This window comes from Cimex lectularius, unplaced genomic scaffold, assembly GCF_000648675.2.
Source record: "Cimex lectularius strain Harlan isolate CLEC.00 unplaced genomic scaffold, Clec_2.1 scaffold96, whole genome shotgun sequence".
In the NCBI taxonomy this organism is placed as follows: domain Eukaryota; kingdom Metazoa; phylum Arthropoda; class Insecta; order Hemiptera; family Cimicidae; genus Cimex; species Cimex lectularius.
Window position 1 is genome coordinate 38818 of NW_019392676.1, and position 406709 is coordinate 445526.

General features: G+C 34.8%; 6 protein-coding genes, 2 long non-coding RNA genes and 1 other non-coding gene across 30 annotated transcripts; 5 read left to right on the forward strand and 4 right to left on the reverse strand.

Annotated features, from left to right (window-relative positions):
- Positions 1-7625: 7625 nt before the first annotated feature.
- Positions 7626-10270, reverse strand: LOC106674349. The gene is made up of 5 exons (XM_014406993.1): positions 9971-10270; positions 9835-9901; positions 8379-8476; positions 8168-8303; positions 7626-8092 (listed from the first exon to the last, which is right to left on the reverse strand). Exons 1-5 carry the CDS (start codon positions 10049-10051, stop codon positions 7695-7697), a joined length of 780 nt encoding a protein of 259 aa, XP_014262479.1. The 5' UTR covers positions 10052-10270; the 3' UTR covers positions 7626-7694.
- Positions 10271-32521: 22251 nt separating this feature from the next.
- LOC106660985 lies at positions 32522-34891 on the forward strand. Its single transcript, XM_014384078.2, has 4 exons — positions 32522-32634; positions 33580-33679; positions 34135-34258; positions 34318-34891. Exons 2-4 carry the CDS (start codon positions 33605-33607, stop codon positions 34431-34433), a joined length of 315 nt encoding a protein of 104 aa, XP_014239564.1. The 5' UTR covers positions 32522-32634; positions 33580-33604; the 3' UTR covers positions 34434-34891.
- Positions 34892-35108: 217 nt separating this feature from the next.
- LOC106660984 lies at positions 35109-40575 on the forward strand. 10 transcript variants are annotated; one of them, XM_014384070.2, is made up of 6 exons: positions 35109-35560; positions 37693-37792; positions 39610-39685; positions 39745-39843; positions 39885-40023; positions 40083-40575. In XM_014384070.2, the coding sequence occupies exons 2-6, from the start codon at positions 37718-37720 to the stop codon at positions 40213-40215; spliced, it is 522 nt and encodes a 173-aa protein (XP_014239556.1). In that variant the 5' UTR covers positions 35109-35560; positions 37693-37717; the 3' UTR covers positions 40216-40575. The 10 variants fall into 10 exon arrangements, with proteins under 10 accessions (XP_014239556.1, XP_014239557.1, XP_014239553.1 ...); XM_014384069.2 differs by lacking the exon at positions 35109-35560 and adding an exon at positions 35589-36032; XM_014384077.2 differs by lacking the exon at positions 35109-35560 and adding an exon at positions 35590-36032 and having other exon boundaries at positions 39745-39818.
- A 1817-nt stretch (positions 40576-42392) lies between these two features.
- On the reverse strand, positions 42393-50438 carry LOC106660990. Of its 2 annotated transcripts, none has more exons than XM_014384082.2 (6): positions 49271-50438; positions 43945-44040; positions 43675-43756; positions 43515-43609; positions 42908-43034; positions 42393-42836 (listed from the first exon to the last, which is right to left on the reverse strand). In XM_014384082.2, the coding sequence occupies exons 2-6, from the start codon at positions 44017-44019 to the stop codon at positions 42667-42669; spliced, it is 549 nt and encodes a 182-aa protein (XP_014239568.1). In that variant the 5' UTR covers positions 44020-44040; positions 49271-50438; the 3' UTR covers positions 42393-42666. The 2 variants fall into 2 exon arrangements, with proteins under 2 accessions (XP_014239568.1, XP_014239569.1); XM_014384083.2 differs by having other exon boundaries at positions 42393-42843; positions 49271-50437.
- A 4447-nt stretch (positions 50439-54885) lies between these two features.
- On the forward strand, positions 54886-58142 carry LOC106674359. The gene is made up of 5 exons (XM_014407005.2): positions 54886-55061; positions 55130-55211; positions 56911-57005; positions 57133-57259; positions 57322-58142. Exons 1-5 carry the CDS (start codon positions 54987-54989, stop codon positions 57480-57482), a joined length of 540 nt encoding a protein of 179 aa, XP_014262491.1. The 5' UTR covers positions 54886-54986; the 3' UTR covers positions 57483-58142.
- Positions 58143-67660: 9518 nt separating this feature from the next.
- On the forward strand, positions 67661-68957 carry LOC106674388. The gene is made up of 3 exons (XR_001341513.1): positions 67661-67786; positions 68656-68801; positions 68864-68957. It is a non-coding gene; the product is annotated as an uncharacterized LOC106674388 (long non-coding RNA).
- Positions 68958-72227: 3270 nt separating this feature from the next.
- LOC106660839 lies at positions 72228-323645 on the reverse strand. 3 transcript variants are annotated; one of them, XM_014383816.2, is made up of 11 exons: positions 323327-323645; positions 199192-199227; positions 162543-162690; positions 100814-100971; positions 92550-92622; positions 88064-88225; positions 81180-81378; positions 75967-76163; positions 74348-74450; positions 73969-74178; positions 72228-72628 (listed from the first exon to the last, which is right to left on the reverse strand). In XM_014383816.2, the coding sequence occupies exons 1-11, from the start codon at positions 323383-323385 to the stop codon at positions 72516-72518; spliced, it is 1458 nt and encodes a 485-aa protein (XP_014239302.1). In that variant the 5' UTR covers positions 323386-323645; the 3' UTR covers positions 72228-72515. The 3 variants fall into 3 exon arrangements, with proteins under 3 accessions (XP_014239302.1, XP_014239303.1, XP_014239304.1); XM_014383817.2 differs by lacking the exon at positions 199192-199227; XM_014383818.2 differs by lacking the exons at positions 199192-199227; positions 323327-323645 and adding an exon at positions 193800-193975.
- LOC106660840 lies at positions 79735-83617 on the forward strand. Of its 10 annotated transcripts, none has more exons than XR_001339596.1 (4): positions 79899-80085; positions 80143-81055; positions 81152-81403; positions 83603-83617. It is a non-coding gene; the product is annotated as an uncharacterized LOC106660840 (long non-coding RNA). The 10 variants fall into 10 exon arrangements; XR_001339591.1 differs by lacking the exon at positions 83603-83617 and adding an exon at positions 83532-83546 and having other exon boundaries at positions 80143-81086; XR_001339592.1 differs by lacking the exon at positions 83603-83617 and adding an exon at positions 83532-83546 and having other exon boundaries at positions 81142-81403.
- Positions 298650-298723, reverse strand: Trnas-acu. Its single transcript has one exon. It is a non-coding gene; the product is annotated as a tRNA-Ser (tRNA).
- Positions 323646-406709: the final 83064 nt, after the last annotated feature.

Here is a 406709-nt window from a genome sequence, read left to right on the forward strand (position 1 = left end):
AGAATCTACAGGCAAAGTTTGTAACTTGAGTAGCCTAACACCGTGTATTCTTGTTAGTTGGATAAAACAAAATAATAAAAAATACGCAAAACAAACAAATGTTAAACCTCATTTAATAACGGATTTACTCAAAAATAGTAACCATGAAGATTATTCATTTTGTAAACAACACCTTCTCTCAAATTTTCTCCATTTTAGTACAGTTGTATTCCCTTTAACCATGGAAAGGCATCATCTTGAACCAGAAGTTCGCAATATCATTGTGAGAATGAGTGAAATTTGACGTAGGTTTAAAAAAAACAAAAACATTTTCAGACCTCAACTCATGATCTCCGAATAATTCAAAAAATGGTGCACTTTGACATTTTGACTTCTATTTTAATTTGATAATGTTTTGAACGTAGTTTTTGTTTTATAATTTAAAAATTATTTAATAATTATAATTAGATAGGAAGTATTTATTTTGATCGCCAAACATGAGGCAAAACTGCTTAATTCTTACAATTATTTAAAATCTCCACAATGGAAATCATCAACAATGGAATTTAATCTTTTAAAATGCCTTTATTCACTATTGTGCTTGTGCCACAAAACGAAACGATTACGGAAATTCATCGAAAATGTTTATCAGTTAAAATTTGTTTTCACCCTCTCACAGATTAAAATGCACCGGCCAACTCTGTCATTCACGAGTTATTGTTTCAAGGACCCATTGACGTTATACAGGTTTATATTATGTGGTTATACATTAATTTCTGCACATTTAAAAAAAAATATTGCTATTAACATAAAATGCCTACCTATTGAAATTTACTTTGAAATTTCCTACCTTTTGAATTCAGTTAAAAATCTAAGCTTGTTAAAATTTTAAAACCTTTTTTATAGTTTGGTATTTTAAAAAAATAAAGTTTTTATATATTAAAGTTTTTTGTATATGGTATGTTTTTTCTCATTGTATTGTATTTTATGTGTTGGAATTGTTATTGTAGCTAGAAAATATGTATCGAAACGCGTCTGATGGGCGAAACCAGCGAGAATAGGAAAAACATGATGTCTTAGAATGACAAATACCTCATTTTACCCACAATGTACTAAACATACTGGCAAAGCAATTAATTTAAAATAGAAGATTGAAAGTAAAGCGAACACGTAATCAAAATTGGATTGATCTAGTAGATAATGGATCTCGACGAGCAAAGAAAATAAGTGCTGACATCAGTCGTTAATAGTACAAAAGCCGAATATTGAAATATTTTGTTTTGACACGGACTCGGGATGGTCGAGTTAACAAGATGTGACTATCGGCATGTTAAAAAAAGCTTCGGAAAAACTCCCACGGACAAGAAATCCTATAAGACGAGTTTTTTTTTCAGGGTTAACAAAAGAGAGCGCCCTCGAAGCTCACCCCTACATAATGGGATGCTACCTGCCATTTCTACCGCCACCAGCCACTAATCATCGCCGTCATCATACGGGCGGATCCATTGTGTTTGCAAGTGTCAATCTAACGGACCGACCGGACAAAATAATATATTCGGAGGGATCATAATTAAAAACGATTAGACTTTCCTCCAGTCGGTCGGGAGGCCGGCCGATTCCATTGTTGACGGCGACCTGTTGCTGAACCTTATTTGATTAATTCACCTCTTGTCCGCCTCCCATGACGATCATTATTATATGGATTCAGTTAATCTTCGTATGCCACACGTTTACCATGCCGATGTTAGTTTGAGCGGTCTGCGAGTTGTTTATTATTCACCTCTTTGTGATCACAGGTCATCATAAGATTTTTGATGAAATTCAAAATTTCCGGTAGCCGAAAGGTGTCACGAGCCTACCCACGCAGGTGGCGCGGATGCGCTAAAAATTCACTTTTAATTTTTAAAAAATCTTTGAAAGTGTAATCTTTTCTTTTTACTTCGTTTCTCCTCGTTTTATTACTCGTGACACATTGTACTTCGCAAAGATCCAAACGTAAGACAGGAACGAGAATTTACTCGCCATCACGTCAAGCAGGATGGGCATGGAAAAAAACCAACGTGTCTAATAATCCTCATCATCCCCTACGCAGAAACCCTCCTATGGTTATTTTTCATTAGTGTTATTTTAATTTCATTTGTTTTAAATAACCCTAACACGCTTTACTTTTCCTTTTTTCTCATTTTCTTTCCAATCTAATACCTCCGACGCTAAGGCCTATTAGCAGGTGTGCAATAGTGCTTTTCGTTCATTATCTTAAAGTTAAGCTTTGGGCTACTTACAACATCTTATTTGCTTATAATGGAAGTGGTTACAAAATAATAGGAAAAGAAAAATTACATTGAGAAAGGAATTATCAAAAAATTGTTTTCATTAATCACGAGCACTACTTAAACCTTCTTACGGGTTGTTTTTCAACCAGATCACATGAATAGATGTACGAGATAAAAATCACATTACTATGGTCAATGTATTATTAAACGAATTAATATTTATGCAAGGTATTGTTTGAGATAAAAAAGTCAGCATCACAGCTGGATTCGAACCCACGACCTTCGGCTAAATATGCCGCTACTCTACCACTTGAGGTATCGCGACTTCGATCCGCTCGGACACTAACTTCCCATCTCAACCTCACCTCTCAAATTTACCCTCCTTTTTGCCATTTTTCAAAGCTGACTTTTTTATCTCAACCAATACCTTGCATAAATATTAATTCATTGAAAAATGTTAATTGGTCAATCGGACTATGAACTGTAAATTTTGCAGTAGTCATTATGATGCCAAACCAGAATATCGGACAAACCGCTAATGGGGTTTTTTAATTTTCCCCCCATCCACCACCCCGCAGTACTTTAGGGTGGGGCACTAACTAAAATCTTGGTGTGAAACATAAAAAGGGGAAATATTTTTCTCCCTTCTCGGGCCTTGCCTCTTGTATTTCCTTGACTAATTTTTCCTGGGTCTTTCCTTGCTGGTTTCCTCTTTATATATTTAACACAAAAATTTTTTTTAAACTAAAGCTAAACGAGGTATGTCTATTATATACAAGTAAGTATTCATATACATATAAGAGAGCAACTTATGGGCATGTGTCCATTTGCAATTAAAATTCCAAGGAGTATGCCAGGATTCGAACACAGACACAAAGATAGTTATGCCAGTAGAATAAAAACACTTATTACACGTTGGCAAAGATAGTCGTGAAGAAAATATATCGAATAAATTTTATTATACCAAAATTTAAAAAAACAATTGACTGCCTTTTCAACACCTGTATTATTTTTCACTAGCCCAATATTTGATAAAAACAGGAAAAATCCAGAAGGTCAATTATTCGTTCACATAAAGAAACTGTTTTGATTAGTTCAGGTAAAGTTTCCCAATACAAATAATGAGAAATTATCATAAATAAATGTTTTGTTTCTCAGTGTTTTCTGCGTGGTATTGAACCAGAAATGAGGTCAGACACTGAGGTGGCGAATGATGAAAATAATTATATTAATTTATGTTTTTAGAAGGTCTTATTTAACCAACATATTATTTCAATTAATATATTAACATAATATAATTTTTTAAATTAATATATCAATTAATATAATTTTTTTAATGTAAAGTGTGGTTGAGATGAAAATTTAAATCGTTACTTCGGTTAAGTAGGACCAACTAAAAAACATAGATAAATATAATAATTACTAAGGTACCGACACTTTGCTAACAGCTCCCCGTGGCCACATTATGTGTCGCCGAAAATCGAAATGATTACACGAAATTTGAATATATAGCAAAAAGAGGGGAATTTGAAAAAGTTGTATGTTGAAATGACCGAAGTCACGATAGCTCATGTGATTTGAGCAACGGCGTATTGAGCTGAAGGTCGTGGGTTCGAGTCCCGCTCGTGACAAAAATTTTTTATCACAACTACACTACATTTTTTTAAAATTGCAAATCAAGTTAAAAATAGTCGTTTATGTAAAACAAAAATTGGCTGAGCTTTGGGAATAGCTTTAGACAAAGATGACCGAATAGTTCATAACACACATGTAAAAATAAAATTATGTCAATGATGTTTCCTACGAAAATGGACATGCCGGTCTGTCCCTCGGGGTAAAGGGACCGGACCTGACCTGACGGATTTGACACCCAGTCGAAAAAATGTGTGAACCCCTTGTAATTGAGTGATGCCCACTATCGCAGAGTCATCTGCCTCTATTGAGATGATAAAGGGCCATCGACTCGGTGACATTTCATCAGACCTCGGCTACCTAAAGATGAACTCAACACTGTCGGTCGAAAACGTTTTTTTCTGTTTTTCTCCCGCTGAGAATGACGGTTGACGATATTAAAAATCTATTGTAGAAAGATGTACAAGTGCTGATCGAATTCGTCGTATAATTTAGATACATAGTTTTATTTATACGTTTTATATTCTCCCAGATATAATTACTTCATCGTAATATTATAATTTTAAATGAGTAAACTGAATAAGACCAATTTACACGAAAACTAAGTTCCATCCTATATAAAAAATAGTGCATCATTTTCAAACATCAGAAGAACGATCTACGATCAAGAAGAAACTTCCTCCCCTGCCGTATTTTTTCGATTTGTTCAGAAGGACACCAAAATACACTGAGAGTCTAAAAAGTATAGTGTGGTATGGTAATTAGGATACTAGGACGCAGCGTTGGTTCTCCCCAGGCACTGCATCCTTCTGTCTTATTGTACCTTCCTAGTTCCCTAGTTCAGTGCAATAGACCTAATCCTTCTTTTTAGAAGTATCAGATTATTGATTATCGCTCCTACAATTTCATTCCCTAGATTTCTTTCGTATGCTAGGTTAAATCTCCACTGAGCTGTTGCTTCGCTTTCGAAGATGATATAAGTGGCTGTTTCCTCCTCCTCATTGCATAATCTGCAGATGGAAACATCGTTGTGTGTGGTCATGCGGTGTAGATGTTTTCCCATCTCCAGTTTTAGCAGTGAATTTGCCAATCTTGGTGAGGGTAGTTTTATCATAAGTTTACTGTTTCTAGTACCTCTAGAGATTATCCATTTCTCCTTTTATTTTGTTTGGATCCATTCTGCGATGGACGATTCAATATGTGTTTTTGTTATCCCAAGTATAGGTTCGGGGCATATATATAGACTTGTAGGTCTTCCTCAGTGTCTTTCTCGTTCCTTCGAAATTTCTCTGCGCACTGGATATCATCAGGTTGTAGTGTTTCCTCAGGTTTGGAGATTTTGGATGCATTCAGTTACTAATTTTGATGTGATTTTTTTACTCGCTAATGCTTTAATAGCTGCTTGGCTATCCGATCTTATGAGGATTTTTTTGCGAGTGTAACCTCTGTTTAGATTTTCTTGGGCACAAGCGTTGATGGCATGCATTTCTGCTTGAAAGACCGAAGTGTACTTCCATAATGAGTTGAATTTCTTAAGTTTTTGAATTGTACAGAAAATGATCGATCCGATACCTTCGCTTGTCTTCGAGCCATCTGTATGCCATATCATTCTATCTTATGCTCTTCTGACTTCTTCTTCTCCTTTATAGTCCGTTGAGGCTTTATAAGATGTAAAGAACGTCTCCGAGATCATATAGTCAGTCCCCATTTCTAAAAATGGGTGTCTGATTTTGTTAATTATGGTTGTGTGCCCGAATTGATTAGTTCCTACCCAATTTGATTGTTTTTGAAGCAATAACAAGCAAAATTAAAAAAAAATAATAATGTTGTAATATCTGGAAGCGTGTGGGTCAGCGGCATAAGTCCGACCACGGAACGAGTATGAACGTCGAAGGGTGTCCGAAGAATCACCACACGATGAAGATTGGGACCTAGGGTGGAAAGGGTTCCGAAATGACATTAAAAGGGTTGGGATCCCGGATATTCACTACGTCTCCCACCCTCCGCGGAGTAGTTGAATTGGCCAAGTTTTTGCGCTCTATCAACGTATTTAGGTATTCCTTGAACCATCGACGCCCAAAAGGTCTGATCCACCCGTCTCTGGTTGACCCATCGATCTGAGTAATGCCCTGCGCTGAGATAATTGCTGTCTCAATTATCTTTTCCTAGGCTCTCCTAGTATAAATGTTTCCAGTGGAGGTCAGTTAAGCAGAGTTTATAGTGCACTTAGGGGTTGTTCTCATTGCCCCTGTAATACACAGACATTCTAATCTTTGTATGCTGCCAAGTATTGAATAATTCCTTTTTGTGAGCTTTGGTCCACACGATTAATGATCCATAGGTCATTTTGGTCTTATTATTGCCGTGTATAGCCAATAGGCCATTTTCGGTACCCATGATTTTCGTAGCGGTCCTTCTTGTGTCATATTGATTATCTTACAACAATACTTAGTCTGTTTTAAAGAATTAGAGGTAAGTAAAACACAGATAAAAATTCCCCTTGTGTTTACAATTGCTTTTTGTAAATAAACCTTTGAATAATCAATCTCTCCTATGTCGGTTTTTCTCTAACGCTTCTTTCTACGTTCCGGTGGTTTGACTTTTTCTTAAGTTAGTATTTTTAAGTTTCAAATTTGTTTGAGGGATAGTTTTAAGTTATAGATTCGGCTAGAATCATATCATTGTTGGAAGATGGAAGAAGTCTATGTATGAGGTACAATGTACAATATACGTAAGTGGCCAAGGTGCTAACATTCCCAGAACAACTGTCCGAAGAGTCTTTCATCGCTACCAAGATACTGGAGGTTACCAAGAAGGCATGGCTCAGGTCGCCAAAGTGTCACCTCTCAAAGAGATGTTTCATTGTTTTGTATGCACTCAGTAATCGACATTCTACCGCTGTTAAGATCAAGCAAGGACTTGATTAGATTTGTTGGATGTTGGAGGATTTAGCCTAGCGATAAAGTTCGACTCCGTAAGTTTAAACTAGTCTAATGAATGTTATGTAAGCGGTTAGTTTGTTATGTGTATTGATTTTGTTCCCTGTAAGTAGTTTTTGATAATTCTTGTCTTTTTAATCTTGTTTGTGGATACAATATGTCTGCTATCTAAGTAAGCCCATGGTAGCGGACAAGGTAGGGTGGTGAATTTATACGGTATTTTATGTACTGTTTATGAGCACTAGTGGACCGTTTGACGTTTGAGCGTGAGGTAACTGGCTTTTTTGCTCGTTCAACTTGATCCGTCATTTAATGCATCAGTCCGTAATTAGGTTCAGAGGTTCTGTGGCTAGGATAGAATTGGAGTGTTATAAGCGTGACGTCCGCGTAGGTTGTGAGTTGTGTGTTTGAATGTGTAGGTATGCCATTAGTGTAGATGGTGTAGAGGACTGGTCCTGGGATAGTTCCTTGTGGAACACCACCTTTGATTGGTCTGACGAATAAAAACAAAATATTCCGAGAGGAAGGACTTCAGAATGAGATAGTAGGTCAAATTACTTCATTAAATACTTCGAAAACACTATTGTTGTTGGTGAACATATACAGCCGTCTAATGATATTTTCGGCACTACTGGCAACCTTGCTTCAATATACGTTTTAATCACATATTTATGGAAATATACGTTATGTGGATCAGTGGTATCATTGATCAAATCACGGTTTTATTATTAATAATTTATTTCATTTTATTAATTATTAGATAAAATAGTATAAGAAAGTACGTATAAATGAGAAGTCAGTCTAGTCCACCATTTATTTTATTGTATAGATTTATTTCAATTTTATTTGACATGAAAATTGAATAAGATGACTATGCCTTGTTTTGGTCATCGTCTGACCATCCAGAAAACGAATAACTTCTCCTGCTGGGACTTCTTCTTAATTTCCTTGTTGATTTCTTTCTTCTGCTTTTAGGCGGCTTTTCGACGTAGTTACTCGGCAGTATAATGGTCACCGATTTTTTGTGTCCTATTTTTCGTGGGTCTCGGGAAGGAGTAAGTATGCCTTTGTTATGTGATGGCCAGCTCTCTTTTGTAAAAGTGCCATCTGAGGTAATTCCGACCACCGGTCTGCCCTTGTTAACGGTGGGATCTGGCGATTCCACCTCGTCCTCGATGATCTCCGGTGCGACCTGACTTGCAGCCTCTATTTCGTCCAGTAGTTGGGCAAGGAAGCTAAACACAACTATAAAAAAGTAGGCACGCACAACTGAAACAATCGTGGATTTTTAATGCTGTTTCTCAGTCGTCTATATTCTAATAGCTTCTCTGTCTAACATCTTACCAGAAAATGTTGCAAATATAACAATTAAGACAATGTTATAATCCTGGTACACGAAGATGATGATTACGTATACAATATCGATTATGAACCTAACAGCCATGTACAAACAGCACACCTGCATGGTTCTTTCGTCATTCTGTGAAATAAATTGTGTAAGAGAAATTCTCTACCAATCAAATATCAACTTATTTTACATCAAAACGCTACTAACCCTTTTCGCAGCGAAGTATATAAGCATGTGGAAAGTGAAGTCTACTACAAGATAGGCCGAAAAGAATATAAAAAATACAAGGCCCATGTTCATGTATTCTAGAAATAAAAATAATTGAGTTTTCCAAGCACTTTATAGTATATACAACAGTTAGAAATGTGTGTGTAATACTTTATAATCATTTAAATTTTTTAAAAGGTCGGTTACCCATGTCGAACCTACACGACAGAATCAGCCAAGGCATCAATGTCTTAGACATTGAGAAATCATGATTCTAAATTAACTTTTTTTGTAACTTCGTCGCAGGTAGGATTTGGTGGAATCGTGAGGGTTTATATATAAGTTTAAATTATTTATTATTTATCCAACTTCAGAAACTGGCAGGAAGCGTTTAACGTTATCTTGTAATATCCCTGTTTTAGAGTCAAATTACATTTGATGAACAATACATGGGAATTTTTATTATTATTACTGTGGTAGACGTATATAATGATGATCGAGTTCTCTAGGTCAACTGCTCGCTTAGTTGAATAAAAATAGAGATATTAAGCAATCTCAAATTTGGGTTTTAAACAAATATTGGGTACGCTGTTAACCATAACCATGCAATGAAGAGATGTACGATTGAATGTTGAGTTAAGCTTGAATAAAATAAATAGAGGTAATACGATTTTGATAATTTTTATTATAATTAAAATAGTATATGGATTCAAATTGCTAACAGGTTTTAACACTTGACCTACTATGTCTGCAATATCTCTGATCATTCTGGTCGACCTGTTCTGTAGAACGTATCCATACAGATAGTTCAGTTTTATGTTCAAACAAACATAAAAAACATGCGTATTACACTATCTTAGACTAAATTGACAAATGTACATCCAAAAGTTTACGCTTCAACAAAGCATTTGCTCGAAATGACGAATTGATGAAATTATTAAGACAATTTATTGTCCTTTCATGGATGATTAAAAAAGTATAATTTAAATTTCTTTTGTCGAAAGCAAGATATTGTGTCTTACTAGATTCAATGTTTCAAACTTTCTCTTTTTTCTATAAAGCATTAGTTCTTTGAACTTGTTTATAGAAATCACAATTTTAATCTGATATTAACTTCACTAATTTCGTGGTCCGCTTGACCAATTAATCTATTATAATTAATTAAGGTTTTTAGTTGAGATAAAAAAGTCAGTGTCACGAGCGGGATTCGAACCCACGATCTTCGGCTAGATACGCCGGTGCTGTACCACTTGAGCTATCGTGACTCGATCCACTCGGACACTAACTTCTCATCTCAACCCCAACTTTTTGAATTTTCCCTCCTTTTTGCCATTTTTCAAATGATATTAACGGACAACCTAAAAAAAGGGATCTTTTTCATTAAACGTTTCACAATGCCGTCAGCTGATATAAAAACTAAATTGCAATAAACATGCCAACGATTGATTAATCATACCATCATCTTGTATCCCGTCTAAAGTTAAACGAACCAAGCTTGCGAGTAGTGTAAGTGCAGCTACTACCTAAAATGCCATTATTTAATTTACTTGCAAAGACGATGTATTAATTTAAGTTTTTTTTCAGAATCTTACCATGCCGACTATCGCGATTATCATGCACCCGGTTCTGAGGGACCACCTCCACAGGAAACTGTTCACGATCGGTCCGATCATGGATCGGGCGCGTCAGTGTCGCGGATGCCGAACATTTCGCTTTCAAAACGCGGTCTTCCTCTGAGGAAAACCCGTATCACATTAAGAGGAAAACCACGTTTTTCCGGCTTTCAAGGCATCCGTTTCCACCCACTATCTCGCTCGCACCGCTTCCACACGGACTCGGCTATATGAACACGTTCTCATTTCAAAACTGTAAAACATAATAAATATTTTGATATCAGCTGAATTTACAATTATCAGACAATCATTATATTGGCTGTTATATTTTTTATTTAATAAGACTTCAAGCTTTCGTGCAGACATTTCATTTGCAATTGGCCATTTAATCCGTGACAATTGATCTCTGTTTTATATACTTTGTGAAGCACATAATCTTGATATACTGTCGCATTTCTAAATATGTATATTTGTTTGTTTAAAGTTTGCATATAACCAGAGAAATAAATACAAAATTTATGAAGGTCCTACAACCATAAATGCAATCTAAATGACTACGTTAGACCACAGGCGATGCGAATAAAAAGCAGTACTTAGAAATTTGGAAAATAAGTAAAAATCAAGTATCTACTTTATATTGCCTGATAAAATTTAATATCAATTACATGATTGAACTGTATCCATCTTGTTCGACTGATCCAGAGATAGATTTTCACTAATGTAGGTATTCTGCTAAATTTGAATAACGAAAACATGATTCCAAGGATGGTGGGCAAAAACCATATTAGAAAATTGAGAGAACTAAAAAGCAGAAGATGACGGTTCATTGGATGAAGTGGTTAAGTTGTTATCAAGTATCTTTTTTGGTATGTAAATAATGTTGCCAAAACTGTCACATTGCTTCAGTTAGACAGGTTAAACTTCAGGTAGTGATATACCAGTCACTAACATCTGAGAAAGCAACATTGGCTTGTTCAATTATGACTCCATTAGTACGATATTCAATGCACGACATTAAAACAGACCCTGAATCCATCCGAATTCCAACATTGCATTGGGGGTCAGGAAGCACACAGGAATTTTTGGTAATGAACATGGCCAATTTCTGCAAGACAAACTATAGGTCCAGAATTTATAATTGAGACGACTATAGACTTCCGTCTCGGATTGGCTCTACTACAAACCAAAATAGGAATAGCCTAACTACAGGCATAGTAAACCCATGACCAATAACCAACCATACAGAAACTGAAAGCACATCGCTACAGGGAGGGGGAAAATCTTGGGGAGTGATAGGACTATAAACCGGTCACTGGTATCTGAGAAAACATGTGCACTATATATTGATTTGTACCTCATTTGTAGGTTATACAATGAGAAGAGAGAAACTGCCAACCATATTATCTACGAATACGGAACAACTGCTCCCTGGAGACATAACCTAGGGTATCAAGAAGTCGCGACATAAATAATTAAATCACTGACTATCAGTGACCTTCTACTTCTAATAGGAAGGATCGAGTCAATTGAAGTGAGCTTAGGAACGAAGGAAAGTACAAAACAGAAGGCATATCAAACCCGCATCCTAGTGTCTATCATTCTTTTCCTTCTCAACGTCATTATTATCATTTTCTTGACAAGGTCAGGCCTTTTGTATGACGATTTAGAAATGGGCATTAACACATTGCTATCCCAAGAGTACAATCGTGCAACTACGTGAAACGTGCCGTACGAGTTTTATTTTCTATTAAAATCGATATTATATTTGGTGCTTTAAAATGATCAATCCTACATGAGTTCATTTACTTGCTCACCAAACAAACAACTTACAACAACTTCATCATAATGGCTGACTAACCGTATTACTGCGACAATGTTATGGACTTCCATTCCCAAAAATTGGATGATATGAAAATCCTTTCATACCCATGTTGCATTGGTTGTTCCATATAAGATAGAATGAAATATATTATTTTAGTCGGACTTTGAATTTTTATCTTAATTCTGTACGATAGATTTTCACAACAAGTGTTAATACAAATGTTTTGGTGACAAGGAAACTACATAAACTGCACGACCTATGAAAACCAATCGAAACATCCCGTTAATCCACTGCGACAGGAAAGAGGAGAAAAAATACCGGAGCCGTCAGTTTTTCAATAGATTGACTTTAAATTATACAATACATAACCAGCCGAATTGGTCGGATTTGGTTAACGCGGTTGAACGGAGCCGACCGGCAGGTCGCTACCTGCAGCGGCACGCAACACGCAGTCCGCGATGATGGCAGAGAACAATATATCCACAAAGGATATTTAGATCAAGCAAGTATTTCAGATATGCCTATTAATATTTGACGATGTCAAATGTTAAGTAGAATAAATAATAATTACAAACCGTTGCCTATTTCCTGTAGTCCTTCTTAAACTATTCATATTATCATTCGGAGATCGTGATATGCGGTCTGGTGTGTCGTAGGTTTTAGAAAAACATTTTCTTTACCGTGCCAACGTTTCGATCTTTATTGAGATCATCTTCAGGGCCTGGGATATATAAGCATTGTTTAAATTTTACAAATACATGTAGGATGTAAAAAATGAATTTATACAGTGCTAGAAATTTTATATATATAAAAAAAAATGAATTTATACAACGCTAAAAAAATTTAGATAAAAAAATAATTGTGATGTTTAGTATCCGTCAGTCAATGATTATTCGGAGAGCGTGAGATGCGATCTGGTGGACGTAGGTTTAAAAAAAATTTCTTTATCGTCCCAACGTTTCGATCTTTATTGAGATCATCGTCAGGGTCTGGGATTTATAAACATTGTTTAAATTTTACGAATACTGTAGGATGTGAAAAATAAATTTATACAATGCTAGAAAATTTTAGATTTAAAAAAATTATACAGTGCTAGAAAATTTTAGATTAAAAATGAATTTATACAATGCTAGAGTTTTAGATTTAGTTCAGTTTTTAAATATAAAACTTCTAGCATTGTGTAAATTCATTTTTTTTAATCTAAAATTTTCTAGCATTGTATAAATTATTATTATTTTTTTAATGTAACTTTTGATGTCCGTTGAATTATAATTGTGATGTTTGTATCGGTGGTGATGGGATTATCGGTCGAATCTTTGCCGACGTTTCGATTTATTTCAAATCTTTATCAAGGTAGCCGCTTGATCTCTAAGTGTCCTGTTTTTTATTATGTTTTATTAATTATTATCAATTGGCAAGTTATTTTTCTACTCCATTTAAAAAGTTTTTCCAGTCTTAAAACACTAAATCTAAAACTTTCTAGCATTGTATAAATTCATTTTTTTAAACTGAAATTTTCTAGCAATGAATAAATTTAATTTTTCACATCCTACATATTTATAAAATTTAAACAATGTTTATAAATCCCAGGCGCTGAAGATGATCTCAATAAAGGTCGAAACGTTGGTACTTTAAAGCAAACGTTTTTCTAAAACCTGTCACACCAGACCGCATCTCACGATCTCCGAATAATCATTGACTAACTGTCACTGAACACCACACATTAATATTATCATATGATTTCTTAAAATAACTAGTCTGACTGACCAATAAACCACACTGCACATTCATCAATTGACATTTTAATACTCAAACGTTTCGATAAAACAAATAAATATTTATAGAAATAATTTTCTGTACAAGGATTTTATAACATACACCTAAGCGTAGATTTAGGTATATATTATTCAATGATATTGTAAACTGAAAACAAATTAAACTACTAATCATCCTAAGCATAATGCAGGTAATGCATGTAGGATTTCTTGTAAAATAAACCAATAATCAACCTGGTAAATTTGAGGCACTGTGAATGATATCAAGGCGAGTATATACTAGTTACAAACACTTTATTGACCAAATGCATGTAAATAAATGTTTTTGTGTTTAGGTGCTCAGAAAAATATACCTTTTCTAATATCATTGTTGCATTCTCAATTAATTTACAAACAATTCGATAAATTTCTACTGTTGGTATCAAGTTAAAGCTACAAAGAAATTACAGTTCCAGACTTGGAGTCCCAAAACCCTAGAATCAACTATTTGAAATGTGAATGTATATTAATTAATACATTGGAAAATAAGATATTGTGGAAACAATATTACTGTCAAAATTATAGTAGTTGAAAACAAATAATCATCGCAATTTGAAACATTTTTGTTAAAAGTTGCTAAATATGTTTTTTAATTAATAGGTGTGTTGTCGATATCCGTCAACCTTTCTAATCTTACCATGTATATACTTAAGTGGTTGTACTTTGATTTAGGTCCTTTTTGCAAAAGCGTAGTGCTATGTTTGATCGGTGTGATGATCTTACCTATTCCAAGGTTATCTAGAATCTGAAGCCTATAAAGGTCATTGTTTACGTTTTCCCTGCTACATTTGTATTAGTTAGGCTAAATTCTTTCTACATTCAATTGTCGGTAAAGTCAGTAAAAGTAAAAAAGTAACCCGTGTCGTACTAGATGGCTTAACGTCCAACGGCCGATAGATGTTGCAGAAGAGGATACTTAATGATTTTCAAATAATTCTCAATTAAAATTCTAAGGCATATTCAAACAAATTTCAGATCAATTTTATCTACCAATCGTCGGTTTCTTCCCAACGGTCAATCAAGGCTTTATGGTTGTTTCGGTATGTTTATGGAAAACAAACAAGGAAGGAGCCAGGAGTTTGTCCTTTGCCCTTCCATTGAAGATGGCGAGAATCTGAAACGCGTTTGACAGAGTAAATCAGCTTGGATGTTTAGAGCAAAATAGTCGGAAACGACCAAATTAGAACAATTATATCGCAGACCCCATGTGGAAAGTTCTCCGTTAAGTTCTTATTTCTACTCTATCTCCTAGTTCTTCTGTATCGTTCGTCACTCTGTCTTTAAGTAAAAGTCTTCTTTTTTCATACATTAACCTATTTATATCACGGTTCTCGATCTCCTGTGCCCTTTTGAAGTGTGAGGCGTGTGCCCTATGCTCTAAATCTCACCTGCGGTATGGATATTAAGTAATTTTCCTAGTAAAGAAGATCGTTTGGAACCGCCCAGCAAATAAGGTGTTATAGAAACTCTGCAGAATTTATTGGCGTGTTGAAATCGCCCTCGGGGCTATTTCACGGTCATTAACGCTAAAAGGTTGCGATTACCGACGACGCCAAAACAAACAAGGGATCCCTGGTTTAAAATGGGCCGCAATAAATCAGCAGGGGTCGCTGCAGCCGTTTAACAGGGCCGCAGCGCTGACCCAGGGCCTTTTCCGAATAGCTCGGACCGGGATAAAAAAATTTACCGATAGGCCGTTTCGTTTCGGTTATTGGGATTCGACGCTTGTCACCGGGTAAGAATCCATTTGTCTTGATTTTACCGGAATCATAATCGGAGGAATCATTGGAGAAATGCAATCGACGAAACAGCTACGCCGCTGTTTTGAGTTATGGAGGAGAAGCGTAAAAAATATGAATGAATGGAATAAAATAGTATCGCTCTTAATGACTCACAGTTGACGTGAATAAAAAATATATGGCCACTGAAAAATGAGCTCTTCATATATCATGACAGAGTGAAGTTAATATATATTAAAATGCAAACAGTAAACAATATGGTCATTCTAAACTAGTCAAATTTTTTTTTCGTAACTAATAGCATAGTCTGGTGTCTCCTAACCATGGACGAGTACTATCGCCTGATAGTTGCATATATTTAAATTGTGTGTTAAAGTCAATAGAATGAGCAAGGAAAAAGCAAGTTAGAATGAAAAATAAATTTGATCAACGCAGAATAAACTTCATTTTCATAATAAACTTTTGGTTCTGAATGTTTACTTAATTTTCGATTTCAAAAAATGAATCAGAAATATTTTTTTAAATTGTTAATCATGAAGAAGTCCTTACAAAACGTATATTTTTTACCAAGGATTTCAACTACGATATTATATGAACCTTAGGGGTGCTGGTGTTTTTGAAAAATGCCCATTTGTATGTATGTGTTGTTGGTCGACTTCAGGACCTTTACTTACAGGGCGGTGTTAACGCCTCAACAGTTGCGGCCACCGACGTCCCCCTCGAACATTTTAAAACGGGGAACACTTACCCGATGCAACACTATGCGCCGCTACCCGATGCTAACCGACGCAAATCCAAAGTCCAATTTTCCATTAGATTGTATTATCCCCGTGCACTTCTGCCCGATGCTATGCAACGCTATGCGTCGCTACCCGATGCTACCCGACGCAAACCCAAAGTCCAATTTTTATTAAACTCGTATTACCCCCGTGCAATTCTGCCCGTGCCACGCTACGCGATCCCCAGATTTTCGTCGGGTAGCATCGAGTACAGTCGAAAACAAAAGAACAGGATTTCTATTCAAAGTACATGTATTATCGTCGTTATATTAGTTAAAACTTATTTTAATACAAACCAAATTAACCGAAATCAAAAATTCATTAGTTTTTATTTAAAAACATTAAATTTAATGGTTTAATAGAAAATTGATCAAAACTCCGGAATGCCATTTTTTGATATAATGAATTTAACTAACAATTTATTACACGGTTTTGCTCATAAAATTTAACTAACAATTTATTTCATGGTTTTGGTCATACAAGTACACCGTTTTCGCGAGTAGCGTAAGAACAGGACACTCATACTTTTTGTACTTTATTACAAACTAAGTATATGCAATTTATCGTTATATTAATTACAACATTCTTACTTTAATGTAAACCAAATTAAACGAGATCAAAAATTCATGAGTTTTTATCAAAATTATTTAATTATGATGGTTAGGAAAAAAAATTATCAAAACACCGGAGCTTTATTTAAAACAAGTTTAACAAACAATTTATCACACGGTTGTGTTCATAAAATTTAACTAATAATTTATTTCAAGATTTTGCTCAAAATAGTGCATTAAGAGATCAAAAATGTATAAGTTTTTATAAACATTGTGTAATTATGATGGTTAGGAGTAACTTTATTTAAAACAATTATGTTTAACACATAATTTATTAGATGATTGTGCTCATGAAATTTAACTAACAATTTATTACATGGCTGTACAAGGTTTTGCTCAAAATAGTGCATTAAGAACAAAAGATCCATTGCGATTGTGATAGTGATTATTGTGATAAACGCTGTGGACTGTACGCGACGTGTGCTTGCGTCGGATAGATGTGCACACCCCACCAAAACGTGGCAAGGCGTCGGGTAGCGTCGCATGGCGTATTATCGGGTAAGTGTGTTCCCGGCTTAAACCTTGTATTTTGTGCGTCCTGGCTTTTTTGCATTATAATACGTTAAAAATAAGACAACTTTGCGCAAAAAGAGAAATTTTTCATAACGTTTATGCTATTTCGAAGTCAACGTTATATTTAACATCTTTCAAAAATCGGATGATATTTGAAGATTTTTGCACAATATTGCCGTTGACGCTAAGCTACCTGATAGTACACTGAGGCAAAAAATGTGGCCATCCTTAATATTTTTAATTAACTCTTTATTTAACACAATCTCTCATTGATTATCTAGCAAAAATTATGGTTCGTTTTAAAGGATTGGAGGTAAATAAAACAGATAAAACTCCCACCTTTCAAAATAAAAAGTTTAGAATTGGATTTTGTAAATAAATGTTTGATTAGTCAATCTGATGGTGTTCTGTAAAGCTTGTTTCTAACATTCCGGTGGTTTAATTTTTGAAGTTGTAGCATTGTTAAGTTTCAAATTTCTTGGAGTAATGTATTGAAGCGATACAGAATCTGCTAGAATCATAACTTTGTTGGAATAGGGAAGGAGTCAAGCATATATGGATACGGTGTTTAACATTCCTTGACCATCCGCCCTTGAGGTCTTGTTCGCTACCAAGGTACTGGATGTAACTCAAGAAAACATGGATCAGGTAGCCATCGTGTCATATCTCAAAGAAATGATCGTTTTATTGTTTCGAATGTATTCCATAATCGACATTCTACCGATGCTGAGATCAAGCTTTAACAAGTTAGGAATGTTAATGTCTGTTTACACACTGTAAGGCCAAGACTTTCAGAAGCTGGAACAGGTGAGAGAAGGCATGCCACTGGTCGAGAACTTCTGACAAGGCAAAGGTTCGCAGAAATCACATCAATAGTTATGAGAAAGATTGCACTAAATTGCGCTAAATCCGTGTTTCCGGATGAGTCAAGGTTAGTTTGACGTTTGGAATATGTTCAATGAGAATGAAAGAATACTTATCACGGATATCCAAGGAAACGAAAAACGGAGTGGTGCTGCAGGGGAGCATTAAGGGAAGAAAATGTGGACATAACGCCCACAAAAATAGGCATAATTTTACTGCCAAACAAAAATAAATGAAAAAAACGTACAATTCGAAAACCGGACAAACAACCAAAATTTAAAATGAAATTAAATTTTAACGTTTCAATCTCTGGAAGCGTACGCCAGCGGCATAAGTCCGACCGCGGTCCGCGGAACGAGTGTAAATGCCGAAGGCTGTCCGAATAGTTACCCCACGAAGAAGATTATCAGGCGCTGAGTGCAAGGAGTTGCCAAGAGGCCATGAAAAGGATTGGAACTGCATAGCCCGGATAATCACTACGTCTCCCACCTTTGGCGGAGTAGTGGAATTGGCCCAGTTTGTGAGCTGCATCAGCATATTTAGGTATTCCATGAACCATTGCAAAAAACGTCTGGAACACCCGTCTTTGGTTGACCCAACGATCCCTAACAATCCGATTGTCGAGAAGAGATGGCTGAGGAAGGATAGTTATGTTCAGAAAATGCCCTAAGCTGAGATAATAGCTGGCTTCTATGCGATCATCACAATGGGAACAAAGAAAAAAAAATGAAAAGTTGAAGAAAAAGAAATAATTGTCACTTACCAGCCAACTTACCAATAAAGGAGAAAACATCGAAGACGCAAACCAAGATGATTGGATACGAAGAAAAATCTCCCTACTTCAGAACCAAGTATGTTTGTACATAAAACTGCGAGTTTCATGCAACGTGTGATGTATCATATCTGTCGCCCATCGTTCATCAAACACCGGCCTGATAGACCAAATCCTTGAAGGCAGGGAAACCAAAATCAGGAACGACCAACCAACCAAGCAATGTTCACCACTCCAAAGACCTGAAGAAAATAAGTTTTCAAAAACATATTAAAGTTCCGAAAACGATTGAAATTTCAACATAAAACAACAGTCATTTGTCAATCATTTTTATGTTACATTTTGTGACTTCCAACTGTCTGTTTTTGGAGTTTATTATCACTAACTGATCCTTATAGTGTAATTGTTGGACATAACTCGGCTTATATATTTATCCCCTGGCAATTCTATGCATTAAAAGGTAAACCTGTTACTCGAAGAATGGAGGCATTTTGTAATGGCAGTCGGTAGCCGAGAAAATATATTTCTTAACTATGGCAGCAGAATTTGGAAAAAAAAATCAGACAGTCCTAAACAATTCGGATTTAAACTAATTGTTCACCAGTAATTTGCGGAGGAAGCCGAACTCGGATTTCTCGTTAAAACCAACAGGAAGGTGAGACAGGCTCCTCCGGCCGGCTAAAAACAGTCATCACACTGTTTGTTCAACACCGACCCCCAATCATGTATAATTTCAAGGCATCCCCCGGTTCGCCCTTGTACCTCCACACCCCCGTCTAACGAATTAAATTGTGCTCCAATTTTTTTCAACCCGCCCTCTTTTGTGCCCTACCGTGACGGCAAACAGCGTAATCGGTTTTCGCACAAAAGGGGTTCCGACGATTGCTTAATTTTTTCGCCCATCGGCCTGCGACTAATGGACTTCTCTAGTGGGACGGAATGCGAGATCTATCGTGGAAAGTGTTTCAAATCGATTTATCAAAACGCGTAGGTGTTCTCGTTCATATCGCCTTTTTCTTTACTTTCGGTGAGGTCTTCATTTTAAATTGAATGTTCCGGTTAATAATAATTTCGCTACGTCGATTTATACATCGATTTTCTTTTTGAAGATAACCCAATACTGACATTTAAAAGGAATTAACCAAGTAGCTGGACAAACATTGAGTTAAGCATCTCCTACCCTCACTTTTAATTTTAGTGTAACGAATAATTGCAAAGTGCATATCAATTAATAATTTTATTAATATATAGAGATATTTTGATAGATGGATTGTAGAAGATAAATCCATGGAAAGAGATAGTGAAGGACAGAAAGTGGTTCTGAGAGAGAGCATTAGATTGAGAGAGAGTGAGAGAGGGGGGGGGAGAGACTGGCAGACAGACAGAAAGAGAGATAAATAAATAGATCGAAAGAAAGGGAAAGAATGAGAAACTGAAAGGAGAGGGAGAGAAATTTACAGTGAAAGAGATATATTTAGAGATGATATATATAAAGAGAGATATTATAAGTAGAAATAGGTAGATAGTTAGGTAGAACAGGTAGCAAAAGAGAAATTATGAGAGAATGAAGGACGGAAAAACAAACAAGTAAATATATCGAGAGAAAGAGAAATTGAAAGAGAGAAGTAGATAGATAGATAGATAGATATATAGATAGATAGATAGATAGATAAAGAGAGAGAGAGAGAGAGAGAGAGAGAGAGAGAGAGAGAGAGAGAGAGAGAGAGAGAGAGAGAGAGACAGACAGACAGACAGACAGAAAGAAATAGATATGAGTAAATAGACCGAAAGAAAGAGAAAGAGGAACTGAAAGGGAGAGGGAGAGAAATTTAAATTGAAAGAGATATATTTAGAGATATAAATAGAGATCTTACAAGTAGAAATTGGTAGATAGACAGGTAGAACAGATAGCAACAGAGAAATGATGAGAGACTGAAGAGAGAGAGAGAGAGAGAGAGAGAGAGAGAGAGAGAGAGAGGGAGAGAATGAAAAATAGAGACAGGCAGACGGATACACAAACAAGTAAATACATCGAGAGAAAGAAAAATTGAAAGAGAGAAGGAGAGAGAGATAGGGAGAAAAAGAGAGAGTGTGATTGCGAGGAATGAGAAAAAGTGAAATAGTGAATAACTGAGATCTTTAATACTTTCTGTCGACCTTCTATCTTTAATGAATAAGATCAATGAAGGGTTGTACTAAATGTAATTGAATAATTCAATTGCAAGAGCTAATAATCCGGATCCTCTCGAAGGGGCTGACAAGCGTAACACCACTTAATGTGGGCTTAGCCGGCTAAGTACCCCGAAGCCCGTAGTAACCGGATCCGTTTGGACCTCCGCGTTGGGATTCGGTCAAGTAAGAAGGGGTATGGATCGGAGCAAAAACCGGATCGTTTTTTAACCCTTATCTTGCGTGTTTGACCCCGCCGTACTTCCTTGCTCTTCACGCACCGTTGACGCCGTTTACGACAGCCCTGACACACACTTCCATGCCAATGTGACAAAACATCACCAAGGCCAGACGAAATTCAGTACAGCGAGAAACTTAGAGGGCATATTACACGAATCAAGGCATTCGAAGGAGTTTCTTAGTTTTAATTGGTATGATAGTACATGTCTGTACTTAATATAAAAACTATCTTGCCAAATTTCTGTTTTTGAATGAACCGAATTGAACAACAACAACATTTAACAAAATTTAAAAAATAAATGGATTTCCGGTAACCCTTTCATCCAATGGACCAGAAACAATTGGTTGTACCGGATTGTGTGCTTAAGTTGGAACTGGAAAAATGTCTTATGAAAGAAAACCTCAAACCCTGGACAAAAGCACCAGGTATGAGCCAAGCATTATATTTAATTTTTCAATGGCAAAACTTGGTAGGGTTAGAAAAATGGCAAAAAGAGGGAAAATTTGAAAGGTTTAGGTTGAGATGAGGAGTAGGTTTCCGAGTGGATCGAAGTAACGATAGCATGTGGTAGAGCAGCGGCGTATTTAGCCGAAGGTCGTGGGTTCGAAACCCGCTCGTGCCATTAACTTTTTTTCATCTCAACTAAAAACCTTAATTAATTGTCATGTATTAATTGGTCAAGCGGACCACGAAAGTAGTGAATTAATGATTTAAAAATAAGTACACTTCACTAAAGCTCTCCGTCGCCATTTCAATTGTCGTCGAGAATCCAAACCGATTACACGACATTCGAAAAATGGCAAAAGGAGGGAAGACTCATAAGGTGGGGTTGAGATGGGGAGTTGATGTCCGAGTGGATCAAGGTCACGATAGCTCAGGTGGTAGAGCAGCGGCGTATCTAGCCGAAGGTCGTGGGTTCGAATCCCTCTCGTGCCATTAACGTTTTTTCATCTCAACTAAAAACCTTAATTAATTGTCATGTATTAATTGGTCAAGCGGACCACGAAAGTAGTGAATTAATATTTTTTTATATTCAACCAAAATATATTTTGCATTGTATATATTCACTTTTCCTCATCCTAAATGTATTTGTTAAATGTAAACAATGTTTGTAAATCCCAGGCCCTGAAGATGATCTCAATAAAGATCGAAACATTGGCACGATAAAGAAAATGTTGTTCTGAAGCCTACATCACACCAGACCGCATCTCACGATTTCTGAATAATTAAACGAATATTTTACACTTTAAAAGTGAACCTTACACTAAAACAGATCTGACTATCCGAATAATATATTGCTAGGGGTGTCGTGCTGGGAGCAGCAATACAGTCGAAATCACCAAAAGCACATTAAGCGAGTGATAATTTTCTAAATATGGGTACCTTTGTGAATAAACCTTCGATTGTTAAAGATGAACTGTGTCACAATTCAAAGTTTTAAAATTATATTCATAAATAACAATAATTTCTTTGTTATTGAATACTATTGAAAAATTAGGTATATACTAAAAAAAAAAATCTAGTGTTTACCTGAAAATGTAATCTGTACGAGATCCTATTGTTAAATTTTCAACATGTGAAAGAGTGATTAAAAAAATTTTTGAAGGGAAGATTAGAAAATTAGGCTAGAGCAAGGAGTAATTGTAAATTTTTATTCTTTTCTAATAGGAAACCTTAATATTTTGAACAATTACGGAGCTCCGATTTTTATTTTTATTTTAATTATGGTACCTATTGAAATTATATTTATTCTATTTTGTTGTTCGCTTTTAACTTCCTGTGTTCTTAACATAAAGTTAACCTGGGTGAAAAAAATTAATGCATGAGACAGGGAAATATCCACTTGCGGAAAATTATAAAGGATTTCTATAATTTAGGCACCTAACAATATAAATTTAGTTGCCGTTGTGTTGCAATAACTGAGTTAAATTGATCAAATTGACAGAACTAATATAAATTTTTATACCAATTATTGGCAAACACAACCGTCCTTTTTGCAAATCACATCTTCATCGCATTTATCGATTTGAACATTTTTTGTTTGCCGGGACAATGATGGGAAGGTGAGAGAAACAATTCCCTCCAAACAGGATTCACCTGTGCAGGTATAGTCTTTAATGACTTACTCTATACATGATAGTTCACCAGGACCAGGAAGCTATCTGTCGACTTCCTTCAATTACAGCTATCCGACCTCGTTGCCATTTTGAATTATTGACACCGTAATTCCAGCCTGACCTGTCCGTATTACTAAATTCTAGAAGTCGGATTTCATTTTTTAATAGTATGTTCGAAACTATCGTATAGCAGATATATTTCTTATTGGTCTACAGTGAAAATGAATGTCGAAGTAAAAATCCTTTTTCGAGCGGTAAAAACTAATCACTCTTTTTAAATTTATGTTAAATTGGATTTTAATTAATATTCTGCTGTTTAAAAATATCGTCCTTTAATTTCAGATTGATTGCATTTATTCCAACTTAGTTTTGTTTGTAAATATTTTATGCTTGTTGTGCGATCAACCAGCCTTCAAACGATGTTGATTGGATTCGGGTTGTGGTCTTCAAACATACAATGTTATTGTATCAACGCCCAAGCTTTCGACAAGTTTTATTGCCTTCTTCAGGGGATCTACAGAGACATAGGGACATAATAATTTAAATAGTTATAAAATATCAGTTTTTTGTTACTTACAGATACAAAGTCAAAACTTAAACACATTGCACATTACACGATATGTATATATACAAACTATATACATAATAAATAAATAAATAAAAACCTCTTCTTAATAGCCTCTTACATATATAGGCATTTTTTTAAATCAGTAACAATTACTTAACAATTAATATTCTTATGGTACATAAATATCACAGGCGTTTGACTAGAAAATTGTGTTTATCACGTTATCAGGTGGGAGGTTCTCCACACTATAACCTACTGATAACTATCATTTCCCACAATTTTTAAAAACAAGATCTTAATTTCTAATACATTGGTAATTCTATGTTATCACTGCCTGTTATAATAAATAAATAAATATGTACGCAAGTATTGTTACGATCTTTTGAGAAAGACCCTATCTTTTTCTAGAATCCCACTGTATATCACACTTAAATTATTCAAATCTGTTTTTAAATTACAAGCCATGTTATCCTGATGAATAGATATCATTTCTCTCAAAAGTCTACGACCTGTATTTTGTTCTGAAGCCACAATTTTGACTCCATCGAAGTCAAAATTATGTTTCGTAGCGTGTGTATGTTTGGATAGTGCTGTTCCCGGCCTTTCTTCATCACTGCAATCATACTTATGTTGCCGCACACGTTCGGATAAATATTGTTTATTGTTTCGTTTGGCCGTAATACACAGTGGGACATTGTGCACATTTGATGCAAACACTACATTAGATTTTTGTAGTAGAGGTTCTTTACTTTTAAGTTTTGTGTAAAAATTCTTACCCACTTTATTGCTAAATTTGTAAACAATTTTTACATTATCTATTTTTTCTTTCAACAGTTTTTTTTAACTTACTTGATGTTCCAGCTACATATGTAACTGGTTGATAAAGTTTCCGCTCGACAGTTATATTTTCATCCCTTGTTGCTCTTGTCCTGTTTTCCATTAATCTATTTATTAATGATCTTGGATAACCATTGTCTATTAACATAGAGCGCACTTTTTTTTTCTCACTATGGAACCGATGATTGTGTCCCTATGTCTCTGTAGATCCCCTGAAGAAGGCAATAAAACTTGTCGAAAGCTTGGGCATTGATATAATAACATTGTATGTTCAAATATTTTAGTTTTGGAATATGTTTTAAAGCAAGTATTTGGTTTTTCTAGAAAAGACGGCATAATTTATGCAATTTGGCGTTGACGCTCTGCAAAGTTAGTCAGTAAGGTTCAACAGAAGTCTAGGTTCAACCCTTAATATGTCAAAAAGAAATTGAATAAAAAAGTTATATAAACAAAATATCGTCTCTCTCGTCTTAATACGTAGGTCGACCCTGTCCTGGCTTTCTTGCTTGGCTTTCTTATTTTAGGTTCATTTTCACTCAGTCTCCTGGAGACTTAGCACTGACTGATCCTCGGCGATACTCAAATCTAGGATACTCGGAAACTGTGGTACAGAGACTTGGAGACTCGGGACTCTGGTTGCCCGTCATGCTCACACGACCACTACTGAAGTTGCGAGTTTCCATCTCTAGGTATTCAGTTCCCTGCCTTTATCCAGTGCGCTAAGATGTCTAGTGATTCTAGTAGTGATGATGATATTATTATCCAGTACTATTATCACTGCCGCAGAAAGAGGACGGTGAGAAGATTTTGGTTTCACCCATATATAGAACGAAACATAAATTGTAGACTATTTGTTGCTGCAAAACAATTGCAGAAATCATATTCTAAATTCCTCGCATTCTACAGAATGAAAAAGGACTTCGAATACGCTTTCAGTTTACAATTATATAACATTGGAAATTTCTCCACTTCACCACAAACTTCAAATTAAATGCTTCACTCATCGTACTGCGGTGTAGGAAACTACACAACTGAGCTACTAGGACTCCAGCATGTCAGTCTCGTAGTCTCTGAGTAGTGCTGTTGCAAGTCTCCACTACTGGAATATCTCCGTCTGAGTGGCGCTACCTACTTACACATGACGCGTTTCTTAGTTTACGAGTATCTCAGTCGTTCCGAGGTTTGAATATCCCCATGTGAGTAGTGCTTTCTGTAGTAATGTTATGACCCTGACGCTGTCACACTCACTCAAATGACTGGGGCCATTGAAAAAGGCTTAAGAATAAGAATATTATCAAATGAACTCAAAGAAGGAAAAAGATTAACTGAACGCGTAGCAGAATGGAAGGGCACCATGCTACTTTTTGTGCAAATGGTACAGTACAAAAGTAAACAAAGGAAGTAAACACGGCATCATTTACTGTTTAGTTTGACTATGATAGCTCCTAATTACCAGTAACTATGCAGAAAGATAATGGATTAAATTTTAAACTAAATAAATTGAGTGGAGCGTTAAATTTGTCCATCAGTGTAATACTTGATATGTAATAATTTGTATCAGTTTTCTTGATCCGGTCCTTTATTGCTCAAGGAAGGTAATCAAATTGATGTTTTATCATCCGAAAAAACAAAATACTGAATCGATCATCATTTTTATTCTATTCTAATATACAACAGAAAACAACGTATGCTATTCGCCTGATACACCTTCTGTGAAGTTCACTTCATGAACCCAAGTTTTTCTGTTCGCCGTTGAATCCAGATCCATTATTTACACTGCAATGAAACTTTTGTCACAATTCACTTCCTGTGCAAGTAGGTAGGCAACGACTCACGGGTCGACACCATTTCGAATCGCTTTCGACTTGGTTGCGACGCAACATGGATACGACTCTTGCGACCTGCAGTGCAATGCAAAAATCATGTTAAATGCGTGTTTCGGGTTAGCATCCCATGGAGGCAAAAAAAGCAAAAAATGGCAAAAAGAGGGAAAATTCGAAAGGTTTAGGTTGAGATGAGGAGTTGGTGTTCGAGTGGATCGAAGTCACGATAGCTCAAGTGGCGTATTTAGCCGAAGCTCGTGGGTTCGGATCCCGCTCGTGACACTGACTTTTTAACTCAACCATTGCCTTATATAAAAAGATTAATTAATTGAAAGAATATATATACACACACACAGAGATCCAAGGTAGATTAATGTATGGACTTTTATAAACCAAATCTCAAAGTAGACACCAAATGAATGGGATTTTAAATGTAAATAAATATTTGTAAATATAATATTCAGACTAAAAGGGACAACCCTTCAATTTTAACTAGGAGTCGATTTATTTCCTCCAGTCACCTTCTGTGAGTATTCTCCTTTAAATAATTTCCTTGATCGACCTCCGTAGACATTGTTAGGCAGTGTTTCCAAAAGGGTTACAAAGGGCTTTTTCGATTCGTATCGCGAACCTCATTAAATGGGGGCATAATTAAATCGGCGTATAAAAACATGCGGCTAAACAAACAAAAAATCCCTTCTCCAGTCGTTCACACCCCCGCCCAACTCTTATCGCTCGTTGAATTAGCTTCCCAGGGATTTAATTTGACAAGGGCTGTAATTTAGGGTGTGCTATGGGAACAACCATTAAACGACTTCCTTCCAAGGGGTTCTTCTCATGTACTGCAATCTGGGACGTTTCCACGCATTAATATATTTTTTTTTTCAATTTGATTGAATTGGTCCAGTAGCGAAAAATATTAAGTAGTTTTTAATGATATTATTGATTAATAAAACCATATCATTTTGACGAATCTAACAGGGATCTGGCTTTGCCATAAAGATGCCTGTTGTCCATTGCAAGATGTTATTTAATAATTTTTATTTCTTTAAACGCGTTAATTTGGACCTCGCAGTCTGTTTATTTTTGACTATTGACTGTTCAACCGAGTGGTAAAAGCTTAAAGCCAGAAACACACTTACCCGATGCTACGCCATGCGACGCTACCCGATGCTACCCGACGCCTTGCCACGTTTTGGTGGGGTGTGCACATCTATCCGACGCAAGCACACGTCGCATACAGTCCACAGCGTTTATCACAATAATCACTATCACAATCGCAACGCATCTTTTGTACTTAATGCACTATTTTGAGCAAAACCTTGAAATAAATTGTTAGTTAAATTTCATGAGCACAACCATCTAATAAATGGTTTGTTAAACTTCATTGTTTTAAATAAAGTTACTCCTAACCATCATAATTAAACAATGTTTATAAAAATCTTTGCATTTTTGATCCCGTTTAATTTGGTTTACATTAATATAACATGTAATTAATATAACGACAAAATTACATGTACTTAGTTTGAAATAAACTACAAAAAATATGAGTGTCCTGTTCTGATGCTACCCGACATTAAAAAATTGTGTAATTTTACGAGCAAAACTATGAAATAAATTGTTAATTAAATTTTATGAGCAAAACCGTGTAATAAATTGTTCCAATTTTAGTATATGTACCGTCGAAGCGAGTACAATAAATTGTTAGTAAAATTCATTATATCAAAAAATCGTATTCCGCTGTTTTGATCAATTTTCTACCAAACCATTAAATTAATTTTTTAAATAAAAACGAATTAATTTTTAATCACAGTTAATTTGGTTTATATGAAAATAAGTATGTTGTAATTAATATAACGACAATAAAAATATGAGTGTCCGGTTCTTTTGTCTTCGACTGTACTCCATGCGACCCGACGAAAATCTGGACAGTGGGGATCGCAGAGCGTCGGGTAGGTTAGCGTGGCATAGCATCGGGTAGATGTGCAAGGGGGGTAATGCAACCTTATGGAAAATCGGAGTTTGGATTTGCGTCGGGTAGCATCGGGTAGCGTCGCATGGCGTAGCATCGGGTAAGTGTGTTTCTGGCTTAAAAGTACGGCTTGTAATTGTAGTTGTTGTCCTAAACATTTTTTAGGCAAATCCAAAAAAGGGTCCTTCACAAACCCGATATGCACGTACATTGTGCTTATGAACCTACTGAAAACACAGGCGTATAAAATACATTATACATGAAAACTAAGTTATAATCTAGTCATAAACTAGTTATTTAGTTGCGTAATTTTAGCATAGTTACACAATTATAAGTTTTATATATAATATATATAATTTATATAATATATAATATATATAACATATATTATATATAAAACTTATAATTGTGTAATTATGCTAAAATTATGCAACTAAATAACTAGTTTATGATTAGATTATGACTTAATTTTCACGTATAATGTATTTTATTTATCATAAACTTTTATTTAGTTTATCATAAACTAGTTATTTAGTTGCGTAATTTAGCATAGTTACACAATTACAAGTTTTATATATATATACACATCCACGTATATCAACCTTCATCTTCAATCAATAACGAACTGAAAGCTTTGTACGAAAGTTCCATCAAACTATACTTAGAGTATTTGCAGTTCATCTTGACGGAAGTTTCCAATAATTTATAATCAATGGGAAAAGTCGACTAAGAACGTGAATCCCGCTTATTTTGAATGAATATCAAGAAGAAAAATGCCAAGCGATTTTGTGATTCTCTACTAGCAATGTTAAAAAATCAAAAGCAAGGCAGTTTTTATTAAAACACGACCTATTCCTTTTTCATCGATAACAATTTGTGGAAACTGCGGCAGAAAATCCTCATCAAGACATTACAGCATTTGCCATTTGCTCGACTTGACACTGGTTGGTGTTTAGTGACCTTTAGTTAATGATTATTTGGAGATCGTGAGATGCGGTCTGGTGTCAGGTAGGTTTTAGAAAAATATTTTCTTTATCGTACCAACGTTTCGATCTTTATTGAGATCGTCTTAATTAAGGTCCTGGGATTAATAAACATTGTTTAAGGTTTACTTACTGAAATAAAAATGTTCCCACAGACATAAAATCAATCAGTAAAGTTAAAAAACACGATAAGTGCTCCCACATGAGCTGAATGCGTCAGAAAAGAATTTTGATTTTACTTCAATTCAGGGAGATATACGAAAGTTAATATTCTTAAAGAGCTGATAGTCCTGGCAAAACGTGTCAAAAAAGATCATAAACACATCTGTTAAAATGGATTTTAATTGTTTATAATCAGCCTCATAGACTCATATGAAAATATAATCTCAATCTACAAACTATAATGGTGATTGTCAAGGGGTATAGTTGTCTGTGATTTCATTCATTATTCTTAACAACCATGCGGATCTTCATCTTTGAAGTATCTGATGATGTAATCATAAGTTTATGAAAACCAGCCAGCACAGGCGTACAAGAGTTATCCTGTATCATGACAGGAAAAATTAAACAAGTTTGGCGATAAAAACTGCACTTCTCATCCTAATAATTTTTACAGAATATGATCATCTTTATTCGAAAAAGTATTTCGATTTTACTTCAATTCAGGGAAATTTACAAAAGTTTATATTCTTAAAGAGGTGATAGTCCTTGCAAAATATGCGTAAAAAAAGATTATAAACACATCGGTTAAAATGGATTTTAATTGTTAGTCGATTTTTTAATTTACTCCCGGATAAAAAAACCGGCATTTCTTGTGTGACAATCTAATAAAAATTATATTAATATAAAGGTATAATATAGGCTGATAAAAAATCGCTTATATACCGGAAGGGGTAAATTTAAATAAATACAATGCACTATTTAATAATAGTACTTATGGTTGATGAAAAGCGACGTTCATCTCTTTAAGAAATCATAATGAAAAATTATGTCAATTATGTGTGTCGTTAACGGCAAAATAGCATTGCATTCATTAGAGAAAATAAAAGGTTTCCCCTAATGTTTTCGGCGGGAGGGCTTAATGTCCAGAGAATGCGGCCGTTTAAGGGCGGAATCCCTTAAACAGAGGGGTTGTCGAAGGACTTAATAGAGCCGTTTAGTAACATTAGCCGTCCTTAGGGGTGGTCCAACCCTTTATGCTAATCACTTTTTTAAAGGGTTGTTACCCTGGTGACAAACAGTATGATATCCTCTTCCGACGCGAAGGAAAAGGGCCGTAATATTGGAATAAAAAAATCCTACCCACGGGGGAGCCGTACCTGGCTTTGTTTTTGTTTAGATAAAAATTGACAGACGGCTGAAATAAGGATGATGCACTCGAGTCTAGGGCTTTTGATTTAGGAAGACATTTTTGGCGAAGAATTGTTTTCTTTGGTTTAGAAAAAAAATAGGGCACACCTCACACTTCGAGGATGTAATGGACTTCACAAGTTGGCAGTTCCGACCACCGGAATGGAGCAGGGAAAAAGCGGTTTTATATGGACACACGGCAGTGCGCTTGCCAAGTTTTAGCAAGCTGCCATGCTTTACACAACTCACCCGGTTTTTCTCACCCTCATATTCTTCTTCTTCTTAAGATGGACTTTTCAAATTTGAAAAATAGATTAAGCTTAGGTCGCTTAGGATATTTTCAAAATTTGAGCGGTTAAAGAACCGCACACTCATATTTTTATACCAACTACATGTATTATTGTCGTTATATTAATTACAACATACTTATTTTAATATAAACCAAATTAACTATGATTAAAAATTAATTAGTTTTTATTTAAAAAATTAATTTTAATGGTTTGGTAGAAAATTAATCAAAAACTGGAATACGATTTTTTGATATAATAAATTGAACTAACAATTTATTGTATTCGCTTCGGCGGTACATATACTAAAATTGGAACAATTTATTACACGGTTTTGCTCATAAAATTTAATTAACAATCTATTGCATAGTTTCGAACGTAAAATTACACCATTTTGTAATGTCGGGTAGCATCAGAACAGGACAGTCATATTTTTTGTAGTTTATTTCAAACTAACATGTAATTTTGTCGTTATATTAATCACTACATGTTATTTTAATGTAAACCAAATTAAACGAGATCAAAAATGCATAAGCTTTTATAAACATTGTTTAATTATGATAGTTAGGAGTAACTTTATTTAAAAGAATTAAGTTTAACAAATAATTTATTAGATGGTTGTGCTCATAAAATTTAACTAACAATTTATTTCAAGGTTTTGCTCAAAATAGTGCATTAAGAACAAAAGATGCGTAGCGATTGTGATAGTGATTATTGTGATAAACGCTGTGGACTGTACGCGACGTGTGCTTGCGTCGGATAGATGTGCAAACCCCACCTAAACGTGGCAAGGCGTCGGGTAGCATCGGGTTGCGTCGCATGGCGTAGCATCGGGTAAATGTGTTTCTGGCTTTAGATGGGTAGGGTAGTTTGGGCCTCAAAATCGCAAAGAACTTCAGCAGCTTCTGATGCAGTTTCTGAATGAGGGTTAAAACATCAGGACCATGTAAGCTCATATAGGAGAGGTGTGGTGAAGAAAGGTAGAGAACTCATAATAAACGAAAAAAGTTCCAGGCTCCTCATTGTTTATTCAGAAATTGGCCGTTATGCAATAAAAATAATAGATCGGCGTTGCTCATAAAAGTAGAAGGAAATTGAGGTTGGCCACACTGTAGGTACTTTGATAGGCCGACTTTTTTTGGTAAGGAATCTGGAACTTGGCCCTTTTTTGACGGTTAGGTTTTTCGTTGGGATATTCCTTACTCGAAATATTTTACAAAAATATTCGTATACCATATGATTAAGTAAGAAATTTTTACATCTGACTGGATACGGTACGCAGCCGATCAGAAGTACCTTGCGCAAGGATGTGAAGAATTTTGGCGAAAGCATAACGACCCGAACGGAACGCGGATCATAAGACGACAGAATTTTCTTTTTAAGTACGTGTTAATTCAGTACTAGACATAAAAAGTAAACTTACTTGAGAGCGATGGTTAACCCCAATCTTCAAAATTTGTATAAATGTTTATTAAAAAAAACAATATAATTTTTCTGTTTTTGTTTGGCAATAATTTTTTTGTGTTTTGTTTGTTTGAACGTTTGATTAGGAATTCATGATTATGTTATACTCGCTCGTATTCCATGTCTTGTCCTGTGTTTACATATTGCAGTTGTAGTATTCATCTTGTGCCACTGCTCAAGAACATTGAATGTTCGTTCCATTCACCCTCCTGGGGTATTAAAATTCTACTGAGTACAAACAGATAATTCCTCCATTGACTAGTGGTTTTCATCCATAGTGATTGTTATATTTCTTATACTTTTATGTTTTTTTTGTCTCGATCGATAAGTGGGTCTTTCGCCGTCTCATCTACATCATATGTACTTCATCCAGGCCGATATGTCCGGGTAACCAGACGTCTACAACCGTTTTTCCGAAGCGCTCCAGTGTCTTTCTTATTAATTAAATGATTAGTGTGAATGAAGCTCAATAATTTCATCATTTCCGGCCATTTCAGGGTCTCGGTTTGTATGAAATGTTTCATTGTTTTACAAACTCAATTTTTGTATCATTAAAACTAATTGATTTGCGCACAAATATAGTTTCAAATTTTTTAAATTACGATCTGATCTGTGAGAATACCTATTGGCCAAAATAAGCATTTTAAAATTGTGAAAAGCAGTATTTTTAAGCTTAAGGGTTAAATATTACATTTTTTGAAGATTAAAAATTAAGTTGTATTATCGTAGATGTAAGCTTCATAAGCTAAGACCATCACTCTAGTGATCATAGAAAACTTCCGTTAGCTGATGAATCTTATTTCATTCGATATACTCGTAAATCAAGTTCTACCACAATACATGATATTAATGTTGATTTTTAGCAACGGTATCAAACAATCTGGGATCATGTGTAATATGACAAGTTGCTGTTTTGTGTTCCCTTTAAAGGTCGGCGTACAAATATGCTGCTTCCTTTCAATTGTGAGTATTTAAAAGATACTTGAAAATAGTAACTTTATTTAGTTAAAAAATACAATTTGTTTTTATTTTGTATAATAATTGTTTAATTTATGTATGACATAATCTTATTGTTTCATTACAATATTGAGAAGAATTGCTAAAACATTTGGTCAATGTTGGGTCTTAGTAGTTTTCCCGTAGTCTTCAGTTCAATTCCTTACTAGTTAAATAGATTCGTTAGCTTGTCCGGTTCTTTCACGATCTATGTGAAGTATTTTGTTGGTTGTGTTTGTGCTATAAGCATTTTTTTATGTTTCTCATTTCTCAGTGGTACTGTTTCTAATATAATGCTGTAATGTTATCCTCTCTAATCGACATTATTGCGACAATTATAGTCAGTATGTCATCATTCAAAGTAGGTAGGTCCACTTTAAATTGTTTTTAATTTATAATTTTTCAGTTTCGCGTATTTTCAGCTCAATCTGGCGTGGCTAACTCTCGGCTTGGTGTACGCATTCGGCAAATTAGCCAGTTTCGTCATCGAATACGTTATTGCAAAGTTATTCAACATGTTTTCATGGCATGACGTCCCACATTTTGGTAATTACTCACATAGCTTAATAATCCGGACCTGATGACCTACTGATTGTTGTTTTCAGTTTTCAAGTTCCTAATTCTAATGGTCTACTACAGTTTCTGGAAGGAAATAAAAAACGTAGAAGGAGACTACGGGCTCGAGTTAAATTTCGAACCGTCCTATGAGGAATCGCAATGATTTTAAAAACATTCCAGTTGGACGTGGAGGGATATAACCAAAAAACAAAATCGCCAAAAAATCGAAAACATTCTCACGATCGTTATTGGAAATCGTCCACCTAATGCACACCTTTCGGTGCAAATGAATGACTGCCATTTGTACCAGTCGCCCGATGCCTTCAGCCCTTTTAATCGAGCGTTAAATCGTTTCCGCCACTCGGTTTTTAATTTGGAAATAGATACTGATGAATTTTTAATAACTCTGCTACCTGCTGCAGTGATTTATCGTATTTGCTCTCCTCTAAGTAGCACCCCCTCAATTCGGGGGATAACAATAACAACAAGAAACTTGGCAGATGAAATAATTCAAGTAACAACATCAGCCCTTTTGATTTACAGTATTATTATATATCTCAACAATAAATAAATGTTTTACAAAATACAAAAACGAATAATTAATCGTATAAGTTTTATTTTCAGGTTCAAGAGCAACACGTACTATGCACATCTAAACATTTAAGTAGAATAATAAATAATAAAGTAGTAGAAATAATAATTTAAAAACACAAAACTAATAAGTGTTTAACACATATTATAGTAAATAATATTCAATGATGATGACAATCAACAAACTTCGAACAGATATTGATGTTCTGGAGTGTTTTTAACAACCGTCGCCTCTGGAAATTGAATGACGCCCAAGGTGGACTCAATGATTGACACGGCACTCATTAGATGGTCTGGGAGGGGTTCGGATCTGAGCAATCGTCAGTTTGGTCCAGATACCCATCGAAAATGGGTTTCTTCGATGGAAGAACATCGGTACAGCGGGGGTTTATTCACACAGGTATTGCGAGCCCCCAAAAAGTACCAAGGAAGAATAGTAACCGTCAAGTTCTAAAATTCAACCTGCAGCCATTTGAGCGTGGTTAATGACTCATTGATCATGAAAATTATGAGGCTTCCCGTGTTGATAGAAACGTGCAATTTCGTACAAAGGTATGTCCTAAATTGTAAAAGAAAGTAAAAATCTGAAAATTCCTATTTTCTCAAAATTAATCCCGTTTTAGGGTAGAGGTGGTAGCCTCATCTTCAAAATCATTAGACACTTCCCGTATAGGTAGAAACGTGAAATTTTCAAGAAAGGTAAGTCTTGCATTGTCAAAAAAGGTTGTTGTATTGAGGGTCTCAAAAAAGGCTGAGAATTGTAAGAAGAATATGAAAATTGCAATTTTTTAAAAATTATTACCGCATTAGATAGGTAGGATAGTCTGGGCCTCAAAATCTCAAAGAACTTCAGCAGCTTCTGATGCTGTTTCTGAATGAGTGTTAAAACACCAGGACCGTGATGTGTGGCTGACTGGGCTGACGTTTTTTGATAAGGAATCTGGAGCATGGCCCTTTTTTGACGGTTAGGTTTTTTGTTGGGATATTCCTTACTCGAAATATTTTACAAAAATATTCGAATACCATATGACTAAGTAAGAAATTTTTACATCTGATTGGATATGGTATGCAGCCGATCAGAAGTACCTTGCAAGGAAGTGAAGAATTTTGGCGAAAGCATAACGACCCGAACGGCAACGCGGATCATAAGACGATAGAAATTCCTTTTCAAGTACGTGTTAATTCAGTTCTAGACATAAAAAGTAAACTTAATTGAGAGCGTGATTAACCCCAATCTTCAAAATTTTTATAATTGTTTATAAAAAAAATATCAATTTTTCTATTTTTTTGTTTTCGTTTCGCAATAATTTTTGTGTGTTTTGTTTGTTTGAACGTTTGATTAGGAATTCGTGGTTATGTTATACTCGCTCGTATTCCATGTCTTTTACTGTGTTCATATATTGAGTAGTAGTAATATTCTTCTTGTGCCACTTTGCAAAAACCGTGCCAATCTTTCTCAGATGTCAGTTTGGTCTACATTGTCCGGTATAAAAAAGCTGGAAAGATTCTGAGTCTCATCCACTGGTTTACAAAGTAATAAGTTCCCATCATCGCTTCAGTCTCACTCCTCTCTCATTCTTAAATGTTTTCTGAAAACCCACAGTGCAGAATAGATGGAGGCTCGTCAGCGGAATCAACACTCATGCTTCTTTCTTATTCCTGCGATCCAGTCGATGACTGTTTGCCGATGCTATTGCATACCATGCAAGTTCATGCTGATAATGTTCAAACGCCGTGGCGATATGAAATAATATATTGGTGTTGGAGCTCAAGAACATTGAATATTCCTTCCATTCACCCTCCTGGCGTATTAAAATTCTACTGAGTACAAACAGATAATTCCTCCATTGACTAGTGTTTTTCATCCAAAGTGATTGTTATACATGTTTTTCTTTTATGCTTCTCTCTTTCTCTCTCTCTCTCTCTCTCGCTCTCTCTCTCTCTCTCTCTCTCTCTTCTCTCTTCTCTCAAGGGAAGCTTCCCCATTAATACACACTCAGAATAATTTCATTATATAAGAAGTGACCAAACATTTGACCAGCCAACCCAATCTTTATGTCAAGTATTTGACTCCCACTGTAAGGGGCCAAAACATGGCACCATGAGATATGGCACACATAGCAACGTTTCTCTACAAACGGTCCTTTCTTTTCGTTTCAGACTCTCGGGGAGCTATCGTTCAGTTATGCCCTGAACTCTCAGGAGCTTCTCTGACGACCCAGCCCACCAATTCTGCCAACATTCCCTTTCAGCATTCTTCACTGCTCACAAAGCAACACCGGGCCAGATCTCGATAATTGGGTCTTTCGCCGTCTCATCTACATCATATGTACTTCATCCAGGCCGATATGTCCGGGTAACCAGACGTCTACAACCGTTTTTCCGAAGCGCTCCATTGTCTTTCTTACTAACGTATGATTAGTGTGAATGAAGCTCAATAATTTCATCATTTCCGGCCATTTCAGGGTCTCGGTTTGTATGAAATGTTTCATTGTTTTACAAACTCAATTTTTGTATCATTAAAACTAATTGATTTGCGCACAAATATAGTTTCAAATTTTTTAAATTACGATCTGATCTGTGAGAATACCTATTGGCAAAAATAAGCATTTTAAAATTGTGAAAAGCAGTATTTTTAAGCTTAAGGGTTAAATATTACATTTTTTGAAGATTAAAAATTAAGTTGTATTATCGTAGATGTAAGCTTCATAAGCTAAGACCATCACTCTAGTGATCATAGAAAACTTCCGTTAGCTGATGAATCTTATTTCATTCGATATACTCGTAAATCAAATTCTACCACAATACATGATATTAATGTTGATTTTTAGCAAAGGTATCAAACAATCTGGGATCATGTGTAATATGACAAGTTGCTGTTTTGTGTTCCCTTTAAAGGTCGGCGTACAAATATGCTGCTTCCTTTCAGTTGTGAGTATTTAAAAGACACTTGAAAATAGTGAAAAAAATTTTAAATTAAAAATTACAATTGATTTGATTTTAAATAATAGTTTAATTTATGTATGGCATAATCTCATTATTTCATTACAATATTGAGAAGAAATTCTAAAAGCTGGTACAACATAGGTCAAATATAAAATTATTTCTCATGTTAAACTAGAAATTATAATCGGTGATATTATTTCTAAAATGATTTAATATATTTATGATGATCATAAATTCCTTATTTTCTGGAAATGTTTGCAAAAATGTCTAAGCATTGCTTGGTCATCTGGATTTTTGTACTCCCTACCATAATGTTGTCATTATTTTTTAACACATTTAAAAATTGGTTTGTAAACCTTTAAAAAGTTGTTAATTATATTTATACGAAATTGGTACCTGCATCTAGAGATATAACGAACAAAAGATATACACTGTCCATTAAAAAAAAAAAAAAAAAAAAAGTCTTAGTAATAATTGTCGTTTTCCTGTTCACTTTATTGAAAAGTCGGCTGAACAAAAGTTGGTTTGCGTAAAATTTTCGAAAACTTCAAGGGTCAAAATTGATGCATTCGTGAAAATCGAGAGAGTGAGTCATTGCTTTATTCCATGGGCACAACCAAAAAACATTTTTTTGCCTCAAAATCGCGAATTATCTTGATGTTGAAATCAGAATTCAGTTTAAAATCAGGTCGATTTACTGGCTCCACAGCTTAATTTGAAGTGTTCGTAAAAATTGTAAAAATTAATTTGTTCCCGAATTTTTGAATTTACTGATGAATAACTGAGGCCAGAAAAGCATTTTAAAAGTCATCTTGTTCTGCCTAAAATTTTCTAAAAAATCAGACCTAGGGCATATCTCTGACTTAAAAGGCTAAGAAAGTATGCATTTTCAAAATGGGCCATTTTTCTTGCAAAAACGAGGTGGTCTTGTATATGTAAAAGATGTATATATCGTTTTTCAAGCTCCTGTCTTTTCATTTGGTGTGGGGGTTCCATGTCAGTCTTTAATGGAGAAACTTGCCTAGACATTTTACCATGTCAGCAACCGCTATAAGTATGTTGTTAAAGTAAATTTTATGCATTTAAAATCGATTTTTCTCTGGGTCTTTTATAGAAATACATAACAGTAGTTCGCCTACATAATTCTAGATTAAAGATTTAAAATTAAAAATATTTTATTTCATCACATCCCTGATAACCAAGTGAACATTATCTGCATAAGCTGGTCGATAAATTTACAAAACAGTAGTCATAATAAATGTAAACTAAGCGTATTCTTAGTTTCCTGAAGGGAAAAATAAATAAAGGTTCGAATATATTCCAAAATTGTACAGCCTTAATAATGATGGACCTTGTAATTTGGTCGTAACTCATTTACGACAAGAGATCATTTTGGTCTACCTAACCTTCGTCCTATCGTTGGCTTGGTCAGTCAGTCAGACGTCGTCACTTTGTAACTACACGGATAAATGTCACAACAAATAAAATGGTGATAAACGAACATTAGTACTTTTCATTCAGCGTTGATAACGACCAAATTACTTTTATGTGCGTTAATCTCTATCATGTGTGTTGTAATGTTTGTAGCACTGTTGCAAATATCTAAATTTTTAGACGAGGTTTTTTTCCTCGAGGTTATAACAACACTGATAAAAAATCCTCGATATAAAATGCCTGATAAAAAATGTTTCCTCGAGAAAAAATAAAAGTTTTGTTCAAATGAATTTACATATTTTATTAAATATTATTGTAATTCAAGTGAATTTCTTTAACTTAGATGAAATCGATATTTTTCATTTCAGACTTTTGAAGTTCTCACGATAGTCTATTACTTCCCCGAATACATAACAGACCTTGTCAATTCGACTACTACCCAAGGTCAGTCTAAAAATGTTTCCTTAAGCATCAAAACCTGGCGATTTAAACGTTATTTTCAGATTATGCTCTTTCATCTTTTTCCTTAACTCTACTCTCTATATCCTCTCTAATCGACATTACTGCGACAATTATAGTCAGTATCTCAGCATTAAAAGTAGGTAGGTCCAATTTAAATTGTTTTTAATTTATAATTTTTCAGTTTCGCGTATTTCAGCTCAACCTGGCATGGCTAACTCTCGGCTTGGTGTACGCATTCGGCAAAGTGGTCAGTTTCGTCATCGAATACGTTATTGCAAAGTTATTCAACATGTTTTCATGGCATGTCGTCCCACATTTTGGTAATTACTCACATAGCTTGATAATCCGGACCTGATGACCTACTGATTGTTGTTTTCAGTTTTCAAGTTCCTAATTCTAATGGTCTACTACAGTTTCTGGAAGGAAATAAAAAACGTAGAAGGAGACTACGGGCTCGAGTTAAATTTCGAACCGTCCTAAGAGGAATCGAAATGATTTTAAAAGCATTCTAGTTCGACGTGGAGCGATATAACCAACAAACAAAATCGCCAAAATATGGAAAACATCACCATCGTTATTGGAAATCGTCCACATAATGCACACCTTTTGCAAATGAATGACTGCCATTTTTACCATTTGTACCCCACGCCTTCAGCCCTTTTAATCGAGCGTTTAATCGTTTCCGCCACTCAGTTTTTAATTTGGAAATAGATACTGATGAATTTTTAATAACTCTGCTACCTGCTGCAGTGATTTATCGTATTTGCTCTCTTGTAAGTAGCACCCCCTCAATTCGGGGGATAACAATAACAACAAGAAACTTGGCAGATGAAATAATTCAGCCTTTTTGGTTTGCTGTATTATTATATATATCTCAACAATAAATAAATGTTTTACAAAATTTGAAAAATGGCAAAAAGGAGGAAAAATTCAAAAGGTGCGGTTGAGATGGGAAGTTGGTGTCCGAGTGGATCGAGGTCACGATAGCTCAAGTGGTAGAGCAGCGGCGTATCACGCCGAAGATCGTGGGTTCGAATCCCGCTCGTGCTATCGACTTTTTTATCTCAACTAAAAACCTTAATTAATTGTAAGATATTAATTGGTCAAGCGGACCACGAAATTAGTGAATTGAATAAGTTTTACAAAATACAAAACGAATAATTAATCGTATAAGTTTTATTTTCAGGTTCAATATCAACACGTACTATGCACATCTAAACATCTAAGTAGAATAATAATAAAGTAGTAGAACTAATAATTTAAAGGTACACAACTAATATGTATTTAACACATAATATTGTAGTAAATAATATTCAATGATGATGACAATCAACCAACTCCGAACAGATATTGATGTTCTGGAGGGTTTTTAACAACCGTCGCCTCTGGATTTGAATGACGCCAAAGGGGACCGGTGGATTCAATGATTGACACGGCACTCATCAATAGATGGTCTGGGACGGGTTCGGATCTCAGCAATCCTGAATTTGGTCCGATACCCATCGAAAATGAGTTTCTTCGATGGAAGAACATCGGTACACAGGTGTTGTGAGCCCTCAAAAATGTCTTAAGGAAGAATTGGCATTCGTCAAGTTCCTATAATTCAACCTGCAGCCAATTGAACTTAATGACTCACTAATTTTATATGTATATTTTCTTCGATATCCTAAAACGCTAGCCTCTCGGTTATACCTCAGTTTATAAACTAATCAACTATCAAATAGAAACAAAAATTATAAATATATTGTATAACAGTCAGGTGTTCGCCGGAATCCTTGTAGTACGCCTCGGCAAGTTGATTCATCACGACACCAGGAACTTTGTTTGAGAGTCCAGGCGTTCCAGTACTCAGGAACCATCAAACAACGGCACGTCTAAGTCGCATGCACGGCCTCTCTGGTACTCGTGTATTACTCTTGGCTGGGTTGAACCCACTTTCTAATAACTTAGTATTACTCTCCAGATGTCACACAATTAAAGTAGTCTGATTACTCGGGGTGAAATTAAACAATCCCTTCCTTTCACGCTAATAAATTACATTCATTCCGTTATTTAATATAAACACAACACCCGATACGAACATTGAAGTGACATTCACCCCCACCCTGAGTACTCGATATTCTTCGACGCGGGATTGAACCCACTCCTTACTCACTATTAACTATTTTAACTCCCCGAGATGTCACACACTCACACCAGAGGAATCCATACTTCTCAGGTCGGGGTTAAACGATCCCTTCCTTTCACTCTAATAAATTACATTAACATGACGCAAACACACGCAAAAAGTCCTATGATCCTGAGGTACCGAAAGAACGATCTATGCCATGCCCAAAGACTACGCACAGGTCCGTCGATATGCAAAAAATATTGTCCACATTGTTAAAGCCTTCTACAATTAAAAAAGGTTTTCGACCGTTACTTTATCATGCAAAACGGGCACCTATGCGATCCCTTTACGGCAAAAATAAATTTTATTAGGTTTTTTAATAAATGATGTTTTCTTATATTTCGACGTCAGTAGTTTAACTTATGATTTTTCCTTCTCGAAGGTGGGATAATAGGTCATCTTATTTAACTGGGCGTGATATCTTTTCTAGACAAAATGTAAATATTTGTATTACCCAATAGCATTTCCATTTTGTCTTATAAGTTATAAGTTTGTAATAAATAAAAATTATTTGGGTTCTAAAGTTTATATTTTCTACTAACACTGTTCTGTCGTTTGGAAAACCCATACTATAAATTGCAACAAGGTGTTGTATTTATCAATCACCGTTTCATCTTCATTTGGTAGAAAGAGAGTGGCCCATTTTTTTTTCGATCTCTACCAAAGAAAGATGATTACTTCAGGTCTTATAATATTGGTCTCTGCATTTGATATGCGGCTGGAGGCGAGCACTTTTTCTGCGCCCTTCCAGTTTAAGGGCGATTCATTTTGATTCCTCCATATCATTCGGTGATCATTGTGAAATGTTGCTCGAACGACCGACGAAGAACGAGACTTCTTCGGCGCGGATAAAGTACGACGATTCACCGCATTGGTGTCCCTTACTCGGTATCGCTGTCTTCATCGTCGTCCTCGGTTTCCAACTCTTTCCAAAAACTGTATTCCACGACGAGAAAGAAACACCTGAAAACTGTACAAAGATACAAAAAAGATTTTCCTCATTCGACCACAGACGGTAAATTGAACGTCATTACTGGTCATAGTGAACAAAAACAAGGTGTTGACGTAGAAAAACAAATTCGTGATACATAAGCGCAAGACCTCAGTTGCCGTTTTACCTGCTGCGTACAATAGCGTTATGAACATCAAGGCATGATTTTTCTGGAAAAACAGTACGCATTATACATGTAACTATTATATATGAAGTGAAACTTTTTTTAAAATTCGCACCATGCCATAAATGACCGCTGCATATTTCTTTCTGATAAACTACTCAAATTGCCTCGTTAACTTTGAAGAAAATGTAAGCCCCGCAACAAATTTCAGCCTAACATATGTGTATGTATTCCGATTATGATTCACAACCGATTTTAATCTCTTAGTTAACTTAAAACTGTGCAGAAAATTTTCTTTGGCTTGGCTTAGGATTGAATTAGGATACGAGATAGATTCTTTGACTTAGGATAAGTTGGATACGAGTGTATTAGGTATGAATGCATAATATAGTGCTGTAAATATATTAATATTTATATGTCCTCTTACCATTTACACATATTGAACTAATATAATTGAGGGTAGTTGTTTCAGTTATTTTACAATAATCAGATCGGATATTATTGACGGTAAAAACTTTCTTATTACCTTATGTGCCGAATAAGACATAATGAAATGCATTATAATATCGGCGATCAGCATAATATAATATATGATGAAAAGGACGAAGAGTATAATCGCCTCTGGAAAACGAAAATGGGCGTAAGTATAAAAATATGTTGCCATGTAGGAAGCGAATAATACTTACGCTGCAATGTGTCTGTCACTCTCAGCGGATAGTTGTCTGCCAACAATATAGTGTTGGTTATCACTTCAAACATTCCGCTGATCTAGACAGAAACATCTTTGTAGAAAGAAGTCGGCCATTTTATTAGTTACATTTTATGGGGCTGCCGGCCTGTTTGACACAGTTGTAAGTGCCAGACAAACGATCGCTAACTCTAACATAAAGGTAATTTTTTCAAAACGCCTGAACGATTTAACGTTGTTAACTAAGACGGTACACGCCTCGACTTACCACGATAAAAGCGACACACAAGTGGACTCCCACATTCAGCGGCAGCACGAAGAAGCACGTCGTCATTGTACACATGATGTCGGTTTATTGCCGCCTCTACAAAGATTAAAAGTACCATTAGCACCAACAGATTAATTATTTCATTTCAGGATTACATAAAATTACGCATAATTAATGAATCATTGCAATTAGGGTTATTAACGATTTTCGATAAGTATCAGTATCATCAACAGTATGTGCTATTCATTGAAGTGCACTATTGCTTTTCAGTCTTTCGCTAAATTTATTCAGACTTGTAAACACTCCGCTGTGAAACTTGTTTTCTGATTATCGATATTGAATTGTAACAGCGACTTTTTACGTCAAATGAAAAGGTTAAATGCAGTTCGTCCAGTTAACTTCGAAGTTATAATTTCAATCCTCTCCTATTTTTTCCAACTCGATGAATGAGTTTTTATGATATTTGGCTTCACAACATGTATGTTTGTAGAAAAACAGTTATTTTTGGAAATTTATCTAAAGTTCCTTTTTTTTAATTCTTCATCTTGGGTTGAATTAATACATCGGCATACAATTAAAACATACATCAGTTGTCTGATAAGATTAAGCATAGCTTTTCAACAATTTAGCTTTCCTTTTCCTATTTATCCCCTTCTATATAATTTTGAAAGGATAATCTGGCCGAACCATTACCAACGTTTTTCCCTCCGTCGGCTCTTTTCACCTCAAAGAAGCCGACACCTTATACAAAAATGTGTTTTCTATACCGACTTCCTTCCCCACTCCTTCAAAATCCAACGTATATAAACATAAAACAGCAAAATCTCACTGGCACTCTCAACACGACATGCAAGAATGGCACNATTCACTTTTCCACATCCTAAATGTTTTGTTAAATGTAAACAATGTTTGTAAATCCCAGGCCCTGAAGATGATCTCAATAAAGATCGAAACGTTGGCACGATAAAGAAAGTATTTTTTCTGAAACCTACATCACACCAGACCGCATCTCATGATTTCTGAATAATTAAGCATAGCTACTTCTTCTTGGAAATTTAATGCACAATTCGAAAATGTGGTTAAAAACTGGAACGTGGATGCTCTAGATCTTGAAAAACTGCCAACTTATCGCTCAAGATCGGGATTTTTCGAAAAGACGCAAAAATTCATAACCTCTGACGGGATTGAGACGGAACAGTTGGTTGGTTACATTTTACTCTCTACTTGATGTACTATAACCCAATTTTTTGGGGGGTTTATGCCAAACCATCCTGTATACGCAGTAGACACACATACGTATGCTTAATTTCACCAAGACTGGCAAACTCACTGCTACAATTAGAGGGGGCAAGACTCAGAGGAGTGATAGGGCTATTTACGGGCCACTGGCATCAGAAAAAATCTAGGCAACATGGGCATATTCAATAACGAGCCCATGTGTGTATTATGCAATGATGAGGAAGAAACAGCCGCTCATATCATTTTCAAAAGACAAGGAATCGCTCAACAGAGACATGGAATGTAAAGAAAACCCTGGGAAAAGAATTGTAGCATAGACATTCAATGACCTGGTACATTTTAGGAGAAAGATCGAATCGATTGTACTGAACTAAGGAACTAGGAAAGTACAATAAGCAAGAAAGTTGCAGTGCTCAGGGACAAAAAGCAAGGCAGGGAAAAGTATGGTTAAATTGTAAAAATTTATCATTAACAATATAAAATATATTTTTTCTATTTAAATATGTACAATGTGTGGGAATTATTGACCGTTAATCGATATTTATTTAGAAATCGTGAGATGCGGTCTGGTTTGATGTAGGTTTCAAAAAAACATTTTCTTTATCGTGCCAATGTTTCGATCTTTATTGAGATCATCTTCAGGGGCTGGGATTTACAAACATTGTTTACATTTAACAAATACATTTAGGATGAGGAAAAGTGAATATATACAATGCAAAATATATTTTGGTTGAATATAAAAAAATATTAATTCACTACTTTCGTGGTCCGCTTGACCAATTAATACATGACAATTAATTAAGGTTTTTAGTTGAGATGAAAAAACGTTAATGGCAAACATTGTTTACATATAACAATTACATTTTGGATGTGGAAAAGTGAATTCATACAATGCAAAATATATTTTTTTATATATTCAATCAAAGTATTTCTACCATCTTGAACACCAAAACAATTTCGAGTTCAAAAATCCAAAAGTATTACATACAGAACAAAACAAATATAAACGTAATTTCTTAGAAATGGTTTATATCAACAGAGATAAACACAGCATCAATTACAGAACAGATACATGTAAACTCAGTCGCAGCTACGCCAATATCATTAATCAAATTCAATACAGATAACATACCTATATCATCACGTTACATTCCACACATCAAATATTTTTCACATAGTCTAATTTCCCAACAAATTAGCTTTCCTTATTCCTATTTATCCCTTTATATATAATCCTTAAAGGATAATCTGGCCGAACCATTACCAACACTTTTTTCCCTTCGTTGGCTCCTTTCACCTCAAAGAAGTCGACGCCTTATACAAAAATGTCTTTTCTATACCGACTTCCTTCCCCACCCCTTCAAAATCCAACATATATAAACACAAAATAGCAAAATCTCACTGGCACTCTCGACACGACACGCAAGAATGGCACAATTACACAGAAGACAAACACTTTGAGTGAGTAGAAATACTTTGATTGAATATACAAAAAATGTATAGTGAATTGCATTGTATAAATTCACTTTTCCACATCCGAAATGTAATTGTTATATGTAAACAATGTTTGTAAATCCCAGGCCCTGAAGATGATCTCAATAAAAGTTGAAAAGTTGGCACGATAAAGAAAATATTTTTTCTGAAACCTACATCACACCAGACCGCATCTCACGATTTCTAAATAAAAATTAAATATGTACATTTTTAAAAATAATGGTGTTATGCTAATTCAGTCGCTAATATGAATAATTTTCTCAATAAGCAGAAACATATAAATTGATTTGGTCACACCTTTAACTTAAAAATAGAGAGAAAAGAACTGAGACATATCCTTTGCTATGTGAAATTTTCAAAATTTCTTGTTCTAAGTAAATTGTTTTGCCGCTGTTATAACAAAAATAAACCTTGCCTACATGAACATGGTATAATTTTGTCTTTGACATTCTTCCTTCTTTGCAGCCACATGTCCTCTTACAGACCTATCAGCCTTCCTTGAAACCATCCTAGATGTGACATTGATTGATACATGTCATACCTTAAAACCAATTTGGTTTCCGTCCTCGCCATTCCACGATTCAGCAATACTTTTCTGTTGATGAAACTATTTTCTCTCCTTTAGAGAACTACTGCTTGTGTACATTTTTAGACATGTCCCAAGCTTTGGATAGGGTCTAGCACCGAGAATTCTCTTCAACCTAAAGCAGTTTCTACCCACTCCTTATTGGCAAATCCTAAAAATCCTATTCAAAGTGAGATGTGGCTACTTACAGATCCGAAGCAGCGTCCCAGAAGGGAGCGTTTCTTGTCCCATCCTATATACAATTTACACTGCTGACTTTATATTGAACTTTCTGTCACTGAGCAAACATCTCCGTCGTACATTCTCAAAAAGTCAAAAACGTTTATTCTTTATTGGTAAAGACATCCAATCGAGATTTTATTGTTGAGCTGATTGAATTGTATGAAAGTTAACTATGTTTATGGAAAGTGGTCGACAATGATTACCACGGTAGAAATAAAAGAAATTCGATCCTCAACCAGTTGGTCGACGTTTTCAAAACAAAGGATACAAATGCAACGAGAGATGGGGTATTGATAACCCCTAACGCTGATCAGAAATCGTAGTAGAGAACTTAAGTTCTTTGTCGTTCATCCCTGTAGCGAGAAATCGTATTGTGGTTGCCAACCTATCATGTGGTGATGATTTCTCTCATGACTGTCTTTTGTTTTCTAATCAAGGGGGTAACAAGCTGGAGTAAATATAAATAAGACGTTAATTTTTTTTGTGTGTAAGGTTTTGATTGAAATGAAAAAATAGTGTCACGAGGGGATTCGAATCCACGACATTCGGCTAAATATGCCGCCGCGCTAACCACTTGAGCTATCGTGACTTCGATAGTTCGATCCACTCGGACACCAACTCCCCATCTCTACCCAAAACCTTTCGAATTTTCTCTCTTTTTGCCATTTTTTTGTGTCGGAGAGGATCGAAGTCACGATAGTAGAGCAGCGGCGTATTTATCCGAAGGCCATGGATTCAGATCCCGCTCGTGGCACTAGCTTTTTCATTTCAACCAAAACCTTACAAAAAATATTAATTAATTGAAAGAAGTAATTTGGTCAATAGAACATTAAATATAATGAATAAATAAGACGTTTCATCCATCCTTAAATAGTTTCTCCAATCAGCGGGTTCAAGGGAATTCATCAAATTGATGTGGGTACTACGGCTTCTGTTCAGGAGTCACTTCTTTCACCATTTCTTCTTTGATTTTTTGCTTTTAATATATAAATAAACAGAAGCGTAGCACAAGAGCTCGTCTTCCATTTTGAGAAGGTAATTCACTGGTTGACGTTCGGAGCGACTGGCTGTGGAGCGGTCGTGAATGCCCCCTAAAATTTCAGGCACACCAAACGGAGCTGTACGGCTTGGCGCGGTTATATTTTGAGAGATCGTGAATGGCCACCTTAACATCCAAGGATTCCATTCAAAAGTTTTCTGAATAATTCTCCAAACTCCTTACTATGTCTCCAACCTCATTGTCCACAATGAACGCAACATTAAAAGACCTCATCGATGATTTCGGATGTGCCTCCACAAGAAGGGATTACTTGAGGTAATGACCTCAAGAAGATCCAATACATCAATTTGAATTCTATTAAATTATGTATCTATGTAGTAAAACGGATTTTTAGTCAAATTTCACATGGGAGGGTATACGTCCAACTGCCCGTGAGTATCATGTGTTTTCCCCTTTTACTGTTTTACTATATATCAAGTGTTTCTCTTATATTTTATTTTATTTATATCCTTAAAAGACTTTCAAATTATCAATCTTTCAAGAGTAATAGGGTGACGATATTCCTTTGCGTGTAACACGATTGATCAAATGTATTAAAAATTTTTGTTTATGGTTTTGTGGACGCAAAATCTTTCACCCTTATTAATATAAGAAATGACTTGACTAATATAAGGAGGAAGATTGAGATTTTATGCTTGCTAACTTTGTATTTTTTTTTTTTAGAAAATATCGTTTCTTATTCTTAATATCGTTTGTTTGTAATCATTTTTGAAAATAGGACTTACCAAATCGAGTAACCCCGTGTAAATGATGTTATTGCTGTTGTTAAAAGGAACGTGATACTTTCTCAAAGGCGAAATATTTCTCGAAATTATATTTCTAGATTCAACACCGCAAATTGAAACACATGTGTTTATTTGTCTTTCAAGGCAATTTAAACCTTTTTTTTGCACTTAGTCGTCGATGGGAAAATGAAGAAGAATAGTGTTTACGTACTAGCCCTCGCTAAATTTGTAATCAATGGATAAATGAAGCACCAGGACCCGTTGTGGTCGTCGCGTTTCCGAAACTGCTCCGTTCCCGTAAGCGCCCTGGTCGAGGGTTGTTTTATTTCGTTAGTTGTAAAGGCGTGCCAGCGTCGGGTCTCGTGTTTTGTTAGTATGTACAGACTAATCAAGACACATTGACACGCCTCATAAAGTCCTCTTGTCTATTCGAAAAGACGAACAAAAGCAGGGCGAGACGCCAGGTCGTTGCAGCAGCACCATTCTTAATTCTGATTCCTCCGGGCGACCCCGGACCTCTACTTTCTAGATAGACGAAGACATGTTTTCAAAACAGAACCTGGATTTCAAGAAGTCTCCAGTATTATCAATACTTGTAACAACCAAAACATTCATTATACTGTTAAAACTTTGATTTTTTGATGAAGTGAAAGTTTTTATTCGAAGCGAAATCTTTCTTGACACAACACCATATGCTTTTGTATACATACAGTTGCTTTTTATATAAAATTTGCTTAAGAAGTAGCACCTAGCAATGGTTACGATTTGCCCCGCTACTATTACTGATGGATTTCACGAATTGATCATTTCATTAATAATTATATTATTCCTGTTATCCTGTTGGTGGTCAAGTTTGGTTGTATAATTGCCGTCATGAATGTCTTATGCGTATTGTACTACACGGATGACTTGAAGAAAAATAGTAGTGGGATTATTTATACTTGATATAATTTGACATTTTATGAGTAAGTAATTCGATACAATTTCATTTTGCACATTGCTCGATCCTTAATCTGGCTAAAACAACCACCATTCTTTTCTCCATAATCAATGATGCTGTCGTCGGAAGAAACAGTTGTGTGTCCTTTCAGTGGGAAGAGAAAACTTACTGCAGGTGAAAGGAAATTACTTACTGATGAATACATTAAAATAGTTAATAAATAAATAATATTTAGATAAAACATTGAGTTGGAATAGACATATTGACAATGTGTGCAAGATAGCTGAAAGATTTTTGATTGTGTTACAATCTTTTAACCAGTGGGGAGCGGACACCTCCGTGTTTTTCTGTTTTAAAGAGCAACCATAAGAAATATTTTCGATTACGGGTGTTTTTTTGTATTGTAGTGCTGCACCTTCAAAGCTTAAATAGTTAGATGTGATTCTAAATAAAAGTTCTTGTCCAACTGGTGAGAGAACTCAGAAATTTTCTCTTCCTTATTCGGCATATATTTCGAGTCCAAGATTTAAAATTACCTGAAAAACAAGTTAAATTTTGAATAATTTATTTAAAAATAATCTTACCAGTCTAGAAGGAGAGTTTGACTTCATCAGTCGGTATAATATTATCTTTCTATATGTAATTTAAATCAGTCACATTTAAATATTATTAACCCCGTTATATTTAGATCTATTGACCAAATTATTTCTTTCAATTAATTAATTTTTTTTATGTAAGGTTTTGTTTGAAATGAAAAGTGCCACGAGCGGGTTTCGAACCCACAACCTTCGGCTAAATATGCTGTTCTCTAGCACTTGAGCTATCGTGACTTCGATCCACTGAGACACAAATGGCAAAAGGAGGGAAAATTCGAAAGTTTGTAGGGTGAAATGTGAGTTGATGTCGGAGTGGATCGAAGTCACCATAGCTCAAGTGGTAGAGCAGCGGCGTATTTAGCCGAAGGTCGTGAGTTCGAATCCTGCTCGTGGCACTACCTTTTTCATTTCAACCAAAACCTTACATACAAAGATTATTATTTAAATTAATGTTGGCATTAACCAACAAAGCACAGCTCTGGTTAGCTAACAAAAAGAAGGAGAAGAACTCCTCTGAAGTACATCCAGGAACTTAGTCGAACAAGGGCTTCAATCTCTATTGAGTTAGGTCAGAAAGTTCCTGGATATCTATCACATAAGAAGCACGACTAAAAGGTGGTTTAATACATACGAAATAAACGGATAATCGATAAAAGGAGAAAGATTTTCAAACTGGAATTTCACTATAATTTGCTGAGAAAGGACATAAAGACAATATGTACTTGTGATTTTCACTGATGACAGCAGGCCAAATTTTAACCAGGATTTTGGAATCACCGCGGGTGACATGTGTAGATGTGATTGCTTGCTTAGCTTTAAACAGGGGTTTCCAATTGCAGAAGTCATTTCTATATGCTTTTTGCTTTTCTAGAAAGATTCAAACAGAATTAAATATTTTAGGTTTTAATTCAGGGCCGTTGAGACCTTTTAAGTCATGATTTCGACGCGGTAGTTTCAACGCCTTGCCGTTGCATTTACCTGTTATTAGCGGTGTTTCGCAGTAGCAACATTATTGGCCAGACATTGCATAGTAAGGTTGGTCGTGTTGTTCGACTTTGATCACTTTACTGGGTCCATCTGTAACAAACAAATTGATATGAACGTGAAGGAGTTGATGGACTTTGGAACTCGTGGGAGACAAAAGAGCAGAAAGGCTAAAAGGCGGTGGACAGGGGGCATTCCATGGGGAGACGGCGAACAAACCACCTCGAACGTAGCTGCTTCAACTTGGCTTGTGAAGAATCATCTTATGAGAAAACATCAGGAAAACGGCATTCATCGTGTGAGTTTTTTCCTATTCCATATTTCCTTAATTTTATTCCTTGGGGATTGCGCATAAGTAAATATGAATTCATTTATTTTTAACAATAGGTTAAATACTTCTTAATTATATTTTAAGTTGTTTTTATATTGTTTCAAGAAGAATTGATTTTATTTTTTTGTAAAAATTTAAGTTTGAAGATTCAATTTAAAAGAAAGAAGAGTGTAAATATAATTTTAGAAAAGAAATAATTGGATTGAATAAATTCTGTTTCCCTTACAGTGCCTTTTATTTTTAAATTTTTCCTTTTATTAAAATAATGCTAATAGTAAAAAATTACAATTATAATTGTAATTGTTAAAATTGTATTTTATTTTTTTCATAAAAAAATACCCTAAAAGTCTAACACATCTATTCTCGCTGGTTTCTTACGTTGTACTCACTTCGCCTTTATGTTATCTTCAGTGAAAAATCCACTAGTAGACCACCAAATTAAAACTCCTAAGTAAACTCTGATTTGAGTATATGGTATTAAGGAAAGGAAGTTTAATGTCTTTGTAAAGAGTCACATAAAATTGGATGTGCAGTTCTTCTGTTGTTCGAGTATTAAGATGTCCTTTTATTGTGTAGTCATTTTGACCTAGTATTTGATGTCTAACATATTGGATATAAATCTAAGAGTAATCATTTCAGTAACAACATGAAGTTGGTAGGAGTCAACCGGAAGTTTCTAGTGGTACATGCAGTTTCAAAGCTACAAATGAAAGATTCGACAAAAACAAATTGATGTAAAATTATTTAATATAGCAATGTGAATCTCAATCAAGAAAATAAAGCATATTTTCTTATGAATTCTTCATTTTAAAGGAAGAACAATAATACTCCAGTACATAATGTATGTAGTGGCCACTTGTAGTTACCAAGTTACCGCTCGATACCACTACCACTTATGAAATGTTCTCGCCCTCCTCTCTGCAGCCAATCAGAGTAGAGCCCTTGGAAATATAAGCAGGCGCAATGCTCCACTGAAACCTGACTCGTCGACACGACGAGGTCTCACAAATCACTAATTGAACACCGTCGACGACAGCAAGGGTACTCGCAGCATTAGCCTGATTCTCACATCCTAAACACAGCCGACGTGGGTATAAACGCCAACTGCTGCCCTTCGGCTAATACCTGCCCTCCAGTACCTTCGGCCACTGTGGAGTCAACCGACTCACGGACCCGGACCTCAGCCAACGGTTCACTCGGTAACATACCACCACCAACGGCACCACGCACACGGTCACGGCCTCAATCCATCGTCTCGACGCTACAAAACAACACCGGCCCTCTTCAGGGCCACAAGTGACTCCCAGTCACTAAAATGTACAAATAGGAAAAAACACAGCACAAACTGGTATATTTAAGATAGGCCAGGTATGTTTGACATAATCGATTCACAAGCAGGTCCAACAAGCAATTATACGAACATTCGTTACATATATCAATCACGTCTGTGTTTTTCACTATTGTTATAATGAATAACTATTTATGCAAAATAATTTTTTTTTTACTTCATTTATTTGTATCTACAACTGTACATGTATTATATACAACCAGCAGATTAGATTTCAGATTATGTGTTTGGCATTATGGGCGTTCTATAGAAAGCTACCCATTGGCAGCCGCTCTGGATTAATGAAATGATATTAATCATTTAAGAGGTCTCTTATCCATATTCTTTTTCAGTCACTTTCGGGGTAATTGTGGGGAATGGAGTAATCGTATTTGTGTGTTGGTGTGATTTTGCAATTTACTATGAAAACGTCTGTAATATGTTTTGATGGATGAAAAAACTGTTGGGATTTGAAGATCTCTGTGAAGTGTATTATTGTTTACATAAAAAGGGGCAGAAACAATTAGTCTTAAAATTTTGGATTGAAAACTGTGTAATCTTTGAATATTGGAATACTTCGCCGATCCATATACTTGGCACTCGTACATCCAAATAGGTTTGAGTAGGTATGTGTATGTCGAAAGTTTTGATTTTAATGGTAATTTTGATTGTCGGTTGAGATGGTAATAAAGAATTTTAAATCGTTTGTTCAGTGTCTGTTTTTTTAATCGTGTGTGTGGATTCCAAGTTAGTCTTCTATCAAATGTAAGTCCTAAATAGTTAACTTTGTCAGATTGAGGAACAGGTTCATTGCATAAGTATATGCTAGGACAAGTCTCACGACGGAGTGTAAAGGTGATATGTTGTGACTTTGAGGGATTAAACTTTATTTTCCAAAGATTGGTCCATTTTTCAATTGTTGATCTGTGGTTTTGTAACATGAGTGAAGCTTGTGTAGAAGAGAGATGGCTTGTTAATATGGCGGTGTCATCTGCGTATGTGGCGGTGAGTGTATTCTCATTTGTGGGCATATCAGAAGTAAAAATTGTGTACAACAGCGGAGCGAGTATTGACCCTTGTGGCACACCTGCAAGCACTTCTTCAATCCGAGAAGTCTCCGTATCCTGGTTTACTGCGAAAAATCTCTCTTTAAGGTATGATTGTATAATCAGATAATAGGCCTGGGGTAAAAATAATTTTAATTTGTACAATAATCCCTCATGCCATACTTTGTCGAAGGCCTGAGAAACATCTAGAAACACTCCAGTCGCGTACAGTTTCTGCTCGAGACACGAAGTAATGAAATCAGTCACTCTGTGAAGTTGATGAGTGGTGGAATGATGGGTTCGCAAGCCAAATTGATGGTCTGGTAAGATGCAAAATAATAAAAAAAACTCGAAATACACTACATATGGACATGCATAATTGTTGACAAAAAAATTCCGATCTAATATGACAATCTCAGCTGAGATCAAGAGCGTAAACAAACAAAAACAATACTGAGGGTGAAAAGTCCATTTCAGTAAAATGCGTGAGAAATGTGCAAGGTTAAGTCATTCTGCGGGCTTTATTCCTTAAAGAACGGATGTTTTATTATCGCTGTGGTGCATTTGGTAAAAATACGAACAAAACAAAATAAAAACCGGAGTGCGGATGTCGGTAATCCGAATGGATGTTTCAGGTCGTGTCGTTCGCAACTTTTCTGTTAACTACGGCAGTACTTATGGAAAACGTGCCCGAATTACTGACGGATGATCATACAGGTACTGCTGGTGATTAGTGACGTGCGATACCAATCGATATGAGTAAAATGTCGAGTATTTTCTTTCGATACCAAGTAATTTTGGTATCGAATATTGTCAGATACAAGTACTGTATCGAATACTTTTTGTAGTCGGAAAATATACTCAAATAGATTTTTCGTCGAGTGTTGAAGTAATATTGAATTGCTATTTACCGTTGGAAACTTACCTTTCGTCAAAGTGGGAGTTGACTAGTTACTGTTACGAGCGCCTACTAGCGGCATATCTCAACACAGTTAATCTAGATTTTTAATTGGTGGTTGGGAACTTTGCTGACAATTCTGGTAACTAATAATTCTTTCCCGCATCCGTTGCACCTCGCACTTTCAATTTCAGAATTTCTTATAAAATGTTTTTGTCTTCAAGTCCCTAAAGTATGTTCGCCTTCCGTCTCGTAAGTAGATTCCTAATCATGTCTCCTCCCAAAACTAAGGCATGGGTTATTTTACTAAGAAAATTGAAACGTCGTCATCTTGTAAACTGTGCGGGAATACGTCTATAATTTAGTCAAACATTTGAAAACCAAACACCCGTTGATCAATTTTCTCAAAACTCCATAACGATGAAATTGAAATATCAATTATGTTGAAATGTGTTGGCAGCTTTTCCATGTTCTTACCTACGTACCCACTGTATGAAAAAATACTTGAAAAACCTCCAATTTCTTGATTATTTTAACGCACGAGCGTATTTTAACCAAAGTTCACAATAGTAAGTTGATCATTTATGAGTAAACGAAAAAGTACTCATATTAGTAAGTACTCGTTAGTATCGAATAATTCCTGTCGATACTTGAGTAGTATCGAATAAATATTTCGATATTAGTTTCGAGTACTGGTATCGAATATTTTAGGGTATCGCGCGTCACTACTGGTGATGGAGTTATGATGAGTTGTCACTTTATAAAATCTCTTCTCAAAATTTCGACTGAAGAACATTTACCACGTGGTCCGACGGTTTTTACGTGCCTTTAGACAAACATTTTTTTCTTTTATCATTTCTCTTTAAATTCGTTGAGATTATAAAGGAAGAAAAATATTTCAATATGGATCAATAAGACTCAGTGATTAAAAAGAAAACTTGTTAGAACGCCATTATTTTTCTTCAGTTTTGTCATTACTAAGAAAATGACTTTTTAAGACCCATTTATCTTAAAATTTCTAAATTTGGAGAGAAAATTACAAGTGCAACTACGATGTTTTCGTTTCAAGCCAAAACGTTCCGTTTCAAATTTCATAATTGCTGCATTTTATGAGACTAACGAACAATTAATCTGGTTCCGGCATGCTACTAAAATCTTGACTTATTATTGTCTTTCAACTCGCTAAAAATAATGAAAACCTATAAAATATAAAATTTAACTAACTACTATGTACGCACATCCGTGTGCAGAATCGAGCTTAGATAAATCATTTATCAGTTTAACTAACTACTCGAGAAGGGTTTGAAAACACGTAAAAATGAATTAATGAAACATAATTAAAGATAATCTTTTAATGACTGAACGTTATGATTTAAAAATGTTTTTGGTACAAAAGTGCACAATTTTTTTTAAGTCTAAATTGTTACGCATGAGGTTTTACATCTTACATGTTTTTATCATAAATATAACCAAAGAAATATTCAGTACATATTCTTTAATGTTCCCTATTTGTTTCAGCGGAAGACGTACTCATTACAATGCTGATATTCTCATCAATATTTCACACATGCGACTTGGCTATGCACATCATTTTCCTGTTTAGCATAATGGCGGTAACTATCCTTCACGAACAAAATTCGGGGTTTTCGAAAGCCCCAGATTTATTTTAGAACAATTTCTTTTAATTGTCCAAACACTTGACTGTTTTCCATTGTTTTTCATAGGTCTGTGTTTTTTCAGCATGCAAAACTATTTTTTCAATTTTATCTAATATACGCTATAGTGGTTTTGATAGCAACTATTGTGCGTTGTTGTGCCTCGGCGGCTTTTTTTTATTCATCGATTTTAGCAACTATACCACACACCGGTGAGTGATTCGCAATCGCAATAAAGCCAACCTTCGTTTTTAAAAGCCATTCTGTGTTTCAGCCATAAGGTTCTATTGTTTTCTCGTCACATATAGCTACTATGTTTACCAGTTTTCACACGATTCCGATGACGAAGAAGATGATGAAGAAGAAGGCGCCGCCGCATCAACCCCCGCTCCGGCATCAACCCCCGCCCCCGCATCAACCCCCGCCCCCGCTTAAGTTATTAAACATTAAAAATCTAATCATCACCTTGTAATTTGTAAACATACCCTAAAATGTATGAAACAGCGTGACAATCTTTTCATCCAACTAGATGTTGATTGTCGGTGCCCCTTCCTTCTACGAAAGATGGTATTTCGAATATGGTATTGGCATTTTAGATCCATAGTATCAATAATTCAGGGTATTTCAATACTGTTCAAGTATCTATGCCATTCTTTCGACTTTACAATATCGATATTTTTCTTTCGATACATCGTCAGATCGTTTCAAACATTAACAAAATGAAATTCGAATTTTTAGTTTCTTCTCGTTCCTTCGGATTACTAATTATTCAGCCAAACGCTTCACGCTTTGATGAACGAAACATTCAAGAATGAAGAAGCAAAAGCTGGTTCTGTCAAGTTTTTTCCTCTAAAAACTCATCGTGGCATCAAGGGAGATTGGATTTCCACGATAAATATGCAAGAAGGTAAACAAGCGTCTATATTTCAATTCAAGAATTAACTCCAGATATTATTTTAACACTTGATTAAATAAATACTTAAAAAACACATAATTCATGTGGGAATAACCAATGATGACGTGACCAGAGGTGGGGACGAGACAACGACAGAGAAGAATCAAGTTATAAAAAGTTAAGACGAGTTGAGTCGGTGTGTTAATGTGAAAATAAAAATAAGTTTAAAAAGAATAGTCACTGTGTTTTCTTCCAAAGCCCACATTCATTATTAGTTATTTTAAATTTATTTTTTAAAGCTTCAGATCCGCATGAAAATTTTAGTTCAAACAGCGATCATATACCGCGAAGATTCTTGGTTCAACTCACGCAAAATCTATAACGCCATTTAGCGTACCAAATTTTCCAACGAAATGGAAGCACGCCAAACTATGATACCTAAACCGTAAAAACCACCACACGGCCCTGAAAGCTCTCAGCCGTTTAGCCTTCTACCATATTTTCCAAAATATTTGAAAGTCTTGTGCTCTCTAAATTGATGCCATATTTAAGTGGTGCGATAGCCGATACGCGATAGCCCAGAAGGAATGTCAAAGGCGTTCTATTCTACTATTTTTAGACTGAAGACAAATCATCGCCTATGGGGTGGCTACAAGAAGAGAATCGGTTTGGCATCGTCTCCGAACTGTCCCACTTGCGATTGCCCTTCAAATCCTTCCCACATAATTTTTGAATGTCCAGAATACAAAAATGAAAGAGACAAACTGCTAAAAAATCTGAGCAAAGTCCCAAACATTTACAAACCAATAAGCTTAGAATCTGTCCTAATAAGCAACAATCCATCAGCTTTCAACATAATCTATGGATTTCTAAAGTCGATAAACGTTTCTTTTTGATTATCTTCAACCATGAATATTTAGAAGATGAGAAGATGATGGAGCTGAATGAGTGGGTGCGGTCGCACGGCGGGGACCTGGTCCTGGTGGGCCGATCCCGCTCGACAGTAAAATGAAAATAGAAAGCGTCATGGGTAATATGCCAGCGAAAAAAAAAAAAAAAAAAAAAAAAAAAAAAAGTGTGATTCCAAATTTCCAATTGGATTTCCTATCAATAACTTCATACAGAAATGAAAGACACCCTCGACTCCTAAAGTAAAAGGTATGCCAAGGATTTTTTCCTGGACAACGAAAAAGAGTCCGTACCTGTGTGGCACCCGACTCCTATAAATACGAAAACCACACTTCTGCCTGTCACGTATTATCGAATAGTCCAATCCATTATTACAAATCGGATATTCCATGTAAGATGCAACGATGCACGATCAATAAACTCAAAGATGAAGGCGTTCTGGCACAGGGTAGTGTATGGGGTCCAATCTAGAGAAAAATGAAAAGAATGAAAGGGGTGGAGTGAGGGGGTTGTTCAATTTTTAAAAAAAGATAGTTCCTTCTCACAGTTAGTTGAGTCCATACTTCATGTTTTTAATTTTTTTATCCAGTATACATTGTTTTTTTTATAAATGATAAATTTAACTTCACTAATTTCGTGGTCTGCTTGACCAATTAATATATTACAATTAATTAAGATTAAAAATGGCAAAAAGGAGGGAAAATTCAAAAGGTGGTGTTCAGATGGGAAGTTGGTGTCCGAGTGGATCGAGATCACGATAGCTCAAGTGGTAGAGCAGCGACGTATCAAGCCGAAGATCGTGGGTTCGAATCCCGCTCGTGCCATTGACTTTTTTATGTCAACTAAAAACCTTAATTAATTGTAAGATAAATTTAACTTTTGATTACGTATCATAATTCAATTTGTCCCATTCTACTGGAGACAATAATGAAGCAAGACTTATGTGTACAAGATATTGATAAAAACGTTTTGTATCTTTATGACTCTACAATTAATGTAATTCATTATTTAATATGGTGTTTTGGCATTTACGTTGTAAGAGAGCTTAACAGTTCTTAATAGTTAATTTAGCAAAAACGAATTTTGGGGTTAGGTTTAATTTCAAACATTGAGAATTGAACCAGATTGATTTGTTGATTTTTGAGCAAGAAAGACTTAATTTTTAATAAATTTTTAAAAATTCTTGCTTTCTGGCTTATTTTAAGTAAGACGAGGTAGTATTACTAATTACGTTATAATCCCTTACTCCTTTGACTAACAAATAAATAGAAATTATAAAAGGTGAAGTGAGTGTGTTGTTCAATCTTTTTAAAAATATAGTTCCTACGCACAGTTAGTATTGATAAAAACGTTTTGTATCTTTATGACTGTACAATTTATGTAATTCATTATTTAATATAGTTTTTTGGCATTTACGTTGTAAGAGAGTTGAACAGTTCTTAATAGTTAATTTAGCAAGGACGAATTTTGGGGTTAGGTTTAATTTCAAACATTGAGAATTGAACCAGATTGATTTGTTGATTTTTGAGCAAGAAAGACTTAATTTTTAATAAATTTTTAAAAATTCTTGCTTTCTGGCTTATTTTAAGTAAGACGAGGTAGTATTATTAATTGCATTATAATCCATTAATGCTTTGACTAACAAATTATTAGAAATGATAAAATGTCGTGTGGGTGTGTTGTTCAATCTTTTTAAAAATATAGTTCCTACTCACAGTTAGTCTGTGTTTGAATTGTTTTTTTAGTCTTACTAACTGTGAGTGGGAACTATCTTTTTATAAAGATTACTTCCTGATCTTTGTCCACGAGCCTTCCTTCCGCGGTATATTGGGTCGGCCCAACACTCCGGGCTTTCAAGCTTGAAGCTTTCAACTTGTTTGCAAAAATTCATGATTTGATCCAACTAACATGATCATGTCGCTATTCTCTCTTTCTTCTCTCTTTTATGATTTTCCTTTATACCTAATTCTCTTCTTCATTCATATTCAACTAAGTAAATATCAAACAAATTTTGTTTATTAATTATTGTTTATCGCATTATGTTTTGTAACCTTTTTGTTATTTAATTATTTTATATTTTTCTACACACTGTAAAGGGGTCAAACACTACTGTGAAATTTTTTGTATAATATTTCTATTTCTATTTAAGTTGATGGATAGGAGAAAAATTGTCTGTTCCACAATAGCGAGGAATCCTCTGTGTGGAAAAGACAATTTACTTCCTACCCATCAATTTATTATGGAGTTCCACAAAATCAGAATGGACAATATCAAAAAATTATTCTATTTAATTAGATATTCTTTTCTATATTGTACATTGTATTTAAAGAAAAAACGAATCTTACAAAAAAAAACTATACGTGTGGTAAACATTTAACATTTCACTGCAGGGTCCTTTCCAGAATATGGCCAGTGCCGTTTTTGCGGAAATTCGATATGACGACGATTGGCGACATGGGTGGCCCGGGGCTGGCTTTTCAATTTCGTCCATGACCAGTGGCGGAAGCGTTTAACCTTAATGTCCGAGTTCCACGTAGTTTAAGGTGCTTTTTTTATTGTATCCGGCAAATTGTAAAGGATTGATTCTTCGTCAGGAAACCGAAGAAAAAATAAAAATAATTGGCCGCTCATGCCGTGCGAATTTAGTAACTATCCTGGCTGCCGTTTTCCATATATAAATGAAATATAAGGTATACGGCTTTATGTATTGATAAATTCAATGAGTAATCACCTAGGAGGTCATTAGTTGAATCTGGATCATAGGAATCATCACCCTACTTAAAGTAGCCATACGCGGTTGATACGCCGTCACTTTCACCTAAGCCCACGTATGTGTCCGCTAAACACCACAGTATTGCATGTTTTTGGCTCCATATAAAAAGTGGGTCGTAATGCCACCCGATGTGAGAATTGTGCTAATCTATAGGTCCCTTGATCCGAATTTTGGAGAAAACAAGAATGGTCTTCAGGTTACTTTTTTAAATGTAGTAGATGTATTCTGTCTTACAGTATCGCGAGATTGAGTGTATTTATAAGCGCGAATGTGTATTGTAGTATGACCAATGGTAAAACAATGATTACCCCGTAAACACTGAAAAATTGTTCGTAGGATGATAGAGGAAAGTCCAACAAGGAATCTATACTGGGTGACCTTTTTATATGGCCCGGTTGGATTTCTCTTGAACCAATGCAGCTTTCAAAAAACAAACAATACGTGTTTAATATTTAGTCTAGTATCAAATATTTACCCTTTTTTGGGGAGGGGGAATTGTACAGGGTACATCAGGCCCAATTCAACTTAAAAATTTCAAAAACGACCCTATACATCCTGAGAGAACGTTTTAAGGATTTTTTACTCTGAAAACAATGGTGCAATCGGATTTTAAATTGATCAAAAAATGCCAAATTTATGGAAAAAAGTTTGAAAAAACACATTTCGTTTGTTTCGTTGTTAATTCCAATAATTTGTTATTTCACTAAAATAAACATTACTGTTTGTTAAATTCACTAATTTCGTGGTCCGCTTGACCAATTAAACATTACAATTAATTAAGGTTTTTAATTGAGATGAAAAAAAGTTAATGGCACGAGAGGGATTCGAACCCACGACCTTCGGCTTGATACGGCTTGATGAAAAGGAGGGAAAACTCATAAGGTGGGGTTGAGATGGGGAGTTGATGTCCGAATGGATCGAGGTCACGATAGCTCAGGTGGTAGAGCAGCGGCGTATCAAGCCGAAGGTCGTGGGTTCGAAACCCTCTCGTGCCATTAACTTTTTTTCATCTCAACTAAAAACCTTAATTAATTACTGTTTGTCATTACTTTACTGGTTACATTGTGTTATTATTTGTCAAATTCACATTTTGAGTGCAAATCTTAAATCATAGAAGTAAATAAATTGTACAATAGTATCTACTCGTTACATTCAGTATTCCATTCCAAATGAACCGAAGAGCACATTTTTCCGATCAGCAGCGAATTGATATGTACGACTACATTTTGGTAGTCCTGGTAATGCGCGCAATCGAATTGTACTGCCAGAAATTTCCTTATCGCACCAGAGTAAACCACTATATTTATTCATATGATTGCAATATGAAGAGGCACGGATCAGTTGCTGTTCCATCACCAAGAAACCCGCAGCGTAATTTCGACGAGGAGCTGAATATTTTACTGTATCCATTACAGTTAGTGATCCGATTGAACAATTAACATTTTTCAATTAATTAATCTATTTATGCAAGGTTTTGGTTGAAATGAAAAAACTAGCGTCACGAGCGGGATTCGAACCCATGACCTTCGGCTCAAAACGCCGCTGCTATAACATTTGAGCTATCATGACACTAACTTCCCATCTCAACTTCACCTCTCGAATTTTCCCTCCTTTTTGCCATTTTTCAAATGCCGTGTAATCTATTTGATTCTCGGCGAATCCCGCTCGTAACACTGACTTTTTTATGTCGACCAATACCTTTCATAAATATTAATTAACTGAAAAATTTCACTGTATGTTCGCTAAAATCCAAATTCCTCTGTCCAGAAGGGTTTTAGGTTTTTCAAAAAATAAAATTAGAGATGTACTCCGCACATTCAATTTTAAGCCGTATCGTCCTCATCTTGTCCAAGACTTCGGGATTATGACAGGGGTCTAACGTTCACTGCACAAATGTCGATTTGGGAGGCTGAAGAAAACTTTCTCCCATACATCCTATGAACTGATGAAATCAAGTTCACCTCTAATGGCATACTAAACCGTTGGAATTTTCGAACGTGGGCAGAGGAAATTCCGAAAATTTTGTACTCTTGTCGTCATCAGTTGGTACATAGTATCAACGTTTGGTGTGGACTTCTCGTAAATAAATTAATTGGGCCTAATTTCTACGGAAATAATTTAAATGGTGTTCAGTTCTTCAATTTTTTGAGGAAAGTTTTACCAACACTACTAGATGGCGTTCCTCTGCAACAACGACAATGAATGATACTCCAGCCAGCATGATGTATACCCCGCACACAATTTCAGGTGAGACGTTATTTGAACCTTCACTTCCGGGATAGGTGGACATGACCTCATGGCCCGATGGCCTTGAAAATTCAAAATCACTCGATAAATTGTGACCGACTATATATATCGGACATTGAGAATACTCTTCTTGGAACACTTTTACTACGTCTCCAGGGTAATTACCACCGTAAAACGACTTCACCCGCAGCACCTCGTCAATCAAGTACATTGTATTGAACCGAAACAACGAAAGATGAATACGAAAGTAACACGTGGTAGACAGAGATACGTTCGGGATGATTCTGTTTAAACAAACACCCTTACCGTGTCAATCTTTTTGGAATTTACTAACCAATTTCAAACTGTAGCGCTGAAAAATAAAACACCTTTACACATTGCATGGCCGTTTCAACGCAACGTATTTTTTGATGTTGCGACGAAAAATGATATACAGAAGCATATTAGCAAAGTGACCTAAAATCTGACCTGATAGGATAATCCCTGCCTGCTTAGTTTTCACCGTTAGGCAGACGATCCGATGATTGTTTTGGTAATCTTCCATCGCTCCCTCCGAATGCGTAAAATATGGAATATGACTAAGGGCGATTAGCCAGAATCCCCTGGGAATCGGTCCGCGATTCTGCCGAGGAGCTTTTGTGGGTAGCTAGCTCCCCCCGATTCCCATAGGCTTTGTTCCATCCCCTAATGATCGAAAACGCATATTTACCGTGTAGAACAATGACGACCCCCTCTCGTCTGGGGTAAACACTGTAATCAATATCAACAATGACCCATTATGGCTATACACTTTCTTTCCGGGGCCCCCCTTCGCGAACAATTGGCGACGAGGGTTTCGTCACAAAGCGTTCTCCAGCACGCGACTCTCCATAACATAAACAACTACAAAAGCTTCATTAATATGTATCTAATAAATTGGGCTACAAGATTTTTTTTACATGGCAACATGTCGAGCGTATTACAACAACAACGTATTGCAGGGGTTGGGAAATCGTTTTTAATTTCGCTGGGGTGATCATTTCATTAAAAGACTTAGCATGTCAAAACGTAATTAAGCTGGTATTCACAAATCAGGAAAAAATTATTAGGAAAATGCCCAAAATTTATATTTGTAGTATTTTTTTATTTACAAATTATTCCTTTTTGTCTGAGATAATTTAACTAAGGTGTAGCCTTCTATTTTTGCAAGCACAATACTATTGTAATTTATTTTTATATTAATTCTATTAATTTCAAATAAATATTTCATTTTTTTAAACTATTTTGTCCTTATATATTAGAATCACACACCAATAATTTATTAAATAAACAAAAATGAGGTGTTTACTTTTATGGCATGAAAAAAAATAAAAACGACAACTCTTTTTTGTTATGTACCGATTCGCTCAGTGCGGTCCAGAAGCTTAGGAGAAGAGCCTCCGTGGACCCCTTAATAAACAAGATAAAAGAACAGTTAAAAGGGATGGATGCAGTTGGGAAGAAGGTCGTGTGGGCATGGGTTCCCAGCCACATATGGATAGCCGGGAATGAAGAAGCAGACAGGGCGGCCAAGGGAGCCGCTGGAAAGCCCCTCGACGCTTCCCAACCTATACGCCCAGAGGACTTAAAACTACTAATGTCAAACTCAGTAAAAAAAGAATGGGAAAACCGCTGGGTTCGAAGAAATAGAATTAACCCTGCCAAACTGTGGCAGGTTAAGAAAGAAGTCGGTCCCTGGTACACGGAAAACGGTTTGAAAAGGGAAAAGGCCATACTGACAAGACTACGCATAGGTCATACAAAAATAACGCACGGGCACCTTCTGACCGGAAAGCGACCGTTATGTAAGGATAGAATAACGGTAGAGCACCTCTTCAAGTGCAGAAGGCTTGATGTATATAGACAATATTTTGGCATATCGTCGGACCTGTGAGTACTCTTGAGGCACGGCAGCGGGCACAGATCGCTGTTCCGGTACTTCAGGGCTATAGGGATTTTTAAACGTATGTAGTTTTATGTGTTTGTGTTGTGTCTGTGTTTGACTTTATGTTAATTTATTGGAATAAACGTAATTTATTAGCATGAAAGGAAAGGGTGATTTAACCCCGCCCCGAGGAATATCGAGTACTCTGGGGTGAGTGTGTGACGTCTGGAGAGTAAAAGTAAGTTATTAGCGAGAGTGGAAAGAGTTCAACCCCGCCCCGAGGAATATCGAGTACTCTGGGGGAGTGAAAGTGACCAGACCTCTATGTTCCTATCGAGTGTTGTGTTTGTGTTAATTTATTGTAATGAATGTAATTTATTAGCGTGAAAGGAAGGGGTTGCTTATAACCCCGCCCCGAGGAATATCGAGTACTCTGGGGGAATGAATGTGACCAGACTTTTTTTTGTGTGTGTGTTTTGGACTTTGCCCTACAGACATTCAGTCAATGTCAATTAATTGGTGACAACGCCAATCGACCCGGGCCACCTCCAAAGGGCACTACCCCATACACCCGCTTCTCATTCAGGTTTACATCTAATTTCGGTAGCATTAGGGGGATGTGGATAAAAACCGTACTTGGCAACAGAGGCCCCTGGAAAAGTCCACATCCTCCCCACTTCCCAGGGACCAATTGCCCTTTGCATGTGGAGTACCCCCCCCCCGGAGACAACCCGAGACAGCCGACCCAGCACCTCCAGAATGACCCAGGTTCCTCACCTGCCAATCAACCAACTGATAAATAAATAGTTATTAATAATCCATACAAATGTACCAATATCCAGACATTGTATGTTTTGTTTTAATGCTGTATTTGACAACCTGAGGTACAAACGAGAGACTAGCATTCTAGAATATCAACGTAGTATATATCTGAAATCAGAGAGTCAGTAACTAGATCGAGACAGCTCAAATGGCTGCAGTTTAAAACAAAATATGCGCGAAAGAAAAGAAAAAGATGGAAAACACGCAGAGGGCCGGCGATGACCTCAGCTGTTTGTCGGCCCATAAACTTCCCACTTATATATACTTGTATGGCTGTTATTATAAGTGAATGGAAATGTTGGTTATTTTCTGATATTTCATATTCCAGAAATACATATATTGGTTCCATGTTCAATGGTCATTATCAAAAGATACAACATTGATTAGATTATATTAATTTCGATTAAAATTGCAAGAGGTTCCAAACTGCACCCTTTAATTCCCCCTATCTTAGTATTGAGTCAACTATGCACCCAGATCACATTGAATTGTAGGTAAAATAACAAATACATACACAAAACATAATAAATAAAACATAATAGTTTAGCTAGCAGTTTCTCTCTACCCCATAGAACTCTATAGTCCTCGGGGTAATTGGGGGTTAATCAAGAATACTCAATATTCCTCAGAGGATTTAGAGACATATTGATTCACACAAATGTACAAACCTGCATACAATTTAAATATTTATGGACCTGAAATATTGCATAATCCTGCTGCCTTATGTTTATGTTATAACATATATAATATATATATTGGAGAGTTTTGAAAAATGGCGCTAGCCTGAAAGAGGGCGAGAGAGAATAGATAGTTTTCGCGGGGGAAAAAACCTCTTGGATGTAAAAAAGGATTTTTTCTCTCTTCTCTCCTGGGTCGACCACGGGAATACGGGCATTTGATTTTTAGTCTTTCCTAAATTTAAAAATTAATATTTCACATCTCAGCTGAGTGTGGATTATGATTAGAGTTTTGTATCATAATTTTTATTGTTTGTTAATTAATGTATATATGTTTTTTTTTTTTTTTTTTTTTCTTAATTTGATGTAACACTTTGTACATTTCAAACAACTCCTGATATTGCCAATATTTAGTTCAATTGTGAGATTTTTCCATGTGGTCTGTAGGGAGATGAACCTATGATTTGAATGATACGAATCATTTTTGTCTGCCTATTCGCTTTGGAGTGCCAGGTACATTTTTTTGTTTTATTTTATTTATTACAAACACAAGCTTAGAAACCTAATAACATAGAAAAACAGGTAAACACAAAATATTATTAAAATAAAGTTAATAAATAAAAATATAAGAACACTCATATATAAGTGTATATAAAAATGCATAACTATGACTAGATACAAGTTTGAAGTGGCATTTCAATTTTTTTTTTTAATTTTTGTACTTTTATAAAAGAAATAATCTATGCAAATGGAGTTAGATTGTCTATGAACTCTGTTGATGGGAGAATGAAAAGTATAATTTTTCCTACTGTAGGCTACGATTTGAATGTTTCTGGCGTTATGAAATGGAATGTTAAAGTTAATTATTTTGAGGAGTTCTGGACAGTTTATCTGATTATTTAATAATTTATGGAGAAATATAATATAATTTTTTTACATCTGGTTTCAAGTGTGTCTATATTCAAGCATTTAGAATTTTTGAATAATTTGCAGCAAAATTTTGAAATAAAACCCAATGTATATATCTGAGAAAGCTATACTCAACACATACAAGAATGGTTTTATATACTGATAATGCGGTAACCAAACTATATAAGAGAATTCAGTGATTTATTGCACTTTTAACAGCTGAATATTCTGAAAAAAGAATTATAAATTTGAGAAGTTTTATAGCATTAACAGTTAAACTAAAATTTGGTTTTGAGAACATTAGCTGTTGGTCAAACAAGACGCTGAGGTTTTTAATAGTTCTTTATTAATTGAGGGTGTGTCGTTGCTATAATTAATGCACCTTGAGAAGCAGACATGGACACGTTTTATAGTATTAAGATTTAAATATTATTTTAACATCAGGAATCAAGATAATTTAAATTGTTTTGTAGGATCAGTAAGAGAAGAAACAGGTTTAAAGATTTTTAGTTCATCAGCAAAGAGAAGTAAATTTATGTCATTAAGCACAGAATAAATGTCATTTATAAAAACAAGAAACAAAAGATGCCCTAAGCAAGAGGCCTGTGGAACTCCCGAAGTAACTGTAAATTTGAAAGAGTCAGAAAAATTAACTTTAACTATTTGGAATATATTTTCCAGATAAGAGTGAAACCAACAGAGAAGACTACCATAAAAACTATATGCCTCCAACTTTGTAATCAAAATATCATGATGGACAGAGTCAAATGCTTTTGCTAAGTCTGTGTGAATTGAATCAACATAACAATGTTTATCAACTGCATCTATAATGTTTATGATAGATTAAAAGATAAGTGGATGCTGACTTATTTTTATCAAAACCAGGTTGTCGCAGAATAACAATTTGTGACGCAAGTGGATATATCTTATTATAAATAATAGATTCAAATACTGTCACTATTGGGCCAATGATATTGATGTAAGTTTTGTCATTTGACTTATTACCGCTCTTATAAATAAGTATTACACAGCTAACCTTTCAAATATCTGGCATAAATTGTATTCTAAATGACAAGTTATATAACCAAGTTATCGGCTGAGTAGCTCTGATTGCACTATAATTTGGAAAATGAGCAGGTACTCTATCATACCCCAAAGGAGTTTTTGGTTTAGTATTAATAAGTTTATTATAAACACCAGACTCCTGTTCTAACCAAGTTTCACTAGAAAAATGAGTTTCTTCCATTGAGAGAGAATTGTTTATTTAAGTATTATTACTTCAATGAGCATATTGAAAATTTGTTTGTTACTCTAAAAACAAACCCCAAAAAGATTTTATTCTAACAAACAGAATGTACTTTTGGGCCAAAACTGTGTATGTGTCCAACATGCCGAGAAAGGTTGGTCGATGTGTCCCACTCTAATTGTAGTATGCAATTCCTTGGCTCTATACAGAGTGTGTGCAGGAATGTCACCCAATCTAAGAATTGTGCTTGAGCATGGCATTGAGCATCTGAGTCTCCTGCTCCAATTCTTGGAGGAAACAGGACTGTTCTATTGTGTATAGTAGTAATAGTTGTGTATACCTAGTTTGTGTTGAGAGTGAATGTATTTATTAGCGTGAATGTGTGATGTGAAAGGGTTGATGGAATATCAAACCCCATTGACCCTCAATTAGGTTAGTTGTTTAATATGTGTAAATGGTAATGGAGGAATAGCAAGTATTCCATCATCCCTACTTGAATGAATAGTATGTAAACACTGAACATGGGATAGTTTGGAACTGCATGCATTGCGTGCTGAATTGGCTTAGCTGTTTACAGCACCCAACACTAGGTGGCTGGACGGGTAAGACTGAATCCTTTGTCTTACTCACAGTTTGTTGTTTTCAACATTCCGCATTTCAAGCTTAAAGCACATCATCAGGTTGAAAGAGTTACAAACATGTCTCTTGCCATTAATCGTAAGAGTGAACCCTCTGTTCCAATACCAATGCAATGTCCCAATGGTTTTAATTAAGATTTGAGCCTATATAAATCCAAATCCAGAATGTACTGTTTTTCTCTCTTATAGTACCCCTAATAAGAGGGAATTTATTTACCAGAAGCTTCATGGGACATATTACATGTGTTTTCGAATCAATACGACATATAATTACACATGATTGATACATTTCACTTTTTTCTTCTTTTTTTTTAAATTTTGTAGTACATTCCAACTACCTTCAGGTAGGTAACATGTAACAATGAGCAAGGATATATATACAAAATTAAAAGCAAGAGTGGAGGAAAATACTCATTGGTATCACTCCAATGATACTAAAATGTTTTCTGTTTAATACCTTTGTCATTATCACTTTTACTAAAAAAATGATTCATGTGATGAAGCCATCATATTGAAGTGGACAAATATGGGTACTTGGAAATTCAGGAGTTGTATTGTATTAAAAAATGATAGGGGTGGCTATTCTTCCACCTTATTGCATAACCTACAAATCCTATATATCCATGTTATGTAGATATTTTCTCAGATGCCAGTGAACAGTATACATATTGTCCTATTACTCCTCTCTAACTTGTATCAGTTAATTTCCCCACCTTGGTAAGGGTTGTTTTAGTTTGATAACCGTACTGTGACTAGCACCTCTAGAATTTATTCAATTCTCCTTTTGTCATTTTTTAGATGATTCTGTGATGGAGGATTCTGTTTGTTTTTGTTATCCCAAAGAATAGATTCTAGGCCTATATATGGTCTTGCAGTGCCTCCTCTGTATCTGATTTTTCATTACCCAAAATTCCCTTGGTTCCTAGCACCCAAGATATCATCAGGTTATTTTGTTCCCAAGATTTTGAGATTTTGGATGCATTTACTGACCAATTTTGATGTGATGTCCTTTATTATATGAGTCAGGTCATCTGAGGACCATCTATCAACAGTGCTCTTGATATCTGAGAGCTTTTCTTCTGATTCACCATATAACCAATACTGAGTTGGGTTAGGACGATTCTTCTTCAGAGGTATCGATTCTTCAAGGGCCAACTACCAATGTTCCATGCACACACTTGAATAACCCAGTCCTCTAACACTACCACCATTTCTTTACTACATTCTTTATTGCTCATTTAGTGTCAGCTGGTCAGATTGCGATAGTAAGATCTTTCACTGTATCATCTGCATGTTCTTTGTCTTCCAGCTTGACATTTCAGGTACCCATACAACTACTAGTTTTTTTAAGAAGCTCCAACTCAGCCTATCTTTCAAACAAAAGCTTGAAGAAAGGATTTACCAAGAATCTGTCCCTTAGAACTTATAACGCACTTACATTTTTTATTATTATGCATATCTATCGTAGAAAAAAATAGCAATAAAAATATAATCAATTTATGATAATATTGTTTTATGGTAAACATTTTATTTCTCTTGTGAGTTGGGAAAAGGTTAGGTCTGAACAAACAAACAAAAAACATTAATACAGTTAAACCGACACCATTTTATTTCCATAACTTTTACACACAAAGAAATTGAATCAAATGCATACAAAGTCAATGTGTCGCTGCTATTGTATAAAAAAACAAAAAACACATTCTACATTCAGAATAACAATATTTTACCATATACATCTCCTATATAAACTTTAATTAAACACAATCAATAAAAATAAGTTAACATATATAAAATTGTTATTTTAATGATATAAAATTAAAGGTAATAAATTGGAAAAAGTTTACATTAATATAATAATAAAACATTCCATTGTTTAACTTTTATGGCTAAAGTACCTTAATGGTGTATTCTATCATAGGATAGTCACTATACAAATAGAAATCTGGTAAATTCTTTCTAACAATATAACAAGTACAATATATGGTTAACCATAGCATCACTTTTATACAATAATAATTAAACTTGGCAGTGCCAGAATCTATAGTTATATTAATTTTTAAAAAAGCAATGCATTAGTTTTGTATAGTAAAATTAAAATAATCTAATAAATGAAACATAAATTTAAATAATATTTTATAAAAATTGCATTAATATATTTATACGGAAATACTATATTTATAAAATTAATGTATAATCATGATATATATACAATGTACAAATTGCAATGTTGTATTTTCATTTATAGTTTTGTCTTTTTAAATAAATATTTCTATGTATGTTCCAACAAAGTAAATCTTAATTAATTAAAATTCGTCCAATTTTCTTATTTTGCCAAGGTAAAAATTATTTAGAGATGTTTCTAAAAAAATACCATCAAAATTAATTGGACAGCTTAAATCTTAAATTCAAGACTATTTACAGGAAAACACCCAAAGGTTTGACTCTCAAATCAGTCCCATTCGCTGACGAACATTGTCCTAGGTGTGGGTGGAATATAGCCGCGTGTAGGAATTGGTAACCTGCCATAGATATGGTTGTAAGGTGAATCAATAAACTCAGAATCTGAAAGAAAAAAATAAAGAAAATAAATGAAAAAACTTGGAACTAATTTGAAACATTTGAGACATGGAAAACATCTTTGATAGTCTGTTGTATTTTCATCATCAAATTAGTTATCACATTTAACCCTATCGGAAAATATCTGTGCTTATTTGCAGGGCCTCAAACACAATTTTTTAGTTTATTTTAATGATATACAATATTATCTGCATCCATTAGTAAGTAAGCAATGTATGAAAGCTGAATAACAGTGTGTCTTTTTTCAAACACTTTCTTCAAATAATTGAGGATTCTAAGAATGAAGAAGAAAAAATTCTAAGGTGTTTATTTTGTTCTGTGATCTTTCACTATGATGTTATAACCAATGAGTATAGTAGAATAATATTATTGGACTTAACGACCTAAAGCATTGTCACTCCTACATCATTGACCCTTGTGTCTTACCTCAGGGGTTCACCTACCCTATTTTACGGCTAGGTCACTAATATCTAACTTAAGCCAGATGTCCAGGAGATCATCTCTTCCCAACCAACAGGGTGTTTGACAGCTATCTCATTTTAGCTCTCAACTATAATCTAGCCTAAAACTAACTAACTCGTACAGTCGCACAAATAAATACATTCACATTGTATTGTTCATGTTCATTGTACTCTGATTAGTCGGTAGAATACTCGATATTCCTCCATCAACACACAGTATTAATAATTTAATCTAAATTAGGGTCAATGATGTATTTTTGTAAATATTCAGCCATCAATCCTAAAAACACAAGCTGCTGGAGGGGCGATGGTGACGCTATATTTCATCATCAGCTCCTCACCCTCACACTGATAAAATATATGCACCCAAACAAAACACATAAATCACATATAAAATAAAAAACCACGTCCTTAAAAGTGGAACAGGTGACCCAGAAACTTGATGTTGTGCCAGAGAACGATTTTCAAATTCGATGACAAATATTAATGTAATATTATTTTATAATAACATTATTATTCTACAATCATTGGTTATAAAATTTTAACGCACATTAATTAATTTGTTTATTTATTTATTAAAAAACTAATGGGTGCTAATTTTGCCTCAGCTCATGATTTTGTATACAAGAAAAGGTTTGGTAATAAAATATGTAATTTTTTATAGTATTTTGATTTACTTTTGCTATTCTGCACAAATAACGTATAATTTTGCGTTAACTGAAGTCGATGAAACGGATTGCACCAGATCAATAATAAATTTTCGCCCGGCAAAATTGTTCAAAGTTACCTTACAAAATATGTACTCGTAAAAACAAAAACCCAGACAATTTCATCGTGAAAAATATTGTGTGGTATTGCTTTTACCCATTCCGCTGTCGTAGCTGCGAGCGTGCCACATGACGGGATGAGGTTGGTGATGGTGGATGTGGTGAAGGCCGAGGTGGGCGCCCGGAGGACCTGGCGGAAGGACGTAACGTCCTCCTGGGGGCGGCACCATCTTTCCGTTGTCTTTGCCGTTCTTGCTCTTGACGAAATTGGGCACTCTGGCTCTAAGACCGCAATAATAAGGATCGTCTGAAAACCGAGAACAATTAGTCTGTTGAATGCTGAATAATTGTCGCGTGGGCTTGCGCGTTTTTTATTCTGGGTCTGCAACTCTGACTTGAAATTTTATTACAGTCAGAAGATAATTCGAACCATCTTTACAGACCGTAGAACATTTTATTAGTTATTCTTCTCGTACCGTGTTTGTTGGAATCTTTCGTCTTGTCCTTTCCTCTGGATGATGGGAAGTTCGCCTTTGTAACTAAGCTATTTTCGTCTTCTTCGATATCGTCATAGTCAGGCTGCAACAGTAAATTAACATAAAACATAAAAACCAATAAAAAGGTATAACTTTATTCAAAAGGATTATTAACACTTTATTCTCGCATTCTTATTCACTGTTAAATTGGTATGTTTTTTTTTTCAATGACATAGCCAAATTAATGTTTTTTTAACATTTTTTTCCAATTGCTACAAATTGTTGGATTTGCACAGGCTAACCGTGTCTGAAGGGATGACCCAATTGACAAATTTGCCACACTATCGAGATTTAAAAAAAATAGAAACGGTTAACCGCTAAAATGTTTGAGGTTTTTTGCCAATATTTAAGTTATGATCGGTAAGAACCATGTTGAGACAGAAAAATGTATAAACATCGCGTTTAATTTTAACGATTACTCAAGATAACCTGATTAGCACAAAACTCTAAGACAAAACAGACAGAATAGACTATAAATTGATTGTTGACACTTTATCGGGTCCGTCTATTCTCGCTGGTTTATGTGCCAAGTAAAGTGGTCTTGTGACGATCAGTTCAACATGTATACTCGATATATTTTACACAAAATAAATAAATAAAAAGTAATTAAATAAACTGAAGTTAATTTTATAAAGTATGTGTGTGTTTTTTAGGGACTCGTTGCTCAACAAGTTATAAAATATGTAAATGTAAGTTCGGTTGAAGTTTTTAAATTATTAGCTTATTTTATTTACAAAAAATAGTTTTTTTTATATTAACTATTAAATTTATTAAGCTATTATATGTTTTTAGCTGGTACAATTAACCAAAGTAATTACTTTTATTATTATGTACAGTCGATATCTCAAATGGTAGAAGCGCCTGGGTGGTAGTCGTGGGTTCGAGTCCCGCTCGTGACACTGATTTTTTTTTTTTGTGCACTCAATTATATTTTGTGTAATCTTTAAATTTATGTTGTTACGAATACAATTGAAAATTTGAAACGATCTGAATGTGCATATTGGTCATTTCCGGTTACCCTGGTTCGCATATGCTCCATTTTTATTTGTTGGCAAATATCAGCAAGATAGTGCCAGGATGATCTGGGTGATCATGCATCAGAATGCCCATGTGCAGTGCTCACACGAAATTCAATATTTCAAATGCTTAAGCAGGACGTTTTTGCGGAGTACGAAATTTTAACACATTGTTGGATTATTTTCCAGCTCAGCAGTTTAACCGTAACCACACAATTAAAACCGCTTTGTCGTAGGTTTATAACTTTTATGTAAACACTGATTTTACATAACAACAATAGGCAGACCAGGACAGAAACGACCAAACTACAACGTCTTTAAAGTTAGAATGTTAGATTAATAGTTAGTAAAAGTATAAATGAAGAAATCAAAAGAAAAGCCAACAGAATTCTTCCAAAATGACCAAAAAAACGACTGTCTTATGGGATTTTTTTATAGCCGAAGAAAGGCAACTTACGCCTCATCGTAGAAAGTCGATCTCTATGCAAATTCCAACGTGAAAGCACGCGAGTAGGCTCCATCGGAAAGTATGCAACCACTCACCTTGGGGATATGATGCGGGTAAGGGTTGTTGTCCCTTGGTGGCAGCTTGGGTGGCTTGTCGCTCCTCCTCTGTCCTTGATGAACGCTACCCCCGGAGCTGCCGGAGCTGGCACCGCCGTTGCTAGCGACCGAATAAGGATCCTCGTCGGGGACTGGGATACGTGGGCGATTCCTGATATCGACCGTGCTCCTCTTCACTGAAAATAACAAAAATTTATTTTAAAAACCAATCTGAAACTATCCTGGAAAGCTGTGTGCGGTAGCCCCATAATAGAGGTATAGCCCGGTAAGTTAATTAATTCTGGTATCCTTTGTGCTAGGCCCTTGTTCTCGCCGCCTTTGTTTTTCTTCTGGTCATTATTTGATAGCCGAAAGCCCTTCCGTACCCGGCGGACCACCAAACGCCCACGAATACCGCGGCACGCGATACAACCAACCTCGATTCTGCGCTATTACAGAACCATTTCGGATGATTAAAACGCAAACTGTGTACATTTATACAACCAATCAATTTGGATTAAACAGTTCGGTTGAGAAGAAAACATTGTCGAGCAGGTCCTATCAAAGCGTATTTACTTAAAATGAGAATTCATCAAAAATTGGATGGACTTACTCGCATGATTAAATTTTTACGAATTTGTAAAAATATTATTGAAATTTGTAGTGAAAAATTATTCCCCGAGACCCAAATTTGTGACCAATTTGTTAAAACCTATAAACAGGGGAGGTTTGCTATTCGTTCGAAAAGTTCGTCAGGTATTTCTAAACCTGCAAAAGCATCAATTTTTTTTTCAGGGACTGGAGGAGTTCCCTCCTGAGCACTGCAGCTGAGCCGTACAGCTTATTGTACTTTATCCCTGGCTCCATATTTTGGAGGAGGGCTCGCAACACAAATGTGAACTTGAGCCCCCGTTGTACCGGTGTTCTTCCATCGAAGAAACTCATTTTTGAAGGGGGTCGGGACCAAATTCAGGGTCGCTGAGATCCGATTCCGCCCCTTCCATTGATGAGTGCCGTGTCAATTTCTTTCAATTGCGGCCACCGGTCCCCTTAGGCGTCAGAAAAAGTCCAGAGGCGACGGTGGGGATCGAACCCACGACGGCGGGATCTACTAGCCGAGAGTCTGACGTCTTAACCACTCGGCTACCGCGGCCCCCCACATGAACCATAGTCAGATTCCCAACCCTTTCATAGATATGCAACATTTAATGTTTTCTACAACTATGTACTGTCATCATAAATCCACTGGAAGGTCTTTAACTATTCATTCTTGGGGAAAGCTAACAAAAAGCATTGCAAATGATCGTAAAATTTCCTTTAAGAAATTAGAAAACCCTTTTTGAACGTTCTACAATCGTTGAACTTTAACAACTTTATATGATCACCTTGTTCTGCTTGATAACTGGCAAACCAGCAAACAAATTTTCGTTGTATCCGGCATGCAGAGAAAATTTGACTGATTTGACCCATATGGAAGGTGATATTCCGCTCATTATAGAGGAACGTTAACAGTTATGAGAATTGACCTTCATCAATGCATCAAAATTTGGGTTTTCTCTTGTATATAATTGTTATAATTCAAGCCTTTTGCGTTAAATGGATGCAGTGTTAAAGGACCGATTATGATCGTCCTACTTAGGAAATGTGTTTAGGGTTGAGATAGGTCGAAAAACGTTTGTGATGATTAACGGCATGCAGAAAACAATTCATATAAACCAGAAACCTATCTTGGAAAAATTATCTCTTTCACAGACAAGATGTCTTGTGAAATAAATAAGCGCATTACCAAGCATGGAGAAAATACTGGACGTTGAAATTTATTTTTAAAAGTAACTGGCCTAGAGAGATAAAAACCCCGGCTTTCAACACATGTGTTTTGCCATGTATTACATATATAGCTTAATCACGGCCCATCTCTCAGAAACTCATCAGTATATTAAGAACAATCTAAAGGGCCATGCAAGGAGTATGTTGTCTACAAGTAGAAGACAGAAAATTAGAGATAAAGAAATACGGAAGCAAACAAACGTAATATAAGACGTAATAGAAACCGTCACGAAATTAAAATGGCAGTAGGCAGGTCATGTTGCGAGGCTTAGTGATGACAGATGTCCATCTGTCACGAAGAACTGATTGGATCCCATAGGACGGAACGCGAAAACAGGGTAGACAAGAGAAGATGAGTTGATCCAACACGCCGAGAAGCTCTGGGAAAACATCGCCAGAGACAAGAAGAAAAACTTGGAAGAGTACTTTGCCCTTAAATGGGCATAGTTTCCTCTTCCACCGAGAAAGGGAAGAAGTTAAAGAAAAAGAAGAGAAGATAATTTCAATAGTAGTTACAACCATACATCATTATAATATTATAAAAGAAAATTATTACGTACTAGAGGAAATAAAAAGGTTTATTTATTTATTATTAGGTTGAAAAATGATATGCTAACAAAGATGGAGGAGATTCTCGTGATTTACCTACATAATAGATGTTTAAATTATATACTTTTTTCTCATTTGAGATCGTATTTAAACTATTATGTCCGACCTTCTATAATGATTTATTTAATAAGTACAGAATTATTCTCATCTAGGATTCTTGGTCTATATTGTACAAGAATGGTTTTCCTAATCTTAGACTTTTCCTAGCAATTGGAGGGGAGTTGCAGAGGGTTCTATGTCTGTCTGATTTAGACATAGTCGACATTGGTCATGTTTTAATAGTCCCATTTTTAAGTGGTATTTTACTGGAGCGTGTTCTGTAAATATACATGTTTGTGATTTTAATTATATTCTGTTGAGTAGGATTTCCTCTTTCTATCATTGGGTTGTTTTAAGATTAGTCCTTTTAAGCAAAAGCGAGACCTTAGGAGCCACGTTCCCAGAATTTTTTTTGTTTGTTATACCCAAGATTCCAAATTTATTTTATAATGTGGCTATAATATAAGTCATAATATGAATTTGCATCTATGTGTTGTTCTGACCCTCACCTTTAAGCTAGTATATCTGCTGCCCAGTTCAATAACATTCCCTCACGACCTACCCATCTTAGGGACTAATTTGTAGATCTCTGTTTTGTAAGTAAGTTTGAGTTGATCTTATTAGAAACTTGGTACTGTTATTACTGTAGCACCATTGAAATATTTGTTATGCAGTCCATGTGTTTCTTTGGCTAGCAATTCGACTGAATGTATTTATTAGCGTGAATAGCCGATTACAGGCCATCTAATTATACTAATTACTATAGACTAATTATACTCTCAATTAGTTGAAAGTCATATTCCAACATAAAAGAAGAAATATTGAACTATTAGGTGTTGATCTGCGACAAATTATTGTGAAGATACCATTTTGGTTGAAATATATTATTTCCCTTCAGATTTGCTTTTTAGTAATTTTTATTAATTCTAATACTTTAACTTTTGTATCATTTCATTCTTGAAATTTATTAATGAGCTAAAACACGTTTAGTAAACAATCAGAAATATATAAACAAACACAATTTAAAAATCAAGGAAAAGTCATGATATATCCCAGTAAACAAAAATAGCAATCTTTACTTTGTAAAGTTTTGAATCTTCTGATTCATTTGTAAAGGGAATTTAAAAAAAAAAAAGAAGAAAAATGTAAAAAGATAGAGAAAAATAAGATTTACTTTGCCTTAGAGAAAAATAAGATTTACTTTGTCTTTAACAATTTAAGGCGCGTAAATAATTATTATTAAATTTAAATTTAAATGGATGATCAAAGTCATATGTTTTTTGTGTGTTTTACTTGGAATGTTCAGGAAAATACATGGAAAATCATTTAAAACCGAATTATAAAATAGAACTAGGAGAAAAATCACTGTCACTTGAGTGAAAGGGAATTTATTTTTCTCCACCTATTTCAAATGATATACACATTTCTGTCGGTTGAGCGAAAACAAATGAGCGTGTAATTAAACATATGATTTGTAACCATGATTTGAGATCGGTCAGTGTGTCACGACCCAGCGAAGAGGTCACTTCCAAGGCTTGCTCTGGAGAGCATGTCCACCTCACACTGGTTGGGGTGCGCCCCCTTCATGTCAGTCCTGATTTAGTTGGTCGTCCCTTCAGAGCACGTCAGTCATGAAATTTATTTGTAAGTATTAATCGATAACAATAATTAGTCGGTAAGTAAACCATTAACGTTTTTCAGGTTGTGAGTAAAAATATCAAAAATGATCGAGATGATGTAAGGTGAGGTGCGCCCACCGGGTGCACAGTAGTCCTTGGAAGCATATTGGAATTCAGTGCTTGCGGCTTTTTCGAAAACCCTTCGATTGTTCTGAGGACGGAAATCGGACGACCGGCTGCCAGTGAAGTTTTGAAATTGACCTCAACCGCCTCTAAATCAGATGTCACCGGCCAACTCTGGACAATAAAGACTACAAAAACCCCCTACAAAAAAATCTAAAGATCGCCAAAATTCTTCGTTTTGAAATTATCCCCTTTAGGCTCTAAATTTTTCAGATTATTTTTTCTCCCTTTCGGCAATTTGGTTCTAAATTTTTTTTCCTAAAAATAATGCAAATTCTCGTCTTATTTTAAAATTCTTGTTTCGGCTTATCAAAATTATTAGTTTTACTTTTCGGCTTTTTATGTTTTGGAAAATATATTGTTACTTTTCTTAACAGTAGTGAATTTTTTATTTGACTTTAGCTAGTTTAGTTTGTTTTTTAATATTAGCCATGTGTTTTGTCATCTGTGGTTGGCAAGAACAAATTTTATTTCATTCAATTCAACTAGGACAGAAATACATTTTTTCACTTCAAAAGGTAAGAAAAATAAAAAGTGTGATAAACATAAAGGTACTGCCAGTTTTCATACTTCTATAATGTCAGGATACTATTTTAAGACTTCAACTTCAAAATTTAGTTTAACTAGTACTTTGTCACATGTAGCTACATAAATTAGAAAATTTAGAGTAGTAGTTCGATTACAACGTGCATTGTTACTGGTCGGAACGAGAGCAAAAAAAAGCTTATGCATTGAAAGGAAAAATTGTAACATTGTGTCAATGGGTGGACCAAGATTGATTAACCACGAGGATAGACGGTATTGTAGTTGAGGTAGCCCCTCAGGGATACAAAGGACCCACGGGTTAATAGCCTTTGTCGCCTCTTGTACCAAGGTCTGTTTAACATGCATTTAATAGGTTATTTCAGGTAAGGGAAAACTACGACGGACAATTACCTGGAGGCAGCTTAGATTTGAGCATGTCCATGGCGACGACGTTGATGATAAGCACCCAGATCGGGCATTCCAGGAGGTCCGGGTCGGATTTGACGAACGCCAAAGCGCTCAGGCACTGGCATTCCAGACGCCTTCGGTCCGGATACGCGCGCCTCAACTCTCTTGATACGTTGGCTTGGAATTTCTTCATATCGAAGAGCTGAAAAAAAAAAGAAAGAAGACAGGTTAATGCACTTTTCTAACTTAATTGCCTTAAGTACCCGACAATCCGCACGTTTTTTAGCTGATTATATGGGATTTCTTGGGATCGGAGGTGAAGGTCGAGGGACGAGTCGATTCAAATGACGAGCCTACCGTTAGTGGGTTAAGAACCTCACACCCTAACCGTTGCACGTTGGCCTTTCATCCTTTTCCCTTTCTCACCTCCGTTACTTTCCTTTTCTTTTTATCGGTTTCTGACTCCGAGATGTTAAATCTAGTACCTTAAACCCAGCGACATTATGTCGACTACTTTATTTTTCTATCTTTTTAATGTCCGTCAGTCGTGCTCACTCGAGCCCACTCATGTTTGTTTTTCCGGAAAAGCCAAATAGTCGACTCGAGATGTTCTGTCTTGCGCAAAGACACCCACCGGCTCTCGAAGAGTCCTTCAACCATTGTCTCCCACATGGCTCACCATTAAAATGTTCGGTCATTAACGGTTGACATTGAACTGGCACCAGATTGCAGATCTCCGGCTTAAGAAATCACATTTTACAATCATTTCGTTGGTAAATAATCACCGGAATTGTTTTTCCGATTGGGAAAATTGATAAGACTGTTTAAAAGCCTAAGGAGCGATTTCTGTACTTTAGGATAATGAATGGAATCCTTGATTATAAAAAGAAGTAGGAGAAAACAATGCCCGTGATGGTTTTAAAACCTGGGGAGGAAACAAGTCATTTCTTCCTGGCCACATTCGGTTTTTATTGATAAGAGTCACGTGATACAATCAATTTTTTTATTACGGGACCTCCTAACTGAGAAGAATGGAAAATGACTAATGGTAACCTGGGTAATCACAGCTCCCAGGACTCACGTTTGACGTAACAATAACTGTTTCCCCTTTCACTTAATTTCACTATCACACCTATTGTTGCAGGCTCGCCGTGAAACTGTTTACGAACGAGTCTGCCCGATCTGACCGAATCCCCAAACTTTTCCGATTAAAAAATCTGAATTGGTTCAACGCGTTGGCGTCGAAACTTCAAAACACTATCAAAAAATTTAGATCTCGATTCGGTCTGACGGCGATCATTTAAATATTCTCAGCATCATAACCGATTCTATTGGAATCTGAATGTTTTCCCAAGATAAAAATGTACGACACACTTGCCAAGGAATTTCTGGCCCGGAAGAAAAGGTGTCATTTATCGACTGGGAAGTTTTCATTAGGTGTGCCCCGATTTGGATTCAAAGAACGGTCTAATTTTAATAAGGAATCGGAATACAATGGATTTTTTAAATGATAAATAATGCAAATGCTATTGGGCAAACACGGCTTCATTAACTCTTCCGATCCGAGATGCGTCGCTTTGTTACAACTTTCATTTTCAACGCAGAACATTATGCCCAGCCGAGCAGCACTTGCTGCAATTTTTCATGTCATTTATTGTTAGGAAGTATTTCGCCCTGAGGAGCTAATATTGTTTTGAAGAAATTTGGCTATCGCAGCCTTTGCATAAATGAGTTTTTTTGTTACAACGAAAGATATGTGAGAGGCTTGGTTATAGTCCAATAAATCAATCAGGTTTATCGCGCCTTCAGGCAATAAGTTCATCGATAAAGTTCGGGACTTGAAACAATGTTCGAACAGTACAGGTTGTGTATTTTTTAACGAAGATTTTTCTGATATTTCATATTTATTTTATTCACACACAGATTATTACTAAATAACCAGAAATGTTTAATCACACTCAATATCATAATTGGTTGTTTGTGGATTTTGCTATTAAAAATGTTTTTTTTTCTTATAAAGGATAAATTGATTTCTTCCACGACATCCTGGGTAATTTATTACGAAATGTTGAACTACTGTAATTACTTCCAGTTTGGGTTATACAACCATTTTCGTTATAAATTTTTTTTAGTATAATCGATAAAATATGAAATTTACGGCATATATCAAATATAGTGTGCCAATTAAAAGACAATGCCTTTCGAACTAAAAAGATTTGGATTTTCTCTGCAATCCAAAATCTATGTTATCATAATTAGAATCACGTGTCTATTGTTGTTAGATACATCGTCCAAATCTAAAATAACATTCTCACAACCTTCTGATAAATCGACTTACAAAAACTGTTCTTAAAGGTAATGAGAAATTCAGCCAAGAGCAAATTGAAGGTAGAGGATTTGAAAAAAGCTCCCTTATCAATTTACAGCCCTACGACCACAAGAACCAACCGCACGAGCCTATTACCCGTTCACTGAAGGTTGTAGGAAATTCACAGCAGTCTACAAGTGAAAGGGACGCCCAAGAGACGAGAAGAATTATGTATTATTATTGGCGAAACCAAGAGAAAATTATTGTTGTAAAAAATAAATAAATTTTGTCATGTTAAAACGATGTGTAATATTAAAAAGAACGTTAAGTGTGGGTTGAAAATTAATCCGTCTTGTAGACAGAGAATTACAAAACTGAGCGAAACTGGCTCAACTGATCTTCATTGAAACGCCGCAACGCACCGAACCGAAAAATACAGCGAGAATAATCGGACCAGGATGATCAGGGACAATGAAACCGCCAACAAAAGAATAACAACGTTATTTTTTTAGAGAGTTTAAATCGTTTTTAAGTCTAGTAAACTATGAGTGTTTTCTAAAACGATCAAGTTAATTATAATTCAAAAGTTTTAATTATTCTTTCTTTGTTGCTCTTGTCCTTCTTTCTTTGTATGGATGAAAATATTATTCTTTCATTTTTAGGCTATTTGCAGGTAGAATTTAAATAAAAAAATACATTTTTCTTAACAATTAAGGTTTTTAGTTGAGAGGAAAAAAAGTTAATGGCACGAGAGGGATTCGTTAGAGCAGCGGCGTATCTAGCCGAAGGTCGTGGGTTCGAATCCCTCTCGTGCCATTAACTTTTTTTCATCTCAACTAAAAACCTTAATTAATTGTCATGTATTAATTGGTCAAGCGGACAACGAAAGTAGTGAATTAATTTCCTTTTGAAAAAAATTTTTCTTAACGTTTCTTCAACTTTTGTCATTTTCAAGAATTTTCTTTCTTAAGACAATTTAAATTCTTAATAATAGTTTTAACAAAATAAACTTTGTTAAAAAACATGATTTATCAAAAATGGCTGGAGGTTTTTAAAGGAAACTTTTTTTCTTTGAAACAACAGCAACTTTTTTTTGGCAAATCGTGTTTTCAACAAAATATATTTTGATGTTGTATTGGATCTTCTTGAGGTCATTACATATCCAGTACAACATCAGTTTAAACTACGTAGGTCGATCTACGTCAACTAGAAAATATATTTTGTTAAAACAATTATAGAATTTAAGATTCTTTTAGAAATATTTCTGAAAATGGCACAAGTTGCTGTACACTGAAAAAAATTAATTCTTTCAATTAAAATTCTACCGTCAAAAAGGCCTAAAAAATTAAAGAATAATTTTCAGTCTAATATTTTTCATAGATTTTAGTGTAATTTATAGAGTGATATTTTTTCTCATGCTTATGTGTGAATTTTTGAGTATTGTTATGTAAGTATGACAATAAATTTAGGGACAATTTAACTTCTGACTAAAGAATAACGGAACATTCTTTTAAGGTGAATTTTGTTTTTCAAGACAAATCGATTCTAGACACTCATTGTTCATAAAACTCCATAAATTTTCTTCTGTGTGTATGACGTATATTATCTTTAGTAATTTTGAATATTTAAGAGCCAATTATAGCAACATGCATTATATTTATAATAGATACTTCAATCCTAGCTACTACGAAGAGAAAGTGAATGAATTTAGAAAAAAAAGCTCTTCAAGGTTCAAGATGGTTCGTTTCTGGATTTATCGGCTGGAACTCTAGAGTACGTCAAAGCGACCTAACTTAAACCATGTCCAATCGTTTCGATCTAACGTCGTTTGCACCTATTAAATATCATAATATATCCTTTGTAAAATAACTTGTCTGATGGTGATCCAAGTCCCGCTTTTATCAATTAGACTTATCTATATGAAGGATGAAATTATCATGGCCATGATATTATCTGGTGTAATTTGTATAGAATAGAAAAAAATAATGATCCGAAAAAATCAAAAACAAAATGTGAATTAATGTAGATAGAATAACTGAAAGGGAACGTTAAAACTGTTTTGACGATTTTGTGAAAACTCAAGAATTTAAGAAAACTAGTAGGGGCAATGTAATATGGTAGATGTAATTATATTTAAAAGATTATTATATTAAGGTAGATGTCCGTTCTACATTGGTGATTATTATTATTATTATTATTATATTAGGTTATTTGTTGAAAATCTGTGGCGTAATGAACCTGGAGTTCGGTCGTTTCCTTGCTTCGTTAATATGTCAAAAGCAGACGAAACGTCTTTATCGGCAGGTCTGAGTTTTAGTTTTATTATGTTAAAAACATAATAGTATTTTAAGCAATTCTGTAATGTTAAATATTATTTTTTTATGTTATAAAATCTGTTGATGATTGTCATCTTCAGACGAATCTTCACTGAGTAGTACTATTTAACTAACCTAATGGAAGGTCGATGGGGGTACTCAAATATTCCGCCATTGGCCCTCTCAGGCTTCAACTTCACGACAAGAAATAAATACACTTTCAAAACTCGCTAACATAACTATCAGTACTGCATACAACAAAACAATTCTGTTTCTTTCAAGAATCGGAACAGTGGACCCAAAGATTCGCTGCCTTGCTCATAAACTAGTCTCATATCGGGTGGTATTCCTAGCCATTCTCTCTATGGAACCAAATAATGGCACCCTTCAATTAAGTGGAGCATAAACGAGCAACGTTTCTCCGCATGCCGGACACATACGCGGGCTTTGACCTAGTAGAACGCGTCCTTGTGTCATCCTCACACGGCCTAGTGTTAATCGGGTGAGGATATCCCTTCTTATACGAAACAGGTCCTCTGAGGGTCATCTATCGACAGTGCTCTTGATTTACAAGAGATTTTCCGTCGATTCAGCCCACCGACCATTCCATTTCGTTTAATGTTTTTTAGCGTATTTTTAGCGTCAAGAGCCGAATCGCGGTGGTTAGGTCCAGAGGGGATGTCCCGGCTTTAGCTCGTTGGTCTTTTTTACTCTGAAGAGTTAACTAAAATATTCCTTGTTCAATTATTTTTATTAAATTCACTAGTTTTCGTGGTCGACTTGATAATATCTTTCAATTAATTAAGGTTTTTACTTGAAGTAAAAAAGTCAGTGACACGAGCGGGATTCGAACCCACGACCTTCGGCTAGATACGCCGCTACTCTACCACTTGAGATGGGAAGTTAGTGTCCGAGTGGATCGGAGTCAGGATAGCTCAGCAGTACTGAAAACCTTAATTAATTGTAAGAATTTAATTGGTCAAGCGGAACGCGAAAACTAGTGAATTTAACTTCGTACAATTATTTACATATTGTATCACACTATTTTATTGTAAAATGCAAAACTTTGGTTGTTTGTCAGTTTGGTCGTGAATTCGATCCACTCGGACATTAACTTGCCATCTCAACCTCACCTTTTGAATTTTCCCTCCTTTTTGCCATTTTTCATCTCAACTAAAAACCTTAATTAATTGAAAGATATTAATTGGTCAAGCAGACCTCGAAAACTAGTGAATTTAATAAGTTAAAATGAAGTATATCTTCACGAAAGCTCTCCGTGGCCATTTCATTTGTCGCCGAGAATAAAATCGATTACACGTCATTTGAAAAATGGCAGAAAGGAGGGAAAATTCGAGAGGTGTGGTTGATATGGGAAGTTAGTGTCCGAATGGATCGATGTCACGATAGCTCAAATGGTAGAGTAGCGGCGTATCTAGTCGCGAAGGACGTGGGTTCGAACCCCGCTCGTGACACTGACTTTTCTATCTCAACTAAAAACCTTAACTAATTGAATTATTTTTATTACCAATTAGTTAAATCTATTTTGAGTATTGTTTCCATATTTGGTCTCCCTACAATATTACCTTCATCTCTAGACTTCTAACGGTCCAAAATAATGGCCTACGTTTGATTGCTTTCAAATCTGGTATTCCCAAAAGTGAAATTATGCCAAATTGAAAACTAACTGAAACACAAAGATTACGTCATAGTTTTTGAGTGTAATTTCATTTGATTTTGTAATTTATTTCTATATATCTTAAAGATTTTATAATATAACTAGTTTTTCATGCCAGACGGTTTGTAACTGGTCTAACTCGCTAAAATAATGAATAGGCGACTTGCCTGATCGGAAACGACCAGCCTACAAATTGTTATTTAAGTTAAGCAATCAGCAGGTACAGCTACCGGCGTTACGCACTCTTGGTTTTGCTCGTTTTGCAAAGTAGACGATGATGTATGAGACAGATTTAATGAGCTAGTTGAAAAGGTGAAATAGCCCAGTGGTTACTGTGGACTAAAAAAAGGTGTAAATTGTCAACCCGAGGTTTATTTATAACGCCTCGCTCGAGGGGCGATAAAACACCCGGGCGTGTCATTCGATTGTTAAATGCAAATGACCTCTTTTTCTTTCGAGACCTACGACGAGATCATAAACGGAACGGAGAGAAAGTCCCATTGTACGCATAATCGCAGACCCAGACCCCGTTGCGATCCCCAAAGGAACATAAGGAAAGTAAGGCTGCTGGAGAAAACTGCATACTGACCTTGACTGGCTTGTCTGTCTCGAGTGCGCAGTTGGGCAGCTTGAGCACGTCGGCTCCGATGCTCGTCTCTTCGCCGCTGCTCGTGCTCTTCACGTAGACGTTGCACTTGGACACACGTTTGACTAAGATGTTGCCTTGGTCGTCCATTTTGACTTTCACGCCCTAAAACACAAACAAATAATAAAATACGAGATATGCCATCACCCTCGTACTCCAGATACCATCGCGCTACATCTTAGGTCAGTTTAACCTCACGGCGGTTCACACGAACTCTCTTATCGGATCGGTACTCACTTTATGCAAGAAACGTCTCATGGTTTATTAGTCTGTGATATGTGAAATGCATGAGCACGTATAGCCATAAAATATAAATAATCATGCTCAACAGTTGTAAGTTGTAAATTTTTTAAATTTCTTAAATTAAATGAAATTCTGATAAATAAACCTTAAGTCGAAAAAATAGTGCTTATATACATTTGGAAGACAGTACAATCCCAATAACTTGTAGTGACAAGGAAGTTAGGTTAATAAGAAATCAGATATTTCAAAATATAGCGATTACGCATTATCGAGAATAAAATAGATATAAATTTCAATTTAATACAAATACCACAAAGTCAATTTGACATTGAACAAATAATAATGTAGGTTCATGTAATGAAATAAGTATAAATGTAAATAACATAACCAAATGAACCTTCTAACGAAGTGAAAACTCCAACTAAAAAACACTATTTTTTTTTGAATAAATAGGTACAAAATATGCGTAATTCTTACCAATAACTGGGATTGTATACGGTAAATACGAATTGTAAGGTATAATCTGCTGCACACGCGGAGTGGTACTTCATAAAACTTTTACATAATTTTTTTTATACCGAACAATATCCCTCTATCCAATCCTACTAACTAGGTGTCCTTTAGGTACCTCACGAGTAACTATCTCTCTACCTTTACTTTAATCCGCCAATTTTTATTTCTTGACAGTCTGTTCCTCTCAGCGGTTTTCCGCGCCATACGCTGTTGTATGTATTGACTTTCGAATAATCTGATCACGGTATGGTCTTGATAAAAAATCAAATTCAATCGTTACTGCCAAGCTTTCAACCTATTAAGGTCATCACCAGAGCAAAACAATCTTAACTGTGTCTAAAAATTGACATAATTAAGTTGTTAATAGAAGATTTCAAATTTCTTTGAAACAGACCCAACATTGCGAAGGGCTGTACTTTTTCATCAAGAGATACATGATGCAAATTATTCGTGAAAAAAGAAAACGATACATCTAATACTTTAAGCAGAAACTTTGACTTTTAATCAAAGGTATAAGATTCAATGAACGTCGGGTCCTTACTGAAGAGATCGCAGAGTTATTACATGTTTTGGAAGAACACGGAGGTTTATCTTGGGCCAAAAGTTACCAAAAGAGCCAAATGAGACAAAAGCGAGTTACATTTTTCTCAAGTTATTTCTTCTCAAAATTATTGCTCAATAAGTTCATTGAAAACAAAGCTGCCAACGGTGAAAAACAAAATAAATTGAGCTAGGCATAAAATTCAGGAGAGGAGACTTCAAAACAACAACAAAAGCAAAAATTGTTGCCCTTGTAGTAATTATATTCTTTGCTTATTATTTAAATATCTTTTGTGATTTTTTTAAAACCATATATTAAAAAGCGAAAAATTATGCTGTGATTTTAAAATTATTTTCGGAATATTTACATTGATCAAAATCAAGTATTGATACCCTCAAAGTCAATGACAAATAAAATTGATAAATATGACACTTCGGCAGGTTTTCAATGAATATCCGCACTTTATTAAAAAGTCAACAATTATATACTTATGTACAGTTTTACTTTTAGTGCAAATAAACAATTTGAAATGGTTTTGAGGTGCACAAAGCAGCACTCATTAATTTTAAACATTTTATTTGATCTGAGTGGAGCGTTCTTTTCAATCGTTGCTGGCGCCCATGCCCATAATAATCGGATTTACGGATTAACAGGATTTAATTGTCCTGGTTACAATGTGTAATTATATTTACATGAATTATTTTTTCTATTAGCAAACAGATTTCCTCTTGTATGATAATTTATCACTAGGGTTCAAGATGTATTAATTCTTCCAAAACACAATTAATATAAATGACCATGAAATTAGTTTACAGAGGTAATTTTTTGGCCTGTTGGTTGAATGTTTTTTCTTGTTTGTTTCTGTTCTTTTGAGTTGTATTTCAAGTGTCTGAATTCTTATTTGTTTGCAGTATTTGTATATTTGTTAATTTAGCATTTGTGCGCGTGCGCGAATTCATTCTGTTTTTTATTCCTGGGTGTATTTTATTTTCTTGGATAAAGTGCACCCAGAAACGAGACTGTTTATGTATTTTTATGCATGTCACTAATAAAGGTAAATTATTTTGAAATAGTCTAATTTTTTATATTGAAAATACAATAACATAAAAATTATGTTAAAATTATTTATAATTCATACTTTTCACCCTAGGAGATTAAGATGCGAAAAAAATGTCTTGTTATAAACCAGTTAGGATGACCAAGTATCGAGAAAGAATTCGCCGTTAAGCTAAATTTTTTAGACAAATTTTATTGTTCAAGATTCTTAAGTTGTTGACCTTAAAAAAAGATGCGGACAAGCGTTTACTTTTTTTTTAATTTCTGAACTCTGCAATGCATCTGCTCTACAGAAATTTATAAACCGGATTGTAAAATGTATTTTATGTTAAAATATAATTTTTAAATAATTTTTAATAAATTCATTATATTTAGTGGTCTGATGGACCCAATTACTTTTTTCAATTAATTAATCTTTTTATGTAAGGTTTTGGTTGAAATGAAAAAGGTAGTGTCACGCGCGGGATTCGAACCCACGACCTTCGGCTCAATAAGGCTCTGCTCTAACCACTAGATCTATGTGACTTCGATCCGCTCGGATACCATCTACCCATCCCAACCCACAGCTTTTTCATTTAAACCAAAACCTTACATAAATAGAATAATTAATTGAAAGAAGTAATATGGTCAATCAGACTATTAAATATAATGGATTTAATAAGTAAAACGAAGTATAACTTCATTAACAGCACCCCGCGGCCACTTCAAATGTCGCCGAGAGTCGAATCCTGATTACACGACATTTGAAAATTAGGGAGGGAAAATTCGAAAGGTTGTAGGTTGAGATGGGGAGTTGGTGATATGGTCACGATAGCTCCAATGCTAGAGCAGCGGCGTATTGAGCCGAAGGTCATGGGTTCCAATCCCGCTCGTGACGCTAGCTTTTTCATTTCAACCAAAACCTTACATAAAAAGATTAATTAATTGAAATATATAATTTGTATGCTAGTTATCGTTAAAACGACTGATTGAAGAAATATTCTATATTATTTATGTAAATATTTTGCTAAAAGAAGGTTGATGTCATGTAATTACAAAAAGAAAAATGTTTATTAATTGAATATTATTTCAACCATAAAAGTTATAAAATCATTACAACACACACTATTATTTTGTTAAGTTCATGCATTATTCCAAATCTCAGCTTTTAAAAACGATTTGATCAGTTAAAAGTTAAAGATAAAAAAGATTAATATGTTATAAAAGGTGTTTCCGAGGTGATTTGTTCCACGACGGATGGCAATGGGCTGCCGTGTACCGGCCGTGCAAAAGGCCAACTACTGCCCTCCGGAGATGCAATTAACCATCTCCCCGGGGTCGATCTTCACGTTCTTGCAGCGACCAGAACGAATCGGATTATCCGACGTCTTTTCTACAGTTGAATGTTGACCCATCGGCTCAGCTTTGTCCTTCCCCAATGGAGCACGTATCGCATGAAATCAAAGCCGTTCGCCTGTGACCGACGTCGCGCGACAGGTCGAAGGTCTCGACAAATAGCACTTGTTTCGAGTAGTTAAAAAAACCCGACACCAGGGAGTTTTGAAAAATTTTAAACTTTAGGATAGATTTAGAACATGGCATAATCGAATGGTCGTTAAATCTAACCTTAAACAATTTACTTTTTATCTTGTACCGGATGCCTTTGGATGATGTTTGTAATTTGATTCCCTAGTTTCGTGGTCCGCTTGACCAATTCATATCACACAATTAATTAAGGTTTTTAGTTGAGATAAAAAAGTCAATGGCACTAGCGGGATTCGAACCCACGATCTTCGGCTTGAAACGCCGCAGCTCTACCACTTGAGCTATCGTGAACTCGATCCACTCGGACTCCCGAATCCCGCTCGTGCCATTGACTTTTTTTTATCTCAACTAAAAACATTAATTATTTGTAATTTGAGTTTAAGAAAGCGTTGACAGTTTTTATCGCTGAATGGAAAAACCCTACTTGATACTTTTTAAAATTTCTCTGGGCGTGGCGAAAACCTTGTTCTTCCTTATTCGTTGCGGTGCCAGAAGTCAGTGGCACTGTAAAAATGCAAATAGGGAAAAGCAAAGAATATTGTAGAAACTTACGTGTCCTATGTGCTTCTTCAGCTCTTCTGTCTTCGGGTCTCGCATCGGATTATCAAAGCCGCATAATCCAATTCTGAAAAAAAGAGTGAAAAAATATTTAATTTTTATATCTGAAAAGGCGAGGAGGCCGTTCTCCTTGGCGACAAAGTTTCAGAAACGGAAAACGTTAAAAAGACATTTTATATTCTTGACCGTCTTGGATTTTTTCTTTTGTAACTTTTACGTCTGCTCCCTAAAACCACCGACCTTCTGAAACAACCTGGTCGGACGAGGTTCGAATTACACAACTGACTGAGCCAGTCGGTCTGAAAGTGAAATTTGACCGACTGCAAAATTCCAAACATTACGTTTTTACAATAATAAAAATTTCTTTATTCATCGTTTTTTAAATTTGTAATAAATAAAGCTGAATCCTTGAATTGAATAGAAAATAATAAAACTTGGCGTCGTAATGAAAAACCGCCCACGGTCACAACAGCAGATCCGGGTTCGATTGACTGTCATTTGTGGTATCTTTGTTATATAAATCGAATCATAATGTTGTTTAAAAAATTATTTTATCATCTTAAAATATATAAGCAAAGTAATACATTTCATAGAAAAATCGTACAGGTCGGTTCTTGGTTTTTCGAAGTTTTGTTGGTTTTTTCAGATGCGTTCAAATTTCCCTATTATATACTAATCCATTTATGTTTAGTGGTCTAATTGACTAAATTACTTACTTCAATTATTATTATTTTCATGTAAGGTTTTGGTTGAGGTGAAAATGTTAGTTTCACGAGCGGGATTCGAACCCCCCCCCCAGCCAATGATCGTGTGTTCCAATCCCCCTCGTGACCCTAACTTTTTCATCTAAACTAAGACCTTACATTAAAAAAAAATAATAATTTCTCCATTATGATGACAAATGATAACAAACCCAACACTGATGACGACAAAACCCTAAGCATGCCTGATTAAATATCAGGAACGGACGAACTATATACCAGGCCCATCACCTAGATCACAGGAACAAATCTCACAAGAAACCTCTATTTTATAAATATTTCCCATGCGGTTTTACTTTGCTTTTATCTGCCATATCCGATCATTTGTAAGAATCACAGTTCAAATTAGACTGATAAAGAAACATATTTACCCATCAGATAAAAAAAATAACTTTTATTTCAAAACTCTTATGTGACCTATTCTCACTCAAGCACAAACTTCAAGGTTTGATGGTTCCCTGATCATTTTACGTTTGTTAAAATGTATTCTTTTGCCAGAACTGACTCGATTTCTTTATTTCGTTACATTATCGCGCATAAATAATAACATATCGTCTGGCCAGAAACTCTTCAGCACACCATGGTTTCACATAATTCACAGGCAATAAATCAGCTGTTCCATTTCCTACTGTTCTTATTACTATTATTATTTTATTTGAGAGACATTTTGGCACTAAGGTCATTTCACGTCCTGGTAGATCTTTATCTATAAACTTCCTTAAAAGGCTATCTATCCAATCTTGAAACAAACGAAAACAGACATGTCTGATTCAAAATAAGTAATTAATTGGTTACGCATTTGTTCATAAAACTGGAAAATTGACTACTGAATTGTATTTTGCGGAAAAAATAAAACATTGATCAATTTTGTAGCAATGAGCAAGAGTTGAAGGTAGAAAGACTGCCTTACAAAATGTTTTTAGAGAAAAAGTACTCATTATTAGTTCCGCAAGATAAATTATAACTATTGTAATTTATACTTCACTTCTATAGCTAGGATTTTTTGCAAACATTAGTAGTGGTTATTTCTAGTCAATCGTCGGAATCTTTCGATAGGTATCTCGGTGTTGAAAGTACGAGTTTCACCAGGTTTTCCCGTGGCCAAAATCGACAATGCTACCGTATCAGTTATCTAGTAGCATTGTAGGTAAAATTAACGTTGCGTGAAGCTATATCGGAATGTCTCGAACAATACCGGAATCGATGCAGTTTTCTAGTTTATTCTATCTCTTCAGCCTTTCTCCTCCTTCCGTCGGCGCCCCACAGAAGAGCTCCAGGGCGGCCTAGGAATTATTTACAGGCGGTTATGCAGACTGGCCTTGCCTTTCTCTGCTTCGCACGACGCGGCTGCAACAGTTTTTTTCTCGTGTTTCCGGAGCCGGAGAAAGCGAGCCATGGAACTGATATGATAAAGCCCGAAGAAGGAAGAGCTGGGCAACGTTTTATGCTCGGACGCTTATCCTGTTAGTCCCGCTACATTTGTTTGCAGTCTTTTATATAATCACTTGATTGGTAAGAAAAAAAGGTGATGTTGAAGACGTATTCACAAAGATTTAGCTTTATACAGCACCCACAGAAAAAAAATCATGATGCAAACGGGGCTAAATTCAAACATGGTTCTTCAAAGTTTATTGTACGGAAATTTATATAGAAGGCAGTGTAATTGTGCTAACCCTTTTCTTCTTTGACAACATGGAATGGATGAAAAAATACCATTTTATATTCTATGGAACGTAAAAGCCTTAGCGAGCTGGTTATTGCTATTAGGTTTGTCATGAATAGAGAACGTTTACTGTCATAATAGCACCTGACAGATTGTGGTGACAGGACGAATTTTGAAAACGAGTCTTGTGTGAAAGCGAGCCATGAAACGTCCTTTCCATTTGAAATGTTTCCTATCTTGAAGCTGTACTAAAAACAGTTTGCAAACATCAAGTTACCGAAAGGTTCAATAATGATTAAATGCATCACTGATTATGATACTTGTCTGCACAAGCATTAGAGATGGAGATAAAATAAAGTTAGAATGAGAGAAAAGGGGGGCGAGATTAAGATAGCATATGGCATAGAACTCGCAATTCTTATGAATGTACATGATTCTTAAATTTTACTGGGTGACGAACGTCGTTTCAAATCATCCTGGTCATCATAGAAAATATTCTAAAGGGTCGAGCACCTTTTCAGTTGTAGAAAGCTTGACATATATAGACAATATTTTGGCATATCATCGGGCCTGCGCGTAGTCATGGACACAGCGGCGGCGTGTTTAAGTTAATTTACTGGAATGATTGTAATTTATTAGCGTGAAAGGAAGGAGTTGTTAAACCCCGCCCCGAGGAATATCGAGTACTCTGGGTGGGAGTGAATGTCGGCCGACTTCTATTTGTGGAGATGTATTTATATGTATTATATATTTCTACGCTCTGAGACAACACTGGTCAAAAGTATGTGGTAATCCCGTCCGCCCCGAAGAATATCGAGTACTCTGGGGAAATAATTGTGACCAGACATGTATCGGGTGTTGTGCTTATGTTAATTTATTGGAATGAATGTAATTTATTAGCTTGAGAGAAAGGGATCGTTTATCCCTGCCCCGAGGAATATCGAGTACTCTAGGGAAATGGATGCGACTTGACATGTATCGGGTGTTGTGCTTATTTTAATTTATTGAAATGAATGTAATTTATTAGCGTGAAAGGAAAGGGTTTAACTCTTAATCGTTTAACCCGCCCTGAGGAATATCGAGTACTCTTGAGAATGAATGTACCAGACTTCTATGTTTGTACAGAGTGGGTATGTATTTATGTTTTGTGTCTATTCTGTAGATGACTTCCTGAGTTACAAATGAAAGGCTAGTATTCAAGAATACCGACATAGCATACATATTGGTATGGTATGGTATGGTGGAAAGGATACTGGGAAGCGGGGCTTGTATTCCCCAGGCACTGCAGCCTTCTGGCTTATTGTACCTTCCCAGTTCCCTAGTTTAGTCAATAGGCTCAATCCTTCTCAGAAGTATCAGGTCATTGACTGTTATTGCTGCAATTCGGTTCCCTGAGTCTTTTTCGTACGTTGGGTTAAACCTCCATTGAGCTGTTGCTTCGCATTCGAAGATGATATGAGTGGCTGTTTCCTCCTCCTCATTACATACTCTGCAAATGGGATCATCATTGTATATACCCATGTTGTGTAGATGTTTTCTAAGATACCAGTGACCGGTTATTAGTCCCACCACTCCTCTGAGTTTTGCCCTCTCCAATTGCAGCAGTGTTTTTGCCAATTTTGGTGAGGGTTGTTTCATCATAAGTTTACTATGTCTAGCACCGCTAGAGTTTATCCACTTCTCTCTTTGTTTTATTTGGATCCATTCTGCGATGGAAGATTCTATGTTTGTTTTTGTTATCCCAAGGATAGGTTCGGGGCCTATGTATGGTCTTGCAGATCCTCCTCTGGCCAGTCTGTCTGCTTTCTCGTTACCCAAAATTCCCCTGTGCCCTGGCACCCAAGATATCATTAGGTTGTTGTGCTTTCCCAGGTTTTGGAGATTTTGGATACATTCACTGACTAGTTTTGATGTAATTATTTTACATGCCAATGCGTTAATAGCTGCTTGGCTGTCTGATCTTATGAGCATTTTTTGTCAGTGTAACCTCTTTTAATATTTTCCAGGGAGCATACATATTAAAGCAGAGAGTTAGTAACCAGATCAAGACCAGAAAAAGAAGGAAAACACGTAGAGGGCCGACGATGACCTCAGGTGTTTGTCGGCCTATAAACCTCCCAATTTATATTAAGTAAAAAACCTACTATTGAAGTAATTAGATGAAGGAACACGGCTGACATACCATGGCGATCTTCCTGGTTGGAAGAACGTTTCTTGATTTGCGAGACCATTCTTCGGGTCCGCAGGTCTATGAACCAAAAGGGTGATTACAGAATATTCTAGTTATAACTGTCATAACAACCCCATTGCTGAAGTTAGTAGAATAACGAAACGCGTACGGTAGATCAAAGCAGCCAAGATAATCGAAAACACGAGTCTTAACACATGAGACTTATTCTTAAGGTATGAAGTGCTATAACCCAGAGTTTGGTGGTTTCCAATCATCCTGATCATTATGGAGAAAATTAATTAATCAGAAACCCGATTCCTGACGTTCGAGGACAATGATATACAATAATATTCTGTCATACTTACAGTTACAATCGTGCTCTTTTGTGACTTGTCTGAGCAAAGAATTTTGGTATAAAATATTTGGTTGTTCTACGAAGGTGAAAATGAAATTTTCAAACAGTAGAATGATGTACAAGGATTAACCTTGAGACAGATCTTTAGCTGTTCCACTAATTGCACGGTATCAGTATAAGCAGTAAGAAGAATGTTGCGCGTTGTCAGATTGGCCTTGTCTTTATGCAAGGAGATGCTGACACGTTTTTGCTTTATTGGAGCAGTCACCGTAAAGGCCTACACATCAGCGAGGATCTCCACCCATTGATGAAGTTGCAAAAATGTTGACCTTAATACAATTAAGCTCTGCAAGCAAGACCATACAAGTGAATTCCCTTTTCTTTCCGACCCATTACATTGTTAGCTAATTTTTTTTTCTCCTCCTGTGTAACAGATAAAAAGTGTCCACATTCTAAAACCACTCTTTGAGGTTTTGCCCGTTTTGATTATGTAAAAAAAAAGAGGGAAATTAAAGTTATGCCATTTGATCTGAATATGGTCAATACAGGTGACTTTCACTAATCAAATTGTGTAACGTTACCTGGCGGTGGCACCCACACTTTTCGCCTTGTTTACCGCTCGTATGTCTCGCTCATTGTATGCAAATGAACTCAAAAAATAACAATCATGTGATATTGCTTATATCACGGACGGGATTAAACAGTTCTATTATAAATATTTTGATAGTCAAATTATCAAAATTTGACATTTACTCTAGCTACACTTTGGTGTACTTGGAACGTTGATGGACATTAGAAGTATCCCTAAGTAGCTTAAAAGGAAGAGAAGAAATTGCTATGAAGAAATCTTAAATTTCGCCTTGTCATTTTTAAATTCAGATCTCATCTGAAGATGAGTGATACGAGAGCGATGATCTCACCTCGGCATATTTTACCAATGACCCTTTAAGCGTTGGAGGCCGCCGTGGTAAATTTATAACAGTTAAATAACAGGCAACCGCTAGTATTATTCCAGATCTTTCGGTAATTGCCTAATTACGTAATTTTTAATAAAGGGATGATTGATTTAACATTTATTCAGATCCCTAATTTTCTAATAGGGCTACCATTTTTACATATAATCACAAAATACTACTAGCATATTATGAAAACAGATTTAATCGATAATTAATATTTGAGGAACGATTATGAATAATTTAAAAAATGGCGGCAATACAATTTACTAATTATTTCAACGATAAACTTCTTCCTTCTACCACAAGTTTTCTAGTAATTTGTTTTATAATAACAATTAATATCTGATCATTACGTTAAATTTTATTTGATCAATAATTTTTTAGAATGTATTAAAGAAAATTGCTCAAATCAATTGAATATAACACTCGTTTATTAAATTAGGACTGATAGTTTGATAGTCTAATAGTTTTAGTTCGAATGGATCGCATATATATATATATANTTACTATTAATTTTTAGATGAAGATTCTTTATTTTATTAATCATATGGTAAATGATCAATTTTTTATTGAAAACAGAAAACTCTCAAAAATAATTACTCTTTAATTTTATTATATTTAAAAAAAAACAGAGTCCAGAATTCAAAAAAATTGGTCAATATTGGTTAAATTCTTAAAATAAAAAAAATTGCCCTCTTTATTATTAAATTTTACAATTAATTAAGGTTTTTAGTTGAGATGAAAAAAAGCTGATGGCACGAGAGGGATTCGAACCCACGACCTTCGGCTAGATACGCTGCTGCTCTACCACTTGAGCTATCGTGACCTCGATCCACTCGGACATCAACTCCCCATCACAACCCCTCCCCCCTTATGAGTTTTTCCTCCCCCTTTTTTTCATCTCAACTAAAAACCTTAATTAATTGGTCAAGCGGACCACGAAATTAGTGAATTTATTATTAAATAAACACAGAAATACAAAAAAAAAAGAACCAACAATTTCTACCAAATACACAGAAATATACACATAAAATTGATGAATAATGTATATGTATAAAAAAAAAGGAAGAAAGTTTTGTATAATTTTTATAATTGTTTATGCTGTATATTTACGATTAAAGGTTTTTCTATGTACAGTTTAAAAAAACTCAGAGCAGTATGCTTATTTGTTACGCCAGAGGTTTGGCTAGTCTGACAGAATGTTTATAATCTAGCATCAGGTCATACAAATTAATTAACAAATAAAACTAATGATAATAGATAAAAATCCATTTCGAAAATCGGAGAAAACTTCATTTTTTAAAAATAATTTGCTTTTTTTTCAAGGATATCAGAAAGTATGAGCTGATTACCAATTTTGGGAGATATCTGATAAATGAAAGTCGATAAACCTGAGGTCATTTTATCCATCATGGGTTCATGAAATAAATGGATTTCATGACGTGCGTAACACTTTATTGAACTCTGTCGAATCCAAAAATGGAAAAAAGTATTAATTTCATCCTTGAAAGATTGAAATATGAGGTCCTCAACAAGCTAATTGTATAGATCTCATTCGGCCCGCTAAGGTCGATAATTCTATGATAAACTATCGGTAGGAAGAAATGGCTGATATCATACCAAAATTAGATATTTCTGTGTAGGTTTACAATTTAAAATAAAACTGTGACATCACTAGGAAGTTGGAATTTTTAAAGGCGAACATGCAAATTGGATGTTTTTAATTAAATAGGATGCGGCGATATTTAAATTCAATCGCAGATGGATGTTAATGGACAAAGGGGTGTCGGCTATTTGTTTCCAATTTGCCAATTGTTACTTCTCGGCCTCCCCAAGACTCCGCAGTGGTAACAATGCGATTTGACTTTTTTCCTTTTCTCTCCTACATAATTAGCGGCCTGTTTCAATAGCAGCTTTCTGAATGTCACCTCCGTTAATTGGTTTTCGAATCTGTCGGTTCAAAACCCGGCCGTGCTCGGGGCGACCTTCCTACCCGGATGAAATGTCACCCGATATCCCGAAGACCTTCCTTTTACGACGTGGATATTATACCTCTCTGTTTACACTCCCCCGGCCGGATTGAGGTTAAAAGAACAATGGGAATTTGCCCGTTATTATAAAGATCATTTATCAATTTTGTTGAATCTGAACCGGAGAGATCAATCATCCCGGAAGGCCATGACCCGGATTTTTCAGATCATCAAAATCTTATAATATTGAGAAAGTAATCTAAGATATCGTTATTATGGAAGCGTGATCCTTTTTTTCTTGTCAATCTGCCTCTAAATGTGAAGGACTCGAATCAAGGGGGAAAACTCGGCTAAACCGGAAACTGAATTTGTAAATTGCTTACCGGAAACCGTCGAATCCGTCGTCGGAACCGTTTACAGTGAGTACAGGCGCACGTGCGTACGCCTTTGCCACTCTCCTGTTCCTCTCCAAGACAATCACCTTCGCCCAAATCTCGTCGTCGATCTGGGTCCATTTGTCCAAAACCTCTTGAATGTGATCCTGGAAAAAAAAGTGTCATTAAGTGAAAACCCTTCTAATGTAAACTGAGGCTGCCATCAAAGATCGTTACGATTGACGCGGTCAGTCGCAACTTTCCCTGTCGACGACCGCAATCGTTATAACAATAACAGGACGCTCTTTAACTCGGACTTATCCGGGTCAAGAGATAATGAATCCTAAGGATTTTCGCAAAAAGAAAGAAAGACAAAGAATAGGCAAATTGAAAAAATTAATTAATTATACCCTCCTTTTTTGGTAGGACATGTTCATCAACCGGCGACATAGAACGGGAGTCACATAAAGAAACGTTTTAAATATTGTACAACATGCAACACTCCAAGGACTCTCTGGTCACGTACGATGTTTCAAGAGGGCCGAGCACAGTGTCGATTTCTACCCCTTGGCACATACATGAACACGTGACTGTTTAAAATAAAAACTATTTAAAAAAATATGCAGTTTACAAGTCCGATTCGTTTAAGTTTATGTTAACAAGAAATTCAGAGTATTACGAAATTCATTTGACCGTATTTTGATTATATCTTATGGTTTCCATATAATAAACAAAACTTAATGAGAATGTGTAGCCAGTAAAGTGTTGACAAATGCATAGATGTTTGTACTGATGACCTCATTAAAAGTTTAGCAAAATATGGCAAGAATAGGTAAAACTTCTAAGCAGTAAGTAAATAGCACTGATTGCATCTCATTATTTGGCTTTAATAAACCAAACTTAGCAAGAATAAATCGAACTTAAAGGGAGGTGAATAATATTAAAAAAATTGCTTTATACTGACTGATTCATGTTTAACAAAAATAAACCAAACTTTGTTGGGGACCGTCGTGGCCGAGTGGTGAGTTTGTCCGGTTCGTATTTTCCATGCTAGCGGTCTTGGGTTCGAATCCCGGCGGGACCCATGGCTATTTAATTGATGGCTAACGCCTGGTGACGTGAGGGTTGGGCCTTCAGGGGTATATGATTGCACAACCATCCTGTGTAAGTCCGGAAACGGACATAGGTACAGGCAGCCTTAGTCCTTTGAAGGCTATTTAATTGATTATAGTATAAAAAATGTATTGTAAAGCGGTTTGACCCCTCGTCCGCGATACTCTAGTTAAGCCAAGTGTAAGCGGGAATTACTTTACTTTTACTAAACGAAATTTTGCCAGAAGTGAAGAGTGTTACATATATTAATATAATAAAACATAAGGGTCTGTTGTGTTCTATTATTTTGCTACAATAAATAAAATTTGAAATTTTATCTCAAAACTTGGCTGTAATAAGTAGAAATTAATAAGAGATTAAGTAAAACTTAGTACAATTCTTTCAATTAATTAAGGTTTTTAGGTGAGGTAAAGAAGTCAGTGTCACGAGCGGGATTCGAACCCACGACCTTCGGCTAGATACGCCGGTACTCTACCACTTGAGCTATCGTGACTCCGATCTACTCGGACGCTATTTCCCAACTCAATCCCACCTTTTGAATTTTCCCTCCTTTTTGCCATTTTTCAAATGTCGTCTAATCTATTAGATTTTTTTTTCTTTTGTCCTTGTGTTTTCACATCTGCCATGTCAACTCTATTTGATTCTCGGCGACAAATGAAATGGCCTCGGAGAGCTTTTGTGAAGATATACTTCATTTTAACTTAGTAAATTCACTAGTTTTCGTGGTCCGCTTGACCAATTAAATTCTTTCAATTAATTAAGGTTTTTAGTTGAGATAAAAAAGTCAATGGCACGAGCGGGATTCGAACCCACGACATTCGGCTAGATACGCCGCTACTCTACCACTTGAGATGGGAAGTTAGTGTCCGAGTGGATCGGAGTCAGGATAGCTCAGCAGTACCTCAACTGAAAACCTTAATTTATTGTAAGAATTTAATTGGTCAAGCGGAACGCGAAAACTAGTGAATTTAACTTCGTACAATTATTTACATATTGTATCACACTATTTTATTGTAAAATACAAAATTTTGGTTGTTTTGTCAGTTTGGTTGAAATTGGTTGCTTATTCGGATTTAAGCAAAAAATAATATTTAAAAAACCTACAATTGATGGTACCTATGATCATTGATTCCCGTGCTCCGTCAGCGCGTTTCGGCATATCGCCATCTTCAGTATTGAGTTGGGTTGATTTCGGTGGAAGTGTAGTTTTAGTTTCGAGGACGAGGATGGTGGAAAGGTTTCGGTATTAGTATCGTTTGTCATTGTGTATAATGAATGAAGTCGGTATTTTTCATTGTACTAATCGGTGTTTTTGATCTTTGGTCCTTTTTATTTTTAATTTGTGAATGATGTTGGCGAGTTATCGTTAATTCGTGTATTTATGAGTTTTTTAAATTTGAAGGTATTATGTTTATAAATGATCTAATATGTTCATTTTTCATCATTTTTGTACATTCTAGCAGTTTCATATTTTTTTGTAGTATCGATGGTTCCTGGCCCTTTTCTATAAGACGAGTCGCGTAATTTGATTTTCCGTCGTTGACCCTAAGCGATTTGATATGTCCCTTGTATCTGTTTTTAGTTTTCTGTTTTAGCTATTTGTCTGAGCATTTGCATATGAGTGTGTATATTGCATACTGTATACTTTCTGATCCGAGTCCCTAAACTCTGGAACTCCCTTCCCCTTTCTATTCGTCACGCTGCCTCCTTTTCCTCCTTTAAATTCCACCTGTATAATCACCTCCTCTCCCTCCAAGCAGACCTCACGTTAACATTTCTTATTTTTGTTTAATATTCTCGTAATTTTTTTCTTCTGTCCTGGTATACATTGTGCCAAGATTTCTATTTTTTTAACTTTTAACTTCAGAGGAGGAACTTCTTTTATTTATTTCATGTAAATTATTCTTAGGGGACACCAGTCCCAGAATAAAGTTATTCTTCTTCTTCTATATTTCGTTTTTTTTTCTACTGTGTCGGTTTTGTATCGCTATTTTCCTATTTTGCTTGTGGCTTTCATAGCTGTTTTTGCGCCTAATTTCTTGAATAATTTAGTCCGTTTGTATGTTTCTTTCTACTTAATTACTTACTTTTACTTCGTTCTACTTAATCCTTCAAAGATACCGACAAACAATACCTAAACAGCTCCCTCCTCCATACACGACCTCCTACCAAAAACCTCACCCCATGGAAATCACCCAATCTCAACATTGAAGATGGCGAAATGCCAATACGCCTCACTGACAAAAATCAGTGAAGTTAGGCTCACCAATGATAGGAACTATCTAACTACATATAAGTTTATCACCCTGCAGACCACAGGAGGAAAAAAGGCTAAAGGTTTTATATCGGTTTTAAAATAACGTTATTTAGCATTTCTTCGCACATTATTTTTACCGGAACCACTCTTATATGTAATGTTACGCCTTTAAACGACTAATTTTTATTGCATATTATTTTAGTAATAAGATAATTTTCTTGCTATGACCTTAAACTTGATGAAAGTGATAGTCGGGTGATCTATATTGGACTTAACACGGAAACGATTTTGGAATGTGATATTGTAGGAATAAATTGGCTAGCTTAGATTTGAAGGATGAATTTAAATACTGAATTGGAGTATTCCTATTACCCGATTATCGATTATTTCAACTTACCGCCAATATTCATGGTAATAATGGTAAATAATCACGATTGAGAAAATTACGACATGACCCTTGCCCCCGGGGGCTTTAATCAAGCACGCCCAGGAGAAATGAGTAACATTTCAAGCGGCGCAATGCGGAAACCGGCCACAACAAAGATCCGAGCTACAATCTGTCGGTCCGGATAGGTTGACATGTCGAGGGTCAGACCGTAAGGGTCGAGGTTTTATCCTGGGTTGGGCCGCCTCGCCTTTCCGTGCCACGACCTTCGCAATTTGCATCCGAGCCCTGTCACCGGACGCCTACGACCATTGTTTACACTTTTACACGGTTAATTAGGGACTTTTTCGGCGGTAATGCGTGGGAAAAGAGAGACGGATTAGTCGCTATTTAGAAGAGTGCAGTCGAGGGTTATCTAGTTGATATGACACGTCTTTTTGAATTTTGAAAGAACGTTCTGGTTTTTAGGATTGATAGCTGATTAAAGTGTTAACATATTTACGAACAGACTTGTTCTAGAATCTAGGGCCTAGCTCACAAAATAGTATTCAATGAACAGACTGAAGTCCGACAGTACAATTAGGTAGTGATACATTGCTGGTATTCAAATTCGCCAGTTTGTGCAGTAGTTTTTTACTATCTACATGCACATTCATTTGATCCTTTTGGTTAGATCGGAATAATGAACGGAAAAAATCACAGGAATTGGGTTCCTACGCCAGTACTGCAGTAATTTGTCGACACAGTATTAGTTTTGATCATGTCGTCTTTAGTAATCTGCTTTGTCAAATATGACAGTGATGAAGCCGTGAAGAAAACCTGTCTAACTGAAATAGACAAAGGTTTGGCTTATTTTTAGATATGGATAACCACAACACTGGAAAGCTAGTTGCTTGCAACCGTTGTTATAAGACCTAAGGAATTCGCAGTTAGCATAGTACATAATCGCTGACAGTGATCCTGTCAATAGTTGAGCAGCAGGAGTGCATAAACACTAAACACTAGAATTTATTAAATGACTTAAATAAGCAGGAATCAATTGTCATTGTACCTTGGAGATTCTATTTTTCTTCCACAAACCATCACGTAAAATACTGGGAAGAGAAGAACTTCCAAGCATGAAATAGCAAGGCAGTTTTTGTTTTCAAAGCCCACCTACCCACTGGTTGTCCAGGGTTCCCCTTTTTAGTTATAAGGAATATAACGTCCTTTCACAATTTTTTTATATCTTTACGTTGGGTTATTTTGTTTTTATACTTTTAAAAATAGAGGCCATTCGATAATTTATTACTAGTAAAACCGAATCCCTAAGTACAATCCCTTGTAGAATTGAAAAGGAAAAAGTCGCGGTTTTAAACCACCATTTAGGTACTTCGTCCGCGACTAACTGATTTTTTTAAATTATTTTCACTTTTATCATCGCTTAAATGTGTTTGTCCTTTTAGTAAGCCTTTCTTTCGGACAGAACGAATTGTTGGTGGGTTGGGAAGGAAACGGCAGGTGGAAATGATTCTCGTTTATTAATTCGGAGGTCGTCCCTGGGAGATAACAACGAAAATACAAGACAGCCCACGTTCGCCTTATAAACGCTACCGACCAATTTTTGAATTTTAACCGTAAAAAAAGGTAAAATTGTATATTTTATATGACGGATGGTTTGCCCCACGCCTTTTGCGTGCTATTCTCAACGTATAGTGTTATTACTTCCTACACGGCCGTGTATCGGTCGATAAATTTGACGCCCCTATTAATTTAATTGTGCTTATTTCTGCCTATTTTAAAACGTATACACTTTCTTTATTTGCAAAGAACAGAATTCCAAGGGCAACGTCGAAAGTTTAACGTACTGCGTAGGTAACATTTGCGATTCATGTAATTTGGAGATATTTTGTATTTTACCTTCGAAATGCCAAAACCTATCTGACAAACGAAATGAAACAGGGTATGTAAACCTTCTGGTTGGCGGGAAACTACAGAACTATACTGTCTATTATTAACTTAACTTAACAGTTGTAAGTCGCGTTTAACCACGGTCAACATGGCTTGACGGTATCTGCCCAAGCGATTGTAAGAAGGTTTCACGTTTACAGTTTTGAAATCACCAAAGTTCATCACTGTACAGACGTCAAGATGAAATCCTGCAATTGCTTGTTTATTGCTAATGGATATTAACATACTTTCGATAAGAAGAGTTAAGGTTAGCCACTGTGTAAAATGCTACTCGCTAGATCGGTCTGGCATACTAAGAACCAAGAAGAAAAATCGGCAACGACCAGACTACAGGTTTATCACCCCACAAACATGATGAATTCTAACAATAGCTCATTCCTATTTCCTATCTCACGGTTCACAGTGGATGGACACCGATGAGAAGAACGTCATCTACTTCAAAACTCAAGTTGAAGGAAATAGCTGTCGGAAATGGTGTTTCTGACGATCTTAGTCGGTCTAGACTCACTTGTTTTGTTTGACATACCATGAAGAACGTGGCCGATTAATCTTTAAACTGCCGCAGACCTCAACAACAAATCCATCCAATAAAATTTGTACCTTAACCAAATTTACGACTGACTCAAAAACCTGGACAACCTTGCCATGCAATTACTTAATTTTCCAACAAAATACAGATAAGATATAAAACTGACTGTTCTTTGCCATAAAATAAGCGTATATTTTGAAATGGTTTATTTTCATTTCGGCTATAAAGAAATTATGTTGAGTAACAATCTAATTAGTTGTAATTAATGTACTTTATTATATACTTCAATGTATCAATTGATAAGAGGATCTATGGTTGTTTTCGTTATGAACTAAGTTATCAAAATCTTTTAATACACCCAGGATTCAAGCATAGTCACACTTGGCAAAACATTTTTCCGTCGACTAAGTGACCCGTTTCAAAATGGACTTATGAAACGCCCCCTCGCGCATTGCAGAATGTTTCTTTAGGAGGAAACATTGCAGCCGAGCTGATTTCATAAGCCATACCGGCGATTCAAGGAAAAGGCTGGGCTTTCTCCGCGCCTTTCTTCACCTTTTCTGATCTTCTTCGATTACAATCAAGTGGAAAATCTTGGGCCGATTTCGACCGGTGCCCGTCCTGACCTTTCCTGAACGCAGGCGGACTCTTCCACGCGGATCCCTCGACCCCGCTCTGGAAATCAGGTGGATTAGACCGGTTTTTCGAGTCCAGTTTATAAGCGTTATATACAAAAACAAGGAGACATGTTGGATGGTTGTTAAATACTAAACAGGTAATCGCTTACTTAATCAATTAGTGTGTAATTGAAAACACATAACTTCTTTCTTGTAAAATAACATCCAGTTAAGAAATTCTAGCTGATCTTGACTCCTCTCTGGATCGAATTTTTCTAAATAATAGGATTTAGCTCGGTGGTGATATCGGTCACGTAAAACATATTATTATTTGATAAGGGGCAAAAAACCGATCGGGCCGATGAGGATGGCCGAATCGGATCGCTTTTCTACGGCTCCTATCCGTTTAATCCTTTATTCGTGATCGGCGACAAAAGTCGAAGTTTTTTTTAAATCCCTGGAAAGGCACGCGTTCCTATTCTTCGCCTGTTGTTTTTCTGATTTCTTCGGATACACGTGATCGAAGGAATCGTCCACTGGAAACAATACTTAGGGGAACAACATGAACAACATTGGTGAAAAAATAAACCTATCGCTTTACAGAGTGTCCAACTACCAATCGGAAATATTCAGTGATAAGGAAACACAAATCTTCATTCCTCATAGAATATAAATTTAAAAAAATAGGAAATTCAATTAATTAATCTGTATTTAAGGTATTGGTTGAGATAAAAACTGAGGGTTACAAGCGGGATTCGAACCCATCACCTTCGACTAAATATGCCGCTACTCTACCACTTGAGCTATCGTGACTTAGATCCACTCGGACACTAACTTCCCACTTCTACCTCACCTTTTGAATTTTATTTGGTCAAGCTGACCCCGAAAACTAGTGAATTTAATAAGTTAAATGAAGTATATCTTCGCTAAAGCACTCCGAGTCCATTTCATTTGTCGCCGAGAATCAAATAGATTACACGACATTTGAAAAATGGCCAAAAGGAGGGAAAATTCAAAAGGTGAGGTTGAGATGGGAAGTTAGTGCACGAGCGGATCGAAGACACGATAGCCCAAATGGTAGAGCAGCGGCCTATTTAGCCGAAGGTCGTGGGTTCGAATCACGCTTGTGACACTCACTTTTTTTAAATACAGATTAATTAATTGAAAGATATTATTTGGTCAAGCGGACCACGAATACTAGCGAATTTAATAATAGGAAATACTGACTAATTATATTTTTGTGGTTTACCAGATTGTAGAATACTACTCAATATTTGCGAATCTATTTTTTTTAAATCAAAGCGTAAAGACATGTAATATCTCCCATACATGAGGGGCGACCATTTCGAGTAAGGTCAAACCACTTTATGAACGCGATATACATATATTACTCTTTTATTATCACGTGTTGTTATCTAAAATTTTGTACTGATTACTTTACTAATATGTTGTCAAAAAAAGAAAACAAAACTGAAGAGAGACCCTTAACAAATTAAAAAGATATTATGACTCTTCCTAAAATAACCACTTAGCAATTATTTCTTACATTATTAATATTCGCTTTTTAATCAAACTAGTTAAATTATCTAGCCAGTAATTTAAATATACAAATATTACGGCTGGAAGTCCATCCATCTCGCCACCGGGGTTCTCTGTTATACGATTGTGGTAGTAATAAAATCATAAATACGTCACATTCTGGGTCCATATAAAAAACAGTGTATTTTAATTCGTTCGTAGTATTGCAGCAGTTCAACTTGAACACTTTATTGTCAATAACGCCATATATTTATTCAACGTATAAAGTGTTTGGCTGATATTTGACGTATAAGAAAGGATGTTTTTTCACGAATCCCACTGAGGAGATAATGTATAAAATTAAATTAGTTAGTCAAAAGGTGGGTACGATCAAGATCTGACGAACCTTCCTTCAAAGAGTTATCCATCGTCATTGCACGTGGTGATTAAACAAGCTTCTCAGCTTCCAGATAGTCTATCTCGGAGGAAAAAAAAAGAATACAAAGTTGAGCTATTGTTTCAGGTATACAGCTCAGACGTTAAAGGCTATCGAAATCACGGCTGGCGAAGAGAAGAAAAAGAAAAAATGGCACCAGAGCCTTGAAGCGGCCTTGGAAGTCACGCCCAGGTTCATTGTCGTACGAGTGCGAACAATCCGGATCCGTCCGTCGACCATATCGTCCAAATACCGAGTAGTTTCGTGAAAAATATTTTACTCGATCTGTGTAATAGTGGATTTCGCTCCGATTGCGAAAAGAGGCGAGGACGTCCAAAAGCGATGCCATTCAAGTCCCCCAGTAATTTACCAGAGTAATTCCATTGTCTGAGACTGGTGACAAGAGATTGGCTCATCGCAGATCCTTAACGGTTGCCCGTTACCGCGATTGCCCAACATGGATCTTTGAGGCAAAGTGCAATCTCCTGGGGGTTAGTAGCCGGTCATTTTTGTCAACCGGCGAAATAAAAACCGAAAGGGAAATAAAAGCGAATCCGTCACAGGTCCGTCACGTATGTGAAACTGTTTTGCCATTCCTGGCATTTTTTTTTTTGCCACACCCCCTTCTTTTATTCAGCTCAGAGGATGATCCGTCGACCTTTCCCGGCTAGTGCGAATAGACGTTTTGGGGAAAGTGAAGAGCCGACGAGAAGGATTTAAACGGGCGAAATTATATGCTGAACGACCTCGGTTTCTGTTTAGACCCGCTCCACATGATTTCCTTGTGCTCGAAATCTTTCGAAGAGCGTATATCCCAAGCTTTACAAAAAGAAGGTGTCCTTAAGATTTATTAATTTCAATAATTTGCAGGAAAAGCGTGATCACCTCGTGGACATGTGTGCACTTATCCCTATAACAAGGACGTGTAAAAATGATACTGTGCGTGAAGAAAGTATCAGTCCTTGGCAATATTTCTAGTTTCAGTCGCTATTTAATTTCCCAAACAAGATAAACTTAGTGGAAAATAACATTCCACTAACTTAGACTGCCTTATATAGTTATGTAATATTAATTTAGTTCTTGTTAAATAAATTTAAAAAAACTTTATGATATAATTCTCAACTTATTTAACGTAATCGAATAAAAAAATTAAAAAGTGTGTTACAAGAATGTTGGAGAAGAATAGGTTTCAACTTATTAGGAAAAATACAAACTATTGACTTCTACGTACAAAAAAAACAAAACATTATTGGTATTTTCTTGTTTTATGGTATTCAAAATTAATAATTTGATAACGTTATTGTTTTATAATTTTACTTTCAAGTATACTAGGACACTTGATAGAACCATGTAATACTAAGTTCAAGTATTGCAACGATATACAAGAAGTCGATCGTCGTCGATATTAATAAACTTTATCGATATCCCTATATTATTATCGGGGAACAAAATGATAGCGAAACCTATTGAACCCCGTTGAAGCGAATGTTCCATTACAAATCTACCAAATGTTAATTGAGTAAGTACCGTTTAGTTTGTGCTTTCAGTTATATGGAAATATACTTATTCATATAGGCCCATTATTTTCATTTATAATTTAATTGTTTTCTTAAAGGTGTAATAAAATTTATTTTTTGGATAAGCAAGTAAACTAGTTATGTGGTGATTAGTGACTGTTAGTCTATGATTATTCGGAAACCGTGAGATGCGGTCTGGTGAGAAGTAGGTTTCAGAAAAATATTTTCTCCATCATGCCAACGTTTCGATCTTTATTGAGATCATCTTCAGGGCCTGGGATTTACAGACATTGTTTAAATTTAACAAATACATATAGAATGTGGAAAAAAGTGAATTTATACAATACAAAAAAAAATATTTTTTTATATTCAATCAAAGTATTTCTACTCACTCAAATTTTCTACGTATAGTAAACTAGTTATTTTTTACGTTTTATCTACGTTTCATATTATTTTTATTTCCAACGTTTCCATCTTATTATGTACTTCAGGAATAATAAAAACTGGAATAAAAAAGCTCAGCTAATTTCCTCTCATTGCGAGGAAGATATTTTTGGTTGAGCTTTTTGAAGGTTAAGTTTAATCGTAGTAAAGACTTTCAGGTGACTGGAAAAGCTTCAGTATTTCGAACAAAAATGCGTTGTTCTGAGGATTCGCAGCTTATCGGCAGGACATTAAGTACTTCAAAGGCATGGAAAGGATGAAGCCCAAAAAAGAAAAAAATTACCCATACAAGCAAGAAGCGGAAGAAAGCAAGTTAATTCGAAAAATATTGATGATTATAGACAAATTAAATATAACGCCAACGAAAAATGACCTAAATAGAATAGAAGATAAATTGGAGCATGTTACCTAAAAAAATACAAAATTTAAAAATAGAAATCGATTCATTGAAGAAACTAAAGAACTACGGAAAGATATTGAAAGCTTAGTAAGGAAATCAAAATCCAAAAACCTGATTACCAATGGGTTTAAAGACGTGGATGGCAGAAGTAAAACAGCCTTAGTAGAAGAGTTTTGGAGAAAATCATTCCACATAAGGAAAATGGGAATCAATCGTGAGTTTATGATTATGAAAAACGAACTCTTATTAGCAGATTTTTTAAAGCATAAAGCAAGTGTAGCTAATTTTATAAATGCCAAGAAATGGAAAAGCACAGATATGAGGATTGATCGAAATAATCAAAACATAAAAAAATACTGAAAGTAAAAAACAAATTTTGCTATACCGTAAAGAAGTCAATGTGTTAACCAGAACTTGATTATGCATGAGTACAAAAAGTACTAGTGGGATAGTGGGGAAATTAGCTACTCGGCTGAAACATCTACTACCGGAAAACCAGGCAAAAACCTAATAAAAAAATGCTGGAAGAATTGTTCAGCAAATTGATAAGTAATAATTTCATAAAAGCAAAGTGCTTGGAAAGCCAAACTTTCTATCTATTTCTTGTACTATAACTACTATCAAAACTGCACAATCTTATTTATATATATATATATATATATATCATTCGATGTTAAATATTTCAGATACGTTCCAAGAACTAAACAATAAAATTTTTTTCTAAAAAAAAGATTTTTCCTTGTGGTCTGCGTGGTGTAAACAGTGACCATCCAGTTTTTCGTTATGTGGTTGTGCATACACCCCGACTTAATCCATAAAACATACCGATAAACAACACTAATGCTTACACAACACTCACACGATCCACAACCTCATAACGAAAAAACCTCCCTCCACAGAAATCACCCAAACACAGAAGATGGCGAAAAGCCGAAACGCGTCTGAACATGAAAATTAGCGAGGATAGGCAGACCAAGATGATACGTAACTAACAAGCAAATAAAAATTTTGCATCGCAAGACCTAAAATTACTGCACATTTGCCTGCAGGATGAAATCTTTCGGGATGTACGACGTAACAGTAGAAGAAATTCAACCACTGAAACCGAACCTGCTAATCAACTTCCTTAGTGAACTAGGACTCACCGTTGTGCTATAACGAGAGGGACAATAGATCATAAAAGGCGTAGTTTATTACACCCCCCGAACATCTACATCTAACATTATTGCCGATTATACGTAACATTAGGCACGTGTGGTGCGAACGTTAGTATCTTTAAATTCATCCGAAAATATACTGCTTAATTACAGTTATTGCCAATAATAAAAAGGTGTAAAAATGGATAGTTGAGCAAAAATCATGATAAGACTTGATTCGCTGCACACAAAAATCAATCCTTTTATTATTTTTTTAAATTGATATTTATATTATTTATACATTTTGTTTTACGATAGGTTCACGTGGAAGTCTCGATGGAAATTTTTCTCCCAACAGGTTAATAGCGCCGTGAATATTATATTATTTTTTCAATCACTCATGATCGGCCGCATTCCAGCATAGGTAGATGGGCGTAGCCAAGGTAAACTCCTTCAAGTATGTTAAATAACACTGTTCCAATCAGAATAAATCCGTAAAAACCGAACAAATCGAACATCCGTTAATGAAACGGATTCCCATATATGTTTTTCTTCTTTTTTTAGTATTAAAGCTTAAACCCGACGATCATTTCACCTAGGCAGGAGGATCACTTATTCAATTTTCAATTCAAGAATGACGTCTTGTCCAATTTTTGAGGGGATCATTTATTTTAACAACCTATCCCTCGATGTTCAGAAAGCCTCCCAATTTCCCTTACAGGAGCTTCTTCTCACGCCTCTGTAATTAACGTGTTGTAACGTTTTATGTAAGTGCTCAGGACAAAAGCTCGCTTTCTCCGTCTCTTCACTGTTATAATAAACACCTATCTGCGAAATTGTGCTGTTATAATGTCAATTTTTTATAGTTGCGAAGGAAATTAGTTTTTCCGAGAGAACACCCCGTTACAGTCAATATACTCAGGGCTTAAATGAATTTCACTAATCAAGTAGATATTTATAAAATTGAAAATATAGTATATAACAATTATTCATATTTTATTGCAAATTATTTCCGATCATTCGCTTGAGACTATAAAGAATGAATAAAAAAAAAATGTTTTTTTTATTAGATAGTTGACATATATTGCTTATGTTCTGAAAGAGGGAAAAGTAATACTCAAAGATGATTCGGTGATCATGCGGTCTGGTGTGACGTAGGTTTTAGAAAAACATTTTCTTTATCGTGCCAACGTTTCGATCTTTATTGAGATCATCTTCAGTGCCAATCTTAACACGACGGACAAGAATGGCACATCTACACGGAAAACAAACACTTTGAGCCCAGAAGATGATCTCAATAAAGATCGAAACGTTGGCACGACAAAGAAAATGTTTTTCTAAAACGTCACACCAGACCGCATCTCATGATCTCCGAATAATCATTGACTAACGGTCACAAAACACCACACAAGTAATACTCAAAGATGTCTTTGGCAGTGTCTACCAATTTGCTCATAATTAAATAAAAAATATGTTACGACAAGCTATAATATAAAATGTTTTACAAATTTGAAGTTGGTAAAAGTTTTAACTTTAATTTAGTACTCCTGAACGTGTTTACTTTTTCACATACGTTCTACTGAGAAGTAGTAGTTCGAAATATATCATAACTTTCTCTGTTCTTTTTTATAAAGAAAGCAGCAAGAAAGTTTTCTCCAAAATACGTTTTAGCTCCATTAAATGTTAACTCCAGCTATAACAAACTAATAAAAGACTGTAAGGCAACAAGTGTGTATAAAGTGTAGTAAAAATATTTATATGGTAGTAAAAGAAACATAATTACTAGGCTTGTTAAATTTTCAAATGGAGAATGATCTTATTTCGATAACAATCGTGCCTTAGTCTGCATTATTTGAGGTTATTTTTTGTAAACGCAAAGTCGTGTTTGGCCGTGTGTGTCAGATAGCAGTAAATAAGTACAATCAGGAAAGGAAAAATTATAAACAAAAGGCACTGTTAGGGATACAGAATTTATTCATACTATTTATTTCTTTTTAAATTTAGATTTACAGCCTTTTTTTTATAAATTTTATGTTCGAAGATTACAAAAAAGGGTGTAAATCTAAATTTCAAAAGAAATAATTGATATGAATAAATTCTGTATCCCTAACAGTGCCTTTTATTTATAATTTTTCCTTTTATTAAAATAATAATAATAGTAATAATTTGTAAGATGTTAACTCGAGAAATGTCCAGTAAGATCGTGAACGCCCCTAATTTTCTTAGCATGTTAAATGCTAATTTTTCCGCAATGCTGCGTGTGGCGATTGGTAGGAGCAAAAAGAAAGCTATAACAGTCCTTGAAGGCTTGTTGTGGTTTGTTTTGGTTTTCTTTTGTGTTAAATTGTAAGATGCTAGAAGTTAATAAAAAAGGTAAATTAATCAACTCTTTCATTTAAAACGCTATCTATGCACTCGAAAAGTACTAACAAATGACACGCTTCAATTCTTGCCGGCATACCTAACCTGTATCCTAACCTCTAACAGTCTACAATTTTGTAGGATATGGGATATATCTATTATGACTGAGAGTATAAGAACAGGTCAGAAATTAACAAGAGAAATGTATTGTTCTGAGTTAATTAATGTATATTTAAGAATAAAAATACGTGTAAACAAAAAACAAATGTTAAATTCATGGCTGACATATTGGTTACCTACGCCCTAACGGATAGCAATGTGACTACATTTTCGACCTAACATCTAACATTGGCCTGTTAAATCGAGCAATATTAACTAGCCGATTTTTACAATTTTTCATCGTTTTTCTCGATCTGACAAGACCTAACAGAGTTAACACAAAGATCGTGAATACCCGTATTATGAAACGGATCCGTCGTAAAGAGCGCCTAAGACCATTTTGGGGTAGTGAAAGTTTTCATATATTTGGTATGTTTACTTTTCACATCGTACAGTGAACTCTTAGGTTCGAAAGATATCAAAATTGCACCAGTCTGTACGTGTGTTTGTCAGTGCTTTAGCTTTCACTGTTTCATTTTCCAAAAATGGACAACTTTTGCTTGATAGGACTACGAAAGAGGCTTAAGGTTTTTTCTCAAATATATATTAAAAGATTTAATTACGAATTATTCGTCCGGTCGTTATATTCCATCTATGGCGTCTATCTAGTGAAAGTGGACGACTGGGCTAAGATTTTAAACATTTCGAAATAAATTGACTAGAAAGTTTTCACCAAACGTCGATTTTTTCAAAATATATTTTTAATCTTTTAGAAGAGACTGCTGAAATAAGTTATGCTCGAGATAGTACAGGTTTGTTAGGAACCCAACACCCGGCCTGTAACGTTTCTAAAATGCGTGCTGCATCTCAATGCGAAACTTTTCAGGGGAAAGCGTTTCATCGGAAAAGGCCGCGCACACTTCATTGACGTGCTTTATATCCGGCAAATTGAAGCAAAAGCTTTCATTACGGGGGCATCGAGCGGTTAAATTATACAGGGTATCCGACCCCGGGGCTGAATTGGCTTTCCCTTTTTCCTTATGGCCAGAATTATGGGATCAAACATTACGATTAAAATATTAAGTTTATTAGAAAAATGTAACCTGAAACGTTATGCACCATGTTTAGAAACATTAATCAAGCATAATCAGTTTTATGCTAACACAAAGAGAGCAGCTTTTGATGGCACGTACGTTTGTACAACTATTTAACCTTCTCAATGAATTGCATTAATTTTAATTATCACTATTGCAAAGCCATGCTTTCTTCTGGATATGGTCCTGCTATAAGTCTTACTAACGGTGCTGTATGGTAAAATTGTCACCGTCCTCAGTTAATCCGTTACATTTCTTGTGAGAAGAAATTCCCTGATGGATTGTGGTGGGTGATGGTGATGAGGAAGCGGGATTTGTGCTCCCCAGGCACTGCAGTCTTCTGGGATTGTGGTGGGACAACTGTTGAGGGACTTTTTCATGGGCTTCGAAATAGGTGAATCAAATGAATCTGGGATTAATGCATGCGTCGTAATTTCCCATACATTGTAGATTTATTGTTGAGTCTTTCTCGTTGAGTTCTGCACATAAATATTACCGTTCAATATGTAGACTGTATATTAGCCAACTAGCCTCGAAACTGGGTCTGCAGTTTTTTGACTTGGTGGAGCTTTCTTTATACCCCTGAGTCGAAACCTGCAGTTTCTTCTACTTCTAAGCAAATTCAATCAAGCATAAGCTTTCATATCTCTAACGAATCGGCGAAGTCTTATGTCTAGATGAATTGATTAACTGACTGTAGTGACTTACTCTTTTCCTCTTGCAGCACGTCTGCTGTAATTATTCCTATCCTTTGGTTGCTTCTGTCCTGAGGTGTAGTTTCACCAGTATGATTTTTTATCCTTTGAACTATTACTTTACTTTTATCGCAGTGTGAAATGTTACAGGAGGGGATCCGTGTCCCGAGGAACCCTCCGTAAACTGTCAGCTTCATTACTCTTGTGTTTTCTTCATAATATTACTTCTGGGGGTAGTGCTTTGAACTAGTCTGCTAAATGGCTATCCTAAACAAAGCACTTTAACCTCATACGTACGAAGCGCAATTACCAACCTAAAGAACCTATCATTTTAACTCTGATTATCAGTTTCAGTGCCCTCATTGGTTTTTGAACTATCCTCGTAATACAGCGTCAGAATACACCTTTTCCTTTCCTCTTTTTAGTACAATAATATCGTTCTTCTCTGTAAAGTCCTCTGTAAACCGTCGAAATGTTCATGACCTTATAATATTTCATCCTTTTGAAGTTCCTTTCTAAGTTCTAGTTGTTCGGAGTCAGCTTATAGCTTATCACTGAACGAGCCTATATACAACTGACCTTGCTTTATCCAGGTTGTAGGTATGCAGAAATTATAAGTAAAGTAACATCTGCAGTTAGTTTTTATTGTTAGAGTTTTTTTATTGTTATCACCACTGCAGAAACTGACTTATCATTAGCCTAACGACTATATTATAGGCAAAAGATTTCTCATAAGAGCTAAAACATTGTGGCCAACACTGCATCCAAAATAAAAGAAGAACGTAATTAAAATCACTTTTGAAACTGAGTGAAAAAAACGCTGATTCTCTTTTTTTCCAGTTTAACAACTGTAATTAATGTTGAGTATATTAATTTGAAAATAAACAACAAATCAAAATAATCCAAGGATAACATCTCATTAATTGAAATAACCATGTAACATCAGTCTATTCTCGTTTGTTTTGAACATCTTGGCATTTCATTTTTTTCTATGGCTCTGCTGCAAGACCTAATCGAAAATCGATTCTTTCCTGTTTAATATAAGGATTTTCCCGAGACGTATGCTAATCGCATAAACAGCCTGCGTGCTCTCCATTTAGATTCCGCCTTGGGAGGAAAAAAGTAGAACTCGGCAAATGTCAAGGGCGATGCTCTTTTTGTATCAGATGATGCTGAATCCGTGCCCGCTTTGTAATTATCGCCTTAGCGGTTTCTGTATTCTCTAAACTCGTAGATCACGATCGTCACAGCTGTTGATTTAATAATCAGAATTAATCTAGATATGTCATAGACAGTGATTGATATGAGTACGAATTTAGATACATATATAAAGATATTTTATATATATTTATGTTATATATAACATAAATATAACATGAATAGATCTAATTTTGCGTTTATTATTAATTATTCAAACAAATGTACGCTATTTGTTATACTATGACAAACGACTTATCATTAATAAGTAAAAACTCGCATGACTGAATCAGGCTCCATGAATGACGGCTGTGCATCAAATGTTACTGGCCATCTTGAGCGAGAAAATATTAAATGTGAAGAAATAAAAATATTAGAATTACTAAATTCATTACAGTTCGTTTGAGAATTGAGGAATTTGAGAAATGGCCAAAAGGAGGGAAAATTCGGGAGGTTGAGGAGGGAAGTTATTGTCCGAGATCGAAGTCACGATAGCACAAGTGGTAGAGCAGCGGCGTATTTAGTCGAAGGTCGTGGGTTCGAATCCCGCTCGTGACACTGACTTTTTATCTCAACCAATACCTTTCATAAATATTAATTAATTTAAAAAATATTAGAATTACTTTTAATTTTCTAAAATGTTTAAGGGAGCCGTGAAGGAGTAAACGGCCATCCTGTTAAGAAGAATGATTCTCCTACAAAACATTTTTTTTTTTCTATAACTAAACCATTATGAATTTATGAGCAAATGAGATTTTAACTGTTTCCAGATAGTTTAATATCGATAACCGGATCATGATGCGATAAACATTGACAGGGAATCACTCACTGGTTCTGCATCCTTGTTGTGTCATCCTTGACTCGTTCATCACATGAAATCTTAGATTCCCTTGACTCGAAATCTGTTTTTTGCCTTCCTGTTTTCGAAAATGGTTTTTCAAAAACGGATCTGGTTGAATTTCACTTAGATTCGGTCGAAAGAGTGTTGCAACCCGTGGCAGTCGTTTAATCAAATGGACGTCCCGACGGACGCCTAACAAGAGTCGTTTTTATCCTTGTTGCGACACTAGTAAACACAAAGAGCTCACGACCGCAGGTATAAAAAAACCTGTGAACCATCGCGACCGCAACTTTCCTTTCTTTCCCCGCGTTTTTGACTCCGCGAGTTCAAGAGCACGTACTCATCGAAAGTCGACGAAAAGGCGTGGAGTTGTCATAAAGGAAAAGGTTTGACGGCCTCGTTTCCGCGCACTTTGTCGCAAACAATCAATAAAATTTGTCTTTTTTTCTTTATTTTTAGGATTATAAAAATTTGTTTGAAGTTGATGGTGGGTGTTGGTCTGCTGTGAATTCACGTTGAACCTTCACTGGGTTACATATTGGCTACGTCTAATCTCGTGAGTTTATCGATACATCGATTGCTATTCAACTAATTATGCCAAATTCTCTTTTGTGCCAAACTCGTTCGAAAATGTAGATACATTTAATGTCAAATTAAACAAATTTAATCAAATTTTATTATTAGAAAATTAACTATTGTATCATTAATACAATTAATATGTAATTTGATTATAATTAACAATTGATAATTCCATAGTGTTAATGCATTTTCATATTGTTTCTCTTCATTCTAAATTGTTTTTTTATTATTATAAATATTTCTGAATTTATGTACAGTTATAACCTTAATACTTTTATTGTTTTTAAATATATTTGTTTTAATTTTTATTTTTTTAACGAGGGTTCGCAAAACAGAGGTTAAAAAGCCCATTTGTGAGTATGTCGGGTTCGAATGCAGGGCCGCTGGATTCGAACCCGGGACCTTTATCTTAGTGAAGAGCGCCGTGTCAACGCTTAAACCTTTGCGGCCACCGACGCCCTCTTAATACGTTTATTGTATATATTTGTAATTGGGTAACCGTAAATAAATAAATATATATACAGTTCCTCACTGAAGATGACGCAATGCCGAAACGGTTTGAGTAATTCGCTAAACGAGCGAGAGTAAGTCGGACACAATAAGTAACCGAGTTCCGGTTCAACATGAGTTCACCGCAGGCACACCCACCTCAACTTCATGTCAAATTGTTATATTCTTAAAAATAAAGAAAAAGGATAAATTTTATTCATTGTTTGCTACAACATAAATAAGACATTTCCTGTAACTCGGATGAACGATTTACCCATATCATCACGATTTCTGTGTGCGTTCGTGTTATCTCTGTTTCTTGATCTTCATTTGATGACTCCATCAGTTTTTTATGGTTATAATGATAACCTTAATACTTACTATAACTTAACGATAAACTTAATACTATCATCACGTGCGCAACAAAAATATTGCTGGAGAAAAATTGCACAAATTCTTCAGCGTTGAAGTGAATTGGGATTACAAAAATCCATAGGAAGATTATGTAATTCTAAACGCAATTTTGTAGAAATCGCCGATTAAAATTGGAGCGCTTTTTAACGACTTTGGAATCTTCATTTAATGGAAGTTGGTAAGTGTAAAAGTTGTTGCTGTTGGAAAAGTTGTAACTGGCCTAGACTCATCTCTACTTTTAATTCCAGAACGAATTTTCAAAAATTCAACAACAATTCTTGCTCGATGATCTCCGTTCTTGGTTTTCTTTTTTGGGGCTCATCGTTTTTGTTTCATGCAATGATGACAGCACAGTTTAGTCATGAAAACGCATCTCATGCCGTCCGAAAAGACCGGCCGTTGTCCTCCATTACACTTGGTGTATTACCCTACTGATCGCAGACTGAGTGATCACCTTAACGGAACGCTTTAACGCCCCCGTCGAAATTAAGAGCAGAAGAAAACCGACTTTTTTCCCCTGTAGAGAAAACAAACAATTAAGACCAGTTTTTATAGGTTGGCTTGCTCATAAGCCATGCAGAAACGGACTTTCCCCCAATTTTTCCCACCTGTTTTTGCCCATTCGGTGAAGTTGAACTTATTAAAAATCACGGTCTGTTCCATAAGGCACAATTTTTTAAAATGAGCAATAATTCATTTCACTTAAAAAAACCTTGCCAGCTTCGCCTGGCGAATAAATAAATATAAAAACTCGTTTGAGTGACTTTAAATAATATTTTATTTAGAGTCGGCATTACGATAACCTCCAAGGTGAAAGTAAATGTTTATAAGGTCCTCTTATCTACTCACACATAATTCAAATGGTAGATTGTAAAGACGGTGAAGGGCGTAGGAGAGTTTGCAGGAGTAAAACTAGGGCGGAAGCCCATCAACTCTCTTCACATTGAAAATAGTACATAAAAAAGAGTCATTTTCGAATTACGCGGATTCGGTTTTCGCTCTTGCGCAATGTGAACCACCTCAGACATTATTACGGATTAAAGAGAAAGCCCAGTTTTAGGAAGAAGAAAATGGAAGCCCGCTGGTCAGCGAGGACCAGTCTTGAGAGAGAAAGCAGGAGACGAAGTTTAAGAAGGACACGTACTGGCTATCAACGTAATAAGGGGATAATAGAAAAGATAAAGCTCCGCGCCGCTACAAGGGACACGACCTTTTTTCACATCTACCTCCTGTTTATATTCTTGCTGACGGCCGTAAACAATCCAAAAACCAACGGACACCGCCAACTCTCTGATGTCGTAGATGACCTCATCGGAAATATAGACGACCATTACTTTTATTCGATCCATTACATTTAGATGTGTATTGACCAAATGACTTCTTTCAATTGTATTATTCTTTTTATGTAAGGTTTTGGTTGAAATGAAAAAGCTAGTGTCACGAGCGGGATTCGAACCCACGACCTTCGGCTCAATACGCCTCTGCTCTAACCACTTGAGTTATCGTGACTTCGATATACTCGGACACCAACTCCCCATCCCAACTTACAACCATTCGAATTTTCTCTCCTTTTTTCCCTTTTTCAAATGTGTAATCAGGATTCGATTCTGGGCTGATATGAAGTGGACACGGGGAGCTGTTAGTGAAGTTACTTCGTTTTACTTATTAAATCCATTATATTTAGGGGTCTATTGACCAAATTACTTCTTTCAATTAATTAATCTTTTTATGTAAGGTTTTGTTGAAATGAAAAATGGCAAAAAGAAGGGAAAATTCGAAAAGTTGTAGGTTGAGATGGAGAGTTGGTGTCAAAGTGGATCGAAGTCACGATGGCTCAAGTGGTAGAGCAGCGGCGTATTTAGCCGAAAGTCGTGGGTTCGAATCCTGCTCGTGACACTAGCTTTTTTTCATTTCAACAAGAATCTTATATAAAAAGATTAATTACTTTTATTATTATAAAAAGCTGTTATTTAGATGAATAACAAGTACGAATGTGTCACTTACTGAAAATAACCAAATAATTAAAAACATCACGCGCAGAGAAACGTTAAATTTATACAGAGCCACTGTTCACAAGATATGAACGATTTACTAACTCACACAGACAAAAAAAATAATAAACCTGTCGTTTTGAATCATTCAAGACTATTTTCACTGTTTTAGTCTGTCAGACGCGATTTCAGCATTTCGCCATCTTTAGTGTTGTGTTTGTCATAGTGGAAAACATGTGGTCTTATCCTGCCCAACACAGATGAAGGCCAGGTGCAGAACGTGCAGACCAGGACGATCTGAAACGACCAAACTATGATGCGTCCTTTTTTTTGCAGAATTTGTACAGAAACTTTAATATAATTTTGAATTTTCTTTAAAAGGGTTTGATAACAATGATTAAGTAACACCTTCCCTTTATCCCAGTATGCGAAGGAAAATCAATAAAACTGAATCCAGTAATAAATATTTACTCTCACAGATATCTAATTTGTTTGACTGGTAATCCGTAATTTCATTGCATAGGTTTATATTATTTTTAAAAAGTCTTTTTTGTTGAAAATATGTGTTTTTTACATGGTTGCGAGACTTGCCAGAGCAAAGCGTAAAATATTTCGGTTATATAAAAATTTTACTTTTGACATTTAAAAAAAGAGCAAATTTTTTGGGACGATTTCAGAAAACATATTTACGAGGGGATCTAATCTAACTAATTTTTAAATTATGTCTTTCTTCAATTGCTGTGCATGTATTTCATGGGTATTTTAATCAATAAATTATTATTTTTATGTATCATAAACAACTTTTTATATATGAGAGAAAAAGGTGAGATCCACAAATAACCTCCACAAACTTTTTTAATTTTTATCTCCGGTTCTAATTTTCATTAATGAGTTTGTGCTATTAAGATATACATATAGTTTATAAGCTTTTCAACTCAAAAATGTTTCCTGTAGATCGGTGGTTAAGTTATTATTATCTTTACTAATCATTACATTATCTTAATGTATGTGATTTTGGAGAGAAGGAGGAAAACCAATTTTGTAAGAAAAAATAAGAAAACCGGTTTTTTCAATGTACGAACTCAACTTTGTTTGTCGATAAGAAAAGTTCTATCTTCATTGCTACGTCGTTCATTCGAAAGTTATGTATCATTTCAATAGACACCTTGGCTCGACGCGATTGATTCTCTTCGTGTTTTTTTCATTCATTTATTAGTTTCACACCTAAAAAAGTTTCCTTGAAGTAATTTAGGGAAGAAAGACAAAACCATTGAGACCAAAACGATCTGAAACGACCAAACTACAGGTTTACCACCCTCACAACTACAAGAAAAAATACATACACAAAAGCATAAATATTTCACGATAAGTCAATTATTGTCATCGAAGCAGATTATGGATTTAAAATGAAACCATTCTTATCAAAAATTGTTAAATTGCAAGTAACAGAATAATCGATTTATCAGCATGGCATAATTTGTCATAATAATGTGTATATTTATTAGAAAGTATTAATAAAATTGGTATAAAACTCTTCATTATTTCTCTATCGTGATAAAATACACTAGTAAAATCATTACAGTTATGTAAAGATCTTTTTTATTATAAATTATATGATATTAAATGTGATTTATGTGAGTAAATAGTTGAGTTGGCAATATTAGCAAATGGATTCCGGACAAATGGAAGATTGAAGATATGGGTGTTTAACGTCGTTAAAATATCAGTTTGTAACGGATGTAAATCGAGCAGATCACGATCTCGGTGATGCAAATGACGTTTGCTTGCATAACGCGAGTCTTCGGTACATACAAAAGGTCGAAATCCGCCACCAGTCCACACGATAAGTACGAGCAATAGCTTTAACGATAAAAAGTAGCGGTAGCTAGCAACTGGCAAATCACGGCGGAACAATTTAAGTGAAGTTGCGATAAAACTTCAATCAACCGCTTCATCTTCGCGTTGGAGTGAATTATCATAAAGAGATCGGGGCGGCTAGTATTGCACCGGGGAGTGCAGGGAAATGTAGAAATTTCGATTTTTCTATATGTGATTTGAATGCCGCAGCAGTAAAAGGCCCCTTTCGAAAAATTAACATAAGAATTTGTAGCCAAAAGCTTAGAAAGAACAATATGTCCATTAGGCAACTGGGTCAGTATTGGATCCGCCTATGTTTGGCAACGGGAGGCGAGGCCTTGCTCCCGCACATACCAATCGGTCGGAGAGGTGAAAAACCAAGGGCGAAGGAGGAAAGTGGCCGATTTCGATAAACCTCGTGACTTCCTCAGAATTTTAATTTTCAGAGGTGCCCGGCGAGATCCTTGCCGAGGAAACTCCTTTCTGCAAATTGCTCGGAGAGGTTACTTGTCGTAACGTCTTTTAACGGCTGGTAAATGGGTCTGGTCGATTAACCAGATCCTCCGACTACTGATTCGGCCTCGTAAAAAAGATTCCCGATAGTCATTGTCGACGGTGCTATTGTGCTTGTTACGAAACAGCGGTAAGTGAGACGTAAGACTCCTACTGACGCCGACGGTCGGCTAATGGCTCCTAAGAAGAAATGGGCCTAAGTCCCTTCACCTCGCCATAATTAGGATGATGAGAACTCCACTTAACTAACGATGGCCATTTCACTGATTCGATATACCGCCTACACAATTCAAAAAACATCAACAAATCCCAACACATAACATAATTGTGCATCCCCCAATTTACTTTACAAAACAAGCCTTGCGTATGTATCAACTTAATAACAAAAAGTACTAAAGTTTATTTTTTCTATACTTCTATTATTGGAACACCTTGTTGGTTCCTCCATTAGGTGAATTTAACTTAATAGACCTAAGGATAGAAGACAAGGGAAGGTTTTCTTTTCGGATTTTTTCAATTCAAGTATAAATTAGCCGGTTATTATCCAGCAGGCTATAGGAACAGTTGGACAGCCGGACCAAGGCTGCATTTTGGGCATTGCTCGGTCCGTCACTTCGCCAGAGGCGCCAAGGACGGCTGTGGAAAGTGTTAATTAATCTAGCGCCATTGTGCGCGGCCAGTGAACAGAACGGTTTTATCACACAGCCCGGCATCAGATCAGATTTGTCCCTTTTGGTTTATAAAGGCGAGAGTGTTGCGAAACCGAAGATGTCTGAGTCGAGATCTCGCAAAGGTCGACGGTCCGCACGATCCCGACAGTCTTTCAGAAGCGGCCAAAAGGTTTTAACGTAGGTTCAGCTCGATTTAAAACCAGTTGAGATATCCGAGATCAGAACGACCTCACATTTAAAACTCCAATTTGCAAAGAATGAAGACCACATGAAGAAATCTCCCCAAACGCTTGCCGAGGCGATTAGAAAGCCCCACCACAAAAACTAACTGCACATTTTCCTCTACCTCTTACAAAACAAATTGCACATTATTCAATAATAGTAATCTGCTTACTAAACCTCAGGTAATAATAAAAACATAAGTCCATTTTATTACGAAGGATCCGTAGTGATCATAGTTTGATCCGTTTCTTACCATCCTGCCTACCCTAGCTGTTCTATACGTTAGTTATTTTAATAGTTTGTTTTGTGAAGTGGCATGATTAATCAGATGGTGTCTGCATGCACTGATCATGGCGAAATTGCGGAAACGCTTCCGGGCAGACCAAAATGATACGAACTCGATAAAAAGGCTGAATTTGTTTATCGCCTGTAAGCAGTTCATAAGAGGAAATCTCACAATTTGCCGTTAAAGCTCTTTGGTCAAAGTGAACTAAAAGATGCCCAAAGTTATCTGAATATTAACACTAATCAAGCTATACTTTCTCTTTTTCGAGAAACCTAACCATCCCTAATCAAGCTATACTTGAACTGATACTCTGAAGACTAGATAATCAGATAATAAATAACACGATGTTACTGTAATATTAATGGTAAAGAAAGTAATATTTCCCGAGTGAGCCTGCGCGATAAGAAAAATAAAATTGGATAGCAATTGAGCCATTTGAATGAACCAATAACATTGGGTTTATCCAATACGATTGTGCATACAACATTTCTCTCCATACACTCTCGATCAGACTATTGAGTGAAAAACGGCAAAAAGGAGGGAAAATTCAAAAGGTGGGGTTGAGATGGGAAGTTGGTGTCCGAGTGGATCGAGATCACGATAGATCAAGTGGTAGAGCAGCGGCGTTTCTAGCCGAAGATCGTGGGTTCGAATCCCGCTCGTGCCATTGACTTTTTTATCTCAACTAAAAACCTTAATTAATTGTAATGTATTAATTGGTCAAGCGGACTACGAAATTTGTGAATCTATTGAGTAATGTTTAAAAAAACTTTTCTTTAGCATTTTCAAACGAAGTAGATCAAAATTTGTTGGAAATATAATGAACAATACTTTGGCATCGTCAACAATCGAACTTTCATGATGTGTAGGAAGATTCAAGCAAAATCGGTTTTGTGTCCGCTTATTTTCGCCCTTGGCCAATCGTTTAGACGTTACGCCATCGAACCCACACCTGTAAGTTACAACGTAATGCGCCAAAAATTAGGGATGATAGATTTCATGGAAAAATTTGTCTGACCAAAAACGGTCAAAAGTGAGCGAGATACGTTATCCGTGCCCATGAATGACAATTTCAAAATTAACATAATTCTCGGGGTCCAAGTTAAAATTTGAAGCAGGCCTTGAAAATTTATAAGAGACTGAAGAGTAGATTAGAATCAAGGAAATTACAGCGACAGGTATGGGCGATAAGTATCATGGCTAATGAGACGATCGTTAGGCTATTTGATGTATTTTCACACTCGTTAATCGTTCTTCACTTAAGCTGAAAGGCTTTTAATTACAAAAAAATCTTAAATAACCGCAGGACATTTGTATGAAATATCATTCTGAATGTCAGTAAGACATTTGGACTGTTGTTTTCTATATGCAACACATATCTACTTTTCCAATTAAGCGTGTCCGATCGTTGCCGATGACCTCTCGCTCCTGTGGCTGAGGTCGAAACCGCGCCCGGGTGTCAGAAGAACAATGGATTTGCGCAAGGGCCGGTTTCCCAGTTGCCTCACCCTTGCACCCTGTGTTGCCATAGTCTATTCCACAGAGAGAAAAAAATCTCCCGATTGGCGCAGTTCCGCTTCGCATAGGTGACGCTACTTTCGTGACATTTTTCGATGGCCTTTAAAAGAGTGCTCGATGACAAAGCAAGGTCACCTTTTTACTTCCTTTTTCAACGGGATATCTGAAAATATCAAGCCTAGGATATTTTTAAAGCACCGTCGGTTTCCCAATGACTTCAAACACAAAGCAATCAAATCCCCCGTGTCTAAACGAATAGACGTCGTGAATTATTCATTCGTTAGCACCACTCCTACGACCACCGATCCTGCAAAAAGCGTGTCATGCTCTTGTCAATTTGGAACAGCTGTGGGATATCAATTCAGATCACGTTTTACTTGTTGGGTGTGTGGCTTTCTATGATGCACGGTACCGTTGCAAGAAAGTTTGTATACATTTATACACTGACCACGTTTTAATGTTATCCAGTATGACAATTTTTTTGTACAAAATTAATTTTTCTTTTATCCCCTAGGAACATTACTTACATCTACTACCACACTCGTTACATCTGGCAAGATGACATGGATCATCATGTTGACTACACGACCTCCAAAGAGAATTTTTCATAAACAATTTATATCACATTTTATAATTATGTTGACGCATTCTATTGAAAGGAATAACATTTGAAATCTTATGAAATGGGATATTGACCTGTTTATAACTAAAATGAGAAATACTATAATTTAGTTAGTTCTGTGGAAAACCTTACCATATTTGGAACTCATTTCATTAAGTGTAACTTATAAAAATTATTCTATATTCCTATCCTTTATTCAGTGCGTACTGCTGACCTCCCAACAAATCCCGACACATCCATTCACACGTTTGATGATGATACTGCTGTTCTATCCTCCAATAAAGAAACCATCCTCTCATATCGCTCCTTACTGGCTCTCCAAGATATCATCTTGGCTGAAAAAATATCACATAAATATAAACGTGGCCAAAAGCCTTACCCCCCGACGTGGAATAACGCCACCATCAAATTTACATCATACACCTCTCCCTTTAGTTAATTATGTCTGCTTCCTTGATCTATATGTCGACAAAAAACTAACTTTGAATCCACATATAAGAAAAGCAGGAACTGACTAGATAAACAAACCACTCTCACTTGTTGACAAACTATCAAAATTTACGCTTCACAACAAATGACTGATACACGACATTTTGATCTGTGGGGTTCAACCAAACATTTCAACCAACATCGTATCCAAATTTCCCAATCCAAAATTCTCCGAAAAATAGTGAACTCTTCCATCTACGTATCTAATTACACATACTCAATGACCCAAAAAGTCATTTTGTAAAATATGTCATAAAATCCAGATACATAAAATTCCATAACTCCCTTTCATTCCTCTCCAATCCTTAGGTTTTAAAACTAACGTATCTTAATCCCCAATAATCCCCCTAGGTGATTAAAGCGGCAGCGGACTCGCGACCTGTTGGGCAGTATTTATTCGCATACTAGTGCTAAATTTTGTTTTATATTATTACAAAATTTGTACATATCAACATGTTTACTTGTAGTATAAAAAAATAAATCTATTGTAAAAAAATTCTATATTTTACAATATAAAATATATCGTCTTTTATATAGTAAAATAGTATATATATATTTATATATCGTATTTTTAAAAAAAATTAGAATGCTTCCTCACACAAGACAATGTTACGAATTTGAATAATTATTGTTTTTAAAAGTAAGGTTGCAAAAATTATATTTCATTCGTTAAAAAAACCTATTCGAAAGTATTGGACACAACAATCAAATGTCCAACACACCTAGTTTTGAGTGTTGCGAAACCATTTTGAGACGATTGGTACACGAGTAAACCAAATCAATCAAGTTAGTATTGAGTTCGAAACCAGTTGTGAACTTTGATCTTTCGAAAAAATCGCTTTAGACTTTGTGTGATTGATTTATCAGTTTTATATTTTGCAAAATTAACTCAGAACAATCGTAGATTATTAAAATTGGTTTGAAAATACGCTTTCCTTTCACAGTTTGCTTTTATTTGATATTGTTGCGTATGGTTTAATAACAAAATTTCTCACTATATCTAACTGACAACGTTGCTGAGTTTATTAGATCAATTAGGTAATTTAGCCTATATTCTTTCGGGATACTACTGATGATGATGTGTAAATGGACCTTGCAAACAAATATTGCCGGTTTGCCTAGTTTAAGATAAAATACCACAGAATTTTTTCTAATTAATCGTTGTTAATCAAAAATTTTGTGAGTGATGTAATAACGTTCAAGATTTAATATAATGTGTTAGGGAATAATTGTTTAAAAAGCTTTTATTTATTATAGTTGTAGTCGTCTAATTGCCGATACAAACATTTGAGCTAAATTGAGTTACTTTGATTTATGCAGGCAATGGGTCAAAGTTTTGGGCCTCAGTTGCAAAAAACAATTGTTCATCAGTTTCAATTAATAAAGGTTTCTAGTTGAGATTTAAAAAAAGTCAGTGTCACCAGCGGGATTCGAAACCAAGATCGTTGGCAAGATACCCCGACTTCGATCCACTCGGACACCAATTTCCCATCTCAACCCCACCTTTTGAATTTTACTTCCTTTTTGCCATTTTTCAAATATCGTGTAATCTATTTGATTCTCGGCGACAAATGAAATGGCCATGGAGAGCTTTCGTGAAGATATACTTCATTTTAACTTATTAAATTCACTAGTTTTCGTGGTCTGCTAGCCAATTAATATCTTTCAATTAATTAAGGTTTCTAGTTGAGATAAATCGAAGTCACGATAGTTCAAGTGGTTAGCGGCGTATCTAGCCGAAGATCATGGGTTCGAATCCCGCTCGTGACACTGAATTTTTTTAACTCAACTAGAAACCTTAATTGAAAGGTATTAATTGGCCAAGCAGACCATGAAAACTAGTGAATTGTTCATTACCTCAAATATCACCAAAAGTCTAGTTTGTCGTGTTACTTTATATTTTGAATTAATAAATTAATGATTTTTCTGGTTTATCATTGCTATATACAGTCTAAAGACTGCCAATTCAGTTAATGTGTAATGTTATGATAGGATGCTTTACCTTGTTAACTGAAAAATGAGACAAAACTAAAAACAAATGCTTTTATTTATACAGGCTGTGGGCAGATTGTTTTTCAACTTAACTCATCTTCATCAAGTGTCTGGTTTGTTGTGTTACTATGTTTTTAATATGGTTTGTTAAGGAATTAGCTTTTATAGTTATAATAGTGTAGGTGCTAGTCGTAGGTACTGGTACAGTTAAGTTGACATAATAATTGAAAAGGAAGTGCGAAAAGGCTCAGAATTGTCCTATAATTATTTGCAACTGCGTTGAACAGGAAGTCAAGAGCTAATTAATGCATAGCAGGGCAGAAACAAAAGCATTCCTGGCAAGGTCTCCGTAACGGAGTAAAACTGACGCAGAGAAGGGGGCGGCGGCGGCGTAAATGGCAAACGGCTTCTGCGGCTATAAAATAATTGTGGGTTCGTGCTCTCAAGTCGGACGGAGGTCCAGGTCCTTGATCTATCCTTGATCCTTGGCTTGCCCAACATTTTTCCTGATTGCATTGGGCGGGGCGCTCCACTTCGGGGCCCTCTTGCAAAAACTCTCCGAGTCGTTAAAAGTCAGGCCCCAGCGGGCGACACAGACCCAGAGACAATTTATCTCTCACGACATAAAGTCAATTGCGAAAATTTCCGACTGCGCTATTGGAAGACTAGGTAGAAAATAGGGGAAATAGTCTTTTAACACATGAAATTGGAGGAATAGGGCAGAAAAATAGTTCTTACAACAGTCAATTTTAATTATTATTCCACTTGATTACTAATTAAAGAAAAACTATTAAACGAGAACGTTCATAATAAAGACAGAAACTTGCTTTGAGTTATTGAATATGGATTGTTATAAACAATAGCGAACTGAGGGCATCTTTGTATCGTGTTAAAGGTGTTATCGTGTTATTAGCATAACATTAATATAGAGCAAATATGTCCCTTCTATATGTTTTAAATGTGCTAACATGTTCTAGAAGATTATTATTAGGTTTTGTGAGTACTTTCGTCATGATTTATAACTAATAGTTTGTTTTATCTATAACTAAATCAAGGCAGAGAGCCTTGTTGGAAAATGTTCGATGAAATTGAAGTGTGCTAAGACTAAACATACAGAACATTTGATTCTTTTTTTGTGATCAATTCCATTATATCCCAGCCAGAGCAAACAAGAATTGATGATATAACACAACGTGAAATCACTACAAAAAGAGTTATCAACATCTAGGCTGGTAGAGGAAACCGTTGAACTCATTAATAGGATNACGTAAAATTGTTAACTGACTCCAGACTTAGCTGGTCGAGTGTCACAGACAATCTCAACTTTAACTCTGTTTCAATTAATAGTTCTTTTTATGTAAGGTCTTGGTTGAGGTGAAAAAGTTAGTGTCATGAGCAGGATTCGAACCCACGATGTTCGGCTGGTGTCGAAATTTAACCGAAAAGTAGTCGAAGGTCATGGGTTCGAATCCTGCTCGTGACTCTATCTTTTTCATCTCAACCAATAACTTACATAAAAAGAATAATTAATAATAAATAATATGGTCAATTAAACCACTAAACATAAATGGATTAATATTTAACTTGAATATAATATATATTTAATTTGAATGAATATTCCTCAAATAAATTAACGATTGTGAGTTCTGTATTATATTAATGCTATATTTATATCGTGTAAATCAATAATCGTGGTGGTAAAGAGTTAAGATGATTTGTAACTATCGACGTAATTTAGTTACGATTGGAGTCATTTATGTTATGCGAAATTTAATAATTGTCTAACTTATAATTTTTATTCAGAAATCGTGAGATGCGGTCTGGTGTGATGTAGGTTTCAGAAAAACATTTTCTTTATCGTACCAACGTTTCGATCTTTATTGAGATCATCTTCAGAGCCTGGGATTTACAAACATTGTTTACATTTAACAAATACATTTAGGATGTGGAAAAGTTAATTTATACAATGCAAAATATATTTTTTATATTCAATCAAAGTATTTGTACTCACTCAAAGTGTTTGTCTTCTGTGTAATTGTGCCATTCTTGTGTGACGTGTTGAGAGTGCCAGTGAGATTATAATGACTTATAATTTTTCTGTAGTGGGGAATTGTTTTCATTTTATCCCCTATTCTTTAAAAAATAAACGTATTCCTTTAAAATAGGATTTCATATTATTTTTTAATGTGTTAGCGTGCAATTTCACTCACTGTATGAATAATCTTATATCTACCTTTAGTTTTCCATAATTTCGTAATCGTACTTTTACAACTTATTTTGTGTTTGTAACTGTATGGGATGGGTTTTTTATGAAGATAAATTCAAAAGCAATAAATGTTCAGTGTTATGTCCATGTCATTAACTAAAACTTTTGTAATTTTTTTATACATAAAAATTTAAAACTTAAAGGTACATATGTTTTTAACTTTACATAAAAATATAATTGTGTCTGTATTATCGGGTTGTCCGGAAAATAATGCAGGATTTTAAGTTTTCATTAAAAAAAATCTATATAAAATATTCTGTTTACGTTTACAGGATTACTNTGATTAAAGAACATTGCTTTAAAGTAACTAGTTTCTTTTTTTTTGTTTAATACCAAAATCCTGCATTATTTTCCGGACAACCCAATAATTAATTAAAGTTGATACAATTACCGAATTGGTACTGGGAAATTAGCTGTCATTACCTGCAACAAAAAAAAAATCGTTAATAACATATTTTATTTCTTGAATTTTACTTTTTTTTCAAGTACAGTTTTTTTCGGGCGGGCAAATAAAACAAGAGTTGATCACCTTCACACATTATAGTAGTAATTTAAAGTTTGGGAGAGGTAGTTTAATAACAGACCTCCTGAAAAATGTTTATGTTTACTTTGGTCGAAATCGAAGAAACCGCGGGTATGACGTTAAAAGAAAATTGATCATTAGGAAAGCCCCGAACGGAAAAGCGGTCGCCCCCCCACCGCGTGAAATATAATAATTGGTTTTCACTTTTCCAGATTCACTGTCAGACAAACGGACACCGCAACGATCGGAGTCTCTCGGAATATATTGATAGGTGAAAGTGCCCTATTTCTCTTCGTCTCGAGATTTCCCCTGGCAAATAAAATTGTTTCGGATTGCCCCGGAATTGCGAACTACCGTCTGCCAGGAATGCCCTTATTCCTTCTGGAATATCATAATTGCCCGTTGGAACTAACCGCCACCCTGTAAACCTGTAATTGCCCCTGTCGGGCTTAATAACACAGGGCCAACTCTGTAAACGTCGCGACAAGGTGAACCGCTCAAGATTCCGTTTGCACTCACCAAGAAACTTGTCTTGTATTAAATGTGTTAAAACCTCAAAGCCCACTTTACTACAGCGTCCGTTCATGCTCTACTGCCATACACGGAAGAAGTAAGTAGAAGTAAAATAAGAACCATAAGGAAGCAAAATGGAACATTCCAAGTCAATCATCGACTTCAAAAAAAAAACTTTCCCAGCGTTAAATCATTACTGATGCGTGAAATCGAAACGTATTTCAGGAATAAAGAGCGAGACTAAACTGACCGGTACAGCTATAATCAAACCGTCGGAGGATCGCTCGTAAAACTGTCTCTTCTTCGTACAAAGTGTACTCGGAATGTACAGAACAGATGAAAACAAAAAGTTCATACTGTTTTTAACATTTTAATAAGATAAATCAGTCGTATGAACAATGTGCCGAAGAACCTTCATACATTGAAAATATAATTCAGTATAGATTACGTTTTATTTTTAAATAAGCACTTCGCCGCGAGACTTGTCCAAGGATATACTTATACAACGAACCTGTTCCTAAATCCGACAAAGTTACCTAATTAGGACTTACTTTTGATAGAGGACCGACTTGGAATCCGAACACACGATTTAAAAAAAAAACATAACAAACGATTTAAAATGCTTTACTACCTACTGACTAGAGATCAAAATTACCAATAAAATCAAAATTTTCGTCATACACATACCTACTCACACCTATTTGATGTAGCGGTACCCAGTTTTTGGTCGGCCAAATATTCAAAGAATACGTTTTCAATCAATGATTTTACGACTAATGTTGCTGCCCCTTTAGGGTTTAAAGGTAATTTTTTTGGAAATGTCCTTTTTTTCCTAAATAAATTTTCACGGTGGAAAGAGTTAAGAAAACCCATTTTCCGGCTGTTCGTTCTAAATTATAAGTCGCCTTTTTATATTGCATCCCAGAGCGAAAAAACACCCTGTACGTTGTAACTACAAGCAGATTGCTATAAAGATTTGTAAATAATTCCATGGTAGAAAAGTGCCAAACTTTCCATCCCCTCAAAAAAATAAAAACATTTTAAAAAAATTCTCAATATTACCATTTGATATAATATTTGTTCTTTTTAACTCCCATGTATTACAGTTTAATTGAAAGCCTGCCAAGGTACAATTTATTATCTCCAAATTCTTGTTCCAATCTCCAAAGACTGGATGTAGGAGACTTTTTAAATCACTCAAAGATCTTCCAATGTTTACATTTTGTAAGTTTGTGCCAGCGAAACTGCTATCAATTGAACTGAAAGGGATCAGTAGCTGTCCCATAATTTAGACATAACGGAGTCGGGCCACAATTTCATGAAAAATGGACAGGGAACCAAGAATTTTTTTCAGAGACAGGTCCATTTTACCAGAAAAAATGATCTCTCGATGGATTAAGTTAGAAAACCTATTTTTCCAACATTATAATCTATTCACAGTCTACTATCACCCTATAATTTTGCCTGTCATGGCGAAACACCCTGTATGTATATTGGTATGTAATGAAGAGTAAATTTGTTAAAATGACTAGGGATGGTAATACCATCTACCTAACCATCCCTAACCATCCCTTAAAATGATTGTCATATTTGTATGGTTGAAATTGAAACTTTTCGTTGAAATCTTTTTCTTACGTTATGAACATGTATTTTATTTATCTATTTATAGTTATCGAATCAGGACGCATTTATTTTCTCTTATGCGAGGAAATCAGATACCTCCCTATACTCTCATTAATGATAAGTTAAGTGAATATGCTGCAATATTTGCTTAGGAGCTTCAACTGCATGACATTTAGTAGAGAGATCAATAACAATTAGGAGTAATTTAATATTTTTAATGATTTGATTTTTCTACGGTTTTTATTAAATAAAATCGATTTGGCCGGTCATTATGAAAGTGCAGGAACTCAGCACAAAGTGCATAACACCAAAGTTTGTATTAGTTACATTGCACCTACAACTGAGAAAAAGCATTTATAATTTAGTTTACCCACTTCCTTTGGTGAATAGTGAGGAAAACAGTTTTGTTGTTCTTTCTAGAACGTTACGGGAAAACAAAGAGGCGTCGTTGAATGGGGCGCGTTGGAAAAAAAAATACGCATTAGTTCCTTGCCCGGTTCAGAAAGCGTGCCGCGAATCTGGGCTAATTGACACGCTGGAGTAAATCTTATTAATTCCGGCGTAATCGAGCGTCCCGGGCGGCGATTCCACTTTCGTCCAGAGCAGGAATCGGCAGCCGGTGGGAAATTTTCCAACGGGGATTTATATCATGGAAGAGGGGGATTATGTTCCATTCCAAAATTGCAAAAGAAACAAGACAAATATTCCATTTTTATGTTTCTTGGGTCTGTGAAGTGATGAACCACAAGTCTGGTCCTTTCCGATCATACTCGTCTGCCCTTTATCGCTGTTTTGTTGAACGCCTGAACGTCAAATACCACTAACTTGTTTTTAGAAGACAATTTGAAAATATAACCTCGTATTTTACACACAAAAAAAAGGTTCTTTAAGTTTAAATCATTTCCAAAATAAATAAATAAAAATAAGACATCGTAACATCCTATTTGACTGAGAAACTTTATTCTGTAGCTACTGCCACTTTAGCAAACAAATCATTAAAAAAAAGAACTCANTATAATATAAAAGTGAATGTTCGTACGTGTGTTAATGACAAAAACGAAAACTACTGAACCAATTTCGATGAAACTTTCACTCTTAGCTTTTATTAGTGCTGGGCGGGTTTAGAGAATATAAAATGGGCATATAAACAATGGGCGTCAATATTTACAAAAAAATAAAGAGAGAAAAGGGATTTCAGAATTTGTGGCGTCCATTTTCTATGATATACGTTTCCCGCCTTTTTCAAATTCCGACTTTTCCGGAGGCGCTGACATTCAATAAACAGAAAAACTGCGCTACCACTATATAGTTGCAAAAATTACTGAATCGGTTGTAGATGTAAAACTACTGAGACAATAGCGTCGCAAAAACTACATAATTAGTTTCGCTGATGTAGAGGAAAGAAGATACAAACTTCACCGTTGTATCTTTACTGTAGGCAGCAGTGGTATAGGCAGGAGATCGAACTACCGGCATGTGTCCTGATTCAGGATCAGCAGAATGGAATCACCAAAACATAATATCCAAGAGCATTGCAATGAATTTAACGCTGAATTCATCAGTAATTACAATTTACAATTACAATTATATTGCATACGTAAATATCTAATATGTTGACTAATACAATCAATCTAAATTGATATCAAACATTCCATTGAGACCATTTTACATATATATATATAAAGTCAGTTGTGCTAATGTATTAGCACTTGGCGGAGGACCTGCGGCAACCACCATTGAACTAGCTATCTATCACTCATTAAATTATGATTTGAATCTAAATAAGGCGACTTTGCCTGCACTGATATATATGTATATATATGTGTGTATGTTTACATACACACGCCCCTATTTGTTAAATAAAACTTTTATTATCCTCCTTGGGCAACACCGGGTTATAAAGCTATAATATTTTATAAATATATTTGTTGAATGTGAACGGTACATTCTAAAGTACATGAAAACTGGGCTGTTTTTAAGAATTAATTAATTTGTAAAAACTGGTGATTTTATTTGTTTAAATGTGTGAAAATGCTTCTAGTTCTATTCCAATATTAAACTTATTCTCCTGAAGCAACATTATCATGTGAATTTGCCAACAGAAATTAATCAAAAGGGCGCAAATTTCATTCATCATCAAATCATTAAGCACAGCGAACACTTTCATTTCGGAGCCATAACTTTCTTAAAATTGGTACTGATGAATGACCCGGATTCTGCAAAAACCGTTGCACTTTTCTTGGACGATCATTCTGAAGGAATAGGGCCGCATTTCTCTATTCTAGAAATACAATTTCTCAATGATTTAATCTTCTACATAACGTTAGTCCGAATTGGTCAGAAGATCTGACATGATATGACTCGTGATGAAATAAAAGTAGCAGATTGCAACAGTTGCAACACGGATACCTTGTTTTCAACTAGGTGGACTAGGTAATATGTTGAGTAATGTGTTTATATTTGTCTGGATTTGATTACGTTCGGTTTCAGTTAGTTCGTACGGTTTGAAACGCTATTGATTTGTTTTTGATTTCATGGAAGAATCTACCGATACTATTTGCATTTCTTGCTCATACAGAAAAACCATACAGTCTCATATCAAAGGAGGCCTGTTTTTATTGACTCCCAGTGGTCTCTATAGACGTTACGAACGGAAAGAAGCGAAAACAAACCGTTGCGAAAGGGAAAAAAGCCACCGACCCGTTTAACGATTTGACGAGGAGGGCAAGCATGTGTGCCATCGGATCAGGAGGAAAGTAAAGGTAGAACGGGATAACGGGGGATCAGCTGTCCCTGACGTCAGCCCAAGGACGTCCCTCTCTCCCGTGCTTCCCTCGGGATATGACCCAGAAAGTTGGCTACGACGGCGAATCTCGATGAAAGGACAATCGAAAGTGTATTGGATCGACGAAGTATATTTGTAGGACGCTTTATAGGCTGTAGTTCGTTGTCGGATTTGCTGAAGAACTTCACTATTAAGGTTATGTTAGAAAGAACAGCATATTCCCAAAAACGTAATTTTAGATACAATATTCGAATATAATCTAATTGGAAAAAAATATGTGTTGTGAAATTTATCAAAGATCTCCGGGGGTTGATGAACCTTCTCTGTGGGCGTTCAAGAAAGAACAAAACAGTACAGACAGACAGATCATGAATGATCAGAAACGTCAAAACTATAAATCAGAAATCTCTTTAATTTTATATTACATGAAATATCGTATAGAAAATCGAATGAAATAGTAAAAATGAAATCACTATTAAGAAGTGATAATAAACGAAAACTCCGTAAGATTTGTAAGATTTTAACAGGTCTGGGTCAAACTATGAATGTATTTTCTTCTTTAAAATTATCATAATAGACAACCAAACGCTCTTAAATAAATATCTGGGATCTCATTTCAAACGAGAAAGAAAAACAAATTGTACATACAATGAATTAATTGTTACTCAAAAACACGGAATGTACTATTGGAAGATATCTGATATTTTCTAATATTCTTTCTAAAAAGGTAATTTTTTAATTAATTTATTTCACCAAGTGTTGTACCCTACACTTAATTATTACAATTTGCAAACTTTTTCACACGGTTTCAGTACTAATGCCAGCGCTGTACCGTGAGGACAATTTGCCATGAGAAACCAGAAAAGCTGGCTCTTGGCTTGAGTGGCAAGGAGGTCTCTCGAGGCCATTGGCGATCAAGCCGATGTGGCACTTACTCGTGTAGAGAGGGACCCTCAAGCAGTAGGGTTAGGATGGTTCGAGAGGTTGGTGTGAAAATGTTGGACTCGGGAACGGATTAGTTCGTTCACAAAACGAACGTCAGGAGTTCAGGTTGAGGATAGTAAGATTAGTGACGTAGTAAGGAGATTTGATGGTTTGTCTGAAAATTAGATGGACTGGATGTTGGATGACTTGGCAGAAGCCCACACTCTATATGTCCAAAGTGTTCGCAGTAAAGTTTTGTGTAAGATCAGTTTACTTTTGACGGTCAAGACGATTTCAGTCCTAAAAATCTATGTAGTTAGCCTGGTCTTCTGTTAAGTTGTTGTCTCTTAAATCTTGTGGGGGAATTCCACATCAGTCTGCTAACTAAGTATAGTCCTAAGTATTTGACTTTGAAGTCTGTATCTCCTATTGTGATGTACAGGGGAGAGCATGATCGTGTTTTCAACGTGAACGTACACTGAGTACATTTTTCTTCCTTCCGTCTTGTACTCCACTTTACGGTGCTTCTTCGATAAGCTCAAAGTGTTCTTAGATTCTGGACTTAGCTTGGATAGAATTTGAGTTAGAGGACAGAATTACGGTATCATCGGCGTAGGTAGCGATGATGGTATCAGGGTGTATAGGTAGGTTAGCAGTACAAATGATCTAAAGGATGACTAAGAATGCTCCCTTGAGGACGCCGGTTTGAATCTGTCTGACTTCCGAGAACTCGCGATTGTAATGAATTTTCATTTTCAGATTATATGACCAAAAAGAAATTAACAGGAATTAGCTTAGGCCACATACACCATTAGATAATTAATTTGTTAATATTAATGACCTAGTAGTTCTTAGGGGAAGGATCGAGTCGATTGCACTGAACTAGGAACTAGATAAGTACAAGTAAACCAGAAAGATGCGTTTTTTGGCAATAACTCCCCCACTTCTTAGAATCCATCTCATCATCAGCAGGAGCAGCAGATTCAATGACTTTTCTTCTTTTTAATTGCTTTATGTTGTTTGCACTTAACATAATCGTATAATATCAATCTGTAAAACTATAAAACTTAATTTTTCAAATGAAGGAATTTTATTATTACTTATTTCATTTAGTTTTGTCATTACCGATCACCTGTCAAAACAATACGATCAGAAACGACCCAACTACAGGTTCATCACCAGGATATCTCAAAGTTTATTTTAACTTAGCCTCAATTTAAATTACACAAACCATAAATGCCTGCGACGTAAATTAAATAATGTCATTATTTATTAGTTAAAAGTAAAGTAAGCAAGTTATTAGTTAAAAGTTAATTTATTAGTTAAATAACCCCCTTACTTGATATTAATTACCCTCTTATTCTCCAAGGTAATGAGAGGATGTTACCTTAAGTCACATTATGGCTAAATTGGAAGAAATATGTAATAACTTCTCCATACTTAAAAACGAACAATCCGCTATTGGGGGCGTCGGTGGCCGCAACGGTTCAGGCGCTCACACGGCGCTCATCACTGTAAGGTCAAGGTCCCGGGTTCGAATCCAGCGGCCCTGCATTCGAACCCGACATACAAACAATGGGCTTTTTTTCAAAACACCGGCCCCCTGAGGGTTTATATGACCTGCTGTTGCGAACACTCATAAAAAAATAGATAAAAAAAACAATCCGCCATTAAAAGAAGAACTAACACATGATGACAAAAATACATGAAAAAATATGCCCTAAATTTGAAATTTAAATGACCTTCTTACGTTTTACTTCAATGTTAGGTTGAAAGTCATCACTCTATTATTTTTACAATTTATCAGAGAAAATGAAAGTTTAAACAGTATGTAGAATCTGCTTTAGTAAATAGTCATTATAAGTCTTATTTGTGGGAAGTAAGCGTATTCAAATCATTGATTTATTATGTATTTACAACATTATACGGTAAAAGTGAGAGGGTCTGTGGGTTTTACTGCCTAAGGCAAATAATCCGAGATTCGCTATGTCTGCCCAAGCCTGACCACAATAGAAAATCGAAACTTCTTCCTGTTCACTTACACCCAGATTTGGCCTGACGTCGGATAATTGCGATTAACAGCCCAAAACGTCTCTCATCGTGCAAATAACTGTAAGAAAAGTGGGAAAAACAGTGCAAATAAATGATCTATTGTTAAACTCTTTCTGATGGATTTTTTTTTTAAGTTTTTACTCTCTCACGCGAATTTCCACTTGGGTTTTTTTTTATAGCGGCTAGAGAAAGAGGAATGAACCTAATGAAAGACATAGGGTGAAAAGGGAGAAACCCAAAGACCAAGGAAGGCACTGCTTCACACGGATTCCTGCGGCGAACGCACTTTCTCCCGGGCTTTGAGGACTTATATGACACTTTCTAGGTGGTACTTGTGACTTTTTTATTAGAAAGCCTATTGAGGTTTTGAAAGTTATTTTAATAAGTATATTGCAGGCTTATCAACCGAGCCGGCAAAGTGAACGATTACGACCTTTTACTTAATTCCATTATATTTAGTGGTCTATTGACAAAATTACTTCTTTCAATTAATTCATCGTTTAATGTCAGGTTTTGGTTGAAATGAAAAAGTCTACCGCGAGCGGGATTCGAACCCACGACCTTCGGCTAAATACGCCGCTGCTCTAACATTTGAGCTATCGTGACACCAACTTCCCATCTCAACCCACCTTTCGAATTTTCTCCTCTTTTTGCCATTTTTCAAATGTCGTGTAATCAGGATTCGATTCTCGGCGACATATGAAGTGGCCACCGGGAGCTGTTAGTGAAGTTTACTTCGTTTTACTTATTAAATCCATAATATTTAATGGTCTATTGACCAAATTACTTCTTTCAATTAATTAATCGTTTTATGTAAGGTTTTGGTTGAAATTTACTACTCCCTACTATTTTTACTTAATACCCAAATATGTATACCAGTTATAATATTAGTTATCCTATTCCATCAACTTGCTGAAACTACAGGTCAACAAAAACATCGGTTTCAAATGCAACATAAAATATCATAAGATTCCACTTGTAAAGAAAGTAAGTTTTTTTAAAGACTTAATATTTTCTCTCCTAATTGGGAGGTTCATAGGTCAGCGAAGAAAGCACGACTAATTTTTTACGTATATCAAAGCATCAACATAAATAAATGAAATGCAAATCGGCGTTTCAAAGGGTAGGCTTAGTGAAGGGAGAAATCGTCTGGGGCAGGTTCACCGATCGTGATCATCCCATTCACGGCTTCTTCAGAGGATGCTTCACGATCGCAATCCCTGCCAAATGCGATTAATGGATTTAATCGGAGAGCTAGATTTTGCGCAACAGTAATTCAATTCGCCTCAACTTTGAGCCGAACAGTATACTTATGGCAGACATCTTCAGAGGAGAAGGTAAGTTGTTTAGCACCAGACTGCAGACATCTCATTACTTACATCTTAGAAAATAAGTTTCTGCAGATTTAACTAACCTTGATACGTTTGTATCCCCTAGAAAAAAATAAAGAAAATTCTAAACCATATGCCTAGTTTTCTATTGAAACAGTAAAAGAATGTTCAACATTTAAAAGAGTTTACGATGAACTAGATTTGCGCAACATTAAACAAATTTGTCTTGAACCTTCTGCAGAATTGAATATACTACCCAAAAGACCAGCAGTAAGGAGCTGCCTACTGCACATCAGACATCAATGAACAACCTAGGAAAACTCCAATAAACAAATCGTTTTTGAGACGAATCATAAGTAGAAAAAGGATTCATCATTCAACTCGAAGCAAAATTTCAACTTGACAATTTTGTAACCTCCCTAAAAACAAACTTATACAGACTTAAATATACTGCACTACAGACATCTCAGTAGTTTGAAGATGTTAATGAACATCTTCAAAAACTTCAATACAAAATCATTTTCTGAGATTTTGCAGGAGTATAAGTAATCTTGAAACAGCTGAAAGTTCAGAAAATTTCTATCTCCAAAAACTGCTGAAGTCCGAAAAACCACCAATTTTGTACGAATTTTTAAAAATGGAATGAAATAGCTTTTAGATTTTTCTCTAGCAACAAATCCTAGAGTCTAAAAAAACTGTACAACAAACACATAACGATTGATTTGATCAAAAAACGGGATTTCTTCCTTGGGAAGAAGTAGTCAAACAGAATTAGATTTAATATTGTTAATTAGAGAACAATTTTGGCATATTTCAGTTCAAGCGCCTAAAGGTCATGGACCGCCTTTCTGATCGTAACAGTCACTGGTTCATTTACTTGCATTCGATAAATCATCACAGTCATTTATTATGCTGACGATCTTGCCAAAACCAGAACGTGTCTCATTTTTTTTTATCCTGTAGGTTTATAGCTGATCGATTGATTACAACACGCTGAATCCGGCTAATGTATGTTGGCATTAAGACGAGATTTTCTTGCTTATTTTCTAAGTATATCTCGATTGGACTTAATCGTGTTTGTTTAACTTTTAATCCCAGGCTTGTATTCACAAAAATCGATCAATCACAGTTGACTGTTGGATTATATCGTTTCCGAACATTTGAATAATAATGTTTAAAATACATCAATAAATTAGATGAAAACTGACTAGATTAGGGTGGCAAAATTAAAAATGTTGGCATGATCAAACGATATAAATTCTAGATCCAATTTTTTTCTTTTTTTTGGGGGGAGGGGTGGTGGTAATGTTTTGGCTGACCACAATTATCTGTTGTATTTTGCTTTGAGGTTTAAAAATTTTCTGACAGTATCACCGGTCATATACCATTCTTAGATAACACATTAAAAATGTATAGAGATTTTTGTCATTAATTAACATTTTTTATAAGTTACATAATTGGATTTCATTAAACAAAAATCAACATTAATTATGGCGTTAATTCCGTCCGTTATACAACAAGACCAACTTTTCGAAAACTTGTGCAATTACTTATAACTTGTTAAGCCCCCCATTACGAGACAAACAATTTGTCGATTGTGAGAGGATCGAGTTTTGAAGAGTATAATTAAGTAACTGGGTTATGGCACGTCGCGTTTTACTAATGCCCCTTACCAAATTGCTATAAATCAGCGGTCATTAAGCAACGAGGTGTTTCGCTTTGAAGTGATGTGTGATTAGATGGGTCTCATTTTGGAAGAACAATAAAAGAAGGCGAATAGTTCACCATTAGTTCATTACAGGGGAAAAATTATTTAATAAATAATAAGCCATATGAGCAACTCGGAAATGTGGCTATTATAGCTTAAACGGCAAGATCGTGAATGCAATTATTATTATTTCTTATTTGCTCATTTATAATCTCATCCCAGAAGAATATTGAATGTTTAGTTTACAACTAAATTTTTAAAACATTACGACATAACCAAACCGCATCTCACGATCTCTAAATAATCATTAATTAACCGCCACTAAATACCACATATTACGACATACGTTACGCTGTATATAACAAAGCTGCCCTGCACAGGAGAAAATAGAAAAAGTATCTACTTTTTGCCTTAAAATTTTTTGTTTAAGGGCTTTAAAAACAGTTTCAAAATGATCAGAATAGCTTGATTTCATCATGTCAAAATTGTCATAACAAAAGTAGCGTAAAATAAATAATTTGTGTCGTAGCAAACTAGGCTCAAATTTTTATTTCTTTAATATGGCCTTATATTTGCAACTCCAAAATCTCCTAAATGCAAATTTTTGAGAAAATAAAAAAATCTCAACATTTTTGCCTTTCGAATTGTTAAACTTTTTTCGAAAATCACAACTCTGAAACGGGTCCGCCAATTTACTAACAACTTTACAGAGTTTTACAGTCTTATAAACCACACTAAAAGGCATACAATTTTATTTCAAAAATGAATTAAAACGGGGGGTATACAATTAAACGTTCGACGATTTTTTTATTTTATTTCATCTATATTTTTCTCACTTATAATAACAGAAAATCTTATAGTTGTTGACTTCAAACGGAAATACCTTTCGCTTTCCAGCTGTTGTAATAACATTGGATTTGGTGAAAATATAAACCAGATACGTTTAAGTTTTAAATGGAACACCGACATCGGCGAAAAAAATTGCCCGTGATGAATCGAACTCGAAATTTCTATTTTTTATTATCAAAATTCATATTTAAGGGTGCTTTATAACGAATTCGATTTTTTTAATTTAAAAAATGTTTTTTAGTTTACTTTACTGGCAGCGTGTTTTGGTTTTTATATTTTTATTCTCGTACAATACGATCTTATATATATTATTTTATTATTCTACGTAATCAAAAGAAAAAATGTATGATATGTAATAACCTTGAAAAACATGCACACAGAAGGCAGAATACCATTTTTCATAAAGTTATTTTTAATCTTTATGTAAGGTATTGATTGAGATAAAAAATTCAATATCACGAGCGGGATTCGAACCCACGACCTTCGGCTAAATACACCGCTGCTCTACCACTTGAGCTATCGTGACTTCGATCCACTCGGACACCAACATCCCAACTTACTCATCTTTTGAATTTTTCGTCCTTTCATTATATTTTATTGTTTTTAATACAAGGGCTCTTAGGGTCCTTTAATATTAATTAATATTTTTTGACCTAGTTTCCCCCAAAAATTTTCAATTATTTCGTAGTTTCATTATTCTATTGGTGACCCCTCGCCCTCCCCTTGTAAATTGAAAACCGTAAAGCTTTTTTCTGGCAAAATGTCATGAACTTTATGCCCTTCATCTGCTGACAAGCAAGGAGAAGTTCATACACGATCACCATTTAAAACTGTAAACGTTAATGATTTTAAGTTATATAATATTTTAAATGAGTCTAGCACGTTCAACTGTTTAAACCAGCATTTAATTTTTTATTTTCGGGGTCAGGCGATTCTCGCTGTTTGTTAAAGGTCTGACGCCAGCGGGATATTTACAATGATGTATCGTCATTCATGACAACCGTACCGTTCTAACCTCCAGCAGATCAAACCAAGCGGTTTTAAACTATAGATACGTTTTGAATAATTAAATGCAAAACTACTTCCTGAAAGCATTTTGAAAAATTCCTCCGGCTTTTTTTCTGTAGACACAAGGATGGTGGTTAACTTATATCATTTGGCTCAATGACGCTGATAATTACAACTAGAGGGAACAGTCAATATTTTATGCGCTCAACAAATAATATATTTAATTATCCATGAGCAATTGTTAAATACTAATTTATTTTACCTTTAGAAACATAAGCTAATCTTTAGTTTGGACTGTCCTTTCTAAACAATTATGATACTATTATAACTACGACCTTGGCTGAAGATAGGGTTATTATAAAAATCTATAGAAAGTCAGTCCCCATTTTAAGAATAACGCGCTAAAAATAAAAAATATTATATTCAAAACCACTCTGTAAATTTTTTTAAAAATTCATTTCACTGTTCCTTATTGTCTAGACGTGATTATGTATAAATTTTTCTTTTGCATTATTCATATAATAAACTATAAATGCGTTAAGGATAAAAGACACGATTGACATTCCAAAGTCTATTGACTCGTCAAATATGTATGCGTAAATCCGTACTAGATTAGGATAAACGATTATGCGATAGTGTAACGAAAGTTCATGGTATATCATTTTTGAATTCCACTCAAATATCAAGTATGGGGTGAAATTTCACAAAGAAATATATCTAAGATCATATTATAAACAATAACTTACAATCTGTCTGTTTGTAATTTTTATTTAGGCCCAAGTATTTCAGTACATTTAAAAAAATGACCTTTTGAATCGATTTCATTACCTATCTTGGTTCTGAGCTTGAGCTTTTGACTCTTTCCCAATTAGGATACACTAAAGAAAGAGTGAAGGAGTAAAATTTAGACAAAGCATTACTAAAAGAAAGTTAATTAAGGAATTAATGTCGTGTTTTATAGGAGGATTTGACGCCCAAATAGTCTTATGCTTCAGGTTTAAGGAAAAAAAGGCTTCATAAAATAAATCGGTAAGGGAAAGCACAAAACTTATGCAAATCACCAAAGGAAATAATACAAACTAGTACATGACTACAAGACAATTCAAATTAGCCTGAAATAGTAATTTGTTTAAGAAGGGTTTAAGACCCTCGTCAAAAAGGCTATTTTTTCTTCCTCCTTTTCAAGATAAGCCGTGTCGACGGGATAGTTTGCCTATGTGATTCCCACAAGTGGCGTTGTGTAAGTCGGTTTGTCACAGTTGTAATTGCGTGAATAGGAAAGAGAACGGATGAATTCGGCGGTACGCTCTTCATGGGATTTTGTCCTTCTGGTCCGATAATAAATCTGTCCCGTGGAGAACTAAAAGGTGAAAGTATTTTCCTCTAAAGCTTCTTCTTCCTATTGTTGGTGGATTGTCGTTGGTGCAGGGTTTCATGGTGAATTGATTGTTTCTCCGTGAATAGAATGACTTGAGCGTTGTAGGACCAACGAAAGAATAACTAATTCGAATGTTGTGGTTGAAGAAAGCAGGTTTTTTTGAGGATCGGTTGTTATCATCCAAAGGGAAAGTTTATCATGTGACTTTTGTATTTGCAATAGTTTGCAAGAGAACCTGATCAACAATGCGAGTGCCTGCTTTGATTAGGCTTTGGATTTATATAAGCTCAAATCATGTGTATACATATGTGTATACATCTACCTGTGTAGAACCTGTCACTTCTCGCAGCCCTCAGGATTATCCGACCAGCCACCGAGGCTGGGCTACGTGTGCTGTCAACATCTAGATCAATTGAGCACTCAACGCATGCAGTTCCTAGGTCCACACTCTCATTCATTCTTAAAAACATTCGTTCATATTTACACATAATTCACTCAGGTGAAGCACTCGATATTCCTCCATCGGATCTCTTACACTACACATTCACGCCAATAAATACATTCACTCTCAACGCATGCGAAGGACACAAAACTATCAGTACATCTAACCTAGTATCTAACAAAGTATCAAGGTGCCCTTATTAGATGGCCCGGCTGAATTTCTCTTGAAACAATGACGCTATCGAAAAAGCAAAAATAAGTGTTTAATAATTTTTGGCCTAGTTTCAAATTTTTACCTTTTTTTGGAGAAAAATTATACAGGGTACGTCAAGCCCAGTTCAACTTCAAAATTTCAAATACGACCCTGACACATCATTTGAACGGATTTATTCCGCTGAAAACAATAGTACAATTGGATTTGAAATTGGTTAAAACAGGACAAAGTAATGACAAAAAGTTTCCAAAATCGCATTTCGTTAATTCCAATACTTTGCTTCTTAATGATTAATGTGTGGTGTTTAGTGACCGTTAGTTAATGATTATTCGGAGATCGCGAGATGATGTCTGGTGTGACGTAAGTTTTAGAAAAACATTTTCTTTATCGTGCCAGCATTTCTATCATTACTGAGATCATCTTCAGAGACTTTCAACACGACACCCAATAATGACACATGTACGCAGAAAACAAACACTTTGTGCCCTGAAGATGATCTCAATAAAGGTCGAAACGTAGCACGATAAAGAAAATGTTTTTCTAAAACCTACGTCACACCAGACCACATCTCACGTCCTCCAAATAATCGTAAATATTAATTGCCTTTATTGTTTACATTATGTCATTGTTTGTCAAATTCGCATTTTGAGAGCAAATCTTAATTCCTGGAAGCAAATAAATTTTACGATAGTATCAATTAGTTACATTCAGTTTCGAACAGCGAGTTGATAAGTACGACTGCTATGTTGGTAGTGGTGGTACATCGTGCAGTCGAGTAGTACTCCCAGAAATTTCCTTTTTTTCCAGAAGAGTTTAGTACGTTTTCTTCAACCTCCCAAATCGACATTTGTGCAAGTCACGTTAGATGCCTGTCACAATCAGAGTGCCGAAGTCCCTGGACAAGATGAGAGCGATATGGCTTAAAATTGTAAGTCCGGAGTACACTTCTAATTTTATTTTTTGAAAACCTAAACCTTTCCAGCATTTCGGAGAGAGGAATTCGGATTTTTCTCTATGTGCAGTAAATTACTCACTTCCTCGTCGAAATTGCGGTGCGGTTTGTGATGTTTTGACCAATCTAAATGCCGATTGCATTATTGTTTGCAGCGTAAAAACTCCTTTAAAATGTTGAGTCAGGAAGTACAGGGTCTTATTTGAAATTTTGCAATTGAACTATGCGTGAGTTATCCTGTAGAATTTTTCTCCAACAAAAGGTAAAAATTTGAAACTAGACTAAAAAAGATTAAAAACTTTTTTTTTATAGCATCATTGGTTCAAGAAAAATTCAGCCGAGTTATCGAAAAAGGACACCCTGCAGAGTACTGATAGTTTTGTGTCCGTCGCATGTGGCAATAGTGAATGTATCTATTGGCGTGAATGTATTTTAAGAGGGCTGATGGAATATCGAGTGCTCCACCACCCTAACTGAGTGGATTCTATACATAGGAACGAATGTATTTTAAGAATGAATGAGAGTGTGTGATTACAAATTATAATTTTTAAAACGGGTTTTCAGATAAATATTTCAGTAGGGAATTTTCTTAATTGTAAAATTTATATAGACGAAGAATAGAATTATGACAGATCAGGCAATTTTTCTCACGCGCGTTGTAGTCCCATCATGTGAAAGCGGTGGTTTACCCTGAAAATTAAATTTAATTGATCTCCCTTCAATGGGATTTTACAAAAGTGCAAAGCATAAGAGAACTTGTGACAAAAGATTGAATAGTCAGCTTGGATAAAGGCAAAGTTCAAAAATCAGCAATACATTATTCGCCCGTTGCATAATCTAAAGAAAACAAGAAGAAAGAGATAAAAGAATAATAAATATATGATCGAGCATTAATATTGAATGAGTTGCGCAAAGATATGTTTACATAAGTCAAAAGTGGGCAAAAACTTAGAGAAGGGATAGAGTCATGCATTTTTATTGTAATTCACGTTTGCGTGCCGATCTCAAGAAACAAAAAAAGTAAATTAAACTGCAGGGCAAATAAGACCGAATGGAAGTTCACCGTTTTCTGTTTGATCGTGTTAATTGACACGCGAGGTTTCATGCAAATTAAATATTTTACGTCGTGTTACATGAACTGCCGAATCGTGTTTTTAACGTTTTTACGAGTCTGACTGCTGAAGTAAGTAACAGACAAAAATTCATATTAAATAACCGAAATAAGGAAAAACATTTTAGGACATTTTGGTACAAACGAAATAAAAATCTCAGAGCCGGAAATACCCGAAATAATTTTTTAAATGCATGTTTAGCTTTTTGAGGACTGCTAATATCTTAACCATAACTAAATTTCCAAAATCTGTTTTCAATGTATAATATTCTTACGAGATAGTTAATTTGGCCGAATATCAAAGATAATGCCAGAAAAAATGTATAATATAAAATATTTTTAATAAAAATAGTTAATTACAAATTAATTAGATATTAATTGGCCAGATTTTCTGCGTTTTGTTCCCGAGAAACGAATTTTTTCAATCCTTCCTTCCTTAACTTTTCCTTGCTGATTTGGCAAAATAATAAGTAATAAAAATGCCCCAAAAATAGGCAAAAAAAGAAAGTCCAACAATTGAAAAAGATGGGTTCACTCACTGGTTTTGCAGTGATCCGCATCAGGACTAATATTTTAGTAGTACAGAGTACATAATATCTTGGGATATAATCGTTCATCATCAGACTATGTAAGTTTAAGTATTTAAAAACAAGAGAGTATGCAAATTGTAATAAGGGTGTTAATATGTATATATATATGTGTGTGTGTGTGTGTATATATATATATATATAATATACGTAATTGTTGATTGTGTGTACTCATTCCATCATTATTATTATTATTTTTTTATTATTATTATTTTATATCTCTTTTAGTTTCATTATGAAATATCTTAATTTTTAAATATAAATTTGGCATAACGTCAGTGTGAAATATCGTCTCTTTAAGACCGTTGTCCAATCCCATCCGCCACATTGACTTTTTTTTATCTCAATCGCCTGTTTAAAAATTAACATAATACTTTTATAATATGGTGTCAAAAAATCACTAAGTTGAAAAATTTAAAATCAAAATAAAACAAGTTTAGTATAAAGAAACAATATTAATTTTTCTTAATCGTTTTTACTTTTATAACTATCTACCATGTTTAAAACAATTGAAATTTGTTTTTCACATTATTTCTAACACAAATACCCTTTTTGACCAAATAAGTAAATAAAAAGCAAACGAAAACATAATTTTTTTTAAATGGAAACAAAAAAATTGACAATTTTAAACAAGATAACTCTAACACAATACTATTAGTTAAAGTTCAAACAGTCTAAATCATTAAAAACATCAAACAAAAAATGCAATTTTTAAAATTAATCTTGCTCAAGGAGTTTGTGGTGTGGGTTCAGTGGTTGTTTTGGCTGGATACAAAACTAAAATTTAAAAAGAGGAAATTCAGAAAAAACTACGATTTGGTGTGGACTGTATGAAAAAAAAATGGAATCGCTCAATGAAGGGTCGTAGCGAGATTGGGGCCCCATTGCAATGCTGTAGAACGACCTTTAGTTCGGGAAGTGAAGGATAGGATGGGAAATTTGAGAAATATTAACTGAGAGGGAATATGAGAGGTGCTCACGGGAGAAGGTTTTTTAATAAAGAGGAGAGAGGTGAGCCGAGAAGAGGTTTTCTCGCTCACAATAGATTCGAACTAGGAGACAGAGAAATCAGAACTGCTGCGAAAAAGAACGAAGGAAGAGGTTTAGAAGAGGACTCAAAGGGTCAAGACACACGGCCTCTATTTTGCTCTGGCCAAAACACTGGTACATAAAAAAGATAAATTTTACCGTTAGATAAGATGGAGGTGGAGTGACGCATGTAAGTGTAAAATACATGTTAAAAACGGTTTCAATTAACCATTACAAAAATTAATTTCACCATGTTATTTGCTTATAAACATGACATTTTTATTTCAAAGCCCATTTATATTGTAAATATCAAAAGAAATTTTTTTTAATTTAATCAGTTCAACGTGAGGGGTTGGGAATTACGATATAAGGTAAAATTTATGAAAAACAATTCCGTTCTTGTCATACGATTTCTAATTTTCTATACACTTAATACATTATATACTTTTTACGTTCTTGTCATACCATTTCTTTTTTTCTATACACTTAATACATTATATACTTTTTACGATTAAAGGTAATGTATTTAGAAAGTAAAGAGAAGTTTAAAAAATTAATATAATATGTAATCCGACTCTTTTGAAATTTATGTTCCTAAAGATACTTTAATTTAATTTATCAATATACAAATAAACATTTGTATTATTTATTGCATTTTAGTTAAAATTGTTGTGATTGTGATTAAAACTTATTATTTGTTTTATTTTGTTAAATTAGTTTCACAAACACAGTTAAAAATGGTTGGACACGTCCTTTATTTCAGAGGATTTGTGTACTAAAGCCCAGTAAGTGAAACGTTTCCATGGTGGCTTATGATTTGATTCGGTGTTTTGTAAAAAGGCTTAATTTTGGAATGTGGAAAGTGATAAGAGTCCTTGGCCGGCGGGTGAAAGTGGACCGGCCGGTGGTGAGCCCGGCCGTCCGAAAAGCGTGACCCGGCCCAAAAGGTTTAGAGGCTTTAGGGCCGGGAACGGGACGGAAAGAAGCTGTTGGTTAAATGAACACGACTAATCATGTGACACGAGGCGAGCGTGAGCGTTTTAATTGTGCAATTGAAGAGGAAGGACAGGAGAGAAGCAGCCACCGAATCGTGACAAACGGGCGGAATAGAATACCTCGGAAATAGACAAAAGTAACGCATAGGAGTCAGATCACGAGTTTCGCCTTCGAAACGCCTTATTAGAAAAAGATTATTTTAAAAAATTCCCATTCCTACTCTATGAAAATCTCTCTTAAACACGCTACAATATAGAAACTGAAATATGTACAGTGTTTTATAACCATTTTACTGTTGATACAGGTAGTTACTAATGGTATTCATACTAACTATATAGATCTATTATTGATGGCAATGTGGTTGGGATTTGGTTTCTGGTCAGTTAGAGAAAGAAGTAGACTCTGTGATCACTTGCCAAGCTTTCGGCCTTTATAAGACCACCATCAGACCATCATAAAGGGCGAAAGCTTGGCAAGTGATCACAGAGTCTACTTCATTCTACCTGACCAGAAACCAGATCCAAACACATTAATCGTCGTGGTCAATTTCTTCTTATCAACATTAATGGCAATAGATAATAAATATATCGGATGCTTGGAATGACGACCTGTGGAAAAATATACTAAAGCTTATGTCCATTTGAACATGAATCCCGAGTTCAAGTTAGCGTTGATACTTTGTTTGATGTAGATGTAATACTCGGGGTGTAATATACTGCGCCCTTTAAGAGCTAGTGTATCTGCCTAGAGCAAATCGGTGAATCCTATTTCATAAGGAAACTTGATTAATAGGCCCGGTTTCAGTAGTAGAAGCTTTTCTATAGTGACATTGTACATCCCAGAACACTTCCTCCTGTGGGCAAGTGTAGCACCGTAGTTTGGTAGTAGATGTGGTGGTATCTCCTCTGCCTGTTTGCAGAATCTGCATGTGCCGTCTTGAATTATTCCAATCTTCTTTAAGTGTCTATTTAGCTTGCAGTGTCCTGTTAAGAATCTTGTTAGGATTCGCAATTTGTTCCTGCTTCCTTTGACACATTCTGTAATTTCTTTTCTTCCGAAATTTGTTAAGAGATTCTTGGATTGCCTGTGTCCAATGAGTGAATTCCGTTGTTGTCCTTCTGCATGAGATACTGATTAATAGTGTGGGTTCCTATGCCACCGAAGGGTTCAGGTCCTGTCAGCGGTGTAGCAGCTCCTTGCCTTGCAAGGGTGTCCGCTTTCTCGTTGTCTTCTACTCCCATGGCTTCCTGGGACTCAGCAGAGGCTGACCTTGTTCTGCGTACCTAATATGTTTAATTTGGTTTTGCAGTTCAGCACCATCCTTGAACTAATGATATTTGAGCTTAGTGCTTTGATTGCTGCTTGACTATCTGACATCTCAGGTTGAGTTGAGTACATTTCTCGATTGCGTGAATCTCAGCTTGAAAGATACTGATGTATTTTCCCATGGGTTTCCCACCTTTCGCGTTGATACTTTAGGTACACTGGTTTATGTTTGATGACGACCAGTGATAAAGAGTAATACCAATTAATTAAATTTAAATTTGAAGTAACACACAAGATTATTCATTGTATGCTTAGTTCTATATGCAACGATATTAACCCAGTAAGATAATTGATATGGACGCTCTAGTACACCAAGATGCATTGAAAAAACTGATGTCATCCTTAAACATTTTATGAAGAGTGATGACATTTCATGTATTTAACGGATTAATTTAGTATTATAATGCAAGTACGATTTTGTCCTGTGTCAACATTGGCATCTTTAGAATTCTGCAAATCCAGTACTTCACAGATAGTGTATATGCTAAAGATATTTGAAAAACTTCTGATGTCATGCTTCAACAGTTTGGGACGACATTTCAAGCACTTAACGGATTCGTTAAATATCAAATGCAGGTAGGTTTTCTCCTTGTGACATCATTAGTATCTTTAGCAGTCTTCAAATCCAATACTCTTCAAATAGGGTATATGCTAAAGATACATCGAAAAACTCTTGAGTCATTCTTAAATGTCTTGGTTAGGGATGGTTAGTCTTAAATGTCTTTAAAATGTAGCTCTTACTCACAGTACTCTCAGTTTGATGTCAATCTGTGAGTAAGAACTAGCTTTTCAAAAGATGAAGGAAAATACTTATTCTTTATCATTTTTGTAGTGATTAAATTGTTTATGATGACATTTCAAATATTTAACTGATTACTTTATAACATTTTTGTCACGTGACATCATTGGCATCTTTAGAAGTCTGTAAAAGTGATAGTGTATACGCTAAAGATACATTGAAAAACTCTTGATGTCATGCTTAAACGGTTTCTGATGTTATTTTAACCCATTGGCGATTGTTCCAAAATTGACATCAAGACATAAACTGCTGGTAAAGTTTGTCTACAGTCCTAACATCATTGATATTTTTTCTTTTTTTTAAGAGGGTATTTCAACTACGAGGTTATATGAACTCTCGGGGGCAGGTGCTTTTGAAAAAAAAAGCCTATTTCTAAGTGTATCGGGTTCGAATGCAGGGTCCCTGGAGACCTTAACCTTACAGAGATGGGGCCGAGTCAACGCCTAAATCGTTGCGGCCACCGTCACCCACATCACTGGAATCATTAAATGTCCAGTTGTATATTCTATTCCTAATTTCTAGATACCAAGTTTAAAATGGTATCTATGATATTTCAAGTCCCTAAGAGATTGTTGAAAATACATAAACTAAGTATATTTTTATATAAAGGATAGAACATATTCGTAGTAAAAATCGCGTAACTCTCTATGTACCAATGGCCGATTTTCTCTATTGAGAGCCCCAATAAATCCAACATGATCCAGGGTCTTTTTGGAAAAGATAGCTCTATTCACAGAAGTTTTAACTAGATCTGTCTTTTCCAAAAAATGAATTGCCATACTCACCTCCTTAAACCATTTCTATGACCTAGATTCTAAAGGCAATGTCACGAGTCCAAACCTGTACAGACCAGCTAAAATGGTTTCCAAAATACCAAGACAAGGTGACTGTTAATCTAGCACAGCACTACTATGTCATTGTTGCTGGTGCATTTATAAGTTTTCATTAGAAAATAAAAATAACATAAACGTTTTAAACGTCTATGAATAATGGCACAGTCTTAAAGATGCAATATACCATATACTATCTTACAAACGCCTCATCGGTATCTTTAGCAGTCTAGCAATATAATGATAACATTGAGCACTAAAGATACTTTGAGCCGAGATGATGATGCAAAGTCGTACATGCCGTTAAAGAACAATATACTCGGCCACCTGCTGAACTTGTCCGCACTTCGCGAAGTTTCCCTTGACTTTGAAATAATTCAGTAAATTTCTAAGCCACAGGCCCACGGCTCCTTATAAAACTGTAAATTCATTTAAGCTTTGGAAAAAATGATGCCATTTTTAAAATTGTTATTGGCATTACAAGGTGTTCAACTAATTATAGCCTAGGATAACACCCATGTACATACTAAGCCTAGATTCAAATGGGTACACGCACCCTACCATTCACCATCATATAAAACAGACGACTTCACAGTATCTCACAGACCCAACTCTGAAGATGTCAAAATGCCGTTTGACAGACCAACACCAAGCAAATGCGGACCAAAATGATCGGGAACGATCAAACTACATGTTCATCGCCCTACCGAATACAGAGATATCTCACAATGTTAATTGTGTTCTAAGAATTGGCGAAATATGAATTTCTAGAACTTTTTTCTCCTGGATTATGAAATATGATTGTTAATTGTTCATTAACTTTTCACTGTTGAATTGTTCAATGGGTTTTACTGCACGCCACAACCTTGTCTTAAAGTGCATTGAAAAAATAATAATAAGCAAATTAAAGTGGTTTGCAATAATACTAAAGATGCATTGAAATATGTTTGAACGTCATGCATAAAATAGCTATAGATTATTCATAAATATTCTACAACTACTATTAGAGTTGAAAGTAAGAGTTTAACCAAATGGTAAAGAGATTCATAGAAATATTTCTAACATGACCTTTCTACGCGTGTTTTAATATATTGCCTCTCATAATATCAAAGACACATTAAAAAATATGATCTCTTCCACACTATGTCATTATTAATTACTAGTTGTGTGCAGACCAAGCCTAGGTTGATGTCGATACTAAATATATTTCGAAAAATGTTAGACGCAAATTGAATAATCATGCAATATAATCTAAATATAGTGCTGGCAGTGAATTTTTTTTCGAATATTATTTCTCTCGGCAAACCATTTTTTTTTTTTTTGATGTGTCATATTTGTCAGTGCGATAATGTCATTTCCTGAAATTTTAATTTGTGTTTATTTACTATCAATCTATCCTTGCTTTTTTGTTTCCGCTTCTCAAATTCTTCAATGGTGCACCTGGCAAACAAAAACGATGGAAAACGACCAAAGTGCAAATTCACCCCTTTGCATATTTCAAAAGAAAATATCATAACGAATTATTTGAGTGTATTGATAAAATGAAATGACTTAAACTCAAACTATTGCTATTAATATTGATATTACTATTGAGATAATTAAGATAGGCTAATTTTTTAACGGTTGACAGTTTCGTTTGACTTTCTCCGTTAAAAAGAAAATGTTATTTTTAAATCCAACTGCATTTCTTGTATTACATTCTTTTTCAAAGTAATTGGCGCTTTCGAAAGTGTTTTTCAATAAGCAACAATTAGGTTCGATTTCCCATGGCATTAGCAGGCTCGCTTTCAATTGAATTTCTTCCTGAACCTGATAATATGTTGAGACTTCACCGCAATTACCTGCATCTTCCTAGACATGAGCAATGTTTTAAATTAATGTTGGGGGTTGATATCGGCCTCCAGTTATTAATGAACATAACTCATAAAATTAGAAATTAATGTTTAAACTTTTTCTACTCTTTATTGCTTAGACTTTACCAAGAGTAACGAAATAGGATAAAACATGTGAGAGTAGGTCATGTAAAAATAAAACGAAATCTCCTCTCATAAACAATATTTTTTTCGGGTTTTAAATTTTGGAACCGATAGTTTTGTAATATTCATGAATATTAATAATTATATTAAATAAAATTAGAATGGTCGCCCAGTTTGTACCAGCTTCCGCTTCCTGATACAATGGCTCCCCTTTTTGGGACATTTTGACATTGAATATCTACAGTTTAACTAATAACTTATAATTATTGATTAACTTAACTTTTTGACCACTTGTAACAAGGAAATGCACACGACAAATATTCTACTTTGATTCAGATGCTTTTGTTTGTTTAGGCTTTTCGCCGTCTTCAATGGTGAATCTGCACAATTTTATTAAATATTTTGCAAATATGTGTGGTGATTAGTGACCGTTAATCGATATTTATTTAGAAATCGTGAGATGCGGTCTGGTGTGATGTAGGTTTCAGAAAAACATTTTCTTCATCGTGCCAACGTGGGATTTTGCTATTTTGTGTTTATATATGTTGGATTTTGAAGGGGTGGGGAATAAAAATATACCGATATAAAATCCAACGTATATAAACACATAATAGCCAAATCTCATTGGCACTCTCGACACGACACGCAAGAATGGCACAATTACACAGAAGACAAACACTTTGAGTGAGTGGAAATACTTTGATTGAATATATAAAAAAATATATTTTGCATTGTATAAATTCACTTTTCCACATCCAAAATGTAATTGTTATATGTAAACAATGTTTGTAAATCCCAGGCCCTGAAGATGATCTCAATAAAGATCGAAACGTTGGCACGATAAAGAAAATGTTTTTTCTGAAACCTACATCACACCAGGCCGCATCTCACGATTTCTAAATACATTTTGCAAATAATTCTCACGCTTTTAAAATTCAATCAATAAAAGCAAAACTAAAACGTTTGGTAAGAAGGATTCTTTTGGGGCTTTTGCAAACATAAACCACTTGACCCACATCGATGCTCATTACGTTTTCTGAGCCGTAATTTCGCCCGTTTCGGCCGAAGGTATCAATCATCTGCACCGACCGGATCGTCCGTTTTGCAAGGAGCCATTAATATTGGCCCAGAAGTTTCTAAGCCGCTGTTGACCTTTCGTCAACGGCCTATAAATCAAATGATCATTGTAGTTAAAAAATCCTCTTGGTACTTTTATTGCCGTCCGGGTAATTTATTTCATCGTTCGGTATACACACACAGATACAAAATGAAAGAAAACGCTTACTGCCGGGTGCTTTGCAATCATGATTAACAAAAACCAAAAATGATTGGTAAGGATACTTTACCTACGTTCTGGCAACCCTAACATCACGAATCATATATTTCTGCGGAGATAGTTTATTTGGCATTTAAATTTTAAGCGCTTGCCCAGCAAGGGAAATTTGATTAGTTTGCTTGAAAATAAACACCGCAGAAGATAAATTGCCCTTGCTAATGTGAACTTAATAATTGCTAGTTTGACAACAGATTGATTTAAAATCTGTGTGTCATGAAATATGAGTTAGTTATCTAAAGTGCTGGATCGATTTTATAAAGCCACTTTTGTATGTCGTAAAGAAAGTTAAATTAGAGAAATGAAGCATTGGCAATGATTATAATTAATTGCGTTTAGACAATATAACCATCTAAAGCATAAAAATAGAATATATTAAAAATGAGTAACTTCTGGAGGTTTAGGATTATAGCTTTCAAAATTGAAGCATGCCCGGCTTGATAAATCGTTATGATAATCTACTGATATCTTTATTTTTTATTGCCTACCATGAATCGATGATCTATATGTCTATCTGCTTTGATGTTAGATACAGAATGAAAAGAAATTTTATTTTTTTGAAACCTTGATACCCTTCCATTACGTGAAAACGCTTAGGGAAAGTATAAATCATGCCAAATGTTTATGGAAAAAACGGCGGCTTAGAAATTTAACTATTTGCATACTGGGCAGTTCATCTTACATGTCTTCGGGATGTGCGTGAGAGGATGTAAATTAGGGTGAACGTGATGTGACGTCGGGCCTGGGTCTGGTCGCATCTTCATCCCGTTAGTTGTGCAAAGTCTGTCCCTTGACGTCACAGGAATTTCGTCACAGGTCGTCATTGTATGCAAAAAGTCTGGCCTCATCATGCTCACGATGTCCGTCCGGCACGATACGGAGACTTTTTTTTCAATTTTGTTATGCCGATTGCTCGTGCTTCCAATCCGCCGGCCTGGGAGACGTTTTCTGCTGGATAAGCCACGGCTCGATTTCTATCTGATAGTCTTGGACAAGTGGATTTCAAAAGCCCCGGTTCATCATAATCTGCGTGTATTTCGCACTGCCGCATGTTCTTTAAGTTCAGATAGGGATTCGTTTAAAATACATGGTGCAATTCATATTTAAATTTAATATTGTAAAGGGATTCAACCGGATACGAATAATAATAAATAATGAAAATACCACAAAATTTTCTTATTTAGCAATAACAATATTTAATTCTAAATATGTAGATTAATGCAAATAGCTTTTTTTATCCAAAGGTCAAATAACACTTTCTTTTTCCAATCCACCTTTATAAAAAATAATCATTACCTCAAGTTGTTCGTGGTGATTTTACTTGGTATTATCGAGATAAATTTATTTTGTATTATCGTCTGGAATCGAATCTAATAAAGGTACTTGGGGTCAAGGGCATAAAAGAGGAGAAAGTACTTCTATCGAACGGTTATCAGCAAAGGTGGGTTTGAATTTTTATTGAATGGATTTCTCGGTGTGACGATTATGTTCTAGTTGAAAAACTTTCTCGTGGAAATTTTTACGTAAACTACTGGTGCGGCATTGTGCGATGGAAAACACTGTTATATGTTAACAATCGAGGTTTATCGAATTATTTTAAACTTCATCGATGAAATGTGGTGTAGCAGTATACTCCCATAGGTATTGTTACACAATAATTTAGTTGATTTCGTACTTACGATTCAATGCTTTAGATTTATTCGGGGATGTTGTATTTTGTTATGTAATTCTTTCCATACAGCCTTAGATACATTATGTAATGAGCTGGTTTTAATTGACATAGATCATGTGTCGTGAGGGGATTTAACAACTATTGTTTTTTCCCCCAGTGACTTATACGCGAGGACCTGTGGTAGACTTGGTAAGGAGGACTAGGTCATTGTATTCCTGTTGGAAGGTTTAGCGGTGCCCCACAGTCCTAGTAGGTCCAGACTAGTTTTACTATTGTCTTAGAGATTTTCGGTTTGTTTTTTGTTGAAACCTTAGATTTGCGTGACAGCAGTCTACAGAGTAGACCTAAACGTTTAATTCCTGTCGATTTAGTCGTGCGTGTTGGTTCCAGGTTAGCCATGAGTCGAGATGGAGTCCGAGGTAGCTGACGCAATCTATTTTTGGAATGGGAATATTATTGAAGAATATTGCATGAGTTTTGCTTCAAAGGGTAAATGATGTATGGGTGCTTTTGCTTTCATTAAGTTATGCCAGTGTTTGTTCCATTCGGCTATTTGCAGGACATGTACTAAAGCTCCTCCGAAGCAATTGTGAGATCGGAAACAGAGCATAGAACAACTGTCTTTAGCTAAGGATACAAGGATGATCGAGGATGAAATTGATATAACCTACACCTATTGTATAACTGATATAAAGGATCGGTGTAAGTACGCTGCCCTGAGGTACTTCCACTCCCAATCATTTTGCGGATATTGATTTCGGGGTTCATATCATTTTTACGAATTAAATTAAATTAATTGTTTTCTTGGTTTGTTAAAAATCAAAATCAAAATGTCACCTCCTTTTTCGTTTTAGGAAATAGAAGTACAATTATTTTTATATTACATATTTTTGCAAGATAAATGTTTGGGTTGTCAAATAAGTATGAGTTCAATTATCTCCATACTAGATTTATTTAAAAAAAAACTCTACCCATTTTAAAGGACATTCCCTTTCATGTTTATTTGAAGGTTGTTGAATGCATTTAAATTTTGGTCTTTATAAGATTAAATTTTTTTATTCAAATATTTTGTAATTTTATTCCATGACTTAAAGGTAATAATTTTTTCACTGTGAGCATTAAATTTGAAGACGGACTTTCTAACAAATATATCATTTCGAATAATTTGCATATCCGATTTATATTCTCAAAATCTTATTTACCGGATGCCTGTTCACTTTCGCGACCGGATGGGTTTTATATACTGTCGTTTGATGAAATTTCTTAAATAAAAGTCTTACCTTGTACAGTTTATCCTTGTTGTACCATACATCCTCCTCTTCTTCGGGTTGAGGGTAGCCGGGTGACAGCTCGAGGTTCAGGTCGTCCCTCGAGCGTGATAGGATCCTCCGCCTGGATACCATGTCGCCCTGAAGTGTCGGACCGCAGCTGAAAACAAAAAGAAAATGGAAATGAGGTGAACGACTCCTTTTAGGCTTTGGCCGGCTCCCCGCAAACAAACCATTTGACGTTTTTTCAAACAGTTTATCGCCTTGGGAACACGTACTCGCTTAAAGACGCGGTCTCTTCAATTGTCCATTCTAGGGGTAAAAACTAGTCTCGCGTGTGGTCACGCTGGCAATCGTGGTTTTCAATATTCAAGCTTTTCTCTGTTAAGATTTTTAAAAAAAGACCGATATCTGTATGATCAAGAAAAACAGGAAAACTCACCAAAATTTCTATTGAAATCGGAAGGTATACGTCGCATTACTCATAAATATGACTAGCACAGAAAACTTGTATCCCTCAATTTACAAAAATAAATGTTAATTATGTATATTAGAAAGAAATACTAGAAACATAAAGTTAGAATATTCTCGTTATATTATATCTCTCAAAAGCATTTTTTCAATGAGTCTCAACATACAGCGAAAAAGGATGGATCTTGATCATAAAACAATCGAGAAAGAAATCTAACAGATTAGTTCTACTCAGAAAACAGCTTTTATGTATAAAAAAAGATATATTCATAACGATAAAAATTAGAAAAATAATCAAAATTGGTTTGTACATTTTCAAGAGCCTACGTTACTCTCAGATTTAACTGGTATGATTCATTATACAATCATTAAAACATATATAAAAATTTTATGATTGTGTGTATTGTAAGAGGCATAGAAGTGGTACACAACAGAAAATTGCATAGAAACTTAAAATAATGCAATATTTCCATCACTGCACTTTCTCAGTACAGACACTCCTGACTGTCGTATGATGACGGATGACAAAAAAGGTGAAAATTTTGAAAACCATTCTTAACCAACACAGAAAAAAATGAAAACTAATAAACCATTTGCACCAAACAAACAACTGAAAAATAGGTTTTGTTTGACGATAGTTTAGCCAATTCCGATAACTGTAATGACGAACACCCTGTTAATTAATATAATGTACTTAATTGTAAAGAAAACCGGTAAAAATAAATATAAATGTTGTACACAATACAAAATGACACAGGAACTAAATATAGTGCCATTATTGATCATCTTGGCTGACATATTATCAGACCAGACCACCCTGTCTTTCATATAACTAAAAAAACGTGCGAAAAAATGATAGACAATAGATAACACGATCATAATGTAAAAAAATAATAAATCGTTGGCAAAAACAAAACAGCTTTTTACGATAGTTTCATGTATTTCACCTCAACTCCATATCGGGAGCAAATAAGAAAGCCGCCCAATATAAGAATTATGCTCGAGTACGGCAGATAATCTTTGGGTTCCCTGTACTGATTTTTTGAAAAAATGGTTGTTTCATTACATTGTCGTCATTACATAGTTATAGTCATATATATTTATATATCATTAGTTATAGTCATTATATAGTTCATTTTATAGCCGAAGGTTTGAAGGTTATGGTTCGAATCCCGCTCCTGACACTGACTTTTTTTATCTCAACCAATACCTTACATAAAGATTAATTAAGTGAAAGAAGATATTTGGTCAATCGGACCACGAAATCAAATGGATTATAGATAGTACCGATACGTGCGTTGCGAGCGAATGTATTTATTGGCGTGAATGTGTAGTGTAAGATGGCTGATAGCGGAATATCGAGTACACCATTGACCCACAATTAGGTTAGTTATATATGTAATAGGTGTTAAGGATGATGGAGTAATATCGAATACTCCAACACTCTAATTCAGAGAAAGTTATTTAAATAAGAAAGAAAGAATTCAAGAATGAGTGAGAGTGTGAATAGGTTTGGATTTAGAAACTGTATGCGTTCGTGATGAATTGACCTAGCAGTTGACAGCACCGGAGCTCAACTGGAGGACAAGAACGAGATCTGACCCTGGACTGCCAACACCTGAGTGGGCGATATTCGAGGCCTCGATAGTTTAATAATAATCTATAACTGTTTAATGATGAAAGCCAGCATTCTACTTAAATTTCTAAGTAACTGTGACGGGACGGCTGAATTCAAAAATAAATCTTTTTAAAAACTACACTTTTTTAATTTAATAAATGCAACAAACATAGAACATAACCGTTTCTCTTTTGACTTTAAAATAAAATAAAAAATAAAAACGAAACTTACAAAATTTAAAAGCTATGGAAAGGGGAAAAATATGATAGGAAGGATCACCTCACTAATCCTCGCCAGAGTCCATACAACACAGACCAAAAACTGTGGTCACCTCTGCCATGAGCATCGTCACCCCTAGTGTACACATTTAATCTTAACAGCTTATGACGTTTAGATTTCTTCTAGGTAAAAATGATAACTTAATATAATTCATTTTAAAGAAAATAAATATAGAAACGTAAATTTAGGCCATCCCTCAGGTTGACTGAATAGCTGTCTATTATATGCATTTATTCAATTTATCCTTAAGTTGAGCAAAACTTAATATACTTAATTTTTCAGGGCCTAAAGTATCAGCACTACAATAAACATAGAAATAGTACATAATCGAAAATACATAAAAACCTAAAATTCATCTTCGTAGTGTACTGTCAGATCAGACTATTTTGACTGCCATAAGCATTTCTTCAGGAATAATACACAAGCTTATTGGGGGGGGGGTCTTTCCTAGACTTTCAGCAAATGTAGGCTTTTCTTAGATTGAGTACATAGTACATCAGACTTGTACTACAACTCTTGAATGAAAATTACCACTGAATATAATTTGTTTTACCATTACAACTTTTAAGTTATGTGTATTACAATAAATATACAAATAGTAATAATATAAAAAATATATAGAAACTTAAAATAAGGTCATCTTTGATCTATCTCATACCAAGCGAATCTGCTAGTCATAAACATTTCTGTATTTCAATATCTTCAGTGGTTGTTCCATAAAAAATCGACAATGTTCACATCAGGATGGTCAACAGCGATCACGGAGGTAATAAATGCTAAACACTTACAACAACAAAGTAAACAAAAGGAAAAAAATCAGTTACAACAACAACAGTTCTGAAAGACTGACCACGTAACCATATCGCGTTTGTTGTGTCTTGTTATCAAATCCCGACTGCTATTCACCGTTTTAAATCTTCGTTACGAAGAAAACATAGATGTGGCATGTTGTGCAACCGTTTTAGAAAATATACGGCTTTGGATTTTTTTGTATGTAAAGGTCTTAGAAGGTGAAACCGGGACCTTTCAGACGTCGGGTAATTACTCACTTCCCCGGCCAGTTTCCCTTTTGGCGGCTGGGAAGAACGGGTTTCGCTTACATTAGGTCTCATCTTCAAATTTTGAACCTAGAGTAATCCAGATCCGACTCGTGGACGTTTCAACCAAGGCTAGAAGGTGAATACAATTAACTTTTGGACGAATATTTTGCCTTCGCGGTGATTTATTCATCTTCATATGGGGATTTCAAAAAACAAAAATAAAACTATTTTTAGGGAAGAAACCGACTGTCATATCCAAATGAAATCAACAAACCCGGATATTATTACTATAATTAAAAGGATTTCTTTTAAATATTTCTTCCTCCACATAGCATTTACTGAAGATTAAATGTAATTTACGTAAGAATCAGACTAATTCTTTTTCAAACAGGCATGATTCACGTTTATCCTTTGATTTCTAGCTCACAAAAGCATATCTGTTTGGAAAGTTCATATAGCTGACGATGAAGAATAGCAATTAACAAGAAACGAACAGCAAACTTTACAATTGAGTGAAATGATAGCTGAAGAAGAATATGTTACATGTTGAGAAGAGGGAGAAATAATCCTTTGTTCATATAATAATTAAGTAAGTGTTAACATAACACTTCATTAAGTACTATTCATATAATAAAGTCGCAGCTTTCTTTTATGTGAAATTTTTTCTACTAGACCGTGCAAAAACAGATATCTTGAAATAGAATTCAAACTTTTAGGTATTTAATTGTTTTAGAATTTGTCTAAATAAAAATAAGTATTTATTTATATTATTTATTAAATATTATTATGTATTATTTATTTTATTAAGATATTCATGGATAGCTTCTTCACTACGATCATTAGGATGTGTAAGCTTGTTACATTATCATAATATTTCTGACAAAACCAAACGTATAATTTCATACTTATGGTATTTGTCTAAACATTATATAAAAAAGAGTTGGAAAAAAAAAGGTTTTAGTAGTGCGTACTTCATATTGAACAATAACTGACCTAGCAGCTAAGTTAATAAACATCGGTAATGTGAACAATTTCTAGTTCAACTATTAATTGTTGTTTTATAACGTAAAGCACTAAACAAGGTGTACTATATATATACAGAAACTCGATTGAGTGCAAAACATGTTTTCTTTTGGGCAAAATCTGTGATCCGAAATATTACATTTTCACCGATCAATCAAGATTATCGAAACATTCAGTATCTTTTGCCAGATAAAGTGTGGGGCAACATTATATTTTGAATTTAATTAAAATAGCTAAAACATTCTTTGCACAGGGCATACGCATGTAAACCGTCTGAACACATATTTGCGCAATGAATTTAAAAACATAAGAAAAAATACAGATGATGTCTTTGTTTCAAAAACGGTTAACAAACACGATAAAAGGCCTCTTTCCCATGTTACAAACAGTTTAAACATTTAAACGAAAATTGCTAGCGTTTACACCATTGTGACAATCGTTATTTTGTCCGCAACATTTTTTTTCTTCTCTTCTTTATAATAATGCTCAGAGCGAATAACGCAACAGTTCTGTTATTATGAGCGATTGTTTCTCAGCGTCTCGCGGTAATTAAGGGACGCAAGTGATGGCGAAACGCGACGGGAACCTTCCTTGTCCCGAATTCCCGACAATGACTCCCTGAGTATCATTTTGAGGAAACATTTCATACGAGAAAACGGAGAATGTACGAAATTATTAAATATCTCGTGCTGTAACTTCCCAATATGCCCATATGAACATGACTTACTAAACATGTTTAAAAAAAGTTATTTAGAGTACGTGAGATACGGTCTGGTGTGATGTAGGCCAACGTTTCGCTCTTTATTGATATCATCTTCAGAGCCTGAGATTTATTGTTTGAGTTTGAGTTGTTGTTGAGATTGTTTAAATTAAACAAATAGATATAAGGAAAGACGATGAATTTATAAAATGATGTTCACAATATAGAAATTTTAGGTTTAATCGATTTAAAAAAATAATTATGATATAATGATGAATAATTTAGTGACATCACACAAGTTGATGTCAGTTTAAAGATTAAAAATTCAAAAGAAAATTCACATTGACCCCTTAAAATTCTAAGCACAAAAGCTTTACTGTTTTATGAAGGAAGGTCGGCAAATGAATTCTTCTTTTTTTCTTAAATCTTCTTCTTAAGGTTCTTTTTTTAATAAAATCTTGTTAGACATTTATTTGAATTTTTTTTAGGTTTGGAGGTTGATTGAGGATTTTAAAAATGCTTTCCTCCACTGCAACCTATATACATCTATTTTGGAACGACTATAAATTATATTCATACCTTTGAAAGTGCACTTTTTCGTAAAAGATACTTTCCTCGGTGTCAGCGCACTTCTCTCGATGTGAGATTCGCCTTACCGAAGTAGCATAACCGGGCTAATGCTTCACATTCAGGATATGTGCCGATTTATCTGGTTTTTTCTAACAGAGTCGGCAAGTTTCTGTCTCTTTTGCCCATTTTTTTTTTTTTGTAGTAGTTAAGATGGCAGTAGCCTCTGATTTTCCTTAAATCCTGCCTGCCGAGAGAGCGAGGAGTTTCTTCGCCTTCCGTTTTATGAAATTTATAAATTTCTTAGCTCGCCTCATGTTTGAGTTTTTCTTTCTCAAGCTATTTTTCCAATAGGGTGAGGAATAGGGTGAGAGGGCTGCCCCTTTCTGGGCTAGTTGGAAAGCATGTTTATTTCCTTCTATACCTTCATGACCGGCAACCCACTTTATGGTACCAACTTTAGAGTAATTAGGCTCTTTTCCCAGACTAGTTCAGAAATGAAGGCACACTCATTTATTGCTGCCTGGCTGTCTGAGAGTATGTAAATCTACGCACTTTTCATATTTTTCTTTATTACCTGTACACAGAGTTGTATTGCATGAACCTCAGATTGGAAAATTGTTGGGAGTCCACGGGACTTTGCAAGGCCGTTTTACATCTACACGTCTTCCCTGTTCCATTTTTGATCCATCAGTGTACCATATTAGGGCCCGTTCCTATACTTTAAATTAGAAAAGTCCTCGACATGCAACAGGATGTCGACAAGCATGATGTAACTATATTAAACAGATAGCCTAATAATAAAGTATAATTTTGGTTAATCATCTTCTACCCTAGTATGAAGAAACCCTGTGTCAACAGGCGGATCAGTTTCGTGAGGAATGGATCTAACTGGTTATTAACTCCAGTGCTAAGACAGGTGTACACATTCACTTATCAAAAGTACTAACTAGTGACTGGTATAGACTACCATAAAAATCCTTAAAAATTGCCATAAAAGTGGGTCAAATTTATATTGAAATAGAATGCCAAAATAGCTTCGATAATTAATGATAAATGCTGAGTAAAACTACAAATCACAAGAGTGCTAATTGCAATTAATGATATCTAAGTGGTTAAAGGTGTAAATGCAAATATCTGACAGCCATTGTAGTTAGTTAGTGAAACATTGATTTTAGACAACACAGTCGTAGTTGATACGGAAGAGAATTGTTAAGACTTTTAATTAGAACCATAAGAGAAAATTTAAGTGTTTTTTGTAAAAGAAGACGATGATGCTAATATCCTCTTGTGCCAATGACCTTTTGCTTTTCATTATAAACATATAGACACGTCATTAATCATAAATTTTCCTCGTCACATTAAATTGAAGTGGATTTTCGGTTCTGTCTTTCAAAAATGGGCTTGAGAGTCGACCGAATAATATGGAAGCGGGTGCAATAAAATAAGTTCGCGTGGCTTGCGTTGGTTACGGACTTCCTTCAACTTCGTCGACTTTCTTTCAACTTCCTGACAAGTTTGATATATTAGAACGTTGTAACGCTTGAACCGGTCAAGATTAAAGCCCTGAGGTTAAAATTTATCTGATCCAAACTTTCACGCACTTATATGTAGTTTTCAAACATTTTAATTAGTGAGACTTACCGTATTTCTTGACGTTTTTATAGCCTTTGCTTTAAACAAGATTATAATCAGTTAAGGGGGGTAAATTGATAAAAAACTTTCCCTGAGGCTGCAATATGTGTTGTAATTTAGATGGGAGACAAGCTGAAATTTTCTATTTGAGATTACACAATGGAGTTTTGTTAATAAACGTTAATCATTCTCGTAATTTCGCTTATAATTTTTAATTTTTTTAATTGATTTGTACGTATATAGAACAATTACAACAATAACAATCGGGCGATACTTCTGTAGGAAAAAAAACTATTGCGATGAAAAACATCCAGTGGTGAACCTCTTATAGATGAAATAAATAATTTCAATTTTTCTATTTTTTCGTCACTACGTAGTGCACAGGGGGCCATCGGATTATCTGTGATGGTAGCGGAACTTAGCCGATTGACCCAAACGTTGGGCTGTGTGGAAAGTGATTGATGTTATTTTTTTAATAGGTTTTGGCTACTACTGAAACATGTGAAGATCTCGGTGTACAGTGAGGTTGTTATCCTTGGATTAGTTTCGAGTTGGAATGCTTGGTTGACCCAAGTATTCAATGCCATTAGTCGATGTATGACTGAAAACCATGGTGTACATGCAAACTGTGTTTGTAGTTTGGACAGGAAAGGAAGTTTGGCTCGTCTGTTAGAATAGTGTTAATAACAGTGTGTGAGTACTGTTTAATTTTTATACATATTTTTAATGGTAAATGAAAATAGTGCAAATTATTTAACATTTAATGATAATGTGTTTGTTCATGTATAAATAACGCGTGTTGTTCATTTTTTTATGAGAGTTCGCAACAGCAGAGGTTATATCAACCCTCGGGGTGCCGGCGTTTTTGAAAAAAAGCCCGTTTGTAAGTATGTCGGGTTCGAATGTAGGGCCGCTGGATTCGAACCAGGGACCTTTACCTTAATGTGATGAGCGCCGAGTCAACGCCTAAACCGTTGCGGCCACCGACGCCCCCCTTGTTATTCATCATTGTTAAAAAATATAATACAATTAGAAATAATATATAATAAATGATTTCGAGAAAGAAATTTAATAATCATGGAAGCACAACAGAAAAACAAATGGTAAACATGAATGTACATGATACGTAATAGAGGGTGATAACTAACGGCCATTGGTAAAGAGGTACGGAAACCACAAAACCATAACAAATCTATCCAGCTGGCGAAAGTGAAATTGATCAAGTATCACTATCTAAATAAAAGAGTAAGTTAAACCGGAATCGGTCGTGATTTCCCGTCGTACTTGTTTTGCTCCTTGCGGTATTTCATTTCTTTTAACTACAAAATTTCTCTTTTCACCGAAAGGTACCTTGGTTGAGTTTTATTGGACATATGGCGGTTTTTATTGAACCAGACAAAACTGGGTATGTCGTTAGAGTCAAACCCTAATCCGTGCATTATACAAAGCGTAATTGACGCTTAGAAGGCGGTTTACAAGTCCTTGGTGCTACTTCGTACTTTCACTGCCTGTTTTCCCGTTCTCCATCTACATTTCTTGCTCAATCTCTGACGTACCGGCGACCGCTGGGAAGAAGATTCTTCTCCGGATGGCATTTAACAGGACCAAGGACGTCATGTTGGCGACTAACTCGTTTTCGGACCGATTAGGTACGAAGATAAAAATCGAAGAACCGACAAATATAAAGTTCAATGATGCTCGGCGTTATGCACATTTTATTCTCCTGCTGTGTTGAAAAGGACGTAGTATATTCGCATAATCAAGATTTGAAATCAAGAAGCATTATAAATTTATTAAAAAACTCTTCGAAACCGCACAAACTTAATCGTTGCGATACTTTAGAAAATAATACAAATCTCAACGGATATTTTGTCCCCCTTTCATCAAGAAATTTCTTGGGAAACATGAATCGTTAAAGTTCTTACGGTCCGAAGCTTTTAGCATGGTAAAAGGGAAAATAATTGATCTTTAGACAGAAAAGGAAATCGTGCTATGTGGAAACAAACTTAATTAAATATTTATAAAACGGAACACGGTTCTCCTCTTGGTCACTGGATTCAAAGATATATTGACTTGACGCTTTTGTTTTTCTAAGCTGATCCGTAAATCCGCGACACGTGAAAACGTGAGAGTTAAAACAGCGGTAAAATCGTGCTTTTTCTCTGAAAGGGATACCGTCGTTATAATAATTTTAAAGCGAAAACCAAGTAGATTACGAAATAAAACCGTTAATATACACAAACGGCCATCGTTGTGCAGAAATTATGAGAGAAAAAACCAATAAAACAGGAACTTTATTTTGGTTACATCAATTTGAAATAATGACTCAAATATCATTGTACATTATCCCATTGAGTTATGAAGTTTTATGTTTATGATTTTTAAGGGTATCTAGTTTTTAACGGCCGACAAACAGCTGAGGTCATCGCCGGCCCTCTGCATCTTTTTCTTATTTTTCTGGTCTTTCACGCTTATTTTCTTTTAAACAGCAGCCATTTAAGCGTCTTGATCTGGCTACCGACTCTGCTTTTACAGCAATACTACATCGATATACTAAAATGCTAGTCTTTCGTTTGTACCTCAGGTTCTGCAGAATAGACACAACACATAAATACATACTCATTCTGTACAAACATAGTAATCTGATCACATTCACTCCAAAAAGTACTCGATAATCCTCGGGGCGGGGATCATCGACCCCTTCCTTTCACGCTAATAAATTGCAATCATTCCAATAAACTAACATAGGCGAAACATCCTATACATGTCTGGTCCCTTTCAATCCCCTAGAGTGTCATTATTCCTCAGGGCGGTTTTAAACCACCCCTTCCTTTCACACTAATAAATTACATTCATTTTAATAAATTAACACAAACACAACACCCTAAACATGTTGGTCACAATTACACCCCCAGAGAACTCGATATTCCTCGGGGCCGGGCTACCCCATTCTTGCCCAGCGTTGCCTCTGGAAAGCACAAAAATTTACCAAGCTAAAGGAATGCTAATCCCATGAATTTAGGGCGGGCACAGTGTATTTCCTTCAACCCTGTATTTTTTTATTTATTTTTTGCGGCCAACTAAAATCTCCATCTTGGAATCTTCTATTCCCAATAAGGCACTTCACCCCATACACCCCATCCCACTGCATCTTGTATCGATTGGTATTTGCCAAACATAAGATTTTTCATATCCAGTTTATTCACACCTTCTTTTCACGATAATAAATTACATTCATTCCAATAAATTAACATAAATAGACCATACATTGTCACAAACACTATATACATTTAAAACTCCCCTAGAGCCCTGAGGTATTGGAACAGCGATTTCTGCCCGTATCTTCGAAAAAAAGTACTCTAAACAAACATTTCAACAGAATATATTTATAACGATGTGTTTTAAAGAAGAATTTTACAGCGATTTCTGCCCGTATCTTCGAAAAAAAGTATTCTAAACAAACATTTCAACAGAATATATTTATAACGATGTGTTTTAAAGAAGAATTTTTGTTAGAATTGTTGTTGTGTTTTAGAATTTTGTTACTGTAAATTTTATAAGCCCAGGTTTGTATTTATTGTTTACAACGGTTCAATTAAATCTAAAAGAGTTCATCTACTGTTTTGTCATATAGCAAAAAAAAGGAATTGAGTAGAAGAGAAAGAAAGAAGCCTTCAAACAAGAAAGAAAGGGACGTGAAAAGAAATAAGTAAGTATAGATTAAAAGAGAAAGAATTGAGTGAATTCTAGAGAGTATATTTAAATATAGAAGTGTTTCAACAGAGGAATTTTTTATAATAAAACTTAAAAGTCAAGGCCTTATTTAAAATAGTATTTTAATTCTTTCAGATAAAACAGAAATTTAAATTGTAAACATAAAACATAACACGACGAACACAATGTGGGAGTCGTGAAAATGTTTTATGAATTATAAAGTGTACCTGGGAAGGTGCTTCATTGATTTTTTGTCTTTGGTGAAGCAATGATATAACGGAAGTGTGGACCATAGAAACGTTTTGAAAATACAAACGGAAAATAAAATAAGTTAGGATCAATCCGAAAGATTTAAAGATATCTACGAATTGAAGATGTAAAGTAAAGTTAGGTTTGCTTGGGATATTTTGGAGGCTTTCCTAAAACACTTTTTCTTGCAATCGCGGTGTGAAGAGAAAGTGCAAGTATCAATTGCACAATCGAAATTATTCAAAAAAGTAAGATGTGGAAACGATTTTGCTCAAAGACCGCCCGATGCAAATTGATATTCACGCCTAAGATGCCAATCTGTTAAAGCGTTCATCAGCCGACATCGAATCTGGCATAAATAACTTCGATTCGTAACTTTCACGTCGGTCTTGACGTCCTGACGTCGCCTGTCGGCCTGAAAAACGGTTTCCCTGTTGGAACCGGTCACGAATTAGACGGTTTAGCAAACAAACGTCTCTTTTACTTCATCTGATCGTTAGAATGCCATGTGTACTTTTGAACTGTTAAAATTCATATTTACGACTTTATTTTGTTAAATTGTAGTTCACAATTGGCCTAGAAATGTTTTAAAAGTTAAAACTCTGAGGTACTTAAGATGGTGATGCTAAAATTAGCTGGTTTCTTATTTTGTTTTCCTTGTATTTTCTTGTTGTTCTTGTTGTTGCATTTTCTTCACATTGTAAAAAGCACCTTTGGAACGGCATTGTACAAGTATTAATATCCTTTCTCCCTGATAAAATGGCACAAGGGACCACCGACGTAAAAGCCAAAAGGTTAACCTCCTCTTGTCAAGGTCGGAAAGCGAGATCAGGCGGATCCAGAACTCAGTCATGACCAGGCTCGACATCTCATCTATGGTCTGATAAAATCATTAGAATTTTAAGTAGAAAGTTAGAAGAAATGCTAAATGCTGTTAGATAATAACGGCATGAAATCGAAAGAAATCAATCAGGAAAAGAAGCAAACAATTATCATTACGTGTTTATAAATTGACATGAGATCTTTGTAATCTGTTTTATTTATAATATATAACACTACGAGCCGAATAATTTTTAGTGAAAGATCCTAGTTTAATTACAAGATTTTTGATACATCGATATTACGAATAATATAAATTGATTTCTAATTTTTATGTAAAGGTAATTGAGATGAACAATAACGAATAATCGTGGGTAAAAAAGAGAAAATTTCAAATTAATGAGATTTAATAAAAATCTTGCACGATTAACTGTAAATTTAAGAGTGTTATTTAGGTATTAATGAAATAAGTATTATTGAAAATAAAATACATAAAATTAAATTAAAAAATGACATAATTTAAGAAAATTAAAATTCAAACTGAAAAATCAGTATTTTTTAAATAAAAAAGTTCATACATAAATTTTATATGTTAACAAAACAGATGTAACTAACAAAGTTTGTAATGATTTAGGTGTATATTAATTAAATAAATGCAAAAATATCAACTTAAACCTTACGAATAAAGAAATTAACTGGAATACGTTTGAGAGCCTTGAAATTTTTTTATAGGAATAGGCGAGAGGATCAAAATTTAAATTGTATAATTCGTTTTAGTAGATGTTATCATGTATTCATGATAATATGATATTTAGAATTCAATGTCTATGGTGGTGTCCTATCGCCATCTTTCATGACTTTCGGCCTTGCGCTTTAATTTCCAAGATGTAAAACTTTTCTATAAATTTTTGAGAATAAGATTCGATCGGGCCTTTTTTCCTGAAACACCTAGTGAGAACAAAGGACGTTTCAGTGTTGATGAACCCGCACATGTTTCGAAATTGAGTCGCCGGCCGCCCACCCTATGTCGCACGACGTCCTAAAAGGGTCCGAGGTGGGTAGCGGGTACTGTTACTGGACGGTGAATAATTGTGCTTTGAATCCAAAAACGGTCCGGATTCGTCGTCGCTGATGAACCCTGCAAAGTTTAAGAACCCCTTAAGAACTTGGTTTTAGTTCAGAAGGGGTAATTTTACAGGTCCTATAATTCCCCCCTTCTTTTGCGGAAACAATAGTGAGAAGCATTTCACTTAAAGGTAATTATAGAAAGACTTTCCTTTTCTCTTTTTTTTTTACTCTTTATACATTATTTCTACAAAGTAAATGATTAATGAAAACGACAATTCCAAGCACAATAAGGTAACACAGAAAAAATAAAATACTGATATTTCCTGAAATTGGGATAAGGAGAGTTAGTGAACGAAAAACGTAAAACAGACCATTAAAAGAGAACTATCATTCCTAGTAACTGGTTATTCCACAGCTTTCACAAGTTCTAGTTTTTAAGACATATACCGAGCAAAGGGTTCTGGATTGAAAAATCAATCTAAGTTCAAGCCAGTTTACACGGTTACCAACATTTCAAATATTTAATTTGAAAAGACTTGAAAAATTACCAGCTACTCAGCATTTACTGAGTGATGAATTTGTGATGATTGGAAAGGTAGTATTGAAGAATTAAATTGACTTAATTTTTTTTTTCAAGACTCAAATTTCTTTAAGATGAGCACGAATAGCAAGCGTTGTTAGTGATCCAAAAGTTAATGATAATGGCACCATCTAATTTTTGTGTGATACCGCTAATACTTTCTTCTTAACAAACCTTAGATTTGGAAACTGGATATACCGATTAACTCCACATATTTTAATTAACTTTTTTTAGTCAATAACTTGTACTTTTGAAATAATATTCTTACATACCAATCAATTAATTAAGTTGAGATAAAACAGTCAGCGTCAAGAGCGGGATTCGAACCCACGACCTTCAGCTTGATACGCCGCTAATCTACCACTTGAGCTATCGTGACTTCGATCCACTCAGGCACTAACTTCCCATCTCAACCCCACCTTTTTGAATTTCCCTCCTTTTTGCCATTTTTCAAATGTCGTGTAATCGATTTGATTCTCGGCGACAAATGAAATGGACACGGAGAGCTTTAGTGAAGTATACTTCATTTTAACTTATTAAAATTAATTACAATTAATTAAGGTTTTTAGTTGAGATAAAAGCGGTCAAGCGGACAACGAAATTAGGGAATTAAAATTAATATTTTATAATAATAATATTAATATTTAATTAATATTTTTTATCTCAACTAAAAACATTAATTAATTGAATGATATTAATTGGTCAAGCGGACCACGAGAACTAGTGAATTCTTACATACATTCGCATATGTATGTCACAACAAATGCTGCATACAATTGCTGTATTGTAAAATTTGCGTAAATAGGGCTCAAATTCTTCTATAAATTCACAGATAAAATTATGAAAATAATTACCGTAAATATGTGTAAGTATAATAAGAATAGTAATTGCAGTATTTACGGCCTTTAGAATTTCATAAGCAGCTAATTTAAAAAAAATTACAGGCCTGTAAGTAAATTCTAAACGATGCAATTTTCACTCATTTAATTTCACTGTATAATTTTCTTGGATATTTGAAACATTTTGTAATTGATATTATTCAGAGAAATGAAAAGGTTTTTTTAAAAATAATTTAATAGAATAATGAAGCCTAAGCTTTGATCTAGGCCATCTCGGCTCAAGGGCACAGTCCGCAACTTGCACATCCGATGTTATAGGTCGTTGGATTTTAAAAGGGAAGTTTCCATTTTTAATTGATGAAACGAACTTTCCATATAAAAAAACAGTTTCGCTCACTGTGTTCTATTTTAAACAAATGAGGTGGAGAAATTATGGTCAAATGGCGTGAGAGTTTCAACGGCTGCTCTCATAAATCGGTAGATGTTTTGAACAAAAAATTACTATGTATTTCAAATTTAATTTAAAATGTGGTGTGTCCCGGAAGAAAGCTAAACATTCAGACGATAAGTAACTTTGAACACAGGAAAATATCAAATGTGTCGCCAGTTCCAAGGTTTGCCCAAATTCCTGGAGTAATGAAAATTTGAAAACCGATCGCCATGGCGTAATTCCGATTTATTTCTATAGTCTAGGAAGGAAATTTCTTTAAATAGAGAGGATATTACGACAGCCGTGTCATGGAGGAACTGATTCATCTCGGTTTTCCAGATGACATTTCAATCCTTTCAACTGAGTTTCGTCGTTTGCGCAACGGCTGTGCAATTTCGACAATTGTTTTAGTTTTGTTTCTAAACATTTCCTGGCTTTCTCGGTTGTAAAACGGAAGAAATCATTCTCTTATATTAGCAATTTATATGGTAATTAAATTTTGTGGATCAAATTTGTCTCTTCATCATCTGACTTTTAATAGTTTTCAGAAAAAATTTTCGTATGTCATGCCATTGTATTTTATTACAATTTACATGTCATAAAATCATACTTTCACGATAGCCATTTGAAATGTATAAGCTGCAGCAATATTAAACATGTAAGAAGTGAGAAACTGGTGCTAAATTTAAAAAATGGAGAATTGAAAACGTAAAAGTAAAGAAAGTTAACGATATGAATGATGGATATAAAAGAGAAACTACACAGGTAATGAACCCAACCTAATAAGTTAAATATTAAAATAGATATCTTTAAAAAAAAAACTGGCTCTATTCGACAAGGGCCACTCTTTTATTTTTAGAGAGTACGGAAATGTTGTGAAGTGATTTACATAATTCAGCGTGAGCCTGCGTGAAAATCGCGTAATAGCCTTGATTGATTTTTTTCCGACTTTCCGGAAAAGTGGCCGTTATTTTCCTCCGGTTCTTGTGGATCTGTTTTTTCGCCTATTTTTTTGTTTTCCCTTCTTTTTCCTTCTCGATCGGAATTTGTGAGAACTCAGCCCTCGGCCGACTCCCATTCATACGTGCTGTAGAGGGCTGCGGCTAACGGGCTTCGGCCACTTTCGAAAACCGATTCCAGATGCAGACCGGACGGCTGGAATTACGCTTTGAATCAACAACGAGCGTTTTTTCTGATTTGTTATGCTGCAGCAGGCATGTGTTACGTGACCAGTCCGAAGGCATGACTGATATCCGCTCTTATAAAACATACTGTAAAAAATAGTGAAAATAAAAATTATATTCGATCCAGGTCCACCAGACTAAGCTGTGATCATTAAGGAAAAACTGAAAATAATTAACATATAAATGTGACATAGTAAACAAATTCGTTCAGTATCATATAGAATTAATGATGTCATAAACAAATTAATGTGGGTCTGAAAAACTATTACATACATAAATTTTTTCTCTACGTAAGTCTGAGAAACCAATCACAAAATATGAAATAATCCTAAACTGCTATACTATAAAAAAAACTCTTCGATAAAATCGACTAAAGGTAAATCTGATTTAAGATTATTCGGATCCGGTATTTTCGTGACCAACTTTGTTATTCAATCGATAGCAATATTTTGATTTTCAAGTTAGAATTTAATTTATTACAATTTACTTATTATTTTGTTTTGTATCAATTGGTTATTTTAATTTGACTGTTTCATTCAGCAGAAGATATTGCATGTTATTTTTATTTAATTTAATTTGTACTCTCACGTCTAACGATAATATTACGTTGCGTCAGATAATTTTCAAAGTATTAATAAATTGTTTTTTTATTTTCAATATTAATTTCATTAACACTTATTTATTAATTTTTATTTTAATTTGTCATATCTTTTCTCCACTACCCCTTAGATCGTCCTCATCCTCCCACCGATTACAGAAGTGGAAACCCTATCCGATCGGCGATAAACCGGCATCTATCGTCCCGGATAAGGAGATTTGTCTCTTCAATTAGAAAGACCCCTCCTCCCAACAGATATAAAATTCCTCCCACCATGTGAAAAATTATATCTATCACCTAAAAAACAGGTTCTAGCACATTCGAAATTTGGTAATTTTTCATTTTCATTTACAAAGAGCCTTGTCGTCGGGTAGGAACTTGCCATATTGGCCAATAAAGCCTGTAACAAGTTCGTGATCTATATGGAAGTTTGACTTTCCCTCGGGGCCGACTGCATAATCGGCTAACAGGGGCTTTCTGTTACCAAGTCCGTCTGTAATTGCCTTCATTGGAGAATAAATGAAAAAGAAAAAAGCCGGCGGAATTCGCCACGGCCCCGAATCGTGACGAGCGGTTGTTAATGTTGTCAAAAGTGCGAATTAGGCTCAAAAGCAAACAGAGCGTCGTGCACAGCCGGTGGTTTTTCAAATCTTTCCCGTCGGAAAAACGGCTAATTACCAGAGGATGAAATGCGTTTGTTCATTTTTTGTCAGGGTTGAGAAACGGAAGCTTATATGAGAAGTAACAAGAGCGAAAAGTCTCACATGCCCACGCCGCGGATGACCTACTATGAAGTTTTAATGCCAAAAATTCTTTTTTTTTATGTAGTGCCATAATAAGGAAATAAAATAATGCAAATGTAACGTCCTTGTAAACTAACAGAACAGACACAGTCATAAAAATTTGAGCGTTTCATAAAACTTGAGTTAGTTTTATCTAGGTAAAAATTTTTCGTGGTCGTTCAAATTTTGTTTGTTCGCTTTCAAATTAAGACAGTTGAAAAATGAAGAGAAAAGAACTTGGAAAGAACTCTAGGCCATAATAAAATCTCGAGTTCGCTAAAAACATAAAAATATTTGTATCGACTTCTTGTATATAATAATAATTTACTAATTAAATAAAGGCTTTATTATTTATTACAAAATCATATTTAACATTTTATATTTAAATGAATAGTATTAATGACGGCTATATTATTTATTTTAATATCATATTTAACATTCTTTATTTAAGTGAATAATATTAATGTATTATTATTTAATTTCCTCTACAGAAAAAATTAATCTGTATGGTTGGGATTTAAGTAAGATCTGTGTTATAAATGATAAAACTTATTCAATTTCACAATGGCTGAATGTACCATAAAGGTAAGGTGACCTGACCATGAGAATGTTTAGTCTTTACATAAAATATGAATTACTTATGCAATTCTGTAGAGAATACTTTATACAAAGGCTTCTAAAAATGTAACCTTGTATGTTCAACGACAGTGACCAAGCGAGAATGTGATTTAATAGTCAAAAACCAAAAACGTTTAGCTCTGTCATCGTCCCAAATCTAGGTTATGGACGATTTCAAAAAGTCTAAAGAATTGTTATTTATCGTAAATTCTTTCGATTAAGAAACTGCCTCGGTGATTAATAGAGGTCAGCCCTAAGTCCACGATCGGTTTCTTTTTCTATTTATCAATAGATCCCAGGTGGCACCACTCCACATAGAAATTCGTCGAACCTGTACCGCGATGGTCTAAGCCAGCGAACAAGAGATAACGTCCGACGATTTAAAAACAACTTTGAAGCAAAAATAAACCAGTGAATAAACCGTAAGCGGTGTTCAAGAAATAATTCCAATAAGAAAATGATTTTTAGAAGGTGCGGCCTTGCATTGCGGCCTTGCCCTCAACACGTTGCTTGAGGAAAAACCTGCCGAGTCCAACAATTGTCTGTACCGCTTATTAATTTCTCTTGACAGTCCTAACGAAAAATAAACCCAGAACGTTGCACTGAATATTGATCGATAGCGGGTAGCCTAGAATTCTATCCTAGACGTGCATCCGGAAGAATTGATATGCTCGGCCCTCTTTTAGAGCCAGAACAGGAAATGCACCGTTACGATTATTCGACAAAAGAGGGATTATGAAAAAGAAGCGTCGGCCGATTTTTCACATCGCGGGGGTGTTGGTTAACGATTGGCCAATGGGAACTTCGCCCATTGTCTACCGATTTTGCAACAGCTCCGCCTTTCGGTCTTTATAGGTCAACAATGCTGCTCCGGATCAAGAGCTGTTGTGTGACTTTTGGTTTTCACCGGCTGTCATGCGATCTGAAGTGTAAATATTGGGACGGTTTCACTTTATCGGACCGTGTGCCGTTTCCACCTATGCACACAATGTCCGAAGGCACTTTCAACGGACCTATACTAAAAAAAAGAATGTGTCTCCAGGTAGCTTTCTTCGGTATTGTGGTACATTATGTACTCAGCGAGAGCGCGAAATGCGTTTATATATTCATAAGTAGACATCCAGTAGACTGTTAGACTAAAAAAAATGAAATTTTATACAATCTGCTCGTTGTGTATAATACATACACAGTTGCAGTTATAAATAAATGAAGTAAAAAAATATTTTTAATTAACTATTAAAATTCAATTCTTCCATCCGTCAATTTTTAAGATATTAGTCAATAATTTCTCAATCGATTTATCAGTACAAATTGACATAACTCTTTTATTGATTGTTTAACAATTACAACGCTGTTTCTAAAATTACTACAAATTTGTTATAATTTCAACTTTGAAGGATATTCTTTTTTGTAAGAAAATAAAAACAATGCACTTTTCTCGAAAGTTATCAATCCAGGGTAAAATTTATAGTTGGGCATTCATGACATGTGATTGAAGAAGAAACTTTTTATTTCTGCCCGAACTACACCATTTACGTAAAAATGTATGGACAAAGGAACATCCACAAGAATTGCAATAATTTCCTATACTTTGTATACGACTTTCCTTCCTAAATCCATCATATTAGGTTATTATGCAATCATTTTATACCTTATTTGGGTCAATGGAAAAAAAAAGGTGTTTTCCTAAACTCCCTCATTTTTGACAGCCCCCTCATGAATCCTACAAATTAGGACAGTTCGTTTTAAATATAGCAAATTCGTTATCATCAATCAATATGTTTTTTTTTAATTTATGTGGTTGATAATTTGAAAATATTTACTTCACATTAATGTATCATCGTTTATGAATCTTTATAACATCCCGACAGTAAATTAGCCTGAAATTCTTATTCGGGAACGTGAAAGCGAAATTTACGAAACGACTTGTTGACCAGACCGTTCGTAAAAACAAAAATAACCATTTTGCGGTAGTTAGAATAGAGCGATATCTCGAGGCATAATGACCACTTTTGTTTATTTTGTCGTAGTTTTTGTATTCGCCCTTTGGCTATCACGCAGTCTCGAAAATTCGAAAGCGGAAACCGAGCTGTACAGAAATTTGCAAGCCTGCCGGTCATAAAACGTCGCTATGTCGCCATTCCGAGGTTTTCCAGGACCCCTTTTGCCTGGGAGTGCCCCCAGAAACACTTTCACCTCATTAGAACCAGACGTATCACGCTATTTTTCTCATTATTCTTAACGCCAAGGACACGATTCGGAAAAGAAGTATTCATCTGTACCCGGTTCACTTATCGAATTTTCCCGAGAGAAGTAGACCTGAGTCTTTAAAAACGGCAAGTTTCGACAGACCTCTATGAAAAACCCTGTTTCAACGATACATTCTCACATTGCTTGCATCATTAACAAGGAAGTAGTCTAAAAAAAAAATACAATACTTTCCAGTTTATAAAAACACGGATAAGTTTTTAAATCATAAGCTATTGGAATATTAGGACGACTTATGTACATCAAATGTTGTGGGATAAGAGATGGCTGTAGTCTAATGTTACCAATTCTTTGAGAAAATTTATATTTACGTTATTTATTTAACTTCTACTTAGACGATCTGCGTTTTAAATTAAATATCGTTCAGTCGGTTAAAAATTGTCATAGTCGACTTGAAAGGGGAGTCGAGCGTTCAAGGGGAACGCGTATTCTGGAAACGCAGACAAACCGCATCCTGACGGCTTACAACCACGTGCAAGTATACAATTCTTCAATGTTGTCAACTAGTTTACTTCAGGGCGAAATGGAGACTCTTTATTGCATATCAAAGCTCAAGTCAATTCTAAGTTTAATCAAACCAACTTAATTCTGAAGTTGCAAATCTAATATTTTTCAACCTTTGTTTAACTTACTAATTACAGATTAAGATAAAATTACGGACTTAGGGGAAGATGCTTTTAGTCGATTATTAGCTTATTTGCATGCATTAGTAAAAATTAAGAAGCCCCAAGCGGTTTCTCACCTTTCACAAGCGCAGGCAAATTAGTGTCCAGGGTTTGTCTTTGTCAAACAAAAGGCCGGTAGCTCAAACAGATAAAGAGTCTTTGTTTTCCCCCAACGTTGTTTGTTCAGGAGACAGAAGCCCCCGCCGGCGATTGGCGTGGTCTTGAAAGAAACCTGCCGGCTCTGGATTACGACTAATTTTTTTTTTTAAAGCGGGACACATTAATTTTGCCTTACATAACGTCTCGTTCTGGGTCGCACTAATTGCAACTCACGGAGGAGAGGAGATCGAATCAGAAAACAACGTGTTCTTTGAAATCGAAAGGGTCTTTAGACAATTGGGCATCGGGGAAACATGAGACCGTCATACTCGTGATGATTATGACGGTGTATTTTTTGACTAAGGTCGATAAACTGCTATTGAACCTTTTATAGTTTATAGTTCATAACTGACTTTATTAATTATTTCTACTAATTATTCTATTTATTTAAGGTCTTGAGGTGAAAAAGCTAGTATCACGAGAGGGATTTGAACACAAGACCTTCATCAATAAGCCGCTGCTCTAACATCTTGATCTATAGTGATTTTGATCCACTCGGACACCAACTCCTCATCTCAACTACAACCTTTCGAATTTTCTCTCTTTTTTGTCAATTTTTAAAATACCGTGTAATCAGGATTCGATTCTCAGCGACTTATGAAGTGGCCAGGGGAGCTGTTACCAGCTGTTAGCTTTTATCGATCTATGATTTCAATTTATAAGACGTTTTAATAATACTCGGATCGTAACATTGTTATCTTCAACTAATGTTTTAGCGATCTTAAAACAACCACGAAATACTGATAGCGACTACAGACCAAATAGGGACCAAAAACAAAATTATATCAATTGTCTGTAACATATTTTTTTATAACGTTTTTATGGGTTTATTCTTAAACAAAAATGTGGGCAATTTCATTTTGGGGTTACATATTTTCTATGAGTTTGATTATTAATGAACATTCTTATGATAATTATTCAACAATTGGCAAACCTCCAAAAAGAAGCGGTAAATTATATAGCATAAGTCACCAACTACGATCTTTTTAATTAGATACAAAAAAGTTACCAATGGTAAGCCACTTAAATCTTCGCGCAATTTTTTCAATTTTTCAAGTTCAAGTCAATTTTTTTCAAACTCCCAAATTTTATTTTTATTTTCTTCTGAAACTAGATTTTTTCTGAGAAGAATGAATACCACAACTTTGATCGATTAGAGCAGCATCTTCAATTTTGATGGCTCAAGGATTTTTTTAAAAATATTTAGTTATTCAGATATCGTGAGATGCGGTCGGGTGTGATGTAGGTTTCAGAAAAACATTTTCTTTATCGTGCCAACGTTTCGATCTTTTATTGAGATCATCTTCTGGGCTCAAAGTGTTTATCTTCTGTGTAATTGTGCCATCCTTGCGTGTCGTGTTGAGAGTGCCCACGATACGCAAGGATGGCACAATTACACAGAAGACAAACACTTTGGGCCCTGAAGATGATCTCAATAAAAGATCGAAACGTTGGCACGATAAAGAAAATGTTTTTCTGAAACCTACATCACACCTGACCGCATCTCACGATATCTGAATAACTATCGATTAACGGTCACTAATCTCTACACATTTAAAAATATTAATAATAATCCATTGTATTTAGTGGTCTATTGACAAGATTACTTCTTGAAATTAATTAATCTTTTTATGTAAGGTTTTAGTTGAAATGAAAAAGTTAGTGTCACGGGCGGGATTCGAACCCACGACCTTCGGGTCAATACGCCGCTGCTCTAACCACTTGAGCTATCGTGACAATGTAGGACTACAGCGACGTATTGAGCAGAAGGTTGTGGGTTCGAATCCCGCTCGTGGCACTAAATTTTTCATTTCAACCAAAACCTGACATAAAAAGATTAATTAATTGAAAGAATGAATAATAATGAAATTTCCTGAAAAAGTTTATTAAATGCATGTTTCCAGTTTCTTTCTTTTTGCCATGAGCTGGGTAGGTAAACATGACAATAATTAAAAAACTTTAACACAGCCATGTCTCATAATAAAAATGAGCGTAATTGCTTCTTTGATGTTAGCATGTATTCGGCAGTAGGGACTTGAATTTAGTTGATGAGAGGTTTAAAAGACAAAATAAAATTATCATGTTAACTGTTTGAATTATTTGTTATTATTATTAATTTTGTTACATAAATTAAATTTGTTATGTAAATATAATTATTTGTTACTTTTATTATTGTTATTTTGAATGATTATTAGGTACATTTTTGAACCCGTGCAATTACTTACATTCAAGTAAGTAATTTCACTCATGTTTGTTATGAGAAATGGTTATTTAAAGTTTTTGTTAATATTTGTATATTATGTTTGTCTACCCACCTAATGGGGAAAACAAAAAATGGAAACTTGTTGGGAAATGGAAAAAGCGTTTAATAAAAAGTATGAAATTTCCTTAATTTTGTAACATTTTAAAAATTTCTAGAGCCATCAATTTTTTAAAAAAATTAAAAATTTTGAATTCACTTTTGAAATGAAAAAATTGTCGAAAAAAATTTGTCGACGGTTTTGGAACCTGCGCAAATTGTATGGGGGATTACCATTGTTCACTTTTCTTATCTGTTAAAAAATTGGGAAAACTGGCGCATGTCAAAAAAGACACCCTGATATTTTTTGAATTGTGAGATTTCATACTGAAGTCTGTTAGACGCAGCATTTCGTCATCTTCGCTGTTGGCTTTTTACACAAAGAAACAAATCAGGTAAGTTGAAAGTAAACAGAGAACAAAAATGTTTGAAACTTTGAAATCATACCCATACTGAGGATAATTCATGTAGCCTTTCACTTGACTTGTCCAACCTCTAACCCGACCAATCATCCTTTATAAGGATCACATCGCTGTTTATGGACCGTTCAATGAGGATATTTCTTCGAGGCATTGGATTTCAAGCCAGTGTCGTTACACGTGATATTCCGCAACACTTCGTTTATGAAATGGTCCGGTTTATTATTCGAATTATGCAACTTCAGGCCGACAAAGCGGTTCAATTAGGTTGAAACGAGCAGATTGTGACCCTACGACAGATGACCCGTTGCATGCCAAGGACCCGGCCGAATCTCCTGGACTCAGTGCCGCCCACGCTGGACACACGGTGGATTTCGTAAGCCCGGTGGGTGCGGACCGCATATAAATGACGCCGGGCGTTTTCAGAAGCTATCTTATTACATCCATACATCTCAGGAAGACGGAGGAATGCATCTAAGGGGTCGACTTGCAAAAGAGCTGGAGTCGAATTCCATGCCCGTATTGGGCAATATCCAAATTTTATCAACCCATGTGAAAGTCAGCCAGCTGTTCAATTCAACCTATTTTCACTTATTCTCTTGTGACGCGTTTACTTATAATCGTACTCACTACTGGTGACAACCAGACTTAACATGAAGGTGGTACAAGATCTATCGACCTGACTAACGTTCCCCTATGAATGACATTCGATATTACTTTTAAAAAAAGGAATTTTTTATTTTTACTTCATTCCAAGATCGCCAAAAAAATATAAATATTTAAAATAAGCCGATGGAGTACATTTGTCATTAAGAAATTATTGACTTCATTTCTATCATATGTTGATATGTTTTAATGATCTGACTTATTTATTTACATCTCAAAATTTAATAGTATTTGACACAAATTGGACGATTCTGTCATTAGCTCGACGCTCATAGAAGTGTAATATAAAGAATAACTGCGTAAAGTATTTTGGGACCAATTATTATTGAAAAACTTTCTTTTCTCCTATCAGGAATAAATATAATATAATTAATTTCAATTAATTAAGGCTTTGGTTGAGATAAAAAAGTCAGTGTCACAAGCGGGATTTGAACCTAAGACCTTCGGCTAAATATGCCGCTGCTCTACCACTTGAACTATCGTGACTTCGATCCACTCGGACACTAACTTCTCATCTCAACCACACCTTTCGAATTTTTCCTCCTTTTTATCTTAATCAAAACCTTAATTAATTGAAAAGAATTTATTTGGTCAAGTGGACCACGAAACCTAATAAATGCAGTAGAATTAATTCACAGTGTGTTTCCAGTAAAATTCAGACCTGTCCAACCGACTCATATATGATAAAACACCCACTGGAAAATTTTTCCATTAACTTAAAATCCATAGTTAATGAATTAATCGTATATTCTGTAAATCTTCTTTATGGCCGTTTATCAGGTTTAGAATAATTATTTAGAAATCGTGAGATGCGGTCTGGTGTGATGTAGGTTTCAGAAAAATATTTTCTTTATCGTGCCAACGTTTATTGAGATCTTGATCTTGATCTTGATATTGAGAGATTGAGATCATCCTCAGGGCCTGGGATTTACAAACATTGTTTACATATTACAATTACATTTTGGAAAAGTGAATTTATACAATGCAAAATATATTTTTTAAATATTCAATCAAAGTATTCCTACATCACACCAGACCGCATCTCACGATTTCTAAATAAATATCGATTAACGGTCACTAATCACCACACGTTTAGATTAATTTTCAGCATTTCGATCAGATACATCCAACATGGTCCGCTTGTTCCCGCTACTTCGGAAAATTAATTGTCTTGCAAATTTAATGATTAGAAATTCTGCCCAGTTTGACCTACTCATGCACGGTTAAACATCCATTGGAGGGGTCCATTAATTCAAAGTTCATAGTTGCCGTACTTAATCCTATACTTTTCTAATACGTTTTGCACGGTAGTTCGTTGAAACTTTATCTAGGATCGAACTTAGTCAACCTGTTTATTTATTTATTTTATTTTTCCATAACACTGGTTGTAGGTGTTGTTCAATTGTCATACATTAAAGATGGAAAAATAGTTCCAATTGCGGCGGCAAATTGTTAAAGGCTGTATAATGCAAATGTCATTTAAGCAAAGTTGTACATTGTGTCTTGAGTAGTGGAATCTTTGGTTTTCAAGTTGGTCAACGTTACATTGAAATACTTCGTGATCAGGATGTACTGATCCTACCGTGTCGGAAAAGCCTGTTTTAGGTGATGAAGAAAGGCTAGAAAGCGATCCCTCCAAGGACGTCTTTGTCCAAACAGCTCACGAATTGTAGCTTTTGAAAGGGCTCGTTAGAAACCGAGACATTTTATTCCGAAGGGAATAAGCCGAGTTCGAACATGCCCTCAGCCTGGGTTTGAGTTGTAACTTATAACAAGTTAGAGGTGGACAATAAACCCACGGTCAAATAAAATGCGAATATTCTCCTATTTCTTCCGTAAAGAATTACACCCACAATTCTAAGTCCGGGGTATTCATAAACCTCCTCGATCCCGTGGGAGTGCCGATTCCTCGACCGTCGTTTTTCTGACGCAATACCGGCTTTATGAATAAAACTAATGCGATCTTCCCCCGCGATATTTATAAATACGACTTGTAACACTTGTGGAGTCATCTTCTTTGACGGGTGCCGTTGGTTGTGAAACGGCCCTTTTTAATATGTGACTTAAAACGACGTTGACGCAATAGTACGATTCGTTACTTCCTATGGCCTTTAAAGAAAAGTCTGTGTGCCGAATATGTTAAAAACTAAACTGTACCTTCCACTTCATCATTTATAGCATGATGACAATCCTTATATGTATACTTTAGTTTACCTCAACTATCAAAAGCAAAACATTGACCTCTGACATCCTAAAAGTTGGAGATGTTCGTTGGTAGACGACTGGGTGAGCACACGTTGAACTGATCTAACTTACCACTTTACTGGATACGCGTATTCCCGCAGGTTTACGTTTTACTTCACGCCGTCTTCAATGAGGACTTCAGAAAGCCGAAGTGCGTAAGTGTTAAACATACACAGCGATAATAGGCGGACGATCAGTTGTAATAAATAAAATTGTAATTAAGTTCAGCATCTAACATCTTACAATTTTAAAAGTACATTGTTGAAATGCCTCGCATATATGATTAAAATATAACATATTATACAATAATTTTTATTCCACGATAAAAAAATCGCCATAACGACGCGCGTTAAAAATAGATCAATTATTACGCTTAATCCATTATATTTAGTGGTCTATTGACCAAATTTCTTCTTTCAATTAATTAATCTTTTTAAGTAAGGTTTTGGTTGAAATGAAAAATCCAGTGCTAAGAGCGGGATTCGAACCCACGACCTTCGACTAAAAACGCCGCTGATCTACCACTTGAGCTATAGTGACCTTATTAAGTTTAATATTAATGAGCATAAATGGAACAAAACATTCAATGGATCTGTAATTATCTGGCTTTGTTAACCTACATAAAATCATTAGGACCCAGAAGGCTAAAGAAAGAAATATTATCTAAATATCAACGACGGACTTTGGCAATATAATATGCCCTAAACGTAAGAAACACATGACCTTTTTGGATTTGAACAATGTGAACGGGCTTGTTTTTGACCAACCCCAAACAATATAAATCCGGGCCGAAATTTCCCCTCCCAGGGGCACAGGAGCCGGTGGCTGCGGATCTAGGACATCCTCTCACCTTCTACGGGCCACTTTCGGTTTCACATTCTCCAGGAGGGAAGCAGGTGGAGCTCCATTCAGTTCCACGGCCGTAACCAGTAATTGGGACCTAATGAAAACGACATTCTTATAGCCTCTTAATTTTTTTCACCCCATGAGGTTTTTACGGCTTGTACTGAGCATATTGTGACGATCCGCATGACAGTACGCGACTTTTGAATTATTTACGATAAACCCCGCGGTAGATTGACCTTACGACCAATGATAATATTAAAAAATACTTTTGATAAATTTTTATTTCATAATCTTGTCATGTTTATTGACAAAAGTTGTTAAAACCAAGAGGAAGAATCAGTCAGACAAGAGTGTTAATATTTTTATGTTTATATATTTAATAAGATGAAGCCGATAAAATAAGCTGTATAAACATAATATGATCTTAAGTTAAAAATCGTTTTTATTATTATTGCCTTATAAGTACAAATAATTACTTTATTAGCTGATTAATTATTCTCAGTTACTCTCTAATGATTAACATTTTCTTAAAAATGATGCAGCTACAAAGCTAAAATTTATTGTATACCAAGGTAACATTGATGTGAAGAAGGTCTTTAGCACAGTAGCATCGATCTAAAGATCTGTTATGGATAGAGAAAGATAGATGGGAGGGAGGGAGGGAGAGAGAGAGAGAGAGAGAGAGAAGAGAGAGAGAGCAAGACTGTATGTGAAATGCAGAGATAGTTAGACAGATGTAGAGAGATGCTGAGTTGAGACTGAGTGAATATGAAACAGAGGAGAGAGCGTAACATGTAAAATACAGAGACAGCGAGAGGCAGACTGTATATGAGAAATACTGAGATGGTGGAGAGATGAAGAGATTGAATTTAAATTTAACAATAAAAAAGAGAGGAGAGAGAGAAGGAGAGAGAGAGAGAGAGAGAGAGAGAGAGAGAGAGAAAGAGAGAGTGAGAGAGAGAAAGGGAGAAAGAGCGAAATGTATGAAATGCAGAAATAATAAAACAGATGTAGAGAGTTGAACTCGTGACTGAATGAGTGATCGAGTGAATGAGTGAGAGATAGAGATAAATAGATAGATAAATAGAGAGAGAGAGAGAGAGAGAGAGAGAGAGATAGAAAGAGCAAAATAGGGAAAGAGTATGAGAGAGAAAGTGAGGAATCTCCGCATATGGGTTGTCAAACTCAGATGATTTGATAATTTTTCAGAGAATCGGTACTACCAGCGACAAAGGGAGGAAAATAAGAGAAGGTGAATAATTTTCCAGGACCTTTTATATTTTGCACACGTTCATTGTTTCGACTGTCAAAAAAATGACCACGGGGGATGTAAAAAAGCCAAAATTGTATCAACGTCCTAAAATAATCGCCGGCTGCGCAAGAGTGAAGGGGCCCGAATAACCCGTCGTTCTCCTGGTCAATTGGGCTATTTTTCAAATTGCCGCTCTGGTTAAATGGACGATGCAAAACTATCGATTTCGAAAAAAAACACAACAAGGCTACTTTCACTTTGTTGGACGAGGGATCCGTCAGGCTGGACATGATAATTGCATTCGGTCCATTATTTCATAGCCAAACCCGTGTAATTTAATATCTCGCGTTTCAATTGCTCCCCGGGTAAAAACAAGTGGAAATGTTCCGACCGTAACAACCTTGAAACAAATTTCAAATGGTATCGTGTTCTTGCAAAAAAAATTGAAAAATAGAAACCAAAAACGAATGTAATTCAAAATGGAACTTCTTCCATTGAAAGTACTAGCATGTTGAAAATTGTATACTTTTATTGTAAACATTTGTAGTGGGGAAATCGTAAAACAAATAATGTAATAAATAATAATGTGGTGCTTCATTTTTAAATCAATAAAAAAAAATCTGAACAAATAACGCCATCTTAATTATTAACTGTTTGTTTATTCAATATTTTGCTAAATTTTCAGCATTATTTGAACTACAAATTCGGTTGAAAACATACAAAATAAATTACTATATTATTAATTAACTACAATAACTATAATGTATTATTAAATAAATAATCAAATATTAACTATATGCCACGGATAAAAGCCGTCTCTGAATTAATTAAGCAGATTGCAATATCTCCTTATATCAAAAAAGTCAATCAAAAATTGTTGTAAATCAATGAAAATTATTGTATAAAAAATCAATTGTGGAATGATAATGGGTGGTCGGTGTGTGAATTATATTTATATATATTTAATATATTTTAATATGTGTGTTCTTTATATATATTTCTAATCGATTTTTTGAGAGTATCCGCATATATTTGCTGAGACTTTACAGTTTAAAAACGTGTTTTAAAACTACCAGGAATTAAACAATATGAGTTTGCGAACAAAAACCCAAAAATGCGGTAGTCGACTCAAGGTTGAACTATGAAAATCGAAGTAGTACAAAAGCTGGACCTTTCACAAGCTATTGTTTTCGCATTTTCACAGGTTCATATTTTTGGAAATTAACAAATGGTACAATTAAAAATTTCTACAGTATAAAAGAAATGGTTCAAATGTTTCACCAAAACAAAATTTGCACATTTTTCATTTGATATCTCAATTTTTAACCTAAGTATTAACAAAAAATAAACTTCGCTTAAAGATGAATTATGGCTAAATTTAATCGCACAAACACATTTGCTGATGTGTCAAATTTTGAATTGTTTAATTAAAAAATTATATTGACAATTTCTATTAGTTTATAATAATTTTTATGAATATTATACATATATAAATTGTGATTTAATCCATTAAAAGATAAAAGAGATGTTTTCGTTTTTATGAGGTATCTCTTTTTCATACAATTTTGGCTGAATTTATAAAACATAAATTCGTAAAATTTTAATTTAAAAGATCTATGTCGCGTGTTTATTATTTTCAAGGATTTTAAGAAAATTCAAATTAAAAATGTGAAAGAAAATTTTGTTTTTTTGTGTATTTCTTTTTTCTATAATTAACGGATTTTACGAATTTTAAGGGAAAAATATATTATGGTTTATTACTTACAAATAAATGAAAATGCTAAAATTAAGATTTATTTTCTTTTGATTAGTAGTTTTTTGTTTCTGCCCTTATATTCTTTAATTAAAATTAATTAAAAATATATATTATTACTTTTCTAATGGGTGTCTAAACTTGTATGAACGTCTATTAAAATTTTATATGTACTAAGTACATAATAATATTTCTGAAAATAATATTTTTACTGATTTTGTTTTCGTGGGTCAGAGTCATAAAATATGTATGTTTTTTTAAAATAATATGAAGTCTATCAAATTTAAAAATTCAAACAATATTTCAATATTCAGTTTGTATCAACAAATAAATTTTTACATATTTTATATAGTAGTACATATTTAGTATATAGTAGTACATATAGTAGAAGTACATATTTTATATACAATTTGGTTTAATATTTAAAAAAATTATATTTTGTATGCATAAAAAAAGGATTTCATATAGTTAAACAGTAGCTCACCTTTGGAAAAAGTACCGTGGAATAATCCGTAAGATTGCCGAGGAGGTGGAAATATTATTAAAATAACAATAATAATAATAAATCCAACAGGAGAAAAAAAAAACACTGACACAACTGTTTTCTGGGCTAAACACTTGGTATACCCGACGACTCGAGAGGTCGGACGAAGGAGTGCCGAAGACTGAAGAGAAAGTCCATCGGCTTGGAGGACGTGCCCGTCGCGCATGCGCTACCAACTTCCCACCCCTTCGCTTTCACGACTTACAATCCAGAAGAGGGTGGCTTGTTTAAAAAAATGACTGTTTATTTGTACCAGAGGTTGTTTTTTATCAATTCAAAATAAATTAGAAAAATCTCGGCCGTTAAGAGTAAAATTCTGGATTGCCTTCTAGAGAAAGGTTTTGTCCTACATACCACGAAAAATCTTCACTATTCTTTTATTCGATTTAAATTATATAAATTAAATACCATAAATTTAAAAAGAATCAAACTGTACTGCTAGTAATCACCGTGGAGGGAATTGCATTTGCGCAAGCGCAAAGAACATTCTACCCATAGATTTTCACAACCCCAAGCCAAAAAGAGGGTGGCTTTTTGAAAACAAAATGTTTCTTTGTTCCAAAAGTTTTATTAGGAAAAATTAAAAAATAGTAAATTAAGGTCGTTAATGGTAAAAATCAGGATGGATACCAATCAACCCCGAGGCAACAATATACCAGAAATACTGGAAATAGCTGTGCTTCTTTTAATTGGTTAATTAATAGTAATAAACTTGTTTTTGTACAACTAGGCTGCTCTTTAATTGTGTTTATTTATAACGAACTTTCTCTTAAATGTTAGATTTAGTTCGTTATTAGCGTAACCAATGTGAAACAACAAAATACTATTTGTGTTGCCAAATATGGTTTTATTTCTGTAATTGAATACGGATAGTCAAGCATGAGGGCCGTTATATATTATTATACATATGTTCCTTATAAATTTAAAATGCAGTGGTACAAACGCTGTTCTAAGTTTTAAAGAGCAAATTGTATTTAAAACATCGATAAAATGATATCTCTTGGCTTATGAGGGGGTTTATGAATCTTTAGTCTTTTCCCAACATTTTGTTCTGTTTCGGCTTCTCGTCTTACCACCACCAGTCGAGTAGACAGGTCAAAAGGATGAGAAAATTTATAATAAAATTATTAACGATGTTATTGATTAGAGTTGCTCGTTATGAATGGTAGTTTTCAATTTCAGTTGCAACAGCCTGGAATTTAAAGTATGTCAAAAATGTGTGGCCAAACAGGTTCAGCACCCTCCCCCCAAGTCTAATTTGGTCACCTCAGACCTGTTATCGCTGCTTTTTGCCAGTCAAACGCGTTTCGGCATTTAGCCGTCTTAGGTTCGGTTTTTTATTAAGCTTTATAGTTATAAATAAGATATAAATACCAACGACTGAAATGGCGTAATGACGAAACACTTCTTACCCACCAGCACTAATGGTCTCACCAGGTCGATCAGGACTGACAAGCAAATGACTAATTTTCTTGAAATTTTGTCGCTTCTGATCACTTTGGTTTGATTGTTCTGTCTGGTTTTTTCTGTCAGACGCGTTTCGGCTTGGTTAGTATACTTTATATGTTACGTAGTGTTAATACATGTTGTGTGCTAACAGAGGTTTCTTTTTTATAACTAAGCTGTCAGGGCACAACACACGACAAGCCACACCAGAGTTCGCTTGTTCCTGGGTTTGTTGCGTTTTGCGGCTCTTATCTGCCAGATGTATTTCAGATTTAAGCTATGCCAGTTATTGTTTATTTGACTTAGATAATTTATGACAGGGTGTGATTGACAGAATACACTGAGGATGGCGAAATGCCAGACAGCTTTGATCTCGATAATGCTAGCACGCTACTGATTTTCATTTAAATTTTCTTTTATAGTTTTTTAACATTTTGGTCTGCCTGCTTCTTTGTTTTGTTGTCTGGGTTTTTTATTATTTTCATAGTTTTTTAAAAGTATTTTTTTAATGTTATGTAACGTATAATTGATGTGTGCTATCAGTCAGGACCTTTTTATAACATGCCTAAATCAAGCAAACCAAAATTAGACCACATTAGACTGTAACATGCAAATATATATCTGACAGAAAAACCAGCAATAACGGGCAGAAGTTTTGTCCTTTCAGATTATTCAGATTTGCCTGCCTATCCTCTCCAGATTCTTCTCTCAGAGGTGTTTCAGTGTTTCCTGTCTGTTTCTGATTGTCAGTGTGACTTATATAATTATAGCAAGAATTAAGTATAGTTATATTATAGTAAATAATTAAGTAAGAATACGATTACCGAAAAAAAATCACGGATCAACCGCTGAAAATACAGAAAAGAGGAACCATGTATGTCCGACCAAATAAAATTTCTTGATTTTTAATCAAAATATAATGCACATAATATAAGACATAAAATGCACTCAATTGGAAACATGGGATTTGACTCTAGTAAATCTATCTTTATCTCAATTTGGTTGTTTTATTTATAAAATAAGATGTTTGCCCAATTAACCTACATCCTAATCTTTAAATCCCGAGATTTATGTTATCCGGATGTAAGGAATCGAGTTTTTATGAGATTGAGTTTAACGGCGTGTGAATTTCATCGGAGAGAACGCCTCAAAAAGGCCGCTGATACGATTTGTCCCATGTAATTACACACCGCTTCGAAACGTTTTGACACGTCCACGTTGCATAACCCGTTATGATTTTTACCGTTTTCGACTGTTTCTAAGCCGAGCAGGAAAAGAACATGCCGGCCCATTAAAAATTGATTCCGACGTAACATTGAAAATTTATTATTCTTGAGAAAACCCATAAACGGCAGACATAAATTACCCACGGCTACCACAATTTTTCAAAAACCAATAACGTTATTAAAAGCCCTAGTAAGTATTACTTTATTATTAAGGTTGTTATTTTATCTTGAAAATGGTTTACCCCTGATATTCAAATACTGAAAAAAAAGGCCTGCAACGAAAGCATTTGCATGGTCCGACCTTCATCTCTTCTGGCCTTAATATTTCCTCTGTCCGAGATGCATGATGCCACTAAATTAGGCCAGATGTTTAAGAAGTTGCAAAACAAGATCGATCCTCTATCTCCGTTCCAAAGAACTGGTTTTCAAGTCTGAAAAGAAAAATATGCTAGATTCTGTACTACCTTAATAATTTAAATTAGCGGTAAATACATCCAGAAATTATTATGGTTTGAAAATTTACAATAGAAGTCTGGAGGAGGCGACGGTGGCAGCAACGGTTTAGGCGTTCACCACCGTAAGGTAAAGGTCCCGGGTTCGAATCCAGCGCCCCGGCGTTCAAACCCGACATACTTACAAATGGGCTTTTTTTCAAAAACACCAGCACCCCGAGGGTTGATATGGCTTCTGAGGTTGTGAAAAGAAAAATGGAAGCCTGCTTAAAAATTAAACTTAAAAGGAAATTTTATCAGTCAATAAATATAAATAATAAGAAGTAATTAAGATAAAAATGATTAGCATTCAAAAAGCACTTGCATAGAAAGAACAAATATGCGGCGGTTTTGAACAGAACAATTTGTCATTAGAAATACCTTTATTAAAAAAGACCTCACCCAGATGTACTCGTCTCTAAACGTATTATCATTAGATTTTGTTGGTATAAAATTGGATAATGAAATCATGTTGAATAATCCCAATAGGTCCACCTACTCTCTCTCAATTTCTGTGTCACGCGAGCTGAAGTGAGTGATATATAGTAAAATCAGTGTCTCTACAATCAATTTAATACACCCACTCAGAAATGTTTATATCACATTGGAATCAAAGCCAACAATAATGTCTAAAACTTAACTTTTGCGAATAATCTTAAGAGATAATTGTTTGTCATATTGATAGATAGTGTGTCATAAAGATATGCAGTCAAACATTTTCGATAACGATTATTTGGAAATCGTGAGATGCGGCCAGGTGTGACGTAGGTGTTAGAAAAACATTTTCTTTATCGTGCCAACGTTTCGATCTTTATTGAGATCATCTTCAGGGCCTGGGATTTATAAACAATGTTTACATCTACACAGAAAACAAACACTTTAAGTGAGTACAAATACTTTGAGTCTAAAATTTCTAGCATCGTATAAATTCACTTTTTTCACATTCTACATGTATTTGTATAATTTGAACAATGTTTATATAACTTTCAGGCCCTGATCATCACACCAGACCGTACCTCACGATCTCTAAATAATCATTAACTAACGGTCACTAAACAGTACACATTTTCGGTAATCACATTACATGGTCATTACCCTGAAAATTACAATAAAAATCCTACATTATTGAAAATCTTTTAATATGTTAATTTTTGCTATGGCAAGGGTGCTGAAATTCCATCTTCATCTCCTCTAAATTTCCTATTAGTGACTTGTATTCTTTATAATATTCCATATTGTGCAACAATTTTTAGCAAAATTTGGTACTTCAAATTTGAAACTTTTTTTAAATTGTCTCTGGTCATCCTGGTCCGCCTATTCTCCCTGTTTGCATTAGATTTATCCATGTTTAAGTATCATCCTTCGTGAAAATAAAATATCGCCTCTGGAAGAGAGGAAGACAGAGTTTTACTTCTGACAGCAGGTGAACAGGTGAACCATGCTGAACAAGGATGATCAACTCAGTCAACTCAATTTCAACAACTCTCATAAAAATTAAAAGTGATTAAACAGTAGATAGGGTAATGATGATAGGAAAGGTTTCATTTTTAGGTTATTATTGACTACTCTATTATTATTTGTACGAGTAAAGATTTTGCTTCATTATAAATTATGGTTGGTGTGTTTTAACAGTATGATTGAAAGAAAGCTGAACTTACAAGTTGAAGCAATATCGAACATCTTTAAGCTAACAAATTTAAACAAGCAATTTTGTCTTGCATTTTATGAATTAGGAAAACGTCCAATATTAAATTTTTAATAACTATTGCAAAAAGCCGTAATAGATTATCTACCAGTGACACGGATATAAAAATATATATCAAAATCCAATTATACGTCAGTATTAATGGACAGTAAGACAAGGGTAAATTGGCTATATTTACATATTAAGCGCATCAGACAGCAAGCTCAAATGTTTTTTTTATATTGATTCCAAAACCATGAATATTTATGGACCAATTGCCCGCAACTTATTTTAAGTGCGATTTTTACTTTAAATTGTATTGGTTGTCGCTTCTTCGACTTGCGCTATAAAATGGGCTCGGTAAGCAATAAGAGAAAGCAGTTTTGAGACACGGGCGGAGTGAAAGGTGCATTGCCGACGATTTCAACAAATCAATTCGGTCGAATGATAAAGCCAGTGACTAAAAAAAGAAAAACATTACTTACTTGATAGTATTGAGGGAAGGATAGCTCCCCTGGAATCTGTAACAATTCGAATATTTATAAATAAAAAAACATTCTTACAAAATTCTTTCAGGCGTGCTTTCTTAACGATTTCATTATCCTGCGTGAAGTTCTAACCTTAACACATTTCTTGCAGTCAATGACATCTTTGATAATCCAACACGTACAAAAAATCGAACTCATTATTTGAAAAATATATATTTGTACTTGCAAGAAATCACGACGGTTTCAATTGTGGTTAAGTGGTGAAAACGGTTTCATCACCGTTGCTTCACGACCAATTATCTGTACCATTCAAAAGTTGCACATTGTTCTGAAAGGTGCATATTTAGCATATGAATAAATTACATTTTAACTAGAACATATAGGCTAAGATGTCGTAAATTGCATGTCACACGTTAACACATCGTCGACACTATCATGATCCTACGACATTTTTGAAAATTGTTACTATCCTAAATTTTAGCTAATACATGTTCGAGCAAAATTTAGAAGGAAAGGATTTAATAATAAATTAAATGGAGTAGAACTTTATAAAGTCAATCAAGATAAGTCGAATGTTCGGAAAACCGTCATCTGAAAATGGGTTATAAAACAGCCTGATATTCGTCATAATGATATAAGAAACTGAAGTCCTGGTGTTCTTGAAATTACACGAATGTCCGTGGATGAACTCAATGAACCCGTCAAGAAAAGAACTTATGAACTATTATTATTCAGAAATCGTGAGATGCGGTCTGGTGTGATGTAGGTTTCAGAAAAACATTTTCTTTATCGTGCCAATGTTTCGATCTTTATTGACTTTGAGCCCTGAAGATGATCTCAATAAAGATCGAAACGTTGGCACGATAAAGTAAATGTTTTTCTGAAACCTACATCACACCAGACCGCAACTCACGATTTCTGAATAATTATGGACTAACGGTCACTAATCACCACACATTTATGAACTAGTGCCGATCTGATGTTTGATCCTTTCCGATTATTTTCTGTGCCTATCCTTACTATGGATCTGTTCTGTCTTTGGTCTGTCTGATCGTTTCGGCTTCTCGCTATTTTCAATGTTGAATATGGTTAGTATCTCACCAGACCGTTAAACCTGACCCACCACTGGAGATGGCGAAAAACAGTGTGGCTGGCAAAAACAAGGAGAATAGATGAAAATGATCGGAAACATCCAATCTATAGGTACACCTAGATCTAATGAGCAAACCTTACCTTATCTATTAAAGAGCTTTTAAATGAATAAATGTATATAACTTATAATAAATAGCCTTCTAATAAGTCGTAAAACTACAAAATAGAATAATTTTCAGAAAGCAAATTTTTTTCATTCATTGCAATAAAATAAATAGTGTAATTTTTTAACGTATTTCTAGTATAGGATTCAGCGATATATTTGGGTAGGGCTGTTGATCGAACTTATGGATTTTAAAAGTAATTACAATTAATTAAGGTTTTTTAGTTGAGATAAATAAGTCAATGGCACGAGCGGGATTCGAACTCACCTCGATTCACTCGGACACCAATTTCCCATCTCAACCCCACCTTTTGAATTTTCCCTCCTTTTTGCCATTTGTCAATAATTGGTCAAGCGGACCACGAAATTAGTGAATATATAACAATGTTGAAATACATCCACAACAAAGGCAGGTTTATAAAACTCATAAGAAAAAAATGTAAAACTTTAAATATATTTTCATATATTTTGCTCGGTTCCTAGGACTCATTAGCAAAAACGCTCGGAAACTTGTGTAATAATTTATTATTATTAATATCACAAAAAAAGTCACATTAAAACCTGCAATCCGACGTCCGAATACTCCCCACATACATATAATAATATAATTGAAAAAAGTTAGAACAAGTAAAAGGTCAAATTTATGCGGAGTAAAATTAAAAACAAAAAACAAAGGGGAAACATTAAAAAAATTTAATTAAAAAATATATATACTTACAGTTTATAAACGTATATTGTTTCATTAAAACGCCCTTTAATTTCACCCCGTTTGCAAATCCCTCAATAGAAAATTTTTCAATTTATCTCTCATTAATTTAAACTAATATTTATTAATTTAAATAATAATAAATTAATTTGTCGGCAGGCTTGAAAGAGAAAGTGCTAGGCCCTTTTAAATTAGATTTAGTACAAGTCCTCGGTAGTATAGTGGTCAGTATCCCCGCCTGTCGGGAGACCGGGGTTCGATTCCCCGCCGGGGAGTATTTATTTTTAAATTTTCAAGACACTAACTTCCCTTCACTAACTTATCTAGTCTAAGATCGTGGGTTCGAATCCCGCTCGTGCCATTGACATTTTTATCTCAACTAAAAAACCTTAATTAATTGTAATATATTAATTGCTCAAGCGGACCACGAAATTAGTGAATTTAGTAATTAGAATTTTAATTAAAAAAATAAAAGCATGCTTGCTTAACGGATCTTATTTTCTTTGTATAAAGAAATAACTTTAAATAAGAACGGCCCAACAAAAAAACAACAAATCAACCTATGCGATTAATTAAAAAAATCGAATTTCTGAGGGTGGAGGTTAACTAGACTGATCTGATAAAAGGCAGGGACAGGGGCCAAGGCTTCCAAACAGCATTTCACTTCGGCCGGCAAGGCCAAAATACTTTTTCATCAAGAGTTGATAAGTTAAACATTTGCTTAACTATTTGGTAATATGGAATAGCAGAAATTGAACGTGTGGGCTTAACTTTTCAAAGATACGATTTTTTTATGAAGCATTGAATGATGCAGTATGTCAGCTTAGGATGGGCATTCGTTTTCATATTACAAAGACTTAAAATTTGCACTTCTATCATGCTGGCCTGCCTATACTAGCTTTATTTGCCAATCAAAAGTTATATAAATTCGTTACTTTTGCAGTGAATATAGAAAATACAATCATAAATAAGAATTTAAAATAAATAGGTTGATTAGGTCTTACTTCTTAATCGGGAGGAAGCATAAACCATTAATATCCGCATGTACCATTTTATTTTATTTGATGGTTTATTATAACATTCCACCATCATAAGTGCCATATAGCATCCCTATTCTGTCTGCCCACCTCGCATTTTTGGCATTCAGATGCGTTTAGGCATTTCTCCAATTTTAGTGGTGTGTTTCAATATTAACGATGCCAAAGTAGATATTTAAAAACAGTTGGCCTAAAAATCAAATCTTTTTTTTTTTTTTTACAAATAAAATCAGGGAAAGCACATAACTTATCTCCTGATCAGCTGTATTTATAATACCAAGAAGCCTGTCAATGGTAACTCCTATCTCTACAACGTAAACATAACAAACTAAAGGTTTGTTTTTTGAATCGTATACTAAGATCTATGGCTTTATTTCAATACCGTACCTTCGATACAAAAACCCACCACTAATCAGCGATGATTGGCAGACTAAATTTTTATTCGGAACGAGCAAGAACAGGTCATTGCTCAGGGTCAGGCCTCAAAGAGAAATCTCACAACACTTTATTTGTAGTTGCACTATTTGTCCGAAATATGAGACCACGCAGTACCAGATGTTGTTATCTTTTATTGTGTGGAGTATATCAGGACATTTTGAACGATAGTGGTCCAGGAATGTAGTTTATCTTGACGGCCGTAAAAGCGCGATGAGACGTTCTGGAAGCAGTAAATTTCATTGAAACAGCGTTTATTGTCCTTGGAAGCTGTAAATACTTTCTCCCCGTTTATAGCAGCACCTGGCGTAAAAGTCGGATGAACTTCTACCGAGTCGTTTATCAATTATAGTTAATTAATTTCTCTTTTATGTCGCTGTTTGCTCTCACGAAAAGCTAAAGACCCTTAGAATTGGGAACTTTAGGAAGTGAGAATCGCTAGATGACGAAGGACGAGTCGTCTGATGCAATTTCTTCCAGAGGGCAACTAGGGCGGAACCTTCTTGCGACAGTGCAGCCGCTAACCACACGTATCGGGTTTCTTCCTGACTCTCGGAGCCTGGGACGGTACTTCTCAAAAAAAGTGTGCGCTGTCGATGAAAATTTGCTACCTGTATGCTACAAGACAACAATCAACTTTAACTTGTGAAATTTTCGTCTAAGACTTTTTGATTGGACATGCTGGACAAAATATTTGGTTCGGTCTGGGATATGGTCCAATGAATGTTGTGTGTTAAAACTATGCCAAGCATTCTGTCCTTTATTTCACCTTACTAGGCTAGATTCTCAGTCAATATTTAAACATTATTTTCTTTTTCCAACATGTATAAAACATGTGAAACATAGTTGCAACACACAACATTCATTGGACCACATGGATCTCACCCATTATATTGTGAATAGTCGCTGGACAATCATCTTTAACTCATGCTGCACAATGTCATTGTACGATAGAACTACTAAACTGAATGAATATTGATGATAAATTAAGTTTTTAATTTTTGTGGTTGGATTCTAAATATTTGTAAATTTTGGACTAAATTACATTTCATTACATGAGCGTAGTCAGTCTTGCTGCCAGAAAACGTAAACAGATTTTTGAGGTGTAATAAAGTAGATTAATTACTTCTATGAAGCCAGTTTCATAGCTATAGTGTATGACTTATGTTGGGAATGGCCCATTGGGCTGCTTAGGATGGCCGGATGCGATCGAAATGTACAAATTAAAGAAATATTTATGCATGGAACACTTGGAGTTATGGACCCAGGAGAGCAGGATAAAATAGATACCTCAATTGTGGATAAAATAATGCAAATAACAAACACTTACACAAGGAAACCAGATGAACTAACTAGTTAGTCACTAACAGTTAGTCTGGTTAGCATTGGCAGCAAGACTAACTACGTCTAACTACGTTCAGGTAATGAAATGTAATTTAATCCAAAGTTTGCAAATAGTTAGAATATGTAAAAATTAAAAACTATATATCCAAAATACCCGACATTCTTCGGGGAAATGGGGGATAAGCCCTTCCATTCACATTAATAAATTAGATTCACACATTATTTCTAAATAAAATATAAATTAAATTGATGGTAAAAAAATTTATTTTATTCTTCATTGGGGCAAATTATTTGAAATTCTGAATTATCCAATTAATTAATATTTATGAAAGGTATTGGTTGAGATAAAAAAGTCAGCGTCACGAGCGGGATTCGAACCCACGACATTCGGCTAAATACGCCGCTACTCTACCGAGTTATCGTGACTTCGATCCGACGGTCGTGGGTTCGAATCCCGCTCGTGACGCTGATTTTTTTATCTCAATCAATACCTTTCATAAATATTAGTTAATTGAAAAATGTTAATTGGTCAATCGGACCACGAACAGTAATGGATTTTTAATTATATTAGTGATCGAATTAACAAATTGAATATCATAAAAATTACCTGCTTTTAGGTAGATAATAATTCATAAAATGTCAGTAAACTTCAGACATTTGCATAAACAAAATTATAATTTGGCGACAGAGAAGAAAACTATTTTGTATACGTAAAAAAACAACATATACAGAGAATTAAAAACGGAAACCGTCGAAAGCGTGTGACTGTGTGACGTTGAGATGTGCTAGACAGGTGTAGAAGTGTTCCACATGACTTGGCACCACGGCAGGTTGAACATTGACATTCGTGTCATTAGGTGAATTGTCAATTTGATGAAACGGCAAAAATTTCTATTGAAGATGCCGTTCGACTTAGCGCAAGTTTATACCCGATCTATAATTAGATTCCAAAGCGTTTATTTACTTAAATAAATAGAATTTCAAAGTCATTATTAACAGTGTTGAAATAGGCCACAAAGATTTTTTACCACAAATAATTTCAAATTTGTATGAAATACTGCAATAAATTATCGGTTCGGTTTCTGGAAAACGCTCTATTTCGTAAAATTTTATATAAAATTTCTTGGAACTCTTAAATTCCATCATAGAGTTTAGATATAGAAAAATATTCATGGATTTAGGCATTAAATTTACTGATTCACTAATTCTTACTCACTATTTCAACCACATGGCCAACTATTGGTCGCCAAATATTACACATTAAAATTATTCTTTTACAGAAATTCAAACACTAAGGGAAAAAATAATCACTAGTTCTGAAGCAAAATTTTGCCTTTTTGTGTACGATATTAATAAGAACAAGAACACGAAAATAAATATTCAAAAAGAAGATTTAGCCCCATTGAATGAAAAATTGTGAGAATACGAGAGTTAGAACATACCTTTAAATATTTAATATTTGAAACGTTTGAAATCTAATTTTGCATATTTCTGAGCAGATTTATTTAGGTTAACTTTAAAGTAACTTTTTTCTTTTTTTACAAAAAAAGCTGTCCATTGGAGTGAGAAGATACGAATAAAAATCAGTCTCTGAAATTGCAGCTCAAATCCTCATTTAAAATTGAATTTAATAAATTCTCGCCGGAATCAAAATATATTTTATTATTAGTAAATCCACTAGATTCGTGGTCCGATTGACCAAATTATTTTGTTATTATTGTCATAAAGGATGGCTTTACATGGATTGTATACAGAAATATGCAATATACGTACATATTAATATACGTAAGGTACCGCTGGTGTGGTAAATACGAGTCGCTTTATCCACTTGGCCACCGGGATTTTTATGAAATTCAATATTGTAATCATGCAGAATCAGGTCGCACATAAGAGTCGTTCATAACAAAAATATCAAATATCATCGGAGACAATCAAACATGAAGTTTATACTGTTTATCAAGAGTTTACACGGCGTTCGATGCAACTGGTAGGCAACTTTTGTTAAATTTTAAACTTGTAAAAAATAGAAGCATTGCCAAATGGATGAAGTTAAAGACTCCTACTAAGTGGAAGCAACACCCTAAGACAGAAGAAGGCAAGCTAACCAATAAAATCTCGCCTAAATTTACAAGAAACTATCAAACTAGAAAATTAGGTAAGTTCATAACAAAAATATACAGCGCAATATGTAATAGCTTATGTATTTATGGATTATCTCCAATATTATTCGTGTTTATATATTGCAACTAACTTGCAGTAGACGATTCGGTCCCAGAATTATTTTTTACCCCTGTTGTAGTGAATTATTGCAAATTGGTACTAAATAATTTTGTAGCCGAAGAAGAGGATAGTTGTAATTTTTATAACTTTATAATAACATGCTACGTTCATGGTTGTCTGAAAGCGAGTTGTAAACTTCGGTTTTATAAAAGGCCATCCCTTCTCTGCTGTCTTCTATACTTTGATATGCGTCTCGGTGCCTTTTTCTCGGAAATCTCTATGAAGGTGGTTTATATTCATCTTGTATATCTCAAAGGGCGACGTCCGACAGCTGCAGCAATCGGCCGTTGCACTTTGCGCTTATCAGCACCGGGTGAATGATTTCGCCCACATTTCGCCCACAGAGCTGTGCCGCTTTGTGAAAAGTATGTCCGACGGCTGGAAAAATGATAAAAACCGAGGTTTCCTATGTTCGTACGCAATGGCCTCTAGAGTTATGGCGTTTAATAATTTTTCAGGCCTTGTCCTTTTTCCTAAACAGTACTCCTTCATGATTCATCGGTTCTGATTTAATAACGGTTTCCATCTGTGTCCCATAATTCACAATCATCGATTTATTATCTTGTAAAAATATATAAACTTTAAAATGTAAAGATAAGATCAAAAATTGTATTGAAACATATGCTAATCAGATCGTAAATATTTATTTCACTTTAGTATAAAACTATAGGTGACTGAATGTTTCGAAATGCGACAGCGCAACAATACCCTTTAATCATTTCAGTTCTGTTTGGACAAGGAAAATAAATATTCGATCAGAAATTTTATAGTTCCATTGAATAAAAAACACGACAATATAATAATATTCAGAACTCCGTAAGTATATTTTTTCTTGGATAATGAGGATATAAATTGAAATCTCTACAAAAAAATTATACCCACTAAAGGTATAACTTTTTTCTTTCCGTAACATAAAGATCGAGTTTTTCTATTGCAAATCTACGATGTAAAAGTAGAATCCATATGAATAACTTACCTTTACGCCTCAAATATACACTAACATGTGTAAAAACACCGGCAATGTGTATAAAGAGTTTTTATCTTGGCAAACAATTACATAGAATTACAAACAAATTTTACTACTTGGTACGGAACTGAAATTTACCAATAAGAAATACATTTTTAATCACTTGGATATATTCAATTTCAATTTTTCAAGTTTCATCATTACAAGAAATCACAGTAAATACAGGGTGTTCCACGGAAGATGTCCACGCCCCTTCCGCATAACGTCCTTAACTTTTGTTCGATTTTGATAATTCATTTTTCGATACGAAGTCTAGCTTTTAGAGTTAACAGAAATAACTTTTCTATTCGTATGTACGTTTTTTTAAAGAGTTAAAGTGTCCATTTTTATTTCCGATTTCAAAACTAGATCATTTTTAATATTTTTTTGCGTTTTTTGGGATTCGATATCTTAATTTTTATGGAAGTCCCCGAAATGAAAGTTTAACTAAGTATTTAACTAATTAATCTTTTTACGTAAGGTTTTGGTTGAAATGAAAAAGCTAGTGGCACGGGATTCGAACCCACGACCTTCGGCTAAATACTCTGCCACTTGAGCTATCGTGACTTCCATCCACTCGGATACCAACTCCCTATGCCAACCTACAACCTTTCGAATTTTCCCTCCTTTTTACCAGTTTTGTAGGTTTTTAGCCTAAGTCGTGAGTTCGAATCCCGCTCGTTGCGCCAGCTTTTTCATTTCAACCAAAACTTTACGTAAAAGATTAATTAAAAGCAGTAATTTTGTCAATAGACCAATAAATATAATGGATTTAATTTAACGTATTTACGTTTAATTTAAGTATTTAACGCCGGCCCGTTACAATAAACACCATTCTAGGAAACTTGAATAACCTATTTAGCGAAGAACCACAAATTTTTGCAAAACAAAACATTTATAGACATAATAATTAAGACAGTAACATCTAGTGAAAATATAAAAAATTATAAAAACGGAAAATGAAGAAAAACAATAGAACTTATATATATACTTTAACACTGGCAATATGTTTTTTCTACGGTTTTTTAACCACATCCATGAACGTTTTCGTTGAAATTGTCTTTCTTCATTAAATAGGTAACTTAAATTTCCTAGAAAGATATTTATTTTAACTGGCCGACATAAAGTGGTAATACCTAGTTAAAATCAGATTTCGGCCCCTTCTATAAAAATTATGCGAACGATAGCGAAAATTTCTTAAATATGATATAGTTTTGAAATAGGAAATCATATATAGCGGGTCTCATTTAAAAAATGTCTGCAGGGCACATTTTACATCAAAAACTTATGAACGGAAAAGTTATTTCACGAATCAATGAAACATCTAAAAAATAGGCTTGAGGGGACATCTTCCGTGGGACACCCTATGATCATGCCATTTCAATGCAAATCATACAACAAAAATGTACTTGCATTGCTTTATTATTTAAGTTAATATTTAAATAAAAACAAACGAACTATACAACTAAGTAAATAAAATAAATTGAAACAATTTGAAGAGTTAAAAATGCATTTAGGAAGTAAAATGAAATGTGGGTATATTGGCTGAATATCCGTTGCCTTCGGATAAAGTATAACGGCAGTTATACAGTTTACGTATTTAGAGGCTAAGAAAGGGGTTCATCATCACGAGTTTGCCCCTGATGTTCTATCAGCTATGAACTGCTGGACATAGGCTGTAACGTGCAAAATTGTCACAGCGTGACGCTGCTTTTTTAAACGTAGACGTGTTCTATATATTTCTGCAACAAACCTCATGTCTGACCAACATGGGATGTAATTTCTACCACACCCACCATCCAAAATTTTCTCCTTAGATCTTGTTTCGCGGCACACTTTGTTTAAGAGAAAGAAATAGGTAATATTTTAAAAATAAGAAATTGCGGTGGTTTTTTGACTGAACCCTAAAAGTGTGGTATCAGAGTAAGATCAAGCAACTAGGTGAAAGATGTCTATATTAGTTGAACACAAAGAGCCATATCTCAAATATTAATTTTATTTGACATAAACCAAATTAAATTAGGGATTTTTGCTGAAATTATATAGACATGTTTTTAGTTTTCAAAATATATCGTAGGCGTGATTTGCTACTGGCCTTGTGAATCTTTGTAACATACGATGGCATAAATCCTTTTCGTCGCTTAAAACATTCCAATCGCATATTTGACCCTGAAGGTTCAAGTACGAACGGCCTATTCCTTTCATTCCAGGGCTTCGTACAAAATAGATCTGTCGTTTCCGAGAAATATAATTGCTTTAGATTTTAAAATGTTCCCGCCGAAACACCCCCGGTTGGCATTTTGGCGACAGGACGGAACTTGTAAGTGAGCCGACCTTTTGGCTATAATGGTGATTAATACTTAAAGCGGCAATTTTTCTTAAACCGGCCTTTGTTTCCTGATGTCGTTTCCCAGTTCTCGAAATGACCCGAGTTTCATTGATTCGGTTCAATTATCAGCCGGAAACTGCGGTTAGGATCTGGCCATTTGTGAGGTTAGACCGCCCTGTGTAAGTCGAAGAAGTCTTTCTGAGTTGTTCAACGTTTACCATCCCGACAAAAGCTTAGTACTTTACTTAAAAAAAACACTTGTTCATTTTCATAATGAAATCATCTTCTTTTCTACTTTATCAAATTCTACTTTTACCATTTTTAAAATGCCACATCTACCCTTTAAAACTAACAGAAGGTGATCCAAATTATTCGCCTTTATTTTATCATTTGATAATAAATGATATATAAAGCAAGTTTATGAAATCGATAATCTTGACAACAATCACTTAAGAAGTTTTGTAACATTTTTATTAGTTTATCTGCAGACAAAATTTTCAGTAGTTCTAAGTTTTTATGTTTTTTTTCGATGTATAATTTACATATTTGTGAGATTTTGGCCAAGTAGTAGTTGCTACCTTTTTTAGATTTTTGTAACATAATTTTTTTAAATAATACGCGAATTTTAAAATAAAGAAATTTTTGCATTATTATGGCACCAAGATTGCCGAACGTAGCAAAATACAAATTAAATTTAAACAATAACAAACATCTTTCCATATTTTGATCTAAAACGCAGAGCAACAAAGATAAAAAACAAGGAAAAAATTTTTTAAAAAAATCTTGTTTAACATTAAATAGTTTATTTGTGATTTCTCCGTTCCTGGTCCGCCCACTCTTGCAGTGGTGTCCTTAGCATTATTAAAAGTCTTTTCAGACATATATGACGGTTGGGTTAGGTTTTTCTTTTCATATTATTACAAGTTAGAATTGAATTCTGTTCAGCTTTTTATGTTTGTGCGTTAACAATTTCTCGAGACTGTCTTCCGTCTTTTCTGTCCGTCATGGTTTAATTCAAAAATTGTCTGTATTGTTGCAGGTTATGATTCCGTGTGAGGTCGGGCTGTGTAGATGGATCATCCGTCGTCTTGGGATTACTGAATGTGTTCTTTTTCAGTTTTTACCTGTTTTTTCGGTGTTTTTTGATGCATGTAACAGGCAGTTTGTCTTTTTTTCGATTTCAAATCTCAATTTGTTATGTTAGCTGTATAGCTTTACTATAAAAAATGAAAAGGTCTGCCATTATTTTTTATAATAACCTATAGAACAATTTTGTTTATCAAAGAAATAAGCAATTGAATAGATAGATAAATTAAGTTTGGTGCATTTGCTTTCTGTTTTGGTTACGGCGGTATAGATAAATCAGTTCAAAACAATAGTGTTCAAAAATTACCCAACATCCTCACTATATTCGTATAAAACGTAAAGCACAATTAAGTACATATTCAGAATGAAAATTGTTTATGCATTTTTTCAGGAAAACGTTGTGACTTAAATGATGTTATCAAAGAAACAGAGATATTTGGTTAAAAAAAATTGAAAACCTTGATTAGCATTACTCAAATAAGTTAGTTAAGTAATTCCTGTCATGCTGGAGGGTATAACGGCCAAATACCCGTTGGGTGGCGCGCAAACCACTTTGCTACTATACTTGCTCCATATTATTGACAATTAAAAGTGCCAGGATTCGAACCCAGGACCGCTAGCTTGGCCTAACCCCCCCCCTGGCCACTGCGGTCCCTCCAACGTCCAAACTACATTTTAGGTTCGTATAAATTATCCATTTTAAAAGGAATAACAATAATTTAGTAAATAAAACTAGTATCACATTTTATATGGTAATTTTATTGCTAATTACTAATCTTGAGGGGAGTTCCTGAACATTTTTAACAATCCTTTTCAGAAGGGATGTGTACACTACACATTTAACTTTTTTAACTTTTTTCCTATATAATCATCGTGTTTCTATATGCTTATATTATTTAAAATAGAACTCTTCGCTGTTTTCTTTTCAAGCTTCGTGACGGGTTTAGGAGATTCCTGGTTGAGGGAAGGAAGAGCACCAAAGGATTGGAGTGGAACTTTTGGAATCCGGATTGAACGAACTCATTCACAAAAGAATATGAAAGTCTATCTACAGTGTTTGATTAGAACGTAAAAAGGAGCATTGGTGGTGATTTGAAGGTCTTTGGACTGAAATGTTTGCATTCGGTTTAGGTAAGTTTGCTTGCTAAGAACCTCTTAGTCCAGATGAGCCTGATGATGGTCTTATTAATGCTAATCATTTTTCTGACGTCAATTCACTTTGTTTTTCCATTAGTATTTTCTGTTCTTTATAATCAGTACAATCTTTTCTTACGTATAAACTTTTCAGTCTAGTTCGGTGGATTGAGGAGCAATATTTGCTGTCCAAATAGACGAACCTTAGTGATTAAGGTAATATTGATGTTACTGTTTAATTTGCTATTGTATCTTTTGACGTAGATATGTATCTTTTATTTGAAGTATATCCACATACCTTTAATCTTTTTTCTATCTTCATATGGAACATGTTTTGCATGAATTCATGATTTCCTCCAGGTCACTCCTTTCCTTTATCATACAGTAGTTTACATCATACTAACTTTATGTCATACATTTCTTTGAGCTATGAGTAAAACAAATATTTGTATTTTCCAATACAAATTTAATTGTGTTCTGCGGAATTGTGAATACGTAGTTTGGTCGGTCCCAAAAATTTTGGTATGCCAACTCTCTAGCATCACAGTTTCATTCAGACAGACTTCAACTTCTCGACAAGTACCATGCTTTGCTGTAAGGTTGTAGGATCAAACTAATTTACATAAATTTTTCACAATGTTACCATTTAAATTTCCAGGGGTTAAGCCGGGATTCGAACCCACAACTGCTAGTGAGGCAAATAGAGTCGGACACCGTAACAACTCGGCCACTACAGTGTCTATAAATTCATTGTATTTATCATTTACGTGTTTATGTGGTGTTTATGTTAATATATTAGGATGAATGTAATTTATTAGCGTGAAAGGAAGGGGTTATTTACCCCGCCCCGAGGAATATCGAGTACTTTGGGGTGAGTGTGTGAAGTCTGTGGAGCAAAAGTAAGTTATTAGCGCGAATGGAGTGGGTTCAACCCCGCCCCGAGGAATATCGAGTACTCTGGGGGAATGAATGTGACCAGACATCTATGTTTGTGGCGATATATATGTTATGTATTGTATGTTGTGTATCTGTTCTTAAGTTGAAATCCTGAGGTACTAACAAGAGGCTAGCTTTTTAAAATAACGAAATAATATACAAGTAAAAACAGAGAGTCAGTAACCAGATCGAGATGCTCAAATGGCTGCAGTTCAATACAAAATACGCGAGAAAGACAGGAAAGAGAAAGAATACACGCGGAGGGTCGGCGATGACCTCAGCTGTTTGTCGGCCCATAAATCTTCCACTTTGTATATATATATTTATCATTTAGAAAACGTAATGTTATTACTGAAACCAAATTCTGCTGACCTGACAAACAAAATAAATGACAATTTTATGTTCTGAATCGTAAGTTTCCATCTCCTCACAAGCTAAATGTTATTTGATTTGTGTTCTTTTGCTAGTTTGTTGTATACATTAATATATTATATAAATATTATTTCAACGTAATGTCACTGTTGGTGGTATGTCTTATATTATGCATGCAGTATGCACATATACTGCACTACAACCAACCTCCTCTGTATGCGTTAATGAACAAAGTAATTAATAACAAATAATTTACAAATAAAAATACTTTTAATTTGGTCCAAGTTTACCAATAATTTTTAATAATTTGGTTTGTTGCTCTGCTATGAATTCTAACCTTGAATAACTTGTAAAAGTATAAAAACATTTTTTACCTGCATATATACAATTATTGACTACATAATATCTCTTAATTCAACATCGTACAATACGCAAATTCTATTCTATGAATTCTATGTCTTAAGCTTTATCAGATTTATGATTATGTCGTAAATTCCTGTGAATGAAAGTGATGAAGTGAATGTAAATATGCTATATAATATCGGTGGAACTCGGAAATTAACTTCCTAATGATGGTGCTCTGAAAGGGAAATTAATTAGAAGATAATAAAATGCAACGTATTTCAGTCCAGCTGAAACACCGACAAAATGGTAGACAATAGATGATTCAAGATTTAATGAAAAACTTAAAAAAATTATAAATACTTCATATATGCAGAATGCAAATTAGAAATAATTAAGAAAGATGATATTTTATTACTTTATACTTTTATTATTACTTATTATTTTATTATTAATTTTTTAATTTTATGTTTTTTCATGTCACTTGACTCGAAATGAAAACTCGATGCCAATATTACCAAATTTTGAGAAATCATAATTATTAAACTTTCAGCATTATTGACTATCCTAGGTAACTTAAAATTTCGAATTTACATTTTGGTATAACTTACAATTACTGATGCAGTGTCGATGTCTGAAATTTTGTCCCAATTGTATGGAAATTATATTAAGCAAAAATTATTTAGATGATATTGTTCATCAAATATAGGTTTCCCTCGTAAAATGCAATAGTTTATGTTAAATATTGAATTACATATTTTTTATTAATTAACTGAATGGTTTTTTCTTAGATAAAAATGTCACCTATACATTTCGTAATTAGTTGCGACAAACTTCCAAAAAAAAATACAATAACAATAATAGAAAAATCATTTAAAAATATAATCACGTACATAAATTGTGAAATAATCATTTCCTTTGATCTTTTTTTTTGTTGAAATTGAAACGGATAATGATATTTACGAACTGTTTTTAAGATTTTTTTTAAAATTGTAAACTTTATTTTTTGACCAAGGTCAAAAATGCCTTATGTTACAACAGGAGTAACGTCCAGATACGTAATGATCACTATTCATTTGGACATTGAAGCCTAGGGGATATAAATTTTCGCGATCATCGTTAGAAGAGATATGTTATTGTCACGGTGATTACACACTGTTACCACTAGTCATCCAAAATGTGGTCTGGGATTACTGTTGGATTCGCTAGTGAAGATTTACGACTAGGCCGCGAGCCGATTACCAATGTCATGTAAATGTATTTGTTCGCGTGTCGGCATTGCTTCTTTTTCCCTGGCTTAATTGACAGCCGTCGACCGTGAAAAACTCGGAACTTGTCAACGCGATTTAAACTATTAAAATTATGTCCTGTTGCAAGCCGCGTGCGTACGGTCGGGCGACGGGGATAACGGATGAGGCAAGGCCGCGGACCGGACTTACAGCACGTCCCGTAAATGAATCGTCCTTTAACAGTTGTAAGTGCACTGAACCTGGTTGCAAACGGAAAATTTATCGAGTGGGCGAAATTGGAGCGCCGATCTGTTGAGTGGGCGTCCGATGATTATCTCCTTCGGGCGTTATAAACTGTTCAAGTCTCTAAATAAGAAAACATACCAGAACAAATCGGGAATAATGAGATCGTTTTAAAAGAGATTTTCCTTTGACCGTTAAAACGTCATTCTCCACAACATCGTCTTTATGTAAATGACCTGATCAGTATCTTGAACAACAATGGTTACTGACAATCGTTCGCCTTTCAGAGGCTGTATTAATATCTTACCCGGCTGGTTGTTCTTTAAAAATCTAGGTCCGCCCACTTTCGCTGTTTATTTGTGGTCAGTTCTTTCCACCTTCAGTGGACCGTCTGTGTGCCATCAGCGACATTCAAACCACTGAACCAAAAGCTCGATTACAGTAATAGAACCACCTCACTTCCCCACCACCAGAGAAGAGATAGAGGAAGAGAGATTGAATAGAGGGGTGCGGATGTGTAAGAAATCGTGATAGAGGGATGAGGATGTGTGACAAAAATAGGGTGAGGGGTGTAAAAGAGGGTATTGCGACATGTGTGTTTGTGATGTTGAAGGAGAGAGCGATTAGATAAAATATAATATTATAATAATTTTTAATTAATTTAACCATTAAGACGACGAAATAAATTAATATAAAAATATTCTTAATTCATTTGTTTTCAATGTTACAGGCAAATAATAAAAATAAATTAAACACTTTTCCAATTCTTCGTCAAAAAATGTTTTCAATTTTTCAAAAATAACAATCAGTTAATTTTCAAATTGAAATTACTGTTAAGGATTCGGTCAGAAATAATGATATACAGGGTGTATCAACTTCTATAATCCACCCATTTAAGTCGGAAACGATTAACTTTAGCAAAATTGTATTGTACAAACCCCAATTTAATTTTAGCTAGGAATCGCGTAACAGATTAAACATAAATTTCTCATTCAGCTAGGGAATGGCATTGTTATTTTGAATGAGCATCCCATATTTGTATTGTGTAATTCGATTCTAGAGGTTTGCAAGCAAAAAATATGTTCCCCACTTGTTTTGACCGATTTATGGTATTATCTGCCATTTTGTTTCACTTCCTTATCTAATTGTAAATAACTATTTAGAAATATCAATATTTCGATGTTCTGTAATGTCTAGTTAAATTTCGAATGCCAATGACCACTCTTATTGTAATTTTTGTTTTTGTTATTTTCTCGAAGTCAATCTTCTAGAAATCATTTGGATTCTATCGCACAATAATTTATACTTGAGTATTCATTTCATGTTCTGCTTTCCAACAAAAATTATACAAGCGCCTAAAAGAGCGATATAATTGTTGGTTTTTTTGATGCAGGGCTCATTTTTTTCCTAAAAATTAATGTAAACTAAGCGTTAAAGCAACCCCGTGATCCCTATCTTATTCTGAGACGATGCCTATACTAAATTAACTTGCTAATTCTAATCGCTTTCGAAAAAAAACGGGTAGAGCCATATTGTTACAAAAAGCATGCTCCCTTACGTTTCACGCTTCTTCCGTCAGGCATATATATANTATATATATATAGAGAGAGAGAGAGAGAGAGAGAGAAGGAAAGAGAAAGAGTGATAAAAAAAGGAAAGGAAAGACGTAGAGAGAGTAGTGCTCACGCGACTGTTAATGTGCGATAGAGCGCGCCAAGAGAGATAATTATGCATTTATACATAACAATAATTACCGTAAGTTTTTAAAAATAGGTCAGTTGTTTTATTCAACAATAATTCAACCCCATTTTAACCGAAACCTTTATGCTTTTCAATTTACTTTTGACAGACGACTAGAGTTTTGTCTATGGAGTTGAGCAATGGTTTTTTTTTTCATATTCCAGTAGGCCATTTTATTGTAGTCAATGATCCATGAACCTTTTATTTTTGTTGGTTGTAGTTTGTAATTTTTATGCTTGCAAATATTTTTTTGTTTCTGCTGTAAAATGTTTGAAGAAAACAGCAAGCTTTGGCAGACTGTCAAAGTTGTGTTTTCGTTATACATAGAACTTCAAAATTATAAAAAATTTATTATTATATTACACTAGCATTTTTGATGTACAGTTTTTATCAAATGTAATTTCATCATCGTCACAACGACGAGGAAATTGAGAAAAATGGCTAAATTGTGTGTTACGTAGTGGTTTTGAACAAAAGAACTCAACAAAGAACTCACGGATGTATTAGTTCCTTTTCTGCCATTTTTATGAATAGTCCTGTATTTATTTGTTGCCCGTAAGGTATACATACACACAGGATTGTTAATACGGCTGGTAAACTGGTTTTCTAAGTCTTTTGTTTTCGGCTCTGAAGGAAGCGGTTTCAAAGTTTCGAAATCCCAAACTAATCAGAACAAAACCGACCGCAACGCACCGCAGCTGCAGTGGAACGACATGGAATCCGGCTTTTTTTTACAACGATCCCTGTTACCAAAGTGATATTAGTAAAGGTCGAGCTCACTCCCTTTTGATAGCCTTGAGTACCGTTGCGGTAGAGTCATGTGCTTAAGGTCCTGATTGAAATAATCAGAATCCTACGAAAAGGAAAATCTATCCTGGGATGATTTTTGATCGACGTTTTCATGCAACAAGGAGGGAAAAAAAGAAATTTACTGTAAGATGCACTCTACCGCATTCATCAGGAACTAAGTAGGTAATTTTCTTACTTTACTTCCTTGTTGTATTTACTTCAAATACACTATAAAACCATCAAGATCTCACTTTTTCCGTTGTATACAAGAACCGAGATGGATATAATTTTTCTAATATATTATGTTATATATAATGACCACATAAAGAACTTGACGCGTCTTACTGTGAAAACCGCGAAAATAGACCCATCAAATTGTGAGGGGGTCGGCACGCAAAAATACTAATAATACTACTAATACTAATACTACTACTAATAATAATAATACTAAATACACCCTATAAAAATAATAGGTACAATCTAAAACTCAATGGTTAAGAATAATCAATTTTTTGTTTGTTTGTTTGCGCACAAGTGTGTGTGTGTGTGTGTGTGTGTGTGTGCCTCATTTGTTACTAAAACAAATATTATCAAAATCGTTTCACCGATTTTTTAAATTACAATTTTAAAATAAAATTTCTGGGAACTATTTCGAAGTACTCTTGAAGACAAATTCAAACTAAATGTACCCTTAAAGACATCAAAGCAACTGGACTAATTAATTCCATGTAACAAAGCATCTGGCAATCGACTACATTATGGCACCCAACGGACCAACTTCATTTTACAATCTACCACTAACTTTAAGACAACTTATAACACTAAAGCCAGGAACACACTTACCCGATGCTACGCCATGCGACGCTGCTCGATGCCTCCCGACGCAAATCCAAACTCCGATTTTCCATAAGGTTGCATTACCCCCGTGCACATCTACCCGATGCTACCCGACGCAAATCCAAACTCCGATTTTCCATAAGGTTGCATTACCCCCGTGCACATCTACCGATGCTATGCCACGCTAACCTACGTGACGACGCTCTGCGATCCCCACTGTCCAAATTTTCGTCGGGTCGTAACGAGTACAGTCGAAGAAAAAGAACCGGACACTCATATTTTTATTCAAACTACAAGTATTATTGTCGTTATATTAATTACAACATACTTATTTTAATATAAACCAAATTAACTGTGATTAAAAATTAATTACTTTTTATTTAAAAAATTAATTTTAATGGTTTGGTAGAAAATTAATCGAAACACCGGAATACGATTTTTTGATATAATGAATTTAACTAACAATTTATCGTACTCGATTCGGCGGTACATATACTAAAATTGGAACAATTGATTACACGGTTTTGTTCATAAAATTTAATTAACTATTTATATCATAGTTTTGCTCGTAAAATTACACTATTTTGTAATGTCGGGTAGCATCAGAACAGGACACTCATATTTTTTGTAGTTTATTTCAAACTAAGCACATGTAATTATTTTGTCGTTATATTAATTAACACATGTTATTTTAATATAAACCAAATTAAACGAGATCAAAAATGCATAAGTTTTTATGCATTGTTTAATTATGGTGGTTAGAAGTAACTTTATTTAAAACAATTAAATTTAACAAACAATTTATTAGATGGTTGTGCTCATAAAATTTAACTAACAATTTATTACAAGGTTTTGCTCAAAATAGTGCATTAAGATCAAAAGATGCGTTGCGATTGTGATAGTGATTATTGTGATAAACGCTGTGGACTGTACGCGACGTGTGCTTGCGTCGGATAGATGTGCACACCCCACCAAAACGTGGCAAGGCGTCGGTTGCATCGGGTAGCGTCGCAGGGCGTAGCATCGGGTAAGTGTGTTCCCGGCTTAAAGCGTCAAGCAAGAGCCAGTTGGAAACTCTCCCGTTACCTTTCAGACAAAAAAGCATTCAATCCCCTAACTAGATAACAGTCTAAAGAAATACACGATTATACACATATACAGAGTCATCGACAACTGACGACACCTCTTTATGATTGCGTCTAAGAAAATAAAATACAAAAACACGTCAACCAATCAGTCTTTTACCTATAATAGGGAAGATTATCCAAAAACTACTGTTGCTCCGCCTTTATAACGAAATTCCATGCCATACTATTCCTAATCTCCAATTCGGCTTTCGGAGTGGCTACTCGACTATACGTCAAGCTCATCGGTTTGTATGCACCATTGCCACTGCCCTCGAGCTCAAACAGTACTGCCCTGGTGTCTTCCTAAACATATCTCAGGCATTTGTTAGGGTATGGCACCCGGAGCTTTTGTGCAAGCTCAAGGCATCCTACCATCTACTCTATTCCTGATACTGAAGTCATACCTTACAGACCGTCACGTCCATACTTTCCGAAAGTTCACTTCCATTTAACCGATTCTCGCTGGTGTTCCCTACACACTCTACAGGGCTGATCTACCGACTTACCCTAACACTTTCACTTTTACCTTTGCCAATAACACTTCAATACTCACCTCCGATAAAGACCACTTACAGTTTCATGTAATTTACAAAATCAATACACACACTCGAATCCTCGAATGCTCTGCCAATGGTGAATCAAGGTTGATGAAACTAAATCTAAATACATTGTTTTCACTCTTAGCAAAAATGTCTCCCTCCTTTATATTTCAATAATCTTCCCATCCCCGTTGGGAACCACGTACAATACCTGGACTTTACCTAGACAAACGACTTAAATAGAATAAGAGACTCAAACGTAAATATTTAGACTGCTAAAAAGACTATGACGAGCAATCCAAACTTACAGTAACAAAAAAAAGACTATGTACTGCCCTGCTAGCCCCACAATGGACACGGACAAGAACTGTATGGAACTGCTAAGCGTTCCAATCTTAACAGACTACAAATCCTACAATCTAAAATTCTTCGACCAATAGTTAATGGTACTTTTGATGTCTCTAAACATACAATTCATACCGACTTAAAAATCCCATTCATATCCGAACTTGCCCAATACCGTTACAAAAATTTCCATTCTAAATTGCCCTATCACTCAAACCCTTTAATCCGCGAATTGTCATCCTCAACATTACCCGCCAATTCTCTTCGGAGACTTAGCTGCCTAACATCATGTATAGTTGCCAAGTGATCTCCATCCTGTTGTCCTATCACTGGATGGACGCCGTGCATGCCTTACATGCCCCGTTTGTGTGTTCGTGCATAAAACCTGTGTGAACTTTCATACAATATAATAATAATTTCAAATTTTTGCTTGTTGCTTATTAAAAGTGCAGCTGTATATAAGTAAATGAATTTTAAAAAAATAACTATTTTCGTTCCGTGGATGTAAATTATTTGGTTTACAACTCACAAACATTATTTTTTTCTTAAGTTCTAACATTTTGAAAATAATTCGAAATTTACGTTTGGTTCATATTTCTGAGGCACTTCTTAGCACTTACATTTATCTCTTTTTTGTGGTATATGTGTTCATTTAAATTCTTTTTTTTTTGTAATACACCGTAGAAAAGAGAACTCTTATGTAAATTGTAAGTTTGTAATTTGATACCTTGGCATCTTTGAAACCCGCTGGTCCGCCCCCCTTTAAAATGGGCCCCGCGCGGAAAATTGCGAAATAGATAACGAAACCCAGGTGTGAGATACTATCTCGTGATTGTGCGGCGTGGGTGCGATTAGCGTGTGCGTTATTTAAGAAAGGAGCTTTGCCGAGCTGCTGCTCCTCACGGTTCTATATAATTGCATTACTTATTACATTACCTCAATTGTGCGAATGGGTTTCTGAAGAAGATTTTCATTTGCCCTTTCGGCCCCAATAGTTCGATAATGTTAATTTATGCAAACCGTGAAACTCTTCCTTTTTTCATTTGCGGCAGTCGAGGTTGGTGAAAGGAAATGAGAGTTTCTATCGCACCTTGGAGTATATACAGATCCTTTACTCCTAATGAGAACGCTTACCACACCTAAGCCCAGTCTTCGTTATAATGAATTGTAAAATTTTAATTTCAACGCTAAAGCAATTTCTCTTAACTTTCAACCTCTTTCATTTATTTCCCTACGAGCTATGTAAGAGTGAAATCGTTTTGAGTGAATTTATTTCAAAGACCTGCTTTTATTTAAATTGAATATTATATATTCAAAAACTTATACTTGCTCTGTGTTTGTTTTCGATCATTTTGGTCTGGCTAACCTTGTAGTTTTGATCTATCTTTCTATCATTGATTAATCTTGTGTTTTTTTTAAATAGATTGTCCAAGTCACGGCTAAGTAACTTAAGTCTAGAAATACCGAAACACCTTTGATAGACAAAAACAATCGAAGATAGGCGGAACAAAATGATCAGGAACGACCACATTACCGCTAACCCTTGTTAGTTTTATATCTTCAGCGGCTTGTCTATGTTATACTATGTCATTAACGTGATTCATACTGGTTCTACAACAAAGTACCGAAGATGTCGAGATGTGAAAATCTGTCAGACCATAACTGCGACACTCCAGAATGCCAAACCACATGTTCATCACCCCGCAGACCACATGAAGAAATATCACAATTAAACTTGTATTGGAAAAGACATACATTTTACTAATAGAAAAAAGAAATTTGTGACATAAAGTTACGCACTCTTTGATCAAGGAAAGGAGCGCCTGGAGATAATCCTGAATCCAAAAATGGATCAGCATGGAGATAGAAAAAAGAAAAAAAATATATGGATATAAATTTCAATAAAAGATAAATACTTAGATCAAAAATATAGTATACGATTAAATAAAATTACTAGGGTTCGGCTTTTTTTTAAATTTTTTTAATATTATTATATGTATTCTACATTCTTCATACAAAATATTACATGTAATACAATAACCATAAATATAAAATATATAAAATGTATATGTATATATCGGGATATCAGATTCATATTATGGCGAAAAGACAATTACTGAAACTGTTAAATAATAATAAATAACGTTAATAAGTAGAAACTAATTAAAAACTAAATAAACAAATAACTTAACTAAATTACATTAAAATCTATTGCTTTAATGAATGTGTCAAAATGTACATAATATTCTCTCTTCATGAGCTCCTTCTCATTAGGTGGCCTCGTCTTGTCTTGCAGTAGACACTTAGGATTTTAGTTTTACACCCACACACTAGGGTTCGGCTATCTCGATAGAAAATGTTACACGAATCCACCCACTAGTACTTAAGAGATTATAACTAATAAAGGGAAAACAATGTGAATTGACATTAAAAAAATAATTAGCGTTCACAAGACTATCATCAGGCTCATCCTGCCAAGCAAACTAACCTAAACCGAATACTAACATTTCAATCCAAAGACCTTTGCATTATCACCAATGCTCCTTTGTATGTTGTAATCAAACACTGCATACAGACATCAGTATTCTTTGTAAAAGAGCCACTGGCTTCCAAAAGTTCCACTCCATTCCTTTGGCAATCTCCCTTTCCTCAACTAGGAATCTCGTAAAACCATCACGAAGTTTGAAAAGTGAACGACAAAGAGATCTCTTCTAAGTACGAGGAATACAGAAACACGATGATTCGATAGGAAAGAGAGAATAAATGTGTAGTGTACATAACTTATCTGAAAAAGACTGCCCAAACTGTTCAGAAACTTAAGATTGTAATGAAGTTAACAATAATATTACTAGGTGAAATGTAATACTAGTTTTATTTACTAAATAGATTATTATTCTTATTCCTTCTAAATTGGATAATTTATATGAACCTAAAGTAGTTTTCAATTAATTAATCTTTAATTAAGGTTTTGGTTAGATAAAAAAGTCAGTGTCACGAGCGGGATTCGAACCCACGACCTGCTCTACCACTTGAGCTATCGTGACTTCGATCCACTTAGACACTAACTTCCCACCTCAGCCACACCTTTTAATTTTCCCTCCTTTTTGCCATTTTGTAAATCTAAAGTGTAGTTTTGATGTTAGTTGTAACCGCGGTGGCCGAATGGTTAGGGTGTCCGACTCGATGACAGGCTAGCGGTCCTGGGCTCGAATCCTGGCATAGCCCATCCACTTTTAATTGTAAATAATATGGAAAAAGTATTGTAGGAATTATTTTACTAACTTAGTTGAGTAATGCTAATCAAGGTTTTCAATTTTTACCAAATATCTCTGTTTCTTCGATAAAATCATTTAAGTCACAACGTTTTCCTGAAAAAATGCATAAGCAATTTTCATTCTGAATATGTACTTAATTGTGCTTTACGGTTTATATGAATATAATGAGGATGTTGGGTGATGTTTGAACACTATTGTTTTGAACTGATTTTCCATAGCGCCATAACCATTTCCTATTAAGCATGAAGTGTACATATCTCTTCTGAAAAGGGCTGTTAAAAATGTTCAGGAGCTTCAAGAATAAATGGAAATTAGCAATAAAATTACTAGTTGAAATATAATACTACATTTTTATTTACTAAATAGATTACTATTCTTATTTCTTTTAAATTGGATAATTTATATAAACCTAAAGTATAGTTTGGTCGTTGTAGGGACCGCGGTGGCCGAGTGGTTAGAATCGGACTCGTATTTGCCATGATGGGTTCGAATCCCGGCATAGCCAACCGATTATTAATTTTTAATTGTGAATAAATAAAGTATTGTAAAGTGGTTTGCTTCATCGTGCGCATCTGGTTCAGTCATTGGACGTTAAGCCCTCCTGTATGACAGTAATTACTTTATTTTACTTTTTCATTTTGGACATTTCTTCGCTATTGCTTTGTAGTTAGTTAATAAATGTCATGTGCTAAAACAAAACTTGAGAACGTTCATAATGCAGTAGGTGGTCCAACGATTTTATAAAATGTCTATTAATTGATTTAATTTAGCTTTGGATTCTCAGTTGTGGCTTGTTAAGCCCCCAAGGAACTGATTAAAGTTAATGACCACTTCTGCCCTGGCCACTGTTCCGCAGGCGCTTAATTGTGACGGGCAGGTGTTCTCCCTTGTGGGAATCATCATAGTGATTTTCTATCCTAGTTAAACCCAAGTTCGCGGACCCTTATCGAAATTTACATAACACACGCATTTCTCTTTCCGAGTGCGTCGGCGCCGTATTTTATATTCTCCGTTGCATCGCTTTATGAGTTTTCTGTGTGGTTCTTCCTCCAAGCTGGCGTTATTGCAATGCGTGAACGATCTGACCGATCCCTTGTAGTGTTGATACGGAAACGATTGACTATAAAACTATTCTGAACATTCTAGGGATGAAGATTAGAATAGGGAATTTCTGTATGGAATACCAAGGGAATAATACTGTCTCCATTTGCATTTTTTAAACATTGTGCTACTAAAACTGCTTTCTGATTTATGCCTGTCGTCACGTATAAATCCTGACCGTTCCTGGAATGAACTAGTTCCATTTAATAGCGAACGATAAAACGTCTACAGCAAAAGAACTATAAATATCTTTTAGTTAACTTCATTATCTCAGAAAATAGTAACATAAAATATTATTACAATAGAAATGTATGGTAACAACTATTTCCGTTATGTTTGTAAAGGCATAGGCTAATCGGAATATGAATGGTCAACTTGAGAAGACATAAAATGAAGAAATGTGAATATAGAATATAGAAAATATAGAATTAAATATAAATTACTAAATGTGTATACAAAATATATTTAAATCTCCTCCTGGCTAAACATAATTGCAATAAAAATACTTAGTCAAAACTGAATTTTCTTAAAATGATATTATGAGTGAGGCAGTAGCGACAGCATACACAGGAAAAGTTTTAATTTTCACAGAAATAACCAAACTTACATATACTGATGAACAATTATTAAAACAATGTGTTGCCTGGTGGTCATTGACCCTACATACATATATTTTTTTGTAACAGCAGAGGTCATATCAACCCTCGTGGTGCCGATGCTTCGAATAAAAGCCCATTTGTTAAGACAAATCTACTATTCCCATTTGTCGGGTTCCAATACAGAGTCGCTGGATTCGAACCCGGGACCTTTACCTTACAGTGATGAGCGCCTTGTCAACGCCTAAACCGTTGGGGCCACCGACGCCCCCTATATATTCTATAAAGTACAAAAATATTGAAAAGATATAACGAACTTATTGTTCAGATAATCGTAAGACAAGAGAAAGAGACAATTCGTTGTCGTCAAGGCTCAATAGTTGTACCATGCCATATCTCGGTCCGCCCATTCTCGCTGTCCTTGCCCAGAAAAGGCTTCCGTACATGCTCTATCCATTTTTCGGCCACTATTTATCCTGGTTTAGGATCTTTATCACGTAAATTCTTAAATTTATAATAAATTTTAAATTAGGCAATTTATAATAATTATTTCCAATATAAATGTAACCGGAATTGTTGAACCGATAGACACCGATCGCTTATGGGGTCCGTATACTCTCGCTGGTATACGTTTTTACTGAGACGCATTTCAGCCGTAAAACATCTTCAGTGACGTATTCGACATATAATTGAAATAACCCATGAAAGTAAGAGACAGCTGCTTTTATTGTGACAAGAAACAATTTCTCAGGAATAGCATTCAGTGGAATTTTTATCATCTGAGCAAAGAAGATTCCCGTTAGGTCTTCAGCATGCTTGACCTAGGTCACTCTCAAATCCAATAAACAAAGGCGTACTCTTCCCGCTTGTCTATAAACGCTTGTCTAGTTTTACAAAACTAAAAGCTTCTTGTTTCCTGACAGGCAGAGTTTTACGATAATCCCGTCTGATTACATGAAAAGCGACTGATGAAAATTTAAGGCCAGTAAAAGCTGAGAGGTTTCGCTTTCGCTAATAAAACCTAGAATGATGGCCGTAAAATTATTTTCATCGCCGGACTTTGGTTTTTAACGCCTGGACCCGCGTCGGGGCTTATGTAATAATTAATTATGTGGGCGGTTCTCGTTACATTGTTTGTGGTTGTGATGGGTTTTCACATAGGCAGTATAGTGCAGGTGAAAGGTGAAGACAAGCGGACTGCAATATAGACGTTAACGATGCTCATGCACCGAAGGTGCATTTTCCTTTTTGGCACATTTTACCACAAAGGATGTAAGAATCTTTAACATCAACTGCCTGCCTTAAAAACGCGGAGAAGCATATAAATTAATTGAAAACGCAGACGAACAATCAAATCGTTCATATACATCACCCAGAGAGTTTTGTAACATAACATTTAGATCAGACCAAAATTATTTTCCTTGGCATATACAAAAATCTAACTATCTTGGGTCTAACTATGGAAGGGAAAACATTTGGCATGTTCATGTTAACAGTAGAGACTGTGCAAAATCGCACACTGAGACTTAAGAAAACCCACCACGACCAAAGGACCATAGGAGACTGAATCGAAAAAGCTCACAGATCTTCACCATGGATAATTCCAAAAAAAGTAGGAAATTATAAAATTGTAGAATTTAGTAAATTAAAAACTTAATTACTTGAACAGAAGGATCTTCGGTGAGGTCACAATAGAAACGACAATTGTTTAAGTTTTTGCCGAGCTTTCGACGATTATATCGTCATCATCAGGGCCTATTTATTTTGGAAAAATATCGCAGTTAGAAGATGTTATATCATTTAAAAAACAAAATTACAAACAAATATTTTCTTACTTCAACTCGAAAGAACTTTTTAAATGATATAACATGTTCTAATTGCGATATTTTTCCAAAGTAAATAGGCCGTGATGATGACGATATAATCGTCGAAAGCTCGACAAAAACTTAAAGAATTGTCGTTTCTTTTGTGACCTGAACGAAGATCATTCTGTTCAAGTTGTTCAACAAGCAGCTCGATACATCAACTCATCTTTAATTTCTCATAAACATTTAATTAATCGTAAGGAAGATTTACTTATATCATATCGTGTCCTTATTTCATATTTTCAAAATACAATAAAGTTATCTAAAATAAAGAAAAAATGCAATTACACTCCAAATCTTATTGGTGCATCAAAACATAAGCTAAGGACCTAGATTTATTCAACTATAGCAATTAATGGTCTCTCATATCCATATTTATCCACAAATAGTCGTCAAATATTTTGCATAATCAGTAAATGAAAACCCTTAAAAGAAAAAGTACCTGTCTTGTTTGTTTTGAATCTTCGTGTATACGTTAAACAAGACGTCTTGCTTAAAAGGCTGTACATCAAGAATAATTATACCTGTCCAGTATGTGAGTCTCGAAAGATCTAATGCTATTGCTCATAAGAAGTTATGTTGTAACTAAATTTTCTCTTATCCAACAATCTAATAATTTTGACCTATGACTCATGCGTGCGAAGACATCCGATTGTAAATTAAGAAACATTTTCTCCAAAACAAGCGAGACCAGGTTGATTTCGATGTTCATAAGCAAAAACAGCTTCAGGGCAAGGTAATTTTCTCCATTCCGGAGGAATATGAACGTTTTCATATAACGTTTGTAACGGGTACCGCCGATTATCGACTTCTGTTGAACTGCGTGATTGAAAAACAAACAGCTACATTCAATCACGCATTTTGTCCAGGGTGATTAATTATCGCCTAATCGTTTTTCTCTTCCTGATGACAGCATTATTACTTCGATCGAGGAAATTATAACACCTTTTAAAAACTGCCGTTAACACGGTTAACCTATAATGAACGTTAAGATTTCTTGACATGTTTTTAACAACTGCTGTAATAATTTGTCAAAACTATTTGCATATTTTAACCCTATTGTGTGCCAATTAATAACACGAAAGACTTAATATTGCAAATTCAGGAAATCTGTATTTCCTACTTTAATTCTTAAAAAAATATGTGTAAAAAATACAATATCTAGATTGTAACAACACAAAAATATGTTTTAGTTCTAACATTTATTTTATGTGAGATTTGTTGGTAGCTATACTAACTATATTTGTACATATATGAGCATTATTTTCCCATTGTAGAACTTTGTTTGATGTGTTAGCTAATTTACGATTATTCGAAATTTCATATTGGTAGCATTGGTAGACAGTTCTTTTTTAACCAGGAGGGATCAACACCTACAATTAATGGCGCACTCGTCTAAATTTATAGTATGTAAACTAGCAGGGAATTCATAAGATAGATTCGTATATGTTGACGCTTTTTTTTTTTTTTTTTTTTTTTTTTTTTTTTTTTTTTTTTTTTTTTTTTTTTTTTTTTTTTTTTTTTTTTTTTTTTTTTTTTTTTTTTTTTTTTTNGATGAATTTGTTGTGGACATGAATGGCGGATCCGGAAGCCGAACTGAGTGTCGGGTAGAAGGTGTGACAGTTTATCGAGAAGCCTAGGGAGTAGTAATTTTTCGAAGATTTTCGACAGGAGTGGTAGGAGGCTTATTGGCCTGTAGCTTAGCGGATCTTCAGATTTTTTATTTGGTTTTTTTATCATAACAATATTTGCATGCTTCCATTGCATGGGGTAGTGCGTTGTTCTAAGGATAGCGTTGTATATTTGAGTCACCATGACTAGCCCCTTCCTTGGTACGCTTTTGTTCGAACTGATTTTTCTTTATTTTTCCTACTCCATGTAAAATTATTACCCTGAATAAAAGTACATGGCCAAGATGTTCGACAACGCCTTCCATGCGATTCGTTTTGTGTGGGTTGGGATTTTGGCCGTACCGGTTCTGCAGATTTATGCTGCTGTCGTTCAAATAGGGGCTTTCCATTCGCTTTTATCATTCTGTAAGTGTTTATTAATTAGTCACTGTATACAACCTGGTCCCTTGGAGAGAGTGTTTTATTAAATAGCATAATAAAATGCGCCCGTCTGCAGACGGCGTATGCTGCTGCGACGATGTATAAATACTGGGAGACAGTCTGGTTACCGGAGAAAATTCCAACCTAGATAACCATCGACATCGAGGATTGAAAAGTAATTATAGCGGGTGAGGTTTTGACGTGAGTTAACACTGAAAGAAAGCCGTTTTTAAACGTTAAAGAATAAGTAGTAGCCGTCAAATTGGTTTATATTATGAAACATACTTTTCTACTGTTGTTCATGTCTACTATTCATTCTTATTTTTTTCTTTTTGCTAAAATGCACATACTAGTTTTATCCATTAAAATCATTCGTGAAATAATTAAAATCCTTTCTCTTTTCATATTTAAATCAAAATTTGGCAAGAATAATTTGTAATTGTTGTTTATTAATGTAGAATATGTACGTACCATACATTTAATACCGTCAAGAACTAATATTAATCTCAATGCCACCACAAAAACAAGAAAATTACCCATTTTCAAATTATGTAGATGATTTTCAGCAAAGTACCCAAATTTGCATGAAAACAGGCTTTAGTGTGTTGTTTAAATAAGACAAAATATTGAGGATTCTATCTGTTTGTCTCTGTTCAGAACAAAAGTGAAGAATTTGCATCTTCGAGTGGGAGTCAAGCCGCTTTTTAGCGATAAATCGCTTTTTACCGAAACCTACGTTTCTATGGCAATTCAAGTCTCCGGCCTATCTTTATTTCAACGTCGCCTAGCAGCTTATTCGTAAAATCCGTCATTCTTTTGATTATCTCTGCGACAGAACGCATATTAATTTTAAATAAACATAATTGAACAATTAGTATGCAAAAAAATTATATATCATGTATGTATTTTATAGTTATTATTTTTGTGACAATCAACTTTTTCTAAGTGACATTTATTTAGTTTTCGTTTAATAGTTATACATTTTAGTCCCGCTTATAATAAATTACTACAATGGAAGTTTTATTAGTGAAATCGGTTTTTCCCGAAACTACGTTTCTATGGCAATTCAAGTCTCCAGCCTATCTTTATTTCAACGTCGCCTAGAAACTTATTCTAAAAATCCGACAATTTTTTTATTATCTCTGCGACAAATTGAAAGCATATTAATTTTAAATAAATTATTGTTTATTATTGTTATAAATTGAACAATTAGTATATAAGCAAATTATATATTATGTATGTATTTTATATTTATTATTTGTATGGCAATCAATTTTTTCTAAGTAACATTTATTTAGTTTTCGTTTAATAGTCCTACATTTTTGTCACGCATATAATAAATTACTACAATGGAAGTTTTATTAGTGAAATAGGTTTTTTCCCGGAACCTACGTTTCTACGGCAATTCAAGTCTCCGGCCTATCTTTATTTCAGAGGTTCCTAGCAGCTTATTCGTAAAATCATTCATTCTTTTGATATCTCTGCGACATATTGAACGCATATTATTTTTAAATAAACTTAATTGAACAATTAGTATACAAAAAATTATATATCATGTATGTATTTTATAGCTATTATTTTTATGACAATCAATTTTTTTCTAAATGACATTTAGCTATCGGTTATTAGTCATACATCTTTGTCACGCATATAATAAATTACTACTATGCAAGTGTTATTAGTGAATTTTTTTCCCGAAACCTACGTTTCTATGGCAATTCAAGTCTCCGGCCTAATCTTTATTTCAACGTCGCCTAGTTGCTTATTCGTAAAATCCGTCATTAAATAATAATAAGTGGGAAGTTTATGGGCCAACAAACAGCTGAGGTCATCGCCGGCCCTCTACGTGTTTTCCATCTTTTTCTTTCCATTCGCGCATATTTTGTTTTAAACTGCAGCCATTTGAGCATCTCGATCTGGTTACTGACTCTCTGATTTCAGATATATACTACGTTGATATTCTAGAATGCTAGTCTCTCGTTTGTACCTCAGGTTGTCAAATACAGAATAAAAACAAAACATACAATACATATATATATACATCACCACAAACATAGATGTCTGGTCACATTCATTCCCCCAGAGTACTCGATATTCCTCGGGGCGGGGTTATAAGCAACCCCTTCCTTTCACGCTAATAAATTACTTTTACTCTCCAGACGTCATATACTCACCCCAGAGTACTTGATATTCCTCAGGCGGGGTTATAAGCAACCCCTTCCTTTCACGCTAATAAATTACATTCATTCCGATAAATTAAAATCCGTCATTATTTTGATTATCTCTCCGACATATTGAACGACTATTATCTGTAAATAAACGTACTTGAACAAATAACGTACAGACAAATGAAAAATCATGTATGTATTTTATAGTTATTATTTTTATGACAAACAAATTTTTTCTAAATGACATTTATTTAGTGATCGGTTATTAGTCATACATCTTTGTCATGCATATAATAACAGTGGAAGTTTTATTAGTGAAATCGGATTTCCCGAAACCTACGTTTCTATGGCTATTGAAGTCTCTGGTCAGTATTTCATTTATGACTCCTAATAGTCACTTTTTTCATTGTCTTTCCAAATTTTACTTTTGTTCACTTTTAATAATCGGGTTTTAACAAGTGAGCAAAACATATTTGCCAAAACCCATAATACGCAACAAGGAAATACTCATTATTTAAACAAGTTAAAGGTTCGTGGAAATTTCCCTGGAAAGTTTATTATTTTCGTTGGTATTTAAAAATTGTACAAATTTTATAACATATTTATATTTTATGGCCAAAACTCTTCGTGACTATTAATGAAGTATATTTTTCCAACAAGGTTAAAGTACGACATCACTTAATGAAACTACCTTTAGTGATACTAGGTCGAAAAATACCAGACTAGTTTCCGAGCGTTATAGCTGAAGTAAAGCCTTTTTGCAGCAAGAAAAATGTTTTTATAGTTATTTAAATATTTTATAATATGAGTTTCTGTCTTTTGACGTTTCAAGTAAATATTAAATAAATAAAAAAATAAAAAATATTCTTATAGAAAAACATCTTGGATTCGTTTTAGTACCCTAAAAAGCATCAAATATAAATTTTCATTGCAATAAAAAGTTTTTTCGTCTGGATTCACCGTAAGCAACTTTTTTCTCGTCGAAGTCCAGTGTTCCATCTAACAATTAACAACACATCTGAAATTTATTCAAATTCAAGGTTATTGTAATCATTGGAAAATCAAATTTCTGTTCAGTTTATGCGTATAACCTTTGGTTTTTTGGCATTATAATGACACTTATAAGTGGAAAAATGAACATGAAATTAGTAAAAGCTTCCTGAAAGTATATTATTTATTAACGTTATTGCAGATCTCCAGATCTGATTTATTTATTGATGCTTGTTTTTTGCCGTTACGTGTTTTTTCTAAGGTTCTAAACCCCTGTAAAATTTTCCATAAATCAGTGTAGCCGTTTCAAAATTATTACCACATTTTAAGATTTTCGAAATTAATTCGGAGGCATTTGGAATGCCTACGGAGTTATTTTTTTTTTTTTTTAATATTCTGTCTTTTAGAGGTTTACACCTAAAAGATTTTTAAGGCACAGAAAGGAATATCAATATGAATCAACGAAAAAGTGACGTGACAAGGTAGGTTATTTTACTTTTTTTTTGAGAGAGAGAGAGTTATGAATTTTAAGGGAAACAGCAGGCATCAGAGAAAAAAATAACCCCGGTACTATAAAAATATTCATTTAAGATCATTAAAGGGAGCTTAAAACGAATCCAATTTTCATTTTTTCAAATGCTTTTTTTGTTGATTTTCTAACTTTTTATTTATCTAATCTCATTTAATCCTCTCCTGCATTTATTAGTCCTAGATATAAAAAAGCGAACATATATGTCATAAGTCTTCAAATATATCCACAATAAAGGCAGTAAACCATATTTCAAAACAAAAAAAATCCTGGCTCCTAGAGACCATTGGCCAGAACGTGGATTTGTGTCTAATATTTTTGTAGTCGCTTCCTTTTGTAAACGACATCTGTGTAAGTAGTTTTCACACAATAATTTTATGTTTATCTAAATCACTATAATGTCATTTAACTATGATTGCGAAAAAAAGAAATAAAAAGTTTGTTTAACTTAAAAGACTGAAGCTGTTTTGCTCTAAATGTTCGAAATTTATTTAATGCCATAATGTTCGAGTATGTAACTGAAAAATCCACGATATGAAAAATAGATTGAAGCATTTAATGATGTTTAAACTGATGTCTATAACTCTGATTTTTCTTCAGGTTCTAGGTGAAACAGTAAAATTCGGCCATTGTTTTAAGAGTTGAAATAAATCATCGACCTCAATCCCTTAATAAAAAGTTATTTCTCGTTTGATTGCATCTGAAAAAAATATCTGTGCTCCCGACCAGGTATCGGGTTAACACCCATGGCAAATTAACATAGGCTATTTCCAAAGTGGCTCACCTTCGCAGCCCAAAAGGAAGACTCCGGATTACACCCGCGGATCCAATTTGCCCGTGTCAAAAACAGGGAGCTCTCGGCCAAGATAAATCAGACTATATTCGAATCGTTTTCTCATCCAGAACCATTTTGGAAATTGGTTTGTTTTAACTATCTCTTGGTCGTATTCTAGATGATGGACAAGCGTTCGCTATACAATGCAAATTGGATTTTGCGCATGTTAAGACATCATCAGAAATATAATTTGTATTCTTAGAAAAAAAACGAAGACCGACATCATAACTCGACTGAACGTAAACTGTTTGATAATTAAATTAAAACAATAAATTATTCAAAGGATTCAAAGTAATAAATTTTAACATAAAGGCTAAGTTGACGTAATTTGAAAAATAGATATCAAATCTTTAAAACTATTCTTTTTTTTAATGTAAAACAAAATATTCAAAAATAGGTATAGGAGAAACAACAGACATTCCATTAGAAAACAGTGTGTGTACGACTGACGAGAGAGCAATGACACTGCGTTTTTTCACCCGACGGGCCTTGTACGGCCTGCATAGTTTAAGCGAAATGTTGGAATATGCTATTCGGCTCCATACGCGAGCGGAAATGCAAAGCATGTTTGCCATAAAGTCCGTTTCAAGCCAGCTTTGGGCTCAAAGTACTTTGTCTTGGCCCTTTTGATCAGTTCATCGTCCTTTCTTAGGTATCCTTTTATTGTAGATTTTCAACAATGTGTTGAGATTAACGCAGATTAAATGAAAATATAGAAATCTTTCCATGCCCATTATTTTAAACTTAGTTTTGCAATATTTCAAAAATGATATGATAAAAACAATTGAACAAAATGTTTTTAGATCATTAATTCCAAACAATCCAAGCGCAATAAAGGTACAAATATATATATATATATANATATATATATATTGTACACAAACATAAATTATTTATAATAATGCGATTTCTTGTTGAGATCGCGGTAATAACCTCTGTCGTTTAATCGTCTCAAATCTTACAGGTCCGCCTACCCTAGCTGCGATAGTCTGTCATTTATAATTTTTTACTATACTTGCGAACATTCGTTTTTGTTTTGAAAATAAAGACGGGTTTGGTGGGTGGGGCTTGGTTGTTTATGCATTCCTCCGAACAAGTAGGCAGAAGATTATACTTTGAAACATTACAGGGTAGACAGTGGTGGCGAGGGTGAGAATATTTAATCTTGCCTCCTCTAATCTCTTTCGGCCTATTGGTCAATTTTTTTTTTCAGATTGAATCTGGGAAAGCATTAAGAAAATGGAGATGCTGCCGCATCGTCTGTCTTTTTTCCAATTGGATATGACCGTCCTTGAACTCTCTGCGGTTATCACTTGGTACAAAAGAACGGAGATAAGGTGGAGTTTTTTTGAGGACGTCTGTTTCACGTGATTGACACAGGCGATAGTCCATGACAGCTGAAGAAGAAATCAATACTACATTTCAACCCGAATTTTGTCCGCTTTCATCATTTAAACATAAATTAAAAATCAGAATTATTGTATTAGTTTCGTACTACGTTAACATACAAATAATTTCGTTTCACATATCTCCGAAGACCACCGAAGTCTTCTTATCTATTTTAATATAATCTCTTATTTCTCTGAGCCTATCTATAGAGACAAGGAGAAAAGAAGGAAACTATGAATGTACAGATAATATGTTATATAGAATAGAAAGAAAACTAGTCAGTAAGATTCAAAGACATTATGCGAGGAGGAAGAAATGTTTCTTAGTTAGATAAATGTATATATATGAAAATNGAGAGAGAGAGAGAGAGAGAGAGAGAGAGAGAGAGAGAGAGAGAGAGAGAGAGAGAGAGAGAGAGAGAGAGAGAGAGAGAGAGAGAATTAAAAACTGAGTGATTTAGCAGCATAAATTTATAGATATATGAAAAATTACATAGTGTATTATATTATACATATGATAAAAAATATATTTAACAATAAATAAATGTATACAAATATATAGCAACATTGAGATTGTTAGAGTATTGTAAAAATGAATATTGTTAGGGTAAGAAAGAATGAATGAGATAACAGAGTACCTGAGTGAACCAGAAAAAATATTAATTATAATAAAACACATATAAATAAATAGGAGTAGACAGATAGACATAAGCAGTAAGGGAAATAGGAGTGGAGATTGAAACTGAGAGTGAAAATAAAAGTGATTGAGTTTTACCGGATAAATTTAGAAATGCATAGTTAAAGAAAGCGTATGTGTGCGTGAAATAAATGAAAGAAACGAGAAAAAAAAGTGTCCAATATGTTAGAATGATAATTTGAATAAAAGGGAAAAGAACGATTCAGTGAGGGAAATATAGAGATTAGATAAATAGATAGAAGAGGGAGATTGACGAAAACCGAGAATAAAGTAGAGCTAATGAGAAGGTGAAAGGGAAAATGTGGTAATGATAGATTGTGGGTGAAAGAATGAGCCTGAATGATCGAGAAGATGAGAGAGCCAATGATCGAGGATGATAAAGTGTTAGATTTTGAGATAGAGTGTATGTGAAAGTGGTTGGGTGAAACGAAGAAAAGCAAACAGGGAGAGTGATAAATTTTGAGAGCTAAAAGAGCTGCAAAAATAGATTATGATAACGGGCAAAGATATATAATTAGAAGCATGATCCAATACCAAACCTATCCACAATAATAGATTTATAGATAGAAATAGATAGGAGCGATAAGGAGAGAGAAAAGGCAGAATCAGAATATTTCTGTAAATTGAGTCAATTGTCTGTAGACAATTTATATTAAAACATGAATTACTTTTTCACCTGTACTCTTTAGCCGTTTTGTGGTAAAGAATTGGATGAAAATTACTTTATATGTTTTTTGCTGCAACCAATGATTCTTTTTGCAGAATTAGCAGTTCCCAATTTACAATTCTTAATATTATTGTTGAATATTATCAATTGGAATGTGTCTATTCCTTTCGATATGTAGTTTGGCTTTTTGAAATTGAAAGTATATTTATTATTCCAACTTCTTTCACTTATCCGTATCTGCATTGGCTTGATCTCCCTGAATATCATACAAAATGTGCTTCAACCTTAATAAACAAAAATCTAAAATAAGTTGTGAATTCTCCAGTTAGATCACTGCTGCCACGGGCAATGATTAATATTCAGTGCTTACAAACTAGGAAAACCACCGTTTAAAGCAATCGATATATATTCTGAGTCAGACACGCGCGTCGTAACGCCCACGTAGTCAGGACCAAAATAGGAAAAAAAAGCTTCTTCGGTGCCACTCTTTATGTTTTTCCCGTTGGAAAGATCCCCATGATTAAGGTCGATGTTTTACTTGTGATTCAACCGACATTCTTTGCGAGGACCTTTGCGGTTCAACGAACCCTTGTTGATCAAAATGCACCCATCGGATCCACCCCAGAGGGTCTTCAATAAAAATATAACACAATTTGACACACCCACTCTGATAATTCAGAGGAATTTTGTTGTAATCAATATTTACATAACGAAAACATTGTTTTTTCTTTTAATAATTACAACCAAATGCCGAGAAGATCGTACTATTCTTTGTTCTTTGTAAGCAAAACAGTAAACAACAGAACATATAAGGTCACTGAATCTCATGCCGGTAATTCACGCTTCTACAATCATTACAGTATATTTTTACTTTTTTTTCTTTTTTGTCACCAAACCCAAGTAAAATGTAGACATCAAATGTACACAGACTCAGTCCTAAATCTAAGATAGTGTGTACGTTTAATATGTCTTGTGCTACAAACTTCCTTGTGATTCCTTTTTCAGACTTAGCAGTTTTCGATTTACAATCCTTAATATTGTTGGCTGTAGAGACTTTTCCGTACCATTTATTTGGGGCAAATCCTATCCGGATATTTTTACTGTGATTTAATTTTAACCTATTCTACATATTTTCAAATGATTTTTCCCAAAAATGTAAAAAGTTGTTTTTAATTACATGATATTAATGCGTAAGTACAATTTTTATTGGATTATAAACTAAAAAAGCGTTATGAAAATATTTTTTGCTTACTTTCTGTCAAATTGAATTAGCCGATGTTGCATAAAGACCAAACTAAGTTGTTAAGTTTGTTAATTTATCAACATATATGAAGGTAGCACACTGCATATTACAGCCGTTATTCAGCGATACTAGGGGTATTCACGATCCCCTAGTTTTTAACCCTGTTAACTCTGGTAGGTCGTGCTAGATCGAGAAAAATGATGACGTAGACTTGTAAGAATCGGCTAGTTAACATTACTAGATCTAACAGTCCAGGGCCGATGTTAGATGTTAGGTCGAAAATTTAGTTACTTACTACTCTAGTTACTAGGCAGCCATGAATATTTTTGTTTACACGTATTTTTATTCTTAAATAAGCATTAATTAAATCAGACCAATACATTTCTTTTGTTATTTTCTGACCTGTCCTTATACTCTCATTCATAATAGATACATTCCCTATCTGATAAAGTTGTAGGCTGTTGGACGTTAGGATACAAGTTAGGTATGTCGGCAGGAATTGAAGCCTGTCATTTGTTAGTATTTTTTGGATTCATAGATAGCGTTTTAAATGAAAGAGTTAATTAATTTTCCTTTTTTATTAACTTCTGGCATCTTACAATTTAACACAAAATAAAATAAAAACAAACAACAACAAGCCTTCAAAGACTGTTAGAGCTTTATTTTTGGTTCTACCAGTCGCCAGGCGCAGCATTGCGGAAAAATTAACATTTAACATGATAAGAAAAGAAGGGGGCGTTCACGTTCTTACTGGACATTTCTCTATTCGAGTTCACATCTTACAAACATCTTAAATACCCCAATTTTTACGTTTTATATGTGCTACAATCAATTTTTTTTCAGACTTAGCAGTTACCAATTTACAATTCTTAATAGTGTTGGCTTTACCGTACCGTTTTTTGAGACAAATCCTATCCGGATATTAGGAAGATTTTTAGTGTAATTTAATTTTAACCAATTCTACATATTTTTCAATTAATTCTGGCTAAAACCTTAAAAATTTGTTTTTAATTAATTGATAATAATGATTTTACTGCTGTATATGAAAAAAGGTATAACGATAATTTATGCTTTTAATGCACAAGTACATTTTTATTATTGGGTTACAAACTAAAACGTGTTATGAAAATATTTTTTGCTTACTTTCTGTCAAATTTAATTAGCTGATCCTGCATAAAGACCAAACTAAATTATTAAGTTTGTTAATTTATAAACATATATAAAGGTAACACATGGCATATTATAGTCGTTATTCAGCGATACTATGTTATTTACGTATTGATAATTACAATCAATAGTGATAAATTAGTTTACATTTATTTAAACTTTTGTTAATTGTGTTACTTGGGTTAGAGAATGAAAATCCCTCACAGGATCTGAAATTTTACCTCATTGTTAAGAAAGAACGCCTGTTATTAGTTGAAGCTTTTCATCCGCACCGTACGCAAGATGTGATAAATGGCTCACCTGTAACAAAATGGCAAAACATGGATTAATACAGCCTAATGAACATTATTACACTGCCTACAATTAAGTTGAGCCATTGCAAGGCCGTTGGATAATTCGCGCCTGTTCTCAGTACGTCAGGCCGACCTTTGTCTGGTATTTCCGGGATTAGTAAATTCGGCTCAAGTCTCACGGGTGGCTAAGTTTTGAAATTCAAAACAGAAAGAATACTCCCGATTTTTCCGTCGGCCGTGAAAATTCCAATCCACCGCGCCCATCCTACATACCGATTAACATACATATTCAGGTGTGTAATTAAACCAATTACGTCATCCCCAACATTATTTATTACCATCCCGAAGGTATACAAAAACAAAAGGAAGAAATTTCGGTTTCAGCAGACCGTGAAGAAGAGGTAGGCGATATTAATTGCATGCACAACCTATCCTGGTGTTTTGTTCCGTCTCAATAACTGAAACAAGTTTTTAAGTCAATTTAAAACCAATATCATTCAACATTTAGAATTTAAGAGTGTGAAGATCTTCAATAGCTATTGGATCCTGCATTCCGAACATACAGCACCGTAGTTAGTCATAATTAGTCTAGTAATGACATTACTCTCTCTTGCTGCACTTTTGAGCACTTTCGCAGTTGCAATTTTCATCCAACATCCGAGGGTCCCGACCTCATAGCATAAACAATCTAATTTTTCCAACCCGAAAACCTATGCATAATAATCGCAATTCCTCAAACATACCATCCACATAAATCAAATCATACACTACGTCCCATTCCTGGCCCAGATCACCTGTGCAATAAATTCCATTCAAGACTATCTTTCTATTCCGACCAATTAATCCGTAACCTTTCCAGCATAACTCGTCTTAATTCGACGACTTGCATTGAGGCCCAAGGGCCGTAGGTCCATCTGATGGTGTATGCAACTCTCGTACTGCTAGGATTTCCTACTTCAAGAAGAATGAAATCAATGAGAAAAGTGTATAAACAAATCCAGACCAATTAACATTTGTCTATTAATTAATATTTATGGAAGGTATTGGTTGAGATAAAAAGTCAGTGTCACGAGCGGGATTCGAACCCACGTCCTTCGGCTAAATATGCCGCTGCTCTACCACTTGAGCTATCGTGACATCGATCCACTCGGACACTAGCTTCCCATCTCAACCTCACCTCTCGAATTTTCCCTCCTTTTTGCCATTTTTCAAATGTCGTGTAATCTATTTGATTCTCAACCATTATCTTCCATAAATATTAATAATTTAAAAATGTATAAAAAAAACTTACTACGATACGAATTAATACATATTTTTTAAATAAGGCAATTATTTTCAAAAGACGGTACAGCAAAAATTCACGACATTCATCCTTTCAATGTCACAGACAAACGTGAGAATCAGGTTAAAATATTTGATGAACTCAAATCATTAAAGCCAATTCCAAGGACATGTCCGGTTATGTACATCAGTATGCTTGCTTGCGTGGCACAAGAAAGACGATCTCGGCCATGACAGTTTACATAACGTTTTATGCTAACCAACAAGGCTTTTTATATGATTAATATCAATCATATGTTGATAAAGCGTTTATTAATTTAAATTTATACAGTGAAATAGTAAAATATGTACGGCAAGATTTTTATAAGACTTACAACATTTATAAACAAAATTAATTTAAAAAAATAAAATAAAATAACAAAGTATTTTTCTTTACTTACTGTTGTTTAAATAACATCTCGTTGTTGTAAATAGAAACCTTAATAGATATTGAAAATAGATTATACAATACAAGAAAATAATAAAGATTGGATAGCAACATCACCCGATCTGTGATTTGTTCATTTCAAATCCCCAACTGTTTCCCTTTTAAGTAATCATGCTTGATCAATTAATCAGAAGAACATAGCGTTTTTCTTGTTGCTGTTCGAATTGTGAGGTCTAATTGGATTTTTACCGTTGTTCACAACAATAACCAATTAGGGAGTTAACCGCCACGATGACCGTCGAGAAGCATGTGCTGACTCACTTCCAATTTTTACCGGCGCGGCTTCTTCCCCTCAATTTTATTATCAAAGAGGGAGGTTTTTCATTAATTTATTCAAGTGACTCGGAATTAATTCCGGAGATTTAATTTTATGCAAAACTGGTTTAATTGTGGGTTGTTTACCTCCTGGAGCCGGGTCCATTTGGTGACGTAAGGAACCGGTTCGGATCGGTAGTGTCCGAAGTGTATTTATTACATTTTTCCAACAGCTCTATTCAATAAAGGACGAAGGAATTTGTGAAATTCTTTTCAATGCCAGTCGGGAAGGCCGACTGATAATTTTTACCGGCCCGCACCCCCGAAGGCTACCTGGTACAAGCTGCATTAACTAATCAAATATCACTCGATAACTGAATCGCCGCCGAAATGATTTTTTGCCAGAGTCATTACGTCCACGGCGGCTTTCATAGCGACGTTAATTATCATATTTTGATTTAAGGATCACGAGGCAGTAATTCAATAAACACCCTTTGGAAACTGCAGCATGCAACACTTCAAAGGTCGAATATGCACTTCAAAAATTGACAGATTATTCAATCTGTACTAATAACCATTACATTTTACAATAACTGGTTTGTCCTTCTGTAGGTTTGCCTTCACATGAAATCATTCCACGATATGCAGTACCACAAATTCTTTGTTTGAGTTGGTCGACATATTTTCCTTTTTCATTGGGGGACACAGTTATCTGCCTGACGGACAGGTTACAATATGTTCAAACTTTGGTTTTTATTTTTACAAGTTTCCGCTGTATAAGTAAATATCTTCAATAATTACGGAGAATATGTTCTGTTCGTTTTTCCTTGAGAGTCAGTTTTATTACTGCAAAAGCGGAGAATAAAGCATCTTCGATACTTCTTAAGCCTACTAATCAGTCCTTGCAGGGCAGAGACAAGCAAAAGACTTTGTTAAGAAAAAGTTACAACAGACCTGCAGCATTAAGGCCGAAACACACTAAAAATATATGCAGGTCCACTAACCCTACATTGGCCACTTAAAAGGCACTAAAAATTATTGAGAGATGTAACAAACAGCCTCTGTTGGTTCTGCTTTACTACATATTGTATGCTATTGTTAATCGTGACATAGAAAATCTGATTCCAGCAAGTATAACTAAGAAGCTATTATCGAGGCTATGGTGGTTAATAAAAACCTATTATATTCAGGGCGGATGGATTAGAACTAGGTACCATTACCTTCAAAGATTCAAAAAGGTTGTAGCGGTGTTGCGAATAAGGATAAAACTATTCCGATGATAAAAGTTCTCACTCAGGCCGCTGTGAAAAATTTGTATTTTCATTAGTTCCGACCATTGAGTTGCAATTTCATGACACCATTTTTGTTGCAACTTCGCCGGCCCGCTGGGAAATATCTCAGCCTTATCAGAAGGAGACTGGGCTAAAATAGCCGCTCCCACGATACTAGAATTGGCCAACGGGTGTTTATTAATTTTCAACTATTTTTCTTCTTTTGAAACCGATCGAAATGCGCCGAGGCTCGTTGCCTGGATTATGGTGCAATTTGAGAGGTCTTGGCGAACCGGTGAGGAAAACCATAGTAAATAGGAAGACGAAATTGTTCGTGTCGTTTGACGAAACCACCAAGTCAAAACCACAAACGACAGATATTTCCAAAGAAAAACAAAAACAAAAGTAAAACTAACTTTTTACAGGTTTGGAAAACAAGTCTGGATCATCCAAGTATTTTTATTTCCGTAGAATTTAGTTAGGCCTGGGTTTCAACAGGAGTGCCTTACTTCCCAAGGAGACCAATTTCTACTGGGAAGTGGAGTGTTTTTCTTCCGCCTTCTGTCGATTTTTGATGGCTGAGAGCCCACGTTTTACTTTTCCCTCCCCGTTCGCAAATAAATTATAAAATTCAAAAAATGCCAATTTTCGTTTTTATGGAATCTTACAAGCAGTCATATTTGAGGCTTTATTTACTTTGAGTACGTATCCTTCTAGTTTCTTTTTTCTCAGTGAACTTTGTACTTATTTCGTGATAAAGTCCTACAATTCCTTTCTCAGAAATATTTTATCCTCCTACAAATACAGCTAATAATTGGTTAGAGTAGGTGGCGATCGCACTGGAGGTAAAAGTCCTAGTTCGAATCCTGCGGCCGTGAATTCGTACCCAACATAATTCCAAATATGTTTTGTAAACACTGCCACCCCGAATGTTGATATGATCTATGCTATTGCAAACCCTCGTAAAATAATTGTTAGATGAATAAATTTGTGCCATCGCGATTATAACAGAATAAAAATACTGTATTTCTACTACGAATGTTATACCTGAGTTCGTTAGGTGTCTTCTCTCTCTCTGTTTATTGGAAATCGATTATCAGATCAGATAATGTGGCTGCCTAAGAACGTATATATCTGAGTACTTTTTAAACCTATTTTAACTGCGCAGAATTCTACGGATCTCTTGAAAAGTTGATGGTACGGACTTAGAGCTCTCGTTAAGTCAAAATTCAGGTGTCCAAACTTGGGTTCCTAATCCAGGTTTCATTTGGAATCCATAATTGTACCATGATAAGGCTCTCGTCTTAGTTTAGGAGTGTTTTTGACAGGCCATTCCAAGTATAAATAACAACAATAGGTTTGGATACGTAAATGAATGTTCGTATGTGTGTTAATGATAAAAACAAAAACTACCGAACCGATGAAATTTTGTTTGTATTAGTACCGTGCAGATTTAAAGAATATAAAATGGGAATTTAAATAATGAGCGTCAGGATTTACAAAAAAGAGATTTCAGGGATTTGTAGCGTCCATTTTCAGGTGTGTTTTCTCAGCTGCCATCTGTCCAGCCGGGTCTTCGGCTTTTTGGAGAGGCAAAAGTCAAGAGACGCAAAAACTACGCTAACACTCTAGTCGCAAAAATTACAGAATTGGTTTCGCTGATGTAAAGATTGGAAGATACAAATTTCACCGTACTGAAAGACTTTTGACTGTTGTAGAATTGAATTTTGCTGTTGTTTAAAATGCCTTCAAAACGACAACATATTGTTCACATGGTAATATTTATATTCTTACTAAAATTCGAAGGAGAGGACGTGTTAAACAGCATATACCAATGACACCAATAATCTAAATCAAATGATTGCAATTTCCCATAAAACTGGCTTTTGTAGTAATGAGAAAGAAATTACAAGGTCAAACATTGCTATCATGAGGATTGAATTTGGAGAATCCATGGTTTTTTCATGGACAATTGTATGTTGCATTCCCCAGGATGGGGGATTTGTTATTTGTATATATGCCAAATGGAATCACCAAAATCAGTGTATAGCCAAGAACTTTGCATTGAATTTAACGCTGAATACAACAATATTTAATACAAAACAAAAATAATATTGCGTAACTATCTAATATGACTAAATTCAATCATTGATGTCAAAATTCAATTGTGTTCATTTAATTTATAAATATTAAATTATATGCATAATAAATTCATTAGATTTAGTAGTTTGATTGACCAGGTTACTTCTTTCAATTAATTATATTTTTTATGTGAGGTCTTTGTTGAAATGAAAAAGTTAGCGTTACGAGTAGGATTCGAACCCACGACCTTCGGCTCAATACGCCGCTGCTATAACCACTTGAGCCATCATGACTTCGATCGACTCAGACACCAACGCCCCATCTCATTCTACAACCTTTTGAACATATATACATATCACTGATATATGTTCCTATCTAGCAAGAACAATATTTGTACTCAAAGTAATGTGCTAAATAACACTTTTTGTTATTCCCATGAGCAACGCAGAGTTATAAAGCTAGTAAAAGATAAATTAAAACGCATACATACAAAATCTATTATTTAGCACAGAGAACAAGCATCAGGTCAACTTTGGTGTTCTTCAAAAAAGTCAGCAGAATGCATGTTGATATACACAGATAGATTCGATGCAACATATTTTAGATGAAAAATTGGTAAACTTTGCTGCCTGAATTCCAATACATCAACAACACTTTTTATTAGTTTCTATTTTCCGTGAAAAGCCGCGGCTAATTTGTTGTTTCCAAAATAACTAGCAAGTTGCACAATGCGGTGGGAGAATCCGGGCCTGAATTAAACGGCCAACGGCCATTGTTTTATTAATCAGGCGAGGTCCCAGGTTCTGTAACCCATCTCCGACTGTTACGTGCAGCACACGTACAAACGAACCTCCACGTCTTTGGCCCAAAAGAGGTTCCCACTGAAGAACCATCACCAATTAAATGGAGCACCTCCTAATCTTCAGTACCTTTTAAATCCCGGAGCTAGTGGAATAACTGCTTGATTAAGCCGACGTCTTTTAAGTAACGAAAACCGATCCGGTGGGGTTTCCAATTAAGTGAAAGACAACGCTCAACGGAACCTGCTCTTGGTGAAACACGGCTTTCTCCCGGGTCAAATCTTCCTCTTCTGACTAAGCTAAAGCCATTTTTCAAAACTCGGACATCGGGCTTCAGATGTTTTCTACAAACCCCTTTTACGAAATGACTTTGATGGCCACAATTTTTAAGGCATTAGAAAAAGAAAGTTCAATTTATGACTTCGCTTGGCAACGAGTCAGATTTTGCCATCATGACACGGTGAAATTAGTTTTATGACGATAAGAATCCGCCATCTAGCTCTGGACTAGAAGAACGGTATATTAAAGTGTAGCATTATATTTTCTCTCTAAAAAAAAACCGTAAACATGAAAAATATAATTAAATGTTACCTTCGATTTCAATTGGCAACAAAATTAGCAATAATTACTCATTAGAACAAGTACATTCAAAATTTAGCTCATTATCTATCAAACCGACTGGAACATTTTGTAAACCAAATAAAAGTTTGCCTTTTTGAAATCAAATGGAATGGATGTTTCCAAAACAAAATTGATCTTTTTCTGTATTAAATTGCATTTGTCCAAAGCAAATCGACAATGTTCCAAAAAAAATTTAAATTGTTCCTAATCAAATTGAAATTTTCTTCAAACCAAATTGATCTTTCAATAACACATTTTGAAGCAATATAAATTATATACATGCTAGGTCAAAATGTGTAGAAAAGTATATTTAGATACGGTTGGTTATTTATAATTGACGGTTTATAATTTCAGTACCTTATCTTTTACTCCATTTCGCATAAATTAGCACGCATTGGTTTAACTAATGACCTTTAAAGCTATTTTGCGAAAGGAAAAGACAGCAGCATTCCATCAAAATAGGTCATTAGAGAATATTTTAAATTGTAAAGACACTCAATTTTGAAAAAACATATTAATCTTTTACAAGTACACAGACAAATTCGTTTCAATATGTAAATTAATGGCGTTCATTATGGGCTGTTTCTGATGATGATCTCGTGATGTTTCATAACGTAGAGTTTGAAAATTTAAATTATAATTTTTTCTAACTTCAATTATTAGCACTTATATGTAAATGGATGCATTTTCAGTTGATGTTCGTTTTGTCAATTGTATAAATAAACCGTTCCCTTCTGAATAAATATAATTCTTGTAGTTTTTTTCATAAAAATAATAGTGAACAAATCACTATGCTTTGTTTATGTAAAAAGCACTCCCTTAAAAATATTTATGTATTCTTGTATTTCTTGCTTTATCCATTTCATACTTGCATAATATAGGCATACGTTCTAAGTTGGTTTATATATCTATGACACGAAAAAACCTCTTTATTGGTTTCGTTTATAAATACCTCTTTTCCGTTAAACGTTTCAAAAATAAATCTTATGTTTATATTTTTATGCTCTGGCATATTAAAAAAGACGGTTTAATGTACTCGTTATTTTATTTTCCTTATTCAAAGTATCTCACCAGTTTGTACGGTTATAAACTTCCTTCTATAAAACAGTAATATATTTTGATCGTCAAATATTTTATACCAAACCTGGCTTCTTTTTAAAGATCGTCTAGGTATTTTCTTGGTTGCCTCTTGTCTGTGCTAAACAATAAATGCCGTACGTAAATAATATATGTCTTGACCGACCCTTCCAAAAATAAATGAATAAATAAACGTTAAATAATAATAATAAAAGTTGTTTGGAAGACTAAAAACGTCTCCTCTATATTGGAACAAAGGAATGAGAACAAGTGGCCCAAATTCTGACGTAGCGTGACCTCTAAGCCCAAACCATCATGAATGTTTCGTGCTGATCCAACGGTCAGAAGAAATACTTGTAATTTAACTACATTCATTCATACAGACAGCAAAGCAGCACTGAAGGCTTTAGCCTCATTTAATATCATCCCAAAAATGAATGCACTGGGAATGCCTAATATGTTCAACTGCTTGGCTGAAATCAGGTACATGTGATGTGAATAGGCTGAAAAAATTACAAAACCACAAACACCCCTCATCCTTTGGACCTGAACCGCAAATTGTTTCTACCGACTTTGCCATGGAACAGCGGAGATATGGAACATGTATTTTGTGGCAGGAAAGTACTGGTGCTTCGAAAAAGCGACACTAAACCTTATGTAAATAAGTGAAGTGCTTATCTACCTGTTAAAAAAAATTAATAATAATTTTATTAGGTTTTGTGGTTCACTTGACCCAATAAATTATTTTCAATTAGTTAAGGATTTTAGTTGAGATAAAAAAAGTCCGTGTCATGAGCGGGATTCGAACCCACGACCTTCGGCTAAATACGATATTGTAAATACCAAACAAATTAGCGACTTGCCAGTTTTAAAAGTCATCCTTAAACCCAGTCTATTATCTTAATTATCAAGTCTATCTCAAAATTTTCACTACCTTCTCAAAGCTAAACAATATTGACAATGATTCACTATTTTTCGTGGTCCGCTTGACCAATTCATATCTTTCAATTAATTAAGGGTTTTAGTTGAGATAAAAAAGTATGTAATTGAATAATAATAGTAGAAATATAACTAGCAAAATGTACATCACTTATTTATGATTACCTTTCAATTAATTAAGGATTTTAGTTGAGATAAAAAAAGTCAGTGTCACGAGCGGGATTCGAACCCACGACCTTCGGCTAAATACGCCGCTGCTCTACTACTTGAGCTATCGTGACTTCGATCTACTCGGACATCAACTTCCCATCTCAATCCCACCTTTAGAATTTTCCCTCCTTTTTTGCCATTTTTCAAATGTCGTTTAATCTATTTGATTCTCGGCGACAAATGAAATGGCTACGGAGAGTTTTAGTGAAGTATACTTCATTTTGCTTATTTCATTTTATTAGGTTTCGTGGTCCCCTTGACCAAATAAATTTTTTTTAATTAATTAAAGTTTTGGTTGAGATAAAAATATTAGTGTCCGAGTGGATGAAGTAGCTGAAGCGGCGTATTTAGCCGACGGTTGTGGGTTCAAATCCCGCTTGTGACACTGACTCCCATAGGAAAAATGTTTTCATTATTGTACATCAATTTTAGAGAGAAAACCGACCGTTGAGCTAAACTTGATATATAATAGAATAAATTAAATAATAATCATTGATATAAAGTTTCTCTTTTTAATTAATGCGTTGTGTATTGATAGTTTCTTCTTGTAATCATACACCAAATAATAAAATCACTACTTTCTTAAGGATGGGTTTTCTTTTATTTCTAGCGCACTGATTTTATCAGCATGATCATTGAATCGTTAGATTGAACGATCATTCAAATTATTCCCTACTGATTGCAAGGATTGAATTGTGAACCTGTTCGAAAACGAGTGAAGGGGACTTTCTTCTAAAATTTCAACAGGAATATTACATCTTCAACAACCATAGAAACCTCTAAAAGTGAGAGTGCGTACAGGACCATCTATCATCAAACTTTTTCAAGATATAATTAATTAGATGAAAAAATTAAATATAGAACACTAAATCCAAAACATAGCGGCTAAGAGTTTAAAATGAAAAGTGAATCTGAGACGAAGAAAAAATCGTGCGCTCCGTTTCAAACTGGATGTTAAATGTAGAAACGGGTTTGCATCAATTATCGTCATGAGGTTTACCGGCAACCTTGATTTACCGCTGGAAAGAAACATTACAAGTTATCTCCCTCCCAGTTTCTATTAACCCACATTTGCAATTTTACCCCTCGCCGCGTCGTCGCTTATGAGGAATTTAAATGAAAGCTTACCGAAGGCCGTTCATTAATTCCGAAAGCTAGAAAAAGTGTTTTTTAATCCATCGTGTTTTAATTAACAGTCAGTTCGAAGAAGATTAGGAATACTTTCAGTTTTGGACGTAAAGAGTCAAATTATTTCAGCCCACATTTGTAAACAAAAAAAATTCCTATTATATTACTGTTTTTATACCTGGAAATAATGATGCATTTATGTATTACAAGGTATTATTTTGAAAAAAAGTGAGGAAAAGGCGTGTGTGTGTTTGTGCTCAATTAGTTTAAAAAATTGACAAATTGGTTTGTTTAATAAATTGGAATTTGTTTCACTGTGTTTCTGGAATATCGTTTTAAAAGATAGATTCACGCGTTGACTAAATTTAATTATATTTCTTTGTTGCATGATCATGACATGAAACTATAAAACCATAGATTAAGAGTAAATTTTTAAACAAATAGAATGCCCTAATTGTTTGCTTAAATCGGACAAACGGTTCGTTAAATTTTACTCAATTGTAGAAACCATTGTGATGCATTTGGAAACTATTCTGCAATGCTATAAAGTATTGTTTTCAATTCAAAGTGAAAGGGAGTTCGTAGCGCCGTCACTGTATCGATCTACTAAACCCGGCTTGCCGAAATGTCTTGCGGGTCTACATAGCTTTCTTCAGAAGGAATTTTCATTTCCTTTACAAGAATATTTTCCAATTTACAAAATATACAATTTAAAACGCTTAATTAATTTGAAATAATTACATTTCAAAATGAAGACGCGACATGACTACCTATCGGTTGATAAATACATTAAATTAATATACAGTATGTTCTTCTCTTGATGGTCCGGCTGAATTTCTCTTAAACAGATAATATTATAACAAAAAAACCTATTTAATAATTTTTTGTCTAGTTTTAAATTTTTATCGCTTTCATTAAATATTTGTTGTCAGGATACATCACAGCAAATACAACTTCGAAATTTTAAATCAAAACATATACGTTTTCACTACTGTTTTGCGGGTCTGCAGAGCTTTCTTCAGAAGGAATTTTCATTACATTTACAGAAATATTTTCCGATTTATATATCAAATATACAATTTAAAACGTTTAATTAATTTTAAATAATTACATTTCAAAATGAAGACGCATCATGACTACCTATCGGTTGATAAATGCATTAAATTAATATACAGTGTCCTTTTGGTGGCCTGACTGAATTTCTCTTAAACAGATAACGTTATAACAAACAAAAACCTATTTAATAATTTTAGTCTAGTTTTAAATTTCTATCGCTTTTATTAAATATTTGTTGTCAGGATACATCACAGCAATACAACTTCGAAATTTTAAATGAGAACATATTTGTTTTTACCGCTGTTTAAACTTAAATGAAGTTTTACACTGAAAACTGATTTTAAATTGGTCAAAGAAATAGAAAACACATTGAATATGAAAAGAAATATGTCAATTTTGTCTTTATTACGAAGTATTTTGTATATTTTGTTTTACTTGCTATTTTCGCGGTAGTGGGGTTTTATGAATCTCTTTGGATAATGTTGATAGGACTTTCAAAAATATCTGTATTATGTTCAAAACATGTAGAGTACCTTTAAAAAATTCTGCCGTTTATTAACTTCAAACTTGCATATCCACTTCATGCAATCCTGAGAAATTCATTTCACGTTCAATTAGAATATTATGTTATGATTGATATGTATTGATTTATTTATTTTATGTTTTTCCCGTGGCATTGTTGTTAATAATAACCTATTTAAAAACAAAACACAGAATTAATGTTAAAATTTAGAAATAAATTACTTGTTGAAAATAATAAAAACGAACTCACAATATTTTCCAATTTTTTATTCTTTGCCATCACTTTGTTATTCTTTTCCCATTTTAAAATCTGATTGCCTCATCCTTTTCATTGTAACAAATTCATGAAAACAGCGATTAAAAAAATTAAAATTCAAAGTTGTACTGGCAGCAAATATTTATGAAAAGCGGTAAAAATTTAAAACTATAATAAAAAATATTAAATATTATTGTTTTGGTTTTTCGAAATGTTATCTGTTCGTGAGAAATTCAGACGAGCTATTTAAAAAGCACACCAAGTTTTTAATAAATATAAGCATTTTTCTGTTAATATAATATTTACTTATACCTCTATATTGTCTACTATATAATGAAAGCAAACTAAAGCGAAAATCATTGACACATATTAAACAGTGTTAATTATAGCTTAAATGTTGCTACTAGGATGCTGTTACTTTTCCAAACTTGAGAAAATTTAAATGAGTAGAAAGTAACAATTAAGAGTGTTCTATCAAGCAGAATTTTATGAAAATGTTTTTATGACCATGTTTGCAGTAAATATTTAATGATGTTGTTAAAGATGTTCAAGTGTCTTTTTTCATTTCTCACATCCACGACACAACGATCCCGGCCTAGTTTCATTAAATATTAATTACCAGAGCAGATTACTTTTTGAAATAAATTATTCACGAAGGGGCTCGCCGTGTGTGCGTTACTGTTTTAAATACAATGTATTCGCTAATTAGACCGACACATCATACAGTTACGCGTTACGCCACTGCTGACTTATCGCGCCGATATTTTGTAATCTGTGCACGTTCTACAAATCCCTCATTATAGCACCTTTTCGTAAATTATTTTCTTTGTAAAGGCAGTACGTGCCAATGAACATTGATTAATTAATAGATTCAAAATAGAAACTCACCGTGTCCCAGGAGCGAAATACTGGCTTGTCAAATTAAATATATTGTCCATTATTACTCGACTGTCGTGCACGCTCGTTTGCTGCATATTAAATTAGAATACCAATTAATTTCAACTACGCAGGAGTTTGTCATACATTTTATGTTTTTTTGTGGTTGATCCTTAGCCATCGCATGACTGGATAAAAGGGGATAATTAAAATGGCAAACGTTTTAGGGGGAATTACATCATAATTAACAAACGATAAATAGTAATTTGGCAGCAATTAAGTACCCTTATATGAATGATCTTTTTGCTCAAAATCCTATAGCTTTAGATGGAATGTCTATATATATTCTCAATTTTATTTGAAAAATTAGTATTTCCTGAATTTTTTTTTTAAGCGAATGAAAAAATTAAAGGTTTATTCTCTTTAATAGTTACGTAAATTTGTAACAAAAAATGGCTATTTTTAGCACGCACGTTTAAACAAAATAATAACTAATAATGCTTGCCCAGATTGATGTTTTATAAAGCATATTGCCATTTATTTTTTATATAACTCTACTTTTCTATACTTATTTATATAAATCCCTCTATTGCACTCTCCCTTTATATGTTTCTCTCTCTTACTCTCTCCCTCCCTCCCACCTTCTCTCTTTCTTTCTCTCCCTCTCTCTCTCCCTCTCTTTCTCTCTTTCTCTCTCTCTCTCTTTTCTCCTTTGGCTATATCACATTTACTTATTATCCCAATTCCAGTCTATTTACTCTTTTCTTTATCTAACTCTATCTCTTTCTCTTAATTATTTTCTCTCCCTCCCCCCTCACTCTCTCTCTCTCTCTTTCTCTCCCTCTATCTATCTATCTATCTATCTATTTATCTATCTATCTATCTATCTATTTATCTATCTATCGATATATCTCACTCTCTTTATTCCTCTTTCTATCATTTTTACTTTTACACTCTCTCTTACTTATTATCTTATTACAATAACTTACTATTTCTTTCTCTTTTACTTACTATCTTTTTATCACTCTTACATATTCTCTCACTTTCTCTTACTTATTATCTTTCAATCACTCTTACTTACTTCTCACTGTGTCTTACTTATTCTCTTGTTATCGCTTTTACTTACCCTCGTACTCTCTCTTCCTTACTCTTTTTATATCATTCTTACTCACTCTCCTACTCTCTCTTACTAACTTTTTTTCTATCAATCATACTTACTCTCTCACTCTCTCTTCATATGACCATTCTCTCTATAGCTCTCTCTCCCACTCTCTCTTTCTTTCTTTATTCCTCTCTCTATCACTCTTACTTACTCTCTTTCTCACTCTCTCTTTGTTTTTTCTCTCTCTTCCATATATGGTAGCCGCTATTGTACAAAATCGTAGAATCTTGAGTGATGTTTAGAATGCAGCCGATAGTCCTTTCGCAAGGCTTTAAATATAACCTAATGGTTTTTGAACCTCGCGGGCAAACCTTTTCTATCACCGCGAACATTTTTCGACCTTTCGAGCATGTTATATTTTTTCTAACGCGTTATGCAAAGCTATTTGACAAGGGCGCTTTCACAGCACATGTAAAACAGAGCTGTTGTTTTTTTTTTTTTCACCGCGTGAACGCCGTGCGCGCCCTGGGAAAAGCGCTTCTACGGCGAAACGGCACACACGCGGCTATGTCAATGGATTCGTTCCGCCCGTATTGACTTTCGCCCGGAGAAAAGTCTCAGGGTGAAAAGAACTTCCTTCGGACAGCTTTTGGGACGAGTCTATTTTGACTTGCGGAAAACTGGCAACACGTCCTACCTACATGGGAAGGCGAAGAAACGCGGATTTTCAATATTCAGACTTTTCTTTTCCAAGATACCTCTTCCGTTCGTTGTGTAATACGCATGCAGACTTCAGGTTATAAATTTTCATACAACTTCTTCTGGTGAATCTCACTACTGCAAGTAAAAGTGTAACAAACTATCGTTTTTACTTACTTTTATTTAATAGCTAGTAGAGTATTTGTTGTTTCAGTTATTAAAATTTTACTCTTCCCAATATTTGTAAATACCGCCTTTTTTTAATAAAAAAAAATCCGTATTTATTATCAGCTTTTATAGACATGTCGCATCACCAAAAGGTGGTGTGTCCTATATTGCATATAAATTGTGCATTTCACATCTAAGATCAAGTTGATGTTGCCTACTCTATAATTTATGTTAAACCGCTCACATCTGGTTATCTGGTTTTCGTTATTAGTTTTAGTAAATTCTCAGTCTTGTATAAGCTAAGAAATTTATTACGAATAATCCTTTTTTGGATCATCAATTTTTCTTTTATATTATTCACAGACAAGTTAGGCGACTTAGCGCCTTCTGATTTTCTTACTAATTGAGCTCTCAAGTCACTGCTTCCAGACGACCAACATTCAGCAAATCATCCCACACAACTTCCGCTGCCTTCCAGTAAGAACCCTGATATAATCTTGAAATCTCAATTTCTAGAGGAGGTGCATAATCTGTACCTTGAATGGGGAGAAAATTTGTTTCTGTGTACAGCTGTCCTACCAGTTTCACAATCCAACGCGGAATTTTGATATATTGATTAAAGTTCTGCAATAGCATGCCGCAAACATTTTTTTGTCAATTTTTCACTCACACCCACTCTTATGCATCATAGGCACATTATGGACTTTAAGACTGCTCACTGCCTGTCTGCTTTTATATGTATACTTTGTAGATATCCTAAAATTCAAGCTTCTCGTTGAGACCTCTGGCTGTCACCTATAGAATAGCACAAAATACAAATATATGCATTACCACCCTACACAAACAAAGAAGTCTGGTCACTCCCCCCCCCCATATAGCTTAATATTCCTCGGACCTAAGTCGAACCCAGACCATTCACGCTAATAACTTATTTTTACTCCCCAGTCTTCACACACTTACCCTGGATACCCGATATTCTCCGTCCAATTTAAATTGCACCAAAGGTTAAAACTGACCTCTTTAAAGAGTTTTCAATTTCATGACGAAGTAGATAATTTCTAATAACTACATAAGTTAACTTCACAAGTTATAATATCAATAATGATATTTATCTTACCATTTTCCAAGACAAACTAAATCTGATAATATATTGTTCCCCCTCCCAGTATATTATAATTTGTAAAAACCATTATTGTAATAATAAAGCTTTATTCGGGGATCATCAGTGGCCGCAACGTTTAGGCGCTCATCACTGTAAGGTAAAGGTCCCGGGTTCGAATGCAGGGCCGCTGGATTCGAAACCGGGACCTTATATATACCGTATATCTATGACACAAAAAAACCTCTTTATTGGTTTCGTTTATAAATACCTCTTTTCCTTTAAACATTTTAAAAATAAATCTTATATTTATATTTTTATGCTCTGGCATGTTAAAAAGACGGTTTAATGTATTCGTTACTTTCTTTTCCTCCATTCAAAGTACCTAAGTAGTTTGTACGGTTATAAAATTCCTTTTATAAAACAATAATATATTTTGATCATCAAATTTTTTTTACCAAACCTGGGTTATTTTTAAAGATCATCTACGCTTCCTAGTACCCTTTCCACCATACCATCTAAAATCATCTAGGTATTTTCTTGGTTGCTCTTGTCTGTGCTAAATCATAAATGTCGTACTTAAATAATATATGTCTTGACCGACCCTTCCAAAAATAAATGAATAAATAAACGTTAAAAAATAATAATAAAAGTTGTTTGGACGATTAAAAAAGTCTCTTCCATATTGGAACAAAGGAATGAGAGCAAGTGACCCAAATTCTGACGTAGCGTGACCTCTAGGCCCAAACCATCATGAATGTTTCGTGCTGATCCAACTCTGGTCAGAAGAAATACTTGTAATTTAACGACAGGAACTAAAAGTGTACCAGATTCATATTCACAGACAGCCAAGCAGCACTGAAGGCTTTAGTCTCATTCAATGTCATCCCCAAAGGGGGCGTCGGTGGCCGCAAGGTTGTCTTTGACACGGCGCTCATCACTGTAAGGTAAAGGTCCCGGGTTCGAATCCAGCGGCCCTGCATTCGAACCCGACATACTTGAAAATGGGCTTTTTTTCAAAAACACTGGCACCCCGAGGGTTGATATAACCTTTCCTGTTGCGAACCCTCGTTAAAATAGTAATAATAATAATGCTTTATCGAAATTTAACTTGCAGAACTAACATTTTCTGAAATGTTTCTTTAACCAAGCATGTATAAAAGTAATATTTCCCCAATTTGCACAATTTCAAATATACTTAAAACCGCCTGTGAGTCCGTGAATAGATGTTTATATTTGTAACATGGTGCAGATGAAGATAATATATACTTTGAAAGATCGAACAAGGAACTTGGTGTTTTCTTTTCAACTGGCCGTACCCCTGATCGTTTTATTATTATTTTTTAAGAAACAAATTGATATTTAAAGCTTCTTAATATTTATATCCCATATTATTGGTAAGCTTAGGTAGAACTTAAAATATTATTCCAATGTGCGATAAAGGGTTTCATTTATCCCGAAATATTTGTAGTTGTCTGCGGTTGATGAACTCTTTTTTTTTTATAAAAATATTTTTCATCCTTCATTCGTTTTCTCCACCTTAAAAAATATTTATACTGTAAAAAGAAGATCTAACTCTAAGATTAGTTTTCCAAAATAATGGAAAAGGCAAGATTAGTAAAAATGATGACTCAGCCCTAAAAGTATAAAGGTTTGGATGATTACTCATTTTGAACCTTTTATCTTATTCATGTCCTTCATAGTATTAAAATTCATTTTTGAACAAACATTGGTGGCCGTGATATTTGTTCCAGGCCGAGGATAAGGCCGAACAATAAATATTAAAGCGTTAATCCGATGGAATGATTGGTGAACTCCGCGCCGCGGTGTTCTGCAAGGCGTGAAGAAAGTTTACCGGAGTCAAAGGTGAGCATCGTTTGCGATAAAATCAGCGCTAAGCAGCCAAAGAAATCAACTGTTTTTTTTCCTTCCCCCGCAGTTAGTCTCATTAGATAACAAATGGCGAAAAATTGACGGTTCCGATAAGCCGAATGTACGATGGCGTAAACCGTTAACGTACGACAGGTGAGATCTGGGAAAATGCCTAGTCGTGATAGGCATTTTACCTTCGGGCGTGAAGAAGAGAGCAGGAAGAGTACTGCAGGTGCTAGGGTAGAAAAAATCCATCTATCACTTTCCCATCCAGAAATCACGTTTTTTACCCAATCAGAGATTGGCTCGGTGGATGCAGGTTACCCTCGAGGGTATGGCTTTTTTTTTTAAATAACACTTTATGCCGATAATGCAGAATGTGATAACAGCAGACCGATTTCCTAGCACCGTTACAATCGTAGAATTACATAACAAATAGAATTTCTTTGATTTTTAAATAAACGGAAAGGTGGAACGCAAGAATGACTTATGGCTTGTTTATGTAACATTTCATCATTATTCAACGCAATTATTCTTTCCTATGTTCCATTTGTTTAAATATTCGTGTGTAAACAATAACAATTTCCTTTCTCAATAAATTTACTCTAATTGTAAAATAATTTTTCTATGTGTTGTTTAAAAATAATTTTACTTTCTATACCACTGTTTATGAAATATACAAAAATAAAAAGCAATTAACATATTGCATCATATTTATTTTTACTTTTTCTTTCTTAGAATGTCATCAGATTTTTCATTAATATACGATAATAAATAAAAAATTTAATTGTTTTGACATAGAACATTAATAATTTATTTAATCATTAATACTTTCAACTTTGAAAAACGTCATGATTTGACAAATTGTAACGTTACGTAGCTACACAACACATTCAATAATATAACGTTATGCGTAAAAATTTAAAAAGTAATAAATATATAATTTTTTCAACGAATAAGAACATTCTCTTGAAGGTGTAGGCAATTTAATTTGCCCTTTAGGCGATCTATAGAGAGAAAATTGTCGGGAATGGCCATTTCTGTAAATAAAAGAAATGTCAGGCACTTTATACAACACATGTAGAAATTCTTGAAAATTATAACCAATGTTTAATTCAATATAGATTCCCAAAACCAAAAGGAACAAATTATTTATAAGTAGTAGTCAGATACATTGTTATATTGAGAAATTTCAATATTCAGAAAATTGATTATAACAGACTTTTTTAAAAGACGAACTGTGCTTATTTTCAGAATTCCCTTCGGCATTCAAAATATTTTCATTATCGTTCCATTTTATTTTAAATTGCTCCAGTGAGTAAATTCCAGTTTCTCTAATCATGTCTTGGGTCAAATTACACGCTGATACTTTTGACGTCCTTCGCTAATGGAAAAGTATAGTAACAACTAAACATAAATGACCAAACTGCGAATAAAATTGTGTTTAAATGATGAAATCATTGAATATACACTAATACTTAATTAAAACATACATTGCAAAACTTGTATAATATTACTGAACCCTACATTCCAGAATTATGAATCTTCTTGAGTGAAAGTGACTCTATGTTTATATCGAGTGTTGTGTTTATGTTAATTTATCGGAATGAATGTAATTTATTAGCGTGTAAGAAAGGGGTTGCTTATAACCCCGCCCCGAGGAATATCAAGTACTCTGGGGGAATGAATGTGACCAGACATCTATGTTTGTGGTGATGTATATATATGCATTGTATGTTTTGTTTTTATTCTGTATTTGACAACCTGAGGTACAAACGAGAGACTAGCATTCTAGAAAATCAACGTAGTATATATCTGAAATCAAAGAGTCAGTAACCAGATCGAGATGCTCAAATGGCTGCAGTTTAAAACAAAATATGCGCGAATGGAAAGAAAAAGATGGAAAACAAGTAGAGGGCCGGCGATGACCTCAGCTGTTTGTTGGCCCATAAACTTCCCACTTCATCATATATATATATGAATCTTCTTTTATTAAAATAATTTAATTAATCTACGATCAATTTTATTTACTATTATGTTTCATTGTATGTTTCCATAGCTGGGGTCCTCCAAACAACGCGACTCAGCCCTCTGTTGCTAAAAACACAATTAAAAGGAAATTGTTCAGGGTGATCGAGAAAGAAGTTCTTACGCATAATGGGCTCGGTTTATAGGTGGTTAACCCTACAAGCCTAGGTTGAAAAACTGGCACTTATTTTTTTCAAAGCTGCGTGTGTATTAGGGTGAAGACAAAACCACTTACTTGAAGGGTGTCATTCCTTGGCTCTTTATAAAGAGCGAGTATGAATGCCATCATATATGAGAACTGAGTTTGTGCATGACAGTGAGTCTTTTGGTCTACTGGTCCAATTTTTGTAAAAAAAAACAAGGCTGTTTTATTGTTTTAGTACTTGAAATATAGCTCGTTTTCTATTTGCTTTTGTGTATATTGAAAGTGAATGTATTTATTAGAGCGAATGTGCAGTGTGAAAGGACCTATGGAGGAATATTGAGAACTCATCGACCAATTAATGATTGTAGGTCGATATACATGTGTATGCACATAGGATTAAATGTCACTTTATGTTCAATTCGTCCCACCTTTTCAAGCTGTATTTATAAGTTCGATGGGACGTCCAAATTGTTATATTTCCTTTAAACCTTTTTAGTATCTAATTATTTAAACAATGGATCTGGTAAACAGAGAGGGCTATGTTGATGATTCGAGAGGCAGTGAAAACTGGACTGTGTGTCTAATTGTGTCTAAGATCTTTCTATTTAAGTTTGTTCCCAACGTTAAAGCTCTATAATTGAATGACTAAGCAAATGTATATCGAAAACCTAGTGAAATCCAGATTTTACTATATATTTTATACTAATACAGCATTGTTTTCTCGAGTAGGGATTGATCGTTTCACATTGAAAAAGAGATTTTTACTTTTTTATGTAATACCTTTTCTCTTGTATTGTCCTTATAGACTATCTTTTTTTACGAGGGTTCGCAACAGCAGAAGTCAAATCAACTCTCGGAATGCCGGTGTTTTTGAAAAAAAGCCCATTTGTAAGTATGTCGGGTTCGAATGCAGGGCCGCTGGATTCGAACCCGGGACCTTTACCTTACAGCAAAGAGCGCCGACCCAACGCCTAAACCGTTGCGGCCACCGACGCCCCGATTATCTTCATTGTAATTTTTGCAAATAGTAGGTGTATTAATTGCGGATTATAGCGTCGTACTAAATTTTCGTAAATTCATCGTAAGCGATCAAAAATCTTACACAACCAATAGACAAATCGGTCAGGCAACAAATATTCGACATGTCCGTTATCTCGAGAATCACCTTATCCCACTAAAGCGCGTAAGGGGACAGGTCTTTTACGATTTCACATCGTTAAGTATGTAACAAATTGATCCTCGGTTGAAAAACGAGACATTGTGTGAAAAATAAATCGAAAAAAATCGCTCGGATCGACGACCATAAGCGGACATCGTTGATGCCTCCTCACTGCCAAATCACCACCACTCAATAAAAAACCATTTGCAAACAATGAACAATGCCAACTTCTTTAACAGCCCGACTGCCCACGGGAGTCGCTTTCCAGGATGATACCATCCGTTATGGGCAGGATGAACCTTCCGGAGAAGACCGCCGTAGGCAGAATGCAAATATAACGGATGACATGAGGGTCTCAGAAACTACCCACTCTTGTCATAATATTATATTACCTCATTTCAAATCATTCTTGAGTTTAAAGAGTATATTTGCAACTTTTTAAAAGAAATATAAATAATTAAAATAAATATTTCAGGAGTGTTGATCTGCCTATATATAATGGGCTTGTTTTTGTGATTAGGGATGTGATCCAAAAGTCAACAGGCTTTGCACTACATCCAAGCTTTCGGTATTTTGCCTTCTTCAGACCCAAAAAAATACTTAAATAAAGTAGAAAGTTTGTAAAACAGTATGAATTCTATATCCGTGTTTCATACAGACTTAATATTATATAAACAAGATGGGTAAATAACTATTTTAAGTGAATGTACATCGCTGAATAAGATACTCCAGGAAGCTTGGCAATAGTACAAAATATATTTACTTTTGGGTTACATCCCACATTTCAAAATCCGTGGCCACAATTAAAGCTACAAAAATGGAAATTTTAAGAATTTCTAACCAGTTCACAGCACAACTGTTTCAAATAGTAATTTGGAATTTTTAGCTTATTTAAAAAATCCAGGAACAATGTCCGCAGTGTGGTACTCGAGTGTTCTGGTCCGTCTGTTCACGCTGTGTGGGTGGTATTTCCCACGAGAAGACCCAGACAGAACAAACACGATCAATCAACGTTTCGAAAAAATATTAGCAATAACTTCAAAATTTCAACTCACAAGTGGAGGACCTGAGATGACCGATTTTTATCAAACTTTTTTCGGTGATAGAAGGTTGAAAATTATTACAGACATGACCAAGAGTTAGTGCTATTGGTCCTAGGAGGTATGGTATATTTTTTTAAGTACATAATTTAATTTCTTGCATTCTTTTTTCTCGTTTTTTTGCTTTTTTCTCGTTTTTCAAGGATAGGAAATATCAGTACAAAAGCCCAAAGTAACTTATAGTAAATTAGGCAAGAAACGTTTTCATTAAAATAAAGTTATTCAGATTTATTTTAACACCTTTCAAAGCCCATTTTTTTATTTTCACAGCAATTTAAAAAATAGGCATTTTTGGGATCGATTCACCGGGACATTTTTTTAATTTTTCATATCATATCCATCAAAGAAATGCGTAATTCCTCTCTTTTGAGTCTATATCATCAATTTATATGTCTTTATAAGCGTTAAAAGGCATATTAGCAAAGGAAAACTCATTAAGATATTAATTATGAATTGAATGAAATGTAGATGGATGGGTAAAAAACATTTTCCGGCTCTAAATTATTTATGAAGACCATGTTTGTACTTTGCATGTAGTTAACAAGGTTCTAAATTCTCTCTAAAAGTTTCCTGTTTCGATTTTATCACCATTTTTGTTATTTTTGAGGTCAAATTTTGAAATGATTTCGATTTACTAGCAATAAGCAAGCAGAACATATGCGCCGGACACGCCCATATGTCAAACTAAGGGCCATTATTTCCAGAAAATAAGCCGAAATTATTTATTTGTTCATCGAGAGTCGAGTGAGTTTCGGACGATGGTTTGTATCGGATGAACTTAAAACCCAGCTGGCCTTAAGTAAATTAGACTCGGTCCGGCACGACTTCATGCGGGACGGTAAAGTTCATCGGCACGTCTCGTGGCGTTTATCTCGAAGTACTTAGCCACGTTACCAGAACATTGAGAAATATCTGTGTGTATGTGTGTGTAACAGCGAAGAGTCTGGGTCGCCTCCCGGCTACATCTAATTTTTATTTTTTGATTAACCAAATTGCTCTTCATTTGAAAAAAATCCCTCGAGTTTTGAAAACCGGTAGATGAGATAATGAAAACCACAGACATAGACAGAATAATTGGATAAAATATTCATTCTCCTTTTCTTTACAAGGTCACCTTGGATGGAGAATTCTTGTGCTCATTTCTTCAATTCGTTGCATAACTCTCCTCAAAACATATTTTTGCGAAGTTAAGATAGAAATATGAGTGCGAATTTTATTTTTCCAAAAACGAAAGCTAGTTAGAATATCTTCAGCGTTTCCACTTACTGATTATATTTATTATATTTTGAGCTAGATCTTGTGGTCTATGTGGTCTATGAACGAGGATATAAGAAATAGATTATGGATGGTAGACATGTTACCGCTGTGCTAATTGAAGGTTATAATCAATAAAAACGACAATATTTTTTGTACAAACAAAGTTGACGACGATGTATTTTACAATTCTCAGGCCTCATAAAATTGTTGTATTTTTCTTTTGAAAGGCACGATGGAACAAACCTCATGTTATCAAAAGAGTGATTTACTAATACGATATTTTACACTGTCAACAATTGAAAACGAAATATTTTTTATACAAACAACATTTGACAATATATTTTATTACCCTCGGGGCCCAAAGGATATTTTAACATTCGATACTAGTACATTTTATCTTGGTTTCTGTGGTATAGAAACAAGTAAAGAAACTGGATTAATACGAATATTGTATTCGGTAATAATTTGCCGAGTTTAAAGAGCAGAGGACAATAGACGATTGAGACTACCTCAAAAGTGGAGAATCGCACGTATAGTTTTCGGAGTCAATGCAAAACTTTGGTCTGTGCCCAAAAGAAACGGAAATATTTACATCAAAACATCAATTCTTTACTGAAAACTGATGCACACAGTGAAAAAGTAGGTAAGAAATATTCATACTCCAAAATATATGAAATAGCAAGACGATATTTGTTAATTCCAGGAACATGGGTACCTGTGAAAAATTTGTTCACCAAAACTGCGCTATATTAAGTAAAACTAGCTACTACACATGTAACAAAGCTGCTTAGCCAATTGATTCGGGCTACAGTGAAAGCGAAAGGGTTGGTTACAGTATTTAAACTATATTAAAGTTTGTGGTGTTTGTTGATCTGCGGGTGGACAAACACAAGTTGAAGACTACATTGATCACTTTATAGCGACCGCTATTCTCGCTGCTTTATGACATCCATCGGATTCCTTACAACGGGCACAAAAGAAATGAGAGACATTTAACAGTCGACAAACAAGACGAAACTAACGAAAAACTACCTCCAGTACAAACAAGCACGAAAGAAAAACTGATACATCAGGATATGCAATTGTGAAAACCAGATATTTGTACAACGGCCTAACAAAAAAAACCGACTACGTTACAAAAGACAAGAATTCTTAAAATTAACTAAATTGCGACCAGATCAAAGAATACCAAGAAATACCAGAAACACATCTGAAAAAGGTGAAATTTACAATGCCTCCCAATAAGTAAACGTTTATTGATAAACGGCCATAGACATTTATACTTTATATCACCAAGCTCTAACAATGTGTTCAGAAACGCATAAAATATGACTTACCTAGGCTTAAATTTAACAACGATCCCGACTGAGCACATACTTTACCTTCATTTTATTTCATATCATACCGGGTGCGCTTGTGAAGCCATGACAGTCCAAGAGATATCACACATTGTGTATGATTGCATTTTTTTGGTGTCCTACCGAATGCAACTCATAAGGATGTGGGTGATCACTGGTGAAAATTATTGAAAAGGACGTCTTCATATAAAACGTAAAAGGTTTTCCAATTTGCAAAAGTTAATGACCTCAATCACATAAGAAAACATTTATTTCATATTATTTCTTTTAGGTATCATTTATTTCTATTATTTTCTATATAAGTTCTATTTTTGTATCAAAAGAAAAAATGTCATTGAATTCAGTCACCTTATTCTATATTTAATTTATCAAAAGAATATTTACAAATTAAATTTTGAAAAAAATCACTTAATAGGAAATTTACTTGTATTTTAAGAAGAATGTAGAAGATAAATAAAAAATAAATTAAATTTAAAAAAATCAATATGCTTAGGACTAATGATCCGATGGAAAGACCAAAAAGGAACATATTTATATTGGTAAAATCCGACGGTGGGACAAAAGGAGACAATTTTTTGACATCATCAGCTGCAGAGGTATCTGGTGGAAATTTTTGTTACCATGGAATATTTAAAAATATTTACCGGCCCGCAAATGACCCTGTACGTTTTCTAAGACCTGTTCCATCAGTCACGGTTAAAGCTGGGTCCAGTGGTACGTCGTTTATAATTTGAACGAAGCTGAGGGAAGATTGAACAGTTTGTACTGAGACCATAGTTCACCCGGTCTTAGTTCAACCTCAAGACTCTACTCAAAAATTTATTAAAGAATACAAATTTACCTCTTCTTTGCTAATATTTACAGTGATTAAGGAAATCTTCGTCATCTGTTAGTTTATCTTATATAACGATCAAAATTCATCCATTTCGATTATTTATTTATCTGTCTATCTATTAACCGAATGAAATTACATTTACTAACAAACAGATTTATTACTGCATATAGCTACAACATTCAGGTTATATTCAGATCCAGCTCTAACACAGTTTACCCTTTCTTAATTTATCGACATTCATCGCTTGAAGTTTCATAAATAGAAATTGAAAAACACCAATTTTTGTGTTAAACTCGGTTCAGTACTGAACTAAGGGGTTAAACGAAGTTGGTTAGCGTGCCTTTAGAAGATATTGACCAAGAGAGTGAGAGAGTGAGTGAGAAAGAAGATTTTTGCGAGAGAGATTTTTCTTCAGCCCAGGTCTCGTTCTAAATCACCGAGAAGAAATCATGAGAACAAAGAAACTACCATTATCAACTCTTCACTTCTGTACCTATCCTCTCTCTCACTCTCTCTCTCTCTCTCTCTCTCTCTCTCTCTCTCACACTCTCACTCTCACACACACACACTTCACGTTATTTTATTAAGGTCTTTAATTTACTTATGTTTAATGTAGTTATCTAGCGATCCATATAGTTTAATTCGCATTTTCTTTCGTTTTAATTCAATTTAGCACCATTTTACTTTTTTATGAAATATTATAATACATTATAACTTTAGTTCTTTTAAGGTCAATAAAAAGTAAGTAGTAAATTGGATTTTCATTATACTTCTGGGATCATGTAACCGCACTGGCAACTTGTACTTTAAGGTAGCGCCCTTACCAAATACAATCAGTGTATAAACTACTAGTTTCAGGCCAAAAATGCAGAAGTAATCGGAGAGCCCCTTACATCTTCAATTATTCCCTTGTCCAGAAGTTCTTTAACTGCAGTTCTCAATTTTTTCCACTTCTATTAGATTAGAAGAATATGACTGAGCTCTAATAACTTCATCGTCCTTTATATTCAGTTTCACCACATTCATGTTTGTTAGATCAAAGCGCATCTGTCAGACATTTGCATAGTCAGACATTTGGGAATTTAATTTTCAAATATCTAAACCATGTGTAATTAAGGGAGAAAAATCAATAAAATATCGTGCATTTAAATATGTAAAGGAAGTAATCACAATTTATAGAAATGATAAATGATGGAGTGAGTGTGGCGTTCAATACTTTTTAAAAGGATAGTTCCTACTCACAGTAAGTTGTTTTGCAACGATCCGGATTTCGAGCCTTTTAGCTCATCATCAGGTTGAAGGATTTCCACAACCTGATGATGAGCTAAAAGGCTCGAAATCCGGATCGTTGCAAAACAACTTACTGTGAGTAGGAACTATCCTTTTAAAAAGTATTAATCACAATTTAAGTGGATTTTTTATATATACTTTATATTTTATTTTCAGTGTACTTTCTAGTTGTTTAAATCTTTATACAATAATATTCATAGGATTCCAAAAGTTTTTTCGAATTTTAAGTTTAAAAGTTCCACTTGTGTGTAAAAAGTCGAACAATATAAAAACAAGATGAAATTCAACTCGATTTAGACTTTTCCTCGAAAAGTTGTAATTAATCGCCCGTATCATTTTGTTTTTAATATTATACATACGGTATTAACCCGTTACGTATGTTTGCGTAATTCTTCACATATTTAAGTGTAAAGGTCAAAGATTCTGTGCAATCTTGGTGCTGTGGTTCTTTAGCCGTGAGAACTGGGAATTTGAAAATACAGTAGTTAAATTTATTTCTTCGATTTTATTTTCGTTTAAAGAGACTTATAAGCTGGCAAAATGATAAAACACTCGGCTGGATTATATGTTATTTTATTGCAACCCCGCTGTAAAATCACCAACATTATCGACTTTCCTTTCGATATCATAAAATATCGCCAATAAACATTTTTATTTAAACTCTCAATAAGATTTCGGGGTAAAAACTGCCTTTATTTTCTGTAGAAAGGATGTTATCAAGGATCAGAAACTCTCGGTTGGTTTTGTGCTTTTGAACTTTCCATAGTCGAGAGTAAAAGTCTGCGAAGGAAACAAACGGAGGCCGGAGGACGTCCGCCGGGGGCTGATCCAATATGCACGTTTCACGCCGCATAATAACTGAGATAATTGTTTCACAGCCGGCAATAAGTGATGCACTACTAAACATGTATAACGTTACTTTCATCTGGCTGTCGGCCTCCCCGGATCGCTTTTCCAAAATAGCCCACGCTCGCCTGGCGCGGAACATTACGACAACGCCAGAATCGTCCGGAGTCCGAAGACTTCCAAAATCGGTTTTTCGCATCGCCGGAAACTCGTAATCGAACATTACTTATTTCGTACCACTGGAAGCTATTTGAAAGTGAATTCCATGGTTTAGCCTGGATATGAAGCTTTTTAATACCTAAAAGACCACCTGAACCACCAAATATAACGTTATTCTGTCCTAGAACAACAGCTAAAAATATATTAGCTCGTTATATATTTTTTAAGTTTAATTGAAAACCTTTACGATCCAGACTGAGCACGTACCTTACAAGGGGCTACCTTCATTTATTCCATATGATACGGTCACCTAGCTGCACTTGTGACACCATGACAGCGCAAGAGATATCACACATTTGTACGATGGAGTTTTGTAGGAGGCCTATAGAATGCAACTCATAAGGATCGTGGTGATCACTGATAAATGACTGAAATTGATTGAAATATTGAAAAGGACTTCTTGATAGAAAAGGCGAAAGCTTTTTGAAATTCTCTTGCTCTCTCTCTTCCCTCTCTCTCACTCACTCTCTCTCTCTCTCTCCTCTCTCTCTCTCTCTCTCTCTCTCACACACACACACTTCATGTTATCTTATTAAGGTCTTTAATTTACTTATGGTTAATGTTGTTATCTAGCGATCCATGTTAGTTTAATTCACATTTTCTTTAGTTTTAATTAAATTTAGCACCATTTTACTTTACCATGAAACATTATAATAAATCATAATTTAAGTTATTTTTCAATTTAGCAAAACGTAAGTAGTAAATTGGATTTTCATTAAACTTCTGGGTTCAGGTAACCCCTCTGGCAACTTCTACTTACCCCCCTTCTAATTAGATTAGATGAATATGACTGAGTTCTAATAATTTCATAGTCCTTTATATTCAGTTTCACCATATTCATGTTTGTTAGATCAAAGCGCATAGTCAGACATTTGGAAATTTACTTTTCAAATATCTAAACCATGTGTAATTTGTGGAGAAAAATTGATAAAATACCACACATTTAAATGTGTAAGGCAAGTAATAATTTAATTACTTTATATATACTTGATTTTCTTTATATATACTTTATATTTTATTTCCAGTATATTGTCTGTTGTTTAAATCTTTATACCATAATATGCAAAGGACTCCAACAGTTTCCTTGAAACTTGAAAAAAATCCTGCTAAAATTTTAAAAAATCTTAGGCACTTTGTTCAATACACCCCTGGTTAAGTTGAAAATCGAAAGACCTCTGGTTCCAACTTTAGTTCCTTCACAGTAACGCGCAAAAAAGAGATGAACTTTGGAATAAAATAAAATTTCGTACATCTATTTCTATTATTGTGAACTGTGGTTATCAGGCTCGGTGGACTAGTGGCATTTGCTAAAGAATGACAAAATTTTAATAAATTGGTTGTAAATTTTAAAAGCTTAAATATTTGGTGTTTTCATTATTTAAGAGATAAATGATAATTAACGGTCACTAAATATTACACATTTAGGTAATTTGCCAAAATTTCCGAGCGATTTCCAACATTGTATCATACTTCACAAAACTTCGACAGTGTGAAACTACAATAAATCTGAAACACTAAACAAGCGCGCCAGGATGATTAAAACCCACTGAATTGCAGGTTCATAACTCTGTGGACCTCACCCAAAAATCTGGCACAAAATGGTGGAAGGCTTCAGAAATATTTATGTAGATCGACGAATCGCTACATTATCTTATTTTCGAAAAATCATGATGTACAAATTATATTTTAAAAAATGTTTTATACCAGGCCGTGGACCTATTTTCATGTAATCAGAACCAGTATTTAATACCTATATAAATTAATTGACTTATGATTACCTTGAAAAAAAGTCACAATTTTTGCATAAAACAATCAGGTTTTTTCACATAATTTGACCGTTTTTTGGCAAGCCTTACATGCTTTCATATTACATTAAAATTTCTTAATTTCAAAAAAGGTCAGTTTCAAACATTAATGTTTTATTATTAAGTAAGTATTATCTTCTTTATACTATAAAAAACTTTGTCCAATACGTCCTATTTTTTAAGAAAAGTTAGAAATTTGAATTTTTTCTATTCAGAAGCAGATCAAATATGCAATTATAATCGTTTAATATATAATAAATTATTTTTATTCTGGCGTATTCTGTATCTTTCGATTTTAATAGGGTCTTGAACTTATCCAACAAAAAATTCCTCTTTCTGTAACATTATTTTTGTAGCCGACTAAATTAACGAAATTTTGTTAAGTATGTTATAAGTACATTTGCATTTAATAAATGCAATTTAAAACATCAAGAATTTCGAACAAAGAAAAATAATATTTAATTATTATTGGTTCATTAATAATTGTTTTTATGAATCATTGTTAATAATTCTTTATACGATACAAAACTTTGTCCAATACTTCCTATTTTTTTAAAAGAAATGTTAGAAAGTTAAAATTTTTAGAATTTTTTCTATTCAGAAGAAGATCAAATATGTAATTATAATCGTATAATATATAATAAATTATTTTTATTCTGGCATTGTATTCTTCACCTTTCGATTTTAAGAGGGTCTTGAACTTATCCAACAAAAATTTTGATCTCTTTCGGTAACATTATTTTTGCAGCCGACTAAATTTAACGAAATTTTGTTAAGTATGTTATATGTACATTTGTATATAATAAATGCAATTTAAAAAATCAATAATTTCGAACAAAGAAAATATAATATTTCATTATTACTGGTTCATTAATAACTGCTATGATGAATAATTGTTAATAATTCTTTATACTATAAAAAACTTTGTAGAATACGACCTATATTGTTTTAAGGAACGTGAGAAATTAGAATTTTTTCTGTTCAGAAGCAAATCAAATTTGCAATTATAATCGTATAATATATAATAAATTATTTTTATTGTGGCGTTCTATTCTGTACCTTTCGATTTTAGAGGGTATTGAACTTGAAGTAGATTTGTATTCAATTTAAAAAATCAATAATTTCGAACAAAGAAGATATAGTATTTAATTATTATTGGTTCATTAATAATTGTTTTTATGAATGATTGTTAATAACTCCTTAATTACTCGCCAATCTCTTTAATTCACTAACTAATTATTAATTTTCTATTCAAAATATATATAATATTACATATTGAATTGAAAACAAATTTTGGCTAATTATTTACGAGTGGGCGCAATCCTACGTACACTATACTTGCAACTTTACAGAAATTATTTAAGGTATTTCCAAGAAACTGATTTTAGTTGTATTTATGCAAAAATGTTATAAAAAAGGAATATTTATTAAAACTAATTTTTAATCAATTGCTCTATTTTTTTAAAGTGAAATCATTACGAAAGGGTAAAACCATTGCGAAATATCTTAACTAGAATACAGAAATTGATGAATTATTGTCTTAAGAATTGGCTAATCCTCGACGAAATCGGTTCATCTAATAAGGGCGGGTCATTTTGACGCAAGTGATGCCGATATGACCTTTGAAAAGTCACCACGGTCATCTTTGCCGGTGAGAGGCGCGGCTTTTATCGGGACATCCACGAACATGAACACGATTTGTTGAGAAACCCGGTCGTGAGGTTTTAATTTGCGATCGGCATTCTTTCAACAGGGAAAAAAACAGCTTTTCTTCGGCCTTCCGATACCTGATATCAATAGAATTCTCTGTGATTTGTTGCCAACGCTTTCTAATATCACTTATCTGTTTATGTTTAATTAAAACACATAGGAGATGTGGGGGATTTCACGATTGTATTATTAAATACATGAAACCTACAGATATCACGACCTTTGTGCCCTTTGATCAAACTTTCCCTGCTGATTTTGTATAATAGATTGGTAAGAGGTGTATAAAAAAAAAAATCTACGCTTTCTCCAAAAGACCAAATGCTAATTAAAACGTGAAAATTTTTGAGACAGATTCATAATCTTAATAAAATTTGCTTGGGGTTTAATTAAAATGCAAATCGATAAATATGTTTTTTTTATGTATTGCGTTTGATTTGAAACATGTTCGAAACTAGTGGTAATCGAGGTCACTGGGAGAATGGCAGCATAAATACCGCATAGTCGGCAAGGTCATCACTGGAACGGCGCGGTATGTTAGTGGGACCGTTAACACTTTCACTGGAGAAGATTCATAACGACCACAACCGGATTCCTGGGGAACATCGCTAGACTTAAATGCCAAATCTCAATGACGGGTTATATTAAAAATGCGAGATTTACTATGAATTAAAATTACACAAACTAACCATACTCGTGATGTAATAACCGTAAATCTTTTACACACTTTTAGTAACGTTTTTATAAATTCTTACTGTACAATTTTTCAACCATGTCTTCCTTGCTTTATTGAATCCTCCTAGAATATTCTTTCCATCATCTTGCTGGATGTTCAGTTTAAATCGGACCAATAATTTCGGTATTTAATCTTCTTTTGCCTTATGTGTGGTGATTAGTGACCGTTAATCGATATTTATTTAGAAATCGTGAGATGCGGTCTGAAACATACATCACACCAGACCGCATCTCACGATTTCTAAATAAATTTCGTATTATACTTGCGTTAACTAATGAGACCAAAATATTCATGGATTATTGAAATATCAATAAAATTAAGTATTAATGGTTACTATTATTATTGTGATTATGTTTTTTTTACATTATATTTTTATAAAAATCGTGTATATTTCATTTTCTTCTTAATTGGATAATTTATTGTTACCTCCTACACGCTGTAAACCTTATTATTTATTGGCTATTACCCTTGATTTACATTTTTTTCTGGGGCTCACTAGTGACTATAGACTGTCTTTATTCCACTGCGGCCTAAAATTTTATTGTGGAATTGACAATTCTTTGTTCCTATGTCCCAAAGTAGTTGAGTTCCTGCGTTTTACTTCCCTTATTTCCATAGACGTTAGTGTCGCTATTCTGAAGTGGTTGTACTGTTTCTGGGGTAATGCTTTGCATTCCCATAGGGCATGTCCCAAAGTCTCTCCTGTTTCAATTTATGTTTCTGTTTTTCAGGTGTTAATTAAACGGGCTAAGTCAAGTAAAAAGGCCTATTATTTCTTAAATTCCTGCCAGCTGAGAGAGAGGTAGATTTTTGTATTCCTGGTTGAGATGTATGTTGTGCGCTGAGTAGCATGAATAACAGCTTGCAAAATTAACTGCGTGAAGCATAGAGACTATGCCAGGTCAAAATTTCTCCTGCTCCCATATTTCCATATTTCACTTTGGATCCATCTATACATACAATATACATCCATTCCATATACCATAACTAGCTGGTCATCGGCGACGCTTCGCTGTGGTGCAGTCTGGTATGAAATGAATGCGAGTATTCTACACACGACTAACCAAGATTCGCCGAGAAAACTCATCATTCAATTTAATACCCTCCATTACGTTTGGTGGATTTGTAGAATGAAAGGAAGAAAAGAGATGTTTTTCAGACAAAATAATTTTTTTCTTGTAAGCTAGTGGATTGTCTACATTTTTCGTTTGTCCGGGTTAGCATAAGCATAAAGATCAGACGGTTTACCGACTCTGAAGCATGTGACGTATAATTAATTGCCCATGAGAGAAATAATCGTTTTCTAAATTCAAACCGCACACTTGCAAAGACTGCCCTGGCGCTTTATCGACAGTCATAGCGAACGCAAGTCGTAATGGAAATTGAAGTCGAATTGAAGTTTGAACTCGAACGTCATGTCGGTCGAAATGAGAGGTATTCGTCTAAGTCCCCACCTTCACGAAATCCAGTCGGAACTTTTGCTTCAATTAGATTGTTCATCAATTTTGAACTACTAATGGTGTGCCATTACATAACTTCATGTTTCAATCAATTTTTTAGTAATATAATTTTTTTATCTTGGCCCACTATATACAACGGTAACACACGGTAACAACCAAAAACACACTTTCACAAAAAGTAATAATTATTTTTCAAAGCAGTATCGATTTCGGAGTGGTGCCCTCTCCCCCTCTTGAGATCTTATGAATGCCCAAGAAGTTTTATTGCAAAATACACTTCTTCACATTGGTTATTCACGTAGGTGTTAATTATTATATACGTGTGGTGATTAGTGACCGTTAATCGATATTTATTTAGAAATCGTGAGATGCGGTCTGGTGTGATGTAGGTTTCAGAAAAACATTTTCTTTAACGTGCCAACGTTTCGATCTTTATTGAGCTCATCTTCAGGGCCTGGGATTTACAAACATTGTTTACATATTACAATTACATTTTGGATGTGGAAACGTGAATTTATACAATGCAAAATACATAAAATATATTTTGCATTGTATAAATTATATATTTTATGCATTGTATATTTTATATATTTTGCATTGTATAAATAACCGTTAATTTTTAGAGAGAATCAAAATCATAATTCCATTGAAATTTTTTAATTTAATTTAATGCCCATTTAGTATGTAATGCTTAAGACGTTTACAAACAGCTAGAAGGTCAAGGAAGAAAGACCCAAACGTTTTGCCACCTTCATCTTCTTATTGAAAAATTAATGGGGATTTCAACGGTGCTTATAGATTTTAAGAGAAATGTTTAGATTAAAAGATATCACGATTTTCCGACGCCAGGACGTGATATCTTTCAAAATCGATAAAAAGCGAAATTACTCTGAAATGGTTGAGAATCGGACCATGGTCAATATGAACTTTTTTGTTCATTTTAGGGTCAAGAATCTACTGGTGAAGTTTGTAGCACGAGTAGCAAGTCACTCTCAAACATTAGCAATCCTTGAACCACCATTTTTTCTCTTTTTGTCATCAACATCTTGGTCTCACAACCACTAAATAAGAAAATGACGAGTGCGTTGGAAGCGTTATTAAATCAGGTAGTTTTCCTCAAATTTGCTGCCTTCTGAGACTAAAATTAGAAACTCTGGATTACTTTATACTACACTTTCCGATTTACACAATTTTCCACTCTTTTTGTAGTTCTGGCTGAAATAAAACACAAAAAATTAGCCCAAACATTTTGCCACCGTCATCTTCTTATTGAAAAATTAACGGGAATTTCAACGGTGCTATTAGATTTTCAGAGAAATGTTTAGATTAAAAGATATCACGATTTTCCGACGCCAGGACGTGATATCTTTCAAAATCGATAAAAAGCGAAATTACTCTGAAATGGTTGAGAATCGGACCATGGACAATATGAACTTTTTTGTTCATTTTAGGGTGAAGAATCTACTGGAGAAGTTTGTAGCACGAGTAGCAATTCACCCTGTATATAAATTCAGCCTGCGTATGTTTGTGCTCGCAAAACGCGAAAAGTAGCCTTGATTGACTTGAAATTTTGACACAACCTTGCATTCGAATCGCTCTTGTTTTGATAGTAAAATGATTTTGACAGAACGTTGAATACGCGAGGACCAGCTAGCTATTTTTGGTATACAGATGGATCCAAAATGGAACACGGAAGTGGAAGCGTATCCCAAATTCTGGAAAAGCACTTTTTTTTTATTTGGAAGGGGATACCAAACTTTTGTTTAATTTTGGCAGATTTTGTATTATTTTCATTTTGTTTAAATTATATTTTGATTGTTGGATAAACAAAGTAATGAAACGGACTGTGTAAAAAAATCGGTCGCTACTTCTATTAAGTGATTTTGAATTTTAGAATCATTGTGGAATTTGTTTGAACATTAAGACAGTAGCAATGTAAATTTTTTATCATTGTAGACAGAAACTGGATGGATTATATTAAAGTAAGAAACTATTATGAAAAATCTATAATTTAGTTGTTTTTGTGACAGATCTTTTCATTTTTGTTTTATTACTTAATTATAAAAACAGAGATACGGTTATCATATACCAATATTCCATGCGCGGACGATTCCAATTAAGCCGCCGGGCTACGCAACCAATTGGCAAAGATACTCCTCCAGGGTTATCGCGTTTCGACTACCGCCTGCTTTCGCAACGGAGGCAAATGAATTCCCAGCACGTCCCCGTCTAGATAATCGGTTCTAGTTTCTGCAAATCGCACCAAGTTTTCCTCCGGGTGAAGAAACCCGTCCCGTTGCCCAACAAGGCGTGGTTGAAAGAAAAAAATTTCCGCCTGGACTTTAAAGAGGTTCTCAACAAAATTGGGGCCCGTCCGCCCACGAGTTAAAAGAGTTTTAGCCATTACCAACTTGTACTTTGGGTGTATCCGATCGTTTTGGGCTACCTATTCGAACTTTTTTAGTCTGTCGGTCTTAGATGAAAAGCCTGAATCAAGAATGTGAACCCTTAAGAGGTGGAGCACGATAGTTAAATGAAAGCTTGTTAGCAACCATATGTTAAGAAATCTGATGTTTTGTGTATTAAGCTGAATACCTACAATCTACATATAAACAGACAATAAACTAGGATTTGGAACGACAAAATTCACCCTTCTCAATTTGGTCGTGATTTTAGCCCAAAATCTAGCAATAAATGCCATGACTGTTTTCAGCAATCTAATAGAGCTGTGGAAAAAAAAGTAGAAAATATCAACAGTCACAGTAAGACGTGACACCCAAGTTCCTCAGCCCCCTATACTCTTCACTCTTGTAACACAACAGAAATGAACTATTTTTTGCATTTTTTTTCATTGGTTGATACGATATGTGACCTAAAAACTATGATTGAAATATCTCACTTTGCCGAACTCTCCAAAAAGGATGTGTGACTTCTGCTAGCGTAATTTTTTTTCAATAAATGATTTTACATGATTTACTTGATTTCCGGTTACGGCCAAAATTGGTGTATTTTTCACGCAATTGGGTCTTCGTGAAAACGTTTAATGATGACCATTAAAAGAGTTTCAGAGGTCTAAAAAAAGAAGTCCTTCCCATCCACTATATTGCCTGAACCTTTCTCCAATTGGCTTTCCAACATGCATAAATTCGTGAATAAAAATGCTTTTTACAGGGTACAAGAATATTAAAATAAATGATATTTGTAAATGTTACCACCAATATTTTCTTTTTCAGGTAGAACTGTAAGAAAAATAATTAAATTTGAAACCATACTGCCTGTACTACGAGTTGAAATTAAATTCGCATTGCATTAGCCGGACGCTCACCTGAAACAAAAGAATAAGTATTTTAATACAACTTTAATGCAGTTATAAATTTATTATTAAATAATTACTTATAAATAAACTACCGTTTTTACACCAAAATTCGAATATTTATATACAATTATCAATAATACATTCACATTAGCATGGGTTTGGCATGTAGAGAAACGTTGCTTGATGTGTCTAATTTAATTGAAGGGTGTCATTCCTTGGTTCCGTATAGAGAGCGTGTAAGAATGGCACTCGATATGATTATTGTGCGTGGCAGCGAGTATTTGGTTCCTCTGATCCGATTTTTTAAGGAAAAAGCGCTGTTTTGTTGCTTAGGGTTTTGGTTAAACGTTAAAAATTATTATTTGCTTGGTAGACATATCTCGTTGTAGATTTCTTTCTGTGTACGTTGAGAGGGAACGTATTTATCAGAGTGAATGTGTATTAGGAGAGATTATGGTCGAATAATGAGTACCCCATCGACTCTTAATTAAATTAGTTATATGTACAAAGGGTGAGATAGGAATATCAAGTACATCAAGTACTCCACCGCCTTACTTATGTTAATGATATGCAAACAGGAAAGAATTAGAAAGAATGTGAGTGTGTCTAGGCTTGTTGCGAGGAGTCAAGCTCAACTTTGTACATACTTATAAACAAAATTTAGTTTTTTGTAAACCCAACAATCAAATTCTAATTTATTTTTAAATAAATAGTATTATTATAATAAAATCAATACGTAATTTTTGGATTGTATTGAACTCCTGATAGGTTTGACTTTTTCCTAGATAATATTATGTTAAATGGTTTGTAATTAGAATGTGGACAAATAATTATTACTGTATAAATAAACTGAGAATTATAAATATTGCCATAACAATTTCACAATAAATTAGCAAAACAAAACCCATGAATATTTGCGAATACTTTCATTTTTTAGCCGATTCCATCCGAACGGAATCGTTCTAGCCCTTTTGAATATTTCAAAAACGTTTTTATTTCGATGGGTATGGTATGAATGTATAAGGTAGTAACGATTTGAGATTAAGATAGGCTTAATATCATTGATTACAAAAATTTTCTTATAAAATATGTCTTTTTTGGAATTGCTATTGAACAGTCCAGGTCTCTATGAAATAAAATGTATACGGAATATTCGCATTGTAAATATAAAGAATATATGTTCTGGCGTGTTTCAAAAATCTTTACTTCTCTAAAAGAGAAAGTCAAAAATATGAATAATCGTTCTTTTATGATATTCATGTTGGGGGTTCTTGAGCTTGAAAATCTTCCAAGTCCTTAACCCGATGCTTTCTTTAGGTACGCAGAGATCCCTAAGATTCGTGTTTAAACAAGTCGTCCGAATTTTCCGATTCACGACCGCGTAACTGGGTTAATGCTATTTGGCCGGCCCGATTGAATAGTATAACGAAAACAAAATGAAAATCATCTATCACGATTTCACTCGCGTTTACTGCCGAAACTTTCGCACAGGATCCGTTCTGTTTGCGCTTACCGTACGTGCTTTCGTCGGGGGGAAATCTCACGCGTCTCTTCCCGAATCTCACGACACGTCGACAAATCCGGACAAAATCTCGAAGAAAGTTTGATGAATCTTTCTGTCTTGATAAATCTACCGCTTGAAAGTCACTCTCTGAATTTGGCAGATTGATGAGTCCTATGAACAGTCGGATTTTCTTCGCTTATTGTATTCGGTTATTACTCAGGTGCTTTAAAAAAAAAAACCTATCAAAAACGCTGGACTGAAAAATTAGGAAGGCAAAAAGTAAGAATTTCGAATTTGTCAATAAAGTAAACCACAAAATTTTGAAAATCTATTAACTTTTAGTCTCGATGTTTGTTTAATTTCAACTTTTATTAATACACGCCCACCTTTCACTGGGAAATCTTTGTGAAGTTATCTAACTAGACAAGAAGCAAGGCAGTGAGGGGGGGTTGTGCAACGGGATAACTCCAAATCCAAGTTCCACGGTATCCGTTGCAGATTATAAACTTTCATTACATCACGAATCCAAGAGACGATCGAGGAAACGAAATAATCTTTTATAATCTCAGCATTGGAGTAAACGTCCGCGTCATGGAATGATAAAGGAACGTGAAACGGATGCTGCTTCGTGCTTTTGTCTGACTTACGCCGTGCCTCAGGAGACAACTCACTGTGACATCCCGTGGCAGATCTAAAATTACATATGGATTTTATTTTTATATAAAAATGAAAGTTTTTTTAAAATTTCGGATCTAGACCTACTAAAGATCAATTTTAATGGTTAAACATATATTGGGTTGTCCGGAAAATAATGCAGGATTTTAAGTTTTCATTAAAAAAAATCTATATAAAATATTCTGTTTACGTTTACAGGATTACTCATTTGTATGAATGTCNTTTTGATTAAAGAACATTGCTTTAAAGTAACTAGTTTCTTTTTTTTTGTTTAATACCAAAATCCTGCATTATTTTCCGGACAACCCAATATTTCAGAGGGGCGTTGGTGGCCGCAACGGTTTAGGCGTTGACACGGCGCTTATCACTGTAAGGTAAAGGTCCCGGGTTCGAATCCAGCGGCCCTGCATTCGAACCCGACATACATATATTTCGTGTTATGCACGATCGACTGCGATATCATAAACGTCTGAAATCCTTCGTTAACGTGATATGTTGATCTCAGAGACTTAAGTGTTGTTTAATGCTTACAATGACTTGAACACAAAGAATTTTTAAAGATTTTAAAACCAACTGATAACAATCCATAGAATTACCGTTATTTCTTTTATGCTGTACTCAGATCGTATAAAAAACGTACAACTACTTTTATTAGTTTGTTTGTTTATAGTTTTTTCTGATATTCCTCAGTTCATTTCCTGTAAGGGCTATCGGTAAATTTTCATCGGAACTCCTAAAAAAGAAACGGCAAAAGTGCCATCATCTCGAACAGTGAACCGATTAGAATTTTCCAACAAAGCGTCGTTGTTCTTCTAATTGCCATCCCTTTAAGAAATTATTTTTCCAGTCCGTTTCAAATTGCTCTTTAAGATGTCTAATCTATCGTGAAGAAATCGACAGTAAAAACTGATACGGATGTAATGGACAGTTTTAATTGAGCTTTGAAATTTCGTCCAGCGGTCGTAGAACAGTTCAACTTGGACTTCTTCCTCGCGTATCTCTCAATCCAATTTCCAAACGTTTTGGACCAAAATATACAAAGAATATACATACCGTGCGAATAAATAGAAATGCAAGTAAATAGGAGTCAAAGCGAATTATATAAAGGAACAATAAAACTGTAATTGGGTTATTCTTGCAACCGTTGCTTCTTGGTAAACAGATCCATGTATTATTATGCTTTTATTAAAGAATATATATTTATTTGTCAGAAGTAGAAATATTTACAATTGACCAGCCATAAAAAATTTAATAATTTTTGTGGAGGGCTAAAATTGAGTGTACGAAATTCAATTTTTATAACCTGAATAAATTGCAAATAACTAAACCGATAATCAAATAATTTAAGATACATAATATGAGAGTTAGAATATGGTAACCCAAATTAATTTACAACGATTAGATAATAATTTTGATATTAAGATTTTGAATAAATTTAAAGAGAATAGTTAAATTTGAAAGTATGCGTTTGATAAAACTTGAGAGCTGTTATATATGAATTGTTATATAATACCAAGAAATCATCAAATAATGCAAATGTACTTATAGTTTTTTTTATTATTAAATTATTTGTATAACAATTTCTTTAGCAACAAGTTATATGTACATTTATACGATTAATATGTGCATCTTGCCAATTCTAACTACTAGTATGCCATAGGATAATGATGATTAACACAAGGAAAATTAAATGAAAAATAAATTACTTTTAACTTTTATCCCTTGAAATTATAAATTTATGGAAAAAATTTTAATTTACTGATTTATGCAAGCTCAAATTTGCACGCACATGTACATACACGCGTGCACAGAGTTGAGCCTATATTCTCGCAGTCCAGCGACAATTCAGCTGTTTTAATTCACAATAAATCAACAACTAGGCCACACAATCAGTTTCTAAATCCTCACACCACACATTCACCCCAATAAATACTTTCACTCTAAACAAAACGTAGGGCCAAAACTATCAATACTGTAAACAATAAAAGAATCCTGTTTCCTCCAAGCATTGGAACAGGGAACCCAGATACTCGCTGCCTTGCTCACATTCAATTCTCATATAGCGTATTCCTACGCGCTCTCTGCATGGAGGCAAGGAAGGCACCCTTCAATTAAGTGGGATATAACGAGCAACGTTTTTGCAAAGTAATTGTTGTGAAAACTTCGCATGGCCTATTCCTAATCGGGTGAAGGTGACCCGTGTCCTCCGAGGGATCCAGCCACCTATCGATAGTGATCTAGATGTGCGAGAGCTTCTCTGCCGAACCGGCCGACCGATGCTACAACTCTCTTTTAATCATGGTTTTATTGTATTTTTAACGTCAAAGGGCCGGATAGCAATGGTTAAGTCGGGAGGTTGGGACATCCTGCCTAGCCGTCTCGTCCGCCTTTTCGTTACCTTCCACTTTCCAGTTCCATGTGGTCGTGTACCTAGGCAATAACCACCGTCTTGCCGAGACTCTCCAGTTCGTTGTATCTGTCCAACAAAAGCGCGTCGAGAGGGTCGACGGAGGACCTGACACGGGCAGCAGTAACCACACTGAGCGAGTCAGTGCAGCCCATCATCTCGAATCAACTCAAGCGCGTGCTTTCTAATTTTTTATTAATTAAATTAATAATTCTTATTAGTTACCAGTTTTATTATTAGGTGAACAAAATTACTTTGAATTTCAAATAAATTACAAATAATTCAGAAATTATCCCAAAATTACATTTTATCTACAAATTTTATCGCATCACAATTCAATTTTTTATCTCTTTAACAGTCATTCGAGTTATTATTATTTTATGTTATCACAAGGTATGAGATAAGTTCGAACATATTTTTATTTGCTTGTTGGGCCAATGTATTAAAATGTTAAGAAGAGCTGCATTGATTTTCCGATAAGTTTTGTGAGTTATTGTTATATTTATCTATCCCACGTTAACCAACATTTTGAATCTTTTTCTCAAAATCTTACATGTTTCTTTCTTTCAGTTTTTTGCGCTGTATTGAACGTTTCCACAAGCCAGTTGGAGAAGCCTAGCTAATTCCATTTGTTAGTTTTAGCTAAACCTATAAAACGGATGAGGTTGCACAATCAGTAAAGTGGATAAATGCTGATGGAGTCAGACAATGATAATAAGAATTTATAGAACTTGCGGATCAGGGACAATCAAACTGTCGACAAATGTTCAACGTACACCATGCATCAGCAGGGTTTTATTATCCAAGTAGATGTAGTTTTTCGTCGGCAGACGAAGAATAAATAAAAAAAACGAACCGTCGTTTCACTCCGCATTGCAGTTTCACATCCAAATTTATGGCAGGGATGTAGCACATCGCTTCGGGTAAGCAAGTGTTTCACAAGACGTTCGTAATCTGCCACACCACGGACGAATTCGTTGTTCGCTACATCGTCCTTGGAGCAGCTTTGGGAATTCTGCCGATTAACTTGTTTCGTAAAAATGTAAAAATTCCATTCTGCGGCCACAACCAGTTTTTTCTTCTTCTATAGAGAATTTCTGGAGATAACGATTAACCTTTGAAATCCATCGGTTTTGAATCTTTCGGAAGAAATTTTTTCCTATTATTTCCTGTCATCGCCCGATTTCCCTGCAGTGAAACCCTTGTAATAACAGATTTCCTCCTAAGCCTCAAAACGACATAAAGAAATGACAAGAAAGGCCGTCGTGTCAAAGGGCACTTCTATCATTGCAACTTTCCACTGGTTAAAAAACAGTAAAACTATGGTCAACAGTAATAACTCGGGTGTAGAAAAAACAAGATAGGTAGATTTCGTATGACATTTCCATATCGAAATGTTAACTTAAGCAATTTTTAAAAAATACGTGTACATCCCGTTTATTTGAATTGTAAAGGTCTTGACTCCAGTTTACACCAAGAGCAAAGATATAAAAGAATATATTTATCAAAAATCACTGCGTCTTGTTCAGAGAATATGTGAAAAAGTAATATTTTCTAAGATTACTATCGTTTGAAAATACAGAAGGTTGCGACAAAATTGATTTATCAATCATCGTCATAGAAAAAAAAAGATACATTTCTTGTATATTTGCAAAAATTTATTTAAGGATTGTAGTTGCCGTGCCTTTTAAGCTGTTAAGGTGGCTTAACATGTTCATATCACTTATGATTATTTTCTTTTTTTCTTTTCCTGCTTTTCTACAATTATGGTGTTATTATATATATATATAAAGTGGAAGGTTTATGGGCCGACAAACAGCTGAGGTCATCGCCGGCCCTCCGCATGTATTCCTTCTCTTTCCTGTCTTTCTCGCGTATTTTGTATTGAACTGCAGCCATTTGAGCATCTCGATCTGGTTACTGACTCTCTGATTTCAGATATATACTACGTTGATATTCTAGAATGCTAGTCTCTCGTTTGTACCTCAGGTTGTCAAATACAGAATAAAAACAAAACATACAATACATATATATACATCACCACAAACATAGATGTCTGGTCACATTCATTCCCCCAGAGTACTCGATATTCCTCGGGGCGGGGTAAATAACCCCTTCCTTTCATGCTTAAATTACATTCATTCCAACAGAGTAAAATATAAACAACATACAATACTAACATAAAAGTCTGGTCACATTCACTCCCCCAGAGTACTCGATATTCCTCGGGGCGGGGTTGAACCCACTCCATTCGCGCTAATAACTTACTTTTACTCTCCAGACGTCACACACTCACCCCAGAGTACTCGATATTCCTCGGGGCGGGGTAAATAACCCCTTCCTTTCACGCAAATAAATTACGTTCATCCTAATGTAATAACATAAACACCACACAAACACGACACAAACACTTCAGACACAACACAAGCACAGAACAAACACACATAAACTATATACATTTGAAGATCCCTATAGCCCTGAGGTACCGGTACAGCGATTTGTGCCCGCTGCCGTGCCCCAAGACTACGCACAGGTCCGACGATATTCCAAAATATTGCCTATAAACGTCGAGCCTTCTACAATTGAAAAGGTGCTCGACTGTTACTCTATCTTTGCATAATGGGCACCTTTGAGGTCGCTTTCCTGCTAGAAGGTGCCCGTGTGTAATCCTTGTATGACCTATGCGTAGTCTTGTCAGTATGACCTTTTCCCTTTTTGACCCATTTTCCGTGAACCAGGGACCGACGTCTTTCTTAACCTGCCACAGTTTGGCAGGGTTATTCCTATTTTGCCGAGCCCAGCGGTTTTTCCATTCTTCTTTTAATGTATTTGAAATTAATAACGTGAGATCCGCTAAGCGTATTTGTTCGGAAGCGTCGTGGGGTCCTCTGGCTGCTTCTTTGGCTGTTGTTTGGTGTTATTATTTGCAAATTATGCCAATTCAGAAGTTCTGTTTTACATTATTATATTTTCAAACTGAAACATAGATGGCAAAACGTTTTAATTAATGTGTGTTGGTTAGTGACCGTTAATCGATAATTATTCAGAAATCGTGAGATGCGGTCTGGTGTGATGTAGGTATCAGAAAAACATTTTCTTTATCGTGCCAACGTTTCGATTATTATTGAAATCATCTTCAGGGCTCAAAGTGTTTGTCTTCTGTGTAATTGTGCCATTATTGCGTGTCGTGTTGAGAGTGCTTGAGAGTGTTTTAATTAATATTATTTAGACTATTCTTTAATAAAAATGAAAATCACCTATACGCAGTAATGTGTGTATGCATAATTCCCACTCAATAAAATCAGATACATGCTGAATTTTATTTTCTTTTTTTTAGAAGCGGCTTTCCTGGGTCCGTCTATTCTCGCTGGTTTACATATTTCTCTTGTACTCACCGACTCGCAGACCAACAACCACCACAAAGCAGTTAATTACTAAAACTTGGATCTACTTTTTCATGAAAATAAAAAAGAAAGAAACTATTACCAAATGGACATTATTTATAGCATTAGTGAAAGTTTTCCATTATAAACGCAAACATGAAACTACTTGATTGAAATATACACAAGTTATAGTCAAATATGAAACAATCATGCACAATGACGGATATTTTAACTTTCTTGGTTTTATTAAAATTGTCAGTATTTTAACAAAACTAAAACAGTTCTATTTAAAAATCAAATTAACAAATATCATTTGAACATTCGTCGTATCATTGGTTTTCCTTTAGATACATGAATTTCGCAACTGAATTTACGTTTTTTTATTATTTTAATTTGAAATTCTTTTAAAAATAAATAAGTTCGAGGTATAAAATGCTCACATACAAGAACAAACGTAAGACTTTCTACGGTTCAATAAAATTCACAATGGTTTTCATGTTAACACTTTCAGCTTTTAATGTCGTTGCCTGATAAAATCGCACATACCCCATAAAGAATTGGCAATATAAAAAGGCGCACCTATTTAAAAGAGCATGAAGAAGTGGAAAATGTACGTGATACTCTTGTCCAGCCATAATGATTCGAGCTATTGAATCGGTCGTTAAACCTCCTCGACTCCTGGGCTGCATTTTTATCTTTCTTCGTAATTCCTAGATATAAATCATTCCCTTAGTCTTGCTACTGCAAGAAAAATTTTGATATTTTTTGATATATAGTTAACATATTAATTATTGATTATTCGGAGATTGTGAGATGCGTTCTAGTGTGAGGTGGGATTCAGAAAAACATTTTCTTTATCGTGCCAACGTTTCGATCTTTATTGAGATCATCTTCAGGGCTCAAAGTGTTTGTTTTCCGTGTAGACGTGTCATTCTTGTCTGTCGTGTTGAGAGTGCCAGATGATCTCAATAAAGACCGAAAAGTTGGCACAAGAAAGAAAATGTTTTTCTAAAACCTACGTCACACCAGACCGCATCTCACGATCTCCGCGCGAATAATCATTAACTAATAATCATAAACAGCACACATTAATTATTTAGAAAACGGACATACAAACAAAAGGAATCTGGAGTAGGGTGATCAGAACTATAATTTTCTCTGCGAGGATGTTGAAAACCAACATGCAAAAATTATTATAACTTTTACCCAATTTTTTTCTGTGGTTTAATCCTTGGGATGCAACCATCACCTGGATGTTCCCGATCGAACAGCAGAAAAAACAAATTTATTATGTCGAACGTATTAATTTCATATGTCATAGATGAATTAATTTCATATGTGTATATATGTCATGCATACTCAATGGATAAGCCCATCAAGCCTTGTAACTGTACTTTTTATTTCCGCTATTGAGCAGGGAGTGCTAGTGCACCTCTTTTTAAAAAGAAAAAAAGCGAAGCAGTTGAAGTCGTTTATTGTTTTCTTCTAAAACGGCCGATCGTTAAGAAATCAACGACAAACCTTCAAACGCGAAAGTACCTTCGAACTTTTTCCCCCACTGGTTGAAAATTTATTAACGTAGTGTTTCAATGAAGTGTACAGAATGATTTTTTATTTCTTGCGTATAATGACGTAACGATGTCTTGATAAATAACTTTATAAGTTAGAACTACTTAAAATAACTCACAACTTGTGTAGTGAGTGGTTTTACCTATTCTGGAACTAGTTCTTAATCGTTTATCAAATATATGTACGACTCATGTGCTTTTGATTTTTTAATTGCCACTGATACAATAAAATTTTTTAGCACACTGTGATATATAAATACCATCCTCTGGAATGATTCCACACAATAAAAAATTTAAACTGTGAATTTCTCTATTATTCCTGCAGTTGTAATTTTGTTTTCATTTTAACGCTAATATTATTTGTTATGCTTCCTCAGATTCTTTCACTTTCTTCACACCGTCCTTGTTTTCACGGCCACCTGATTTGTATATCTTGGGCATATTTTCAATTTTATTGAGTTGGTTATGCGTCTTTTTGTCATTGATTCAGTTTTCTTCATGACGTTGAATTGTTTCTACAGCTTTTGACACTTTCTATTAAATTGATTTTCTCCGGCTTCCTACAAGGTTATCGTACCTATAGATCTGCTTCTACCGTCTCCATTACAATGTTTCAAAAGTAATTAATTACATATATCGTTGTCTGTTTTAACAACTAATTTTTAGTGCATTATAATGGTTTAACTGTCCATTAAACCAATGGTTGATCTGGAGTCTTACTGACTCAATAATTCATAACTGTACTAGTTGTTACTTTTATTTAATTTAAACAATACATATATTTTTTACTCAACCTTACGACCGTAATGTGATATTTAAGTTTCATTTATTTACGACTACAAACCTACTGCATCTTGAAAATATTGCCATTTCTAAGCTTTTTTGTCACTTGTTTCATTAAAATGTTTGCCAAAAATTTGCTTCCTTCGTTTTTTTCATGGCAATGAATCTCAGTCACTTACAAGATAAATGCTTCTGTGTTGTATTTCCTTGTTCAAGCTTACGCTTTCATATTTAACTTCGGTTACCAAACCTAAATACCATATTTTCTTCTAATCCCTGCTTTTCCAATTGCTTTCAACGATGCAACTGCTTCTTAGTCTTTATTTCCGCCAATAAACTTCATTTTTCTCAACAAACCAAATTATGTGCTATGTTTTCGTTCAAATTTTCCTCTAATCTCTGCTTTCATAAACCTTTGATCCTTCCTCGCGTTTCTACATTACGGTTTCATTTTAATTTCGAGTTGTTCTCCTTTTTTTACACAAATAATTGTCACCGTATTTTAAGGTAGTTCTTATAGTTTGAAGTTTTCAACGATCCGGATTTCGAGCATTAATGCTCATCATCAGGTTGAGGATGATACATGCAAGAATTGTAAGAGTGACCCCTCTCCTATCCACGCCACACGACGTTCCAGTGAGAAGGAAGAAATACTATATAAAAATAATAGTGAATTAGTTATTAATAGGGGTAACTCAAAATCTGTTATATTTATGTATCTATCTCCACGTTTAATTTTACATTTTTTTATTTCAAATTTCTCAAAGCAATTTAGATCCCTCCTTTTGTTGAAACTGTATAATACTGTTGTATTTAAATTTAAGTTTAAATTGTATTTTGCTTCATTTCGTTAAATTCAGAAAAAAAAATTATTTAGGCAAGTGTTCTTTCTTTAACTCTCGTTTTATTTTTCCTGCTATTTTGTGTTATACAGGGTGTCCTTTTTAGATAGCCCGGCTGAATTTCTCTTGAAAAAAAAAAAAAATAGGACCATTTGACTTATGTTCCCGAAAATCCCAATTTATCTCTCCAAAATGTTGGAACGGTTTCGGGTTTTTCAAAAGATGAAATTACAGATATACTCCGGACTTATAATTTCAAGCCATTTGAAACTACACTAAAAAGTGTTAAATTTTTTTTAAAAGTATCATTGGCTCCATAGAAATTCAGCCGGGCCATCTAAAAAGGACACCCTGCATAGTTAATATTGCAATCATTACAATTAAGTTTGTAAACTCCGCTTTTTCACAATTTAACAATTCTTATTTGTACGAACACGACACCATAAGAATAGCACCATACTTTTAGTGAGTATGAACTACTCGGTTCAAAATTTATGTTTACATCCTAAACTGTATACTTTCCAATCAACATGTTTTGTAATTTACCCAGGCAGTGAAGATGACCCCAATAAATGTCGAAACGTCGGAAAAAAATGAAAACAGTGTTTTTCTAAAATAATAATCATTCCTGACCGCTCTTCACTAATTCAACAAATTATTGATAAAATGTTTCTTTATTAAAAATCTTCAACTACTATATGTTAGTAGTAGTCTATATTATTCTCTAGTAATAATTGTTTTTAAAATTGTATGTAAGGGGGGGGCAATGGTTTGAGTAAAATTTATGATGCACTAGATAAAATTACTATTGGATAAAATTATAGTCGAACAGATTTCACAACCGCATACGTTTCCTATATTTAAATTTTATTATTACAGTACACTTTCATTTATTAAATAATGTAATAGATTATGTTAATACATATTGCTTCAGGCATTCCGAAAAATTTGTAAAGCAAAACTTATGTACTTGTGCCATTCGCAACGCCCACATTCAAACTGATTTAACACTTCTTTGTTCTGTTTAGGAAAAATATGTTGTGAAAGGACTGAGGAAAGTTCGATTATTCTTTTTCGCCAGCACTTGTACCGAAATGCGTGCTCGTATCCTCTCAAGTCACGTTATTCTCAATTGGTACCATTGTAACATTACAGCAGTGACCTTTCACCTTTCTCTACCGTCGCGTCCGGCAAAGCGTCCTTGTTGGGCAATTCTTCATCACGGCTCGCTCTCATCTATGAATTAATTATTGTGAAATATGTCTCAGCCGCATATGATTGTCATTTCGGTCGGGTATTATGCGATCCGGCCGATAACGGCGGACGCAATCGGCACTTTTGACAATCTCCAATGGGCGGACGCCCGCGCTCTTGCACGCCCGAGATCGGCGACATTTTTTTAATAATCCGCATAATGGCCTTTTGTTACCAAAACTCAGTCGCAATCTTTTCGAACCGTCGCGCTTTCTATTTTCGAAAATTGGGATAAAATGAATTCATCATTGGAAAAAATGATGAATTGATAAAACGCTCGTACTGCCATTTAAAACCGAAAGTGAGCTGTTTTCCTTCATGACCTTAAGCATCGATCGATAAATCATTGATATGTTGAAAATGAAAACTCTAAAAAAACTGCTATAACACAACAAGATATTCTTATTTAGTAAACTGTGAGAACAGAAAAATCAACCAATCTTTAATTCGCACCGAAACGTTATTTAAAAAAACAATACAAACGCAGTTTGAAGGATGAAAAAAGATCAGTATCAAAAAAATGATTATATGATTAGAATATATGAGAAAAATACGAAATTATAATAAAAAATGTTATTATATATGTTTTCTTATATTTCGACCTCAACAATTAATCTTATGATTTTTCCTTCTTGATGGTGGGATAATAGGTCATCTCAAGAAAACCACAACCAGTTTTTATCCACAACGTTTCGGATTTATTTTAATCCTTCCTCAGGTGAGTTAACGCAATGGTTAAAAAAGTGGTCGTCAGTCATTAATATTTTACAACAGTTTATTTTAAAAAAGAGCCAGTGCGGTACTTATTCAGACTACTATTGTATATAAAATCCATTATGTTTAGCGGTCGGATTGACCAAATTACTTTTTTCAATTAATTACTCTTTTTATGTAAGGTCGTGGTTGAAATGAAAAAGTTAGTGTCACGAGCGGAATTCGAACCCAAAAAATGGCAAAAGAGCGAAAATTCGAAAGGTTGTAGGTTGAGATGAGGATGGTTCTGAGCGGATCGAAGTCACGCTAGCTCAAGTGGTTAAAGCAGCGGCGTATTTAGCCGAAGGTCGTGGGTTCGAATCCCGCTCGTGACACTAACTTTTCCATTTCAACCAAGACCTTACATAAAAAGTTATTATATATTCACTATTTTTCGTGGTCCACTTGACCAATTAATATCATTCAATTAATTAAGGATTTTATCTCAACTATTGGGTTGTCCGGAAAATAATGCAGGATTTTGGTATTAAACAAAAAAAAAGAAACTAGTTACTTTAAAGCAATGTTCTTTAATCAAANGTAATCCTGTAAACGTAAACAGAATATTTTATATAGATTTTTTTTAATGAAAACTTAAAATCCTGCATTATTTTCCGGACAACCCAATAAAAGCCTTAATTAATTGAATGTTATTATATATGTTGCTGAAGTTGGTTCTTTAACCAACCTTGAGAACTTAAAATGATGTCAGATCCAAAAGAATTTTTAGGGAATATATATTACCCTAAAATTTGGTTCTACCAAATAAAAAATAGTAGTACTAAATGTTAAGTTGAATATATTAAGAGTTTATAAAATAAAACATTGGCGGCGAAGAAAAAAGGTCGTCTTCTAAATCAAGTTTCTACTTTATGCCACTTTATAAGCTATGAAAATAAAGACCAATCTAGAATTTTATTTATAAGGGACGGGACTCGCTCATCAGTCGATCTCAGGGACGACTACTTTCATAATTCCTATGATATTCGGGTTTCGCCGACGACTACAAGGCTGGCATGGGCGCCCACTGAATATCCGTTCTTTGTAGAAAAATCCATCAGGAAGCATGTATAATGTGTGCTTTGTAAGTAGACGAGCTGCTAATACGTTATATGGGTGTTGAAGCCGTGGCAGGACATCGTTTCCATCATGCACTTTAATTCCCACGTGATCAAAACAAACCCGAACTGCCTTGTGGTCAACGGGTTGACTGACCCTATCGAGTACGGGCCCTGAGGGACGTCCTGCTAATTACCCAAAGAGTCAAAGGATCATTCATTCGGCCGACAATGAAATAATTGCCATCTATGGAGATGGGCATTCCTCGTCCTTTGTCAAGAGGCCCATTGTCAAAAGATTGGACTATTTCTATTACTCCTGAATCCTTCTGTCAACATTAGGTTTTCCTCGGTTATTCAGGCGTGGTACCTATTTGTTTTTACGTAAGATAGCATAAAATCCGTTTCAATTTTAAACTAACATCCAACTTCATTAGGTGTGAGATTTATTCTTGAAGTCTGCATGGTGATTTACCTGTAGTTCATTTTAAACCAATTTCTTTTCTTTTAGAGCATACAATTTCTATCTAATCTGGAAGATACAAAGTTGACTATTTGTTTATGTATTCAGTAATTTATGAGATGTCAAGTGATAAACACAATCCAAAGAATGATTATCTTACAACAATATGTGGTCCGTTTTAAAGGATTCGTGATCTATAAAACACAGACAAAATCTCATTGTGTTTACGAGCTTATTTCTAACATTTAGGTTTAATTTTTTTGAAGTTGTACCATTTTTAATTTTCAAATTTGTTTGAGTGATGGCTTTATTTTATACAGATTCAATTTGAATAATATCATTGTTGGAAGATGAAAGAAGTCGAGCGCAGAACAACCCCCTATAGAGTCCCTATTCAAATGCTGGAGGTTACTCAAGAAAGATCAGGTCGCCATAGTGTCACATTTCAGAGAGATGATAATTTTATAGTTTCGACTGTACTGCGTAATCGACATTCTACCGGTGTTGAGATCTAGCAACGACTTCAACATGTTAGAAACGTTAATGTCTGTGTACACACTGTAAGGTGAAGACTTTCAGAAGCTGGATTACGTGCGAGAAGGCATGCCACTGGTTCAGAACTTCTGACAAGGCACAGAACAACTCGGTTAAGTTTCACATGGTATCACATCAATTGGTCCGAGCAAGATTGGACTAAAATCGTGTTTTCGGATGAGTCAAGGTTTTGTTTGAGGTCTTCTGACGGCCGAGAGAGGATTTGGAGGACATTTTCACTCCGGAGAAGCTGTGGAGGTGGTAGTGTTATGGTTTGGGCAGGCATTTCTATCGAGGTCGAATAAACTTGATCTTCATCGAGGGTTCGCTAACATCTGCGCGATACATTGAAGATGTGTTATCAGAAGATGCTATTCTTTATAGACCACTAATTGGCCAAGGTTTTATTTCTACGCATTACACAGCTAGGATCGCTGGTAACTAGATTGCCTTCTCATAAACCTAGTGACATTTAATTAAATAAAATTTGACAATTTAACGTTAAAAATGTATTAGCATACGTACGTTTACAAGTACATGAAAAAATACAAGAAGAAAACAAACCACAAGACTCAGTATATTTAGTAGCGTTGAAATAATTAAAAATAGCCCATTTTTTCATAAAATATAAATAAATACACACAATGAAAAAAAACACCGTCGTTCAGATTTAAGACGTTGCCATTCAAAAAATCCTGCAACCTGAATTAATTACAAATTGCTAATTTGAGACGAAAATGCATCCACACATGAATAAGTAGACGTTAAAAAAAATAATTTACTAGGGAGCGGTCTATGATTTTTGAAAAATCACCATGAATTAATAAAAAATTGTCAATTTTTCATGGAAAATGTATACGACCATATAAAGAAAAAGTACAAAATCCAATGTGTTCAGTGTCAAGATGGCCTTTTGCAAAATGTGGTAACCTTGTACCCAAGAGACATTCATAATCCGTTACACGATTACCATACTTTCGTTTAAATTTTGATTTATTATTAAATCAAATTTAAAAGTCAAATCTTCCAGTAATCTTATCATTAAATTATCTTTTGTCAATTAATTATCAGCTTGTAGTGTGTGAATCTCTCTCTCTCTCTCTCTCTCTCTCTCTCTCTCTCTCCAAAGTTATTTAAAACATCAGTTCGTCTCAAATAGCAGTGTAACTTTTAAAAATCCTTGAATATTAAGAAGGGAAATGTGCAATTATTCGAAAGAGGATTCATAAAGCTGAAGATTGTAGCCTTCGTTTATCATCAAAGTATTGGATCGATTCTATTGTGATGAGTGTCGTTTTAATGGGTGTCGCAAACGGCGGGCCTGGGCATCGAATTCGGGCCCATGCGTGGGCTTTTTGAACTATGAGTCAGTCATGTTGGACCGGGTTATGAAAACCGCACTTCGACCAGAGAGACAATGCCGCGGACACTTTCCTCCGGTGAAATGCCAAGGACTGGCTATGCGAACCTTACCTATCACGAACCGTCGTGAGGATTCCACTTTAATTGATACGGACGAAATAGTCCCGTTGGAAAGGGAGCTCCTACAGCAAGTGGAGGACCGCGCTGGTGGGACAAAACAGACAATTGGACCTGTGCTGACACGCTCGGACGCCTCCGACTTCGGCAAACAACGTTGTCACGTCTCGTTTGTCTGAGACGAACGGACAATACCGCCTTCAACAAGCAATCACACTTGACAATTTTTTTTCTAGACAATACTGCATGAAAATGAAGAATACTCCAAATTTTTATTAGAAGTTGCTGTCAATAATATTTGCGTTATACACTGATTACCTGGAAGTCTCGTGCTTCTTCTGAAAAATAAATAATCGTAATGCTGATCTCGAATTAAACGTTTATGCACCAAAAGTTAAACAAATTTGAACGTTTTTTCTTACTAAACTCGGATCTCTTTGGTCTAAAACTAACTTACCTTGGGATAAAATATAAATTTAATAACCCTGACTTGAATCATGAGTAAAGGAAAAACCAAAAATATATTATTCAATTTGCACACTATGAAAAAAAGATTTTGCAAAAGCAGTTTGATCGTATATTCAAGTACTCTCTATCATTGGTCTATTAGTACGAAAATAGCGAGGATGTGCCGATTTTAATGGTCGGAAAAGACCAAGAAAGTTACAAATACATCAATACGAAAACCCGCAGTCTTTAGGAAGAAATCTGACACTATTTCTACAAAACATACAGTCTGCACGTTATCATAGTTTTCATCGTGTTTTGGCTTCTGATTGAAATTATTGATCAAACAATTCATAGACTCCATTTGAAGTGCGTTGAAATGGTTTGATCTAAATGTTTTTTCTGTAGCAATTCCCGTTCATTCTGGGTTTTATCCGTCCGACGCGTTCCAATTATGTTCTAAAACTATTTGCACTTTTCAGAAAGGAATGTGATACGATTAGAAAGAGTAAACTCATAATTTATATTTTCAGTCAAGCTCTGTTTGCACGATTGTTCCCTCCTCGACTTGTAAATAGCTATGCCAGACTGAGCCACTTAAAACTTCGAGCTCAGTTTGGATTAGGAAGGAAATTCATAAAGAGGTAACACTTTTTTTTTAACAAATAACAACCTATATAACTTCTATATGCAGATTAACACTTCCGCCTAAACCTCCAAGATACACAGGCATTACCTTACATGTAAAATCCAACGGATTTTAGTCATACATCACAAGTCAGCACAAGCAGCACAAGTCTATTTGTAACAAGTGTTTGTGTGAGTACAAATACTTTGATTGAGTCCAAAATTTCTATCTTTGCAAAAATTCACTTTTTCACATCCTACATGTATTTGTATAATTTAAACCATGTTTATAAATCCCAGGCCCTGAAGATGATCTCAATAAAGATCGAAACATTGGCACGATAAAGAAAATGTTTTTCTGAAACCCACATCACACCAGACCGCATCTCACCATCTCCAAATAATCATTAACTAACGGTCACTAAACAACACACATTACACACACAGAACGAAAAACAGGTAATGAACACGAACTGCTATTGGGTTTCAAAATAAAAAACATGGGCCGATGAACATGGTTTGCTTAAATCAATAAGCAGTAAATGTGTTAAATTTGCTAATTGTTGCTCCAAAATAAACTTTCCCATCACTCAAAAGTCTTCTTCAAACTTTGTCCGATAACCCTACAATCCTAGGGGCATCTCAAGCGGAAATGGGCACATGACCTCCTTTCTGAGGAATACTTCTAAATTAGTGAAGTGAAATGCAATGGAAACAATATTGATATTTTGCTCCCCTCAATATAAATATTATATATCTTTCAAAATTTATTTTTTTTTTTAAATCTATTGTTAAAGGGTCAGCAATAGTTCACTAAAAAGAAGATCTCGATAAAGATCGAAACGTTGGTACAATAAAGAAAATGTTTTTCTAAACCTACGTCACACCAGAACGCATCTCACGACCTCAAAATTATCTATTTGTAACTATTCTGGTCTATTTGTAGATGTATATGTAGTACGTATAATATACTGCTTTCTCCGAGGGCTATTGTATCATTACACGACATTTGAAAAATGGCAAAAAGGAGGGAAAATTCAAAAGGTGGAGTTGAGATTGGAAGTTAGTGTCCGAGTGGATCGAGGTCACGATAGCTCAAGTGGTAGAGCAGCGGCGTATCTAGCCGAAGATCGTGGGTTCGAATCCCGTCGTGCCATTGACTTTTTTATCTGAACTAAAAACCTTAATTAATTGTAACATATTAATTGATCAAGCGGACCACAAAACTAGTGAATTTAATGATTTAAAATGAAATATACTTCACTAAAGCTCTCCGTGGCTATTTCATTTGTCGTCGAGAATCCAATCCGATTACACGACATTTGAAAAATCGCCAAAATTCAAAAAATTAAAGAATTACGTTGTTCATCTCAAAGCACAGGTAGTACCACAGTTTGTTAATAGGTGTGTTGGTCTCTCTAGTGACGTGCGATACCAATCGATATGAGTAAAGTATCGAGAATTTTTTTTCGATACCGAGTAATTTTGGTATCGAATATTGTCAGATACAAGTACTGTATCGAATACTTTTTGTATTATCGGAAAATATACTCAAATAGATTTTTCATCGAGTGTTCAAATAATATAAACTTATCTCTCATCAAACTGGGAATTGACTAGTTACTGTTACCTGCGCCTTCTAGCGGTATATGTCAACAAAGCTAATCTAGATTTTTAATTGGTGGTTGGTAACTCTGCTGATAATTCTGGTAACTCATAATTTTTCCCTCGTCGTACCTCGCACTTTCAATTTCAGTAATTTCTTATAAAATGTTTTTGTCTTCAAGTCCCTAAAATGTGTTCGCCTTCTTTCTCGTAGGTAGATACTTAATCATGTCTCCCCCCAAAAATAGGTTATTTTGCTAAGAAAGCTGAATCGTTAGCATCTTTTAAACTCTGGGGAATACAGTGGGAGTACGTCTTATCATTTCAAACGTTTGAAAACCAAACCGTTGATCAATATTCTCAATACTTGATAACGATAAAATTCTATGAAAAAATACTTAAAAATGAAAAAAATGCAATTTCTTGAAAAATGCAATTGCATTACTTTAACGCATGAGCGTATTTTAAACAAAGTCAACAATAGTAAGTTGATGATTGATGAATATACGAAAAAGTACTCATTAGTATCGAATAATTTCTGTCGATACTTGAGTAGTATCGAATATTCCTTTCGATTCCAATATCGAGTACTTCTATTGAATATTTTCGGGTATCGCAGGTCACTAGGTGTCTCCTCTGCTTCCTAGCAGAAATTTGCACTTGCCGTATTGGATTATACCAACCGTCCTCAAACGCCCGTTCAATCATCGGTATAATAATCTTATTAGCATTCGAAGTTTTATACTGCTTCCTTTGATGCATTCCGTTTCTTTCAGTCCGAAATTTGTTAGGAGGTTGTTGGACTTTATGTGAACAAAGACACTACTGTTTCCCCATTTTAATCATGCTTTTTTGTCTAAGGTACATTGATAGTGTGATTCCCTATGCCACAAAAGGGGATTCAGGATCTATCAAAGGCGTAGGAGCCTTTCCTTACAAAATCATTTCCTTCGTCGTATTTGTAGATGTATGACCTGGGATCCAGCAAAGGACTTTACTATTGCTTTATTTGGCAGATCTAATTTACGTAATTTAGTTTTGCAATTCAACACCATCTTTGAACTAATAATATTTGAGCTTAGTGGGTTGATGGCTCCCTGGTTATTTGACATAATGGTTTTGTTCCTGTTTTGAACCCTTTGTACAAATTGAACTGAGTACATGGAAGAAATGCCAGAAGATACTGAATACATTTCCATGGATTCTGAGTATTTGGTTCCAGGACCATACACTCCTGCCCTCCTACCTTTTACAGTTCTAGATCCATCATTTACTAGTCCCATTTTATATTTTATTTACTTTGTTTTGATTACATTTATGCATAATCAAACAGAACTATGCTCTGTGCCTTTTTTTTACATACTTAATATTTTCCCACACGTTTTCTAAACATATTTATTTATATAAATGCAACCTAAAATGGAATTAAAATGTTATTGTGTTGCGTGTATATCCTTACATGTTTTTCATAATCGTACATTGTTATAGTTCATATTATTCATTGTTCCATCCATTCCTCTAAATAATGGCAAATTTAGGCTACGTTCGGCATTTCATAATATTCCCACGCGGGGTACGCTTCGTTCGGATCATCAGACTAGGTGACCTAAAAAGACATCCACGACTTAGCCAGGAACGTTGGCGGGAACGAGATCTACACAAACAACATTCCATGCATTTATTGCCCTATTTTCAAGGCTAGTAATAGGGAAAGTAGAAAATATTATATATTCTTACTACAGCGATCTCGTACAGCGCTAAACTTTATAATAGGGGCATTCATGAATACTGTGTTGTAAGAAAGTAGCTTTATGAACCAAGTATGCTATTTCGCGAACACTTTTTAAGGTTAGGAGTTGTTGACCACGGATTTACTTGCTTATGATGGAAAGTGTTCAAAACAATCGGACAAGAAGAAAGAAAGGGTTAAAACGGGGTAAAATTCAATTTCCATCAAGACCCTTTTATACTTTTAATGTAATAACTCTGCTTTGTTAATTATATTTTGTATTGAAAGACTCATGGTGTTGTTTAACGCGAAAAAGTTCTCACAAAACTTTTTCAATAAAATGTATGGACTTAAACACTTTTGTATAAGACAAAGTTGTTTTGGCAAGTAATATTACAATAAAAAAACTGGAATTGTTTACATAGAAACAAAAAGAATGAAAGTGGAATATCTTGTTTATTTGCCCAGTGATAAATTATCCGTTGATTATAAAAGAACGTGAAAGCATAGGTAGGTCCGTAAGCGTAAAAACCAACGGAGCGAGAATAAAAGAAAGAAGTTGAGCTCGGGAAGGATTGCTTAAAATTCTTGATCTATACGATGTAATTGATACTTTTCCATAACCGAAAAAAATAAGTAACAATTTTTAAAAAATCTTTTTCATAAGAGAGAAAATTGAAAATAGCGCACATATTTAGAATATTTTTAACGATTTACACAACTTTCTGTGACTTCTAAAAAAACACAGAGGTTGTAGAGATAGGTTGATTAACAATTTGGAATTTGGATAAGAAGACTAATGCTTATTTATTGAAGGATTAACAGATTTATACAAAACAGCGGGTTGGCTCAGGAATTGTTCAGCAAGAGGTGTTCGGCTGATCTACTGGAGTTTGTTAAATGTTTTTTGCCTATTTATGCCTACTACTTTTCATAATCTTCCTGGGTCCTTTGCTTTCTCAGGGCTGGGCCAAAACATCACCCTGTAGTTCGGATGGCCCCGGCGATAGGCCAATTTGTGTTACAGAACGTTTTCAACCTATTTCCTAGTTCATTACACGGTTTTAGTTACATAAGTCATAAAGGTTTCGAACTAATAATGGGTCGTTGGGTGGTATGGAATGTAATTATAGAGCATAAATATCTGTTCTGATTATACACTCGGAAATGAATATTAATATTCCTGTTAGGTTTCAAATCTCTCAAGAATAATATTTGTTATGTTAATCCATATTTGTTTAGTGGCCATAATTGACCATATTAATTATTCTTTTATCTAAGGTTTTTGGTTGAAATGAAAAACTACTGTCACGAGCGGGATTCGAACCCACGACCTTCCGCTCAGTACGCAGCTGCTCTAACCACTTGAGCTATCGGGACTTCGATTCCCCAGGACACCAACTTCGCATCTCCACCTACAACCGTTCGAATTTTTCCCTCTTTTTGCCATTTTTCAAATGTCGTGTAATCAGGATTTGATTCTCAACGACATATGAAGTCACGATAGATCAAGCGGTTAGAGCAGCGGCGTATTGAACAGAACAGGTTGTGGGTTCGAATCCCGCTCGTGAAACTAGTTTTTCATTTCAATCAAAAACCTTAGATAAAAGAAAAATTAATTGGAATACTTAATATGGTCAATCATGACCACGAAACAAATATGGATTAATTTAATAATTTAAAAAAGTAATTACTTCACTAATAGCTCCCCGTGGCTAGTTTGTAAGCCGCTGAGAAACGAATTACACTACATTTGAAAATATGGCAAAAAGAGGGAAAAATTCGAACGGTTGTAGGTTGAGATGGGAAGTTAGAGTCCGGGGGATCGAAGTCACGATAGCTCAAGCGGTTAGAGCATAGGCATATTGAGCAGAAGGTCGTGAGTTCGAATCCCACTCGTGACACTAATTTTTTATTTCAACCAAAAACCTTAGATAAAGAATAATTAATTGAAATATTTGTTATATTTTATATAAAAATTGTAGGGTATTGGTTTAGTTCAATTTTTCAGACCGGCCTGATTTTGGCTTTAGGAGCTTTTTAAAAAAATTAGCTCCATTTTGTATGTATTTGATACCCCTTTAAGTCAAGACGTTAACGGATCTGGGGACGCTGATTTTAATAGATGTTTGGGTTTGAATGTTTCCATTATTCTTATCATTATCCAGAAATCATATAACTGGAATTTGGTCGTTTTCGATCAATTAGGCCAGCTTATTTTTGCAGTTTTGTTTTTTCCGATGGGTTATGGCTTTGATGCCGGCAGTGACCTAGTCCCACCATTGGAGAAGTGTAAAACGCTTCTTACAGACTAATAAAGTAAGGTTAGACCGGCCAGAATGGTACGAAAAATCCAAACTACAAGCCCGTAGACGTCAAGAGAAAATCTCACAATTAAATGTCTTCAGATATTATTTGTACTTATGAAACCAAAAAAATACACTTGGAATGATGAATGTTCAGATGAAAAAGCCAAATTAAACGAATTACTGTGGTGTTCCAATTTAGCTTTTTAAAACCTCTCTTTTCGTTAATATCTTCTACTTTAATATTGTTTTTCTTCTTACGTATTTGTCTTTTTTAATTACGTCACCCATTCCTTTCCCTCGGCGGAAATAATATACATTTTTTAATTTGCGATTGCGCCTCGAGGTCCGAGAAAGTCTTAAAGACATTTGGTGAGGCAGAACTCTCAATAGGAAAATTTAATTTCGAATAAAATCCCTCGTCCCATAAATGCGGGACATCTTGCACAACCCGCCCGTAGACAAAAGGGACATCAAAGTACTAATTTCACCGTGAACGATTGGCGAAAGGCCCCCAAAATATTGTTGCACAACCCGTTGGCGGTTCAAAAGTTCACGGCGAGACGTTTCCTGCCGCCTCCCATCCGAAGAATAACCGGAATCGAAAAATCATCGAGGAATTATTTTTTCGCGACGCTTACGAAACGAAACCCTAATTAGGTATAGCACGGACAAATCATAACTATTTTACCTGCGTCGTTCATATCTGATAAGAAACAATTTGGTTGTACAATATTTAAGCAGGATTATTTTAATTAAGCAAGGTTGCAAGGTTTTTTCTAACCCGATCTACTTGATTTGAACTAAAAATTTGACATCTCCAAATGTCATCATCTGCCGTATAAATATAAAAATAATATAAAAAATTAAGACTTTTAAAATAGTAAACAGTTTTACGCTAGGAAACAGGGTGCAAGCAGCGAGCAGCGTAAAAGTACTGGCCAACTTAGATTTGGTTGCATCACATAAAAAGCATGTATGACCGTACATGGCCAATGCGTTTATTCCAATTGGTTTTACTCAGCGGCGAACTAAAATAGGCCAACAATGAAAAATTTCAGATTTATACTTCTTAGATAACTGGCAAAGATGCCGACGGCGCGAGTCACTTTAGTCAATTCGAGTTAGCTCCTGGGATGCATTGTTTATAAACAGGTAGAAAGCAGTCGGGCGAGTGTTCTTTAGTATCTTCTTGAGGTGAGATTCGGACAAAGCAGCGTCGAAGCCAAAGTGCCGGGGCCTCAGGGTGCCGACGTTTTTGAAAAAAGCCCATTTGTGAGTATGTCGGGTTCGAATGCAGGGCCGCTGGATTCGAACCAGGGATCTTTACTTTACCGTGATGAGCGCCGTTTCAACGCCTAAACCGTTGCGGCCACCGACGCCCCTAGTGTCGGGGTCGAAAAGTCAAATCTGACCAAAAAATGTAAAGACTCCGGGACTCTTTCTTTTAAAAACACTGGTTTAAACAACAACTATTCATATTTGAATATATCTGGTCTTGTTAAAACGTTTCTGTTTAGCAAAACGTTGTGGGATTCCCATTTGACTTGACCGATGGTACCGGAAAGCGTCTAATGATCCCATTAAGGCTGAATTTCCCTTGGTATTTGTCTTAAATAAGAAGTGAAACTAGAAAGCGAGATCGAAAAATCTACAACATTTGGATAAGAACGCCTTCCTTGTTTCAATTGCCCGATCCAATTGGAACGTGATCTCCCTGTCCCCAGGTAGCTTTCTACCGGTAGTGCCGCTACTCAAAAACACAAATATCAAATCATATTAATTTAGGAAAATAGTAATTCATTCTTCCCGTTACTGTAATTATCCGGAAATAAAACTAATATTTCGTGATAATTGCTCAAATCAGAAAGGGATAAATTAATTTTAAATAAAGTATCTTAAGGAAAGACAGTATTATCCTTTAATGTTGTTGTTGAAACAGATTTATTACAATTCTTGCATCCTCCCCTAATTATTATGGTAATGATAAATACGGTAACGTGGTACGCAGAATCCACGGTCGAGGGTTCGATTCCCACCCTCGCCCCTGGCCTTTTTATCACATCCCCCCCCCAAAAAAAAAAACAAAAAAAAAAACGCAGCATCTTACGACTTTCCCTCTGGCTAATATGCAAGATCATAAGGCCATTAAAAACTGTATTCTGTTATTTCAATTCATAATAGTATTTTTTATTTATTTATATTTTTGATGTCTGCTTAGAAAAATATGTGTGAAAATAATCCGATACCTTGTATGTATTATAAAAATTAATATTTGATTCCTGAGATGCGGTCTTGTGTAATGTAGGTTTAGAAAAACATTTTCTTTACTGTGCTGTTTCGATCTTTATTGAGATCATCTTCAGGGCCTGGGATTTACAAACATTGTTTGAATTATACAAAACATGTAAGATGTCCGAAGGTGATCTAAATAAAGATCGAAATGTTGGCACAATAAAGAAAATGTTTTTCTAAACCTACATCACACAAGATGGCATCTCTAAATAATAATTATTTAACCGTCACTAAATACTACACATTGTTTGAAAACTTTGATAATACAAGTTTCTCGATTTTCACATCTTTCTTCTTGGTAAATAAAAAATACAAAACGTAATATAACATACAACAGTGGTGTTTTTGTAAAGCACGTTACTCTTCTTTTCGATACAAAATTTTGTTATGGAGGTTGTAAAGTTAATTGATTATTATTAATTTACATTCACCAATTATATAACTTTTTTATTTTGTAGTTACTTATTGAGTTTTTGATTTAAAAAAGAACAAATATAGAAATGAAATTATAACTAAACAATCGGTTTATTATTGAGAAAAAAGTATACATGAACAATATAATTTCTTATGATAATTATCAGTAATATCCTAAAGTATTAAATTTAAATAAATTTTTTAAAAAAATAATTTTCTCTTTTTTTATATATAACCTCCTAATAATTTTTTTTGTAAATTCAAAACTAAAGATTTCCTTTTTTACAATAAACGTTTTAATTAAAAATAAAAATTTAACTTACAATCAAAATATAATTACGAATCAAAAAATTAATTTTCTTCCTTAATGAACAAACAAAATAGATCCTCTTCTTCCGAATGAGTATTTTTTTTATGGCTCACCGTTGATAAAAATGTTCCCTTATTTTTTCCGATGTTCACGGTACTGCGTTCAGCGTAAGACTCCCTTCCTCTTCTGTTTTTCTCTTGATCCTGTAGGTCCAGTAGGGCAGCGTTGATTGACCTTGTTGTTACGTAACACACCCATGAGACATCATCAAGCAACTTGAGGCCCGGTTTCAATGGTTGAATCTTTTCTTCGGATACATTGTACATCCCAAAGTAGGGTTGTTAGTAGGTGTGTTGGTGTTTGTTCTGCTTCTTTACAGAATCTGCATTTGACATGTCGGGTTATGCCAGTCTTCTTCAGATGTCCAGTTAGTTTGCAGTGTCCTGTTTAGAATCATGTTAGGATTCGCAGTTTATTCCTCCTTCCTTTGTGCATTCTTTTACCTCTTTTCTTCCAAAGTTTGTTAGGAGGTTCTTGGATTGTTTTGTCCTATGAGTGAGTTTCATTGTTCCTCCATTTTTTTTTTGGGGGGGGGCATTGTTGGCCTGAACGGTTTAGGCGTAACCCGGCGCTCATCACTGTAATTTAAAGGTCCCGGGTTCGAAACCCAGCGAAACCTACAAATGGGATTTCTTTGAAAAGGTTCATGCAACCTAGTAGTTGAAATATTCTCGTAAAAAAATCATTTTCTTATTATCCTTCTGTCTTAGGTCCTCATTGATAGTGTAGATATCTATGCCACAGAACGGCTTTAATACTAAATCATAATTTTTGAAAGTTGAATCTCTTAGTATACTAATAAATGTTTTTTTTGTAGTTCCTAAATAGAAGTGTAGAAAATTAGTGAATTTAAAATTCTAGATTTTTTACGATCAGATTAAACATAACATACATTTTTATAAGCAACATGTAAAAGACACTGAAGATTTTGCATCGGAAAAACCACCAATCGAATAAAACGCTCCTGCGACCTTTAAAATCTCTAAAATGATTTCACATCCTGAGTGAAGCAAAATCAGCGTTACTTCTGCGTCTTCTGACAGTTTCAATCAAGTCGACTGAACAAAAAAAATCCAAGGATCCATAATGTTCCCCGGGTAAATAATAGGTTAAAAATTAAAAGGGTAGTTAGGAGATCATTAGCGACATTATGCCGTTCAAAATGCACGATTAGGTCCTTGACAACGGTTCGAACCGGCGACGGAACCGGGATTGAATAATTTAATAAAACAGCTTGTTGTGGAGAGGGGTTACATAACTATGTGTTTAGCTCCTTATAGATCCGCTATAGGGAAATTTACTTGCGAAAAACATTTCTCAATTATTTAACGTGATTTTTTATTTACAAGTTGTGTAAATGATTTTTATTTGGCTACCTTTCTACAGCCCGGTTGCAGAAATCATGCCAATTATCACGTGAAAGGCCTGGTGCCCCTTGGTGTCAACCCTCACATATCGTCCGGTACTTTATGCAGATTCAGTGATGACGGGCTGATCCCTTAACTCTTACACATTTCTGCTTCATGTCCTATTTACTTAAAAAAATAAGAATAAATAAGGCTGAAGAAGAAGGACTGTTGAGATGGATAAGAACGAACCTTAAAACTAACCATGGTAATAAAAATATTGGATCTTCCCCCAAAACTAGTTTTAATGAAACTAAGGATAGATATCTTCATTTTTAAACTTCTTCAACGATTAAGCCCTTAAAAAGAATTTAGTTTCAAATTTGTAAATCCGCTTCTAACTTGAATGGGATTAGACGTTAAATCTTAATTCCTCGCGTTAATGAAGTTTTAATCGGTCAAAAGAACAGACAACCGAATTGCATAACAGCCCGTAGACCGTAGCTCGTGGCAATCCGCGTGCCAAACATGGAAAAATTAGCGTCCAGCGCGTTATCGCTGTCCGACCATTGCTGTTCTTTTGTAATCAGGCTGCCGAGAAGGGAAAATGCGCAATTCTTGCTGCAAGCACGGCACTCACTATTGAGACGTCATGAGGATCTTGATCAGGATCTTTATCTTTTTTCACATTGTAATTGCAACTGGCCTTTAACAATTAGCCCACGGATGTGTGATGACACTGGAGGCTGTTTCGCGGGCATATTTGTGTAAGAATTTCAACCAAAAAGTCTTATCAATATCTCATAAATAATATCATCTCATATCATCAATCATAAATAAAACTTTTATAGACGTAGATAATCATTCAAAAATTGATCATTCCTACGGCCACAATGACTACAAAATTACTTTCCTCCGTCGTTTTACAATAAAATTTGCGATTCTCCTTGAATTTGGAATGCAAAATCGAAAAGACCTGTTCAGGCGTGGGCTCTGGGCCACTGTGTAAAACGGTACAAGTATTTATGCTAATGGACATCGGCAGAAATCCAAGGAAATCTTCTTTTCCAACACAATTATTGAGACAGGCGCAGATCTTTTGCTCAAATTGAAAGATAAAATTTTACACTGATAGAAGTAGTTAAATAAATTAACGTTAATTATTAAATCCCGATAAAAATTATTGTAAGCTTTGCTTTTCAGAGGATGATACGCCAACTCAGGAGGATAAGGAAACTACCAATGTTTTTCACGATTTTCCGAAGCCATTCGGAACAGTTTGATGTCTATCGATTCAGTCCATTTATCCTAGCTTCGCTTTCCAATTTTTATATTGTCGTTCTTCTTCAAACTGTTTTTCGACATACCTTTACAAACATACCATATATGGAAAAAACAAACCCTGCCTTTCATCCTTCTTTAACTGTCTGCTGTTTCTGCGTTAAAAAATCATAACGCAATTTGTTGTTTGTAACTATGTTACTTATAGCACTAGTACTACAAAATCTTTTATAGTTTCAAATAGATAAAAATCATTTTATATAGATTCGCCAAAATTAAGAAAACATATTTGATTTAATACTGTGTTTTTCAATGAAAGTTATTTTTTAATATTTTCTGATGGAACATAAAAATAGTTTATTTATTTCATTGGATATAAAATGTTAATCGGTGATTGCGTGTAAAGTGCTTTGACGAATTTTTGCCGGTTTAAATATATCGCAAATTTAAATAATTAAAATATTTCCATTTTACTTATCCGGCCCGGAGGACCAATTGTATTGTTTTGCTGTGATTAATGGGCCTATGATATCTTAATCGAACAATTTGGCCGTGATCTTGGAATATTGATTACTTTCTAATAGCTTACACGTTAAGGTAACATTGAAATATGCTATTTGTTAAGAAAGTATTTTTCTATACTCTCCTAATTCTTGTATTCTTTGTTTGATTAACATTAAATATTATTAAATTCACAAATTTCGTGGTCCACTTGACCAATTAATATATTACAATTAATTAAGGTTTTTAGTTGAGATAAAAAAGTCAATGGCACGAGCGGGATTCGAACCCACGATCTTCGGCTAGATACGCCGCTGTTGGGATGGGAAGTTGGTGTCCGGATCGAGCTCACGATAGCTCAAGTGGTAGAACAGCGGCGTATCTAGCCGAAGATCGTGGGTTCGAATCCCGCCATTGACTTTTTTATCTCAACTAAAAACCTTAATTAATTAAATATTATAATGTATAACAAAATGTTGTTAATTATCTGCGTTCTCTTTTTAAATTTTGTGATGTTAGAAAAATTGAATCGCCTTGTTATGGTAATTAGGCTAATTTTGAAAAATATGTCAACAATTTATTATGATTTAAAATTTTCGGAACAATACTGGGAATTGTGAATTTTCTCTTTGCCGAAGAATGCAGTAATGTTCGATTATAGACAAGCCCGGAGTTATTTTCGAAAATTTTGCCTATTGGCGCTATGCACATAAAAATAAAATAAATCAAAATAAAACTACAACTAAGGTATAATGATAATGAGTTTTTCCCAATTCTCTTGGAATTTTCGATAATGCCGATTCTCCCAAGGTTTCAATAAATTTCACTACTACTTGTTGAGAAATAATGGTCGGACACGAAACCGAATGTTACCACATTAAGAAGCCCAAGGAATTCGGTGGATCCTCTCTCTCTTCTGAAATGTCGGTGACGCTCCCACAAGAGACCCTGGTGAAACGTCGGCGTTGGTAGCAAATACCGAAATATTTTTCGAAGAAAACAGAAAATATACCTTGGATTTACTCGGAAATCAAGACCAAAGTAGATCTTTGTTTTTGTGTATGGTCATTTTTATGGTAAACAAACTTTCTTTTGAATCCTGAGGTCAGTTCTGTTATTTGTGTCGATGAATAATATTGAATTATTTAAAAAATCCCTGCTTATTGAAAAACATGTTTTCGATAATGATTCAGTAATTAACGACCATCGGTTTTAAACTTTTCGCTTTAAATTGAAAAATTTGGAAATATCTCCATGATCGTACGCGAGAAGGCGAAACAAGTCTGTTATACAAAATGAGAGAGGATGAACAAGTTCATCTTCCGCAAAAGCCAAGAGGAAATCTCTTTTTTTTTTAAATATTGTTGGTAGTGTATATTTTGATATAGTTAAGTTATTCGCCTTAATTTTTTTCACGTATATATAAACTACCGGATTCTAGTAAATTGTACCTGACCAATGTTTTGATAGTGACCTTGATATAAACAAAATAGTGATCTTCGAAAGTGAAATTCTTAAATCCTTAAGTGAGTTAGATATCACCAAGTGTACTGCGCCTAATGGTCTGCTTCCTATGTTTTGCAAATCCCTGTATGAAGTTCTTACAAGAAACCTATTTACAAAGCTAGTGATAAAAAAAATGATGCAAACAGGCTAAAAGCAAATTTAAATCTCGTTATATCTCCTTATCAAGACGGTTTGATGGCACATCGCTCTGTCTGTGTTAATTTAGACATTTTTGAGCAATATGTAGTGAACATTTTTTTCACTTTTTGGAAAAGATAGTTTCACTTAGAGAGGTTTTAGGCAACTTATGCAATTTCGAGTATTAAATACATATCATCAGTTGAATTCACTAGAATCAGGTTAATTACAGGTTGACCAAGTTTACACAAATATAGTTAAAGCATTTAATTCTGTTAACCACACAATATTACTGACAAAACTTCACTTTACGGAGTGGATGGTAGCTTATCGTCCTATTGGACTAGGAATTATCTGTCTGTAAGGAAGTTAATTATAAAAGCAGGATCATATCGTTCAGATTTCTTCACTGTACATTCTGGGGTCATATATGGTGCGACGGTACACCAAGAAAATTTACAAAAGTTTCATTCATCACGTTGCAATATTTCGTTCAGTCTGAACATTAATAATGTAATGAAATTACAATCATTAGGACCTGAAAAAAGATATCAAACCTATTTTCTTTAGAAAATACCCACCTAGCTACATTCCATTCGATTACGGACTCGGGAGTTAAGTTCAACTTTATGGTCTCATTTAAAAATCATATTGATTATATCCTTGCAAAATGTTACAAATTGTTTAGCTTTATAACTAGAAATACTTAAAAATTTGATATCACGTTAACTTTAAAATAATTGTAAGTCTTTCTAGTCAGGCCTCATCCTGAATTTTATACTACCATTTGGACTCCGCATTATTCCACGCATATAAATGCAATTGAAAAAATACAGCGTCAATGTTTGCATACATTGTCATTAAGCAAAATATTCCATTTTCTTTGCAGACGTTCTACTTCAGTTTGAAAAATGTCAACTTAGTAGTATATTATCATTACATTATTATATATTATGTTATTATTACAGACCACTGAATATGGTGACATTTCTTGTAGACAGAAAAAAATCGGGTTATAAGCATTCTATCAAACCATCAAGCTGGTTCGCTTATATATTTTCGCTCAGAATGGACCCCCTGAATTTCTGTGGATTATAAAAAAAGTTTCCATTCGGTAGCAAAAACTCCTATAAAAACCTCTATACTCTCCAAATTTAAATCCAAATTGTGTCAAATTAATTATAAATACCTACCTAATAAGGTGCCGAGAATAATAGAGAAATTTTTCAAACATTGAATTGGGATAGGAACAAGTATGTTATTACGAGTAAAGAGAAGGCAAAATTTTTTTACGATCCGTTTTTTGCCAAATCTGCTGAGAATTTGGAAGAGATATTTAAAGAGGTGACGAATGTGTGTGAGAAAGCTCACCTGAGTATAAACGGAATAATTTAAACTAAAAAGAACATAAGTGAGCGATGAAACTGTTTATGTTGGAAACGTGGTGTGCTTTGAAAATTGGGAAAGTAAGGCTATAGACAAAAATTAAATTTGTTATTAAAAAAAATGGAACGACCTCCTTCGATATATATATGGTGCACAAAAATAGACGCAATAAAAAAACAAGAACGCCGGACGTAACTAAGAAACCAAAAATGTTAAAATGGTAATTGGCGGGTTACATCACAAGATGCACTTATATAGATGGAGCAAAAAAGTTACTTTTTGGGTCATACTTTTTGGGTCATACTTAAAAACGAAACGGAGCAGAAAGTCAAAAGACAAATATCTTGGTCAAGTTCGCGGGAACATCACGGAATAAGTATAACGGAAAAAGATCAATGATAGTTAGAGGTAAAGTCCGTTCCTCGTATCTTATAAACGTTAACTTTATATTAAATTTATTTATTGTGAATCGCCTGATGTCTTTCCTCACGTCAGTTATAAAACGGACATCGCCGAAATGGAAAAGTGACCGTTAGTTTTTCAGATGTTGGTCAAGCCCGACTTTTACCCAGTTGCGCGATACGTAATCGGTATTAGCGGAGCATCAAGGGGGCGGAACAACCTCTGCTTCAATTCAACCAAATCGATAAGGCTTTTCCCAATGGTGGATTGTGCAAAACGGTGTGGAAAATCTAAGAACGCGTCATCATAACCGAAAAGCCCATATCGAAAAGGCCGGCTTTTACATAACCAGAGCTAAAATGGTATTAGAACAAATAAAAGACTTATGGCCCATTAGGTTCGCTTAAGAATTTGTCCTGGAAACGAGTTTATTAACTCTACAATTAATGAAACGCTAATTGGTCAATAGTAAACAACATTTGTCAGTACATATTTTCCAACAGTTCTTTCTCTTTTAGTTGATGACTGGAACGATAAAAGAATAACACATAAAAATAAAAAAACACGCGAACACAACTATTTATGCCAAAATAGACTGAAAATTCCGAACCAAAAGCTATTCCTGAATCTGGTTCTATAAAATAACATTATTAAAAAGTAATTATTATGAAGTTTATCTCTCACGTAAAGAATAAACATTGGAAATTGTGCGTCACGATAAACAAACGGAAATGAAAGACCGGATCAAATGGCGTAACGAGCTAGAATGGTGGTGAGATTCAACAGATTCGTTTCGTTTAATCACCATTTGACTCTAAGATAGTACAAACTATTGCAAACTAATCAATAAAATCAATTTAATAAAAAAGTCACGCGTTTCAGTAATCATGAGGGCACAATGCATTAATATACTTGATAAAATTTGAAAAATAAGAAGCTACCATATAGTTGGTAAAGATCTGGAAGTTCCTAAATAAAAGACAATTAATACTATGAGTTAATATAAATTTATACACACGTCCTACACTATCATATTCATAAAATATGCAATTATGTTCATAAAAACTTGTTTCGACTGTAGGAATTCGACTATTCACAGTTGGCATAAAACATGTTGAATGTACACCCTTCCTGAGTGGTACTAAAGTTTGAGAAAAATTGTATATGGCATAGAATGGATAAATAATTAAATATTTTATTATGATCTTTTATTATAATAGTTATTCAACAAATTATCCCACACCACTATAAAAGGAGGTGAAGATCAAGCATGTCCTAGATTAAAATAAAATGGACAGGTTTATATAAACTTTTTTTGCACAGTTCCAAAACTAACATGTTTATAAGACAATAAATAATAATAATATATTATATTTATAATTCTACAATAACATAGCTCTCGTTACAGATATTAGTTTTATAAGAATCTTTAACATGGTCTTAATATAGGTCATAATTGGCATGAAAATGTAGAATCAACCAGATTCCCAAAATTACTAGACTCCAGAGTGGCACTTGGACAAAAAAGGTATTAAAATAATTAACTTTTTTATACATCTATAAATAAATAATATAATATAACAGTTATTCAATAAATTATGGCATACCACCAAAAAAGGAGGTAAAGATCAAGCATTTCCTAGGTGAAAAAATAAAATGGACTGGTTTATATAAATTTATTCTGAGCAATTCCAAAACTAACTTGTTTATAAGATAATAAACAATAATGTGTGGTATATAGTGACAGTTAATTAATGATTATTTGGAGAATCGTGAGATGCGATAAGATATTATTTTTATAAGAACGTGTAACAATGATTATCTTAATATAGGTCATCATTGGCATCAAAATGTGGAATATTTTCCTGAAGATATGGAAGATTCCTGAAATTATTAAATTCTAGAGAAGTACTTTGACAGAAAAAGTATTAAAATAGTTCATTTTTTAAAAAGTTATAGTTCATCTATAAATAAATAACTATTTTAATTTGTTTTTATATTTCAAGAATTAATGCTTAACTATAGTTAAAATAGCAGCTTTTTAGGAAAGGGACAAAAACCTTACTGACTTCGTACCATTGTTAATCGATTTGGCAGAAAAATAAATCAAAACAACCAAATTTACAAAACTTAGAATCGATATACGTCTGGTAAGCAGGAAATTTCAGCAACAAATTAATTCATATTTACCTGTTATTTATAAATTATAATATTTATTCTAGTCACAGTCCACAAGTAAGACTAAACAATCACAAGGGAATCAAAAAATTTTACAACTTAAAACCTACTTAGTGAAATTCAGGTTGTAATTTGTGACCATTTTACATTTCCTGTGTAATAAGATCAACTGACAACTTGCTGAAAGTAGCCAAGGCTAATTGATACCAATTTAACATATTTGCAATAACAATTCGATTTGGATTTTTCCCAGAAGGCCGGGTTAACAGCTCAAACATAGTAATCAAACAATTAATAACCCAATGATTAGCCAATATATGATTTGGAAGCATAAGTCGCAAATGACCAGAGTGAAAGGTCACATGGAAAGGTTAGACATCAACCACACGACTTGTCCGGCATGTATAGACTCTAGGTCATTAGGTCTCCAAAATTTACCAGGATAAATAAAACTTTTCATAACATACAGGATTACTATGCTGTGTTTTTTGTCATTTTAATCGTTTCACGAAAATTGATTCTAGTCGGTTTATTCTCTCCGTGGATGACAGCACATGAAAAGATAATTAACTGTTCCTATCACCCATTTCAAAAATGACGGTTCAAAAACATATCCAATGATCCATTGTTAAAATGAAAAGTTTTATGCTGAAATTCTCATGACAAAATTGTCTGAACAAACAATTCGAATTTTTGGAAGGAAGTATCGTTTTTAGATTAAGTAATTGTAACAATTATAAATCAATAATTTTGACAAGTAATAATTTTTTTAATAGTTATAAAAGAAGAAATCTATCTTTTTAAGACTTTTTTTACAATTGCTTTTACATTTATTTTTACATAAAAATCGTGTGTAAATGAATCATTGCATGGTTCCTTGCACCAAGCTTACGTTAATTTTTTGTTGTTTTTATTGGTTTTTACATCTGTAAAACAATTGCAATAGTAAAAATGCTGCAAGAAAAAAAAACAACTGAGATGAAAAACAAGTGAAGAGAACTTTCCCAGTGGTGAGCCTTCAATACAAAAAATAAATAATTTCACTTTTTCAATTTTCTTCGTCACTACATAGGCCACCATGTCGCCAATGGTGTTTCATTTGACGGGGAGGATTATCCGGGATGATAGTGGAACTGAGCTGGAGGGCATTGGGATGTGTGGAAAGGGAATGATGGAATTTTTGATAAAAGGTTTTCACTACTTATGGAAAAAAGGGTGAAGTTCTTGGTGTAGGGTGAGGTTTAATGCGATGGAATGCTTGGTTGACCCCCAGAGGTCCTACCATAAGTGAAGGTTTTAAGACCATGGTAAAAACCAATATTTTCTTAAGTGGAATTCTGGATTGTATGTGTAGGTGATTAGTTCGTTTCGTTTTATTGTTGTGTGCGGATTCCAAATAAGTCGTTTATCCAGGTGACGTTTCTTGAAACGTACCTGTTCGAATGAGGGTAGTGAATTCAGGTGAAGTAAACAGTTGGTAGTGAAATATTGTCTTAAAGTCTTAGTGGGAAGATAAAATTTATTTTCATTTTTCACTTTTTGGACCAAACGACGAGGCACTACAAATGGTTTTGAAGGTTTCTGTATGTGGTCACTGGATCTTTATGTAGGAAAAAGGACTGCTGTATCGTCAGAAAAGATGAACAAAAAACATTTCTGGATAAGAATGTCAGCAGTACATTTCGTCCAAGAATGCACACTTATGGGAGGACTCGTGCCCTGTCTTACTCAGAAGTAACAGATAGGTACGACTTAGGAGACAATACACTCATGTTTAAGCAGTATATTTTTCTTTAAATCTGTGCATAAAATGTAAAACTTGGAGCATTAGGGCCATGTTAGAAGAAGTTTTGTTAAATCTCCAAGCTTTCTCCCATTTGTAATTAGAGTTTATATGCATTTTAATGAACGCCTTTGTACCAGAGATGCTCTGCATGTTTAATTCATCAACTGCAACACCTCAGTTGTTCTCATGTTCACTAAGTTTTATTAACATGTATGTATATTAATCGTCTTCAATTTGCCGAGGAAAAAAACGTATAGTACAAAAAAAATCTAAACATTTTGAAAGTTTTATTCGTAATCTTTGCATATAATCAACCATCTTAATCTTCGTGGACTTAACTACATAAAAACATTCAATATGTAGACGATATTTTATGCATATGGTCGGGAACATTAGAAGCTAACAAAGAATTCCTACAACTAATTAATTCTCTACACCGTAATATAAATTTTACATTGGAAATTGGCAAAGATGGCTGTTTGAACTTTTTAGACCTAAAACTGTCCATAATAAATAACCTAATAGAAATAGACGTATATAGAAAACCCACAACTACAGACACTATGATACCAGCGGATTCTTCCCACCCATGGTCCCAAAAGGCTGCTGGTTTCATTTGGCTCAGAGACCGGATGTTAAAACTTCCGCTAACACCTGATAACTATAAAAAAGAATTAAAAACTATTAAAACCTTAGCAAAAAACAACGGGTATCAAGAAATATTTATTGATAGGTTGCTAGTTAAAAGAATAAAAAAATTAACTTTAAACGAATCAACAATAGGACTCAGTCACCCCACCACAAATGAATCAGTAGGTTTCCGTTGTTTGCCATACATTGGTGAATTATCGCAAAAAGTTAGTAAAATTTTTAAACAAGAAGGTTTTAGAATAGCTTTTAGAAGTACGGGTTCACTTAAAAACATCCTCTCAAAACCTAAAGACAAAGTAGACAACTTGGCAAAAAGTGGGGTTTACCAACTCAATTGTAATGATTGTGATATTAAATATATAGGACAAAGCGGTAGAGAAATAAAAACAAGAGTAAAAGAACACTTGCCTAAATCGAGCAAATTTTCGGAATTTAAGGACCATCTAAAAGAAACAAAACATAATTTCAATTCAAATTTAAATACAAGAGTGTTACATAGTTTCAACAAAGGGAAAGAACTAGATTGGTTTGAGAAATTTGAAATTAAAAAATGTAAAATTGAACATGGTGATAAATGCATTAATAATATAACAGATTTTGATCTACCTCCCATTTTAAATATGTACATAAATAATATCAAACATCCAAATAATTAATCTAATTATTTTAATTGTTATTATTTTTATAGTAATTTATAGTAATATTAAGTATTTATTATTCTAATATTTATTTGTGTTATAATTTCCGCGTTTCGCACGTTCAAATTGAGCGTAAAAAATCAGCTGATAATTGGAACGTTGCGTTGGCGGAGGTATCAGCGGTTCACTTTGGCATTTCATGTCGAGAGACGTGGTTGTAGAAGTCCTTCAACCTGATGATGAGCTAAAAGGCTCGAAATCCGGATCGTTGCAAAACAACTTACTGTGAGTAGGAACTATCCTTTTAAAAAGTATTAAAAACTTTCGATCATTTTTTTTCTTTACATACAAGCATTATATGGATTAATTCTTAAATTAATATATTTAGAAATAAATTTACTCAAAATTCGTTTCTGTTTTGAAGGTATAGTGTATCTCCTCAGAATCGATGATGAAACTGAGGGACAATGGTTTTATTAGCATAACGCCTTCATATGTAGAAAGTTTCTTTCATAATCGTCAAATATGAACCATCTATGATAATGGGAAAATCACTAACAGGGCGTGATATTTTTTTTGTTATGTATAAATATTTTATGCATCGTATATCATTAGCAAGATAAGCATAAGAGGACACAAAAGCTTAATTTAACAAGTTTTGTATAGAGAACTAGGGTCTAATCGTTCCAAGAAGTCTTTTAGTGAAAGTCTATGAGATTGAATCTGAGTTCATGCAAATTCGCCGTCCAGAAATTCCAGCAGGTAATGTTAATAAAACGAAATTGTCCCAGATTCAGCCTGTCAATTCATGTTGTTTTTACGTACGTTTTCGACTTCATCGGGCGTATACAGGACTTCATCCCATTTACAAAAATGGGCCTGGTTTACTGTCACGACGGCGAAGAAAGGAGCTACTTAGCGTTGTGTAACCCCCTGCCTGCCTCGAGGCGGCCGGCTTTGTGCTTAAAACAACACGACCCTACGCCTGGGGATGAAAGTGGAAGAGAGTTATGTAGATGATCGTGATTCAGTGTATAAGCTAAATAATCTATAAGAACAAAAACGCGCCCAGTGTTACATAAACTAGATGGACGTGAGAAAATCATGATTCCATTGATGGCTTTTTTTGTGAAGTATGAGAACATGAGCATCCTCGATGAAAGATCTTGATTTTTCCGATTTTGTTTTCAGAAAACATTAGCCTGGAATGAAGAGTTTCGTAAGCTGCTTTCAAGATTTCATTCTAGATACAGTTATAAAATCATACCATAATCCTCAATTGTTGTTTTATGTAACTCACTGAAAAACAATAAAGAGCTAACATAGTTTTTTATGTTGAAATTTAAGAAATGTGAATTAAGAAAATAAGAAATGAGTTATAATAAAATTTAAATTAAGTAGAATAGTTGTGCTTAGTCTACAGTTAAAAAAATCAACCATAATCATCCCGACCCGCCTAATTTCGCTGTTCATTGTTGTTACTGTTTCACTTTAGTATAAGTACGGTGCTCAAACATGTCACATCTGTGTCATGTCAAATCTAAAGTAGCTAGAACAAAATGTTAAATGCTTAACATAGTTTTTTTTATTAAATCTCTTATAATTGAGTGGTATATTGACCAAATTACTTCTTTCAATTAATTAAACTTTTTATGTAAGGTTGTGGTTGAAAAATTGCAAATGGAAGGAAAATTTCAAAGGTTCTAGGTTGAGATGGGGAGTTGGTGTCCGAGTGGATCAAAGTCACGATAGCTCAAGTGGTTAGAGCAGCGGCGTATCTAGCCGAAGGTCGTGGGTTCGAATCCTCTCGTGACAATAACTTTTGTATTTCAACCAAAACCTTACGTTGATATTTAAAAATGTGAATTAAGAAAATAAGAAAAGGGTTATAATGAAATTTAAATTAAGTAGAACAGTTGTACTTAGACTGTAGTTACAAAATCAACCAAATCAATATAAAAAATTATTCATAATTACCCCGATCCGCCTAATTTCTGTTCTTTACGAACAAGACCTCAGTATAAGTACGGTGTCTCAAACACATCACTTTATTCAAGTCTAAAATAGGTAGAACAAAATGTTAAATTGTAATCCCCATAATTTTTGGCGTAAAAATTGAATACGTAATCAACTCTCTAAGTTTCATATATGGTATCACACCCAACACTTTAATGTCAACCCCATATTTTTTTCTCTTGAGTGCGTGGAACCTTGTTGATTGTGTGTTTGTTGAACTTGTTGATTTGTTTCTAATATACAATGAAAAATTGGTGAATAGTTGGGCTTGTTTAGTTTTACCGCGGAACATTACGATATTCTTCTCTTTCCAAAATCACCAACAAATTATAATTGTCCATTATTTGTTTTTCACGTATGCCTCACCTCATCATCAAAAGCCACTGTTCAAACTCAGCACAAAACTTTGCAAACATGCAACATTATGTGTCAAACACCCTGAATAGCATATTTATTTTTGTAAATTTTCATTGCAAACAAAACTTGGTTCTGGTTATAATTACAAAGTTTTAATTTATCTCTCAGGTAATTAACTTTTAATAAACATCAGGCAAGACATTCCCACGATCGATTTAGCATTGTTATAATATTATACTCATAATGCAGACAAATTGATTGATTTAGATAACCTCGGCCCTGCAGTATATGCCCATACATACACCAACAGATATGAATAGATATGACTTTAATTACAGTAATTACATCTAGCAAGGTATATATAAGGCATTGCAACTAGAAACTACATAGCCTACTATCCTATCCTAGGAAGAACAATGAGATCGGCTTCACCAATCTAGTGTCTGGATTTGATGATGGGTATTGGTCTGCGAGTCAGTGAACTCGTGCTGAACTGGCACAGGGTCACTTTTAATGGGTCCGTCTTCACTGACAGTTCCTCATTGAACTGTTCCAACTCATTATTGCAATGCCGAGGCGCTTCAAGATTCAAACTTATTCACGCTCTCATCCATTCTTAAATTCATTCCTTTTTACATACCATTCACGGAATTACTGTGTTCGATATTCCTCCATCACACATTAAACTATAAAAAATCATCTAATTAAGAGTCGATGTGGTACTCAATACGCAGACCTCGGTCCTTTCACACTACACATTCACTCTAATAAATACTCTCAATGTGGAAAAACCGAAACACAAACCAAAATTCAAAATAGAGGACCCAAAGACTCACTAGCGTGCTCAAGCGCAATTCTCATATCGTACAGAGATAAAAATATGTAAAAAAATTTCCTATTTTTAATCTATTTTAACAATAAAAGTAATAATTTATAATCTATAAGGTTAGTAAGATCTGAAATTTTATTATGTTTAATGGTCTAAATTTCATTTCAATTTGGACAAAATGTAATTGTTAATTTGAATTTTAAAATAATAAAATATTCAATTATCCTCATTATTAATACAACAAAAACAAAACAGGTATAAAAGAAAATAAATTTGGAAAAAAATTGTAATACTTTGAATATATTCCATTAACAAAACACATTGAAATTTGACACATTGAAAAAAAGGCAAATTTGTTTTTAATAAAAATAATTTTTTTTAAAGAAATTTAATAATGGTAATATTGCAAGAAGGAGGACAGGATTAATATTAAGATCAACAATAATTAATTGTCAATAACTTGTAATTTTCAATGTGTTATCTTCGAAACGTAAACATCTAACAAAGAATGGCGAATTGACCTTTCGTTTTCATTCTTTCCTTTTTTTTCCTTTTTTAATTTAGCATGGTGTCATAATGTAGTTGTACTTTTCACGTTTCACAGTTTTTCAATTATATTACAACTCTTATTTGTAATTGGATTCAAGGTTCTTAAATTCCATGGTGTCGTGTGCGTAATAATGGGCGAAAAGCGATTATCATGCTCGTACACGATTACTTACGGGTAACTGTGATATTCAATTGTTATCAGACAATTTTTAATTTATTTTCGAGTTGTGATTAGATGCCGATTTTTAAAAAATACATATAAATTGAATGTACTGACGAGGGTGAAACATTAAACAAACTGAAAATATTAAAAGCAATTTTGGTACGAGGATGTGAAATTATTATTTATATATAAAGGACCTGCAAGCTATAAACCATTTCAAAAACAAGGTTGTAGAAAAAAATTTTGAAGAATTAAAAAAAAAAATTCATGTTAATTTTAATGTCAACCCACGGTAACAAGGTAAAATATATTATTTAAAACTACAATTTACTTGTAAGAACAAATTGCCAATACTTTAAAAATATGAAATGCTATTTTTTTTAAATCGATTTAGTTATTATTTATTAATTAAAACATGTATATAGAATTGTTTAACGGTCTGTATAAGAGTAGGTAAAAGTATTAGCAAATTTCTCTTTCAGTAATAAATGAGTAAATTAGACTCTCCAAATTTTCTATTTCCTAGTATTATATTCAGAAAAAATAGATGATGATTGACCATCTCTACCATACTCAGAGGTTTGCTATTCTAGTAGCTTCCTCGTCCCTTTTATGCTTGAGGGTTTCAAAAATAAAATTAGGTTCTAGGTTCTTCTCTTTCAATTCTGAGCAGTATAATCGACTCGGGTGTAACAAAAACTATACAAAAAAGCATAGAAATCTTGTAAGAATGGAGGATTGTATACTTTTTTGTGTGTTTCCATGCGACCTCTTTTCACACTTTTCAATTATTTTAGTGTCATATGAAATTGGTATCAAGGTTAAATTGCATTGGTTTGTGAATGAAATAATGTCCCAAATGCGATTATCATGCTCGGCGTTAATGGTTTATTTACGGTCAACCCTACAACGGCGATATTCAATTATTTCTAACTTTCAGCTGTTCAAAATTGAAAATCGGTCGTGATCACGGTCGCGTAAACTGTGCTGAAGTGACGTTTCGAATTGAAAATAATTAACGCGTATGAAAGCCGTAAATAATTTGTGAGACTTTTCGTCAAAGAGCGGTTTTGTTTTTCAATAAAGTCCGTGTATCTGAGACAAAAAGATAGATTCCTTATCGAAAATGCTGTGGGAATGCGACGATGGGTCTAATCCGCGAGCAAATTAGCCGCTTTCAGCACTCACGCTTTGCCATTTAACAGTGAGACTGACGTTTGGTAAAAGTCAGCCTTGTTCTTTTCTAATGGGAGGACGATTTACATCAAACCTCTTTCCATATTGGCGCGGGAATCTAGACACAAAACCGCTTTCTTCTCCGAATCGGAACTAATTGCCCGGCAGTAATTGAAGTCATTCCACGCATTCTTTTAACAAATTGACTTTTCAAAAGTATTTGTGCATAAAGATCTTGGGGAAATCATTTTACCATTTGACACTAGTACTTCTCCACTGCTGTTAATCATAATTTTGGTGAGGTATTGAAATAAGAAACTGGGTTCATAATGCATGGGAATAGATGCTAATTTTAAGAAATCAGAGAAAAGAAGGCAGTCATTCTGGTTAGAAAATTTAGGAGCAAACTCACGTTTTTTTGGAGTCACAAAATTCGATGAACCAAATTAGCTAAGTTGCCAACGAAACGGTTAGGGAACAGGAAAAATTAGTTCCTTAATTTCTTTTAAAAGTTAATTAAGTCGAAATCTAACCATCCCCTGTACTAGGGGATGAAATGCATAAATGGAACTAGCAAGGTAATATTTGTTTATCCCGAGAACATAGGTTCGAGAGGAAGTGGTGTCCAAACCGGAATGTATATTCTCCAAAACTTTCACTACAAATTTCTTGAAGATTATAGTGGTATGCTTAAGGGGGTAGCAACTGTTTTTCAGACGAATTGCTCGTTTCTCTATTTTTATGTTTAACTTGACTTCTACTCGGTGGATAATAGTTTTGATACGCATTTCTTTTACAGAAGAGTACTTACTTTCTGTGTCAAACCATTTTAACGCATTTCAGCCCTATTTCGGGTCATTTATTTTTGAAGCAAGAAAATTGTAATTTTTCTATACCATTTTCTGAAAATATATCTATTTCTGACATTTTTTCTTAAACTACTTCGAATTTGCAGCAAGGGGATTTTAATAATAATAAATCGTAAATTTTTCGTACAATGTAAAGGTGTGACAAACAATTAACGTTTTTTTATTCAAAAAATTTATTTGTCTGCTCATTGTGTTCTTTAAAAAAATTGCGATTGTTTGCCTATTATATTCTACAAAATTTAAACAAAATCGTTGGTGGAACTTTTTTGAAGGATAATAGTCTCGGCACAGAATATATATGAAAGTCCTTAAACAACACAGATGTGGCAAGGTACACCAGAGAATTTAATTCACAACATTATATTAAACCCTTCCAGAATATCGTGGGAGTTTTATTCTTAATTTAATATTAAAAAGTTTTAATTTAATATTAAAAAATGATGGTGATGATGATGGCGTTTTTCAGCCCGAAAATTTGTTACAACCCCCTTAACTCAGTATATTTTATGTAAACATTTTATTGATGTTCATGTTTCGTATCTCCCCTTTGAGCAGTTTCATATATGTTGGAATAAAGTAAAAAGCAAAATGATATTTTAGTCAAATTTCAAATTTTATTTCATGGTATTGTATTTTATTTCAAGTTTTTTTCAAGTATTTTACGTATTTTACATCTACCCTAAAGGCTTACGATTGTCATTATGATTCCTAGTAATGAATATCAATCGATACTTTTTAAAAAAAATCAGAGGTGATGAAAATTAGAAAAAGACCTATTTTCGATCTGGTGCTAAGCTCACTGAAAACCATAGGAATCAAAATTTTGCATATGTTCATATTAATTTTTTCTCTGTAATGTGAATACATGGAGCTCCATTTCATCTTAAAAAACTTTTATACATATTTCTCCTTATTGTTTTTTAGCCAATTTTTCAATTTGATCAATATTTTATTTAGTAACACTGTAGAAAACACATTGATTTTTACATTCCAAAGACGTGACTTTCTCTATCTAAACCTAATTTCAGATAATTCATTTATTGTTACTGTAATTCTTAGTGCCATTGGAAATCATAAAATTTACCATTACTGGTCTTTAGTGTGCCTAGTTTCGAGATTATAACAAGCATGCATCATTCTTCCCATTACTTTGATCGGTTTACTGGGGGTTGGTTATGTTAACATACACATACCGGTGGTAAATAATGAAAATGGAAATGAACGAAACTACTGAATAAGAAAAAATTTTGAGAAAAATCCTTCTTCTGAAATTAGCCTATAATTCGTAATTTTAACACAAAATTGAATTGAATTTTACTACAAAACGTTTAAATTGAAGTAAAAATTTAAATTAGGTTGAAGTCGAATAGTCTTTTCTCTTTTTTTCTCACCTCTGTTTTAATTTATTTTATATTGCTGCCAGATGATTCTAACAAAAGTAGAGAGTGAATGTAATAATTGGAGTGAGTGAGCAGAATGGTTATGCACGATCATTCATCACGAATAACAGGAGCTCATGGTGATATACGATAAATGCTCTGTCACCGCTGACAGTTTGGCACTGAGGGAAACCGGGGGGAAAATAATTAAGTGATAAGTTTAATTAATTGTAAAGTAAGTACTTCGGTTTTTAGTCTTGTTCGTAATGCAGGTGTACAGTAAGGAAGAAAACTACAGACGCAAGTTGAAAATTAATAATGACTAATTTTTTATATCACTCACGTTCACGGATTTCATTAAAACTGGCAGATTAAACTCAAAAAGTTTCATTTTTGACAACAATTATTCAAAATCGGACGAAAATATTTATAAAAAAAGTGTTAAATTGAAGATATATATTTCCATTTTTTCTAGCAATTAAAAATTATTACATACTGTTATTAATTGAATACTAATCTACTAAATACGATTTCCAAATATGAAAATAACTAATATAATAAATAATTGAATAATATTAATTGGTCAACCGGACCACGAAAACTAATGAATTGAATATGAAAATAACGTCCAATTGAAAAAATATATTTTTTTGTACATTTATTTTTCAATCCAAAGGGGATCCCGCTACTCTATGGAAAGAATCCCTTAGACAAAAAAATGGTTAAATTTGCAATATTTGACTTTTTTCTATTGGTTTATCAACCTTATTCTACTTTCTCCACATTTTAAACCATTGATTAATTTTTAATTTTTTAACTAGAATTGGAATTTTAAATCTTTTCAGAAAATTTTTAAGAAGAAAAGATCTTCAAATAATTCAGCTTAAGATTTTAAGTTAATGTAGCCTTTAATAGACTAATTTGAAAACTTTTTATCTTTTAATCCTATCTTGTATAGATTTTTGATCTGTTTATAATCATGAATTTAGCGTAAATTTTTACAAAAAGGTGAATTTTATTAATTGTATTTTTACTAGCTAGTATTAGTTAATTTTCTATCTGGAAGAGCAAATATTTTCTCTGTCAACATTTTATTTGTATAATTATAGTGTAGTAATACGAAACTTTTTGATGATTAATGATGTTGAAAGAAAATTTTAAGAATTTATATATTTTTATTAAGCGAGAACTTTGAGATTAGCTTAAAATTAACTGACTTATTTGTAAAATTAAATATGTTCAGATGTGCAATTAATTTTGTATTTGTTGATTAATTTTTTTTTTGAAAAATTGTAGAAAATTTTTTTACTTTTGATGAAGTTTTGATCAATCTTTATAAATTCGTAAAAAATTGCTTTTTAGTTAATGTATTGATACTACTATTTTATTAGATTTTTTTTTAAATTTGCAATTTTAGAAATATTATTTTAAATAATATTTGACGTACCTTCTATCCCGGGTCCGCTTGTTCGTTCCTCCCTTGATAGTTCTGTATAATGACATCATCTTGATATCGGTAAATTATTTTTCCAAAAAAATATAAAATCAGACGATAAAAAAACCACCACTACAAAAAAAAAATCAAAAACACTACAGAAAATACTTTAAACGGCCGGTTTTTTCTGTAATCCGCGATTAGTCACAAATCTTGTCAGACACACTCAACACTGGCAAAAACGGTCCGACACTCCATATGGCGTGGTTGCGGTGTCAGAAGGTGAATCCGTCCGTAAGTATCTCTGAAGTCGGCCACTGTTGGACTGACAGGGCACTTATCGCCGGCTCGGGTCCGCGCAGCCCCTTCCATGCCACTTTCAACCACTCTTCCTTTCAACGTTCCTCCCGGCCCATTCATTCATACCGTCTCCTGTCCGTTTGGAATTGCAATTTCCAGCGACATGAACCTACGAGAGATTCCGTCCTAAAGACCGAATAATATTTGAATGACAAAAGTATTGTATTCGAGCACTGAACAATTATCCCAAAATACGCCGACTGGTGTTTTGCCACTTTATGAATCAAGAAGTACATGATATAACTACTACTACTAAATGTCTTTATTCTTTAATATGTAATTAAGTTTATAATTCGGAAATGTGTATTACAAAACAAGAAAGGGAGGATAAACATCTGAGGGAGTCTTAAATAACTAAAAATTTTCTTCTGAGCATTTCAAAGTATTTATAATTAATATTTGCAAATGAATATTAACTTTCTTCAAAAATTGTATCATAAATTTCAGTAATATACAGAACATAATTGAATGATAACAGTAGAAATATAACTAGCAAAATGTACATCACTTATTTATGATTACCTTTCAATTAATTAAGGTTTTTAGTTGAGATAAAAAAGTCAGTGTTACGAGCGGGATTCGAACCTACGACCTTCGGCTGTTCTACCACTTGAGCTATCGTGACTTCGATCCACTCGGACACTAACTTCCCATCTTAACCCCACCTTTTGAATTTTCCCTCCTTTTTGCCATTTTTCAATCCCGCTCGTGACACTGACTTTTTTATCTCAACTAAAAACCTTAATTAATTGAAAAATATTAATTGGTCAAGCGGACCACGAAAACTAGTGAATTTATGATAACCTGTAATTCACATAACTCAATAAATAATAATAATAACAAAGTGGGAAGCTTATGGGCCAACAAACATCATCAGGTCATCGCCCTCTGCGTGTTTTCCTTCTTTTTTCTCTTCTTTCGCACGTATTTTGATTTACACTGCAGCCATTTGAGCATCTCAATCTGGTTTCCGTCTCTCTGCTTTTAAATGTGTTCCATGTTGATATCCTAAAATGCCTCTCGTTTTTACCTATGGTTGTCAAGTACAGAATAGGAAAAAAACATACAATACATACAAATATATATTGTATATATATGTATACTACAAACATAGATGTCTGGTCACATTCGCTACCCCAGAGTACTCGATATTCTTCGAGGCGGGGTTGAACCCTCTCCATTCTCCATAATAACTTACTTCTACTGTCCTGTTATACTACTCAATCAAGGCGTTGACACAGCGCTCACCACTGTAAGGTAAAGGTCCGGGGTTCGAATCCAGCGGCCCTGCGTTTGAACCCGACATACTTACAAATGGGCTTTTATTCAAAAACACCGGCACCCTGAACGTTTATATGACCTCTGCTGTTGCACCCTCGTAAAAATATACAAATATAAAAAAATTAATTAATTAACACAAACACAACACTCGATAGAAATATAGTCTGGTCACATTCACCCCCAGAGTACTAGATATTCCTCGGGGCGAGTCAATCAATAAAATAAAGCGAAATTAAGTAAATGGAAATAATAAAAGTAAAAGTAAATAATAATATAGTACATTACATATTAAAGAGATAATATTATATTAAATGTTTACAATAACTATGAGGAGATGGGCCAAAAAAGAAAGGTGGCCAAGAAATGATAATAGTGGAACAAAGGTGGCCAATAACAATGGATACATTGCTACGTTCATATACGAAATATTTAAGTCGAAGATGAGCTTTTCATCTACTCAGAGGAATCCGCAAAGAGAAGGTCCAACCTCATCAAGTGCCTCTGATTTTGGCTTTAAGAAAATATGCCTGTTTAGAGAAATTGTCCAACACTGTCCAATCCTTGCCATTAATAAAACCTTATCTACAAAATATTGTTTCGTTACAGCAGCCATTTTCGAGCGGGCGCCTAGAACTGGACCAAATCCTGTCACCCTATACCACTACAAGGTTCACAGTTAATGCCCAACTCTTTGAAGTATTTGTAATTTAAGTTAAAGAGATCCTCTCGGCATTTAATTATCCACTGCATGCTATCAAAGGGTAACGAAATGCCCGAACGAAATAATAATTTGAGAATTTGAATAGGAGCTTTCTATTTAGTGGGAAGTGTCAGAATTTGCTATATCTGGGCAATGTTGTCTCTTTATAGTGTCACAAATGAACCGTCTAACTTAGCCTCAAACCCCACCACAGTTCAACTCTGCCGATTTTGTTCCGGTTTAAAGACATGTCCAGTTAAGCTGCATGATATGCCGCTTTATTTCCTTAAACCAATGCATTTTTTTATCTATAATCTGCCCGGCAAGAATCTTCGGGAGTCTATTATCGGGTAAGAGCATTATATAATTAAATCAGCTACATTTTTTGCTCAAAACTTTATTTAAAAGAGTTCACTTTATTTGGGAAATAATAACTAAACAAGTAAGGCAATTAGACATGACTTTCCGACGGCGTGTTTAATTTAAGACAAATTAAGTCAAATAAGTTGACTGATTCGACGTTATTAAAAGTACTAGGTACTTAGCATGATCATCTCTAATACTTCTCTTATTATCAAAAAAGGAAGTGACAATTTAATTAAAGATTAATAAGATGTAGATGTATTAGTCGGGGTGAAATATACTGCGCCTTTTAAGACCTATTGTATTCCCAGTTCTGTGCCTGTAGCACATCGGTGAGTCCTATTTCATCAAGGAACTTGATTAGTAGGCCCGGTTTCAGTGGTTTCAAATTCAGCGGGCAAGTGTAGCACTACTGTTTGTTAATAGGTGTGTTGGTGTCCCCTCTGCCTCTTTCGGCATGTGCCTTTTGGATTATTCGAATCTTCTTTAAATGTTCATTTAGTTTGCAGTGTCCTGTTAGCAATCCTCTTAGGATTCGCAGTTTTTTCCTGCTTCCTTTGATACATTCTATCACTTCTTTCCTTCCGAAATTTGCTAAGAGGTTCTTGGATTGTTTGGGTCCAATTAGTGAATTCCGTTGTTCCCTCAATTTATTTTATCCTTCTGTCTGATAATATGTTTAATTTGGTTTTTCAGTTCAACACCATCTTTGAACTAAAGATGTTTGAGCTTAGAGCTCGGATGGCTGCTTGGCTCTTTGACGTGATAGCTATGTTCTTGTTTTTGTGCCCTTTAGTGAAGTTGAAATGAGTACAACTCTCGACTGCGTGGACCTCACCTTGGAAGATACCGGTTTATTTTCCCATGGGTTCTGTGTATTTGGTTGCAGGACCGAATACTCCTACCCCTGTACCTTCTTGTGATCTAAATCCATCTGAGTTATTAAACTTTTGAAAAATATTTTCATGTTGAGAAACCATTTGTATATTTGTAATTTATAATTTTATTGAGGAGCAGACAAAAGAAAACCTGAAATGCAAGCAGATGATATATTCAACGTACAAATACACAATAGCTATGTTCACTAATTTTGTGGTCCGCTTGACCAATTAATAGATTACAATTAATTAAGGTTTTTTAGTTGAGATAAAAAAAAGTCAATGGCACGAGCGGGATTCGAACCCACGATCTTCGGCTAGATACGGCGCTGCTCTACCACTTGAGCTATCGTGACCTCGATCCACTCGAACATCAACTTCTCATCTCAACCCCACCTTTTGAATTTTCCCTCCTTTTTGCCATTTTTCAAATGTCGTGTAATCGGATTGGATTCTCGGAGACAAATGAAATGGCCCCGGAGAGCTTTAGTGAAGTATACTTCATTTTAATTCATTAGTTTCACTAATTTCGTGGTCCGCTTGACCAATTAATACATTACAATTAATTAAGGTTTTTTAGTTGAGATAGAAAAGTCAATGGCACGAGCGGGATTCGAAGTGGTAGAGCAGCGGCGTATCTAGCCGAAGACCGTGGGTTCGAATCCCGCTCGTGCCATTGACTTTTTTATCTCAACTAAAAAATCTTAATTGTAATTTATTTGTTATGTTATTACTATGATTTGTACATTTAAAAAATTTAAGATTCTTGTTTGGTTGTTGATTTTTATTTACTACAGTTGTGTCTAACACATTTGTATTAGTGTGGCATCGAGAACAACAAATCAAGTTCCAACATAAATATTCCGCGTTTTACGTTACATTAATAAACTAGTTCAGTGTATTTTTCTCTGTACTTTTATTTAGTTTTTGTTTCCTGGTTTAACCTGGCTTTAGCCTGGAAGTGAGGTAATACTAGGAAAGATCCATTCTATAATACATGCTGAGGGCATGTGAGGTCTTCCGAAAATCGTGTTTCACGTACAAATTCGATTGCGATTCGTTGCCCTTGTCATTTTCAATTCGAATTCGAAAAGTTTTCCTTTGTGGTTTGACCTCCCGTCTGCGAAACCCGAAATACAGTTGAATGAAAATCCTTGCTGGGGAAAAATGCGTATCAAGCTTTTCTTTGAGATTTAATAATCCGGTGGTGTGCCTAAACCAGAATGAAAAGGTAAATATGCAGCTTTCTCTCTGAACACAACTACGATTTGCTAATAAACAATAAATATTAGTGATCATACAGCCAACTTGTATGTTTGATATTAAACCAAACACTGCATTCACGATTTGAAAAGTATATAATAATTAACTAAAATTAATGTCAAATAAATCCTTTATTATCCAAGCTGACAATGAATAAAAATTTGGAAATATTTTAAAGTTCGCAAATATAGACAAACAAAACCACGAATTAGTGACATATACCCCATTAAAGCATAAAATGACTGCGTTGAGAGATAAAGGAGAGATTCTCGGTGGATCCCTCGTCATGGTTGTGTTGGAGTTTCTCACTAAAACGGTTGTCTTGTACCTGGACCTTACTATTGCGATCCGACCCGCTGTCCCTAAACGAATAATAAATAATATGGCAGCGTCAATGGACTGGATCGTCCAAGAAGTTCATCCGCAATAAGAGCACGATAGACAGATGGCCCCAAGGGAGTCAAAACCGCAGAACAAGGATCATCCTAATCCCAGAATTGGCACTACTTGGTTGACACGTGGACACTTTTGGGCAAAGGATTGTTGCTCAATCTCTTTGAATGTGTCATTCCTTGGCTCCATGTAGGGAGCGAGTAAGGAATACCGCCTGATATAAGAATCGTGCTCGAGCACGGAAGGAAGTATCTAGGTCTTCAGTTTCCCTTTTTGGAGGAAACAAGGTTGTTTTATTGTATACAGTGCTGATAGTGTTATATACTTGGCGTGTGTTGAGTGAATGTATTTATTGGCATGAATATATAGTGTAACGGGGCTGATGGTGGTATATTAAGTACCTTCAATCAGATTAATTGTATAATAAGTGTAAAGAGTGATGGGTAAATATCGAGTACGCCACCATCCTTATTGAGTGAATGGTATGTAAATAGAAAAGAATATATTTCAGAATGAGTGAGAGTGTGAATGGGTTTTGATCTAGGAATGCATGCGTATTTTTGGGTTTTTAGAACAGTATCAAATCTTTGGGTTCCTTATTTCGATTTCTTTTTTCTTTTTTTTCTGGTAATCTTATTACCGTCTACGTTAAGCTTAATGATAATAGTTTTAACTGATGCTTGATAAAGTATTTATATGCGAGAATGTGTGTGTCAAGTCCAAGAGCGCCATGGCGGAATATCAAGTACCCATCGGCCCTCATTTAGACTAGGCCAGGTAAAAGATAATGGAGTACTCAATATTCGTCCCTAAAAGTATGAAGATGAGAAAATGTGTATTTAGGAATGAGCGAGAGAGTGAATGTGCGTAAGTTAAAATTGTTTGCGTTGGAGGATGGATTGAACTTGTTGTTGATAGCCCCTTGAGCCTAACTTCGGCAGTGGTATGGATAATACCAAAGTTTGACCCCGGTTCGCCATGAGAGGCTCTGCACAAGTCAGAAGTCAAAACAAAAATAAACACATTATCCTAGAGACTATTGTTTATGTATAAAACGCTACCTATTCAAGTTCATATTTCGATATTTTACAGAAAATAACGTTAAAATTTGCAGTTTAACTCTAACTGTTGAATTGCACAAATTGCGATGCTTATCATCAACGAAAATCCATGTAAGAATATGCCATGGATCCTCTTTGTAATGGAAATGCGCAAAACATTGCCCCTTTTAACAAAGGTGCGTTAATGTTAACGATATTACGTCATAACTAGCCTCTCTAAAATGATAATGATAATGATGATTATGTCGATAGTGCCGTTACTGACAACCGGGTTAAAAGCTATGCTCCGTCTACTGTTCATTATGTTTGAAAGCGTCATTTCGCCAGAGTCCTTTAATAATATTTCCACCTCGTGTAGGCTAATTTCAATGTTTTGTCCAGTTCTTAAGAATTCTGGCATAATTCGTGACTATTATAGTCCAAATGTTAATATTTTAGTGCAATTAACTGTGTGAATTTTTATATGTATAAAAATGAACAGGTCTAATTAACTTTCTCGAATAACATACAGTCCATATCTACATGTTTTTGTGCAAAAGTTGTCAAGATTTGAATATTATTAACTTGTTAATAGATATTGCTTATGTTCCGTTATATTTAGTTCAGTTTTGTTCTCGCAAAAAAGCTGAATAAAAATTAGAAATATGAACTATGCGATCAATTGCGAGTTGGCATTCCTGGTCGTAAATGTTGCGTGATCGAGCCACATGAGAAAAAAAATATAATACTTGTTATGTTACTGTGCTATTCCATTAAATATTCAATGACTAATATTATATTTTTGTCGCAATATACGACTTTTGAAGGAGAAACCGCTGTTGCATCGGTCAGCCCCCGATTGTGCAAAGGTCGCAGTCTCATCTGAAACCCCCTTTACCTTCAAATGATGCATTACAGGGTAGAAGGAAAAAAACCATTGACGGCCTGGATTCTCGAGTTTAGTGTCCGGATATTGTGGTATTCGGCGGTTTCACGCCTGAGAAAGAGGATGGTGACACAACATCCATATCATTAAATAATTGACCCAAGGACTCAACTTGATCGAATCATCAACTTTTTGGAAATGGTTCACTGTGACACGACCATAGCCGGTGAGGAATGCCGTCCCATTCTTCTTCAAACTCTTGCCCAACTACCGCCCCCTCTCGTAATTTCTTAGGCCGAGTGAGTTTTTAGAAGATTGTGAAACCAAAGGCTCTTAGTTAGACGTTTCAAAACTAGCTAAGGTTACTTATTCAATTGGATCCACCTACGATGGAAATTATATTTAAAAAAGTTATCCTGTAGGGTGAGAAGATATACGAGCATCATTATGCTAAGTTGGCGACTGTGGCCTGCGCATAGGTAATAAATTATAATCAAATTTATGTTATCATATATCATGCAATATGTTACAGAAGTCTTGGCACATGCTGATCAAAAGCGATGAAATAAAAAAAAAAATCAACAATGAGAAGTGGTGGCTACTTAAGTATACCAATACTAATGAGACTTATGATAAAAAACTGATTACATTTTATTATAGAATTTGTTTGAATACTTAAACTACTTATATTTTAGAGAAAATACAAATTAAAAAATATTACTTCAATATTTTTATATAAAATTGATCATTTTGATCTTATTAAAAAAACTTTCATTATCATAAAAATTGAAATAATAATTAATGAAATAATAATTAACAATTAGCATTGTGCTATTTTCCAAAACATAAATTTGTATTTTTGTATTTTAACTCTAGAGGTATTCACAATGTTTTTAAGATGTTAACTCGTGTTAACTGGAATAGAGATATGGCCAGTATGATCGTGAACGCTCCCGTCTTTTCTTAGCATGTTAAACGTTAATTTTTCCGCAATGGTGCGCGTCGCGATTGGTAGAACCAAAAATTAAGCTATAACATTGCTTGAAGGATTGTTGTTTGATTTGTTATGGTTTCGTTTTGGGTTAAATGTAAGATGCCAAAAGTTACTAAGAAAGTAAAATTAATCAACTCTTTCATTCAAAATGCTATCTCTGCACTCGAAAAGTTCTAACAAATGACTCGCTTCAATTCGCGCCGACATACCTCACTTGTAACCTAACATCCAACAGCATACAACTTTATACGATAGGGGATGCATCTATTATGAATGAGAGTACAAGAGCAGGTCAGAAATCAACAAAATAAATGTATTGGTCTGATTTAATTAATGCGTATTTAAGAATAAAAATACGTGTAAACAAAAAACAGCTGTTAAATTCATGGCTGCCATGTTAGCTACGCCCTAACGGATAGCAAAGTGACTATGTCTTCGACTTAACATCTAGCATTGGCCCTTGCCTGTTAGATCGAGCAATGTTAACTAGCCGATTCTTATTAGTCTACGTCATCATTTTTCTCGATCTAACAGGACCTAACAGAGTTCACAGTATCAACACAAAGATCGTGGATACCCCTATTAATAAAAACACATAACCAAAGGGTTTATGTTTTTAGATTAATAAAAGTGGATGGAGCATAAATTTAAGTAATCTTGTTTTATATAATTAATGTAAAATCAATGGGGCCAAGTTTGTCCAATTTTAATAACTACAAATACTTTGATTAAATTCACTAGTTTCGTGATCCGCTCGACCAATCTTTCAATTAATTAAGGTTTTTAGTTGAGATAAAAAAATGGAAAAAAAGAGGGAAAATTCGAAAGGTGGGGTTGAGATGGGAAGTAGCTACGAGGTCACGATAGCTCAAGTGGTAGAACAGCGGCGTATCTAGCCGAAAATCGTGAGTTCGAATCCCGCTCGTGCCATTGACGTTTTTATCTCAACTATAAAAACCTTAATTAATTATAATATATTTATTGGTCAAGCGGACCACGAAATTAGTGAATTTAATGATTAAAAATGAAGTATACTTCACTACAGCTTTCCGTGGCCATTTGAATTGTCGTCTAGAATCCAAAACGATTACACGACATTTGAAAAATGGCAAAAAAAGAGGGAAAAATTCAAAAGGTGCTGTTGAAATGGGAAGTTGGTGTCCGAGTGGATCGAGGTCATGATAGCTCAAGTGGTAGAGCAGCGGCGTATCTAGCCGAAGATCGTGGGTTCGAATCCCGCTCGTGCCATTGACTTTTTTATCTCAACTAAAAAAACCTTAATTAATTGTTTGGATCTTTATTGAGATCATCTTCAGGGCCTGGGGCTTACAAATATTGTTTAAATTTAACAAAAAAACATGTATGATGTGGAAAAAATTGAATTTATACAATGCAAAAATATATATTTTTTTAATATTCAATCAAAGTATTTCTACTCAATCAAAATGCTTGCGCAGAAAACAAACACTTTGAGTGTCGAAATACTTTCATTGAATATTTAAAAAATATTTTTTTCATTGTACAGAATCATTTTTTCCACATCCTACATGTTTTTGTTAAATTTAAACAATGTTTGTAAGCCCCAGGCCCTGAAGATGATCTCAATAAAGATCGAAACGTTCGCACGATAAAGAAAATGTTTTTCTGAAACCGACATCACACCAGACCGCATCTTACTATTTCTGAATAATAAAAGAAAATGTTTTTCTAACATACAACACACCAGGCCGCATCTCACGATCTTTAAATAAATAACAACTACTATTAATAAAATTAATGAGGTTTTAAATGAACCATTTGTTTCGGTTTGTTTGTTCAGTGTCAGTATTGCGGAACATAAATATAACTTAGGAAAAATGTAATAAGGGTTTTTATTAACTGAATGTTAAAGTGGTTTTTCAGAAGAGTAGGACTTTTTCCTACGGTATTTTGAATACAAGGTTACATGAACCTTCGGAGTGCTGTTCTTTTTGGGAAAAATTTTTTTAACCATGTTGATGCAGTAAGCTTATTCGAACCCAGGACCTTTACTTTAAACTCATGAGTCGCCATGACAACGGATTAACCGCTGCGGCCACAGACCCCCTCAAAACAAATTTAATAATTAACATTTTTAAAATTTATCACTTATTCCAACCGACTATAGTTCATGCTAAACATGCTATCATTTAAAAAGTTGACGTTAAAGCCAACAGGTTTTTATCGTTTAAAGCGATGCTTCCACAAATCTATTTCCGGTCGATTGCTCGATCCATGTACCAACGGAACGTATGTAAATGGATAAAAGCCTCAGTACGAAATGAATCGTGGAAACGCGCAACGAGATGGATGAATAAAGTTCTATAGCAAACCGATTCATAGAACATGGTCGAACCATGAAACCGCAAGGAAAAAATAAAAAGACAATATTGAATACAGATTGTGTCCATTTTGAAGTTGTCCGGCATTCCATCCTGTCAGCACTTTTTTACGAGTAATAAATATTTCAGTTCAGTAAAATATTTTATCCTTGGCAACATACGGTTCAGATAAATGCAGCTACAAAGGTTTAAAGTTGGAAATATTAAATTGTACAGGAAAAAAACCGCAATCACAATTTTACGATACCGTACGTAATTGGACTTTTGCCCCTTTCATGGCGGATTTAAAAAGTCGAATGTGCTCTCCGTGTCCAAATGGTCTAAACGGTTTTTAATCACAAAATCATTCTGCACATATGCCGTTTTCACTACTCTAACGCAATCATGATTTTTCACATTTTGATATCCGACAACTCATTCTTTTTATGCTCATGTACTTGGTATGTAAGATTTTTCAAAGAGAGAGATCATCAACATTAGGTGAAACCTTAACTGGACGGTCGTTTGCCTAGTTAACTTCTTTAAGCCAGCCCAAATGAACGTGATTTCGGCATACCACTTGTTAACTGACTGAAAATTGGCTGGTTAAAATCACATCTTTTCACAAGCAATGATATAATTTTGAAAATAGCGAGGCCTTAGATATCAAGGATTAATTTCATTTATGCTTTCCCAGATTTCAAATTTTAAAAATGTATCTACTAATTATGTTCCAGCTGGAGTTTTTGCATTGAACTTTGAAAATTGCAGCTATGATTGATTGTTTTGTTTTTTTAATAAGAAAAGCTTCTCTATCCACAAATTAAACTACAATTGGTAAACCAAAATATATAAAAGTCTGAATTTTTTTTTTAAAGTTGCTAGGCTAAAATCAATTACAGGTTTTTCACTTCTTCAGTGGTTGGTCTGCCCAAACAGTAGGATCATCACCTTGCTTACCTTACCCAATTTATTAAAATGTCCGAGACAATCTACTAACACAAGCAACAAGTTAGTATATACGTCAGGAATATCACAGACACACCACTGGTAATGGCGAGAAGCGAGAAGACAATCCGAAAAACTTTCTAACGTTGTTATTTATATCTTTCAATTGAGGCTTGATTATCGGTTGGAATTTGATTTCGAATGTATTTGTGTATCTTTCTATTGAAACATAAAACAACAACAAACAATAGGGCACCTGCTTTTGGGCCAAAGCCCGCGCAGGTGCCCCTTATGCAGAGAAAGGTTGCTCGATGTGTCCCACATAATAGAGGCGTGTCATGCCTTGGCTCCATACAGAGAGCGTGTAGGCATGCCGCCGGACTTAAAAAGAGCTCTCGAACACGGTAGCGAGTTTCAGAGTCCCCTGTTCCGCTTTTCAGTGGAAATTGGTTTTTTTATTGAATATAATATGTCTTATGTGTTGTGTCTATATGATTTGTCTGAGTGCATGTATTTATTAGCGTGAATGGCGAGGGGTGAGGGTGAAATATAACGTCATCATCGCCCCTCGAACGTAGAGAGCGTACGAGTGTGTGTTCGGGGTCGATGGTGGAATATTTATAAAAGTACTCCATCGACCCCAATCTAGATTAGTTTAAGTATAGGTCGGTGGAGGAATATCAAGTACTCCACCGACCAAACGGAATGAGTGTACCGTATGGATGTATTTATGTGAATGAATGTATTTATTTGTATGAATGTAGTGTTTGAAAGTGTAATTAGAATACAGACTTAGTTGGGGGCTGAAATGACCTAGATGTCGGAAGTCCCAGTCAAAAAAAAAAATACAATATCGTTTCTATCTGTTGTAGAGGTCAATAGGTGAATGAACTTGTAGTTAATAAATACAAAGAACACTGAAGACAGAGTACAAAAAAGGTAAACAGACAAGAACGTCAAAATTACAAGAAATGTTTCCCCTCGCGCGTACATGGTAAAAACTTATATTAAGATTAGGATACGTTTTCAAATATTTACTCATTTCTAATTTACTCCTGAGATTTTTGATTCAATGCCCATAAAGAATGGTTCACCTTAATTAAGATGCAGGACTTCATTAGATCGATTGTGCGTCGCTCGTGATTTAGAAGGACCCGAGGGTCTTCTAGCTAATGAAATTCTGACGTGTTTTCCATTCTAAAGAAAAACTATGCGCTAAAGCTATAAAGATTAATTAACTTTGCGATTAAGCTAGATAAAAGGTGTTTTTAAGCAACAAGAAGTTAAATTCAGGTCATTGTTCGAGTTATAACTATATATAACTACTGGGAAGTTTCTTGAGGGGTTTAAAACATGTATCCTACTGCCAATTTATAAAGATGAAGATAAAATATTCCTTCTAATTAAAACCTATAAACTTAACATCATCTTTATCCAAAGTTTTAGAAAAAATTAATTAAATACAGAATAGTACTTTCTAAACAGCAATGCAGCTTTCGAGAAGGATTATGTACTGGCCATACTCCATGCTGACAAGACGAGGTGAAGCACTGCCATTAGTCATAAGTTACTGCTAACCAAACTGGAGAATTATCGAATCTGTCGTCTTGCATTGAAACTTCTTTCGTCTTACCTATCTGATAAGGTACAGCTTGTTAGAAAAAAGAAAACAATTAGGTTCCCAAAATATGTTTCCTGTGGTGTCCTGCAGGGAATAGTACTGGGCCCTTTGCTATTACAGATAATAATACTTTGTAGACAATATATTACTCACAATGTCAATCAATCCTTGAATGTGGTATTATTGCAAAAGATACTTCATGAAAATGCAATTTGAATAATTTATATTTTGCACACAACACCCTACTCTTACACAAACACCTCCACTATTCGTCCCGGCTATTATTTGAAGAATTCACAATTGAACAATTATTCCTTTTCCCTTGCTTAATAACTTAATAAAATGATTATTTTATTAAAATTTCATTATAATGATATTAGACATAGATATAAAAATTTATCTTATAAACAATTTCATATCCAATACCACGCAAAGTAGCAAACTTAAACTTAAATTATACCTTAAGTGAATTTAACTTTTTAATTTTTCTTTTTAATAACTTACCTTCCATGTAATAAAAACATTACTTAAAACTGGGATCGTATAATGACTAATAAATATACTGTCATGTTTGTTAAGTGTACACATGGTGAAATTGCTCACATTCACTACTTCAACCACTTCTTGAAACACCACAAACAACACACAAAAATATATATATATACAGGGTGAATTGCTACTCGTGCTACAAACTTCTCCAGTAGATTCTTCACCCTAAAATGAACAAAAAAGTTCATATTGTCCATGGTCCGATTCTCAACCNGAATGTACCGCCATGCCCCTCCACACACATCTGACAGTGAAAGGAGTAGGGGCTAGGAAAGGGCTATTTTTTCAGTCAAAAAAACAATTCCCTTTCTGTCCTACATGGTTTAAGAGCTGTTTATTTGTAATTAAGAAAATTTGGTGTGCACACAGTTGAAGGGAGTAAATTTTATATTTTGACGTCAAAAAACTAAAAATAATAATTGTATTTTAATTTAAAAAAGGGTTGTAACAAAAAATATATTTTTGTAAAGAAAACTAAAAGAGAACATTTGATTTTAAAAGTTATGTTAAAATATTAATTGTATTTTCTAATTGGTGGTCAAAAATTAATAATAGTAACAATTTCCTTTACTTTTACTTTTCTTTATAAAACGAGAATTAACGTCGATTTTAAAATTAATGTTTGTAAATTCTAAAATAGGTTTTATTCTAAAATAAAAGATTCTTTAAATAATAAATAATAATTAATAAAAGAAATTGTAATCTTTTTTGAAAACAAATTGTAATAAAAGATTTAAATTTAATTAATATTTTGGTATCGTATTTATTTTGGTTTGAATTGAATATTGGAATTTTGTATATCAAAAAAAGGTGCCTGCTCATTAAATTAAATTAATGTAGTCAGGTCCGATCATAAGAAAACCTCTGGGACCTTGATTTCGGTTCTCCGAATTCAGGGTTGGGCCCAAAACTGAAGAGACACGCTCACATATGTACATGTTTGTATAATTTTATATGGATATATCGTGTACATTTATGTTTGAAATAAATTGTAAATTGTAAAAATTGTAAATTTATGTTTGTATGATTTGTTTATATGTACAGTTTTTTTTTAATTTTCCAATATAACAAATAAATTCATTCATACGTTCTGTACTTTTCTCTTATAAGCTACTACTCAAGTTCTCCTTTCTTGCAATAAGATTCCGTGTTTATATTTTATTTTTGGCAGAAAATTTGTCTAACAGACCGTTAGCTAGATACGGTCCTTGTCGGCACCTTATGTCCACGGTCAACGCTTCATTAAAAAAAAAACCCTGGCTCAAGCTGCTGTTTGCCAATGTCTGCCCACAGCGAATTGAGCTGTAACTGTGAAGAAAATAAACCGCGTGCATAATACTCATAGAACTATTTGGCAAGAGTTTAAATCGTTTAAATCTTGTAGGCCTTGTTTGAAAAGGGCTCGTGCTCATTCCGCCGAAAATAACATGGAAGCGATTTGCGCACTGATGAACAATAATTTTGCAACACAAACAATACACTTCTTGCTTTCTATGACGTGATTTTGAACGCTAATTTTGAACGGAAAAATGTTCCCCTGACATTCTAAGACTTCAAATCATTCAACATATTTCACATATATTCTTGGTGTATTGATTGGAATGCAGTGATTTATTCGAAAAAATGGGACCTTTAGTCATCAGGATGAAAGTCGTTTCCAATCATCCTAGCCTGCTTATCCTGGATGATTTGTTCTGTCAAATGATTTTCGGCATTTCATCAGCTTGTTGAGTTTGTAGATGGAAAGAGCTAGGTACTCATTTTGAATCCATAACACCGAAACCCGTTGATTAGAACATTGAAATAATAATTCCAACAGAGACAATTTTCAGCCAATTCAATGGCAACCTAACATCAACAAAAATGGGCAGACCAGGGACGAAAAATACATTTTATCAGGTTCATCCTTTCGCTCTAAACGTGAATTCCAGACTATAATGGTGAAGAGGTTGGACGCAGAAATTCAGGCTAAGCATGATCGGGCAAAAATCGCTTGATCGCAAACACCTTGACACTCGATTCATTGTATGGCCAAACCAACAAAAGGTTTACCACAGAAAAGGATGACAGGAGTATAATCCGGATGATAGCACGGATGAACGATAGAGCATGTATGAAGTACGGATTATGTCACGAAAATTAGTTTGTTGGCAGTTTTTCAGTTTTAAAATCACGAAGGGGAGAAAGAGACAAAGTCAGACAGGCAAATAAGATAAAATACGTCAGTAGTGATTATTATTGGAATCAGGCACAAAATTAAAGAAATTACAAAAGCATAATAAAGTAAATTCGTTGCTTTTTACAAATAGTACGATTGTTCCCTTCTATTATGAATCTTTATATCCGTTTGTGCGTCAGTAAATATATTTTATTTTTTAAATACTTTAGTTGTAATTTGTACAATATCAGGGAAACCACTAGTGATTTATTTATCAATTATATTTTTATGAAATTTATTTTTTCATTGCTTTTACCGACTACTTCTGATGAAATCATCGTAAAAGGCCTTTTTCGAATAACCTCTTGTAGTTGCCTCAAGTTGTAAATGACTATTAAAAGAACGAGAAAGTACTTAACGCAGAAAGATTTTCATGCTGCCCACCTCTTCGGAAAACCCCGCTGGCGAATCTTTTATCTATTCCGAGATTTTGTAGTTCAGAATGTTGTTTTTTGCCATGATATCACCTATTTCGCATTCAGCTGCAATCATATTTCTATAAATTTTAAACGCAAACAGTTAGGCACTAGAAACAGTAGCTAGAAGTTAGAAAGCTAGTAAACCAACGATAGTTCGTATTTTTTGCCCTTGAAATGCGGATGACTGGGCGTCCATTGTCGAATATCTCCTCAATCCAGATCCGGCTTTCACACAAAAATGGCATGCTCATTCGAGAAACATCTGAGGTCATTTTAAGATAAAACCAAATAAGGAATAGTAAAAACACATACATATGAAGAATTTAGTAGTAATATAATCATTTGTTTTGAGAAATCCCTAAACCCTAAACACAAGAAGATCAATTAAAATATTAAATATTATAGCTATTCATATTTTTTTTTATTTGTAGCCTATACAACTTACTACCTATTACAAATGTAATCACAATATATTTTCACACGTTTCAGCAAAACACTAAGGCTTCAATGTGAGAGATTCAAGGAAGAGGTTTCTTCGCCTGAATCGGATGGCGGGTTCTATGGATGAAATGTTTAGATTAGGGTTAGGATAGAGGTTGATGTGAAACATTCGGAATCGAGAACGGATCAGTTCGTTAACGAAAGGCTTTTTGAGATCCTTGTGGATAGTGAGGTTAGTGACGTAGTAAGAAGCATTGCCAATTTGTCTGAGGACTTTGATTGGACGTGTTGTATGGGTGGATGCTGGAAGGCATGGTAGAAACCCACAGACTCCATATGTCCAAAGTGGTCGCAGTAAAGTTTTGTCAGATTAGTTCGAAGGTCAGACGTACTTGACTCATGGATGTTGAGACCGATGAAGCTCTTTAACGTTCGGACTTATCCCCGAAGGACTTCTAAGACGCCCAGTGTTCTCAAGGAGAACACCAGGAAGATTTTACATGCATGGACTTGTCACATTCCTTGACTAGCGAGGTGGTACAATGCTAACCAAGTTCAGAAGTGCCCTGAAAAGGGCTCATGCATACATGTGCTTGAAAAGGGCAGTTTTGTGGTTTCTTGCACAGCCGTTCAGCCGTGCCTTTCACCAACCCCGGAGAGATAGAGATGGCACTATATCTCCGGCTCCGGGTGGCAGGTACTCTCCAGCTAAGGCACAATTGGTTTGCAAACCAAGATCTCCACGAGTCCAACCTCAATTAGTAGAGTCACTTCGAGTACTCTACTCCCGTGGTTCAGTGTTATTTTTAAGGTGGGACTGATCACCCACCCGAGAGTTCGTACGAACCCCCTACTGATGCACCCGTTGCCTGAGGTAAGGAAGGGATAAGAGAATGAGGAGAGGATAGGGTATAGGAAGGTAAGGGGGAAATTGCCTCCATCATTGGTTATCCCCAGGCACCAGAGTTGATGGTCAGACTTCCTGGGCCCACAAGGTGTGGGTAGTTTATAGTTAATTCGACGGTCAAGACAGATTTCTGTCTTAGAGGTTTACTTAGTTGTCTAAGATTATGTTAAGTTACTGTCACTTAATCTTGTGTAGAGATTCCCCCCAGTCAGCTATCTGGTCGAATTACTTGACTTGAGTAGAAGTCGACAGTTTCTTGCTGTTGATGCACAGTAGTAGGGAAAAGGTTTTTTCAATGTAAATCTACACTGCGTTCATTTTTTCTGTCATCTTATCCTTTACTTTTAACCGCTCAACATGTTCTTGGATGTTTGAGTTGTTCTTGAAAAAGATTCGATTAACAGACAAAATTGCCATGTCATCTGCAAGGTGGGATGCCAGCAGTATAAATAGTATACAGAATGGGATCAAGAATGCACCCTTGAGGGACGCCGGCTTGTATCGTTAAGTGTTCGTACCCTTACCCCACTTTAACTTTATAAATAGTGCCAGACTATTGCCATTCAAGCCTCAAACGCTTGGGGCAATCTTTGTGGATGGAAACCTGGTGAAATGGTGTCAACTCTGAAACCGTGTAAAATGTTGGAGATAGAAATTGAATTAGAGAAGAAATGGTTTTATGTGAACCTAATATGGGTATTAAACTTTCGATAAGGTGTTTTTCCAAAATTTTGGACATACAGGAAGAAGGCTGATGGATCTATAGAAAGTTATGTGCTTGGAAGATTTGTGAGCTTTAGGAACGTTGAATGACTACGAATAAATACTGCAACATAATAAAGTAGATAAGCAGGTCTCTAGATCGTAAAAAAGCAGCATCGGTGGGCCCGATCGAAAGAAAAATAACTGTTTATAAGAACACTGTTGATAGGCGCCCTCGGAAGGTCTGACTCGTATGTTGAGAGTGAATGTATTTATTGGCGTGAATAAGTAATGTGAGAGGACCACCTATCGACCTTAAATTAGATTAATTATAAGAAAGAAAGACTGCTTGAATTACTCCGTTATGCTCGCTTTTGTATAGAGAACATAAATTTGGTCGATCATACAAGTTTGAAATCATTGCCTTCTTTATGGATATAAGCTCATTTATCTTACGCGGAATCGGAAGAAAAGGAAAAAATTAGGAGTAAAATTCTTCAAGTAATCGGGATAGTCATGAAATAGAAATGGAATGGTCATGGTGATATGATAGGAAGGTCATAGAAAGAAAAATGACAAAAGAGTGCAACAAACCTGACCTTGGCGGTATAATTCAGATGTGAGAAAACTTTCAAGATAATGCCAAGGATGAAAATTTGGCCAATTTTTAACTTTTTTTTCAAAATCTGTTGATGTTTAAATCTACTGATTATTAATGTAAAAAGAAAACCGTTATATAAACAAGGTTTTATTTGTTTATTCATTTTTTCACACCAGTGGGGTTTTTTTATCCATTGCCTATTCAAGCTCAGAATGTTAATACATCATCATGATATGTTAATTAAGGGCCACGACTTCATTAAGTCGATTGTAAGTTGACCGTATTTTAGATGGTAATCTTGAGCCGAAACGCATCTGAACCTTTGGTTTAAATGCAGTCATTGTTTCACCTGTTTCAATGGCGTCTGCCCGTTCGATTCATCGCTGTTTGTTTCGGATTTTTCATTTAATGGATCATGACTGAGTCGGACGTAATGAAACTAGACTCAACGGGGTTTCAAGTCCAAGAAAGGCGTTGGATGAATTGAGAAATCCGAATGGACGGCGCATCTCAGGCAAACCAAAATTACAATGACAATCGCTTATTTCAGCTTTCATTTCATCTCGTTAGTTCTCATCATGACAAAGCGGTCAAATTTACATGCAAAACTCCAGTGGCTACGAGCTCCATTGCTGTTTTCTCAACACTTGGAAAATACATAAAAGATTCTTGTTGGATTTTTTATTATTTTTCTGTTTGATGTATACTCATTGAATTTAAAAATAAATTCTGGAAGCGTGATAGTGTTCTGCTTATATTGCCACCGGTTGTCAATTTATTTTACATTGCACCATATCCAGTGGTTCATACAATAAATCAGTGTTTTTTGCTGTGATGGCTGGTTGTTTGAATTTTCAATTCACCGAGTTCGTTGACTTGAAAATCGAACATTTATCTGCAAGGAATTTGAGATCAATCTGTTCAAGCCATTTAATGAATGATTTACAGCAAAAGCAAGGCTGTTGACAACGACGTCTTAGACACCCTCCAGATCAAAATATGTATACACAACTACCGACTAACTGTGAAATGCGGTCCCCGACTCGAAAATAAAAGGATTTTTAGACGTGTTTACACGTTGTGAAATAACTGTGACCGTGGGTCTTGAATCGAAGCCAAAGGACGTGCGTAGTTTACCGTCGTAGTGTTTGATTCCCTTCGCTTGGGAAATCAATTGAACTTTTACTGATTTTAAGGCCGTTCGTTCAGATCAAATTTTCGTACGTGACTTTTTTTGTTAATTTCTCAATTACAGTTCTCTAGAATGAATCATTTGATCATGATTCAATTACAAACGGCGCGAGTTTTGTAAAATTTTGAAAAACTATTCACAGGATGAAAGATTCATTCAGAAATAACAGCAGATTTATCGTTACTGGACTTCTTATTTTCGCTTAGAAGCTGAAGAATTGAACACAGCATTTCATCACATCTATTTTCACCAAGTTTCATACAATATACACCAAGCATGAGAAACTTACGTTTGGTCACGTTTTCGCAAAAACGTACTATTAATTGTGTACAAAAATGAATTATGTAAATTGCGACAATTGTGTACAAAAAAAAAGCTACAATTTAGTGGGCGATATGTATATTATTATTTTAAGAAAAAGACCAACTTACTTTGACTTTATTTTTATCTGTACAGCCACTTCACCTGTCTAGCTGAACCGATGATGGCAATCTAATCCGATTTAAAACCCCTTGTCACTGTGTTCAAAACGATTTTCAGCTGGAGCAGTCGGATGCAGACGGTTGTAAAAAATAAGATACCAATTTAAAAACGGGCGCAAAGGAAGCCACAGAAGCAAGACCGAGAACAACAGACGCTGGGGTTCGGGGATGGCCTCAAGCTAATTACGACTGTCCAAATACTGGGCCGACGCTTGGACGATACTTACTTCATAATATGCATTTTATATATTTCATATTCTTCATCTCAAAAAAACTCTAACTTATTGTCGACCTCAAGTATATACTTCCAGACGTCTGTGAAGAACTAAACGGGACTCTGATTCCATTTTCCAAGGAGGCCAAATATCTAGGGATTACACTAGACCAGCGGCTCACGTGGAATTCACTTCTAACTCAAACAACCCAAAGAGCTAAAATTGCATGGGGGAGGGGCAGAAGGCTCTACGACTGCAAAATAACCCTATGGCTGTACATCTGTGTCTTAAGACCAATGTTGACATATGAGTCGGTTGTGGTGAACCAAAACTCTTCAGGCCAAAGCAATAAGGCTATTAAGTGGCACCCAAAGACAAGCGTCATGAACAACGCCAACTGTGGACTTTTTTTTTTGTGGTCTGGAAGTTTTGTTAAACCTCCCACCACTTCACATTTTAATCCAAGGAGAAGCCAGAGCAGCAGCCCACAGGCTCATAAATGGACAACCATCTGGTAGGATAGGCCATGTAAATAAACAATGGAAACTAAGGGAGCAGATACAGGCAGATGCCATTCTAGGTATACCAATTGATGCCCTACTCCAAAGTACAACTTTACCAAGAATTACAAAGTACTGATACCAGAACGGGAAGAATCCCAAGGAACACCACTAAAGGCAAATTCCTAACTGGTGTACTGACCGACAAGGGGAACTGGGGTCTTCGGGATGAACCCCAAGACCGAACTGACGGTAAACCTAGGTAAGTACGCTACAGTTTTCCAGTCTGAAATCATAGCGATTGAACAATGGCCAGAGAAAAAAAAATGGTAAGAATACATTCCCGAAAGATAGCTATTTTCTCTAACAGCCAGGCAACACTCAGAGCCCTGCCCCATGCGAGGCGAAGGCAAAGAGTGTTTGGAACTGCACGGTGGCTCTAACGGAAATCAGTGACCCTATCGACCTGACCCTGGCATGGGTCCCTGGACATTCGGGAGTAGAGGCAACGAAAAGGTTGATATGTTGGCCAACATGGACTCTTGGCCCAGAACCCTACTGCGGCCTAGCAGCCTGTCACAAAGAGGATACACCTTAAAATGGATCCTTAATGAGTCCAAAAACTTGTGGAACAATACCGCAGGTATGAGGCACGCCAATATTCATAGAAGGACCATCGGCAAAACTTACAAAAGAAATTACTGGAAGGCAATCGCAACGGAACCAGGATTCTGGTTGGACTCCTGACGGGGTACTGCCATTTAAGAAAGCACACACACCGGCAGAAGAAACACTGTGCAGATACTGCCAGGAAGAGGAGGACCGCAGAACACATTTTATGTTTCTGTGAGTCTATGTAGGCGCAGGTACTTGCAACTAAGACAAGAAAAACCAAAGCAAGATCCTACACCAAGGAGCCACTGACAAAGCTGAGTAGTTGGTTAATAACCTGAAGCTGGCCATTGAGCTATAAAAAACAGGGTATCTGGGATCAATTCAGGTAGAGGTGCAGTAGGCCTTGTGGCCGCCTCTTTTATCCTTATCCCTACTCCACAATATTCATTTTATATATTTTATATTCTTTATCTAAAAATAACTAACGTATTGTCGACCTCCAGATGCCTGTGAAAACCCGAGTTTTTCAAACCACAAGCAACCACGAGCCAAACGTGATATTGTATAGTCTACACTCTCTTTATCTTGCAATTTGGTAAGTCGAATATTCAGTACTGCCATTCAGTATTGCCATAACGGCTGAGGTCTTTTCAGGTGTAGCGGCAATGTGATTTTGGATTTTGCAATGTTTGACGCGCCTTATTACGTCATTAATTTGTTGACGTCATGTAACATGAATTTATTTTTTAAACACATGTTCAAAATTCCATACTCACAATTACTAACTACACTCAACACCTAAAATATTTCAACACAATGAAATCCTAGAACAAACAAGAAAATCAAACCCACATAAATTCTTGGGCTGAGGAGAGTGAAGAACAAGAGAAGAAATGAGTTGCTGTGGTGGTAAGCCTTCACCGAAATGCAGTTGCAACAGCAGCGGAAATGGAAACGGAAATGGAAACGGGAATGGGAACGGGAATGGAGTCGTATACGGCATGTGCGGTCCGGATAACAAGTGCAGAAAGTCGTATAGGCCGGGTTGCAAGTGTACCTGTGAAGAACAGGACGTCTACGGGGTGCACTTCGTCGACGGTAAGCCAGTACACATCTGCTCTAGTAAAAAACGCAATGGACTCAACGACGACTGTGAGTGGTGCAGAGAGCCTCCTGCACCACATCCGATCCCGGAAGATTGCAGCTGCTGCTGTAACAACACTAACTACGGAGCCCCTCCTCAGCCCCAGCTACCCGAATACGTCTTCTTCTCCTCTCGCCGAAGATGCTAAAAATGAGAAGACATTTACCAAACAACATCTACTACTGAGACCATCATTTCGATTTGACACATACTTATTCTTTATTCTTTTACTATATTATTTTTACTACGAAACAACATTTGTAAATACGAAGTTCACAAATATTTACAATAAATTCAATTTTACACATTTCGGTTCGTTTTTTTGTATTCAATAGTTGTGTTAAGAATGTTGAAGACATAACTTGGTTAAATAGTATTAAAAAGGATTAGATATTTTCTAAGGCTTAGAATATATTAAGCATTAGTAAATTTCATGTGGTTACCGTCATTCCCCCGACTGTTCTGTGGCAAGGTAATGTATGTAGGTAAGGTGAGTTATATATGGTACGTAATTATACGTAAAGTTTTAAATTAATATATTTGTCGTTTCGTATCATTTAGGTTTCGGTCACTTTGTAGTTTTCGCCATCTTCCATCTTCATTGCTGTGTCTCTTATAGGCCAAACCAGGGAAGATAGGCAGACCAAAACGTTCAAAAATGACCAAACTACAGGTTCATCACCCTGCAGGCCACATGATGAAATTCCTCTCGCCATTAATCTATTTTACCAAATAGAAAGATTGATAAACATATGTACTCTTCATTGAATTTCATAGTACTTCGAAGATCTAACCGAATGATCAAAATAGGGAATGACGGGAAAAAATTATTTCTTAGAAAGGTCAATAGTCGCAAATATCCCAAGTTTCCGCTATATCATCGATAGCTGAAGCAAGGCAAAGAGCATGCAACGAACACTTCAACTAGTCATTCTTTAGCCAGTGTATGATCAACAAAAGGTAAAAGTACCACCATTTCCGAGGAGAGGAACATAACTGTAAACAAGTAAGAGTATTATTAGTACCATTAGCGAACCACGAAATCGTCTGCGATAATTTGCATTTCAATGGAGTATATTTAAGCAAAAATGACCAACCTCACCTCAAAGCAGCAAGAAGTCATTAGAAAGAATGGATTGATCCATTCCGTTCAGTCTTCAACCCATCATTGGCAAAAGGCTTCATAAAACAAGCCGCAGGGCTTCAATTATCAATAGGCAGTCGAAGATTTTGAACTGTAACCACAAGAAGTCAACTGTTGGTTTGAAAGATTAATGTAATTTATTTTACATAATTTCGTATTTAAGTATGCAATTTAAAATCTCTGTTTTCAGCAGGAAATATACATTTAGAAATTAAAGTATTCCATATTCACTTTCGCGTAGTTTAATTAACTTAAAATGACCGTCTTGGTGGTTGAACACCTAAAATAAATTATAATATATCCAAAACTTTCTCGTACCGAAAGCATTTAAATTGGAGAAAACCTGACATACATTTGGGGGGCGTTAGATCTTTTGCTTTTTATAACATTTACAGTACAACACGGATATTAATTAATAAAGAAGATTTCTTCTATGTTGGATTCCTTTTGTTGCCAGCGACGTGAATACCGATAAGGCATTAAAATGTCACCTGGGCCCGGACGGATGTCTTCCCGTACACGAAGACGACGCCAGTGTACTAACGAGCTTTTAATTAATATTAATTGGATTTTTTGTATTGAACTGGCTGACAAAGGATGGCTTTCTCCTGGATGGAAATGGCACTTAAAACAGCATGCATGCATTAGAGATGTCACTCGTCACGAATAGTTGACATATCGTTACATTTAATATAGTACAATACATAGAGCATACTATCAAATGTACATTAGTAAATAGTACATTTAATCGATTAAAATCAATTTGGGTTAATCGGATTAAAGACATCCACATTTGAGACTTTTTATCACAAGAAAGCATTCTCGTCTCTACCTTACTACTTCCTTTTACTCTTGTCTCCTTTGCGTTCATTACAATTAGTATATTAGTTTCCATCTTACTTCTTCGAACAATCTGCCGCCTATTCCAGCATAGAATTAGACGTTAGCTTAATCTTATGTTTGATGTAATGGCCATGTTTTTTAATCGGGTTGCCACCAGCTGAACCGACGTGTCTTTACCAGAAGTAAAGAAAGAAAAGTTGGTCTCCTACTTTAAAATCATAATAATAAAAATACAGTACACTAAATTGACCTGACGACTATCTGACTCGTAGAAGAAGGATCATTCTCACCCGATCAAGAATAGGCCATGCCAGGTTGACACCGGGGCATTTACTTTTGGGTCAAAGCCCGCTAGAGAAAGGTTGTTCGATGTGTCCCACCTAATTGTTAGGCGGAATTCCTTGGCTCGAGACCGATAGCGTGGAATGCAACCCGATGTGAGAATAATGCTGGGGTACGACAGCGAGTATCTAGGTCCCCTGTTTCCATTTTCGGAAGAAACAGGGTTGTTTTATTGTACTATTAATTTTGAGTACCTAGCGTATGTTGAGAGTGAATGTATATATTAGCGTGAACGTGCAGTGTAACCGGACCGTTGGCGGAATATTAACCCATCGACCATCAACTGATTAGATTTACCATCAATTAATTACATACTAGTTAGAAGAGAATCAACGTGGCTCTCCTTAAAATCATAATAGCATAACAATAATAGACAACTAAGGTCCCCAAAATTGGCTTGATGAGGATCTGCCTCTTAGAAGAAGAGTCTTTTTCAATCGATTAGGGGTCATGTTTAGTAAATACATGAGCACTTATTTTTGGGCCAAGGCCAGTATAGAGAAGCGTTGCTCCGTTGATCAGCTTAATTGAAGGTTGTCATTCTTTGCCTCTATATAGAGAGCGTGCAGGAATGCCACCCAGTATGAGAATCGTGCTTGCGCAGGATAGCGAGTATTTTAGTCCACTGTTTTGAGTTTTGGAGAAAAAAGGACTCTTTCTTTGCATCTTCTTTTGTGTTTATTGAGATTAGGTGTATTAATTAACGTGAATGGAATATTGAGTACCCATTTTTCAGATACAATTATTACGTCTGAGTCCATCTGAGTCAATACGCCTGATTATGTTTTGTGTAACGTTATTCGTCTACCGTTCAAAATTGTGGACGCTGTAGTCCATCGATCAAAAACAGTTTCATTTAAATCAGCGTATAGAAAAACATACCCGTGGTGATAATTGCTGTCTATTTTTGGATTTTGGATCACAATTTTGAATGATTTGCTGTTGTCCAATCTGTTCGGAAAAAGGATTTCATTGGATTCAGCGCACCAAAAAAGCTACACATACAAAATTTAGAGAAACTTAGAATTTACTCCAAATAACTTGTGTGTTATTGAATTTTTTCCGATGTTTTGCGTTTTGGCCCCACTGCGCGTCGCCGGGCCGTATCGTTATTGGTTTGTTAGCATGCATCTTAGTGAACCACCTTTGCATAAATTTATATTACCGACTAACGTGAAAATAATATACTGACCCCAAGAAACATCCGTTTATTGTGATACTGACTACAGCATCCAGTTAGACGATGTGTTAGTTAGATGATTATTTTATGTTATTATATACGATTATTTTATTTTATGTCACCAACGTGTAGTGGTGAAAGGGGTATCGCCGGTCAGATGATAACGCCAGTCAAACCATTTGTTGTTCATTTTTCAAATTTTATCAATATGCTGACAATAAAAAAATATCACTGATTATACCGCCTGAAGCTAGAATTATTTTCGCACTGAATCACGTGGAGGAATAAACAGAATAATGTAAAATAATATAATAATAATAGGATAGGAAATAAATGGAAAGAAAAGAGAAATAACAAATGGCAAAATGAGAAAGAAACCAAAAGAAAAAAAGGCTATATAATACAAACCAAAAATTAAACTCTTTAATTAACTCATATCTGTAAGTCCTTACATGCCAGTTTTTATACGTCATCGCTTTTAACGTTTCTAGTACGGATAGAAAAAGAAAAGAAAAACGAGAAAGGATTTTCCAATTCTAAAAGTGGTTGGATTATAAAACTATTTATATTTTATTTATATTCTTCATTTGGTTTTTAAATATCCATTTTACACCCTCCTTATTTACGGAAATGCAACTATTCCTCTCCGGGCCGTGAACAAATTAAAATATTCTCATTTTACTAATTTTATCGTATAAAAATATGTGGTTTTTATTGTACTTGTTCTATTTCAATACATTCGCTCAAAAATATGTAGAATACTGTTTTTTAACTAGTTGTCAAAAAACCGGTGAAAATTGATTTTACAATAGAAAATATCAGCTGGGTGGGCATTAAAATGTGGAGTACACGTGTCTGCTGTTGGGCAAAAACTCTGCGTTTTTAGCCAGTAGAACGGAATTATTTTAGCGTAAAGCGAAAAGAAAGTTCATAAGTATGCTTTACATTTTTGTCACCGGTTCCCGAGCTCACGTTTTTGTCATAACAAGTAGTTTTTCGATGTTAACACTTCTAGATAATCTAGGAACGCGACTGTGTTCCGCCCTACCAACTGAAAAAAAAGAAAGACGTGGCCCGTGTACATTTAGCGGAACGGCAATTGCCTTTTTCACAATTGTTTAAAAAAGGAAAAGCGATTTTCTTCGCTTCTAAATTAATAACAGTGAAAAAGGCGTTTGATAGAATACTTACAATTTCATGGCTTGCTTATGCTCAAGTCAAGCATACATCTACAACATTTTGAAACCATATTAACTCAGACTCGTTAATTTGAGCAGGAGTGAAAACAATTGGGACTTGTGGGTGTTTTTGCTCAAGCTTCCGAGGTGAGATTAAAGACATTTTCACCTCGCGATGATTTCCCGATATAATGAACCATAGCCAGTGATGCGTAATCCCACGAAACAGCTTTCTACACCGCGATTTTGGTTAACACCTCAGGTGCTCTTGGGAGAGTGTTTACAGAAAAAATAGTTAAGATCGTTTCTAGTTTGGTTGTCGTTAAGCTATATATAAAATGTAGCATAAATGCTCTTGTAGTTCGTTCGTTTCCGACAAATCGAGCTAACTTTTAGATGTCCTGGTATTAAAAGGTCACATAATAAAAGTGACACGTTACCAAACTTTGAAGTAATTTAAATAAATGTACCCCGAGAACATCATAGCAACCGCTATCTTGTAATGCTAGCAATCATTGTTGATGGTTAATTGATAATTGATCCAAATGCTAATGTGTCTACTTCTGAAATTTCTTCTTGAAATTCGCAGACTGTTGAGCTGTAACTTCGTCGATTCCGATCACTTTGCCTGTCCTAGCTGTTTTGGTCTGTAGACGCATTTCGGTTTTTCCCCACCACCTCTTGGAGATTATCTTATTGTTAGTCCTTGCAAAAACTACGTAACTTTACATACAAACATATAACACGAATAAAAACATTTCATTTTTCGTATAGAAGGGTAAATATGGAGTAAACAAACCCACCATTGAAGATTCTGAAGATGACGAAAAGCAGAAACGCGTCTGACAGACCAAAACAGCAACGATTGACCAGAAAAAAACCAGCTACAAGCACAACACACTCCAGACTTTTTTAAAAAAATCAATAGATAGATAAAAATACAAATATTTCGAAGTAAAAAAAATACGAGTGTGCTTTTTTAAGTAATAAAAAATATAACTTACATAATTAATTGTTCTTTTTTTGGTTTTTGTAAAAATTAGTGTCACGAGCGGGATTCGAACACAAGACCTTCGGCTCAATACGCCGCTGCTCTAACCACTTGAGCTATCGTGGCTTCAACAGCCGAAGGTCGTGGGTTCGAATCCCGCCTCGTGACACTAATTTTTCATCTCAACCAAAAACCTTAAATAAAAAGAATAATTAATTGAAATAATAATAGGTCAATTATGAATGGTCATTCATAGTCAACTATGAATCAAAAATGGAATAACTTCTGTAGTTCATTTTATATAGACTTGACTTAAATGTATTAACTGAAAGACATTGCCATACTTTTAGATCGTTAAAGGAGTCATGATTTACTTAATGTAAGACAAATTTGAACACTTAGAAACTTAATTTTTTTAACTTACGTTATAAACTCCACTATTATAATTTTAAAAAATTTAAATTTCTTCTACCGTCTTTAGTCAGACAGTGATATCAATATAAATACACTGACAGGCAAAAAGTTCCATCCACTTGTAATATAACCTGATTTGTATATATGTTTATATATTAATCGATGTTTCACGTTTTTTTACTTTTAATATTTGAATTATTGTCTAAAAAAGAAGACAAATGTAAATTGCTAAACAAAATGAAAAATTTAAAAAAAAATACTAAAAAAAGACGGACAGACAAAATTTGTTTTACTTTTGTTTAATTAACATTTCATATTTCCTCCTCTTGCCTTAATTACATCTCGAAGCCGCCTCGGCATACTTTCTACTAGTCTGGAAATGTCTCTTTATTGGAAGTTAGCCTATTCTTCACGAAGATTTCTTTCAAGACCGCGGAGTAGTTTAGGAAGTGATGGACGTCTCTTATTCTCATCTTTTGAAGTCGTCTCATAAACGTTCGATGGGGTGCAAGTCTGGAGAACGGGCTGGCCAGGCTAAGACCCTGATGTTATGCTGTTGAAGGTACGTTTGTACTGTGCGAGCGGCATGTGGACGGGCAATATCGTGTATTAGAATAAGATTGTCGCTGATTTCATCAAGGATAGGCAACACATAATGGGCAATGGAACGATGGAATATTGTGAACAAATCTACACTCATTTGCAAAACGTACAGCAGACCAATCGTCCAAATATCAATGGCTGTGTTCTCGAGCAACTGCGAGCCGTGCAACTCAGTGTGTTCTGGTCCTCTTACGGGGCGAAAAGCCTAAACTGATTTAATCTTCTTTGAGCAGTGCATTCAGATAATTGAACACCTTCAACTTTCAAGCTGATAATTCTCTTAAACAACAGTAAGGTGCCGGTTTCGCGAAATCCTCAAAGTCAAAAAACCGTCATCCTGGTTCTGTTACCCTAGGGCGTCCGGAACCGGGCTTTCTCTGGTAGGACACAGTTTCTAGAAAACGTCTAACGGCGTCTCGCAGTGTTTCGTATGGAACTCCGATGGGAATAGATTGATTGATGGAACCATCAACTATAAGTGCCACACCACGCGCAACATCCTCACCACTAAGTGGCATTTTTAAGTTTAAAAATTGAAATTAAGAAAACCAAGATGAAAACTAAACAGTTTATTACTTCAAAATTTAAATAAGACTAAATAAACTATTTTAAATTCCATTGGTGATTGAAGTTTAAGTTTAAAATTAATTAAGGTTTTTAGTTGAGATGAAAAAAAAAATGGCAAAAGGAGGGAAAACTCAAAAGGTGGGGTTGAGATGGGGAGTTGATGTCCGAGTGGATCGAGGTCACGATAGCTCAGGTGGTAGAGCAGCGGCGTATCTAGCCGAAGGTCGTGGGTTCGAATCCCTCTCATGCCATTAACTTTTATTCATCTCAACTAAAAACCTTAATTAATTGTAAAGTATTAATTGATCAAGCGGACCACGAAAATAGTGAAAGGCTTCATCCCCAATTTACCTTTTGGAATGAAAAATATTTTAATTTCCGTAAAACTAAACATTGACAAATTGTTTATTCTTGTTTTGGATTAAGGATTAAGAGTGTTTACCTCTATTTGATATTCCCAACTAAAACATAGCATGAACAAATATTATGAGACAAATTAGGGACAGAATTTTCTTTCATCGAGAAAACGAAAAAAAATCAATTTTTTGTCTGTAGTGTATATTCTTGTTTACAAACATCACAATATTTGTCACCACGTTATAAACAAAATATTTTGTTTTCACTGTTAATTGGGTTAGGATTTAAGTCTTATTGCGCTGTGCCTTACTTTGGCTGTTCACAGACCAACCACTGAAAGAGGTGAAAAGACAACACGTCTAATAGTCCAGCAGAAAGACAAATACTATCTGACATCGGAAACTAAAAGTAATTACTTATATTATTTTGTATTCCCGAAGGAGAGCATATGACGATTAAACAATTAAGAACATTTTAGAGATGAATATACATACGGAAGTAACTGTGTACGGGAGATGAAAGATTAAGAAATTGAATAATGCTTAAGTGAAATTTCACTAAAAAAACCAATAAATCGTGTGAAAGGATTTCTGTACAATCATGCTGAGATTTCGAAGTTAAAATAATCTGTTAGTCGTCTTGACCTATGAACCTTACACATCGGCAATCACCGTTTTAAAAGTCAACCGCTTATAAAGCTATTCCCGAAGAAAAAAAAGTGTAAAAATTAGGAAAGATGTTTTAGAAAGAAAGAAAAACAGAAGAGACCATCGTGTTATTTTTGTCCATTGTAATTACAAGTAGTGAGACGAGGAAATTTTGTAGGTACGTATAGCGCGGAGTACCATTTGGTACACGATCACCGCTTTCTAAAACTCCAAAACGCATTTTCTCCGAGCCCGGACCTAGGTCCTTTCACGTTCCTTGTCTTTGTCTACTCCCCTGGCCACCCTCCGATTTCACATTTTAACATCTTTGTTGGTGGATTTTCACCTGTTTATTGCGGGACGAGGCCCGATAAAGAGACTGGCCTCTTTGCAACAAGTTTACACCCTTGGTTTTGAAATGTGCCTCTTGCGTCAAGACCATGCAAATTAGCCCCCCCCCCGTCAGATGAATTGAAACTTCACTGATCGTAACAGCAGAGGGAACGTTTTTCCACACCTAAAGATTATCCATAAAAAATTAATTTTTATTGTTAACACCGTTAAATGTATCTTATACTGGGGAAGTCATCATTTACGTTATTTTTATCGAATTTAGCAAGATTTCCTTTAAATATGTGTCAAACTTCACAAGCACACAAATATTTACTTCTTTCACCAGTGAGTTAGAGATCAAGGATGCGCTCATCAAAGCAAGTAAGTTTTATAACTTATACCAAGCTTTCAACCTTTAATGAGGTCTTCATCAGGGCTCTACAAGTAATTACCACGTTTATATTTAATAATAAATAATACAATAATCGTCAGATAACAATAGATAACTTACTCGTCACACGTCTTTATTAAAAGTAAAATATTAAAATGATAACGGTAAAAAACAAACAAACATATATATATATATATATATATATATATGTAACCAAATGAGAGGTAACCAATAGTGGTATAGACACAGAATGACAGACCACAGCAGCTGTAGAGATTATTTATTATATTATTTAAATTATATCACCTCCACCAATTTACATAAAAAACGTAGTGAATTCTCACTCACTAACAAAAATTTTAGAAAACATAGGAGGCGTAAATTCCTTCATCATAAAAATTACAAACAATTCGTTAAAATTACTCGCAAACACACCACATACTTATAGAAAATTTGTTCAATTTTTAGAAAAAACTCAAACAGAATTTCACACATATCAATTACAAGAAGAAAAAAATCATAGAATTGTATTAAAAGGTCTACACTTCTCTACCCCCACGGGATTAATTGTCGAAGAATTAAGTAACAAAGGATACCAAGTAGTTAATTGCATTAACGCTCTCTCACGGTTTAAACTACCATTGAACATGTTTTTTGTAGATATAGACCGAAAAACATACAATGAAAAAATCTTTGATATCTCGACGCTATTATACACAAAAATAAAAATTGAAGAGCCTTTCAGGCGGAGACAAATAGTGCAATGCACACGGTGCCAAGGCGTCGGACACANAAAAAAAAAAAAAAAAAAATTCATTTACTTATTTACAGCTGCACTTTTAATAAGCAACAAGCAAAAATATTGAAATTATTATATTGTATGAAAGTTCACACAGGTTTTATGCACGAATACACAAACGGGGCATGTAAGGCATGCACGGCGTCCATCCAGTGATAGGACAACAGGATGGAGATCACTTGGCAACTATACATGATGTTAGGCAGCTAACTAGTCTCCGAAGAGGATTGGTGGGTAATGTTGAGGATGACAATTCGCGGATTAAAGGGTTTGAGTGATAGGGCAATTTAGAATGGAAATTTTTGTAACGGTATTGGGCAAGTTCGGATATGAATGGGATTTTTAAGTCGGTATGAATTGTATGTTTAGAGACATCAAAAGGACCATTAACTATTGGTCGAAGAATTTTAGATTGTAGGATTTGTAGTATGTTAAGATTGGAACGCTTAGCAGTTCCATACAGTTCTTGTCCGTGTCCATTGTGGGGCTAGCAGGGCAGTACATAGTCTTTTTTTTGTTACTGTAAGTTTGGATTGCTCGTCATAGTCTTTTTAGCAGTCTAAATATTTACGTTTGAGTCTCTTATTCTATTTATTCTATTTAAGTCGTTTGTCTAGGTAAAGTCCAGGTATTGTACGTGGTTCCCAACGGGGATGGGAAGATTATTGAAATATAAAGGAGGGAGACATTTTTGCTAAGAGTGAAAACAATGTATTTAGATTTAGTTTCATCAACCTTGATTCACCATTGGCAGAGCATTCGAGGATTCGAGTGTGTGTATTGATTTTGTAAATTACATGAAACTGTAAGTGGTCTTTATCGGAGGTGAGTATTGAAGTGTTATTGGCAAAGGTAAAAGTGAAAGTGTTAGGGTAAGTCGGTAGATCAGCCCTGTAGAGTGTGTAGGGAACACCAGCGAGAATCGGTTAAATGGAAGTGAACTTTCGGAAAGTATGGACGTGACGGTCTGTAAGGTATGACTTCAGTATCAGGAATAGAGTAGATGGTAGGATGCCTTGAGCTTGCACAAAAGCTCCGGGTGCCATACCCTAACAAATGCCTGAGATATGTTTAGGAAGACACCAGGGCAGTACTGTTTGAGCTCGAGGGCAGTGGCAATGGTGCATACAAACCGATGAGCTTGACGTATAGTCGAGTAGCCACTCCGAAAGCCGAATTGGAGATTAGGAATAGTATGGCATGGAATTTCGTTATAAAGGCGGAGCAACAGTAGTTTTTGGATAATCTTCCCTATTATAGGTAAAAGACTGATTGGTTGACGTGTTTTTGTATTTTATTTTCTTAGACGCAATCATAAAGAGGTGACGTCAGTTGTCGATGACTCTGTATATGTGTATAATCGTGTATTTCTTTAGATTGTTATCTAGTTAGTGGATTGAATGCTTTTTTGTCTGAAAGGTAACGGGAGAGTTTCCAACAGGCTCTTGCTTGACGCTTTAAGCCGGGAACACACTTACCCGATGCTACGCCATGCGACGCTACCCGATGCAACCGACGCCTTGCCACGTTTTGGTGGGGTGTGCACATCTATCCGACGCAAGCACACGTCGCGTACAGTCCACAGCGTCTATCACAATAAACACTATCACAATCGCAACGCATCTTTTGTTCTTAATGCACTATTTTGAGCAAAACCTTCTAATAAATTGTTAGTTAAATTTTATGAGCACAACCATCTAATAAATTGTTTGTTAAACTTAATTGTTTTAAATAAAGTTACCCCTAACCATCATAATTAAACAATGCATAAAAACTTATGCATTTTTGATCTCGTTTAATTTGGTTTATATTAAAATAACATGTTGTAATTAATATAACGACAAAATAATTACATGTACTTAGTTTTAAATAAACTACAAAAAATATGAGTGTCCTGTTCTGATGCACCCGACATTACAAAATGGTGTAATCTTACGAGCAAAACTATGAAATAAATAGTTAATTAAATTTTATGAGCAAAACCGTGTAATCAATTGTTCCAATTTTAGCCTATGTACCGCCGAATCGAGTACGATAAATTGTTAGTTAAATTCATTATATCAAAAAATCGTATTCCGGTGTTTTGATTAATTTTCTACCAAACCATTAAAATTAATTTTTTAAATCAAAACTAATTAATTATTAATCACAGTTAAGTCAAAAAAAAAAAAAAAAATTATATCACTTCTAAATGTGAATTAACATCAGATTTAATATGTAACATTAATTTTCTAACATTTATTTCTTTTTCCATTATTTCGACTAGCTATTATCAGCAAACCATTTATTATTCTTGGCCGGTCCAAATTTTTCAAAAAACATAAATTTTCGTTAATACATAATGACCAGATTGGTCAAAACTGAATACTGATTGTTCCAGATTTCAACAGATGGTAACAGACAATAAGACAAATTATAAAGAAGGTAATAGTCAACGTAAATAAGGTACAAACTTTGGGGAAGTTATACAAAATAAAATACTGCGTTAGAAAGGAACCCCAATCTACACAAATAAAATGTGAAACAAATTTAAAAATAGATAAAAGTCCGCCTGTATGAAATTTGACTGAAAGCACGCTTTACTATCGAGTTGCAAAATAATTAAGTAGCGTTTTTATATGGTAAATTCAATAAAAATTCAAGTACTTGTTAACAAATGTTAGCAATGAGAACATGTCAATTAGCAAGGAAAAAGTACTGGGATTAATCCCCCTACACCACATGGTAATAAGGACAGTGCAGAAAACCATCATTAATTTTACCTTTACCTTTAAGAGAAACCTCCGACAGGAATAAAACTAAAATGGAGAGATAGCAACAAACTATGGAAAGACCATCCGATACTCATGGCGCCGAGATACGACATGACCAGGATGTTTGAATTTAATCAAAACTTTAAAATAAACCTAGGTACCAAAAAAGAATGGGAACGAGAGGGAAACACCTCTTTCAAGAAAGGCACCTTTGGTACACAGATGGATCTAGAACACAAGAAGGTACAGGGGCAGGAATATTCGGACCTGGAACCAAATACTCAGAACCCATGGGAAAATACACCAATATCTTCCAAGCTGAGGTCCACGCAATCGAGAGTTGTACTCAATTCAACCTGAATAAAGGTTACAAAAACAAGTACATAGCTATCATGTCAAAGAGCCAAGCAGCCATCAGAGCACTAAGCTCAAACATCATTAGTTCAAGGATGGTGGTGAACTCCAAACCAAATTAAACATATTAGGTACGCAGCACAAAGTCAACCTCTATGGGAGTAGAAGGCAATGAGAAAGCGGACACCCTTGCAAGGCAAGGAGGTGCTACACCGTTGACAGGACCTGAACCCTTCCGTGGCATAGGAACCCACACTATTAACGAGTATCTCTGACAGAAGGACAAAAAGAAAATGATGGACTATGGAATTCACTCATTGGACACAGACAATCCAAGAATCTTCTAACCAATTTTGAAAGGAAAGAAATTACAGAATGTGTCAAGGGAAGCAGGAATAACTGCGAATCCTAATAGGATTCCTAACCGGACACTGCAAGTTAAATGGACACTTAAAGAAGATTGGTATAATCCAAAATGGCACATGCACACACTTGCAGAAGAGACACCAACACATCTACTAACAAATTGCGGAGCTACACTAGCCCGCAGGAGGAAATGTTTTGAGATGTAAAATGTGACCATAGAAGAGCTTCAACCACTTAAACCGGGCCTATTAATCAAGTTTCTTGATGTGCTTTAGGCAGAGCACGGGGGATTCAATAGCTCTTAAAGGGCGCAGTATACTATACCCTGAAATTACATCTACCTCTACATCTACATCTACATCTACATCTACATCTAGCAAATATAATCATAAATATGTGAATCAATTTGTTCCACTATCTGTTCCCAACTTGCATGTATTTTTGTAATTCTGTCCTTCTACTAGAACATCTTAGGTTTTCGACCTATGTACTTCTCGATGGGTTTTCTACATTTCCAAAATTCAACTACTTGTGAGCAAATGTAATTATAAATATATGAACAAATTTGTTCCACTATCTGTTCCCAACTTGCATGTACTTTTGTAATTCCTTCCCCCTAATAGAACATCTCAGGTTTTTGTGCGATGTACTTCTCGATGGGTTTTCTACATTTCCAAAGTGCAAAAAAGGTTTTTCCCTTTTTTCCCCAAAATAATTTTTCAAAGCCCGGGATAAGCAAAATTCTGAATGGGCAATGTCAGGACGATATGGTCCAGTAGCACATCCGGCCAAGCTCCAGCAACTTTCGGCGATTCTGTAAACTTCATGCGCGGGCCTTGTAGAAAACAGCTCCCTTGAGATTAGCCAATGCCAGGCCGTTGTTTGTCAATTGCCGACATTAATCGGTAATTGTATGCAATATACCAGAATTAACGGTTTAGTTGGGCGCAAGAAATTAAAAAAACACCCCCTTCCAATTCCACCAATGCACTTTACCTTCCTGGTATGTAATACGACCATGTTGTTATTAACGATCGCTACGTTTTCCCCTAGATTTTCCTCTCTGCAAATTTTTGTTAAGAACTGAATTTTCATTCTCTTCTAACTCTCTCAGTTATTAATCTTTTCGAGTAGTTTTCATTATTTTCAGTAGAGAATCGCCGATGGAAATGCGGCCAAGTAAATTATTTCCATCAGGTAGTAGGAACCTATATATCACTTCTACATTTCCAGCTGCCATCAAATAGTTGAAACGCTTGTATGAAAAATATGCTGTCCCTGCGATGTCTCATGCGTTGAGTAGATTAGTCGCGGCAAACATTGAATTTGGTCATAATCAACGGTTGAAGGACGATCAACTAAAATCTAATGTCAAGAGCGGAATTCGAACCCACGACCTTCGCTACCTTTTTTTACCTTTTTCATCTCAACCAAGACCTTACATACAAAGAATAATTAATTGAAATAATTAATATGGTCCATTAGACCACTAAATATAAATCGATTAATATAATAAGTAAGGAAGTAATCACTTCACTAACAACTAGGTTGAAGTGGGTGTCCGAGTAAATCGATGTCACGATAGGTCAATGGTTAGAGCAGCGGCGTATTGCCGAAGGTTCGAATCCCGCTCGTGACACTAGCTTTTTCATTGCAACCAACAGCTTACATAAAAGGAATAATTAATCGAAATAATTAATATGGTCAATTACACCACTAAACACAAATGGATTAATAAACAACAAAAATATTTGTAGCAGCCTGAGTTGCGTTTTTTCCGATGATAAAAAACCTTTAATGACAAAAGAGCGCTATTATTTTTCCTCCATTTGAAATTAACAATAAACCTTGTCAAAATAAAAGATCTCAAACGAGAGTGGCGAATAAAAACAGTTTAACTTTTCGTTTCTTAGTTTATGAAAACTATAATGACTAAAATAATATTTTAAAAAAATTATAAAGTAGCGATAAATAAAGGAAGAAGGTGAAATAAAGAAAAGGAGGGAAAGACGATTCTTTATTACAAAACAACAAAAGTTTGATAGAAAAGTATCGGGAAAAAAGCGCTAGTTTCGAACGGCTTTGAATGCCGATAAACATCAACAAGGTATGTTATTCTAAAGTTATTGGCAACATATAACATTTTACGTAGTAATTTCAACTGTTTGTCGAATATTAGTGTAAATTGTACACGATCACTCCCTATCGGTCGACTCAGACTAAGGTGTGTAATTTCACACATCAAATTACTTTAAAATTGTACGGTCAAATGTCAGACTGTTTGTTTTTTGTGAAAACCTAAATTAAACCATGCGACCTTTCGCGGGCTTTCTTCGCCGTAGCAATGGAATTGAACCAATTTCATAACAATTGAAGATTTTCCTCAATGCCGGGCGTGTTGCAATGGTTTCGCCAGGAACAACTGAATCACAAGGCGCTTGATTCACTTCAAAATGGCCTGGCTTAAGACCTTGGCATATATTTTCAGAATGCAGTTAAAAAATAATGTAATTGATTTTTTTTTATTATTTAGTTTAGAATCGATAGATGTATCACCGAGAATTTCGCGTTTATAAGACATACAAGGTTTCATTGATCTAAAATCCTACTTAGATAGTTAAAGATGACCTTCTTAGGTGTGAAATGAAAAATTTACGCTCCTGTCTTAAACAGTCGAGTCATCAAACATAAAACAAAAATGGGACGAGCAACCATTTTTATTCGAACAGCCCCATTTTGCCTAAGATCACAGCTTTGCTTCCTCCTATAGTTTCGGCATTTTTGGCAGTTGTTCCCAATATACACTTTTTCTTACATGCTCTCCCCTATTATTTAGTTAGATTACGGCAAAGCTCTACAAATTCCACATACATTTTTATTTTGAAAATCATTCAGAATATCATTCAACAATGAGCAACAAAAGACGGGGATTTTATAGATATCAAATTACCAAAATCTGACACGAAAGTTTCTTGAAATGGTAAAAGACAGAGGCATTTGGTACAACAGTGGTTCGGCAGGTTCACACTATCGATCATTGTTTCCGGAAATAAATATGGTCCTATGGTTTTTCACAGTAAAAAATTGTTCACCCTCAACACGGATGAGAACAAATCGTAGTATTTGTGGATCTTACTTGCACTGAGTTGGTTGAGCCAGAAATTGTCTTTCTCCGTCCTGAATAAGAGACAAAAAGTAAGAGTCTTTTAAACCGGATCTTCCAGCAGAGGGAAGTGATTAAACCTTTTAGTTATGAGACCTTGTTGGCATTAGGCAATGTTAGTATAGACTCCTCATTTTTGGCTCGATAGAGGAGTTGATATATAGATCGGTACTATTTAAGCAATAATCGATGTCCGGGTGGAAGAGTGGGGCGCTCAGGACGAATTTTGCACCGGGTTATGGAGATGATGTGGACTTTTTCGCAGCGCTGTAACGTGATGTAAGTGCTTTGTTATCTATATCCTCCCAGTGGAGTTCCCAAAGCTTAAAAATATAAAGTCTAAAAGAGGGCGCTATGAACCTCTTCCCCGTGGCGGCTTCGGTTGGCCGCTTGGTTGGGCGGTTTGTGTCGTCGGCAAAACAGGACACTGGCCGTATGAATAAAAGCTAGGCAAGAAAATTATAAATAAATATAAATATTATACAGGGTGTCCCAGTTCCTTCTGACGAAACTGAGGGGATCGATTCTACTCTTCGTTTGGAGCAAAAATGCTCAGGAGAAAATTTTCGGAAAGTTCTATATTTTGAAGATATTCATCAATTTAGGTTTCTTCAACTTTTCACTACCTTACCACATAAAAACGCTTACAACTTCCAAAATGTTGAGACTACAACAAATCCAATTACACCATTTGAAAGAACGCTAAATTTTCTGTAAGATACTTCTTTGCAATAATCTGAATGACATAAAATGTTAGCCAATATCAGTTGGAACATGTCAGAATTACAAAATTTAAAATTTTGGGCATGATTGCACGTTCTACTGAGGTTACAAAAAAATACCTACAACTTGTCAAATTTTATGAAAACTTCTTCATCTAATATGCTTTACGTTGATATATCCAGGTTTTTAAACAACGTTCTTGTAGAGTTGAAAAATAACAATTGAATGTTCGAAAACGTGTGCTAAGGTAAATTTGAAGAGGGGGGGGGGTAGAAATTCAGAAAGTCAGTTATGCATTCGAGAAGAGGGAAAACGCTTTAAGCATTTCCTCTGAAAAGTTCCTCCTTTGTTGTTAGGTGCTTGCTACAAGAAAAACCATTGCATTTTATTGTACGAAGCTTTCTGGTATGGTTTTTGTGAGATTACAGATGTGTCATTTTTATTGTACAAAGGGAGTTCTAATTGATTTATTTCTACCCTCCCTTCAAATTAACCTAACTCCGAATTCCTTCCCCACCCCTTCAAAATCCAACGTATATAAACATAAAACAGCAAAATCTCACTGGCACTCTCAACACGACACGCAAGAATGGCACAATTACACAGAAGACAAACCTTTGATTGAGAACATTACACTAGAAATACTTTGATTGAATATACAAAATATATTTTGCATTGTATAAATTCACTTTTCCACATCCTAAATGTATTTGTTAAATGTAAACAATGTTTGTAAATCCCAGGCCCTGAAGATGATCTCAATAAAGATCGAAACGTTGGCACGATAAAGTAAATGTTTTTCTGAAACCTACGTCACACCAGACCGCACCTCACGATTTCTGAATACTTAACGGTCACTAATCACCATACATTTCTACTTAAGAATTAATTCTGAATTGTAAACTTTGCTATTGTTACCTTTCTTGATATTAAGAACAGTAAGTCAATTTCAGTTAATAACAATATATTTTTAAGAATAGTAACATTATAATATGTTTTGCTATAAAAGTATAGATTGTATAAATTATGTAAGCAATCAGACTCCAAGAAGATTACCAATTGTAAATTACAAATGCAACTGTGAAACAAATTTTCTTCTTCTTCAAACAATTATATCTATTTTAGCATGTTATGAGAATGTGATCTTTTCATTTGCACTATTTTTGTAATTATATCATCTTTATTTAGGTTTTCTGACCTTTATGGTCAAACTTGATGATTTTTCAATCAATACTTTACACTACAGTATATAAACGCTATTTAAAAGAGAGAATGAGGAAAAAATAAATAGATAAATAAAGGACTAGAGAGAGTGAGAAAGAGAGGGAGAGAGAGAGAAAAAAAAGAAAGAAAGAAGAAAGAAAGAAAATCAAACAAATAATATACGATTTCTCCTTTTTTCTCGCCTTTTTTATTTTGACATTTCATACTTTACATCCAAAATTATTGAAACTATTCACTTGTAAGCCCAGGGTACGAATCTCAGGGACCCTGTATCCAAAGTATCTCCAATAGGCTTTTTAGTACTTCTGCAAAAGCGAATCACAGTAAAAAAAAATAACGCTTAAAAACAATATTAAAGATGATTTGTTATATTGTTATTTGAAATAAAATGAAAACTATTGATGTCAGCTTGTATTTTTGTACATTTTTAAGTACACCTAAAACATGCCATTTCTAACGGAACGGTCATACCTTCCTAGTTATCTTAATTACTTATTTAATGTGGGTGTATCTGAATTATATAATTGGTAGTTTTCTCAACGTGTAGCTTCAGTCAGCGAGCTTTTGTGTTTAACTTATTATTATGTTTTTATGGAAGCATTGCTCTGCGCTTTTTATTTGTTACCATTTAACGCTTCTTTTAACGCTTTTACATCACTTCCTTAACCAGTAATTTGAGCAATCATTATCTATATATTCGACGAGTATTTTATAGATATAATCTTTTTCGTTTTCAAGGTGTTCAAAAACATCTTTTTACGATAGAAATCAAATAATAAAGGCAAATTTGTTTTTATATAAAAATATCCATTTTTTTATTTCGTAAATATTTTCTTATTTCTTAGTCCAAGAATGTATTTTGAAATGTTTTAATTTGGTAATAATAATTCGAAACGTCAGGGAATGAGTGGCCGTAAAATTGACGAAAATTACCCACGGATATCGATAATTACGGAAAGTTTTTTTAGGATTCTTTGTGGTCTAAATGGGCAGTTTTATGCAGATCCAATCTCTGCTCAAGTCATTAACGTGGCGCTCCAGTTGTGTTTTTGGTGGAAAGGGGCAATAAAACGGTCCACTGTGTAGCTTGAATGTCCAATTAGGATTATTCACTTTCTAGATCCATCGAGTGGAAATATTGTCAAAACGTCCCACTTATGCCGTGTTTCCTAGCGTTGATTACTGGCAGAAACGCCTAATTCGTTCGCGTAAGATGGCGTAATAAACAGAAACAAAAATGCTTTACCGGTAGTTTTAAAAACCAAAGAAGAAAATTAACCACCGCTGTCTGGAAAGCGGGAAAATGTCAATATGGGCTAGTTACGTGGCCGACTTGTTAACCAAACTGTGACCTTTCGTCTTTCGACGAGTCAGGACGAGAAGAAGAGCTATCTTTCAGATGGTGATGGATCGATTAGTTGATCGAAATATTGATCTTGACACGTAACAAAGTGGAGAACCCTTCATAACTTACTTTCATTTTAGAAAGGGCAAGTCGGCATCTTACATGATAGAACTATACAACAATTTTTATTTTAAATAATGACAAAAAGGTTTTGAACTCCCACTTAGAATTTCAGAAACTGTACTCCCTCCTCTTTTTAAAAATCGAAAGGCGTTATGCTGTGAAGCTGCAGATATGGACCTACAGACAAAACCAGATTACACCCCTTAATTTGCAATATAATATATTAAAGGTAATAACTCATTAGAACGAAAAACAATTATTTGGAGTTCGTGAGATGCGGCCTGGTGTGACGTAGGTTTTAGAAAAAAATTATTATTTATCGTGCCAACGTTTCGACCTTTATTGAGAACATCTTCAGAGCCTGGGATTTATAAACATCGTTTAAATTTTACAAATACATGTAGGATGTGGAAAAAGAAATTCTCATTGGCACTCTCAACACGACACACAGGAATCTACACGGAAAATAAACCCTTTGAGTGTGTACAAATGCTTTGATTGAATCTAAAATTTCTAGCTTTGTATTTTTTTCACACCCTACATGTATTTGTAAAATTTAAACGATGTTTATAAATCCAGGGCTCTGAAGATGTTCTCAATAAAGGTCGAAACGTTGGCACGATAAAGAAAACGTTTTTCTAAACCTACATCACACAAGACCGCATCTCACCATCTCCAAATAATCATTAACTAACGGTCACTAAACAACACACATTACACACACAGAACGAAAAACAGGTAATAAACACGAATTGCTATTGGGTTTCAAAATAAAAAACATTGACATTGTTGACCATGAACATGGTTTGCTTAAATCAATAAGCAGTAAATGTGTTAAATTTACTAATTGTTGCTCCAAAATAAACTTTCCCATCACTCAAAAGTCTTCTTCAAACTTTGTCCGATAACCCTACAATCCTAGGGGCATCTCAAGCGGAAATGGGCACATGACCTCCTTTCTGAGGAATACTTCTAAATTAGTGAAGTGAAATGCAATGGAAACAACATTGATATTTTTCTCCCCTCAATATAAATATTATATATCTTTAAAAAATTATTATTTTTTAAAACAGTTGTTAAAGGGTCAGCAATAGTTCACTAAAAACAACAGTTAGTCCCAGAAAGTGGTCGATTTTAAAATAACGAAACATAGTTTCAATTTCCTTTTTACAATATTGGCGTGGAGCCTCTAGGGTTTCGAGGCGATATCGTTCCGTATCGCGATGTACAAGGTGTGTCAGGCATTGACCCGATTTCTGAAGAAGGCCTTCGAAGGAGTGCCAACGTTTAACTTCTCTCGGTTTTACGCATTTTCTTCCAACGAAAATACAAACAGGAAAGAGAACTTGAATGCCAGGACGCAATAACTTTCACTTCTACGGCCGATCACAAGCCTTCTGCCGAAGTGCATCTGATCCAACTCATTATCTTTAAATTAGTCACGTTTCATACAAGGAAAAAAGTTCTTATTCAATACTTCTTAACTGAACTTTGAAAGAAGAAGCGATTGTATTTGCCATCAAATCAAAGGCTAATTGATTAATAGCGAGGATAAATCTTTTACAATCTATACTTACAGCTAGTAGACTTTTGTCCATTACTTTCACCTAATTAAATTTATTCATTACAAAATCTGACTTGGATAACAATACAGACCAGATAAATGACATGTTAAGATTTTTCTTGTACTTGTTTAATTTAGAGATTTCATACTACGTTATACATTTTGAGACCAATGAAGCTTCGAATTGACATTGAAAGATTGTAATGGAAGCTTTCCACTATTTAAATAGATGGAGTTTAAATTGGGATAATTGCAGTCCGTGTTCGATTTCTTCCGTAAATAACCATCTACGGTCTGCGGCAGTGGTTGTGGAGAGAGTTTCGTAACAGTTGTGCAACAGTTAACTGGTGGTCGAAGATGAACCTGAGCCTGATAGAGGAGTGGAAACAATAATCGTAAAAATTTAATGGAATCGTCAGTATCTACCACGTTATCGCACGACTAACAAAGCAACTTTGAATGGTGATTCACCTTGTTTAAGAAAAAAGGTTCTCTGGTCAATTTCCTTCCTTCCTATCAATATGTTTGAGCTTAAAAAGCCGGGGAAGTATGTATAAACGTTGAAATTTAATCTAAATTTTAAACAAAAAATCCGCTTTTAAAAGTAAACAAAAGTTGTCCAAATCTTGAATAAGCAGACGGAAAATAAGTAAAAGTAAAGAATTTCCTTCCTTTACATGAGGACTTAATGTCCAATTACCCGTTGAGTGTAGTGAACGAGTGGTCAATCCACTTTACAATATATTTGTCATATTATTTTCAATTAAAAAACCCTAGGCTAGGACGTGTAGTGTTGCAAATAGGGTCGGGCCCCCTAAACACTCAGCCACCGCGGTTAAAAGGTTGTGGCAGCTGTTACAGCATAGCTTAACTCACTTATAGTAATGTTGGTTGTTAAAATTATCATGATTTTTCATTGTTAGTTTTACATTAGTTTTTGCAACTTTGGTTATTATTATTGTTCTTTTCTACCGAAGCCTGCAATATCTCGCTACAAACAGATTAACTGTACAATTCTCTCGCCATATTTCATCCAACCCTTCCTTCAGACTAACGATGACCTATAGATCTTAACAATGACAGAGGAGGGAACTTCTGAAGAGTAAAGTAGTTATTAGCGAGAAAAGAGTGGATTCAACCCCGCCCCGAGGAATATCAAGTACTCTGGAGGAGTGTAAATGACCTGTCTTCTGTTTGTATGGAGTGTTGTATTTATGTTAATTTATTGGAATGAATGCAATTAATTTTTTTTAAGCCGCCCCAGGAATATCGAGTACTCGGGAGTCAGTTAACGTGCATATTTGATCGGTGGTTATGTATGTTATATTTTGTATCTATTCTGTAAATGACTACCTGAGGTATATACGTTCCCACTGGGGTCTCAATGTCTTATATTAACATTGAGGTTCTTAAGCGTGCGCACCTAGCCGTCAGGCCTTACCACACGTTTAGATTCTCAAGTTCTCTCACTCACCTCCGCGCACGGAAAATCTGCTTCTTCCGTGAGGTTCGGTGTAGAAGCCAGCAAATCCACAGACTAATCGACAGACATGCTGACTTCTCCCGCTTGCCCCTTCCCTTAACCAGTGCCGTGCGTAAAGAGATACCCAAAAAGTGGTCGAAATGCATCGGCCAAGTCTCCCACGCACTCCCTAGATAGAGACAACAACTCTATCTCCCTGGGTGTAGGCTAGCGACGAAACCTCCGGATATGCTCCGGCCGCCGTTTCGATTTTAGTGGAATATCTAACCACCCCCTAGAGAAGACTATGCCTACGGTAAAGGCAGTTCAGACAGCCGCCACTGACAAGCACCCGCCCCCGTCCACCATTCCTCACGCATTCGAGGAACGCCGTAGCGTAGTCATAGCTCCTCGCTGGCTATACGCTCTCGGCAATCCGATCCATACGATTCCCACGAGGTCGGGAGGTAATTCGGAGGTCATACGTAAGTGCTACGGTCCACGGCACGAATGAAACACAACCTCTTCTCTAGGTGCCCGCCAGGGGTCTCACCACTCAGCCACTGCGAGTCCTTACCCATGCAGCCCGGGCTTGAACTTGCAACGAAAATACGCTGCCCCGCCGTTCAGATGTTATGCACTCTCCCCCGTCCGTGTATGAGGGAGGAAACCTGAGGTACAAACTAGAGGATAGCATCTTAGGGTATGGTCTTAGTTTTCATGTAAAAACAGAAAGTCGATTGAGACGCTCAAATGGCTGCAGGCTGAAAAATATACATGATAGACCAGAAAAAGAAGTAAAAACGCAAAGGGTCGGCGATGACCCCAGCTGTTTGTCGGCCACTAAACATCCCATATTGGTATTATTATTCGCCTAAAATGCCTATAAGTAAACTTTAAAAAAACGTTGAGTTTTTACACTTCCTAAAAAAGACAAAAATAGTAATGCAATAAATTACTATTTATATTCTGGAACCAGTTTTTCCTTTAGGCTCCTTTTATTTTCTTTACATATCTAAATTGATTTACAATGGTGTAACGAAACACATTTTTTCCTCTTACCGTATTGTTTCAATATGAAAAATTGTCCAGGTTATGCAGCAATGTAAGATGTAAGGTATATTTTCTAAGGTTTCTTAAGAATACAAAAAACGTCTTAGCGAGAAGTAGTGAAAGCAGAAACGTGGGATCTTAGGACGTACGCTATCGTGATCACTCGGCCGATGTGTTCTGCTCTGCCTTTTTTTTTCGACGGCCCATCGCTGAGCTCGCAACGGTCTCGTAAGCGTTGAATAACGTCATATATTCGATTTTAATCGTAATCACGCATTGCGCAATCGATTGTTTTATAAATTGGCCGTTTCGCAGTAAGCACGAGACCGCAAGTCCCGAAAAGTGGTCGTTTCAAAAGGACCCCTCTTACGACAACATCTACCGCAATGTTTTTAAATATTCCGACGCAAGTTTTCAATCTATTTTTGTTCTAACGAGATGTTATGGAATGAAAAGGAGTGGCCCCAGAAGCGGACGCAGTCACCTTAAGACCACCCTCCTCCAGCAGAATAAAAAAAATTTCTCTCCCATTACTCACTAATGATAATTTGGCTAAAGATACTCATTGGGCCGTTCTAGATAAATAATAACAAAACACCTGGGGGTAAAGCCTTCAATTGCAGTTTTTTTCTACTGCTTTTTTATTACAGACTTTTTTAATGAAGGATGTGAACATTAACATGAAGGCTAGCTTCTAACGTTAAAGTTTGTCATAGTTAGACGTCTGAGTTAACAATTATGCACATAATATCAACATATAAATTCCTCAAAATCGATTGAAAAATTAGTCACCTAATTCTAACCCTTTCTTCTATTTCTCCAACAGTTTTCACTATTATAATCGCCAAATTTATGAAATTTGAAATTCAAATTTATTAATTTAATCACTGATTCTTCCAGCAATATAAAAACAATGTTAAAAATACCATCTTTCCGAATGTTTTTCTGAAAAAGTACTTTTCTTCGGCAAAGATTTTTTCAGTTTGAAGTTTCGTTTTCTAAATTATCGCTGACGAATGAAGAAACCAGCGAAGCTGACGGACCGTGACCAGACACGATCAAACGATACATACGATAGGTAATGACATTATTATTTGGAAATATAAAATTTTAATGAACAATTAGTCAATCAAATTAAGAATATCTTTAGAATATCAATTTACCTGAACGTTTTCACACTGCACTGCAAGTTATTAAATTATATCTCACTTAAAAAAGAAGGATATACACACACCCCTACCATATATATGTATAGAGAGACATATATATATAGAAATATATATANATATATATATATATATATATATATATATGGAGAGAGAGAGAGAGAGAGAGAGAGGGCGAGAGAGAATCAGTGGGAGAGAGAGTTGATTATAGATATAATTAATTTAATAATGATTTTGATTCGTCACTATTATGTATAGAGAAAATGCTTAATAAATGATGCAAAATAAAATATTTTTTAATTTGGAATTATGTTCCACAACTTGTAGCCTGTTAGGAGGTTCCAATTGTGTGGCAGAGGCGAGATCTAACTCTTGGAAATTTTAATAATGATATATTCCAGCACGTCGTCATAATACATTGGTTTCGTTTTATTGCTCTCCTTGGATTTTTTGTCGGAGACAAAACCAACTAGAAAGTAAGATTCAATTCAAAAAAAGGCGGAGATTCCAAAAATTCCTTACTTAATTGACATCACCTCCTAGCGTGTTAATTAAAAGAAGGTTCATGAAATGTAAAACCCAATCTTTTTATGACGTGAACCGTCGGGAATAATGGTTACATCACGGACACTCCTGTGACCTCTTGTGATTCACCGAACCGAATAACGCCCTGGGCTCTTTTCGAACAAATATTGATTTATTGACGGCGGCAAAAACCTCCCGGGTGCAGGCAAACATTTGCTACTATCTCGTCATACTAATATTTGAATATTTGATTTCGTTCGGTTTACAAAGAGCTCCTTTATTTGTATGCCCTAAGCTTATACTACGGTGCATTTTGTAATATTATACTGTACATAATGGTAAAACCAGTAAGATATGGTTGAGACTTGGCAGCCGTGAATCAGACTAAAAACCAGCTCCGAATGCCGAAAATGGAGAGATTATATTTTCAAAATGGTGATTATCTCTGTTCCTCCACTTGGGCCAATCTGACAAATTCTTCGCTTTCTACTTAAGAAGGGCACTGATCAAAATTGGCCAAAAAAGGATCCAATCATAAAGAAAGATCAAACTTCGTCCTAACTGAAAATATCTATAAACTGTGGCCAGGTATGAACCCAATCGAACACATTTAGGACCACCTTAAGCGAAGAGTACAGGTGCAAAACGCAGGTCCTAACACCCCAAAAGAGTTGGAAACGGTTTTTCTTGATGAATGGGAAATAATTACTCAGGATTTTATCTGAAATCTTCTGCAAGGAATCCAAAGGATTTTAAAGGAAGTGATTCGTGCCAGAGGTGTAAGTTTTTCGATTGATTTGTAATAAATTTACATAGAACACCCCTCTTTCAGGGAAGTGGCGGGGCACTATTACATCCCGTTACAAAATTTGATCTATTTGATCCATAGACTAAATAAAAATTGTGTTTTTGGAAAATTACAAAAAAAAAGGATATAACCAAAATGTAATCGGGTGCATATTGAATTGAGTAGCTTTAGCGATGTCACAGGCGTAAATGATATGTGCAAATGTAATAACAACATAAAAATAATACAATATAACAGTAACTTGCCATAATAAATACGATAATCAATTTAAGTTTAATAAAATTAAATCAGATTAATAATCAAACAAATATGCAACGTATGTACATTTATATACATGTTCGTATACATAATTTACAAGATTGCAGTGTGCATACATGCACACACATATTTACACACATCTTTAATCATATATTATTATAGCCTGATTATTAGTGTAATATATGTCTTATTCTCCTGTGCTTCCAAATGGTATTCATAGGGTTCCTTCCAATTTCATGGCATGTGGGATTTCTGTGCCCAATCAGTTTATTGAAAACGTTTTCAGTGAGCCCATTAGCTTCATCGTATATCAATCTTATGTTTGTACTCTCATGGTGGTGGAGGAGTCTAAATTTTAGTACGGCGGCTCGAAGAGGTTACCAGCCTCGGAAATTTATTTTGTGTGCTCTTCATCCATTTTGATCTGGAGGTGTAATTCCAAGCGGGTCAGGCGTACAGGAGGACAGGCTTTACCACAGCTTTGTATAGGAGGAGCTTATTATTGAAATGGAGTCCAGAGTTGTGGGACAAAAACGGAAAGAGGTACTGTAGCCACCTTCCGTTTTTTTATGATTTCATCTACGTGACTAGAGAAATTGAGCTTGCTATCCAAAATAACGCCTAAGTATTTGATTCTTTCACCCCATGGAATTTGCAAGCTGTTAACAGATACTTGGTCTCTAAAGGTAGGGCGACGCCTGGTGAAAAGTATGGCCTCAGTTTTGGGGGAATTTATTTTGTGTTTCCACCGGTTACAGAAAGGGGTCACCCTATTTGCAGCTTCAGTTAAAGAGTAAAGAAAGTTTTTTTTAATATTTTTTCTGTATTCAATAATTGGTATTTTAGAATTAGATAATAAACATTTTCTTTTTAAATGTCTTATTTTCACAACCAAACCTATTTTTGGTATGCAAAATATTAATAAACGTAAATTTAAGGGTGGTGGGTTAATTTTGTCCACCGGGGTAATTCCATTGGTACGTATCTAGGAAGAAAAGGCCGGTCGAAGTTGATGTCACGTTTCCTGCAGGGAACGAAACGGTGAAAGTGTTTTGCATAATCCTAGCTACAGCATAAACGTTCAGTATGTCAAGGCCTCGAGGACTACGAGAAGACCCGCGAATCTCGGATTTCCAGGCGGAAACGTTATGACGTGATTCGGATTGTTTCCACCGTTTCGATAATAAATCACGGCAAAAGTTTGAATCATAATATGCCAATCGTGTCCTTCTCGTAGGACCTTATTAAAATATGAGCAGTTCGGATTGTTTCCAAGGGTCCGAATACATTTACTGTTTAAATAGTGCTATACGTAATAAGAAAAAGTTTAAGTATAAAAATGAAGAAGAATCGAAATGGATGACGTCGAAATTGCACTATGTTCTGGTTGCGAAACAGCAATGAATCTGTTGAATCGTCATCATCAGAGAAAAAAAATTGGGCGTTGAACGATAATCCCACAAGGTTGGCTGGTTCAAACCATTAGTCATTCTTGAACCCAGGTGATACAGTCATACAATTTGAATATTTATAAGGATCAATAAATATAAAGGAAAAAAGAGGAAAGTTTGGTATACAGGAAAAGACTATATCGGCTACACGAAACGCCTCGAAAATGACCAGAGGCGTTCAAAGTTAAAAATTGAAATTACTCTATGTAAAATATAGTCCGCTTTCAAAAATTTGCACTTCTACAACCTTAAAGGAACTTAGTTTTGCTCCAGAAGCAATTTGTTTTTGTCATTAATTGCTAATAATAATACATATTATGCATAGCGCAGGGATTTTTTTTAATATACTGTTAATAAATTCATTTAAGAGCACCATATCAAGTAAATCCCTACTGCATAATTCATATTTTTATTTATAGATTCGAATTTCTTGAATATATTTTCTCACTTGTAGAAAATCTTCAATCTTTATCATTTCACTTCAGTTATGCTTAATTTCTTCCTGGTTTGGAGGATTAGATCATTTTTGATATTGGAACCAGTTCTGTTGCACTTATTTATTCAAAGAAAAAAATTCTGAAATTTACATGACAGTAATTTATTCAATGCTGACTTTTTCTAAAAGAAGTTTTAAAAAACTTGATTTAATATTATTACATACATACATTATTTCCAGATATTCAGTCCTTCCATCTAAATCTATATAATGTGTTAAAATACCTTGAATATTTGCACTGATTTTGGCTATTTTATTATTCATTCTTTATAGTAAGTTATCCTTATTGGTGTTTAGCCAGATAGTATTAAAGGAATTGTATGGGTTCCGGTTAGATGAAAATCTGACGGTGCAAGGTCAGGTGAATAAAGCGGATGGGACAGGACATCCCAGCCGAGGACCTTTAATTTGTCGGTCTGATATCTACGGGCAGGCTTTATTGGAAAATAAATCACCCGAATTAAACTATATCCTTTAATCTGTAAAGTCGTGCGCAGTGTGGGATGGAATGTAAGGATTTTGGAAAGGAAGTTTAGAATAAAGGACTGCATTCTAACTCTACAAGAATGGAGGACAACATAGCCATCTCCAGATCTGGTCTTGCTTCACCAAACAGTATCACAAAAAAAACCGTAGGGTCGCTAATCTTTTTAAGAATGGATCAGTTACAGAGATAATTTTTAAACCGTAATTCAAGTCAGGTTGATAAAAGCTCGCGAATGCCTTGAGTAGTTTCCTGGGATTTTCAACCCAAGCATGGATTTATATCGGAAAGCGCCTAGTACATAACTAATCGTGAGTTCAGAAGCCAAAGTCCATCTTATAACATAGAGGAAGCAAATATCTTAGCCTATGAAAACAATTTACAGTTGTAGTTGTAGTGATTGTAAATTGTGCAATATATTACAATTAATTAAGGTGTTTTTTTTAGTTGAGGTGAAAAAAATTTAATGGCACGAGCGGGATTCGAACCCACGATCTTCGGCTAGATACGCCGCTGCTCTACCACTTGAGCTATCGTGATCTCGATCCACTCGGACATCAACTTCCTATCTCAACCCCACCTTATGAGTTTTCTCTCCTTTTTGCCATTTTTCAATCCCGGGTTCAAATCCCGCTCATGCCATTAACTTTTTTTCACCTCAACTAAACAAACCTTAAGAAATTGTAATTTATTAATTGGTCATAGGTCCGCGGGGTGATGAACCAGTAGCTTGGTAGTTTCAGATAATTTTTGCTTAATTCATCAGTTTTGTCGGCTTTATTCTGTTCTTTTTGTATATTTCTAGATGATAAGGTACCTTGGAGTAATTTTAAGCCCGGTATGTATTGTAGAGGTTCCATCCATCCGGGATTCCTCGATGTTTTGTCTAAGGAGTTTTCTACATTCGCGTGTTGTCATCAGTAGAGTTATGTTTTTGTTGCTTGTTTGTTTGTCGACTCTATCATCTATCCATATCTCTAAATGTGTATGTGAATAATGCTCTTGTAATAGCGGTTTAGTTTATGTATTTTGTTTATTGATTTATTGATTGCGTCTATGTTCTAACATACGGTGCGCGCTATGGTTTTAATTTTCTTCAGTATTTGAACTGAATATATTTGTTAAATATCCGTAATGTAATTAAGCGCTGCCATTTTGTCTCTGTATGGGTGGTTTTAGTCACCTTGCATGATGTATGTTGCAGTAGTTTAATATATAGACGAACTGTTTTTGTTTGTCAGTTCTTGTAATAGTTGTCAATGACGTTGTTGTTGTATAATTTCAGCAGCGGATATCATATTTTTATGTTGTTTCTGGCGTATCAACGCCTGGCAGAAACCAAGTACAGAAGTCAAAACACCTGACCTAATAGAAAAATCAGTTAGAGGTTTTATGTTATGAATCCAACTTCATTACCACATGCGTCCCGCGACGAATATTAGTGCATTGCATCTTCTTTATTATTGAAAGCTATTCATTGGCTTAAAGCTTTCGAATAGATAATAAACCTCCCATGTATCTTTCAGGCGTTGGCTTCTCTCTCATCGGTAAAAACTCTCAGCCTGCATACCAACAGACAGTATATTTTACTGTTTCTTCTTCTTCTTCTTCTTCTTCCTGATAATATTTTCACAAGCTTGTTTATGTGTACGGAGTCTATGCCTCAAATTATTTCTAGATTATAAGGTCCATTCCAGTCAGCAGTCCTACTGTTATACTAGTACCAACATGTACTAAGCACTGGAATTCAGCCCAATAGAACCGTGAACCGAAGTTTACACTGTTGTTATGTTTAATTTCAACAGTGGATGTTATGTTTTTATATTGTAAGTTGAATACAACTTAGAGCCTTACTGTTAGACAGCGCCAGTACGATGTTACATGCTAGTGTTAGTAAATTTACTTTCTACATTGTAGAAACAAAAAATGAACATTTATGGTTTCAAATAAAAAATCATAATATTGACTGTCAGGCATATAATCGGATTTATTGCAAACTTTACACAACTTGCTTCTTTATATTTAGTTTGACTAACTCCGCAAGTAAAGAAAAGTTCCACATCGTGTCACGGATTTGTAAAAAGGAGTAAATCTTTCGTCCTGCCCGTTTCGGCTCATGTAACCGTTTTCGAAAGGTTTGGGTCATCCCGTGAGAAATGTGTAGTTGTGCCTAACCCGTTAGCCTACATCGCGAGACGGTACGGATTTGCCGCGAGGGCTGTCGGCCTAATCTGTGCCAAATCGGAGGATAATCGTGGGCGGTTGTATAACAGTGAACTATGACACTCAATCACACTGCCTCCTCCTCTTTTCCATGCAGATTGCTTTTCTTAATCGAAACGCAAAAGCCGTTTATTTATACACGGACAAACAAGATTTGCCCAACCCTAGGAACAGTGAAACATCTCTAAAAAGGACTTTATGATATCATCAAATATTTCTAATCTTAGTCGATGCCTAAGGTAATTTTTAGTTTCTACTGTAATAACACAATTGGTTACATATGATTACATGATCGTATATGAAAAGTAGAGAATTTCATTTTTAACAAACATCTAGCATTAATTTTTCAAGCATAAACGGAAGAATAAACTCTATGAAGAACAAAGGACGTGTACTAATCGTGAAAATACGCTAGGAAAGTTACTGGAGCGTACAGACCGGAGGATTCTGCAGAATGAGAGGGAAATTGCATAAGGCTAAGGAAATAGAATCCTGATACCACATTGAATAGAGGCGTACGAAGTTACTAATACTTAATAATATTTTATATAAAACATTTACACAACTAGTTTCAACTTATTTCCGGAAGATTAAGGAAGAGGAATTAAAAAAAAAAAAAAACATCTTTTGTATGCTGAACATGATCAGTACATGATAACACATTGTTCGAAATTTAATTGAAATCTATAAAATATCAGTCCTACAAATAGAGTAATAGGGATAGGGTTAAAAGGAGGGGCCACAAGTCCTTTTGAACCTCGGCCTGAGTATATATACTGTTCTTCTCTATTTTTATAACTCACTAGCCAGCCCCAGTGTTAATCAACCTCCATAGCCTTACTTAGGCTGCTTAGTGTAGTAGGATTCTGATTATGACTATTTCTCTCTTTGATGCAAGAATCGACACTCCCATAAACCCTCACAAAATCATAACACGTGTTCTGAGGTCTTCTCTTCTTCTTGGCAGTATCTGCACAGTGTTTCTTCTGCCTGTACCATCCGGTGCATGTGCCGTCTTAGGCAACAGTCCAACCAGGATCCTGGTTCGGTTGTGTTTAACTTCTAATAATTCCTTTGTAAATCGTGCAGATGACCCTTCAATGAATCTCTCACGTGTCTCATGCCTGGGATATTATTCCACGAGGTTTTGAACTTACTAAGAATCCAATTTTGGATGTACACTTTTTGTTCCCGGTGTCATAATGGGGTGCGGACATGGAAAGTTCATATTGGCTCCCTTTTTGGCCTCGTATGGCATCTGCTTGTATCTCGTCCTTCAGTGTCCACTGTTCGTTGGCATGGTTTACTTTGCAGATGATTGTCCTGTCATGAGCCTATGGGCCACTGCTCTGGCTTCTCCTTGTAATAGAATATGGAGCGGTGGAAGGTTTTACAATGCCTCCAAGGCTGCAGTTGTACTCATGGCTTCAATGACACAGGTAAGCTTGTCTTTCAATGCCAGTTAATAGCTTGTCTTAGCCCGTAAAGTCTTGACACACTGAGGCATATGTTAACATTAAATTATGAATTAAAAATCGGTTTGGCATCGTCTCCGAACTGTCCCACTTGCGATTGCCCTTCAAATCCTTCTCGCATAATTTTCGAATGCCCAGAATACGAAAAAGAAAGAGATAAACTGCTTAAAAATCTGAGCAAAGTCCCAAATGTTACCAAACAATAAACTTAGAATCTTACAACTTAGAATCTGTTCTAATAAGCAACAATCCAGCAGCATTCATCTATAGATTTCTAAAGTCGATAAACGTCACTTTTTGATTATCTTCAACCATTAAAATTTAGAAGATGTTTGAGCTGAGTGAGTGGGTGCGGGCGCGCGACGGGGCCCTGGTCCTTGTCACCCGATCCCGTTGGGGTGGACAGGGGGGAGACTGGGCGAGTTAGCCCCAGTTTCCTCGAGGACGTGGACTTTTCCAAAATTATCTCGATGTTATTGGTTTTTATCCACGTCCTCCAAATAGACGAAAGCGAAAAACCACACGGGTCTTCCTCCTCTCCTGCCCTGGCGGGGGGTTGTGGGCGGTGGCGGGGTTCTTCGCCGGGGGACCGTGCCCACGATCCTGCTCGACAGTAAAATTAAAATAGAAAACTTCATGGGTAATATAACCCCCCCCCAAAAAAAAAAAATGTTAACATTGGTTTTATGACGCAAGTGTAGATCCATAAGGTGATTTTGAGGTTTAATCCCCAACTTTTAGCACAGAGCATTCTGCACCTCCCTCATGTAATTTTCGCTCATTCGGTAGTTTTAATTACATGTGGATTCCATGTTAGCCGCTGCTCTGGTGTAACTTGTAAATATTTGGCTTTTTTTGAGAATGGAATTCTCCTCTTTGGTTGGAATTTTCAGGCTTCCCATCGCCCATTTCATTGTGAACGCAACCATTAAGTTTTTGTGGGGGTTGATAGATAACTCCTCACCACCTGTCCACCAGGCTGGGAGCTCGCTGTTCATCACGACCTCTGCATGGCGGCCTTTACCACTTGATCAAGTTCGTCCGATGGATTAATAGAGAAATATGTCACTCAATTGGGAATAAAATACAAATATAAAAAATATACAAAATACTAGCGATTATACTTTATACTCAGTTATGATAAGAACTGTTTGGGGTAATAAATATTTTAGTATTGTCACTCACTTTCTTTTATGTGGCTATAATTTCGTTCTTGCATTTTTAACCAGTTAGTTTAGTAACTTTTGAATAGATCGAGACCGATCTAGAATGCAACGATTCCGGGAGACAATTGCAACAATTTTTATATCGTCACCAACGATGACTTCATGGCCTTGCATTGTCTTTTCCATGGCTAAGATTAAAAATGGTTTTAAACCAAATTTTCAACATATATTCATATAACGAATCAGAGGTTACGAACAAAAACTCGTAGGTAAATTCACCTATATGGTTCAAAGCCTTTAGGGACTTCTTGCCAATTCTGTTCCCTTTAAATAAAAATGTTTTTACTATTAGACAAAGATATTCATACAGAATAATTAATCAAGCACGCTTTTCTACAAACGAAAATATAAAATAATTGTTACGATATAATTTACAAAACGTATTTTTTAAATATTCCAATAAAACTGTAATAAATTTAAGAGTCAGTTTATGGTTTTACCAGTGTAAACTACTAATGTGTAGCTTTTTTTAGCTTTAAGCCTTTTTAAACTTTTTTGTTTTATATTGAAGTTTCATTTAATGTATATATTGCGTTCCTGGGCATCATAAACTGATTTTTATTTTTTTTTCAACAAATATCTTCTTTTATAGAATGTTAGGCTTTGTGGTATAAATCAAATGTAAAACTACCAACGAACGAGAAACCCTTGCAAACATTCAATCGATTAAGAAAAGTTCCCAAAAACATAAAAATCTACTTTTAAATATTAACATAAAACGAAGTCTCATCGTGTGATGTTCTATTCTGCACAGCGACATTTTACAGTCACTCCTTTTGTAGATAATTCAAATCAATGTGGGAATCTCGTGTTTTTTGTGCAATAGACCTTCTTCGTACTGTTAAAATATAAATAAATTGCATCGTTCGCCGTTTTAGGATCTTCTAAAATAGGATTTCGGCTTTCGACAACTACGGCGGAATCGCACGGCCTTTGGCTCTTAAGGAAACAACACTGGAAACGCTTTGATGTGTTTAAAACCACTTCAGTTCTCCAGCAGTTTCAGTACCAGGCTTTCAACGCATTGACGTAATAAAAACCTACTATAAATCCAACTTGTATGTTTTTTCTGTATACCGTATCTATTATTTCGTTTGCTTGTATTTCTGTACTTTTTTCACTTTTTTATTACGATTTGCTTAAAAATTCTCGGATCATTACGAAACTCAACTCCGAATCCTGTTTAATAAATTCTGATTTAAAAAACTGTAACTTCTCGTCTTAGACTGAAACCAGAGACAAAACGTGCCTTTTTTGAGTTTTTGAAACGATAATGCTTGATTTTTTTTCGTTTATCTCGCAACAACTTTTACAAAAGACCGAACCCGAATGCGTTTATATCCTTTTCAGTCAACGGCAACACGTTTATTGAATTGGAGTAAAAAACACAAGAAAAGGCTCAAGACACGATCTGTTTATGATCACCCGATTACATAAGGAAATCGTGACGATAAAATAAAATAACAGCCAAACCCGCCCGCGTAGAACACGATAAGCTAAATGGTACTAATTTTTTTTAAATTTCAGGAAAATACTATCGCAGTTTTAAAAGGTTTAATCTTATCTCAGGAAGGTCAGTAGGGAAATAATAATAAAGAGGAAAAAGTTCAATTAGGAGAACTTAAGTCCAAAGAGCTTTTAAAAAAATTCAATAAAATGTGTTTAAATAATTTCGTCCTAAAAAATATTTCCAAATTTATTATAGATTAATTAGAACTTATTTTTAATGTTTGGCTTTTTCACTTGGTCTATTTCATTCTGATTTAATTAATATATTTTTTATTTGCTCAGTCTATAATATCTTATGGTATTGACTTATAGAGTGGGGTTCAAATAAATGTTTTATTAATCCTTTCATTGTCACTCAAAACTCACTTTTAAGATTTTTTTATGTAAACCACATCGGTAAAAAATAAAGTGGGAAGTTTATGGGCCGACAAACAGCTGAGATCATGGCCGGCCCTCTGCGTGTTTTCCTTCTTTTTGTCTTCTTTCGCGTGTATTTTGTTTTAAACTGCGGCCATTTAAGCGTCTCGATCTGGTTACTGACTCTCTGATTTCAAATATATCGTTTGTACCTCAGGTTGTCAAATACAGAATAGAAACAAAACATACAATATATATACATCACCACAAACATAGATGTCTGGTCAAATTCACTCCCCCAGAGTACTCGATATTCCTCGGAGCGGGGTTATAAGCAACCCCTTCCTTTCACGCTAATAAATTACATTCATTACAGTAAATTACTACATCGGTAAATACTAAGAAAATATATAATTATTTCACGTTAAGGAAATTGAATATATGTATGTAAATGTAATCTACTATTAGTGAATTATGTAATAAATTATATGTTACTCTGAATTTGTTAAAGTGTGTATTTGTGTAAGTTAAAACAGAATTTCATTATACTTTTTCTTTAAATGTTGCAATTATTCTTTTTCTATAAATGTAACTTTAATTTTTAAAATACCCAATTCCTAGAAGTGTTAAAATAGGTAATATTGGTAGGTTGAATAGGTAAAAATACTGTTAATGTAGGTTAATATTGTTAGGTCCTGTTATTGAGAAAAATGATGACGTAGACTTGTAAGAATCGGCTAGTTAACTGTTAGATGTCGAAAATGTAGTCAATTGCTATCCGTTAGGACGTAGGTAATCAACATGGCAGCCATTAATTTAACAGCAGTTTTTGTCTACACCTATTTTTATTCTTAAATACACATTAATTAAATCATACCAATGCATTTCTTCTGTTAATTTCTGACCTGTTCTTATACCCACATTCATAATAGATACATCCCCTAACCTATAAAGTTGTAGGCTGTTAAACGTTAGGATACAAGTTTGGTATGTAGGCACGAATTGAAGCGTGTCATTTGTTAGTACTTTTCGAGTGCATAGATATAGCATTTTGAATGAAAGAGTTGATTAATTTTCCTTTTTTATTTATGTACAATAACAAGCCTTCAAGCACTGTTATCGCTTTATTTTTAGTACTACCAGTCGCCACGCGCACCATTGCGGAAAAATTTACTACAATTAATTAAGGTTTTTAGTTGAGATAAAAAAGACAATGGCACGAGCCGGATTCGAACCACGATCTTCGGCTAGATACGCCGCTGTTCTACCACTTGACCTATCGTGACCTCGATCCACTCGGACACCAACTTCCCATCTCAACCCCACCTTTTGAATTTTCCCTCTTTTTTGCCATTTTTCAAAACCTTAATTAATTGTATTATATTAATTGTCAAGCGGACCACGAAATTAGTGAAGTTTATGGAAAAATTTACGTTTAACATGCAAAGAAAAGAAGGGGCGTTCACGACCTTAGTGGACATATCTCTATTCGAGTTAACACGAGTTAACATCTTACAAACATCGTGAATACCGCTATTATAAAAGAAAGGACAAGTATGTCTGATGTGAGGCACTGGCTTAAATTGACCCTCCCAGTTGGAGCACATCTCTTTGAAGCAGTGGTTAAATAGGTACCATGATAAGGTAACAAGGAGTGGGTCGGAAGTGTTTAAGTTTATAGGGCACTCCTTGGTGCCAGACTGTAAAGAAATCCGGACTTGATCTAGCAACGCAACCGGCAAATACTTTTGGTTCTCTAAAGCAGAGGAAATGTTATCAACATTGAAACGTTGGGGAATCGTGGATTGATGGTGACCTAAGCAGAACTGAAGAAAAAGAATTATATTGGATGATTATTAAACTTTATAAATTTCAAATAAAGGGCTTATCTATGAAAGCAATTATAAATTAAAATTTCTTTCCAATTTAGCAATATTTTCAATCATGAAGATTTTCGTAATAAGGCTTACTTTATATTTATTTTTTGATTGTCGTGTAAATGCATTTCAACGTTACAACCGTAAAAAAGGTAAGGATCGGTTAGGAAACAGCTTTCAGAATTAAGACAGCATACGTGGATAAAAAACGCATGGTGTAACTAATATGAAAAACTGTTGACATCATATTTGAACAGGAGTGAGTCACGTCGCCTTGCATGATTTTTTTTCGGTGTACCAATCCGGTTCAGAGGAGTGCTGCGAGAATTAGCCTTTATAATCAAACCGAAATTAACTTGATCAAGGATGAAAGACGGTAAACAATGGGACTTCGAGATGACAAGCTGAAAAATGAGGGATGATTATTGTTCCGCGTTCTTGCATAAATACGAGGCTTAAGAGCTGTTAAAAAATCATGCGGCACCTAATACATTAGCTGCGGGGGTTGGGTTACTAAATCAACCGTGTCCGCAATAAGCGATGCACCGATGAACAATAAGTGATGTGGAATGCTGACATTTAAATATTTCATTTTGCAACGTTCAGATTCAATGGTGTAAAACGTTTCCAATTTCAATCTGGCAAAAATAGATATGCTAAATATTGTTGCAATACTTAAACATCCTTACCGTTTAAGATTAATGCAAATTGCCATCTTTTCACTGAAGCTCACTTGTTTATAGCTAAAAGTACTTATTGTAAGATTTATTCTTGATGTGATGGGATGAACCTGTAATTTAATCGTTCCTTTTTTAATTAGAATTGGAAGGAGGATCTGCTGAAAATTCGACTCCCGATGTTTTGTCTTATCAACCGCACACAATCAACGCATTACAATTTATTAACCTATAACATCTATTAACGTTTTATCCATGTAGTTTAGGATCCAGGGGGTTTGGCGAACGATAGCAACACTGACTGCCACACACTCTAGGCCCACCGCTATTTAAAAAAGGAGCAATTCCGAACAGATTATTCTCATACCTGGTGGAATAATTAAGAGTCTTCCTAAACTTACTGCAGACCTGCTACATCAAAGCCAAACAAACCTCAGGATTAAAGTATGTCTGCTAATCGGATTCAACAGACACTTTAAAATATTGAGAGTGGTTCTGCTAAGAAGAAGCAGAAGCTACTGTGAATTTCTGGCATGGAAAAAGTTTCTACCCATGGTCAAAAAAGCTGAATCCAGTACATATAACTGATGAGCAACTATGTAAGCTGTTAAAAAGCCTAAAGCTAGATAGTGAGCTATAACCTTGACATGGATGATCACAATAATCTCATTTGTTTTGACGCAATCATACAGGCTTAGTAGTAGTACGAACCTCTTGTTATAATGGAAATACAAAAGTGGGAAGCGATCGCAATCAGTAAATTGATTCAACAAAAATTATTACAGAAACAAATGTTTGATATATAAATCATCATTTTTGTTAGTTGCTAGGGGGATATAACAATCCATTTTCAGATTATCTCTAAGCATAAATTCGTCTCCTAACAATTAAGCTAAGTTGGAGTACCGCCGAGCGCGAGTATTGCTTCCAGTGACGATTGTGCTCTTGTCGAGTTGATCTAAACTGGAGCGCCTCATCAAAACGGTGGTAGTGATTGTCAATCCTTTTTAAAAAGACAGTTTCTATTCACAGTAAGTTGTTTTGCAACGATCCGGATTTCGAGCCCTTAGCTCATCATCAGGTTGAAGGAATTCTACAACCACGTCTCTCGACATGTATTGCAAAAGTGAACCCGCCGATACCCCCGCCAACGCGACGTTCCAATGAGAAGCTGGTTTTCAATGGCGCTCAATTTTAACGTGCGAAAAGCGGGAATTATAACACAAATAAATATTATAATAGTAAATACTGTAAGAAAGTAATTATAAATTAGTGATTAAAGATAAAAGATAAAAAAATAGAATAATACCTTAATAATAGATTATTAAATTACGATAAAAATAATAACAATTAAAATAATTAATTTAATTATTTGGACGTTTAATATTATTTATGCACATATTTAAATATTATTTAAATACATTATAGGACAATATATTAGGACAAAGCGGTAGAGAAATAAAAACGAGAGTAAAAGAACACTTGTCGAAATCGGACAAATTTTCGGAATTTAAGGACCATCTAAAAGAAACAAAACATATTTGATCTACCACCCATTTTAAATATGTACATAAATAATATTAAACGTCCAAATAATTAAATTAATTATTTTAATTGTTATTATTTTTATCGTAATTTAATAATCTATTATTAAGGTATTATTCTATTTTTTTATCTTTTATCTTTAATCAATAATTTATAATTACTTTCTTACAGTATTTACTATTATAATATTTATTTGTGTTATAATTCCCGCTTTTCGCACGTTAAAATTGAGCGCCATTGAAAACCAGCTTCTCATTGGAACGTCGCGTTGGCGGGGGTATCGGCGGGTTCACTTTTGCAATACATGTCGAGAGACGTGGTTGTAGAACTCCTTCGACCTGATGATGAGCTAAGGGCTGAGATCCGGATCGTTACAAAACAACTTACTGTGTGTAGGGACTATCTTTTTAAAAAGGACTGAACACAACACTCATTCATCATTTCTATTATGGTTGTCAATGGTCAGCGTACAAGTCGGCTAAAGCTGGGACGTCCCAACATCCTGACTTAACACCGCGATCCGGCCATCTGTCATTTAAAATGCAATAAACATTGGATAAAAATGGCAGCGGTAGGGGGTCATATCGGCAGAGAAGTTCCTTTGTATCAAGACCGCGTTGCATAGGTGGCCCTCGGAGGACCTAAGTCGTAGAATACGGATCATCCTCACCGTATTAAGAATCCCCTTTTGGGACAAATGTGTCTAAGTTAATTGAAGGTTGTCATTCTTTGGCTCTATATAGAGAGCAGTTAGTAATGCGACAGCACAATGTGTCCTCTATTCCGTAATTTTGAGCGCACCCCATTGATTCCTCAATTAGATTAGTTACATAGTATGTGCAAAGAGTGATGCAGAAATTTCGAGTACACCATTCTACAATACTTGATGGAATTGTACGTAAATAGTAAAGAATGAGTACGCTTGGATGTAAAACTACATGCGTTTGGGGAAGAAATGGCTTAGCTGTTGACAACCTCTGCCACTTACTTTCTATGTCGAATAATAAAACTAAGGAATGTCCCAGGAATGCTAAAATCAGAAGTGAACTTTTCGCGAGAAGTCCAATTTCCGCACATGTGACTATGTATACATATGTCTGCGGAGTTGAGCTTACATTAATGAATCAATCAATGTATATAAAGCATTACCGAGACGGAGCGGACCAGAGCTATTGCACAAACCGCAGTCTCACGAAAGGAGGAAAAGGAGAACCTAACGTAAACTCATATCAATAAGTGTTAATGAAAAGTCTCTGAGTATTTACGATTGTTACAAATGATTGAATCTCATTACAACAATTTAGACTTACTTTTCGACGTAAATGACATTTTTTACACAAAATGCATTTAGAAGGATTTTTTTATTATTTCTTAAATTGAACAATATCTCATATTTCCACAACAACAATAGATATTTTTCTTCTCTTCGGGCAGTTTGGTCGTTCCCGATCATTTCGGTCCGCCTATTTTTGCTTTGTTTAGGCATTTCACCACTTCGCCGTTTAGTCAACCAGAGAGGTGTTGAAACTCTGGCACAAAAATGGATTAAGGTTATTGAAAGCAATGTGTAGTTTTGACGAATTGCTTCTGGTATTGTTATTTCAACAATCGTTTAAACAAAAATCTCAAAACTTATGCTACACAGCACAATTTAATGGGCCATACTGTCGTCATATGCCATGTTGAATGATATAGCAATTCTATATGTTAATTCTACCAGTTCGTTCTCCCATATTAAAGTATGAAGAAAATTTAATTCTTATTCATCTGTAATTACCAGATATCTCATATTACTGAAGTGCCAGCATAGAAACCGTGACTAGATTTTTCTCAATTTGGCCAATCATTCAACGGTTTCTTAATGTTCCTTGACAGAAATCCGTATCGAATCTACACTCTGAGGTTAATCAAGAGTTTCATTATCATAAAAAATAGGAGGAAAGGTAGTAGAAATAGAATTTGAAGGTCGGGATCGTTGCGCCATAAAATCCCATCCACAAATAAAAACAGCGTAAATCTTAATTAGCCGGGCAGCGGGTGATGACGGACGTGAGCCGACGCATACAGGCGGGGGCGATTGTCTATACAGGGTGTCGCAACCCGGCTGACCTATGGTGAGATACAGGCGTTACACGGCTAAAGGAATCTTAATCCGTTCAACCGTGTCAATTCGTATAAGGTCACCGTCGTACATTTACGGTAAACAATTGATCTTGGATTTAACACCAGTTAATTGATATAATGATTCACTAAAACAAATTACTCATTGTTCATACAATAAAATTCAGTTATGGAAGTTCAAATTTTAAAAATGGTTATCATTCTTAGCAACTAGTTCCAACGCATTCAACAAATGATGAATCTTTCCCATAGATAGTTCCTACTCACAATCTATTGTTTTCAACGATACGGAATTCGAGTATTAAACTCTCATCATCAGAGTGAAGGAGTTACAAACACGTCTCGACATTAAAAGTAAGAGTGAACCCGATGATCCACCGCCATACTCATCCCACCTTCATCATTTTAAATTAATTTGATAGTCAAAGCGATGGATTATAAGACAATTAACAACACTACCTCCACTTACTTAAAACTAGCCAGTAAACAACTGTACAATTGAACATTGTTATGCATGATTAAAAAAATGGTGAAGTGGTCGCATTGTTTAAAAGATTTGTGTGTGTATGTGTGTAATTCGAAACCCAAGGGACCACAAAAATAATCCGAATTATCGAAATTTTCGAATTATCGGGAGGAAAGAAAAAAATTAGGAGTCGATATACATTTTTCCAAGGTATTACTAACACTGTAATAACTACGCATATAAATCATCGTAAAAATAATGAAAAAGCGGAAATAGATCAACTGTACAATTAAACATTGTTATGCATGAACAGTTTTTAAAAAAATGAAAAAACCAGTGCCACGAGTGGGATTCGAACCCACGACCTTCGGCTAAATACGTAGGTTGGGATGGGGGTTAGTGTCCGAGTGGATCGAAGTCACGATAGCTCAAGTGGTTGAGAAGCGGCATATTTAGCGGAAGGTCGTGGGTTCGAATTTCGCTCGTGGCACTGGTTTTTTTTCTAAATCAAGACCTTACATAAAGATTAATTAATGGAAATAACTTATTTGGTCAATCAGACCACGAAATATAATGGATTGTTTTTATTATGTGTCTATAATGCCGATAATTAATCGTTAAAAGAAAACGGGACTATTTGTACATCCAAAAAAATACAAAAAATGTAATACAATAAATTACTTATACTTATATTCCGGAACCAGTTTTTCCTCCGAGTGGTAGAGGAGCGGCGTATTTAGCGGAAGGTCGTGGGTTCGAATCCCGCTCGTAGCACTGGTTTTTTAATCTCAACCAAGACCTTACATAAAGATTAATTAATTGAAATAAATTATTTGGTCAATCGGACCACGAAATATAATGGATTTCAAAAAACGAAGTGGTTCCTTTGATTAAATGTTTTTCCAGAGTCGCAAATGCTGTGAACCCACTGACAAAACATGGCCGCCGAGCATAACAAACTAGAAAAAATTCGAAGAAACTTTACGCTATAAGGAAGCTGTTTTCATCAACACCACACCGTGATCATGAGTATTCTGGATTGGAAAAGTGGTCGATACATCTTACATTTTGTGAACGTAATGTATAACCGTGCTATTTTTTCAATTTATTACTTAAATGGAATTAATAAAATTTCAATAATCAGAACGTTAAAACCGGAGATGCGGTCTAAACCTATGGCTTAAGGGCGGATATCAATGCGGTTTATCGAGATATTCAACAAACAGACACAATTTTTAATTAGGCAGGTCCGTAAATTTTTAATATTATTCTCTATCCATAATTCACAAAAGTCTTTATAACATTATTTGTGAATGTTACCAATTATCTGTGAACTTATATCAACGAAATTGTAATATTCACTGCATTTAATATTGAGTAGGGTAATTAAATTAAACTATAAAAAGCGATAAAATAATGTTTTGTTTCAAATTCTTAACACATAACATTTTTAACGAAACTTTTTAGAAAATATACTTTACTTTCATGTCTGTAAATAAATTTTATTTAAAAAGTGTCAATTATAAGTTTCACAGTTAAAAACATAAACATACATTTGATTATTTTTCACCTACCAGATTCATATTATTAATTAAATGAAAAAATATTACCATCAATTATATTTCAAGCATTTTTATTTAAAACAACCCCTGTAACAATTTATTAAAAATATCTTTTATTCAGATCTTAACCTAATAACATTTAATCACATTTTTCACGGTGATTGTACGACTTTTAAAACACTTAAAACGATTCATTGATATTTACAGTTTCCTTAATGTAATTCATATGAAATCGTAGATTTTTTCTCAGAATATCCACATACAATAATATGTACACGAGTGGCTGTGCTACTCGAGAACGTGATATGTCATAAATTCGATAAACAGATAAATCAGATAGATCATCGCTTGAAAGATACCAGCAACGTTCATGACCATTATATCAAAACCTCATCAGCAACCGCAAACTGACAGTAAATTGATTATTTTCGCTGAGGAATCAGGAATAACGACGGTTATTAGCATATTGGTTAAATGTTGATTTAAAATTAAGTAGATTTCCGTGACTGAACGTTTAGAAAATGCCTGATTTAAGAACTACCTTCCTAATCTGGATCGAACTAATCTAAAAAAGATCTGGATCCAAACGATTGTGGCGAATTTCGAAACTAGGTCAGGTTCTCCGCTAGTAGATGAATTGTTTCAATTATAGAATGGATTGCATGTGATCAATTTGGACCAAATCGCTATGTACAAATCTAGAAAAGATGTCTTATTCCAAATTGACTAAATAATGTACATAAATGAGATCAACAGATTATTGTTTTGGATGTTTATCGATCTGCAGTAAGTACTTTTTGGGCTGTGTCGAGATTTCGGTTGTTTATTCCATCATCATCAGGAACTGTTTATTATAAAAACCTTATTAACACAAATACAGAGTAACTTAATATAATGTTGTTATAGTTACTCCAAAACAGTATGTCAAATTTATATAAAAGTTTTTTTTTAATTTAAGCATTAAAGTAAAGTAGTTAACAATAAAACTTACAGTTACTGCATTGAATAAAATTTTACATGGTATTTGCTCAATTCTTGCAATTAACGGTGAGCCGTTTATTTTTAATATTGCCAGGTAACCAGACTTTTAGTGGAACTGGTGATGGTGGAATAAACCACCGAAAGCTCAGGACAGCCTAAAAAGTTGTTTTTACTCCAGATGACCTCTGAAGATCTTACCACCGAAACTCAACATTTCATATTTACAAAAGTCAACTTTTTATCGAAACGTGTATTTCTTAGTGATCGGTTGTTTCATGATTTGTTGAAGTCCTGGGGAGCGGTCAAAAATGAGGTAGTTTAGAAAAACACCTTTTTTATTTATTTGCTGATGGTTCGACCTTTAGTCAGGTCATCTTCAGGGCATGAAGTGTGATGCTGTTCTTATGGTGTCATACGACAACACTTTCACACAAAAAACAATATAAGCAACCATATACACTTTACGCCGTGAAGATGACCCGAATAAAGGTCGACCGTCGGCAAAGAAATGAAAAAGGTGTTTTTCTAAACTACCTCATTCTTGACTGTTCCTCACGACTTCAATAAATTTGTATCGAAATTTCTCCTACTTATAAGCTTTTCGAACTTTATTCATATGTCTTAAGGTGTAACGAAAAAATTGTATATTTCGGAGTTCGTTTAAACTTCGTTATGTTTAGAGATACACAATCCCCCTTCCTGTACTTCCAGGCTCCTAGTGCAAAGATGCACATTCCAGATTCAGTGAAATTTTTCTGGAAATGTGTAATAAGCACAGACACACTTTCTTCTGTCGAGGCGATGCCACGCAATAGTAGCAGGGTTCATTATGCCAATTTGTAGAATCTACACGTTCCGTTTACTTCCAGAGTCAGAAATTCCAAGGGTGGCATCATGAATCGAACCCCGTATTGTGTACGTGACTTACGAGCTGTTAACGCCCTGACTACCTCGGCCATTGCGTCCCCTATCATAGGCTTGAAGTTTTTTTTTTTTAAATATATAACAACATTTTGGCAATTTTTATACATCAGATGTTTGTTTGCATAGAACGGAATACCATGATTGGATGAAATTAAGAGATGAAAAGTTAATCGGCCGTTTCAAAAATTCAGTTGAGAAAGATATTCCGAACAGAGACGTGGCCGGTCGGCTGCCCATTCCAGACCACTTCCTCATCGTCAAAGATGAAAGTCGAACAATGCCCAGCCACGAACTTTATGTAATTCCGATTGACCCGACTGTCACAAACGAAAAAATGTGGGCGCAACTTTTCCAAATGGCTCGCCGTTACAAAAATTCAGTAGGGGTATCAAGGCCTCTCAAAATTAGCATAGGACCGGACAGCAGACAAATTGAACTGATTTAATTTCTAAAGATTACTTACCATAAAACATTTAACAACCAAGATACTTTAAAGTCCCTGAAAGATGTAAAAAAATAAAAATTCAAATGCTCTCATAAATTTAAATTGCAAACTAAGAGCGTCTAAAACGTAAGGAACACCTGTTTTAGTAGTCGATGTTAGAATTAGCCTTGTTTTCCCACCTAATGCTATTTGAAGTGTCACCAGCACACGACATTACATCATGCTGAACAAAGTTAGGCTGAGGCTTATCACGACATCAGAAATAGCTTTAGGGTCATTGCTTGCGTGTTTCCTGCGAGTGCTTTATTTCCTGGCGAGTTCTTCACTGGTTTAAGACGATTCAGTCCCATGACTGAGATTCCCGAGAACTCTTCGTCACAAGACAAGTGGATGTTTAAAGTCCGCACCTGGCCTATTCGGCCTTATCAGACGTTTTGATTCTCAAGATGAGAGCTGACACACCTCCGCATACGACGAATTGGTGTTACCGCCGCAGCATTGGTGTAGAGGCGCCCCAGCCCCTAAGGGCCAAGACAACTTCGCTCCCCGCTTGTCCACTCCGAATGGTCGCGCTTTTATTGTGCATCGGGTCGTATGCCGCGCGCAAAGGGCTAACAAGCCGAAATACATCAGCCTGTTCTCCCGCGCACTCCCTAGATAGAGAAAGCGACTCTATCTCCCGAGTATTGGGGCTTCCCATAGCGTAGAAACTACCGGATCCGCCCCGGCCGCGGTTTTGTTTTAAGTGGGATTGCTAACAACCCCCTAGATGAGCACCGCCTACAGTAAAAACCTCCTGTCGAGCTCAGCCAACACCTGCCATTAGCATTCGAGGGACGCCATAGGCTCAGCCTAGGTGGTCCGATCCTTCGCTTCCCCAAGGGTACCACGCCAGTCATACGCACAACAATGCAAAGCATACTCGAGTCAGAGAAACCGATTCACTACCCGTTTCCGTTCGCTTACTCACGCATTCGAGGGACTATTCAGCATAATCATCGCGTCCTCAACGCCTTTACGCTGTCGTCCGGTCCACCGTCTCCCGTGAGGCCGGGGGTAATAACGATGGCCATACGCAAGCTTCACGAAGGTCACAAATAGAAGACAGCCTCTGTCTAAGTTCCCGCCGGGGCGTCACCACGTACCACCACGAATCCATTCCCAGTGTAACTAGGGCTGAATTTGAAAGGTTTATTACCCCGTGGTACAGATAGCCATACACCCTCCCCGTCTATGCAGACCCTAGGCCGACACGAGTACAGCTTGTGCTTTAGAGAGGTTGCCACGCCCTCTGGGCTACACCTTTATTTTTTGCCCGAATACCCCCCTTGCAACCAAGGATTGGGAGGGGTCACAGGATAGAATGAAGGAACCCGGATAAGAAAAGGGCCGTGGATGAGAACCCGAGGTGCGCCGTTTCGGGGTCTCGAGCCTCAAACCACACTATACCACTCGTCGCCGTCAGTCCCAGGACTGTAAAATCTTCAGTTTCACTACTGCACCTATTGCGCCCTCCTTTAGTTGATTGCTTTAAAAAGTTTTGTCTCCCTTTTTACTTCCGCCTAGAAAATTAAGAACCAGAGGATGAGTGCATAAAAAGACAGTAGATCCCTCATTTTAAATTTGAATCTTAAATTAAATAGATAAAAGTCGTTTTAAAATTATTGGTCAATTAAAGCAATCTTTTTCTGCTTATTTTTCTTTACAGCCATTAACAGGGCTGACTGATCGATCAAACAAGTTCATGCCAAGAGGGGCACTGTGTTAGTAATCCTGCTTAATTCTTTTTTTTTTCAATTATTACTAGTTGGACATGGAGTTTTAGAGTGCACCTTCATAGCTTCAAATTATATAAACAATTCATAAAAGTGTGCAGCAAGTGGATAAAATTATCAGATCCTAGGATTTTTTTTAAAGCAGTAAGAACAACTTATTCATTAATGCCATTTGAAAAATGGCAAAAAGGAGGGAAAATTCAAAAGGTGCGGTAGAGATGGGAAGTTGATGTCCGAGTGGATCGAGGTGACATTAGCTCAAGTGGTAGAGCAGCGGCGTATCAAGCCGAAGATCGTTGGTTCGAATCCCGCTCGTGCCATTGACTTTTTTATCTCAACTAAAAACCTTTATTAATTGTAATATATTAATTGGTAAAGCGGACCACGAAATTAGTGAATTATTCATTAATGTTTACACGATATCAAAATTATTTAATTATTAGGAAGTCACTACCTAATAGTATTTTGGCATAAAAGAAATTAACAATCTGATCTTAGGCAGTGCATGAAATTTTTTTCGGAAGTTTATTTAAGCTCATGTCTTATCCATACTACTACTGCCTAAATTTAGTTGCATGCACAATATTATACGTACTCATAATTTTTTCAATGGAATGCTTAATAATAAAATATAAGATTGAAATATTCATAGAGTTTTTAGTAATTGAGGTTAGTAATAGCTAATTAATAATTAACCATCCTAATTTCTTGGTTTAATGTCTTTACAAAAGCACTTTCATCCGTCAGTTTACCAAGAAATTCTTTTCTATTGAATCTTTCATTTCTTTCAAATCTTTCATAAAAACGGCATATGATAAAACGGCTCAAAAAAAGCTCAAAAATGATCACGAGTCATAAAAGGTGTGAATTTTAACCTAGACGGGACATCTTTTACATTTTATTTATTATATTATATATTATATTTTCTTATTACATTTTCCATCAAAAACTAGACTATGTGAATGAAAAAGAAGGTATTTATCGGTTTAGTCGCGATTCATGAAAAGTAGAAGTTTTCTGCACAAAAGTAATCTTTTGTTAGCATGTGATTAGCATAATTGCGTTTGCTATGCCATTTCTGCTATAGAGAGGGCTTATTTACAATGGATGAATTCGCAAAACTAAAACAGGAATATAATTTTTTTTTAGAAATTCGAGAATTTGACCCTTCTTAAATATTAAATCCATTATATTTCGTGGTCCGATTGACCAATAACTTCTTTCAATTAATTAATATTTTTATGTAAGGTATTGGTTGCAATGAAACGTTAGCGTCACGAGTGGGATTCGAACCCAGGACCTTCGATCGACTCAATACGACGCTGCTCTAGCCACTGTCGTGACTTCTTAACTATGTTTCAAATATATTTTCAAATTTCAGTCATTCAAAATCATCAATATTTTCTTAAGTATTCAAAATATCTTTAACATTCCACAAGGTGTTCCGAAAATATTGATACTCAATGGAAGATTAATCAAGTATACTAGATGCGGCATAACGTACCAGTAGCTTTATGAAGTCCGATGATCAAACAATTAAAACTTCTCCTTTTATTTTTCGTATTACATGTAATAACGTCAGACGTAATGGATAATTAGTTAAACAGTTCAATTCTCAATGTTTTGAGACAATATTTTATTGTTCTTATGATGACAAGGCTCAGCGATCGTAGCCGATGAGTAGCTATTTAGGTTGCAATTAATTTATTCTACTGGCCTCATTTTCTTTTTTAAACAACGCATTCCGTTTTCCCCCTTTTCACCCGAACACGCCGGTGTCTCTCAGTCCGTGGAGAATGCCGGGTGAAAGTCATAGTCAAAAGGAATTCCTTGCGAAATGAAGAGTGGTCTTCAACCCCTTTGTGAAGGGAAACAGTGCCGGATTCACAGACGGCCGTTTTTTCATTTCTCTTATCTGCGAATGATATTTTGCCTGTCACCTCAGAAAAGGCGGAAATCGGTTTTAAAATACGATTAACTACTGATTCTGATTGTTTTCCTTCTGGGAACGGTCGGAGGAGGAGCATTGCCCCTTGAGGTCGAGAAGCCTTTTATGTCATTTGTGCGATTGCATAGGCATAAACAAATGAGCCGCCGATGGGCTTTCAATTGATTTGCCACACACTTCGATAATTACAATGGCTTTTGTACCGGTAGCGACAGAATGCCATTCCGCCGGTGACACCGAGGCGTCTGACGTTCCAGGAAGTCGACACCTCTGGCAAAAATTGAACCGAAATCATTGTTAAAACTGAATTACAACTCTGTCAATAAAAACTCTCTAAACTGCCAAATTTAATGTATAAACCTAAATAAACCTACCAGCGAGGGTAGATGGACCAAATGAAGTCATCAAATTCATCGCAAAATGCATATATTTAAACATTTCTACAAGTCTAAAATCAGATTCATAATTTGCCAACAGAGTACTCACCACAAGCAGCTTTAAAAAAAAAATTCTGCTTTCTTTTGAAATTATAAAAATCTCCAGGGACACAGTGCTCTAATTTTGCTGGAAGGTCGTTTGAGTCATCCTTAAATTTTCTTTATTTTGCTACAAAGTTCGGCTAATTTTGACAAATTTCTACAAAGAACAATATGTTTAGTTTCGCCAACAATCGAACAAACCCGAGCACCATCTATCTTAGCTACATTCCCTATAAATTCACTAGTTTTCCTGGTCCGCTTGACCAATTAATAACATTCAATTAATTAAGGTTTTTAAGTTGAGATAAAAAGTCAGTGTCACGAGCAAGATTCGAATCCACGACCTTCGGCTTGATACGCCGCTACTCTACCACTTGAGCTGTCGTGACTTCGATCCCCTCGGGCACCAACTTCCCATCTCAACCCCACCTTTTGAATTTTCCCTCCTTTTTGCCAATTTTCAAATGTCGTGTAACCGGATTGGATTCTCGGCGACAAATGAGATGGCCACGGAGAGCTTTAGTGAAGTGTACTTCATTTTAATCAATTAAATTCACTATTTTTCGTGGTCCGCTTGACCAATTAATAACATTCAATTAATTAAGGTTTTTAAGTTGAGTAAAAAGTCACTGTCCCGAGCGGGATTCGAACCCACGACCTTCGGCTTGATACGCCGCTACTCTACCACTTGAGCTATCGTGACTTCGATCCCCTTTTCGTACATATGAGAATGTTTTTATTTTTGCTTGTTTGTTTAATCATGGTACAAATATATAAAAAAGTTAATTAAACTATACAGTGGTAAGTAATGTCATTTATCAAATAATAATAAACCACGCCATTCAGGTTATAATAAAATAATAAATAAATGATGTAAAACATTCGGAATAATATTTATTTAATTATTTTAATGAATAAAGTTGTTATCGAAAACAGCCTGCACTTAAATTTTAAGTATTTAGCGCCCTGGATTGTTTTCTTTTTAATTTTTAACTACTTTTCTTATAAGCCAATAAAAGATTTTCCATGGTGAAAAAGGTTAAATCAGTTTTTAGCTTGATTCCCTTACCATATAAACAAAAAAACAGACCATAAAAAATGATCATCAACAACAAAAACTACCCACTTACATTCAAGTCAAATACTTAGGACTAGACCTGCAAAGCAGATTTGGAATCGCCCATACAAGACTTAAGGGACAACTTAACAAAAGACTTGGACAACCACGAAAATTTTCACGACCAAAATCCTTCTTGACGGACAACACAAAACTAAACTCATACGAAACTTTACTGCTACCACTTTGGACATAAGGAGTGGAATTGTCGAGTTCTGCCAAGCCATCCAACATCCATTCAGACTAATTGTCAAAGTTCTTTGCTACGTCACCACTACCCCACAAAGACATCAACATTTTTTTTTGTCTTCGAACTGATTCCCATTTCCGATTCCGAAGGTTTCACGCTAATCGATCCCTCCTAACCCTACTACTCCAGCTCTCTCTACACATTCCCATACTGAGAACCCTCCAAGTCGCCTTAATCGACCTCTCATGGCATATTTCTTCCGTGTGCAGAGCTGTCATTAGTGCTGTGACTGTGTATTGTACTGTGATCACATTTGCAATATGCATAAGATAAAAATCAAAAATATATATATACATATATATGTATAAAAGTAGAATTCTACAGGGAATTGAAGTTCTTATAATTTCCTTTCAGTTGCTATGATCTGTTTCTTTTGTCCTCTGTCCACTTTTCAAAATCTTCATTAATATTCTTTGAACTATTAATCGTTGGTCCTTTGCCAACAAATCAAAAACAGGCCTCTGCATCTATTTACTCGAATAAATTAATCGCTGGCCACTCCTAAAAAACAAAAACGTCTTTCTATATATCGAAACACATCCTCCATTTTTGTATTTCGTCCTTCACGAACAAAAGCAGAACTGGTTCGTCTGGGTGGATGGGATTGGCTGTCGTGTTCTACATTTGTGCTTGAAGATTCAGAATGTCCGCACTCGAAAAGAACTGGCACTTCCTCAATTATAATAGTTGATGATTTTTTACAAATTTGCCGTTTTATTTGGAAAATGTTTCAACATATATCGTACTGATTCACATTTTAATATTGTACCCACTTAATGTATTTAAAAAGAAATTTATCATATAACTACGGACAATAGGTTGACAAATATCAGTTCTTCAAATAATATAAAAAGAAATTGGTTGCTTTCATGAATGTAAAGCGTTTGCTGAACAGTATGGTTGTAATTTAGATGCTAAATAGTTTCAACATACCTGTGTCAAATCCAGATAAACAATATGTATTCAAATACAAAAGATAAAGTCAAAGAAGGATTTATCTTCAGGTCAAAGTGTAAGGAATTCCATATCTTATATTAAAAAAAAACTATTGCAAAATTCATGCTTTACAAATTATGACAACAGTTAACTGACAAAACGTACCTTTGTTTATTATGTTAATAGGAAAATGAAGATGCACATTTCATTGAAATCTTGTATTGAACGATGTAATAACCAAATATTTTGGTAAAATAGAGATTACGAAATCAAAAGTAATAAACTTTTTAAATAACAATAATTTAATTCTATTGTAAATCTTTGTCAACAGTAGAACAGAAAAGTACTTAATATGTATTTCTAACAGTATTATCTTTCAACTTTATTACAATATTATTAAAAAAATATTTTACTTACTTTTGGGTTTATTTTGTAAATTATTTTTTCTTTTTATATTGTACTTTTAAAAAACAGTTGTGTTCGCCGTGTTCAATAACAGTACTAACATGAAATGGTTGCAATATCATGCAAGAAGAAGAACATAGCAGACAGACAGTTTTAGAAACATAGCAATCTGCTATAATAAGCCAATAAACTTTTCCAATACAATTAAATTAGAATCTGTTATAAATAATAAATTAATTAATAATCGATCTCATGTAATAGTTGAACTTCAGAAAAACATCGAAATGTCATGTAAGTACATTGCAATGTAAATATCATAATTACGTAAATTTATATTTAGAAAAGGATTCCACGCTTTACAGTTTTTCAATTTAATATTCTATGATAGAGAAGAGCAAGGATTTTATCCTATTATTCGTAAATAATATAGCTAAAATATATTATTAGCTATTATAAAATAATATAGCTGGTAGACAAGGAATTTATTATTTTCTTTTGCCTATAATGTAATTAAATTTACTGTATTTTTCTTTTTGTTCCAATCTGTGCAAAACGAACATAGCTCTTAAATTTTATTACGAACATAAAACATTGAGTTTTTCCGTCCATAGCACGCCTACTACATACTGTCTACCTCATATAATAAATTGTAAGTGTAAAATTTAGTAAAGGGCTTTGAAAGCAGCTGGAATCATTTTTTTTATCATCTCACTGTGGTTAGACCATTTTAAGTGACTATGACCATCACCGATATGTTGAATTTGGACTGCCATTTAAGGGCAATGAACGGGCGGAATCCTAATGAAGCCCGCATGTTCAGAGCATTATCTAAGTTTTGCAATTTTTTTTTTTTTTTTTTTTTTTTTTTTTTTTTTTTTTTTTTTTTTTTTTTTTTTTTTTTTTTTTGACAGGTGAGTTATTTTGTGTCAAAGTTATTACGAAAATCTTGTTTTTTATTCTGTACGAATGAGTCAGGTTTTTAAAATAGGATTCACAAACGTTTTGTTAAAATATAATATGGACTAACGTGAGTATATCAGGAAATAGAGCTAATTTTTATTTAGTCAATCTTTTCAGTTGGAATCATTATAAAGAATTACAATAGAAGTTTATTTATGTTGAAATGTGATAATTGAAAGTAGTAAGGTCAAGGCAAATATGAGAGAGTCAGGGCTGTAAATAGAAAGAGGGAGACACCGACAACCGCTATTCTCTACTCTATTTCCAGACGGAGTTATTAATTTTCAAAAGTAGCGCAAGCTCAGTGATTCAAAGTTCTGGAATGCTTTGATTAAGCAGCCTTGCGGATAGATGCAAAGCAGGCGGCCCAAGGACCGGGCGGATTACACTAATTCGCCTCCATCTGGGGGATCATTTACATCTCATAGTCAGTGTGTCAGGAGGTACAGATAGGAAATCGTGACGGCTGACGTGCCACTTCGCTTTCGATTCGCGTGACTCCGAAATGTAACGCGTGCAGTGCGTCTGCAACAGTGGGTCCGTTCAGTCACGCAGCGGTGGCCAGAGGCCGGTCACATGTCGTACGACATCTAATAAAACAACCCTTTTTTGCTCAATAAAACTTTCATCCTGTGTGTTATTATTCCGGGCAATTGTTTTCATACTTTCCATAGAAAAACTGGAATTTACGGGTTTGGACGAATATTGGTCTATATTGTATTTGTTATAGATGTTATATTTGAATACCATTCGAAAGGGGAAAACGTAAATTTATTTTTCGGATTGAGTTGTAGTTGGATATGAACTCTCAGTTGGTCCCAGTTTCATGAGCGCCATTGAAATAAGCCAAAAACACCGAAGTCGACGTGAATTTGAAATCCGAAGAACTTATTTAGATGAAGAAAAAATATGAATAGTTGAGATTTCCAGGGAGAAAAGAAGCTATCAAAAAGTGAAAAGAAGGAAATGTAATCAATCGTACGGTAGTTATATTGTGCCATCATTAACACCACTCCCAATAAAACAAATGGAATTGACCATAGGGATTCTTACAATGGAGTCAGCCATAAATTGCTCTCAACAAAGAGATCTACTACCCCTGTCATGAAATGTCGAGATGGTCAATTCTTACTTTTTTACTTTTTCGTCTCTATGAATGTATATAACCATAAGTAAATCCATTACCCTTTTTTTTTAAATGGCACTGTATTTCGTTCTCTCTCTCTCTCTCTCTCTCTCTCTCTCTCTCTCTCTCTCACATTGNTCAAACCCACTTTTTGAATTTTCCCTCCTTTTTGCCCAAAAGGTGGGGTTGAGATGGGAAGTTAGTGTCCGAGTGGATCGAAGTCACGATAGCTCAAGTGGTAGAGTAGCGGCGTATCCAGCCGAAGGTCGTGGGTGACTTTTTTATCTCAACTAAAAACCTTAATTAATTGAAAAGTATTAATTGGTCAAGCTTCCCACGAAAACTAGTGAATTTAATTAAATAAAATGACAATAATAATAATGAAATAATAAAAAAATGTATCCAAAGAAAAGGTCACTTTCATCTGCACTCGTAATGTACACACCAACTTCCGACACGATTTACTGCACGAAGCGCGATTCCTTTGGACTTCGTAGCAGTTTATTCCGATGTGGAAATAATCGAATGCAGTAAAATATATTCCTCTATTTTGTTGTCCTTTTCGTTTTTGAGTATAGACAGTTGTTAACGAATTATCCCCATCTCAGAATATGGATGAAAAATGAAATTCTGTTATCTGCCAAGCTTTCGTCCTATATTAAGGTCATCATCAGCGCAAAACAATCTTAAAGGTGTCTACAAATTGACCTAATTACGTTTTTAATATATGATTATTAATAGTACTTCTTGGTAATGTTGGGACTGAGTCGGTCAAAAATAATTTGAAGCCATCTATTAAAAACTCAATCATGTCATTCTGTAGTCATCTTTAAGATTATTTTCCCTGACGATTGCCTTAAAATAGGTCGAAAGTTTGGCAGATTTAATTTGTTTTTTCATCCAATCCATACCGAAATCGGAATTATTCGTGAGTAAATAAGTGGTCGATTCATCTACAATTTGAACCGTAAAGTTGTTAAGCTTATACAACTCATAACCTATGACTGTAATGGTTTCGACAAAAACTTCATCACTAAAAGTAGATCAAGGAGCCGTTTCAGCTTTAAGCCAGAAACACACTTACCCGACGCTACCCGATGCTACCCGACGCAAATCCAAACTCCGATTTTCCATAAGGTTGCATTACCCCCGTGCACATCTACCCGATGCTACCCGACGCAAATCCAAACTCCGATTTTCCATAAGGTTGCATTACCCCCGTGCACATCACCCGATGCTATGCCACAGCCACGCTAACCTACCCGACGCTCTGCGATCCCCACTGTCCAGATTTTCGTCGGGTCGCGTCGATATAGTCGAAGACAAAAGAACCGGATACTCATATTTTTATTCAAACTACATGTGTTATTGTCGTTATATTAATTACAACATACTTATTTTAATATAAACCAAATTAACTGTTATTCAAAATTAATTAGTTTTTATTTAAAAAATTAATTTTAATGGTTTGGTAGAAAATTAATCAAAACACCGGAATACGATTTTTTGATATAATGAATTTAATTAACAATTTATTGTACTCGCTTCGGCGGTACATATACTAAAATTGAAACAATTTATTACATCGTTTTGCTCATAAAATTTAATTAACAATTTATTGCATAGTTTTGCGAGTAAAATTACACCATCTTCGTCGGGTAGCATCAGAACAGGACACTCATATCTTTTGTAGTTTATTTCAAACTAAGTACATGTAATTTTGTCGTTATATTAATTCCAACATGTTATTTTAATGTAAACCAAATTAAATGAGATCAAAAATTCATAAGTTTTTATGAACATTGTTTAATTATGATGGTTAGGAGTAACTTTATTTAAAACAATTAAGTTTAACAAACAATTTAATAGATGGTTGTGCTCATAAAATTTAACTAACAATTTATTACAAGGTTTTGCTCAAAAAATTGCATTAAGAACAAAAGATGCGTTGCGATTGTGATATTGATTATTGTGATAAACGCTGTGGACTGTACGCGACGTGTGCTTGCGTCGGATAGAAGTGCACACCCCACCAAAACGTGGCAAGGCGTCGGGTAGCATCGGGTAAGTGTGTTCCCGGCTTTAGAAATCCTATAGAATTGTAAGCTAAACTAACTAAAACTCATTAGAATTCTTGTTTCATTCATTTGTATATCTCCTAACAATATTTTACAATTGCAACAATAAATCATTAAGCCATTATCGTCCCCTACAGAGCCGTTATTCTGATCGACCACCAGACCGTTTTTGTTTTAGTACAATGGTTCGTCATGAGATTCTGAAAAAATTTGGATGATTCTAGACTGTAAATGAGTAGAATGCATGTGCAAAAATGGGTTTTGTAACACAAAACTGTTTAATTAATTAAGCTTTCCAATAGTACGCTTGGTATGATCACATCGAACACATTGAGTTGAGCCTATCACTTTTCGAAGTCCACGGGCAATTCCAGCTATTCTAATTTAAAATAAATTACCGTCAGGCCTCGAGAATCACCCACCCTGCATGTTGTTGGCAGTTCAGGAAGAGACCTTGGTCTTATACGTCCAGCCACTGTGGTTGGGCTCCAGGGGTTATCAACAGCTACGTCATTTCAGCCCTCAAGTTTCCAAATCAAACCTCATTCACACATGCACTCTTAAATACGTTCTTTCCTATTTATATACCAGTCACTAAGTGGTGGAGTGCTCCATATTCCTCCTTCAACCTTTACGCGTATTATTAGCCTAATGAGGAACAATGACTCCAGTGTAATTTATTTATAAATGAAATATGGAATTAAAAATCTGTAGTTAGTATCAAAATTATATATTATATAAATTATTAATAGAAACTTTATTGCCATTGTCAATATGTATATCGAAAATTATGATTTAATGTGTGACTAATTTTGGTTATCAATAGTCCAATTAGGATTTTTTTTTTCGTGTTTTATACTTTACTTTTTCAATAACAGCATCTTGTTTAGAACAATCGAAAATCTCTCTCAGAAATTAGTAAAAGAGAAATTTCGACTTACCTACCACTACCTACCAATCTGGGACTTTTATTGCTTCTAGTCTATACGTCAAGTGGTTGCTTAAGTAAAAGTAGTACCGAAGCTAAGCTTTTATTACACCTCCTCAAAGCCATTCTCTTTTAACTCATTTGAAAACTGCCTAGAAATTATCTTGAATCTGTTTTATTATTCCAAGTATTCAGATATAAAAAGATTGAAAAACTTAGAGATTAGTATCTGAGATGTTCATTTTATTAGGGCACTTAAACGTCAAATTTAAATAATATTAAGAGTAAATGAAGCCGTAAATCCGAATAATAATTATTATTATCCCAATGAGAAAATCGAGCCGGTGCTAAAGTCGCAATTACACGGGCCGGTAAAGTTCAAGGAATGGCGATAAGGTCAAAATGTTCCTCGAATATACAAGATAAAGAACAAAGGAGACGGTGAAAACGGAAGGAATAAAAGGAAAGAGGTACAAATGACTCGTGAAAGCATTGCAGTGTCTCTTGAAATAAAGATAGGTGGCTTCATGACTAAATTAAACCCCCAAAAAAATGACGGTGTATGTTTATTACTGATTTATTAAAGTTTATCAAAACGGGCATGAATTTCGTTCTATTCTAGGGGAACTAGGAAGAACTTAGAAAAGCCTATTTAGTTGACTATGCGAGATGATGTTCTGTATTACTAATGTTATACGAAGTCCACATCGACGAAGATCATCCCAAGATGTGCGGAGATGACCGAACTACAAAAAGAAACTTATTTAATAGAGAATACCCAACTTTTATACTGTTACAACAATGAGATAATATATCGGAAGATAAAGACAGGTACATTGTGTATCCAAGTAGCTAATAGACATGTGAAATTCTATTCTTCTTATAAACATGAACAGAAGCAATACATTTAATTGTCTAATTTTCTATTTTTCGATTTGGCAAAACCCAATGCTGCAATGTAGGTCAGAAGGGATTTCACAAATAGCATTGAATTATTGCAAGCCGGCCACAGAAAAGCGTAGAAACCAGATTTTAACGGCGGCGGGGCTGGAGTTTGGCAAGTATGTATTCGGCTGGCGGCCTTTTGTCAAAAATCATCCAAGCAGAGCTTTTTGCCACTTTTAACAGTTGTTGGCTGATGGAGCTGCTGAACTGGGTCCATTGAAGACACGTAATAAGTCTAGATAAAATTTGAGAACTTATCGACGTTTCAGTAACAATAATCAGTCCTATATGCATCTGTAATATGAAGATAGCACGTCGAGAAACAAAATGGCGTAGCAGTTGTGAGTGAATAAAATGGATAACTAAAACGCAAAGATAAATCGGTATCATACGTCTTCTGTGGAAGATGTCATTTTGGAACATGTTTCAATCACTGTCCAAGAGAAAACTGCGATTCATTAAAAAAAACTTAATTATGCTAAGTGACAATTGTTGCAGCTATCATAAAATATAATTATATTTCTATGGATAAACTCGCATTACGAAAGAAAGTGCACCAATGAAGGATAACAGAAAATTAAAAGGTGCAAGCTATGTTTCATCCTTTTAAAATATGCATACTGTAAGAAAAATATTTTTTAGCCCAATTCTTGCGCGGACGAGACATTCAAGTCTAAAATCTGCAAATGTATCCAAACCTTACATCATAAAAAAATAAGGGTTTTTTAATAATCTACATTACCTTATGGGCAACAGTACTACTGCTGAAAATGATATTAAAATAAAAAAAGCACACAGGAAACTTTCAGCCAGCATATTAAGCAGAAATCCTATGATTTCAGAAAATGGTAGATTAATTAGACAGTTTGAAAAGGTTTTTCACACATTGTGAGATGGAAGTG

Coding starts and splice junctions, on each gene's coding strand:
- LOC106660985 (XM_014384078.2), top strand. CDS start 33,605: ATGTGTAATATGACAAGTTGCTGTTTTGTGTTCCCTTTAAAGGTCGGC. Junction 33,680..34,134: donor TATGCTGCTTCCTTTCAATT/GTGAGTATTTAA, acceptor GCGTATTTTCAG/CTCAATCTGGCGTGGCTAAC. Junction 34,259..34,317: donor GCATGACGTCCCACATTTTG/GTAATTACTCAC, acceptor TGTTGTTTTCAG/TTTTCAAGTTCCTAATTCTA.
- LOC106660839 (XM_014383816.2), bottom strand. CDS start 323,385: ATGATGTCATTATACAGAACTATCAAGGGAGGAACGAACAAGCGGACC. Junction 162,691..199,191: donor CCTTCCCTCAATACTATCAA/GTAAGTAATGTT, acceptor TTTTGTTTTCAG/CTGCGGTCCGACACTTCAGG. Junction 88,226..92,549: donor TGAAGAAGCACATAGGACAC/GTAAGTTTCTAC, acceptor TTTGTGTTTTAG/GGCGTGAAAGTCAAAATGGA.
- LOC106674359 (XM_014407005.2), top strand. CDS start 54,987: ATGTGCAAGGTTAAGTCATTCTGCGGGCTTTATTCCTTAAAGAACGGA. Junction 55,212..56,910: donor ACTGACGGATGATCATACAG/GTACTGCTGGTG, acceptor TATTTGTTTCAG/CGGAAGACGTACTCATTACA. Junction 57,006..57,132: donor TCCTGTTTAGCATAATGGCG/GTAACTATCCTT, acceptor GTGTTTTTTCAG/CATGCAAAACTATTTTTTCA.
- LOC106660984 (XM_014384067.2), top strand. CDS start 35,928: ATGCAGCCGATCAGAAGTACCTTGCAAGGAAGTGAAGAATTTTGGCGA. Junction 36,033..39,609: donor CGATAGAAATTCCTTTTCAA/GTACGTGTTAAT, acceptor TTTTCATTTCAG/ACTTTTGAAGTTCTCACGAT. Junction 40,024..40,082: donor GCATGTCGTCCCACATTTTG/GTAATTACTCAC, acceptor TGTTGTTTTCAG/TTTTCAAGTTCCTAATTCTA.
- LOC106660990 (XM_014384082.2), bottom strand. CDS start 44,019: ATGTGTACAATGACGACGTGCTTCTTCGTGCTGCCGCTGAATGTGGGA. Junction 43,610..43,674: donor AGTGACAGACACATTGCAGC/GTAAGTATTATT, acceptor TTCGTTTTCCAG/AGGCGATTATACTCTTCGTC. Junction 43,035..43,514: donor TGTCTTATTCGGCACATAAG/GTAATAAGAAAG, acceptor CTGTTTTTCCAG/AAAAATCATGCCTTGATGTT.
- LOC106674349 (XM_014406993.1), bottom strand. CDS start 10,051: ATGATCGGACCGATCGTGAACAGTTTCCTGTGGAGGTGGTCCCTCAGA. Junction 9,902..9,970: donor TAATCGCGATAGTCGGCATG/GTAAGATTCTGA, acceptor ATGGCATTTTAG/GTAGTAGCTGCACTTACACT. Junction 8,477..9,834: donor AGACGGGATACAAGATGATG/GTATGATTAATC, acceptor TTTTATTTCTAG/AATACATGAACATGGGCCTT.